At 39.0% G+C, this 499,826-nt stretch overlaps 2 protein-coding genes and 1 long non-coding RNA gene across 10 annotated transcripts; 2 read left to right on the top strand and 1 right to left on the bottom strand.

Annotated features, from left to right (window-relative positions):
- Window positions 1-141,660: 141,660 nt before the first annotated feature.
- Window positions 141,661-148,361, top strand: LOC125690539 (uncharacterized). Its single transcript, XR_007375704.1, has 3 exons — window positions 141,661-141,718; window positions 145,328-145,424; window positions 148,173-148,361. It is a non-coding gene; the product is annotated as an uncharacterized LOC125690539 (long non-coding RNA).
- A 32,862-nt stretch (window positions 148,362-181,223) lies between these two features.
- On the top strand, window positions 181,224-371,950 carry SULF1 (sulfatase 1). 8 transcript variants are annotated; one of them, XM_048938920.1, is made up of 24 exons: window positions 245,273-245,626; window positions 246,664-246,791; window positions 247,303-247,368; window positions 266,050-266,121; window positions 268,341-268,438; window positions 305,132-305,191; window positions 305,459-305,693; window positions 311,380-311,619; window positions 322,819-322,970; window positions 325,007-325,176; window positions 336,009-336,159; window positions 337,515-337,690; window positions 338,491-338,619; window positions 338,884-338,940; window positions 339,880-340,009; window positions 353,943-354,159; window positions 356,690-356,936; window positions 358,703-358,799; window positions 358,885-358,979; window positions 359,719-359,784; window positions 360,253-360,425; window positions 363,540-363,682; window positions 363,816-363,939; window positions 369,515-371,950. In XM_048938920.1, the coding sequence occupies exons 7-24, from the start codon at window positions 305,522-305,524 to the stop codon at window positions 370,330-370,332; spliced, it is 3,357 nt and encodes a 1,118-aa protein (XP_048794877.1). In that variant the 5' UTR covers window positions 245,273-245,626; window positions 246,664-246,791; window positions 247,303-247,368; window positions 266,050-266,121; window positions 268,341-268,438; window positions 305,132-305,191; window positions 305,459-305,521; the 3' UTR covers window positions 370,333-371,950. The 8 variants fall into 8 exon arrangements, with proteins under 8 accessions (XP_048794874.1, XP_048794875.1, XP_048794876.1 ...); XM_048938922.1 differs by lacking the exon at window positions 247,303-247,368 and adding an exon at window positions 364,795-364,828 and having other exon boundaries at window positions 369,515-369,654; XM_048938917.1 differs by lacking the exons at window positions 245,273-245,626; window positions 247,303-247,368 and adding an exon at window positions 181,224-181,363.
- Window positions 371,951-383,032: 11,082 nt separating this feature from the next.
- SLCO5A1 (solute carrier organic anion transporter family member 5A1) lies at window positions 383,033-447,271 on the bottom strand. The gene is made up of 9 exons (XM_048938923.1): window positions 446,244-447,271; window positions 417,530-417,662; window positions 413,060-413,286; window positions 403,924-404,088; window positions 399,423-399,621; window positions 389,981-390,140; window positions 386,222-386,463; window positions 385,266-385,330; window positions 383,033-383,991 (listed from the first exon to the last, which is right to left on the bottom strand). Exons 1-9 carry the CDS (start codon window positions 447,163-447,165, stop codon window positions 383,546-383,548), a joined length of 2,559 nt encoding a protein of 852 aa, XP_048794880.1. The 5' UTR covers window positions 447,166-447,271; the 3' UTR covers window positions 383,033-383,545.
- Window positions 447,272-499,826: the final 52,555 nt, after the last annotated feature.

The following is a 499,826-nucleotide window of genomic DNA, read 5'->3' as shown; positions in this document are numbered from 1 at the left end:
AATAGCTTTCTTTCCTTACTGCTCATATCAAGTAACTTCATCACTTGACAGACTTAATGGCACGACTTCTTGCTAGCCCACTGTCTGGCTCTAAGATTAAAAGGTCCAGCAGAGGGAGAAATGGGAAGTAAATTTTCTTTGCAGAAGTTATTAAAATAAAACAATTACTTTTGGAATACTATGCAGTGGAAAATTTCTCTCAGCAAATCCTTATCTTGAAAACTTAAGCAAAAATTTAAAACCACTTACATAATAAACAGCTGTACTGTGCTCATACAGTACTAACAAAACCTTCTGACCCTGTGGGAATATTATTGCTAAAAATATATCTTTATTTGCAGTTTAGAACTCTTTCAAATTAGAGAAGGAGATTTTTCTCCTGCTCCTTGGAGTATTGTTTCAGTTATGTCTATATTTTAGATACAAAGGCAACCAAAGCAGGAGAAATCCTTTATTGCAACAACTAAACTCTTGGAGGTATATGAAAAAAGTGAAAGCTAAGTCACACATGTGTATATGACAGTGTTGTTTCGTTGCCCTGGCTGTATGTAAACATACTTTACGTTTAATCACAAGAACTATTAATGTAAAATACTAAAAAGCCTTTATGTGATATGTTCCAGTAACATGGAATTGTCTGCAGCAAGAATACTAACCATGAAGTTCATGCTTTGACTAGCTTTCTATGCCTAGTTCTAGGCTATACACACACACGCACGCACACACACACACACCAAAAAAAAAAAAAAAAGAAAGCCTAAAAATCTGTGTTTGGAGGCTGGAAATTTTGGTACCCCTTTGCCATTGACCATGGACTCTTCTTCGTTTTAGGCCATAGCTCATTTTGCAGGAACTATGTAGATGTGAGTACCTTGTTTTGTAGATAGTTTTAGATAAAAGTGCAAAAGCTTGGAGTTAATTCAGTAAAGTTTAAGAATGGTTTGACAACATTAGGTAGCTTGGATATTGCTGAAACATTACACAAATCACACAGATCGGAAGGGACCTCTGGAGCTCATCTAGTCCAACTGCCTTGCTAAAGCAGGTTCCCTACAGTAAGTTATAAAGTAAAGCATCCAGGCAGGTTTTTAATATCTCCAGAGAAGGAGACTCCATAACTTCTCTGGGCAACTTGTTCCTGTGCTCTGTTTCTCTCAAAGACTTTGTTCCAATTTGTGCCTACTGCTCCTTGTCAAGCCACTGTGCACCACCAAAAAAAGCCTGACCCCTTCCACTTGACTCCTTCCCTTTATATATTTACAAACACTGATAAGCTGTCTCCTCAGTCTTCTGTTCTCCAGGCTGAACAGTTCCAGGTCTCTTATTCTTTCCTCATACGGGAGATGCTCCAGGTCCCTCATCATCTTTGGACCCAGCTATCAAGACGTGGCCGCACCACGGCAGAGTAGAGGAGAAGGGTCACCTCCTTTGACTTGCTGGCCATGCTCTTTTTCATGCACCCCAGGATACCATTGGCGTTCTTGGTCACAGGGCACACTACTTGCTCATGAACCTGTTGTTCACTAGGACTCCTAAGTCCTCATCCTCAGAGCTTCTCTCCAGCACGTCAGCCCCTAATCTGTACTGATGCACACAGTTATTCCTCCCCAGGTGCAGGACTCTACATTTGCCCTTGTTGAACCTCATCAGGTTTCTCTCTACCCAACTTTCCGGCCTGTCCAGATCTTGTTGAATGGCAGCATAGTCTTCTGGTGTTCCCACCGAAGACAACTAAAGCAGGTTACTGAAGAGACACCACAGGAAAGCTAACATTAAATCTGTCATCTTTGACTTGACTGCTGAGCTACTGATCTTACTAGGGTCTTCCTCTCCCAGAAATATGCACATGTTAAGTGTAATAGGAAGTCAATCTGGAAAGGGCCTCAAGGTATCATTTAGTTGCTAACCCTCTGACAGCATAACTCCAGTAAAACCATTTCCGACAGCTTTTTATCTAATCTGTTTTGAGAATGTCTGGAGATGGAGAATCCACAGTCAAGCAGCCCCTATTTCTTTCTTATGTTTATCTTTGAAAATCACATACCCAAGTGCTTGTGCTTTTTCTTAACAGTGGTTTCTCAGGATATGATCTTCCCCCTTGAATGCATTCTTCACTTCTTAACTGCCTGCATCTTGTTTCGGTTCTGCTAACATTGAATTCAGATGCCAGGCAAAGCAGCATAGTGAAATGTTGGACCTGTAGAACCTTTTAAATTTTAAAATTATTTAAATGGGCCAAAACTTCTTGCAAGTGTTACAGACACATATACTGAAGAAGGGTTGTTGCAGATCATTACATGTGACAAGCACTGACAGCAGGACTTGTGCTCTGCAGGGTGCCTATGTTGCTAATCTGAAAAGTTATGTTTTTGCACTAGAAATCACATGTGATGAACCAGCAAAGAGTCATTCAAACCTGTGTGCCTCAGTCATTGTATCTGTCTCCAAAAAGTGCATGAGGAATTCATGAGTGAATTTCAAAACTTGCCAAAATACTCCCTGGGGCCTGATAAGTACCATAATTCAAAATCTCTCCGTAAGTGCCTCCAGAAATAATTCGGTTTCTCCTGATGTATGTAATCCAACACCTACGCACTCACAATTCCAGGTTTAATAAAGCGTGGGGCCCTTTGGCTGAGATTCCAAAGCAACTTTTACTTCCTATCCCCCCAGGTGATGCTGCACTTCTGCATCCAGAACATATTATCTGTTGTTGACTGTTCATCTGGACATGGATCTTGCAGAATTTTAAATATTTTCCTATGAGTATGTGTTGAAAACATCTGATGGTCATGCCTAGGGTACTGTGATACATAGGCCTTTTGGGAGAGACTGTAGCATCAATCTTATCCATAATTCTCTGCCTGCTCTTCCGAAAGACATTAAGCTATATAAAAGACAGAGCTAAGCTTTTCAGATCATAACACAGTCAAAACTGCAGATAGAGATGTATGCTCACTGTTTCCTTTTAAAAGCAATTAATTCACAATATGATGGATTAAAGTTCAAATTAAATCTTCTGTCCTTGTTCTGTGTTCAAATTCTGGAACACTGATTTTTCAGCTTTTGGTATAAGTATTGCTCAAGTAGGAAATTCTGTAGCCTGTGGTCTTCGAAAGCATGAGACAATTCAGAGATGTGATAAATTTTCTTCTTATATTCATATGAAGTATCTATGTCAGGATGGTTTATATGGGACACGATCTCAATTGATGTAAAGAAAAAAGCAAAACAAAGTCAAACAGTCTCCCAAAAACCAGTATCTTTGTTCTCTTCCGCTGACAGGATAAGCAATGCCTTTGCTACACTTCATAATTTTCACTCTTACTGGTGATTCTGAAAATTGAAATCCATGATAAGTGTCATGAAAAGTGGGCCTTATCTGCTGTATATCTGACAGGCTTATCCCTTGTAGAAAATAGAGTAAGAAATTACCAGCACAAAGAAATAAGCTCTACAGAGAATATGAGTTTTTTACATGGATTTTTGCTTGATTTCAACATCTAATGCGGTCATATCGTATCATTCTTTTGGTTACAGTTTACCTGCCTTTCATATTTTTGTGTTCTATGGTAAGTCTAGTTAGAAATTGCAGTGCACTGTCCTACTATGATAGAGAAGCACCAAGATAAAGTTTTATCCTGTTTCCTACTGATACAGAGGATCTGTGTTAGATGGTATTCACTTCCATAACCCAGTTTTTGCTAGATCCAGTAGATTGATCTATTAAGTATAATAAATTCTTTGTTCAAAAAGCCAACTCCTCTAAAAGCCAACTATTGTGTTGTGAAAAGCATCACCTCCAAACTGCCCTATTGTCTTTTGAAAACCTCAATTGGGCTCTTTATTAGTCAAACTTGTTTAGTCAGAGTATGGTCTCCCAGGAGTTCCATTGTCCTGGCATGCTGAAAGATATTCCACACCCTTGCCGTTGTTTCCAGCAGCATCTGCACTGTACAGTGGAGTCCCAACTCCTGCAATCTGTATATTGTATGAGCTTGGAAGCCATCCATTTTTTTCTTGGACATTTATTAAATATCATATGAAAGTTTTAATCGTTCTTTCTGATCTATTTCTTTTGGGGGTAGAAGAACTTCAACATAGATTAATTACAGGGCTACAGTTTTTCCATTGGGAATATCCTTCCACTGCCCACTTATTAAATGCTGTTTGAAGTACTTAATTGAGGTGGCTTCTCTAATCCAAATTTAGCATTTCTGAGAGGGAATACTAGTTTTTCCTCCTAGTAATTATAATCAACCACTACCATGGGATTTTGAGGTGAGTTAGGGTTATAACTGAGACAGAACTGAAACTTAAGTTGGCTCAATTTACAAAAGGTGCTTAGGGGCAAGGAGCATCTTTAGGTCATCCCTCTGCCACCTCCTGCCCCCAACTCTTTTAATATATTGCTTACTGAAGTGGAACACAGCTGTTTGTTTCTTTCAGCACAAGGGATAAGACTGCATGGATTTATGTTTCATTGGTACCTTGACAAGGAGGAAATACTCCCCTTCCACCCCTCAGGATATTTCTTTCCAAGGGGAAGCTGAGATCCTTCTTTCCAGTTTTACTTTTGGGCTGAATGCAACAATGAGAGCCTTTTAAGAATGCTTAGGATACTTTCTTTGTTTGAAGATTTAAATTAGCATACAACTAATGCAGTGCAGACAAGAATTTATTTTAATATTTTCCCCATTTTTTTCATAATTAAGACTTTTGGGGATAATGTGGACCAATGGCAATGGATTTCAAATTAATTAGGCAGAACTGACATGGTGCTGTGAGTTCAGCTTGCTGCTCAGGCTTTACTGATTGCCATACTTTCTACCCTTGCTGATTATGTCACAGGTCTGTGATTGCCTGCTGTGCAGCCTGAATAATTTTTATTTTTTAAATAAAAGTCAGTGAAGTAAAACAACTTTTTTTTTTTAGTGAGAAAAAACATATTTCTATTAAAATATTTTGGAATGCAAAGGATAAGATTACGAACAAACTACTATTTACCTTTTCATTTTTTTTTTTTTTTTTGACAAAATATGATAAAACCATGAATTTCTTGAATTTTGTTTATAGTGTTGTATTTCTTCAGATTTAACAAAAACATTTCAGGAAAAGGGGGGGCTTTTAAGGAAAATTTTGTCTACTTGGTAAGATTCATCTTACATTTTTTATTGTAGGTTTTATCTCTTTCAGTCCATTTATCTCTTTATGTCTGTACCATAGCACTGGATGTATTAACCACGTGAGGAACAAACTTCGCTTTCATCATGTTGGGTTTGGTATCACCTTTGGATTTTAATATTTTGATGATAGTGTATTGCTAGTAGAGAATCTGAATTTCATTATATGAAACAGTTTCACAGATCCATCAATAAAAATTCCATTCCTTTTTCCATTTTGTGTGCCAAAAACTGGCCAGAATTCTAATTTCATTATGATGTCATTATGCACTGCAGTGTTTTGGCTTATTGTCTTTGTGATTTTTTCACTACTGGAAAAGTTTGATCACCACTCAGTCAGATGTCAGATTTAATTTTCTCTTAAGCTAATGAAGATTTAACACTCTTACAGGCTGGTGTGAGTTTTTCAAAGACTGTTCTGCATTCTTCTTCCATGACAAATAAGTAGTCTTAATTTATGTTTGTATTTCTTAGTAGGAAGTCACTTGCCTGTTGGTGAATTTCCTAGGCTTTCTTTGTTTGTTTACTTCTTTTTTTTTTTACTGGAATGAATGGCACGACATTTACTCATACATATAGCTGAGTGTCAATTGACTCTGTGACAACCTATGAGGGTCTAATAGTTTTTCACAGGTCCAGAATGCCCTCAGGTATAGGCACCTGTTGGCATTTGCCATGTTATGAAAGGCCATGACATCTGTCCTGAACTTACAAGGTTTTGTCTTTTCCTTCCTTTCAGTCCTCCAAGTTCTTCAAGTTCCTTTCCTTTGAAGCTGTTGTAATGGCTATTATGCTATACCCATTTTTTTTCCTCTCACAGGTCTGTCTTCAGTGTGTGGCTTGCCACATTGAGTATTTCTTTTTGCATGTATGAAATGCACTATTATTGCTGTAGGTCTTCTCAGCTCTGTGTTCAGAAAGGCTTGTGTGTTTCTGTGTCGGGAAGTGAAGGGAGTTTGTTCATGTGTGTGCCTGCACTGCTGTACACACATATGAATATTTCCGTACATCTGTGTATTGTTGTCTTTTGGAACAAGTGGAACTGGGTGAGTCTCTCTGCAGCCCAGGATGGGAGGTCTTTATATTGCTCCAATATAAATATGAATATCTGAACTTGCCCGTGTGCTGGGTCATGTGTTTCTGAAGGCGCCATGCTCGTACTTCTGCTAGGCTACCTTGGTACTGTGAACTGAAGCCCCTCTTGAGTAAGCAGATTACTAGAGAGTTTGGGAAACCAAGACTTAAACCCTCTCAAGCCCCCTAAAACCCATCTTCTTATTGTCCCCTTGCTGTGTTGACAGCACTTGGAATCTTCTATAGTCATCAGGAAGGTGTACTGTTAGTGACCCAAGTTGAATGTTCCTGTCTTATGTTGGAAAACAACCTTAAATCCAAAAGAGAGGAGCGTTGTTTCTGCTCTTAAAAGGATACAATTTAGTGTTGTTTGTGCTGCTGCAAGGCAACTTTCCAATTCTGGACAGGATTCTGAGATGGTATTTTAAAAACGCTCCCTGAAAACCACCTATTTGTGGGTGGCTAAATGCCAGCATGCTGAAATGCTGTAGAAACTGCTTCACTCTGTCACAGGACTTGACTTATAGACAATATTTGCTGAAATACAGCCTTGACCTGCAGAGCTTTCAAACTTGCCATTTACTTTGTGCCTTCTATATAAAGAGGCGCCAATTTTCTCTTTTTTGAGGAAAAGACTAGTTACTCACGTGGAAAGAGATCCTGTAAGTTTATAAAATAAAGAAATAATTTTTTCAATAGCAGCGGAAAGGAATATTTATTATACAAAGAGGACAAATGCTCACCAGTGTTTTATACAGGTGTATGGGAACTGCTGAATCACAGCCTGAACCTCTGATTGATCACCTGAGGTGAGCAATGAGTCAGCCCTGGGAACACAGGTGAAGGCAATTCACCTGTGCAACCAGAATGGGTGAAGCCTGGCTCCACCTCTCCTAGACCCCACTTATGAGCTGAATACGAGAGGGGAAGGGTCTCTTTTGGAGATCACTCTTTTTGGAGTCTTTTCAGTAAGCCTAGAACAGCGGTAAGCTTTCCATCCCTTGGTTCTTTAGTGTGATAACTTGTTTAGCCTAACTTTCTTGTATATTTCTTAAGTGTACCATCTGCATATTCAATGACTATACAGCAGGAGTCTAAATTTATTATATACTTTTCAATGTTTATGTTCTTAGAAGTTCTTTTAGGTATGATTTAACTTTCCTGAGGAGGAATACTGGGAGATTTAAACTTTTCTTATTGTTTGTATTGATTTGCACTTGAAATTGTTAATTTAATAAAACATTGTGTGCTGTTATAAAGTTTTCTATTCTACAGAATAATTTAAATGTGGCATATTGGCATATTTCACAGTAATAATGAGATTTAGAGCTAATGTACAAGACAATGGAAAAAGGTAGAATTAGTAGATAACTAAAATGTTTAATCTACCACTGTAAAATTTAGTAAACTTCTGTGTGTGGGTTGGGAAATTACTTTCTGAGCTGTAGCAAAAACCAAAACATGTAGTGGCCTTTCACCTTCTTGGAAAGTGACCGTGTGTTTCCAGTGGTGACAGCCAACAACATTTTTTGATTTATAGCAGAGCAACTTTCATTTAATATTGACCATATGGCAATTTTCACCACCTATGTTGTTCAAGACCTATGTCAGTAGCGCACGAAACAGTGAACCTTTTTCCCAGGCAGCTCCATTAAGACAGTGGGTGCTGCATCGTGGCATATTGATTGATAGCACAAGGCAGTGATAATTAGATCTCTCTGAATTCTTTATAAGTGGGCTCGGGCTTTTGGAACTTATTGAATTATTTTTGACAATATTGAATTATCAAATATGCCAGCTTCTTTTCAAACTGTGTATTTGAAATATGTGATGACAAAAAGGTGTTATGGAAAAAAAAATTAAATAATATAGTCCACAGCCTTATGTTAATTTATATTAACAGATAATTTTAGTTTATTCAATAAATGAACGTGGAAGGTGAGGGGACTATTATCGGGAGCCCTTGACGCTGTGCCTCACATCGTCATATAAAAAACATTCCAGACATTTTACAATAAATTTTTCCTCCTTCTAATTTTCCTTTTTACAGTTGTGGTTACTGTGTTACATGCTAGAACAAAACTGAAGGTAGAACAGTTAGTCTAGAATTTGGAGAGGAATGTGTTTTGATTTGCATAAGTACCGTTGTTAGAATTCTTGTGGGTCCGGGATTTCCCTGACATGTGGGATTGCAGGAGAGTGTTGTCTTAAGAGTGAAAGGAGGCCAGTTTGGTATCTCCCTGTACTCAAGTTATTTATACACTGGTTCCATGTTCCAGTGAAAAAGGAAATTCTTTGTTTCATCATTAGACATGTCAGACATCTTTATGTGGATACTCATGTATTTGTCCTTGTTTGCAATTTTTTTTGCCATAAGTGTGTGTAGAGTTCTGACCTTCAGTTGACTCACTCAATGTGATTTTACTGAATACGTTAAGTTTTGTGAGCTAGACATGACAGTTTCACAGAGGCTGTTTAGCATTTAGCTCTGGCCATTTCTCCAGTTTGACTATTTAATAGCCAGTATGTGCATCATTAGGCCATCAGAGCCTTCTGTTGATACTGGGTCTATGCCAGCTGTGAACCTACTCCCTCCCTTCTGCCAAAGTTAATGTTTCCTGGGCTATGTGTTGACCAAGGTCAGTATAAGCTGAAAACTAACCATTGACTCGTCAATCCTCTTCAGGCAGATCCTCAGTCTCCTGATATTTGCAGTTGAACCAGCTCCGGGTTCCCATAAACATTAGTCCTTTCTAGAATCCAAGATACAGAATTCATAATTGCATTACAGGTATATGGAGTTGGGATTGAAGGGTGGCAGGAAGAAATGTCAATCCAGTATAAACCATCAATACATATAGATAAACAGTAAAACTATATGTGGGCAAAAATGGTTCGTGCACCTTCTCTAAGACTGCTATCTTGTCAGTTTCTTTTGCAAACAATTATGAACTTGCATTGACTGTGTTAGGAGTTCTGTTAGGTGCAAAATGGAGTTAAGTGGAGAGAGAAAGAGAGAGAGAGAGAGAGAGCTTGAAACACGTTTACTGTGTCTGTGTTGAGAATGTATTTCTGTGATGATAGAGTTGGAGGAAAAGTAAGTTGTGTAAGTAAGTGTAAGACGTGAGCAGTAATTTTTCCAGTCAATGAGAAGTAAGCAACCCAAAGGAAAAAAGAATACGTATGTACATCCTCCTGTACAGTGTTTTGCAATCTACCATAGGGAACCTGCTTTGGGAAGAGCATTGGAAGGAGACCCCAGAGGTCTCCTTCAACCCTACAGTTCTATGATTGTGTATATGAATTTCTTCTACCTCAACAATGGTAATGAAGTTTGACTGTACACTGACTCAGTCTCAGTAATACTTAGTATCCTTTTTAGACATTCAGTTTAAAATTTATGTAATCTAATTTTTCTTCCTTTCTTTAGACATACTCCATTGGTTGTGTATTTATTTCTTCAAATCATAATGGTTTGTTTGCTTTAATATTACCTGTGGTCATATACATTTAGTAATTGTATAAAGATTGAGTTCTTTTGTTAAAAGAACCTGTCAGATACTTGTCAATAGCTTCAGACTCCTAAATATATAACTGTTAAATGTGAGCTGTTTGAAGTATTGCTTATGCTTTGTTTTGTATTAAAGCAGGCAATACAGTTTTTAAGGCATTCTGCCCATGTTTTGAGAAAAGAAATAATTTGTTGTTGGAAAAAGAATCTTCAATTCTACCCAACTAAATAACATATTATGCCTGTATGAATTGAGTATATGCTGAGTTCTTTGAATGTCAGCGTTTACTGGCTGCAGAGGTGGCAATACCATGACAATAACAAACAAATAAACTTCTTTGTCTAGTTCTTTGTAATCATCTGTTCTTTACAATCAGGTAGACCCACTTTTTACTGCCCTTGATGGAATCAACTGATTAGAAGAATATAGTCCTTAGATGAGAAACTTAAAACTATGGGCTGTAGACCAATACCACTAAAACTTTAGGAGCTTTGATATTGATTTTTCCAGCAGTGGGATTTCATATCTTTTGTTTCCAGATTTCATTAGTCATCTGGGACTAAATAAAAAGGGAGAGGCTTCTTTTAAATGCCAGGAAACCAGGAATCACAAAAACGCCTTGCAGAAAGAAGAAACCACTAAACCATTACTGACAATAATTACATATTTTTACTGCATATATTCCTTAAAATTTAATAATTATGTTTTGGCAATTAGGTGTAATCAAAGCATGCTGATGTCTTGCTTTAGCAGATTAAGATGTCTGGATCTTTTTTTACTCAAAAACATCTTTACACGGAATGCATGAAGTCAGAAATAATGTGTTTTGTTGAACATATACAGACTTTGAGAAATTGTTTGATCCAGAAATAAAGAAAGAGAGGAGTTACTTTACTTACTTGCCAACCAGCTCAATAACTTGGTTAATTTAGCTGTAAAACAACTCTGCATTGAAAGATTAGCTAAAAGGGTTTCTGGAAATTCTCCAGACCTTTTTTTTTTTTATAAAAAAAAAAACTAATGCCATCTATTTTTAATAAATATTGGCATGGCACAATCTTCTTTACAACTAGCAAGCAGGAAAAGCAGCTATTTCTGTTGGTGCTTCTCTGATATAAGAGTCCCTGAACCCTCAGCCATCAGTCTGCTATTAACAGTGGAGGCTGTGAATAAGAATTTTTCCAAGCTATTTAAAAGAGGGTTGGCTAGTGTTAAATGGTATGGACTTGTCCATATTTTATCTGTTTTCATGATTTTAGAATAGGAAATAACTGTTTCCAAACTTTTCCCAAAGGAAAAAAGAAACTGTAAGAAAAGGAGGTTATCAGGGAGTAGTCAGCATGGCTTCACCAGGGGCAGGTCGTGCTTGACCAATCTGGTAGCCTTCTATGATGTTGTCTCTGGCTGGGTGGTTGGGGGGAGAGCAGTGGATATAGTCTACCTTGATTTCAGCAAGGCATTTGATACTGTCCCCCATGATGTCCTTATAACAAAGCTGAGGAAGTGTGGGATAGATGAGTGGACAGTGAGATGGGTTGAAAACTGGCTGACTGGCAGAGCGCAGAGGGTTGTCGTTGGTGGTGCAGAGTCCTGTTGGAGGCCTGTAACCAGCGGTGTTCCTCAGGGGTCTGTGCTGGGTCCGGTCTCGTTCAACATCTTCATCAGTGACCTTGATGAGGGGATGGTGGCCACCCTCAGCAAGTTTGCTGATGATACGAAGTTGGGAGGATTGGCTGACACGCCTGAAGGCTGTGCTGCCATTCAGCAAGACCTGGATAGGCTGGAGAGCTGGGCAGAAAAAAACTGGATGAGGTTTAACAAAAGCAAGTGTAGAGTCTTGCATCTGGGGAGGAATAATTGCATGCACCAGTACAGGTTGGGGGATGACCTGCTGGAGAGGAGCTCTGCGGAGAGGGACCTGGGTGTCCTGGTGGATGACAGGTTGGCCATGAGCCAGCAGTGTGCCCTTGTGGCCAAAAAGGCCAATGGCTTACTGGGATGCATTAAAAAGAGCGTGGCCAGCAGGTTGAGGGAGGTGATCCTCCCCCTCTACTCTGCCCTGGTAAGACCTCATCTGGAGTACTGCGTCCAGTTCTGGGCTCCCCAGTACAAAAAAGACAGGGATCTCTTGGAAAGAGTCCAGCAGAGGGCCACGAAGATGGTGAAGGGCCTGGAGCATCTCCCCTATGAGGAAAGGCTGAGTGAACTGGGTCTGTTCAGCCTTGAGAAAAGGAGACTGAGAGGGGACCTGATCCAGGTCTATAAGTATCCAAGGTGTGGGGGGCAGAATGGCGAGGCCGGACTCTTTTCAGTGGTGAGTGGAGACAGGACAAGGGGAAACGGCTGGAAACTGCAGCATAGGAAGTTCCGCACAAACATGCGCAAGAACTTCTTTACAGTGAGGTGACGGAGCACTGGAACAGGCTGCCCAGGGAGGTGGTGGAGTCTCCTTCTCTGGAGATGTTCAAGACCTGCCTGGATGCCTACCTGTGCGACCTGCTGTAGGGAACCTGCTTTGGCAGGGGGTTGGACTCTGGAGGTCCCTTTCAACCCCTACAATTCTGTGATTCTGTAGTATATGCTTGAAAGACATGTGTAGTTTATGTAGCTGTGTAATCAACTCTTTGTTTTGCAATAAATTGAATGAAGGGAGGGAGGAGGAAGAAACATGTGGAATGAGGACTCCTGTCATGCAATAAAATGTGGATCTGACTTATTTTCAATCACAAGCTTTTTGTAGGATTCTCCTGTTCATGCAAGGATCAAATGTGACACTTCTTTACAGTCACTTTGGTTTGAGATTAAAAAGTTTTTGTGGCAGTACTCCTCTCTTTAATTGGTTTACCGTTGTTGTGTGCTTCATTCTAATTTTATTGCTGCAGCAATTTGTGTTTTGAGTAGGACTGGAAGTGAAGGAATTTTTTTTTTCAAGTTGGAGGAAATAGTAGCAATCAGAAAACAGTGTTGTTGCTTGTTTTGCTTTCTTTGTTTTGTTTTCCACACTGACTTCATTCATGGTACAATTCTGAAAATAGCTATACTGACGCAGTGTGAGGATTGACAAGTATGTATCTGAGCTCCACACCAGACTCTGATGATGGATTTAGCAGCATGGCTGCTTCCACAGCAAAGGAGCAAACCAAAGAGATTGGAAATTGTGACATGAAGAGAAGGAGGACTACTTATCCTAGGAAACTGCCAATTCTAGTTTGTCTTTGGTTACAAGTACCACTTGTACATGATCATGCTGTTAATCAGCCACAACATGATACCATAATAAGTATCTCAAAGCTGGATATTAAGCAAGAATATCCAGAGAAAATAGGTCATAATTGAATAAGATTAGTTTTTATCAGAAATACAGAAAATGTATTGTTTACTCATGGTGTATATGTTCCTTTGTATTCAAGTTTATATTAAGATTGATTTAAATTGCTGTAAATGACTGCATGTCAACACCAGGAAAAGATTATCTTCATACACAATAGCAACAGTATTTTCTTGTCAGAGGCCTCTTTGAAGAATGACTTGATCAAATTTCACTTCTTTCTCACAGTAGTTATTTAATTCTTAGCCTTTTTCTGTTCACTAGTATATCACCTAATTAATCTGCTCTGATTTTAACTAGTGTACAACACCAGAAATTCATTTCATGTTGAAGTCTGTCTCTGTTTTCTAGATCTGATAGATATTCATCACTTATTCATATTTTTATTAGAAATGTTCAGCTTTGGATAGCCGCTAATAAAAACAGAATCAAATGGAATCTGGAACGTGTTATGGCTTCAATACTAATTGAGGTTGAAGACCAGATGGATTTACTGTTGCAATTTATTCTTAACTCATCCATTGGTACTCTCCTTCACCAATGGAAAAAAGTCTCTTCTGGATTTGTGCATTTGTAGAAGGCACATTCAAATGAGTGATTGAATAAGATTATTTAAAAACATGACAAAATTGTTTCTGTGCTAAGATAATATGATGTTTAAGTTTTATCTTAACATACTACTTAAGTGGGAATGCTAAAAAGATTAAATAAATTCCATTAGAAGTAATAATTTAAATCTTTTTTGTATACGTATCAAAATCTTTGGCAGATCAAATCAGCTACTACCATGCATGCTGTTGGATCATCCTGTGCTGTCTCTCTCCATGAAGACAACCATTAGGTGAATGCCATGAGATTTAAATAATGAAGAGTTCCTATTTTTAGCTTATTTTGCCCTCCTTATTTTGTGGGTTCCCTCTCTTGGTTACCAAGGTCTCAAAGGCATAAAACAGCATAATCCTAAACTAAACCATGTTCCACTGAAGTGGAAGCCTTGCAATTGGTTTGCTGTAGATCTCTAGTTACAACAAATCTGTTTGATCAGTGACAAATCAGTCCATTCAATATTTGAAAATATTTGTAACCTAAATCAGATCTATTTTCAAATGTACTTCTCCATTTACAATCTAATTGTAATACACTGATGCTGACAACCATTTTTATTGCAAGGCTCTTGTGCATTTGATTTTATACAATAATTCTATAGACTATTATCTTCACAGTTTCATGTTGGACTTCTTAGTGCTTTAATTTTTTATTAGCTAAGAACAATATCTGAATAGTACAGTAATAGTGTAGATAAAAAGATTATTCTTTAGTTGAGCCAATAGTTTTTTTAAATTTGTGGCCCCTCTGATATTGTCTATATAGAAGTTTTGGAAAATAACTGTTATGAATCACTTTTTAAAATATTTGAGCACCGTGTTATTAAATTCCCCATGGAACCCAGTTGGATTATAGCAACAGTTTGTTTCCTACTCCTTATCAATAAAATCCAGCAGAGAACATGGTAGACTTCCAGTGACCTTTTCTTATAAAAAAGTAAAATCTATATCTATCCTGACTCTACAGCTAATTAAAAAAGGTTTATCTTAAGTTTGGTGTGGACTTTGGTTAAATAACCTTTACAGACAGCTTCATTTGTACTTACACTGTGTAACGAAACAACAAAGTTCAGTACTTCAGACTCTTCCTGTATAGAACACAGATATTTTATCAAAATTAGAGCATTAGAAAGACAAACCAGCATTGAAACTGCTATTTCTCAATTTTGACACGAACACTTGCATTTGCCAAGAAAAATTGTACTGATCACAGCAAAACTATGGCCTGTATTTCAGCTAGGCTAAAATCAAGTTCTGGCTTTTATCATTTAATCTCTAGTAAGTACTCCTAGTGAGGGCAGTGAGGCATCTGGATATAGGACCAAACCTTATTCAAGATTTTCATGTACTTCTTCCTACAGCTTCATAGGATCTTCATCTTGCAAGTCTTATGCGCTCACAGAACACTAACCAGGCATCATTTTTCTTTTATTTAAATTAAATGACTCTGTTTTGCTCATTGGGTCCTGCTTGTGTTAGCTCCCTTTGATATAATACGTTTATTATGTTAACCAGTAAGCCGTGTGATTGTACTTAACAATCAAACTTACGACAGTTTCATACATAGGACAAATAAAATGTTTCTTTTTGTACTGTAATTTTTATGACAAGCCACTTGCCCTATAGACAAGCAGCTTTCTTTTCTGTCTTGTGAGCACAGACAGAAGTCTCAGTAGTTGTCAATCGTGCTTTGAAAGCTGAATGATGTTGAAAATTTCCTTCTGGTTGTTGCACAGATAGGTCCGAGATTCAGCTATCTAAATGAAGATTGCCCAGGATCAGTGCCCTGATCCATGACATCAGTTTCAGAGGGAGGTCTTAATTTTGCAATAAAATGTGGTCACTATCGGTTAAAGAATAGAGGAATGGAAAAAAAAAAAAAAAGCAGACTTTCAATTGGATTATTGCATGCAAATATATTTCTTTATATAGCCAGATCACCTGCTTGCAACCGTATATTTGCTGCGAGATTGTTACTGTGTTCCCAATATCTGCAGAAGTTTTCCTTCTATCTTCCTCTTCCCCTCTGACAAAGAAGTACTGAAGGAATATCCGGCTGTGTTCCTCTTCAAAAATCTTTGCTAGGATGGCGTACTTTAAAATAACTCCAGTTCTTTTCTCTTTTCATTTATCCTCCTAAGTGAAAAGTAGACAGTGCTTTCTTAATCTCTAACAAATAAGCATCACTTAAAAAATAAATTTGGACCAAGTTCATTTTCCAGGAAAGTTTATGCTCTGCTACCTCATTCTGTGGTAGTACCAATGCTCGGCTTAAGTAGTTTGGACGAAAGTGAGCCTTAATTTGCTTCATTAAGGAGTGCAGGCTGATCTGTTCCAAAATAAAAAAAACTTGTTCCAGAGTTTTCTAACTAAAACTAATCTACTGTTTATTCCCTTCTTTTTTTATGCCCATATAAGACATCCATTCAGTCTCAGAGGGCTTCCACACTACGAAAAAATTTCAACTACTTTTATTTATAGCTTATTGTATGTATCATAGTATGTATGGGAATTCTAGAACAAATGACATCAAAGGATGGAATAATAGAGCTAATTACTTTTTTGTAGTTGTTTTACATATTGCAATTAAATGGGGGTATAGATGAACTCATAAAATTACCCCTTTATAACAATTAGACATCTAGAATCTCATTTATTACTTTTAGAGCAATGTCCCTTGATTTAGTAATGTGCTGAAAAGGGCTGTAATTGTAGTAGCTCTGTGAAAGAATTACAGTAGCTGGTAGTGTCAATAAGAGTATCAACTTCTAAAAGATGTGTTTAATTTGATATGGAAGATGTAAATTTAAAACAGTTTTACTAAAAAACAGCTGTGCACAGATAGAAATTTCATTCAGCTTTTGCATTTAAAAAAATTTATCCACTTGACATGCCAGAAGTACATGCCAGTCATAATGGAGTGCTGTAGAAGTTGCAAAGTTTAATGTGCTCTGGACACTGTAGTTTTATAAGTACCACTGGGATTGGGTACTTTTCTGCTTAGGTCTCCATACTGGACCCATCGTGTTGGTAAGACTGCATTCAAACACTGTGACCATAACTTATATATTGATGTCAGCTGTTCGATTTATATGGTTTTGTAAGTATGCAGTATAATTTTGCTTGGTTTATTCTGAGACTTGTCTTTCCTTCCTACCCTCTTCCCCACCCTTTCTTGATATGCTTTCTAAAAGTTTTCTTAAAATTTCTATGTAGAGTCTTGCAAATCTCACCTGACCATATGCCATTAGCAGCAGGGAGACTTCTGTGAATGATAAAGCCTGTGGTTATCTGCAGGAAAACTAAAGTACGAAGAAACCTAGGTTGGGTAGAACATCAGGGCCTTGTAAAATATCTGGCCATCCAGGCAAACATACATTCAGCTGCAAAGCCCAAACCACAGGAATTCCTTTTCTCCTTATTTCTTTCTCCTTTTTCCTCCTCGCTTCTTACCTTCTATTATTAGAATTACCCCACTTTTTCTAAGAACCTGAAAACAATAAGTCTTGCTTTCCTTAGCCCCACTCTTGCAAGTTACTCTGCAGTGTGTAGGCCAGCACAGCATCTCACTTTCAAATTGAGCAGCCAGGATGGCAGGAGGAGGCCAGAGAAGAGTTGTAAAGTCTGCTTATTTCTTGATGGTATCACAGCAGTGCATCAGCTGGGAAGTGTCCACTCAGAGAGTAAATAACCGTAAACTTGTGCTCTGACAGCAGGAATCAATCTAGACCTTGTGAACTTGAAGCATCTGACCATTAAGCGCTGAGATTTAATGATTAATGATGTTATCACACTTAGAGTTAAATGGTTTGAATAGCCTTGGTTGACCAGTGCAGAACCACCAGTTCTCTACCTGAGCGTCCCATGGATCAATATTTGCCCACCCATACTCTGCATCACTGCCCTGCAAAAGTATCATCTCTGAAGCAATCAGAGTTGTAGCAAATTTTTTGTAGCCTGTTTTTCTGAACTATGAGAGGAAAGCCTGTAGACTGTATTTGTTTGATGTTTTCTGAGTTTTTTCACAATGTAATTCAAAACAATCACCTCTTTTTAATGTAGTTCCATTCAAAACTCTGTTTTTCCATTATGTTGCAGAGCTTAAGTTTCACTTTTACTAACCAGGACTGGAATAATCTCATATCTCCCTGAATGTGACAGTTGAGATCCTGAATTTGTACATTTGTACATTTTAAACCACAATTAATATACACTATGTTGTATAATGCATGAAAGCACTTTAAAAGCTCATCTCATCATCATAAGCTTTTTTTCCCTCTCTTCACCCATGACCCCATTCCAATGGTGGATTGAAACCAGGCTTTCTGGCTGCAGCCTTTTGAGATCTGAATTTGATCAGTGATAAAGTGCTGGAATGTCTGATCTGAAGTAGAAAAGATTTATGGCAATCAGTTTTATTGCATGCAGTCACGCCATGCTTCTTTCCAAGTTACCTGCTGGCTCCATCTTCTCTCCAACCATTCCACCCTACTTACACGTTACTTTAAAACAACTTACTTGCCATTCCATCTCGAAAAGGGAGAGTGGTGTTGTGTTGGTTTTTTTTTGTTGTTTTTTTTAATGATTCATTCAAGTTTGTAAGAATTGTGATCAAAGCATATTTCACAAATTGAAATTAACTACAGTTTTAGCCTTGGCCTAAGAGCTGTAAACTTCTATTTGGGAGCCCTATTAGAAATCAGTGAAAGTTCAGAACTTAATTTATCTTCATTGCATTTTTGGGGGGTAGTAAATAATTTCATACAGACTTTCTGGCTCTGTGCGAGCTTTCGTTTTGGCACAAGTTTACTTAAAAATAAAAATGTAGAACAGACAGTAGCTGCATTTCATAAACTAGTCTATTATTTCAAGTTGATTTTTATTACTATATCTGAACCAGCGGGGAGGAAAAAGTTGGCAAGTTTGTAAGATAAATTTTCTGTGATGCTTTTAATTTATAAGGAAGATTATGATTCATTTATAACCATGAAATCATATTAGCAAATGGCAACTTAAAAGCACATTTTCACTCCTGTTGATTACCTTATAAACTGTACACAAAGTAAACAAAGTGTGGCCTCACTGAGGCAGTGGATCACCTCCCTCGACTTGCTAGCCATGCTCTTTTTAATGCACCCCAGGGTACTATTGGCTTTTATGGCCTTAAGGGCATGCTGCTGGGCTCATGGTCAACCTGTTGTCCATCAGGACACCCAGATCCTTCTCTGCAGATCTCCCCTCCATCACGTCAACCCATAACCTGTACTGGTGTGTGGTTTATCTTCCCAGGTGTAGGACTTTACATTTGTTCTTGTTGAACCTCATCATGTTCCTTTTTGCTCAACCCTCTAGTCTGTCCAGATCTCACTGAATGGCAGGATAGCCTTCTGGTGTGTCATTCACTTCTCCCTTTGTATCATGAGCAAACTTGCTGATGTTCACTCTATCCCTTCATTCAGGTCACTGATGAAGATGTTGAAAGATGAAAAACGTGGCTACCTACATGTCCCCAGCCAGACTCTACCACTGATCACAACCCTGTAAGCTCTGCCAGTCAGCCAGTTCTCAGTCTATCTTGTTATCTGTTCATCTATTCCATACTTAGTTTCATTACAAGGATGTTATGGGAGACAATTTCAAAGCATGTTAATTGTAATCTCCTCTGTTGCCTCAAAGGGAGCCCTATGAGGGCTCAGTTAGGATTTCTCCTTTCGGCTATGCTGACCTCCTTCTACCTCCAGCACACTGCAATGTTCTTGTGTTTGGAGAAAGTTTTCCTTTAATATCAACCTGCTCTGAGTGCTTCAGGACAGATTTCCTCTTGCTCAATCCATGAGTAAGTCAAAGTAAACTTTTTTGTGAAGTCCAGGTCCTTTTTCTACTACTTACCTTCCTTACTTCTCTCAGGAATTCTAACTCCTGGCTTTTCTTTGTAAATAACAATAAATATTTTTGTACTCCATAAGACAAAGGAGAAAGCAATCAGCCAGGGAAACTATAGTAGGGAATAACTACACTTTTTTTCTGTTAACTGGTTGAGATCTAGCTCTCTGTTCAACAGAAAATACAGAATGGGAATAATTGCTTTTCTTACTTTATTTTGCAATATCCAGTCCTGATCTTAAACTGACTGCATGTTTTCCTGAATATTCCAGTTAATTGGGAAGGGAACACAAAAAGCACCATCTTCATTGCTAGCTGGATTAAATATTCTATGGTAGTGTCATGGTTTTATGATTTTTGGTTATGGGTATTCCACATCATAACATCGTGTAGTGCTCTGGGAGTTAAAACAGTTAATGCTCCAGTTCTGGGTACCTGTCCCAGAAGAGAAGAAGAACTACATACCCAAGAGGTCTTTGCATTCAGAGAGGAGATAACCCCTGGCAAGGTCACCTGATGTTCCTTTTTTCCTTTTCGATCATCAGGCTCTCCTCCCTGCTGCTCGTCCCGGCCGCACGTCTCACCTCAGCGTTAGAGTAAGACCTTCGGCTTTCAGATGCTCTCTCTCGTTATATTTGATTTACTAGTTCCAATTCTATTGTATTATAGTGTGTTATCTTGCATTTTGATATCTTGTTTAGTAAATTAGTTTGTTTCTCCTCAGATCATTGCTGCTGTTTTGTTTTGGGCCCATCTCCATCTTTTTCACCTACCCCTTTCTGGGGTGTGGATGTGTGGGTCCCTTCACCCTGCTAGTCACAGAATTGGGCCAAATCAGCCCAAAAAATGTTGACTGGCAGATTCACTAGTTTTTTTTTTTTTAATAATGTTTGCTCAGTTCTTTCTGAAAAAGACATTCTATTCCATTTAGTTCTGTATACAAACAAAATTGGTTTATCTGTCTGAGAACTGCTATGCACCATGTCTTCTATTTGATTTGCACTACGTATTTTAATATATTATCTCTTGCTGCAGGAATAGTTGCTGTGTTGTCACCTATGCAATTTATTTCTGGTATTTCATTAATTCTACTCTTCATTTATTATCCTCAAAAATTTGAGTTTAGTATCTACCTGAGAATGGGGGAAGTTTGGAACCTAGTTTCCTTTCAATCGTTTTATAGTTAATTCAAGAAGGAAAGCTTCTTTTTGTGATTATTAAAGTTACATGAAAATTTCAAGGCTTTTTCAATGGAGCTTACATTTATGTCGCATGTCCCATGTATCATAATTTTGAATGCAGTTGACTTGAGCTAAAGACATAGCATGAATTATCTAACCTGTATATGCCTTCCAAGATGAAGCCATTTGAGGCCAGATTTCTAAAGGTTTTTACAACCTTAAAATCTCTTCAGGCAGAATATCCAGGAGAGTCAAGCATGAAGACAGTGAATTTTCAATAGATGTCAGAGTTCCACTTGCACTGAAACAGCTAGGCAATCCTCAGTGCTTTCATCTTTGTTGTCTCTGTGCTCTAGTTTCTCAGCATTTATATGTAGATTGTATCACATAGGTCCTTAACAATTATGGGAGAGCAAAAGAAAACAATCACTGTGGGCAGTAAGTGATCTTCTGTTGTTTCCATCTTTGTTGCATGCAGCGCTCTTCTTCCCTGTTCCCCGCGCTAAACTGAAAGTCATTTCACTTCATTACCCAGAGTCCATAAAATGAATGGATGAAATTTCAGGTTTGTAATGGGAGGCTTCTGAAGTAGGACAATATATAGACTGCAGTTTCTCTTCAGAACAACAATTTAGTTGTTAGGAAGTTAGAAGCAGACTGTTTAAATGACAAAAAATATATGGAGCGCTGAAACAAAGCTGAACTTGAGGGATGAGTCTAATCATCTGCTTTCATATTGCAAATTGTATGTTTAATTTACATTTAATACGGTTTTCCAAAGAGGAAATTCACAGGTATTGACAGTATTGAGCCACTGAAGTTGTTTTTGATTCTAAGATTCATGAGTGAACTTTCTAGACCCTTTTCTATGTGGTTTGTGCTTCAGTGTGTCTGAGACCTGATATGGCAAGTCTACAAAATTAAAGGAGAGGATATTTTAGAGAAGCTTTTTAACTAGTTAACTCCATGACACACAGATCAATCTATGCCCATGACAGAGGGGCAGTAGGCCCCTGTCCCCCTTCCTCCCCCACCCTGTCCCCACAAAATGGGAAGGAAGGAAAAAACAACAGCGGCAATGATCTATGGAGGAAAACTTATTTTACTAACTATGATATCAGAATGCAAGATAACACAATACAATACAATCTAATTGAAATTGAGACTAATAAATCAAATAAGATATGGAGAGAGAGAGAGTTCTTGAGACTGAGTCAAACTTGAAAAGCTTGGAACGGCTAGGAAAGCACCCTCCAGCACTTGCTGCCAGGCAGTAAGAGCCTGCCCCACCTGGAAGGGCCTGATCCCATGACTTCCATAATGTATAGGGATAGGTACCTGGAATTGGAGCATTAACACTTTAATTCCCAGTGCACTATGTGATGTTATGATGTGGAATACTGAAAACCAAAAAAACCCATAAAATTATGATGCTGTGTTCAGAAAATAATTAGTCAGAAACTGATTATTTGTGTGGAATAAAATTGTGCCCTTCTCTTGAGGTCTTACTATAAAAGTGTTGCTAATTTTCAGTTAATGATAGTAGTGGAATTGTTGAAGGTGGAATCATTTTTTTTTTCTCAAGTTTAATTATTTTACATAAAAGTTAATTGTGCATTAGTAGAACAAGGATGTTCTTGCTCTAAGAGCTGTTTTTTCTGCTTCTAAATTGTTTGAATGATGTCATCTATGCTGCTGCTCCTTGGTCTTTGCTTAGTAATTTTAATGCAGCTCCTTCTGGTCATAGAATCAAAGAATCATTTGAGTTGGAAGGGACCTTTAAAGGTCATCTAGTCCAACTCTCCTGCAGTGAACAAGGATGCCTACAGCTAGATCTGGCTGCTCAGAGCTTTGTCCAGACTGACCTTTAATGTTTCCAGGGACAGGACATCCACTGTAGACTCACAGAATCACAGAAACGCAGGGGTTGGAATAGACCTCAAGAGATCAAGTCAACCCCTCTGATAAAGTAGGTGCCCTTTAATAGGTTGCATAAGTAGGCATCCAACTGTCTTGAAGATCTCCATAGAGGGAGACTCCACAACCTCTCTGGGCAGCCTGATCCAGTGCTCTGACACCCTTACTGTAAAGAAGTTCTTCTGCATGTTAGTACAGAATTTCCTGTGTTAAGTTTTAGGCCATTACTCCTCGTCTATTCCAGTGCTTCACCAACCTTATTGTAAAAGACTTTTTTCTAATATCCAATCTAAATCTCCCCTCTTTTAGTTTAAAAGCACTTTCCCTTCTTCTATCAGCCCAGACCCTGCAAAAGTCTGTCCCCTTCCTCTTTATAGTCCCACTTTAGATACTGAAAGGCCATTATCAGGTCTCCATAGAGCCTTTGCTTTTCCAAGCAGAACAGCCCCAGCTCTCTCAGCCTGTCCTTGTAGGGGAGGAGTGTCATCCGTTGGGTCATATTTGTGTTCCTCATCTGGACACAGTCCAACAGGTTGTCCCTACTGTATTGAGGACTCCACATCTGGACGCAGTACTTCAGATGAGACATCACCATTGCAGAGCAGGGGGGCAGGACATTTCCCCTCGAGCTGCTGGTCACGCTTGTATAGGTGCAGCCCAGGATATAGTTGGCTTTCTGGGCTGTGATGGAATATTGCTGACTTATGTCCAGTTTGCCATCCACCATTACTCCCAAATCATTTGTGCTCTATCTATTGTGATAGTGGGGGTTGCAGCAAGACCTTGCACTTGGATTTGTTAAACCTCATGAGATTCACCTGAGCCCACTGCTGGAGCCAGTCTAGGTCACTCTGAATAGCATTCTGTCCCTTGGGCTGACACCTGCACCACACAGCTTGATATTATCCACAAACTTTCTGAGGGTGCACTCAATCCCAAATATGAAATTACCTTTTTTCCAGTCACCAGTGATTACACCTGATTGCAATGACTTTTCAAATACAATCGGTGTCTTGGCGACTACGTCAGCCAAATTCATCAGGACTCTGGGATGCATCTCACTGGAACCCATAGACTTACGGATGTTCAGGTTAATCAGGTAGCTGTGAATCTAATCTTTGCTTAGACTGGAAGAAACATTACTTCTCTAGTCCCCATCTCCCAATCCCGCAGTTTGAGGGTGTGAAAAGTATTGTGCAAAGAGTAGTTGCCAGTGAAGACTGAGGCAAAAATTTATTCACTGCCTCAGCCTTCTCCTATATTGCTTTAAATCACAGTAATTTTAGTAGTACCTGTGATTAAAAGCCATTTCTAGATGCATCTTGTTTTACCAACTGTATGTGTAAACTATAACTGGTTAGGTCACTGAAGTAAGTCTATGTCATCTCATTCAGGGTAATAATTGGTACAGAAAGTTACAGCCTTGGCTACCATAATCTCTAAACCCTATCTGTAGGATCTTCTTTCTAGTTGGTCAGTCTCCTCCCACTTTATTTTCATACTGACCCCCGCAGCAGACACAGCTGCCTTGCTGCAGCACTGAGCCTCTGCTAGGTTGTCCTGTGTCTGATGGTCCGCCTTTGCTACATCTTGCCAGCCTCAGCAGCTATCATCTGCTGTCTTTTTCAAGCACATATTCATAGGAAACTGTGGTCAGAGACTTTGTGTTCACTTCTGTGCTCTTTACTAAGCAAGGCATGAGCCAAAACATTGACAATTCTTCTAAATTCAACTGCCAGGCAAGCTATATTTATTTCATCTTGGTTCATTCCGGCTAAAAAGCTGCCTTGTCTCATTTCATTAGCTCAAGTTGGCCATTGCACACCTAACTTTTTTTACATTCGTAAGGACAGGAGATGAGAAGCTGAGTGGATGGTGTTTGCCCAGCCTGAGTCACTGAAAGATACTAGTGAGAGTCTGGGACCCTAGGAAGGCCTTTCCAGTGCAAAGTCTGGGGCTGTGTAGAGCTTAGTACAGTAAGGCCCTTATCCTCATTTGCAAGTTGTATGTGCATCTGCAATAGAGAAGTGAATACAAATAGTAATGCCTTCATATGGGATCTCATACTCTTCTGAGATTTGCATTTGCAATGTATTAACATAGGCAAGCTTTCGCAGGTACTTTTTTCCATAAGCGTTTTCCACTGTGAAAATTAATCTGCAAAGGTTAGCAAATGGATATTGAAGTACAGAAATACTGTATAGTTAAGTTAAGCAAATTATTAATTGCTTACAGAGTGACTAACTGGCAAAGTGAGAGCAAAGACTGTCACAGAGGTATTTGTGTATGTCAGATACAAAGTGTGCTTGGATCAATATTGTGTAGATGAAGAAATGCACAGCTGAGCTCACCTACCTTTGACACATAAGCCCAGATGGATTTATTCTCCCAGTATGTATGCCTCTTATTAATGTTATTAAAAAATATTCCTTCAAACAAGATGAAAATATGTCCTTAAACTAAATGTTTAACGTTTACTTTCCCCTCTTATTTTTATTTTTTTGGAAACATAGAAGAGAAATATTCCCCATTCCCCAGGTGGACTATTAGAGGAACAATATAAACTTTGTATTTTAGTGTTAAAAATGTAAACACAGATGAAATGTACTTTGGGGCTCATTTTGCCAAAGCTTTTCTTGGATGATTTCCATCAACGTACTTACTACAATTATTTTCCAAACGTTACCCATGTGATTCTCATTTGCTACATGTTTAATTCCCTGCCTTAAACTAGGGCACTCAGATATTACTGAAGATGGCAGACACCTGAAGATTTGTAGGTTCAACCTGAATAATGGCCCCAGAGTGGTAGCATAGAACTCAGTAAGGACTGGATCAAATTCCATGCGTGGATTCAGTCTTATGCCTTTTGAAGCAAAAAAGCAGATGTTATCCATGGCAAGATGCATCATGTATAAAATTAACGTTTTAAAGGTACACTTTTTAATTTATTTCTGGTATTCCACATGCAAAAGCCTAAGGGTTTCCATCAAAAGCAGCTAAAACAAGTTGTTAAAGATCAAAGAAATTGCAGTATAATTAGGGCTAAAATTGAATTGCGTTATTCTTATCCGTACTGTGTTATCCATATCTTTACGTCTCTTATTCCTCCTGCCCTAGACATCAGCCACAAATAAAGGCTGTTAAAAGTCAAAATTTGTCAGCTTAAACACTCTCTTTTCAACCACATACTGCTTCACTCCATTGATTTTAATAATGTTTGCCAGTAGTGAAATGCAGAGTCCATCCACTAAAACATCTTTGTCCTATGTGTCTGTCTCTGTTCAGTGTTCACCTCCTGTTTCTCTTCCTTGCATACTTTAGAAACATCTGGTTGGATCACAGTGGGATTGATCGGATGTGTAGCAGTTGGGGACTCTAATGCCCACAACAAGGTGACTTTCTTGCAATCTCAAAGGAGCATTAAAAAAACCCTAGAAAAGGGCCAGCAACACCCAAAACATTAAATGCAAATTAAGTTTATCTATTCTAGGTTGGGACTCAAGAGTGAGCATGATTTTTTTTCTTGGAAGATATGAATGTCATTGGATGTCTGTGGAGATCTTGTAATTCTCTGAAAAATGTTCTGCACAGCACTTTTTAGTCTAAAAATCTTCAATTCGTGTGAGCAAGTATTTTTATTTTTCTATTACTAAACATCCCCAATTACTAAGGAAGACGGTAGAAAGCAGAAAAGTTTATGGAGCACATCTGTCAAAAAGTGATCTTTTCCATCGCTATCACTTACATTCCTTCCAGTATAAGAGGCAGAGGGCAGCCTTGCATTTCTTTATTTTCTATCCTTCTTGGCTCTACTTTGTGTTTTAATTCCAGATGTTATGAGACACAAGGTGGGTTATTCAAAACTATTTATTAGCTTGTTAAATTGAAATGCCTTTGCTCTTTGGCCAAGTTTTATAGGAACCCTCAAAACATTGGAGTACCTCACAGGCAGTGCCCTACCTTTATAGATGACATCAGTGCAACAGGACTTGATTTTTCAATGTATCTTGAAACATATTTTTCTAACAAGTACACATTCTTACATGTATTTTCTTTCACTTAAATCAGCCAAGTTGTATGCAGTCATGATTTATGTCTCCCAAAGGATCCTAAGAATTTAAAATCTATAAGCCTGATCCCAAAGTCTTTACTCGGGCAGAATGCCTGAAATAAACTGGAGGATATATAAGGCTTCATATAACATTTGGCCTTGAAGAAAAAATACCATTAACAAAGGCAATTAAAGATATCAAAGTTGAACTTTGCCTTATGGGTATATGTATCTAAAAGTAGAGGAGTAATTAAGATAGACTATTACTTATTCCACATGCACAACTTCCAGCAGTTTCCTTGATGGACTCTTATCTTTCTGGGAAAAATCATCTGCTCCATCAGAATGGGCATTTGTGTGCATGTATATCTTTATTAACATTTTAATTTGGACCAGGAGAGCACTCCTGAGGAGAGTCATCCCCACTCACTGTGAGTTTGCATTGCAGAGCACTCCCCAAGGACATAGACTGACTGCCTTTTGGACTAAGCCAAGCCAGAATATGTGCTTCAGGAGCTGAACTAATGCACCCCCACTGCTTGCTGGCATTTGTTCCACAGGGCCAGAATGCAGCATGTCTGAACCAGCCCCCATCCCCCTGCCATGCAGATAATTTGGAAGTCAGATCCTCAGCACCAATCTTCTTTCTCTCCAGATCTGCTCATATTGGGTTGCATGACTTGCCAGCGTAGATACAGCCGCATATCATGTTCCCCATGATTCTACTACAAAGCAAACTGTAACTGCAGCCTCAGCAACTAGCCCACAAGTCTGTTGCACATCTGCACAGTGAAGAAGTCTGTGATATGTTTTTATTTTGTGCGTGCGGTGGTGTTTTGTTTTTGTTGCCATCATTTCTTTAAATTTCTATCAGGGAATTATGAAACTAGAAAACTATGGTTTTCTATTATAAAATCTAGTTTAATTGAGAGATGTGTTGCTTCTATCTGCCCTGCTCAGTCAGTGTCTCAAGCTTAGTATTTTTAATAGACAAGCCACATGATATATATGAACATCTCCTACCTGGAAAATTAGCCTGTCTTGGTGGAAAAGTTCGTTTCATAGATAATTAACATCATCTAGGTTTGTTACCTGATAAGTTTCGGTAACAAATGTTTCTGATGATGTTACTTTGGCAAATCAGTTATCTGTGCAATCTTTCAGCCCCACTGCTATGTCAAGGATGACTGTGGGCCAGTAACAGGAGTAGGGATGAAGCTTGGACTACAGTAGTTCATCTCTAAAACTGATACTTTTTTGCTTGATACTGCAGAGGAACTGCATGCTAATGCAAATGGAGTGGCACTTATTTATAGCCATTAAGAACCTAGTCTGTAAAATTTAAGTAAAAGATCTATGTGGTACCTACAACACATTTCAGAAAGCATTCATTCTGTATTCAAAGTGTGAATTGCCACAAAGTTGGGATTATCCAAGCTAATAGAATGAATTTTTAAGAATTTGTGCTTTTAAGAGGGCACCTTTTTTATAAAGTCTTTTCTCAGCCTCATCTCTCTATTAGTGCTTTTCCTTTGAGTGGAAAATTTATAAAACAGAATAACAAGAGAGCACTAGTAAAAGGCAACTGAGACCCCACTGCCTGTACTGTTTTGGAAGTTCCCGAGAGTGAAAAACAGTATTGTTGAGGAAGAAGGTTCCATATTGCCTTAAGGTATACTACATTCCCTAAAAATTATTGCTAAGCATCTTTTTTACTATCTATATTACTTTCAGCATAGTAAGATTACAGACACACTAGTAAGGATTTGCTGGGAGCCATAACAGTCAAATTTTTCCATAAATTATCAGCACAAAAAAAAAAAAAAAGCAGCCTTTTACTAGAAATTGATTTAACACTAACAAAATTGTGCTTATCTTAATGAGTTAATTTAGTGTTCAAGTGGATATTATATACTATTCCCCGAGGCTTTGAATAGAATCTAAAAATACTTGTAATGGATATTTAAAGTAAATTGTCTCTTTCCCATAGTATGGAAACATTAGATCTATGTCCGAATTAATGCAATGGATATTTGAACAAATGAAATGGAAATTTCAGTGGAAATATAGAGTGGGCTTTTTAATAAAAGGCTGTGTTAACTACATCTTCAGACTTGATTTATTGATTCTTTTATTAATGTATTTCAAATGAAGGGCAATAAACGTGGAAGGCCATGAAGAATTGCTGAAACTGCTTATTATGATTGTTTGCCATCTTGGACACTTTTATTGATGCCTTAATGCTCAGAAGCTTAAATCTACCTACCATGATGGAAACAAAAGACAATTGCTCCAGATTATTTTCAATGGCTATATATTCCTTAATGGTACAGTTTTAATAACATTATACATATATATATATATATATGTAATTTTTTAAAAAAGTAGAAATGGGTCTTCCAAAAACTATTTGTAATGATTTAAGATTTTAAAAGTAATTAAATATTTAATCAAGAATTAAACTAATCTTGAAGTCTTAAAATTCATTAATTCACCTTGGATTAGTACCCACTTTCTATTGGAAGTGCCTTGTGAAAATGAAATCTGCTCAGACGATAATGGCAATACCAAGGTCAGCAATAAACCAGCACTTTAATTATGAATGGAAGAAAGTCCATATTTCAAAGATATAATGTTTATTTGCATACTGAAACTGTCCCACAACTGGGTGGAAATTCAGTGCATATTTAGCAATAGTATTTTCCCTGTTATTCTAAACAAATTATGTTTACTGATTACATTTGCAATCTAATTTACATTTACAGTCTAATTACAGATGATATTCTTATCCCTCTCAGTACAGCTGTCATTAATTACTCTAAATAGGTTAAATTTATTGTAATCAAAACTGTCAGCTAAAGACTGTGCTATGGTTAGCAAATGCACACTGGTGTTAATAAGCTCCCAATATTGCAGAGACTACAGCAGCAAAATAGTTACATGCCAGGGGAAATTTTCTCAAAAAAAGAAAAAAAAAGAAAAAAAAAAAAGAGATGCACCATAAGCTATGCATAATATACAGTGGGAATGTGTTCTCCAGCCAGAGCTGAAGAATAGTGTCAGAATCTTTAATCCAATCTTCTGGAGCAAAAGTGAAATCACCTTACTTCTTAGTGTTAACTATCTTCATATAAATGCTTTGGTAATCACAGCCAAATCTCACTAACCCATACTACCTATGTCTTTTAGGACTTTCAAACTGACTTGTAGTTTGCACTGCTGTTTTATTCTCTGACTTTGTATATTATGAATGCAAAACTGTTGAGCCAATTAAACAGAGTCCTCCTCAAAGCAAAATAGGACAAAACCACAAATGCAATTTAAGTCTTAGCACTGAAGAATATAGAGAAAAAATTTACCTAATGCCATCCAAATGAAAATGGAGTAGAAACATCTAACGTCTCAATATGTAATGTTTTACCTGCATATCTCCAATCTCCCTTACAGTCATTTGGACAGTGTATTTTACCATACTGCAATATCAGTTAGACATATATTTTAAAAATTAAGAAATGTTTAGGAAATGATACAGTTTAGCCAATGGCAAATAAGTGAAATTAAAACCTGGCCTTTTGCCACTGAAAACAGAGACATACTCCTAAAGTGTTGACTCAAAGCTCGTAACATTTCTGGCAAATGAAGCATGAAACACACTGTCAGATGTATAGAGTCTATTACTACAGAAAGCTACATTATAGAAATGTTAAGATTGAAGTCAAGCACTCAAAAGTTGAAAAATGCTGCAGTTAGGGATGACTAAGTAATATTAATTTAACCTACTTGTACATGTTATAGTGTTACATGATAATTGCAATAATTATTGAGTGTGTAGAACATAGCGTACTTATGAAGGTAATATCCAACTGTTAGTCCAGCTCTGGCTGGAGTATTTCCATCCACCTAATTACTTTTCTTCCATATGGCCAGATACTTAGACCTTGTGTGGTTGCCTCAATGACATCCTTCTGAAAGCGGGGTGGGAGGCACATGTCTCTGCTAGGCCAGGCTCAGAATCAGAAGCCATGGTGCCAACATAACCTGAAAAAATAAATCCCAAGAAAAGGAGATAGCCTTGTGTCTGCAGAGCTCTAGTCATCTGATTTATTGCATAAGTTCATTACTCCAGTAACGAAATCTTATCTCTCTGTCTGCACCAGAGTTCTTCATGATAAGATGATCAAAAATTTTAATTAACCTTCTGCTAATGTCTACTGCTAAACCCAAGATTATGTGGAGGGAGAAGGTTCTCCAGGGAAAAGAGTACTAATTTGTGAAGCATTACAGTAGTATACCAACATTAGGACTGAATTCAAAGACCGGAAGTAAAAAATCATCCTGTTGGCCTTTATCACTCACTGAATATTTAGATCTCAGGATATAGAACAGCCAGCCGTGTAGCTGCCACATGTTTTAGTGCTGGTTTTCGCAGTGATGGGTTTCATTGCACTACACAAGTGTGGAATGTGTCTCTTTCCAGATTTCTGAAATGACCACTTTCATGGCTACAGGCACATCCATTTCTAATTAACAGCCCTCTTCTCCCTTCTACTTTGGCCCAGTCTCCCAGGTCCTGCTTCCGATCTGTCTCATCACATGGCTTTCTGTTCCTCATCTATCTTTGCCTTTGGATCAGATTGTTTCTTCCTTTACTGCCAAGGCACCATTGTGAATGGCATGCCTGTTGGATAAAAACTGTTTTTCTGTCTTCTGCTTTTTGTGTAACAACACAAGTCTACCACAGCCCTTGCAGCACTTCTCCCAGAGAAGCACACATATTTCCAGTATTCTCAGCCACAAGCATTCTAAAAATCAGGATGCAGACCACAACAAATCAGACTGTGTTAAAAAAAAAAAAACAAAAAACACACACACAAAAAAACCACCAAAAAAACACTCCTGTTGTTCTTTTTATTAGACTTTTTGGTTTTTTTAGGGTTTTTTTTTCAAACCTTTTTTTTTTGAGAGAGAGTTCAGCATGTCCTCACATCATGTTTTCAGGCTTTTCCCTGTAATAGTGTGTGCTGGAAACCTACTTAAAAAATATTGGCAGCTGAGATTCTCAGCTCAGCAGGACTTCAGAAGCTGGCATTTTGAGAAAAACATAATGTGGTGCAAGAGATGAGCTCGAACCAGGAGCATTGTCAGTTCTGTGCCTTGGCCAGCAAACTGGAGCTGTGTGGGGACAAGGCATGCGTATGGCCCACAGGATCCTTGGAGAATTGTCTGCCAGGCTCCAGCTGCCTTTGCTGAGCACATAGAAATGTGCTGGCCAGAGCTCTCAACATCAACTTTAATTGCAACAGATTTTTATAGGGAGAAAACTACTCGCCATTTTTGTCTACTTGTGTTATGTTACTGGATTTAAATATCTAATTTTAATTAAATTACATATCTAAAAACTTCTGTTTTTTTCTTCCTCATATTAATATACTATTTCTTGATTTTAAAAACTATCTCCAAATGTCAAGAGGCTTTCCTACTTTAAAAATCTGGATTTTACAAAGATATGCTTCAGAAAAAAGACACTTTAGGATTTCATTTTGACATATAATACTTAGAAATAAAGAAGCTTGGTACTGAGAATAGGGATTATTTTTTCTTTGTGGTGGTTTTGGGGCCAAATTCTGCCCTGTTACTTTGGAAACCTTTATTTAACAGGAACTGGCAGCTTCTAGACGTAGAGAAAAAGAGGCAAGATAGATTTCATAAGCTTCAAATTTGCACATGTTGAATGTTTTCTACTTATTTGTATGTAAATCTGATTTCAGCTGGTAAACAGAGCTCTTCCCGAATTACAGTGATCACAAGTTCACTTACAACACAGTGTTTGAAAACACTGACATCCCTGAAACAGTGTGATGGGCCAAACCCTACCTTATAACACTGGAATAAATTCAAAATAATTCAGTGAAAAAAATGAACACTCAATCTGGAATTCAGACTTACCCCAATAAATTCACCCCAGGATGAATTTAGAGACAGACTGACATCTCAGCAGAGTAACTAGCTGTAAATGCAATTCAATGAATACAACAGTGACTCAAACTATTCAGGAGGAGGACTTATAAGATGACTGTTGTGATACTCGCATCATTTATGTGTTATATTCCAAACATGATTTTCTTTTTTGCTTCACCTCTGAATCCGTCCCAGATATGGAATAATTAAACTTTTGTATCCTATAAACCTACAGTTGGAGTTCTCATAAACTGCTAAAAAATTACATCAGTCTCCTACATGCAACTCTAAAAACTATTAAATGCCTACATTATGCTGCACACAAGTGATAAAAGTATGTATGTGTGACACTATGTCTGCTTGGTAGTGGAAAAGGAGAGAGAGATGTTGAAATACCCAATTCTACTATTAAATAATGACTTGCTTATGAGACTCACTGACCTATTAAATACAAACATCTGGTTTAGGTGTTCAGGATCCAAATGAATTACCCACCAAAGACTAACCAGGCATATCAGACCTCAGCCTACTCCCAACAACCAACTCACCCAATATTTCACTTGTGGAAAAAGTTAATGTTTTTTTCAAAGGTGTGGCTAGTTACACAAAAGTTGGTTTTTCCAGTACTGACAATAAGGCTCTATGATTTGTGTTACTATATTCTTCAGTTCTGTTTAATGCAACTCTACTAAACTTACCAAACAACGGTCCTCAGTCATGTAGCAATCCCATCTTCTCTGATAATTTGTGATCAGGGCTTGCTGGAGCCTGGAAAAGAACCTCAGAACTGTCAAGAAGGGTTTGCATTATTGCTTGGATAAACACTTCTACGTGAGTCAGTGTGAAACAAGAACTTGCAGATGGTGTTGAAGGAGAGGTGACAGGAGTTGTAGTGCTGAAGATTTTTGTGATATTAATCTGAAGCCTAATTACTTGTAGTTATTCTATTTTTATGCTCCTAATAGACTTAGGTCAGTGTTTATCCACATATATGGCTTGTTGTGTCCATTCCCAATTTTTCTGGGAGGGAACTGCTCAAATGCCTGCTGAGGTCTGCTGAGGAAGAAGTATCTTTATGCATCCCTTTGCTCTGAGCTGGACTAATATCTATTCTCAACATATTGTTGCTGTAGTATAGATTCACCGAGAGACAATTATCCTTGCCTTTGCAAAAGTAGAAAACAACCCATTGGCATTGCATTTCAGAGAACAAAGAAGGAAGTGTGCCACTGCTGGGTGTTTGGCAGCTATAAAACGATGTTTGCTCAGAAGTGTGAGCTGAGCCTGCCTCCCTGGCAGAGAAAAGCTGTGCCTGTATGCAAACCAGGTGGCTTCAATTCCTGTCTAGCCATGCTCAGATCTCAATTATCCGGTAAGTCATCTGCGTAGCCTATGATCCTGGGTCCTTTAACCCAGGGGGAGAGATTGGATTTTCTAGTTAGAATAAATGAGCTGGCTTCAGAAACAGTCATAGCAAAACTCCTGTCTCCAGCAGGTAAGCTGAATGGCTTTTTCTAACTGGAGCAGCAGTCTGCCCCTGGCACTACCTGCAGAACAACATCTGCTTGAGGACTGGCAGAGAGTGGTGGGAAGAAGTGGTGCAGTGCTGTGTGTGAGGATGTGAGGATGGGAATTGAGAACAGGTATAAATACACTTTAGCAAATACATGACATCTGTCTCTTCCATGTTCTGTAAGTGAGAGATGCTTTGCTAATGGCTGTACATCATATTCTTTCTTCCTTTTCCACTCACTCTTTTTCTACTCCTAAGTTTTCATCTGCTAGACATGCTTTGAAAACACAATCTATGCATGCACTAGACTAGCTACTTGCAGACTACATCCAAAAGAACTGTATGTAAAAAAGTAAGTAATTGTTAACTCAGTATCAACTAGCCTGATCTTCTGCTTACATGTTTTATCTGATATATTTCTGATAGAATGCTGACTTGCTGGAGTGAGATGGCTTTCTAAAACTACATTGAAATAGCAAAGAAAAAAAATTTACAGGATCCACAAAAATAAATGATTATGAAAAAAGATCTCAGTGTATTTCCTTTGGGACCTTAAGTAACTTTTATGGTACTAAACTAACCAAATTTAGGCAGTACTGCAAAATTTAGCATAAACATACCATTAAATGGAGCCACGGTTATGAAAACTTTAAACTTATCACAGTCAATCATCATCTGCAGCAATGCAAAAATAATTGTATTTATGGATAGGAAAACATTTCAGATAAACACATTAATAGCTGTTTAAAAATTCTTGTTGTTGCTGTTCCTGTTTATTAGTTACTCTTCAAATAGGTTAATTTGAAAATGCTACTGGACTGCTTAGGGCTGTTCCATCAAATACTACGCAAAGTCCCCAAATACAATAGAGCTGAGGTAAATTAGTAATCCAATTTAATAACTTATTATATTTAATATAGGACAGTGCAATAAATCTAAACAATCCACATAGTCAAGCTGTCTGTCCTTCATGAATAGGTTTTCAGTAACTGACTGTTTAACCAACGAAAATGACTTGATTTAATCGTGTGTAATTTTGGAACTTTGGATGAAGCATTCCCACAATATCTGCTGATGTTATAAAGTTGGAAAAAAAAATCTTCAAAATACCCTATTTTAAAACTGAATATTTTAGGATTAGTACAAGATATGTAAACTGAATGAATGTTGAACATACTACAAATTGTGAAAATATTGGGCAACAGCTTATTCCCTTGTTTGCCTTTGAGGTGTAAAGATGTGTATCATCATGGGAAATCTGTTTGATCACAGAACACATCCTGCTACAGAATTCTGAAATATTGTGGACTATGGCCCACCGCTGAAATGAATCCAAAATTCACATTTGTTTTACAAAGCTGTTGTTCTAGAGGTGCCAGGTTCATTGCATATCATCCTCTTAGACATAGATGTATCTTCTTGTGTGCTAGAGGTTCTTCACTTTTTATATGTACAGAACTGCCCTGGTCCCAGCAACTACTTCACAGAATCACAGAATTGTAGGGGTTGGAAGGGACCTCCAGAGGTCATTGGATCCAGGACCTAGGAAGACTGGAGACTTAGAAATGAGCCAGTACTTGCTAAGCTCCATGGCTAAAGCTGTGGTTTTCTGGACAAAGTCAGTAGAAAAAGCTGTTGCTATCCCTTTTCTTCAGCCAATTGTTTTCACTCTGCACTGCCTTTTCAGCTCCCTGTCCTTCTCCCTTGTTTTCCTTACATCGAGGGAAAGGCTGTGAACTAATGCACTGAAGTTGTCAGAAGGAATTTACCTTCCCTTCTGAGAATGCTCAAGCAGCCTCACAGTACTGAGGCTGCTGAATTTCTCTCTCAATTTCAACCGGTAAGATCCTTGTCCACTTGCTAGTCTCTAGTCCTAAAGACTACTAGGTAGATGTTCTACCCCACATTCAGTACAAGCCTGAACAGGACAGTAGGAAGGGTCAAACACCCAACATCAATAAGTAAGACTTGAGGATTGTAATGTGATGATAAAAAAGACACAGCAGTCTCAAATTTTGCATCGTGTTCCTGTATCCAAGCAATTCATCAGCAATATGGGGATGCATCCAAGAATTGTAGGGTAGTTAAAATTATGTTTGAAACATATTTGTTGATAAAAATAACTTTGAAAATATTGGCTGAGAGTAAACAGTGAAATATTGTTTACGAGCTGTGGGTATCACGAAGCACCAGCTCTGAAAGGCGTGAATCTGATCACTTCAACATCCAAGCTACTTGTGAAACCCAATGATTACCTGCAAAATGTTCTTTGGGGGTACAGAAACGTTTCAGTACCCAAACAAAAATTACCTCTCACAGCCTATGTACCCAGGGAGGAACTTAAGGAATTCCAAAGGAAGTAGTGGCTTGTGCATATGGAAAAAGATATGAGGCACTGCAAAGACAGCTCAAAACAAATGATTTTGTTTTTTGGATTAAAAACTCCACCAGTTTGATAAATCATTAAGAAAAAAAAAAATTTCCTCAGAACTTTTTTTTCTGGACATACAGAAGGAAACCACATGTGTATTAAAGTACAAAGCAGAAACGCTAAAAGCAATGTAGAACAATAAACCTTTTGAACAGTGAAACTTATATGTACAAATGTCAAACTATGGAAAGGCAAAACTAGAATATCCAGTTCATCCAAATTTTGTCTTGCATATGCTATAGCGGAATAAGGGAATTGCAGCTATGGAATTTCAGGATCTGGGGATGTTTGGGACAGCGCAGCATGCCTGAGTAAACACTGGTAAGGGCATTTCTGTGCTGTGGTTTTACTTGCTAATTTGAGCAGGTTAAGTAAGGGTGCACATCTCTGCTGCACAAATGGGCCTTGGGCTTCTTTGGTCACTGAAACATCTGAAAATGCCAGAATATTTCAGTTACATGCAAATTTTGCTGACTATTGCCTTTGGCAGCTACCAGCTTTCCCTATGTGTCATAATAGCTTCTTCCAAATGTACCCCAGATAAAATGAGTAAGAATAGATTCCCACACTTAAGTGACACCCATGTTTCCTTCCCTCTCCCACGTGCCAGCCTTTGCCTTTTCTCTCAATTCTCCATTCCATGGCACATATTCCTAAATTTTCCCTTCTGTCAACAGACGTGCATTTGAAACAAGTCTCTTACTCTGTCCTCTCTGCTCTATCAAGCACATCTAGCATGCATGAGGGCTTTGGAGAAGTATTTTATATGCGTGGTCACATTTACTCCTGCTGGCTGTAACTGGAAGTTATGACATTACAACGCCACTGTTCCCTCAAATCTCATGCTTCAGAGAAACCCTTTGAGAATTGCTCGAAGGATAACTATTCTCATTGTGCTCAATGACAGTAAAGCCAAATGCCCCCGGGGAAAAGTATGACCTCCTATCTGGCTGGGAGATGGAAACAAGAGAATCCCGTCAAAAACAAAAGGTTTGAAATACCACTGGCAAAATCACAGCCTGCTGGGGTCAATGGGGAAAAATAAGGGAAGATGGGGAACACTCTGTAAGGCGACTTCAGAAGTCTCTGCTGGTGAACTTTATTATGCAGCCTGTTCAGTCATGAACATTAACAGAAAAATATGTCAAAAGCTCACTGAGTTTTCCTTTTATTGATAGTCAACCATAATTCATTGTCTCCTTTGTGTTTTTTTTTTCCTTTCCCCCCCTTTTTTTTCTCCCCTTTTTTTTTAATGAAAGTGTGGAATCCGATGAGTTCCTACCTGCAAGTGAAATCAAGTGTGGGTCCCTAAACTGCTTCGAGAGCTTTTCTTGCAAATAGTATGTGCTGTACATCTAAATCTAAAAAAATGTGTTTTATTCCAAGCAACGCATCTGTCTCAAATAAAACAAAGCCAAACAAAAGACTAAGAGTCTGAAAGACAGTGAATAGATTAATTTACAACAAGAAAAAAAATGCAAGGCATGGACATATGCTTTCATTTTTTTTTTTTTTTATGTTATAGTTCTAAAGAACCAATCAAAAAATAGAATATCAAATTTTATTTTTATTATTTTATTATTTTATTTTTTTCTTTTATGGTAGAAATGATGCCATATTTATAGACCTTCCACTAACTTTTGCTAGAATCTAGTGTTCCATCTCAAAATTAATACCTATAAATAACTGCCATTGGAAAGAATAAAACCCAGACTCTTGTACACACTCTGTATTTGTACATCTTCTTTACTTATTTATCTGTGTGTTTTGACCCGTGCTATTTTTCTCTAGATGTCTAGACAAATTTAACTTTAGCAAATTAGAACTTGAAATGACATTTATTTACGTTAAGCAAATATGTAGCTTTGAGAAAATAACTAAATACGTTATGAGTTATAGCTGTAGTGCACTGAGTCACATATTTGCTTGACAGAATTAAATGTTGGGTAAGATAAAATTGTAGAACCTAGAGTGTAATGCTTTAAAAATAATTGAAAATTCTAGAATACTTCTTTGGGATGTACTGAACCAATAGAAAAAGAAGAGTACCCTTAAAGTAATGCTATTAGATTTTACGCATTCAATTGCAATTTTAAGACAGTGAGGAGGAAATCAGGAGTACTGCTAACAAAGCATCTGCTGTGCAGATACTTGTGAAAGTCTATGAATGATTACTGTGTACAGTACAAAGCTTAAAAAGAAGATTTTTGTTGCATTTAATGTTGATCCATGTAATCCCAGTTATCCTTCCTTGTCTTAGCTGTTTACTTCTACTTACAGGGTCATTCAGCTTTTTTTCTGTATCTCACATCACTGATTTTTACCTTACAGCCAGAAAACATTCATTTCCTTGTATTTTAGTGGCAAGATTTATAAAAAAAAAAAAACCACAAAACAAAACCCTAAAACATATAGATACAAAGTATTTTGAACTCCAACAAAATTCTTAGTAATTTTGGAGGAAAATCTTTATCATTTTCTGCTTAAGATGTTGCTTCACATGATTGTGGCTTGGCTTTCAGGACTGTTCTCATTTAGTTCTGTTGATTTAAGTCCAATACTGAGATACAATTGGATATTTTCCCACTTACTTCACTGAGATACAATCAGTTCCTTGCTGAGATAATTTTTTTTGCACTGAACATGCTAACATTCTCATGTGAGAATTTCAAAATTAATTCTTGATATTATGCTAAACAAATTGATAACAAATCTGTGCTTTTACCCAACCAATGAGTTAGTACAGCACTCGACATTTCCACTTGTTATTGAAAACAAAAGTTATGCCAGTGCTGAAGGAGGTATTTTCCTATTACCTTAGCTCTCCAGAAATTTTGTTCCTAATCCTGAAAGTTTCATGCGCTCTACATCTTCATGGTGGAGACTCCTTCATTAGGAACAGCCACTTCTTTTTGTAAATGGCTTCATAAGAGTTTGGAAGATTGGAATCTTGGAATACTTTGATTATAAACAATATGATAAAGACAAGATGTAATGATGAGTTGGTTCTATTGTTCCTTCAGAAAAATGGAGTCTTTATTGTTTCTGCTAGATCCAATCTTTCCCCTCAATTAAAACCTTTTTTCTTTTTTGACTTTTTGCCATGGACAGTGTTACAAGAAAGGCAGCTGTATTAGAGGAGTCCTTGGTCGCTTATGGAAAGGATTATGTGCCATATATCCTGTGATAACAGCGGACTCAGTTTGATGCCCCTGGAGATCCCTTTCAGTCTTGTACTTATATATGCACTCTGTCGGTATTGTTGTTGCTGTTTGGATAGGGATTTGGGGTCATTTTAGGTACAAAAATTTGGTTAAAATGCCCTTGGCAAGGGCATATGTGTTATATTTAAAATGTAGGCTGACAGGAGTTCTACAGATGTATCCTGCCAAATTGACAGTGTTTCATTTCAAGTTTAGTGGTATATTTCATCACTGGCTAATAGAGAACACTTCTGTATCCATTGCTTTTACTCCTTCTAGGTTATCCTCTTTTAAAAATGTCCCCTGTAGGTGTTCTTGTTAGCTGGTATTTCCTTTCAGCGTCTCCAGTAAGTTATCCTTTCACTGTGGGTAAGTAAGAGTTTGCAAAACTTTGCACCCTTATTCTTAAATTAAATACTGACAAGGAATGGAAGTGTAAAGCATGCTAATAAGCAAGACCTCCCTGTGGGAACCTGTGATAGAAGACTGTTTCACATTGAGAGGCAGACAGGGCTGTTGACACAGGCTGTCAAAAAGGCTTCATGTCTTTGAAAGAAAATCTTAATCTTCTTTATTCATGTGTGAACAGGTCCAGGCCTTCATCCCGTAGCTCATACGCATTGACTGTTTAAACGGTGGGTTGCTAGGCTTTGGGTAGGGTTTGTTTGCTTGTGTCTACATTGTACGAATGGATGAGGACTGAAAATTAAAATCTGTCTGACACAGAGCAGTGCTTTTCTGTCTCTGTTTGAAGAGACATGGCAACCCAGGGTGAAATGAAAAGGAATTTTATTGAGCGCAAAACCCGCTCAGTGTTTAAATGTTGGACGCAGGAACTGAATGGTCAATTTGGGAGGCTTGTATGTTGTTTATAGACATTGGGATGGCTGTCAATCACAGTACAATGGTGAAATTTGTGTTGGAAAAAAAAGTGCTTTTTAGTGGCTGAACTCCTGTTTCCTGTTAAAATGCTCACATCAACAAACAAAAAAGGGTTTTGTCTGAAGTTTACAAGCAAGAAAATTTCAGAATAACAGAGATGCTGCTACTGTTGTGGCACCTTTTGATCATTGCGGCACTGACTATTTAACATTTAAAACCAAATTTTACAGAGAAAGATCCTAATGCTCTGTGGGTCTGATTCTGCTCTACTTCTGTTGCTTATAATTCAGGAATGGGTCAATTAAATGAATGGAATTGTGCTACTGAAAAGAAGTGTGACATAGGACTCTGGGACTTACGTTCCGTATGTCTGCACTATTAAATGCTTCACTTGTATATATTTTGCGTGCTAGTTATATATTTACAAATCACTAGTAAGCAGAAGACAAATTGTATGTATGAAAAGTAATCTCTTTCAGCACTTGCTAATAACAATCAGGGAAAAGGGACTAAGCAATATTCCCCTTTCCAGTTACTGTTAAAGTTAATTGGCAGCATTTTGCTACTTCAATTTACAGAAGTTTGTATTATCTCAGGCATAAAATTTCACACTGAAACTTGGCAAAAAGTCAAACTTGCCACTACAGGCTTTGGAACAATTAAAGAAAAGAGGAAGAACTGAGTGGGAGATAGAATTGAGCCTACTTTACAGAGTACAACTTAACATGCTGAAATTATCGGATTTTCTGTTTTTATAACATGAAAAAGCATGTTTTACAGAACTCTGGCTGAGAACTCAGCCCTTAAAATCTGATATAAAATGTGGTTTCTAGGACCTTGTGGGAGAAGGGCAGAGAAAGAAAACAACTTGATTTCTTCCATTGTTTTTCTTTTACCTCAGACCACTACAGATCACAGCCAGTTGGGGCTGCTCAGATATTTTTGTTTTAAGGGTGGAGGAAGAGTGGAGATTCAAGCAGACTAAGGCATGGCAGACCCACCACTTGAGCATTATCTCATCATAGATAAGAATCACAGAATCATAGAATTATTTCAGTTGGAATAGACCATCTAGTCCAACTCCCCTGCAATGAGCAGGGACACCCTACAGCTCGATTAGGTTGCTCAGAGCCTCGTCCAGCCTGGCTTTGAATGTCTCCAGGGACAGGGTGTCCATCACATCTCTGGGCAGCCTCACCACTCTTATTGTAAAAAACTTCTTCCTTGCATCCAACTTAAATTACCCATTTTTTAGTTTGAAAACATTTCCCCTTGTCCTATTACCACAGACCCTGCTAAAGAGTCTCTCCCCTTCTTTTCTGTAGCTCCCCCTTTAGATACTGAAGGGCCACTATCAAATGACCTTGCAGTCTTCTCCAGGCCAAACAGCCCCAGCTCTCTCAGCCTCTAGGAGAGGTGTTTCATCCCTTGGATCATTTTTTTTGACCCTGCTCTGGATGTGCTCCAACAGGTCTGTGTCTCTCCTGTACTGAAGACTCCCCATCTGGATGCAGTACTCCAGGTGAGGTCTCACCAGTGCAGAGTAGAAGGGCAGGATCACCTCCCTTGACCTTCTGGTCACACTTCTTTGTATGCAGCCCAGGATACAGTTGGCTTTCTGGGCTGTGAGGGCATATTGCTGGCTTGTAGCCATCTTGCCATCCATCAGTACTCCCCGGTCCATTTCAGCAGGTCTGTGCTCCATCCTTACATTCCCCAGCTTGTACTGATAGTGAGGGTTGCTGTGACCCAGGTGCAAGACTTTGCCTACAGTCATATTGTATTCCTTCAATTCTTATAAAGACCAGCATTCAGCCCTTTTATTTTCTGTAAGCACGGGGGGCTTGTAGAGTGCAGCAGGAGATGTCATGCAGTTTTCAGGTTTTGAGCTGCACAGCTGCTTCTTCATGGTCACCTTCCAATTTCTACTCACTTCCTCAATGCACATATACTTATTTACATTAGTTTCATGTCTCTCTGAGCAAGATTTCATTGGCGTGTGCAGAAACAGACAGCTTGCCATTCTATGTGGCAGAGGTGTGTACACTTAAATTCTAGATATATTATCACTGACAGTTCTATAAAACATAGCAGTTATTTCGCATATCACTTGCTTCTCCCTCCTTCACTTTAAATCTACAACCTTAAAAATCTACATTACAAATAATGCCTGAAGTGTTCGTGATGAGGAGCCTTCTTGCGTAATTTTTAAATGAAAATGCACAAGTGATGTAAGGGAAAAATAAAAGATCCTATCACTCGGCAGATCTTTGGCTATTTATCTTTTGCAAACCTTGCTCAATTCCCCTAGCAGCTTACCTCATGGAAATCATATGATAATCATATCAGTGCTTTCCGAACTGAAGTTGTACTTAAAAAAAAAAAAAAAAAAAATCCATCTTTCCTTCTTTACATTTAAATTAACACAATAAAGCAGTTTTAGTAATTTGTTTATCACTGCAACTCACTCCATTTCTGGTGCAGAATACCAAGATTCAGTACTACTACATATTGCTTTCTTGTGCCAGTATGTGAGAAGACAGTTGTGTTTGGCTTCATCAGGAAAGCAGCTTCATGGGTGCAATGTTATATGATGCTCCAAAAACCAAGTTCCATTCTTGCAGTACTCTGGGAGTACCACCACCCTCAGCAGCTTTGGGTGATTTGTATGACTGTCTACACTTAGCATGCTTGACAGATGCAGCTGCCCTATAGATAGCTTTCCATGGCCTCTCCCAGCTTTATCTTGTTCTGTCCAAGGTTTGTTCCCTTCGCCTTCAGTAAAGCCAAATGCATTTTTAGTATGCTCACCCTGTTCCCATCCTACTGATTTCTTCCTCTCTGCCGTGAGTTTTTGCAGTCTCGATTCGATGAAGACTTCCCATCTTAAGATGCCTCCTAAAGACTGCATATGTACTTCTACACAATACTTCTATGTTTTATATTCATATACTGTACATACGGTAGAAGGAAACAAGGTTGCTTCCTCTTCTTTCCTGTTGTGCTTCAGTATCTCTTCTGCAATGCGGTGTTCTAAGGGCAAGGACTGGATTGGATTTTCTGGATGTGGACAAGTACTTTGTTTCTTAACAGATTATAGCTGGCATAGAGGAGCTTCAGCAAGTTGCCTAGATAGCTGGGAGCTGTATGCTGCAGGAGGTGGTCAAACAGCAAATGGCATCTTTCAGGCAGCAAATGTTCCTCCCCCTCCCCCCTTCCTCCAGGCTTTATTCTAGAGGTCTAAGTTTATAACAAAAGAAACAAAAAGGTTTTTATATAAATGGAAAAGAAAATGGAGACCAGCTCATGTTACAACTCGGCCTTCTGACAGCCAGTAATGGAGATCTGCCCTACTTAGAGGCCTCTCTTTGCCCCGAACTGCAAGGGAGCTTTTAATATTCCCTCACTTGCTCTGAGTGCTCTCTGATTAGACCTTCAGCTCCAGCTCTGTGTTAGCCTGAACTGTACATTTGGCAAAGATTGCTGCAAAAGTTTTGTCTGTACAGTAAATGTAACAGTGGAACCATTATGCACTGCCTCAGTGCTATCAGCGTACAAATAAGAAGCAGGGTATGTGTGCACGGTGTTGTGATTGCTCAGAAAGCTCCACTGTGTTGCAAATCCTTTAAAATAATACACAGAGAAATATTTTTTTGACTTTCCATTAGTCACAAAAGCCAACATTTGTAAGAAGTGTGATTAAATTTAGTCAGGGAGATAAATGTGGTGGGGTTTTTTTTCTTTCTTTCTTTTTTTTTCTTCAGAGATTAATGGAAACTGCCCAACACTTTTGGTGTTGGTGCTGAAATGTGTTTAAATTTAAGAGGCTGCTTTGAGTTAATAAAGCAGGTGCCAGAATGCCTTGGGTAGGTAAAGGCTAAATCCAAATTTCTTACACAGATGTCTAATTTTAGGCAAGGCAGTGTCTGTAGGATTAAGAATCTTTTATTAGATTAACTTTTAGGAGAAAAAAAAAAAAAAAAAAAAAGCATGGGAGCACAAGGGATTTATTTGTTATGCACTTAAAATTTTAGGGAAATCATTCACACTTCAAGAGATGTTCTGTGCTGAAAATAAACCATGCTTTATACTTGATTTCTCCGTGTGCAGACTTTCAGCAAGGCATTTAATGAAGGTGAAACACAATTTTAAAAGGCAAATGACTTGAGAATCTATGCAGTGTAGTGAAGTTTGTTGAAAGCCCCAGAAGTTCTGCCAGGCTTTGAGGCTGACTGATTGTAGTTTCATGTTAAGCTGATTTGTAGGTGACAAAATGTTTTCTAATACTTGTCTTCCTTTAGACAAGAGCTTCCTCAAGTTTATAGTCCATAAAATAATAAATTGTTTGGAGAGTGAAAGAAAAGAAGATTATGCTGTGCCTCTAAAGCAAAATGGAAAGTATGGTCATTGGCTGGAACAATTTGAATCAGATACATTTTATGGAATAAATACCAATCTGGCTTCTTTTAGGATTATCTTAGTACAAAAAAATGACCAAAGAGAATGAGAAACTTAGGCAGAACTACGCAAAGTAATGCAAACATGGCACACAGAACGTCCCACAACTCCCTCCTATGCAAGGCTCATCCAATGTCATCATCTCTCTTCCTTTGCCTTTTGTTATTCTTTCTGCCTTTGCGGGAGAGGGAAGCATGAGGAGATTTCAGGGATATTATTTTCTTTAGTTTTTTGAAGGGACCAGATAAAAAAAAAGAACGCAGATGACCTTTGGAGTTGTGGCTGACCCTGTTTAATGAATGCTGGGCACTTGTATTGTGATGTGTCCTTTTCACTTAGATCCCATAATATCTAAATTCACAAAGTGCACAGCAGCAAACCCATGCTGGTAAAGAAACAGATGGATGTAAATCATTGATATTTGGAGCCAACCATTTTCATGATGCCAACTCTCATGCATTTAAAAATGGCTAATTTCTTTCCTAACTGCCTCTGACTCACTAAGATACCATTAGCCCTCAATTCTTTGTTTTTATCTGCCCTGCTATTTTGCTAGCGCTCTGTTCTCTGTACCCTTGCTTCTGTTTCTCAGGATGTTAGACAGTGAATTATCTATTCACTTTAGACACATCCTTCCCATTTTCAAGAATGTATGCAAAAGGGAAGTTGGATAACCACTTTGTTTCTCTTCTAATTTAAAATTTATCAAAAAAAAATTACGTGGGAGTTCGTAAGTGTGTGTGAGGGGGAGGATCTATAAGTTTCTGCTAACAGTAGGAAGATTTATGGGTAGAAAAGGGTTGTTTAGATCACCCTTGCTGTCTCATGAGAAATACTATATGCAGATTTAAGGATCCACCTAATTTTTATGCCTGCTCACTCCTCCTTAAAAGGATTGCCAGCTTTGTCAAACAGTGAGGTTCTGGTACAGTTAGTTTTTTCCCTCTCCTGGAAAGAATGCATTGCCTTTGACTGGCTTACTTTATCAGCCTGGTTGTTAGGACACTGAATCCCATCTTTACAGTCTACTCTGTAGAGACAAAGTAGTAAGTGACTGTTCATTGCCTTAGCATTACTTTGCTTTAGCAAAAATCGGGAAGACTTCATTTGGTATTGTAATAGGTCTGGTAAAGGAAAGCCAAGAGGCTCACAGGGAGACAGCAGGTTTTTGGTTCTCAGACTGAATTTGTTTTATAAGCTTTTTCTTAATATCACAATGGCCTCTTGCTGAGTATTTCTAATGCCTCACCAATGAAGTCAGGGTATATTATGCCATCTGTCTAGGAGTCAACACTGCAGGTCAAGCTAATTTAAAGTGGCACTTTTCATCTCCTTATGCCTGTATGCATTACATTTAATAGTTTAAGTGAATGATTGTATCTCTTGACCCTGTAACAAAGGACAAAGCTCATGTTTGTATTTTTTCATTATCTTTAGTTGGCAGGAATATGGACATTTGATCCTTTCATGTAAAATATTGTTAAACCAGAGACTGATACTCAGCTCCTGTTTAAGCAACGCTACATTGTTTGTTTTCATTCCGTCTTCTAACATTTTTGGAAATATAAGTAAGGAGGCAAATATGGTGAGATTCTGTCAATTTATCATTGAATGAAAAGTTTAAATGTAAAAAAAAATCAAAACTCCTATAGTCTTCTTGACCTTGACAGTGGAAAATTCATGGGGGGAACTCTTTGCCTTAAGACAAACAGTAGAGTTAAGAGTTAAAAGTAATGATTCTGGAGGAAAGTTATGCCCATAAATACCTTGGATACTATGAAAAAAAGCAATCTTAAGTCATTCTTTCTCATTTCAAATGAACTTTGTGGAGTTAAATGGAAAGAGGCGACAGCTGAATGGTTAGAATGGAAGTCTGATAAATGAAAAATGTGCATAATACTGGGAAAATTGTGAAGGTGAGTACTCAGTTTGATTTGTCTTTCATGTTTTTCCTCCTTTATTTTCTGTTATTTCTCTGACTTGCTATTTTTTCAAGGTGTCTCATTTCCATCATTTTCCTTTCTCTATTCCCTATTGAATAGGGGAGCGGAAGAAAGACCACACACAAATATATATTTGTTATGCACATTTGAAATTTAGAAGAGGAATGCTTCATATGATTAGGTTGTCAATAGGCTATTTTCCCTCAGTCACAAAAACGCTATGCATCTATGATAACATAAATCTTTCTCATCCACCTGTACTGACCCAGGCACCAAAGTTATGATTGTTTATCTGAAATGAATTTCAAAACTAATTAAGATATAGCTATGCAAATTATCTGTCTAGGCAGATATATTGATCATAAGTTTTTGTTGCATTAAAGAATCTTCTTAAAGAAAGCCTAGTCCTGTCTGACAGCCACGTTCAGCTATCCATCTATTGCCTCATTTTGATGTGAACCTTTCTTCATTAATGAAAGGTGTGGCACAATTCAATACACACACATATACACACACAGTTTCAAATGCTAAGAAGTGGAGAGACCTATTTTGACCCTCAAATCCTACACTATGATAGAAACACAAGGTGGATAGTATTCTTTGTCATCCTGGAGACTGAAACTAAGAGAAAGCACATTAGAAAATGTGACTGAGTGGAGGGCAAGAATACAGATGTAGATGTGAAGCCTGCCCAATATACAGCTTGTAGCTGAAAACATCTGAACTGCCAAAACTAATGTTTTTGCAGAAAGTATTAATTTCACACCTACTATATGCACTAGTGATGTTACACAGGTGGTAAGCACAAACTTATTAAGTCAGTCATTAAGAAGAGAAGGAATAGGAAATACAATATGCAATACACATTTTTCACATAATCCTGAGTACTTTCATATGCATTTACTCAAAGAAATTTCTGTGCTACAAGCAACAAAAAACAGTTTTGAACAAGGACTGAAAAACTGGAAAGAACTATAGATCTTGTGGAAATACTGGCAGCATTTTCAATATTAATTCATTATATTTTAATGCTGATATCTGTGTGCATATGAAATATATTGGAATTTGATAATACTGTTTCGTAGCTTATTAATCAAAATGTCGCTTTTAAGTAATTCTAACTATTATTGTGAGTTAAATATTGCATTATAGGTAAAGGTTACCTATCCAGAAGAAAGATTCATAACTGAGAAGTAGGACTAATGGCATAATAGACCACTGGTTAAAAAGGAAAATTATGAGAAGCTATAATGGTGACTTCATTGGATAATATAAATCTGGCTGTGTAATGATGTCACAGAGAGCTGTGCCTTTAAAATGACATTAATCCACTAAGGCAAGACAAAAGAGGCTTTTACATGTTAATATTAATCCTGAGCACACTGTTATCAATTGTCAAAGATGACCCTTGACAAACGTAATGGTTAAGTACAGAAATTCCCATTATCAGTAATAAAACTATTTTTAAAAATGAAGAATGAACATTTATTAGTTTAAATGTGTTGTACTTACATAGCATGAGAGAAAAATGAGGTACTTATCCATTCTTGCAATTCTAATGTGTCTAGATCATATAAAGAACCATTGAGAAAGGACATTTAAAGAGAAAACATGCTGGTGGTCATTAGTAGCCAAAATATATGAGAAGTACTTGTGAGAGAGGAAATGTTGAAAAGTTACGTAGCATCTTTTGCTTTCTGAAGATTGATTTATGTAATTCTACATTTCCCTCTAGTTCAGCTTAATTCCTGTCTGTTGTGTTCAGTAAGCCCTTTCCACCATGGTAGCACATTTCTACCCATGAAGTCCTAGAATAATTGATAACAAACACTACTGATAGTGTATATTGGGACACTCATTCATATTTCACAGAATCACAGAATCATAGAAGTTGGAAGGGGCCTTTGGAGACCATCTAGTCCAAACCCTCCTGCTAAAGCATGTTCCACACAGTAAGTTGTGCCAGAAAGCGTAGAGGCAGATTTTGAATATTTCTAGAGTCTCTACAACCCTCTGGGTAATTTGCTGTGTAACCCTCAAAATAAAGAAAATATTTCTCATGTTTACCTGTAATTTCCTATGTTCCAGTTTGCACCCACTGCCCATTGCCCTGTCTCTGAGCAGTACTGAAAATGGCTCCTTCCACTTGACATCTCTTCTTTAAATATTTATAAGCATTCATAAGATCTCCCATCAGTTTTCTATTCTTCAGGTCTCTCAACCTTTCCTGGAAAAGGAGATGCACCAGGACTCTCATTATATTTGGTGGCCCTCTGCTGGACTCTCTCCAGATGTTCCCTGTCTTTCTTGAACTGGGGAGCCCAGAACTGGACCTAGCTCTATAGATTTGGCCTCACCAAGACAGAGTAGAGGGCAGGATCACCTCCCTCAACCTGCTGGACACACTTTTTTTTAATACATTCTAGGATACTAATGGCCTTCTTCTCCACAAGGGTCAACTGTTTGCTCATGGTCAACCTGTTGTCCACCAGGACACCCAGGACTTTTTCCAGAGCTGCTTTTCAGCAGGTCAGCCCTTAACCTGTAGTGATATGTCTGGTTATTCCTCCCCAGAAGCAGGATTCTACACTTGCCCTTGTTGAACATCACCATGTTACTCTCTGCCCACCTCTGCAGCCTATCCAAATCTCACTGAATGGCAGCACAGCCTTCACTCCTCCCTTTGTATCATCAGCAAACTTGCTGAGTTGCACTCTATCCCTTCATCCTGATCATTGATTTTTATGTTAAACAACACCAGACCTAGTACCAACTTGTGGGAAACACTGGTACCTACAGGCCTCCGACTAGACTCTATGCTGCTGATCACAACCCTCTGAGCTCAGGCAATCTGCCAGTGCTTAATCCACCTTGCTCTCCGCTCATTTGTCCCACTCTTCACAAGCTTACTTGTGAGGATTTTATGGGAGACAAATTCAAAAGCCTTCCTGAAGTCAAGGCAGATAACATCCACTACTCTCCCTGTATCTTTCTACCCAGCCATTCATGACATCATAAAAGACTACCTTAGAATCATGGAATCACAAGGTTGGAAAAGACCTCCAAGATCAGTCAGTCCAATTGTCCACATATCACCAATATTTCTTACTAAACCGTGTCCCTCAGTACAACTTCTAAAAGTTTCTTGAACACCTCCAGGGTCAGTGACTCTGCCACTTCCCTGGACAGCCCATTCCAGATTCTGAAGACTCTTTCGGAGAATCTGAATCTTCCCTGGTCTTACTTGAGACCATTCCCTCTAGTCCTATTGCTGGTCAAATGGGAGAAGAGGCCAACCTCCACCTCCCTTCTGACCTATCATAGAGAGTGATAAGGTCTTCCCTGAGCCTCTTCTTCTCTAGGCTAAATCATCCCTGTTCTTTCAGCAGCTCCTCATAAGGCTTGTACTCCAGACCCCTCACTAGCTTTGTTGCCCTTCTCTTTAAATACTTCGTGGTCTCAATGTCTTTCTTTTAGTGAGGGGCCCAAAACTGGTCAAGCATGAATTCCCCTTCATGAATTGATGTTGAGTATTCCTGATAACCTCCTTTTCTTCCACTTCCTTGGAGATGGCATCCAAATTAAGTTGTTTCATCACCTTCCTAGAGACAGAGACAAGGCTGGCTGGTTTTTATTTTTTCTGAGTCCTCCTTCTTGCCCTTTTAGAAGGTTGGAGTGACACTGGCCTTCCCCCAGTCTTCAGACACCTCTTGTGTTCTCCAAGATCCTCCAAAGATGATAGAGAGTGGCTTGGCAGTCATTTCTTGCAGCTCCCTCAGCACTCATGAGTGCATCCCTTCAGTGCCCATGGATCTGTGTGCTTCAGGTTTCTCTAGACAATCATTGAGGAGATCCTCTTTAACCAATGGGAATTCTTTCTTGAGTACTGTTCTCAACTGAAGGCGCACTCTGGATTTTGCCTAGACTGGCATGATGTAATGGATCCCAAAAATAAATGAGAAATTCTGAGGTGCTTTCTGGCTCCATCTTTCTATGAATAGGTCTTCTACTTCATAGCCACAGCTGAACTTAGGGGGAAGCTTGCTTTTTCTGTTGAGGTAGTCTGTCTCAGGCAGTGTCTCCCTGTCCTAAGGTTAAGCCACATTGATCTCTACAAGATGTTTTTAGAGAACAAAACATCAACTAAATTCAAGGCTTTCACTCTTATCTCTGGGGTATTTCATTTACCTATTTTTTCACTTATGGACTGGGATTTTTGAAGTTTTACTCCATGTGTGTATCAGTGAAGAGCAAACCTGTTTATGTATCACCTAGCCTGCTTTTTTTTCCTTTCTGAAATGCCTCATTTGCAACATAGCAAACAACAGACTCGTACCTTATTGCATTGCTCTCTGAAAAAATTCTGTGATCTTACATTTGATAATGTATGCTGTGTTCATTTTTTTTCCCTGCAGATTAAAAAAAAAAAGTGGCAGAATAAAAAATTCAGGGGATGTGGAACCTGCAAATCCTTTTTGTTTGCAAAAGCTTGTGAGAATAGATTTTGCTTTCCCTGCACATCTGACTTTACATGATTTTCTCTTTTTAGGAAGAAAGGGCGTTTTGTGGTTTGGTCTGCAGATGGCTAAATGGATGATCATCCCTGTGGGATTTATAAACCAGGCTTTTGGCTTGGTTGGAAATACCTTCTTAGGAGACTGATGCCAGTGTTGTTTTTTTTCCCTCTACTGTGCATTTTGCCCTGCTGATCTATCTTTGGGAGCAAGTCCTGTGCCAGTTGCTTGAGAAAGGAGATCTATTGGTAACTGACATTAGAGAGAGTCCAAAGAAGATTAAAAGAATATCGTTCTTTCTTCTCTTCTTTTATCTTCCTCTCTTCTCTCTGAGTTTTTGTAATTTTACTTAGTAGGCAGTGTTACTGTATGTCATAAAAAAGGATATTTTAAAACAAGCATCTGGCAAAAAGTATACTGGACTTACTCATTCTTCATAAAATATGAAAGAAGTAATGTGACAAATGTGATGTCATATTTATCTAGGTATAGACATTAACCCATTATCCTTTTAAATTGCTTCTCAAAGTCATGATTAGAAATGAATAGAAATCATTCAAAACAATGCTGTTGCAATGTGAATATATTTCCTATCCAAGTGGTACAATTATTCTAAACTTCTCTCCCTATTCAGCAGAAACTGTGAAAATGCAGATTTTATTTGCTGACCATGATCAAGAGTTAAATTAGCCAAAGACAATTTACCTGAAAAAAAACTATAATAATAGGATGTTTTTAATATAGTTTTAAAAATAAGAAGGAAAAAAAATAGTGTAAAAAAAATAAAGCAATTGTTTGAGTTTGGGACAGAATAATTTGAGTGTTTTGCAGACCATAGGCTACAGTGTAATGCATCTTATCTGAATAATTACTTCTTGTTTTGCTTAACAGATGTTTTTATTTCCTTCAGTCATTTACGTGTAGTAAGTAGATGTTACTTGAAATAGCACCACTGGAAAATGGTAGAGGGGTGCTAGAGGCAGAGGCTCAGAAGACTGCTCTTCTTTCAGAAACTGGAAAGTTAATTTCTGTTTTGGGGGAATGCACAAGCCACCATGTTACACCAAGTATCCTCAGTTGCCATCCATCTATAATCAGTTGGAGTTCAGAATTGGAAACAAGTTGTATTCAGTTGCTTTATTCTCTTCCTGGCATATCCCTCTCCATGCTGGTGTTGCAGGGCTTGCTCTGCACTCTTAGCTTCTGTCTGTTGTAGTATATTAGTATTGTATAGTACAATACTATATTGTATTTGTTGTGTATATTGTATATATGTTGTGTATTGATGCTCAGGAGGATGAGCTAATGCCATGCTATACTGTATGGCTGTTATATGAGAAGCCCACTGCTGTCTTCGTTTGTTGACAGCCATTTGTGCTGTAATGCATTACAAGCATTTTACACAGGAAGACCTTCTGAGAAATCTTTCAGCTTTCCTCCCAAAATGACTTTGTCTGCTTAGCTGATTGGTTGTTTTTGTGTTTTTTTTTCCACATGCACTTTGAATTTTTTCTTACGTTTATTTTCTTAAAAAGGTACAGTTGACCTCACATGTTTACCAGCATTAGAAAAAAATACTTGGATAATAATTAAGGACATCATTTCTGTTCTATAAATTAGTTTGGTTTAATTTAAATAAGTGCTGAACTCAATTAATCTGGAAGTAAAGGCCTAATTTCTTCAAACAGATAAATATACTACAGACTTCATACAGCTAAGATGTCTGCAACATTTTATTAACTAACAGACAAGATTATTTTTTTTAAATCCTAGTTAACACTGAAAATATGATTTGATTCTAAATATGAAGGAGAACTGCAAATTCTAGCACGTACGCTTTGTTAAGCCTTTCTAATTCTATTCCAAGCATTATGGAAGTCTTATGCTTGAATAAGGCCAAGCCATCTTTTAATTCCTAAACTGGCTGCCATGAAAGGCTAGAAAGTCTTTGATCTGTGTAAAAAAGAAGATCACCAGAGAGAAGTCTCTGCTTCTGTTTGTCCAAATGTTGCAAGCAGAGTCTCTAGGCTATAGCTAACAACTCAAATTATATTTGTTTTTGTCTTAGACAGATTTCCTGATTTGCATATAAAAGGGATTTCAGTGGCAATATCAGCTCTTTCATGGGATTTGCAAAAGAGGAAAAAGGCTAGTTAAATTTTGATCATTGCCTGCAATGATGTCATGTAATTACTACCTATTTATGTAGATACTGCTTGATGTCATGTTTTAAATGTTATCTTGTGTGTGCAAACCAAGGCCTATAAAGTACAAGAGTACAAAATGAAGAGAGAGAGAAACTTTTCACAATGAGACTAAAGACTTTGAAATAGAATGGAATGGAATACTATACAACACAATGCCTGCTTTTCTGGAAGAAATAAAAACTGTGCAGCAATAACATAAGGAAAATTCAACCTCGGTAGATGTGTAAAGATGTGTAACTGAAATGGTTATACTTCTTGTAAGCAGTAAGGTCATTTACAGTCACCTGTAAAAATGGCCTACAATGTCCTTCTACATATCACTCTCCAGTAATCTTCTTCCCCCACGAAGGCCAGACGTAGTTTCATGAATAGACCTTTTCAGTCTTTGCTTTCTCTGAAATGGGAATGCGTTTTTTCTCTGCCTGATATACTGATATGCACTCCAAATACTATCACTAAATTGATGTATTTGGATAAGTAAATACTGTTATCTCTTCCTGAAAATTTTGCTCTGGTTATCTATATAATGAGAAATTGTTGCAGTGATAAGAACTGCTAGGATGTGATCTGGATAATTTTAATGACATCTGAAGAATTCAAAGTAAAAGCTGTGAAGTTTGTCATCACTGCTTAAGTTGTCAAGTCACAGAAAATGGCCCTGGAAAAGCCCTCAAAAAATCACCAAGTCCATAAACCAAGATCGGTTGTACCTATATTTTTTTCCTGAAGCATGTTTATCTAACCTTTCTAGTGATAGAAATTCTTTGACCTTCCCAGAAAATCTATTCCCAAGCACTTTCTTAATTTTTAACCTTTGATGCTGTCACGGCTTGTCCTTTCCACACAAGTAGAACAGATGATTTTCTTCCTCTTGACAAGAGTTCTTCGTGTAATCGAAGAATGCTATGATCTTTCCCCTCCTTGCCAGCAAACTATTTTTCTCTTTGTGTTTTCTAATCTCTCCATTTTCTCTGCTCTTTTCTGGAAAGGTGATGAAGCAAAAACATTTGGTACCCTCCTTCTAACCCCGTTATCCTCCTTTCAAACTTCCTGTTGATCTGGGAAGGAGAATCAAGAAAAGACTGTTTGGATACTCACATTCTCTCCTGGACTTCCTCGTGGGCTTGCTCTGTTACTGCTGACTTACTTTACTTTAACATACATCTATCCATTTTTTAGATGTTAATGGAAGTTAGAACTATTGGTTTGACCTTAAGAAATTGTTCTTCAGAAATATTTTATCACTTCTACCATGCTAAATGCTTGTATCTGCCTCAATAGGACAGGTTAGATCTGCTCTGTTGCTCTGGAAGCATTATTTACCCAGGCTTCTGTATGGTCTGCATCTGTAGTTAAGTTTATTAGTCAACTCTGGTTAAAACATCACCAAGGCTCCAATTTAAGCCTGTACCATAAACAAAAACAATATTTTTACTATGTGCCATTAAGGATACCATAAGGATACCACTAAAGGATACTCCTTTAATTTATGCTGACAGTTTTTTCTAAGATATTTTGCCTTACTCAGAGCTGCAGAATCACCTTTGTATGAAAACTTCACATTACATTACATTACTTAGCAGCAGGATTTTCTTTTCATTTTGCATCTGTGCTTTGTATATTGACTGAACTCCACCCATTTCCACAATGAAGTATAGGTCACTGCTTTTTTCTTTTTCCTAAAGCAGCTGTCCTCTTGGCAGTCATTGTGGTGAACTTTTTCCTGGTTTAGCTCAGTCCCTGTATAGGACTGAGCCAAGAACTTTGTCATATAGACCCATTAGTAATCATCTGCTTCTCAGGCTAATGGACTCAGTCTTCTGTTATGTGCTTTGACTGGAAACTCCCAAAGCCACACCAGAAGTTTGAGCTCCATGTAACATCTGTTCTGGGATGGTGCTGGTAAGTCATTATCAATTGACGCGTACAATTTTGTTGTGTTGCAAATGCAATCCGTGGACAAGAGATTAGCTGGAACAGTAAATGTAAAGCAGAATAGTTTGTATTTTGGCTCTGGGAGGTCTGGCAAAATATCAAAGAATGTGTAAAAAATGGATGCCTAAGTTAGACATTGCAATAATATACTTTTTCTCCCCTCAGTTAAATAACGCAGTACTTGCATGAGCTGGAAATTCTGATTGAACTGCTTATTGATAAAGACCAAGTCAGCTGCTGCACAGCACTCCGTGTGCTCTTGTGACCTTGTTGCCATGCACTGTGTGCGTCATGGCTGAGTTTCACTTCAGAGTATAGAATCTTGATTCATATTTGTATATAAAAAGAAAGTTTGTGGTCTTCCAAGGTAGAGCATCCAGGAGCATTTTCTTGCTTGTGGTACCTGTTGGGCTGCATCATTGCTGGGCAGGAGCATTCAACAACCTTCCATACATAACTGGGGGCGAATGATTTAAAACAGCTTTACAGGTAAAAGAACATAAAAATAAAATTTTAAAGGACTTAAATCAGATAAGACTATGGGAATTTAAAGTACTTTACCTGGAAAATCAGCTTCTCATCCTGAGACTGCTTTCAGTGCATCTGTCAATGCTAGCTGCCAGTCCTTGAGGATATCTATGTGACACCACTCAGGACCACTTCTGATTTTCCATGACCCTTTTCTGGAAGTAAAGGCAATAAGTCCTCTCTTCTTCTCCTAACTAATGCCTTTTGAGATGGAATTGTGCATGTGCGAGTCACCCAAATACCAAAGTTTGAGAAAGCGAATTCTTGAGACCAGGGACTTTGAGAAATGTTGTAAAGCCATATATATCTCTTGCTTTTTCATGTGGACAAAAAATAGTTTCATATGTAAATTCAAGTGGAAAACAGAATTTTCAAAGGCATAAAAGAGTTCAGTCTTTTGAGCATTAATATCTAAGCAAGATATGATCTTAAAATGACAAGGAGTCAACATCTGGGTATGTTTTCCCACATTAGCAACTGCTGTCCTAAACTGCTCTTGTATGTGATGTTAAACAGCTGCTCAGTTTCACCCCAGAGGTAAGAAGTTTCTGTATCTCACTTACATTTTCTTTTTCTAGAACTTCTGAGATGGAAAGTGCTCAGAGAAAGTGTAAAGTAGTAGCACTGAAACTGCATTGAACTTGGTACCTAGAAAATCATGTTTTAATTCAATAAAAAGCTGGTGACATAGTATAAAGCTTACTGTTGTCTCTACTGTATTACATTATCCAACCACCATTTCCTATTATCTACATACCACATTGTTCAAGTCAGTAATTTGAGTGTCCCCAGCATGTACTAGAGAAATACCATACAAATAGCTGCCTCAAATATTAACAGCTGGTCCATTTCAAGGTGCTGTTGCCTTTCTCCAAATTTATGATGAGAATGAAACATATCCCACCAACATTATCAACTCATCCCACACACTAAAATGTCTGATAGTTTTGAAGCTTAATGTGTGAATAAGGATTATTATCAATGTGCTTTTTTGGGGGGCGGTAAGAAAATATAATTGTATAGGAACAGGAAAAAATGTCTTTGAGAGTTGCTCATATTTAATAAAATTACACTCAGGAAGTTTAAAATGGATAAAAAAAGATGAAGGTTTTGTAAACTGTGGAGGCATCCTTCCTGTAGGGATTATTCACAGGATGCTGCAATGTTGCACATCAGTGCCTGTGGTTTTTGTCTTCATTTCTGTGTCTTAAATGAGATGAATCATGCTATTATAAGGAAAAAGCCTGACCAAAATGCACCTGCACTGAGTGGGCCTTCCACATCTGTAACTCCCCAAAACTTCTGTGACTGTGTAAACACGTTCGTAATAAAGCAGAAATGCAGTCTTGTGTGTATGTACTTGCAGAAATAAGACACAGTGATGGTCTCTTACAGAAGAACTGCTAAAGGAAGAGCTGTGGATACCGCTTCTTTCAAAAGGTCCATACTAAAAAGTTCTTTTGAAAGTGACCTTGTTTTATAGGATCAGCTAGAAACGTAACTACCTTCCTGATTTCTAAGACCAAACCGAGCTCTCAGTGTGCCTGCAAAATCAGACATTCTGGAATCAACTTTCAGTTAACTAACGTAGTTCAAACCAGTCCTCTGTACAACTGCTGGGTGGTTGTTTTTTTCTCTCCAAAACGGAGCTCATAACTTTGTTCCTCATAGGAGGATACTCTGAGATGCTGCTTTGCAATTGGTCAGAACTGAATTACCACGGAGGCTCTGGTTTGCACTAAATGTGCAAACTGTGATAAATGTTCTTCAAAATCTTTCAGTGTTTTCAATCTCTAGGTATCTCTCCCCTAAAATGTGTAGAAAAACATAAATGAAAGCAGTATGGAGAGGTATGCTGCTTATTAGTGATGCTGAGCCTGAATTTTTGCCACAGAAGAAAAGTCAAAGGCTGGTTTCAAAACTAGATTATTGTGGTAATTATTGAGCTGCTAGAACCCACTGAACACACTGGGACTGAGAAAGAGTCTTGTCTGGCTGCTTTTACCCTCTTTTTTCCAGGCTTGCACAGACAGATACATCTGCAGAATGAACCAGACAGGGCAAAAACAATCATTAATGTGATACTTAAAGAAATAAAAAAATTGCAAAAAAATACAATTTACCCGAAATGCACATTAGTGAAGTCAGGTCTACTGGGTCATTTACTGTCATACCTTGTAAGCTCTTCTGAATTGTAACTGAGTGCTCCTAGGCTTGCTCCACAGTAAGTGGCACTTTTAAAGCCACTGTAAGTTCTACAAAGCATTCTCTCCCTCTAGAGGAATATTTCTCTGCATTCACTTCACGTAACATGGCCTCTTTCCTGATTACAAACATAATTCAAGTTAAACCAGTTTGGTAGTGAGTCTTCCTTAAACAAACTTTCTTTTTATTTCCCTGGTCTTAAAGTCTGTTCACTGTCTCCTTATTTTCTTTGCTCTTTTGTATGCAGCTAAGATTTATAAGGACTGTTGTCACACGTTATACTTTTTCTTACAGCAGAATTTTCAGTCTCAAGATCTTGGAACACAGAATTTACAATGACCGTAAAATATAACACCCCAAAAAATACAGCCCACCTTTGCAAATGTTCTGAGTTTGACGCAGAAAACCAGTGGAATGAAAGGCTTTTACCATTACTCTCCATGCACAAAACCAGCTCCTGCCTACCATTAAAATTAGAGATCTCTTTTTGGAAGTCAGAGGAAATTCTCACCACTGTAAGAGTCTTCGCTTGTACTTTTATAGTGAGCCAAACTGGCTTGAGATCACAGAAACTTTCATCTTCAGGAGTATTCAAGCACAGCTCCCATACTTATGCTTAGACCCATGTCTAAGAGAGCTGCACTTCTTCAGAGAGCACAATGGAATATTCTAAACAAAATGTGAAAACCTGTTCTATGTAAACATAATTAACAATTTTCAGATGAATAAACAGTAGTTTTACAGCCCTTCCTATGAAATCTTATAATCTCATAATTAATTCCATGTTTAATATAGAAATGACATTTTGATGAAGTTGCTTGGAGGGCTATATAGGGAAATGTACCACATGCAGTTTTCCTACTCCATATGCTATAGGATTTGCATGGGAATGACATCACACTAAATAAGGGAACAGGTCATCTATCATCTGGACAATGTGTGCTAAATAATGATGAACACAGAACATTGCATATAATTTCCTTTTTCAGAACCATATCCCCAAAGCTTCTTTTTGTTCACATTTCCCCAAATTGGTCGTCTCAGCCCAAAGCATCACCTTTTCAGTCTATGAAAGGTAAGAAAGTGAAAATCAGAACATGGTTTTCTTAGGATGTCTTCCAAGATTATGTTACTTGTGTGAGGTATGTTTCCCACTGTTACTTGCACGCTGGATGAGATCTTAATTGATCTCTTGTTCTTTCTTTTCTGGGCAGAATGAAGTCTTTGAAGACAAATACTGGCTCATAAGCTAAATGCTTTCAGCTGTTGCTGCTGAACATAACAATTCCTAAGAAGATTTTTGCCAGTTGCTTAGAGATTTCCCTGTTTTTATGGAGAAGGTTGTAGTTTAACCCTTTAACTTTTACTGGAAAACTTAAAAGTTGCACCATATGTCTACAGTAGAAGTTTAGCAGCTGGATAAGGTGTGGATGCTTTAGGAGGGCAAAGTAGCTAGACATGTGAACACATGGTTAGATGTAGAATTTAGTATGGTGTCTTTTGTAGGAGGTCATATTCATTTATCTAATTGGTCTGCCCTGTACTTACAAACTACAAATGAATAAACATAGACAAATATTACTGTGTGTGTATATACATATATATATGTATATATATGTAGTAGGTATGTTGCAGGACAAGGCCAACATATAGCATGCTGATTCAACACAAGGAAATATCTGTTTTTCACAGAAAGCCATTTCAAGTCTTTTCTTTCCTTTTCTCCTTTGCACAGAAAAGTGACATGCTACATGGTGCAGCTGGCAGATTGTCTTAGCTTTATAATGCATAATCAGAGCCTCGTGAAATGGTGTAGTTGGAAATCTCCCAGTAAATAAAATACGCTGAATGAAAAGCATACGCACAGTGGAGTGAGAAGAAATACATTTGGGAGTTAGGCATGCCTGGGCTGAAATCTTGCCATAGCAGAGCTCTGCCTTTCTCTTCTTGCAGAGAAGCAAGGCATAGCATTCCCTATCTCTGTATTAACATGGGGCATTTGTTTCTTTAAGTATGGGCAATACTTCAAGTCAACAGGGAGCTTGCCGTGCGTTAGTTCACTACTCTATCATCACTGTGCCTTCCACCCTTCTGCTGCACTTCCTGAACCACACACTGACCACCAGTCTCTACTGCTCTGCTGAAGTCTCATACTTATTCTTTACACAATTTCAACTGCTTATCCATCTCTTTTATCTGTCTCCCAATCTTCTAACAAATGCTATTTTTTTTCCCCCTACACTTACTGCATTCCATTTCTCTGATCCTCTTCACAAAGACAAAAATTTGGGAAGGGGAAGGAGAAACTGGGATTACCAACACGTCTCTCACTGGATCTCCAAATTCACTGTAATTTATAAACTACTGTAAAATAAATTATAAGATGTGATACTTCCATTTTAATTTTCCATATGGAGAGTGTGCAACATGTAGTAAAAGCTGGGTCAGGTTTGGAAACAGCAGGATAAAAAGTCCTATCACAGCAAGGGAACTTGCCTGGTTCTGGGAAATACCTGGTATTCCCAGTTCTCACTATTCCTTTGCTGACAGCAGACATGTAAACCATGTGCTGACCAAATTTCAGGCTTTGTACATTCAAGTATGCTTAACAAATTACAGCCTACTAATATTATCTGTTGCAATTGAGACATACGATTGTGTGGTGGATGGATAAATTTTTATTTATTTATTTTTAACTGAAAATTGTGCTTTTCAAGAGTTCACAGGAAAGAGCTGTCTGTTGATTTCTCACTGCCCCTCCACTCCTACCTCCCAGTAAGTAAATCAAACACAAAACACTATATTTGGGTGTAAACTCATGCAGGATATAATTGAAAAAATACCAGAACTGAATGTGTTAGTTTGTAGATTTTTGTTTTCCAAAATTAATTTAATACTTCAGTGATTTGTTTTAAGATTGTGTAATTTCTGTGACTATGTACTTCTTTCCTGTAAAATTTCTTCCTCATTCAGTGCAGAGAGTATTAATTTAATAAGCAGCCATTTTGTCTTTTCTCTTCCTTCTTTTTCTCCTAGTCTTGCTGCGGCTGTTTTTTTTTTGTTGTTGTTGTTTTGTTTTGTTTTGTTGGGGCTTTTTTTGCTATAAAAAACACAGTAATGCATTCATGGAGTTTTTCTGTAAGTCGTGTCACTCAAAGGCTTTCTTTTTAAAGACTTTTTTTTACTCTAACTTAATATATATTTTTCCATTACTGGGAGCTAATGGATTAATTTTATCAAGATTTTCCAGAAAATATTACTCTAAAATTAAAATGCTAAGGTGGATTATTTTTTTGGGGGGGAAGGTAATCTATTCATTTTGAATACCCATTTCTGGTCTTAGTACTTGAACACAGGAATGAGCAGCTCCCACCAAGAGAACAGCTGTGATGAAGGTGAATAACATGTTTCGCTGAGGAAAATCTGGGACATCTGGGATAGCTGTTCAGAGGGCACAAATGTAGTTTACCGTGAGAACCATCTTTCTTTTCCAATAATTTACTACACCATGCCCCTTTTAAATTAAGAGTTTCTTTCAAGTTCTTGAGCAGAAGTCTTGCAAGCACTACTTTCTGTAGTGAAATTAGTGCTGGGCAATGGTCTTTGCCCAGTCAGTTGAACAGAAGCACTTCAGAAATAATAGTACATTACTGTCTTCAATTTCACAGTCTTTTGAATGTGATTGCAGAAGGATACTGGCTTACAGTTATGTGGGCAGTCTTGTTGTTTTTTTCTTAACTGTTGCAACCTTAACATTTTTGTAAATTATGAAACTCTTTTATGAGTTTCTCTTCTTTTTCAAGAGGTTTGCTAAATTAAGCCTTGGTTTGGAAGTCAAAGAAAATATTTTGTTTTCATTCCCCTTTGTCTTCTTACAAATTAATAACTACTTTGTTTAATAACAATGTGAAACAAACTCAGAACTGAGAATATTTCCAGTATCTCATAATTATGTTTAGTACTTCTGATCTCTTGCATAACACTTTCATGAGAGATAAAGCAAAAGTACGGAATATTGGCAAGTAACTATAACTGGAATAAAATAGGAACTTACTGTTCTGTGTTGAAATTTTTCTTGATAAAATTAGCCTTAACATATGACGTGTTTGTGGAATACCTGACTAGTAAATACTGCTAGTATATTGGAGAACATGCAGAAAATGCTGATTCCATACTTGCAGAACTTCTAGCAGTTCATAACCAGTGCTTTTCCTTAGATGTCACAAAATCTAATCCTTATTATATCCTATAAGTTCCATATTACGTTGAAATTCCAGTGGAAATTCATGAGGGACTTTCTGTCTGCGGGGTTTTGTAAAGTGGCTATGAATACCACCAAGAATGTTTTTCTTAAAAGCTGGATATCCACACATGCCCTATTGGTAAACCACTGGGTTGCTGAATTAAGATTTTTTTTTACCACTGGAATAAATATACTACCCAGTATACACATAGTTGGGAACCACATATGGGGACCATTTGCAGGCTATATCAACATCAGTTAAGTTCTTTGCTGTATTTAATGCTATATATTAGAATTGGGAAGTATGTATTTAAAATCATTAACTTGCTTGTTAATCTCTTTGAGCATCGTGGTCCCTGGAACTATTTCTATCCAGTCCATCAAGCTTTAAACTTGCTTTTAGAAAAAATCCTACCATCTTATTTGTATTATTTTTTATTTCTATTTTTTTTTTTATTTATATATGTGTGTCAACCTTTATGTCGCTAAAATAAGTCTTGAAAGTTTAAGATTTTCATAATCGGAAAGTATAAACAAGGTGTAGGTGTGTTGGTTTTGGTTGAACTCTTTTACTTGATAAACAGTAGTTATAGCGTTCTTAAGCCTTTATGACCATAATCTATAGTTACATTAGTCACACATTACACATAACTTCCAGAAAAAAAGGCCCGATTTAGCATTTTACTCCTAGTTTTTCACTTCATTATATGGATAATAAGAAATAATCATCTGAATAAAACATTTTGCTGAATAATTCAATAATCCATTTACAGTTTTTCCAGCTTATTTATGGCCATAAACATTTGATATATTTTTTGAAAAAAAAAAATTGAAAGTTGATTATTGGCACAAGCTGATACACCTGTCATAATATCTATTTACAGTATATACTTTCTGCTAGGCTAGGTCATAGCTTACAACGTGGTTAGTACTGAATTCACAACATGGTATGATTCTGTGCAACAATCTGAACTTGTGAAACCAACACGATGGTGGTTATCTTAGAGAAAGTTTTGTTAAGCTGCAGCTACACATGAGGATATTAGAAATATGTTGCTGAAATGCAACTAAAATTTATATAATTCATCATATTGAAATGAATTTTCTTCTGTGTGTGTGTATTTTTGTTCAGGATAATTAGGTAACCACAGTTTGTTTATATAAGGTGTGTGTAATCTGTTTATAGAGCACGGCAGCTGACATAATGTAGCTCTTGGCGAACTGTGACATTCCCTTCCCACAAATAACATTGGAAATGATAAAACAACATTCAATGAATAACTGCCCACCAGGTAAAAAATCATTAGAACCCACATTCTCCAATAACATTTTCAATCCACCTTGTTAAACCTTTTCACAGGAGCAAACACAGGTACAATCCCATTTGCTGTAACTGTAGAGCAATTCTTCAGCCTGTCTGGGGCCCCACAAAAGTGTCTGAAGTAAGTTCACTGTTACTGAAGAGTGTGTTTGTTGTAGACTAAAATATTATGATACAACCCAGACAAACAGAATGAATTTGATTAGGGGATTAGAAACATGAGCACAAGTCTCATGTCATTCAGATGGAAATATGACATATGAGACCATAGGGAACTTGAGCCAAAATATTTACCATAACAGAAATGCACATCATTGTGTCTGAGCTTTGCAAGGGCTCTTTGTAAGATTACCCCGTGCTACTTAGAGGAGAAAATTCAGTCACCCCAGGGTATCAAACTTCTCTTTCTGAAGCCCTCCCCAAAATGCATGTATTTTGGTACATAGTCCATGTGAATATCTTCTTTCTGGAGTAGATATATCCCTATGGAATGATAAAGCAGAGACCATATAAATACTATTGTGGGATTGACTCCACCTGGAAACTTCCATGAGAGCATGGACTATGAACACCCTGCCTTCAGCTTCTGGGAGAGAGGCTGTGCTAGCGAGAGACAGAAGCTAGAGCTGGTGCAAATGGTGTTAACTTTAACTTGCACAATAAATACTGACCTCTTCTGTAGAGGTAGAGAACACTTCAGCAGGCATGTGTTCAGTGGTGCCAAACACCAAGTGGGTAGGTAACCTGTCAGAAGAAATGATTGTTGAAGATTGAATTCACTGGCCCCTAAATAGCATAAATGCATAAAGTGGGAAGATCTGAACCTGAAGAAATTATCCAGTAAAAGAGTCTTGAAAGGATTCCTAGAATCATAGAATCATAGAATCACCAAGGTTGGAAAAGACCTAAAAGATCCAGTCCAACTGTTCCTGATTCATTCTGCAGTGGTAAAACCAGGCATGAAGAAGAAAGAAAAGTGAAAAGAAGCAACTCTATTAACAAAAGAGTGTGGAGAAATACTATCCTTTCTTGTTCTGTGTCTTTCGTCCCAGAGAAAGTAGCTTTCAGTTCTTCATGTCTTCAGCCTGGCTCTCAGACAACAAAAACAGAACAAAGAGACAAAGAAATGTTGCTAGCATTTGCTATAGATTTCTGTCAGTGAGATCCTCCTCCCACTCTGAAGGAAAGTCATTGCTATATAACATGTCCCAACATTTAAGCAGTGATGGTGTATGTATGTAACTGCAGATGTTTGATTTGGGATCTCCAGACTATGAGGTCTCTCATGTTCACCTCATTGTACAGACTGCAGGGGCCTCACCACCTGGAAATTCAATTTAGAATGCCCACCAGTGCTGCTACAACCTATCTGTGGACTCTGACATGACAGCCTTATCTTACAACTGATGATAGCGGTTTTTGTCTTACCTCAGTAGAACTGTCTTCCACTTTTCTGTAAACAAGTGAGATGTTTTCTTTTCTGACCATGCTGATCTGTGAACTGCTTCAGCATACTCAAACAGGCTGCTACAGTGCCTCCAGTAGAGAAGTAGAGAAGTCAAAAGAGAGCGGTAAAGATCACACTGTACAGTTGAGTAGACTTGATGATGAATTCAAGATTAGTAAAACTGGGTGGATGATGGTAGCTTTCACAATGCTGTATTGCTGCAGTTCAAGAACTACAGGTACAGGTAAAGTGGGAATAGGACATTTTCTCTTGCTGGAAAGATATGTTAGGACATATTATCAGCTGGTACAATGGTTGATGTGGAGTGTCTGAGGTGAGGATATACTCCAAGAAGTGAAGTTCCAGTTTCATTAAAGTAATTGTGAATTTTGATATTTCATTCAGGGAGACAGGCCATCAGTACAAATTCTTTGGGACGTAGAAATGCTGCAGCATGAAACCAGAGGCATTTTTCTGACCATTTTTCTGACAGGTCTGTGATAAATGTAGGGAATGAGGGAGAGGGACCCAGTGAAAGAAGAGATCAGCACTTTGGACTGTAAGATGTAACACTTGGATGTTACTTGTATCAGCTTGAAGCAGTGATTAAGCACCTGGTAGAAAGGCAGGGCCAACCCAGGGAAGCTCAGGTGCATACACTGTACCTGAGTGACAGGAAGTGCTGGAGCCAGGATCCATCCCAGACTTTATTTAAGGGTTGGCTGTAAAGGCAAAGGAACCTTGATGGAGATATCTGCATATCTGAGGTCCTCTGAGGGTAAGGAGACTTTTTTTTCTCTTTGTCTGTGGCTGCTGTATTTCAGCTTACCCTTGCTTACTATAGACTAGGATTTTGCCATCCTGCTATTGTGCCGTGCTTTCCATTGCATTGAATCACTTCTGTGTTATCCAGAGGGACCTGGGCGTGTTTAAGAGGTGGGCACATGAGAACTTAAGAAGGTTCAGAAAGGCCAAGTGCAAGGTGTGGCACCTGCATCAGGGCAGTCTCAGATATGGGTACGGTCTAGGAGAAGAACTCAGTGTGAGCAACCCTGAGGAGAAGGACTTGGGGGTCCTGGCAGATGAAAGGCACAAGCCTTTATACACCTTGAGAGGTGTGTATTTACAGCCCAAATTTTCAACTGTATCTTGGGCTGTACCAAAACATGGGTGGGAGGAAGGAGGGGATTGTCCTCCTGTACTCTGCCTTTATGAGATTCTTTGTGGAATACTGTTTCTAGGCCTGTGGCCCCCAGCTCTGGGAAGATGTGGGGCTGTTGGACTTAGTTTGGAGGAGGGTTGTAAAGATCATTAGCAGGCTGGAGCATTATGAAGAAAGGCTGAGGGAGCAGGGCTTATACAGCCTGGGGAACAGAGGACCCCAAAGAGACCTCGTTGCAGCCTTCCAATACTACAATGGAGCTTATAGTTATAGGGGAGACAGATTCTTTCCGTCGTCTGATAGTGATAGGTTGGGGAGAATGGTTTTAAACTAAAAGAGGGGAATTTAAGGAGAAAACTTTCACTGAGATGAGAGTTAGGCACTGATGCAGTCTGCCTGGAGAAGTTGTGGATGTTCTGTCCCTGGACGTGTTCAGGGTCAGGTTGGATTTGGCCCTGGGCAGTCTGATCTAATGCTTTACACAGAGGTTGGCAACCCTGACCTTCCTGCTGTAAATAAACTGCTATGATAATAATACATGATGTAGTATATTCTGGTTTCTCTGGGGTTATGATTCCCTCTTTAGCATCAACCTACCCAGACCTCTACACAGTAGGTGAACACTGAAGTCTTCCTCATGGTGTATCACATGTAATACTGGCACTTGTTTTTTTTTCCAGAATTCATTTTGTAGGTATTTGTAGCTGAAGTGTTTATTCTTAGTTTTTTTAGCCTTTTGGAAGGCACTGTGCATGCATTTCTTTCTGAAATCTGATATTTGGCCAGAATATTGAGAGACAGAGTAGGACATGACCTACAGATTTATTTCTGAGAACATTCCTGCACGGAAGTTCTGTTTATAGTGAGTGTGTATCCTCCATCATGCACTTAAAATGTAGATCAAACAATATTGCCAACATGTATTTTTTTCACATTGAGAGTTTCTCCAAATATGGAGTCACATTTGCTTCTCTGCCAGTGTTTTTGCTGCAGTGTCTGTTTTATATTTATGTGCAGTTCTTCTTCTTAAAGAAAGAATAGCCTGATGGCCAATGTCTGGCTTAAATGTATACTGAAGATATTGGCTACCATTATTTCAGATGGGTAAAGGATAATTAAATATGCAAAGAGTGTGTAGTGGTGAAGCACAGTATATAATGTCACTATCCTACCATTTCTAGTATGCTCACATGGCAACAAGATACTCATATAATCATAGCGAATTGAAAATGGGCATTTAAGCAATCAGTTCTCAAGGTATTTAATATGCATGTGCTGTTCAGAACTCTGCTACAATAGCTGTGTAGATAGGTATGTCCTGCGTGTTTGATTCATAATTTGTTAATGAATAGTGATTAGATGAACAGTAGAAAATGAATACATAAAATTATTTAATCATTTAAAAACCATGGAACTTTCTAAATGATAGGGTAAGGAAAACTGGATTTATTCAACTCTTTGCCATTTCAAAACATTTCAACCTAGCCTTTCATTCTCACTACTGGGTCAAGTTATGGTGTCATGTCTACTACCTGGGCATCTCTGAAAGGTGTGTTTAAGAATTTTTTTCTAGGAAAAATGCTCTGATTCTTCCTGAAGGCTCATAATGCATTGCATTTAATGAAATAATAAGTTAGTCCACTTATCTGGAGAATTCTCTTCTTTTGTTTGTTCTTTATACCATAAGAAGGCAAAAGCCCAATATCTGCCACATTACTCAATTTGGTTTATTTCATCCTCATCAAAAGACTTCATCTCTTTGTACAGCCAAAACCCATTAGTCCAGAGAAAAAGACTGAACTCTTGATAATTGAATGTAATCTTATTGAAGAGTACTTAAACTGTGACCAGGAAAAGCAAATATGTTTTGAATCAACTCAGTGCAGTGAAATATAAATGTTGAGTAGCTTATCTATTGAAGCATGTTGTCATTTTTCTGAGGTTTCTATCAAACTTTTAATCAAAACCATAGCTGAAAATTGGCCTACTTTACTGTGATCATTTTTGAATGTTCTGTTCTGTAAAGTCTAGCACACAAATTTATAACATTTGAACATTAGTACTGCTGCCAACAGTCACAAGAAAGTTGCAGGCTTCAGACACACATCATCAGTACATATCATGTATCTACATCAGAAGCAGAAAGAAGTCCTTAGGAGATGGGCTCAAATGTGTTTCAGTGGCTAGAAGCAATGATGGTGATAAAGTTGCAAGTTGATCTGGGAAATGTATTATTTTATTGAACAAGGAGGAATGAATTCATCTAGTCTGCAGCTGGTCTAGCTAAGGCATACAGGCCTGTATTAGCTTCTATGAAAACCAGTTCAGAATATCTATAGTTAGACTTCAGCTCTGAATTGCCCTGTGGAGTGGTAGTACTACTTTAATGCACTTTTCAGTGATTTGTTTTTTCTGTTGAAGTTGTCTTTGTACAACTGGTCATCGTACCTCTTTCCTGCACATATGAATAATGTGGAACACATAGCAATGTATGGGAAGATGATCTCTGTCATGATATGTCATCTGTAATACCTGTTGCATGTTCCTGAAGTTCACACCTAAAGCTCCTTCAGGAAGAAGGATCATAGTACTGCCATGGTTTTATTTTGGGCTTTCTCCTAATACAAGCTGGCGTACGTGCTCAATGTACTATGTACAGAGGCAGACTTGCCTGAGAGTAATATTTCTTTTGCCTAATAATACACCTGAGAATATCTATTCATCTAGTGATTTAGTAGAAGACAAGTTTCTATACAGACATCAAAAACACCTATCTTATATTTCTGCTGTTTTTGGTTTATATTAGAAGCATAGATATGAACACAACAGCCTAAATGAGAACCAGAACAGAGGCTTACCTAATGCCACAATGCATACTTCTGTACAGACCTTAATACTGTAAAATGCTGTGAGGTCAGTCAGAATAAAGAATGAACATATGTACAAATGTATATAATAATAGTGATGCTTAATTAGTAAATTATAGAAGCTAAACATCCCAAAGAAGCTCTGATAGCTGTAGACTGATCAGAAAATATAAAACATAAAAGAGTATAGTATTAAGAGATACTATTACCTTCATTCGTTACATGTGTTTTCCAAGGAAAATAATGTATGCTCTTGTGTTTTGATTATGAACTAAATGTGAAGAACTAACTTCATGGTAAAAAATAGTAGGTGGTATAAAATGTGTTGGCTTTTTTTTTTTACTGGTGAGCCAACATATTAGTTGTTTGCTTTTATTAATTAAAAGTTAGAAAGGACACAGCATATGTGTATGATGATCAGATGAAATAGTGAGTTAACTTTGTTAGACATACCAAATTTGGAAAAATATTATTCAATTGGTAATCTTTTTACTGAGATCTTTGCTCACTGGTTACTGGCTTTGGAGTAACTCCATCCTGTACTCAATTTTCAAAGAATTTACATCTGGTTTCATGATATTGGCCCAGTGTTTGAAAGGTAAATAGGCATTCAAGCATGCAAGATACTAAGCAGAGTTAACTGACCACGATCAGGGCTTTCTCAGACAGTCACATAGTCAATTAGGGAAAAACTGACTCATTTATAGGAAGCATCCAGCTTCATTTTTCTTTATGTAGCCAAGACCCTAAATTACCCTGATGTGCTTGGCCGAATGTGTGATGAATAGGTTGGCTAGAGGAAGGAACTGGTACTGTCTGCAATTTCCATGGACCCCTGGGAGGTCTGTGTGAGGAAATTTCAAGTAATACTTTGAAGATGCTTCACATGAAGTAGCTTGGGATTATTTTTATTTTCACATAAATTGCATGAAGTGCTTTGGACAGTTGTAAATGGTGAAAATTCCCTCAAAATAGTTTTTCTTTTTGATTCTTGCCTGGCTCCTCTCCCTGTAGCATCTGAACAAAGTCTTTTGTGCCTCTTTTTAACAGCAGTGATGTAAGTTGAGGAAACAGTGGTGTCTAAACTAGAGGCTCCTACAGACTCTAGAATCTCTCCCTTGGTGAGAACCTTCTGGGCACAAATTGACTTCTGGATTTCCAGAGGAAGGAAATTCAGTGGCTCTGGCTAGAAGGACTCTGGTGACCAACACCCATGTCCCTGCTAAGCAATAGCAAATCCATGCCGTGGCACACTCAGTCTTAGATTCTACTGTAATTGCCATCTGCACTTTCTATCTTTCAAACATCCTGGAAGGATATAAGGAACAAGCCTAATAGTAACTGGTTCTAATCTTTATGAGACCTCCTAGTTGTAAAGCTATTTGCAAAGGGCACCTTGTTTACAAATAATACACCTTGTTGTGTTTACAACATCCACTGAAAACCATTAGGTAGCAGGGATCGCAGAAGTGCTTCCAACTAAGCCAGAAATACAGCAGTCAGCTGTAACTAATAAAACCCAATTTCAACTGATTGAATAATTATTTTGTCCATCCAGTTTTCTTTAGAAAATAGTTGCATCAAATAGTTTGGAAACTGTTCCAGATGTTTGTTGTTCTTTCATGTTGGAAATGCATGACCAAGTGGAAGATAGATCATTTGATCAATAAAAATAACATACATAAATATGATCTTGATATTCTATCTTAATATATCTGACAAGTAATTTCATTCCTAATAAAAGTAAATCTGAGAGATATTTTCCTGATGTAGATAAAAATTCATTTGTGGTTCTGTCTGTAGTCAAAGAATACAATCCTTCCAGCAAACACCTCTAGGTATTTGACTGCGAGAGGCTTGATCTTGGTACAGGTTCATCCTTCCTGACATTATTTAACTTAACATCAGAGATTACTGAAAGTCTTTAAGAACACATTGTTGTGTTTTTTTTTTGTTTGTTTGTTTTGTTTTTGTTTTTATTGAATGACTCTTTTGTGAATCAGAATGCTTCCTGTACAGAATGTTGACTCTTGGTTGAAATTACAGGAAAACCAAAAGTGCTACCTTGGAAGTGCTTTCTCCATTATTCCTGTGCTTCTGTGTCCAGCTTCCTAGGTCAGATTACATCGCCTGTAAAGCACTTAAATGCCTCTCAGAGCAGTTAGATGGAGTGCACTCTGCAGACAGAGGACAAAATGTCAGAGCAAAAAGTTTACAGATAATCATGTGGCTCTGATCTGTTGCTTTGAAATACTGATTTACAGCAGGATCGTGTTACATGTTAACATTATTTATACTTTTGACAGCTTAATAAGATTCAATAGCACATTTACAAAAGTAGAGAAACATTTCAAAAAATGATTCTTGACATATCGTTAAAAACTCTATTTTTAAGGTACAGTACTTCCTCAGAACTAAAACAAAAACCCAGCACAAAGAACAGTGATTCACCATGGTCTTGTGGACAGACTTAAAACACTTTTTTCCCCTCAAAGTTTCAGAAAAATCTCTAGGACAGTAAGTAAAACAACCATTTATAACTCCTTTCAGTAGCCTTTAAGGAAGTAGATACAATGAACACCAGTTTATGCAGATAAACCATAAACAAGCGTCAATCTATGTGATAGAGCTCATCAGTCCTCATAGATTTGCTCCTTAGAAACAAAAAGTTCTGGGTAAAATCCTGGCTATGCTGAACTTAGAGGGGGTTTAATCACTGACTTTCAATAGCTTTGACTGTACCCATAAATCAAGAAATGGATGGGGTTCTTTTCTGCACTGCTGAATTGAAGCTGGCTACTGGGACTAGGTCCATGCAGCTTCTTGATCCCTACACAGGAGTTCTGTGGGAGAAAACTATTGTCTGGGGCTAAATTCGTGCCAGCGACTCTTCTGAGAATCAGCAGTACAAAACACTGCATCCATGGCCAGCAAGGCTAAAATTTCACCTTCCAGTCGATTCCAGTTGATTTGTAACTGTTGTATACATGTCCCTTGTTTCTTTGTTCCACCAATAATTTCAATAGCTTGAAGATTAAATCAAAAACATAGGCACTGGCTGATTTCAAATGAGATTTCTAGCGTAGTAGCTTATTAGCTGAAAGGTGAATTTTAAGGAACGACTCCTACTCTCAAGGAAAAAAAAAAAACCTGTGGAGCAATAAAATTTTAAGTGGCCTTAAAACTGTAAATGTTGAGCAAGTATTTTATTTAATTGCATACCATATGCCACATTTGGTGCACATTAAAATCTGCAAAGTTTTTAATATGCTTCTTACTGCTCGGTAACTGGTACTTAGTTAAATATTTAATCTAAAACTTCTTTAAATACAGAAGTAGCCTACATGAGTCTCCTATCACATAAGAAAGGAAAAGTCAAAAATCTTTTAACCAACTCTTTAAAGTAAGTCTTTTAAAGCTTTATAGAGTCAAAAAAACGTACATAATTAATAGACAACACCTTCCCCTTGGATCAGTAAAAATTAGCTTATATATTCCATCTAACATCACATAATTTTTACGAATTCAGTTGTCTGATAGGACAAGCTTAGTACGTCCTTCAACCCAACATATTTATTTGGGGGGAAAAAAAAAATTAAACTTGGAAGTGTAAATACACCTAGATGCTTAAAAATGCTTTCTGTAATTACACATATAAATGAATATTCTGTTTTTCAAAATTCTTCAATGTGAATTATCTCCTATTGACTATACATTGTGTATTTTCTCCCCTCAAACACAACTTCAGAGGGTTGGAAAAAAAGCTTTGTCTTGCATTTCAGAGTATTGTTTTTTTCTTTCAATAGTTAGAAGCCATACATTTCTGAAGATATAAAAGGCTCTACTACTTGCTAAATCACATTAAAAGTTATTACAGTTCATTCTGGTTGCCTTTCTTAAAAAGAAAATTGTTGTAAGCGGGAAAGAATTTTAGACCATACAAGAAGAATTTCTGTCTCTTTTTAATTCCTCTCTTAGATCACAAGGCCATAAGTAAATTTTGATTGTGGTGGAAGGGGAGTAAAAATATTCATTTAATGAGTCCAGTTTAAAACTAAATCAAAAACAAACTAAAACCAGAAACAAAGCCATGAATTGGCCAAAAATAAATGAATGAGAATGTGGAGAGTCCCACTGTAACTTTCCTCAATAGAGCTGGGAAACTGTCGTGGGTGAGACGCAATATTTTTCTGGCAAACCATTCACTTGAATTTTACCTCTGTAGGCTATTTTTTCTTTTTATTTTTTTTCTAGTAAAAACTGCATTGGAAATATTGAAGAAAGTAGAAATAAGACTGAGATTTTTACTGTAAAATTAATAATAAAGTAAATATTAGTACTCTAGAACCTTGTCAAAGTATGATGGAAGAGGTATCTTCAGATTTCTTTTTTTAGAACAAATTGAAATTTCAAAGCTTTTGTTTTGTTAACAGAAGTCCCTCCTAAAGTCTTCCTCAACTCTGATCACAGATGGTATGCTTTAAGTCTCTCTGATCACCAAGAGCATTAAATCAAACTATGATCTAGAGTCATCAATGGGATAAGGTACCCTGAGAAGACAAAGTTAATTCAATTTCAGTAATTTTACTGGCATTATGGTGCTCAGGTACAATGGAAATTAATCAAGACTGAGGATATCAGACATCTGCTTTTTGAAAATTAGCATTGACTTAGTGTTGGTTTTATAAACAGATCTAACTTTTGCACTAAAACATCAGCTGTTTTTAATGCTGCTTAATATGTAAAAGCAGTGTGTTAGTTTGGCGCAGATTTCTAATACAACAGTTCTAACATTGTATCAGATACCAAAACTATCTATGAAGAGAAAATAATTCTCATCACAAAGTTTGTTATTCTGTGACAGTAACATTAAAAAATGCAGTGTGTTTGTCACTAGAAAGAGGGTCACTAGAAATGCAGAATTTGTTCAATTTCTCCATTTCTTCTTGTTCAATTTCTTCCCTTCCTGTTTGCATTTTACTCTTGAACTGAACAACTCTTGAATGTCCTTGACTTTTAATCCAGGACCAAATTCCTACAGAGATTCATCTGCTGTATAGCTTGCCTGTCACAGAACTCAATTGAAAGCTGAGAATCTGAACTTATTATACTTACAGTGCAGGATAGAATACTTTGTTCTTGTCGAGGAAGAGTAGATAACAAGTGGTTTTAATTGAGACTGTATTGAAACAGACTGTGTTTTCCATTTCACTTGGTCCTTCCACAATTTTTAGAAGTTTCTCGAGAACCACCTAGGTGAAGCATTCCTCCCAGTAAGTTGGTTTACTGAAACGTTTGTGCAAACTAAACATCTGAAGAGGCATGTTACAAACATGACTCAAGTAGAAACTGAGGTTTTAAAGTGTGCTTGAAAAATTATTAGTTATAAGTTATTCTACTTTTTTTTTCCCCCCCTCAGGATGTTCCATCAACATAACATCAAAGCAAGTTGTTTCATGTAAACTGCTTTCTGGTAGGTAATATCTGACTGTTTTCACCAGCTTCTAGTAGGGAGTTAATGTTTACAAAACAAACTGAAAGAACTCATCCAGTTGGTATCACATAAATCCAGTATATACTGGAGCACTAAGATCATATAGTTTTTGTAAAAAAAAAAAAAAAAAAAAAAAAGCAACAAGAGGAAGTCTGCAGATACATCTAAAACAGCCCCTGTGAGGCTTTGAGAAAGATAAGATTTTGCAAGTCTTTTCCCTTCTGTAACTGCAAAGACATGAATTAGACCAAATCAATATTTTGATTTTTTTTTTTTTTTTTTTTTTTTTTTTTTTTTTTAGGCATATTAAGAGTAAGAGATGCAATTATTCTCAGTGGTATCCTTAGGAAAGAGACAGTTTACTTACTTTCTTCAGCTTTGCTATACTTCCTTTTGTACCCATCATTTCTTGAAAATGCATGAGTACTGCAGCTTCTGTAACATGGATTTGTGAACATGTACAACTATTATTTTACCTGTCATGAGGAGAATGAAGCTTTTATCATCATTAATAAATGACTACAACAGTTATTACCTTCAGTGTAAGAAGCTGCAAAACCAAGATAAAGCATTGAACAAGACGTATAAAGGAGATTAAAAGCACTCTTCTGGTATAGTAAAACAGAAATTCTGATCAAAGTGGTGGTCATCCATTTTAAGTTAAATGATAATCATGAAAATAAAAACACAAATGAGCTTATTTGAGGAATTATAATCAAAGTTAGTAAAAGCTCTGAGCAATGAGCCAGATGATACTATGTGAGGTTGTCCATCTCAGCAGTAAGGACTTGACTATAATAACTTATGGACTTTGGTTTCCAAGAAAGAAAAAATGTGTATGTCTTTCCTGATGTGAAAAGTATGGAAAGTAAAAGTTGAAAGAGGAAATAACTGTTCCTAGAGCTTTTCATGTCAGAGCTGATTTCTGCATTAATAATTTCTATTGCAAACAGTCCTCGCCTATGCTCTGTAAAGACAAGGGAACAATTTCACAAAAAAAGGAACCATTTTTCATTTACTTCTGGATGTCCCCTGTCTAAAAAGCAGCATTCTAATAACAGATACTTAATGTGAAAGCAATGCTATCGACAAGTAAGATTAAATGTACTGCAGAAATGTTGAATTTCATCCTAGATCCTAAGTAAAGATACTTGCCTTTGATCCCAATGCTCCCTTGAATACTGAAAATGTTAAAGTGAATGATAGCATCCTTTTATTTTTTTCCCTTGCCTTTCCTGGTAACTGCTAAACAGTGTTAACTAATCATGATGATTATTGTGTCATTTAGTTTTCCCCCAAAACCATCAGAAAGAAAATTTCTCAAATAAAAGAGCTGAGAGATACCAATGCATATGAGTGAGAAGGATGTAAATAAAATTTTTCATTAATAACTGGCTTCTGGGATGCTACGCAATAGCCTAGAACTACTGAAGTAAATCCACACTTTTTTCCTATTTCCGATGGGAAACTTCATCTGACATGACTTTTCAAATATGATGGAAAGTGTATTGGCAACTATGTCCTTTAGTTCCTTCAGGACCCTGGGATGCATGTCATCAGGCCTGATAGACTTGTACATGTTCAAGTTCATCAGCGCCAAGCCTTTGCTGCTACATGCCCTTATTTCATCCCAGATGCAGGACTTTGGATGTATTCTTGATTAGGAAAATGGTATTACACATACCAACATAAGGATGTTCTTCTCTATCACAGTTTAGCACACACTTAGAGATTGATTTGGTATTGGAGTAATGTAATCCAAATGCTATCATATTCTGTAAGTACGAATACCCGTAACTAGTTTTGGCCACAATCTATGGTGAGGAAAAATGAAAAAAACAGTCTCTGGATATAATAATAGAGCTTTCTGAAATTAATGTTGTATGTGTAGGATAGAAAGTTACATTAGAGTAACATTATTTTAGTGGGGTTTTCATTTTAGCACTCAAAAGCTATAAATATTAAATTCATATCCACATTTATAGCAAGTATTACTGTGCATGTATTTGGATATCCATACTTGTAGCTATGCTTGAATGAGATACAAAACTCCTCATTTGCCTGAGTAAGCACTCCTGAAATTCCTGCCACATATTCAGGCACTGGATCTTAGTGAAGGCTTCCAAGATATGGTCAGCAGCTTCTGGGCTTGAAATCTCTTGCAGACTCAGCATTCAGAGAAATGGGATGAAGAGGGAATTTTTGCCAGATGAGAGAAGGAAAAGCATTTTGTTATTAGAATGCACAGATGGGAAGTTGTGCAGTTCCATTTACATAAAACCACAATCTCAGTAATCCTGTGTGAGTGTTGACAGGTTCATCCAACTTACCAGTCTTTGAGAATGTGTCTTTACAAACTCAATTGCAGTTAATTTAAGGAAATATAAAAAGAGGGGCTTTTCTGCTACCTCTTCAATGTGCTGTGTGAGTGGGACCAAAAGGCTGCAGTCATTAAATCCTATAACTTATTCACAGTAACACAAAATGTAGGGACTGGGAGGGGCCTCTAGAGAACAGCTAGTCCAACCTCCCTGCAAGGCAGTCTCTCTAGACCAGATTGCACAGGTGTGCGTCCAGATGGTCTTGAGTGTCTCTAGAGGAGACTGCACATCCTCTCTGGGCAGCCTGGTGCAGTGCTCTGTTACCCTTAGCATGAAGAAATTCTTATGCACATTTATGCAGAAATTCCTATGCTTCAGTTTATGTCCTTTTCCCCTTGTTTTATAGCCACTAAAAAGAGTCTGGCCTTGTCCCTTTGTCTCCTGCAACCTAGATATTTATAGACACTGATCAGATCCCCCCTGTCTTCTTTTCTCAAAGCTGAATGGACCCAGGTCACTCAGCCTTTCCTCATAAGGGAGATGCTCCAGTCAATTTATCATCTTTGTAACCCTCTGCTGGACTCTTTCTAGGAGAAATTATTTTGTTTTTTTATTTTCTTTTGTGTATTAAAATATATCTTTTATATACTAAAATATATATATTTTTATATTTCTTTTTCTTTTTTATCTTTTATTTAAAACAATAAAGGGGATAAAGTCTTAGCAGGATTGAAATCAGTGTGTTTTCAGTGAGTATTTTCACTCCAAAGATTGAGTCAATTCTTAGATTTTAACTTAAGCAGTTCAAAACTGAATTGTTTTCTCCAAGGCAGCCATCTTGACTCTCATGTTCTTGTTGGTCCACTTTTTTTTTTTTTGGAATCCTACCCTGCTGATTTAGATTTTCCACTTCAAATGCAAATTCTATAGCTTCACATAGGCTTTGAAATGTGCTTGATTAATGTTTAACATACTTCTATAGATTTCAATCTTACAACAAACATGTGAGGCTAACATACTACTAGCTTTATATGGGGTAACGTTTTTTGGATTTGAAATGCAATTTTTCTTTCTTGTTTGAAATTGCAGTTGTTCCATAGAGAGGAAAATAAATGTCTGAATCTACTTCATGTTGCTTCTTAATCTTGTTGCTCAGATTCAGTCTGATCAGAGTGCAGAGTGTTAGAATTTTCTTTGCATTTCATCTTATTCTGAATCTGATGAGGTTACTTTACTGCTTAGTGAGAAGAATTAATATTGGGCACAAAAAACTGTTAACAGTAGCAAAAAGTTGGTCTGAAAAAACTGATGTATCATCAGCTTTGCATCCACAAATTGAACTGGTAAAAAGCCAAATACTTTCTGCATTTGAAACTATTTGCATTCTTAGTTTATTATATGAAATGTTTTGCTGCTGCGCTGAAAATTCCTTGCATTACTCTCTTTTTCTAGTGTAGATCCATAGTAGTCTTTTAATAATGGAGGTCCAATGCAAATACAATCAAGAATCAGACCTCAAACTTTTAATAATGAATTGTGCTTGAATTTCTTAATAATAGTGATGACAATAGTAATTTTGATCTCTTTTTTTAAAAGAAGAGAACCTGGGATCATGGGCTGCGTAATTCTCGTATCGACTTGATCACCAGCTTAAAATACACTTCAAAAAGAATCCTAAACCTAAAAAATCCTGGAAACTGGACAGGTTGTAGGTTTGATGCTAGTTTTGCTGCTGCTTTGATGGCTAGTTTTGCTCTCTTAGTGAAACTATGGTGAGTGTAAATGGGTCAGAAGAATAGAAATAATAAACAGGACTATTTATTCTGAATCAAATTAGACTTCTCTGGGCACCAAAGACCTCTGCTTGATTTACCCTGCAAAGCTTTAATATGGCTGTGCAATAGCCCTGGTGACCTGTATAAGGCAGAGAAAAATATGACTATTTATCACATATGTAGCTCAGATCCCTGGCATGCTAGAGTCATAGAATCATAGAATCACTAAGGTTGGAAAAGACCTAAAAGATCACCCAGTCCAACCGTTCACCTATTCCCAATAGCTCCCACTAAACCATGTCCCTCAACACAACATCCAGTCTTTCCTTGAACACTCCCAGGGTTGGTGATTCCACCACCTCCCTGGGCAGTCCATTCCAGTGCCTGACCACCCTTTCTGAAAAGTAATACTTCCTCATGTCCAGCCTGAATCTCTCCTGCTGTAGCTTGAAACCATTCCCTCTGGTCCTATCACTAATGACACGAGAGAAGAGGCCGACCACCAGCTCACTACAACCTCCCTTCAGGAAGTTATAGAGAGCAATGAGGTCTCCCCTGAGCCTCCTCTTCTCCAGGCTGAACATTCCCAGCTCCTTCAGCCTCTCCTCATATGGCCTGTGTTCCAGACCCCTCACCAGCTTTGTTGCCCTTCTTTGAACACGTTCCAGGGCCTCAATATCTTTCTTGCAGTGAGGGGCCCAAAACTTTGGCAGAATTGGTTAACTAATAAGTGAAGCAACCGGGTAAAGTTAACTTTTATTTAGTATAGGTATAAGATAAAGTGATATCAAGCCATTACTTTTCATATTTTATGTTTCTGGAGCCAAAAACTCACAAGAAAGTTAAACCGTGGGGGATAAACATTGGGAAACATGCCTGTGCATTTCAAGCACCTTCCCCACTTCTCTCTGCAGGACTGTCTTGGCTTGCTTAGCTCTCAGCCATCCCACAGCTACTCAAGTCCTGGTGCGTGGTATCCCTGAGCTGGCTGACATGGGGTGATGTGATGGGATAACAGTGCAAAGTGCCTCTGTAATTGGAGGCTGGCCCTGTGCCAAGTGCAGGTCCGTGATGTTCGCAGAGATTCAAGGCATGGGATTCTCGTATGAGAGTACAGCATTGGAGCAGCACTCCACAGATGAGATAAGTGCCCTCATTATTCACACTCTGGACAGGATAAGTGCCTTCGTTATTTACGTGTAGATCCATGGTATATTGAAGAAAATATCTATCTGTATTGTTTACTCAGTCACAGTGCAGTACTTTGTCAAGTTTAACATAACTGAATTAAATATGCAAGCCCATGACATCTTTAACCTCTTTTCAAGTTGCTTCTACAATACCTGTGATCGCAAGACTAAAAATAGAACAGCCTGCTATATCACCAAAGCAAATGAGGTGCCATTGTAGGATTGAAGTCTTTTAGTGGAGGGTGAATCAGATGTGATCAGATAAAACTACTCTTGATCATAACCAAATGTTCAGAGAAACTGCTGCACCATGCATTTGATTTTCTGTCTAGTGATGTTTGAATCTGAAGGCCAAAATTGAAGGAATACAAATGAAACTAGCATCATTTGAATTTACTATATAGCAAGAAATCAAGATACAAATACTTTGAAAGACTGTAAGAGATGAAGGACATTTATTTTCTTAAATAACACTGAGTCATGGGTGGTATACAGACATTTATTTTACTGTTATAGAAAACTGATGGTAGTTTTTATAATGGCACATGAATATTATTTTATTTTGATATATGTAAAAAAGAAAGTAGTCTGTGTTCAGATTTCAGTTCATCACTGGGGCTGTTAAATCATTTTTCATACATAACACGCATTTTGAAAGCTCTATGGGAGAAGGCATGAGTAAGTGAAAATTCCCTTTGCAGCCTGTTTGCATCATGTTTCATGCCAGTGGGCTCACTGAGTGCCACTCACTAGCACCGTTTGGTCCCTCAAAGTTACAAATCAGTGTTCACCAGATGAGAAAGAAGAAAGATGAAAAGGAGCAGGAGATAAGCAAAGAGTGTGCAGAATAGAACAAATCAAAAAGCAGTTCACAAATGATTCATGTAATGGGCTGTGAGGAGACATTAACACAGGTACAACAGCTGTCACCTTTAAAGAAGTGCTACCAAATTATTTGGAATGGAGAGAGAGTAGAATGGCTTTCTGTATGCAAAAATATGTCCCAAAGTTTCTACAAGCCTTTCTGATAGCACTTTAATGTTACCTTAAGTTATAAAGCCTGCTAAGGAACTACTTCATGAAGTACCTTCCTTCATTTTGGCTTCGTCAAATCCTGTTCAGAGATATAATCCTGACCGTGGGCAAAATCTGTGGAAGTGACTGGCTGCATTTACTGCTGTTACTTTGAAAATAGAGCAGGAAAGCTAACTGAAATGACTGATGTTTCTGCTAAAACGATAGAGTGGAAGCAGGATTAACAACCTTTCTTCTGCTATGAACAACTTCATTTGAACTGATCATGTGCAGGAATATATGTCATTTTTTCCCAGTTCTAACTTCAGTCAGTGGAAAGGTTCTCAGCTGCGTGGGAAGTGAAACACCTCCAAATAACGCAGGAAATTTACACTGACTGAATACGCACTGTCTGAGGGGAAATGAGGATGCTTGAAGTCTGGAGGATTTATTTTTCAGCTAACAAACAGTTTACACCAATTCACTTAAGATGCGGAGCAGGAAAGATGAGGTCTGAGCCTCTGATGCTCCGCACGGTCTGTGTCACCATCTTGCTGTGTGGCCCTGAGTTATTTTTAGACTTTGCATCAGCACTTATCCTGCACAACAGAATAATATCCACTGTCTTTTTTGAAAGCTGATACCTTTAGACGGAAAAGAGACTCCATAAGAATGCTTTGTTATGATATGAATGCCAATTTTTTACTAACTTAATATAACACTTGCTCTAAAGATCCCTGGATTTTTAAACCTGAGGAAGTCCCATAGATCAGACACTGATTTATTGGAAAATGTAATAGAGCCATTGGGTACATTCCCATTGCTGAAATTTTATTTGGTAAATCAACTTCTTTTGCTGTTGTTGCTATTTATGTAGTATACCATGCACAATGCTAAATCAGAACACAAGTATCACTGTTAAGTGCATTTCCTAGTACAGAAGAAAAGGAGTTACCTGCAGATCTGGAAAAATATCCACCCTGTCCCAGCCTGAATCCATGAGGGCTACACCCAGTGCTGTTCCTGCCAAGATGTCGGGGTAACCTTGCTGCTGGTCCCTCTGCTGATTAGTGTCAATTACCCCTTTCACTCAAAGTCTGCATTTCCTCACTGAATTCACAAGGGCCAGATGCTGAGAATGCAAAAACTCCTGCTATCCTTGCAATAGTAATAAACATTTAAAATAAGTGAGAACACAGGCCTGTTCCAAAACATTTAAGGAGATGATCAGATAACTGCCTGCGACACGTTTAAAGCACTGCTTCAATTGGTGACAAATGGGGAATCACTATTTGCAAAGCACAGGCTTTCTCAGACAGTGCCAGTGCTCATCTGGGGGAAGTAATAAATTCCTGTTCAGGAATATAAAGCAGAAGCGCCCAAAGGCAGCTTGACTCTATCCATATGTCACACATTTTGTCCAAATTTACTAACGTAAATTAATAAGTGACCCAACCAAAACATATCCTTTGGTGATATTTCAAATTGCTGTTGATTTACGGAAAGGTGTTATTAATACCTATCCTTAACTATGTCCTGTGTAGATAGATACAAAAATAAGATATAAAGAGGAGTACGTATTGTAAGCAGTGCTTCATTCTCTTGGAGGAAATGAAGCTAAGAAGTAAGTGGGCTGCCACTTAACTAAATATGGTGGTTATATTTCAACAATAAAACAATTATAGGTAAAACTATAAAATTTAGGTATTGAATTCACCCTATAGATTTACAGTTGGAGGCCTATAAATCTCTTCTACTGGAAAATACTTCTGGCTGATCTTCCTCAGCAAAACTAAAAGAGGGTAACAAAAGCAAAGGAAAAGAAACCTGAAGCCTAAAACTTGACGTGGTACAAGTCACTTGTTCTGTATTACTTTTAAACAGAAAAGTTATTTGCATTTACCAGCTCATATCTTGGATTTTAATTTGATCTTAAGAACAGCAGAGACCCATCTCTCTGTTGATGCTATGGGTAGTGGTGATTTTTCCATCTTGCTTTGCTACTAAGCAGAATTCCAGAATGCTCTAAAACCAATATTCTTTCTGTTGTCTGCACTCTTAACTATCCTAGCTGAGTCCTTATTTTTCTTTTCATCTTCATAGAAGCTCCCTCTTCTTTAATCTGTACGTTTCTAAGCCATTTCCATTTCATACAATTTCCGTTTCTATTTCAGTCCTTTTAGCCCTTGTCTTCAGTCATCCAGCATCCAGACAGATAGATTCAAGATTTTAAATGTCTTTTTTCACAACTTTCCCTTTCCTAATGATCTGAGTCACATCCTTCAACACTTATTTGTTCATGGCTTGGACATATGACACTTGTGCAGCGATGACTATCTTCATGTGTTTTGGAATGAAGAAATCTGGCAGATAGATTCACTTGTCAACTCAATCTCTATCCTTCTTCTACTTTCATTAAATTTATCCAGTACACCTGCTTTGAGATTATGTTGTATCATATCCGTAGCAGGCACTATTGCTGTTGTGGCAATAGTAATAGCACATAGTAAAATGATGCTGGACCTGAGTGGGACCCATGGTTGCAGTGAAAAAGTAAAGAATAGCCTTGAAATTACTGTTTTATAATCAAGAAGAATTCTAAATATTTTTCAGTTTTTTAATGTTGAGTAAATTTAGGTTCAGCTTATTAGGTGTGGCCAACTTTCCCACTTGTATGTTGATGTGTTCTCTTCCGATTCCAAACATGTTTTTTACTTTCCTACTTTTCTACCTCTACACATACACATGTGCGTCGTTAGTGGTGTAGCACCCAGGCTAATTTGATGTGTATGTAGTGAGGCAAATGGATCAGACATGGGAGAGTGCCACAAGCTATAGTTCGTGAGCACTTTTACATAGAGAAGTAAAGGGATGTGGGTTTTTTTTTTTTCATATATGTAACCTTCCATTTGTAGAGGTAAGTTATTGTGAGCAAAGATGTCTGCAAAGTGCTTCATCAGAATGAGACTAGAAATGGCTATGGGATAAGGAAGTCAGGGTGATGCTAAACTTACAGGAATAATGACAGCACATTGTGCTGTGATAACCAGGAGCTAAAGTGGGGCTATTCTGCGTTACTCAGCACCGGTAAGACTGCATGTTGTATATGGGTCCAATTTTGGGTCCCTTAATAATAGGAAAGATACCTGTCCAACCTGCAGAAAATACTGCTTTGAGACCTAAGAGGATATAATAAAAAAAATAAATCCAGGCTCTAAACAGTGATGCAGGGCAGGAAAAGAAGAGACAATAATCATAAATTGAAACAGATGAGGCTCCAGCTGGATATACAGGGGAAAAAAAAAAAGAAAGAAAGAAAAAATCACTAAGAGGATTTAAAAAAAATTGAAATCTGCTGCTTGGAAAGATCATGGCATCTCTGTCTGTGGAATTTTCCTAGCCCCAGCTACATCAACTTCATCTGAATTTGGTATTGACCCTACTTTCTGTAAAAGGTTGAACTGCCAAGAACTTTCTCCCCTTATTTTTGTCTTTTTTTCTGGGAGTACTTCTTTAAGATGAATGCCCTTTTTCCTGAGCTACTTTATCTCACATCATAATAGAATTTTGGTATAGAACTGATTTATAGCTGGACTGTTATGATAGAAACATCTCCTCCTGCATCACAGCATGTGGGTATATTTTAGAAAAACTTCATGGGATATGCAGAGATGATAGCTTGCCTATTTTACTTCCTAGTGACAAGGAACACATTTTGGGTTTGCCCCAGCTATTTAATTTTTATCAGAGAATATTTAAATGGGATGTTTTTGATCGGGTGCTGTGTACTGACTCATAGTTGAGAAAAAATATTGTGTTTGGTTGATGTGACCGAGAACACTCTGTTTAGATCCAGCTCTTTCAGCTTCTTTCTGAAATTAGAGGTGGTAGTTCATAGACCTTTTCCATTCTGTAGTTGAGATTCCTCGCAATATCAATTCCAGCCCCTTCCTAGCCCAAGCACAGTAAGCACTTCTGCAGTTATGTGGTGGAGGCTTCAGCTGTATTTCAAATTTTGGAAATCTTTTTCTTAGGGCAGAGTTAATGCTAACAGGCAACAGCTGTAGGATAGAGGCAGTACTTTGGAGAGTATATATGGAAACTATAGCTGCACTGAAGAGCTGTTTCCTACTCTAAATTTGGGGAAGATTTTGCTATTTCATACACCATGTTGTAACTTTCTAAAACTGAATGTCTTTAAAAGACCTGAACAGTAAGTCCCATTTAAAAAAAAAAAAAAAAAAAGGAAAGAGATAATGACAAAAAAGATTATCATAATCTCAGCTACCTAAAGCCACAGGTTTATTGCAAGACTCTAAGCCTTTGCATTCAAAGTTGGGTAATGCAGGACCTTTTCTGTCATTTGAATAGCAACACTTAGTTAAATTAACCAGAAGTTTGGGAAAATTATAGGTATTGTATTCTTTCTAATGTCACCCGTCCTCTACGAAATAGAAGTCTGAGAATAGCATTTGAATCCACTGCAAGCTGCTTTCACAAAGTGCTAAATCTGATCTGATCAAAATATTAAATCTTGAAAGTGTTTAGTGCTAATTTTTAGGAGTACTGGTACCAGTTTGCATTGGTATGTAGCTGGAAGGAGAAGTTGGCACCATTTGAGATTTTTCCTTTCATATAACTAGTGCAGTAAAAACAATCATTGCCTTTCTCCCCCACAACTCAGTATATGACAGTATTTATCCCTTTGTTATTTTTTTGCTTAACAAATAATGTCTCAGCCACAAAACAGCACACCTCAAAGGGGAAAATGGCCAGCAAATCAGAAAGGACTGAGTAAATGAAAAGAAACATTACTTGAGAATAAAAAGCAGAGATTTTTTGTTTGTTTCTGTGCTTTTCAAAGATGTAGGGCACCAGCTCCTTTCCCATTTTGCTTGCTAGCTGCAAGCATTTATCCATTCTTACGCACTTTAAAAATTGTCAGAAGAATTCCACTGTATATTATAAGTCTGATTATGAATATACAGAGTTGTGCAACAGTAAAGTGAAGTGATTTGATCTGTCAATAAAATAATATTGGCAAGCACTAAAGTCCTTTGGCTATAAGTCAGATGTGAAGTAAGAGTTTCAAAAAATGACATAGTCAATTTTTGTTGCCTGTTTATTGCATTGACTCCTGAGGCTGCACTTACCAGATGTTACTGATGTCTGAGATACTCAGACACTAACAGATATATGTAAAAATGTTGATATTTCTGTCTTTTACTTGTAAACTTTCAGGAGTTTGCACTACATTAAAAAAAGTTCAGGTTTATGATGATCATTAGCACCACTGAAATTTGATAAATATTCCTGAGTCTTGCTAAGTTTCACAATCCAAAAGCACACTTATGATAAAATACATGCAAACAATCACCACAAATAAAATCAGTACTTATCCACAGATGTCACAAATTTATAGCAATTTTTTCTTACCTTACACAAACAAACTGTAATTTTAGACAGTTACTGAAAACTCCAATACTTTGGGGGGATAAGATTTATTTTTTAAGATAGTAATCCCCTAAAAGCCCTCAAACTACTTTACGCTTTTTGTTAAGTCATCCTGTATGAAATGGTCCAGATTGAGGCACTATACTTTTACTGTGACCCTGCCATACCTCATTCCTGAATTCCTCTGTCTTCATCTAATTCCTACAAATTAAGATGATTCAATTCTTCTCAACTATATTCTTCAGTTTTTAGTGATTCAAAGCTTTCCAATAGAGCGTTGTCAAAGAGACCTGTCCTCCCAGTCTAGATCTGCTTGAAGAGGGTGCGATGTTAAGCACAATTAGTGAGATGACATGAAAGCAACAAATAAATTGCGTAAGTGTTGGTTGTAAAGTCTGTTGACCTGTGATGTGTTTTCAGAGTTGCCTTTCTTGATGACAGGTAGCAATGATTTGAAAGAGCTGGAGGATTGCATGCTGTTAAATTAATAGCTCACACTAATTAGATTATTTCTGCGCACTGCATGAGCAATAGGAGGTTATTAAAGATAAGCGTGGCTGACAAACAAATCTGCACCAGCACTGCTTACCTTTGTGATCAGGTCATCTTGCTAGTTGTGATCATGATCAGCTTTCTTCTGTCAACAGTTTTACCAATTGCTGTGGAACTGATTTTGTCTATTTTATTCGATATGACCTTCTGCTCAGAGAATCTAACAATTAAATAGTTATGCCCAACTCAAAAGTATTTTAAATTGAATGACTCTGAAGAGTTAGGGCATTTTATTTTGTATTATTCATAGTCTTTGCATGTCCTTAATGAAACTTCAAGAGAATGAACAACTTGACTTCAGACACCAGAAATTGTTTTAGTACTTGTTCACTATCAGGACTGTCCATAAGTAAGGTGTTTTACCTTAGCATTAATTTAGAAAGCATTTAATTCAGAGGTCTAAGTGGAACATAAATTGGCGTTGTAAGATTTTTCCCTTAATTTATTTTGCAAAATGTAGTTGAAATTTGTATGCATCTTTCTCTTGTACAGGTCTCAGTAGAAAGTGGAGAAGTACTGTTAGATGCTACTCCATATACTGATTACTATTTGAATGTTCTATTCAGCCTTGATTCCCTCGTCTTTTTGGAGTTGGTTCAGTCTTGCTTTTGATTATTTTTTTTTTCAGTTAGATAAAATCCACTCTTTGAATTCCAAGAGAAAAAATTATTTCTAGGTTATTTTTCAAGGATATAAGAATTGCTGCATACAGATGCTTAAGAGCCATGAGCAATAGAGACCCCAAAGTTTTTCTCCCCTCACTCTTAACTATTACAGTTCACTGATTTCTCTAGGGGGAGACCTTGCTTTCCTCCATTTCTAGATTTTGACTGGGATGAATTTTCATGTCTTGCCTATTCACAAAGTGGCAAATGTGAGTGCAGTATCTCATGTAACCATATTACACATTTAAATAACAATTCAAGTTATTACGAAATATTTGGGTACTCTGCAACACCCTTCAGCTCCTCTCTTCTCCTTCCATCTCAGCTCCTTCAAGCTGCATCTGCTGCCATCTCCTGCTCAGTGCAAAGCCAGGAACAGGCAGATCATCTTATGAAGCAGAAACAAGAGCAGCCTCCATCTGAAAGGCTTGGGATGCTGTAGGCTTACTACTTAATTATGACAGGATCACCTGAAAAGTGCACCTGAGTTCTATCGTGAACAATAAGGGTAGCTCCTTTAACACAATCTTCTTAGAAAGGCCATTCTGGTAGAGGAGCTGGGGAGAAAGTGAAAAGTGGCAAATATATACATTTGAGAGAGGTTAAGATATATAAATAATTGCTCTCCTGTGTTTTCACATTGGTCAGGAAACCAACATGCTTTGCCAAAAGTCCCAGGTGAAAAGAACAAGTGACAAGTTACACGCTGTCTCCTTGTAACAAACTACAAGTTAAGATGTCAGTCCTTCTCCAGTGCTAGTCCACTGTAAAATCTCCTATTGTTGTGTGTCACATGTGATTTCAAACTGTTTTTATGCTTTTGTCTGTATGTACAGATCAAGTTTAGGTGAAACTGAATGTATGAAAACTGTTTTTATATTACTACTAGAATATAAAGATTTTAACTTCTTGAGCGTATGACATCTATTATGGGGGGTGGAAAGAAAATACAGTACATTTAGCTAAAAGATAGACTGTGCTGTACTAATGTTAAAAAGATCTTTAGAATAGTTTAGTTCTTAGGGTATGCTGCTGTACTTTTTCCCTCCCCTCTCCTTCCTTTCTCTTTTCTTTTTTTTTCATCCTTCCTTTTCTTCTTTTCTTTCTCCCTCTCTCTTCTCCTTTTCTTCCCTCTTTCTTTCCCCCCACCTTTCTCCTCTTTCCTTTCCTGTAGAATATTGTCAGCTTGAAAAATGTTAATGAAAAATTGACCAATTATCAAAACTGGAAAATGTTTGCTTTTATGAATATCTTTTACATATATAATTTTCTTTTTTTTGGCAGTTCACTTTTAAAATGAGCTATTTATTCTATACTTCTACAGCACACAGTTTATTGCATTTTATACAGTTATACTGAAATTACATGAGCTGGGGCACCTAAGGGAATGTTTATGTTTCAGGAAAAAAAAAAAAAATTGGACTGGGTTGAAATGCAGCATGAATCATAAGAGAAGTTTAGAAGCACATGAAGATGAATGGATCCCCAGTGACTCAACAGAGAACATCTGGTAGGTGAGATACTGTATAAATAAATACCTGAAAGGACTCCGGTTTTAACAAATATCAGTAAAGCATGAAAATGTACTCTAAAAATCTGAGAAATGTATATTATTGTATTAATTTAGGAAGGACAGAATATATTGTGTATTTGTTCGATCGTGCTGGGAGATTCATGGAGCTGACAGAATTGCTAACTGGGATGAGGTCACTCCTGAAATTGAAGGTCAGCTCTGCAGAGAAATACTATGCAGTGCAGTTCTGTAGCACATATCTAAATTTTAGGCGCATGGCATCAACACTGAGAAATGGAACTCTTTTCTGGGAATCTCATCTCAGGAGATGGTTTGATTGTGAGGATACAAGTATTTGAAGCCAAAGAGATTTTCCCGGAGTGTTGGGCCCTTCTCATCCGGCTACATTTGGTTTCTGACCTCCATGTCTTCTACAGTTAGTTTCTGTCTGGAATCACATAGGGGCAGGTTGAAGGAGAGCATTTGCTCAACTTTCAAGATTTTTTCCAAGCCTGTCTGTTTGAAGAAAGATCAGTCAATTACTGAACTAGTAAATTTTTAACCTGATTACAGTTTGCAAGACTGATTTCTGGAAACCACTTGTGGATTGATGACTCAAGTTCAAACCCAGATTTCCCTAGAAAATATCTTCTAGGCTGGAAATTAATTTCTCTATGTGCCCTTATATACAGATTCACAGGATCCAGAAAGAGAAAACGTGTATTTTTATTTGGCACTTGACTAATAGCAAGAGAATTTAGTTCTGATATCTACTTAATGGATTTCTTAATGTTTATTTTCCAATAAACAGCTATTGAAGAAAATGCACAAACATTTCACGGAAGAGAAATAAGAACCACAGGCAGAGTCTGTTCTAGGAAATTAGATGTGACTGGAACTGTTCACTGGCACAGAGGCCAAATGGCACAGAATGGCCCATATTCATGCCACTAAATACTCTTATGCTCCAAAACAGGGTAGCCACATCCAAATTGCCATGTGAGAATTGTTTCTGGTGCACATTAACATCCAAATCATGCCCAGGACCTGCTTAGAGGAGGGCAGATTGGCTGATACCAAAATCATCCCAGAGCGCACTCTGACAGTGAAACAATGTGGACATTGCAACACAGGTGCTTGCGAATGGATTATCCTACCAGCACAGACAGAAAGGAATCCACATCTCTCACAGATGTGTTTAATGGAATAAGAAAGCTATGATCCTTTTTTTATTTTTTTTCAGCGCACAAGAAGGAAATGGTTTTCCTTCCTCATGTACCCCATGGCAGCCTCCCTTGAGTCACATCTGTAGATCTGAACACCTTTAAGCTGAGGAAGCCACTCCTTCACTAGAGAACTGTCTTCTTTCTCTTTTGATTGGCCTTGCTTTTGTCTGTTTGTTTCTTAGCCACATACACTGCTTTCATCTGGTGATCCTGTAGTCTTACCGTATATATATTCTACTCTTCAGTCCCACTATCCCACTGGGAGATGCGTGCTATCTCTTCTTTCCTTCCTGACCGACCCCTCTGTGAATGACTATGGGAGTTGGTTTTGAGAACCGATCTAGCCAAAACCTAAAGTTTCTGATTAAGTTTTCAGACAGATCAGTTCCCAGAAGTGGCTTGCTGCAAGTGTTTATGTGAAAGAAGAAGTGGGAATAAATGTTTGTAGGCAGCTTACAGTTATGCAGACATAAGCTCAAGAGGAACTGCACCTTTTGCAGTAGGTAGACAGGAGGAAGAACAACAAATCAGGATTTCATGGAAGATAGAAACACAGCTGTGCTGCCCTCCAGGATGCAAATTGGTAAAGCATACACTGAAGCAAAACCTAAGGCACTTAAGAATCCACATGTCAAACCTTCACCTGTCTGCAGCCTTTAAGTACACCAAAGATTACTGATGGATTTGAGCATGATACTAGGAGACAGACACATTACTGCTGTCTACCACCAACATTAGTTTTCTGTCATTTGTGAATTTGGGCCTGAATTCTTCAAAATAAGATAACCCAGTTCCAAAGCATTTTCCATTCCTGATTTTTTTTCTGGAGATATTTTCAAGGAAGTGAGATCTTCCCTGAAAATCTATTGGAATTTATATATTATGTCGGGTAGTAAGATGGTTAATAATTACTTGCCAGCATAAACAAAGCATTCAATACTTTAGTAAATGTGACATTTTGGGCCTTTTTATTTACTTATTTGTTTATTTTGTATTATTATCTGATGCCGTGCAGATGGGCTTAAGCTGTATATTCAGCTATCAAGAACAAGAGAAAAGAACGTGGTCTATCCTATTATTGAAAATAAAGGAGTAAAAATCCTTCATTTTTCTCAATACATATCAAAATAAGTTCTATACATGTTAATTCAAAATGCTAGTTCATAAACAGTTTTTAAGCAGTAAAGGAGGGAATACACACAAGTATTCAGCACAAAAATACTGTGGATATACTTTTCTGTATACGTTAATGCCCTAATCACATGAAACTGTTCTTGATGTGAATCCAAAAGAAGTATGTCTGGGCACATACTACCATTTTCTTTTCCATGAACAGTTGAACTTTTTTAACAAACTCATTCTGGTTGTATTAATGGCTGTTCTGTGTTTTCTTAGTGTCAAAATTCAGACAAATGCTCATATTGTCCAACAAGTTGGCAGAAACACTGAATAATGGATAAAAATGCCATGTGACCTATAATTCCAATCAAAACGAATACACCACTCAATCAGGGCCAGTCCAAAGCCTATTTTAAGTCAGTGGGAGATTTTCCATCAACTTCAATAGGCTTTGGATGACGTCCATGTGGCACACTGGCAACAAACAGCTCATTCACAAACTACAGACCACCTCTTGTTTGCCGAAATTTTGGAATGAATAATCTTGAATAATGAAAAAAAAATCCTCAAAATTGCAAGCTTCTCATGGGCAATTTATACATGAGAAGGGGAGGGAAATTCTCTGAAAACAGTTGCTGTGCGTTAGTAAGCTCACACGTATAAAAAAAGGTGCAGCAGGGATCTACTTAATAGCTGTTGTCTAAAACTCTGTGAGCATCTGTTTGGAGACAAAGAACATATTCCTGTTGGCTTAGACTATTCTGACCTCTCTGGTGCGTAAGCTGTGCTAACAGTAATACCACTTATTTTATGATGTTGGCCCATGACGTCAAAGGTGGATGTTGGTAGTATGGCTGTAGAGGTTGAATCTTCCCACCAATATTCTGTTTCATTTTGTTGCTGTGTGACAGCTGACAGCAGAGGGGCAGTCTGACAAAATGATTTCTGACATGGAAGCAAAAGTATGTCATTGAATTCCTCATGAGGAAAAAAAATCACATCCATTGACATTCATCAACTCTTGGTGAATGTTTACAGAGAACAAACAGCGGACATGAGCAAAGTGAGGTGGTGTATGGTGCATTTCAGCAGTGGTAGCAGTAATGTGAAAGAAAAGACATGTTTTGAATGGCTGTGCACAGCTGCCACACCATGAAATCATAGAATTGTTTGAGTTGGAAGACGCCATTAAATGTCATCTGTACAATGAACAGGGACACCTAAAACTAGAATAGGTTACTTAGAGCCCTACCCAGCCTGACCCTGAATGTCTCCAAGGACAGGGTATCCACTGCTTCTCTGGGCAACCTGTTTCAGAGTGTCACCACTCTTATTACAGAAAGCCTTTTCCTTATTGTTGCATTTATGGGGTAGTTTCACAATTTAAATTTTCTTTCTTAATGCTGAATCATAATTCTCATTGCTGCATCTTATGTCTTTAGCCAGTTGTTCTTCACTTTGTACCTAGAAGGAGAATCTCCTTTTCTTTTTTACAGAACTTCTCATTGGGTTTTTTAAGACTTTTGATAACAAGATCTTTCCTTAGCTTCCCCCCCCCAATCCCCCACCCCAATATGGTGCTTTTCCATCTAGAGGTCCTGGACTCACTCTAGTTTTGTATCAAGGAACTCAAAACTGGACACAATGCCCAAAAAGTTCTGAACAGAGGGAGGAAACCCTCTACTGGCAATGCTTATACTATTCTTGAATTTCATGAGGTTCTTGTCTGCCTATGTAGATCCCTCTTACCACCTCACTAAATGCAGTCAAGTGAAGTAAATATATTTGTTGCTGAGGAGGACCATTTATTGCTGGTTACAAGGGTTAAAGTCAGCAACATCAATGAAAAGATTTGGAATTCTGTGTTGTTTACTATCTTAATGCACCTTCCTGGGTCAATTTCTTCTGTCAGAATAGAGAAGGCGGCACATATTGGGAAAAAGAATAAATTCAAAATGCTCTCTGAACAAGGAAAAAAGTATATTAAGTTTCAAATCTTGTAATTAATCTGTTTTAAGAGTTAATCACGTTCTCAAATGTGACGACTACACCTCTGTTTCAGATTGATTTATGAAACTGAACAAACTGTAAATGATTATTTCTGCTGATATCTAGTTTGGAGAAAAGTTGTGAAATTCTTAAACCTAGATGTTCTGTGAACGGCCCGTAATGTAAAGCTTGGTGTGTGAAAACTCACTTTACAATAGGTTGACAACAGAAGGCAAAAAGTGACATTTTCTGATCTGATCTGATCATATCTCCATTATATCCAAAGTGGTGTGAAATATAAAAACTGACAACAAACACCACTGGCACTGCTTTTGTGGAAGCCTGAGTTCAAACATAACACTTTAAATAGGAATATTTTAAGGGCAAAGGAGAATTGTTTAATACGTTTTTGTTCTTATTGGGGTTACTTTTTCCACATTGTTTTAGTGAAACTGGCAAAATTCATCCTACCTATGCAACCACTTAGCTTCTGAGTCTAGCACTTAGCCTTTGCATACAATTTGTAAGTAGTACTCTTCTAAGTAGCAAACAATATGGATTTTTGTTTCTGTTTTGCATTTTTTTTTTAAATTTCCATGTATCAAGAATAGGATTCTAACTTCTCCATTGCATTGTGCTTGTGGTTTAGCTCTCCATTTTGCTGTCTATCATCGTATAATGGAGGATTATACAGCAATAAAATGGCATTTGATCCTAGTTCTTCAAAATGGAAGAACTTCATGCCAAATATCTCCTTAGTCCTTACCCCATCATTCAGAGAGCTTTGCTGCTCCATTGCCAACTTGTCCTTTAACATAATGAAATGTGATTGAAATGAATTATTATTCCCTTCCTCTCCTTTTTTTTTTAACCACACTGTCAAATATTACCTTCTGAAAGAGTGAATGTCATGAGATGCTGACTACCTGAGTAAAATTCAGATCTTCTAGCAATAATGAGGCTATTACGTGAAATATTAGATCACTTCCTGTTACAGTAGGCAGCAGGCTTTTCCAGAAAAGAAAACATTTATATTTCCAGCATAAAGGACTGCTCACAACATTTTCATTTAGTCTCACAGTACTGCAAATACAGTACTAGACTGACAGATGAGCCTACAAAATAGCACCTGGCCACCTACTTTAACTCATAAACCAGCAAAATGCGAGCATTAAATATGCCATCACCTTGCTCTCCTGGCTTGAGCTGTGAAAACTGTAACTAATGTGGGAGCCGAACCAGTCAGGTTAGATGATGTCATTTTGTAGAAAAAGAGACTGTAGTAGGATAGTTCTGCCAGTTCTCTTTACAGCTATTCTTGTGCAGGATTTGCATGTAAAATGTGTCCTCCATAATAGAGTAGTGTAGTGTAGTTTGGAATAGTTAGGACCATAAGGGAATGTGGTACATGTAGACGTGCCAAAGGTGTATTTCAATCTGCTTAAAGAAGAAACAAGAAGAATGTGTGTCTTATGATGCCAGCTGAATAGGGGACTGCAGTCATTTATTTATGTTACTTTTTTTTTTTTTTTTTTTTTTTTTCCAGAATAAAGGTCTGCTTTTACTGAGTCACAGGAGTTCCTTTAGTGAAACTCCTGTGCCCCAGTAAGGACCAGGAAGGAATAAATGCACTTTGTTCAGTGTAGCTTGCAGATGGTTTACCCTTTTTGTGCTTTTCCATATTGTGATGTCTGGCTTTTAAATTTCTCTGCCACAACTCATATTGCAGCCTTCTTCAGCAGTGCCTTTCAAGAGGTTTTTCTGAGTTTATTCTGAGGTAACCTAGGTATTCTTTGGAAAGGTGTAGGAAATTCTGAGAGAAATTAGTAGCCATGTTTTTGTTTTTGTTTAAAAAAACTTGTTTAATTTCCTCAAGAAACTAACTCTTAGAAAACTCTTAGAGTTTTCTCTCCTGGAAAAATTTACCAGTTCTTTTCCTAAAGTGAATGCCAGCCTGTAGGCATTGCTCTAACTTGTTCCAGTGGTGTATGGGCTTTGCTAGAACAGTGGAAAAGCCCTGATGAAGATTTGGGTGGATATACAGTAAGGAGAATCATTGGCAAAATTCATTATAGCCAACTTTGCTCTTGCACAGGTAGAGTCTGAGATAAGACACTGTTAACTGAAAGAACAGTTTTATTAGTTAATCTTTCACTATTGGCTGAGGGAATCAGACAAGACAGATTGGTGAGAACTCTCGTACATTTTTAGAATGATGTTACACGTTGAAATTTAGTAGATCGCTTTGTTCTCTCAGTCTTGTTCCCAAATATGTCCTTGTAATATAAAAGAACTTCACATGTCATCTGAGCTGTAAACAGCTTTCTACTGCAGAGCTTTAGTGCTAGTATATGAGAAGAGCAAGATCTGTCCATGGTCCTCACAGTAAGGCTTTTTCCAAGGAGGGATGGCTGGTTGTAAAACTAGCACACTCCTAAAAGCAGTCTCTGGCTTTAGCCTTGAAATCATATGTTCTTCATAAGATGGTAAGGAATATTCTGCTGGAAAATGTACCAGGCTTACCATAGAATATAGAATAAATGTGCAGAAGAATGAGTTGACCAGAATACATTAAAGTTCCTACGCACCATTAAGTATTCCAAATGGTTTTGCAATTACTCACTTAGATAAGCTTGTTGGTCATGGTGGAATCTATGTGTAACTATAAATCAGTTTTGTTTGAAATACTTTTTTTAGCCTGATATTAAGTAATATTTCATTGTTCTACTGTCTGTAACTGAAAAATGAAGATTAACCTTTGAATGAATTCCTTATTTCAGGAAAAATGCAGGCTGACTATATAAAATAATTTAAATTATACTTACTTGAAGAAGATAGTATGCTATAATAAATCAACCTATACCTCTTATCTTTTTATTTCATATAGTGAGGCATTTCTCTGTAAAGAAATGAGGTTTCTTTTTCCCATGAGAACTTCCCTTGTGAGACTCTTCTTGTTTACTGAGAGTTTCCTGTTGACTTTAGTAGCATTAAACACAGAACACTGAACAGATGTATATGTGGAATTTTTCATGTTCAGGGCAGTTGTTGGTTGTTTTTTGTTTTTCAATCTGTATCATTCAATACAGCAGAAATATTGTGACAAGTCCATCCACTTAGTTTGCTGCTCTTTATGATGAGATCATATTATTTTACATTGGAGAACATGAAAATTACATCTATTTTATTCATAATCAGAAAAATCAAATACTTCTCAAAAAGAACATCCAAATGATAAGAAACTAAGTACATGGAAAATATGTCCCCTAAATGTATTTCTCTTTGAAGTAAATTGTGTATCCATCCAAAATCAACTCACTTAAATTTTGCCTCAAAAATAAGTGAATGCTGGAGAACCAGCAGATCAGTTTAGATACTGAGCAGAAATTTCTGACAGCATTATCTTAGACTCCAGATTTTTTTTTTTTTTTTTTTTTTTTTTTTTTTTTTGTTTGTTTAGTACTAGATCAGAATGTCCTTAGGGGTGGGGTTTAAATGTTCTTCATTAATTATAATGTGGAACTATTTTTTTAACATTCAACTCAGTCACTGTCATGAATCTGCTTTTGATTTGTTCAGTTTTAAAAGAAAGATGAAAAAAATATGTTCTAAGGCAATGTACATTATTAAAGGTGTTCTCTAGCTTTGGAGTCTGACTGGGAATATATAACTGAAAAATATGAGGAGACACAATTAGGTAATATAAAATAATTATTGGTTTTAATGCTAAGATTTTTGGAAAGGATATGAAACCTTATGTTTCAAGGAATTACCAAACCTCTAGTAAGTAGCATTCAGGGGAAAAAATAATAATCTTATAGGCAAGTTATTTCATAACTATCTAATAAATGGATTTCTGCGTAGACCTATATTAATCTGCTGAGGCCCTGTTCATAAAACCCAACCACTTTCAGTGATAAGTGCCACATGTTTTCTTTAGTCAATCCTCATATTATATTCATAATATCCTCATATTATGATCATATCATAGTTTGTAATTATTCAAAAGCAGATATAAAATAATTCTGAATAGTGAAATGTTACAACAGGTTTGTGGGTGTTTTTTTTTTTCTACATGTATTCTACATGTATTCTTTTATCATTAATGACATCATTGTAGATGTCCACTGAAATAGACAAATTGATTGTGTGCTTCTATTTTTTACTTAGGATATATCAGAAATAAAAGTACATGTAAGACATACAAGGATGTGTATTCCAGGACAGGCCAGTGTTTCCATATTTATTTCTCTCTCTGGTCTATTGTTATTCTTTGTCCCTGTTTCTAATCCACTTTTCTAAAACTGAGTTGAATTTTTCTGTAAGGCAATCCATCATCTAAATTATTTTGTTCCTTGGACTCTTGTCTCTGCTTCTTAACAAAAGTCATCCTTAATTTCATTTGCAGTGTCATAAAATTGTTTCTCATTTCCTTAGTTGTTGTGTTTTTGTTTTTGTTTTTTTGTGGGCAATGCTGTTTTGGAAAATTAGATGATATAAATACCATGTTGATCTACTTTGTATTTTTCTTGACTGCTTTTGCATGAGCATTTAATAACCAAGTATATACCAACAAACTTTCGTTAGATATTCTTTCTGACTCACATGGAAATAGTTAAGAAAAGAACCACAAACAAGAAACTATGAAGAAGGTTAGAGGAAGTCCATTCTTGCAAGCATCACTCTTCTTAAGAGCTCAGTAGCACTCAACCCAAGTTACCATTTCTAATGCTGACAATCCATCTCATGACTGCTTATGTTCTTCTGAAGTGTTTTTGAAAAACTGCCCTGAAGTATGTCATTTACCAATTCTACTAATTTGCCTTTTATGGAACAGCTGCTCACTGAGTTTATTCCCACACCAATAAGCGAGAACAATGTCACAGTTTGATTCAGTCTGTGAAAAAGGAAGAAATTATATTGAGAATCTTGTTGAATTGAATCTGAACAAAAAGCTATTTATTGACATTCCTAAGTGATCTGAAGGATTAATTAGTGAGAAAATGGTGCACAGAAATAATAAATAAGAGAAAGGCTTCGTTTCAGATTATAGGCTATAATACTTTTATTTCCACTTCTAAAAGGAGCTTCTGCAAGGAATTAACCTTTGTATTGACATTTTGCAGTCTACAAATGGGTTTTAGGTTACACTTAAATGAGGTTTCCACTGCTGACTCTGGAAGTTAACTAGTGAATGAGCAATTCAGCAGAAATTTGTAAATAGGAATGCCACAAGTTCCAGGTATCATATTCTTGTTAGAAAAACCTCAGTGCTTACAATTTTCCCTGAACATTTTTTCCATAATTGACCTTTAAAATCATGACAGGGAAGCAAAGCAAATTTTGGCTGACATTTAGGGTGAAATAGCAGGATTTTCTCATATTTTATTACTAAGTTTGTCTTTCTTTTATTGAAGACTAAGAGAGAAATAATTTGTGCCTGTCTTTAATCAACAGTATTGGTATGAAAAATTACTAAGGGTGCCACTTCTCTGGAGGTGAAAACTGTTTAAACTGTTTGCATCATCTTGAAAAAACATAACCATTTACAGATTTCACAGAGTCACTCAGAGAATGATATGGTAGCTATGATTTACTTTTTTTTTTTTTTTTTTTTTTTTTTAATTCTGAAGCCTTAGAATTACTCCAACTGTGCATCCGTGTGCATGCCTATTTGAGGATGTCAGGAGAATTTGTGGCTCAGTTTTCTTACTCCAGTTGTATTTGCTCATTTTCTTTTGGAAATTCATCCATTCTAGAGAAGGTTTCCTAAATTCAGCAGTCTTGTCAAAACAAAATGTAAGAAGAAACTGGATCTAAAAATGTGTCGTGACAATTTAGGTAGACATGAACATTTAGTCCTGGTTCTCAGATCACAGGTAAAGCTACTCCTGTGCGTGGAAGCATTAATTATATGTGCTATCTTATTTATGACATCTCAGTCATAAGGCCAACTCATGATTTATTTCCTACTAATTGTGTTCTCAGACTCTGAACTGTTAGTGTGACAGTTCATAGACATAGACAGGAACCAAATTACCTAAACAGTCAGTATAGCATGAACTGAAGAATAAAAGCATGTAACAGTACTGTGGTAGTCTAAACATCTCATCAAAAGAGCAAGACTTTGGAGTACAGTTATTTCATGACTGCTTAGAGAAAAAGCAGTAAATTAGAGCCTATAAATAACAGAACAGTTACACACTTTGCAGTAATGCCCTATAACACAAATTTGAAGGCACTGTTTTACTGTTATTACCTCTAATGACCAGACTGCATGAAGAACAGAAGCTGAAAAGTACACTGTACCTATAAATTTAATGAAGCACATTTAGTCTACAAACACATAGAAAGACGCATATGGCCATTTTATATATAGTAAAACATATATAAGTTCACAAGACAGAACAGTGAGTCCAAAGATGAAGTGTGATGCATACGACTTCATTACAATTGCCCTTTGTTCTTATGTGACAGATGACAGATGAACCTGGAGTTACCTTCTATTCACACACAGGAGCTCATTTCTTTCTTTGTTGAAGTTACTAGTTGGATTTAATGCGTGGAGTAGGGACTGTGTACCTGGGAAGGTTTCCTATTTTCCTTGGATTTTAGTCATTACAGGTTCTAATTGCAGATTCTTTGTCATTTACTTCAAGCTACAGGTGATAATATAGAATCATAGAATCATAGAGTCCTTAGAGTTGGAAGGGACCTCTGAAGTCCATCTAGTCCAACTCCTCTACAATGGGCAGAGACATCCACAGCTAGATCAGTTTGCCCAGGGCCCAATCCAGCTTTGTCTGTTGTTTGTTGTTCGTTTGTTGAAAATGTTCAGGGATGGGGTATCGACCACACCACTGAGCAACATGTTCCAGTGCCTCAGCACTCTCACTACAAAGGATTTTTTCTTTACATCTAACATAATCTGCCCTCTTTGAGCTTGAAGCCATTTCCCCTTGTTCTGTCACCACAGACACTGCTAAAGAGTCAGTCCCTTTCTTTTCTGTTGCTTCCCTTTGGATACTGATAGGTCGCTATCAGATCATCTCAGAGCCTTCTCTTGTCCAGGCTGAAGAGCCTCAGCTCTCTCGGCCTGTCCTCACAACGGAGGTGTTCCATTCCATGGATCATTTTTTTGGACCTTCTCTGGACATGCTCCAACAGGTCTCTCATGTACTGAGGAGTTCACATCTGGATGCAGTACTCCAAGTGAGGCCTCACCAGCACAGATTAGGGGATCACTTTCCTCAACCTTCTGGCCACACTTCTTTGGTGCAGCCCAGGATATAGTTGGCTTTCTGGGCTGTGAGGACACATTGCTGGTTCACGTCCAGCTTCCCATCCACCAACTCCCCCTAGGTCTTTTTTGGCAGGGCTACACTCAATTATTTCATCTTCCAGCTTGTATTAGCAATGGGGGTTGCTTCAACCCAGGTTCAACACCTTGAACTTGGATTTGTTGAACTTCATTTTTTTTGAAATTTTGAACTTCAGAACTTCATTTGTTGAACTTTCTTGAACTGCGCCCACTGCTCAGCCTGTCTAGGTCCCTGTGGATGGCATCCCATCCCTCTGGTGTGTCAACCGCACTCCACAGCTTGGTGTCACCTGTAAACTTGCTGAAGGTGCGTTCGACCCCACTGTCAGTGTCATTATTGAAGATATTAAAGAGTAATCCTCAACACCGACCCCTGCGGGACACCTCTCTTCACCAATCTCCATCCAGACATTAAATCATTGACCACCATATTCTGGGCTCAATCCTGAAGCCAGTTGTTCATCCATTGAAGAGTCCACATACCGAATCAACATCTTTCTAATTTGGAAAAAAGGATGTTGTGGGGTATCTTGTTCAAGACCTTATTGAAGTTGAAATAGATGACATCAGTGGCTCTTCTCTTGTCCACTGATGCAGTGACACCATCATAAAGGGCCACTAGATTGGTCAAGCAGGATTTACTCTTGGTGAAGCTGGTTCTCCCATATCACCTCCTTCTCTTCTATGTGCCTTAACATAGCTTCCAGGAGGATTTGTTTCATGATCTTCAGTGGCACAGAGGTGAGACTGAGAGGTTGGTAGTTCCCAGGATCGTCCTTTTTACCCTTTTTAAAAATGAGTGTGATATTACCTTTTTTCCAGTCACCAGGGACTTCACCTGATTTTCACTTTTCAAATATCATAGAGTGGCTTGATGACAGCATCAGCTAATTCCATTAGGATTCAAGGATGCATCTCATTGGGACCCAATATCCTACTCTCCAAATTTTTTTTATAGTTTCCTCTATGGAATCAGAAATGATTACGGGTTTGACAGCAGGTTTAACATCACTTCCAAAGTCAAGATTTTCTGTTCCCAGATAAGTCAATATCTCCCTGGATCTACAGTTGGGAAAACAGACTATTTTACACTTTCATTTTTCTTTCTACTCCAGTGGTTGACCTGGCAGTCTATAATACATTTCATTTTCATTTCTCTATTTTTATTTTTTTATTTTTTACTGAATATATAACATGCCCTGCCCTGATTTATGTGATAAAGTGATGCTGCCTACCTATAACATCAGTGATTGAAATGTTCCTTTATCTCACCTCATGTGGATCACAGAGTGGAACTGTAAACTGGGGAGGATCCATGGCATGAGAGATACATCCACTGTCCTTTGATGCTGCACAATGCTGTCGCCCGACTTCTACTCCAAATCAGGTATTTAGAGCCAGTGGATCTTTGCCTTGGAGATGGAACAAGGGCATGTAATTATATGGTGTAAGACCAAACTATGGCCATATCATACAGCATCTGGTGTACACCTGGTGTAGGGAACCTGCTTTGGCAGGGGAGTTGGACTTGTTGATCTCTGGAGGTCCCTTCCAACCCCTACAATTCTGTGATTCTGTGACTGTGATCTTTTTTTCTAGTATCTGTGAGAGACTGCTAGGACATAGAAAAACAGCAGAGAGCCTTATGGCTACATAGATCAATATTCTGAATCAACAGCATCTTCCAGGTGTGTGGGTATGAAAGGAAGATAAAAGGGAAAGAAGAGAGAAATCTGAAGGGACTGTGTGAAATGACAGGCAGAGGGGCAGAGCCCATGGAGAAAAGCTTGCTTTCAGAGAAAAGATTATGGAAAATTAATCAGAGCAGACACAGTGCACTTTCCTCAGAGAAGTTACAGGTCCAGACTTATTAATGCCCTTGATTAGGAATAATTTTCTATGAAACTCTTCTTCCTTAGTACATTTTAGATAGAGTTTCAAAATGCAGCTATCATCCTTTGGATGCAATTAATTGTGGTCTTGTTCCCACCTTGCTTGCAATGCAGTTGTCTCACTGAAATGTGCTGCCAATCTCACTTGGTGACCATAACCAATGGAGTAGGTCTAGTGCCCAAGTTCAGCTTCTTTGGATTTCAAACAGAGTTCTCTGAAACAAAGAAATTGTTGAAGTAAAATATAATTTATGCTTTGCCCTCTGTCTTTAAGACAGTAGAAAACCAGATTGTCTAAATACAAATACTGTGGTAGTTCTGGATATATTTACCAGTGTTCTTTATTGAGGGAGTGCATTTTTATATCGTGTGCATGTGATCCTCAGAATGGCAGAACTGCTTTCTCTTTCACAAATCATGGGATCTCTAACAACTTATTGGAAACATCTTCCTGTACAAAATCCCTCCTTTCTCTGAGTATACATATTCCAAGACATGGTGCTGTTCAGTGGTTGAAATGTCTCTGCTTGTTTCATAGAGCCAGTGACAGTGCAGGATGTGGAATACTTTCTTTCATCTCTGTTACATTAATTTGCTTTCTAAGTGCCAAGATTACAATAGATAGTTGAAGAGTTAGGAGAAGTTGCCATGTTCTAAGTTAGTGAGCTCCTGAGTGACAGCAGATAAGCATGAACACAAGCAGCTTAACACTGCAGTATTCTATTGTACAAACATATAAGTATTCACTGATAAATGGTACAGAGAGAATGAAAGCCATATAGTAACATTTCAATTTAGCCAGGAGATTTCCGATAATTATTTACTTGAATATTTAATTTGATGCAGGGAAATTATTAATTGTTCTCTAAGTAATGAGATTTAACATTAATTGCTTCTTAAAATCTATCTTTGACTTTCCAAGAAACAGTGTTAATTCTTCAGTTAAGACAAAACAATACAACTTCATATATACGTATGAATGTATGTATCTATGTGTTTTCCATTATACAATGTCATGATTTAAACATTAATGATCTCTTTATTTTTAACTTGATTTTAAAACTATCAGAGTAAATAACTTGTGCAAAGAAATAGCTAACTTTGCAGAAATTAGAGATCGGGAATGTATTTAGTTGCACTTTAATTATTTCAGTAAGGAAATTCTTCCATTAACTTTAAAGGCAAATTGAAATGGTGCCTGCATAGTACTTGCCTCTGAAGTTTGTTTAACCTGAGTGAGATGTGGTGCTCCAGGACCACAACATCTCTTCTGTTTTTTTACCAGACCAGAGGTTTATTTGTTTGTTTGTTTGTTTTCCTATTTTCAACAAGCTGCAGCATCCTTGAGAAGATGCAGAGATGACAGAGGGAAGAGAAGGGGCAATTTTGCCTGCTGTAGCATCTTCACTTCTGCCCTGACTGCGTGACACAATGAGACATATTTCAGGCTTTTCCCAGGCTATGATTTAATTATTTTTTCATTTAAAAACACAAACAGTTGAGAAATAGCATTGACAAGCCCATGGGGCAACCCCAGGCTCTTGGGAAAAGTAAAAGGTTTATGTCTTGGAGCAACTAGCAAGATTTCCAAGCAAGTTTCTGCTCTCTTCCCAGGTGTTGTGAAGGCCTGGGTCTCAATAAGGACAGATCTTCAAACACTTCAGCAACAGAGAAATCTGTAAATTGAGTTGTGAGTGTAACTTCATCACAATTTCTCACCAGTGTTTAAGAGAAGGTGAGGAGTTCTGAGAGGTCAGTTTGGAAAATATCCAATAGAAGAAAACATGAAATCTTGTCAGATTAAGGCCCTATGCCCAACCTGTAAGTAAATTCTTACTGAGATATTCTAACTATATTCTTATCTATGCTAAAGAGCATGTTCAGATGCGAAGAGTAGAGCACAACTTATTGATTGTTTGTTTTGGAAGTATTCATACTATCGAAGCCCCAGAAGAACCACCTCTGCTATTATTTTCTTGCCTTTTTCAGAGGATATGCTCCTATGTATGATATACCCATAATGAATTTCCACTTGAATGTAGAGCTTTAAGGGCATTCACCACCTTAAAACTGATCCTAGATGTTTTGTTTTTTTTTTAAATTGAAACCACTCTGTGACACTGTGGGTGGTTGGGTATGTTGTAATCCTGTCATGCACTTGGGTGCCCAGACTGCAAAGAATCTCTAAATTTTTAAGCAGGCAGGAGAATTACTTCACCTGAATGGAAATCAGGCTGCCTCATTGGCTTTGGATGATGCCACCCAAGTTGGCTGAGAGGAAAAGGCCAATACAACTCTCCTCTTCACTCAAAATTGCCTCTTGACACACCATTTGATTTTGACTTGTATCATGCTGTTGTGGTATTTCTATTCCAGAACACAGAATACTGTACTGTTATTAAAAACATGCCACCAAAATTCAGCAGTTGATGGTAGAGGGGAAGCTGTAAGCAGAGCAGGCTATCAAAGTTCACTCTGAAAGTTAAAATGTGCTATGGAAAGTAGGCGTGTTTGAGTATGTGATCCTAGGGAGTCAGCTGGGCTGCCAGACAGTATGGGAAGCAAGAAATGCTGGATAAGTTGATAGAATACAGACTTTGACTGCTACTAAGTGAGTTGATCCAGATGAGTGAAAATCCATTTGGCTGATAAGATTTAACATGTGTGACAACAGTATGGAAAACTTGCAGGAAAAAAAAAAAAAGCCTGAAAAAATATCTCACAGTATCAGACTACAAATTGATTTTTTATCAAAATCAAGAAAAAGTTGCCTATATTCTCCACCAGGACTGTATCTTGTCTGGAAACTGATTTTGAGAGATTCAAACTCTTCAAGCTGAAAAAGAATCTTTTAGCATTTCTCCTTCAGTAGCAAATGAAGGCAAAAATATGCATGATAGCTATGATGGTGGATAAATGTCACTGTGGAATGTTTCTGACAGGCTGGAAGTTCACCGATTTTTGAAGGAAGCATTGTTAAATGTTGGTCATTTCTTGACTCCATTAGTTCTAAGGAGCAAGAGTAACTTTCAAAAGTGATAGGCACTGTTATTTTTATGGATTCTGGTCTTGTCCTTTTAGATCTGATAAAGTGAATCTCTGGTGGTAAGTGTCTTAAAGATTTGTTACTTGTATTTTGTTTACAGAGGAAGATGAGAGCTGTTTGAAGCAACTGGTACTTCAGTAAGAAAGGGATCCAATAAATTAACTGTCATGGCTACACATTCTCAACCAAATTGAAGGAGTTTTAACCATATACTTGAATTCCATAAGTGACAGTGAATTATACATTTGCTGCATCCTAGCAGGTTTTTGTTGTTGTTGTTTGGTGTTTTCTGTGTGTGTGTGTGTGTGTGTTTGATTGTTGTTGTTTGTTTTGTTGTTGTTGTTTTGCAATTTAAGCACTATCTTCCTTGTGTCCATTTTGCATTGTATTTTTTCTTGACTGAAGACAGCTTTCGCAACGAAATATATATCATTACTGATTCTTTTCTATCCCTTGCTTAATTATGACCTCAAAATATTTCTGAAGAACGGTACTAATTAGAAAAAGCAGTGGCTTTAATACAGGTGGGGAGTTGTTGGACACCTATGGTTTGTCCATGTCTACAAAATAGTACCACAGCACTTAAGTTTGAGTAGTTCCATAATAGATATTCATCATCAACAAAATATTGTTTCCCTAAAAACAGATAACCTCTCTCATATTTTACTGTTTATTTGCAACTGAGATGATATTCCATGTGTCATTTTAACATGCATCTGGAAGTCTCAAATTTTTTCAGACAAAGCCAAGTAAGAGAACAATGGTATGTCATTAAAAAAATGTTCTCAGTGTACTGCTGAGACAAACCTATTCACTTTTGAATGCTCCTTACAGAGGAGACAGGCAAACCTGAAGTAACAGCAAAAAACTTTTATGATAAATGTAGAGCTGCAAACCACTGGAACATAGTGCCAAATTCTGGCTTATGTTGCATCATGACAGAACACTATGAGGCAAGATAATATTGCCAAATATTAGCAGCAGTCAATTCCTATGTGAGAAATTAAAAGCTGTGCTGAGATATTGTTCACATCTGTTCAACATTCTCTATATTAATGTAACATTTTGTCTTTCAGATGCAGTAATTTCTCTCAAAAACTTAGCATTCAACAAAAGAGTTTTGTGTTGTCATTGTTTTATTATACACGGACAGATTAAACCTAGTATTTAAAAAATGATCATTTACTTTCACCATTTTGAAACTTTTAAATTTATTTATTTATTTACTTACTTACTTATTTATTTACTTATTTCTGCTAATGGCATTCAAGGCCAGGCTGGATGTGGCTTTGGGAAGGTTGGTCTAGTGGTTGGCAACCCTGCCTATGGCAAGGGGATTGAAACTAGATGATCATTGTTGTCCTTTTCAACCCAGGCCTTTCTATGATTCTGATTCTGTAGTTCTATGACATAATTTAACCATCAAGGAATTAGTGGGCACTGCGGATACTTTAAACAGTGGGCACAAATATTAGAACTAGGAATTATTTTTCATTTACATGATCACAGAGGGCAGAAGCAGTAACCTCACCTTCTTTCTGATGGATCACAACAGGGTCATACAAGTGGACGTAAAGGTTTGTCTGACCACCTTGGAGAACTAATTAGTAGAATATAATGACTGAAATATGTTGACTAAAGGAATAAGGTGGGAAGATGAATTTATGAGAAAAGTAAACCTAGAGTGTGTTAGATACTGCAGTGAAAACAGTGAGTTATATGTGGCATGGTGATAAAGGAAAAGTAAGTTTCAATTTCTAAGAGATTTGAAATGCTAAGAGATATTACATGGTGGAAGGATGAAATGGTGATTTCAGCTGCAGGTAATGTATCCCAAATTGCATTCACCAAATTTTAATTCCGTTAGCTAGTGCTACTACAGCAGTTTAAAAGACAAAGGTTTTGGCATTCTTTCTTGGCATCATTAATATTACTTTCACTGTAAGTATCAGATTAGAACACATTGACTCTTGGTGGAAGTGAGTACTCCTCTGCTTTGCTGATACCAGAATGATTTTAGTTTTGCTTTTACCAGAGCTTAATGTGGTTACTGAAATGTTTTCATAAAGTAGAATGCATGGAGCCAGAAAAACTGAGCAAGGATTTCTGAAGTATGTCAAACTTGAACTGGATGCATTGGTATTCAGAATAGTGTCATTCTAGTGGGTGTGTAATAAACATATGTTAACTGAGATAAACTTATTGACACTTCCTAAGAACAGCGTATTATGTATCATAAAGCCAATGGAATGATACAATAAAAGATTAAGTTGGATTAAAATATTGACTTTACTACTGAGATTTGCAGCATTGCCATAGACAAGTGCTCAGAATTACTGATTTGAATTTGATTTAATCATATCTTTTTTTTTTAATGTGTGCTATATTTAAAAACAATAATTTTTTAGAATTGTTTTATTTTTGATTATTTTATCTTTATTAGTAGCAGATCACATTTTGAAGCTTTTCTGTGTAACTATTGGAGACTGAAAACTTCATTTAAAAAAAAAAAAGTCAAGACTATTCTATGATCCTAAGACACTCAGAGCAAGAGCATCACGTAAACAATAGAGTATTCTGAAACTTTCTGTAGAATCTTAAAAGCTTGCAACAGTACTTGTGAGAGATATTGTTTTCCATACATATATTAAGCTTGCTTAAGGATGTTAATCCCATGTTTAGGGCTTGTAGTATAGGACCTGTGAGCATGGACATGCTTTATAGAAAAGATGAATACCCTCTGAATACATGTGAGGATAAAATTAGTCTGGGCAATGGAAATCTGTGGAATCTTGTTCATGATGTGTAGCTTGATTGGATGGTCAAAGCAGTATGTAATAGGATGTATTGTTGTGCCTGGGATTAACTCTATTTTTCTTTTATTTTACTGTCTGTTCAACTTAAATCATTGCAACTTTGCTTTTTTATGTCACTTGTTCTAGTCAAGCCCAAATAGAGGAAATTCACTCTAATTGGCATGTATACTGAAAACGCATACTGAAAGAAAAGTTAGACAGTTGATGTTAATATTACTGATTTTACGAGCCCTTCTGCACTGGCCCATGATCAATCCTATGAACTCTTCTGTAAATGACACTGGGTAATGAAATATTTAGAGATTACATTCCAGTAGTTGCTGAAAGAGTGGCTTTTACCCAACATTTATTTGTCATTTTCAGTAAATTTCCATTTTATTACAGTACCCACAATTCTACTAGGGCTCTGAGTACATTGCAACCACAATGAAACCCACAGAGGCATGCAGTGAGGTTTTGGGTTGTTTTGTGGTTATTTTTGGTGTGTATATGTGAGTGTGTTGGTTTGGTGTTGTTTATGGTTTTGGGGTCTTTTTTTCTTTTTTCTAAATGTATTTGAGAAGCAAGTTGAGTTTATTCTTTAGTAAACAAATTTCCGTACAAGAAGAAAAAAATTAGATATCTATTTAACAAAAACATAACACAGAGGATAGGGAGTGGGGTGGGAAGAACAGCTTTTAACAGTGGAGCAGAACACTGGATGTTTTTGCTACCAACTGTATTAAGCCACCAGTGCTGACCTTGATATCATGGAGACTCAGTGGCTGCGTACCTCACCGTGTCTTAGTTACTCAGGGAATTAGTGCCAGGCAGAATCTAGATAAAAGCATTAGAAATGCAAACTTGTCCAGTTTCCATAGGATTCTTTTACTCTAAGATGTTTCAAGCAGTACATGAAATTACCAGAAGTACACTGACTGTGGCAGAATGTAGATGTCTGCAATGCTAATGTCAATGGTTTATGGGAGAAATAATACACTTAAATTGTCAGGATAGCCAGCGCAACTCACAATAGTCCATTTGTGTGTACAGGGTCCTGACAGTTTATAGAATGCTGCTCACATTAGTAACAATGATAATATTAAAAAAAACAAAACACACACACACACACACACACACAAAAAAAAAAAAAAAAAAAAAAAAAAAAACCCTAAAGAAACAAACAAAAAAACCCCAACAAGTTGGATTTGGATTTTAAGGTGATTTTTAATGAAAAGAAAGAAGTCTTTGTATTTCATCATCTTTATCATCAGAATTTGGGATTTATTAAGACGTTAAATATATACTAGTTCTTTTATGTTTCTTTATTATTCTCCCTACTATTGGTATTATTCTTCAAAAAAGGGCACTCTAAGTCTGTCCAAAACTTGAAAAATTACAAGTTAGAGGCTGTTTCTTTTATATGAAATAAAGAGATGGGTATTTACCATAGGAAATTTAAAAAATGAGGCCTTCTAGTGTAGTGCATCTCAATTGCATGTGTATTTGTAAAAAGAATGGAAGAACTCTAATTGATACTCACTTGGCCTATTTGTTAAGCATAACATTCTGTCTTTAAGAGCCACACATTAAGAGCCAGACACTGGGGTTTATTTCTTCAAGAGCTGGTCTAGTAATTTCTGATTATTTGCTGAGACATTTTAAGAAATATCAGACATATTTATCCAACATTTGCTTGGCTGAATCTCAAGTAGAGAATCAAGAAAGGAAATGGAGAGCACCAGAGATTAACTATTCCAAGGAACATTATGAAGCTGATGATCTCTCAAAATTATGTTTAACTGAGGTTCTGATGAACAGCATATTATGTACTATTTAGAAAAATGAGCTAGGTTAACGCATTTTCTGCTGGATTCATTGAAATTGTGGGGAAACATACTGGATCAACTGTGCATTGCTTTGTATTTGGTAGTAAGCAGTCATAGCTCAGACAGCTCCAAAAAAGGCCTTGAACACCTCCACAGCTTCTCTGGGCAGTTTGTTCCAGTGCCTCACCATCATTAAGGTGAATTTCTTCCTAATGTTCTATATATATATCAACATTAGTCAATAGAAATGTCGTATCAGGGAGAAATTCATGTTATACTTACTCTATGATAGAAAATAAAGCTTTAATGAGTACAGTGAATAGTGGTAACAATTGCATCTACTGAAAGCCATTAGGAGGAGTTATTAACAACTATCTGGTACATCTGCATCTCCGCAAAATTATTTTAATTTCTAATAAAATCTCCAAGATTATCTTCAACATAGTCAAAGTGAAATGAAAGTGATACAAAACAATGATGTGGAAGTTACAATGAAATACACATCCACTTGCTAAAATTGCTAACTGGCCAGGCCATACTATGGTACCACCACTGTAAAAATCAGAAGAAAAAAGGGAGGATCAAGAAGTTTGAGATTATCTTCATCAAAATGCTATGTGTCATTTATGATATCAGACCTACTTATCAGAGCTGGTAGGTTAGATGATACCTTGTCATTAATGTTATATGAAATTTTAGTTTGGACGGATTCTTGGTTGTAATACGAAATTATTATTGCAAGCTAAAATTTTAAAACAGAAAAGCCACCAAATTTGAACTCCATGCTGCTATTCAGCAAAGAGAAGGCAAAGGTAGTGGTGTTTCATCACTAATTTCTCAGTATGGAAATGATTACATTTAACAAAATAATCACTATTATTGGTTTTATTCTTCTGCAAAATTCTGACTGCTGTTGAGAGATACTCAGGAACCAAAGTAGTAGCATTTCAGCAGGTCACCACTGTAACAATAAGCTGTTTAGGAGATTATAGGTATGTGCATATTGTGGACAGGAGAACAACCACAGTATCAAAGAGCATGACATAAGCAGAAAGCAAAAATATTTTAAGCAAAAACAGCTCATGACATATAGAAAGACCAGAAAAACTTGTTACAAGGGATGAAAGAGACACAGTGCACTCAATTTTGTGACATTTCTGTTGCTCTTTTAGTTATAACTTGTGAACAAAAAAACCAACCAAACAAAAAAGCAACCAAGCCAAAGTAACTACTACAAATGCTATCTGTGGAAGCTATTGTATTTTGGAGTGGATTTAAATCATATAAAACATAAAAAGTCTCTTTTTTGATGTGGGAAAACAAGAGTTTTGGTATTTTTCTAATGCAGGATCCTCATGAAGAATCAAAAAGCTCTGTGCTTGTCTGGTTTTGACTTTTGCTAACATATTCTCTTTTTCCAGCACCCTTTTAAGCCTATCTGGAGCTTGAATGCGTATCTTGGCCTGGGTCTTCTGAAGTAAAACTGTGTCTCTGTTTGCATCTGGGATTTAACCAGGAAGTGCTTGAACTACCAAGCTGTAGGCTGATAGCAAGAGATTTGCAGACCTAAAAAATTCAGATAAGCCCATACAAGCTTTGAACCTCTAAACCTTTTGAAGTTTGTCTCTCACAAACTCTAACTTCACTGCTGTCAGCAGACAACTCTGAAACATGAATGGAAACAGATCTCTGTTCTGGAAAGCTACTGTGGGTGGCTTAAGGACAAATGAATAAATACAACTATATATGGGAATACAGCACTCTTCAGAGAAGAACTCTGTCCCTGAACACTTGAGTATTTCCCCACATCTGCAACAACAAAAAAAGCTCATAAAAGGAGCAGATTTCTTACTCACCCCTGTATTTTCAGTGTGGGTGATCTGAAGCAATGATGTGTTCTTTAAACATTTGTATTTCTATTTACTCAGACAAGCTGTTTTTGTTTACCACTTTCTCCATTAAACTGGTCAGGGGTGTATATTTGAGGAAAAACCCAGTAGGCAGAAACTGTTGTAGTAGAAGGAAGAATGGGTAGCCCACAAACATTGACAGGGATTCAGTGTGCATCAGAGCAAGTGCACAGCCAATTTTTCTTAACAAATGCCTATGCTTCTCACCTTTTAAATACATAATTGTTAAGCTTTTAGATCTAACTTGCCACGTCTTAGGCCAGTTTCTTTTTATTTTAATTGAACATGGGTTCCATTTCTACAGGATGGCTCTTGTGGTAGCCTTTTTCACTCTGATTTTTAACCATGATTTTGCTATATTGTTTCTTCCAAGATCATCTGAATTGACTGAATATGTCTATTTAAAGTGCCTACTGTAGTATGTCTCCATAATCTTTGGTTGCTCCCAGTCATTTTCCATTAATAAAGTTTCAAGAGTAATTTAGTGATTACATATATCTCAGGATGGACTCAAGAATTACTTCTTCTTTTATGTATTCATTTATTTTTTATGTATTCGTTGATTTGAAGTCATCTATTGCATAGGAACTCATGACACAGACTGCAATCTTTTGGTTTTCACAGTCTTTCCTGTGAAGTAGCTGTACAGCTAGTTGCATAAACTTCTTATTGAAACTGTGATGGCTACTGAAGAAGAAGATTGAAAGATTTAAGCTCCTGGGAAAATCTGGCTGCTTTTCAAAAGGAGGGTTCAACCATGTTAAGACTGTGTACATCATTTTGATCTCTCAGTGGTTTCTGATGCCTTATTAAACTGACATTTCTGCATTAAAGGCTTATGTTGAAAACTAGTGGCATAATGCAGCAAACAATGTATAAACACTATATTGCTTGGGTTTTCTTTTTGTTTTTGTTTGATTTTTTTTTTTCTGACTGAAGATCTGAAAACATTTAGTTGTTTTTGGAGCCCAAAATGGTGATGCCAGAATATAGGATCCAGAGTTACAAGGAGTCAGGAGAAAAACAGCAGGGAAAACAAAAATTATTTTTGAGCTTTCATGTACAGAAATTACAACTTTGCTGAGAAAGGAATTTTCTAGTGTTTTCAGCTACACTTTTGAGAATGTGTTTGTATTCTGTCTGTGGAAACACAATGCCATTACTGAGTATGCAGGTAAATGTACACTAGTGGAAGAGTTGCAAGGGCGAGAAGGCACAACGTATGTTATATTGCTAAAGCGTAAGAAGTAACTACCACATTGTCCTGGGCTGTAAAAAATAGCCAGATGAAAAGATGAAAAAAGTGACTGTAGTGAAATGGAGCTGAATATCTTTCCTTTCAAGCCACAAGAATAAAAATTGGTCTACCAATGAAAGTTTATTCAAGATGAATGAGTCTTGCAAAACGATGTGAATCAGTCTGCAAAGCCACCCAGCGCTGTGATAGCCTGCATCTATGGACTACACATTAGATATTTATACAGGTTTTATGGAGACCATACTGAAAAGAAGTAAGCCAATAAGAGAACAGTGAAAGGAGAATGTCATCTGGTTCCTATTAATGACTGAGGTCATTTTTGCACTGAACTCTATAGCAGTTAAGCCAAGTAAAGAAACCCAAGACTTTCAGGTTATGATGCACTGTTACCAAAACCTGACTAGAGCAGTAAGTGAAATTTGTACTTAGATTCATGTCTGTCAAATTGTTGGCTGAACTGAAAGCTAAGCCAGAGCCTGAGAGATACTTTCTTACTTCTTTAAGAGATGTATGATAAAAGTCAATTTGCGTAACAACCAGTTTTAATCCTCCTGAGCTGGAATGGAGGTAGTTAGGGTATTGATTGAAGGGGTCAGAAAGGTGCGAATACCACTGTAGATAGCAGTAGGTGAAAAATAACAAAAAAAAGATAGAAAGTGGAAAAACTATCAAGAGTAGAAATGGAGAAAATGGTCCCATGCTAGGAATGGATAATGCATACGTTTTTGTGAAAGGAAGACAGACACACCTGTATGCTATTAGCTGTCCCTGAGAGATCAGTCTGTTTCTTGTACCTCTTAAAAATTAACTTATCATTAATAACAAATTGAGAGGTAGAGATGCAAGGTTATCATGAGACAACCTTTGCACATCTGGTTACCATAAGTCCTTAGGGAATACCACTCAGCCAAGTGTGCTGGCACTGATGCTAGAAAGACTGACAACTATACTCTGTACATTTATATCCATGATCTTGTGCTTAGATCAATTCTGTACACACTGTACATTTCTGAACTATTCATTTACTGCCAGTGTTGTCTAAAAACAATATGTGTGTCAGCAGTCTAAAATATCATTGGTTCTAATTGCTGTAAACCACCCTGGAAGCACGCTTTTGATGTGTATTATTTCACTTGGCTAATGTGTACATCTGAACTACCAGTTAGACTTTTTTAGTGGGTTGTGTTGTTTTTTTTTCTTTAGCTTTGACATTTTTTATCTAAAATGATAATCGTAGCAGGGTAAGCTTTGCTGTCATTTTAATTTTTGTGTCTTTAGCTTTTCTGAATTTAATAAGTTTAAACAGGTGATTTTGTTGGCAGACTTTGGCATTGTTAATGTGACCATTTTGATTGAGACTAGTTTTTTTTTTAACTAAGTATGCCTGACAAATATTCTTGTCCTCAGTGATCTTTTGGGAAGTCAAGAAATTGATTCATTTTCTACACTAAACATCTAAGCCATTAAACATCTCCTCACTTGGAAGTGAATGGTATATGGTATAACTCTATAACTTTTTTTTTTTTTTTTTTTTTTTTTTTTTGTGGAAGCAGACACAAAAAAGCTTACTTTATACAGAAGAATACAGACAATTGAAACCAGAAGTCTTGGTTGCTAATGTTCCCACATTCGTCATACCAGATAATGTTCTAATTACAGGACAACTAAGAAATATCAGAGTGAATTTCAATACTGTTGCAATATGAATGACAGTAGGTTAGAAAGCTAATTCATTATTTGCAGTGAATTCAGCATTTTATAATAGGTCTGCTTATGGGTACTTGATCTTATGAACACAGTAAACAAAAGAGTAGAATTAATGTAGGAGGTAAGTATGGCAGAAAGGAGAGGAATCCTGCATGCTATTATTGCATAAAGTAACTGCGTAATGCTAGACATATTTCACAGAATCATAGAATTATTTGAGTTGGAATAGACCTTTAAAGGCCTTCTAATCCAATTCCCCTGCAATGAACAGAGACACCTACATTCAGATCAGGTTGCTCAGAGCCCTGTCCAGCCTGACGTTGAATGTCTCCAGGCATGGGGCATCTACCACCTCTCTGGGCATCCTGTGCTTCACCACCCATATTGTAAAAAACTTTTTTCTAATATCCAATCTAAATCTCCCCTCTTTTAGTTTCAAGCCCTTCCCCCTAGTCCTATCTCCACAAACCCTGCTAAAGAGTCTGTCCCCTTCTTTCTTGTAGCCCCCTTTTGGATCCTGAAAGGCTGCTCTCAAGTCTCCCCAGAGCCTTCTCTTCTAGAGACTGAACAGCCCCAGCTCCTTCAGCCTATCCTCCAAGGGGAGGTGTTTCACACGTTTACCTTTTCTGTGCCTCCATGCTGTAAAGAAGTACTTGTAGGCACTCAGCATCTGTCACCAAACCCTTGTCCTAAATGTATTTATAAACACTTTCTGAAAAGCTCAAGCAGAGCTCTTCTATAGTGTAAATGGACTATCCGTTTCTTTTTTGTCATGTAAAACTCTAACCTGGCTCTAATTTGGTGCTCACAGTTCTCTTCAGGAGGCATGAAAGGTGGGCTGCCCCCAGGTATGTACCTCAGCTGACAGCAGCTGCTGCTAAACATGGGCGCCCAGCTCTTCTGCCTTCTACCCTTCCTCTTCAGCATGATGAATGCAGAACTGATGTCTGAACAATGGCTTATCTTCAAAGTGGAGATGGTTGCCCTCCCACATCATCCCCTGTATTGTTTATAGCTGATTGTTTATAGTCCTGTGGTTAAAGCGTTTCCTGGGAGATGTGGTTTTGCTTGCCTGCAAGACAGGAGCATATTGCACTTCAGCTTCCTAATTGCCACTCATCTATTGTGCAAAAAAGGGAGGAAGAGAATAAATCCCAAAGGACACATATAGAAAGGCAGCCACGTCTACAGAGTCCCTGAGAGTGTCTCCCGAGCAGCTTTCAGGGGACTGAGACTGAGGTACTGCTGAGGAGTTCCTGCCACTGAGAGCTCTTTGGGCGCTGTAATGGTGCCTCCTCTGGACTGCTCATGCACTTAAGGTCACAGTACAACATCCACAGAGTTAAGGCAGATGAGGTAACACTAGATTAGATGAGCTCAAGATGCAGTTTTGACCCTTGGTATTTATTCAGTTCCTGGTACTTCAGATGTTTGTGATTTTTGCATCTAGCCCTCCTAATTGTCATCTGAAGCAGGGAAGTATTGGGAAGGGAAGTACTGGAAAATATTGGAAATGTTGAGAAATGTTGGAAAGGAAAGTGAATGCATGTTAATACCTGAAGGTGTGTTAGTCAGTCTCCTGCTGAATTTAGGACTCTTTTGGATGTCTCAACTTCTTTGCATTGTTCTTGTGTACTCCTAAGATTCTACTGGTGTGACTCTACAAGAGATGTTCAGTAATGCAAAGAAGGAAAGGTTTGGGGCGTCATGCTGCCTTGGTGTTGCAACAAGCCATTTTTACCTCTCCTGAAAAGCAATGTATAATATCAGTTTGAGGAACCTGCCATCTTTACATTCCACCCCCTTTGGTGAAATTAGGAATTGCTGGTCTAAAGCTTTATTCGTCATCCAGTTTGTGGAACTGCAGAGAAGACAAACTTCACACAGATGCAGGCTTTCCAGACTTTCCTTATTATAATATGGGATTTCCTGTACTGTCCATTCAAACACTGTGTCCTTTATAAAAAGCACACAGGAGATAATTTTTTCCGTATTTTTCTTGTTTGGCTTCTATCTGTTCTTCTCAGGCTGCGGCCCTGAGAACATAAGTGTTTCGAGTGCAGTAGAGAGGGATCCAACATTCCTCTTTCATAATTTAATATTTTTAAATGTTGCATCACTATGCATCCACCTCAAAAGATTTTACCCCTGTAAGTTCCAAGTGAACTTCAGTAATAGACCACAAAAAAAAAAAAAAAAAAAGAGGACTTCTGTAATCAGTGAAACTTTCCATGGACATTACATCAGTTAATATTTTCGTACTCCTGCCTTATTCATTGTTGTTTTTATTTTTCTTTTTAACTCTCTTGCAATATGAACACTTTTCTGAGGGGCAGAAAGTCCCAGGTTCATTCCTGCTCCATAATGTTTTAGGATGCTCCATAATGTTTTAGCATTGAAGTAGGACCTGACTGGTTCTTTTGCTTTACTGGCATACGTATTCTTTGGTCCAAAAAGGTACATGCCATGAACTCAAGATCCATGACATTTTAGTGTTTATTATCATTTCTGGCTTCCTTAAGAAGCTATGAAAATTCAGTGTATTAAGTAAACTGGGACTGCATGAAGCAATCGGGAACATCTGCATGTCTTATGTTATTACTCCCCTAGCACTTATCTATTGTGCTATATAGCCTCGAAAATTTTCCCAAGCACATAGATGGTGGAGTCCAACAAGCTGGAACTGCTGACTACAGCTGTAGTTTCAACAACTCATTCTATCTACAGCTGCCTTCATCTGTTGCTAGCTTTAGGGAAGGATACCAAGCGTCTTTAGATTTCACATGCTGAAGGAGAATTCCAAAGAATACAAAACCGAAAGTAACTAGAAAAAATCAAATACAGAAATAAATTATTAAAAAAAAAAAAAGCAACAAGAATAAAAAAAGAAGAGGAAATATAAATTCTACGAGAAGACAGATACAAAGTTTTAAAAGAGAGGAGGAAAACTCATTGATGCCTTTTAAGTATGTGGTGGGAATGGAATTGCTTGGAATTGTATTTATTTGTGTAGAGTGATCTTGAGTTCATCCACTATAGTAGAATCCACCACTGTCAGAGATGGATTTAAACGCTTATGCTATTTGAGAAAATATGCTAACTTTGTACAGATAGAACTATAGTGATAGTGATGATTAACAGATCACATATACATATTTAAAACCAAATTGAGCTCTCATCTTTCCTCAGAACTTTAAATATTGGCTTTAATTTTTGTTAAAATACCTTGCCTCATGAAAGGAAATAACTCACAAGTTTCATCAACCAGAATGACAGCTGTTGATTTGCTTTGTTTGGTGTTACTTTGTTGATAGATGTATTAGATCAGACAGGGAGTCTAACTGTGCAATACTGCTTTATTTGTAAAACAAAGTGCAGTATTGAAAGGTGTGAGAGAGGATTTTCAGGTTAAATTTTACATCAGAATCGTTTTGCTGTCACTTCAGCTATTGCACTTCTCATCCTACTCTTTTCACCACACAGGATCAATCCAGGGAATGGTAGTTATTTTCCCACTGTTTCTTCATTCTCTTCTGATAAACTTCAAGTGAATAATGTTAAGTTAACATTAAGTACTAACTAATAAATGAAGGGTGAATTAGTTGGCTTTAAATGAAGACCTTTGAGGGTTCATCAGTCAGAAAAATACATGTCTTCCTATACTGATTTGTAGGACAAGGTGATGTGTATATTCCACTGCATCTTTACTGACAATGAGTTTTACTGCTCCATTCAGAACTCATATATCTGTGTATGTTAGGATGGGGATGGCATGGAGTAAATCTTTGTCTTTTTCTCCATTCTCAGTCACATCTCTAAACATATCAGGTCCAGGGGACTGGACCATTATTATTAATAGAGATGTTTCCCTTCTCTATTAAAAGCACCATCAAAATTAGAAAATATTAGTAATATTACTACAACTGTGAAGATCCGATGAAATATCTATTCACACAAATCCTGTTTCATGATTAACTACATTTTCTGCAAGTGGATTTTCATTGCTAGAGAGAGTTAACAACTCACTAGAGAAATTGGAATTTATAATCATCAGGATTTATTCAAGGGGTTGTGTTATTGCTTGTGATAAATGTATCTGCATTCAGAGAATGAATTTATAGTGCATGTTTCATAAGCAAAAGGCATTTGTACATAACACACATCTCTCCTGTCTCATCCCTGATGTATTAGGGTTTGGCACCTATGTTTCTCTGTGATTTTAAAAATATTATAGTGCATACCTGGATATCAGCTTCAGAACCAATTTCTCACTTTATGATTATGTTACTGTTCAGTAAAACAGATTTGGTAAAAAGATGTTTGGATTGTTCTAAAAATCCAAAACCAAAGTGAGCACAACAGCCGCAACCTTCCTGCTAAACTCAGAATCATTTCATCTTAAAGGGTGACAGCTGTATGCATTGACTTTATGAAAGGTTTCCTAGAGACAACATGAAGCGACAACATAAGTCACACATTCGGTCTCTTGTGCTCTGTTTCTAAATGCAAGGAAATAATTTGGAGTGTGATATTTTTGCTGTTCATAGCAACCTCCTCAATCTCTACTTCTTACTTTGAACTAAGCGGGCTGCCTGCTAAGGCTCATTTATTGGTCTTTTTCATTTCACAGTTAATTTCACACTGAGATCACCCCGAGTCACAAAGAGCCCTTCTGACATCTGGATAGAGCTGGAGTACGGTGGTAGTGCAGCCAGGCTTTAGAAAGGGGGAATTTCCAGCAAGACAGTTAAGCTAAATCTGCCCCCATGAATTCACTTACATCTCCCAGTCTTTACAAGTCCAAATGAGCACACATCCCTTTCCCAAAACTATACTGTCCTTAGCAGTAACTGGAAAAGATCTTGAATGGTCGTTCTGGTAACAATGGATTTTATTTTTAACCAAAATAAATCTATTTCCTTAAACAAATTCAGTTTTCAGTGGCTCCATGATACTCTCTTCCAAAGGAAGCTCTGCACTGATACAATATTATCTCCTTCTACAACATCAGATTTGCTTCTATGGCATGATCTAGCCGGATCAGCTACTTCCTAGCAGCCTTTTCTAAGCACATAACATTGTGCTCAGGAAAACCATGGAATACTGTAATCCTTTACCTTGTTCAAATAGGGAATAAAGGAACAGGCCAGGACTGAAGTGGTAAATTCACAGTTGTGGCCCATGATAGTTCAGCCTTGGGAATCCATGTATGTACATCTTATGAACTGCTGTTGAGATTTAGACATCCTTAGTAACTATTACAGTAACTCTTACACGTCTTCCTAAGCTCCTTGTGCCATCCATGTCTGTGTATTTATGATTAACAGATATTAATAGATATCTGTAAACTAAGCCTGTATCAAACAAAAGAGTACTTCATGAAACTCATTTTTATGTGAGTTCTCCTCAGGAGGGATGGATTTGTCCCAATTATTTTCTTCTCAGGGGAAAAACAAAGAACTTTAAAAACATATTGACCAAGTTAGCCACACATAAAATGGCTTTGGAGTCAGAAAGAAGAAAGGAACTTTTAATTATAAATCAAAGGGGCTCCACCAACTTCAGAGCAAACCAAAACTGGAGAAAAAGCTGAGAGAAGATCCATGTTATAGAAAAGAGCCTAGCTAAGGGACATTGAAAAAACTCTGCTCATAGATTGCTCAGAAGTGCTCAGAAAAGATTAATGGGGTAAAGATGAAAGAGTTTGGTTCCTTTTTACTGTTGTTGGTTTGGTTGCTTTTGAGTTTCTTGTGGTTGTTGTTTTTTTGTTTTTTTTTTCCTACATCTGTGAATATCTTATTTTGTTTGGTGCTGGCTTACTTTTACAAAAGCTCTATCTGCAGACTTCAACTACTTGCCTGCAGAAAACTGAATTTTAAATTAAAGTGCCAGAAGGGTAGGAGATATGGAAAGGATAAGCTTAAACTGGTGGGCAACTTCCAAACAAAATTTTAGTGTAAGAATTTTCTCTATAAAACTGAGGTCTGGAAGAAGGGTCAAGATTATCAGAATCAAATTAAGTCATCCGGTATATGATATTAGAGAAACTGAGCCTATTGAGTGGCTGGCCAAAGGATCTTAACTAATCTGTGCTCCACAGGGATCACAGTGATTTTATAAGAGTTGCTCTTTGGTTTGTGTGAGTGGTAAATGGTTTTCACCAAGCTGTAAAGATTCTAAACTGCATAGAGATAGACTTCCAGAAAAATACATATGAAAGAATATGAAGTTTGAAGGGTATTAGCACACAATAAATTATTTTACTGCTCTTTATTTTCCCTTTGCCCTCCTCCATCACTGACATTTTTAATCAATTAGTTACTCTTCTCTACCTGTTTGCTAAGAGTCTACTAGATGACATCCTGCAAAATTTGGAAAAAATTAGAAATTCAGTGCACTAAGTTCAGTTCCATTCCATTTACTTTTGCTCATGTGCATCTTTCTTTGTGTGGCTCTCATTTAGTGCTGTAACTGTTCCAAGGCAGTTTAACAAAGAAAAGTTTCATTTAGCACATACACTATGAAGGCACATTTGTATCCTTTCAGTTTTTTCCAGAAAGTTGATGCCACTTGATGGTGGTTACATATAATAATATCTGTCTCTGGTTGAATTTAACATCAAAATGTGTATAGTAGCATGAACATCTGATTAACATATGGAAATATTTTTTAAATAAGGCTTGCTTTTCAAGTGCTGAAAGTTTCACAGCCTTTTATACTGTTTTATGATGCTGTGGTAGCAATTCCATGGTTAGAATTATAATCTGCTTCCACATTTCATTTTTTAAACCCCAGATCTTTTGTATCTCAGTTTTGAGAAACAAAAGTATTGAGTATGACATTTTTCATGTGTGGTCTTCAACAAGAGACAGAATGCACTTATGGGAAGAATCAGATGTGATACCAGAAAATGTGAAATTTTGCATAATCAACCATTTTTTCTTCTGAAAAAGCTTCCAAAGTTACAGTGATGGACACAAATCACTGCTTACTCATGCAAGAAACACTGGATTGTAGGGTCATACTCTAATATAATTATTGAAGTTTTATGATTATACTCACCAAAACTTCAACACAGACTGGCCAGTAAAACAAACAAACAAACAAACAAACAAACAAAAAAGCCCACATTTAATTTTTACACTTTTAAATAAATAGGTTCTTATTTTCAGTCAAGCTTTTCTGTTTCAAGTGAGGAGAATGTGTTATAAAACTTTGTTTGCTTTCTCTCAGCTGAACTCAAAGCTGTGGCAGACCAAGCAATCTTAGGCTATTCTCCTTGAGATGTTCATTTTGCTCTAACCTTGGATGGAGGTGAAACATTTTCAGGAGCTCACTCACTGAGTTTTGATGTCTATTTACACAAATGGTAGAAAAAAGTGCATTATAGAAATGGCAGGAGAAAGTGTGAAAATTAGTGTAATATGGAAAGGAAAAATGTTTTACAATGAAACTGTGTAGAAAAGGATTCAAATATGTGTCCAGAAAGTCCTCTTTTGCAATAGCAAGATCTTACATTTCTTAGGTAACCCTTCACTTTCCTGACATTCCTTTCATTTCCACACCAGAATTTATGAAGTACTTTATGCTTCAACTACATTTTTACTGCAGCATTAACAGTACTTCATCAGCTGTCTATCTGACAGAACTGAGAAAGTAATGTAAATTCACTATTTTTACATTCTACTTGCCTTCTGGAATATCTCTGGTACTGGCTCCAAAGCAATCTTCTTTGTGGGGAAAGAATCGCAGAATGGTAGGGGTTGGAAGGGACTTCTGGAGATCAACAAGTCCAACCCCAATGCTAAAGCAGGTTCAGTACAGTAGATTGCACAGGAAAATGCCCAATGGGTCTTAAATATCTCCAGAAAAGGAGACTGCAGAACGTCTCTGGGTGTGTTGTTCCAGTGCTCTGTTAACCCCAAAGTAAATAAGTTCTTTCTTGTGTTCATATGGAACCTTTTATGTTCCAGTTTGTGCTCATTGTTCCTTGTGCTGTTGTTGAGCACTGCTGAAATGAGATGTTTGACACCTGGCCTTTATATATTTATAAGTGGTGGTAAAATCCCCCTAAGTCTTCTTCAGCATGAACAGTCCCAGATTTCTCAATCTTTTCTCATACAGGCAATGCTCCATGTCCCTTATCATCTTTTTGACACTCCACTGGACTCTCTCTGAAAGTTCCCTGTCTTTCTTGAACTAGGGAGCCCAGAACAGGACATAGTATTCTAGATGTGGCCTCAGCAGAGCAGAGTAGAGGGGAAGGATTGCCATGCTGTTTAGTGCACCCCAGGATACCACTGGCCTTCTTGGCACACTGCTTGCTCATGATCTCCCAGTCAATCTGAAGAGATTGATCAGAGGGCCACCTTGAGATATATATTCCACCTTGAGAAAGTTCTATAAAATAAGTATTTCAAATTATTACAAAAATAAAAAAAGAAAATTCAAGCAAGAAAACAGTCATTAAATACCCTGAGCAGTTCCTATACAGTGCTTATGAACTTGTTGCTTTCCTATACAGTTATGAATGTTTTGCTTACAGCTTCATTATTAGAGTTCTGTGAACAAATACCACAGTAAGATTCCTTTCCACAGAGGCATTTTTCTCTTATCCTGAAAGAAAGATTTAGCACATAAAATGTCTGTTTTCCTCAGAATATTTGGTTTATTATCATTTCATTATCACTGTTTTTAATATTGGCAAGTCGCACTCAGTTCCAATTAAAACTTGACCCCATGTCTCCCTACGTATTTTGACATGAAACTCAGCCACAGTAGATCTACTTCTCTGTTCTGTTCTACTATTCAGATATCTAGCTGACAGCACAGGCTTCCACACAAGATGCCATTATCCAAGTCAGATGCCGTTATCCAAAACAGATGCTGTCTCACCCCCTCCATTCAACTGTGACCCACGGCAATCTTACAAGATAAAAAAAGAAACATAGAATCAATGGAACCCAAACACAGATATTTATCTCCTGTTACTGATTTGCAGAGATTGTAAAGGCATTATAGAAATTATATGAGTACAATTTCATAAGGAGTATGTGAGGTAGGAATAGTTTTATCCATTGTATACTTGAAATCTCTAGCAATAGAAGTCCAGGGTTTGGCCTAGAGTTTTCAGAAGGAAATGAATTGCAAAAGAAACCCCAGAAAAGATAAATCTGTAAGAGGCACTGTTGTGACTTTGCTCCACTCTGTCTTCATGTTGGAGCCTTTTGGACAGAAAGGAATCAAGTAGGGGAACTACTTTCAGACTAATTCCCCTAGCACATATATCATTCTGTCACCAAAAACTATTGTGTAACCCATGCCATTTTCAATCTGATGGCTTCAGTAAAATTCTTAGCTTGTTTATATTTGTGCAAAGTGTGAGACTCATAATTACTGTTTCTGTGACTTTTATGAAAAACTGTTAATTTCTGTGAACACATGTGGAAGCAGCAGCTGTGTGTGAAACAAACTGAACATTATTATGCCTAGTTTATTTGAACACATTCTCTCTGGAATTTCCAATCCTGAAAGATTGGAGTAGAGTGCCTTATTAGAGGCACTCGATTCTGTGGCATGGTTTTGGTAGCTGGAAGTCTCTGTGAGCAGGACCAGGAGCTCATATGCTGTCAGAAATGGGTATATGTTGCCTGGTATGTTCCCTTGGCATCTCATAACTGACAAAGAGAAACTGCGAGAGTACACTGCTTACCAGTCTCAAAGATTGAAGCTACTACAACCTGTTTAGCCTGTGTTTGCTTCTCTTTTCAAATTTCATATGAACCACTACATTATACCCATTCTTACTGTCAGTACAAGAAAGAGTGAAGAAAAATTATATGCAGGACTTTTAATAACTAAATGGGGTTCATGGATGGGATGAATTGATGGGATCAAATGATGTAGAAAAACATGTGTTGGCTTATGCTGGCAACTTTACATTTCTGAGCAGTTTTGTTCTTTGCAGGGATGTCTGTTTACGAACATTTTTGTCTATGGTTGGTCTTGATTAGAGATAGATGGTGGAGAGACATTAATCCTTGGAAAACTGTAAGATCTTCTCTCTGGCATGGGTCCTTCCATGGACCCGAATATCCACATTTCACAGAAAATCTCAGCTGCCCTAATGGATGATGGATGTATACGTTCTCAAGGGTTGTCATAATGCTCCAGAAGCTTGCAGAAAGGCGATGGACTACAAAGTATTTGTTCACATAACAAATACATGCATCACTGACTGTGAACAGAATGTGCTACTCTTCAAGGATGCCTTCCTGAGAGCACAAGAACTCTCTGTCCCTCTGAATAAGAAAGTGGGCAGAGGAGGTAGGAAGCTGGCATGGCTTGGTAAGGACCTGCTGGGCATGCTGAGGGCAAAGAAAGGTGCATACCTTGCTCTGGAAACAAGGCCGTGTCACCTGGGAAGAATACAGGGATGCCGTCCGGACTTGCAGACATGGGATCAGGAAAGCCAAGGCGCAGGCAGAAATGAATTTCGCAAGGGATGCGAAAAACAATAGGAAGACTTTCTACAGGTACATTGGCCAGAAAAGACAGGCCAAAGCGAGTGTACCTTCTTTGGTAAATGTAAAAGGAGAACTTGCTTCAATGGACAAAGAGAAGGCTGAGGTCGTGAACGAGTTCTTTGCCTCGGTCTTCAGTGGCGGCCAGGATTCCAGTACTTCTCACGTCCCTGAGCCCTGCATCCCTATACCTCTAGGTGGGAAGTGGGTGGTGAATCCCCCAGTGCTGTGAGGACAGAGCAGGTCCAAGACCGCCTCATAAGACCGAATGTGTACAAGTCCCAGGGTTCTGAAGGAGCTGGCTGAGGTGGTTGCCGAGCCGCTCTCCATCATATATGAAAAGTCATGGCTGTCTGGTGAGGTCCCGGATGACTGGAGGAAGGGTCACATCACTGCCATTTACAAGAAAGGGAACAAGGAGGACCCCAGAAACTACAGGCTGGTGAGTCTCACCTCTGTGCCTGGGAAGATCATGGAACAGATCATCCTGGATGACATGCTTGATCACATGAGGAGTGAGCACGTGATCTGAGACAGCCAGCACAGCTTCATCAGAGGAAGGTCATGTTTAACCAATCTGGTGGCCTTCTATGATGGAGTGACAGCATCAGTGGACAAGGGAAAGGTCATTTACCTGGACTTGAGCAAGGCCTTTGACATAGTCCCCCACCACATTCTTATCTCCAAATTGGAGGGATGTGGATTTGATGGGTGGACCACTTGATGGATAAGAAACTGGTTGAAAGGTCACAGACAGAGGATTGTCATCAATGGCTCTATGTCCAGGTGGAGGCCGGTAACGAGCAGCATTCCCCCTATGTTCTAGTTGTAACTCAAATCAGAAATGATTAATATCGACTCACACTTCAGCTTCTGTGTTTTTTCTCCATACTCTGCTTTGTTCTTATTCTTTTTCTTTAGCCCAAAATTGCTATGTTACATCCTCTTAGCTGTTGTCTATGACTCTTACCTCTCAAAGACTAGAATCATCCCAATTTATTTTTTTCCGAGGATACTGCCACGTTTGAAGAACTCCAGACATTATGTAGCAAATACCACCAGAGCTGCACAGTTCCTGTGTTTCATTCTCTTTGAAACAGTCATCGGTGCATTAAGTACCAGAATAAATTGGGTAGGATTTCACACAGCCTGTGGGTAAGTGATAAGAATTGAATGCTGTGGATACATAGAGACATAAATGCTCAAAGGTGTGCTGCAAAGTGCTGGAAATCTCCCTTGTGGTTGGCAAGCACAACTTCAATTCAGTTGTATTCATATTCTAAACACTGAGAAATAAATTAGTGAAGAATGTTTACAACATTGGTTGTAACTTGTTTTTCATGTAGTTACTCATATTCAAACAGTCACTTCAAAATTGCACACATGTTAATGAGTGTAATCTGTTCATTGTCTTATGCATTCCAAACTCCCCAGTTGTCAACGGTTTATGGGCTGGTCCGGCCCAGTTCCGTGACCAGCAGGGCGGAGGGATCTGCGGATCCGCGCCTCTGGGAAAGGGGAAGCAGAGGACCCCAAAATACTTGAAAACAACAGCACTGATCTGAGGTGGAACAAATGATTTTACTAAATATAGTATTAGTAAAATACAATGAGAGAGAGAGAGAGAGAGAGAGAGAGTCTGTTTGAATTGTATAGACCTCACCACAATGCTGGGGTGAGAAGTGCAGTCCAGTTGAGTGACTGAAGTACAGATGGCGAAGTGCAGATGGCGAAGCGCAGGCGGCGAAGCGCAGATAGCGAAGCGCAGACAGCGAAGAGCAGGCGAAGAAGAAGGATCAGGTGACCTTGCTTGGAGTTATATCCCCTTGCTGACCGCAAAGTCTCCTGGGGAAATGTAGTTCTTCTCCGACGGACGAACATTCGGCAGATATCAAACCCCACCCCCAGTGCATTACATGATGTTATGGTGTGGAATACTGATGACCAAAAATCATAAAACCATGACACCAGTGAATGTATCAAATCCTCATCAAGTTTTCATAGGTGTTCTATTTACACTTAGGTAAAAAGATCACCACATAAGATCACATGCATTGCCTAACAATTTCCTGTTGACTAAAGAAATGTCTTATTTATTCAGTCCTCTTTAGAGATTAGTGCACAGATAGTGTAAGTAGTTCTGATACATTTGTGAGAGTAGGATAGAAAAAGCTTTGAAGCAAGAATGCATTTAATAAAAATTCACTACTCTGTGTGAAGAGCACAAGTAATCAGAAAGATTATCTAATTTGATTTTGAAGATAAGTGTCAATTTTGAAAGCTAGAATCAAATTATACAATACAAATTGTGACATTTAGCGATCGTTTTGATTTAGAGTCCCTACTAATTAAGAGGTGGGAAAAAGTAATATTCTTCATAAAATGGAATAATAATGTAAAAAACTTTTTGACTTTTGTAGGTTATTTTTTAAAGTTCTCAAATAAATTATTCTAAAAATAGAGGTTTAATTGGCTGAAGAACTCTAATTTGAAATATCATTGGAACACTATTGAAAAGTATTTTAATACATTCGTCTTTCACAAAAAAAGGAAATACAAAGTCAACATATTAACCTGCTATACTCAGATATATTACTTCAATAAGAAATATCTCTTGCATCTTGGATTGCTTTTTCTCACACTTAGAAGTTGCAAATTTTTTACATTAATTTTACCTTATCACTGTATCTGTGGCATCTTTTTTTTTTTTCCTGGGGGACTAAAAATGGCTATGGCTCTAAAATCCATTCAAAAATTATCCTAACATTTCCTGTTCAAGATGTGATCCCCTCCAAAGCATTTCATGGTCTCAAAGTATGAGACAGAAATGAAATTGTTAAAAGAGATGAAATTTTGGTCTTGTAGGCAACAGGGCAGAGTCAGCTAGCTAGAATGCAACTTTCAGGAGTTGCAGCAATTTCAGTACAGAGTCTCAAATCCAAATGGACCAAGAGAAATCTGTATATAGCCTAGAGTTGGAAATAAATTGGATACTTTCAAGACTTAACTGGAATGGAAACATGAAACATTCTTTCAGTCATTAAACCAAGTACAGGAAACGAAGGAGACTGTCAAATCTGTAAAATTTCTCAAGATGATATTCCCAGTTCTAGGCCTGAATGCAGCATTATACAACATCAGTCAAGCATTATTTGAAAATAAATGGTAAATATTAACAGGATTGCAGTAGATGGCCTTGGTCATTTAGATCAAATGGAATTCACTCAATTTTCCTGGTTCTTCTTATTCCTTCAGGATACAAGTTGCTGCTAGGATATAATCTTTGCTTTATTGTTTGTCATTGATTTGAAATTATAATAGAAAGAATACTGTAGACAAAAATACGAACAATATTCTAAAATAATTTCTTCATTCAGTACACTCAAGCTAAATTCAGACAGAACTGGCTCCCAGATTTCCTAAAAGTAACTTCTGGGATGAAGTCTGGGATGTCAGGTGTAGTTGGCAGCAAGAATGAAATACACGTACAATCCTCAGAATGTTCAATCTGTAAAAGCAAAATCTCCATGGAAAGATCCATTTGATTACCTTTCTTTGCATAAGAATTCCTTTCCTCTGTATTCAGTCTTAGATATGATCATCAACAACTATTCAAGGATGAAATTATAGTAAACATCTGTTTTTAGGCATGATATTTGTAAACATAACCCATTCAACCATTCCTTCTCTTGACACCATGGTTGGTGAAAAACACAATAGCCTAGTTGCTTTCTAATCTTCTCAGTGTTATCATGAAAAACATACAGTTGAAGTCCAACTCACAGTTTTTATCTGTAAAGATTTCCATGGGAATGGCTGAAAGAATCATCTGGTTTGACGGAAGGACGGAAGGACGGAAGGACGGAAGGAAGGAAGGAAGGAAGGGAGGGAGGGAGGGAGGGAGGGAGGGAGGGAGGGAGGGAGGGAGGGAGGGAGGGAGGAAGGAAGGAAGGAAGGAAGGAAGGAAGGAAGGAAGGAAGGAAGGAAGGAAGGAAGGAAGGAAGGAAGGAAGGAAGGAAGGAAGGAAGGAAGGAAGGAAGGAAGGAAGGAAGGAAGGAAGGAAGGAAGGAAGGAAGGAAGGAAGGAAGGAAGGAAGGAAGGAAGGAAGGAAGGAAAAGAGAGAAGAAAAATAAAGATGTGTTCACTTAATATATGGAGAGATAAAATTATTATGTTATCACAGTACCACTGTGGTATTAAGGATTAAAATATAATTGGATAAGGAATATACTTCTCAGGTAAAGAAAATGAACACTTTATAGGCAAGTGCCTAATAGTGTATTTTGAACTGTGGGTATAAAGTGACTGGTACTTAGGAGCAGAACTGATTCCTAGGAGATCAGTAACTGTAATTTTCAAATCATATTTGAACAGATTCCTTCTACCAGTCTGGATTACTTTAAGATTACAGTACAAAGCAGAATTTCATTTCAGTACATACAGTACAGTACAGTACAGAATTTCAATTCTACACATGCAAGGCATTTGAGCATAGCATCGGTGAGAATGGATGAACTTCACAGCTGATTCAGAACATATTTTTCCCCCTATTTTATTCAAAATTATTGATGTTTTGAGATTTTTATATTGATATTTTTGATAAATATTGTGCATCAAAATAAACAAAGTTTATATGGCTTTCTTTCATGCATTCTGAAATGTCTGTCATATTTTCAAAATCATGACTCTTATTTGTTGATTGGGAATAATTTAGCACCATAATGAAATAATTACAAAATGTTCCATAAGGACCACATATGGGAATTTACATCAAAAGGCATAATATGGAATTCATAATAACATATATATATATATATATATTACATCAAATGGACTCCTTTTCATGAAGCTTTTACTCTAACACTTACAATGAATAGATAATACTGAAAGGCTCGTTAAATTCTTGATCCTTAAGCATCAGAAAGAATATTCTAAAGAGAAAATGAAGGCATTGCACTTTCCTGCAACACAGGAGTACGAAACCGTTCTTCATTAAAATATGTGTAATGGTCATCAAACATAGGAATGCACGAGAGTAAATGACTATTCGTATTAATCTCTTTTATACTATAAAAATACATATATAACAGCTTCTGTTTCAGTTTCAACAAAATGAAGAATACTGAAGAAAAGGGTGTACATGGTGTTATCTTGTTACATCTACTCCAACAGCAACACAGTCTACATGCCTGATTGTCCTTTACTGCCAGTGGCCTACAGCTACCTTACAATTTTTGCCAGTATTGCTCACACTAGATTTCTCCCGTGTGTCACACAAGTGGAATTCTGCCTTATTCTTTTTTTCCTTCTTATTTCTTACTTTTGATATTTTGGAGGAAAGTGATGGGCATCTATCTAGTGCACTGACAATACTTTGATTATGTGGTTGAATTGCTTTCATGACTAAAAGTGAATACTTCTTGCTTTGAAATACTAAAAAATAATTTGGATGTAAAATGCAGTAACCCTACCTAGTGTTCATAAACACAGATCTCAAGAGCAAATTTGAGATGAAACATTATATCAGTGTTTAACTGACAAGAAGAGTACTGCGTAGGTTGCATAAGCTGTCCTGTACTTTCTAATTATGCAGTCCGCACACTCAGAGTAATTTCCATGAACAACTGTATTCCTTTAAAGCATTCTTTATTTATGAAATGGTGATGGATACATTCAATATTTTCTAGGATGGTTTAGTATGTAGGATCTCAAGAGCTTGAGATATCTTCATACAATTCTTTGCTCTGATATTAACTTCCAGTGCAATTTTGGATTGGTGATAACGCCTACAGCTGTAATTACCTGCGGGTTTCACAGTGGTGCACACTGGGGTCCTGCTACAGCATGCTGCATCTCCTGTCTGCACCACCCCTCCGACTACTTCCCAAGGAACTCAAGGTAGGCAGAGGATGCTGACGCAGGTCTTCCCTCATGCAAAGGTGGGATCAGCTTGGAACATGTCCAAGACTGGAAAGTTTAGGAAAAAAAAAAATTCTTACATCTGGCCAGAGTGTTTTGTTATGTGTATCACACGTGCTAGCACCCAAACTGTTAACACTTAGCCCAGGCTGTGTTTTTTCTCTGCGTAGAGCCTGAGCGGAGGCTTATTCTGCTGCTTCTGTTGGCCAAACTACAGCATTTGAAGCAAGGAACTCTGATAAACTTGGAGGTAGCAAAACATTTTCTCCTGTTTGAATTGCTTGAAAAGCCGAGGGTGATGGATTTCTCCCTTTCTCCTACTCTTAGCCAAGATATGCCTCCACGTCCAGCTTGCTACCACTTACCAGTCCTTGGTGTAATTCCAAACCTGCAACATTTCCAAGTCTGCAACAAAACACAAAAGCTAAGGAAAGAACATTCTTTAGCGGGACAAATCTGAAACAATCACAGGAGGATGTTAAACTGTTCATTGAAAAAAGCAGATGAGTGTGTAGAAATAAATACAAAAACTGCACACGATCATACAGGTAATAACTGTACTGAAGTATGAGTCTAATTAAAGATATAGGGGATACACTAATTGTGACACCAATCTGAGTTGTCAATATTTGTTTTGTACTATGCTCTACAGATCCGTACACATAGTCCAAGGGGCCAGAGCTCCAGAGAGCAAAACGTATCAAATGAGAAACAACTGATTGAAGTAACATTTGTAGTAAGACTGTTATAAAATAAGAAGGGAGAGGCGCATAATACTGACTGTTAAAATTGTTTGTAGGACTTTTGGCAGTGGTAAACATTAAAGATAGATTTAATATTGGGAGTTCAGCTAACACAAAAGATTGGGCATAAATCAAAAGGTAAATGTTGAAGGAATCTTTCACATGATTACTAGAGAAATCTGGATCATAAGCAGTGAAAATGCCGAAACAAACAACTACAATTACAGATGGGAAAAAAAAAAAAAGCCAAAACATAAAGTCAGAGCTACACTATGCTTTGAAGGAGAAGACAAACAATTTGTTATTGACATAATGGAGCATGCTACCTCCTGAGTCATTAGAGCAGTCTCCTTATCACATGACTGTTATGCGATGCAGGAAATTACAAATAGGTCTAGATGATGGACATCTGGTGTGATCTTTCTTTTATTCTCTCCTTTCTATTGCATGATTGTTTCACAACCATCTTTCTCTTTGTGCAATGTATATTTGGTGCTGCTTACAATCTAATGGTTATTTCCTGATGTGACTAAAATATTTACAGTCAATTATTGCCATAGTGATGACAGTGGTAATATTCCTGGGGGGACTAAGTTCCTGGTGACTATGTCTAATGTTCTGAATCTCCTTTCAAAATATTGCTTTACCAGAGTTTGAGAGATATTGTGCTTTGTTAAGTGAGTCAGACTAACACTGTCTTTGGTTAAGAAATACATTCCCTCCCTTTTTGTAACAGATCCCATTGACAAGGTTCTGCAGGTTTTCTATAAATCTAAGAAAATACATGGCGTGGCTGGAGGAAAGGAAAGGTTGTGTTCTTTCTCAAATCAGTCTTATGCTATGCCACATGCAGCTTTTCTGCAAAGCGCATAGCAGGCTAAATATAAATTGAAAGGAGTTTGTGCAATTGATGTTTCTCATGAAACTGCACTTACAAAAACATGCCTCTATACTGAAGAAATTTGTAAGCAAGGCAGCAGGCAAGAGTACTGCAAGAGGCTGTACTACAAAAATCGAGACAAGGAAGCACAATTTTGGGGAGAATAAAATTGCATTTCCTTTTGTGATTTTGTACTAACCAAATACTTGGAAGTGGGTGAGTGGACATGTATAGGACTGCCTATATGGTGCTAGAAAAAGTGCAAACAGATGAGGACATAAAGCTGTAGAGAGTTCACAGAATCACAGAATCATAGAAGTTTGGTTGGGTTGGAAGGAGCCTTAAAGATCCTCTCCATTTTGTGTGAAGGATCAGTTTTTCCAGGGCTCCATCCAACCTAGTCTTGAACACCTCCAGGGATAAGGCACCCACAACTTCTTTGTCTGTTCCTGTACCTTACAACCCTTTTAATAAAATATTTCCTGCTTGGAAACTGCTTTGGCCTGAACAATCCATGATTTAAGGATGAACAAACTACACTACCACTGAGCTGTGATTTTCCAGGAATTCCTTGATCAACCCATCATTAAACACCAAAGGCTTGCTTGGAGTACTGCAGACAGATGATACTTTCAGTATTAACATGAGTTGTTTTGTTTTGTTTGTTTGTTTTCCCAGGCAAAATAATATGAGAGCAAGTAGGACTTCAGTGTCTCCTTGAACTCTCATCTCAGATTCATCCATATATTATCTTTATTTTTGCACTACTCTGTTATACCTTCAAACATATTCAATGTTTCTATAAGATCTCCAGGTCACTCTAACTCCAGCCTCTGAAAAATTCACCTCTTCCTGTAATTCCCACTGCTTTTGAATGTTAACATATGATACAGGTAATTCTTCCAAGTTGTTTGTTTAGACTCAGCTGGATTTTCAGGTATTGGAGCAGGAAATTAGCAGTCAGAAAATCACTTTTAATGTTCACACAGCTTTTAGCTGTTTTTATTCAAACAGATTTGTGGAGATATAAAGTTCTGCATCCTCAAACATTCGCATCATTAAAAATGTCATTTGAATAAAATTTGAAAGCACAGAATTTGTTCAATGGAATTCCAGGCACTTTAATTTCATTATTCAACGAAATCAGGTGACTATGCTAACAGAGATGTATATCATTTGGAATATTTTCTTTGCTATTTTGCAAGTATCAAGAATTCACTACTCTTGGATTGTATCACGAGTTTTTTTTGTTTTGTTTTTTGTTTTAATTACTCATCAGTACAAGCTTGAAAACAAGCTATCCAAAATGGCAAAAATAAGTAAATTTATTAAAGATGCAGCAGTGAGTGTGTTCTTGGTTGTAAATATATCTGAGGTTCTTTTAAATATGAACACATACTTATAGCATCATATAACTAGTTTTCCACTCCATTGACAAAATACCCTTTTATGGATGGCACTTCGACAGCACATTGCTTTCATTGCTGAATTAATTGTCCCAAGTCCGTTACTCTGATTTTTCTGAGTAGAGCTACTCTCAGATTCTGAAGTCTATAAACACAGGAAGCTCCTTACAGGAAGAAATAGAATTTTAAAAAGGACCATAATTTTTTTTTCTAATAAATTTTCCATGAAATCATATTGGTTTTTTGGATGTTACAATAGTGCATATTAACAGAGATATCACACATATCACAATTTGAGTGATAGCACTTGAAATTTGAAAGGGTTGATTCTTATTACCTATCCCTATCAGGCCAATTCATTCATAAAATGAGCTAAAAAAAGAACATAAAGTGCATTCTTTACCTCAACAACTAATCTATGCAGGAAAATAAATACTGCCAGGGTCATTTTTTTCAGCCTGGGCTGTTGGCACATTCTGATCACAGTCATACTACATAATAATATTCTGGTACCCAGAACAGTGGACGACTGCCAACCAACAACACTTTCTGACTGGACTTATGCCCAAACTCTACATGGGAAATAGTTGGGTTGATAATAGCTGCTGAAGCAGACAAAAAAAATAGCAGTGACTGCCATAAGAATTTGATCATTTAGACTTGACCCTGACAATGTTTAATTTTCTAGTTTAGATGTCAACATGGCTGAAGTTTATGGATACATTGGAACCAGCAACATAAACTGAATGGAATTTAGCAAGGCTGGGATGACAGTTCCTAAGAATAGATCAACCTCTACCACTAAATGCTTATGCTGTGATTTTCTTGTAAAAATGACAAATGGTTCCGTTCAAATATAATTAAACCAATGGGGAGCTTTTTTGCTTTCCTGACTCAAGTAAGCAGGTCTTCAGAGTTTAAATATGTTACTCTTCTTCTGTGACATGTTCATCCTCCGTTGTCCTCAAGAATGTCCCCAGTCATTATTTGGAAAGTCCATTTATTCAAGGAGAGTCCTTTCATTCTGCCTTGGAGTTATACTGCTCCATTGGGAGTTTCTCTTTACAACTCATGTTCATCAGCTTCCAGCTTTGCTTCCGATTCCTGTACACATCTCATCAGCTGAAGCTTTTAAAATTCCAGCTGGGGTTTCTGTCCTTTTCGTGCTGGTTAAATGGTTTGACTACAACCACTTTTTGAATTCTGCTATAATTTTATCATCCAAAGAACACTTTCACATTGTTATAATTACATGACTGCTCAGATAACCCCAAACCAGAAAGTGGTACTGCACTGAAAGACAGTTCCAGGCCAAGTATTTGTTATGTGAGTGACATAGCTTAAGTTTACACTGGCTGGCAGAGAGGCCCAAAAGATTCAGTTGATGGAATGAAATGAGGCTAGGTATATAAAGGTAACATTATATAAGTTTTGGAAATTTCATTTTGGACTAGTGCTAGTTTGGTCATGTGAACAAAATGTCTGTTTATGGATGAAGCAAATTAAATGTATTCCCGCTCTTCCGGTTTGTGCACTCCAGAATGACTCAGTGATTACAAGAGAGGATAACAGGCAGTAATTTCAAGATGTTCTCTAGTTCAACATAAATGCACCTATAACTATATATCTGGATCAGGAAAATGTCTAAGGATATAATAAGAGGTTTTATGAAAATGTTTGGCAAATATTGTCTGGAGACAAATGTAGCCATTGCTAAAAGCAAGCCAAAGCTTGTAATATTCACCTGAATGATCCAAATGAAAAATTGCTCCTGTATTGCACATTATTACACATTACAAAGTAAAAGATAGGGTACCTAAAGCAAAACAGCAAGAACATAAGAGTCTAGAAGACAGTAGAACACAGACCTGAAGCCAGCAAGATTACACTTAAAAATTCACATCTGATGTATGTTAAATTACAGTTCTGAAAAAGTGTTTCAAATGAATACTAGTGAAAGAACTGTGTCTTAGGGGAGTCAAATACAGATTTGTATTGACTTAGTATATATATATATGGCACAACAGATTATAAGTAACACGTGAAACAAAAATAGTCATTAGCATCTGTGTCCTCCTTAATCCACTTAATTAGGAAACATCTGTGGTGTAGTCAGTGTTCTTTTCCATAACTGTTTAATGTGGGACAGGGTGATGTGATGCCAAATTATGTCTTTGAGAGATTTTAGGCCTCCAATTTATTGTGCATATATTTTGAATGTTTTTTAAGTGTATATATTCACACTAAGAAGAGATCAGTGATCACAGGAAGCCAACAAAGTGTGTTAAATGCTTTTAACTTCAAAAAGCAGAATGTTCTTTACCAATTTTTTTTAAAAAAATAATTTGTTAAGTGAAAATAAAGTTAAGGTATGGCTTACCTAGGGACAGTTTGCATAGACAAAATTGGGAATTTATTAGCATAAATGAAGGTTTAATTTTTTTCTTAAGAAGGTTTTGTACTCAAGTCTTATATCACATTAGATTTTTAAGTCTCCTAAGTCTGCTAAAACCGATGCAGAGTAAAAGGACAAGAATGTAAAAAAGTTTCAAAATTAAGTTTCATAATTTTTATCTGTTGAAGCATGAAGCATTCATTTTTAAATATTGTTTTCTACCACATATTGGCTATAGATGGCTACAAAGAAGAAAATTTGCATAGTACTACTTAATAATTTCCAGTGTAGTGTATATTCTCCTGTATATAAAAGCAGAAGAGAATAAAAACAGATGAAAAGAATCCTTGTTTATGAATGTAAAAATGTAGGGAACAAATTTATCTGTGCATGTATGAGCTTAGCTGAAAAAACTTGTCAGAAACAAATCTTTCCAAAAAAGTAGTTTTATTTATTCCCTAGAAACAATTGTTGTTCCATAGCAAAAGCTGTTGTTTTGTTTGTACTTTTACATTCCTTAAAATCTCTGTAGAAATAAACTACTAACCTATAAATTTTGTAAATCATGGTGTGTCAGCTTTACAACTTAATTGTTTGTTAGTATTTGAATTTGTGATTTTGGTTGCCAGTTAATTTCTTTGAGTTTTCTGCCTGTTTTCAGTAGTCAAAATATGTAGGTTAAGGGGGAGTGTTAGCCTTTTAGAAGTGAGAGACTGTGAGAATAATCTTTTATTGCTCTTATTCTCCTCTTTTCTCACAGGTTGGTTTCAAATGTTACTTCCCACCTTTCCACCCTCAGTTCTTCATCTGTGGGCAAAATAATCCTTAAAAAAAAAAAATAATAATAAGGAAAAAAGAGGAAGGGTAGTTTGACCTCATTTATCTGTGTTCACAAAACACTGTCACTGAACTGTTGAGAAGTCACCAGAGAAGGGTAGGATGGCAGCAAAGAGGGTGGGAAGGGGCAGAAGGAAAAGAAGAGACAGGGGAGAAGGGTAAAGAGTCAGTCAACAGAGTCTTAATTTTGAGCTAGCTGTGTGATTGGTTTTGTTTTGGGAGTATAGACTTTCTCACTGCTAAGTGATCAATTTATTTTTGTTTGTCCACCTTGGGCTGTGGAATGATAAGGGCTTCCAGAAGAGTAAATTAGAATTTGATGGCTGTGGTAACAGAGAGACTGAAAAGTCAATAAATTTGTTAAAGCAAACCTTTCCTCTCATACACTGCCATACATGCCAGCACCAAGTGTTCCTGATAGGAGTAAGAAAATGAGATAAAATTCCAATTACATCAACCTAATTCAGTGATGAAGGTGATGCTCTAAATGCCAAGAAAAAGGAGTGAGAGCAAATACCAGAACTGTTGTAAGACAAATTCCTAGTATAAAACATGGGTAATGACGTAAAAAAATCTTGGTTGACTTCATTTATTTATTTATTTTATTTTCTTCCAGTACTCAGGCAGTCAATTTTCTGGCATTTTACATTTGCAGTCCCCTCATCCCCTCAGATTTTAACAATGTCTTTAGAATTAATTCTGAGGCAGTGACAGCTTCTGGTAAATACAGAATCATAGAATCACAGAATCACAGGGTTGGAAGGGACCTCAAGGATGATGAATCTCCAACCCCCCTGCCACAGGCAGGGCCACCAACCTCCATATTCTATACCAGACCAGGCTGCCCAGGGCCCCATACAACTTGGCCTTGAACACCTCCAGGGACGGGACATCCACAGCCTCTCTGGGCAGCCTGTTCCAGCACCTCACCACTCCACTCTCTCTCTAAAGATTTTCCCCCTAAATCTCCCCTCCCTCAACTTAAAACCACTTCCCCTTGTCCTTCAGTTATCAACCCTTTCAAAGAGTTGATTCCCCTCCTGTTTGTAGGCCCAGGATACCATTTGCCTTCCAAGCTAAGCAAACATCACTAACAGCACCCGTAAAATGTTTTGAAGGTATTGAAATTATAGTCATAGAAATATAGCAAACCATATGGGTACATGACCAAAACAAAAAAGAAAAAAAAAAAAAAGGAAAACAAAAAGAAAGAGAGATGGCATGATGGCATATCTAAATAAGAATTGTCTTAAATTATCCCTTAATTAGGAACTGTTTCAAACTAAAAAAAATATGAGATCAAAGTTGGCCATATGAAGTGGCCATACAAGCATTATTGGGCAGATCTGATATTCTTATGGTAGTGTCTTAGGGCTAGTTTTCTTCCTCCAAATTCATCCAGTTTACATTTTTAAGAATTTCAAGGAAAATGAATGTAATACAGGTTTATTTTGTTTCTGCAGAAGACTCTGTCACATACTCAAAATTCCAAATCTTTCATCAGATAAAAGGCTTACTGAGGTAATATTGGTCAGTGTAAAAATATCATGATTTTTCAGGTGGAATGCACTTAAGGACCATTTCTAGGCTTTTCTTAATTAGATGGAATCATTCTGTACACAGATTAAAAAAAAAAAAGACAAAAACACACGGTCCTTTGTTGTAAGTTGTGACTAGGACATTTAAAATCTCCTAAAAAGAAAAGTAGATGGTTTATTTCTATTGATTATGTTTACTGCATATTCTTAGTATATTTTTATTAACCTGAGACTTCAGAGTTTTTCTTGGTCTGCCGGAGAGATGAAAATGATTGATCCTCTTGCTTTACATGTGAAAGAACAAATGGAAGATGCAATATGCAGTTATTTTTTTTGTTGAGACAGAGTCAGAAATTCACCATAGTTTAGCCATATTGAGAGAAGCAAGACCATTTCTTATTGAAATTAAAAATTTCCTGCAGTTCATTGGTATTAAAAAAAAAGATTTTCTTTTCCTCTGTAGGCTATTTCGACCTTATAAATTGTTTTGCTTTCTCCTACTGTTTTTTTTTCATGATATATTACAGGTTTATCTTCTGTACTATATTACAATTTATCTTAAATGATCAGATACCGGGTAGAGTTCTGAGGGCAGTGTGGCTTACAGCAGTACTTGACTCAGATGTCCTATAATCTTGTCAGACTTTTGCCAGAGATTATGAGCTATGATTTCAGTGGGCCAAGTGTTGGTGACCAGTCATGTTCCTAAAAGTATTTTATCAATTTTCATTAGAAATGATTATAATGAAAATAGAAAAGAGGCATGATAATTAAGAGAACATGGAAAAGAAAATCACAGTAACTAAATTGGAAGCCAAAAGTCAAACATATTAATGTACTCAAGTTGAGTGAACTAGATAATCTCCTTGAAGTATGTGAATTCACAAATAAAACTGCAGGTCTAGCTGCAGAGCTTTTAAATAAAACTGTTAAATCAGGGATGGCATAACTGGAAAACTGTCAGTTTTTGTGGGATATTAAACTAAAAAATGATCTGAGCAACTACATGCCATGTTTGTATCCCACTGACGTGTGCATAGCTTTAAAACACTATAAGAATTATTAAAAATGTCAAGATAAATTGAAACTAAAATACAACACAGAATTACACATTTTGCATTTTATTAAACCAGTACAATGGATTTTTAGATAACCATGTTTATACGACAAGGAGATCAAATCATTCTAATTTCTCAGAAAGAGAATCACATGAAGAATTGAATTACTTAATGTTAGTCAACTGAAGTTTATCTAAGAGTTATCAGATATAACCAACATTCTTTATCCATAAAAGCTTTATTCAAGGCTTCATAGAGTGTTTGCACTAACCTTACTTCAAACTGAATGAAACTAAACAAAGGGTGAATGATCTTAGAGAATTAGTTCATCACAAGTTGAGAAAGTACAGTATTGTGAAGCTGGGACATAATATTATAAAGTCTCTAATTATAGACTGCATCTTTTGAAATATTTTCAGTAGCTATTACTCCAATAGTAAGGCCATTGTTGGAAAGCTCTCTGAGTAAGGGATATCTCAGAAAAGTCTAACAGTCTGAAATAGCACTAGCAGCACTGTTCTACTTATCTATCTTTCAAATAATTCAAATTGAAATGCAAATAGAAAAATGCTTGTATCTGAACTGCTGAGTCACAGCCTGAACCTCTGATTGATCACCTGAAGCAAGCAATGAGTCAGCCCTGGGAGCACAGGTGAAGGCAATCCACCTGTGCTGCTGGAAGGGGTGGAGCCTGGCTCCATCTCTCCTAGACCTATTTAAGAGCTGGCTACCAGTAGGGAAGGATCTTTTCTGCTGATCTCTCCTCTGGAGTTTTGCAGTGAGCCCAGGATGTGGGTAAGCTTTTTATCTCTTCTCTTTTTGTTATTATAATCTGCTCTGCCAAACTCTCTTGTTTATTTCATAATTATGACATCTTTATATTCATTGACTATATAATGCTATAGATCAAATTAATGAAAAGTAAAGTGTATAACAGGAGACAAAAAAAATGTGGCCTGTTCTTTAGTACAGGGAAATAGCAATTGAGAAAGTATATTGTTCTTTATCAATAGAGAGAGAAGGCTGTGGTGTAAAATGGCCAGTAATTAATGTAAGATAGAAGATTAACCATCAATAGATTTCTAGCTCTATCTTCCTATGTTGTTATTGGTTGTGAAAGGCACCTCTGAGGTTTCAAGGTGGAACTTTTTAAATACGTTAAGATTACTAATGTTATTACATATGTATTATGACTGTGTGCACAGCCTTGGTACAACTACTTGCCCCTCAGAAACTACTTCCTGAGAAACTAGCTAAATGATAAACCCTTTAACTTAGAAATGTCATCTGTTTTACCTTTCTTTTTGATTTCTAGACCTATTTCCTTCTCAGAAATAGTTTGAGGGCTACAATATTTTTAATTTTTTTCGAGTTCTCCAAAGTTTGAAAGTCACAGTTCTGCTTTTTGATAAAACTCTAATTTTTTGACTAATAGTATCTCCAGCAGAATAGCCTAAATAATAGCCTAAATTATAAAACTGGCTCATATTATCACTGATGGGACTAGTTCTATAACGATGGAAGAGCCAAGAGGTTCTTAGAATAGAATCTTTTAGGTCAAAAGGAACTTTTTGAGGTCATCTAGTCCAATTCTCTGGCAGTGAACAGGGGACACTGACAGCTAGATCAGGTTGCTCAGAGCCCTTTCTAGGTTGACCCTGAGTGTCTCCAGGGATGAGGCATCCCCCATCTCTGGGAAACTTGTTCCAATTCTTCTCTGAAACCTTTTGATGGCAAGGAATGGACAACTGGCAGTAATATTTTTTATGCTATTCTGCAAGTTTTTGATATGTACATATTTTGAACATATTATGTGCCATCCTGTTTCATCTTCCCTGATGTCCAGGAAAGATAAAATTATGGTAATAAGTAGGGAAGGATGATCAGTGGTTTGGAATGGCATCCATGCAAGGTGCAGTAAATTAGGCTAGGGCCTTTTGGGCTGGCAAGAGATGACTAGGAAGAATATCATACCTATCTATCAAGTACAGGGAAGGTGAGCATGGATCAATTACTAATTTCTACTTTCAGTAAGAGGGAGAAAAACAGTGTTAAATTAAGCTAGAATATATCAGGTTCTACACAAACACAGGAGGCTGGTAGCTATCCAGTAGTGTGCAGCCAAGCCGTGTAACTCCTTGCCTCAGGACACTGCCAGGCCTGGCTCAGAAAATCTCTGAGCTGTCTGCTGCTGGAGACAATCCAAGTATTCTGGAAAAGAATCATTAAAGCTTGACCTGTTCTTACGATTTTCCAGTCTTTGATACTGCCAGTAGGAGCAGGGTAATATGGAGCTTTACTTTAACACAGTGGCTTTCTATTCTTACATTAGCTGTTAAAAGCTGGGAAGAGTAGTTTATTTTTGGGAGCCTGCAGTGGAAATATACTTGCCTGATGAACACCAAGTTTGTGTGTTGATGTGACCATAGGTCTTCTCCAAAAGTTGCAGTACTTATTACAGTAAAATTGCCATAGTTATGCAAAGAAGAAATGAACAGATACACTGACTGTACTGTGACTATGATAGCATATCTTAGTATGATCTTAATATGCCTTATATATGTCAAATTGAAAAGATTTCCCTCTACAAGCAGGAAAAAAACTGGCAAACGATTTATCTTAATGCAATTGATGTTTAACTGATATTTTAATCAGCGTAGTTATTAGCATTCAGTGTTGACCTATCTTGTAGAGTAAGAAGAGTTCTTCCTTCCTGGGTCCAGTACCATTTAAAATTTTAATTTTGAGCCTAGATAATAGAGTAAAAGTATGCGTATTAGGTAGATGGTGCCAAATTGGGAGGCCCATTTTGTTCACTGAATAATAAGATAATTCTTAAAAATTGATAACTCAAAGAGCACAACGAACTACAAAAGCCTGCTTCAGAATCCAATCTATTCATCAAGAACAGAGTATTTTCTCTCCAGCTGCCCACAGAGAACTAGATGAAGATGCCTGAAGATGCAGCACAACACCAGCAGAAGAGTCTCTTTTCAAATTCACTTTCACATATCAAGAAGTTGAAATATTGCATTGCAGTTGAACAGGTTTTGGAGAAATGATCATACAAGGTTTCTTCCTGTTTCCAGTAGCCTGCCATTCTACATAAAATTGGAAAACTTTACAAATGTGTTCACCAGAGTGCTGTCACAGCTGCTTCCTTTTCTGCAGAATCAATTCTATTTTTGTTTTTTCTCTCCCTCAAATTCTACAAAGTCAAGTTAGGAGGGATTTGCACTGCATCAACTTGGAAGACAATGAAGGAGATCTCGTTCATCCTTCTTTTTCATTGCAAATGGAATTATTCCAATCATCCACTCGCAGGCAATGCTGGTGTATATGTGTGACAGAGCAGGTTCAGCCTCTAACTGGTGATTATTCACATGAAACAGAAGACTTGGCTTGCTTTTCAGAGGGCAAGCTGTGCTTCCAAGTCTTTGTAGGACAAGAGAAATAATGAACTGTTTACTGGTATGCAGAACATACTTTATGTGGAAACTATGGGGAGATAATCAGTGTGAAATCCTATGCCACGGTTTTCAGAATAAAACCACAATTTAAATTAATTAGCAGAAAGCTCACTGTACCCTTGCTTTATCCACTCTAACCCAAACAGTTTTACTGTTTTTTCATCCCTTCTAAGGTATAGGTTTTGTGATGCACTCAGGCTGGGTTTTGGGGGCTTTTTTTTTTTTTTTTTGAGGGATGTCATTTTTGTCATTACATGAGTAGAAATAGTTTTGATCTTCTTTATCTCCTTCTCATCTTATCTTTCACTGAAGCACCATTTTATGTTGTTTGATATACAGAAAAGATATTTATGATGTGTCTTCACATATGTCCAATAAATGTTGTATCAACAGCATTTGACATTTTTCACTTTGAAGATGGCCATTATCTCCAAGAAGTGGAAACAGGGCACTTCTTAAAGTTCCTTTGAGAAATTTCAAAAGAAGATGAAGCTTTTACGTTCTTATTTTAGTGTTCAAATATCTGACACGTACTGCCATTGCTTTACTTAAATTCATAGCTGGCAATTTGTGTAGAAATTTCTCTTTTTTTTCATCATGTCATTCTCAGTTGCCAAGAAGCACACCTGTTTGCTTGCTTGATCCTTCAAGCATAGAAGTTGATTTTCCATGCATGTTAAAAAATTATCAACTTGAAGACCAAAACTAATCAGGCAACTCTTTTGGTTCCAGTGCAGCAAGTCTTCATGGCCATCTATTATACCACTGTTTTTTAATCAGGATTTTTATTTAGCATAGAAAGTGAGCGCTACTGTAAAACTCTCCTATCAATAGGAATGTTTGAAATATGTTCTCTGGCCTCCTGTTGTTCAAGCATTGCAAATTGTCAAATTATATGTGACAGACTGATTGCAATCTCTCTTTTTCATGACAGGCAAAAGTGTTTTACTTCACCCTGGGAAAAGAAAGAAAGAAAACAGGAAAACAGGAAAAAAACATTCAACTCCATTGAGAGATTATTCTAATCACAGGTAGCTGTTATTTTGCAAAATTTTAGTAAGCTTTAATAGGCAGCTAGCTGTAAGTTTCTCTCAAGATAGTGTTTATGAGCGATATCTGTCTTTTTTTTGTTGTTGTATAATTTTTATAAAAATTCTATGATAGCAGAATCTATTTGTCTTATATTAATTAATGATTTTTAGTTATTATACAACTGGAAAATTAAAATATATTTTATGGTTACTGCCTGTTCTGGTACACTACAAAGAGAAAGCCATTCAGAGAGAACTACAAGATATCTCACTTCACCTATGAAAGAACAGCTGTAGTTATCTGTGGTGGAAAATGCTTCTGGTGTGAATGGGGAATGAAGTATGGTGGTATATTCCAGTGTGAATGTATTAAACACTGGGGGTAACTGTGCCAGAGGCATATTTGAGTACCTCAATTGTATATATGTACCATAAGCATTGCTTTTTATGCATGGTTATTCATCACATAATGCCTATATTATAGCTGCTAGAAAATATTCTCCTCTTTTCCTCACAGTGTAGGATAGACAACAGCTGTTTAAAAACATCCTGAGATAGTGCTGATGTCAGATCCAAAGAACTTCTTAAAAAAAAAAAATTGAACAAAGAAACTGCATTCACAATTTTTCAGAGACAAGATCATCACTTTTTTTGTATATTAGGTGGTGGACACAATAGCTGCTGGTCTATTAAAATAAATAGCCAGCTCAATACCTTGTTACCCACTGTTACTGGCCTGTAGCGCATAAAGTGGTAGGTAGGATAGAGCAATACTGAAAATTGGCCCTCCTTTTTTTCCTTTTTTTTTAAAAAAAAAAAAAAAAAAACACTTGCTCAGGAATTCAGGAATACACTTTTAAGTAACTCATTGAATTACATAAATATACTTTTTGTTGATATATTAATTAGATAATTGTTTTAGTTATTTACTGTCCCTAATCCACAGTTGCCTGTATCTGAACTTCATCACTTGGTGCTAATCGCACATTCTCTAATGAATTTTGAAGTCAGAGTCAGCAGCACTCTTCTGCAACAAAGATTCCTAATTTTAAAAATTATTCTGTATGTTTGTCTTGTCTGAGAACATTTGGATGGACTTCTTAGATGAATTTTACTGTTAACACTTTATTTAGATTATCTAAATTTTTAACATATACATAAATTGGCGTACAAAATAATGTAAAAAAAAAAAAATAAAAGACAAAATGAGAATTAAAATCTTATGGAAACTTTAGAATATTACTTGTAATACTGAAAAAATCAATTTAGCTTGAAACTGGTGTAGTTTACACTAATGGATTTTGCAATTTTATTGCTTTTTAATAACCTCTTAATGAGTACATACAATCAGTATATGAACATACTACAAATATTGTATACTATGGTTAGTATATAATATTTTGAGAATTCAAATCTACTCACATTACTCTAGGTAGAGTTTTCTGTGTTCACTAGTTTGTCATTTGAAAGTTACTTTCAGCAATTTTTTTCTGTGGCTTTTTTTTTTTTTTAAACTTATTGTGTCACCAATCTTTTCTCTTGCAAGTCAGCAGTCTAAAATTTTACCTACATACCTAAATGATCCTCAAGGTGCCAGACATGTCACTGTAGCAGGTAGTCCACCTAGCCTTTCCTTCACCAGAGCCAAACATGCCAGCACTAAGCTGGTGCAATTGGAAGAGGAGCCCGCAAGAGCGACATCCAGCCTGCCAAGAAGTGTTACACCTATATAACAGAGAGATACTTATAAAAACCTTGCTGTCATTTCCTAGCCTTGCTATTTAGTCTGTCACCGCAAAGGGGGCTTGATGAAGCAATGTGGAGCCAGTTGTAGGCAATACAAGCAGCCCGCTGGGGAAGTGCTCTGAGATGCTGTTGCACCTCTGACACATGCATCCGCTAGTTGTCAGCGGAGGAGTGTTTCACTTGGCTGACCACAGCCTGTCCAGGCGTAACCAGAAGTCAATGCACTTTTTTGCTGCTGTCTTTTGGAATTCTTATCAAAATGCAGTGCTGAAAAAACAATACTACCCTAGCTAGAGACATAATATACTACATGGACAATGCATTTGACTAAGTTTTAAAATATAAAGCAAATAACTTGTCAATAGTTTCAGCACAACATTTACATCTGATCTATTGTGGAAAAGTAACTACTCATTCATAACACCTAAGCAGTGTTTGCTCTTACTGTCAAGAGTGCAAGATACATTTCTAATCAGTTTGCATGAATCCTCATCTACTCTTAAAGATGCTATCAGGATGGAGAGTTAACTTTACGTTAACAACACTGTCTTTTTTTTCTAAAGAAATTACAGCTGCCTATTTAGGATTATTTTAAGGCCCATAGATTTTCAATACGGTCCAGAATGTAATTTATTGTGGAGAAAACAGCAGTGTCAGAAGCCTAACTGAGACAGGGGAGGTTTAGGTTAGATATTAGGAGGAAGTTTTTCACACAGAGGCTGGGGACATGCTGCAACAGGTTGCCCAAGGAGGTTGTAGATGCCCCATTCCTGGAGGCATTCAAGGCCAGGCTGGATGTGGCTCTGGGCAGCCTGGTCTGGTGGTTGGTGACCCTGCACATAGCGGGGGGGTTGAAACTACATGATCTTTGATGTCCTATTCAACCCAGGCCATCCTATGATTCTATAAATCTACATACTTCATTTAAACTCTAAAAAGAGAAGTTTTCAGGTGATAGAGAAAAAAATCACTATCAAATTGCAAATGTTTGTTCTTTTTCAGGACATGTGGTAAGGGACGTTCTCAAGGAGATAAAAATGCCTTTTATTTCTGTTCCCTATGCAGAAGATCAAAAAAAGGAACTCGGATTCAATGAGTTATGTTGAAGGACTGCATCCTGATGGTAATAATGCATCTATTATAGAATATTTCATAGAAAAATCGTTTAGTGAATCATATACCATCACTTTAATGTCTTAATTGCAGAAACACAGAATGGCTAGGGTTGGAAGGGACCTCAAGGATCATTGAGGATCTCCAACCCCCCTGCCACATGCAACCTCCCCATTTAATACTAGAGTAGGCTGCCCAGGGCCCCATTCAATCTGGTGTTGAACACCTCTGGGGATGGGGCATCTACAACTTCTCTGGGCAGTCTGTTCCAGCACTCCACCACTCTCTCTGTAACGATTTTCCCCCTGACATCCAACCTAAATCTTCCCTCCCTCAACTTAAAACCATTTCCCCTTGTCCTTCAGTTATCAACCCATTCAAAGAGTTGATTTCCCTCCTGTTTGTAGGCTCCCTTTAGGTACTAAAAGGCTGCAATGAGGTCACCCTGCAGCCTTTTCTCTGGGCTGAACGAGCCCAGCTCCCTCAGCCTGTCCTCATAGGGGAGGTGCTCTGGTCCCCTGATCATCTTCGTGACCCTCCTCTGGTCTTGGACTTGCTCTGTCCTCATAGTGGGGGGAGACTTAGCACCTGGTCCCCACCTAGAGGTATAGGGATGCAGGGCTCAGGGACGTGAGAAGTACTGGAATCCTGGCCGCTGCTGAAGACCAAGGCAAAGAACTCATTCACGACTTCAGCCTCCTCTTTGTCCATTGAAGCATGTTCTCCTTTTACATTTACCAAAGAAGGTACACTCACTTTCACCTGTCTTTTCTGGCCAATGTACCTGTAGAAAGTCTTCCTATTGTTTTTCACGTCCCTCGCCAAGTTCATTTCTGCCTCCGCCTTGGCTTTCCTGATCCCATGTCTGCAAGTCCGGACGGCATCCCTGTATTCTTCCCAGGTGACACGGCCTTGTTTCCAGAGCAAGGTATGCACCTTTCTTTGCCCTCAGCATGCCCAGCAGGTCCTTACCAAGCCATGCCAGCTTCCTACCTCCTCTGCCCGCTTTCTTATTCAGAGGGACAGAGAGTTCTTGTGCTCTCAGGAAGGCATCCTTGAAGAGTAGCCAGCTCTCCTCAACATCTTTGTTGATGGCATCCCAGGGGGTCTTGGCTAACAGTCCGTTGAACATCTTAGAGTTTGCTCTTCCAAAGTTCAGGGTCCTGATGCCGCTCTTTGCCAGGCATACATCCCTTGAGATCACAAACTCAACCAGGGCACGGTCACTGCAACTCAGGCTGCCTCCAACCTTAACACCACTAATGATTTCCTCTGCATTGGTGAACAGCAGGTCCAGCAACGCTTCACCTCTGGTTGGTCTGTCCAACCTGGACCAGAATTTTATCATCAACACATTCCAGGAGCCTCCTAGACTTCTTGCTGTGCAAGAGTTGCTTGCAACTTGCTGTGTGGTCTTTCCAAGAGATATCCAGGTGGTTGAAGTCCCCCATCAGGACAAGAGCCCGTGAGCACGAAGCCAGCTTATTCATATTTACATGAGAAATTCAGCATTTACAAATGACAAACTTGTGTCGGCCAATGGCTGTTACAGCATGTTGGGGGGATCATTGGTGTGGGATGATTAGCAATTGAAGAGTCAGGAAGAATCAGTACAGAGAGCAGGACCTGAGTTGGAATCTTTGTCTTGGTTCCGAACAAGCACCTCTTACTGTGGCAGAGAGACAAAGATGTCAAGGTCCTTGGCAGGCTGTATGTTGCTTTTGAGCGATGGTGTTCTGCTCTTTGCAGCTGAGGCTGAAAGGCTCTGAGCAGAGGCCTATTAAGCATGCTTTTGTCAAAGTAAAGGGAACTGGAGGGTAGATCTGCTGTAGAAGGAAATAAAAACTAAGTTATATCTTTCTACTAAACCTCCAGAAAGAGGAATGATTCCTTCCATATCATATGTACAGATGTAGCAGCAAAGGACACGTTTCCAGAGACAAAGTTGTCTTCTTTTTGTACTTCCTGAGCCTTCTACTACATTCTAGGAACATGGGAAGTTATTGAGATTGGGTGTAGCACAGCACAGGGATACATTTCCTTTCTTGTGATGTTTGGAGGAGTAGTTGTACTAAGAGCACTTCTTCAACAAAGAAAAAGAATGCCTTTTCTCTCAGTGAAAAAAAAAAAAGAAAGTGTAATAGCCTACCACAATTTTCCGGTAGAGATCCTCCCCCATTCTTCAGTAGGGATGCCAATTGCTTAGTCCAATGCTCTAATGGACTTAGACTGTTTCTAGTACAAGGTCTATACAGGCCAGTAGTTTTTAATTTTTCCACAAGACACAGGACTTTAGAGTGCTCAGACATGGGCCTCATGATTCTCAGGTCTTGCAGTGGCTCAGACATTTTCGTTTGATTACCATTCAGATTTAAGAACTCTGGCTTCTGGCATATTTAAAAACAATTTGCCAAGTAAGTAATGAATCAAATATAACCTTAATGAAATTTCTTGACCACAACTACTTTGCTCTCAAAAAGGAAGAAACAAGTCAGAGGTCTCTGGAAAAACATACTATGAGGCAATGCTCTGCTTGATCTAACCTCCGCCTTTCTAGGCAAGGTTCTTCTTCCTTCGTTTCTCCTCAACAACTTTCACCAAGAAGTAACTGCAAGTAGCACCTTCAAAATATGGCTTCTGTCTAACTGTCACCTCTTTACATATATTCAAATTCAGAACCTCTAGGTCTATAAGCTGTATTGTTCAGCTCATAATTAAATGCTAACTGATGATATGCAGTTGCTGTGTAGCTTTGCCATTCTCTGTAGCTTTAAAACATCCTTCCCATGCAGAAGAGCTGAAGTATTTCACAATACCTTGCTTGGCCTTCAAGTGGACAAAAGACTGGCATGTAACAGAAGGGAGTAGAGTTCTTCCTACTTTCACTCAGAAATATCCTCATCTATCACAGAGGAAATTAGGCACGGAGTTGTGTTCAGATGTACAAGGAGTCCCTGACATTTGTTCTTGAACATGTGGGTCTTCACCAGTGTGCTCACTCCTGTGTGAAATTTAGCCAGAATTGCACCAACTCACAAGCCTGGTGAGACAACTTCCCCAGCTCAGCTTTTTATAGTACTGCGTCACTTCATTGCATCAGAAATAGCTTAAGAACGACTCCTTCCTCATTGTTTTTGCACTTTGCCTGAAGGTAGAAAAGTATTACCTCTCTTCCCCTTCCCTAGTGAATATGGGGATTTTTATCTTCTTCAGAATTATCTAGTTGCTGCTGGAGACAGCTTAATAGACTTTTTTTCTTTTTTTCTTTTTTTCCATTTCTTGTGGTCTACACTACACTCCCTAGGGAAAAAAGATAAGAAAGCTCTAATACAAAAACCCGTAGTTTCTTCAGCACAAAAACATAGGGATATGAGGGTGTTTTTTTTTTTGTTTGTTTTTTGTTTTTTTGCAATCTCTTCCCTCTAGCAGTATGTTCTGTCATTTTCTGTATTTATGAGAAGCTTTTTCTTTCAACAAGTTAAAAGCTTGCTTGGTTATTCTGCACACTCTAGTGGAAAGGTAAATATTCTCATTTTCCTTACTTACTAGCATAAAAATAGACAAAAGATCATCAGAATTTATTAAGACAAACATAGCTGCCTTCTAGCATTGGACTGTAGAATGCAATTTGGGATCATTAAGAACAAATATGTCTATACATTAAATATGATTAAGTACTTTAGAAGGTCAAACATGAAAATGATTATTAAGACTTTTTTTTTTAACTTAACAGCATTTATCGTTTAAGAGTAGGTTGATATTATACAGAGATAAATTTGTCTCATCATAAAGTTGTGTTACAGAAATAGAAATATACTAAGATCTAAAACCACTATTATCTGACAAATTTTCTTTAAACTACTTTTGTAGGTTTTAAGGAACTGAGAATGTATGCATAGAATCCTACTGATTCAGTGCAAAATGTTACACAAGTAGCTCCAGCCGAAGGAGAAAGTGTTTAACCTAAGCATATTTTTACTCTTAGTATAAGCAGAATTTTTTACGTGCTTTCTAATTTTGCACATGTATTTAGTGACTTAAATGGACCTCAATTTCATCTAAGACATACTGGGCAAGAACAATACATGAGGCACTCAAATGCCCTCAAGTTCAGATTCTCTGGGCCTTCAAAATGTGCATCTAAGCATCAAGAAATACAGAACATGCTATGAATTTCTGACCTATGAGTAAAAAGCAGTCTAGACCTAAGGAACAATAGTAAAGTCCCTCCAGTAAACTTTGGCTGTTATATGGGGTACTGTCAGGAAGCTCAGTTTGAAGGGTGTGGTTGAGTCACCATCCCTTGAGGTTTTCAAGAATCACAGAATCACCGAATTGTAGGGGTTGGAAGGGACCTCCAGAGATCATCGAGACCAACCCCCCTGCCAAAGCAGGTTCCCTACACCAGGTCACACAGGTAGGCATCCAGGCGAGACTTGAATATCTCCAGAGAAGGAGACTCCACCACCTCCCTGGGCAGCCTGTTCCAGTGCTCCGTCACCTCACCATAAAGAAGTTCTTGCATGCATTCGTGCGGAACTTCCTATGCTGCAACTTGTGTCCGTTTCCCCTTGTCCTGTCTCCATGTACCACTGAAAAGAGACTGGCCTCACCAGTATGGCCCCCACACCTCAGATACTTATAGACCTGGATTAGATTCCCTCTCAGTCTTCTTTTCTCAAGGCTGGACAGACCCAGTTCACTCAGCCTTTCCTCATAGGGGAGATGCTCCAGGCCCTTCACCATCTTCGTGGCCCTCCGCTGGACTCTTTCCAAGAGATCCCTGTCTTTTTTGTACTGGGGAGCCCAGAACTGGACGCAGTACTCCAGATGAGGCCTCACCAGGGCAGAGTAGGAGGGGGAGGATCACCTCCCTCGACCTGCTGGGCACACTCTTTTTAATGCACCCCAGAATGCCGTTGGCCTTTTTGGCCACGAGGGCACGCTGCTGGCTCATGGCCAACAAAGAAACATAGATGTTGTACTAAGGGACATGGTTTAAGGGGAAATACTGATTGTAGGTGGATGGTTGGACTGGTTGACCATGGAGGTCTATTTAAAGATTTTCTAATAAGGAATTCAGTTCAGAAGTGATTGGTGCAGAGGGTTCAGTAAAGGTAAATAAGCCTATATGAGCAAAGCATAGAAGGTCTTTCTCATTCCCATATTCCCACTCAGAATCTTTGGATAACCCAAATAGTGAAGAAAAAAAAAAATTGTATTTCAGTATTTTAGACAAGGGGAAAGAAGTTATAGATTGCCATTTCCTTAGTTATACATGAAATAAATTAGATGCAATGTCCTGTAGGGAGATTAATGATGAAAGGGCCAAAGGCCAGCTCTCTCCAGTATACATGAATATGGTTGGGATGCATGAATTAGGTCTACTATTGAGATCTCAGCATCACAGCAAGAGATTTTTTCAGGGATTATGACAAGAATACTGATCCAACATTCAGTGAGCTACAGAAGTTACTGGATGTCACCCAGACTGCTTTCACTAGTATACCTGCAAATCAGTAGTCAGTAAAGGGAGATATATACCAATTTGTGACAAATTTATTTTATTTCCTGATAATCATCTTACTCAATTACAGATAGTGAAATGTCATTTAGCGCTCTATATTGCCAGATGGCCCAGCAGGAAAAGTATTTCTACTGTGCGTAACTTACTGAGGAACACAATTATCTAGGGGGTAACTACTTAGATGTGGGCTTTTGTACAACTTCATTCAGAAGAAATTCAAAATCAGAATGCATTTAATTTATACAGAATGTCCTCATCATGTATTTTTTCCTAGAAGAATCAGTAAAAATGTAAGTGTCTTACAACATAATACAGAAGTCAAATCTCCTATGGTATGACTAAGTGAAAATGGATTCTGAGAACTTAATTTCAAGCACTGGCTGCTTAACAGATTTATTAAAAGCTCTTCACAATTCAGTAAACTTTACTCTTCGTTTACTCATTCATTTTATCCTTGACATGTTGAATGTGAATATTCAATGAAGTTACTAGATGTTTTCCCTGAGGTTTTTGTTTGTTTTGTTCTAATAAAGAAAACATATTTTTTGCTTTAATCAGGACTTATAACATTTAAAAAAATCTGATCATTAAAATTCAAGTAGCACACAGTGTCTCTGAATACTTGGAGAGAAAGTACTTAAAATTGACAGATATTTAAAAATCTGTTTTACATTAACAATCCAGTTTCCAGACCACAATCATTTAATTATTACACCAAGTGTCTTTCCTTTAAGTTTTACAATCACTCTTCATTCACAGAAATGCACAGTTGCATGTCATTTTCCAAACTAAATTGTTCTTCTATTGTTTGCTCTGAAAAAAACCTATTTAAGTACATAAGTTTGGTCTGGAAGAAAGGGGTACGTTTTGCATTCTATGCAACTAAATTATATTTTTCTATTTCTCTGTAATTCTATATTAATTTTGTTTTTTGAGCAGAGTAATATTTTTCTTAAGTGATTTTTAGTTACAATTTTTAGGGAGATTATTTCATTTTATTTTACAGAATTATATCACAAAATTACTTACTAAACAATGTATCTAATTGATTTTTTATGCTACTTAATATAAATACTTAAAAGTATTTATGAAGTGGTAAGATTTTTAGAACAGCTCATGTAGATAACATTTTTGTGGGAAGCATGGAGAAAATTTTGCTCACAAGATTCTTCACATTTAAGAGAATGTGAAGATAATATACAAAATAATATTTAAGGTGTCTTTTTCATACAACATTTTTGTGTACTGAATTAAAGGCAAGCCCATCACATAAAGCAATTTAATTACACAGGGATCAAGCATTCATTTAGCCAAAGATGTAAATGGAAATTTCCTTTCAAGCTACGTAGACAAGAAACTAATTACAACCAAGAACTGCAATTATTTGATGCATCTTACAACTTTCTTATAACTTTTCTCCAGCTCTTGCTTCTAACATACTCACCAGCACTGGTCAGCAACAAGAAGCTGCAGTTTCAGGAGGCACTGGAAAGCATCCCAAGTGAGAATCCCGTAAGATTATCTATCTTCACGTGTTTATTTTGGATTTTAGAATCATTTTGTTTAGGGCAAAATGGAACTTTTCCAATATTTATTTAGGTTGTTTCATTTAATTAACCAAGCATGTTGCCATGTTACCTGACACCATGAAATAGAGCTCTTCCTGTGGCAAATTGTTTCCCAGAATTGAGTCAATAATGTGGAGATTAAGTGTAAAGCAGACATCCTATCTGGGCCCAAATTCAGAGGGAGTGTGTCAGCTGCTGTAAACCACACTTTGTTAAATTCACCTACAGTGTTTCATACTGATGAAATCTCAACTCCCAAAAGAAGGATTAAGAATGCATGAGGAAGACTAAATTAAAGGGTGTGGGCTTCATCTTCACTATTGTTAAATCTTCTTAAATCACTCTAGCAAGAGAAAGAAGCCTCAAGGCATATGGAAGTTTTCTCTCACCATTTTCTGTTTACTCTAATCCAGTGGGCTTTCTCAGTCAGAAAGAGGATCCATCACACTGACACCCAACATTTGGCATAGCAAGAGAAAATGGCCACAGTCAATGTTTCCTTGTAAAGGATCCATGGGGGACAGACAGACTGTGAAGTCGAATAGTTCTGAAGGTGTCACAGCTTGTACTAGGGGCAGAATAGCCCCACCAAATAGATCAGGCTCAGGTACTTTTGACTTATCTGACATTCCTTTACATTTAATTATATATGCATAATTTCCACTTTCCATCCTACAGGCTGTTACAGTCTCTTGGGATTCAGCTCCCTTCACCTGGTGTTGCTCTGATCCACCTTATTATCCCTGCTCCTCACCATAGCCTAAGGCCACACAGCTCTAATCTATATAATTGTTCCACAAAGAAGCCAAATTAGCTTCCTTGAGCATACAACTGGTCTTCAGCTAACTTACAGCTCCTGTCAGATTCCTCTGACTGCTTAGAAAAAGGAAGAAGACAGCTTACGACTTTACCCTTTGTATTACATTTGCTAAAAGACAGGAAATTAAGAAGTGGGAATTGTAGTTTGTTGTGTTGTGTTGTTTTTTTTGTTTTTTTTTTCTGTACAGCAACTCTGTTTACCATCACTTGCACTACAGTGCAAATAACTCTTACCCCAACCCCTTATGTTGTAAAGAAAGAGAGAAAGTCTTGGCTTAAAGTCACATGCCAATGTCATTTCCAGTAAAAGTATCAAAAATTATCTTTTCCCATCATCAGCTAAGGATTCTTCTGATCATTTAGTCATGTATCATTTAGTCTGATCATGTAGTCAGCACGGGTTCACAAGGGGGAGGTCGTGCTTGACCAACCTGGTAGCCTTCTATGATGTTGTCTCTGGCTGGGTGGATAGGGGGAGAGCAGTGGATGTAGTCTACCTTGATTTCAGCAAGGCATTTGATACTGTCCCCCACGACGTCCTTATAACAAAGCTGAGGAAGTGTGGGATAGATGAGTGGACAGTGAGGTGGGTTGAAAACTGGCTGACTGGCAGAGCACAGAGGGTTGTTGTTGGTGGTGCAGAGTCCGGTTGGAGGCCTGTAACCAGCGGTGTTCCTCAGGGGTCTGTGCTGGGTCCGGTCTTGTTCAACATCTTCATCAGTGACTTTGATGAGGGGATAATGGCCACCCTCAGCAAGTTTGCCGATGATACGAAGTTGGGAGGATTGGCTGACATGCCTGAAGGCCGTGCTGCCATTCAGCAAGACCTGGACAGGCTGGAGAGCTGGGCAGAAAAAAACCGGATGAGGTTTAACAAAAGCAAGTGTAGAGTCTTGCATCTGGGGAGGAATAATGCCATGCACCAGTACAGGTTGGGGGATGACCTGCTGGAGGGGAGCTCTGCGGAAAGGGACCTGGGTGTCCTGGTGGACGACAGGTTGGCCATGAGCCAGCAGTGTGCCCTTGTGGCCAAGAGGGCCAATGGCTTACTGGGGTGCATTAAAAAGAGCGTGGCCAGCAGGTCAAAGGAGGTGATCCTCCCCCTCTACTCTGCCCTGGTAAGACCTCATCTGGAGTACTGCGTCCAGTTCTGGGCTCCCCAGTACAAAAAAGACAGGGATCTCTTGGAAAGAGTCCAGCGGAGGGCCACGAAGATGGTGAAGGGCCTGGAGCATCTCCCCTATGAGGAAAGGCTGAGTGAACTGGGTCTGTTCAGCCTTGAGAAAAGGAGACTGAGAGGGGACCTGATCCAGGTCTATAAATATCTAAGGTGTGGGGGGCAGAATGGCGAGGCCGGACTCTTTTCATTGGTGAGTGGAGACAGGACAAGGGGAAACGGCTGGAAACTGCAGCATAGGAAGTTCCACACAAACATGCGCAAGAACTTCTTTACAGTGAGGTGACAGAGCACTGGAACAGGCTGCCCAGGGAGGTGGTGGAGTCTCCTTCTCTGGAGATGTTCAAGACCTGCCTGGATGCCTGCCTGTGCGACCTGCTGTAGGGAACCTGCTTTGGCAGGGGGGTTGGACTCGATGATCTCTGGAGGTCCCTTCCAACCCCTACAATTCTGTGATTCTGTGATTCTGTGATTTCTGCACCATGGCTGCTGTGTGCAATGAGGTCTCTAGCTCTGATGACTGGTTTTCATGGCTTCATGCTTGCCACAAAATGCTTCTTGCTTTGCTCTGCCATGCCCAGTTCCAACCACTGCTTTATCAAACAGCACTGCACTCACCTTGTAATCTATTTAAAACTTTGTTCCTTGTTTTCACCTGCAATGACATTATATTAACATGAGCTTCTCCTTCTGTTGTGGTGAGGAAAACTATTTGTTCCATCAACCTTAAAGCTGGAAGGTAGTTGGTAGCTCTCTAGTCACATAGGGGCAGCCATGAGAGTGATCTAGCTGTGTGATTACTGCTCATTCCATGTATTGCTTTATCCCTCTAAAGTAGAAAAAATAATCTCTTTACTCTGTTTAGACGACCATGTAAAAGTGAGCAGGGATATAAAGCAGAACACACACACCCTTTATATAAAGGCATTGTAATTACTTACCATACTCCTCATAGGCCTACTCGTCAGGCAAATTATGTCCTTGACATAATATGTTCCTTGAATACCCTCACTGTTGTCCAGTTCAGGCCGGAACTGGTTAGCCTTTGGTGCCTCCTCTGCCACTTCCTGTGACAATTCACTTGGGTTACTGTTCAATATAGATCTATTTATTCCTGATTCTAATTATGTCAAACTTTGCTTTTTAGCAAAAGAGAGCCTCTCTTACACAAGGTGACAGCATTTCTAATAGACGTATCATTCTAGCTGGAAATTTAGCAGTACAGCATCTCTATTAGCGAGCTGCTAAAGAAGGTCCTAAATAATTTTTTGTTCACTGCGTTTCCAATACTACGTATGATTTGGTTATAAGTGAAAGAGTATAAAACAAAGTGGTCATACTTTATCCTAAAGAGCAGGAACATTTTATTCATTCAGGCTTGATTTGTAATAATTTTAGAACAAAAAAGCATGAACATAACAACTATGAGGAAAGTCACAGAATCACACAGAATCACAGAATCACCCGGGTTGGAAGGGACCCCAAGGATCATGTAGTTCCAACCCCCCTGCCTAGCAGGGCCACCAAACATACATATTCAGATCAGGTTGCCCAGGACCCCGTCCAACCTGGCCTTAAACACGTCCAAGGACGGGGCATCCACAACCTAATATAATATAACCTAATATGTCATACAAGACATATGCCGCTGTCCTAAAGGAACAGTGCTTTTTACCCATCTCCTTTAGCTCCGCTATCAGATTTGCACACAGATATTTTCTGCAAAAGCTGAAGAGTATAGTGTTAATGTCTGTGCAGCTCATAGACAACTGATGCTCCAAAACAGTTTGGTTAGATTACATTACTTAGTGTCTTAAAAGATTACTGTCGCATTTGCATAGCTTCATCCCTGCTCTCTTTCAGCAGTTGCATTCATGTATCATGGCCAGTAAATATTATTCTCCAAGTATTGTGTTAGGTTAAATAAAAGAAGTGATTAAAATTATGTCTTCAAGTTATTTACAGTAGTTGTATATTTTCTACTGAGAGACCTTGTATTACAATAAAATCAGACAGAATTATCAGCTATCAGCCAATTTTGTCAAGCTTGAATTCTCATGTTTTTTCTCAGAGGGCTAAAGAACAGATTTACACAGTGACACCGGGATATTCTAATTCAAGTTAATCTAAAATATTGCAGTATTTTACTTTCACAAATATTCATAATAACTTTGAAAACTAAGAAGAAAAATCGTGTTTATGTTTCAGTTCTTAGAAATGAACTATAAAATGTGTGTTCTATAGGTAAGTAGTATATATACCATATTATAACAGTAATTATATTCCTAACTAGCTTGAGAAGTTGTTTTCACAGTCTCCAAACTGATGATCAGGTAACTTTGCTCACTTGATACCTTACAGCAATATGAATCATCACTGCTGCTGGTTTTGTTGTTCACTGTGACCTGATGCCATCCCTAAAACAAAATTTATTTACCACGCCTTTGAAATTAAAGACAGCTTTGCTTCATTTTGTTTGGAAAAATCTATTAATTTTCCTTCCTGACACTTATGTCATAAATGCATTGGCAGTTTTTCAATTCCTGTGAAATTTACAAACGCAGCACAGCTATATTCTGGGGTGCATTAAAAAGAGCGTGTCCAGCAGGTCGAGGGAGGTGATCCTCCCCCTCCTACTCTGCCCTGGTGAGGCCTCATCTGGAGTACTGCGTCCAGTTCTGGGCTCCCCAGTACAAAAAAAGACAGGGATCTCTTGGAAAGAGTCCAGCGGAGGGCCGCGAAGATGGTGAAGGGCCTGGAGCATCTCCCCTATGAGGAAAGGCTGAGTGAACTGGGTCTGTTCAGCCTTGAGAAAAGAAGACTGAGAGGGGATCTAATCCAGGTTTATAAATATCTGAGGTGTGGGGGCCATACTGGTGAGGCCAGTCTCTTTTCAGTGGTACATGGAGACAGGACAAGGGGAAACGGACACAAGCTGCAGCATAGGAAGTTCCACAGAAATGTGCGCAAGAACTCCTTTACAGTGAGGTGACGGAGCACTGGAACAGGCTGCCCAGGGAGGTGGTGGAGTCTCCTTCTCTGGAGATGTTCAAGACCTGCCTGGATGCCTACCTGTGTGACCTGGTGTAGGGAACCTGCTTTGGCAGGGGGGTTGGACTCAATGATCTCTGGAGGTCCCTTCCAACCCCTACAATTCTGTGATTCTGTGATTCTATGATATTCTCTTTTCTTGAAAGCAAAATTTTTAGATTGCAATTCTACTTATATATTTCATATATTTATTAAATATTTCAACTAAATTTCAAAGCAAAAATAGTCACACAGAAATTGTATTATTTCTGAGAATAGATACAAATATATGGGATATTATAATGCTACCAAGCAGAATCTTCAGGATGATTCTACTCCATGCCCTTACTAGGGCCATCTTTCTTGATGCATCGCACCTCCTCATTCATACTTCCCATTCACATTAGGAACACATTCCTAGCAGAAGATAACCAAGAAAAGCAAACACTTTGTTTTGAATGTATCAGTTTTATAACTAGGTCAAAATATATTCCCAAAATATATTAAAATTGATGTTAACGATTCTTGTCTCAGATATTTAAAAATGTTAAGTAAGCTCAGGGAACTTTAACAAGTAACAACTTTCTGATAATTCAGCAAGTTTTTTTAAGCAGGTTTCTTAGTTTCTTCCAGCTTGCTGAGTATTGGGATATTTGAATCATTCAGCTTCTTTAACTGAATTATTTTGCACAGCACTATCCAGATTTTGCAGTATCAACAGCTCATCATGAAACAGAGCCAATGCAGCACCAGGAAATAGCTAGAGCAGGAGAAGAGATAGATTATTTTCCTTTTATGCACATACTCCTTAGAAATTAGTGACAAGGGTAAAGAATCCAGAACACTTACAAAGTTTTACTATAAAAATGTTTTGATAGAATGCATTTCATATTTGTGAAGTTCTCCATAGACTGTTGAAGGCTCACTAGTAACAGCTGCCAAAACCTAAATTTTAGACAGTTTTGCTGTGCTTGACTTAACCCTAAAAGGATTTTTCAAAGGACAGATTTAGAAGACATCTAACAGTCAGACTTGAAAGTAGAAAGATTTTTTTTTTAAAATCCACATCATTTAACTGTGCCATCTGAAAAGGTTTTTTCCCTCTGCTTAGAAATACAGTTAACATTCATGTTTAAACTCATTGATGGTTAACATGGCGAGCACTTCTCTACATTGTGAGCATGTGCATACAAGTCTACAAGATAAAATAATTTTGCATGCAAAATGCCTTCTACTAGGAACAGACTACAGTTCAGATTATTTCCCTACAGAATCTGACAATTTCATAATTTCATACAGTTATACAGTCTTGTAGAGTATGTGGTTGAAAGAGGATAAGATAGAAACATTACAAGAGACATAAAGATAACATACCCTATCTTACATGTGAAACTCTCTTTACTCTTTTTAGTTTTCAGTGCTGTAGCTTTTAACACTTGTAATATCTGATTGGTCAATCTGCAAAAAAGAAAGGTTATTTTACATAAAACTTGGGATAATCAGACCCATATCTTTCTGTATGGAAAGTCGAAAACACAAAATTTTCTCACAGCTAGAGAATCCTTCTCAGAGTTCTGGAGTGGACAATGTCATCTTTGCATTACTTCTCTCAACTACCTGGATTTTGTTCATTTTATGGGAGTATTTCATAAAAGACATGTTCCTTTTCTTTTTCTCAACATTTGCTAGAACACCATATGGCTACTAAACTTTAAAAAAAAAAACTCTTTCTTTTGTTTAAATTGAAATAAGAGGGGAGAGAGATGAGTTCTGCTCATCTGTAATAAGGAAAACATGGAGATTGAAAAGTATTTAACATTACTTACTGCCATGTTTGCTAGAGTCAAAGACCAATAGCAGATGGAGTTTTTTTTTCTGTGTTTAAAGACTTTATTGTTCAGGAGAAGGACATGAAATATTTCCATGAAGATGTCAAAGGATGGCAGGATAGTCATTAATTCCAGTGTTCAGAATGGGAAGAGAAAAAAGCAGTCTGGAATGCTTGTAATGCTGCAGTGCAAACACGAGCAGGATAGCAGAGCAGAGAATACTGTAGAAACAGGGAGTATGAGTTAACTCCTTTTTTGCCACCTTGCTTTTTTCCATTTTAAGTAGTCTAGCTGGGAGAACAAGACTGTGATATGATATGTGATCTTTGGGAGAGAGTTGTACAGTCCAAGAACCAGCTCTAAAATATCTTCAAGGTATTCTGGCATGGCTGAAAGCTCCTGTCTGGTAAAAAAGAGTTCACGAAAACAAGGCAAGTCCTTGCACTGAATAACATCATCCAAGAGATCTGTTTGATAGATACGCTAAAATACAGAACTGCATTAAGACTTACAATCTGACAGTTCTATTAAAGGAAACGAAGGAGATGTGAGCAGTTATTACTTGCATTTTTTGCCTTGTTTTAAAGGCCAGACAACATTGAGATGTGATCATTTCAGTTCTAATGAGAACACTGACATTGGCAATCAGTGTCTACTAGCTTTTATCATCAGACAGGTATTTCTTGTTGAGAACTCATGCTTTACAAATGCACTTTCATTAGCAGATTCTGAGTGCCTGCCAGTAATACTCCAGGAGATGAGAGTGTCATCTGCTACGTGGTTTTTCTCTTCTCATCATCACCCTAAAGAGGAAATTGTTCATGAAGTAAAATTGTTTTGTCTGGAAGATTTTACTTCACCATATGTACATGCTACAATGTCCTTGTATTAAGCAGAGTCAGGTCAAATAAATGATGGCTCTTAGTTCCTGTAGGAGTTCATTTCACGGTCTGGCACCAGAGTTGAAAAATCCTAGTCTCCTGTAAGGACTCTGAGCCTTTGGGTGAAAAGCTGTATAAATAGCCAAGGGTCTGCCAACGCTTAAATATACTGTTTAGTAATACCCTATGATTTTGAGCTTACCGATCTAACTAATTTTTGTCCTTCAGTTAATGATCAACTGTTTCTTTTTTTGTTCTTTCTCAAACAAAAAAGATTCAGTGAGGATATTCTACCTTAGATCAAAGCATCCAAATAACTGGATATGCAGTGATGTGGTGTGATTCAGGCTATCAGGCTGTCCTTCAGAGCTACTGGTTTGACAGCCCACAGTACATTTCTCCAAGAGTATTGTTTTACAACTTGACATTCATTTTGGTTTTCTCCACTTTTTTTCCAGGAGGGAAATATACTTCATAAGCTGAAATGGCTGAAAAGGCCAAAAGAACTGGGGAAGGAAAGAGTTTCAAGGTTCTAAAATAAAGGCGAACAATACAGGTGGGTCCAGAGGAGGGCTGTGAAGATGATTGGACATCTGGAGCACTTCTCCTGTGGAGAAAGGTTGAGGGAGTTGGGCATGTTCAGCCTTGAGCAGAGAAGACTTGAGGGAGACCTCATTGTGGTCTTCCTGGTTGGTCCTTGGGTAGTCTGAGCTAGTGGCTGACAACCCTGACCATGAAAATTGGCTTGGATCTAGATGATTTCTAAGGTCCCTTCCTACCTAAGCCATTCCATTATGTTATGATTCGGTGATTAGAAGAAAATGGTAACTGAATAAATACGGCAGTCACACTTCTTGCATCTCTTTTCATGCCAAACACTCACTTACTGCAACCTACTTCCATTGGTTTACTTATAATTGTGACAGTGCTCTATGGAAATAAAGGTAGAATATTCGTTTTTAGCACAAAGCAGTTGCTGAAATACATGAAGAAGAATTTCATATTAAGACACTTGGATGGGTATGATGAAGAACTAATGAACTGTCAAATTCAGAGCAAAAAAATAGAACGGTTTTTCTTATATTGATCCAAAATACTGCAATTGTGAAGAAATATTGGGATATAAATACATCAAAGTCACTTTTCAGCTGGTAGAAGCTGAGCTATTTCCTAACAAAGCAGGAAATTATTAGCGTTAGTGAGAAAAGGCAATTTAATCAAAAAGGATTGCAGCACACAGCAAAGCAGTAAAATATAAGCAGACCATGCAAAGTCAACTCTTCTCTCCTCATCATACCAAGTTTCATTGTGTTTAACAAGAAGTGAAATTCCAGTCTCCTAAATGTAGGCAGCACACAAGGGTCAGAAGAATTTATCTAGATGAAGTCATGCTCCTTTATCACCTCTGCTTCCTTCCTTCTTTATCTTGCAGACAGACTGAGTAAGAAACAAAACACTGTGATGTCTTCAGCAGGAATCCTGTTTAGAAGAACTTGCATGGTCAATACACAAGTGGGTCAGATCTGCTGTACTCCTCATGTGCCCTTACTTTACATATGGAAATATAAGGCAGAAACACCAGATCTACTTAGCATGAGCTGAGATCTCTGGAAGACTGTGTGACACCCCTTAATATGCACATCATATGGCATCATTCCAAACTCATAACAGGTGTCTGATTAAAAGAGTGAATCACCTGGATCTACTCTTTTCTCCCTCCAAGAAGAGGTTCAAATTTCTATGTTGAGGATAGGAATTATGCATTTCTTTTCTCTATGTATCTGAAAATATAGCTTGAAAAATCAACAATGAAATAGAAATACATCACGGTCACAAGTAAAATGAGTTTAATAGTCTTCTTTTCTTCTGAATATTTAATTGATTTATGAATTTATACTATTGAGCATTTAAATTTGGAATATGTAATTTTGAATAAATACCAATATTTTACTATTACAGTGTGTTAACAGTTTTGATGGAGATCACCTTAATGAAAGATCTAGGGAAAATGAAGTAATAAAGAATTCATTTTTTTACAACTTTTCATAGCCAAGAAATACAAGCATATTGTGAGTTTGTTTAGGAAGAAAAAGTAGTTGGACAGAGGCATTTTTGGCTGATATTCTGAATTTGTAAGAGAGCAGGAACACAAGAATAGGAGACATAACAGAAACAAGAGAGTAAAAAAAAATCCCCAAACCACAGTAAGTATTTTCACCTTGTGTTTTGAAAGATGCCTAGATAATGAACATGGAAACATGGCTCCAGGCTCCATAGCAAAATAAGACACCATCTCTTAAGCACTGTTAGTGGTTAAGTGTACTGTTGACATGCTATTAGCTCAGCGTTAGCCAGTTTGGATGCTCTCAGGCACACCTGCACACAGTTATCTGTAAGCTGCCTGTGAGCATTTCTGCAATCATTATACCTGCTGCCTAGGAGTTGTCTGTATACACTGGAGGCAAGCAGAACTGGAAATGTGCCATGCCTCTCTGGCTTCTCCATATGCTGGTATTGACATAGCCAAACAGTACGGTAGCGTAGTCCTGAAAAAACTCAAAAGCTCTACTAGAGGAAAGTATTCTAGTTGGGTGCTGACTGCCTGAGATTTGGTGTAAATGATAAGGGATTTTTAAAAGTAAAAATAGATGGATAAAATAACCTGAAATGAAAGCAAATTCACTTTAAATACAAATTAATGTGAAGGCAGAAGAGATAAAGAGGAGCATGTGTAAATACCAGTAAGAGTGATGGCTATATTGAGATATAAGTACTACTTCCTCTGATCTCTTAAGAGCAGTGAGCAATAATGATGTTTGGCTGTCGTAAGTGAACTCTGTACTTTTTAATGCTCATATTGTGCAAATGTGTCCACATACTGCTATAGGGGGAGTGTAACAACCTTCTTGCACAGGCTCTAAAGCTATTCAGCTTTAGAGATGGCACGGCCTACACCCGGGCATGCAAGATGTATCTTGCCTTTCTCCAGCTTGGCTCCTACTTGTGCGCTAGCAGAAAACAAAGGGATACCATATTCTGTATAGTGATTTTAAGGCATGTAATTAATCTACTTCTGTTTACTAGATACACAAGCGCTCCCATAAGAGTGAACTGTGTTCCTTTGAGTGGAGTAACAAATAAACAAAATAGACTGACTGTTTAATCAAGTTATTGCCCTAACGATGCCCTCTCAGGCACAAACACTGGTGGGTTTGAGAGCCAGCTTCAATGTTGTTGACTTTCGATTATGTTACAAAGGCCATTTATTTACTCAGATTTCTCCTCTGAGAAGAGCTGAATGAGCAGACTTATACCCTCTGATCACAGAGGAAGGTTTATGACATTCTTGTTACTTTGATTGCAGTTATTATTCCATAGCTTTTATTTTTTTAGTTTACTTATAAAAATATTATTCTTAAAAATGAACTCCAGCTCACTAACCAAATAGATTTTTTTTAAGTTATGCCTATTTTTATTCTGGGTTTAGGGATTTAGACTGTAAGTAAAATTCCAATGAAAAAGTAGGTATTAATTCAACAAGTTGTCTAATTTCAGCTCAGTATGGTGTACTGGGAATTCAATGAGCCAACATGAATATCTGGCCAGTCATATTCAAAAAGAGACACAGAATGCTCATTGGAGGAAAAAAAAAGATACATTGCTTTGAAAAAATAATTTTTATCATGTAATTGCTATCATAATATGTTAAACGAAATAGCTTTATTTACAAGGATTGGTTATCCCTTACATTATTTTTAAATAATGCTAATCGGAAGGTAAGCAGTCCTCAGTGATTATCTACTGATAACACTGCCTCAGCAGAAATGTGAGCCCAAAGAAATTAATACTTCACTCTATCAGAATAAACACCACAAGAACTGAATAAGTCTTCCGTCAGTACTTTTTGGCCTGTGCAGGTCTAAAGATTGAAGCTAGTGTTTTAAGGCATAAGACAAGAAACCAGAAGGCAAGCTTGTAAAAAGGTGTTGATATGACTAATGAATGAAGGGGCAGCTTAATAATACAGACACCAAGATCAGCCTTCATGGAATATACTGGTCCTTGCTCGGCACACTGCCTCTGTCCTGCAATAGGCTGTTGTTGCAATGTCTACATCTGGAGGAAAAGATACAAAATCTTTTCATGCCAAGCTTCTTATATCACTCACACTTTCATTATCTCTTCTCTTCTAATATAACCTTGGCTGCATTTGCTTTTTATCGCTACAGTAAATGGCTCATGATTCTTAACTAATGATAGTACAATGATCCTTCTCCTGTTCATGAAAAAAATAGCTACTCTTTCAGACAAGAGCAATATTAAGAACAACAATGTTATCCCCAAAGTTTCTTCTCCTTAGTCACTGCCATTTTCCTCTCATTTAGACACTGTGTTACATCTATTTTTTCTTTACTAAATGTTAGAGCAGCTGGTCTTAGTGTGACTCTTGCCACATCTAGAGTGGGCAACTGCTGAATGTATGGAGAAATCATGGCACAACATGTCAGTAAGACCTAAAGCTAGAACTTTACTAGCTCCTTGTCACATTTTCACCATTTCATAGAATGTTCTGGAAAGTAGTAGCAAGCTGCCTGTTCACCATTCTATAAGTTTTACTCCATCAGAATTAGGACCACACTTGCTTTTAGCAGGGCAAAGCAAGAAAAATGTGTATCCTTTTTAAAAAAAATATATATATATATATAATGTGATAATGTATTAACGAACACATTCAATACTGAGATAAATCATCAGAGAATCCTGAAGTATTCTTCACTGGTGCATCTGAAGGGGGATATGAATATATATCGTCCTTAAATCCAAACTGAGGATGGCTCACAGTGGAGTCCCATAATTTGACCTCATCAACAATTTTGTCACATAATCTGTTGCAAATAAAAGAATCCAAACATCTGCTTCTCACTGATTATTTAAAACGAATAAGGAAAAAAAAAAAGTCAGAGACTTCCCATAGCTTTTGAAAGTGGCATGTTTTTCTGCAACTTCCTATACAGAGTAATGCTCCGTATTGGAAGGTCTGCCTTTGGCATAAGGCTTTTAGTTATGGTCTCTTCTGCTGATCCCTAATAGCTGTCAAGCAGAGAATAAGTTGGGAATTTGTTCTGCACATTTGCTGAAAGATTATGGGTGAAATCCAGTGGTTCTTCCCACATTCCCTTTTTTACTAAAACAAGTATCATTGCATAAGCTGCTAATGAGGTCATATCATAGTTGCTCTGTTATTTTCAGACATTACAGGAACCACAGCTCATTCTGTCCTTTTTGTAATGCATTTTGTGCTGGTTTAGCTGTGAAGGCACTATGTCTGACCAAATTTCATGCTGGCATGGGAGAGTTATAATAACAAACATTGTATGAATGTAAGAAAACATGGTACATTGCTCTTTTTTGTACAGTACCTGTTATTTCATTCAAACAGACCTCATGTCTGGAAGATATGTAGTTCAGCATCACTGTTTTTCTTAGATTTTTTATATTCAACTTTATCTTAGTACTTGTACGTGGTCCTATTCTATCAGTAAGTCGTACATGAAAGAGCTGACTCTAAACATAATGTGAAAATGTTCACATGAGATGACACCAGTGCGTGTATGGCCAAGTGCTAAAAGAAGTGGGTAATTATTATTACTTATAATGGATTCCATTTCAGAGGATGAGAGGAGGTAAAAATATTTTATCCATATATTTGTTTTTATTTTCCAGAGGGGGGATTGCTAGCCAACAAAACTACTGGCAACAACTTGGCACAAAATTCAAGGGGCTATTCCAGCTACATCTGATCAATCCTTACCACGAAGAATGGATATAAAACAGACTTTGGGGGATTGCGGGTGTCTTTATCTTCTTTCATTCCTGCTAGATTACATATACTGTCTTTCACACTGGCTAGTTTTCAAGTATGGAAAGATGAGACATTTTATTGGAACGGTTTGTGTTATATAAGCAGAAAATAAATATTTAGGAAGGAAAATAAGCAAATACTGTATTTTCTTAGATTAGCTTTACTTGTGAATTTAGTGTATGCAAGAAAAGATTTGTTCACTCACATTTAAAAAACACTGCTTTGAAGACAGAAAAATTAAAGATACATATATGTGTCTGATGTTCCCAGGATAGTATGTCCAATTGCAGCCATCTATGTCCAGGGATTCACTTGATCTAGATAAAACAAAGGTCAAAACCTATCAGACCCACTAATGAGTCAAATTTGTTGTTCTCATTCTTGTTTTATGATGACAGTTCAGAAGTCGTGTTCTTCACAGTTTTTTACTTGGGATCACAAATACACGGTGCAAGTTGGTACCACCATCACGTCTGCTAGGAATTAGGCATGCTTGCAAGCATTGTTCCCATCCTTGAATAATGAAAAATTTCAGTCTCTAGGGCACTTAATTTGACACTTTTGATGTGATTCATGTTGGCTTTTAAAAGAAAAAGTAACAGTAATTGGAAGTTTTAGGCAATAAAAATAACTACAGTTCAAGCAAGAACTTTAGAGAACTTGAGAAATATGTCTCTGACCATTTAGGTTTCAGCTCTAAACCATCCAGGTACTTCGTAAATTGTTAGTTTTTATTCACCACAGTAATTTCAAATGAGTCTATTTCCTCTGTTAAAACTACAGTAAAATGTCTTGGCACAGAAATAAAAGACATCAACACACAAAAAAATGTGTGAGTAGCTATTTGTATTAATGAAAAATTTCTTATATATAAAAAGCTTATACTGCAGTTACAGTCATTTTCTGTTATACTGTCCAGTAGAGCTATTTATAATAGGGATGCTTCAGACTTTCATTGCAGTTTAAATTATTGTGCTTTTCAGTTACTCTGGAGAAATGAGATCTTTGTATCCCCCAATGTCACTCATCACTAACCTTGAATACTTAGACATTTCCTAGAGTGTTTAGCATTGTATCAAGACTAATGCCCCTCTTAAAGAGACAGGAATATTTAAAATGAGATAAGCATAACAGAAATATCTGAACTGTGGCAAATCCACCAGCAGCTGGACTATGGTTTGGTGAAGACCACATGTTCATGTTGTTGTCCCTAACTGTACCTTTTTTGTCACAATTCATTACTTTCCATCCTCCCAGTATTTCCTTTCTTATTAGTGCTTGATACTTATCATCCAAATGAAGTTCTATAACAAGCGGTACTTTTTATTCCTCTACAAAGCAGCAATTAAAAAATATTTAAATTCCTTGTATTGCCTTCACAATCCAACTTAAATATGACTGATAGTTGTATGGGAACTGTTGAGACACAGCCTGAACCACTGACTGATCACCTGAGGAAAGGACTGAGTCAGCCATGGGAGCACAGGTGAAGGTGATTCACCTCCGTGACTGGAAGACCCCATTTCAGGGCTGACTGGTGGTGAGGAAGAATCTTTTTCTGGAGATCCCTCCTCTGTGGAGTCTTTCCTGTGAACGTGGATCTTTAGAAACAGGTGAGCATTCCTTCCTTATTTGTTTCTTTTCCCATTTTCACCACGATAATCTTTCCTGCTGTAACACCAACTGTAACAATAGTACACAAGCACACCGTAATTAGCTTGTCATTTTTAACAACTTGAGGCTCTAAGAAAAGCATAAAACTCATTTGTACTTGAGCCCCTGTATGTTGAACAACTGCCTTCAATCTGCTAAGGAGGCACTCATCTGCAGCCTGAAGCACAGGCCTTCGTGGTTCTATATATATTTATTTATTCAGCTGTATGTTGGTTAGCAAATCCTGACTGGCTTTTCCTCAGCCTTGGCATCTTTCAGGAACTTTGAGATAGTATCTGTAGTTCCTAAAGGAATAAATATTTTTGGTATTTTATATCTGTCATAGTTGTTTCTAGATCTATCTGTATGTGTGGCAGGATGACATAGGCTCACTTGCCTGTGGGAAAGGGAACAAAAAGGGGGGAAAAAAACTTACAAAACAACAGCAGTGATCTGCAGAGGAAAACTAATTTACTAATTAGTATGGCAGAAGTAATAGTTGGGATTGAAGTGAATAAATAATAAATTTGAGTTTCTGGAAACCAAGGTTCTTGCTCTGATCAGCCAGCGAGGAAAGAGATGCAGTCTCATGACTTTCAGTCAATTTTATCTTTCCAACTACCCAGGAAATGGAAATGGAATAGCAAAGTTTTCTGGGAACTGTAGCACATTTTTTTTCTCTTCTGAGGTTCACAGTGTGCTATGTGATATGATGATGTAGAATACAGATAACAAAAATCATAAAACCATGACACTAGCCTTTGCATTAACTAGGTGCATTTCAAGTTGCTTTGTAGAGGTGGCTCTTGATAAGTGCAACTTTCTTTTGTGTGTGTGCTTTTTTTGTTGGGCTTGTTTTGTTTGTTTACTTATCACTTAGAAACCTTTAGTGCTTTAACCTTGGATTCATATCTTCAGATGGTATTTTAAGTTTTCCTTTCTTCCCAATGACAACTAATGAATGAAGTCGGGAAAACTTTAAAAAGTGTGGGGCGAAATGCTTATTCGTTTCTATACAGACATTAGGTAATCTAATTAGCATTTCCCCCTAAGGGAAAGAAGTCCTTTCATAACCATTCGAACACCATTCTGTGGCCATTTAGCAATTTTAGATTTAAGCAGATATGTCTTTTATGAAATAATGCGGAAGGTCTGTCAGAGGACATAAAGTGTGCTCTTATAAAAACTTACTATTTATATTTTGCAAATTAAGCATGTTTACTACAATGTTGCATGAAAGGAGAAAAGAATAAATCTTTGTGAAAACAACTTATTCTTTGAACAGTAAAATATTGAACTTTTTGTACTTTTTATATATCAACCAGAAAGTCTTTCTCATGCAGAGGGTAGATAGCTGCTGATACTCTCTCATTGCTGTCACTGATATCAATCACAATGGAGATGTAAAAACTGATGAGAAACAGGAAATGATATAGCTTCATAAATATCTGAGATTTCCTTACATGACTACAAGGAAAACTGTCTAAATCTTGCTTTCATTGATTTTACCCAGTGTTGTAGCTAGTGATCAGCTGAAAGAAACTTGGGTAAATATTACTGCTAGACAAATACGTATTTTCTGTTCCACTTGAAAATATTTTTTTCCATCTTTTATATGCTTTACTAAAAATTTTGTAGGGTTCTGGCACTAATTTTCAGACAGTGAAATCAAATCAGTGTTAATGAAATTAAAAAGTTCATAATGTTATTGTGTGAAGAGTCTCAGAATACAGATAATCAATAAAAAAGGAAGCTTGCATTTCATTTGACATTGTGAAGTTTCTTATAGATAATTTCATGGAGTGATTTCATTCATCTGTGATTAGCTTTTGCTTGTGTGATACTATGCAATATAGTTGTATGGGGACTCTGTGTGTACATGGTAGGGAATTACTGCTTTTTTTTTTTTTTTTTTTTTTTTTTTTTTGATTCCTCCATCTGTTATTTCTCACTTGAATAGAAAAACTTGGGATTAGTACTTTCTTTTTTTGACAGTGCTTCCCAAGATAGTTATAATGTCTTCTTTAGATTTTAGCAAAAGTAAAAACCAACACTGAAGGCACCATCCAAGCTTATCAGTGAGACATTTAATTTGATTAATTTGTTAACTGGTCAACTGGTAATTGGTTGACATTCTAAGCTTTCAAGAAAAGTTGGTTGCTGCAGTTGAGTGGATGAGTGAGTGAAATTTTTTGCTTTCACATTAAATACAGATCAGTGTTTAGTACAATGCTAGTACTTTAGATTGATACATGCCAGAAATAGACTCTCAGAGCTGTGGTTGGAACCCAGAAGCAGTCAGCTAAGAGCAGAGGAGTTTCTTGTGAGCAAAGAATTTGAAGAAGACAGCACATTTAAAAGACAGAAGACTTAGAGGTATGAAATGACAGCAAGCTGGAACAGCTGTCAGGAAAACAGTTCCTGTATCACAGCACACTGCATCCCTTTCCCAAATAATGGATTACTTTAAGATGACAAGGGATCCCAAATTATCTTTGGGATGATGGGTTTCCAGGGGGGAAAAAAATAAAATAAAATAAAATAGAAAAGTTGGGGGGGGGGGGGGGGGGAGGAGAAAGAAAAAGGTAGTAGAAAAGTAGAATTCTTCTCTGAATTACAAAACTTAATCCAGTTTCCTTGGATGTATAACACAAGCAAGGCTGTATAGTGGTCCCCTTGTTTCTGAGGCAGCTGATACCAAATGCTGCCTGTAATAAAGGACCTTGCGGCAAATACATAGCTACTCAATAACATAGCTTTAAGAATTTACTTCTTTCCAGTAGACATAAGACTACAATTTAACATCTGTTTTCAAGCTGAACTTTTATTTACTAATGGGTAGGCTTGGGTTGGGTTGTTTTGTTGGTTTGTTTTTTTTTTTTTTTAGTTGTTTGTTTGTTTGTTTTCCTGCTCTTTTGTATTTAAATCAGGAAGTCTTTCATCCATATTTCTCTTTTGAGTTTTCTCAAGCTTTTCATTGCGCTGGTACCTTGCAGTGAAAAGTTCCAGTGTTTGACAACTTGATTTGCAGAGATGATTTTTTTTTTTTTTAATTGGCTTGGAGTTTAATTTGCTTTCAAAGGATGACATCATCTTCAGTGGGAATGGGAGCTCTTTTGGATCTATCTGCCTCCAGTTAGCTCATTATTTTGAATCACTAACTGAATCTCTTCTATTTCCCTCCTTGCTAAATAAAGGTGTCCCAGGCTTTTTCAGTCTTTATACGGAAATTTTTCTGTACCTCTGCGTTTCTTAGGTGTTTCTATTAATACAGATTTAAGGACCCATGTATTTAATCTAGAAAAAAAAAATGTGCCTGGATTCTTGATAATAAAATCAAGCAAAAAGAATCCCAGCTTGTTCAGATATTTACTTACAAATCTGATATCTAATTCTGTTGATTGCTCAGATATTATTTCCTACATTGGCTTTTCTTTTCTGTATCTGACAGATTTCACCCTGGGTTCAAATCTCCATTTCCATGCACAGCCCACACTTGGGCAGATGTTATCAGGATAAACCCAATGTTGGGGAATTAATTTTCTTTCATTTGCTATTCCTACATACACTATCAGTGTATGATAGGAATATAAGTGTTTCGTTGCTTTCCACACTGAAGAATACCTGTAAAGTCCAGTCCATACAGTGATTGTTTTTTCTCCCCCACCTCTACAAGCACAGTGCTCAGCAGGGGAAATTGTCAGTAAATAACTGTTGAGCATGGCTGAGCATGGCATTTCCCTACAAGAGCTATGTGGTCTGTTGTCTCTGTGAGCTTTTCATATCCTAATTAGATTTCTGTTTCACTTTGGTGGTGATGGTAGCATTCCTCATGAACACATTACAGTATTTTTTAATCAAGATTACACAGATCAAAATAATCTTTTCTCACAATTGAAATTACAGTGTTTTGGGTTTTCTTTTTCTTCTGTTAGTTTGTTTTCCTGAAGGGCAAGAGGAGGTTGTCCTTTGGCAATCAAAAGAAAGATTTATTGCTATTTCCTCTTTCTTGCCATGTCACCATAATCTTTGTATTTTACCCATTGATTTCCATGCCAGTTCTTTAAGCTCTGATGCATTATCGTTTCTTTTTGCTGATATCACTAACACCACATTTTGTTTTCACTGGAATCTTTGAGAATTACTGAGTACAAAGAGGCTACATTTTCTTGGGAATTCCCTGAACTGGAACTGATTAGAAGCTAGAATACGAGATTTATGGCCGTCCATTTGTGGCCATATCTGGGTCAGAAGTGAGTTAGGTCTCACTAGATTAATCTGAGTCTAGCCTTAGTCTAAACTGGATTGAAAATAGCTGTTCTTAATTTTGTATTGTGTTATCCTCCATTTTACAGTAAATTGTTTAGGGTAAAAATGCAAAATGCTTATATGAACTGGATGGCAAGGGGGGTGGCTGTATGTGTGTAACCTGAAGAATGGGAAATTCCAGCACTCTGAACACCACCTTCTACCGAAGTACAGCTCTGGGAGGTGTACTGGCCTCCCTCAGCTGATTGGGAACTCAGTTTGTTCAGAGTATAGTCCTCCAGCATGTGCCCAGGGCCATGGCCCAGACCTCCCATAGCCAGTTCAGGCTCAAATTTGCTACCTCACAATTCCATTCAGCCACTGTCAAACTGATTTGTGGTTAATGTCTTCAGAGATATCTGAGGGATTTCTTTACCACGCATATACTCTGACAAAAAATAACAGGCTCTTGCAAATTTACCTGTGCAACCTGCTGTAGGGAACCTGCTTTGGCAGGGGGGTTGGACTCGATGATCTCTGGAGGTCCCTTCCAACCCCTACAATTCTGTGATTCTGTGAAATCTTTGCAAAGAAGTAAGGTGCCCAAGTCTGACTTCACTTCTGTGTGAATATCACCAGTGTACCAATACATCATGTAGGATTTTTTCCCACACTTCTTGCATTTGGAAATGAAAAGGATCTTTAGCGTTCCTTTTTTGCAACTCCCCTCATGACTTTTATATCATGTTGTCAGTTTGGGGTGCTTTGCAGCTATTCCATTTGTCAATTGGAACAGGTTAATGATAGGAAAATGATTCAAGACCACTGTCTAATATCCTGGAGATGGTAGCTGGCTGGAATGCACAAGAAACTGAGTCACACAAGTCAGATACAGAATCATAGAATAACCCCAGTTGGAAGGGACCCACAAGGATCATTGAATCCAACTCCTGGTTCCACTCAGGACACAATCCAAAATGGAAGTCCTAAACCACAACGGAGTTTACAGGACATCACAATTTGGAGGTTACAATTTAATACATATATGGCCCACAATGCTGCAATACACAATGTTCTTTCATAGTTCCTTGAGGACCAAGTCCAAGTTTTTTCTAAAACACTAAACAGATTTTCCTTTGACCTAGTGCCTGATAGATCCAGTCAGCAATGTTAACTGAATGCCACCTAAGTAATCTCAGCACAGCAAGTTTATAAAAATGACAGTGCCAGAAATTCTCTTCAATATGAGTGACAGAGACAATGTTCTTGCAACACAGAAGAAGTGGATATGTTTCACTGCTCAGGCAAGATTGTATTTATTTCCTAATGTCTGCCAAATCATTCAAAACAAAAGAAGGCAGCTGGCAGGACTTCAAAAGGAATTCTGTGGATGAAGTAAGTCAAGCTGCACTGCTTTACCTGGCTAAGCTCTTGGAGACCAACAAAGATGAAATACGAAGCTTCTGGGTCAGCCAGGAACCTCTTTGCGATACTACAGATAGAAAATAACCTGCTCACTGTGATGTAACAAGCTATTCAAAGATGATGAAGTTGAAACTATATTGTTCTTTAATTTTGGATGCACATTCTCTGAGAGATAAATAAAAAGTGTGCTTTAGGTCTGAGAAGGAATATCTTTAGACAGAGCAAAAGAGCATGTACTCTTTATGGACTCTTGCTTGTTATAAAATCTGGTAATTGGTCTCTTGTATGTTTATTTAGACTGCAGTTATTCCTAAGTTTTGAAATGTCTAGCTTAAAAAAAAAAAAAAAAAAAAAAGCCAAGTTTCTACATAATTAAGAGCAGAACAGGTCATGTTTTTATTTTCAATGAAAAATTTGAAATTTGATTTAATTCTGAGTTGGGGGAAAAAAAAGATAACCTGGAATATTTTGAGACAAAATTTGGATAGTGACTAATGGACTAAATATGCTCTTGGTGAACTGTGATGGTGAAAATAATGATGGTTCTGGTGGTGTTTAGTCAGAATCTATAGCAAATGAAGAGGAGAAAATACATTCGGACTGAAAAAAAAAAAAAGATTAACTCAAAAGGCTTATGTAAATCTATTAATGTGGCCTATTGTTTGTTGCAATTACTCAGAACAAGCAAGAATTTATGGAAAAAGCATGAAGAGGATACTACTGCAGCTTCAGTGATGGCTTAGGACAAGGCATGGGACAATTACTGGCTGATGGAACAAGTTCAGATCCCAGAGCATAGAATCACAGTGATTGAAAAAGACCTCCAAGATCATCCAGTCCAACCTCTGACCCTAATAAGGGCCACATCAAGTAGACTGGTAAAATCCTGAAGAAAAAACTAATATATTGAGAAAATAAATAGATAAAAACAAACAAATAGGAAAAAAGTCAAAGGAAAATGTTTTGGAGCAGCAACCAATAGACAAAGTGATAGTTACTGTTGCTTTCTACACACATGCACATGTGTCTATACAGCCATGCATGCATAATGCAAGTAAATATATATGTGCACGCACTGTCATTTCAGCAGCGATGTTTTAGGCCAAATAATGAAAATTTTCCTGTTACACACTCTGGGCTTTTAGCCATCTGTAGTTGGACTAGGCTAGACTACTACTAGATGATGTTTCTGTAGAAGAATGAAAAGGTAAGGCTATAAAACCAGTTAATGTTATTTATAAATTCTGTTGTGTCATATTGGTAATCTGCAAAATTGACACAGAAAAATATTACAGTGAAGTAACAGATCATAAATCCTATTATAAATCAGTGCTAATTTGCCTTGCACCAAGCTTATTTCAAACTTGTTTTCTTTCTAAGAAAGAGTTTTGTCTTTCATTATGTTATAGTTACCCACCACAAACCCACTTGCAAAGAAACACAGCATTCCCAACAGCCTTTTTTCCAATTAAATACTCTATAATTCTTGGTAAGAAGTTAGAAATAACTAAAACTGCCTCTCAACCAATGGACTGGGGAAGCTTTCACAGACTGCCCGTCACTTAGGAATGGAATGAGTGAACCATAGATCATAACATTCTGTCTCAAACTTGTTCCCAAAACACGTGTTCTGTCATATTCAGCAGGCTGCCCACAGCCTATAAGTAAATTCTTCAGATTTAGTAACATCTAGTAACATTTTTGACTAGTTCCTTTAGAGAGGGGGGGGGGGGGGAAAAAAAGGCACGCTGAAAAATAACTGAGCAGAGCTTTTTGTTTGATAACCTTGCTCATAGACTCTTTTAGCACCACATAAATCCTTTCGTTGTATAGGATTATTTGTCAGCATGAGTGTGAGAAGATGGCCAGGCTGGTACTGAAAAATAAAGTATTAAGAGAGGCTTTGGAAGATTTATGGTAGGAAAGGCTGCGTGTCCTTCACTAGTGGGAGAGGATAAACTGTGTCAGGATGTTTAGCATCTTTCCCACTGGCAAGTCATTTTCATTCAGTCATTCCTTAGTTCGTTCTTGTTCACAGCCCTACAGTCTCTGATGGCATAATTGAAATCCTAGAAAAGCCAACTGCCAGTGACACCATCTTGGGGGTGTTTTATACTGCCTTAAATAGAGATTGAGCACAGGGACTCGGAGGTGGTTGAAATGAAAATGGAAAACTCTGTGGCACTTAGCATATTTTTTCTTTCAGGCATATTTTTTTTTTCCAGAGTTGGCCTCCTGGGACAGGTGAGAGGATTTTAAAAGCAGCATGGCTTTCTGCCAACGCCAGAGATGTGTTTCAGAGTTATGATATTACATGATATGACACAGGGAAGTATTCGGTGGAGCTCCCAGGACCGCAGTGCAGCAGGTGCAGGCGGGGATGCGGGTGGGACAGAGAGAAGACTCTGCACATCTGAGCCAAATGGGAACTGGAGACTTAGTGTTACTCATCATCAGCCTGTCAATGCCAGTGTGGAATAAGAAAAGTCAGAGGAGCTATTTTCACCCAACAGCATGAGGAGATGTCCTCTGGAGTGTTTTTGGAATGGGTTAAAATTCATGTGAAACTATTGCAATTATCTGATCAACTTCTAGAAAAACGTTCCAACAAAAAACATGCAAATCTTCAGAAGGGCAGACTAACACAGACCCAGGGCAACTCCTTGCTGCGCACACATGGCTGAACTTTTCCTACACTATAATTAGCATGTTTATGTTTATTGGAAAAAGTTGCATAAATATATCCAAAAACTTTCAGAAGATGTTTGTTCTTTAACTTCAGGAAGAAAGCAGGGTTTGGAACTATTTTGATAAAGGCAGGAAAAATTAGAAAGTCTGAGCGTGGCTTGGGTCTTTTTAAATGGATGCCTCTGTGCATTCTAAACTCTTATGAGGAATTTCCACAATGAGGTTGGTGGTATATGTTGGGCATATTCAAATCATCTCTAAATTTTCTATGTCTGTTCTCCCTAAAATTAATAGATCCACTGAAGTATGGTAACATCAGGATAATTCAGGTGGAAAAATCAAACTCCTTATTGTGTAAGAGTAGCACTGAAAGCAAAGGCAATGTCATGCATAAGTATTGTGCTAATGATTATGTGTGAGTTAAATATATGAATAAGTGTTTTTCAGAAAGGTTTAGCTTACTGAAGGACAACAGTCCCTCCAAAGACCAATAAATCTGGAAACAGCTGTATCTCAGCTTCCCTCCCAAGGTATCAGAGGAAAGCAGTGCCTGTGAGAGCTGAGAAAAGAGAATATTTCTTTGTTTTACAGCCAGTGTTTGCGGAAGTATATCAGTCCCCAGTACGGGGAACATTTTCTGTCTTATTTTTGGACAGCGTTAATTTATTTTTCTGTTATAAATGTCCAACCTTCATGAAAAAAGATAATGCTCAGTACACACAGTAACAACCCTACCAGTAAGCCTGATACAAGCAAATATTTTCATTGAGAGTGACTATTGTAACTTTGATCTCCACTGGAGACTCTAAAAACAATCTCCTCAGGTTTCAATTTTACTGGCAGTCTAGCACATCACTGCCGTAAACACTGGGACAAAGAAAAAAGTTTTTTTTACATGTCTGCATATGAAGAAGGATAAGAAGAAGGATATTAATTATAAATAATGAGTTGAAACTGCCTGCAGTGCAGCTGCGGTTCTTCTAATGAATACTGTCTTCCAATGGCTGAAACAAAATGTCAAGAGTGGTGGAGATTTGCAATTGGAAAAGCTACATAAGCTATTTATAAAAGCAAATCAACTGTAAAAACATATTTGCTAAATACTTCTGCCTTCCATAGCGCAGATGAATTGCTTAGTAAAACATCTATCCTCACCATGGTAAAACTTCCCAGAAATAATGTACGTGTGGTTTGGTTGGTGGAGGTTGGATTTCCCTCTTAGGAAGCTGGAGAATGTATTTGTATTTTCTATAAAGATAAACCCAACAGTACCAACCACAGTGAGGGTTTTGACGAGATGTACTCAGGAGTGGTAGGCCTTGTTCTTAACCAAGGATAGAACGGTGTCAGGGGAGGGTTGGGTAGAGGTTAGGGACAGGTTCTGCACTGGAGGGCTTTGGGTGTGGACCAGGCTCTCCAGGAGTCTGTTGGGCCACACACCTGAGCTGCTGGAGTTCAAGGACCATTTGGACAGTGTTCTCAGATATAGGGTGGTGATGTTTATGTGGAGCCAGGAGCTGAACTCAGTGATTTTTATAGGTCCCTTTTAACTGAGGATATTCCATGGTTCTGTGATTCATAGAACCATAGAATGACCTGAGTTGAAAAGGACATCAAAGATCATGTAGTTTCAACCCCCCCTGCTATGTGCAGGGTCACCAACCACCAGACCAGGCTGCCCAGAGCCACATCCAGCCTGGCCTTGAATGCCTCCAGGGATGGGGCATCCACAGCCTCCTTGGGCAACCTGTTCCAGTGCATCACCACCCTCAGTGTGAAAAATTTCCTCCCAATATCTAACCTAAGCCTCCCCTGTCTCAGTTTAAAACCATTCCCCCTTGTCCTATCACTACCTATCTTCACAAACAGCCATTGCTCCTCCTGTTCGTACGCACCCTTCAAGTATTGGAAGACCACAATGAGGTCTCTCCAGAGCCTTCTATTCTAAATTTCTAAAATTTCTATTCTATTCTAAACTCTGAAGTTACCCAATTTGACGAAAGCTACCCTAGTTCTGCAAAAACTGTCAGCTTCACCATGGTGCCTCAGAAATAAGAGTACTGCCGCAGTACGGCGTCAGACCGATGGGGCACGGTGCTACTGCTGGGTGGAAGCCGAGGTAGAGCGCAGCTCCGGAGGGCAGAGCTTCTCCACCTGCCGCCCTGTGAGATGCCGCGGGGCGCCGAGGGGGTGCCCCTCCTCCGCTCTTCCTACTGGGCACCGCGGCGAGGGAGCAGAACTTTCCCAGGCCAGAACGCGGACGGCCGGATCCGCGCCTCCGTCCACATGTGCCACGGCACCTCAGCGCCCTGTCCGGGTCGCACCCTGCCAGGATCGCAGCCGCCCCGCGTCCGACCCGGCCCTGCCGACAGGTGAGTGCCCGCGCCGCCCCTCGGCCCCGCACGGCTCTGTGTGCCGTGAGTCTGAGTAGCGGTCACCCTCCCCCCTTCCTCCCCCCGCGGGGACAACCCGCGCCGTGGAAGCTGCGCTGGGCCTCGTGCAGCTTTTTCTGTTTCTTAAAGAAATTCCCACGCAAAACACGCCAGCAAACAAAGCACTAAAAAAAGCAAGGATGTTGGCTTGTAGCTATTAATGGCCCAAACGAAAACGCACTTAAAATAACATGATGGGGACAAGCGAGGGGCTGGGAAGAGAGCGGGAGCACTGACAGAGCTGTGAGGAATTGGAGGAATTCCTTTTCATTGTGGAGGAAATTAAATGTTTCTGCCTATTAATTTAATTTTATTTTTTTCAGTTGTTTATTTGTTCCTTTCCCAGCAAGTCACCAGCAGATATTTTATGAAGTTAGCAGAGTCTCAACACCGTCTGCTGGAAAATATTTTTGTTTTAGAGCGGATAAAACACTGGGAGTGCGGTAAACATTTTAATCTTAGAAAGGCAACAGATACAGTAAATCATGTGGTGTGTGCATGTTGGAGCAGGAATCTCCCAACACTGAGTTCACCTTGGAACGGTTCCCCAGAGCATCTTCAGCTTTGTAAGGTGCCTCCTATGGTTCATTGTGGCTTTAATCTCTCGTGGGTTGCATGCTGACTGATCGGTAAATCTGTCCAGATTTTAGGGACCTAGCCTATGCCAAACTCTGATGAGTAGAAGGGAAGTGCCTTGGTTTCTGAGTGGTTAGTGGAAAGCAATAGATGCATGGCTCCTTCTTTCCTTCCAGCTCTGTTCTGTATATTTGCTTTCTCTGATGGTTATACAGGGACCCTGTGCCCTAAGGCAGGAGCAGTGCAGTATCCTTGATCAGGTGAGGTCTATCCCAGCTGTTGAGACTCAACCTCCTGCAACCTGCTGTGTGGGCAGCAGTCGCAGCTGGTGCACCATGGATCTCCCATCTGACTGTAGTCAGCTTGAAGGATACTGGCCACCTGGGGGACCCAGGGCTGCCTCATTTCTACATGGTAAACGGAACTAAAAGAAGTTGGAAAAAAAAAAAATCAATTCCTGTCAGTCTATGTTACTTTTTTTCCCCTCTTCTCTGAGTTCATAAACCTCATTGTTGCAGCTATTATGGCAACATTAGCTGGCTGTTGGTGGGATGGGAAGTGGCCCGCAGTCTGTATGGGAGGGATGTGGTCTCCTTTAAGATGTGGTTCACAAAATGGAAAAGTTTGTGTAAAGGGAGTTGTCTCTGTTCTGCTTTTTTGAACAGGTGCCCACATTACAAGCACCACCACAATTGGCAGCAATAGCACAGAAGTTAACAAATTGACTGAGCCCAGCTATTCTTTCCAAATATCTTTTTCCCCTGCAGTGTAACAGTTCTGCTTGGTGAGATCAGCTCAGTAAGATGATGGGCAGCCTGCACTGCCATCTCTTCTGTGTGTAAAAGAATTGTACCTTCATTTTCTATGTTAGAAATCCTTATCTTGGCCGAAATATTTCTTTCTTTCTTTCTTTCTTCCTTTATCTTTTCGCAGTGTGGCTCATAATAATTAATACATGCTTATAGAAAGGCATCTCATCTCTGATTTTAAAATGGCCTTTCTAAGTTTGCCTGTAAACTGAGGAGACAGGGAAAGGTGGGAACAGTGCTGTGACAAAGGCAATTCACCGCAGCCAAATCTGAGGAAGGCAGAGAATGGCAGGAATAAAAATTTCAGTCTGAGCTTGTTAATGAACTAAGCTATAAGCAAATGTTATAAGAAAGCTATACGCTTAGGAAATGAAATTACTATGAAAGAATACAAGAAGAGTAATCTTACTTTCCACAGCCCTAAGAAATGGGCCTTTTTTCAGTGATATTCACCCACACTGAAACTGGAAGTTTTATCCCAGCTTGATTTTAGAGTGCTTTTTTTCTGCATTACTTCTAAGCTAGAACTCTTGTTTTCATTAGTTTGAGCATGATGTTTGTACAATTTGTTTTTAATTTGGCTGCTATCTAAATGCACATAAACATACTGCTATTCAGTAGATCCTTGAGCTATTGACAGAACAGAAGAAATCTTGCCTGACTTTTCTGGATAGCTGACCACAAATACGGAAGTATTTTCCGCTCATTCTGAGCGCGTCTTCTGCCAGTGGGACATCTTTATAGGGTAATAGCTAGTGCTCATGCCGCAAGTATCTGATGTAGTGCTTCTTTTCTCCTTGCATGCCAGAGACAGACATGTCAGAACAGTGAAGGCTGTTCATCTTCATGTTTTCCTTTCTCCAGATAAATTCTGCTTCATTTGTTCTACATCTACCTCTGTTGCTATATGTGTTGCTGAGACACGTGGCATTCAGTTATGCTTGTGGGCTGCTGATCTCCTTTACAGTTTTTTTCAGCAGTCAATGGTGGCACACTTGACACTGAAGCCAGAAGGAGTCAGGCATGGGGACTAGAAAAGTGCTGGCTCAAAACCATTGGTGTTTTCCCTCAAGAGGAATCAACTGTCAAGAATTTGCCAGGTGCTGGTTCTGCCTTCCATTGTAGGCATAGGTTTTCCTGCTGTTAAGGTGATTTCCAGATTTGTGTCAGACTTTCACGTTCAGAAATATTACTAACAATGATAAATGTTTCTCCAGTTATCCTAAAGGCCAGGAGCTAATGCCATTCTCTTGATGGAGATGTATTTCACTTCAGCTTGAATTATTGCTGCTCATTCTACCACAGTTGTGGAAGGCAAGGCTAATACAAACAAGCTTAGAGTAAAACACCTATGGCAGTACTTGGAAGGCTTTCTTTTCTGCTGCTCCTTCAAGCAACTTCTACTTCTTGTATCTCACTAACCTTACTGAATTTTAGTTTGCACTCTCCTGGGCAATTCAAATACAATTTGTATCTTAAAAAAAAAAAAAAAAAAAGGTTATTTTATCTTTTATTTTCTTACTGTAGATAACACATATGTTTCATAAATGTTAGCATGCATATAGGACTCTGTGATAAATAGATATTAGACACAAGTACAGAAGTCACACAACACCGGAAAGAACTGCCAGACTTGGCTCTCAGCAGAGGAAGGAACCAGCTGATACTGAAAACAACTGCTGAAGTCAGAATCTATATACATTTCAGGCATGAGGAGAATTCACAGTCATGTGAAAGCAGTTGATGATGTGATATTTTGGAGAAAAGGGCATGAAGGACAAATTAAGGACAGAACAATTACTGAAACAAGACTTTCAAGATTATTTTTTTAATAGAAGGATGTCAGCTAAACTTAGATCAAAAGAAATCCCAAAATATCTTTGACCAAGTCGGAAGAAATTGGATGAGCTATACTTCCAAAATAAAGGTCTTGAGTCAAATAGATGCCAAACAGAGAAATGAGAAAACATAAAATTACATGGCTGCAGCAAAGGTGCCAACAAATCTAGAGGTCATAATTTAGCTGTCTGGTTTCCAAGAATACACATTTAAGTAGCACGTGGTTTCTTGTTTCAAGACAGGCATCAAAGTAGCCATTCGCGGTAGTAGCTGGCGTGCAGTCTGAGGATGTCAATGAATGCAGCAGTCTTTCATGAGATATATATATTACCTAAATATGGGATGTTGATTAGTACACTTAGGAAAAATGCATTTATCACCTCATCCACTGCCATTGTAAAGCATTAAAGAGTCCTAAATCCTTAACACTCTGGTAAGTGTTATAATTGAGAAGAAAATGGATAGCGTATCGTGTTGTTTAAAATGTGCTGCTTCCTCTTAGCTGTTTCTATCACTGACATGCCTGGTACATTTGCTGATGTACTGGAACATCTAGAGTATTTATAAAAGCTTTAAATAACAAAACATGGTTTAACTGCTCTATAGTCTGGTTTTCCCATCCTCACATAGAAGTACCATGGAAGAGCCATGATTTCTGGTACTAGACAACCTAACTGTGTGCAAGTCCTCCTTTCTGGAGTTATGGCTAGCAAATGGCTGCAGTGAATCATTAAAATGGGATTTTTGGTTTTGATCTAGGCAATTTTATCAAAATAAATAAATATTTTTGAAATACAACCATGGTGATATTTATACAGAGTTAAGGTAGGCCTGATTTAGTCAGGCCCCTTCAGTCTGAACACAGTTTGGCCTATCTCCTTGCAGACCCCAGGTTTTTTGCATTTCTGGTCATTCCCAGCTTCCACGGCACATCAGCACCAAGATGGCAAATGTGAATATCTGTGTTCACTATATCTCTTCTTCTGCAGCAAAGACAGGCTGTGATGTTACTACTGTTGGCTTGCTGGAGGTTGTGCTCTCCCCTGTTCTAGATGAGATGTGTCTGAGAGAGTTGTTGAGCTCATATGAGCCAGAAAGACATGGGTAGGCAGCAATAACTCGCTGTTAAAACAGGCTTGAGCAAAGCTGGCTCGTTTTAAGCATCAATCCTAGCAATAGCTCAGCCAGAAAATCAAGAGTGGGAGGGTGTGCATAACCTCTAGGAAGAGAGTGGTGACAAGTAGCTGGCTGAGGAATGAATATGGAAACCACTTCTGGTGGCACAACAGCAGCCAGAGAAGGAAATATGACTATATTCACAGCTGATACTACTGGAGACTTGCTACTGGCTTTACCTGGATGGAAATTCTCTAGATCCCTCACTTGAAAACTGCCTAGAATGATAACAGTGGAGCAGAGTGTGGAATTTCTTGTGTTCATAGAGTATCTCATACTTCATGCCAGGGGGGAAAAATATAGGAGGGAAATAAGGCAAGAAACTTTCTTATCATATGGAATAAAGGAAGGGCAAATGTAGACATAATATCAAGAAATTGTCTTTTACATTAGCCTTGAAGTAATCTCCTAAGGGAGCTCAAGACATTCCCATCTCTTGGGATATTTAAAACTAGGTTGCACAAAATACTGGGAAGTGTACAATGGGGGACAATCTAGAATCAGCAGGGAGAGGATCTGAATAGTCTTATTAAGCCTTTAACATAGATTCTGTGATTTCATTTCCAAGAACTCATGTTGCTCTGCTCTCTCTCTTCCCTGCAGCTGCCATAATGGGAGATTATGAAATCACTGTAAATGTGAGCAATTTACTGTTCTAATAGAATTTGATAATATAATGGTGGTACGTTATTCTTACTCTTAGTTTTGACCAAGATTCCTCTATAGTGGATTTAAGTTGACTTTTTTCTGCTTTAGTAGAACTTTCACTCTATTAAAAATTTGAAGTACAATGACATAGTAGACCACGTTTATATTTCTAAATACAAACGCTGTCTGGGTTTCAGATGGCGATTTTGTTTTTAGTTTAACCAGTCTTTTTTTTTGTTTGTTTTTAATTTTCCCTGTGTTAAGAATTCCTGGATTGCTTGCCCACAATGTACAGCTTTTAGGTCTGAGTTTAATCACACATTAGTATTATCCTATATCTTTCTAGATCTGCAGCCTTTTGAGAGAGGAGTATAGCCAAGGGGTTCACCTCAGTAAGATCAATAGGTAAAATATGTACTTCTTGGCATAGAGTTGAGTCAGAATTTATATCTCTGTTCTGTAAATATTACGTCACTGCTGAAGTGCTGAGGTCAACAGCGTACTGTTTATAATTACTGTCCAAGAAGAATTTCTTCTTTCACAAATACTGGTGTTTTACTCTGATTTCTGATAATTTTTCCCATTTTCCTGCTGTTTTGAGTTGATAGTGTGCCCTTAGGTCCAGACAACTGCTTGAGTTATGTTCGCATTGGAACAGAGAGTACTCTGTTTAGTTTCTTTGGCAAAAAAGACAGCGTGCTGTGGTTTAGGAAAGTCCTACCAGTGGAGATAGCTCAGTGAAACAGTGCTTCATGGTGTAAGCAAAAGTGACTTGTAAGTAAAAATGAGTTGTGATTGGCATAACCCTTGAAATGCTTTCAATTTAGGCTCTGATGGAATTTGTATGAAGAATAACATTCTATACGCACCTCTGAAAAGCCAAAGTCACACTGCAAAAGAATGAGGTTTCAATAACATGTTTTATTCTGTGGTTTCTTTGTGTAATTTTGCATGATAAATATTGTGCCTCTGGATGTGTTGTTAGTCAGTTTCGGTCTTTTGACTATCTAATGAATTCTTTCAGTAACACATGACATTTTACTTAAGTGTAAAACAATCTTCAGATATTTGGGAATTCATTGCTGGAATAAGAATCCTATAGAGAAAAATGTTGAAGTCTGTAAAATGATGATTTATAAACGGCTTCTTAACAGAGAGGTTTGTACTGTTCTGTGAAGTTACTGCTGCTAACATGAGTGATAGATGAAGCAGGGAGGAATGAATGTAGTGATAGCAAAGTTAAGTAGGCTCCATTTTCTTTTTCACACCCAAGTGGTGCTTACAGAGGTGGATTCTATTTTGTACCACTGTTTTCAATGGCACTGAGCACATTTTCAGCTGCAAAACCTTGAAATGGTACAAACATAAATCTAGGAAAAGCCCTCAACATAATGTCATGGTCCAGATTGAATTTTCAGTATGTAATATTGTTAGAAAGCCAGCTCTTATGCTTGGTAATTGATTTTTTTCAGCATCTTGGGGATTAATTTTAACTGGGAAAGTTTATGGTAGCATTTTTGTAAATGAAGTAAACAACATATTGCACAGTACGAGCTAGAGTGTGACATACCTATCCATCTTAAGAAGATTCTTCTCAAACACCTTCAACTTTAACCTAACTTTTTTCATGACAAAGTATTGTTCAAAGGTTGTGAGAAACTTATTTTATGCTACTTGCAGATATTTTGTTATTATTGATCTAACATACAAATAAAGGTCAGTGAATTTAGATCAAGGATAGATTTAGCCTTTAAACTGCATCTATAAGATTACCTTTCTCCCTCCTCTCCCCCCCACCCTTGGCTCGTAAAATCCAGTATAATAGTATAACTTGATTTATTGGCATGCACAGTTGCCTTTGTTTTTAACTTTCTACATCCTATTCTCTTGATGAAGAGGGAACACATGGCTTATGGTTATTCTAGTAAATGTAAAAGCACCAGAGAATGCTGTCTGGCACTGAGGAGGCTGGCATGAGGCATCCCACATCTACCCAGATGCATTATTTTCAAAACAGTGACCACCTGCAAACTGCCTTTCTCTGAGCTGTGCCAGTTCCCAGACTCTGCCCAGTGACTGTTGTGAGAATTTGAATTGGGCCAGGCTGAAAGCACTGATTTTAGAATTTAGCAGTGTATACTTGTGTGTGCCACCATATGCCATTTTTTCTGTTTTCAAAATGAATTATGAGCTTGCACTGTGGCTGTAGGATTTGCTTTGATGCATTGGATGGGAGATGGCAGATACATCTAAAACTCTTTCTCTTGTTTTTTGTTCCCTTGGAATTCCAAAAACATTCCTTTAGATCAAATTCAAGCCAAAGCACACAGGTGTGCTTTGGCAACATGCTCATTATGTACAAATAATTACAAGAATGCATAAAGTCATAACCTCTTCCCTACTCTGTTGAGGTAAGTGACAAAACTGCAAACAAGTCAACAGGATAGTGGAGTTTTTTTAATGCAAGTAGGTTGTTATGTTTCAGCTTAGACTATTAGAAATGTAGGCACACCATTTTCTTAATTTTAATAAATGGAAGTTTTCTTTCCCCTGCTAAACTAACTGCTGTAGAGCAATCAATGCTCAGCAGCAGTTGGAGTTATCAAAAATTCTCTCTGAATACAATTAATTTAATAATATTGACACATTAGAAAATATGTCTCAGTGGTATTTGTTTTCCCTAAGAACCACTATCACCCTATCATCATGGCATTGATTTAAGGACTACATTTTTGTGGTAGCGTGGATACCCTTCCACCAGAACTGACCTTTCTGTCCATGGTCCTTTTTCACATCTTTGGCACACAGCTCTGGAAACAGCCCCCACTAATGTCACTGTCAGTGCTGTGGTAATTTAGCTAGGGTAACGGATGCTTCTCTTGTACAAGTCAGGATCAGGCCTTTAGAAAACACGTCTTTGTGTTTAAATTGTGGTGCCGTGAACTTTAATGGGTTTCCAAAGAGTTCTCTGATTCCTTTTTTAAATGAAATGTTGGGTAGCATTTAGCTATTTGATATTGCTATTGTAGATATGATCATAAAGTATTTCTTGCTTAAAATTCTACAGTAAATGCCAGATATTTCCCTGAATTTAACATAGTGAGACAAAAGCAGACACACCTTGCATTTCTTCTAGAGAAGAGCACTATTGTTGGTATTGCTTTATGAATCCTTGGAAATTGCCATAAGTTCAGGTGGCTTGAGGGTATGAAGAAGAACCTGCCCAGACACACATTCACTTCAGTTGGATGATTTTGCTTACAAAGCTGGGATCCCAAAACATCCATCTGGAAAGTACACTGAAAGATTGAGGAAGCATAAACAGTGTTCCTGTTGATTGTGAGAGAAACTGTCTAAGGAAACTTGGTAGGACTCCAACTCATGCTTTAACCCCTTTTGTTTAAAATGCTGGATGGTTAACTAGGAAGGAAAAGAATCAGCTGGGATAACCTAAGAAATTACTTAGATATTTAATCTGGGTTACCCAGTCACACTGCAAACAACAAACTCAGCTGAGGAGACAAGATGCTAATAAAATTGGGTAGAATAGCAAAATGAAGAAATTGGCTTTTAATCATTAAGAGTGTGATTTAAAATTATGAAGCACGTGGAGAGTAACTAGATAGACCATATTTGCACCTAAAAGATCTTCTAATGGTGTGTGTCAGGGAGGTGATAAAAAAAAAATAATGACCCTCCACTGCAGGGAATCTTCTTGAAGAAGTTGCCTGTGGTGCCCAAGTACAGCTGCTTTGGATATCATGTGTTTCCTGTCCATACTACATAGCCTTGCATATATGGGGATTTTGGTGCAACAGGATGGTTAATGTTTGTCTTGATAGGACTAAGGAAAGAACAGACTTAGTTGTATGGGGACTGCTGAATCACAGCCTGAATCTCTGATCACCTGAGGTGAGCAATGAGTCAGCCCTGGGAGCACAGGTGAAGGCAATTCACCTATGCTGCCGGAAGGGGTGGAGCTTGGCTCCATCTCTCCTAGACCTATTTAAGAGCTGACTACCGGAGTTTTCCAGCGAGCCCAGGACAAGGATAAGTCCACTATCTTATAGTGTAGATAAAAAAAAATATCTGCACTATTTTTTGGTGTAATAACCTGCTTAGCCAAGCTTTCTTGTATATTTCTTAATTATAACACCTGTATATCCATTGATTATACACCAGTGTAAGGGATTTGAGGGTACACGGGGCTGTGTCTGTCCTTGACTGCCCTCTGGTTTAAAACATAAAGGATATAGTGTCATGGCCGCTCTCCAAGACACGTCTGGGAGTAGGAATCAACCCACTACATCTTTGCTGTGTATTCCTATAGGTGATAATTCTTCAGCCTAGGCTGCAATTTTAATTTTTAGATCATTATGTTCTGCCACACTTGCACAACAGTTCTCTGTAGGATGGACTGACAAACTTTCAACTGACTTTCAGAACCTGACCAGGTTCTGAGCAACCTGATCCAGCTGTGGATTACCCTGTTCATTGTAGGGAGCTGGACTGGATGACCTTTAAAGGTCCCTTCCAACTCCAAGGATTCTATGATTCTCTGATATAAATCTGTAAAAAATGTAGCTTTCAGGTAGAGTTTTTTAACACTGAAGTTGTGAAAAGATGCAAAGTCTATTGCTGTGTTTTAGCTGCACTGACTGTGGAATATGCAGCTGAAGTGCTAAAAATATATTTTCCCTCCCCATAAAAAGGCATAATCTGAATAATCTAGCAGCGTGATAATGGAAAAGGTGTCACTTTCATATATTCTAATCTCAGAGTAAAAGTCAGAATCAAGCAAGCTGATTATCAGTTTTATTTTAAAAAAATTCTGTGCATACAAAATAGTTAAGGATGCAATATTAGGGTTTTTATATAGTCTGATTGCCATCCATTTACTGAAAAAACTTCCAATACAGGATATGAAAATACTTGTTTCAGTGAAATCAGTGGGAAAATTTCAGGACTGAGCTGGGGCTTAGATACTTTTTTTGCTTTGAATGTTTTTTCCTATTGCATTACTGTATTAAGTGAAAGAAGTCTCCTAATGTTTTCCAGTTGAGTGTATATTTATTTATATACGTGTGCATGTGTCTGTGCAGAAACAGACTCTGAAAGAGTTATGTTTGCTTTTTCAGAGAGCGCCATTAAAGTGTCAGTGTTTGACAGTGTATACCATGGAGTTATCTCAGTCATGTCTGATTTCAGCAACTGGAGGCAGCTGTAGCATTTAAATAGCACTACCTGAGTAATTCCTGGTAAACAAATGCCTGATTTACAATTTAGCTTAGATGCCATCCTATACTGCATAGTTATCAAATAACAATTTATTTGTGCCACTGAGTGAAAAAGCTTTACATGTAGTAGTTTCATGTACATGTGGTTTCTGGTGTCAAGACACGGATTTGCCTTCATTCCTATTGATCCTGATGAAAACATCACCCATGGCTTCAGAGGAGTAAGGTTCAGCAGAGCTGCCCACCTTGGTCACATCCACATGATTTGCTTGTTTCTACATATTGCAAAAGGAAAAAAAATGCCTTGACCTACGCATAACTTTCTTGCACTTAATTTGCCAGCTGGTGAATATCACATGTTTAATTCAGGCACTGTAAATAACAGTCTCTTTAATAGTTAACATTTTCACCAACAACTCAGTCACTGAGATTAGACAGCTGATCGCTGCTGCTGTAGAGCTAAGTCCTTAAATATTATCAAACTAATACCCTTGTATGGTCACACTGGCTACAGATTAGTGAAAGCCATAATCCTATTTAATTTAACACAGTCCTAGGGATTTTGCTCTATAAAGAATTTGGTCACATGCAAGCAGCATAATATTTTGCATAGTTCTTAAATATATGGCCTCTCTCTAGGAGAATGGCTGTCTGCCAGTTTTAATGGGACTTATTAAATCCCATTGTACTCCACACCATGATCCAGACACAGGTATCTCCTGGAAAAAGCTCTGTGGTTGGTAAGAATTTGCTGTGGCTCTGAGCTGTGCTGCAGCTGATTCTCTCAAGTCCTCTGCTTTGCCCTCCTCCAAGAGGTTATCCCTCAGCGAGGTTAAGATGATGAGGGACTACAATTAATTTTACCCACAGCTCAACGCAGCCAAGTCTCTGTCGTCTAAGAACTCAGACTTATAAAAACTGAGTGTGCTTGAGCTGTCATGGATTCTGGGCTCTGTGGTTAAGCAACTCACATCTGAGTCATAGAAAAGGCCTGATTTTTATATGCTGAGAACAGTTAAGCCCATTTGCCTTTGACACTATGTGATAACTTTGACGCAGCACCAGATTAGGCTTGTAGAATTTGGGCTATAGCATGCCCATTCTTTCTTTCTTTCTTTCCTTTTTTTTTTTTTTTTTTTTTTCTCCCCACTGTTGAAATATTGTTTGAATGGCCAAAGGAGACTTGGCTTTCTGTCAAGGTCTCTTTGCTGACACTGCTGCTTATTGTGGCCCAGCTGTAGGCCGTGAGGACAGTAGCTCTAATATGTCAGAGTTATGCTGCAGCCCTTGCAGGGCAGTGTGGGCACAACTCTGCTGGAGACCCCGGGCAGATGCACAGCAGGCGTTTTGATAGCAGTAAGCCACATGGCTGGCTGTGTATTCAGACCACAGAAGTCAAATCCTGACAGCCAAAAATGGCACGATGCTCTGTCACCTAATCAGAAACCATATTTCTGCAGCCTAAAATGGCACGATGCTCTGTCACCTAATCAGAAACCACATTTCTGATCACAGCATTATTGGTCCAGTTAATCTTCCAAGGATACCAGTTCAAATTTCTTCCTGTTGTGCAATGTTTGCAGTGTTTTATAAGATTTCAGTGCATATTGAATGACAGCAACGTTTTCATCAGGAGTATGTCTGTGTGATGAAACTGCTCCAGACAGGGAGAATCTTCCACCTTCATATTCCCGATCACTTCCAGGAACTATTTTGTGTAAAGGTGATCTAAGGCAATACATTGTCTGGGCCGTTTCCACCTGAGGGCGGCCCTGCTCTTTGCAAGAGTGATGGCAGGCAGCAGATGCTCAGGCACCCATCAAGCCAGAGGGACTTCTCTGCCTTCCCCATCGCAGTGCTGGAAGTAAGGGCCTTCCCCTCCAGGAATCAGAGAATGGTTCAAGTTGATTACATTTCCTCTTGTTGTTTTCTGTAACTTAGGCACCACCTGAATGGCTGTTGGCTTAATGCACACAATAATTATTAGTATTATTACTACTATTACAATTTAATAAAATACTGAACTTTCCAAAAGCGCCTGAGGAGCAAACTAAGGTAAGCTTCATTTTGCTAGGTGCTCTGCAACTTTGGGCAGTTGTTCAAGAGCACAGCAAATCCTGCTTCAGGGCTCCCACTACTGGATCAAAAGCACCAAAGCCACATGAGGCAAAATGCTGACACAGTAAGAAATAATTCTGCAAATTCAACTATATATTTTTTTAAATGTTGGTAATTTAGCTTTATATTAATTGGCTTTATGCCAGCTTCAGTATCATCTTTCCCCAGCCATCCAGCTTTGCACTGAAACAACTTCAGCCTGTTGTCTCAGCACTGGCACAGAGTCAGTGTAAATGCCAGATCACGTGCTCCCCAAGTGTGGTTGTCTGACTTTTCTTGGTCAGATCTTTGCTGCTTGTAGATCTGGTGTTACTCTCCATGGTAACATGGTCTCAGAAAGTCCAGTGGTTTTCTCCTGAAGCTCTTGCTAACTGCAAAAACAAGAAAGCTGTTAGAGAGAAGGTTTGATGGAAAAGTGAGTCACATTCAGAGTGACACTCCTTCCTTGGATCTGCTTTTTTTGCTGGTCTTTGCTGGTTCTTACAAAGAAAGCCTCCTCCAGTCTTGTGGAATTGGAGGAGCGTTAAGGGCAGCAGCTGCCTGAAGAATTTGCTCATCACAAAAGGATGAGCTACTCTGTCTTCTAAAACTGACACTTTAGCAGAAATGCAGAACGTGATGACATTTAGCTCTCGTTACACAGATTTACATGTATAGTTAAGAAGTGTCAAATTTATTGCACTTGGTCATGTGTAGCAGAGTTTGGCTTATTTACTGTATGTTTTCACACGTCATACATCTTCAGTCAGACTGGAGTTTGGACTGGTTTAGTTGTGTGTTGCTTTTTTTTCCACTGATAATTCTTGCATGCAGATTAGAAGAATTGTTATTGCTTTGGCTTATCTAGTGTCACACCATGAAGAAATTATTGGCAGTAACAGTTATTATTACACTCTCCAGCTCCTTCAATCTGATTATAAAAGTTTGGATTAGCGACATATGTTTTGGCTGCTGTGTCAATATCCAGCATTAGTCTTTTCTTCAGTATTTCATGTGAGAGCTAAAAGGCGGTGAGGCATGTGTATACTGAAATCTGTCATAATGAGTTAGGTTGTTCTGCATAGTTACTGTACCATTTAATATCAGCATCAATAGGAGCTATCATACAGCTCTGCGCACCCCAGTGTTGATCTTCTGTTCTATTCTGGACTTCTCTACCTTTAAGTTCTTCCATTACCTCCCACCAATGATAGGGGACCAGGTTGCTACACAGCTGCAGCTCTCCTGAAGTGCTGAAAAAGACTCAGATACAGTCTGTATCTCCTGAAAACCACGTTTTCCTTCCTATTCTTTTTCTACTCTTAACGTGCTGATGTTTGCATAACTTTTAATGAGTTTAAGTCTGCTGACAGTATTTCACACACGTGCACATACAAAAATTCCAATGGTATTTTTACTTGATGTTTTTAAGTTTGCACAATGTGTATAAGTAAAAAATGTTGAGGTGATACACACTGCACAAGGAAAACGTGGCTCCTGAATTGTCCTGGCAAGCAAATCGAGGGATTGGGTCGTGGGGAAAAGGGAGGAAGGAAGGATGGATCTGGCAAACAAATCACTGTATTGCAGTATTTCTGCTTTACCAGTAAGAAAAGAAAGGAAGAGATCTAGCTCAGAAAAACTTCAGTCATTCCAAAAATCTGAGGTAAGTAGATCCAAAGAAGAGAAATCTTTTAATAAGTATAAGGCAATTTGCTATGTATGTTAGTAATCATACAGAGTACTCTACAGAAGATAACATCTTCTGAACTTGTAAACTAATAATAAGATCTCTAGTCATATTCTTTCATTATTTTTTGTTTTGAAACTGTATCAGTACATAAAGGCTTGTCTTTATTAACAAAAGCATCTGTTTTACTAAAAATAGGAGCAAAGTATTAGTTTGAACTACTGTGAGCTGAATACTCCATAATTTTGTTTTTCCTATATATAAAATTAAGTTATGGAATTTTATCCCTTGGAATATATGTCATTTATTTTGCATTTTCTAAATACAGCTTTTACAATCCAACTTCTATCAGAAATTAAATGAAAACTGCAAAAGGTTGAAACCAAAGGAGACCTGCAGGTTAAGAATAAGCTCAGAAGAAACTACTGTGATTGGGTTATTTGTCACTGTGAGATATATATATACACATACACAGTGCTTTCCTCAGGATTTACATGGCTTTAGGGAAATTTCTACCCCCGACTCCTTTTGTTTTTTGAGGAACTTGTTTTATTCTATGGCCCTTTGCCTTCACTGAGCTCCGGTGAGAGTAATTCTGCTGGCCTCCTCCCCTGGCCTCCCTGTGCCTCCTGGAGTGTAGTCCTGGAGAAAACCTTTTATGAGATAAATCAAGCTTAGCTTCAGATGCATATCAGAATATGCTCTCAATGCACAAAGCACCCGCAGTGCTTGGCAGTGGTGGTGACTTTGCAGGACAGGTGACACCCAGCTTCCCAATGGGAGGACAGCAAAGCGTTCCCACTATGAAGTCTGCACAAACATCTGGCCCTTGAAGATTTGAAGGAAGAACTTATTTTACGTAAGAATACAAATTAGAAAACATATTTCTTTACAAGCCCTTGTAAGCAGGTGTAAGCTACCATATATATTATGTCCCCTAACTGGGCTAAATTGAAGCCAGATATATATTTCTCTTTGATGACTCCATCACAGTTTGTTTTAACTCCTCTCTCCGGTCCTTTAGCCTCACAAAAGATACATGTGTAGATAAAAGAGCAGTCCCAAACCAACACAGAGTAACAGCAGCCAAACTACTGGCTTTAAAAAGAAAAATCCAGCTTTGTAACTCTCTCTTCCTGCAAACAATTTCCTTTTCCAGTTAGAAATTTCTCCTCCTAAGACAATTTCACTGGAAGAGTGAACATGGAGGTGAACAGAGTTTAAATATACCAATGCTCTCTGAAGGCAGAGAATGTATCTTAAATGTCTAGGGCATCTCTCAGGTGCACGAAAGATGGTGTAAAGCATGTCTAATTTGCCTGCTTGTGTGACCAAGCAGTAACTAAAGCCATCTGAGCAATTCCCTAGGCTTGCAGACAGCATGTGCTGGACAAGATGCTTACTCTTTTGAAGTTTGAGCAGTATGCAATTGTTTGCTTGCAGGTTAGTATCAAGAAGATGCACTGCTATTTGGCACATGCTTACTGCCCTACTTAATGAATTTGCATTTCCCAACAAAATCAGCCTGCAAGCTTATCTGTGTCAGGCATGTACTGTCAGGTTTAAGAACAAAAAATTGCTGTGAATTATCCTTTGAAATGCTGCATTTGGTGAAAATACATCAGATATACTCATCTGTGGCCCTGCATATCCTTGCTTTTGCAATTATTCCCAAAGGCATCATCATTTCTTCATAGGGTGATAAATGGTTATAATGGCCCCTTATAAGATCAGGAAGATGGGATGAATTGGGAGAAAATGCACTTCCTCACCAATTCCCATCTCCATAGAAACTCTGTGACTCTGCTCTGTCCTTTGCCTATACAGATTAGGCAGCACAGTTTTCCAATAATAGACAGTGAAGTCTGACGCCTGCATTGTCTCACAGAGGGGTATCTTGAAGAACAGAATTTAAGTACAAAAAGAGGACTTTGCCAAGTGCTCAGCCTTGCCTCCCCCAACTTCCAAATTCTTCCTGTTGCTTTTCAGGTTCCTAAGAACATTTCTCATGAGAATCATCAGCATTTGCTGCCAGGATACCCACAACTCTGATGATGCTTTTGTTGGCTATTTTTGCTTCAAAGGATACAGTGTCATTGAAAGACTAATGCACACTACCAGGATCACAATTCCTGTCACTTCTGGGGAAGACAGGGAATCATCAAAAGAAGACTTTGGGATGCTATTTTAAAGATAAAGCTTTATATTCAAATTCATTTGAGTAGTTAATGCATGAATGGATGTGTTTTTTCTGCTAAAGAAGATTGAAATGGGATTTTTTTAATTGAGGGAATATACTCATTGATTATTAGTAGAAAAAAGAGGATAAATTAAACTGCAGCAGGTGAACATCCTGCAAAGTTCTCTTGTTAATAAGACTATGTTGATAGATCTACAGACTTTAAATTACAGAGTGATTATTTCATTGTCTCATCAGACCTGTAGGTCAAAGCTGTGAAATTTCACAGCATTACCTGAGGTGAGGTGAATAGAACTACACAAAGCATGTTGGTAAAGCAGTGCATGGAAAAGAAGATGCTATTCAAGTTGACAGAAGCCTTTGTAGGTTGGATCAAATCCACCTTCCCTCAGTTTTAAACTGAAGTGCCATTTTCTCATTTTTGGGCTTTGGCTAGGTGTATCATGTTTCAGTTTTCATCATTCTCATCCACAAAAATGACTCGTTTCTTCTAGACTTAGTCCATAACACTATATGCGTAACAACACAAGTCTGGAAGTTGTCAAAACCATGACCCCTCAAAAAAAAAAAAAAAAAGGAAAAAAAAAAAGAAAAATTAAAAATACAAAGAAACAAGGGTTATTTTAAAACCACAGTTCTGACATGAGGATTTCAAACAACAGAAGTTCCTAATATTTCTTGTTTCAGAGAAACAAGAGATCACCCATTCTGTATGAAAAGTGCCTAATTTCTCACACAAATTGATGTGGCTTCAGCTTTCAGCCTTTATCATACTTTCCTTGGCTGTTAAATGACCCTCAATTTTCTTCTTGTAAATGCACTTATGCACTGTAGTCTGATTCTGAATTTTATTTTTAATGGCCTAAACCTGTTGAACTCTTTAAGTCCTCATAATAGGATATTTTCTACAATACTTGAACAGTGACTCTGTTTTTAAGAGCACCAATTTTTTCAAATGTATCTAGCTTTTTAATGTATTCATCCCTGCTATAGAGAAAAATGAAGCCATCACTCATTTTTCCTACATTTGCACATCCACAGTTTGTATGAACACTTTTGCTGCAGCATTGTAGTGGAAACGTGTTCTATTGCTTGCCCACTTTGACCCTAAATCATTTCAGAGTGGTTGCTTTTCAAGATGCCATTTAAAGTACATTTCAAAATGCTGTTCAGCTGCATGCCCTAGGTTTCTAGGTCTGCAATAGCCAAAACTTACATCCATTTCATCTGAAAAGTTTGGCTTATCAAACAAGAGAGATCATTTTGTACATGCATTGTATTTTCATTTATATGTGCCAACAGTGGTGTCGCATGTGAATGTTATCTACAATACCTTCTATTTTCAAATTATTAATTGAAATAGTAATTGGATTTAAGCTTCATGCTAATGTAATCAGATACATCCCCTCTTGAGGAAGATTATTTATCACCAAGTGTTTGAGATGTCTGCTTTAGGAACAAGTTGCATACTTTAATTTCTTTGCGTGTATACATTTAATCCCAATACATCTGCTACTGCTTTTGCAGCCTTTTCCTGGATGCTCCTTGCTCCTCCCTGACATGTGCTCCCTGCCCTGTGCTCTGATTCATTGCTTATGTTATCCTTGTGCTCCTGGCTCTTCCACAAAGTCCATCTCAGCTGCAATTCAACACAGATTCTCTCTCTTTTTTTTCCCTTGATGATATTTTGAAATACCTTCCCTGACCTATAGTTCAAATTACAATACAGAAATAGTACTGCTGGAATGAAAGATGGAAGTTATCTGAGCACTGATCTCACACTTCACCTATAAACACTTTCCCCTGTGGAGCCCTGGTATTGGGCAATTTATGCTGTATTGATTCTGAGGAGAAAGAATTACTGTCTGACAGCTATACTGTGTCCATTATTAGCATACAAAGTAAAGTTGGGATTTAGCTAACTAGGTTTAACTATCTCTTTTTGCAGCTGCTAGAAGAAATAGTCCCTTCTGAGGTGCAATTAATATTGGGACTGTGTCGTGTTGTCACACTTAAACACCTGAAATATACCATCCTTGGAGAATCTATGCCTTTGCCTGAATACCACGTGGGCAGACTTGTAATGATTTTTCTGTTGCTGCTCTGACATCATTTCAGCATAATGAAAAATAAAGAAAGAGCTGGGATTTCTATAGCATAGTAGAAATGAATTGCTGTATCTGTAGCTGTGTGCTGGATTCTTTTTCCTACACTTTCTGCAGTAGTGAATTAAGGAGATAGATATGCAGAATTACATACGCTAGGCACAAAATAAAGGATCCTGATACACCCTTATTCTGATTCTTGGTACAGACAGTATCCCCAAAGCAGAAGGTTGATTTAGTTGTTTCCAGCAGTAGCTATTGGGTTGTCCACTGTATTTATACATCTGAAATAGTTTCTTTCTGAGCAATCGTATAGGACAATGTGACAAACGTGCTTCCTTTCTAACTTTTGAGCAGTTTAGGACAGAATGCACTGCAAGTGTAACATGAATTTTTGGTGTAGTTTGCTAGGCTACCTTCTCTCTCCTCTTAACTAGTTTTCTTCATTTAGAAATGGCTCTGGCATGAGCTGTCACAGAATCATGGAATGGGCCGGGTTGGAATATATGTCAAGGATCATGAATCTCCAGCCCCCCCCACCGCAGGCAGGGCCACCAACCTCCCCATTTAATACTAGACTAGGCTGCCTAGGGCCCCATCCTTAGCCTTGAACACCTCCAGGGATGGGGCATCCACAACTCTGGGCAGCCTGACCAGCACCTCATCACTCTCATAGTAAAGAACTTCTCTCTGATATCCAACCTAAATCTTCCCTCCCTCAACTTAAAACCATTTCCCCTGTCAGAAAGCAGTGCAACTTCTTAGTGCCCATGAGGCTGTCTGCACACATTAATAAGAACTTTGTCACTTGTTCTCATTCTTTTTTTTTCCGATGAGGGTGCTCTGGAGCCTCTAGATGCTATCATTTAGATGTACTCATTCTTTGCAGCATCTCTTTGGATGCTCAGCCATTTCAGTCCTGGGTCAGCCATGACACTCCTTGCTCTCAGGGACAAAAATGGAATTCCTCACATCTGCATAGAAATACTAAACTGGATACATAATTTTGAGCCTGTTTTAGAAAGTAGTACTTTATGAATCAGTCTTATTGTAAAATTGTGTTGGTTTTTTTTTAGCTTTTCTGTGCATTTCTCTCCATTCCCTGCTTTGCTCTATAGAATAATACTGAGACTTTTTTTTTTTTAAGAAGCACTCACAGTAATCTGGGGCCTTTTATCCCTACCATGCACTTACATAGACATAAGGTAAGGTTATACTTTAAATCAGTTTTTCTGAGAAGGTGGAGGATGGATCCTACTCACAGAGCTAGAATTTGCTCCTTCATGGGGAAGGAGGAAATATGGGAGGGCTTGGAAAGAACGCACATGGCCAAATAATCAGTGTCTTCTATTTAGGCTTGCGAGCATAAGGTCCTGGAGAGTTGGGTCAGTTTTGACAGAGTTTATCTGACCAGGAAGCAAATAACAGGACATAGTGGTCTGCAAAGGCAGCAGCCGACTTGAAAAGTGAGGGGGAACCCTCCTAACTTGCTTGTAAAACTGAAAATTTGTCAGTGGTCATAACCTGAAGTAGCTATACAGCTGTTAGCTTTATGGGTGTTTTTTGTTTGTTTGATTGATATTCGTTTAGTTCTGATTTTCTTTCATTGCCTAACAGCAAATAAATGGTCATCTTTCTTTCCTAGGACCTCTTTTCCTTTTCAAAGAGAGCAGGCCATAGTAGTGACATTTCTACTGTGTTTTTCAATCAATACAACCAGAATGTTGATGGAAAGTTTTGAATCCAGACTGAAGAAACTTGTGTAACAGCTGCTATAGGATGAGCTAAGACAGAAGGAAGAGAATCATACAATTTCAGACAGTTACAGAATCACAGAATCATAGAATTGTTTTAGTTGGAAGGGACCCTTAGGGGTCATCTAATCCAACTCCCCTGCAACAATTAGGGACACCTACAGCTTGGGCTGCTCAGAGCCCTGTCCAGCCTGACCCCTGACCTTGAATGTCTCCAAGGACGGGACATCCACCACCTCTCTAGGCATACTGTTCCAGCGTCTCGCCACCCTTATTGTAAAAGATTTCTTCCTTACATCCAGATAAATTCTCTCCTCTTTTAGTTTGAAACCCTTTCCCCTAATCCTATCACCACAGACTCTGCTAAGGAATCTATCCTCTTCTTTCTTACAAACCCTCTATAGGAAGTAGTTGTACTCTTGTCTGGGTCAGAATACAGTCATCTGCCTTGTATGATTCTAAGTTGGATTTAGGGTAGGAATTAGGAGCTTTGACTAGCAATCAAGATTACATCATTACCACCCAAAATATCCCAGGAGGAAAGGATTTTATTGTGAACTGCAGCATACTTCTTTTTTCAGCAACTTGTTCTTTTCATCCACTTTATTCATGATAGTTCAGACTGTCTTGCTTTCTAATTTAAGATGTCTTCAAATGTTTTTTAGCCTCATGAGAAACATCAAACATCAGCCATATATTGGTGTTTCCTCAGCTGATTCTTATCTCTGCCCTTTCCTCATACTGCTACTCCTGCAATCTCCAGGCCAGCTTTTTAATTTGTTCATATAGCAAGCAGTTACCGACAGAGTTTCTCTGGAGAAACATCATCTACCATAGCTCAGCTGCTTTGCTAAGGAAGCTTTTCTTAGTACACTTTGAAGATATTTAGAAAGAAGAAAGGTTTGCTTTGAAATTGTATTTTCCATAAGTTTGTCAGTTTCTGTCAATTCCTACTTTGGAGAAAGTAGTCACTAAGAGCTCATAGATATGTATGTAATTATTTTTCCCATAAAACGTTTAGCACTGAGACAGTTGCATCTGCTGAAATATTTATCTTGAAAATGGTTGCAATGTGCAACTTCAGATTTGTTCTGAACACTTTTCAAAAACAGTTCCTATTTCTCTGTGGATAATTGAAATGGAAATTCTACTATTGACTGGTCAGGCATTAATGTAATTTGTTAACAATTTTCTTAAGGAATACATTGGTGGTATTGATTTGTAGCTGAGCAGAGGAAAAGCTTCATTTCTCTGGATGTGAGCACCAAAAAGATGACTGTTAAGGTACCAAAGGTTGGCTCAGCGTAGCCTCTTCACGACAAGGTTTCTTGTGTGTTACTTCTCTCAGAAAGCCAAACTAAATGCAATATGCCCAATTTCCCTTGTGTTTTCTTTCACCATGACAACTAGCTAAATGTGACCTTGACTTGTAAAACTGTGTGTTGCCATCTACAGTAAAAGAGAGCTAAAGATGACAAATTCCTTAAGCATTTTTCTCCCAAAGGAGAAGCAGGAGCATTAAGTGATTTCCCTTTGGACAATGTGGTAGGAAAATTCTATTTAATTAAAAATAAAACAGAAAGAAAAGAGGTACATTTGTGTTTCAGGAATGAAAGTGTGATGTACAGCATATTTTACAAGGGTAGTTATTCGGATTGCTCAAACATTTTCCAAAGACTTTCCAAGGATACTGTTTTCATACAAAAAATAGGTTTTAAACATTTTTTTTTAATGTGCCTGAAGTATTTGCTCTTTACAAAATTCTCTCGACCACTGTGTTTGTTAAGGTTCTTAACTATTAACTTGAATCCATTTTCCAAATCAGGTTCAATGGAATTGCCGTTCAAGTCTCTTGTGTGCCATACAAGCCGGGTTTTCAACCAGATGCCACCTACTGTGAGCAATCATAGGAATCCCCAAGATTCAAATTGACTGGGATCTGGGGTGAAAGGAAAGAAAAAAAAACATTGGGTTTTGGTCTGAAGGTAACCCAAAAAATGCCAGCTTTTGAACATTATTATTTTTTTAAAGCTTATTATTGTGGAAGGCTTTCAACAAAATGAATATCAATTAAGGTAAATATTAAGGAAGGCGAAGGCTAGTAATGTTCCTTTTTGGTTGTGATTTTAACAGAGAGCCTTCTAGGTCCTTCTTCCACAACTGGAAAGCTGGAATCAACTTTCTAATCTGCCAGAGGTTTTTAACACAGATATCTTATTTTCTAGAGCTATGTCCTAACTATCAGACTTTACAGGTTGGTGGTTCTTTTGCTGAAATTTTACTACCTTGCTGAAATAATTGTGCTTCACATGAAGGGCATTTTGAAGTAAGTATCCCTCAGTTACCCCTGTGTAATGAGCCCATCCTGCATAATTCAAGAGAACACACACTTCTGACACAAGGTAAGAGTGACTCATGCTAGCCCTGTGTCAGAAAAATACTCTCTTATTCTGTTGCACAAATCGGGCCAATTTTTAAGCCTTTTTAAATTGTAATTTGAACACTCTGAGTTGAAACTTTGTAAGCTATTGGCAGCTCTGTTTCCAAAGAATATTTTTACATGCGAGTTGGATGTGTCCTGTTGCTGAAATAGCCTGTTTCAGGCTGTTCAGGCTATCAAGTCTGGTTAAGCTACGTCTGTAAGGATTTTCTGCCCAGTCCTGTCAACATGGAAAAAGAAGGTGTTGTATTTGAGTGCAAGAGAAACAAAGTTTGCACATTTGATTTGCAACAGAAGTACAAAGAAATGTTTACAGGAATGAAACAAAGAGATCAGTTGGATAAGAGTACTTGGAGAGGAGGAGACTCAGAGGTGACCTTATCACTCTACAACCACCTGAAGGGAGCTTGTAGAGAGATGGGGGTCGGCCTCTTCTCACAGGTAACTAGTGATAAGATGAGAAGTAATGGCCTTAAGTTGTGCCAGGGGAGGTTCAGGTTCAATATTAGGAAAAAAAATTTCTCAGAAAGAGTGGTGAGGCATTGGAATAGGCTGCCCAGGGAGGTGGTGGGGTCACTGTCCCTGAGTAATTCAGGAAACAGTAGATGTGGCACTGAAGTATGTGGTTACTGGACATGATGGTGATGGGTTGCTGATAATGGGTTGATCTTGATGTTAATCTTTTACAACCTTAATGACTATGATTCTAAGAGGAATTATTGTAGGAAAGCGATTTGGGTTTAAGGTAACTGGGCCTGGTTGGGATTCAGAATGGAGGAAATGGAAGGGAATAGACAGAGGTCTGTGTGTGCATCAGCAGACCTTTCTCTAAAGAAAAGATCACAGTCCACCTAAGTCTCACTTGTCTGCAGGCAGAGAAGACTTCTTACATTCCCTTGCACAACTGCCCATGTGCCAGCCAGTGCAAATCCCATAGCAACAGGCAGTTTCCCATATTCACAAATAACAGAAATAATTGTGATGGCACTAAGCTTTCCAGCTCAGGGGATGTCCAGCACAGGATTTGAAATCAGAACAGGAGAGCCTTGTCTTTTCAATTAAAAGAGTTTTGTGAGTAAATTCCCAAGGTGTTTTCTCTTTTAGGTAGCAGGTTGGAAGAATATAATATTGCTAAGCTAAGAAAAGAAATACAAAATATGCCAGGTAGTTTGCTTACACAGCTTCTTTCTCCCACGCACGGTATCCTGCCAACTTGCCTGTATCTCCCCATACTCCTCAGATGCAATGGGCTCACAGGAGAGTTCAGGGATAGCCACACTGTCTGATGTTGGCCACCACACTGAGGCATTCAGAATTGTTTTTAGAGGCACTTACTTCTCTATGTTGACTGTGCAGAAGTTTGGTTCCCAGATTTGTGGTAGATGCAGATGACGCTGACTCCTGTTATCCCACAGGATATCATCCTTCCTGCACAGAAAGCTAAACCTTTCTGAAAAATAAGCAAAGGCACTGTTGTCTGTCGGGCTCCTTTGTTTGCTAAGGGGAAATCTGGCAGGATAGCAAGAAAGGGAAAAGGCACCTTGTGGTTAAATTTTGGGTTTCTCTGTGATTTTTGGCCATTCTGTGAAGCCGAATTTTTTCAGATGGTTACTCATTTTTTGAATGCCTTTCTGGAGAGATGTGGGCAGTTTTGTAGAAAAAAAAAAAACAACAAACCTCACTCTTGGAACTGGAGTAAACAAAGTTACTTCTTAATGTGAAATATTTTTTAAAATATCAGGTCCTAGTTGCTTAAACTGCATGTTTCAAATACCTCTGGCCTTTTGACCTCCAGTTCCCTCTCTATGAAATGACAGTAACGCTTGCCTCTTGCAATGTGTCCCTGTCCTCAGAAACATGCTCAGAAAAATAAATTCATTTTGTTTGCAAAGTCTTTTAGATGCAATGCTGTGAGTAGAGCCATGAAAAAGTTTGTGAGGAATTTAATAACTCTGTCTTCGGAGCAGGATATGAATTGTATATAGTAAATAAGGCCTGCAGGCACAAATATTACATAGCTGCTCATTATTTGAACTCTGCCCGTCCTTTGTGTTGAATGAGAGAGGAATGGAGAAAAAAAATAGTATGCATATTCACATGGAAGCTGATTTTGCTATGGATATTAGCTTTTACTTACACCCTTTCACTTTTGATACTTCTCAGCTTCTGTAAGCTTGCCTTGCCAGCTTTCATGGACTTTTAAGATATATTTAACATGCAATTAAAAAAGCGTTCTTCAAATCAGCAGGAGGTTTGCTTTGCATGTAGCTCACAAATTGCTCCTGGCTACATCTATGTTTTCATTCAGCTCAGATTCTAGGCAGCTGAAAAGCGTCCATAAATATGTCTGTTCCTCCGAGAGGGCCTTTTCACTGCTCCTCCATCTTGATGTCAGGGAATCTCAGCTGCTGTCAGTAAGAAAACCTGTGCTGATAAGAAAACTTTACTGTATTTTTTGGCAGTGAAAATAGAGGCAATTCCTAATAGAACTGACTGCTTAAATTAACATAAAATAGATTTTGAACAACGTTTTTTTTTGTTCCTCACTATCTTTTATTTTGGTATTTTAAATTATTTTGTTCACTCTGAAGTTTAATCTAATGGTATCTGCTTGGACCTTCTTCTTGCCTATGAGTTATAGTGTCCATCTTGGATCTGCTTGTCCTAATTGGTACAGTGCACGGTGCATAGATTCATAGAATGGTTTGTGTTGGAAGTGACCTTTAAGATCATGTAGTTCCAACCCCCTGCTATAGGCAGGAACACCTCCCACTAGACAAGGTTGCTCAGGGAAAGGGACATTCACAACTTCCTTTCATATGAAATAGAGTATCTCTGGCTCTTAAAATATAGAAAAGAAGTAAAAACAATACACAGAATTATCTTTTCCAAGCCATAACTATAATGAGGTGAGATGTTATTTCATATTATTTTCTACATTCTTTCTGTTTAAACAGAAATGTTTGCTTTCTCTGTATAGCCATAAAATAGATGATACTGTGAAATGAGCTTGAGTACAATTTGCTTTCATTTCTATGGATATTTTTCATCTTTTTTTAAGTATGAGTCAAATGTATACATCTTTTTTCTTTATGAAGAGGCAGGGAGAAACTCTCAGCAGAAATTCCAGTAGTTAATATGATGAGGTGAATTCCCTGTCTGCCAGAAGAATGGCTGGAGGAGAGCTGTGCCTAGGCTAGTGAGAACCACAGAAAAGTCAGGTTTTACCTGTTCACATTTGAAAAGACAGCCTCCAGTACTCTAGTTCCTACCTGGAGTATTCAGCATGGTTTTCCTGAAACAGTGCTATCATGTAATGCATCATCAAATGTACACCTCTCAACTGAAAGTGGAGGAATCTCTGTTAAAACCTAAACCCCTACCTAATATATGCCAAGACTAGTAAAGTCAAAGAATGTCTTCCTACTGAAATCCCCTTTTCCCAGTTAGCCATTTCAGACATCTTCAGAAATAGCCATCTGTAGTGCAGATGCTGCAAGTTAAAGATCAAGTGGTAGACTTAATGCTGAATTTCACTTTTATGTTTAGACTTGTATGACCAGGTCTCGTTCTGTAGTGGATTTTTATGATTCTATTTGCCTCTTAAAAATATATGAGATAAATGCTCACAGACCCTTAAACATAGCAGTATGCACCATTGTAATTAATGCCCTGGAAAAAGGAAAAGGCATTTTATTTTATTTTATTTTATTTTATTTTATTTTATTTTATTTTATTTTATTTTATTTTATTTTATTTTATTTTATTTTCAGTGTACAAGCCCTCTGGATTTTGCAGATTGATTCAATTGCAAAGTTAGATTCCCACTGTGATTGCAGTTGTCAATTGGAGAGTCTGCCTGTCCTGCCAGCCTAGGAACAATGACTGCTAATTAAAACCCTGCTTTAAAAGGTTCCCCTTCACTTTAGTGTTTGGGGCTTTCAGGGCCAGACAGGGAAGGATGCCTTATTCTGTTGATGCATATGCAAGCACTCAGTCAGATGGGCTCTGGCTGTGGGTTGAGAAAACACTACAAAAAGCCTGGTGCTTATGGGAAAGGGCTGGATTTCAACCTGATGAGGTTAGTTAACAGACTGAACTGAAGGGGACCCAGCTGTGTTTTCTGCCAAAATTTGAGGCACGTTTTAAAACAGCGCTTGCATTTTCATCATTTTCTTCTATGGAAATGTTAAGGTCTCTGTCTTCTTCACTTTCTATCTCTGCCGTTTTCTATCAAAGTGAGCAGTTTTCTTCAAGTGCAAGGATAAGAAGAAATACCACTGCCTTTTGTTTCCTTTTTACCAATAAGATCAGTACTTTAAACAACCGGTTTTGCTGATCATCTGAGATGTTGGTGTCCAAATGCATATATGGAATAAAAATACTTTTTTACTTCAGGGTTTTGTTTCTTGAGCCACTATTTATTTATTTATTTATTTATTTGTAAATGAAAAATATCATATTAGACATTTCTGTCACTCATTTCTAAGGCTGAGTTGTAAAAGGCATGCAGACTTCTGCTGTTTCCAAGAAGGAATAATGGGAAACAAACTATACCTTGCAGCTTTATTTGTAAAAGTATATGAAATTGCTCAGTACCAGAATATCATAGTGGCAAATAAAGAATTGGCTTCATTATGTCAGGCAATTTCAGCATGCCTGGCTTTGCAGCAAGAGCAAAAAACAGAAGACACAGCATTGCAAATAAACTCATCAATAAGCCACACGGGTTTTTGTTTGATGTCATTTGTAACTGACAACTTGATCAATCTTACACTGAATAGTCCCTTAGAAATACAAGAGTAATAGGAGCAGAATCTGTCTCATGTCTTTTGCTGAATAGTAGTTCATTGGGTGGCATTCACAGACCTGTTCTAGTCCTCATCAGCTGTTTTTCTTGTATAAAACCATCTCACCCATTGAGGTAGCAGAAAATATATCATGGGACAAATCTTGTGTCATTGACAGTGAATGGTCAAAATGAACAATTCACAGATAAGCTCACAGTTTGACAGGTATTATTCTAAACTTTTTTTGTTCATCTCTGTGAAAAATGAATGCTTGTGCAGAAATCAACAGTGCCTTGCAAATAACTCATCCACCAAAACAGGCCATTAATCTATTCTATATTCCTGTCTCCAAAATTGTCTAAGGAATTAGCTTCATAGATGTTTTAATTAAAGGACTGATATTTCTTATTTTTATCTTTACAGCCATATGCTTTTAATAATTAATAATGCTTAATAGAGCTACTTGTTGAAGACTGCTTAAAAGACCAAAGATGTATAGGATCAGGGCATATGGCCTTTGTTGTTAGCCACATGCACAGAGGAATAAAGGCAGCTAAGCCCAACCTCCTCTTACTCAGTCACTCAGTAGCTGTTCACACTGTGATTCCTGCTGTGGAGAGCAGACAACTGCTTTTCTTCTTCTCCTCTTTCTTTTCTTTTGTTTTTTTCTCTCTCTCTTTTTTTTTTTTTTTCCCAAGTTTTTTTAGTTCTCCATACAAGTGGGGAGAGGAATGAGAATGATTAGGAGAAACCTGGCTCTGCCCCTTGTATTTTCCTTCCCCTTTTATCAGTTTTGCAGGCAGAAAGAGAAAGCTCCCAGAGCAAAGGAGAAAGGACTTGATGTAGTGTGTCTCCCCAAATCACCCTTCCTATGGGCACATGAACACAGAACCACAGTGATTCTGTCAAACCAGCAGCCCCAAACGCAGACGTGTGTTTGTTCACAGGAGCATAGCTGTGTTTGTGCAACTCTCTGCAAGCGTACTTAGCTCTAAAGGAGCATGACAGTCATAAAACAATCACCCCCAAAATCTGAGCCCATACCTGTACTTATGCTGTGTCTTGCCAGGAAAAAGGGATAGGAATTGCTCAAGGAGCCTCTCTTGTATAGCAAACACTTGGCGTGGTGCTAAAGGCCAGTTCTGCAGAGGTCACTGGACATGGAGACAGAGCTCAGCACCTCTACCTTGTTCAATGCACGTTTCTCAGGGAGACTGATTTGTTAGACAGTAGGAATTGAAATAATTAGATCACAAAATCCATTGCCAGGCCTCTGTTAAACAAAAGAGTGAACTGCATTTTGCCTGGTCACAGGAGGAAGGGGTGATTTCTCAGGTGCTGTGGTTATGGGCATGAATCCAGAAAAAAAGATCAGCAAAACACTGCTAGTGGGTAACTCCTGAAAGGTACTCTAACAGAGGACTTTTCACTCTTCTGTTAGAATCACTACTCTTACCTAACTCTCTCCTTTGACATGTATGCTTCATGAACAGGCTAATGTCTCCTGATCAGCACCATACAAGCTTGCTGTAAAGGAGCTGTACCTCTCAGCCTTCTGGTCTTGGTGTCTCATAGAATCATAGAATCATAGAATTACTCAGGTTGGAAGGGAACTCAAGGATCATCAAGTCCAACTGCAGCCTAACCATAGTACCCTAACTCTAACAACCCTCTGCTAAATCATATCTCCGAGCACCACATCCAAACATCCAAACGGCTCTTAAACACATCCAGGGATGGGGACTCAACCACCTCCCTGGGGAGCCTATTCCAATGTTAGCCACCCTTTCTGCAAAGAAGTGTTTCCTAACATCCAACATAAACTTACCTTGGCGCAACTTGAGGCCATTTCCCCTCATCCTGTCACCCGTCACCAGTGAGAAGAGACCTACTCTCTCACTTTAAGCACCTTTCAGGTACTGGAAGAGTAATAAGGTCTCCCCTCAGCTGCCTCTTCCCCAGACTAAACCGCCCCAGCTCCCTCAGCCTCTCCTCATAGGGCATGTTCTCCAAGCCCTTCTCTAGCCTCGTCGCCCTTCTCTGGATCTGCTCCAGTATCTCCATGTCCTTTCTGTACTGAGGTGCCCAAAACTGAACACAGTACTCAAGGTGAGGCCTCACCAATGCCGAGTACAGGGGCAGGATGACTTTCCTAGTCCTGCTCATCACACCATTCCTGATACAAGCCATCTCCTCATGTTCACATCTGCTGCTACCACTGCCATCTCAGGAAAAAGCAACACCAGCTCAGGGCTTCAATTCCCATCAGATGAATAGCTACAAATGATTTAATTTGCCTCGGCCCATCTATCTCCATTTTCCTAAAGGATCATACCATCTGTTCCTCAAATTGAAACTATCTAGCCAGGAGGTAAGATTTTCTCTGGAACGTGCTACTGATTGCTCCTGGGATGGTTTCAGAGACTCGTGGATTCCTGTGAGACTTCAATAAACTTTGTCCCACGGTAGAAATATAAAACTGGATCCTGCATTTCATCTGCGCGGTGATCTTTATGAAAATACTGTGCGAGAGAGGCAAGAGAAGGAATTTCAGTGTTTTCAGTTATTTTGTGCACAACAGTTGGCCTATCTTACCTGGTAGGTCCCAACAGCCAGCATCGTAACTTTGTGTGCTTGAAGGCTGATCTAACTGTTACCTATGCTTCTTCACTTTCTGTCTTACATGAATAAGTCTGATGTAAACCGGAGCAATTTGCTTCTGGAACAAATTTTCAATTGCAGTGAAATGGGGAGTGGGGAGCTGAAGGGGAAAACATCTTATTTTCGGGATAGTGTACACATGCAGAGATTTCATGATCTGTGAACAGGTGACTAAGCTGATGACCCAGGAAGTTGCTACCAGACAGCTGTAGCACATCAGTTTGTTTGGTGAAGGAAGATGAACCAACTGTTAGTTTTGTGTTAACTCTGATCTGAAGAAAATGCCTGAACTTTACTGGATGATTGGCAGTTTTTTTTATGAAGATGCCAGAAGCGAGTTTTGAAATACTGAATTCTTATCTTTTTATAGTGTTGTCCAAAAAATGGCAATGTGTCTCTGATAAGTAAATCTCTCTTTGCTGAAGGACAGTAGATTCAAAGTTAGTCACCGAATTCTTTTGTAATACCTCTCTTATACAGCTGCTGAATCTTGAATGAAGTACATGGGTTCCTCAATTAACATAATTAAATTCAAATGAGTTTCTTCTTATCCTCTCTTCTATCAGGGGTGGCTAATATCACCTGTGGGAGTGCAGGGAGCTCACATCCCCTCTCATACAGAACTTGTGCTGTGCAGAAGTTAATAAAAAGTCCTGCAGGATCTTTCTGTTCTTACACCTGATTCTGTGAATCCATGTGAGTGCTTAGGCTTTGGGATAGCAGGAAGGTCTAGAATTTATGGAATAAGACAGCACTGAAATGTTTCCTAGCTTGGCTGTAACAGTGAACACTTTTCTGTGTGCTGATGCATATGCCTTTTCCAGTACTCACCTGAACTAAAAGTTTGTGATTAGCGTCGGGCGTGTTTTAACCCAGATTTGGCTAATTCAAACAGGTTGCTAGAAGATCTTTTAACCCAGACTTTGTTCTCTGATGAGCCCAGCAGGAGCCAAATACTGTATGAGTTTGAGGCTGGCTTGGAAAAGTTCTCTGATTAATCAAAGGTAACCTCCTCAGCCTTATGCTGGTAAGGATAACCTACTAGACAGGCACACTTCCTTTGGAGCTTCCATCCTCTCTGCTTTCAGAAAAGGATCTGAAATTTGTTAAGGGTCTATATACCAATGGGAAAGTTTTTTGTTTGTTTTCTTTTTTTTTTTGTTTTACTCTCTGTAATTAATCTTTATCTGTTGCCATGGAAGTCTTCATAGCTCTCACTGTTTTTGTGGGGGATGGTGATGGGCTTTAGTGTGCGTTTAATTTTCTTATGGTCTTTGAAAGCCTGTGCTTGGCCATTTTAATTCTATAATTTGCTACAGCAGCCCAGAAATGAAGAGCTTTAGCACTGGAGCAAAACATAACACTGTTTTGTGGTTTGAAATGTGTTTCTCAAAGTATATGTAGATGAAGCTTCCAGCAAAGAGCGATGGTGAGTGGGTGGATGTTGATCAAATAGGTGAATAATTGTAATAAATTTACACTTACCACATCAATTATAAGCATCTCTTCGGTATGTTGTGAAGGAACGTTTTCAGAAACTGTGCCACTTAATTTAAATGTGATTTAATGCAGAGCTAAGTAGATTCTACTGGTGTTAGAAACAAAGTGAAGGTGTTATGTGCACAAAAAAAAAAAAAAAAAAAAAGTAGTGAAATTGTACAGCTTGCTCACAGTGAGGATCTCCCATATCCATACCTTATGCAGAATCCTACTGTTTCCTGCTCTGGCAAGCCTTATAAGATATAATAGGGAGTACTTTGAAAATTCAAGTGCATTTATATGTCATGATGAGACCAATGCCTATGCTGAAACTGTCTGTAGACCTTCAAAATGAGGAAATCTGTTCAGAAGTGAATTCAGCATACGTTTTTACTAAAATATCAAAAACTGCTCACTAAAAGTGGTAGCAAGTCTGAGAAAAATCAAACAAAATCACAAAAAATGCTGCCTTCTGTTCCCTGTTAGTGCTGAGGGCCTTAGCACTGCACGCACAGTATATAAACAAACCACCGTGATCAACACCTGAGAGCTTATAAACGTCTGAAAAGTATGGTGACAATTTGCAGAACTTCTGCATTGCTCCCTCATGCCCACTTACAAGCTATTGGATAATCTGGAACCTGTTAGGTGGTACCATATACCATTGTTTGCTGGTCCCCTCCAGTCTCACACGGTGCAATAATAAACACTGCAGGGATTGCCTCAGTTTATAGAGGGGAGTGGCAGAGCCTTGCAGCTCTCCTTGGCTTTTTGCAATGCAAGAGCGCCTGATAAAATGAGTTGCAACTGGACTGCCTTGGCCACCTGGTAAAGCCATGCCTCCTTTTAGCTACTGGTCTTACATCATAGCAGTTCACTGTTTTGACCCACGTTTGCAGTATCCCATGTGAATGTTTGTCTTACTGTATTTTATCGCTTGGGATATGGTTGCTGCAGGAAACTAGCTCTAGAAAACTCACACATTGCACTCAGTTCAACTATAATACTATGGATTCAAGTATATTTGGCAGCCAAATTCCCCTGAAGCTGTTTGCAGTGAGCAGATGGAAATTCCATAGAGGTCTCTCGACTTGATTCAGAACTGACCTGAATGATTGTTACCCATCAGGTGTGACTGATCATTAAAGGCCTATAAGTGTTTCCAAGCTGTTCTCTGTTTTATTGCACAGTTTGGATGCCAAAAAAAAAAAAAAAAAAAAAAAAAGTGCAAGTTGTCCATTGATGAAAAAGGAACAGTATATAAAGAACAGGATACCGTTCACCCTTCCCTTACTCTCTCCTTGCTGCTTTTCTGCTCTTTTCCCCTTCACTATTTCCCATCCATATTCCCTTCATATATCCCTCACATCAAGAATTCCTACACAGTCTGAACTTCTTCTGAGTCCTATATTTCAATTCTGGTGTCCAGTAGATGTGAGTGTCATTGATTTATGATGAGTATTGTCCCCATGGCACACCAGATTGTTTCAGCACACGTGTAATGCCAAATTAGCATACAGGCACACTACTTTGTGACTACTGTGTTACTTGTTTACACTTGGAGTGAAATGAATACCCTTATTTCTGTCAGTATCGAGCCTGGGCCATTACATAAATTTGTTTTTATGTAAAGCTGGATCGGAGGACTGGCAGCAGATACAGCACCTATCCCTTGTAAATTATCAGCTCAAATTTTAATCAAGTAATTTAACCAAACCAACTAAAACTTCTGTGCAATGCTCTTGTTAAAATGAAGCTGGTCTCTCAGTACATGTCTCAACATGGCAGTTGACTCTAATTAGCACCCTTACTGGCTACCAAAGCATCAGAGCCAAGGGTTTAAGCATACAGGGAGATTCAACTCATTGTCCTGGCCTCAGGTCAAGGCAGGTTGTTGAATAAGCAAATCCTACTCTTGCCACAGCTGTAGCTGCCTTCTATTTTATGGGATTGAAAACCTAGTATCTTCCTCAAGCATGTTATTTTCATTAAAAAATCATTTAACTCTGATCTCATTGTATAGTATAAGTATTTTCTCTCATTTTTGAAGAAGTTTTAGAGAGTTAATAGAGCTTTGGTCTGAGTCAGGATTACAGGATTTTGAACTCTCTGGGATCTTTGTCCTAGATTTCAGTATTGGCAGGTGGAACTCTCTGTAGCCAGCTGACATTTTAGTGGCTACTTTGTGAGTCAAATATTTTATGTTTTCCTTTTTGGTTTGGATGAGTTTATATGGGTTTCTGAAGTATTTGGGAAACTTGCATGAGTTTCATGGTGCCACTGCACCTTCCTTGAGCCAAAGTTACTTTTCTCGTTGAGAAATTCACTTCAAAAGAACTTGTGATGTTTTTTAAATTACTGTTTCAGATGGCTTTTATTTCCAAATGTCTGCATCACTCAGAAAATTTGAGTTTATCCCATTTTGTGGTATTTCTGATTTATTCTTCCTGTTTAGAGGGCTCTTTTTTTCCTACATGCATCCACTTCCTTCTCACACCAAAAAAAAAAAAAAAAAAAAAAAAGAAATAAAGAAAGAAAGAAAAGAAAAGAAAAAGAGTAACCTCTTGTGTTATTTCAGTTTGAGGAAAGAAAATAAGAATGTAAAAAGATTCTGGATCTCAGCCATTACAATGAAAAACATCTGTTGAAGCCTTTGCAAGCATAAATTTACCTTACCAGAGGCATGATTATTGATTAAAAATAAGATTATATTTTCATAACCTGAAAAGGGAAGGATTGAAACCTGTTGCACTTTGATGCTGCTGCAAAGTGGAGTTGGACAAATTCTGTTCTATGTATTATGGTATTCTGAGCTGATGGTGGTCTGGACTTCTGGATGATCACAGTGCTGGCTCCTTTGCTCTTTTTCTCATACTAAATTACATAAAATCATTCCCTACTGTTGTGTTTCCATGTAAGCAACCAAACAAAGCACTATGGATGTATTGTGAAGTCCCAAATCTAAGGAGTGGCTGCTATGACTCTGAACACGAAAGATAGTTTGAGGCGAATCTCCTGTAAAGCTTCTATTTGTATTTCAACAGATCTATCATATCTAAGGAATGCAATGTCTCTAGAGTTGCGAGGACATCAAATTCCTATGGCCAAGGTTAGTTTTGGCAGTCTGGGTATGAATGCATGCTATGCAGTCTTGCTGGGATACCGATCTGTTATGGGATCAGTGCTGGAGTTGGGACTTGCCCTTGCCTGAGTCATAACAGAGGATGTGAGGAGCCAGGAACGGCTGGAACAGAAAGGCTGACAGCCTCCCTCCCCTCTTACAGCAGGCTCTTGCGGCAGGAAGCCCACAGGAGGCCAAAAAGACTTGCTGGAGAGCTCTCCCTGTTGTCTTCCCCTAAAGGATTTGCACTATAGAACCAGGAAAACGCTTTTCCACAACAGTTCACATCACCCTGCTTTCTCCAGTGTGCAGCTTTGCACTAATGAACTGCCTCACTGGAATTTATTTTCAGGGACTTCTGCAGGGTAAGCAAGTAATGCAAACTGGTGAATGAGTACTCTGTTTATTTCTGTTCTAACTAAAAATGTATCTTCCACAGAAAATCCCCTGTTCATGCCTCTGTTTGTTTTAAGCCTCCAAACCCGTATCTAATCTATAGGCATAAATCACTTTCCAAGGTACAGTGAATTCAAGGGGTGTGCTATGTGGCCTACAGACAGCAGCTAATGAACCTAGCCATAGCTTTACTGAGCAATGTTTGATAGAAATTGTAAATGATGCCTGTTTTTATTGGAGTGAAGTAACATTTTAGCATAAGTAATGTAGATGATAAGCTTGCAACACTAGGAAACTGAAAAACACATGGGAACCCTGTGTATGCCAATTCAAATATGGCTTTATTAAATGCACCTGATTTGGAGCTACCTTTTAGTATTCCATTTAGCCGTTTAATGAGAACCAGTTACAACATAGGTTTCTTTTTCTCTGTTCAGTATTCAGCAAGCTACACAGCTGACATGCATATTGATTTAGACAGACTGCATCAGCAAAACACAATGAAGGCCTTTACTGTAAGCAAATGCAGGACATCCATGTGACCTTCTCAACCATCACATCATTCACAGGGGCATCTGAAGCAGAAGCTATCAGTGTTTGCTTGAGACCTGGTAATATAAAGCCTGTATCATGAATTGTAGAGCTCAAGCTGTTGACTACAAGGATCCTGGCACTGCAACTAAAGAATTGTACCTAGCGGTGTCCATTCTTGTATTAACATCTGCAGCTGCTGAAGTGGCCACTTGCTGCTGAAGGCAGGGAGTGGGCTATTATGGGCAAGTTACCCAGTGCTCTTTCAGCTGCTGTTTTGCTGAAGTGCCAGGTGCAAAAGATGTGCTCAAAAGGGCCTATAGAAGAGAGTAATGGTCACATCAGTTACAAACTGATAATTGCTCACTCGGTATTTCCTCAACATACAGCCATCTAGCTGTTTCAATAATCATTTTCCTGTTCTTTCTTTCTATTAGCGGTGGGCTAAATATTGGGAACTGTTTCCCATCTTTATAGCTCTAAACCTCTATTGAAACCCTCAAGTGTAATGTATAGCATTAGCTTCAGCGTGCATGATTAATGTAATCGCAAGCTTAGCTCTGGAAGGAATCCATCCAGCAGTGTAGCTAGGGAATGGCCTCACATACTCCCTTCTCCCCCATCCATGTGCAAAGAACTAGTTACATGCTTTTACAACGCTTTTTAATTACTCATGACTTTGGTAAGACCAGTGAGAAAAAAGGTGATGGTTTGCCATTTCCCATATTCACAGTAACTATTTAGTTCTGTTTTCAGATGACACAAGGATGATGAGGGTAATGGAGCACCATACATCCTTATTAGGTCAGCTACTGCACCTCTACCTGCTAGTTTATATAGTTAGAATAAAACAATTCAAAAGGATAAGCACGAAAGCCTGCTGGCATCTTCTCTCTTCTTTTCTCTCTCTTTTCCCATATTTTCTTTTTCTTTCTTAGAAATTCTTTTTTTTTTTTTTTTTTTTTTCCAGCTGAGATATTATGAGAAGTGGCACGTTTTGCGTGAAGTAATTAAATCATTACTTTTTTAAGAGAGGCAAATTACAATGATTGATTTTCATTATTCCCTTTTTCAATTAAGAATTCTTGGCTTACATAAGTACTTTGAGAGCAAATGCAAGTTGACTGTGCTTTACTTAGGCCCCAGAATTGTAGGTTATTCTTTTTTTTTTTTTTTTAACGTTCTCCAGAGTTAAATTCCATGGCAGTGTATACAAGTTAGTAAAAGAGGGTAAAAGAAACAAAACCTGCAATTGCCCTTTCTCTGAAGAGGCCAATTATAGAAGCTGAGATCAATATGGCATTAAAAATCAGTTAGAGCTCAGTGCCAGATGATGACAGATTATCATATGAATTAGAACTTTGCTAGAAGGAACAATTATCACAGCACCTGTTAGAAGCTTTCTGTTGTTATTTCAGTGCAAAAAATCTCCTCTTATCAATGAACAAAACCCTCAATAATATCAACTGAAAAGAAAAAATGCTGGCAGATTCCCCACTGTGGTAAAGAAGTCTGGGGGCTGTGCAACAGATAAAATGCCTACTGAAATGTGGTCTGTTGCAGGTGGGGACCTATGAGATGGAAGTGATCAAATTATTTTTAGCAGGCTTACCTAGTCTGTGAGGCTCCTTATAGTGATCTGCAAAGCTGGCAATATTCAGCCCAGAGCTGTTTTCTTCAAAGCTGCAAGAAGATTTGACTGGTAATAGTGACAATATTACACTGGAAGGTTTTGTGATAAGGATTACATCCAGTCATTGAATTAACATAATATAGAAATCCCCAACACCACCTGGAATGAGAAATGATACCTTCTCATACACATTAGCAGAAAGAAAAGACAAGGGTCTCTGGGGTTGCTCTTTGTGCTGTTGGAAGTTGGGATGGTGAAGCTCAGGAGCACACAGAGCTTGTGCTATGCCTCCCTTGCTGCCGATGTGTGCTGATTGCTTTATTTCTAACCTTAGAAAACTCAAGACTGGCAAATCTGGGGCAGGATAATCTGTCTAATCCTGTGTTTCAATGTCATTCAGCCACAAACAAAATTTGCTGTGCGCATCATTTGTCATTTTTGATGAGAATTATTAAATTTGCTCTGTCCTTATCAGAATGAAGGGATGAGCCTACCCCAGACTAAATAGAAGTGGATCCCTCAAATAGCTGCTGTCTCTCCAGGCAGGCACTTCCCTGCTGGCTGCCAGCTGATGGGTGTTACTTGCCCCTGCTATTTCAGGATGCTGAGCCTGCTTTCTGATGGCAGCTCGCTATCCTGGGAGAAACCAGCAACCCCCTCCTGCTCTATATGTTGTACAGAAATCCTGCTCTTCACTTCCCTGAGGAAGTGAGTGAGGAAGAGAGTGCATACCAAAAAAACAAGTATAGATTTTCCAATGGTAATTGCACTGAAGTACGGGGCAGGGAGCACAATCCTTACCTTGGAGTTGGCGTGCACGGCGAGCAGCGCTGTCCGAGCCAGCTGCCCTAGGAGCTGGGCTGCATGGCAATGCCACAGCCAGCCATGCTTTGTGTGAGTGCCCTAATTGGAAGTGCCAGGTCTCATCCATCCAGCAAAGCGTGCAGCAAGCAGAGCTGCCTGCCTGGGCTTGGGACTGTCCTACTACGCTCCTGGCTGAGAAAGGAACTGTAATCACACCCCTACGGTATAGGCGACTGCTTGCGGTAAGTGCTGCATATGGCAATATTTGGGAGCAGAGAAAGGCTGGGGAGGGGGTTTTTGCCCCTTGTCCCCATTACAGTGAGTGCACACGGTGTTCTGTGTTCTCTCCCATTCCTGAACTTTTAACCTCATCCTACCTCTAGCCATGCTCAAAATGACAGCCACTGAAAAGGGGGGCAGGGGGAATGCATTCCATTCCTTTCTCTGTCTAAATATGCAAATATACAAATATATTTAAGCTGGCTGTGTTTCTTGGTACTGCTTTCTCTTCCGCTGAGTGGCTCCGTCCTCCCAGCAAATGTGCTGGTCCATGTGAGAAAGAGGAAGATTGTTTTGAGGTGAGGTGCTTTACTGCAGGACAGATGTCAAAAGAAAAGAAGGAAGCATTTAGATTACTTTAATGCACAATAGTTTTATTGATGCTCTCAACTTTGAGCTAATGTATGTGATATTATGAGCTAAGATATCCAATTGTATGTACTCCTATTTCCATACTTTTATGAAGTATAGCCTCTTAATGAAGAAGGCTGTTTAGTTTCCAGTTCACTTCTTTCAGGTTTGTGGGTATTAAAAATGAAAAGCCAAAAATAGTTCTTAAGTTTGCCAGCAAGATCCACATGAGTGCATATCTGTCAGTGCTGCCCACTTAGCTGGTGGTTCCTCTGAGGAGCTCGACAGAAGGTCAGAGCCATCCTGACAGCTCCACCATGGGAGTATGCCACAGTGACAGGCAAAGCCCAAAATGTCAACAGGATCTCCAAATACCCCAGCATTAAGGCTGAAGAAAGACAATATGTTTGTCTAATGCAGAAAAGGCAATCTTGCATGAAGTGGGTCTTCGGGACAGAGTCATAGAACATCTGCAGATTCTGGGGTGTCCACGTATATGTGCATCCTAGCATGGGCTACCTGAAAATTGCTGAACTCACTTTGCAGTTGGCTATCAAACTTTTACCTGTCTTGTTAATAAAACTGCGGCAGTCTGGTTGCATTCCTCTAAAATACACTCTAACAAAAGATTTCTACATTAAATTTTCTCCGTTTGGGATTTTATCGTAGTACCTATCTACACATAGTAAACACTCCACACTGTAAATGGATTAAAATATTTTTTCACATGCTCACTTTGTGAAAGAAATTTGCAAGGAAGATAAGAATAATCATTCTGCAAGAGTAGGGCTGTCGACAGGATATAGCAAAGCTGTTCTAGGATCAGGTTTGGAATTTATGAATATATGCGTTGAAATCTGCTATCTATACTTTTGCCTCCTGCATATGTGCAGTTAAATATATAATTAGGAATTTAGAAGGAACTCGTTTAGATTTTCCTGCTTGGTTTCTCACTTTAGTGATATTCAACAATGGCAGTGGTCATTTTGAATTTCCAGAGTTAAAACTGGAAAGTAATGGTGAGCTCATCACCTGCTGTATGCACAACATTGGCAGCTAACAGAAAAGCAGCTTGGCATGTTGAGGAAACTGAGAAAGGAAGGTTGACATAATTGCTCCCAGGTGTGCGTTTAGAAATCTGTGATGTTTTGTTAGATACTATTATTGTTCCATGGAGCCACTGTGAACTGTCTAATGATTCCAGAGGGAACACTGTGAAATGCTGCTGCTTCCTGGACACTCAGAAGGTAGCTTTAGTTAGCAGCTACCTGTTGAAACTGAGATTCTGTGCTGGTAAATTGGAGCGTGAGGTATGTAAAATGCAGAACTACATGATGAAGAGAGACCCAAAGGCATGGAGCTAGGTGAAAACTTCTCACCACTACCCAGCGAGGAGGTCCTGCTTCTATGCCACTGATCTTCCTCTGCCACGTTCTCCTACCACTGCATTTTGGCAGCCTCTGCCATGGGCCAGTTCACCTTCCCAAGCCAACAGGAAAGGCAGTGAAGCCATGGGCAATTATGATTGAATATTAGAAAAAATTTATTCTATGAAAGAGTGGTGAGGCACTAGAATAGTCTGTCCAGGGAGGTTGTGGAGTCATCGTCCCTGGAGGTGTTCAAGAAACATGTAAATGTGCCAGTAGGAGGACATGGATTTGTGGGCATGATGGAGATGGGCTGACTGTTGGACAAGGTGATCTCAGAGGTGTTTCCAACCTTAATGATTCTATTATTTTATTTCTTTTCTGCATTTGGTGAGTAAAACAGCTCAGGTAATGGGCCCTGCCACAGGGCAAGTGGGAGAGGAAGGAAAGAGACTAGAAAGGGAAAGAAGAAGGGAAACTGTTGAGTGAGTCATGGCCTGAACCACTGATTAAGGTGACACCTGAGGCAAGCTCTGAGTCAGCCATGGGAGCACAGGTGAAGAAAAGAAGGGTGGAGCCTGGCTGCACCACTCTTAGACCCCATTTAAGGGCTGACTGCCAGTGGGGAAGTTCTCCTTTCTGGAGATCCCTCCTCTGTGGAGTCTTTCTTTCAAACCTAGGTATTCAGATGCAGGTGAGCAGTCCTTCTCTGTTTCTTTCCTTTTCACCACAATAATCTTTCCAGCTGTGACACCAACTGTAAAAGAACAGACAGTGGAATGTATGGGGGATAAGGAGAGCAATCAGGAGGTGGTATCAGATCAGTGTGTGGAACCCCAGCCTGAATGTGTGCTGGAGGCAGAGAAAGGCATCTGCACAGTACTCTGCTCAGTGTAACTGACTGCAAAAAGAGCCTTTCAGAAAGCTGATGCTGTGTTGGGAACACTTATCCTTTAATAATAACATCCTTTTTATCTAGAGGAAAAAAAAAAACAACTGAGTAATTTGAATCTGTGACAAAGAAAAGTGAAATTTTGCTTCATTCTGCAGACAGGATGTGGGTGTTTACTTGAATGAGGGATATTTTCCTAAAGAATTGTATCATATCCTTATTCTTGCTATGCTGTGGGCTAAGACAGCCGTTTGTAACTCTTTTTGAAACCACCATATTCTTCTTTTCACGTTCTGACTTAAAGATGGTCCCTGGAAGAGACTACAGGGGAAAACATCTGAACTGCATGGCATATGTGCACACAGAGAGCTATAAAAGTTCCAACTTACGATCCACAAGTGTGATGCAGATGTTTCAAATCATATTTACATCCTGTGAAAGTGTAGCACATAAGCAGGGACCAGAGTGTGGTGTCCTGGATAGAGAGATTACAGTGACATCCCTTTGGCCTAGTCATCAAATCTTAAAAATACGTTGTGATATTTCAGTGTCTATTAAAAGCGCTTTGCTTCTGTTCTTATACCCTCAGTTACACAAGCAGTGATCGTGTGGTGTTTCTTTGCAGGCCCTGATTTTTGGGTATGAAGATTTACATGCAAAGACAAAATACTGTGGGATCTTAAAGATTTGATAGGATTCAAATAGGCTGATGATCCTTTTTCTTCATACATGTGATGGGTGAAAAATATGGCTACCTGCTATCATAACCCCCATGGAAATCTTTCTGGTTCCTTTTTCCTACAAAGCTATTCAGAGAGCAGTAGGCCAATGCTAAACCACTTTTAGGTCATTTCATTACTGTCCACTGACACAAGCAGAGCTACATAACGTGTTAGAACTGGAGTTAATCTCAGGTCTTGATAATGGTAAAATACTGCTGACAGCAGCTGAATAGGCAAAGTCCTGGTGCTTCACTGCTGCAGCAAGCACCATCCCCCTCTCACCAGTGACTTTGAGCTTATTTGGTATTCTGCAGTCAGACCTCCAGCTGCAATGCAGATGTAGCCTTAGATGGGCCTGTTTAAAGTCCTGCTCCCACTGTCCTAGTAACTTTTTATTTCGTAGTTTGCACTGCTGTGGACCCTAGGCAAGAAATCATCCTCAATGTATTTGTGGATGCCTCCTGATCAGTACACTGTTGGGAAGCCTGGGCAGCACTCTGCAGTCTCTGGAACATCTCAGCTCTAAAGATGAGCAAGAAGCAGGTGCAGGAGGAGTCTTCTGCTGCTCTCCACACAGGGAAGCAGAAAGGGTGCACTGCATCTTTTTCCGTTCACCTGAATTTGCCTACCTAGTTTAGCTGACAGAAATAACCCGTGCACAGAAGGAAAGAGGAAAATGAGCAGTTGTTAGTGGGACCATGGTAGGTATCTGACTCCATGGGGGAAAGAACAAAGGTAATGGTTAAACACCATATTGTGTCTATAATCTAAGTTACATCATCAATACCTGAAAAAGCACAGCTGACACTCAGCTTCTTGGGACTGGAACCAAGAGATGCTACTACAACAACCAGTTGTAGTGAAGTTAGGGCCTTTCAGAGAGAAGTCCCATTAATTGGCAGACAGCCTCAGTCAGCTGCCGCCTCAGCGAGGCCTGGCACCTCTATTTGCCCCCCTTCTCCTTCCACTCTACCTGTAAAGCAGAAGCCATTTTATAGAGGTATCCAGAGCCATGTGCATTACGGCATGGTACGTGCCCTAATTAAGAAATCTATCTGTTGCAATTTGCATACCTGCCAAGGTAGAAAAATTAAATTGCAAGAAAAGGTTAAACTGCAGATAACTCTGTCATAGATGTCTATGGCTCTAGATTTCATTTGGAAATGTGCAGGCCTCGTGTGCTTTTTTCAAGCACAAACTAACAGAGGAGGAAAAGAGCATTTGCAAAAAATATGACTGCCTGATTGATTTGGAACATAGGATTCATATGCTCCTTTGTGAGTTTCAAGTTAGTTGGAATGTCCAATTGCTTCTTTTCATGAGGAATGTTTTCTGACAAGAATGTTGCTGACCCATCAATCTGCAGCTGTGAATGTTCTGACTGAATATATAGAATAGAATATGTAGATTTGTAGAATAGCTCATGACTTTTCTGCCTGCAGTGATCTTTAAATGAGCAGCAAGATCTCTGGAAAAAATAAAATAATTCCTCCAAAACAAGCACTTAATTTCACTTTGAAGCTAAATCAAAAATAAACAACAACCAAAAAAACCCTAGCAAATTAATATACTAGCTAATTTTTATGATCATTCTGCCTAGGACAAATGACCAGTTTGTCTAAGCATACTTTAACTGTATGACAAACAAAAACTATGAGAGTTGGAATACTTAAAATTTAAAGGTCCAGTATTTCCCAGACATTTTCCTTTTTTTTTTCCCCTGAGTGTAGGCCTTTACTAATTAAGAAAGTCCAGCTTTATAGGTACAGCAATACCAAAAAAGTACCAATAAAAAATTTAAAGCTCTCTAAAACATTTTAATACCTTATTTCATGTGGCATGTACAGAATTATGATGGTTTGTGAGGTATAAAGTTTTTTTTATTAGCAGTCCATTGGGAAGACTGTATAACTCAATCATTGTAACTCATTTAATGCACATCACCACAGTATTTGACTAGTGTACTTATCACAAATTGAAGTCGGTAAAGTCAGTAAAATATTTGACTCAGCAGCCTACTGAACACATACAAAGAGAGAATTAACTACAAACTAATTTATGGAATTAGTGGTCAGTTATAAGACATGGCATAAACACACCAACCATTTTTCAGTTTATGCTGTGTTATTCCCAAAAGCTTCTAGGTCCCACAGTAGTTTCCCAAAGTAATGTGTGGTACAAAATTTATAAAATCAAGTGACTTGTGCTTTAGCATATTTTCTTATGAAACAAATGGTAAAACAGATAGGGGAACTATAACATTCATTTTCTCTCTCTCCTTTCACCTCCTTTCTCTCCTGCCCCATACATTTAGAGAGTTTCACTTCAAATAAGACAAGCAGGACTAGTGGATTCCCATTACGAATGTCTGCTTCTCTCTGTGTTTGTCACCTGATGTCAAACCCAGATTGGTGAGGGCTCAGCTGGCCTGTCCTCAAGATGCACAGTGACACTGCACATAGCACAGTCAGCTCTCAGGTGACCATTGCTCTTGATTTCCCTCTTATACAGGTGGCTACATACAGAGGGAAAAATGGTATAAATAGCCAAGTATCCCAGATGCCATCTATGTGTGTCCAAAAGAGAAAAAAGGATGAGTAGCCACTGTTATTCTCTATGTCATCATAGATATGCCTGAATCTCTGAGAGCGTCAGGAAATTAACAGTGTTTTGAGAATCTCCGTTGAATTAGAAGAGTGTTGGTTAAAAACCTCTTCTCATTCATGGAACAAGCACAGATGGCCATAGTTTGGTGCTTTGTTATCTTAATGTACTATAGAGTATTGATCTTCTATAACAAATTTTTAATCTTAATGTGTATGGCAGTAAAATGTAAATAAAACTGAGGAAAAAAAATACAAAAGAAATCATGATTAACAGCAGCTGATTAAAGCCCCAGATACAGAAATGTTTATGAAACAAGGATTTTAATTTAGATCTTCCATCTAAGTAGTAAAGGTTGATTGCTTCTTCCGTTAAGATGACAAGAATTATTTCCAAGTATTTCTATTAATACTATCCTGTATTTATAGAAGCCACACTTCTCAAACCTACACATGGACAAGAAATGTTTTTTTTTCTCTCCAGTGAATATTTATTTGCTAGATTGACATTGGAGCAGACAAAACATTTATTTTCGTGGAAATGTGAGAAGGAACTGTTTTCACGGAAATGTGAGACAAGCCTGTTGGTTACATCATTTACCTACAATCTAGATTAAAAATTGCTTTGTTTTCCGGTTTGAAACAGAGCTCTGAGCAACAGACCAGAGATGTGATAACCACTGGGGCTTTAAAATCAGTTTTGCTTTGCTTGGATGCTTAATTATTTATACAAAATACAATATTCCCAGTAAGAGAGTAAGAACTTGGCAATAAAGTACAGGAATGTAGTCCTTGACATCCTTTTGCCTGTCTATCTACAATTGGCTAAAGTATATATATTTTAAAATTACAGGGTTGCAAAAAAATCCAGTTTGCTGATTGTGCTCCATGCTCATGTGTTTCTGGTATGTCAGCTAGGTTGATGACATACCTTCCAAGAGATGTACAGGTCTCCCGTGATATTATTTAATATTTATTGGATTCAAAACAGTTTGTGCAAGTATTTAAAATTTTGTTTGCTATAGAACAGGGGAAGAAGGAAGAAAGAAACAACCTCATTAATATAGATAGTTGCAGTTTTTGAAAGAGCCAGGAGTAAACACGTAAAACAGGTGTAGATGAATGAGATTTATAGGAGGTCATGGGGATAAAAGAGCGATTTTAAAAATGAAAGAGCTGTAAGCATTCCCTCACTGACTAACAAACAAATAACCATCATAATATGTTAATATTATGTCTTCTCCATCTGTTAGTAGCTAGTTACATAGGCCATGATATCCTACTGTATTTCTCTGAGAAAGTTGGAAACACTTATCTACTACAGGTTTCCAACATGTCAGTTTTTCAAGTCACCTTCTTTCAAAAAATGCACAAAAAAGTCCATGTAGATTCAACTAAAACAACTAAAACCACACACAACCTCTGGTCAGCGGCTCTAGCCCGAATGATAATCTGTGCAACTTGAGCTCAGGATTCTCTTTTATATTCCCAGCTATAGTCTTGAACATGTGTGTAATCTATACCTTATTAAATTACACATTAATGTGAGCATTTCTAAGTGCTCTGAATACTTGATCATTGAACCTAATTGTTCTTTTTCCTTCTTTTAACTTCCTCCATAAAAAAAAAGCAAAAAACATCAAAGAACCTAATGTATTTCAAAGAGTCATTCCTTTATCAGCAGTTAATAGTGCAGTTCTGTTATGCATACACAAGTGAAATCCTCATTGAAGTCAATGTCTCAGTTCAGAGAGATCCTTTTCACTAGATCACTTTAAATATGTATGGAATTGCTGTCTCAGAAAGTATGTGGTTCAAGTTAAATTGCTACAGCAATTAAGCACTGTGAGCTACAGCCCAGGGACTGGGTGGATCCATCAAAACTATAATGTCTGGGATGCTTAAGAAAGAAAGCCAGGGTAGATCTGGGAGGGAGGGAGGACACTTGGGGCCATTGTAATGACTTAAAATTGGTGCAAACAAAGATCTGGATTTAGACTTCCAGAAAACTTCACATTTGTATGGGATCTGCTGAATCACTGCCTGAACCTCTGATTGATCACCGAGGCAAACAATGAGTCAGCCATGGGAGCACAGGAGAAGGCAATTCACCTGTGCTGCTGGAAGGGGTGGAGCCTGGCTCCAGCTTTCCTAGACCCATTTAAGAGCTGACTACCAGTGGGGAACGATCTCTTCTGGAGATCCCTCCTTTGGATTTTTACAGCGAGCTCAGGACAAGGGTAAGTACTCTTACTTATTCTCTTTCTGTTATAATAGCCTTCTTAGCCAAACTATCTTGTTTATTTCATAATTATAACATCTATATATTCATTGGTTATACAACGTTGTATAGAAGCATTTACATACAGTACGTATTCTGTATTGGGCAAGCTGTATGGAAAGGATCACTGCAGGTTACTGCAACTCCAACAAGACAAGTGTCTCCATTTGTTTAGCAAAGAGCAAAAATGAAACTCAGTCTCCAGCCAGCTGTTGGTTCTGATGACTGGTGGGTTGTCAGCCCTCTATCTAAGGGCACCAAGGTACCTGCAAGTGGGAGGTGTGCATCATGTACTTTGAGCTGAACCTACTGTAGCTCCTGCCTGTAGTCTTCTACCTGAAGCTGCCACCTCTCTACTCTTGTCCTGGAAACCCTTGATTGGTGGAAATAGCTTTGTCTCTCCTTCAGGTCGATACCTCCTAGATAGGTTCCCTTCCAGGGATCCTTCCAGGGAACCTAATCATTGCTTAGCCAGTAACTCTGGGTTTCAAGTCCATTTCACTCAGGAGATTATATTTAACAGCATAATATGAAAGCTGTGCTTACTATATATGGGGGGCGGATATTCACTGTTATGGTAAGCAATGGCTCTTTGCCATTTTGTACCTCTGAGAGCAATTTTTAAAGAGAGTCAATTCAATTAACAGTTTACTAGTTTTTTAAAATTTATTAGTTAAATGGAATTGGTGGTTTTATATATATATATATATAATATATATAATATATATATACTATAATATTTGTTAATCTTGTAATTGTCATTACTTGTTTGTTTTTTTTTTTATTCTGAAGGTAAATTTGCACATGAATATTTGTACTTGGTAGAATGTGAAACCAGTGTAAATATCCACACATAATTTTGCATACATCATGTATAATACATATGTTTATTTTTAAAAACTTGTGCTTACTGTGTGACTCTTCCCAAGTGACTGTTCTTGGAAACACTGCTTTCAGAAGGTCCACATCTCAGTGGATGTACTTTTTTTAGTACTCGCGTTATAGGAAGATAGCATAGCACTCGCAATCAAACGGAGTCACCAGGGTCTAAACTGTAAATTTCCTTTGGGGTTGGCAATATCTTGTGCATAAAAATCTGAGCAACTATATATCAGCTATGAACTGGTACAACAGATATTTCCAAAGTCATATCATTACTTTGTGATAAACTTGTCTTTTTGACAACTTTTGTTTGCTTGAACTGATCGTGTTGATGCTCATGTTAACTGTGGAATGAGAATTGTGCTTCACAGTACAGAACTACTCCACTTTTTCCCTCTGTAAATACATAAACTCCTATACCAGTTCATGCATGATTTCCCTAGTTTCAGCACATGTATTTTCAGGCATGTAGATGTCTTGTCTCTATTTAGACACTGACATGAATATCCCTGGAGGAGCAAGAAGAAGCTTAAATGCTGAAAGGAGCCTTGGGGCTGAAAGTTCTTGTCTCATTCCTTTATTTGCTGATGTTTTGTGCATGTGTGGTATAAGAGAGATTTAATGAAGACTGCAAGTTAGAAAGCATATATGAATCTAGGTCCTCACTTACAGTGAAATATTTACATACTTTGAGTAAGAGCATAGTGTTAAAACAGAGGTTAGAGATGATCGTTATTTATTGGTGATAGAAGGCATCTCCTACGTAAGAAAACTTATTTATCTAATATCTTGCTTGAAAGCTCAAAGAACTGCATTGTCTCTGTAGATCCCAGCTCACTTTTGTTCCTGTTTTAGTATTTCTGTTCTGTCCTCTAATTTCACTTCTCACGTTGTTACAGGCCTGTTACAGGAAAACTCATATTCCCATGACTCTACTAAAAATGAAAATAATAGAAATAAAAATGTTGCAAGGCCTTTCTAGATTCATACAATTTGAAGTGAGCTACTAATCCTGTGGATCACATTCTTGCCCGCTTCCTCTGAGCTGCAAATTACACAGAGTAAAGCAGAACCCAAGACTGCCTACATCAAGTCTTCTGAATAGGATCACTCGTTCTTCATGACATGAGAAGATGATTCAGCGTTTTGTTTGTAGTGACTTCCAATGGCAAACTACATCAGCTCAGAAAATCCATATGTTCCACCTTGCCAGTTTGTGGCATCAGCCTCCCATACTGCTCTTGATTATTCTAGGAAACTAAGGGACTCTTTTATCCTGATGACAAATTGTCCCATCCCCTCTTAGTCTCCTTTTTAATGAACTAAGCATTCCTTCATTTCCTTCAATTTCTCCCTGAAAGCCAATTTCTCTAACCCTTGTATGGTTTTTCTCTAACCTTTATGTTTTTCCTCTGTCAGTAGCCTTAAGGTCACCTTCCATATATTTACCTAAATTTTACTATGATTGATAATAATTCTGAGTGTTTTAAACTCAGTGGTTTTGAGTGTTTCGTGCTCCAGGTGCTCAACTTGAGAGGCTGGAAGAGCCTGGTGCTTATGGAAATACGTGCTTCTCCTTCAGAAAGGTCAAAAACTTATTTACATACAGCACCACGGTAATGCTGTTACCTCTGTTACTGACAACAGCAATCAAAAAGTTGCATAAACAATGAAAGACTGAGCAAGATGCCAAAATTTTGCCTGTGTATATGAAGCAAGTAATAGTTCTTATTAAAAGATCCCATGGCACTTTTCATATTCACTGAAACAAGAATTTATTTTTTTTAAGCCTGCATTTGAATGACCTGAACACAGTAATCGTGGATGCGTGTAATTTTTTCCCCTCCTCCTGCTTGATCCCAGATTTAAATCATAATGCTGAAATCATGACGTCACTCTCAATCATTTCCACATGGCTTCACTTGTAGGATCAAAAAGAAGGTGAAGCGTTCTTGTGTCAGCAGAAAGCTGATTTTGGGGATGGGAAGATAACACACTGAAATTTCCAATAGTAACAAAAAGACTTCAAAGAAACCTGCAGGTAAAGTACTCTTCTTTTTCAGTAGATATTTGCTCTGCCTTAAATTTTCCAAGTCGGTAGGTAGAGGTTACATTTTAAAGGGAATGTGCAAGAGATTATGCTGGCAAAAAGATCTCAAGTCATCAGATGCACTGGTTCCTTGAGAAAACATTTCCTGCATTAAAATTCACAGGTGAATTCTAGAAAATAAACCTTGGAAACAAAACAAGGTAAGATAATAGCAGATAGTGTTGCCCAGCCTCATACTTCCATTTTCTCTGGTACATTAGTTTTCTAAAGGTAGCATTTTGGCTCTGGACGAATGAAAGGGCAAAGGTTACAGAATGTGAGGCCATGGCTGCTGGAAAAGAGAATAACTGTGACAATGGTGGGGAAGCGCAGGCCACCAGCACTAAGCACGGAGAGATGTGGGAAATTGGCAAGGAGGAAGAGGATGTCATTTTCTGAGAAACTAGGAAATGAGCTCTGTCTTCAAGCATTTCTATTTATGGTATAACAATTGTAAATATCGCAGGAGATATTTGATACTAAGATGAGGAAATATGTGGCAAGGCTTTTAGTTTTAAGTCTTTGTCTTTGCATGGGCTGCTTTTGTTCAAGAAGCAACAATGGAAAAGAGGGGACATGGAGGGGGGGGAAAAAAAAAGAGGCTTCTGCTGCAGCATTTCCCAAACTGTTTTTCCCGTGCCCCTCTCCCAAGTGAACTCTACCTTTCATGACCCTTCTCTCCCCCTCTCCTCCCAAACCCACCCATACAACATTCAGAATTACAGCCTCTCATCTTTCCTTGCAGCCCTGACAGCACCTCTTGTGCCTCCCCCCCATTTCCCCCACCCGCTTCTTTCCCAGAGGCTAAGTCCTAGTTTGGAAACTGCTGTTTCCACTGGATTTCAGTTCCTGGCAACTATCTGTAAAATACTTTGACCAAAAGAGCACCGTTCCCCAGAGGCTGCAATTCTAATTCTGCTGCATGGCACTGGTGTGAATTCAGAGCAAAGCTCCCAGCCATGTGCCCACACAGCCCTGCTGGGCTTATCCCTGAATGCGTAAAATGAGAAAGGCTCTGCCATTTGTTTTAGACTGTAACACCTCTCTCTTATGGCTCTGAGATCAGCTTCACTGCTTGGTTCACAAAATGTCTCTGTGTTCATGACTATTCTGCCACAGCTCCAAAAAAATGTTCTCAGTCTTCTGCCAATAGCCTTCATCAATTTTGATAGTTTTCCTTCAGATTTCATTAATGATATGCTTTAAGAAGTAATCAAGCATTATTTATGGAGAAAACACATACCTCTCACTACGCTTGCTAGAAATGTGCAGGCATAAATTTTGGGACTCTTGTCTTTCCCAAAGAATCTTTCCCAAAGCTAGGTCCTGTCCCCACTTCTCATTTATGCTGCATTTCAGGCTCACCAGAGCCACTCTCTTGTCTGACAAGCTAACTTCTCTTGGAAGCTCTTTGCTCATCTCATGGAAGGTGAAGACAGCAGCAGTGTTTGGCATTCTTGAAAAATATGCTGTTTATTTATCCATCCAAATGTAGACTTTAAAGTCTCATTCCAGTTATTTGACTTCCAAACATCTTGGCCCCATAATACCAGGTAATTAAAACAAATAGGCAACATCATGTGACATTCTGCTCTTCTGTTCAAAGATTTCTGAGTTACTCAATTATCTCCTCTCTAAGCCAGTGTATCCTTCTCCTAGAGTCTGTTATTTCAAGGCTCAAGCAGATGCATCTCCAGGAAGGGGGGGGGGGGGGGAAGAAAAGAAAAGAAAACAAAACAAAAACACAAAAAAAACCCAGCAAGGTGGTTTGGGGAAGGTATGAAAGTGGGGAAAAAAAAGTGGAGATTCATGATCTCAGTGTTAATGAGGCCTTCACTCCTACTGGCGCAGGAACTGACCCTTCTGTGGACTCCACAGTGATGGCAACCTGAAAGAGCCACCAGAGATAAGTCTATCACAAACAAACGACTCTGCAGCTCCAACCCCATGCACACAAGAGCTTGCCTGCCAGCCTTCCCAGCAGCCCAATGTGCTGAGAGAGGCAGCTTGCTCCCTGCACAGCCTGGCTGCCTGCTCTGCCTAGCAGAGGATGCAGAGCAGCCCCACAGGGACTGTGGTGTGGATGTCCATCACCAGTCCTGTCAGACCAGCACTTGAACTTCTGTGAGATATAGGTGATTTCTAAATTTGTTTCCGAGGCTGCTTGCAATAATAAAATAAAATTAAAAAAAAGATACTGACAGAACCACAGGGAAATACGATCTGATGTAAAACCACAGTGGTTTTTGACTTTTTTGGAAGGCTTTGTAATGTGTTTGAATTGGCCACCTTGCTATCTTTGGCAGCAACTGCTAATCCCTCTGTGTCCTTAGCTGGTGTCCTTGATACTCCAAATTAGCTAATATTTTTAGAAGATTTTAACTTTTATTCTTGATTATGCAATGGATATATCACCGGATATTTTTCATGTCAGCATGATTAAAATGCTTAATCCCCTCAGAGAAATTTGCTATGATTTAAACCACTGTTAGAATTCATGTTTGAGATTTAAGAGAGCAAAGAGCCAAGTAGATTTAAGAGGAAGCAATTCCTCCAAAAGGTCTTTGCTCTTCAAAAATGCTGGTACAAACTCTTTGCAGAACAAAACTCAGTGCAGTGCTATGTGAATACAAGGGATGGCTTTCGCATTCTTTGAGCTGTGGCAACCAAGGAGTGGGGTTCCAGGCAAACAGAGAGTTTCTGAGAAGCTGAAAGGTTCTGGGAGATAATGTATCTCTTTCTCCCATCCCAGCATGAGGCAATCACTACAAGTAGTGCTTGCTCATTTTCCTGGGTTTCACCTCAAATGCAGGAAAATAGGAGCCTGGCACCATTGAGCAAAGCAGTGATACACGCTACGCTGCTGTTGGGGTCTGTATGTGTTAAGGAGGAGTCAAAGGAGTCACGCTGTGGATAACACCTGAGGCATGCATAAGGATGCGAAGCAGTGACAGCTGCTTTGGAAACATCATGGAAAAAATCATAGAACAGCTTGGGTTGGAAGGGATTCTAAGGATCATTCACTTACAATCCGTTCCTGTTGGCAGGGTTGCCACTAAAATAATAGGAATCAAGCTCCTACAAAACAGTCTTCAAAAAAAAAAATCTTTTAGGGATAGCCCTTTCCTGTAAAATCATTCTTTTGTAGAAATAAGGACCTTCAGAAAATGTAGTCTTTGTGTAAAAAAGATGAAATAATCTTATCTATTAGACACTTTACATTCATAAAAGCTTTTTCTCTGTCTTCATCACTTCAACTTTCTCCACATTCTTCAGTATATTCCTGACTTTATACAAACCAATATGTTATGGAGCTTAGTTATATTTATGTCTTCATCCAATAACTGTAGAGCTGTATAAATCAAATGTATTTTTTGTGAGATTTAAACTTAGGCCCTCATTTCTCAAAAGTATCACTGATCTTATTTCTTTTCAACCTGTACTAAGTCATACAATAGGCATAAGCAAACTTTCCAGGGAATCCGTGAGGTTTAAACAAAGGTCTTTGTGACTGTAAATATTCAAAATATAAAAAGGTGCTCTGTTCTTGTTTTTTTGTTTTTGTTTTTTTTTGTTTTTTTTTTTTTTGTTTTGTTTTTTTTTTGGTTATTATTTTTTATTCAATCCTCCTGAGAGAAAGATTGAAATGTCAGAGTCACAATGGGCTCCCATATAAATGGAAGCCAGACTACTCTTTGGAGTTTTACAGAGAGTTATTTTCAAACTTGAATGGCCTGTGAACAACGCCTGTGTTCTTAGAGTGAATTGCTAAGTTATAGGTACAGGTGCTAAGCACTGATGCATCGAAGCGCAAGTTCAGAAAATGAGATCAGCTACCCGAGGCACTGCAAAATTAGGAGCTGGGTATTGCAACTGAATGTGTCTCTTGGTTAGAAATCTCCCTCTGTTAAAACCACTCATTAGCTATTCTGTTGAATGCCATGAAGGAGATCAAGCCAGGGTGGAAGGACAGAATGATTTCAGACTGAGTTTTCAATTAAAATCCGCGGTCTGCTCTGTTTCTGATAATCTCTAAACTCTTTTGAAGAAATGATCATTATAACTGTGTTTAATCTGTTTTCAAAACAGACTGTGAAATAGCCATTGTGTATGCACCTTCTGTTTTTATAACTTCTGCGCTTTGATATTGTAATTGATGCAAGTGGGCGCAATTAAATCTTTATTTGGAAACTTGCACCAAAGCAAGTCATTCAGAAAAAAGCCACCAATGTGCTTTGACTCTAGATTCTCACACATATTTGCACTTACAATCACAGCTTTTGTTCTGTTAAACTAACAAGGGCTGTTTAGCATAAGAAAGAGTTAACACAAGCTGCCTTCCCTTGTGCTAATTTCGGGAATAAAACTCGAATGGGAAAAAATCTGCTGGAAACTATGCTGTCTCCATTAAAAATCACCAATTTTTTATTTTAATAAGCGACTAAGTACAAGTGGAAAAGTTTATTGCTAAAATGAACAATGACACATCAACAATTACTGTAACTCAGCGATGAAACCTCAGGATTTTCTTAAACTAAAGTGAGATCACAGGAGAACAGATCAGTTCTTCAGCTTAAATTGTTTCCAAAAAAAGTGTTTGGTTTTTTTTTTTTCCACTTCTGGGGTTTTTACTTTAAAGCGTGAAACAAGCAGGGATCAAGACTGACTGTTAGCTTTAATGTGTGGTTTGCTGGCATATCTGTGTTATTATGAGCTGTGACAGCTATTAATCAGTCATCATACTACAAAGTATGTTTCTGGTACTACTCTCTTAGAATCTAGCTGTGGATTTGTTTGTGTGAAATGGTATTTTGTAGAAAGATGTGTTTGGTCCATCTCAGTGAAGTGGTCTGGTTTTTTTTAGTCCAAACGAACAGCACAAAGCTTAGTTGAAGCATTCACCTGCTTTTGAAATGGCAAGTCAGACATGCTTCATTTTCTCAGACACTCTCAACTAAAAGGGAAAACCTCAAAGGCAGTAAAAGATAGACCCCTATGTGTGTGTACAAACATTCTGATATAATTATTTTATCTTCTCAAAAAGATCATATAGTCCATTGTTACTACATATAGAGCAAACTCAAAGTATCGAGTAATGAGTGTACCCAGGTTTAAAAGCATGTAGAGAAGGTTTAAAAACCTTTGTGGTTTTCTAGAAGATATCATGTTGTCCTTCATGTGCTGCAAAGAAGTTTTCAGAGGGCACTCGCTGGCAGAGTGCATCTCCAGCATAAGCTAATGCTGTCTGTGTTGTTCCTGGGTTAGGCTATTCCTGACAAGAAAGATCAGCCCCTCATGCCTCTCAAATAAATATGGCAAAGAGACTAACCTCAGTCTATCGCTACAGGAAAAGAGTTCCACTGAAAGCTTCTTTATTGTTGATGAGACTGACACCTGGGCTAGTGTCCAGTAACAGTGCCTGTTTTGTTGATTGCCTCTTGAGGTAATTCAGCATCTCAGTGACAGGTCTCATCTTTAGTAGGAGAACTGCTCATCAATGGAGTACTTTTTCTCTTTAGTGCCATCCTTCAGCAGATGGTTGCTGTTAAGCTTCCCCAGCCCAACTTGTCTAACCTGCGTGTAAGTTCCAAAACTTAAGATCAACTTAAGCCCACATAAAAGGAAGCTGTCTCTGAAAGAACTGTTTTCCTCCTTCTCTCCCTTGGCTGTACCTTACTGAGGCATTTCTTGTGTCAGCACCTGCTTTCCATAGCTTTCCAACTATTTCCATAGCTGATAAGACCTCATTTTCTTTAAATGGTTAATAGAAGAAAAAAATAAGATCTGTTAATATTTACGCAAAGCAGTCAGCAGGAACCTGATGGAGCAGAGCAAAGGAAAAAAAATGGATTGCCACATTGCTGAATGTGAACCTGCAGTCTGAGGCTGCATCTGCAGTTAAGGTGAATCCACAAGCTGCTTCTGTGGAGCCAGGTATTGGACTACATGTCAGACCACTGCCTTTACCTCAAATCTTTTGTGAATTCTGATTTTTCATTGTAAAAGTGACACTCTGACAATATTCAGCCTGAAGAAACTATTAGAAAAGCATTGGATTTAATAAAATGTGGAATGAAAACAAATTTCGAAACTGGTTGCAAAATGGCATTTCTGTCCTCTTTTTAGAACTGTGTACAGCCTTGGAAGGAGAACGAGCAAGCCATAAAAATTATTCCAAATTCCCCAGAATTGAGCAAAAGAAAGAATGGCTCTGCCTTTTATACTGGTCTGACTGACCAGGTTCCATCTTACCACTGATCAGTACCAGAATAAAGGCAGAGGAAAAATATTTTTCCCTCCCTTCAACCAAATGTGGAATTTAAATAAAAACAAAATAAAACAGTCAGACAAATATTACAACTTCCTGCTCCAGTCCTTTAAAAATTCTCCCTCACTTACACAAGCTTGGAAAGGATTCAGTGCCCTAAGTTACCACTGAGAGTAAATAATAATTATATTTGCCATAAGAAGAGGTTTTGGTAAGTGTCAGCTTAAGGACAGCAGATGGGATTATCTGTTGGGAATTTCCCCTTGCTACTGCAGTAGGTTTTGCTTTAACAGAGAGCTGAAGAGAAAATAAGTGGTTGAAAGACTACTCAGGATCATGGTGGCATCAGGAACAACAGACTCTTTTCCAACCAGACTTCCATTTTGTGCAATTCCGTCCCGCCCCTTTCAGCTCTCCTGTGTCCCTTTCCCTTTAGTTGTAACAGTCTGGGAAATGCCAAGTGACTGCGTAAGCAGAGTCAGAAAGAATGGCTGCTATGCTAAAGGGCAGTGGGGTAGAGCCATAGGTACAGAGAGAGAATGGGATGCCATAAGGATGGGAAACAAGATTTTCCTGCCCTGCAAGAGTTGAAGAGTAAGTGTAGAAAGGGAAGGCTATCAGAAGGGCCCTCAGAAATGCTACAGCCAGCAGACACTGCCAGATAATGCCTTGTTTTCAAGCTCTGTTTTTTAATCAAAACCTTCCCCAAATGCATCAGGCTCTGCTAGGATGCCCTTCCTGCAGCTATTCCCATAGAACCTTGCCTTGAAAAAAATGTTTAACTCCTTATAAACCCTTCTCCATCAAGAGTTGCCCAGCTTACCTCTTGAGTGTCCTCTGTGTCTTGCTTTCCTGAAATTGACTAATTTTCTTTGGCTCTCTAAAGCTTTTCCCCCTCCTCTCCCCTCCACATCCCACATCTTTCTGCCCCTTCTATAACACTAAATTTTGCCCACCCATTTTTCAACCCTGGGACAATACAGTTGTAGACAGTGAACACAGTTATAGACAGCTCAACAAGGTGCTGCTCAGTACGCTCCTCAGATGGCATCACTCGTACCTGCCTAAAAGTAGCCTTACTTGGAAAGAAATGATTTCTCTCTTCTCTTTATCATTGAAGCCCCACATCAACATCGATACCTGCACCTGTTGTTGGGACTTTTTACAGATCTAGAGCAATTGCTCTGACCTGCAATGTAATCATGATGTCTTCCAGCAACTCCACACCCCCATGTTAACAGTTCCCTCTTGGCCTTTCTCAGTATCACATTTCAGTTTCACTCTGTCTTCGCTTTTTCAGTTTTCTCTACAATGAAACTTTTTAACTGACAGAAGACGTGAACCAGAGGCTTTAGAGTTAGTATATTCTAGGGTTTTATCACACAGAAAGGAAATGACAAGTGGCTTAGTTTGGTGGGATAAACACATTTACTTTTTTTTTTCCTCCTTAAGTGACTGGCTGTATTTGAATTGTTACTTAAAGTTCATGGTTCTATACGTACTGCATTATATTTTTCATATTTTCAATCCATAATATCCTTTTAATTAAGTCTTAACAATAAGAATTGGGATATAAAACAATATAAATACTCTTAAGAATGCATATGATTTGTCTTACGTACTTAGTTCTATATGCTGGTATTATCTATATTTTCACATATATCCTTTTTTAGTGCTGAATGTTAGCATTTAAGCTTTTCCTACACATAGGACAAGGTATACCAGTAGTACCCCTGACAACGCCAGAAAAACTCAGCTCCAGTAAATGTACTATCCCACATAACAAATGCTATTTCAAGGGCTATATTATGATTTTTTGTACATGCTTACCTAGAGTGCTCAAACTACTTCAAGATTTAAGGACAAGAAAACCTTCAGTAAGTCTACTAGCTATCACAGCTGTATTAGTTTGCCACTTGTAGCTGCTTAGATGCCAATTTCCTTGAGGTTAATTGTATTAGCAGGTGTAACGCTGACAATAATTATATCTAAGAAACCTAAGCGTACCTGTCTGTTTTCTCTTCAGTGAGGATAGAAAGACTGAGTGGGCCTTGCTGCTTTGAAAAAATGGCTCAACAGAGGTATAAGTTGTCTTGTACTGTGTCTTGTCTTTTTGCTCTTAAATGTTATCAACATTATGTTTGAGATGAGAACAGAAAGGGATTAAATGAAGCATTTTCCCAAAGTGTGATGGAATTTGCTTGATGCGTTGTTGTTATAAAAACAAAAGGGCTACAGGGTCTGTTGCTTCCTTGAGTTACTAGGAAAAAATGACTATATGTTAAATTATATGTATTCCCACGCTCTGTTCAGAGCGCCATCATGAACATAGTTGTTTTTTTAGGCAAATGGTGCTTTAATTATGTGCAATATTAGAAGCCTATTCATAGGGGGAAACAGTAACATTGATTCTTCATTACAAAAGTTTTACTGAGTATGGTGAGTTTAACCTTGGAGTCATCCAAGTTCTTCATTCTTCGTGATTGTAGTTTTATCAAGTTGGAAGTCTTGGGAAAATAAGGGCAAAGAGTAAGAGGGAAGGACTGAAGATGACCACTGGTCATCAGTTTGTTAATGAGGAACAGGAAAACCTCTGAGAGATTTTGGCTTCTAAATTGGTGGCTTTTTTTCAATTTTTATTAAGTAAGTATTGGATAATTTACCTCACATTTTTTCAGTAATGAAATTGAACTCTGTCCAAAAACATGAAGTCAGCACAAGTTCTGAGAGCACATTGCTTGCTGGGTTCTCACACTTTAAAGCCTTGTGGACTCCATGTATACTCTCCCCTTAGTGCTTTCACTACTACTGAACATGGGATCACCTACCTTGTGCTGACTGGCTTATGTCTGTTGATCTTCCTGCTTTATTTGCCTCTATTTTCCGAGCGTCTGGTGTGCTGAGCCCTTCCCAGGCTCACTGATCACTTGTTTACTGTGCTAGAGTTGTAACTCTTGGCCAATTGGCAGCTGAGAAGAGAAGAACAACAGTTTCTCAGTGCATTAAATTGTCAAATTAGGCTCTTGCTTGGAAAAATATTGCTGGTTTTGTTTTCTTTTCCCTAAGTATGACATTACAAATATGTGGGGTTTTCATTTGTTTTTGGGTTATACTTTTTTTTTTTTGATTGCTTATTTTTCCTTCTTCTTGTTTTTATTTTGGGATGTGTAAAAAAAAAAAATCTAAGACAAGTTTAACTGGTTCTCTTGATAGGTCAAGAAGGATGTCATTTTTTCATTATTGTTTATTACTAAATTACTTCTATGTAAGTACTAATAATGGAGTTACCTTAGAATTAACACTAACTGAGGAAGATGAGTATATTGGGAGGGTTTGTGAAGGAAGTAGCACAAATTTTGGACTGACGATCATTGCAGCCATCAATATTCTTCTGTGGGCAATCAACAGTGGAGACAACAATAAGAGAAATTGTAAAGCCCTGCAATAAGCTATTTTCCATCTCTCCTGCATGCTCTTTCTCTCTTTCAAATATAGTCCCCCCCCTAGGGGTAATTAGCACTGTGGACCTGAGGTAAATTGTGTTTGGGTCTAACTTCCATATTGTCCCATTCTGTTGCAGGAAAGTTGGAGGAGAGTTTTCTTCAAAATCTTTAGCAGGATACTCTTCTTTCCCATAACAGCTATCCATGGGCAAGTAATTGTGAGTTGAAACTACACCTTAATGGTATTTCTCATGCAGCCTTTTTGAACTTAGCATATATATGGACTCATGGAGGGAATACATGTGTATACCCACATTTCAAATAATTTAAACCCAGAAAATATAGAAATTGATCTCAAATGCATGAACTAGCAGCCACCCTTCTATTTTGGTTGGTGCAGAGTGAGTCTCCTGGATTGCTTCATTAGGCTCTGTAAGCAAAGGAATGCCAGACACTTGAATCTTCCTTGGTCTTTGGCAGTGGCTTTCAGCATGGGGAATTCATAGAGGTGCTTGGGGAATGCATTTAAAAGGCCATGTGTCTGTGGAATTTAGGTGGCTCCAGGTTAGGAAATAGCTGAATGGCCTTTTGTACAGAATAAACTTTTGGATTTAGCACCCAAATTTTGCACAAACCCACTATGGCTTTAGAATGCATGCACATGGAGAGAAGTAAAATTAACTGCTAACTCTGGTAGCAGCTGTTGTATAGTCAATAATTCTGATCAGACCATTTTTACTTCTGTTCCTGAATATGGATTTATGAGTCAACCTTTAAAAATTTTGGCAGAAGTTCTTCAAAGGAATTCATCTCTCTTATACTACCCTGTGATGAGACCCAAAACTTCCAATGGCTAAATTCTTATAAGAAAGCATGAACATCTGTACCACGCTAAATCGTGGGCATACTAGGTTTGGCACTTTCCACCAGTGGAAAGCAGTAGATGCTTGGGAGAACAGGACAAGCACAGAATGATACTTGGCCAGAATCCTCTCCAAGCAATTCAGGGATTCTGTGTACCAAAAGTTCTGTGTTCATACTTAATTGCTGTGAGTAGATTTTTCTTTTTTCATGAACTTGCTCAATCACTTGAATACTGGAACACTTTCCTCCACTGCATCCTGCAGCAAGAAGTTCCAAGATTTAACTGTGCTCTTTGTGAGGATACATGTCTTTTTGTTTCTTGAATCTGTCGTTTGACTGGATCTTTTGAGAGGTAATTCCCTATTAGCATGTTTTTTGTCAGTCTGTGTTTTTATTGTATCTCACCAATATATTATCCAATTATCTCACTGATACATTATCAGTGTGAGCCTCTGTGTATCTAGAATTTGCCTGTGGGCTTGTCTATGCATTTATAGACCTTTCCTGTTCCTATATAAACACTTCAAAAATTGAGTCCCGGGTGGGCTTATGCTGATTCAAGGAAATCAAAAAGCAGATTTTATTCATATTGGCAGCAGAGGTAGTCTGTGGGTACTGCAAGGACCATAAAAGATTCCCTTTAATTTTACTTTTAAGACCTGAAATTGTCAGTTAAGAGTTACCTTAGGTTCTGAGCAGAAGCGCAGGTGTGAATGTGTGCATATGTCTGCACAGACGCAAAACCAAGCTGCCAAAGCCATCTGTGCTGGAGGCAAGGTGGTGGGGTTAAGCCATACAGTATGAGAGAGAAGCACAGTGCCCTGGCTTTAAGGAAACTTTCTGGAGCCAGCAAGTAAGGGGCATGTTAACTGTAGCAACGAAACAGAAGTGACAATTGCTCAGTGTCACAATTGCCTAGAATTGGTCTTGCACCTTGGGATGTTCCAGAGCTACTTATGAGAGCACATTATTCAGTTAGTTACAAGTCTTACCTGTGAGGAGTCAGCCTGACCCCAGGAGGAGTTCACAGAATCACAGAATCACAGAATCACCCGGGTTGGAAGGGACCCCAAGGATCATGTAGTTCCAACCCCCCTGCCTAGCAGGGCCACCAACATATTCAGATCAGGTTGCCCAGGACCCCGTCCAACCTGGCCTTAAACACGTCCAAGGATGGGGCATCCACAACCTCCCTGGGCAGCCCGTTCCAGGGCCTAACCACTCTCCTAGTAAAGAACTTCCCCCTAACATCTAACCTAAATCTTCCCTCCTTCAACTTAAAACCATTTCCCCTAGTCCTGCTGTTGTCAGCCCTTTTGAAGAGTTTACTCCCCTCCTGGGTGTAGGTTCCCTTCAGGTATTGTTCACAGGTCCAAGAGTCATCTTGAGAACGTGTTTCTACAGTGCGCTCTTTTAACAGTACCCCAGGTACAGCCCTTCCAGTGCAGCTTTCTTTTCAGCTTCTAGATTCTAAACTCTTTGCAGATGGCCATCTGGAGAGAAAAGTAGCAGAAAAGTCTGCTTTAAGCTGTCACAGCAAACTAAATCTGGCTGCAGTCATAGGGTAGCAGTTAAATGATCCCGCAACATCAGCGGTAGCTTTTATGTGAGAACATGATCATACCCAGTGTTTGAGGACTATTGCTAACTTTGGTTTGGGAGATGAAAGTTTGTATTTAGACTTGATGAAGAGCCTTTGAAGATAAGTGTGTGCACGCATGTGTCTCTGTGTACAAAACACACAATTAGGGCTCCTTTTAACCACGTCAATTTTACACTACTGTGACTTGACAGGCATTAGTAGAGGCGTGCCTGATTTACTCAGGCATAAAAAAAAAAAAAGAAAAAACAACAGGGCTTGTTTGTGAGTGTTGAGTATCTCACTGACGTGTATTTCTACACAGATGTGGTACACAAAATTGTGTAGGTATACACACACTGCAATTGCACTGCACATAACTGTCTTTCATGTTGTTTAGAAGCAGAGTTCAACCCTATTCAGTTTGCTTCCCATCTCACCAACATCAGACAGAAGCCTGGAGGTGAGCAGCACATTGGGCAGTGATTCAGTACACGGGATGATGCAGCACAATTTGTTTTGGCTTTTTGATATTCCGCATCTAACTGTTATGCATTTTTAATGCCGAGCTACCGATACAATAGTGGTAAGAAGTACAGTGAAAGAGAATGCAAACTAGTTTAATAATGTCTCCAGAGCTTTCCAAATGTGTGAGGCTATCCAGCCTGTTTACAGAATGCAATCTGCTAGAATGAAAGAAAATCAAACCAAACCCTTGTCCTGAAGATATTATTGGCAACGTTAAGAATCCTATAGTACCCCAGGGACAGTAGTTGCATCCCTACCTCTCACTGCCTACTACTGTTAAAAATATTGTTTGGTTGCTTATTTATGTGGAACTAGATTTGAGTGCATATTCAACATCTGCGAAAGCAGTTTCAGTTTAATAGGCTGAATCCGGCACTACATAATCACTTTTGGGAAGAATCTGAGCAAATGGAATCATGTCTATAGTTTCATCTTTTCCTTCTTTCTTCTGCAGCTCAGCTCTGATAACTGCTCACTGGGCATAAACCATGGCTCTTTAATCTCACTTTTTATTAAGCGATCACCAGCAGTTCAGAAATAGCCTTGTGTAACATATTAAGGTCCAAGTAAGCCAAATCAATGTTTCGGGGCTCTCATATGGCTTTCATATAGCTGAATGGAGTTCATCTTTTCACGATTGCAAACCTTCGAGTTGGATGTTAACACTTTTGAAGTAACTTCCAGTGCCAAAACGATGTTCCTCCCTTTCAGTTCAAAGAAAACACAACATCTGTCATAATGTGAAATGTAGATTTAATGCAAGTGTCAAGTCAGGCACTTGGTAATGAGGTAAAAACCCTTGAGATTTTAAGTCTCTCTTCCGTGCTATCCTGTTACAGGGAGGGGAAAGGAAAGAACTGTTTCTTTGGCACTTAGCAGCTTTTCTGCGTCGCTTATCTATCCTTCCTGGACATCTTCTGCGAATTAGTGTATTTTTCCTGGCGCTGTCCTCCTGAGGAGAGGAAGGTGCGATAATACTTGTTTTGTAACCGAGGGAAACTGAGGTACGGCCCAGACTGCCGAGGAGCCCCCATACCCAGTTTTTTGGGAGGAGAATTTGGTGGGGGGCGATCGCAGGAGGCTTCGCGGGACCGACAGCGGGGAGGGCTCCGAGAGCAGCGGAACGGAGCGGGGCGCGACGCGGCGGCCGGAGCTGTCACAGCAGCAGCCCCGAGTGTGCCGCTGGGCACGCCTGGAAGCGCCTTTATTTGCACTGGGGGAAGAGTGGGTTTGCGGTAAGGATCTGCAGGTCTCCTTGTAGGAGAACAAATATTTGCCCTTTGGATCCCCCCCCTCCTTCTCTTCGCCCCCCGGTTTTCCTTCAGCCTTTCCCCCAGGAAGGTTGGAGGGATCGCGGCGCGGTACGGAGCGGGGATTTGGAGATGCAGATGTTACATTGCAGCGCTAACGCCGCCCGCGGCAGCAGTTGATCGGGATCTCGGACCGCGTCTTTTATCTCTTTTAGCTCGGAGGAGATTGCCCTCAATAGACCCGCCGTAAAAAGAAAAAGAGGGGGAGAAAAAAAAAAAAAAAAAAAAAAAAGAGAGAGAGATTGCAGTGCTGCCCTTGTGCATCCCACTGCGAGGAGGTCCCGGCGGTCCCTTGGGAAAACCGGGTGTCGAGAGCAGGAACACGAGCGGCCACCGGGCTAATCCGCTCCTCCACCTTCCCGCTAGTACCTCCCCCTTCTGCTCCTTTCTTCAATAGCAGCCCTTTCTCCAAATCTCAGGTTACTTCGCTAAAGAGTTCTCAGCCCTATAGTTTCAGCCCTTGTCTCTGCCTCCAGCTCCTTAAGAGCCACCCAGCCCCAGCGATCGGATTGGGCAGCCCGCCTTGACACACCACTGTGCTGAGTGCTTGAGGACGTGTTTCAACAGATGGTTGGGGTTAGTGTGTGTCATCACACTCGAGTGGGGATTAGGGCAGAGAGGCAGCCCGGCTGGAGCTGTGTGGTCTTCCCCAAGTGGGAGCTGCGAGCAAAAGAAGAACCACCTAGCTTTGGGGGAGAAGAGAGAGGAATCCTCTCCAGCAGCTCAGAGGGGAAAATAAAAACCCCACACTTTATTCAGGTAAAGTAAAACGCACCTCCTGCTTTTTTTTTTTTTTTCCCCTTTCTTTCTTGCTTTTTTTTTTTCTTTTTTTTTTTTTTTTTCTTTTTTTCCCCTCTCTCTTTTCCTTTCTCCTTCCCTCGGAGGAATGCTAGCACGGCACACTTGTCAAAGCCAGTTGTGCTGCCTTCTCAGTGCTGCTGTTGTGCGGCTGACAGATAGTAGCTCGCACAGCCCCGATGCTCGGTGCCCGCAGAGCTCGCGCCCGGGTCCCTCTGCGGAAGGTGCGCGTTGTGAAAGCTCTCCTGGAGCTCTGCCCCTCCCGCACACACGTGCGGACCCCCGGTGCTGCGTGGTCGGGCGGTGGGGGAAGTGGAGGGGGGAAGGGGGGGGCTGGATCGCAACCGAGGGTTTGTTCGGCTTGGAGATGTTCGAGCAGGGCAGCAGCCCGTCTGAGGCTCAGCTGTGAGGCAGAGTGTTTGGAAAGTGCATTTGAGATGTCTGTAAAGTTTGAGGAGTCCTTTATAGAGAGCTGGCGGGGGTTTCTACTGGTCGGTTTGGTTTACACATGGGCTTAAAGTCGGAAGAAAATCGGGAAAGTAAGGAGAAGGCAGCTCACAGGGTAATGCTGCAGCAGAGCAGATGGATGTAATTCATTTGCAGATCTGTCTGTGGAAGTTTTACAAGTCATTGCAAACTAAGTAGCATCCCTAGAATGGATCATTAAAGTCTCACTGTATGGATTCTGAACAAGCGACCTGAAACGTTAATTAAATGTAAGGGGGAAAAAATGACGTTTGAGAAGGGATAGGGGGAGAAATGCAATAGGAATTTAGTTAGGGAAGCACTCTGCTATCATTTTTATTGAAATTAACTGCTAAATTCATTGATGTCTGTGTGGGGGAAGCCCAGCAACTGAGGTGAGAACTCAGAAATGCTATGGACTATGTCAACTTTTAGAGTTAGGATGGTCTCGTTGCATTACTCTGAATTACTAGAGAATGAGCTTTTTGCCTTTTGAGATAAATAATGTACTGTGTCTATGTCTTCCTGTGCAGAGCAACAACCTGATTTGTTTCTTCGTGCTGTAACAGATCTTCACACTGACTCGCACATACCTGTGTGCCTATGAGTTACTGGCCTCCTACTTGTGAAGGAAATCTCACACTCTCCTCACCACTTACAGGTGAGATTTTCTATAAATAATGCTGTATATAATGTGTGCTGAAATGAGATCTGTGTACTAGGCTGAGCAAGGGGATTTATAGCTGGTGCTTTGGGATTTTGGCATTCAGTTGTGTAGCGATGCCCATAAAACCGTGTTTCAAGTTGCACATGGAGTTTTGTCTCAGACCAACTTTTTCTCTTTGGCCCCCTTACAGACTGGTCTTAGCCTGTATATTGAGATACACTCTTTGGTAAGTGAGTAGCCACAAAAGGCACCACAGCAGTTCCAAACAGTAAGTTAAATCCTTAATGAGGCAGCATGACTAGATCAAAACTTATGTGGAAAAAACTTCAGTTTTGACTTTTTTCTCAGTCTTTATCACTGGAAAAAGTGATGGAAACTTTACAAGCTTAAAAAAAAAAAAAAAAAAACCCACAAAAAAAACAACCAACCAAGCCCCCTCTCTGTGACTCTGTATTAAAGCCTTTCATGCCATGTGCATTGAATTTCTCCTTTTCCCTCTTCCCAGCCTGTCTGTGAGAAGCCCATAAGCCAGCTTCAGCACGCAGTGCTTCAGCCATCCAAGCAGAATAAGGTGAGCACTGCAGTGCTGTGAGATGTTCAGCCTGTGCTGTCACAGCCCTCTCTGTGGGCACCATCAGGCCATAGGTCACATCATCTATAAGAAAACATATTTTTTCCAGAAACTGAGTCTCTAACTGCACGTGCCCATCATGTAATTGCTTCAATAAGAAAAAAAAAACAACAATGAAGTTTCTCTAGCACTGCCAGAAAATCCTACCGAGAACTAGGAACAGCAAATCATGTTTTTCCTTCCTTTATAATGATGGGGCTGTTTAAAAGACAATGCCCACAGGGCAGTCCAGCTTCTTGTCAAAATGTAATCTACTGTTCCAGATGGTAAACATTCAAAGACATATTTATGGTGACTTCTACATACCTGCCTTTGACATTGGCTTTTTTTTTTCTTCCCTGAGAGCACTTGTGCTGGGTACACACATGAAGTTCCCATTAGCATCCCAGCAGCTGTAAAAGTGTTCAGAACTCTCAGAGATGTTCCTCACAGTGAGATAAAAGTAATCTGAGGGAGAGATCTGAGACCAGTGTGACTTTAGGACATCCGTGATACGCTCAAGGTTAGAAATTCCAGGGGAACAAAAAAATCCATAAGCCACTGTATGAAAGCTGTAAGATGTTCTTGTTGCGGCTAATTCATCTCTGTTTGATAGGGAATGCTGAACATACCAGGCATGTCTGTACTATCAACTGCGTTTGTGATGTGAGGGAATCTGCAATGCACAAAATGTGGTGGGTTTGTTTTTCCCCCACGTATCCCCTCCACTCCTAGATACTGGAATCACAGCATCATAGAATGGCTGAGGCTGGGGGGGACCTTAAAGCTCATGGAGCTCCAGTCCCCTGCTGTGGGTACTGGTGACCAGATTGGTATTGATCGTCTTCATAGTTGTTTTTTTTTTCCCCACTGCTCCAAACAGTGAGACAGAGCTTAAGAGAACGTTTTCCAGTCCGAGTGTGTTCTGCTCTGAATTGTCTTAATTATGTGTCAGTTTATTGCTTGTCAGGAGCTTCCTCTTCTTATCACGTTATAATCAAGGTGGGTGAGCTTGTTCCGTCATATTGCACAAGTTTCTCCTGCTTGGCATGGCTTTTTGGCTTTTCACTGAATTTGTCTCGGTTTCAGAGAAAAAAAAATAATTATGATTGGTGTAATATAACCCTAAAAAAAAAAAGGTAAGTTTCCAAATGGCATGTAAGCACATCTTCAGAAAGTAGGCTAGATGAGAGGTTGTTAGGGAAAAATGCTTGTAGGGAGCCTGAAGTGTCCCAGAGATGGCAAGGATCAGCGTGAAAATGATGGTAATTGGAACTGATAAAAACAGTTTATTAAAAATGTTGTGATGTGAGGGACAGCATTTTCAAATGTGGAAGACATTAGAAAAGCCCGCCCCACTTGGTGGATGTTAAATAGAGATGGAAAAAATTATTTTGGAAGATTTCCAAATTCTGTTCTGCCGAGGTCACTTTGTTGCAGCCTATTTGGTGTTTTGCAGTTGATTATCTAGCTTTGTTTAACTTACATGCCTCATTTGGTGTTAGGTGTTGGTTCGTGCAGTTTGAGTGCTGCGTAACAGCAGGCTCGCTCTCATCTGGGAAGGCCAGACATTGGTCTGGGTGTGATGAGAGCACTGGCCTCCATGATTTCCTCCACTTTAGAAAGGGCTTTGGAGATTTGTGTTTGAGTGGGTAGGCAGACTGATGTGATAACAATTGAGAAAGCGCCTTTCTGAGTGCCCTGAGAGCTGCAGCCTTCAACAGAGAAGGGGGTCCCGTGACAGCTCTGTAGTGACACAGACAGAATCCAATTAGTGGCCACTCCTGCTGGTGATACGAGACCACTCCTAAAAAATTTTCCACCATTGCCACCCTCATTGTAATCCCATCCACGATCCCGATAATGGGATCACGAGTGTGTTTTAAGAAGTCCTGTTTAAATTTTAACTACTATCTGAGGAGGTTTTGAGGATGTGAGATTAAAGGCATTGAATGGTGCAGCTCACACAGAGCTACGTGATGTGCATGTCACCCCGCAGCCTCTTCTCCCGTGTTATATTTTCTCAGTACCTCAAACACAGAGCTACAGAGTTAGGTATCGGGGGTGGATGTACATGGTGAGTATTCCATTGAGTCACACTGTCTGCAATGTGGTTACCTGTGGATCTTCACAGCTACAAGCATGAAACGCAGCAGGAGATGGGAGATGACACCCATCTTTTGTTGTGCTCCTGCAGTGGCAGCAAGTCACCTTGTTTCTTCCTTAAACAAGTCCTAAACCATCATTCTCTGCTTTCACAGCTGGACAGCAACCTATTATTTGCTTCCCCACCACCTTTTTTTTTTTTTTTTTTTTCATCTTTCACTTTTTTTGCTGCAACACATTCTTATTTAGGCTTTCCCTACCTTCTCTGTTTCCATATGATCAGTCACTCTCTGCCTGGTCTTGCCAAGCGGTGCACAGTAGATTCTGTTGGATGCTTGTAGGATACCCTAAAATGGAACAACTCCTAATGCCTCCACCAGTATTACCTCAGAGTGCAGCACAGTAACATCTGAATTGCCAAACCAAACAGCTTTTATCTTGTAGCAGAATCATTTTAACATGTTTTAGGTATGTCAGTATAATCCTTTGAGAGCCTCTCTAAGATCTTTCCCTGGTAAGATGAATTCCGTTTTAATTTTTGGTGTCATATGACCTTTATTTTCTGAAAAAAGTAGTATTCAATTCACCTTTTGGTTTGTGCAGACCACACAGCTGTTCTGATATCAGTTATTTCCCAGAACTTCAATTTCCCCTTTCAGAAACTGTTTAAAACCTTTGGTGAAGTCTTTCTTGCTGTGATTGCTCTATCAGTGTTGGAGCTCTGAGCCTTCCTGGCTTTAGCCATCACTGGCAGTTTGATTCTAGTGAAACATTTCAGTAATATAAATGAGCTCTTTAGCCAGGAGTTCTTCACTATGTTCTTAAAATTTTGCTTTGAATTATTTTATAGCAAAAAATTGACTCCATGTTATCTTGTAATTGTTATTTTTCCCTACAGAGATGGTAGTACAGGTGAAACTTGAAACTGTTCTTTTTTTCCCACTACATTTATCACAGATGGTGTGGTAATACCATTGCTTATTCTGGAAGATTGCTAGATGTGGTTCTATGCTGTTTAGTAGAGCAGTGCTAGATTTTCCACAGAATAATTCACGGAGATTCTAAATGAAAGCAAAACACTGAAAATCAATCATTTTATGTTTGGTTTAAAAAAAATAATCTCTCCTGATGTTGTCTGAGAATAATTATGGCATTCCATGTTGCCATCTCTCTGATGTAACTCTACTGCATCCTACCAAGGAGAGATGCTGTTCCACAGCAGCTGTATTTTTGTGGTGCTCCCCAGGAGGTGAAGTCTGTTGGAAAACCCACAGAGAAAATGGGGAAACCTTTGGCACAAGAGTTCTGGAGAATAAATGTAACAGGGAGCTGAAAAGAGGGATTGTTTTTCTGAAAAGCATCCATAAAAACAGAGCAGTGGTCTGTTCCAGTATTGTAATTGCAATGCGCCAAGATGTTCATTATTTTAGCGTGTGCACTGTTTTGTCTGTTTTCACTTACAAAGAGAAAAATGTGTTACCAAGCCCATAAATGTCTGCAGAACTGCCGAGTCCCCTGACTTTTATCAGTAGCCTCGTGATATTTAGCCTCCTTTGTAAAGCATCAAGTGTTAGGGTTAAGATCTTACTTGAGAAGTTCACATCTCTCCGTTCTGATTTTTAAATTTAACCCCTGTATTTGCTGAGGAAGCTGACGTGCACACAGCTCCAGAAAAGCGGAGAAAACTAACGGGAATCCCAAATCTTGCTATGTGAACAAAGTGGGTTTGTGTTCATTATGCATGGTGATTATAAAAATTACCTGAGGTTTGTTGTAATCAAATTCCCCTTGGTATTTCTGATCATTTGTCTGATAATTCCCATTTGGTACAGAGGTTTTATCACAGCAGAGGGCAAGGCTCCTTGTCTACGCTTGTTGCCCTGGAGAAAGTCATCCTCAATTCTCCCATCCTCTGCCTGCAGGTGTGCGTTCCCTTCTCCTCCCTTGTGCCAGGTCTGGCGCCTGACTCACCACCCCATGAGCTCACTGAATCATTGGGAAGCTGGGTTTGCTGCTGGTTTGGTGAGCTGATTCAGCTCAGCAAGCAGGCAGACAGCTCAGCATCCAAGCAGAAGCTGGTGGCTTGGGGTGAAGGGCAGAAACATGGCCACCACTTGAGGGGTATGAGACCATACGCGGTGACTCTCACTCTGTGTACTGGGACACTGCATCCGACTGTGGCAGAATGCCTAGTAACAGACACATGCCAGCATGGTGATGTGCAGAAGGTTTGATGTGCATGTTTCTAATGAGAGCATTTTGGAGAAAATTGTTGCAGAGTTACTCAGAAGATAGAAAGACCTGCTTGGGTTTTTTTTGACATTTTAAATAGAAGACTAATCTTTGAGAGAAATTAATACAAAGTATGGGGACAAAAGGGTAAATAAATGCAAACACTTGCCTAGGTACTGCTTTAATGAGATGCTGAAGGTGGAATCCAGTGTGCATGGCTAGGGCATTTGAGGTGCTTCTGAATGTTAAATACTTATAAAGCAGCCACCTAAAGGCAGGCTCTCTCTCTAATCAGTGAGTAGAGTCCCTCTGTAGGCCTTCAGGCATTTCAGTTAGGTTGACAGGATTTCCTTTTAGAAACCTTCAAAGACACTTGCTTCTTTCATTGTATGTGGAGGGAATGGAGCTTGCCCACTTATTTTTACCAGGATTGCTTAGGAGCTTAAGCTGGAGGGACTTGATATCACCTTGAGTTACTTGGTTGATCCACAGATGAGTGATGATATGGATAAATGTTGTCTGTGTTTGAACAGCCATGGTGTAATTCCTAAAGTGTCACTTCAGGGTGTCTCATACACTTTCCGCAGAAGAAAGCATGAAGCAGATCTCTCATTTGAACAGCAGGAACTGTGAATCACTTGAAGAAACTATGACACTCAATTTAGATAAATGGTATTGAGTATTCCTTAGCAGAGTCTGTTGTCACAGGACAAGGGGAAGTGATTTCAAACTAAAAGAGAGGAGATTCAGACTGGATATGAGGAAGATCTTTATAATAAGAGTGAGGCCCTGAAGCAGGTTGCCTGGAGATGTGGTGCATGCCCCATCCCTGGAGACCTTCAAGGTCTGGACAGGGCATTGAGCAATGTGCTGTAACTCTAAATGTCCCTGTTCATTGCAGGAAAGTTGGACTGGATGGCCTTTAAAAGTTCCTTCCAACTCAAATGATTCTATGATTCTACTAGCCCTAGAAATGGAACTCAGAACTTATCCAGGGTGTCATCAGCTTCTGTACTGGGCTATGTTGACAACAAAAATGCACAGCTTTAAAAATGTTTTAAAAATTTCCCACTATTGTTAAAGGAATGACCAAAGACTGTGGGGTGGATGAAGTTGAGGAGGATCAGAGGGCCTGCAAGCACTAAAGGTATCATGAGGAATAGCAGATGGTCTTACAGGTCTTATATCTTTGCCTAATGTGGGACAAAAAATAGAAGAAAGACAATGAAAATCTTAAAAGGCCCTGTATCCATATTACTGGATGAGTTATGCTTACTCTTTTGAGGGTTACCACCCACTGACTTGGCTGCTTTAAGGCATGCTAGTCAAAAATTAAAGAACAGTAGTACAATAATAAACAGAATATGCTGTAAATAATCAACACAGGATACCTTTTAACTTGTGCTTTTTCCAAGGACTGCAGAAATACTAATGATAGCAGATTTTAGAGTAGTATTTGGGTTTTGGTAACTTGCTAGCGATAAGGAAGTGTGCATTAAGTCAAGCTACTCAGTCATTTTTAGCAAAAATTCCCCTGGTGTCATTCCTCACTATTTTAGTGAATAAAAGCTGTAACATCTGAATTTGTGAATGTATCCCTAATAAAACACATGAATTTACCTTGGATTGTTGTAATCTATTTTACATCTAGAGCCAATTTATGAACTGAGACTGCAACATTATCTGTTTGGCCACAGTTGTGTAGGATTTAGGGAGACCGTTACCATAGTTAGACCAATAAAAATGTTCTGAAGCTAACCCAAGTTTATCTTCCAGGCATTCCAGTAGTTTCTTTTATCTCTGTATCTGTAGAAGGTCAGCATTTCTTATCTCACTGTTAACTTCAATCTATTGCTGGCATATAGGCTCACAGAGCAAGACTTCCCATACTCTGCTGCTCTGCAAACTCTATTCCTAAGAGCAAAAGGTTGCTGAGTTAGTTTCTTGATCTTCTTGGTATGGAGAATTCCTCTAAAACATGAGCTCTCTGAAGTGGGGAATGGTAAAATGAAGAGAGGATGAAGAATATATAGTCAGGGAGTGCAGTGCTCCTTAGAAGAATAACAAATACAGAAGGATGTGCCATCACAGAGGTGCTGGAACAGAAACATCCCCTTTTAGTTCTCCTGCATCTTATGCAGTTCAAAACCTATTTTCCCCATCACTAGCTTGCTCTGCAAATTTTTCTTTTCCTCAAATTCAAGGCTTCTTGCACCTCAGCAATTTGTGAATGTAGTATAACCGTATTTCAACAAACAGGTCCCTGTTACAGGATACTGTGGGTACTTTCCATATAAAAAGTTGTCTGTCAAATCCTGTGAATCCTTTTTAGTGTTGCCGGGGTGGACTGGAAAAGCTAGATAAAAGAAGGGCCTGGTTAAATAGAACTGAAGTCCGTGCTGTCTTGGGTGTTGTACAACCAAATCATGAGACTGTTCATTTTGACAATTTGTTAGGGGCACATATTTAAGTCTGGAGAATTCACCACCATTCTGGCAGCTGTGCAGCATGGGCATCATGAGAAGACCGTGTGTGCTTTGTGTAGTTCTCCTTTTGTGTGACATAAAAGAATCTTTGATTAGTATCAGAAACCTATGGAGTTGTTGGAGGTAATCACATGCTGAGGAGCCTGAACACATCCCTGTGTGCTGACTGATTCTGTGATCATACTCAGGAGTGAACCACACTGCTGACTTGGTGCTGCTTCTCCCTTGTGCCCTGGTATAGCTGTTTTCTACATTCTCTGCACCAGCAACTCCAGGATGAGTAATGCTTCCTCTGAGAACTGTCTACTTCTCTCCTCTCCTGCTGATTGCTAGTGGAAGTGCATGTACGAGGTTCAGGGGTTCTGGTGCAAAGTACAGTGCAGAGCAGCCCTTTAATTTGCCACAGGAATATTTGGCCTTCAGTCAGAGACAGTTCAGATACAGAGCAACATGTTCTACATTTATTGCACTGATACTGCTCTACACCACAGCCTTAACTGAACACCAGTGCTACCACAACAGCAGAAAAGAAACACAAACATGTGGAGCACCAGTGTGTTGAATCTAGTAGCTGTGAGCTATTCACTGGGGTTTTTTAGTATTCAGCCACCTACAGCTGCCAGAACTGCCACTTCCCTAGCCTGCAACAGAAGAATGTGCTGGGCTTTTCAGTTTGGAATTGATCTCAGTAATGCGTCTGGGTATTTATGGGTCTGGGTGTTTTTGAAGTCATACCTTGCTGTCAAACAACTCATCTTCAAAAAAGCTCTTGCAGTTAGTTTGGATGAGAGCATAACACTAGGCAGTGCACATCACCAAGGATGCCTCACCTCAGTCTTCCAGACACCTTGCTGAGTCACGTCTGGCATGAAATGAGGAGCCCTTGTCTCTGCCCTTATCTTCAAAGCTCTGCGTGGGCCCCTCATTGTTTGAAGAAGATTTTGCCCTGCTTTATCATGAATCTTTGGCATCTACACTTTATAGGAGCTATGTTACTCTACAGGAGAGGATAAAATTGCAAGTGGGCAAAAATTGCCATTCTGAGCCTACAGATGCAAGCATCTCCAATGAGTCTGTATGGATAGGCAACTTCTAAAATAGACAAAGTTGGAATTTGAATCATGGCTGGTAGATCCTCCAGGGAATATTAATCCCATTTGTCAAGTAGAGGATGGAAGGAAAACCCATACTCTCCCCTTGGTAGTTTGTCAGTGCTTCTTGCACACTGGATCTATTGACTCAAGGTATACCTATCTCTTCTTTCAGAAGATATCCTGAGTACAAGTGTTGCATAATCAAGCACTTCAAGGCCTTTACCATGTGCTAGATCTGACCGTGCAATACCTACATTTTAGCTGCTGTAATGGATGTGGGTAGCTTGATAGTTTTAAAGAGGAACTAGTCTATTTTGTCAGTAATTTGGAGCTACAGCTAACTACCTTGATTTCAGTTCTACTTTTTTGTAGTGCTGGAAGAAAATTCTTTCTTCCTTAGAAACCTCATGTAAAATAAACATCTTCTACTATGGCTAAAGCCATATACACTCTGGGAACTGTTCAGCTTACAGTACGTGGGATGGAAGATTGCCTTGGGCACACACGTTATGTGATTTGCAAAGGCTGGAGGTATTACTTCTGCTGTTTCTCATGCATCCTTCATATTTATATTCATTTTGTATACAGTACATACACTGTTTTCCATTTATTCTCTTATTTTTGTTTCTCCTACTTAAAGTCCTTATGCTCAGTGCTGTCAGGGAACTGTTTTAAATGAAAATGTGGAATAGTTTTAATGAATTAAAGCTGAAAGAATGTGAGCTTAATATTTTACATTTTAGACCTTTTCCTTGGTGAAGGTTAAGTGCGAAAAATTTTGTCTGCAGCCTTTCTAGCTTAAGCAGAAAGACTTTCCATAGTTCAGGTTTAAATTCTCTGCTATGGACATTCAGTTTTCCTGAATCAAAATTGTTAAACTGAAATGAATAGCTCATGGCAATGATGATGAAGTATCAAGCCTTCATCTCTCATGTCTCTAGCTCTATTTTGCTAGTGATGATTTTGCCAGTTCTGTTGCTAGCACTGAACAAATCTCAGCAACAAAGCTCAGTTTGGTTAATGGGTTCCTTGCAAGCATTTTCCTTATTGGTATTAAGAACAGATGTAAAGAATTCTTACATTTGCACTGTATGAACATAGATTTCATTGCTTCTGTAAAAACCTAGAAATGTTGCTACATTTTCCATCTGTATCAGGGCACCTTTTGTGCCTGCTGTAACATACATGGGGTGAGACAGATTGTTTTCAACTACTGAGGATGCTATTTGCCTGTCCCGCTTGCTTCAAAATCCTTTGGCAGTGTGCCTGTAAAAGAGCTTCAGAGGATCAATGTCCTCAGGGTGCTGCTGCCTTTAATGGAAAGCTTGTTGTGTTCTTCAGTTGTCTGACTCTTGAGAGGGAAAGAGTGAGGTCTAAATCTCTCTCTTGCCCTCAGTGCTAGTAGTACCTATTGCAAATTATTTTAGTTTGAGATGTCTTCATTTGTTACGCCACAGCAAATTTTGCTTGACACCACAACATGCAGAGACAGTGGTAAGAGCTGACTTGTAGTGCAGGGAGTGAAAGCCATTCTTTAACCTCAAATTTTATTTTGGTTTAATTCTCAATTTAATAATGCCACTTTTTCCCTCCTAGAATGCAATCACAATATTAGCCCTATGTTCTCCCATCAATAATCCGAATAGAGGTGTTCAAGTTTATTCCTTAGCTCTCTGTCAAGAAAAGGAAAGCCATAATTCCTGTGAAGAAAAGATACTCTCGGCTATTGCTCCAACAACTGTAATTTACTTTCTATCATGTTTCTGCTGGCCCATTGCTCCCTCCTGCCTAGTTCCAAATGATAGCCCTCTCAATGAGATCCACTGCATCCCCCCATTTGGTGTCATCCTCGAATACCATAACAGTTTTTATACCTCCTTTTCCTTTAAAGATGATTGCTTGTTTTGCTTAAACACTTGGTGCATTCAGGCTGTCTTCTTCATTATTGTGCTTTGGATTAAGTTTTATTTTTGATTTTTGTTTTAAGGTTAGGTTCTCAGTGGCTCTGAGTAGACTGGATATTTACAAAAAGCCATTTGTGAAAGTAACTCTACCTTCCAGTTAGTAATTTGTCCCTTTATATGTAGTTGTTCCTAACTCACATTTCAATAGTTCTTTCAGTCATAGGGAGCTGCAGGACAAATATTTTTCCAAAATATATTCGTAAGGGATGGTCCTCTTCCTGTTATTGGCCACCCTAGGTCTGTTGCAGGAGACACCTATAAGAAGATCTCTTTCAAAAAAATCTACTTCCAAATCAATGGGGTTCTTCTGTGTATCCCAACTAACCGTGCTGAAAACTACTCTTTAATAGGTGTAAGCTAAAATCACGAAGGATTTTTGAGCTTAGGCTTTATTTTCAGATTTGGATTGTTACTGTCCTTCATGGAAGTTTGAGAAAATTTTAACTGAACCTTGTGATTCCTGAAATAAATCAGTTTCAAATGGCTACAGACCATGGACTGGAGCCCTGAAAATAAACCTTTAGGATTTTGTCTCTCTTCTCATCAGTAGTATTGTTCCCTCTGAATTCTTTACTGCTCTTTGGCAGCACTGGCAATGCTGTCTTTTCTCATCATCTTGAAGTGACTCCCACAACTTCATCGTCGATTTTCAGTAGTGGTGGCTGCTATGTGCCTCTGTAGCTCTAGAACTGCTGATTAAATAAAATCCAATTTTAGTTCAATGCACTTATCATATTGATACATGTATTGTCCTTATACAGCTATTTTTAAATTGTTTGTTGCAAGATAAAGTGCTAAGTAGCTGTAATTTATGAACTTGAAACGTACAAAACCCATGGCAACCCTAGTTCAGTGATTATTCCAGGTAATTTCATTACCCAATCAGTCTGGGATTTCTACTGTAGTTTGCTCATATGTACCCTCTTAGAAAACTCCTTTCTGCCCGAGCTGAAGAACTCTGTGAGTGACACTGAACATTAACTTTGTTCAGTGCCAAGCATTCATCTAGTGATATATCACTTCTATCAACCTATGGAAGTATTTTGGGAAATATGATTTTAATTTCTCCTGTCATAGTTTTGGAACAAAGTATTTGAATTGCTTTTTTAGTGAGAAAGTTATTTGACTTGTGAGATCAACTGCTGACTCGTGCAATATGCATGTGAGGTGACCACCTGCACCCTTCAGTTAGTTCTTGAATATTTAGAGTGGAATACATGTTTCCTGATGCTCAGTCCAGATCTGAGTGATGTTTGCCAAAGTTTCACAGCGCGAGGGACTAAGGGAAAAGGAACTTTCATGGGTTTTTGAAGGTCTGGGGCAGAAGGGAAAACTTGATTCTGACACTTGTATAAGGTTGAGTGTTGTAAATATTCAAAGTCACCTGAACTTCAAAACACTTCTTAAAACCTGGTAACACTCTTGTTATTTTTGGCTATTTCACTGAATTGAGTTGCCAGATTCAATTTTGATTCACTTTTGTTCACTCGTTCATCATCTTGTACTCACCTTTGCAGCTGTGTTGTTAAGGCACTGCCCTAGAACAGAAATGACATCCCTAAAATGGAGGATGTCTTGTTTCTGTAGCCATGCTTTTTCAACCAAAGAACTTTGGCCAGATAATAATTGGACATCTCCTAGGACTTCCTCAAGAGAATGAGTTGTCTATTCCTCAGCAGGATGATTTAGGCACCCAAGGTTCGAGAAGGCAGGTTTCCTTCTTGCTAGCTACCTTAGGCCTTTTGCTGATTAGGCTAGATGGCTCTGAAACTCAGTCTTAGATTCCTCATTTGCAACTTGGAGGCTTGACACAGATCCTCATTTTGCACTGATCCATCACCTCTGATGCCTACAGGAAGTTTCAAAAACACCCCTCCCAGCTGTTGCCCCATTAATCTCCTGGAGATTAGAGGTCCCATTGCAAATAAATCTGAATGTGCTCCATGGGAACTCCTCAATCAAACCAATCCATAGTTCTGCATGTTGATGTAAATCAGAGTAGCCATATTTAAAGGGTTGTCAATATGTTAGGCTATAAACAAAAAAAAAACACTGGGGAGCTCTGCCATTGGAACAGACCTCCCACTCTGCTTTCTCTGCTAGAGGGCCTGTAACTTTGGCCAGAGATTGGACTATGAAACAGCTGGAAGAGCTAACTTCTTAAATTAATGGAGTATGAATTGCCAAAAGTCATGTACCAGAGCCTTGAGCTCTACTGGTATCATGATATCATGCTGTTCTCCATAATGTAATATTAAGGGAAGAGTGCCGATTGCCATTTTCCAGCCTTTATGTTTCAGCAAAAGTTAACAATGTACAATACAAAATGTGAATGAAAGAAACTAGACCCAAGGATTTTTTTTAGGATCTAAAGTATCTTTTTTAACCATGAACTTTCATATTCCTTCAGATTGCTAAAAAACTAGATGTATATTGAAAAACCTCTCCTCGGAAAAGAAGACTTAACGTAGTTGAAGCTTGACTCTAATGTAATTTAGACTTTGTGAGTAGGACATGGAAAAATATTGTGTTAGTAAGAGCTAGTTCCACCATCATGTTTTTAATAAGGGAATTGAATGTTTGTTCTCTCTGAGTCTGGAAGGGGGTGTGGAGGGGTTGTGACAACAGAAGCAAATCCCTGTGTACCCAGTGTTGGAGTACTAAACTTAGTTTTCACTCTTTTGAACATATTTTCTTTCAATTTATGATAAGGACAATCTAACACATTACACAGAATGAGAGAAACTGCAAGCTGTAGGATTCAGCTGATCCATAAGTAAGTACATTTCCTGCTGCTGTTATTTAATCCAGCTATGCAATTATAGTAATATAATATTTCATTTTTTTTTTTACTGAGAAACAGTATTTTTTAGTATTCTGAATTGAGGATGTAAAAAATGTGTGGACTGACAAGTCACCTCTTTGACTGCAAAAACAATTCCAACTGATTACTAAAATACTGTTGCTTAAAGATAATGGTGTAATAGATACAAATTCATCCCATAATTCTTTTAACCTCAGTAAATGTGTTGCAAATGTTCAGTGTCTTTTGTGGTAACATAAAGCAGAAGTCTTAATTAGTCTAAACAAAACAATTACATAGGAGAGTTTTTAAGTGTGTTTTCAATTTCAGAAAAATTTCTCATAAATTTGCCTTATTTCTTTTTCACATCTTGAATCAGATGCAAGCAAATGTGTTTGTATGTGTGTGTTATCCCCAAAGCACTGGGAGGGTTGTTATGTGAAAATTATCCTTTTAGTTTACACTCATGCTGCTCTTTGGTCACGTTTCAATCCGTTAGAAGGAAAAAAGAAGATAGGGGGAAATAAAAGCACAACAGCTCTGCTCCAGGCTTTCGTGGTACTGCAGCCCTTAACAGAAGGCAGAGCTTAGCTGTGTGTATGCAATGAGTTCCATGTTTCTTATTTTAGAAAAACAAACAAACAAACAAAAAAAACCACTACCAAGATAACACAAAAGATTAGTTACCTATTAATTTTCTTTCTTTCTTTTTCAAAATCAGGAAAGCAGTTGCCAGCAAATGCATTCCTTGCCGCCTTCTTTGCCTTCGCTTCTTTCGCTTCCCTAAATTGCTCGTTAAATATTTCAGTTAAGGTCATCTTGCTTTTTGATTCACTGAATGTAGTGACGTTGTTATTTATGTTCAGAAGATGATAAGAAGTAGTCAGGTTTCTAGTCACAGTAACTTTTGTTATGTTAAGTGCTGAAATATAGGAAAAGCCTGCTTTATGAAACCTCTGAGTTATTTTTCTGTCTGGAGCAACCTTGTGTATAGTTTGTGTTTCTTGCTAACAATAGGTTTTATTGGACTGCTGAAAAAACAAATATGCTGAAACAGTGAGGCAAAAGGAGATGCTCTTGTTTTATCATCCAAGAAAGCACATACATCATTTGGGGCTCATTAACCCACATCAAGTCATCTAAAGAAATTTCCTGTTTGACCTCCCACTTCATGTATTTTCAGTACCAGTTAACAATTTAGGTCTATGTTGGGCCTGCCAGAATCTCCCAAATACCTAAACTGAGATAGATACACTGTTGAACATGTAGGTATACCTTACAACGTGGGGAGTTGTAACAGTTTGGATAAAAATTGTTTTGGAGGAATAAGTGCCTGTCAGATTCAATCTATTTCAAGCAGATTCTGCCAGCTTCTGCTCATTCTAAGATCCATAATATTTTCTTCCATTTTCCTTACTGATTAATTCTATTGGAATAGTTATCATGGGAAAATAATCATACACTCACAGAATGGTTTGAGTTGGAAGGGAGCTCAAAGACCATCCAGTCCCAACCTCCTGCCATGGGCAGAGCTGCCACCAGCTCAGGCTGCCCAGGGCCCCATCCAGCCTGGCCTTGAGCACCAAGGATGGGGCATCACAGCTTCTCTGGGCAGCTCTGCCAGTGCCTCACCACCCTCTGAATAAAAGAATTCCTTCCTTATGTCTAATTTAAATCTTCTGCCTTTTAGCCTAGAGCCATTATCCCTTGCCCTCACTGCGCTCCCAAATAAAGAGTCCCTCCTCAGCTTTCCTGTAGGCCGCTGTGCTTCTACTGACACAGTTACCCAGGCAAACTTTCTGGGTAAATCCAAGTAGGAATAGTTGAAAATTGAATAAAAGTGACTTACTGTATCAGAGCTGAATTAATACTTTACTAGATTGTTTGATTGATTGATTTTATTGTATCTTTATTACCTAATCTTTAGGCTTTTTTTCTAGTTTACTAGTGTCCTTTATTCTTTTCAAGTGTGAGAGTTTTATTCATTTTTAAGCTAGTTTACTAAGCACTTGAAGCCAAATTGGAACCTTTAGATGGTGGATTTCTACAATGTAGCAAAATAGCCTCATGCCTCAGGCTGACGTAGTTTCCCAAATGGTGGATCAAATACTACTGAATTTTTTAGTCATATCCACTGAAACCACGAAAAAATAAATTTTCGTGTGTTATCTTGGGAAAGGAGAAATGTATGCAGGTTATTTTCATTTAATTTAAGGGTTTTGCTCATGACTTATAAAAATGGTATTTCACACCATTCAAAACAATGACACCAAGTGGTTTTCTTCTGCATTGTTCCCCACCAAAGGATGTGTGTTCAGGGATATATTTTATCATTCTGGTGCTGAATTGCCCCTTGCACATTCACCTTATCGATGTTAGGGATTTTTTAATGACTCCTTAGCAGTAAGTGATAAAGTCCTTTGGAAATTAGTCTGCTGAGATAATCCCACTGAATTATGACCATTACAAACCCATGAGCTCAGATTTAACCATATGCATTCTGCAAATAGAAATAAATGTTGTACTGATCTGCAAATCTGATCTTTTGGGGTTTTTTAACAATAGATTTTTCCACTGTTTATGGCAGTACTGCTGCATTGGTGAAGTCACTTGAAGTTCATAAGTTGTGGGCATTTTGTATCTTTTCATTCTGAATCTATGATGAGCAAGGCTGGACAGTGTGACAGCAGTGCCAAACAGTGGGAGAGGTTCTGGAGCTTTCTTACATATTAATAGTGGTGCTGTAGTTCCATTAGCTTATTCAAAAATACTTCTTAGTCCATACGGTGCCCATTCCTACAGAAAGTCCAGCAAAAATAGTCAGAATTGGATTCTCTTGTCCATCTATCGGCATTTGCAAAGTTAACCACCATAACGTTTTCCATGTTGTTCTACTTTTGGTTAGTTAAAACTGCAGTCAAACACCTTGTACTTGTAACATTTGTATAGAATACTTAAATACCAAAAATGCAAAAGCACTTTATACAAACAGAAATCACTGCTCTATTCACTGGAATAAAGCTGTTTCAAGGTGAAATGGGAATCCGCTGCATAAGGACATTTTCTATAGAATGTTGGTCTGAAGAAGTAAGGAACTCATAAATGGCTGGATCTGTTGACATATGTGGGTCTAGTATTTTCATTTTGTCAGAAAGATCTCACTTCTGGCATCATGCTGAGTATGTAAGTTCAGGAATGACTCAGAGATGTGAATCACATACAACACTCCCCAGAGTCCCCTGGGTCTTCCTTGAAGGTTTTGTGACTGTGCTTCTTTTGTGAGCTTAAATAAGATCATTTAAGCCCCAGGCCATGTTACTCAGTTGTCATATATTGCCATTTCGGGGATTATTTGGAAAACTCTTTACCACCAATATGTTCAAGGTATGCAAAAATTTCTGCATGTAGTAAACCCTTTTATGTTCTATGTGTTATCTGTGTTATACAGGAAGGATTTCTCTCAATGTCACACATACACCTACACCCCTCAAAATTCGTAAACGATATATAGTCAGCAGTATCTGTTCAAAGGAAGAACTATAAATACTGTTCTTGCATTACAGCATGCTGTAAGCCTTTCTTATTGTGCGATGCTGTTAAGTCTCCACTTTTACCCCAGATTGGAAATGTGCTGTGGCAGGGTTCCTTGGTAAGGCTGTGTGCAGTCTGAATAGTAACCAGCATGCAGAAACTTGAATAAGAAGATTCATGAAAAATGAAAATATTCCTGAAATTTCTTTAAACACAGCAGCATTTAATGAAAATAATAGATCTGTTTTCAGTAGAATAAAATTATGGCACAGTATGCTCTCTGACATTAAATCATAACAAACTCCTTTGTGCACCTTCTGGAAAGTATCATATTTTCATATGTTCTTAAATGTGAAAAACAGAGATCTGGAAACTTTGACGATAGTACAAAACTACCATCTCCATGTGTCTTTTTCTGCTCTTTAGCAGGCTGGTTCAGTGTCCACTAAAGTAAATGGAAATATTTCTGTTTATTGCTGTGCTATTGGATTCATCCTTCTATATGTTGCCCAATGACTTATTTCATTGTCGCTCTCCTTCACTAGTCATTATTTTTACCCTTCTGTATGTTTAGATAAAGAAGTTCCTAACGCTAATGATTCATTCTGTTTAGTGCTACTAAGTGATTCTTGGTTTTGCTTTATTATCACATGAAGCTAGTGTTGGCAGGGGTGAACAAGAAAGACAAGGCAGAAAATTAATGGCTCTCTTGCAATGAAAAGAGATACTTTGAACAGAATCAGAATCAGAGCTTTTTATTGTACACATGCAGTCAACTTACTGTTCATGAAAAGGGATGTTTTTTAAGCATCTTCTCTCTGTTTAATTTACTGTTCTAAGCATTGTTTTATTCATTAGCTTATTTTCATCTTGATAATTTGTTTTGTTTTCTCTGCTGTTACATTTTTGACCATTATATTCTTGCTGTTATATTCTTGACCAAGGCACTTTCCTTCCACAACTTCTTTACACAATTACCCATAATGACAACAAAAATTCAAAAAAATATTCTTGTTTTGTAGCAAGTTAAGGGCCAAAATCTGTCTTTTGGTACTTACATGCAGTCATCTTTTTAGTGAGATTTGCAGTTACATTACTGAAGCTAGAAATATGGCCTGTGCATCCCAGTTCTCCCCTTTGTGTAACTACTATAAGTCACTGTTTTGAAACATAATTATATTTTATATGTTTCAAAATTGAGGGAAAAATGTTATTAATTATCTTCTAGTGTTTACATACGTAGCCCTTCTTGAGATCTTCTGAAGACTGATGGCTAATCTTTCATTGCATCATATGCTTTGCACTTGGTCTCTAGTACATTAAGTGGAAAAACCTTTTGAGTTGTGCCTTCTTGTCCTTTCATTATACCAGAGGTTTTGCCAAGGGATGGAAAAAAAATACTCTAATGTGCATTCAACCGCTCCTGTGGAAGGGTCCCACTCCACTCACTCATCCCAATTGCTAGCTCTCCAAATGTCATCAGGGCTTTGCTGACTCCTCTGAGGCACAGTCAAAGGAGAGCTTATGTGGCCGTTGGGACAGATGAGTTGTGCGAGTGGGATTGTAAGAGTGTTTTGTTTTAATTCCTGGCATCTTGGCTCATGTAATATGCATGCCCAAGAAGAGAGTACTGAGGATACCACAGAGAAGGGCAGATTTTCATTAGTTGCTCATAACTCTGTGTCATGGTACTGGGGAGCAAAAGGTTCAATAGTAGCTAGTGAGAATCACAAAAAAACCTTTCAGTCAGCTTATCCTAGCTATTACATCATCACTAAAAAATTGGACCTGATCATCAGAAAGTACCTTATTACTTATTACTGGAGAGACCAATCTCTGCAAGAAGCAGAGCCAAAAAAAACATATTAGGTGATATGACAATAACATTATTTTTCACCTCTGCAATTATTTCATACCAGTGTATTTTTGCTGTATGTTTAAGAATATTCAATCTAGATTCTGGGTTTAAGTTTTCAAGGTGAGATCCCAGAAGGCCTATTGGTTTTCACAGCCACTACTGACTTGAAAACCTAACAGAACATTGGTTTGCTTTTTGATTTATTAGGAAGCAGGCTTAACTGAACTTGCTGGCTGGAATCTGTATAAGTCCTGCTGGATTTCTGCTTTGCACCTGCAGAAGCAGATTTAGAGCTACTGCCCTCTGTGGATACTATGCATTAGCAGTATAAGAGAACTGTTGATAAATTAAGAAAATTGCATTGGAAATGTACTTTGCTGTAACCCTGCCCTGCTGGAGTTGGAGGCAGCGTTCCTTGTGAGACTTATGGGACAGCTCTAAATTCAATACTTTGGGCAATATCTTTCTTAGTGTGCTGGGATATATCCCTAGAAATAATGTACAGATAAATGCATGTTATTTATTGCTTAGAAATTGTCATAACTTTTTATTGTTTTATTTATTATAGCCAGAAAAAAAAGACTGATCTGGGGAAGAGTGGAAAAACAACGACAATATATCTTTCTTGCATAAGACAAAGGTAAGATTTAGAGGACTGTAATATTGCAAGTACTTATTTATAGCATAATAATAACTATGAGGTAATTTTTTAAGTTCCCAAATGCTGGCAGCTTTTTATTTAAACTTTTCCAGACCTTCACAGTCTTGGCTGCCTAAGAGCTGGTGCTTTAAAATTCTGAGTCCTTTCCAATTCACTGATACAATGAGTCCACTGCAAGGTACTATGTATGCCATTGGACTGACATGTTGTGCACTAGAGCAGCAAAGGTTGCATTTCATTTTGCAGCAGCATGTTAGAAATGCAGGCATTTCAGGTTCTTCAATTTATGTTATCTCTGTTTTGGGTTTGTTGAAGAAAGGGTTCTTTATTATTTGTTTGTTTATTTCACACTGTCCCTCAGAACCTATAGCTGTAAGTGCCCCAATTTTCCCTGGGGCTTCTTTTTTTTCCTTTTTCTATGGTCTCAGGTACCCAGTTGTGAATGTAATAATATATTTCATTCCTCCTCTCATATATTCCTCCTTTCATATATTCATTGTTCCAAGAGCTGGTGTCTGTGCAAGTTCCTAATCAGGTTATTTTTGATCTTCTATAAGTTCGCAAATGAAGAATCTAACTGTGTTCATTATCCTCGAAACAGATAGACTTGCTAGCCACCAAAATGGCTAGCCACTAAAATGGCATAAAATGGCTCTAGGAAACAGTAAAGTGTGCTTTTCCAAAACCAGCATCAGAATGCAGAGCTGTTCAAGAGCACGCAAACTTTAGGCAGCCAGGCTCTTGCTAGCCTTCCCAGAGGGTGCTGTGTCAGATGGAAAGAGGTCCAGAAAAAGGGAGCAGACAGACTGACAGGGAAGCAGGCTTCACAACAGAGGAAACAATGAAAGATAGAGAGATCATTTCAGCCATTGAGCTGGCGCAGGCGGGAAAACCCTGTCTGGTGGTTTTAGTGTCTTCATGTCCGAGGTGAGGGTTTGGTGATGTGCACACTGACTGCCAGGGTAATGGCTCCCAGATCTGCTCCTTTTCTGTGACTGCTCAGGTAGTAGTATGACAGGGAAGGCAGTCAGATGACAGAACTGACTCACCTGAAGGCCAGCCTTTATGCCATTTAGTGATATGATTTTGGCAAGCAGGGCTAATACTTGGTCCTTCACCAGACTTGCTTTAACCACAGTCCTCAGAAGCTTGCAATTAGTCATGGCTAAGGGAATGTGAAACTATAGCTCATGTGAGCAAAATATTTCCCTAACATAAACAAAACAAAGATCTTTTTCCATTGTTGGAACTTTCTCCTGAGCAGAGTCACTATGACGTTCTGCGTTTTGATAGCGGCTCAAGTCAGATGAGGAAGGAGATACGAACCATATGCTTCTTGTCAAATGAAGATGAATAAAGAATTTAAGTTGACATAGATGCAGGTAGTTACACTTCAGTTGCCTAAAGACAAGACAGAACAGTTTGTGCTAATTTATAGGTGATTTTAATAGTAACTCAATTTAGAAAAGAACAAAGAGTTGAATGAATAAATTAAAAAGCCTAAAAAAACTATCTCCAAAGCTGAAAATTCTGTTAAAATACTACAAATATTCTCAGGAAATATCCTGATGACTTAGAGTATTCAGTGGAGATGAACACCCAGCCATTTGAACTATCTGTTGCATCTGGGGCTGGAACTGTAAAAATTCTTCTAGTCAATCAATTAACTTAGCAAGATACAATTCGTTGAAATTTGATAGTGATAGAGCTTTGCCATGGGGAATACAAAAGAAAAGCTGTTACATTTTATGTTTACAGCAGGTCTGTATATAATGCAGTATTGATAAGTATTTAATGGGAAACAATACACAAGATAGTCAGTATTCTTGTACATTAAAGTATGCTCTTTAATGTTTCTGTTATTTTGAATGTGATATTGCTGACTTGTAATGTGCCCATGCCCTGGAGGTATTTTAGAGACATGCGGACATGGCACTAAGGAACATGGTTTAGTGATGGGATTTGGCATGTCAGGATGATGGTCTTAATGATCTTAAAGGTTTTTTCTAGCCAAGATAGTTATCAGGCTAGATATGGGTAAACTTAGTTATGCATGGTGATTCAGCAACATAAATAAGAATAAACGAGTTCAGTTCTGCGAAAAAATTCTAAATCTAGTAAGAAGAGAGCTTGTGTTACAACTAAAACTTGTGATTCCTAGCAGCTGGAAGTATTAATTTGTTTTCCCATTTTTTCAGGTATTGCCTACAATAAATTCACTGAGCAAGAAATGCAGACTTCTGTCCAGTGCTATGAAAATTAACCAAGGCACATTAACTTCAGGAAATCTTCAAAGGTATGAAAATAAAATGCTTACTCAGTAATTATTTAAACCAAACAAGCCATCAGCATGTGCTACATGGCCTAAGTATTATGTCAGGTCAATAATTAAGCTGTAGTAAATCTTCTCGAGATTCTATTCTGCCAAACTTTAAAGACTCAAGGCTAACCCAAGGACCCTTAACATTTTCATGAGGAAGAAAATGATTGTACAGATAGCTTCTCAATCAAAGTTTGCTATTATTAACTTTCTGCTTTTAAAACATCCAGAAATTGTGTGTTTTAAGTTTGTTGAGTAATACCTGTAAGCAAAATATGCGCCTTTCTTGACTTTACTAAGAGGAATATTTTATAGACTTGAGTTCTATCATGAAAAAAATACTCTTTTTCTGCAGGGAAAGATACACATTAAGCAAAAAGTAGTGTCTTGGAATTTTCCCTTGTTTATGTAAACCTGATGATTATGAAAACTCAAAGCTAATCTCACTACATGCAGCTGGTCATGGTAAAGAAAAGTAGTAAGCAAGCTGTCCTATGTGACTCTGACAAAGTAGTTCTAAAAGATGTGCACAGTGATGTGCTTTCAAGGCCTGGCTGACTTTTAGGTGGAATTAGGCAGCCACTGCAGGTTCTATGGTGGCTTTGTGATATGAGAATTAAGGCACAAGCCTGAAAGTATCAAATCATATATCTCAACAAAGAAGAACACAAAGCCACATGACAGAGCACAGAGCAGTAATATAAAATACTCTGAGATTCATTTTTTCACCTGCCTATATTATATTCTGTCACCTCATTTGTGTGGACCATTTGTGTTTAAACAATTTGCGAATGTATATGATTTAATAGCAGATATATATGGGGTGGAGGTAAATTTAGATTTAAACTTAAGACGTTGCTAGTAATGAAAGACATCTGGTATTCATGAAGTTTATTTCTTGTGCAAGTCTTCGTATGGAATTCTTGTTTGTAAACAGTCATTGTTTGACATGTAAGCTCACGGTGTATTTGAATTACATAATACTTAAGTTACCAGATCTTCAGATAATTTTCGTAACAATAAGAATGAATATAAGATTATTCCATCAATAGTTTACTTACTAATCTGATTATTCTTTTAAAAGGAGTCATCTTTCAAAATTATATTGTAATACTTTTTGCACTAGGAGTCTTGTGGTTTTATTATTTATTTTGCAAATTTAAATAGTAGTCTTTTATATAGTCGGTAGAATTTATTTAGTTATCTAGCTAGCTCTCTTGCATAATGTACACTGAAGGAGTCCCCTGTTTGAAGTAGAAAGCACCTTTCAAATCAAAAAGAATATTATTTTCAAGTTTTTCAGTAAAGTATTTGCCAAATCCTTATCAGAGCAATAGCTTCCAGAGTAAAGGTGTATTCCTGGAGGCATGGTCTGTCTTCTTTATTTTCCCTCCAGGTCTATGGCTTCATATTGGTCTCATATAATATGTGTATTGTTTTCTTGCATACAGAAAATTCTAGCTGTCTTGTACCATCTATCTATCCATTATCTCCAGTTCCAACTCAATGTTATCTGTCAGATTTATCTAGAAATACATTTTTTGTAGGTTGCTTGTAAAGAGGTTAACCGGAGGAGAGCCAAGAAAATGCATGCTTTGGCTTTCTGTGGAAGTGGAAATTATGTGTAATGATTTAGATCATATCATAGAACCATAGAATGTCTTGGGTTGTAAGGGTCCTTAAAGATTCCCTAATTTCAACCCCCTGCCATGGGCAGGGCTGCCACCCACCAGCTCAGGCTGCTCAGGGCCCCATCCAACCTGGCCATGAGTGCCTCCAGGGATGGGGCACTACAGCTTCTCTGGGCAGCTGTGCCAGGGCCTCACTGCCCTCTAAGTAAGGAATTTCTTCCTAACATCTAATCTAAATTTCATCTCTTTTGGTTTAAAGCATTTCCCCCGTATTCCGTCACTATTAGACTGTGTAAATAGTCAGTCTCCCTCCTGCTTATGAGTTCCCTTTAAGGGAAGACCACAATGGGGTCTCCTCAGGTTGTTCTCCAAACTGAACAAGCCCAACTCACTCAGCCATTCTTCATAAGAGAGGTACTCCAGCCCTCTGATCATCTCCATGGCCCTCCAATGAACTGGCACAAACAGATCCAAGTTCTTCCTGAGTTGGAAGCATCAGGTCTGGACTCAGTACTCCAGATGGGGCCTCAGACAGGCAGAGCAGAGGGGAACAATCACCTCCCTCACCCTGCTGACTACCCCTCCTTTGATGCAGCCCAGGTTACTGTTGGCCTTCGGGACTTTAAGAGCATAGTGCTGGCTCACGTTCAGCAAAAGAATGACCTTTTCTTGGAGAAAATGAATTGGATTATTATTTGCAATGCCTTCTAGTTCTATTGAATGAAATAAAGAGTGATCTTTTTGGTGTTGTTTCCAGTCTACCAAATGCAGGAAGCACAAAGTCTTTTTATTGGATGGTTTCCCAGCAATTTTTTGTAGATCCAATGGTTAATATTTTTCAGAAGAAGCTTGGGTAGTGTTTATCTAACCTGAAAATTTAGACTTTCACTCTTCATTGACTACATCATGCACTTTTGTAGAGTGATTTCTCAAGAAAATCTTATAAACATACCTTTCTTTTCTACAGATTTACGGTCATGGAATCTCATACAATGAAACTGTAACTATGAAGTATGCATAAATGTAATTTGTATTTGTTGCATCAGGAATGCCTTCAGAATATTTATAATGAAATAAAGTGTTATCATTTGTACCATGTACAAAATAGCTGGAAAGTTCCAAGAAAAATAAAAAGGTGGCTTTTTGACCTGAAGCTTAAAAATCATGTCTCTTATGTATATAATCTATTAATGACACTCTTAGTGCAAAGACTTTCCTGGCACATTATCTGCTGACATTCCAAAAGCCAACTTCAGCTAATTAAGTTGAACAGAACTTAACCCTTGAGGTTAGGTCTTTTAGAAATGTAGTTTCATTAGTGCATATATGTTTATCCCAGCCTCAACTCCAAACAGGTTTTTGGATCCCAGTTTATCAAGTGTAAGAGCTTGAAAAACTGATTTCATTTAATATTAAACGAGTTTGATCTTGAAGTAAAAACCAAAGATGCTCGTGTTATGGTATTTCTTTACAAATTAGAGGGTTGAGGAGAGGTAGACTGTGTGATCTGAGTTCTTCAGAGTTCTTCACTGACCATCGGTGTCTCCAAGCAGAATATCTTGCAGTAGCTCACTGAACAGTCAGATGAGTCTCACAGAAAAACTCAGAAGATCCCCACAGGCAGTAGGTTGATAGGAAGCATGGACATACAGCAAGTGCAAGTAATGAGTTTTCTAAATCACCCTTCATTTTACTGCGTGTAAACTGAACCATTGTCAGTGATCTATCAGCAGGAGGAATTGCTGAGCATCTTCCTGAAAGGTTTACAGCAGAACTACATATTTTAAATTTTAATTTTTTTTTTTTTTTAGGTCCTTCTGTGTTCTGATACTTCAGTTTTATTTGCTGTCTACACAGGATACAGCCACATCATGCTGAATCTGTAATCAGGCAGCCTTACTCTAGCCAGGATCTTGTCATGGTTTTCACCCCCTTGTTTAAAGGTGTTTTTTTTTTATTTGATTGTTTGTTTGTTTTTAATTATACTCTTAAAAGACTACAAGAAATACCTATCAGAAATTAGGAAATCCCATGGAAAGACTCTTCCAACACCTCAGAGGTACATCTCTGTGTCATATGCCTCTGTTCATAGGCATACACATTCAGCCTTGTACCCACACAAAGTTTTTCTACTAGGAAGCATGTGCTTAAGTATTATTCACTGCATCCCCAAATGAATTCTGCCATCAGTGGTCTCTGTTCTAGTTCATTAGTATATTCCACTTCAGAAACAAAATTGATTCATTTTCCTTTTTCCTCTCATGCTGTCAAGTTTCTGTTTGAAAAAGAGGATTATGTAGAAAGGGATTATTAGCTGAAAGGTAAGGGGTTTTCCCCCTAAATGCATTAGAGTAAATGTCTTTTAATAGATGTAGTAGATAAAATGAGATAGACCAAGGAGACACACCTTTGCCCCTTTGTTTCCTCTTTTTTTGTGACTTTCTTGCCCACAGCACACTTCTGACCTGGCTTAGTGAGCGTCCATCGCGTTTGCTTACCTTTCCTTCTCACACATGAGCCATATATATGTTGGTTTTTTTTTTTTAAATATACCCAATCGATTAACATCCAGAGGGAGTTTTCTGCAGTATATCAGTACAGTAGAAAGTCGTGTACTTGGATTCTTTGCTTTAGAAGGTGGGAGGGTGAAGATTCTGGGATTCACTTGTATATCCTTAGCCTAACATGTCACTTATATGAAGCAACAGGCATTTGTTTGCCCCTGTGGCTGCTCATCCCTATTAAATTAGTTCACACCAGTAGAGCTCCAAAGACAAAGCATGAAGTTTTTCTCCTTCATTTCCTCCTGCTACTTAGTGAAAGGGATTCTCAGCTGCTGATTAAGTTGCTTCACTGCATTTCTTACCAGCATGTTTCTCTGCACTGCACTCCTTAATGAGGAGTATGCAATCAGCAGTTAGGTGACTGGTATACTGAGAGTATGCTCAGTAGAAGAGAGACAGGCAAATATATATATATATTTATTCAAAAAACTTCTTTCTAACTCCTGTGCCAAACTGAAGGCAGGAGCTTTCATGTAAGTGTACTATTAAGAGTTCAAGGTCAAGCTTTCAAAATGCCAGTCTTTGGAAGTATTTATGGACATTTAGGTGGTGTTCCCACATTTAGACGGTGTTTTTCTCCTGTAAGAGCCAGCTCACTTCCTTCCTAACCATTATCACTTGTATTATGCTTCAGTGGAAAACTGGTGCTATTCAAGGGCATCAAAATACGACACATGTAGTCTGATAAAAATATTTTTAGTATTGCACACAAGGAATGTTTTTAAAGTAGAGTTTATAAAAGAATTGTATGTGACATTATTTCCTCTACCTCTTCCAAATATTTCCATTCAGATGGATGTTTAAGAAGACTGCAGATTTTTTTTTCAGCCACATGTTTCTTCTGCCAGTAACTTGATCCAGAAGTATCTTACTGTTTTTCTTGCAAAATGCGAAATGTCTTTATTAGGAAGTAGACCAATAGCATCATTAAGATTGTAATGATATAGTCAGAGAATGGGGAAAAAAAAGAATACCACAAGGAAAACTCTTTCCTGGCATTATGTAGTAAGACCAAAAAGACAAAAGAAAAACAGCTAAACCAAAACTGTGCAAACAAACAGAGCTGCTTAATGTGACATCAGTAGTGAGATACAGTAATACTAAAACTATACATGTTTTCTAAGTTACATATACAGCTAAGATTAACATTTCTTTACTTTTTTTAGTGATCTAGGAAAAAAAAATGGCATATCTGTGACAGCTTAAATCTACTTGCAGTGAGAAAAGCACTTGGACATGTGTTTATACATTGTATACGTGCTATTGACATAGCAGTGAAGTAGCTCACTGAATCAGGGCCAAGAAACACTAATGGGAAAACTTTCCAGCATTTGTTGTTGCCCTCCAGATTTACAGATCTACTACAATGTTTCTTTGCTTACTCTTGCCGTAACTTGTAATTGTTTTCCCTACTGCATCCTCAGGTGTTCCCAAAATGAATTAAAAATGGCCTATTTTTTGTGTCTCGTAGGTTTTTCTCCTGACAAGTGATCACATTATGTATAGAATTATAGAATCATTCAGATTGGAAAAGACCTCTAAGGTCATTCATTCCAACTGTCCACCTACCACCAATATTGCCCGCTGACCGTGTCCCACAGTGTCACATATGCATGTTTCTTGAACGCCTCCAGGGATGATTACTCCACCACCTCCCTGGGTAGCCTGTGCCAGTGCACTACCTCTCTTTCTCAGAAGAGTAAAGTACAGGCTCACACTGGAAGTATGGACAGTATTATGTCTGGGGGAAAAAAATCAGCTATCTTTCACACTTTATTTCTCAAGTGGAAGAAAAACTGATGGGTTTCCATAATGTTTTGCAGCTTTTAATATATTGAAGTGTGTACAAATGAGAGATGAGATGTACGTGAGCGATTCTGTAAGAGTCATCACCCATTCTTGGCCCCTTTTGATGTTATGCTGCAGTGAGAAAGCTGGTGCACTAGTTAGTTTATTGACCTAGTATTTGGAGGAATTTAGTCGCAATTCCTTCTTCCAGACAACGCTTCCTGTATGACAGAGCTGAAGTCAGTGCTGCAGGGAAAAGATCACTCCACCATGTCGCAGGAGAGCTATGGAAATACACATTTAAGATTAAGGAGCACTTGGATAATGCAGTGATGCCCAGAAATGCCATAGAGAAATCCCAGGCTTCATGCCTCAGAAGCTGTCAAACTATGGGCATGTTTATCTTTAGGAACTGGTCCTGGAAGTTGCAGGTCATGCTGCTTCCCACTGAAGGTGTTCTCAGACCCTTACATGATCAGGTCCAGAGCTTCTATGGGATACTGAAATCCCATTAGATGTAAATTAAGATGACTAAGGCAGTAAAATATGACCACTGATTAACAAAGCAAGTCTTTATAGCCATAAATTCTATAATTTATAAATAGCCAGAGACATGACTGAGTAACAATGTTCAACCATGCAACTAATTAAAAGCAAATAAAGATATAATGGCACAGTAGTTGCATCTGAAACAAAAACATTCCTCACTAGAATTTTCAGATTCTTTCACACATTAACTTTTCCTTCAGGCAGCAGGCCTTCCCCTTAACTTTTCATACTGTAAGTAGGGCCAAGTAAAGAATCGTCTACATTGTGTATTCTTGAGTATTTAAAACTGTGCATAACCACTGATATTATCTAGAATACCAGAAACAATGGGGAAGTACAGTTTTTCTGTGGAAACATGGACTTTGAATTTAGGTTGTGATTTAGATAAATCTGTGGGCCATGTGGCCATGATGCAAGAGGAGTGGAAGTTAGTGTCTGTGGAGCCCTGTGCTAAGATCACATTTAATATTTTAGCAGGACTGCATTCTATTGTGGTATTCAGAACACAGATGGCATTTACACCTCAAGGTACCCAGCTGTATCATGATAAATTTTTAACTTTATGAATGTATTTGCGATAGGGAAATGTCTATTTTTATAATTTTCCTGTGATTTCCCTTCTTGTCACTACCCAGTGCTGTTGTACCAGTCTGATTCTTTGACTGAGGATGCACTGAAATTTGCTGTTGTTGCTCTGCTGAGAGCAGTCTGAATATTGTATCACACAACCAACACAGACTGGGGGAAAATAAAGAAATATGGTGCAGAGCTGAAGATGACGCATAATCAAAATACAATAGCAACACATATCTAACAATTAACTCAGTATTAATTAGAATAAGCAGCAGACTGGTGATTACTGGGTGTTTTTTGGGAAAGAAGGTGATGACAGGGAGCTGAGTGGATCTGTTTCAGTGCAGGAACAGAAACACAGAATGACTGAGGTTGGAAGGAATCTCTGGAGGCCATCTGGTCCAATCCTTCTGCTCAAGCAGGGACACTCGGAGCTTCTTGCTCGGGAACATTTCAAAGATAGAACTGTTCTCACTGAGGTTTGAAACTTTCAAAAAAAAATTCTGGTGATTTTTTATTAAAGTTCTGCTCTTGCACAGGACCAATATCATACTGTTCCCATATTTGCCATGGTTTATGATTGTCACAGTGAACATATTAGATATGTAGCTCTGATACTGTCTGATAAGCAAGTTCACAAACACAACTTGCATCTTATAGATCACTAGTAATAAAGACCATATTAGAGATTTTTCTTTAGATATCACCATTATAACTTCTGAATAAAGCATTTACCTGTGAAGGACTTGCTCCAGTGTATCTGAGAGGAATTTAATTAACAATTAAATTAATGCACATGGTTTAAAATCTTGTTAATACTGTTAATATTATTTTCCTGAAAGAGATAACGAGGAAAAAAAAAAAAAGACTTTCTCTCAGTTTCTACTCTTTCTTTTCCTTTTTTCCTTTTTTCCTTTTTTCCTTTTTTCCTTTTTTCCTTTTTTCCCCTTTTCCCCTTTTCCCCTTTTCCCCTTTTCCCCTTTTCCCTTCCTTCCTTCCTTCCTTCCTTCCTTCCTTCCTCCCTTCCTTCCTTCCTTCCTTCCTTCCTTCCTTCCTTCCTTCCTTCCTTCCTTCCTTCCTTCCTTCCTTCCTTCCTTCCTTCCTTCCTTCCTTCCTTCCTTCCTTCCTTCCTTCCTTCCTTCCTTCCTTCCTTCCTTCCTTCCTTCCTTCCTTCCTTCCTTCCCTCCTTCCCTCCTTCCCTCCTTCCCTCCTTCCCTCCTTCCCTCCTTCCCTCCTTCCCTCCTTCCCTCCTTCCCTCCCTCCTTCCCTCCTTCCCTCCTTCCTTCCCTCCTTCCTTCCCTCCCTCTCTCCCTCCCTCCTTTCTTTCCTTCTTTCTTTACTATTGGAGTCAGTTTGTACTTCGTTACTCACTAAGCAAAGATTTGCTGAATGGGGAGGTGTCACATTGACTTTTCATTTGCAGGACAACACTTTATGTGCATTCTTGATGAATGAATAGCAACAAAATCTTTCATCTACAACTTGAAAAGTGCATGGCTTCTATCTAAATAACAGTTTTAAATGTATCTTCATGTAGTGAAGATACATTCACCACATAGACGAGATAAGAGGGATTCTTTCACTTCTCATTGAAATGCAGCCGTTTTTGGGATATGGAATATTACTGGTTTTAGCAAAATGAACAAATTTTAGTGAAGAGTGGAATTATATGCACTGCTAAAACACCAGAGAAAAAGTAAGCAGAGTAGAATGCAGCTACTTAATTAAAATATCTTGTATATGTCTTAAGATATGTTTATTTTAAGTAATGGATATTTTTTAAGCTATACGAACTGAAATGCTATTTCTATAAAGGGAGATATTTGACCTGCTTAAAGCTATAAAAGAAGATTTGTGATTCTCCTAAGTCCACATGCCCTAGATTAATGTTAGTGTCAAAGCGATTCTCCGTTAAGCTCATTTAATGTACCTTTGGGCTGTAAGATGTTAGTTTGCCAGCAGCAAAGGTCACACATTTTCAGGTATTGACAGTGCAAGTAATGACAAGTTGTTTCTGTGTTTGAGTAGATCAGGGTCTTTTTAGCATTCATTCAGTGGATTTGGCAAACTGTAGACTCTGCCCAAGAGGGCTCTGTGCCTTTGAGCATACAGCGGAGGGAATTATTAAACCTCCAGCTCTGAAATCTATAGCTTCATTTAGTTCAGACCTCCCAAAGGAATTTTTATGCCTTGAGCTAAATAGCAAACAATTTTGAAGCTGACTTTACCTATCTAGTAGATTTCTTCTTGATCAAAAAGAAAAATTGAAAGAATCATTTATGTATTTTAAGGGGACAGACCATTGCACACATTTTTTGTTTAAATATATATACTTATAGTGAGTCAAACTAGCCTTACAACTGCAGTTACAAAAAAAACCCAAAAAACAATAGTCTCTGTGAAACTTAGCAAACATGGGTGCTCAGAAAGGAATCCTGGTCAAATAACTGAAACTCTGGAGCAGGACTGAAGTGCCATTTTCCTGCCTCCTTCACAGGTTGTTGAGTGACATAACCAAGTCATGTAACAATACCAAGATTTATACAATGCTGTAAGTCATCATTAACAGGCAATCAGAAAAATGCATTAAGCTGCTCAGATGGGAGTTTGACATTTCCCAAAGATTCACAGACTAAACATGGCTTCTCCTGTATATCTTAGTGGTAACAAATGCTGAAGGGGGGAGTTTTGTTCTCTTAGGCAAAAGCCAACAAAGACGATTACTGTTATGATACTCTGGGAATAGAATTTAATAAGTATTATCCGACATCTACAATCTGTGTGGGAGACTGCTTCTCCTAGACTGGATATGAGAAATGGGAACTGGAAACAGCTTATAGTGGGTGACAAAGGCATGCATACTACAGGTGTGTGTCACACACAGATGCAGTAACCCAGGTCAAGGTTACAGTTAGGCTTCTCTGAGAAACACAAATTTTGAGTCTGAAGTCGTGTATTCTCTCTCAGTGTTTCCTGCCAGAATGTTTATATATTTATTCCCAAATTGCCACATGATAAAAAGCAGAAAGGTCTCAAAAACGCCAGCACTCTGTCCCCCCACACAGTGATCTAACCTGCAGAACCAAGCCCCTCCCCTACTCTTCCTCTCCAGCATGTGGGTCTTGTTCATGGCAGCTTTCCCAAGAAATGGAACCTTTTGCCACCATTGCCCAGTGACAGAGGAACTCTCCTATGGCTGGAGTTGAAGTTCCAAATGTCATCAGGGTGAGGAAGGCTTAAGTTTCACATCTCCAGTTTCCTGATGGATCCCCAACTTCCTCTGAATTTTCCATAGACAAGGTGTGCCTCAAAAATTGGGCTCCTCTCGAGACTTAATGCCTGTTTTGCATCTCCCAAACAGCTTTAACTTAAAGGCAGGATCTTAGGCAATTAGTGCAACTAAGACAGGGTGACAACTGAGCAGAGCCAGAAGCCAAGCATTAGGTCTCCAAGGAACTTCAAGTATCTTAAACTGTGCAGCACGGTAGATATGGATAATATTAATTGCTGTTCTGAAGTTAAGCTCCTACAGTTCTCTGAAAGGGCACTGATGGGATTTGCTGTGTGCTTGCTGAAAAGCACATTGGTTCATGCTTTAGTGAAACTGAGTATTGTTAGAGTTTGTTCATTTGTTCACACATCACATTTTCCAGAGGTGTCCATGCAGGGGTTTAATTGACCCTGATTAAACTGATCAGCACAGACTTGTGCATGGTCATGCTTTTCTCACATCTTTCTCACATCTGTGCCATTTGTTTCACTCCCTCCCTTTTCCCTTTCCTCTCATATTTTATCAAAGTTTCCCTAACTTTAAGCACTTTCCCAAGCATTTTTTCTTTTATTTCTCTTCCCATTGCCTTTTCATCTTCAGAGAAAACTGTGGAAGATGTGAAGAAGGCAGATGGGGAATGAAATGAAATATGATCTGAAAATCCAATATAGTTTGCCTCCAGGTTTCTTCATAGCAAAATTTAGGATCTGGATAGCTTCCCTAGCCTGCTTGTACAGCTGAACAGAGGAAGGAGAACAGAACATTGTTGAGTGTGATAGTCTATTAAGCTTCAGGAGAAAGCAAAAAAGCATTACAGGCAAAAAAAAAAAAAGACATTATAAGCCAAAATTGTGCCAGTCTTTCCTTCACAGTAGCAATAAATACTCAGGCACAGCTTTGCTAAAGCATGAGGAAAAGCAATAAGCAGCTATCTTTAGTGTTGCAAGTGGTGTCTTATTTCAATGTCATTCTTCCAAAGGCAGCAGTATTATGTTGGATTATGTTGTTAAAATTAAGGATTGCACTTGATGCTTCTGAGCATAAATATAACTTTTTTCTTCCCAACTGTATATTTTAAGGCATTCATAAGCATTTTCTACCCTTATGAGGAAATATGTGCACCGAATTTTTAATAAATTAATAGGAAAGAAAATATTGTATGTATATGTGTGTGTCTGTAGATAAAGATGAAGATATTGATTTAATCTCTAACCTTGTTTTGCTGTGATTGCTGACTCTTCAGACATAAGTTGGGAAATCATGACAATTTAAGAAACCCTCCACAGTGTGACTCATTCATCCTCGTTCTTTATTCTTTCTTGTAGCTGTATGATAATTATACCTTTAAGTTCAACTCAAAGGAGCAAGCACCACAGTGAGATTTTAGCCCGTGTATGTACAGTTAGTTGGACTTCTTAAAACTCTTCTGAATTTCGTCTTTTCGATGCATTTTCAGTTAAAGATGTTAGAAAAGCTCAGAAGCACCAGTGACCTCATCAGCAAGGAGGGTGTTGGTCTCATTTCTTAGGTGATAAGTGATAGGACATAAGGAAATGGTGTAAAGTTGCACCAGGGGAGGATTAGATTGGAGAGAAAGACTTTCTTCACAGAGAGGATAATCTGCAGAGAGGAATGAGCTGCACAGGGGAGTCTCCATCCCTGGGGGTATTTTGAAGACATGGACATGGTACTACGGGCTTAGTGGTAGGACTCAGTAGATCAGGTGGATGGTTGGATTGAGGATCTTGAAGGTATTTTCCAACTTAGATGATTCTGTGATTTCCTGTAGATGCCAGTATGTGAATATCTGGTCCCCCAGTATAGGCAATAGCGTTCAAGATGATACTGCCAAGATGGACCTTGGAGAAGCTGCATGTGGACTGTTAAATACATTCCCAGGTTCCTCTGACTGCATAAACTGTGATGGAAACTTAGACATCTGCCTCATGTGGTGGCACTGACATTCTGAAAATTAAATCTAAGTGTCTAGGTGGAGATAAATTCCACACAGTATAATTATCCAAGCACATGTAGATGTATGTTTGTGGCACAGACTGATTGGATTAGCACTGCTGTAATTGTAATGTGAATGAAAGTTGAACCTATTCTGTTATGCAATGCTCAGGTTTAATTGAAATCCGTTGTATGGATAGCTTACTTTTATTTGCATTTACATATTGCAAAAGGGATATATAAGACTGCTCTCATGAGCTAAGTAACTTTAAACTATCTTTCTTACGATTAGAATATTCAGGATGCTCAGTAACAATTCAGTATCAGTAACTTCCATTAAGCGTTACATGTCAGTTATACTTACTTGTTTCCAATAAAACTATTAAAACCAGAAGTTAGAGAGCCAGTCCTGTGAGTCCAAACAATTCCAATAGTGATTAGTACCACAAAAATAGTAGCACTCATCACTTTCAGAAGTTGTTTAGCATTAAGCAGAGTGGAGTCCTCAGGGATGCATTCATGCCATTAGAGAGGATCAGGATGAGATCTAAGAATAACTGACAAATTATCAAAATAGACCTAAAGTGATTTGTAGATTTTTGTGCTTTCTCCTGTGTGCAGGTGAATCTGACTCTCTTAATAGGATCCTGTCTTGTTTATTCTTTGCAAAACAAGTTGCTGACAGCACAGAAATAGAGTTTTAATTTCTTTTGGATTTAGAACTCAAATTCTTCCATCACAGCACTGCCTCACTAGGCATGTTGGTTGTGCAACCATATAGAAGCAGGATAAAGTCAGCACTTGATTATCCATGTGTTACAGATTATTCATGCCAGAGATGTTAGCTGATGCTCACAGCCACATGAATGTGGCTACACTGCTTCTAGGAGCATCTCAACTCCATAATCAGTACAGCTGCTTTTGCATTACACAGGGCTGTAGTTAATAAGTCCATATGAATCGTATCTAGTTCCATGGTAATTTAGTTCCCTGGAAAACGCAGACGATCTCAATGGTGTCAGCCTGCATCCAGCTGGAATTTGTTAATTTGAACTCATGTTGGCTCTGCCAAGCCAAAGTGGAGCTGGCAGTGGTGGCAACTCTATGGCTGGGAAGTGACAAACAGAGTGAAGCTTTTGCTTCTGCACTGTGATCACTTTTTCTGGAGGGGAGTTTGTGGTTTATTAGAGGAGGCACAGTGCCACAAGTTTTCAGATAGCCTGCTCAGTTTTCTTGTTTTGACTGCTGAGTCTTTCTGAGGTGCTAGGAGGAGTGGCACAGACCTGTATTCAGTCAGAGCAGTCAACATGTTCCAAAATCCACTCTGGATAGGCATAGATTGAGGCTGTGTGCTTACTTAAGTTTATCAGGATTTATATATGTATTTCCAATAAGAGATTTACTTTAAGGGTATCCATCTCTTCCCATCAGGATTTTCCAAGATCCCTAGATAGATGCTGTCCTTATTGACATGGGCAGCTCTTTGTACACCTATAGCATGAAATAGTCTTCCAGCACTGATTCCTTCATTTTCTCTAAACCTTTAACATTAATATACATGTACTTTCTTGAAAGCTTAGCTTCGGATTTATTAAAATGTCAGAGTTCATAATGGCTGTGAAAACTGCAGCTGTTGAAGCATTCTGTTTCCATACCTGATAGAGATATTTCCGAACGATGTTATATTTATGTGCCCATGATTCTGCCTTCACAAAAGGCAGACAATTCTGGACAACAAATTTTTGGGATATTCCACCAATTTCTTTATGACTGCATATTCATTTTTTATTACAATTTTCTTTTAAAAAATCTTACTTGACAAAATGGATATCCCAAAAATGTGATATTAGCTTATGTATAAATTAAATCCAAAAGCCTCTAGCATGTTGTCAGACAAGGGAAAACTAACATCAACAATGTGTGTAGGGACTGCTGAATCACAGCCTGAACCTCTGATTGATCACCTGAGGTGAGCAATGAGTCAGCTATGGAAGCACAGGTGAAGGCAATTCATCTGTGCTGCCAGAAGGGGTGGAACCTGGCTCCACCTCTCCTAGACCCATTTAAAAGCTGACTACCAGGAGGGAGGAATCTCTTCTAGGGATCTACTCCACTGGAATTTCTTATGTGAGCCTAGGATGGGGTGAGTGTCCTTCTTTCCTGCTCTATGCTCTAGTATAGTAACTGTATAAGCCAAGCTCTTGGATGTACTATACCATCTTCATTGATTGTATATTCATTGGTTGTACATTTTGAGACATAATTAAAGAAAGCATAGCGAATAAAATATCTTACTTGTGCTGAAGCAACAGTCTCCAGTGGACAACAAATATTTTTCATTTCTGTAGCAACTCATCAATAAGAACTCTCTAAAAATATGAATTAAGCTTCACAATTTGAAAGGTAGATTAGGGAGGAAGCCATTTGTGCATGTGTTTGACAGTATACAGCCCTGTTGACCCAGATGGTAACAATCTCATATAGAAAGCATAAACTGTAACTGTAGACGAGATTCTGACTGAATACTTAGTGTCAACAGTGACAAAATTAAGATACTGATTAAAGTGAGAAGGAAACTACTGTTTGTGTTGTCTGTTGAATGCATTGGGAACTCCCATAAATACAGGTAGTTCCAATCATGCCTTGTTATTTGCCTGGGCAAGTCCCTTAATCTTTTCTTATCAAAACAAGGACAAAAGACATGCCATGTGGAACGGATTCTGAAAGCTCTGTGGAGCCAAAAAAATCTGTTGCGTGTGACCCCAGGGAAAATTGGGACACTTGGTAAGACTTTAGTTTGCTTGTATTTCTTTGAGCATTTCTGCTTGAAGTGTTGAATTATTTGAACTATGTCAATAATTGCCCAGGTTTGTTTACACAATCTAATTCATTTTAAAAATTACTTATGAGAGTAGTAAACTTGATGACAGTTAAGTTAAACTAATTAATCATCAGTTAATCATGACCTTGTATCTAGACAAGCACCAGTCTTAACATATGCTGTGCCTGAAGGTGATAAGTAAGAATATTGTACCTCAAATGAAGCATTGAGAATATTTCTTTTTTATATTCTGATTGTGCAAGCCTATAGGCATACTATAAATTCATTGAAATTAATACTTTTTAAAATAAATTCTTTACAACCTCTGCCCTTCCTGCAGTGTAACCCAACTTCTCAGGTGCTGAATGTTTGACTGAATTTCCGCAGTCCATGCTGCAAAAAAAAAAAAATCACTGTGCCACAAACATACCACCATCTCTCTTTAATAAGTTTTCATCTCTCCCTAAAGTTTCAGAGACATCTGTCTCTGAAACATCCTGTAGGTAAACTCATCTATTGTTTTCCAGCTAACATTCAGTTTCAAACTAATGGGCCGGGCTTCAGGGTGTCCCCGCCTTGAATTATAGTTCAGGGAAAGAGATGATCTGTTGGATACGACTTTGTAGATGAAAACCAGTGCTTATGACTGAATCCAAACCAGAGCAACTTTTGTTTGAGCATCACTGCTATCTAGTAACGTTTTCATAGTGCGGTGTTCTGTAGCATCTTGGAAATCCATTACGTGTTTCTAACAGCACGTAACCATGCACGCTATACTGCTGAACCTGACTGTTGATGGGATGAAGACTTTAGTCCTGATAGTAGGTTTTTAACCAAGAAGAATGGTGTTGCTATGTTTATAACAGAAACCTTAAAAATGCCTTAATATCCACTGTTATTTCCACCTGGAAGTATTAAACTTCAGGGTAGTTCAGCGTACCTGGTTTTTGCATGGCAGATCTGTGACATTGTCCTTTGTCTGCCTATGAAGCTTCCCTACCTAAGGAGATCCTTTCAGGTTTCCTAAGTGGAATGGACCAGTCTGAAACTCCTTCAGCTACTTCTGTCGTTGGTTTCTGCTCTGCTTGTGATATCTAACAGAATTATGCCAAAATTAACAGGACTGAAAACAGCAGTAATTAGGAATTAAGCAGCTAATACTGGGGCTGCTCTGAAAGTAATGCCACTTATGTTACTGTGTTGGTCTATGATGTCAGAGGTGGATCCTTCCTGGCAATATTACATTATATTTTGTTGCCATGTGACGGACAGCAGTAGAAAAGTATCCTGACAAAGTGATGTCTGATATGGAAGTGCGTATGGGCGTGGAATTTAATTCCTTCATGTAGGAAAAAATGGCACCTGTTGACACTGACTGGTGCTTGCTGTACGTTTATGGAGACCAAACAGTGGATGTGAGCACAGTGAGGTGATGGGTGGTAACAGTGACAGCAGTGACAGTGGGTCACCTACTCTGGTGCAGATTGTTGCAAGTGTGTGTGTCAATGGTTTATGGGCTGGTTTGACCCAGTTCTGTGACAAGGAGGGTGGAAGGATTCGCAAATCCGTGCCTCTGGGAAGGGGGAACAGGACCCCAAAATAATTAAAAGCAGCAGCAACGATATGAGGAGAAACAAACTAATTTACTAAATATAGTATTGGAATGCAAGGTAACACACTATAATACAATACAATTAGAATTAAAGATGATAAATCAAATATAATGAAAGTGTCTGAAAAGTGGAAAGGCCTCACCGTAATGCTATTGTGAGATGTACAGTCAGGTTGTGCAGGGATGAGAGAGAGATGAAAAAAAGGAAAAGTGAAGATCAAGTGATCCGCAAAGCATATATCCCCTCTCTGAACGCAAAGTCCTCTTGGGTATGTAGTTTTTTTCTCTTCCAGACAGGTACCTGGAACTGGAGCATTAACTCTTTAACTCCCAGTGCACTACATGATGTTATGATGTGGAATACCAATAACCAAAAATCATAAAACTATAAGTGTGGTATGCAGGCTCTTGTTCATCGCTGGTAAAAATGCATAACTAATGGGGGTGACTATAGAATCACAGAGGTTGAAAAAATCCTCTTAACATCATCCAGTCCAACTGTCCACCTACCATCGATATTTCCCACTAAAACATGTCCCTCTGTACAACATCTAAACATTTCTTGAACGCTGCCAGGGACAGTGACTCCACCACCTCCCTGGGCAGCACACTGAAAAATAGCACTTTGTAGCTGAGACTTTGCTCTATCAAATAGTGTTATTGTGTTCTTAGGATTGGTTGTAGTTTCCACAGAAAGAAGTAGGAGGCTTTACTTTCAGAGCTACCTGTGTAATATGAGCAGGGAAATATACTAATCATAAAACAAAAATAATAAAATTTCACAGCTTGGATGACAACTTATTTTCTATACTATACTGATTGGTTCCTGTATTTTACATGCTTAGTTCCAAGTTGAATAAATTTCACTTTTTCAGGGGATGATTCAGTTCATTCGTTCCATAGCCTTAGGCAAAATTCCTCAGTACTCTGTATTCTGTTCTGGGAATATTCATGTTCTGAACCCAAGTGCAAATGTTCACTCATAGTATCTATTTGATCAAACCAGCTGTTTAACATTTTAGGCCACTTTTTAACAAAGTCTGCTTTTCAAAAATTGTTCTTAGTTAATTCTTGAGTTTGCTTTGCTGGCCAACCACATTGAATCTTGAACAATGAGGAATAGGTGCTGAAAAATGAAAGTACAATAAAGAACATTACTGAATTTACATGAAGTTAACGTAAGGAGCCCTGCGTTACCAGGGTGTGCAAGTAACTTAAGGACATTGAGTTATGTAGCAGTGATACCAGTGTTCTCAATCTTGCCTGCACACAGCAGGAGAACAGCAGATCTTTCTATTACTGGGAGAAGAAACAATTCTTCTGTCTACCTCTTCTCTTGTTCTGCCCTGTCAAAATGAGTACAAGAGAGGGATCTTCACCAAAATGGTCACCCAGTGCAGTGCATGGTAAGAGTCTGTTGTTCAGGAAGGTCTTATCTGTTCACCCCTTGGTAAGGAGAGCTGGGGAGGACGACTAAAATTTCAGCTTTGTATGGTTCTCTGGCTTTCCAGATGTGACACCACCATAATAAACCTGAGAACAGCTTATTGTATTAAAGAGAAACATAGAACTAGAAATTTGTAAAATTCAAAATGAAAACCATGCTTCAGAAACTTATGCCTGACTTGGCTCGGTACATAGGCCTGTTCCCTACTCCTACTCTCTTTTTAAAGGAGGCACTAGGGAATATGGATTAAATGATTAAATAAAATCAACTGATGGCATTAAAACATTAAGTTGGATAAAAATATTGGGGTTTGTTTTTATGATACTGTGAAGGCTTCATATATATAGCAGGAAAAACTCTGATTAAATAAGACTTGGCCACGAGAGTTGTGCAAAGGATCAGAGCCAGAAATAGCAGTCAGGAAGAAATGATACTTCAGACAAAATGGAGCAGTATTCCCTGACATTTCTGCCAAATTTGTTAATTTATTTTAATGATTTTTTTTTAAGCACTGAATGATACTTTGTTTTAGTGGAGGTAACATGCCCACACTAGCAGGCTGCACGACACTGAAGCCATGTTTTGATTAGCATCAAGATTCCTACATACCTAAATCAATTCATTGTGCAAAGGTACAAGAGCCAAAATAAGTAGTACACTCAGAATTAATGATGTTTGGTCATCTATTCTCCAGTGAGGCTAGAAACACAGATGAATGTGATGCCCTTCCCATTTTATGTCATCAGAACACTTCCTAATTCAACTCTGAAGAAAACACAATTTTAGTATTGCCAGCTCTCTCTGCTTTATCAGACATCTCTATTTTGGCATCATATAATTCTAGGAAAACTTATCTCTCGTTTGGAAGAAAAAGAAACTTTCTTTAGGACTACTGATTGCCAAAAAAACTTTCAAGATATACAACCATAAAAGTTATGACTCCAAAAGATAAGTAACGTGAACAGAGCATTTATTATTATTTAAGAATATTATTATTTTGAAACCTATTTCTTGATTTATCTTGGGGACTCGACTCATACCTTTTTCATTTAATGTTCCTGCTTTTGGTAGGAGCAGAGCTCTTCATTTTACAGTGGTTCTCAGTATTTCTAATGTTCAGTAAGTTTAACATTTCTCATTTTCATCTGCACTGCTCACCTTCTTTCTTGAATTCTTCTGATACTATTGAAGTGAGAACTTTGCCAGTAACTTCAGAATTGAGCTTTCAGGAAATTTAAGGAAAGATTTAATCCTTCAGGCTTTTTTTAGTCTGGATATATTGTGCAGCACAGTTAAATCATTGTTATTCTTTTATTTCCCCTGTATAAAAAATAACAGCAGTATAAAAATCTTTTTGATGTCTAGGATAGTGTATGGCATCACAGGAAAACTAGGAGGTCTTCTAAGCTGATTAAATAAAACCAACAAGAATCACAGGAGGGAAGGGAGGAGGGAAAACAGCTTGCTGGCCTGATCTGTTTGCAAAAGCTGTAGCAATTCTCCACCAGTTAAGGATTGAAGTTTCCCTGGTGGACTGATGACCTTTGATGTGATAATTGCTGGTTTTCCTGCAAGTTCGAAAGAGAGTTTGTATAGTATGGTTAGAGGAAAAAGGGATACATGTTAACAAAGCATTGGATTTTTATTCAAGAACCAAGCAGTTAAATGCTCCTTTTCATCCCATGGAACAAGGTAGTAACTAAGATCCCACTAATTTTTTGCCATATATACCTTAATACCTGAGCAGTTGTGGGTAACAGCTTTTTCTGTTGATAAAAAGAGTATTCATTTTGTTAGATTTTTCTTCTTTTGAAACGATCATAAAATTTTATTTAAAATGGTATTTTAAACATTATTAGCTATTTACCTCCCATGTAAAGCATATACATGTGTAAGACTACTAATTTTGCATTACTGTATCCTTAGAAGTTTTATTCTATGTGTTAGGCTGGATAAGGTAACACGGGCAAAAAGCTACGAAAATTTTATCCTTTTGTTGTCACCTAAAGAAAGTTTCTACTCTCTACATGAATCCAGGTAATTAAGGAACCTCTTGCACACAGTTCGCCACCTACTTGATGGCAGAAAATAACAGGTGAATGTGCCGTAGTAGCATGCAGTTGCCTTGCTTGCTCCCAAGCTGGGTGAAGGGAGAACTGTTCATTGAGCTTTCTACAACTGTCCAGGACTGTGAACAATGCAGTGCAAAAGAGGGACAACGTAGCCTATTGCTTACCAAAAGGACTCTTTTTTTTTCTTTTTAACAGAGACACGAGTAGTTTATTTACCTGGTAGCGAAGTTACTTTCTTCTGAAGTTAGTTGTTGGTTTAGTTAGCAGGTCAGATGATACTCAGAGTTTGTCAAAAGGCTTACCATCTCCAGTCAAGATGTTAATTTGCATGCCTGTCATGGCTTGAAAAAGAGTAAGCACTAGCCTTTTTTATAGTATGTCAGACTTATTGTGCTGTTATCTTGAAGTATTTTAAAGCCAAATAAAATTGAGATTTTTCAAACTGATTAGCTGGTGTGACTGCAAAAAGATTTTTGTATTCAGAGTCTTTGTTGTAGCAGCCATCATATCTGACCTGCTCCCTAGGTCAATAAAGATGAAGGGCTCTTGGTCTGTTGCAAAAGGAATTCATTGTGAATGAAGATTGTGCCTGCTTTCATATGCATACACTTACTGCAAACCTAGCAACATACATGTTCTCTTCAATTGATTAATATAGCATCAAATGAGACATACTGTTTCTCTGGAAAGCATCCTTGTAAAGCTGCCTGAAATGAGAGGTTAAATATCAAAGGGCCAACACAAAGAAACAGGATGATCAAACAACTAGTCTGTTTTGTGATTTACATGGAACATTTTGCTGATGATTAAGTAAAGAAAAACCTGCTGAGAGGAGGAGTAAGCAATTATACATTGAGAATATTCCTACTTATTGCCTTATTAGAAGTATTCATAAACTGAGAGACCCTCCACAGGGTGATCACTTACTAATTCTGTATAGCCAACAGCTTTGATGTGTTTGCAGTATGTGATTTTCTTGGAGGAAAGGAAGAGGCAGGAAATATTAACTAAATGCATAATCACTGTGCATCAGAGAAAAATTGCAAAGTTTGGGACACTTTGGTAAATAAAGGAGGCTGTGAACTTTTTAATAGCTGTATCCCATCTTCAACTGTCAACGCTCTTTCTGAGAAAGCCAGACAGTAAGATTAATATAATTGTTTTAAGCATTGGTCGTTTCAAGAAACAGAACAATTTCCAGTAGTGGTAGAGAGATTCTTCATTGCCACCACAAAATAGCAGTGGTGATTGTTGGCTGTGAAGGAGAGAAAACCTTGCTTACTAGATCATGAAAGTTTCCTTTCATTGAAATTTCCATAGACTTGAGAAAATGATGTGACGATCTTTTCTCACTAGATTAGTAATTCCAGGATCCTTCCTTCTGTATTATGCTTTTCTTCCTGCTGAGTAAACTTGCCTCTATGTTGACAGCCACTGTAAGCTCCCTTTCTCCTTCTAAGGAACTGGAAGGGTACTTGAGTAATGATGGAGGGTGGAGAATGTCTTATCTGTGTCTAGTATGTGCCAGTAGTGGACTGAAATATCAAGATTACTGCTTAATCTTTTAAATGATAGCATTTACGTCTCTGGCAAAAACAACAACGGCAATAACAACAAAAACATAAAACAGATTAGTAGATCTTTGCCAGTTCCCTTACTTAGCTCCTAACACGTATCTGTATACATTATTGAAGAAATACAGTCTTATACTCCTACAGTACAGAGAGATTTCAGTGAAACTATAATTTTACTTTGAACGTTGACCCTGTATGGCACTGTAGGTATATCATTTGCCTTAATAAATTTTGAATAGGGTGTGATCGATCTGCAAGTAAAGAGTTTAAGTATATGGCAGCCACAGCTCTGATACAAAGTTGATGAATGAAAACATACAGAAATAATCTTTAAAGAGGCTTACCTGGATGATCGTTAAGGTTCCAGGCTCGTTGTCCAGCCTAGCTTGACATGTCATCATTCATAATAAACTGCAGAATGGTGTTAGTTTTGGAAAGTCCTTCTGGCATAACAACCGCTGTTGTAATACAATAGGGTTTTTAGTGGGGCCTTGTACTTATGACTGTTGTCATTTAATATTGTGGAGATCTATGATCTGCGCTGTGTCTTTCATTAAATGTAGAGCTGGCTAGAGGATGACAGTTCAGCTTTCATGGATTCTTTTTTTTTCTTTTTTCCACAGTGCAATGTAAACAAGCCCTTGTAGTATTTTTTGTTTTCCTTCCACATCATAAAATTGTCCTGAAATTCATTTTTGGATTAAAAAGCTAAGGTTTTACATCTAAACCTCATGCCTAGGCAGGAGCGGAAAGAATAGTTGAGATGATCTTTCTTTGTTTCATTTTCAGTCTTACTTGCACTAGTGATACTCAATTAGTTAATTGTTCTCACTTAGATGAAAGATGTTCTATAGAACATGCAGAAATACTGAAAGTATTATATCCAACAAACAGTTTGCAAATAACACATTCAAAATCTGTCTCAAAGTCTTATTCAACAGGATATTTTCCAAACAGATGGCAGAAGGAGCAGCTTTTCAGCAATAAGCCTTAGGCAGGTATTAGATACTAACTTGTGACATTTATCACACTGTCTAGGAGATGCATATGATTCACACTAGTCAGTCAGTTGCCTTGGTTTTAAGCAATTTCACGCTAAAAAGAAAACGCATTAGCAAAAGCTCTTTGCTATTTGGTTATGGTTATTTGCTTCCTGAGATTGCCTTCCTGCTGCGTCCTCACCTGTAAGCTAAAACCTGTATCATTCGATTGTTACAACCGATATATTTTTGTACAGACCACTGAACTGAATATTAAATCACAGAGGATAGCATAATTTATAGTAAAGATTCCCTTTTTTACCATACTTCTTATAGGTGATGACTTGTGACGTGCTCCAGTCTACTGTATTGTAATTTCTTTCTTTTCATTTACTGCCTTCCCTATATAAAACCAATTCTGTTGATTTATCGGGAACATTTTCCTGGTGAAACGTGTTTGTCCACTGCAACTCTTAATGTAGTGTTTCTGCATTTATAAATGATGGGTTTCATTCTCATTCAGACAGATACTTTTTCACGTAGGTACTGAGCATCATTTCATTTACAACTGATGGTGTTGCTGTTGTCACAGCCATAAAGATCCCCCAGTTCTGCCTATCCCTACGGCTCTTCCACCCTACCAACAGCCCAGGACCCCATTTTAGCCGCCAAGGCTGTCAGTTCCTGCCCTGGTGAGGCTGCAAGCAGGGCCAGTCCTCAACTCGCCACTCCCCACTCCCTGCACTTCCATGGGCCTTGCTGAGCCATGCTCAACCACAGGCCCCAGCCATGGCCCACAGGGAGCCATTGGCCTGTGCTGTGTCCTGAAAAATGTGGTTATAGGTATTACACGAAACACGGGAGGATTTCATTTGCAGATACATAAAAATTACATTAGAGACCATCGGAAACACATTGCCAGTGCTAACATTTTGCTTTATCTGTTTCCCAGCTCTATCCCATGGAAAGATGAATATGTAACTCAATATAATAGTTAAAGACCTAGTTGCAGCAGAGAAAATCACGGAGAGAAATGTGGAGGGATCTTACAAATAGTCACAGTGTTAAGATAAATGCCTCTGACCAGAGGTCAACAGAGTTTTAAATGTGGGAGATAATGGAAACATAATCAGGTGCCATATGATATGTTGGTATAATGCGTTTTTCATTTCACATCCTTTCTCTCTCAGTATGTCCTGTAATGTTTGGTGTATTTTTGTCTAACTTTTACCATGTCTATAATGTAAAGGTACTTTACCAGCCAGGGAAGAGATAAGATTCTATGAGCCTTCGGTAAAGTGGAAAAATAAGAAGGTGGGGTAACATGAGCAGTCAGCAGAGAGGTAGACTATGCTACGTACTGTATGGGTGCTGTCATCCCCATCTTGCAGGTCTTGGGAGTGAATTTATGGCATATTGTCTGCTTGAAAGCACTGGAGTTTTAAAGGAAATGCTGAGGAGAGTTGGGAATTTTATTAAAGCATGTTACAAGATTGCATAAAGTACAGAACAGAGATAGAAAGCTGGTGTTGCATTTTCAGGTTATTGTCCCTTCTGTAGCTTTGAATTTTGATGCATTGCTGTCTGTTTAACACCACCACAGTAAGTGTTGTGGGGTTTTTTCAAATTGTGTTCATGCTTTTCCCTAAGAGTAAGTTCCAATTTCCAGATACTGTATCAGGACGTACAAATAATAGAGCATTTTTAATGTGGAAGTTCTCTGTATGTTAATTTTTAGAGTAGAATTCTTCTACCACAAAAGAAAATGGGTGGAAAACACGGAGAATTATGTCACATCTTCCCTGTACAGTTTTCTGAATATTCTGCCCAGGAGATATTGTTTGTTCTTCACTGTAAGCCATGGAAAATACCCCTAATTTTGGAGGGAAGTTCAGTGGAGTGTCTGTTAGTCTATGAAACTTGCATCTCAAAGTAGATTTGTTATTAAGAGCTTATGATCAGAGATGCCTACATAAGTAACCCTTACTAAGTGGAAGAGTCTGTGGAAACAAATACAAATTAATAACTTTATTGCTATTATAAATTAAAATACTCTGAGATACGTTGATCACTGTGATGTGAATAGATCGTAACGATGTCTTCAAGAATAATCTGGTTTTTTTCATAAATTTTAGAGTATTAAGAAACAAAAAGCATTTGTAGAGCTTACTACATACGGGGCTGGTTATGATTAGTCTTTTTCCAGAAGACTTCTCCTGTAAAACTGCTTTATTGTGGTTACAACATTCTTAATTTTAAAGATAAAGACTTCCTGCAAAAGCAGTGCTTTTGTAAATAGAGACTTTGGAAAATTGTCATTTTACACCATCTGCAACAGTGTACTTACAATTTTACAGTCTTCTAAGAAACTACTAACCAACTTGAGTGATATTTTCAAGAACAATTGGAACTTGTTGACAGTGCTAAAAATTTGAAAATCCGTATTTTAAAGCAGTAAGAGTTTCATCTAGTGTAACAGATGATTTAGGCTACCTAGAGTTAGACTTTAAAATCAGCCATATGGGATAGAAGGCATCCCACTGGAAAAACAAGCATTTATCTCCCGATAAATTACTCATTTTTGCTTGTTTATTTTAAAGGACAACATACACAGGAATGTATTCATGGCAGATGAATTAGCTCCTATATTATGAGTGTGCAGTGTGGTTAGTGTGAACCATTTACACCACCCAGCACATCAGAAACCAGTCAGATCATTTGTTTCATTCCAGCTGTGCTCTTTACATTTACATGGGGCCTCGAGCAGAGGGGATTTCAACTCACTCTTTTCTGATATACAAAGTTGCACTTCTTTTTCAAATGTTACCTTCATTAATCACTCAGCTTTATTAACTGAGCAAAACAAAAATGTCTAAAATCAGCTTTCATTGTTCTGTTGAAGTAATGACTATTTAAGTAATAATGTAAAACTTCTCCCCAGTTCATACAAAGCCTGAAATTTTGGCTAATTCCCATAACTGAGGAGCAAAATTTAACCCTTAACACTTCAGACTTTTCAATGCAAAAGAAAATGTTGGAGATTTCTTAAAAGCAGTATACAGTGATGAAGTGCAATGGGAAGTCAGTAGGAAGGCTCTTAGACTTGTTTGTAATGAGAGACACGAGTGCGATTCGGTGAATGATGAATTCTGGGACTTGCCTGTGTCTTTCAGAAAACAGCCTACTAGTCTGTTGCTACCTTCTGTATTTTGATAAGCCTGTAACTATAGCAAAAGCAGCATTTTCTATGGCACTCTTCATTCCTGATCCTGAAAAGTTGAGAAATAATTAGAAATAGAAAAGTCATCATTTCAGTCTATCATATTATTTGAAAATCTTCAGATTCATTTAGATTCTAGGTGGTGTCTGTTATGATGTATCCAGTTCTGGGCCCTCAGTGTAGGAAAGAAATCAGTGGTCATCTGTGTTCACCAGAGGGCCCTCAAGAGGGCTGGAGATTGGAGTACTTGACCTGTATGAAGATGCTATGGAGTAGAATTGTTCATCAGAGAGCAGAAATAGCACCAGGGGGTTCACAGCAGCCCCTGAATACCCAAATTGAGAAGACAGAGACCAGTCCTTGACAGTTACGCATTCCAAGAGGGCAAGAGGCAATGGGCATAAGTTAAACAAAAGTTCAGATTGGATATAAGGGGAAAAAACATCACCCTCAGGACAGCCTAGCAGCAGAACAGGGCTCCAGAGCATTTGGGCAGTGTCCGTCCTTGGGGGTTTTCGTGACTTGAGTTGGTAAAGCTGGGAGCAGCCTCATCTGACCTCACAGCTGAGCCCACTAAGGACAAAGAAGTGGATTATCTATATGCTGGTCTGAGCGTTCCTGAATCAGGTTATTGATGTAAGAGAGAAATGCAGTTTATGAGATACTTCTTATATAAGAACATCTCATTTACATTTAGAAAAAAAAAAAAAGTCCACTGAAGCAAGCATTGATAGTTCCCAACAATTACTGTAAACTGGGATGCTTCACAAATTCCTTCCTAAACAAAATGAAGGAAAGTACTGTCGTTCTGTCCATGCATTTCTATTTCCTCTTCATCACTGGGAGTAATTCTGATATATCCTGGTCCTTTCCATTCTTGATCCATTACATAGTATTCAGAAGCTTTCTACCTAACTATTATGAATTTCCATTCCAGTCTTCCCTTGATCTACATAATGCACAATCAGGTGCTGGAATGTAAGGTTGTCTGCCCACTTCGTCGCTGCTGGAGAAAATAATTCTGTCTGTGCTGTGTCAGGCATCTTAGTAGAATCTTGGCTCATGAGCAGGCTTGCAATTTACTGTCTATAAAGAAAGATGTATATCTTCTATAAAGATTGTATAAAATCATGTCTCTTTACTGCTAAAAAAAAAAAAAGAGCAGCACTGGAAATAAAAATGTGTGCTTGAATGTATTATCATCAGCTTCCATGCTTTAAAACTGCTCTCATCTACAGAATCTAGGACTGTGAATCTGAAAGTATCTGTATGCACACTTGAAAGATGAAGAAAGTCTTTCTGCAGGCATTTTCGCTTAGAAAACGAAAGCACATTTATATGTGCTACCTTTTCAAAATATTTTCTGAGATAAAGTTATTCACAGAATAATTTCAGCAAGTCATTTTTGAGTCTCTAAGATCTCAGGCTGAAGATTATTTTCAAACAACTCTTTGAGAACAGATATCCAGAATGCAGGCTGAGTGAATTGGTATTCCACCAGCAGATAAGCTGTATATAGCATATTCTGTCCCTGAACAGGAAAGCGTGGCTCTTTTTTCAAGCTTTTTTTTTTTTTTTAATAGAAATACTAATTTTCAGATGGAGCTTAGTATCTAGATGCATCTGTTTGGTCTTTTCTCAAGTACCAGTACTGGTTAGCAAATAAGAAAATATTTAGCAAAGACCTTAAAGAATCCCCATGCCAGGGGTTTACTGAAGAATCCACAAGAGAGTGGTTTAAGAAGGTGAGCAGTTCCATTCAACCCAGTAGATATATTTATTTAGCACAACAGAACATGTGTATCGGAATCTAGGAACTTGGGTGCTGCTTTGGAAATCTCGACTATGAAATCTACCCTTTGTATTCCTCCCTCATCATTGCTGTCATTCCTGTGATGATTTTTTTCACCTGGTAGAACATAGCTACTGAAATGCTCCTAAATGGGGGTGAAGCTACTACATGATGACCTTCTGGTCTTCCTAGCAGTGGGTCAGCCACAAGTCCCTCTGTGGGAGTGCCTGAAAAGCACACCCGGGTGTGTGCTCGAGTGGGGACATTGGAACAGTGAGGTGACAGCAGGCAAAAGGGATTGCAAGGCCTGTTGGGATAAGCTGGCAAAAGACCCCCATGTTCTTGGGCTGGTGCTATACTTTGCACACCACAAGGAGCACAGCTTGGAGAACACCGGGGGCTCCTGATCACAACAGGGAATAAGTCTGATGCAGGAGTGGAGCGCTTCTCAGCCTTAAGTCAGTGCAACTTCCTCACTGACTAGTCTTCACAGAAGAGGATATGAAGCATCTGTTTTTGTAGCATTGTTTTGTTTGGTTTGACTGTTTACCGCTATTGATGCACTAGTTTCTCTATTGCATAGGTTTGTTAAGGAGGAACTTGTTTAAAAACACATCTATTGGTCTACCAAGGTATTTTTACATGTAAATCAGTGAAGGTATGACTTCATTTGACTGGACTGGAAAATCCACTTGACAGAGAAGCAACCTAATGAGGAAGGTCTTCCTTAAAAGAGAGTACTCAGGACTTGACCCATAGAGTCAATCTTTATATTCAAACTGAATTTAATTTGAATACTGTGGGACTAATCCAAAAAACTAGCATATATGAGAATTTGTCATCAGAGCTGGAAGTGAAAGAGAAACCCAGCAGATACCATATGTAATCTGTAGTGTATATATGTGCATATAGCACTCTTGTAGTGACTGTAAGTACACAAAGTACTGATGCCACGAACAAGTTTGCTTTCTGTACTGTATAATAGAGTAAGTTTTTCAAAAGCACCTACAGGAACAGCCAAATTTTCCTGAGTGTCCAGTGGATGGCAGCTACCTAAATCCCTATGGTGTCTGTGAAAGGCTCAGCCATCTGTGTTATCAGTAAAAGTACATCTGAGATTCTCTCCTAAACAGATAGCAGCAGCTGTACTCTTAAATACACAGCTTATGTAGCTTAGCACTGCCATTTCTTCATGCTTCAGTCCTTACTGTACACAACTACCTTAACTTGTCCATACAGTAGTGAAACTGTGTATGTTATGACAAGGAAATTGCCATGTTGTGTCTTCTCATGTGTAAGTGGATCCATAGATACTCTGTCTAAAGATGACATATTCAGGTTAATCATGTCCATTAGGAAAACAAACTGTTCATCAAATAAAAAAGCAAAAAATCCCTATTTCAAAGAGTGTTGCGGATTTTTGAGGAGACATAAGTATACCTAAGGAGCAACTTTTTTGAATTTCAGGAGTAGTCTATCTAAATGAGACAGGAAGAGCTGTTCTCTTGCACGCTTTCTAAGTCCTGTGGACTTAAAAGGGAACTTAAAGAAACGTGCAAACTGTGTTGCTGTTGTTCACCTCTGTGATATGATCTCCCAGTGCAAGGCTACTTACTGGATCACTGAATCGTCAGTATGTTATTGTACAGCATGTTTTCATAATGGCCCACACTGTTGAGCTGAGTGGGGATATAGCAAAGAGATGTGGTTTTTAAAAGGAATTTTAAAATTACCTTAAATTCCTTCACACAAAGGTTACTCTTTATAGTTGAAATATACTCGGAGTCTTTTAGCAATTATACTACCTGGTAGCTGGAAAGCCACTTTCTTTAAAGGTTAAGAAAACCTGATATCAGAAGCCTGTTTGGAGTATAGTGCACATCTAATTATCTTTCTTGGTCTTAATTATTTAGCAAGTGCTAATAAACTGCACGTATCATGACACTCATGTTTAATAAGCATATAAATTTAATTGATTTTTTTCTTCCATCTCTTTGAAGACTCTCAGGCACGGAATTCAATCACAAGGCAATGGCATTATAACTTCCAGTATAACATCAGGTTTTAATAAGCCTCCTGTTTGCTGCACACATGTGCTTAGGACTGCCTGGAAACCAAATCAGTAGAGAAAAGGGATTACTTTAGATTACTTTGAAATGTGCATTGTTTGAAATGGCCTCTGGTGACCAGCTTTCATGAATGGCTGATTTTACTTGTGGGGCACGTCATCTGGCTCAATTATACCAGCCTCTTTTGCATGACAAGTGCACTTCTTGGTTGTGTTGAAATATGAAATTCTAAAACAAAGTAAATCAGATGGTGAGAAATAGATTTGAGAAACTGTATATTATTAGAAGCTTGTAAATTAACAGGAGACATTCTGTTTTTGCCAAGAAGTATGTGAGAATTTTCTTTTAAAACCCGTTCACAGATTTGAGGTTAATATAAAAATATTTTTATTTGCTTTAGTGTTTTTTAACCATATTAACAGCATTAAAATAAAATACTTATTTTCCTTTTCTCAAAGACAGCTAATTTCTTCTACCGTTATGCATTTTTAAAATGTTATTGGAGTTTGCTGTTTGACATATGAAGTGTTGGAAACTTTTACCTACTAAGAATATCCCTCAACCTGTAAAAGTAGGTTAGGAAGCGTGCATTAGACTTTCAAGTCACTGCAGGCTTTTTACTTTCCTGTCTGTGTTTGTGAAATTAAAATGCAAAAACTTAACAATAATATAAGGTTATGATTCTCCCTGCCTGCAATTACTTTAAATTATAGTTACTTTAAATTAATCTAGCCCGAGGCACCAAAGATGCATCATTACAATACACAGATTACATTTAGAAGTTGAGCAGATAACTGATTGATTAATAAAGTGTGTTGGAAATCCAGTAGATAATGATTATATCTAGAGAGGAGCTGCATTTTTTGTGTTCACTGTAAATCCTATACTTTACAACTAAGATTAGAGGATTAACCTTTAATAAGAGATGGTAGATACTGGTTTTTTTCCTGACTTCTGCTGTACATAAATGTGTTTCCCATGGCTGCAGGCTCGATATTCCCACAGGAAACTGGCCTGCAGATTTACACTTTTGTGCCTGGTAGCCTGAGATTGCAGTGTTTTCCTTTTAAATAGAAGATAGAAGTGTAAGATGTGAGAAAAGCATTAACGTTACTAAACTGAAAACAGTCATCTGTCAACAGCTTTTTCCACTTAAGGACTTCACTGTGTTGGTGTAATTGAGAGTTGTTAGCCTTATTGTTGTTGTGGAGCGTTACAACCCTCTAGTCATCCAGGCCATATCATTTTAAAAGAGATTTCTGAACTGCTAAATTGCTTTGGTGTCACTTCCCTGAAAATGTATTATGCAATTTCAATCTATCTGTACAATCATCATGAAATTACTGATCTCGTGATTTTGTTGGATTTTGATGTAAACTAAGTGCCCACCTGTTATGATTCAGACTATGTGAGAGTTTGAGAAGTCCATCTGCCCTTAGACATAAACATCAAAGATCCTGAGAGGCTGTACATATATGTGGCTGAGAAAACCCTCTTCACTTCTTTTCACCTTGAAATTCCCACATAGGCAAAACGTTCTTGAGTGCAGCAGGATTTCTAGATGGACAAATTTTAATTTCAGGCAAAGAACTGAAAGTGACAGGAATAAACCATTGATCCTGACCTTTGTGTGGACATTGGTAGGTGAAGTCACCTCCATTTAACACGATGCATATGAAGATGTCTGACCCTATGGGCAGTCTCACCAGTTTTTCAAATGCACCAGACCAGGTGCCCACCAATGTGACTAAACACCAAGGTCACACTGGAAATTATTAAACACTATCAATATCATATATCACAGAATGGCTTATGTTGGAAGGAGCATTAAATAAAGATCATTAAGCTCCATCCTCCCTGCCATGGGCAGGGCTGCTGACCACTGCATCAGGCTGCCCAGGGCCCCGTCCAACCTGGCTTTCACCTCCAAAGATGGGTCATCAACAGCTTCTCTGGGCAGCTATGCCAGCACCTCACCACCTTCTGAGTAAACGTTTTTCTCTGAACATCTAACCTAAATTTCACCTCCTTTAGTTTTAAGACATCCCCCCTTGTCCTGTCACAATCAGACTATATAAGAATTTGATCCCCCTCCGGCTTTTAAGTTCCCCTCAAGTACTGGAAGGTCACGGTGAAGTATCACTGAGCCTTCTCTTCTCCAAGCTAAGGAAGCTCAACTCCCTCAGCCTTTCTTCACAGGAGATGTGCTACAGCCCTCCAATTATCTTTGTGGTCCTCCATCTGGCAGCAGCAGCAGGGTGTCACCAAGCTTATAGCACATTACATGCAACCTTACTTTCTCTGCTTTTTCTGGATATTCAGGATTCTTTTTGTTGTGATTTGCTCTTTTACTTTTCTTGTTGAAATTCTGGTTTTAAGGAAACAGAACTTTAGGGACATATTCCTGTCAAAAATCTCCATTAAAGATAAAACTGTCAAGTCAACTGATCATACGTAAAATACATCTGATGATAGTACTCTTCTGCTTGGGATCAGGAAAGCATGATCATATACTTGTCATGATTGATGCTTAGTATTTTGTTTGAAGTTTTTTATCCATTTATTTACACACAAAAAAAAAATTATTCAAAATAGTCTTTTGCATAAAAGGCGTAAGACAATATCATGTGCAATGTTAAGATATCCTGCTTTTTCTTCCGTGTTTTTGATAACATTCATCCAAGTTTCTAACGCTTGTCTGCAAATCTCAAAAATCTCCTAAGTGTCAAAACATTTACATGTGGAATACGTCTTAGTTATATACAACAAAGACAATTTGTAGAATCAGGAAACTTAAGTACAGCGTAATAATCAGTAGGATACTGGATGGTAATGAAGAACAAAGCACTTAACTATGAAATTTCCATCACAGTAGGAGTTCCTTCGTTTGGGATCACTGTTATACCTCACACTGATAATTTTCTAGGCATATATATTTCTAACATCAGGGGAACTAAAATCTGAATTCTAGTTCTCAACTCCACAATCCACTGTCTTAGTCTTATTATTAATATGTCTTTCTTTGTCCAGAGTAGATCCATTTTTGTTTGTAAGGCTTTAACTGTGACTTTGGATCACGTACCATCCTCTTCACAGTTGTAAGAAAACACCAGAAATGTGATGTAGGAAAGATAAAGTTGTCAACACTTTGTTACCACTTGGTTGTGCATTACTTGTCTGGAGCACTATGTATCTCATGTTCTTGGGGACAGCTATACGTCCAGAAGCCATACTCATTATCCCCACATTTGGCTTCAGATTGATAAACAAGAAAGAAATCTGTTCATGTAAGGCAGATTCTCAATACAAGGATATGTGAAGGCCACATTTGAAATGTATGAAACATAATGAAGTCCACACACCTTTGAAATTTATAATGGAGAAATACACTTAAGGATATTCAGTATACTTTGTTTAATAAACAAAATGCATGACTTTGGACAGATTTTTGTTGGCCAAACACTAAGTGGTATTTTGGGTGAGCACAGTAAAAAATGCACATGTCAAAACAGTGTGGATTTTCAAAGTGAAAATGATCTTTTTTCAAAACAGACTATCATTTGTTATGTTCCAAATTAAATACAAAAAAAAAAAAGCCCTTAAACATTTCTTGACTAAAATGAATATAAAATCTACAGACAGTTTCAAAAGTTATTATTCTATTTTTCACTTTTCCTCCTGGTCAATGAAGAGATCTTGAAATAAAGTCCTCCTAGTTTTTATTCCACTGACAAAAAGTGGCCCTTCTTTGCCAGTGTAATTCAAGTTTCACGGGTAATTAATTCTCCATGCCAACAAGTCCTTGAACTGCTCGTTATAATACTAGCAACAAAGAACAAACTAAAGAACCACGTTTTCAGATTTTATCCCATTAAAGGTGAGTGCAAATTATGAATTTGTGCTTCTGGGGGGGGGAAGAGTGACTGTAAAATAAAAATTACATCCAGATGAGGAAAAATAGTCTCTCTGGATTTCCTGCTGCTCGGGTTTCATTTATTTGCTGACAATGTTTCAGTTGTCAAAGGTAGAGTCTTTTGGAAAAATGTAACATATCTATAAAATAGCATATATATAGAAGTTGCAATTAGTGTTTGTAAATTCTGCTTGAGGAAAACATTTCCTATTGCAGTCTTGATTTCTGAACACTACACAATACTTGTTACGTTTACATCTGCATGCGAATTTGAAAAGGTCCTTATAATTTCTTGTATTTTTGTCTATTTCCAAAGATTAATTACAGTGTCTGTAGGGACACTTGTAGACTACCAGACAGTATCCAGCACAAACATTGCAGCCTTGTCTTCCCTGTCATGGCTGTATTTTGACAGTTTTCTTTACTTCATTTCCTTCTGGAACTGGGAATCAGACTGTAAGAGGGCAGGTTCTCAAAGAATGTTTCCGAATAAAGATTTGTCTTATGTAAAAATGAAATGATGAGCTACAAAAGGTAGTATTACTGTGCTTGTATGCAGGAACAATTTAATGAAACTTGATTAACTGATTTAATACATACAGATCAGTCTTTATCGTTTCCTTTATCCATCAAGGGGAAAAATATTAGATAGTTGGAAAAGAAACTCTTCATGCTCATTTTTCCATAAAAGAATTGTTTAAGGTAGCCCTGGCTTGCTCAAAGAATCTAAAGCTAAATGATTTTTTATAAAAACCAGCACATCCCAAAGAGGGTAAAATGAATAATGCTTGACAATGTTAATTTGCATTAGTGTGAATTTTATTAGCACTAAGGTGTAATTGTCAGGAACTTGCAGTTTCATACTGTGGGGGATTATTCAAACACGTTGGTGCCAATGTTTGCTCAGTGCAGTCAGGATGACTGCACTTTCTGGGTCAACATTGTCTGAAAAAGTTTGCTGTACAGTGCAACTGATGTAAGAAACTAAACATTGAGTCTCACTTCACGTATCCTTTCACTCTTTGTGAGGTGAGTCAAAGTTTTGCTATTTAAAGATCAGACGTAGAGAAATCATATTTCTCCTTTGCACCAAGAGCATGTAGTGTCTGGTGTCTGTCAGAAGAATGCTTAATTCTTCAGTAATCTCGTTCTTCAGTGCTTTTGTTGGCTTCTGTGCTCAGCTTAGAACAAAATACAGGAAAGCTGAAGTATTTTTAATAGTCAGTCTGGACTAATGACAGACTTCCAGTCTGCTTACCTGAGTGTTGTGTAATCATCCAAATGGCATGTAATTTTCAATGCCCAGCCCCGATATTGGCTTTGCAGTGCTACAGTGCTCGTCAGAAGCTGCAATGTTTGATGGAGCAGAGACAATGAAAGACAGAATCTCTCTGCAACAGACACTTGGATTTTCCTTTTAAAGACATTCACACTCTTCTGGTGTAATTACAGCCTGCCAGAGTGAGAAGCATGAAACTGTTTAGCTTGTGAAGCTTAAAATAAAAGGTGTATGTGAAAACAAGAACACAATCCTTTTCCTAGCAGTCCGGTACCAAATCCCTTTCCTTCCCTCTCCTATGGCTTCTTCCCTGAAATTTAGAGCACCTTCCTATTAACGTATTTTTAGGTGAGTGATTGGACTTTTTCTTTTCTTTTTTTCTGTGTTGCTTTTGTTACACTCTTTGCACTTAGTTGTGGGTTTATTGTTAATGTTTTTTGTCTAAATACACAACTCAGCTTGAGAGCACAGATCTTCTGAATGATGCTCCAGTCTAATTATATCATGTCCACCCCAGTTCCCATGCAGCCTTCCCCATAAACAGACTTCTTGGACTTGGGGGGGGGGGAGGCTCACTGACTGATGTCACCATGCTTCATTTATAGCCCCAAAATTATTTATGTGGCAGGTCAGTACTCTGGAGGGAGCAGGCTTGACTCCACTGTTTCTTTCCCCCCCCCCCCCCCCTTCCCTTTTGCCCCCAGAAATTCCCTCCTTTTCATTGTGTAACGGGACGGTTTTGCAGTGCTTCACTCAGTAATGCAAAAGATGTTCAAGTATGAGTGGCTGCCCATTCCTCCCCAGGCCAATCAGTCATTTCTCAGCCGCAGGTTTAAATCTGCTGCAGCGAAGGCAAGCCTGTGTGCTTGCATTGGGTCTTACAAAAGCAAGGCTGTGTCACTGACAGACATGGAGAAGGGGTTCCAATAAAGCACCCAGCTGAGTCTGGAAATGAAGTATCAAGGACAAGGCTGTGCCAGGGGTACTGTGCATTGTGGATGAGGCATGCGGGTCCACTGCTGACTGATTGAGGGACAGTTACGCTTCTTCACAATGCTGGGTAAGATCATCTGGGCTGTCACTTGATATGAGCTTTCTTGTCAGAGGGAAGATGACTTTTCATGTCGTGATCCAGTGCAGATTGCAAATGACAGCCTTGCTGTCCTCTCTGCTTTGTAAGGGTTTAGCCGCTCATGCAGGTGAGTTAAGCTAAAATAGCTTTACTGCTTGCCAAGTGCCATAAGCTGGAATTAACTCTTATTTGCAGAATCTCAGGCTGCCTATAAATGTTGCAAAAGCACCTGTGTTTGATGACAGGATGTGTATCTCCTTGATCTCTAGCAGCCAAAGTGCCATCTAATCGCTGCATGGGTATGTGTGGTATTAAATTAAGCTGGTGAGCTGAGGGGAATGCAATTTTTTTTTTTTTTTTTTTTTTTTTTTAATTCTTCTATTTCAGGACAGAGGAAGAAGCTGTACTGAACAGTTCTGGAGACTTTGAAGCACAAGCACAGCGCTGAGGTCTTTGACTGACAGACCTTCTGCTTTCTCCTTCTTGCAGGGCTCCTCCTACAGATGTTCTGAACACGTCTGCATCCCAGCAATTTTGTACTGTGCCCAGGTACTGATTGTACGGAACATGCTGCATAAAAAGAAGCATGGGGTATAGGAGAAGGAGCACTGTGAGGAATATACCAGGAGAAAGTGTAGTTGCAGAAGGACCAAGTTTATTCTTAGAAAATGATAGATTAAAGCTCCTATTCAACAATATGGCTTATAGTCATGTCAGACAGTCTGTGTCAGGTTTGACTTCCCTGAGTATCATCTTCTCACTGTGTGACTGGAAGTTTAATTATTGCTTGAACAGAATTTCTTTTCCTCCTTGCAGGTCTTGAAAACTAGAGTTCAGGCACTTCTGGATTGTTTTTTTCATTGAAATACTGGAAATACTATGAAGACCTCTTGGTTTGCACTCCTCTTGGCAGTGCTCAGTACTGAACTGCTGACAAGTCATTCTTCCACTCTCAAGTCCCTGAGGTTCAGAGGCCGTGTGCAGCAGGAGCGAAAAAATATCAGACCAAATATCATCCTTGTGCTCACGGATGACCAAGACGTGGAGCTAGGTGAGAAAAAATTCCTATTTGCTACTTCATTTCCTCACGTGTCTTTCAATAATTTCTGCCAGGCAAGTACTTTAAACTCAGAGAAGGCAGTGGTTCTGAAACAATATCAGAATGTGGGACGGATTTGGAAAATGATTTAACAAATATTATTTAATAGTATTTATAAGGTTTAATTCCAGACTTTAGGAAATATATGCTTGTCAAAATCAGCTGTAAAAGGACACATAAGATTAATTTTTATGTGAATTATTTGAAATTGATGTGTTTTAAAACTGTGGTCCATATGTAACAGTAAGATAGTTTTGCTTTCGCCAGTTTACTAAATTTGTGAGTACAACCTGGGTATTTCAGCCAGGAGTGATTTTTCACATATTTATTCTTAGGGTGGAAAATGTTAAAACACTTGAATGATGTTCCAGGAGACCTTTGAATGTTTTCCATTAAGTAAGTTAGAAAGACATTATAATGGTTATGCATATAACTGATTTTTTTCATTTACTGCCTGAAGTGAAAAATTAAGGAGAGAAAGAGGATCATTTTAGGTTACTCCCAAGCAAATATTTTAGTTCTGGGGATGGAAGGTAGGATCAAAAAGGTGAAAGAATGGCAAATCAATTTGAAATGAAATCTTGCATTCTTAGGGTTTTTTAACGAAAGGCACGCTCTTAATAAAAGTAAGGTGAATTTGTAAACAAAATGCCATATAGGTTGATAAAGCAAAATGCTTCTCTCATAAAACTTGCAACAAAATAATTCATTTCTTCTAAGATCACATACATTCAGCCAGAAACCTGTAGACAAAAGGTGGACTAGATCTAAAAGCAGCCCCAGAAACTCATGACTTATTGGCATTTTTGTATTTGTCATTATACTGTAATAATTTATGCAGTCATTTCGGATTGTGAGAATACAATTAAGAAATTGTATTTTGTGACTGAGGGTTAATCCTTTGGCGCAGTAGCTATCCCCCACAGCTCCACAAGCAGGCCCTGAGATCTGAGTACATCTTATCTATTTCATTTCTTGCTCTTTCAAATGTCTGCTCTGTTTAGCTGTGCTGCATAATGAATGGCTGTTCCTGGCTCTATTTTTGGCCTAAAATACAGCTATTACAATAGGAATGCATTTCTTCTGGATAGAGTCGTTCTGAAAATTTCTCTAAAAGGGTCATGTCACGTCCTCCTTTTTGTGGTCAGAAAGAGCCTGCGTTCTCCAGGGCACTGGGGAAGGTAGGTCAGCAGACACATATCTCTGAACAGCGTTACCGATGAGCTGTCTTCAGTCTTGCGAGAGGGTGTGCAAGTGGTGAAAGAGCAGGAAGGATGTGGCAAGCCACTTTGTTCATTTTGTGGAGCTCCTCTCTTTGAAAGCCGCATTGGATGCTCACAGAGGCTCTGGCTCTTATTAACAAGCAGTTGAGCAATAGCCTGGACATACATGCATTCCCACTGCATTGAATGAAAGACGCAGGTTTCCCCTTTTCATAGATCATTTCACAGGAAACAGGATTCAGCCCCAAGACTTACTGTACTGCATTATTTGCACTTCTACTAATAAATCATTCTGCTTATTTGAAAAACAAAGCCATACTGTTTTCCATGTGTGAATTATCCCCTTGCCCTTTTGTGATTCCTGAGAAAAAATCCCAAGTTTCCCAGAGGTCAATGGGAAGTAACACTTTATGCCACAAGCAGAATAAAGCTTAGGGCACGATTATCCAAAACTCACAAGACTGAAAGTCTCTTGATATGGATTATTTGCTCTTATATTCCCAGCATGAACATTTCTAAAAGCTGTTCTAAATGAATGCTTGAACATAAAAGCATATAAGGTGCGCTACAGACTTCAATCAGGAAAGATTTGTCTCCAGAGCATGTGTAGGCATTGAACCAAAATATTCAGCTGCCTGAGTGCAAATGATATAGAGGGGAATTATCCAAAGTAAAATTTGCAGGAACCTGAGAACTTGCATTTAGTTAGTGCTCAAAGCAGGCTGTCATATTGATCTGTACTGTCACCCTGAGTTCTGCATTCTGAATACAAAGAAGTTTAGCAGAGCTGCTGTCTCATACAACTTATTGCATAAAACCCCCAAATTTCTTCACAACTCCAGTCAGTTCTTGTACATATTGGGAGGAATGTGATACAGATGAAGGGTATTACTGATCAGCTTGAAGATGGTGGCTTAACCAATATGAAGCAGCCTGTCCAGAGCTCTTGAGAAAAATCAGCAAGAACTTTGGTCCTAGGGCTGGGAGCTGATTGGTCAAACTGGACCTATGTGTACTTCATAGCCCCCACCAAGATTCTGAAGTAGAGGCAGAACTGCCTGACACTGAGGCAAACTCATATTTGGCTCAAGACTGGCACATCGTTGCAGTTTGGCTCAAGACAAAACGCTGGGTTCCACAGGAGCCAGGAGTCACTGCACCCCTGGAGACAGCATATTGCTGCTCCTCAAGGCAGTGGCCCCAGCTTCCATTGAGATCATTTCTATATTCCTTTCAGAAATGAGGATAGGTATTTCCAACTTTATGCTCAGTCTTCAATCACTTCCTCAGTCCTCAAGCTTCTACATCACTTTTTTCTCCTATGTACTTCTACATATCAATCCCTCAAGCCATGACTCCGCAATAATTCACAAAATCCTCACTGTGAATAGTTTTTTGTGTAACATCAAAAAGGAGTCAAAACTAATGAATACTTTGGTAGTTCCAGTATTCCTAACTCAGAGCCCGTTGAGCTTTGGAGAAATATGAAAAAGCTTTAGAAAGTGGGGGGAAAATTCCAAAGAACTAAAACAAGGTAACTACCTCTGCCCACTTGTTTACAGCCTATTGCACCATCCAACAAAATCCAGATAAATGGATTTATACCTATGTATACATACATATAAAGGGATGGATTCCTATCTGTATATACATACATATAAATGCATCCTGTGCCTTCAGCTGTTGGAGAAGGGATCACAGCTGGCCACATCATATGAGGCATAATTTGCCTGATTTCCTTTCCAGCTTCATTAGAAATTTCAAAGCACTAAAAAATGTAGTCTGAAAAAATGAAGATACGTTCTGAGATTTTCAAAAGCCCATCACCTTCCAGTTGCCGTGCTTTCAAACAAATTAAGACAAGATGGTTTTAGCTGTCCCATTGTATAGATGCCCACCTGTGATACATATGGGTGAAAATCCATACCAGCTTTACTACTCTTTAGGAAACCTTGGTTACCACACATTTCTCAACGTATGAAGACAATAGTTGGAAACGTGACACTGAATTTTGTGTTTGACAAAACTTGCTCACTTCTGTGTCCAAAATGGCTGCTCCCAGTTATCTGGTTCCTTTCAGGTGCTTCCCAGTTGGTCATGTAGAGCGTGAGCATCCTGCTGTCAGACAGCGCCTGAATGTGTGTGCCCTGAAGACTGTGGGCCAGATGGTAGAGAGCACAAGCTGTGAGGAGAGCTACAGACAGCAAAGGATTATAACTTCTATGAACAAGTTTTATCTCCTGCTTATGTTTAGTTTTCCAAATGAGGAAGTCTCACCTGCTTTGAAGTGTCTGTTTCAGAATTTCCAGAGGGGCTAAATCTATTATTGGTGTCAGTAAGTGCATACCTGGAGGAAAAAGTTACTCATAAACAGCAGGTTTGCAAGAGAAGAGGGCTGACCAAGCAGAGGAATGAGGAATTGCTCTAACAACTATTCATCTCCAATGCAGAGAGGCATGAAAGTGCACAGTGGCCCTGCTGCTGCTACTGTGCATTAGAGTAGCACAGCAGTGCACTCCCATCCAAACACCTACAAGCACTTTGCAGCTGAGCTCTGTCATAAACTGACATTTCAAAAATGTCCAAGCTATAAAAAAAAAAAAAAAGAGGGGCGAGGGGCAAAAAGGGAAAGTCAACCTTGTGTACAAAACAAAGATGTATAGAGTGAGAAACATCTCTCATTTGATTATAATTTAATAACTTAGTGAAACACTCTCGCTCGTACAAATGGAAGACCTTTCATGCTCAGGGAGCTCTCAGTCACTCTCTTAGTTCTCTGTATCTCTAAACACGTGGTTTTTATCTGTACTGAGTTCAGGAAAGCACAAATGCAAATGCTCTGTATTTAGAAAAGAAAGACTTTGAAAGAGGAAGAATCCAAAATGAATCGTTTGCTATCTCTGCTCAGGGTGCTGAATGTGTCCTTAAAGACACAGGTATTGTTACTGCACTGGAAGATACTCATCATTGAATCTATTAAGGTTGGAAAAGACCACTAAGATCATCTAGTCACCACCACCATGCCCACTAACCACATCCCTCGAGATCCATAAACCATTTCAAGAACTGCCTCTTCCTCTTTTCTTTAATGAAAACAATTGTGATGCAAAAATTTCACACTCAGCACTGACTCTTTAGCCCAAAAGCTAAACTGAGCGTGCTGAACATTAGCTAACAGCTAATATTCATAAGATTTTACTGCTTACATCTAAAGATGAACTTCTTGGCAGTTCTGTGTTTTTAGAGATATTTCTTTCGTGGTTTTAAAACTCTGTTGTTTTTTAAGTGACCCAAGCACAACCATCAAGAAAAACTCTTATTCTATCCATGGAATCAATGCTTTTAATTTTAATTTTACATTTAAGCTGACCTCTGTCAATTATGAAAAATGAAAAGTAAAACCAAAGGAAAAAAAAAAACGAAGTAGAATTCCAGAACTATCTTTTTACAGCCAAATTTGTGTAAGTATTAAAATTCACAGATGTTTCCTGGCTGCATACTGACAAACCCATAGTTCACACTCACCCTTCAATCTCTGCTCTTTTGGATAACCAAAAGAGCAAAGCTTGACAGCTGTCAGCAGGTACTGACAGACTCTATCAGGAACTGTTCAGCCTTTTTGCAGTCAGAAGCATGCAAGCCCTGCCAGTCTCACCTTGTTTTTTCTTAAGATGTTTCAAATAATACCAAAAAATTTTTAAATTGGGTCAGTGCAAAAGTGTGTTGAAAATGCAAGAGTTTCTTGAGAAAAGTTCTGAATTTTGCTAATACATTTTGCAAGCACATTCATCTCCAAAATCTGATTTAGAGCACAGTATTTTAGCTTCGGAGCCAGCCATGCTGATCCTGAATCCAGAGAAACTTCTGCTTAGGGAGATCACTACCAAATTCTCTCTTTTTCTTCCCAACCATCTAGTCCTTCCTTCCCTTCCTCCTTCCCTCTTTCTGCCCTCTCTCTCTTTCTCTCTCTCTCTGATTATCTGATAAAAGGGAAGGAATTGTAATAGATTCATTAGCAGCCTCAGAATTTTACATATTTTACTGGCACATTGATGCAGCCTGTATAAAATACTGTTCTCCTACAGCAGTGTTTGGAGAACTGTTGACCTATAAATTTGATATAGTTCCAAAGTTCTAATGCTATATTTCTAGATTAATCTGCACTTCTGCTTTGTTTTGAAGCCTGAGGGGGAAAAAAGCCAAACTCAATCTTTCTGGAATCCTAAAAAATATTTTTCATTGATATAAAAAAAGATTTTATATTTTCTTCTAAAATTACCTAAGTTATGGAGTAATAGAGACTGATGTCTGAAAGAAAGGTCATCGCTGATACTCTGCTTTTAATGACAAAGTAGCATCCAGTACGTTCCAACTGCTTTTAGCAGCAGAGTGATAATCAGTTCCACTTATTGCAGGGTCCTTACAAGTCATGAACAAAACCAGACGGATTATGGAGAATGGAGGGGCATCCTTCATCAATGCCTTCGTAACCACCCCAATGTGCTGCCCATCGCGTTCCTCCATGCTGACTGGAAAGTATGTGCACAACCACAACATATACACCAACAATGAAAACTGCTCTTCTCCCTCCTGGCAGGCCACTCATGAGCCACGCACTTTCGCCGTGTATTTGAATAACACTGGGTATCGAACAGGTAAGAGGCAAACACTAACTCTGTGTTCAAGTAATGGTGTTGGATGTTGAATATGGGGTCTTGAATCACCGTCTAAAAGCAAGTGACTACTGTTCAGAATTGTGTTTATAGAGGAGGGTTTAGTGTTGTGGGGAGGGAGGGTAGCATGACTTACTGGTACAGATTGGCAGCTAACAGCCATATGAAGAACTTTTTTTGAAATGGAGGAGCATATTTTCATGCTCAGATGTCCCAGGTGGGAAATATGCTGTTATGCATGTTACACCTAGTGAGAAAGAGGTGCATTTTCGTGGCATTGTGGGTCCGAACTGGCAGTTCAAGCCATGATTATGGTCAGTATTATGGCCTGCTTGTAGACAGCTGCTAACAGTTCTGGGGGAAGGTGTCAGGGCCAAACGAGGGACTGGTGCCAAAGACCTCACAGGAGCAAAGTGCCTGTCATGGGAGTGAAACAAGGTGAATGCTATAATTTAAACTTTGCCACAGGGCAATACTTCATTTGCATTTTCTGAGAATGAATAGAAACATGCCTTTAAGAAGGATTGTTCTGCTGTGCACCAATAAGATTTGATAGTTTTCTTGTAAATTCCTGGTGGTTTTCCGTACTCAGAAGATCCCTGTCCTGTCTACAAAGAACTCTTCTTATTCCCTTCGTCTGTGCTTCAGCTTGATGTAAAACCTGATTCATTTATGCATCACCTATCACCTAAGATTCAATCTGCAGACACATTAGGCTCCAGCCTGACTTCCCCTTCCCAAGGTACGGGAAGGTTGCAAGGTCATCAGGGTGCAATTTGTCCAGAAGCATCGTTTGACTACAAAGACTCTCCTTTACAGGACCACATAGACACAGATCTCATTGCCAACTGTGTTCTTTACAATGTAGTTGGTAAGGAAGAAGTTTTCTCTATCAGTGGTTTAGGCACAAGAACAGATTGCTTTCAAAACATATAGCAGGCTAATGTCTCCACACTGTCTGCTTGTGCTAATTCTCTTAATGCTGCTGTATCCAGCACCTCACATTTATCTGCCTGTTTGCCATCATTTCTTCACTGCAAAGACAACTCACTCTTTCTTTCTCTCTCCGTAGTTCTGGAGAGCTGCATCCTGTTTAAAAAGCTAAAACAAACAAATATTTATCTTCTCTGAGCCCAACACATGCACTGAATAACATTCCAGTCTCTACAGAGCTGATTTCTGTGGACTTGCTGTCAGAATACAGCACAGCTAAACCCGAGTAAGGGTCAGCACCAAGGCTTTTGAAGAGAAAAAGAGAGGGGAGAGCAAATTGATAGTCAGTGCTAGAAAAAGTGCTGAAATGACCCTAAAACCTTTCTGCTTAGTGTCCCTTTCATGTGGAATCTACCTTTCTTGCTCTTTAAAAAGTTCAGTATCTTACTGACTTGTCATCTAACCTTTGCAGAATTGAATGCCTCCTGCATAAACTGGACAGCTACGGCTGACTTTGCTGTCAGTAGCCCTCTGCCCTTCTGGGGCTACATGCTCTGCTTGGGTAAATATGCGCTGCTGTGAATTATGAAGGCATGTGAAGATGTCTACTAAATGCAAGATTGATTTTATTAAATGGAAAAGATCAAAGTGATTTAAAAAAAAAGAAAGAAAGAAAGAAAGAAAGAAAGAAAGAAAGAAAGAAAGAAAGAAAGAAAGAAAGAAAAAAAAGCCTTTCCAAAAACAGACTGAGGGAACACAATTACACAAATAGTAGAACAAGCAGGACAATTGAGTTTTAACAAAGGGCAGGACAGAGAAAAAGAACATGGAAGCAAATGAAAATACATTTATGAAACTCTGTTTCTGACTATAGTATGTTGTTTGACCCTGTAGTAATGCAGCCCTAAAGAACTTATTAATTAACTCCTTGTAAGATGAGCCCACTTTCCAATTACCTCTCAACTATTTTTTGAAGTGGCAGCTTAATTAACAGCTGAACTTATGATACATTTTTCAAGGACGGTGTTACCTCATTAAAGAGTCATCAAAAGTCCACTAACCAACTAATAATTTACATTTCACAGCTAGAAGGTTTAATAAACTGTAATGATTCAAGAATACCTGGAAGTCAAAAATAATTGGGAGTAGGAAAGAGGTAGCTAGGGAGAAAGATTGACTACACGACACATGGGCTCATTGTGACTCTGTGCTGAAGCTGCAGGTAAACCAGTAAATCAGTATCCACCTCAGAGGGCCAAATGCCACTTGCTGTTTGGTGGCCAACCTTAAAAGGAACAAGTTTGGAGAACCCCAGTGCGATACAGCAGTTGAGACAACATGCTATACCTTGAATTTGGTTCTCTGTTTGAAATGATGAGGATTTAGCTCTCACGTTTTGCACAGGGTCAAATAATTATATAAGCCAGTGGAAATAAGGGGGTGGCAGATTGTTTATATAATGTTCTTACTTCTGTTCACACCAGATAGTTTCCAACATCTATAAAGCATTCGCTGTCTAAACCTGCCTCAGCCTTAACTAAACCCTCTATGCTGCAATTGATCACCCAAGGGCAGGCTGCTTATGAGGAGAGTCCTGCTAAAGCCACGAGGACTCCAAGCAGGCACAGCAGTCCATTTAAAGAGAGGTCTGAAATGTGCTGTAATAAACTGCAGTCATAATTAGAACCCACTGGGAAAACCTGACAAAAAACAGATATTTTTTCTTTCCTTTTTCTCTTCTACTGTTCTACTTCTGTTCTACTCTGAAGTGACCTAATGGAGATGTTACATTTCCTGGGAACATCCTTTGTTTAAAACATCAGTGCTAAATCACGGGCAGGAACTGTGCTGTGTGGGAACAGGACAGACAATATTCAGTAACATCACTGCCAAAACAAAATTACTGTTGCTTCTAATTATCTTTAAAAAAATCCAAAAACAATTAATGATGTTGCAATTTTTATCATTTTCTTTAGTCACAAGCTCCATGCTAAAGCAGAAGTGAGTCAGCTGCGCAGCTTCTTAACTTTGAAAGTCCACAAAATTGGTGAAATTAAACTAGAACTTGTGGAATGCTGACTAACATAGAAAATAGAAGGGAAAGACACAGAGAATAGGTAGAAAGAGAAAACAAAGCAACTCTGGAGAACTTCAGAGATGAAACACTTGTTATTATTAGATACGCTTCAGCTGTTCATATATAGGAGGAAAGAGGGTCACTGTAATTACTTTCAAATCTCATAGAAATTGTCAGAAAAACTTGACACGTTTTCTGTCATCTTGTAGTTTTAAGGTCAGGAAACATCCCATCAGCTATTTAGATTCAGAAATTTTATTTTCAAGATTATTAGATGCAGGAGTTAGAAGTTTTGTTTAGGCCTTTCCAGTGGTGGCCATTATCTAGGAGACATAAATGTTTATTTTATTTTATTATTTTATTGCTATGAAGCGTGTCAATCCTTTGTATGCTGTAGGATTTTATCAGCTGATTTTATCAGCTGAAGTTTCATCCCTCGAATATCTGAAGAGAAATATACCTTTAAATTTTCCTTCCTGATTTAACATAAATATGCATTCAGAACCCTCTGCTAAGCGTTACTTTAAAAGCTGATTACCTTCTAACCCTCTCTCCTCTTAACCCTTCGTAGCCAGTGTAGTCATGCTGGGCAGATAAGGAGTCTGCTCTGGTTTCACAATCACTCACTGCCTCAACAGGCCAAACTCAGGATCAGGCTCTTCTCTTACACAATTCCACTTGAAAGACCAAAGATCACCAAATAAGGCAATTATTTGCTTACTAATTTGTTTAATTGTCTTTATGAGGACATATTTCCCAATATTTTATTTTTGCTCAAAAGGGTCAACTGATCAGCGTAAGATTTAGGGGTCATGTATGCAACTGTCCCAATGGCATTCTCAGCCTTTTATAAGACAGAAATGACAAAATATCAAAGTTAAGCAACATGAATGCTAGTTTCTAAATGCTCATGTTTGTAAAACTCAAAACTCAAGAAGTGGCTGGACAAGATACTGCTGACATTGGTCACAGAATGCTGTGTCGTGATGAACAGAAATGGTCCTTTACTTGACATCTAGATAATATTTTCAACAGTTCGTATCAACGTCTGTTTTATGTCAGCTGACATCTGTCAATTATTACACCTTTCTTAGTGTAATGGTCAAATAACTAATTAATTGCTGAGGTGATGAGATTGAAGGCCAAGCAGTTTGAAGAAGGAGTATTTAAACTGTAAATCATTCCACTTTGACACACCAGACAAGTAAGTCTTTGAAAAAGGTGCAGAAACGATGCCTTCTGAAGATGATGCATTTCTTCTGGAGGCAAAGCGTGTGTGGAAACAGGAAATTGTTTGTAGCCTTACAGTACAATTGATTGCCAGCATACACTATTTTTAATTTGCATCATTTCAGTGGCCTAATTTATATCCTGCCTCATACACCACTGCAAAACAGAGAGGATGTCAGGATGTGGTACACAGGTGGGAATGAGTATACAGGGAGTTAATTTTTATTTATTTCTAAAGTAAAAATAAAGAAAGGGAGAGAGAATCCCATGCTTTAGGTTGTTCCTTAATTGGTATAAAAGAGGCTGGGGAGCATCAAGCATCATTTAAATTGTTAATAATTGAAATAATTTAAAATATGCTTATACATCTCAGAATAAAATTACGCTTTCAGTCAAGTTGAGAAATGTTCAAGTAAAAGTGAAATATGCCAAAGATATTCAAATAGTCCACAGAAAGTGAAATATGGATGAGAGAAAAGGCTGAAGAGGATAATGAGCAAGTTTGAAGTGAAACATTTTTTGATTCAGGATTTCATCAAAAGCTACGGCATATTTGCCTACTCACACTTAAAACAGAACTCTGTGCTACTAGATCTTGTGCAGAAAACCATACAATAAAAGTTTTTCAGCAAGGCTAGACATTCAAGTTCTTCCTTTCAGAAGATCTGGGTAGAACATTGTGCGTGCACCTAATCCATCTCTCCTATTCATTTGGCCACATGGCAGAAATGTATTATAACATATCATTTTTGAAAGGTTAATTTTTCTCTATTGATAAAGAAGATAGACCTCTAGCAGGAGGTGAGATGCTAACATCCAGATTGGTAAGGATGGAGTTCTCAGATCCTCTCAGCAAAACTCTGCTGTGTTTTTGCTGAGTAAGCAGAGTGAGGTTTCTGTTCGGTGAGACGGTTTCAGTGCTACTGAAGACTCCAGTGATACTCAGGAGACCTTTTCCAGGCACTGTTGTGCACTCCCAGTGTCCAAACATTTAATCTCTCTTCCCGCGATGCACATGCTCAGGCCTGCAGGCCCTTCGGTGCCTCCTGAGCCCCTCTCTGAGCCTTGTCCCCCAGCCTATCTGTCAACAAGTTGTTCCACCCTCTTTCTCCGCCTGGCGTCTACTCAATCCTGACAGACACATCTTGTTCCCACCACTTGTCATTAGCAATCTCCTTTCCCAGTCCACTCAGCAAATCAGTTTCTCCCACCCCCTTTCCTTCTCAGTCACCTTCTTTTCCCTTTCTCCACTCATTTTCTAGTTTCTTGCTTGACATCCCCTGTCCGGGGCCCCTGAGCCTCCCCTGCCTTTTCCCCTCTCTCAGTTCCTTTGCTAGCACCCCTGGGGCCCTTCCCCAAACTGCATATCCTTATCTGCTCACCTCCTGCCCTTTGCATTTCAATCAACTTTCTCCCGCCTGCTGACACCAGTCACAGGTGGACAGGGAATGCCCCAAGGTTCCTGTGCAAACTGCAGTGTTCTTTTCAAAACTGAGCAAAAATATGGACAGGGTTAACTAAGACGATAAAAGATTCCTCCTTGACAAAAAGTCCATCATGTCTTTGACAGAATTCATGCTCTCATTGCAGAGTGTGGAAGTACTATCAAATGAAATCCCGCATAATTTTTTTCAGATGTTAGATGTAATTCCATTGCTGTGGTTCTCAAAGGTGGCTACTGTTCAGGCTAAGAAGTTTCAAAAAATTCAGCCTGAGGCAGACATCCAGTGTGGAAAATTTCTGTCCAAGTATGAGAGACTTATAAGCAACTGGAAACAGGTTCTTATAATGAGAAGTGTCAGACAACATCAGTATTGGAAAGTGCTACCAGGTTGGCCATAATACAAGCTTTGTTAAAGACGTCACCCAGGCTAACGATTGGTATATCAAGTTATAGCCTAATGCCTTTTGCAACTGCTGAGTTATAAAACCTTTAATGCTCTTTCTGGTTACAAGGGTAAACCTGACAGCAACTGGGAAAGACCCACAAAGCCGGAGAACGAGTAGAAAAGCTGAGGTTTTCTGCTGTGGTTAATTTACAAGACAGGGAACTGAGAGATCTGAATAATATTCTTGGCAATGCCACAGGCTGCCTGCATGACTTAAGCTTAGCTGGAGGTTAACCTCTTGGTGCCTCAGTTTCCTCACATAATTGTTGAGACTGTTCTTTTTTTGTTCCCTGAGGAGGACTGGAATACTGAGCTGACTTTCTTCAGTTTAATGATGTGATATCCGAATGCTTTACAATCATTCAGCAGATGGGAAAAATCAAACTTCCCAGTCTTGAAGCTATCATTTGCATAATGGGAAAAAAGCAAGGAGAAATTTACTGGAATAATCCGGAAGCTGAAGTTTTGTTGGGCTCTGTCCCCAAAAGCACATAGTCACTGTGTGTCAGCACTGAAATGTCATGTAAACAGTGCTTTGTAACTCTTGTAAATGGTTTCCTGACTTTGTTAAAGGAAGTGGGCTGTCTGCTTAAAGCTCTTGTCTGGGTCATGGTGACTAAACCGTACGGCAGTATGCCTTTCTAAAAGCTTGGTTTTGTTTTAAATCAGAAACATTCCCATAAACTTAAACAAATAACAGGAGTATAGGAGCACAATATATGTCCTTTGATCCATGGAAGTGCAGAGATGTGCCTCCTGCAGTCACAGCCCAGTTCACCTGTATGCTAATTCACTAATGCTGACAGGAGGTAGGGGCCTACTTCTGTTGTATAATGCTGTAAACATTAGTCATAAATGCTTGTATTAAGTGCTGGGAGATTAACTGCTGGGAATTGTGAGAATTTGCATCACATTAAGCTGTAAGAATCCTGGCTTCAAATTCTAGAGATCCCCTGGGTCAAATTCTTGTTGCCAATTGCAGCCCCCTGACGATCTCAGTCCAGTTCAGGACTCATTAGCTAATTACTAAAAGGAAAACAAAAAACTGTATTAAGGAATCTATTCAAATTAGCTACCAGACATATATTTTGCAGCCACTCCTGAGACATATAGATGCCCGTACAACTGTTCCCCATGCCATGCATCATTTGCATAAACTTAATTGAACATGTTCACACAGAATGCAATTATTTTGATATACAAAGTTACTCTACATGTGATTAAAAAATAACTATGTGTCCTGGGAACAGTTAGCAAAACTGCCAGAATACAGACAAAATCAGTCTAATTAAAATGCAAAAATTGGCATTTATCTTTCCTGTTATCCCTGTGGGGGCCATTACACACAATAATGAAAAGATGTCCCTGGAAATAGCATTGCTTTTTAATGAGGTTTTTACCTATTGAGTCATAATCTCTGTTTTATTAATTGGAAGCAAGAAGCTTCCTAAACTCTAGAACTGCTGAGAATAAGTAACTTCTAAAGCAGAATATTTGCAGTCTGTACTCAGACTTGGGCAGTTCAGCAAGTGCCAGGCTATAGCTCTGTTAAAGATGTGGGTTCGCTTTATAAGCCAAGCATGTGAGGATCCAGAAAGAACATTTGCTTATCGCAGTGTAAGCTCCTGAGAAGTCCCATGACACATTCCATATCCCTCTAATTGTTTGCAACCCTCTGGCTAACAAAAAAAACCTGGAAGACACCCATAGCGATTACTTCTGATTACTCTTTGTCTTCGTGGATGCTACTGTGCTTTCCCTTTTACTCGGGCACTTGTCTTCATTCAAAGTGTGAAGACCCAGGCACTAACCACTGTCACTAAGCTCCAGCTCTGACTTGCTTGCCCTATCCAGTTCTCAGTGGTACTTAGAAAACGCCAGGGTGAAATGACTGAACTCTTGTGTTTTAGTAAAAACCTGGCCTTTCCCATCATAAGTGTAATTACTCATATCCTCCTGAGCTTTTGACCAGCAAACCTCCCTTGGTTAAAGCAATTTGGCAAATGTGATCCATTATCACAGCTACTGCTGCTTCTACAAGTATTCGGGGCTTTACTGTGTGTTTGACGTGGGAACTGCTTTATTCCACAACAGAGCGAAACATCTATTTCTGCAAACTGTCACTCAAGGAGCTGCTTAAAACTTGACATTTCTCAGATTATTTTGATGATTAAATGCTAAATCATTGCCAACAGAGAGGTGAATGGTTCAGTCTGTCAGTCTGAAGTCTCTTAACATGCCGAAAATATGGGGTTCAGGAGGCCAAGGGGGAGCTAACAAAACATTGTTAAAGTTTCAAAATTAAGTAATCTAAAGTAAGGAAATTCCAAGATGAATTGCCCCCTAGCAGCTCCAAGCCTCCCTTCCCTTTCTAAATTCAATTTATCTTTTCCCATCCCTAAACTCCGGGACTTTTCATCTCTGCATTTTATGCTGGTGGCTTTCTCTCAAGTAATGCCTGAATATCAGAAGAGAGCAGGAAAGAAAGAAGCTGATTGTTTTAGGGTCGAAATTTAAACTCTGAGGACTTTCTCAAGTCCATAAAGGAACAACCCATGGTGACATTAAGCTGAAAGCTATGTCTTTCTTGATCACATCTGTATGCTATAGCTTTTTTAGAGCCTGGCCATTCTGGGACACTTTTTCATTGCCATCTCTGTTATTTACAAAGGCGCTACCTCAAAACCTAGAGACACTAGAGCTTCTCAAAAAAATGCTTGCCAAAGAGTTTTAAATGGATGAACTCATTTATCTTTCACTAGCCTTTTTCTTGGAAATTTCTGGACTGTTTGGCTAAAATGTTCCATGTAGCAAAATCCAGCCTGACTCAGATAGCACGGAAACTATCATCACTACTGACTGAAGTTTAGCAAACCTGTAAATAACAGTGTTCAGGTCTCAGTATTAGTCAGTGTTAGTTATAGGTGGGGCTATCAAACCATTCTACATGATAAATTGCCACAACTTTCATTTTGCAGCTTGAGAGGCTCTGATCTTTGTGGGAGGCAGGTTGGCAGAGATCTTTACGGATGAATGCAGCACATAGAGCCTCCTCAAGATCATGGAGGTGGTGGATCTGGGATGGCATTCAGGAAGATTGGCCTCAAATCTCCCCTGAACCACAGACTGTCCTTGATCTTGTTTGGCTCAGTATGCTCACTCTATTATTCTTTACTGTTGTCTGTCTTTAACTTCTCTTCCCCTTCTACTCTTTCTGTGGCTTCTTTTCCCACAATATTTCAGCCTTTGCCCTTACATATTCCCTGAACATCCAACTCCCTGAGAGTTTGACACAGTTTGGCTGCCTTAAAGGAAAGGAATGGTTTCCATTCCGGGAGGCAATGGACCGGGCATATATTCCCTCCCCACAGTTACCCTCTTCACCTCAAGCTTCTTGACTTCTGATTGGCCCCAGAGGAAAAAAGGATAGAGGCTAGGTTGCTTTCTTACAAGGCTGTGGGAGGATGAACTGAAAGTCTGGGCTAGTGTCTGCAGGACTTGTTTATATGTCACATTCCACGTGGTATAGGAAAGAAACCTTATATATGACTATAACCTCTGGTTAGTGACATTTGGCAGTTAAAAGATTCGATTGCCCCATAGTTATATTTCCTCAAGAAACTTTTAATTATGAATATCTTCATTTTTCCACCAGTTTTCCCAGGAAGGAGTTCACCATGCCCACATCAATCAGATCTGAATTATTGAAGCCCTTCCGCAAATGTGCTTTTCTTGGTTAGATTGAATGCGTCTAGGTTGAACGCGAGGTTTTCCAAAGTGACTTCATTTCCTAAGTAGGAAACATGTAAGGGTGTCTGACGTGTGTCTCGGATCCCAGCCAAGGAAGTGACGCTGGGCAGGAGCTGTCTGTGGGCAGCCTGGCAGCAGGGCCAGGCAGGCTGGGATGGCCGGGGCTGCAGCAGGATGGGGTCTGACACACAGCTCTGTCCCTGCAAAGGGATTGATTTCTGTCATTCATTTCTCTTTGGGTAAGACCTTCCAAGGGCTTGGACACCTTAAAAAAATTAAAATTGCAAGCAGCAAGGTTAGTCAGTCACCCCACTGTTTCCAGCATTGCTGTAGCTGAGATGGAGCCAACAAAGTCCCCATAAACAAATTTGCAGGTAGAGTCAGATGATTTGTCGCTACAGTGCCCTCTTGGGCAAGGACAATACATACGCAACTGAAAAGCAGCAATAGAGCTTCTTTTGCCATGGTCCCAGGGTTAATCCATGCTTCCAAGGCCAGTTGGCCAGTTCTTGATGCCTACGTATTGTTGGCGTAAGCAATAGTTGGAAGTTTACTGCATTGTGAGACTGTTTTTCTCTTTACTTCTGTCGTGGTAGAGTCTTCTTCAGGAAGAGTTTGTGAGAGCACTTGCTGGGTGTGATGACAGATGACAGTTTCCAAAAGCTTTCATCTGAGAGGTTTATGCCTTGTCACCTTTATCTAATGGAAATACACCTAAGTTTTGCAGACCAGGCAGAGATAGCTGACCTCTCCAAGACACTGCCTGTTATTTCTGCCTTAGAGAAGTTTGGGCAGCAAAGCAGGGCAGGGATTCCCTCTTGCTCTACCCAGGCACGGCCCAGCAGGATGGAGATCCAGGCTTCCCAGAGCTTTCATCAAACCAGAACATGCAGCCAGGTTGCCAAACCCAGACTTTCAAAAGTTGAAACATCACAGGATTTGCTTAAAACTGAAAGATATGTTTCTCAGATGTTTCCTGTGGGGACTGAATTTTTATTCCGATTTCAAGTGGAAACCATATACATTCTAAAAGAGAAAAGAAAAAAACATCAGTGCTAGATTCCAAGAATGGCAGATAAATGGTGGAATTATAAAAATTCTGGAAATAATTTATTTTAATTTCAAAGCCCTCAGATATAAAAGCAACATTTTTTTGATAGAGTGACTCTGACTTATTCTAACACATTTTGTCTTCATTCATGCACACTTTGGACTCAGACTAAAAGACTTGGATTGCAAAGCCTCATGTGTTTGTGTGTGTTCTTTTCTTTTTTTTTTTTTTTTTTTTTTTTACCTTCACAGCTTTTTTTGGGAAATACCTCAATGAATACAATGGCAGCTACATCCCTCCTGGGTGGAGAGAGTGGGTTGGATTAGTGAAGAACTCTCGCTTCTATAATTACACGATTTCTCGCAATGGTAACAAAGAGAAGCATGGATTTGATTATGCAAAGGTATTTTCCAGACCTATAAATGTCACGTCATTAATCCGTATAAAAATTGTCTTTCAGATAATTAATTAACCTGATAATTAATTAATTAAACGTCTGCAACCAAGAAATTGAGATGTCATTTTTCTCTCCAGGGCATTTTTATTAATTTCTGTGTGAGGATTTTAACTACAGGATGGGAGAAAATTTCCAAGGGCGTTTCAGTGCAGTTGATTCCTTCCTCCCTCTCTCTCTGCTAGAAACCGCTGATTCTCTGGTAGAAGCAAATAGTAAAGAAAGAACTTTTTTGAAAATAACTTCGTGCTTTGCATGACTGAACTTTAAAGTTAACTGTGCATTGTCAGCTATTACCCACATCAGAAACCTTAGTTAATGCTGTTTCCCATTAGACAGTGTAAAAAAGATACGTTGTGTGTCTGTGTTGTCCGACTCTGGATACGACTAGGAGAATAGATAAGTGCAAGAGCACAGCCATTGGAAAACTTGGGAGCTTGTTTGTGCTCTTGACAAAGTTTGGAAAGTATGCCAAGGTGACCTGCCTGCTGCCATGAAGTGTCTCGAAAAGGCTGAGGACTGCAGGGCGCAGACTTTCCAGCCTGCAGAAAGCAATTGGAATTTCCTCAGACTGTAGGCTCACGGAAGATGATACAGATGTTGCAGCTGTGGTTTCTGACCCATGTAATGAGATTTTATTGGAAGCTTGCGATGCCTGTTTCTGATTTCCCCACCCGTAGAAATTACATGATACTGATTACATATTTATATAGAGTTAAAAGAAAAAAAAAAAAGGAAGAGTATTGGTTAGTTAGGCATTCCTTACACACCCTGTGTATGTAGCTAGAATAAACAGGGAAATAGGAGGGGAGAGGATGCTTTGGGAGAGAAGTCATACAGACATTTCATTCCAGCAGGCCACAAAACCAAAAATTATCAGAACCCCAGAGCCCTGCTATCATTACCTATTTTGCAAACCAAAACCAAAACCGGTCGCTGGCTGCCACTTCCATGCCCTTGCAGGGACTGTAACAGCCAGGGCCAGCGCCTTTGCTCCAAGTGTGCCCCAGGAGAGGATCAGGGGGCAGGGAGCAGGCGAGCAGGGAGGTCACAGCTGGCTGCCTTGTCCGAGCACCGACATGCGACACAGACCTTGTCCCTCGGGCTCTGCTTTTGCAGCTGTTTGGGGCCGTGAATCCACAACATATGATTAGTCATGCCTGGAAGTGCTTGAAATTACAAACATTGTCTCAGCGCTTTCTCAATGAAGCTCACACTAGACCTCCAGGCCAACAATGAATGCTTCAAGGTGGCAGGTGGTTTAATTTAAGTTTTCATCTTTTTTTCTTACTTCCATTTCCTCCCTTCCCCTCGTATGCTTCCATTTGCCACCTTGGCTGTGGGTTAAGCCAGTTTATTAGCAAGTCACAACCTTAATCTCAGCAGCTGTGCTGCTTAAGTTATACAATTAAAAGAGCAGAGCCTGCAGGAATTCAACTGCTCCCTGCATTTGTGTTTGCACTTTCTCTGATAAAGGTTTTTGTAATATGTTGCTTATTGTAGCTTGTCCCAGTTTGTACATACACAAAAGTGTACTCTAAACAAGGAGCACGCAAGAAATTTAGGTGTGAATAGAAAACCAATGAAAGGGTGAATTGCAGTTGGGAATCTTGCAGTTGGGAGCTACTACTTTGTGAAACTGTTTTGTTTATCAAAGTCAAGAAACATACTTTTGTCTGTATAGTCTGTCATTTTAAAAGTGGCTTAGCATTATATTACAAAATCTGTTTGTCATATTGAATGCATTCTATTGTATCTGATTTGCTAAATACAGTCTCATTTTACGTGGTATTGCCTACTTAAGAAAGTAATTACTGCTCAGTCTCCCCTATGCTCTTAGAGTCACACATCTCTGCGACGGGATGTTTTTGCTTCCTGATCTGCCCTTTAATGAGGACTTGAAAATAACATAATAACATGACAGTATGGGATCTAATTGATCATTCACTTTGTAACTTTTGCTTTACATTAATCATGTGTTACAGGACTACTTCACAGACCTAATCACTAATGAGAGCATTAATTACTTCAGAATGTCCAAGAGGATATATCCTCATAGGCCCATAATGATGGTCATCAGCCACGCTGCGCCTCATGGCCCTGAGGATTCGGCCCCGCAGTTCTCAGAGCTGTACCCCAACGCTTCGCAGCATATGTAAGTGACAGTCACAGGCTGCCTGCCTGGGTATGGAGACATTGCATGAACAGAGAATGAAAGTATAGGAAACCTGCAGTAAGCAGCAGATGTTTGCTTGTTGCTTTGGCCATGTCTGCGCCTTCTGGGAAGGAGACTGACAGCTCTGACCATTATTAAAACAGAGAGAAGCTCTTTTCCTCCTGGGAAGTTGTGAGAGATTAAAAGGTCAGTACTTGGCTTTGTAAGGGCAGCTTCTTACAATACCCTGAAAATATGTAGACACAGGTCAGGATCTGTTGGAAAGATATTACTTCCTTAGCATTCCTCTAAGATATGCGCTTCCTGGGCTCAAACTTGCTGAATGCACTGAGAGTAAAAACACGCTTTTGTAGTTTTCAAGTGCACCAGATTTGTTTATAGACTAGCTACTGGCAGGTTCCCAAAACAGCCTATCAGACTGGATTTTTAAATAACATGTTTAATCTTTCCTGGTGATTATACTATAATAATAATAATAGTAAAAAGCCTTCTTTGCTTTGTTTCCAGAACTAAGGTCAACTCCAGGTAAAAAGCTGAGGCTAATGTTCAATTCCACAACTTGCTTTATATTGTCAGTATTCCGGGTCCTTTTTCTCACAGTGAGGTGTTGGAGAACCTTTTCTGTCTACTGTGAGCATGTGGACTGCCCTTATTATTCATGATTAAACACAGTGTTTGTGCTCTTTCAACACAGAAACCAAAGAAAATAAATATTTTAGCCAGACGATGCATTGATCTAACCTCTGAAAATGAAGAGGAATCAGCTTTATCTCATGGTAGCAAAGCCCGTTAGTTCATACACTGTATTTTGAATGCTGAAGTGGCTCACATGCAAGGATGTTGTTTGTTGTTACATTAACTGGTTTAAAATTGCAAGGAGTAGGAGCTACTGCATAAGCTGCGTTCATAAACTGGTCACTGTTGAGGTCAAAAAGACAATTTGGGGGATTTTTTGGCCTCTTAGCTGTCTGCTGCTGTCTAGAGATGCCACTTTCCCTGATCTTACTTTCTTAGCTCTACTTTCCTGATCCTTTGTTCTCAGTATTACCACATTCCTGAGAGTAGATTCTGCAGGTAGTGCAAAGCAGCCAGTCATGTTTTGGAGTTACTTTGATAATCGGTGTAATTCATACCTGTGTATAGAAGTGATAAGATTGATATTTTCGTTTGTAAATATTTGCTTGAAAGGGCAGCTGGTTCTTTAGTAATCAATCCATAAAATTATTATCAATCTGTAATGTTCTAAAGATAAAGCAGGACTTAAAAACATGAAAACTGTCATACTGGGTTGTATGAAAGATCTTTTTCAGTATCCCGTATTAAGTGCTCCAGCCAAAGGCAGCAGGGAATGCTTAGGAAAAAAAAGAAAAATGAGATTCTTTCTTCCTATTTTTGCAGCTTCTGAAAACCATCCATGAGGTGAAGCATCCAGATCACTGCTTCCCATCCTCTTTGTACCAGTCTGATCTCTGTTTGATATATGGTGGCAGCTCCACCATCGTCTGGTGGCCAGTTTTGCGGTTCTACCCCATGCTGCAGGGACAAAGCAGTGCCTTTTCAGCTCTTTCAAACCTGGGGCTTGTTCATGCCTCTATGTGTTCCCTACATCCTATGAGGCATAATGAATATTCACTATCTCAAATTTAAAAGAGCCCTCCCATGTCTTCTTTCAGTCACCTCTTTTCATAGCAAGAGAGTTATAATCTATTTGTTCTTGTTCTGTTCAACAGATTGTTGGCCATTTCATGGCACAGATTGCTGCCCTCAGGCAAGCCATCCTCTTTGCTGGGAGACAATCCATCATAAAGAAGAGTTGGATTCAAACTGTTTCCACTTAGCAGTGGGGACCAGGGCTGGAAGAAAAGCACATCATTGTATCTCACCCTACATCTCCTGAGGTCATGCAGCTCATTTTAGACTCTGTGGTAGCTGTCTTCTGATAAAAGAGTGCTTGTATAAACTTGCATCAGTTTATCATGCTCTTGGAACTCTCTGTTGCTCAGTGTTTTCAGCCTGCTTTTTTATAGCTTCTCCCAGCCTCCAAAAGTTTAGCGACCACTTCCACTTTATTAGAAGTCACACATCACCTCAAAAGATGAACTAAAGGTCCTAACTGTGTTTTCTCAGACTTAGTCTCATCCGAGTACCTGTTTAAATTGCTTTTTATTTGCGTGGACTCCTGGAGGCTAGATATGTTGTTCTGCTGGGCTATTTGTGAAACAACCCAAAATATGAGAATCAGCTGTGCTTCTTGTTATCTTCTGTTGTTTCTGGTTTCTTGGCAGCCTTCTTGCAAAGAATTTCTTTTCTAGCAACCTCAAGAGAGACTTGCTGGGTTGCTTTTTGTTTCTTATTGCACTGACTGGCAGCGTGTTAGAATTCAGTCTGCAGCCCAAAAAAGGAGACAAATCAGAGGTAAAAGGTTAATTTGGGTGGCTAAAGATACCAAATAATTGGTTTTTTTTTCTGCCAAAAACATTAGCAGTATGCTCTAAAAGATATAAGGAGTTCACACAGACGTACTCAGTGCTCCCTATGAAAACAACAGGAGAACAATAAAATCCTTCCTGCCAAGGTTTGTGTAAGTTGAACGTTTAACCCTTAGGTTTTCTTCCTTGGTGGTCAAGTACCATTTGCATCTCTTTTTTTTTTTTTTTTTTTTTTTTTTTTTTCCTGACCTTGGGTGACAGCCATCTGACCTTGGATTTTGTTTTTAAAAATGTAGTTGCTATATCATGTTACTGTAACGCCTACCTCCAACAAAGAAGGGAAACCAGGTCAAAAGCTGCTTGCTGGCTTTACAAACTGAGATGGAAGGTTATACCTACAAACCAAGAATTAAGATAGCCTGACAACCACATGTGAGAGGAAGTTTTTCTTAAAAGAACAGTAACTGAAGTAGGCCCTTATATTATTTGACATTTCTTTGTTCGTGAAGGGCCTATCATTTGATTGAACTATTGCCTTTATAAATTAAAACCAAACCAAACAAACAAAAGAAAAAAGTTTGGTTAGAAAATGTTTTCCATTTGCACATATGCAGAGGGGAGTGGCTATGGCAGGAAATATTCCAGTTCAGGGAGAGTTCTGCCCTTAATGCTGGCGTCTGTTGGTCTCTTTTGCCCATACAACAGCACTGGGAAAAGAAAATCAAGTATGTGCAGCAAAGAATAATGCTATGAACAAAAATAATACGTATGAAAAAAAAATCAAAGCCAAAAGGAAAGGCTTACATACCATCATTACCTTATAGTCCTATCTCCTGCATTATAAGAGCTGCTCACTAGAGTGGCATACAAAGCCTTACAAGAACAAAAAAAGTAATGATGTGTGCACTGTTTAAACATTAATTTTAAGTGTTCCCTGTTAATTCTCATTGGCTCCACTTTAAGATGAAACATACACTTTATTATACTGAAAGCAACAGGAACTCTCTATTGCTTTTAAGCATCTCTCATCACCCCAAATATCCTGGCTGTACTCATCTCCTATTTCTGACAGTTAAAAATGTTTCTAAAAGTTTGGCTGCTGGCTGCTGTCTACCATAATGAGTACATTTTCTGAAAAGAATCCATACTAACACATATACTCTAACTATGCACAGAAATGATTGAGGTGGAAACAACTGGTACTGGAGAAGGTGTGTAAGATGAAAGCAGTGTATAGATTTTTTCTGTGGTAATGAACATCATCTGTTGTGTAGCGAAGTTGCTAGACCTTGGAAATACTGTTATTAGATATGATGCTATGGCACAGGAGTTGGCTCTCCAGGTGTCTCTGGCTGCTATTACAGGGCATTCTTGTTTCATCACACAAGTGAGCGGGAAAGCTCTGGCTCAAAGGATGCTCTAATGAAAGCCTGAATTTCTCTGTTATGCTCAGGGCCTGTGGCACTTTAACTTCCCTTTATCTTCCAGGGTGCACCAGTCTTAGGGGAACTGTGAAGCCAACCTAAGCCATTTATAAGCTGTGAAGTAAACAAACATTAGAAGCAGAAGTCTGCAGGAGACAGATTTACTGAAGAATGTAAAAAATAGAAATCTGAAGCACTGCTTGCGAGCTGGCAGAAGGACTGACAATCATAATTTTATGATTACCTGGAAGTAATCCTATTGGCAGGCTAAAGGCCTTAGGAAAAGCAGCTTGAGATGCTATCTTGGATGAGACTAGAAAGCTTCCCAAGACAATGTGAGAAAAGGCAAATGGAAAAGCTTTCATTGTTCAAATATATGTAATATGAAAGGTGCTGAACACACAGGCCTAGTCATAACAGTACATTTGCAGCAGTGAAGTATGAACAGCAATGCTGTTAAACTTCTTGATCCCCAAAACAATCTTAATTGTGAATTTGGAGTATAAAATGGGCACACATTCAGGTTGCCCTCCTGCTGCCAGGGATGAATCTCAAACATCTGCTAGCTATGACATTTTTTTCTTGTGATATGGACACCCACCAGAGTGGCTTCATACATTTGCAGAAGTAATAAATTTTGACTTGTCAGTGTCTATTGTCAGTGATAGCCTTCAGCCTGCTTGGACTGCTGACTTAGAGATAAGTAATCAGAATCATCTCAAACGTCACTGGAAGTGTGACTTTAAACATGACTAGAATCATAGAATCATAGAACGGCCTGGGTTGAAAAGGACCACAATGATCATCTAGTTTCAACCCCCTGCTATGTGCAGGGTCACCAACCACCAGACCAGGCTGCCCAGAGCCACATCCAGCCTGGCCTTGAATGCCTGCAGGGATGGGGCATCCACAACCTCCTTGGGCAATTCGCTTCAGTGCATCACCACCCTCTGTGTGAAAAACTTTCTCCTAATATCTAACCTAAACCTCCCCTGTCTCAGTTTAAAACCATTCCCCCTTGTCCTATCAGAAGAAACATTGTGATTTAGAGATGCAGAAAGATTCTAAATGCACAATTAACAGTATCTCTAAGTGATGCTTCCTAAAATAAAAAGGTGTTATGTTGAATGAGTAACATCTTTTTCTACTCTATTCTGAAATTCAGCAGTATGTTACACTTCAGGAATGAAACTTTCTCAGTTCCCATCCCCATATATAGAAATATTCTTAGTTTTAAAAGATTCCCCTTTTAAAATGCACTCAGAATGGGGAAATTCAACTCCATGTTAATATCAACTATGCCACTGTTTGTAGTTTGTGGTCTAATTTTGACAGAACCTAGACTTCCTGCTTTCCAAGAACAATGTCTAAACCTGTTCTTCAGGTTTAGGCTTCTTCAGGAAGTCTTCATTCACTGCAAATAAAATATTTGCTTCCTTTGATTGCTTACTGTTTTTTTCTGAAGGAGCAGGACCGTTTATGCAATGTTTGTAAGTCACATTTTAAAGAGTAATGTAGGTGCTAATTTTGTACAGAAGCTACTCATTTTTTGCCATCAGTTTTACCATAGGTATTATTTTAAAATGGTGTTTACTTCTATTTTTATTAAATGCAAAATGGTCCCGAGGCATATAAGTACTGTACTATTTTCTCTAACTGGAGGGCTCCCAATCCAAACAGAAAATTAGCCAGGCACTTTTGGGATACAGACCCCTGAGAACTGTGCGGAAGTATTCACAAGCAGCATTTTTGGGCAGTATTTTTGTGGACATAATTTTCTTTTGTTGAATAAAAACAAGAGGGAATTAGGAGGTTGTAAATAGAAGTAAACACCGATTTTTAGTATGAGTGATTTTGAACAAATGTTTCCAGATATTTTTGTTTCTTCCCATATTAATCCACCTGTAGTAGAAGTATATATATAAACAGGACTTAAAAAAAAAAAATCTTAATTTGTAGTTCCACTCAATTCTGGGAGGTACTAAAACGTGCTGTACTGAACTGTGTTTCTTTTCCACGTAGACACCACAACTGTATAAACAGCATTAGCCAAGCTGAATCTTCCATTCTTGTCTAAACATGTAAAACAGCTTTTTGGTACTAACAATTTTCAGAAGGCCTTTCTTGCATTTGTTTTGTTGAAAATCACACAAAAGGCCATTCATTTGCTAGCAGAAGTTAGCGTGATTCATTTCTGAATGGTTTGCTGTGCTAGGATCCCATTTTAATATGTCCTCATATGCAAGCATCCACTACTTTATTTCTTGCATAACCTGAAGTTATTGAGGTACCCTTGAAATGACTAAGACACTTTTTCTATTTTGAATTTCAAATTTAAATATACAAGCTTAGTAAATGGGTTGTCAGTAAGAGTAATTCAGAGGTGTGAAAGAAAATTCTGATTGTTCATGAAACTGAATGTTTTTCAGACTTCTGGGATTCAGACCATAAAAGTGAATGTCAGTGTAATTATTTTTCTCTCAACATAACTTCAGATATCTACTTGAACTGATGCTTATAGATAAATAAATGGTAGATTTCATAATGCATCTTTCTTCAAATAAAGAAGTGCACTAGTGCTTATAAATATTCATTCCTTCCATCACCTGCAGAACATGGTGTTATCACCTTTTGCATCCTACTGCAGTCTAACAGGTAGTAGATAGAGGCTGAATGCAGTTACCACGATGTTAATAAAACAATGTACATCCATGCAGAAATATGAAGTGCTTACAGAACTCAAATGACAGAAGTCATCCCTTTTCTGAAGAGATGGTAAACTAATGCTGGAGAAGGCTAATACTAGTTTACGATTTTGCTTTTTTGCAGATGTATACATCAAATGGGATGATTTCTCTGTTTATTTATTCACATAAGTAAATGATCATGAGGTCTCAGGGTGAATTATTTTTCTCATTCTGAGAAAGTCCTTATGAAAAGGAACCTGACTGGTTTCAATATTTGTTTCTGTTAAGCTTTGGGGATTTTTTTGTTGGTTACATTAGCAGTTTAAATTTGAAATCTTACGAATCTGACATCTTCCACTGTTCTGCACACTGCCAGAACAGATCTGTCATGGAGAGCCAAAAAGTCTGTGTGTAGTACGTTGTGTGGTATGGGTGAACATAAGTGAGCTGTCTAGATTAGCCCAGGCTACTATAGCCCATGTGAGGGGCAAATACTGTACCTTTTTAATTCAGTAATCTGCTTATTCAGTCTTTACCCTTTCTATGAATTTAATGTTCATGTAGTGTATTGTAGGTCATTTTGAACTGACTTACATGAAGGGGTGCACTTTTTCAAGTTATATATTTTTGTGACATGTAAAATAAACTCTCATGCATTTCTTGAGCACACAATCAAAAGTTAAAGAAGTGCTTTTCTATTTGCTGATCTGCTGGCAAGAATGACCTTGAAATCAGACACTGCACCAAAGCAGTGTAGCACCAAAGGCTGACAGGCAGATGAGTGGCAGCTCCTTGGCAGACTTGGAGGCCATGGAGAAGCTGAAAATAATGAAGGTACCTAGCACAGTCTTCTGGCCATGGATCAACAAATGGGCTCAAGATAAGATAGCCTCCATGACCAACAAAAGGCTGTAGAAGACATGGCAGATGCTTTCAACCAGATTTTCCCAGTAATGAAGAGTCTCAAATAAATGTAGATGAATGTGCTACTTTACAGCAGTACTTATCAGTACAGAGCAAAGCCTTTCCCAAAAATGGAAGAGTAGAAAGTTTCCCATGATCACTTTCAAAGGCTTCTAACAGCCAAACTTTTAGCTGATATCACCAGCTGCTTCAGGAAAAAAATGTTATGATAAACAGTTATCACTGACACAGAAGGGGTCTGTCTGTTTGGAAATGTTCTCAGACAAGCAGTGTTCTCACCAGAATTCATTTCTGTTTGTTTTAGGGGGGAAAAAAAAAAAAGGTAGACAAATCAGAGGGTGTCAGATCCGACACCTGTCAAGAAGTGCCTTTCAGATGGACTTTTGTATGGTACAAAATCCAAGGATGTATAAGGAATGCAGACTGGTTATGGGGCTTCTGAGTTCCTTTCTGCATCTTCCTTATTACAATTTCCCCTCCATTTAGGACCTCTGTCTCACCTCTCCCCATTGGTTCCCAGCGTTAAATAATCTGCAGAATGCCCTGTTGCAAGAATTGTTTGGGAGGAAAATTGAGTTCGTTTTCTGCCTACTGCATTTCTCACCCAGAAAATTCAGAATGCATTTGGAAAGTGTCTGTGAAAGGTTTTAACTGCCCTGCTAAACCCCTGAGTGCTGCTTTTAAAGACTATCCATTAAGTGGAGTAGGCTTCTGACAGTGGGCTGGGAACATGAGACTTGAGCCTGCTTCAGCAGCTGGCTCTCCTTCCTGGCACAGCAGAAGGCTGAGCGCGGCTCACAGCCACCTCATCCTTCCTCAGCAGGAGCACTCAGGACAGGAGTCTGCTGAGGAAAAAAGAGAGAAAGAAAAGAAAAAAAGCTTCATTTTGCTGGAAAATGCTGATTAATCAGGACTGAGCACTTTAATGGGAAAATATCTCATTTGACAAACTTCCAAAGAAACAGAGAAAACTGCACTGGAAACGCTCTTACTTTCTGTCTTCTTAATACCTGATAGGTGAACAGAGCTCCTAAGACTTGTTTCTTCAAGGTTTAAGGCTCCCTCTGCTACTGTTAGGGGCTAGCTGACAACCTAGAGGGCTGTACCCTTGGGCTCAAGTTCATTAATTTTGCAGTAGTATAAACATTCCTTTTAAAAATGAGATTTCAATGAGAAATGCCAAGATTTTGACTTTCAACCTTGAGTTATAAGAATTTCCAGAAGAAAAGGAGTTCCAGTTTACAACTGTGTTTGTTCGGTTCTCCATACTTCCTAGTCTCAAGGAAGTTTTCACAAATCCTATGATACCATTGCCTCATTCCTGTTCTCACTTGATGCTGGTGGCTAAGTAGGTCAGTCAAAATCAGCTGGTCATGCTAGAGACGTATGTATTACTCAGATGCTGCCTAAATTCTCAAAGTGGTCTCCATTTAAAGCATGGAGTCCATTTTTTACTGTGCTTGATTATCAGTGCATTATGCTGTGCAGTCAATTTTTATGCTCAGAATACCTGGTTGTATGTTAAATATACTATAGCAAAAACAGTAAGATTATAGAATCATAGAATTGTTAAGGATGGAAAAGACCTCTAAGATCAAGTCCAGTCATCAACCTATCACTACCATGCCCACTAAACCACTGCTGTCCAACTCCCTATGTTTATGGTTTAGTTGCTCTTTTTTTTTTTATATTTTAATATTATATATATATATATATATATATAAGTTTTACTTACATATATCGAAAGATAATTGCTTCCACCATTCCATGTCTGTGTACAACACAAAAAAAAAGTGAAAGCTAAATGAAGGCGTGGTGGAAGGCTTTGGTTGTCAATATACAATCTTCTGATATTGGTCAATGCTACCTCAGCAAGCTGCACATAAATATTTCTCTAGGAAAAAAAATGGCTTTATGTAATGCACATTGTAAAATTATCACAATGTAAAGACTTATTAACAACGCTTCTACTATAAAGTGAAATTAGAACCATAGGAATCGATTTAAGCTAATAATAAAACAGCATTTTTTCATTTGCAATTTACATTTATTTTTCAAAGGTAATGCTACAATTTATGCATTAAATACTGCAGCATATTATTAGAAATGCAGAAAAATTAAAACTGAGAAACTTCATCAAAAAAAGCAAAGTCTAGATTCTGCAAATGGTAGAGGAGGAAAACAGTCATACATAGGTCAAAAAATTACAGGATACAGATTTTGTTTAGTTTCAGTTCACCTTTTAGTTGTCTTGTATACTAAAAATGAAAAGAGGATTGATGGAAAACTTCTGTACCATTTACATTTGTATAGCAATTTTTTTTCACATGGTTTTGATGTACCTTTTCTTCAGAGGTGGTATTTATAGGAAGATATTCCTGACTCTTATTTGCTCTTTTTTAACAATCCAAACGTTTGTGGTTAGAACACCCCTCTTAAACCTTCCGTTTAATGTTGGTGCAAACTCTTAAAGCAGTATTATTTGATTGAGTAGAACTCTGTGCCATACTCCTCCTCAGCACTAGTATTGGCAGCAGTATTAGTTCAGTCTTGTTAGTTGATGTTACTCTGGCAATGCACTCTGTTTTGTACATCATTTTGGCGTGGGTGGAATTTGCACACCTGCCATATCAAGGGGCATCACTGAGATGTGTCTCAGGTGAAAACCAAGAGCGAGTGATGGAGGCTCAACATGGATCTGAAGTCAAAAGAACCAGCTGCAACTCTGCCTTGTCTCAGAGCTGACCTTGCACAAAGGCAGCCAGCTCTGTGAGGTTGTGCTTAGGGTCCTTTCCATGCCTGTATATGCCTTTGGTGATGGGAGGGGAAAAAATTAATGGTTTCACAGCATCTTAAGAACTGATAACTCTGGTGTTGCTGTTCTTATCACTGGCTACTGAAATTCTTTATCTCACAGGAAACTGTAATTCTTGTGAGTTTCTTTTAACTTATATGAAGGTAGTTTTCTCATGGGAAGCATCAAGACAATTTACGTTTGTACTAAGCAGAAGTCATCTTGGATTTCTGACTCTTCATTTTTCTGCTCATCTTTATGGGATGCATCATTCAGACAAATATTACAGGTTCTTTTGACAAATATGTCTTTCTGTATCCCAGATAATAACGTGAATCTGCTAGCATTCTTACAGCCTGAAAAAAATCTCAGAAGACAAGTAAAGCATTGGAAGCCACTGAAGTGATGTTTAACATTTTCCATCAGGAATACTAGCTACCACATATAATATGTGATTTAACCATTTGTTGACTGTTGCTGTATTAAACAAGTTCCTACTTTCCTGATGGCTATGATACTGCACAAGTGCTCAGATCCTTTCTCTTTCTCCCAGCACCCCCAGCTATAACTACGCACCAAACATGGATAAGCACTGGATCATGCAGTACACGGGGCCCATGCTGCCTATCCACATGGAGTTCACAAACGTCTTGCAGCGCAAGAGACTTCAGACCCTGATGTCAGTTGATGACTCTATGGAAAGAGTGAGTTCAAAAAACTGCTGTGAATACTTCAAAATCATAGAATGGCTTAGGTTAGAAAGAACCTAAAGACCAGCTAGCTTCAACACCTCTGCCATGAGCAGGAACATCTTCTACTAAGCCATACTGCCCAAAACTCCATCCAGCCTGGCCTTGAACACTTCTAGGGACGCAGCATCCACAGCTTCCCTGAGCAACCTGTTCCATTGCCTCACTACCTTCATAGTAAAGAATGTCTTCCTATCTAATCTAAATCTACACTCTTTCAATTTAGAACTATTATCTCCTATCCTATCACTACATGCCCTGTAAAAAGAAATTCCTCTCCGGCTTTCTTCTTAGGCCCTATTTCGTCATTCTTACTAGTCAGTAACAAAATTAAGTAAATTCTTTCCTTACCTTCACCAATCACAGCCAGGGGAAAGTTCCTGAGATGCAAAGAATTGCACTACATATTCCCAGACCATATTAATTTTGGTTATATTCTTCTCAGTGTAGTGCCAAACTCCTTCCTTGCATCTTCTAATTGTTGAGTGAGTAAGCTGTTGCTATTTTTTATTTTGTTTTATTTTGTTTTATAATGGAAAAGTCAGTGGGCTAATATAAAGACTTGTATAAACAAAAGATGCATCACCTTTGTATTCTCATGGATAGATGCAGGTCAGCACATGATAACTTCACACAGTCCCTTCACAGTTAGTCCTTCATCTGAAATTTGGGAATTGGCAAATCACAGCAACTCAGGTGACAGTCTGCTTGTGTTTGCAAAAGTTACACAATGCAGTGTACTGCTAATTATAGGTAATGTGATACATGAACTGTTAGGTGTAGTTTGCATGACTTTTTGTTCAAAATTCAAGCACCATGACCAAAGTTCTTCCCCTAGAGAGATTTCTTCAAACTTTAATAAAAATTTACAGCCTTTTCCTCAGCCCACAACTGTAAGGAATGGGAAAGCTGTAGACTAACACAGTAAATCAAATCTGAATAACATTTACCCTAAAGCTGTAGCTGAGCTTTTTTCCCAAGCTGTGTTTCAGTATACATTCACTTCGGACACACTAATGCAACTACATTAGTAGTGCCATATTTTGGTATTATAATTGTCTGGGTTTCCTCTCTTTTCTCAGAGTAAACTCCCCTCTGTGAAATGTGAGGCTGAACTTCTAAGGTGAATGTTTTCATCAGCACAGTAGAGACAAGATGTAAAAATGCCCATTCCCATAATGTCAGTTTCAGTAATTTCATTGATGCCATGCTTGATTCTTTGATTCTAAAATAGTAAAATAATTGTTTTACATGATTATGCAGAAATCACGTTTTGCCATGTTTAAAGTTTTCCCTGTGCTCTATTTCAGTTATACCAAATGCTTGCAGAAATGGGAGAGCTGGAGAATACTTACATTATTTACACTGCTGACCATGGTTACCATATCGGGCAGTTTGGACTGGTCAAGGGGAAGTCAATGCCATATGACTTCGATATTCGAGTTCCTTTCTTTATTCGTGGGCCAAGTGTAGAGCCAGGATCAGTGTATGTTCTCTTATGTCTTTCGTAAATCTGTTACCTAATATAAATTTTTTCTAAGTACTTGTAATATTATCACTCTGTCTAGCTTCATTTCATAATGGATGCCCTGTGACTGCAGAACAATAACTCCTAAAAAGAGTAATGTCTTTCACTTTGCATATTATTAATAAGTTATAATGTAGAGGGGAAAACTGTATAACCTATAATTGCTGTAAGGCTGGGTTTCACAAATCACAGGGGAAGGGCCCTCAAGGTATCATCAAGTCCAACCTCCCTGCTAAAGCAGGTACCCAGGTATTGTAGGTACCCTACAATAGGTCACAAAGGTAGGCGTCTAGATAGGTCTTGAATATCTCCATAGAAGGAGACTCCACAGCCTCTTTGGGCAACCTATTCCAGTGCTTCATCACCCCTAATGTAAAGAAGGAAGGGTTTGACCGGAAGGTTACCATAAAGGTTTGGGGTTTGCCTTTAAAAAGTAGACGCTTATCTTTACTCTTCACCTTCTGCAGCAGAATGGCTGGCTGTATGCCCTCCTTGTCAAGCAGAAAAGTATCACATGACAATTGCCCCTCTTCCTTTTATTGCACTTAGCTTTTTCTTTCTAATGATGTTCTGCAGTATTGACCCCTTACTCTCACAGTTGTAGCCTTTAAAGAGGGGTTTCTAAACATAGCTCTTGTGTAAAGCTTTACGTCTTCAAATCCCTGGTAAACATTCATTACCTTTCTCATTCTAATTCTGATATGCAAAGACTTCCATATTGAACATATGACACTATGACCTTTCCTCTTGATTCACAGAGTGCCTCAGATAGTTCTGAATATTGATCTTGCACCAACAATTCTGGATATTGCAGGACTTGACACACCTCCAGATATGGATGGCAAATCTGTCCTAAAGCTTCTAGACTTGGAGAGACCAGGAAATAGGTGAGTCTCAGACTTGAGTTTTTTTTGCCAGTTCAGGAGAAAACACCTAAGTAAATCAACAACAGAGTGGGAGAAGAGATTCAATGAAAATAAACTGTGTCAAGCTTGCAACCACATTTTTCTCATTTGAAAGCCCTCTTAAATAGTACATCTATAAAACTGCAGGTATACATAAGCAGAGGGGTGTGCTTTAAAAAATTAATGGTTAACACTAGCAGTGCTGTATATAGGTGTCAGCAGTAAATATTATTATTTTGCTTTCAGGTTTCGAACAAACAAGAAGACCAAAATCTGGCGTGACACATTCCTGGTGGAAAGAGGGTAATTATTAGGGGTGAGAGAGTTTTGGGAGAGCCTGCCTGGTGGGAACACTCTTTTGTTTTCGTTTTTTGCCCTGTCTTCTTTCCCTTTATGGTCAGAGAAGTTGTAAATTTTGCAAGCAAACTTACAGACCTGACTTGTTTCTTCATTTCCTACCACTGGCTCTGCATACTGCTGTGCTGTGAGGTCCCTGCCCCCTAAGAACTTTGAAAGCATGTTTTTCTGGCAGCTCTCCTAGCCTATACCTCCTCCTTCTTTAACATTGTACTTGTGACTACTTATGTCATCATCTGACTCATTTCTTTCCAATTCTCTGTTTCATATCCAGCTGTGCAATATCCTTTTATCAACTGATTTTGTATTTTCCACCACAGATTAGAAGCATTCTTCATTTTTATTCTAACTAAGAAGAGAATTACATGTAAATGATATTTATGACTATAATACTCTTTTCTCTAATACCTCCTTACTCTCTCACCTTGACAATTCCTGTTGTGAAAATTTTCTCTGTTTAAAAAAGTTCTTAGCAATTTCCTTGTGATATTTTATAGTTTTTCAGATTATGAAAATCTTGTGTGGGTACTACAGAACAGTGTGGAAGCCCCATAGTCTCTTCATCAGGGCTTTTCAGCTACATTTTACTGCTTCACAGTATTGTCCTTTGTGAAAGAACACACATTTATGTGTGAATGGTGCTGAACTGTATCAGATAAACATATTTCAGTAGTCTTTATTTCTCCTTAGGTAACTTCCAGAAAATCAAGTGAGCCTTTTTTTCACTACATGACTTTTTGTCATTAAAGGTCTCCAGCAGAAATGTGGGGATTTTCTTCCTTTGGAGACATTTAGCATCCAATTAGCTTTGTTTTTCCAGTTAAATTCATCATCTCCAGAGTTTGGAAAAATGTATATTAAATATTCAATTATTTTTTTTTAAAGCAAATTTCTTCGCAAGAAAGAGGAAGCTAATAAAAACACTCAGCAATCTAATCAACTGCCAAAATATGAGAGGGTAAAGGAATTATGCCAACAAGCAAGATACCAGACAGCCTGTGAACAGCCAGGACAGGTAAGCTACAGCAGTTGTAGTCCTCTGTGTGCCACAAGGAAATACATATCAAAACAAATTCAGGAATATGTCTTTTGGATCCTTAGCAATCATTGTGCTTTATTATTTATCTAAGCTCCTTTAATGGAAGGGTCCCCTTCCTTGGAAATATTTACTGTATAAGATTACTGTAAAGAATCAGACAGTGATTCATATTCAAATGTCACTTCTTCTTCCTGTAGCCTTAATATTTTCAGCATGATGCTTGATGCTGATAGACAGATATAAATGCCTACTCACAAAATAAGTGGTGTTGTTGCCTGAGTAGTCCACCAATACCAGCAGCTCTGTGGTGCTTATATGGGAAGTGAACTAAATGGGAGGGCGAGGGGGCATTTTTGTTTGAAGTAGGTTTTAATTAATATTTTTATCAATAATCTTTCTGAGGAGATTGAGTACACCCTCAGTAAGTTTGCAGATGACACAAGTTGGGAAGGAGCGCTGATCCACATGAGGATAGAAAGGCCCTACAGAGGGATCTGGATAGGTTGGATCTATGCCCCGAGTCCGATTGTATAATGTTTAACAAGGCTAAATGCCTGGTCTTGTACTTGGGTCACAACAACCTAATGCAATGATATAGGCACAGAGAAGAGTGTCTGGAAAGCTGCCCAGCAGAAAAGAACCTGAGTGTGTTAGTTGATGGCCATCTGAATGTGATCCAGCAGTGTGCCCAGGTGGCCAAGAAATCCAGTGACATCCTGGCTTGTGTCAGAAACTGTGGCCAGCAGAAGTAGGTAAGTGGTTGTGCCCCTGTACTTGGCACTGGTGAGGCTGCACCTTGAGTGCTGTATTCAGTTTTGGGCCCCTCACTTCCAGAAAGATATTAAGGTGCTGGAACATGTTCACAGAAGAGCAACAAAGCTGGTGAAGGGACTAGAAGACAAGAAATATGAGGAGCAGCAGAGGGAACTGAGGTTGTTTAATCCAGAAGAGGCTGAGAGGGAGACCTCATTGCTCTCTGCAGCTACCTGAAAGAAGATTGTAGCAAGGTAGGAGTCAGTGCTTTTCCTCAGGTGACAATTGATAGGATGTGAAATGGCTTCATGGTTGCACCTTGGTGGGTTTAGACTGTATAATTAGGAATAATTTCTTCATGGAAAGAATGAAGAAAGCCTTGGAACAGTGATTGAGACAGGCTGCCCAGGGAGATGATGGAATTCCCAATCCTGGTGGTATTTAAGAGATCATAGAATCATTAAGGTTGGAAAAGACCACTAAGATCATCTGGTCCAACTGTCAGCCCATCACCACTATGCCCACTAACCCATGGCCCTCAGTGTGACATCTCTGTATTTCTTGAACACCTCCACAGACTGTGACTTCACCACTTCCCTGGGCAGCCTGTTCTAATGCTTCAGCACTCTTTCTGAGAAGAAATTTTTCCTAGTATCCAACCTGAATGTGTAGACATGGTGCTAAGGGACATGTTTTAGTGGTGAAATTGGTGGTGCTATGTTGATGGCAGGTTGTGATCAGCTTAAGGGTCTTTTCCAACCTAAATAATTCTATGAAATTAAGAAAAAGTGAGTCACACCCCAAATTTTGTTCAGCTGACTCTCAATTAATACTGTATCCATGGCAGTGTATGAAGCTGAATTTTCTGGGGAAGAATTAGATGGGATGCCTTCCCACTGACTCCATCTCTGAGTAGTGCAGGCAAGGTCCATGGGCACCATCACACCCTTCTGCCTTCCCCCTCGTCCCCATCTCTGTACACCTCTCCTGAGGAGTGCAAGGCGATCTCTCCCAGGCAGGCACTCACGCTTTCCCCTCAGATGTTTTCTCAGGCCATTGCAGCCAGCTGTAGGCCTGGCACTGAAATACCGACCTACTGTTTTGAAGGGAGTATAAAGCCTTACTGTGCAGTGCTTGCATCTGCAGCCACCCACGGAGCTTCACCCAGGGCAGGTAGAGCCCTGTAAAAGAAACCCAAAGGCACTCTGGAGAGCTTGTGCACTTACAGACATGTTCCTTCCTCACCTTGCTCTTGTCACTCATTAGAGCGTAGTGTTACGGTAAATCTCCGTTAATCCCAGGTTGGATGGGAGTATGTTTTGGCTGGCACATCCGTGGTCCATTTCTCTGCCACAGTTCCCACCTCACACATGCTCCTAAAACTCAGCCACTTTTAAGGGAGTGTGCACAATATCGCAGTCTCACCCAAGGGCAAAGTTTTCAGGAGTTCAAACACTGCCATTGTAAACAGAGATTAAATCTGAAAAACTGAATATTTTTATAAAAGCCAGAGTAGATCAGTGGAGTCATTTAGACTGTTAGACGCTAAAATGTTTAGTTTTAAAATACTAAAATATTTTTTTAATTATTTCTTATATTTACTACGTCTTATGCCAAAATCCAGGTTTGTAATAACTTTTCCACATGTGAATAGATGAGGTTAAGTGTCCTGATGAGGTATCACAATTGAAGCAGATGGGAGCATTGCCGCTAACCCAGCTCCCAGTCCCCAGTGGCAGACTTGGCTTTATGTCCTGTGCTGGGACTCACCTCTGATCCAAAAGCAGAGGAAGGGGAAGGCACTGAGCTTAGAAAGAGCTGACAAGAGCAGTGGTGCTTGATACCACCTTTCCCACCTATGGGACTTCTAGATGCAGAAGATACCTTCTCAGAGCCCAGCAGCCAGGCATTACAGCTGAGTGAAAGACATGGTGAAAGTGATCTTCTTATGAGAAACTTTCAGTCCTTGCCTTTAGTGCATATGAATTATGTTCCTAAGCAAAGACAGTAGAGCTGTCCCTGATCCGTCTAACATCCTGAAGGCATCCTGCAAGGATACCGATGTTCAACGCACCTGCAAACAGAGCGTCCTGAGATGCATTAGCACATCCTCTTGATGTCCTCTGGGCTCATTCAATCCATGGTGCACAACCCGTGGATCTCACGCCGCATTCACTCGCATTCCAACCTTGTGAAGCATAGGCAGCTTCTCCTGCAGGGACTGGCTACGCATGATACTCAAGGGCAAAACAGTGAAGAATAAACTGGATGTGAATCTAAGGAGCAGCAGTGTAATAACATAACCTTCAGTGAGGCATTGCAGTGTGAAATGAGTGTCTGCAAAATTTTTCCACTTAGAAAAATTCTTGAAGAAAATTAAAAGTTAATGGACCAAATGATTTCACGTTAGCCCAGATGGTTTCCATTGTTTAATACTGAGAGATCATCATTTAATAGGTTTCTCCAATAGATTTCATCTACTTGTTTTGCACATCTTGGAAAAGAAAAGGAGGTAATATTTGTTTGTCAAACTTAATTTCAATTGTTTGTCTTTTGAGGTTAGTATCTTTAATTTCAATTGCTTGGGTGCATATGCAGAAAAATACCTTAATGTTAACGTATGATAGTTGCTCATACTCCCTACGTTTACACTACTCAGTTGCACTTAAAATCATTTAAATTAAAATCACCTTCAAAATATGTGATTGCTGACAAATTTTTAAAGAATGCAATTATTAATCACTGGGAAGTTGCTGTAAATGTCTGGAACTGTAATGAACTAAAAGAACAGTGCAAATTAATGCACTGTCTAGTATATTGAGAGCATGTTCTTCATGTTACCTTTATTCAATATCCAGTTCATTTGAAATAGAGAATGCAATTGGGAGTTGAAAAATAAAAAATGTTTTTCTTGTTTTAAAATGAGGTGTGATCCTGAGACCTGCTAACGATCGCATCTTCAGGAAAACAATTGTTTTAATTTGTTTTCTATTAAATAAGTAACCTGGAATAGTTAAGACACTTTTTAAATGGAAAATTTCAAAATTTCAATATTTTTTTTTCAATTTCCAATGTTTACTCAAATGTGGCTAAGCAAAAAGGAAAAAAAGAAAATACTGAACATCTTTGTAATTTCTGTAATTGTTTCATAATTATGTCTAAAAAAGAGAGGAAATTTAGGCTACAGAGTACAGTTAGCTGCCCATCAGCAAGGTTTTTGCTTACCAAATAGAAACTGTTTTAATTTCTTCAAGAGAATACGGTTACAAAATGCACATGCAAAATACAGTTAAACTGTTTTTATTGTGATTTTTTTTCAGAGATTCATAGATTGGCTCATTTTCATTGTAGTCCATCCTCACCTTGCTATTTTTCGTAATCCTCTTTATGGGAGAATGGTTCCCAAAAGTTGTCACATTCTCAAGAGCATAGCAGAAATGTGATGTACATGACTGCGCAGATATGCTCACTTTTGAGTTACATTCAGCTGGTCATTAACTTGAGCCAACAGTGATTCCTTGCAGAAGGGAGAACCATGCATACAGAGTTGCATTAGCAGGAATAGAGCTAATGGGTCATGGGAAATGATCACTTGCCTCTATGCTGTGTGCATTTGGGTTGGGACCTCTGTTAATCTGGATTTCATCCAGTAGAGGACCCTGGAGGTGGTCAGGAGGGGCAGTGGTTTGTTTCTCCAGAGGCAAGGGGGATCTAATTGCTGCCTTCAACTAACTAATAGCTAGTTAGAGAGAAGACAGACCCAGGCACTTCTTGGAAGTGCACAGCAAAAGGGCTATAAGCAATGGTCAAGTTGCAGCAAGGGAAATTCTGAGTAGGTGTATGGGAAAAAATGTTACTATGAGTGATTAAGCACTGGAGTAGGTTGCCCAAAAGGCTGTGGAAGGTCCATCCAGTGATATTTTCAAAACCTAATGAAGTTGTTCCTGCTTTGAGGAGGAGGTTGGAATAAATGACCTCCAGATGTTCCTTCCAGTGATTGCATGTGCTTCAGATCTTTTTTCTTGCTTAATTCCTACGCATGAGGATTTTTGTTATCCTTGTTCTCCTCAGTTTCATAACCTGGGAAGTGCTGCAAAATTTTGTCTGTCTTGTCAATGAGATATGGGTCACCTGCCATGTTCAGAAACAAATTGGCTTTTAGCTTCTGCCCCGACCCAGTTGTTGAGCTGTGCTCAGTGACATCGCAGCTGGTCCTGTTCCACGCAGGCCGGAGTCACTCCCACTGCACAGGGAGCGGCAGGAGGATGGGCTCTGCTCAGCTCTGGAGCTTGGGTTGGGGTAAGAGTTTCTTTTGCAGTCTCTGCTTTACATCCCAGAGAACTCTTCAAGAAATTACGATAGGAACCATGGTTTCTGTCTTAGTTTGTAAGCCAGATTTGTCACCAGGTTATGTGATGTGACTTGCTGAGGTCACCTGATGGAGCTCAGTTGTTTTAGTAGTGACTATTGATGATTTTTGTTGCTTAAATGGTATGCAAGATCATTTTTTTATATTAATACATATTTCCTCTCTCAGCTTTACTTTAATAAGGTACACGTTACAGAAATACTTGTTCATCTGCATCATTGTTACCCACATTATTGTTTTAAAATGGGAATCAATTAATGCAAATGTTTAACTACAATTTTATTAGTTTTCCAGGAGACCAGAAATAATAGCATGTAACAAAGGTTTCTCTAGATTAAAGTGGCCTTATCGTGACACAAATCTCCTCTCAAATTTCCACTGAAACAAGCTGAGATGAGAATATATGTTAGTTTAGGAGGGTTAGAGGCAAGCTGCTCTTAAATCCTCTGGCAGGTTATTTTTGTTGAACTCACTCCATCTTCTTAGATCCAAAATCTTATGGATACTTAGCAGATATCAAATAAGAGCATGTTAATGGTGTTTTCATTTATGCTTTTTCTTTCTCTCTTCCCTTACATAAACATGTAATTAGAACGTTGAGTTAATTCATCAGTATTTATTCTTTTTCTCCAGCAGTCTGAGTCATAGGAATTTTCCTCAGGTATGATTTTGACTTTTGGGACCTAACACTGTTTCCTGGATAGCAGTTGCCTTTTTAGATCTTGTGCTGATAGGTCTGCAGTCTCCAGTGTACTACTCAATCCATTATTTATAATCAGTATCGAGTCCATAGCCAAGCATACGTTTTTTTCCTCTTGTAAAAATTACACAAACCACAACTTTCTTGTAAAATTTTCCCAAGAGGGAGAAAAAAAGAAAAAAAAAAAAAACACCCTCCCAAAATGAAGACTGTGAAGCTTTGTGTTCAAAATTTCGGCTTAGATTGCATGACTCAGCAACCAAACTAAGACTCAGGTCTGTTTGTTTTATGAGCATACATCTCCTACCATCTGCTCTCCAGTACCTTCCAGTTTGTAAACAGCAAAGGTCTGAAACTTGTAAAGATCTGTAGTCTACTGCCAGCTCAGATGAGCACTGACAGTGGGCAGAATGGAAAAATGTGATGTGCTACACATGTTTGTATGAAGTGCATGCCCATGAACCCAAACTCAGCTGTAGATGTTATTCCACAGTCACTGACCTTCCTTGTGCTCTTCTTTTCATTCGCCTCAGTATTAGAAATGCGGAATATTGGATGTCTTCCCTGGGAAATGTATCCCTGTGCTGCCCTAAACAAATAATGTTCTGCCTGGAGAATACGCCTGAAGACTGTACAATGAAATTTTAGTTAGATTAAGTCTCAATGTATTTTACAGCCATTTAAGGCTTTACAGGTAGTCACTGGAGACATGCTGCTGAATCTAAGCATCAGCTCTGTGGTAAACGTGCAAGATTCTTCTGGCTGTGATCCAAACAACATGTTATATAGTCTATACAGACCTTATTCTTCACATATCCTTCACTATTTAAAAATCTAACACAAGTACTGAATTTTATTATTCATATTTGTATTTATCATGTTGTCATATCAATGTTTGGTATGAACATGTCTGTAATACTGAAGGAATACATGCCATCAATCAGCTTACAGATAATATTGTAAAGGAAATTAGAATGTGGCTTATTAGGTGTAGTCTGGTTTGGCTCAAGTATCTATGTTCTCATAAAATAAATATCACAGACCATACATTTGTAAAGGTCAGCTTTATGACCAGCTGCAAAGTATGAATAAAAACACATAAGCCGGTAAGAGCTGGACAGAAGTGTCAGATGGCTGGCCAGGAACTGACAGCCAGACCCCAAGCACCCACTAAAACCCAACTAAAATTATGATATGGCACATAAACATCACTCATTGATCCTCCTGCTTTCAGAACAACCTCCTGGCGATTACAGGAATAGAAAGGCACTGGTCATGATTGTACAGGAGTGCATTAACATATTGCTATTTCATAAGCTGCCTCCTGCCTCATCTTGTTTTTCCATTTTCTATCATATTGCAGCTATTCAAACAGAACTTCTTACAGCATTGCTAAAGCAAGATATTAGGAGCCAAGGCAGCGTAGATTAATAAAAGAAAGAAAATAGCTTTTTATTCATAGGAGCAATGTTTGTTTGGGTTTAAGGCAGCAACAGCTAATCCCATCAACTTGTTTTACCAGAACATCAGTTCAAGACCATCTCTTCTTTTCCCTTTGCACACTGGTACCAACTTATTTTGACATCATTCAGAAGACTGTCTACACTCAAGCTTAACTGGAAGCATATGTGTTTGGGACCAGTTATGTGTTTAAAACTAAGCATATACTTCAGCCTTTTCACAAACAGCTCTACAACTATTGCTCAGTTTAGACCCTGCAGAATCATCTCTCATAGTTGACAGAAATAAGTCTGCTCTTTTGTTGCTCAAGAATTCTTAGGAATTTCATAAATTATGATGTCTCTTGTTAAAATCTCATCCTGCTTACGACGTAGAACCAAAACTGAAGATAAGTTCCTTTATCTCCAAAGAGAATCCTTCAAAGAATGGTATTTTGTATTTCAGCCTAAATATTTAAGCTTCCTAGTAAACAGAGGTCTGTTCTTTCCAGATTTGACAGTTTTTCAAATCTAAGTGATTTGGAATCTGAAGCACCAGTTCTATCCAGATAAAATCCAGAGATATCACAGTCTGGAAAGATTTTCCTTTCATCTCTTTCACAGCATAAACAGTATTTAATGTTTTTGCTGCCATCTTATCGGTGTTCCCTAACAGAAGGACTTCTTGGTAGAATGGCACACTAACAAACAATTTTATGTACCAAAAGCATCTATACAAAAAAAGCCCCACGTGATTCAGGAATTCTTTTTAACACTTGATGTGGTACTCCTTTGTTTTCATACTGAAGTACCCAGTGAAAGACAGCATAAATTAAGTCCTCTGCAAATTAAATATGTATGACCCAGGAAGAACCCATTGCTGTTGACATTCCTATTTATAGTTGAATGGCTAGATATATCTTTGAGTGTCATCGACACGCTTGCACCTGGCAGTAGACATTTATTGAATAACAACAGAAGTCTGTTGATGTTGAATTGCTGCCACAGACAAGATAATGGATTTTGCAGAGAATGCTGTGGAGGTGATGTGTTTGATATCTTGACCTAAATGCCCACACTTCTAGATCTGACACTGCGTTCCATGCATTTTTTTATAAAATTGAAAACTGCTAGAGCCATGATGTTTAAAATCAATCATATCTGGACATCACGAATACAACACTGTATAATCTGGAAACCTGCTAAAATATTATCTCATTCTTCTGTTTCTGAAAAACTGAGATCGATGGAAATTGGCAAATTTCACATCATTATTTCTGTTATACAATGATTAATTTATTCATTCTTCTTGTCTCCTCCAGTACTATCTCTGTGTGTTTAACTGAACGTCTTTCTAAGTTGATCCTACACTCTCCCCCTTGTATACATCAATTCTTACAGGACAAATTGCTTTTCTGTTGAACATTGCACTTTTCCAGAAGACTTTCTCAGAGAGTAAGCCCATATATAAAAAATCATGTTTGAACGTGTTCTGGATCTGAGAGTTCCACAAAAAGCAGTCCAATGATGAGGGAGTGGCGAAGATAGCAGGATCTGCCCGAATGGATGGCGTCAGACCACTTCTAAAATGAGATTTCTATTCCACAAAAAAAGCAGCAGTTCCAAATACCCCAAACAAATCTGGCACACTATCCTGGTGAAACAGCTGCACTTGCTTGCAATATTCAAACACTGTCTGAATGTGACAACTCAGTCATATTTCCAGGATCACTTAGGAGCCTAGGTCAGAACCAAGGTTTATGGCTACGCTGCGAGTATGCACAGAGGACATAGCCTTACGCCATAAACATTTCTCAGTGCTCAGGTCCAGTTCAGCAGAAGTAAACTGCTTCTTGTCTGTACTATTTACCACAGCCAGCAAACTACAAGGCACTTCTCAGCATGTTGCACGAGAAGGACTTTTTGTATGTCACAGAGAAAACAATAACAGGATTCAGTTCTTGTTGCAGCAGCACACCCAAACCCACACTGCTTTGCTGATATTGTCACATCAGGTCCCTGACACTCAGGCAGGTCTGCTTATTGCTAACAGAGAAAAGTGGTACACACATACAGGCATAACAGCCATGTGTTTTCATCTAAATCCTTTTCCAACATAATTGTGTATTTTTAATCAGGGAAAAAAAAAAGAAAAATCTGATCTTGGTGGCATGTTTAAGTTCATGAAGTCTTCCTTTTCCTTCCCTATGATGAGTAATAATTCTCAGGTCAGTCATTTGTTACTGAAATGAAAAAGCATCTGTACATTGTCTCTGTGTTGTTTCCGATCACGTTTTTCAGGGTTTCATAGCTTTGAGATTGTCTGACAAGGTATTTTACACTGAAGAGTATGCTGCAAATATGGAGTAATTACATTTTATCAAGATCCTTAGCTTGCCTACTGTTAAGACACCTTTTGTGAATTGTCTAATTAATTTCCCCTCTCTATGAAGCAACTCTCTCAAAATTGTGACAGTCTATTAGCTAAACAATGTTGAATTCCTGCTTAAGTGGATATTCGTAGTGCAGCACAGCACAATGACTCATGCTGAATTTATAATTTTATGCCTGAAGTATGTTCTGTAATGAAGTAAATTTACTTAACTTTAAGGCTGTGGCACCAACTGATATCAGGAAGTTGCAACCGAAGGTAGCTATTGAATCATTTGCTGTTGACTTTCTCGCGTAGCTCTACGTTGCAAATGGAACTGTGCCAGCTGCAGTGCAAAGCAAAATGACCCAGTACAAATAATACACTTCTAATCAGTCCGTTTACTCCTCTTTGTCTTTGAAATGACCTTATAAGGGCAAATTTCTAGCCCCAGATGAAAATGTGTCATGCTAATGACATCAACCAAGGCAAAGCTCCTACTGCCGTCGTACTGCAGCCTTTCCGTCCTATTGTGAGCCTTTCCATCGAGCAGCAGACATCCATCCTTATGCATTCAAACTTCAGGTTGGGCGGAGATAAAAGGACCTTGAGCTCCCAAAGTGATGCTCTGTCCTTTTGTACCTTTATATCCTCCAAAATGCTGCTGCAACTTGCTTTTCCACCTTTACTTCCCTTCTGAAGATAAATTGAGGCAGAAGGAAAGCTGAAGGTGGACAGATGAGGCAGGAGCAAAATCATTGCTGGGGGGCAGGTGATGAAATGAGAAGAAAGAAGGAAAAGATGAGTCAGTGACAGGAAAAAGGGCTGACACAGGTTAAGTTTCATAACGTGACTGAAAGGATATAACAACTTGTTGCAGTCAAATGGCAGGCTCTTCCTTTTTCTCTCCCAGTTGGGTGTGGGTTTTTTGCTTTGTTTTTCACTTCTGAGTTAGTCCTCTTGTCTCTTACTGATAGAACCTAAGTCAGCATGCAGCTACAAGCAGCGACCATCCCTTATTCCTGTGGCAGCAGTGAATTTCCAGATCAGCTTGGGTGTTTTGTGGAACATCAAAACAAGAAGGAAAATAAATTTGGGGAAAATAAGAAAGCATATATAAATTAAAAGTTAATGGAGACATAATTATCTTCTATATGTGGCAATGCTTTAGTTTAGTCTTGTTTTCTTTTGTTTTGTTTTTACAAAGGAAAAATAGAGATTCAGAAACCAAACCTTGTATTCCTGGATTTCAAAGAATAGTTTGGTATTCACAATAGGAAGGAAGGTAGGCTGGAAAGGGGCAGTACATCTTTCAGAATCTTCTTTTATGTGCATTAATGCATTTTATAGATCTAAAGATGAGCAGAAGGATCATTATGTCTTACTGCATAATGCAAGATCAGTTCATGATTACACTGGCATGGGCTAGGTTTCAGGAAAGTTAGTCTAAAAATTCCATCTCAGAACTCTGAAGTATCTTTATAATGACACATTTAAAAGTTTTAAAAAAAAACAAAAAACTGAATCACATTTAATCCCTGTTTTAAACAGAGAACTGTTATTGGCTCATATTAGACACAGAGTGTCTTGTTTCAGTGTTAGTCATAATACTCCTAAAAATGATCTAAATGGCTATTGAAGCCACTTTTGGAACTTCTTGCTATAATTAATGTTAGACAAAGAAAATACTTATTTTACTTTCAAACGGTGCTTTTGAGACTCATTAAGAACTAGTGCTGTATGTTTATAAATGTAACATACTCAAAAAACACAGGAACTGTAACACTGCACTCACTTCTTATCCTGTAGCGAGTTTGTCTTTTTGATATAGGAGATTGCACTTGCTGTTGCAGAATAAAGTCTTGAAAAGTGTTACAGCTCTCAGGCACCTTTGTTTGTAGAAAGTGCCCTTGTCACTTGTTGCTGTAGGTTTATTCTGAAAGTCTGGGCCTGAGTATAATTCCTCAGACGGCAGTCAGATGGGTGCAGGCCCATTTAAACGTGGTTTGGTGTTCTGTGATCAAAGGCACACTGAATCACAAGCAAGCCTTCTCAGTTTGGGATCTATCTTTTATCTCAGACTGCACTCAGCCAAAGTGTGCTGTCACAGGGCTGTAGGTCAGAGCCAATATTTCAGTGTTTTATTGAGAAATACTTCTACCATTAAAAGTACCATGGAAAGCCCCAAACAGTTATATGAGTGGAGGTACTCTAAGTATATGCCTGTTAATTAATTTTACCTCTCCTCCTTCCTATTCTTTGAAGTGACTGTGTGTAAGTCAGAAGTTGTTTTCTATTGTGTGCAACCACATCAACTCACTCCTCAGGTTATCAGGTCAGTAAATCTACCTGAGGCTGTTTTCTTTCTTCATTCTTCAATCAGCTTGACAGCACCACCAAAAGAGTCCAGAGCAGTCATTAGCTAATGGAAGAGACTTACTGAAATGGGTCTGCTCTGATATTAGTGTTCATTTCAAAAACTGAGTTGGGAAGTGCATTAAGACCAGCATCTAGCTGTCTTGCTGTTATTAATGAGGAAAGAAAAACCTAAGGCTGTCCATTCATGGGAACCAAAAAAGTACACTGTATAGCATGGGTTGTAAATCCTTTTGGCTTGCATGGGCCACACTGAGTGAAGAGGAATTGTCTTGGGCCACATGTATGTAGGTTGCTCTGAAAGCAATGCCTCCTATTTATTTCCATGGAAACTACAACAGATATGATGAGCACAGTAAAATTGATTGAGCAAATTTTGAGCTATAAAACACTATTTTTCAACATAATCACCACCACTACCTATGTAGTTTCACCAGCAGAGAACAAGAGCCTGTAAAAATCTGAACAAGTGGAGGTAGCTGTTGCAACCCTATCCAGCCAAACTTAATGACTTTGTATGCAGTCTCATTATTGTGGCTTTGTAAGTGAACAAATCTCATTGGCTAGTAGTATTATAAGTAACTATAGCTATTTCTAGTTCTCCTACTGTTATTTGGGCTACAACTTGCTTGGAATCACAGACTTCCTAGCATGTGCAGTGTTTTATGCATGCCAGCTATTTACCTGCTGCCACATATGGCAAGCTATGGACATGGGCAAAAGAGTGCCAATCTGTCACCACCCATCCATTAAAAAAAAGAAAAAAAAAGAAAAAAAAGAAAAGAAAAAGTGCAGCCTTTTTTATGACAGTTCAGTGTGGAGAGGAAATTAAAGTCTCTGTTACTTTCTTATTTGAAATGTGGAGACAGTGGGATCCACTGGAAAAATCCACCTGGGTTCTTCCATCTGGATTCAGTCATGTTGATAATCAAGTCAGTCAGATATTGTGCAGACAAGCTGGAAAAATCTCTGTTTCCTCTCATTCTCCCTTACTTGCTCTTATATTCAGCACATGTACAATGTTGTACAGGTACTCCTTCCAGACTGCACTGTTTTCTCACCAGCCTGATACAGATCTCAAGACTTATGGATCCAAAGGAGTTTATCCGAGCTGATTTATTTATTTGCTGTCCCTGAGGTTTTTCCCTTTGCTCTTTTCTGGGAGTGCTTGTTGCACTGATTCCACCTGCTGGGGGGAGTGAGGGGCCTGGGGAAGTTATGCTTTCAGGCTTCTCATATGAATAGTCAGCAGTATTTTCAGGTCTGAGTGGCATGGTTTGTAGGGATGTGTTAGGGTGTAGTTCCTAACTCTGGCCTCTGGTATGGAAATAAATTGCATGCTCTTAGTGTCATAGTATTTTTGTTTAAATCACATCCATGATTTGTCCTTCTCTTTTCCAAGGAACCCCACAATTGAACCAGTTCTTCTTCATCTGTGGAGATTTTTAATTTTCCGTTGAATCATGTTAGAAATTCCGAGTTGCAGAACAAAGAAGCAAAGTTTGTTTTTTCAAAGAGCAAAAGAGTCTTGGTGAAAACAGCTCTGACAGCTGTATTCCGTGGCTCAGTAAATTAAGACTTTTTACTTGCTTGTTTCATGGATGTGTTTAGTCTAGATACTCTTGATTTATACATCATTTTTGGCTGAGTTGTGTTTTCTTTATGCAGATTCACAGCAATTTCATTCAAGCTTATGTTTGCCTAGCTTGAGAGAGATGTCAAGAAGGATGTGAGCAAATTTAGTCCCTTAAAATGTTTCCCACCTCAGTTTGTTCTTTAAGAGACCACTTAGTTTTGAAAGAAATTTGCTTGTCATCTTTTGCAATCCATCTGAGAGCAGCAGGGGTTTGGAAGGCTGCTGGGAAATCATCCTCACATGTCTCTCTCTCTCTCCCTTGCAGAAGTGGCAGTGCACAGAAGATGCTTCTGGCAAGCTTCGAATTCACAAGTGCAAGGTATCCAGTGACATGCTGGCTATCAGGAAAAGGACCCGCAGCATCCACTCCCGGGGATACAGCGGTAAAGATAAGGACTGCAACTGTGGAGACACTGATTTCCGAAACAGCAGGACCCAAAGAAAAAATCAAAGACAGTTTCTGAGAAACCCCAGTGCGCAAAGTAAGTGTTCTGACCTCCTGTATGCTGGGCTAAAGAACAGGGGTAAAGGCTCACAGTGTTGGTTTTATCCTCAGCATACAATGAATACAATGTAATTGGCAGCTGAGTTCTACATAAATGCCTCTGTAATAACAAAACCGATAAGAACCGAAGTTAGCCCTGCACAGCAGTAAAGAATACAGCTCAGGTTGGCCGTGGTGGTGATGCATTGGTGCCACCTATCGCGCTGGTCAGACACGAACCTGGTGTCATCTGCAGTTGAACCAGTGCCTTTATTTGCTAAGACAGTCAAAGCAAGTGTTTCCTTGCATCGTTAACACCGAATTCAAATGCTGTCTGATGGTATCCCTAAGACCTCTTCTATGCAAGACACTGAGAGGCCATGACTGCTGGCAGAATGAATTTTTGCACAGCTGCAGCTTCCAGGCTGTACCGGGAGCGCTGCAAGGAGACAGGTTAGATTGCAGTGTCCTCTAGTGGAGTGTGGTCTGAAGGGAATGCACAAAAAGGCTTTAAGACAGCAGTGCTTGGACTTGTCTCTGCTAAGGATTTATACTGCAAAAACCTGTTTAAGAAGACACTATTTTAAATGGAACAAGTCTTTTAATCTATCTGCCCGATGATGAAAGTGAAGTTTTGTAACCATCACAATGAAAGTGAACCTGGATTTCGGGGGCTTTGCTCAAGAACAGGTTATATGTTCCTGTCCTCTGTTCAGAATACTAGAGTGGAGAATGAAATAAGTAGAGATTAGCCTCTAAAACAGGAAGATTGTTGAGTCATAAGAAATGCAAAAGTTAGAAGATGCTGCACAGATGTCTATGAAATAAGAAAATGGCAGTATAATTCAAAATATTTCCTGATTTAAAATCAATACTACTCTGCAAATGAACAAGAATCCATGGTATTCTCTGTACATTTAACCACAATGTTGTCTGTCTTGAGTTCTCATTGTTCAGATTAAATGCTGCCTTGATATAATTTATTCCATTTGTCCAGTATGATTTAAGAAAATTCATAGTGTGCACAGGCAGACCTCCGAAAAGTCCCCACGTCACCAACTACCAGAGTGATCTTCAAACGGATCAATACTCCCCCAAGTGATAATTTCAAGGGGAGATTCCTACCATTACCTTGGAAAGAGAAGGGTTGCCACGGTACCAGCAAGGGTTGGATGGGGATTGCAATTAGGGGCAGCGCCTTGGGGAGAGAATGTGGGGAGATGGGAAAGGGGCAAACAACTGTTGAGAGCATGTGAAGGGGACATCAGAAAAAAAGCAATTTGTTATGCTTTTCTCCTTTACAACATTTTCAATCCTCTTTAATTCCCCTCATTCTCCTCCTCCAAATTCCCTTACTGTTCATCTGAGGCAAACAGAGTATCATGGTGATGAGACATTGTTAAGGGAATGACTGGTTCAGGCCTTTAGATGACACTTGAATAAGATGCTTTTGTGCTCCAAAATTTTTTAGTCACTTGATTAATAAGCAGTATCATCAGACACTGTTACAAAGCCAGAATTTCTCCCATCCGATCCTGTGAATCTTTCTTCACTGTTTCGTTAACAATTTATATAAAGCAGAAAGGTACTTTGGAACTATGGTTTTTCACTGACTGGGAAGCCTTTTTTTTTTTTTACCTGACAGCAGGCAACCTCTGAAACAGTTTAGGAGGATAGGATTGTTTGAGTAAAAAGTTGAATGAGGTTCACTATCTGCGCTTTCAAAAGATTCTTGCCTTTTCTGGCTCAGTATGAATCTCTCAAAGGCCCTAGAAAAAAAAGCTGCAATAGAATCTAACCTAAATGCCAAAGGCAGTACTCTCCCAGAGCTCTTGCTTTATTCTGCTATGCAGAATGCATTTAGGTAACAAAAAGTGTGCTCAGCATGGATGTAACAAATGGAAAACAGAGCTCACTTTAACTCTACGACACAGCAAGGTTTTGGAGGACTAAAACTTGTATTCATAGATATGAATGATCTGTGTGTGTGTCAGAGTTTTTATATATATGTATGTATATTTATATGTATATACATACACAAGTGTATGCACTAATATATGACAGATTCTTGCCTTTTTAAAGGATCCTTTTGAAAAAGTAATTATAATTAGGAAGCATAAGTCAAATTTATGATATATACCAATTTACAGGTGGTAACATTGTTTCACAACACAGAATGGCTTAATTTTCTAACGGAGTTCTAACCCTGTAGTTTCTGGGTTTTTTGAGTGTTGCATTCTAGATACCTGATTTCTGAGACACTTATTTTGTTTGGAAGTATAGTTGCTAACTGTGGCATAAGACCAGGCTAGCATGAAATGCAGAACACAGAGCATTCAGGATTTCATGCTGCTCATGAGAGGGTGGGCCCTGAACTAACCAAAGATAATGAAATACTGCAAAGCCACAGAAGAAAAATAAGCTGTTAATATTGAACAGCCTTCTTGCTCTTTGGAATATGCTAGGTGTTTAGAGCAGGAGTCGTGTACATGTGTATATGCACCTGTGGATGTTTCTTTCTTCTGCAGAATACAAACCACGTTTTGTTCACACTCGCCAAACCCGATCCTTGTCTGTGGAATTTGAAGGTGAAATATATGACATAAACCTGGAAGAGGAAGAACTGCAGGTGTTAAAGACCAAAAGTATCACCAAACGTCACAATGCTGAAAATGACAAAAAAGCAGAGGAAACTGATGGTGCTCCTGGTGACACGATGGTTGCTGATGGCACTGATGCTATAGGTCAACCCAGTTCTGTCAGAGTGACGCACAAGTACAATTGCTTTTCCTACTTATTTCCTTTAGATTCTTTTTCTGATTTCAGTCTTTCAGTTTTTTGCTGTTTTATAGTTCCTGTATTAAGGAACTTACAATTGTTGTTGCAGACAATTTTAGATATGTTTGAGTTGTGCTTGTTTTAGGTGGAATCATGCCATTGTAATACGAGCATTGAAGGGAGAAGTGTCAGGCTTTGTTTTTATCAGGCAATTCTAGAGGGAGAACTCGTCCTCCATATCAAAATACGTATCTTATAATGGATTAATCACCCCATGAAGCGGACACTCCTGCTGTTCATTATAAAGGCTGGGCAACCAGCTTAGCACAGAGACCTACATTTAAGATGACTGAAATCCTACTCCAAGTGAGGACGTATTAGATCAGCTACACCATCTCTCTTCTGGCTTAGTTGTTTGCAGAAAGCTAGCATTAACTAAGCTTCTTTAGAATCATATATGCTTGAAGAGACCCATCATTTTTCCATCCTGGAAATTTAAATTCATTTTTAATTTTTAATCTTAACAAAATTTAAATGAAAAGGCAACAATTTCAAAATCTTTTTCTCTTAAAAGTGGTAATACAATTTATCTGAAGTCAGGCAAACACAGGCAAAAAGTCTTTTAATTTAACTCCCCTATCATGTTTGAAATATAAGTAGCAATTATCTTTTTTTTTTTTCCAGAAACATGAAGAATAACATAAATGTTAATTTTGAACACATAAAAATTATCCTTTCTTTACATTATCATTTCCATGACATTAATAAAGCCTTAAGTGTCTTTTTGGAAAAAGAACTATTTCCCTATAGAGGATTTAAACTTCTAATAAATATTACTTTCAGAGTGCCAGTTCTATGAGTGAAAAAAAACCCAAACCAAACAAAAAAAAAACAAACAAAAAAAACCCAAACCAAACAAAACAACAACAAAAAAAGCAACCATAGTGGGAGAAGTTGAGAAGAGATAAGCATTTAAATCCTTCTGCTTTTCTCAAAAATTTAAAGAAGGGTTATGATGGAGCAGGGCCCAGGGAAGATTGTGTCTCTAAGATAGGAATATTTCCGTATTTATGGATGTTCTGTTTGTCAGCTTAGAGAATTTGGAATTCCAGCCTGTTGTCTGTTGGATTCTCATTCCACATCCTTGGTCTTCCAGTTATTTTGTTTCTTGATAGCACCATTTTTTCAAACATTGGTATGCATTTTTGTGTCATTGCACCACTTTATTATGTGAACATTCTTTTTTTTTTTAACCACATCTTTGAAATCTACCACATCTTTTTGCTCTAATTTTGTTCCTTATTATCCTTCTACTTATTAATTATAGCTATCTTCTTTAGTCACTGATTATATTTGTATTCTGTTTGTGACTATTTTTCATACTCAGATGATGGGTCTCGTTCATGGGACAAAAGGGATATATTTCCCAGAGCTGATGGCAAAATGAGTACATTTTGTTAACAAGACTTTTCATTCTGAATAGATTTTAATTCCATTGTGGTCTAATTTCTGATTGGATTAAGAATCTCACAGCTTTTTTGCTTAGCATGCACAGAGCATGTGTAGAGCATGTGTCGTGGATGAGTGGATTGATGGATTTTGAAGAGAAAACAGATTTAAGCAGTCAATTATACTGTTGTCAGCATGAGAAGACATTCTAGAGGTTATTTATAAAGAAATTATTAGAAATGATGGAAAAAAGAGAATAATAGAGTAGGCAGTTGGGGAACCAATGACCACCTGTTTTCAATTTGCATCTACAGGTGTTTTATTCTTCCAAATGACACTATTCACTGTGAAAGGGAGCTATACCAATCTGCCAGAGCCTGGAAGGACCACAAGGCTTACATTGATAAGGAGGTAAGGGATACTTTAAAATGTGAGTGTATTTTTTGCACTGCTACCTATTCAAAGAATAAATCTGACTGAGCAATGATCTCTGCAGATTGAAGCTCTTCAGGACAAAATCAAGAATTTGAGGGAAGTTAGAGGGCACCTAAAAAGAAGAAAACCAGATGAATGTGATTGTACTAAACAGAGGTAAGAGAGATAACATTCAGTGTTGGCGGTTACACTGATTGATAAGGTTTATATATTTTTCAAGTTTTCCTGTTTTGATTTGAGATTTTTTTTTTTTGGTTGGTTGGTTTTTGGTTCTTTTTTGTGGGTCATTTTTTCTTTTTTGGGTTTTTTTTTTTTTTCTTCTTTTTTTCTGAGATGGGAAACAAAGAATATAAGAGCTACTGATATTTATAACTACTGTAGATACTCATAACTAGAGTTAGCCTATTGAGATTTCATCTCCAAAGTAGGGAAGGAAGGAAGCTGATTCATAATAGGAGTGTAAATATTTGTGCTCTCTATCTCTCTTGGATGGAACTTATTTCTCTATTGACCTGGAAAAAATTCAAAGTTATCCTATTTCTGGAGACACATATAAGTGTCAGAGTGCATATCTTAATTCAGGAAAATGGAAGCTGAAAATGGAGGACTACCAGATCCAAATTTTAGTTAGCTCACTTTCAAGAGTAGAAACTACTCTTAGAAGATGCATGTACAAATTTTAAGGTTAAATATGTTTGTATTCTGCTAACGTATTAAACATAGCTGCAGTTTTACTATAGCTCATTCACACATATATAACTTCTTTAAATGAAATGGAAATCATGAGTCATTCTGTGTAGTTAGGAGAAAATGTCAAAGATGCTTTGTTACTCTTTCGATTTTGTTTTGAAAATGGATTGTTTCCTGATTGTAATTTTTAAAATTTTCCTTACAGTTATTACAACAAAGAAAAAGGTGTAAAGGCTCAAGAGAAAATCAAGAGCCATCTTCATCCCTTCAAGTAAGTTTTTATCATCTCATTCTCTCAGATAGCATTCTAGTGATAGAGAAACATTAAGAATGGCTTGGGTTCTTGGGGGGAAGGGAAGGGAAGACATGAAGGAAACAAAAGGTCACATAAGGCAAGTTCAAGCAAGAAACCTTCAGTACTTCTGGTCATATATGTGAAAATTTATGAATAATATTGGGAAAAAATCAGAAATGGAAGAAATTAATCATTTCAGAAATTGATTGACTAGGTAATCATTAAAGAGACCTAGTTAAACCTAACGTGCATCATTTCTTATAGATGCTGAAGAAGACACTTTGTCATAATTGCTGGGGTGAAAGCTGAGCTGAAAAGTTCAGCTTCCTAAAGGGCATATTCTCATCATCTAGTCTTCAAAAAAGTCAAATAGAGGTAAAAACTGCTGTTGTTAACCAAACAGAAGCTGTTCTATCAGCCATGTCCAATTTTCTTTCTGAACAGAGAAGCAGCACAGGAGGTAGACAGCAAACTGCAGCTATTCAAAGAGAATCGCAGAAGGAAGAAGGAAAGGAAGGGGAAAAAGCGCCAGAAGAAAGGGGATGAGTGTAGCCTTCCTGGACTGACGTGTTTTACCCACGACAACAACCACTGGCAAACTGCACCTTTCTGGAACTGTAAGTCTTACTTCTGTGCTCAGATGTGAACTAGGTTCTCCTCTGTTGTACAAGGGTTCTCACCTCATGCAGTCCATATGTGGAAGAACAGCACTTAGCAGTGCTGCCACTGAACTTTCTTCTGAAGTATCCAGGAAGAGTGTCGCTTGAGTATGTTTGTAATTTCTGTGTTACATATTTATATGAAATTGTTACAAGAGGCTCTATGCAAAACAGCAGAAGCAAAAAGGGGAATTGGCTTGTTAAAATCTCTCTTGAAGAGATTTATAGCTTGTGACAGTCCAGATGATCAAATAATTCATAGGAATTCCAAGTGAGTTGTGGCCTTGTGAAGTGGGAAAAAGCACAAGGAGGGTAAAACTTTCCCCTATTTGTATCAATGTAAATTTTGTGTAAGCCCATATAATGAAACTATATGTTCTAACCCACAGATGGATCAGCAGAATTAAGTAGCTGTGACAGCAGGAGATAGAATTGGTGTGTAAGCATTAGATGGTTCCTGCAGAATTAATTCTGTGGATGGTCTAGTTTCACCAGGTTAGAGCTCAAAGGCCATGTACATGACATTGCTGAGAAGTTTACTCGAGCATTGAGACTTTCACTACTATTCTAAAGTCTCTGCAAACCAAATTTCCTATGAAAAGGAAAACTTTGCTTTCAAAAACTTAAAGATCGAATGTTGATTATGCTACAACATACTAAGGCCGCTCCAAAAGTAATGCCTCTTATTTATTGCCTACAAAGGGCAAAAAAAACCAGCACTATTGATAGAGCAAATTCTCAGCTACAAAACACTATTTTTCAATATAATCACCATCATTAGCTATGCATCTTTGCCAGCAAGGAACAAGAGTCTCTATGCCAAGCTCGTAAAAATTTGAACCAGCAGTACTCACCGTGAAGTCGCTGTCGCTGAAATGCACCACCTACTGCCTCACTGTGCTCACATCCACTTTTTGGTCTCCATAAATGTTCAGCAAGTGTCAGTGTGTATCAGTGGGTACCATTTTTTCTGCCTGGAGGAATTCAGTTTCACACCTATGCTTCACACACGCTTCAGTGTCAGACACCATTGTGTCAGGCTGCCCCTCTGCTGCCGTCTGTCACACAGCAACAAAATGTAATGGAATACTGATGGGAGAGTAGTGATGACAGCCACCACTGCTGTAACACCAACATCCACTTCTTACATGGGCCAACATAATAATATAAGAGGCATTACTTTTTGTGCAGACTTCATAACTCCAAGCAGAAAATTTGGCATATTCATTTCAAGATGCTCTCTCTTACTTAGTAATTTGCTTTGATAGCACTAGAACTTCTGCTAATATGTTTTGTACATTTTAAAATGTTCCTGTAGCAGTTATATGCATGACTTTTGTTTTAACAACTATTAGACTGAGGTACTGCTTTTTAACTGTGAAGTAACAAACAGTTATGAAAAGCATTCTTATCTTTCTGTACAAATGGCAATGCTCCAGTAATAGTCATGAGGTAAAAGAATGTCCCTTTGACACAGTTCATAACAAAAAATAAATCAAAGTATTGATTCTGATTACATGGATAAAAAGGGCTAATACTGTTACTAAATTTGTGAAGTGTATTTAAAACATGGACACTATTACAGAAAGTCACAGAACTAATTTAATGAAAATCAAACGCATTATTAATATTTTATTAAAAAGGTATTCTTCTAAAGCAAAACTTTGCTATCAGTTTGTTTTAAGACCTTTCTGAGGTATCTCTTTTTGCTGGCAGAAAGAGATTATAAACAATCATAAAAATATTAGGTTTTTGGAAAAAGGTTTGACCATTTTGTTAAACATACCCTACTAAAACTAATCTTCTAATAGTCACATTTGAAACTACCTGTTGACTCCGGCTAGTTTTTTGGTTAAACTTCAGTTAATTGAAAAGAAAACAAAATAAGTTCACCTGCTACCATATTTTAAATCTTCATATTGCACAAAATATGCAATATGAAGACTGAATGATTGGATTTTTCCAATATAACCCTAAAATGCATGTCTATGTTTGGTCAGCGGAAGAGCTGTCCAGACTCCATTTGAGTGTACTGACAAGATCTTAACTTTATCTAATGACATCTACCTCATATGTGACACCTGGGTTTAGGAATGGAATGCTGTTCTGGGCTTCCCCAGATTGCAAAATGATAACATGTAATCCGGTTACGTTACCTGGAGCTGTTTTTGAGCAGAGGTTTAAATGAGTGATTCAGTTTCTCTCTTAATTATGTACCAAATAAATTAAATGAGGGAGTGTAGTTCAAAATACATAATTGTTAAGTCGCTACATTTGAAAGACTCAAGCCAGTAGGAGAGAACTACTACTTAATATAAGACTTATCCATTGGTCTTCCTTTCCATCTTGCTTCAGCCATTATACCTGCATTCAAGTGGCAGACAAGTTCCCTGTTTTTAAAACATTTCTTCATAGAACAATCACAGAACTGTAGAATAGCCCAAGTTGGAAGGAACTCACAAGGACCATCAGCCTGCTGCAACTCCATGCCATTCCCTCAAGTCATAAATCCTAAATTACCAAATCTCCCACCTGCCTTCTTCCCATACAGTGCCTCACCCTTTCTTGACTGCTGTGTCATTTCTATGCATGTCATTTATTATTTGACCTTCCTTTGTAATTGTCTGTTGTACTTGCATCTCTGAGGCTCTACTAATGGTACCATTTTAGCTACTGATGGCAATAATAGTACGCCTATAAACAGCACACAGTTCCAATGAGTCTCACTTCATATGGATCTTAAGGATCAGGGTTTATGTTGTCATTTTTAAGGTCTGAATTCTGCTTAATCCCAAAATTTATATGTAAATCGGAACAGAATATGCCCAGTAACTGTGTTACTTACTATCTTCTGCTCTATTTGTCTATATATTTGAGAAATTTGTATGATAAATTTGCATGTTAGCAGCATTTGACCTGTTTTAAATGAGAATCTAATGTTATTCAAATATGAGATATTCTTTTAAATAATCTAGAGTATAAGTACATGAAGACCTATAGAAATTTCACTAGTATAAGTGAATAAGCATATGATTTTTCACCTAAACTAATGACTTCTATCATTACTTACAGTGGGATCTTTCTGTGCTTGCACAAGCTCAAATAACAACACTTACTGGTGTTTGCGAACAGTGAATGACACCCACAATTTTCTCTTCTGTGAGTTTGCAACTGGCTTCTTGGAATATTTTGATATGAACACTGATCCCTATCAGGTAAACCCCTTTCCCTATTTCAAAATATTGCAGATTAAATTCCTCTAGTTGCCTTTTGCTGTATTATTATTATTATTATTATTATTTATTCCTGTTAGTAAGTAATTTTTCTCTCCATCTGTCTTTTTCTCAGCTGACGAATACCGTACACACAGTGGAAAGAGGCATTTTAAATCAATTACACGTACAGTTAATGGAATTGCGAAGTTGTCAAGGTTATAAGCAGTGCAATCCGAGGCCTAAGGGACTTGAAGCAGGTACACGAAAAATAGAAAAGAGTATTTATTTCCATTTGATTAGGTTATTGTCATCACCTTAATTGTATCTTTAAGGTGTGATTTTTCTGAAGTGTTGCTCTTAATAAGGTGGAAAATTTCCCTGTAAGTTTGCACAAGTTATTCTGAACAGATAATGACAACAAGCAGCAGTTGACAGAAATTCTGTGGCAAGTCTATCATGTTATTTGCACTAAGCAGTTAAAGCATATGCAGATCTTCTTTTCAGAGCCATAGATCCTTTCTCTGTTGCAGAGGATGCTTGGTTAGGTTTTACCTAACAGTAGCAGATGAGGTATTAAATCCTGTTTTATTTCTGATTGCTGTCTACCTGTATGAACAATCTCAGGCGCTACACCACAACCGAGACTAAACATCTGTTTATCCCTTTGTTTAATTTTTTATGAGGAAAGCAGTATTTCTTTGCAAGTGTCTCTGAATACAAGAATAGGTGGTGTTCATACTTCATAAGTCTGGAATTCATTGCACTTAAATTTGTTTGAAACTGTGATATTTTTTTTTTTTTAATTTTATTTTTTTTACAGGAGTATTCCCTTCTACGTATTTTATGTTGTGCATCTTTGTGTCTCTTTCTTCAGCTGTGAATGTTTCTCTTTTTTAATCATTTGGGGGTTTTATTATTTTTGAAAAACTGTGGTTTTTCATTCCTTTTATATAAAACTTCCAGGAAATCTTTGTTGGACTGCAGCTCTGTCTTTATTTAACACAGAACATTTCTTTTTAGGAATTAGATGCTGTGCATGGAAAACTACATTGTGAATGGTTTTACAAGTTCTAAACACTAACAAAAGTTACTCTTGTATTTTCCTATATCAGGGAATAAAGATGGAGGAAGCTATGATCCACACAGGTATCCACACTTTTTTATTCTCCTCAGCAGCTTCTTTCCAAATAATTGCATGATTCCAGTCCATTTCAACTAATGTCTGTATCCTGCCATCTTGCACACAAAGTATCTTCTGATGCATGCATTTTCTAACTACACTGAACGTGGCCATTGTTTTTTAGACCTACCATTCTGCATTTAACGTAGCTCATTGTCACAGCGAGACTTCATACGGCTCATATTCCATGCTTGTATTTCTTAGATGTTTATGCAGGAAAAATGACACAAAAAGAATGACCTCTTTTGGGTTGTTTTCCTGTTGCTGCATTTTTTTTTTTTTTTCTTTCAGTTTTTATTTAGGAAGTCTTTACAGCTGCTTTTTAAGTGGAAAAACAACTGTGCTTAAAAAGCTTCCTGAAATATATGTGTGCAAGGAGCCTAATCAAACCTACAGAAGTAAAGTAAAACCTTCTCACTGGCTTTAGAAAATATTGACAGATGTTGCTTTAAGCAAAAGAGTGCTCATTTTGATCAGCACATGCGTAGCATTCAGGAAGGGCAGTGGGTGAGATGTCTTGTTCCTAATGCCCGAAACTGAGGTTTGCAGGACAAGTATACTTACAGTACCTACATATCTCTCATGCTGAGTCCAGCTAGCTCCTCCTCCTGGTGGAGTAACCGGTCATAAAGCAAAAGCCTTATGAGACTCAGGTCTTAACACTGTTCAGCAAGCAGCGATTTTGTTAAGCGGAAAACATTTAGAGGGCTGTCATATTTAGACTTGATATCTCCTCCCTATATATCAGTCTTATATATTTTCATCTCCGTCTGCTTTGGTGGAGTTGGTCCTAATATACATAGCATGCCTGAGGTGTAAACTGGCCCAACGAGTATAGAAGTCTGGGGAAAGCTTTTCTTCAGTGTTCTGAGAAGAGCCTTGTCACTGCTCCCAGCAGCCAGGAAACAATTAAGATAATGGACTTCAACATTTTGTAGACCTCCAAATTAATCAGCTTTTTTTTTTTTCCCCATGCAGTCAATTTTGTATTTTCTGACTTGTGTAGTTTGGGGATGTAGAAAATGATAAGCTTTTGTTTGGTCACATCCCAGTGGTTCACATTACAGCCTGATGGGAACCGGGTTACAGCAACGATAGAGAGTAATCCCTGTAATTATGATTTGAAGTTTTTCATTAGAAGATGTTCTTGTAAATATTCCCAATTTTAACTACAGATATAACAGAAATGGAATTGTATAACAGAAATTTTAATTGTAGGATTGCATGAAATAGAGCACCCAGAGTTAATCTTTTTATGCAGTGTGTTAATGAAAATGCTTTAACTACTAAGACCAATAAAGGTTGTGCTACTGGGATAAATAGTATAGTATGATACCAGTAATATTGCTCTGTGAGTATTCCTCTGTTCCAGACAGCTAGCTTCTCAGTGCACAAGGATGTCTGGGTTCAAGCCCTATACTGGTGGGATTCTTTTGTTCTTTTAAAAAAAAAAAAAAAAATTATCAGCCTCTGTTCTCCACTTAGATCTGTTTCCAGTTTAAAATGTCCTGAGTTAGTACAGCACTACAAGTTTTCAAGGACAATACTGGAACAACAGACCTGTATGGAAACAGTCAGTAGAGTGCCATTTCCTTAATACAAAGGTAGAAAGTTTCTGCAGGGAAAAATGTGTGTCGCCTGTGTCCTTGAACAAATAGAACGTGACTCTGCATATGTAATTAATTACAGGATGTAGGAATCACAATCTCCTCTTTTCTCCTTGTCCATTTTCAAAGTCACCATGGAGGTGATTGTACCTACTTGCCTTTAGTTTAGAAGGAGATGCAGCCACATCTTGAATTGATTTGGGGATAACACAGCCACAGATAGCATCATGGGACTCTGAGGCATAATAATTAGTCAGTGAAGTTTAGATAATACTTGATTTAAAAAAAAAAAGAAAATCTGAAGATGTTTTATTATGAACAGTTAGCAACCCTTTTTATTTCATTAGCGTCTGTGATATAGATGAGTGATTCCCAAATATTGATAGAAGAAACCACTGACATGTTGTTACTCAAATGCAACTCACCTCCGCTTTTCTGTTTCAGACCTTTTTGTAATGAGATTTCTTACAGGAGAAAACCTTTTCTCTCCTCTTCGTTCCTTCCTATATACTTTGATTTCAGTGGGAAACATCTTGCTTACTGCTAAGTTGTGGAATTAAGCTGTGAGATGACTTGCACAGTCGACCAGTCAGCTCTAGGACCTTAAGATTTAGCTTTCCTACTTGCTTAACATGTATGAATGCAAGTTACCTCTTTTCCATGTGTTTAAACAAGTTATTTTTATCTTATGGACATGAAGTTGACGGAACAAGTTCCAGTGCCTTCTCAGCTGTGAAACTCCTCAGTCATCAGTGGTAAAATTGAGACAGCAGAAAAAATGCAATGTTTAGGGGGGAAAAGATTAGAATCAGTATGATGGTCTCAGTCTTTGAGCTGCTTTGTAGAAATGCAGCAAGCTCTTTGCTGATCTAACTTCTCTGCAGCACAGCACCAGCACCCTGCTACGAGGCTCATGAGGAACAGCAACTCCTTCTCACCAGCCCCAAAATGTCCCCACTGTTCACACTGCCACCCTTGAACTGGCAGCAGAGATTCTTCTGGGCCAAAAGCCAACATCCTGGCCTCTGATTTGCCCCACACTGCCCTGGTTCATACACAATCTTGTTATTGATCAAATGGCACTGCTCCAGTTTCAGTTTCTACCGTAATATATCAAACCACTTTAATCACTAACTGTTCTTGTGGAAGTTTGTATTCCTACATGGACTCATATTTGGCAAATTAGATAGACAGATAGATAGAAAGGGATATATGAAATTATCAGTACAACTAATAAAGATTTGTAACATTTGTAGTGTAGTTAATTAAATTCTTCAAAAGTACATTCTTTCCTGTGTTCATTCCTAGAGTCTTTTATTCTTCTGAACACTAGAACAGTAAGACTTATTTCTTGAAACCTCTGTAGAATTTAATTTTTTGTTGTTGTTGTTTCAGGCAACAAATTATTCATAATCTAACTTATGTATATGGTGCTCATGGCCATGCAAAGCGAGGCCCTCTTCCTTAGCTACTCTACTAGATCCAAAAAAGCTTGTGTTGTTTCCTGTGGTAGGGAATTTGCCAACTGTTTGCCAAGACAGCCTAAGATACAAAACAGGAACACAGTGGTGTTGGAATGACTACTTTTTTGTACTGGCTTTTAAAAAGTAAAATATTTACATTTTACATTGTATAATATTTGTAAAGGCTAAGGTGTTCCCAAGTAAGGAAAGTGGTCTGACTTTGATAGGAGCAGAATCAGGCCCCTCATCATGATTTTTTTTTTTCTGACCATGACACTATTTTTGTGATTTTTTTTTTTTTGTATGGCGGACTGAATATTGGAGAATTTTTTTCACTGTGAAATCACAAGCTAGTAAAGAAGCAAAGACTGTAAAATATAATAGACGCTGAATCTCCTGCTTTACTTGAATTAGGAAAGGCAAGTTAAAATACGAATAAACTAATAGAATTGTCGAAAATTTTCTATAGATTTGAGGCATCTGATATATAGATAAGTATGCGTACTCAGTTCACACTGCTGGACTATAGTCTCCTGCACTTCTAGCTTAGTTATTCTAGCCTACTTGCGTGTATAATTTTCAGAAAATGAACAAGTTGTCCCAGTGAATTAATTGCTAAATATTGCCTATGAGATCTTTTGTGAGGACGGGTCTGCCACTTTCCCTGAATGCCTTCTACATTACCTAATTATTTTTTCCTTGTAGGCTATTTTTTAGGGAAAATACTTGGATGTGCTGTGAATTATATGAAATAATCGTATTCAGTATAACTTGTCAGTATAAAATGGACTTCACAGTACATTTGATGACCTGAGTCACTGTAGTTGTTCCATTGCTCGTTATTCAGATATATTGTCTGATAAACCTTAGATATTTTAATAAAAAATAAAAAGTTTGGAGATATTCTATATAAATTTTAACAATATCCTATTGAGTGCTGAAGTCCTATAACTTGATTCACACCAAACTTTTACAGTTTTCATTTCTTCTCTGTGCTCCATGTAAACTAAAGAGAATGCTGGCAAGGTATAGAAACTATCTTAGAGTATAATTTGTTAAATAATACTTGGCTAGTTGCTTTGCTGAACTTATATCTCAAGCTATACATCAAATTCCTATGGTCTTTGTTGAAGTTCTTGTCAGTATTGGCTTTCAGAATTAGTCCCATCTATTATACTCAACCATTGTTTGTTCATTGCATCGTTTGGTGGAATGTTTAGGACAGGCAGATGGATTAGTCAGGCACTAAAGCAAGTCTTATGCCTTGAAATACCATAGGGAAGATCTATCGTTAAATGCCATCACAAAGCCCCATTAGGGCAGATTCTGCCCTGTTTTACTCAGTCCAAGGATGCAGCAGAAAACAGGGGTTTCACTGCTGTGTGTTCTGCAGGAGCTGTGACTCACCTGAGGCCACAATCATTAGCAAGATGATTGCAGATGTGGAGCATCTTCCAGTTAGAGATACATATGCTATGCGTAGTGGTGCTTTCAAGGAAATGGGAGGAGGAACACATGCAGCAGCTTTGCTTGCACCTTTAAGCTGATGTTCACCATTAGGCTGTATTCTTTCTTTTAACAGAGGACAGTTATGGGATGGATGGGAAGGCTAACCTGCCCAATTTCACTGGTGACATCAACTGGCAAGGACTGGAAGACTTGTACAGAGTGAATGAAAGTGTATATGAACACAGATACAACTATAGACTTAGTCTGGCTGACTGGACTAATTACTTGAAGGATGTAGATAGAATGTTTGCACTGCTGAACAGTTACTACCAGCAAAATAAAACAGACAAGGCTAACACTGCTCAAAGCAACAGGGATGGAGACGAATCATCTACATCAACCTCAGCGGAAATGTCTTCTGCAGAAGAGGCGAGCGGCCTGACTGGAGAAGAATTGGAGCTTATTGTGCCAACAGACTTTGCAGCCCTAGCTTTGAGCACCATGAATTTAAGTCAGGAGAGAAAACTTGAATTAAACAATGATATTCCTGAAAAAAGTAGTTTGAATGACGCACACTGGAGAAATAATCAACCTGAAAAATGGATGGAGGATAAAGAATCAGACCGTTTTGATATGGATTTCAGTGGAAATGGTTTGATAGAGTTGGAGTCCCGGCATGGCTTCATGCTACAACCCGTCAGCATTCCTCAAAAAGACACTCATCAGGACACTGATGCTATGAGAGACATATTTGGAGATCAAATGTATCTTCCCGTGAGGTCCGATCAACCTGTTGTTCATCAGGCTCTAAATGTATCCATTAGGGATTCATCCATCAGTACCCAGAAAACAGGAACATTTTTGAAGAAAACAGAACAAAGTCTTAGAGGGGAAACTTCACAAGTCCTAAACATAGAAGGCAGTGCCTCATCTTCACTCTCCTTGGGTTAGATCAAGTTGCAAATCATTAAATACATTCTCCTTTTTATTATTAGCAGACTAATAAAGGTCATCATGACAACTGACATTCCATGTTCACTGTAGATAAAATTTGCAGCTAAATTAAGACCAGTTCAGTATTTGTCTGTGTGTATTTTGTTCACACACACCCATACATACTTTCACAGTGATTCTCCAAACTGGAAAGCAAGATTTCCAGCTTTTTAATGGAAAGAAACAGTGTTAATTTCTAATGCAGTAGCACATTCTCTGTAAGCTAAAATAATTTCTTTGACAAGGATGTTCAAGTGGCTTTCTCCATTTCCAAATGATCCTACCATGAATGAATGTTTCAGTCCACCCAATCTGTCTGCATAATGTATTTTTGATAAATTATTTTAACCACTGGAAATTCCTAATGCCACACTTTTAACTAAAATGATGTTGCACTTTTAAAATCTGTATGCCATACCATTTATGAATCTAATAGCTTACCTGTTCTTAGTTTGTTCGTTGATTAATGTAATTGTGAAACCAATAAATAGATTGACAGGAAAGAGATAATCAGCATGGATTGTGGAAACAGACTGTTTGAATATCATCTTAGCAAAAATATTGCATGGTTTTGTTACTTTGATTTAATTAAATTTACTCTCAGAAAGGTATGGCTAATACTTGTTAAGTATAGCAGGATTTGTTTAAATTGGATTGTTTCCCTATATATGATATTGTCAGTATTAAAAATACATGAGGTTTTTTTTGACTTTTCTTTTTATCTGATACTGGTAGAAGGGTTTACATCAATTCATATATACTTTTGTCACAAGATCTGATTTTTATTAGACTGAACATTATCTTGAAAGCATTCTTTTCATTTTGAGACTTTCTTTTTTCTTGTTGTTTTGAACAGTCATTAAAGGGAATGATAAAATCATGTTAGATTTACATTATTCTAGATGCAAAAGGCACATGGGGTAAAAAATAGTAGCTTAGATATTTTTTGTTGTTGTATTGTTCTAAGTTTTTTCTTGAACTTTACCAAACTTTAAAGTTTATAAAGTATAACACAAAAATAACTTTGAAAATCTGTATTACTAGAAACTTAGTATCTGGTTTTGTTTTTGTTTTTTTTTTTAATAAATTCAAAATAATTAGCACAATGCCACCAAAAGAGAATTACCTCAATCAGATGTAATTCCACAGCATCCGATTCTTGAGAGTGTTTTCCTATCTGTTACGTCTTGTTTAGTGTAGTGAGTGTTTTGGGGCTATTGCAAGCACTGCAGGTTAAACTTACGTTCATCACATTGTACTTTCAGTTGAAACTTTTTAAAAACAAGATTGTTTTAGTAGGATTTTAATAATTTTAAAGAGCAGTCTTTTTGATGGACTCTGTACATATGTTAAAATTAACTAGCTCTTTATCTGATGTATGTGTCATGGGCTGATTGATAGAACAAACGTATTTATGGTCATGAATGAAGCTATTTGTACATAGGTTTCAAGTTACTAGGATACCAGCTGTGTTTTTAAATCTTGTATAATATTTCTGTGATACTTTTATAGAACAATTCTGGCTTCGGGAAAGTCTAGAAGCAATATTTCTTGAAATAAAAAGTGTTTTACTTTACCTGCTTCAGAGAAGTCCAGATGATCCAGCTTTCCTAGCAATTCAGATTTATTTTAAAAATATGTTCAGATTTTTGGCTTTAAGAATCCATCCACACTGAAAGCAATGGGTAATGAAATAACACGCTACATTCTGTTAGTTTTAAATTATTCCTGGAGATTGTGAATAATATATATTTTTTTGTTTAAGACCCGCTGTGATTTATTTTTTTAAATCCCAATTCATCCGATCCTTTCTTCCCTGAAGTCATGGCACAAGGCTGCAGAACTGTGGTTCATGGGAGTAAAGCAGTGTCACATCATGCCACCCCCTGATCCCTACCTGCAGCAGCAAGGTGCAACAGGCTGGGCACAACACGGGCTGGACCACTGATAATGGACCACAGATCTGTTGTGAGGAGGAGCGTCTCCTCACACAGGGGACTACGAAGAATAATGTAGGCTTCAAGGTACAGGTTGTCTTTCACATGCCCTGTGTGTCCTTGGTGACATGTGAATACAGTTAGCTGCTTAAGTTAAAATCTGTCTCTGAAGCTGCACTTCTTGACCTCTTCTTTCATTTACACAGTGCTTGGACATCTCTGCTCCTGCAGACTTGAAGTTACAGGGGTTGCATGTGGAAATCATGAGGGGAACAGCAGAGAGCCTCAGTGCTTAAAAATCTATCGTGGCAGTGCTGGATAGACAATTCTAGAGATACCTGCCTCTTGAAGGCACACTGGAAGCTCCAAGGGCACATTTCAAAAGAAGCTGAGCCAGCAAGTCAGAGACAACTTGAAGTACAAAGGCGAGCTTAAGTACAGTCCTATACATCCATCTTACTCGTGTCTTTGTGTAGGGAGTTATCCAATAACAAATATGTGCCCTCCATTCTCAGAGTGTTTCCTTGACAGAGCTTAGCAAGGTGCTTTCTCCTCTTACAGCTTTGGCAAAGAGATAGAAGGGAACAGTGCAAAAGCATGGTCATTTACCCCTCTTGTCCTTCCTGTGTATGTGACAGCTTGAAGTACTCGCTCATGAAATGGAAGATGTGAGTTTGCACCTTCCTCAGTGTGAAAGTGATCGACCTTCCTTCTTCCAAAACAGTGCCTCACCTTCCAAACTATCAGATAGTTTATGTGGGAGTTTCTTTGCAGTTCTCTTACAGTAATGTGCTGAAAAAAAAATAAGGAGGCTCCCTGGAGCTTAGAGGTACAGAGAGAACTGTACTCTGGTCCTTGCATTCTGGAAACAAGTATCAACTATAAAACCAGCCCAAAGAAAGAGTGTCAAAAGCTAACACATCCCTACGCGGATGTCCTAAGCAACTTGTTAGACAGCCTGTTACTGTCCCAGTGAAGTCTACATTTCCTCCTGTACTGTACTTCTTATTCCATAGCTGAGACAGTCAAGCACTGAGCAACACGTGGTGTGACTGTCAGGAACCCCTTGCAGGTGCTGGAGAGTGACGGGCTAGGCAAGAAAACAAATGCCCTCATCTGATCTTGTGGGTGAGTGGTCCTCGCATGGGGAGGCCTGAGAGAGGGACCTGCTTGGTTGGCTTTGTCTGATCTGCAAAATAATGGAGGTGTGTCTTTTCTGAAAGGCATGATGTCATTTTCTACTTTCTAGAAAGGGCCTGGAGCTGATTAGGAATATCTTCAAGGCTTGCACATCTGTTCTAATTGTCAGAGTTAGGTGAAGTGTTTCCCCTGGGATCTTATAGAAGATAGCTAGTAGTGCCCTCACACCCCTGAACTGCACGAGCCACTTCCTGACACCTCCCACCACCTAAAGTCCTCAAGAAATATGAATTTCTCTATGTTTATATGAGAACGGAGTGTTTTTCAGAGCACAGGCCTCATCATCTTCAGAACCTCTTAGCAGCAGAGAGTTTGTGTGGTGGAACAACTTGGGCAGGGAGGCCATGAGCCATTCACAGAGAGGATTGGCTCAGGATGGATCTCATGGCCCAAGTGCCCATGGGCTGTTGGTGCCCATTGAGAGTGATCCCATAATAAAATTCCCTCCTTTTGTTTCAGCAAAAGCGATCCAGATGGGGTGCTCTGCCAGCAGTCTGCAGTGAGAGCCATAGTGCGGTAGGAAGGATACAAGTTGCGGAGTCTCCATAAAACCACGTCCGGTCCGGGGAGATGCACTCACAGCCTGAGCCACCTGGAGCTGCCGGGGGTTCAGGCAGCAGGTGTCAGTGCAGAGCCGCACAGCAGTGCCTCTCCCGTGCAGTTTGCTCATTTGTTCGGTTTTAAACCAGCACCAGCAGCCTCTGTGTGCCAGAAAACTATTGGCGACTTTATCTACTTTATCCTTCATTTAACAGCTCTGGTGTTGGACAGTGGGGACTTGCATTCTGCCAGGTGCTTTTTAATCTGGTTGTATGTTTTGGAAAATGAAAACTAAGAATTCTTAGTGCAAGTACAGCAGTCAGACAGGGCTGAGGCCCCCTGGTTTGTCCCCCTGTCCATGAGTCACTCCTCAACTGTAGTGCACTGTCCAAACCTCCTGATGGCTCCGACATGCAAGGTGCTGGGCACTCCACAGAGTTTCCACCTGTGGATATATCTGTGCTTTTACATAAGAGGAGTGAGCCCAGACTGTAAGATAGCTCCAAGACTGACTAGCCACACTGCTATACCAACCGGGTGAGCCATATCCATGTTGTACAGCACTTAGCTCAGGGGCTCCTCTTGGCTCTTCTGTGTTTTCATAGACCCAAAATGTAATTTCCATTTGTTTTCATTTTTAAATGTCCACCATACTACAAGGATGTGCTGCACCCACTGCAGCTTTTGCTGTGTGTCAGTGGGGTGCGTGCTGCAGACCTGTAATGCTGTGTGAAGACATGGTCCTTGATGCGCACAGCCTGCAGTGCTGAGTGGCTGCAGGAATGAGGAAACTCACCCTGTCTCAGCCAATTCTGCCTTTTGGGAGATCCCTGTGGCATATCCCTACATCACAAAGCATATGGAAATGGCTTGGTGCGGACTAAATCGGAGCCATGGAGTGAAATAAGCATTGCACAGCACAGACATCAGGAGCCCTGCCCTTGGGTTCATGCCCTGGCGTATTGAGCTGTGTGTGGATGCACACAGACTTGTATCCTATGTATTTTTCCAACTCTGCCAATATCAACTTTGAACAGATTCGTTTTTCTTAGCATGTAGCCAATATAAATCAAATTTACCACTAGAGAAGATGATGAAATTTTACAGTTTATTTCTACACAATCAATACCTCTCTGTGATTCAGTGCTCACCGAATTCACTGGAAAGATTTTGGTTTTGTCTAAATGAGCATTAAAAAATGGAATACATCATCACCTGATCCAGACTGACCGCACACTGATCCAGGAACTTTTGGAGTTTTTTTCTTCTTTTTTTTTTCTCATCAGAAATAAAACACACTTGATATGCTACTTTTTATTTTCCAATATCAAGTATTCAAGAGTTTGTTTTGTAAACACATGTTTACAACAGATGCCGACAATAGATTCCATGAAACAATGTGTTACACAGCTTCAAAATTATCCTAAGCTCTGCTGAGAAATAAATATCAATTAAAAATCCCTAAAGTACGCAAAAAAAAAAAAAAGCATAAACCAATTAGTCTCTTTTTACCACAGCACAGCACCCACACACTCATACAGTCAGACATACTCTACAAATCTCCTTAACACTCTACACGTTTGCTTAATAATGAGTTTTTTTAAAAACGGACCAGTTGCAGGCAGTGTGCCCACTCCATGCTCCTGCTGTGCTACCCAGATTATTTTCTTGCTGCTTAAATCATTTGGTAGAGGTAAGCACAGCAGCCGAGGGCAAAACTCCCATTTGCTCAAGTGGGGAACAGAGCAAGTCTGTTAGAAGGAAAGCCTTCACTGTCACATGGATCACAGTGACTCACATTCGTTTTTGTTGTTCTTTGTACAGAAACAGTTTTGAAGTATTTTGTCCAACTTTTTGCACCCACATCTCCCCTCATGTTCTCAAATGTACCTTTGTTAAAGAGGTAAAATTTCTGAGGCGTACCACATCATGTCATGTAGGATACACATGCCTCCTTTCAGTGAGCAGTCTAGGTACAATAACATAAAAGAATTATCGTTCAATTCAACTGGAAAGGCAAAATGTTGTTTTAAAGACTCAAACACCAAAAATCTCAGTTGTGCATTCTAGCTTTCTTGAAAGTTGGCGAGATTTGGCTTTTTCCACTTATTGGAGCTAGAACTTGTTCTGATTCTACCCCCCTCTTTCTGATATTTCATGAAAGAACATTAATATCTCAGATCTGAATCCTCAATTTAATTCAAACTCTTACTAATGTTGCTTGGTAAGAGGTGCCATCACTTCCTGCCATTCCTACAGAATTTATTTTCAGTCTCTGCTTAAGCAAAGCCACCAAAGAAAGTAACATTCTACAAAAAGATAAATAAATCCTATAGGAGATTTGCATGGTCTATATAATTTGTACTTTAGCTGCTAGTGCTGAGCCAAATCCTATACTCCCTCCTGAAAGGACAGAAGAGCTAGACAGGAATTTTCTCACTAGGAACTATGAACACCAATTTTGCTGGAGGAACTCCAGACTTTAAGAACAAAAACTCATGCTGTTGTATCATTGGCATGTGTCATTGAAGTCATAGTGAATACATCATAATAGCTATTTACTAGCTATTAGCACCATAATGTTGTTTAGCCTTTTGTCCAAAGATTATCAAGGTTACTCTTCCTTGAGCTGAACAATACCTTGAATGCTTTTTGTAGCCCTTCATAAATTTCCACAGCTTTTCAGCTATTCTATACCATGAATAAAATTCTGTTACAGGATAACATTGTGACAGCTAACTTGAAATAGAAAACTTAATGAAATGGAGAAGAGTAAAATGGAACGTGAGCAAATAAGCATTTATTCTATTTTATAATTAAAAAAAAAAAAAAAAAGCAAAGATTGGAGCTATGAAGGCTGCTTCAAAAGTAATGCCTCTTATTTTACTATATTGATGTCAGAGGTTGATATTGGTGGTATGAAACAGCAGAAGTCAAACCTTGCCACCAGTATTTCTTTACATGTTGTTGCTGTGTGACAAATGGCAGCAGAGGGGCAGTCTGACACAGCAGTGTCTGACATGGAAGTGTGTATGGAACAATAGTATGAAATCTTATTCATGTGGAAAAAATGGCACCCATTGACATTGATCAATGCTTACTGAACATTTATGGAGACCAAACACAGGATGAGAGCACAGTGAAGTGGCGGGCGGTACATTGCAGCCTTGCTGACCACCACAGTGGTTGTCTCTGCTGGTGCAGATTATTACGAGCATGGCATGAAGGTTCTGGCTCATCACTGATGAAATCGCATAACTAATAGTGCTGACTGCTGAAAATAGTGTTTTACATTTTGTATCTGTTATAATTTCCATGGAAACAAATAGGAGGCATGACTTTTAGAGTGGCCTACTTACTTTGAACTTGCAGAGCTAGACCTGTGCTGAATGGCTGGATTAAGTTACAGGAGCTTATCTGAAGGACAGGACACTCGTGAACTTATGCTAAAAACTACAGGTATTAACTACATGTGGGTATGGATATTGGATATGGATCTTGCTAGCTGTCACCCTTACTTTATATTACACACTGTGTGGAAAGGATAGGGAAAATTTCCTTCCTGAGGACCAGGTACACTTTCAAAGCTTTGGCCACATAATAGCATATATTAGTGTAATAACATGTATTCATAACAAAATAAGGAAGAAGAATCAAGTGAATTCTGGTCATAACCCATCCCCACACTGAAGGCTTCCCATTTCAACTCAGTGAAAATGTCTACATAATAACCTTTTTTCAATTATTAGACATAAAAAAAGTTGTGTAAGAAAAAGATAAATAAAAACCCTAATTCTATACCAAATAATTAATCTACCATCATGACACCAACTGTCCATCTTCTAAATGCTCTAAAGGATAAAAATATCTCAAAAATCAAGTCCAGCATGAGAAGAGCCTGAAATGTATTAGCATGGGTTTAATTTACAACCAGCAAGCACTGTTCAAAGCTCTGCCAATTCAGACTGCTGTAATTCTGTTTCTAGGTGTTTTAAACCCCTGGAAAGCAGTCACAGCTGGATGGCTTCAGCTGTGGTACACAGATAGTGCAGCATGACATTTCTTACGCTGTTATGAAAGAGAGATTACTGAGGGGGAAAAAAAACAAAGATAAACTTGTTAAGGGAATATTTTGTCTTTGATCCATGAAAACAGTAATACTAACCAGTGACCAGAGTATAAAAGCTAAACAAGCACTTTATGTCACCTGTACTCACTACTGTGTCAGCATGTTAATGTCCAACATAAGGGACAGGCCCAGTTCTTCAGCCTCATTATCAGAATGTTGAGGCTGAGAATCTGGCTCCAAAATAGCAATAAGACACTTTGGACCTATTTATCAGTTTTATGTCATGAAGTGCAGTGGTATTATTCACACAGAAAGAACAGTAAGGCAGCAAAAATTCAGCCAATTCGGGAAGAACCTGCAAGAATAGTACAGAAGGTGCTGACCCTTCTCCCCAGTCATGCTCACTGGAGTTCCATACAGTAATGAGGTTCTAATGTGTCATTCAAACCTCTGTGTTCAAATCCTGTGAAAGGGCACTGTCCAAACCTACAGCATTACAAGTGATTTCATCGGCTTTAAGGTCAGAAATATGCCCTTATTTATTCTGTATCCACACAAAATATCTAAATTTTCAGCTGATAATCTGTAAAATGTGTGAATGGTGTGCTTTAGGAACTAAATATAGAATATATATTTGAGCAAGTTCACAAAATATTTTCAATATGGAAGCAACCATTATCTGAGATGATCAGACACCCACCATCTCTGGCTGGATGAGGTGATACTGGGTGCCATCAGCCAGGGTGATGAGATAACTCTTGTTCTGGAGCTAGACAACTACTGCCTGCTGTATACCTGCTTGGAATGCCCTCTGCTTCTCTAGGCAGTATAGTAATGTTCCTCACTATGCAATCACACCTTAACCCAGAACTAAGAATTCCAGCAAAGAATTCTAGTAAAAATTTTACAGTTTGTAATGCTAAGCGTTGCTACATGGAACTGTCATTTATTTAAAAAAAAAAAAAGCATTCCTCCATTGCCAGATATAGAAGTAGCCACATGTGAATGCCATGGGGAAGTACCTGACTGCCATTCTGTGCTCTTCTGGTGATTATCATTGAATCCATGGGTAAAAAACATCTCAGCATGGAAATTACTCCTTGGGTAAAGGAACTTCTTTCTGAATGCACATGGGATTCAGTCCAGTGCCTATATACACACATTATTTTTAAGTGCATCACTTAAGTATATAAATTTAGACATGTATTTAAGTGTTCTGCTGGATCAGAGCCATAATGAATGGTTATGTTATGAATTTATGACCTATTTTTTTTAAAAAGCAAACATATTTTTGAAAACACTACACTCAAGTGTTTCTGATTAATTTAAGGGCTTTCAAACTTATATTTCTAACTCCTGCAAGGAGATTTGTACCCTAATTCACTTAGCTGCATGTTCTGACAAACAACAAATTATTACATGCATTTTTTAAGATACAGTGACTAGACAAAGAATCAAAAGCTTTCAATTAAATTGCATCAGAATATTTAACTTATTTTTTGTAGTTGATTATACTGTACTGAAAATATATAAAATGTCACCAGTTCCAAATTATACCATATTACGTTCAGTATGCTTATGGGAAGAGGACTAAAAGAATGCAGGGCTTTGCCTAGTATTGGAAATACGGAGCATCACTCTCCAGTTATTCCAGCCATGACTACATCCACTGGAATCTATATGAACCACTCAATATGAATAAAGTGCTTCATAAGCCATGCTTATATGCCTGAGGCTATCGATACTCCTTTCCTAAAGTCTTCCCCTTTTTGAGGAAACAGAGAAATGAGAAGCCTTAGATAAGAAACAACGATCTGTTCAGTCATGTCTATGCACTGGAACTACTTCTCTCATGTCCCTCATAACTTGTGCAAGAGGACACTGGACTCTCCTTATGATATCATGGCTCTCTGGAGACTTGCAGTTAACCTCTAGGTGTCATTGCTCCCTACTCTCCCTGGCTGGCTAGCTGTAGGTAGAATACTTTGATATTCTACCAATAGCACTGTGTGGATGAGCAGGAGGGCAGGACTCCTGCTTTACGTGTTTTTGTGTTTGCCGCTAACCAAACTACCGTGTTTGCAGGGAGAGTGGAGGATGGCAGAACTTACAACAGCTAAACCTGAGATGACTTTGGAATTTCACGTTTTATGGTCAGATGGTTTCATGACAGGAAAACAGCATGATCACCCTCGCTGGATAATAGGTAAAGCTTTTCCTCTGTGAAACAGTTTAGCACCACACACTGATGGTGACTAGGATCACTGCATACACCTTCTCTGGCAACTCGGCTTCCTTCTGCAATAGTAGCCTCAGAAAATAGTGTTTGCTCAGCAGATTTCAGTCCATATTTCTGTCACTGTTGACAAGGCTGGAATTGACTTCTCTGGTGAGTTACTGTTTTTACCCTGGGTGCCTTTATTGGCTTAGTTTAGACTGTTACAGCTTAATCATAACAAAGTCTTCTTCAGGAATAAATCAAAAGTTCGCCAGAGGCTGTGTCTTCTTTCCCTCAGAGGATGTTGATTTAATTAAATGATTTGGTAGAAATATATTGACAAAATTATCTAGATTAAAAACACACTATTGGATATTTAGGTTGCTTTTGTGAAGTATATAATTTTGAAATGAAAATTAAAAAGCTACAAGAAGATAAACAAACACAGCTTTTTCAGTATTTCTGAAATGAATATCTTCCCTTCTATGTTCCAGTTTCTCAGACATTAAAAATAAAATGCTTTTAGAAGCTGAGGTGTCAGGATTTCCTAAAAAACAGAAATCCTCAATTCTGACAAGCTCTGAATTCCCTTGCGCTCAGCTCAGAAGCTGCAGCAGTTGCAGATGTGTCACTTAAATCACTCTCATTCTTTGTGATCAGTGTTAGCTGCTGACAATCCTACAAGCCTAAGCTGCTCTCATTCCATATTTGTATGGAAAAGACGTGCACACAAGGCATGAAATAGAGTAGATCAGGACAGATGATTCATCTCCAGCCTCTTTATCATATCATTTATGATTCCCTAAATGCTCTGTTTCTGAGGTATTTGAAGATTGTCTCTTTTCACCTCATCCCATGCGGATTAAAATGGGTGAGTGATTAAAGTGGATGGGTGCAATTACACTTCATCCTACTACTTTGCCTCAAATTTTGTCATTACATGAATTTCTTGATGCAAGAAGCACTCAAGACTGTAGGAGGAGGAGACACTTCTATCACCTATTCTGATCTCCTATGTAAAAAAATAAATTGTACCCAGTACCTCTGAGACAAGGAAATGTATTCCTTGGGATGAGAAGTACAGAAGCTAAAATCCCAGGTGGCACAAACTGACTGCAGATATATCGCTCCCAGCAGCTGCACAAGACAAAAAAATTCTGAGGCTTGAATCCAAAAAGATACTAGTATGTACAGAAAAGCAGAAGGTGATTATAATGATATTCCTCTATGCTGTATTTTGCAGCCACAGAGAATGGAATTAATAACAAGTCACATAAATGGACTGAGACATTCTGAAATAAGCAGTCAACATTTCTAGCAGGGGAACCAAGCCAGTGGGTAAAGCCACATGCTGGTCAAGGAGAGACAAGAGATGATGGAAGGCAATCAGCAAAGGAGAAGCAAATCCTGATGCCAAAGAGAGTATTCCCTTTTATTTCAAGGGGAAGAGGACTTAGTTCCATATATGTTTAATCATCTTACAAACTGTAAATTAAAAATTAAACTAGAAAGAAAATCCTTCTTACATTCCCAATGTTCTGCTTTCTCTTGTTTGATTCCATGCAGGCTAAACACATAGCAAAATCCAAGTCTACCCATCATTGAGTTCTTCTAATGCTTCTAATTTCCTAAACTAGTAAGGCTTTCCCTGCAGGGCAAAATACAGCTTTGATTTCCTGGTGTCCACTGAAATTGTTCCCTGCCCTTTGAGACATCATTAGTACATTGTAAGAAGGGCACTACAAAGTCTCCAGAGCAATATATGAAATGCTAAGAGCGGGGCAGAAAACACACCGTAGTAGTTTGGAATAAGTAAAGGCCACATCTCATGGGTCCCTGCTCACAGACAATTTATATTCTTAGCTCTTCCCTGAATGGGTGGAGGAGAGCCAACTCACCCTTTGTCCTCACAGAAAGCTTTAAACGAAGCTGAGGAAGGCTGGTCACGTGCAGGACAATCCATACACCTACAGCTTCCAGGGTGGTTCCAGCAGCCTGCTCCAAGGCAGGCAACAGGAGAGGCAGAACCAGGGCAGGAGCACCAGGGAGAAGCACCGCAGAGGTGCCAGCAGTTGGGAAGAAGGCCTCACGCTGGGCATGGGGGCAGCCCACGTGCTCACAGTCCACTTGAAGGCTTCTCTGCTAGGTCTTGTGGAGAGATGTGCCACCCTCGCTCCAAACAGCCAGTAAGAAACAAAACGAGACCATTAGCTCTACCCAGAGGTTCCCTCACCAAAGCTGAACTCGTCTGGCATGCACTCCTGAAGCACAGCCAAGAATTTCCTGTAAGCCATAGCTGGTTATTTTCTTTTTCAGGAAAAAAAATGGATCTGGTAATAATAAGGGCCACCCAGGTGACCTGTATCATAACAGATAAACATCTGACATGGTATGTGTACATGGTTCCTACACCTTAATGTTATCACAGATTAGTACTTAAGTGCTTTTTTTTACTCTAAGCATTATACTCTCCTAGCCTGTGTACTTTGTGAAGAACGACTGCTTCCTATCAAATGAAAATTAATGCACATTTTGACAGAACAAAGATATTATGTCTCCACATTTGCAAAACATTACCTGATGCATAAATTTTGTATGGCTTAACGTGTTATTAACAGTACTTTAAATGTTATGTTCTTTTTTATTTTAACATGTATATCTGAAAATAGCCCCTTTCAAATTGACTTGCAGTAATGTCTTTAAAAGCAAACTTTATACATAATTTGCTGCACATACAATTATCTGAGTAAGTTGCATAGTTTAAACAAGTTTAGTTGTGCTTTGTAGCAGAACTCACAGTAATTACTCATCTCTTAAAAATATTACTTGCAGATGTGAAAGATGATACATTTAAGCATTTTTGTGACATCTAGACATTAACAATATGAGTTTTTGTCACTCTTCCACTGACTTCTGTTGTTCTCCATCCTTACACTGATATTAGATAGGGCATGGACATTTAATGGACACAGCTGAAATAATTACAAACACGATTTTTAAAACTCCATTGTCAGGAAGGGAGAATTAAGAACTTGGGTTGGTTTGAGGTATCCAGCCCTCAGGAACATACTATGGTTGTATGCATTAAGCTTTGTTGGTTTTACCATGTGTTACATTTAGATTAAAAATAGAAGGCACAGGTGTTTTACAAGGCGCCATAATTAAGTCAACCAACAAAATTAAACATTACATTACCAAGCCAGGGGTCTATATCTCAGCAGTGACTTCTTCCAATGCATTTTCATTTGAGGAATTTATTGCTTCTGAAAAGGGGCCAGGGTATGTCTGTGCTATGCAGTTCATTCCTTGTGCCATACCAATGTCTCCTCGAGAACTGAAGGTAGGGCAGGATCTAGTCCGTGCATAGTTTTGTTGGAGTCCAGCTTGGCCAACCATCTCACTCACAGTGTTCACCGGCGAAGCCCTCCATCTTTGTCTCTGTAGTTGCTCTTCTTTACACTTAATGGAGTACCAGGCCAGAAAAATAAAAAAGAATCCTACAAACTTGAGAGCAGCAGCCAACCCAAAGTAGACAAAACGAAATGAGGTGACATCGTATTCCCAACAAGATCCTTGTACGCCACAATCCTGTTGCCAAAGCATGCATGTGGTATCAATAACAGCCCCAAAATAAATTGGAGTGGGAATGTAAGCTGAAATAAAAATAGCAACAGCATTAATACGTGTTAGCAGATAGAGGAAGACTTCCAAATAAACTATGTATGCATGTAAGCCAAACAGGTGTAGGTCAAGAAGTTCCGAGATTTCTACTGCTCTATTCTTCCCACCATCAGTACTTATCCCACTTAGGAACACCATATAAGTGACAGTGTTGAAGTAAAGACAGCGCAGCAACACCTTACAACAGCTACTGCTCCACTCTGTAGAGCCCAGCCAGCTCTTCATGAACTATTTGTCCCCCCAAAGAAACTCCAGTGCTCTCAGGAAATAAAATCAGCAGGAAAAAAAAATGAGATGTTATCTCCACAGCGTTACTCGTTGAACATCCATTACTCATAAGCTGGGAAAGAGCAGATTGCTGCTTTAGATTAAGGAGAAAAAGCCACAGAAAATTGCAAAACATTTCTCTTACCGAAGAAGGATGGAAGTAATAAGACCACTAGAGTTTCAATCTCTCTTTTGAAGGTATCTTCCTCAGAAACCGAATTTAACATCTAAAATTGCCAGACCCTTAAATGCTCTGTTTTCCCTGGAAATATGACATCTTTAAGATGAGTCAGAAAGGGCCTTCCTCAAAGAAAACTATTGCCTTACTGACCAGATGCAGCCACAAGTACTCTTCCTCTTGTTCTCACATAGAATAATCACCGCTTGTTCTATTCACTACTATATTGTTTGCTCTATTCATTATATACTATTTGGTAGTAGCTGAACACCAGAACCAGTTGGGATTTTAGGAGTTCAAGAGGATGAGCACTGGCACTTCATCTTCTTTTCCAAGTAATTCCAGTTCCTGTCCTCGAATACGCAATATTATTTATGGGAGAGGAGAAGGACTGAAGACAGACACAATCCGGCTATGGACATGTTTAGAAGACCAAAGTTGCTCTTACTATGTCATCTAACTGGATCAAGAAATTACCAATTGTTGTCAAAAGAAAATATTAGTTTGTCAAAAACCAAATCATGTCAGGTAGGGTTTTTAAATAAAACTTGAAACTGTTAAAATACTTCTTTCTGGGACAAAAATATCATTCCAGAACGTCAATAATAAAAATAATTGTTTTAAATACATTCTCAGTGACAACATTTTCAGAAGCTATTAATTCTAAGTTCCTAATACAATCAGTCAGGTCATTAGTGGCATATTTATGGAATTTTAGTACTTTAACGTTACATTTAAGGCATCACAAACCTTTTGGAAACTCTGCGGTTTCTGTGAAAGCTTAGTAGCTACATGACTTACCAAGAGTTCGTAATAGAACAAACTGCATTCCTAGTGCAAAGGGCCGTTCCCCATCTTCCACAGACCTAACAGACAAAAAGAAACTCCTTTACAAACTAGTCATCATAGTTGCTGTAGACTGTTCTGACTTTACATCCTGGCTTTTTTTTCTGAGCTATAATAAATTTTTGTCAACATCCAAACAGTCTGGCTAAACATTCTTCCATTTCAACATAAGCAATATGAGATTCCTTCCAATAGTTAAAAAAAAAAAAAAAAAAAAGTCAAGCTTTCAAAGCACTGTATGCAGAATAGTGATATTTCACAATGCCACAACAATTTCAGTAAATCACAAGTTATTTTTTAAATCTTAACCAAAATATCTGAAATTCAGATAGGCAACTTGTAGTGACACTGGAATAGAAGATAAAGAACAAACAGAAAAACTGCAGTCAGATAGTCAAGCTTTTCAAGCCAAGAACTCAGCCAGAAACTGAAAAACCAGAGAAATAACTTGGGCCACAAATCTTGGACCAACGTGCTGTGCACAGTACATGGCATTGCTGTTCCGTGGACTAGGGGGAGGGAGGCATTCTCTTCTTCGATGAGCATTACAAATTCTGCTGAATATTTCCCTTATGTATCTCACTAAAGTGAAGCTCTCTGCAGTATTAATGTTCACTGGTTGCAGTTTACCTTTCCATAACTGCAGTACAGTGACAATGTGTTCTTATTGTTCTTACTGTGCAGGTGGAAAAGTCAGAGAAGGAACACAAGTCCGAGGTATCCAAATGACAGTGGAATATCAAGGTGGTATGTTTTTATTTGTTCTCTCTATATATGGTCTAGAAATTGTTGGACATTTCTTGTTTCCCAAAGTGCATTATCATGCAAATATTCTAAATTCTTCTGACACAGACACTGGTGACAGCAAGCACAACAAAAATATGTACATGAGCCTATATCTTTGTTCCTACCTGAGTGTCACTATGATTGCTGATGGCTGGGCGCACGCTGTAATAAGGGTCACTATGAAGAGAAATATCAGGAATGGGATAAGTGTGTTGCAGGTTCGATCGCACTTCCCAGAAACAGCATAGCCGTTCTCATTCAGGTAGGTTTTGACGATGACTAGCCGGAGCTGGCTGCGCTGGCCCACTGTCGGCGGGGTGATAACCTGGCGGCTTTGGACACAGGCGCACTCTGTGTAATTTCTTACCTGGGGAGAGGGGAAATGGGAAACAGAGAACATTTCCACATGAAAACTCACGTGAGAAAGACATGGTATGTCCTACGTAACCTTCACAGCAAGCATCAAATACTTCCCAATCAGGGTTCTACAGTCTCCAGCATCATGATCCCAGATACAGTCAAAATTACCACTCTGAGAGGTTTCAAAGCTGGCCCAAATATCCCATAATAGATCTGCTTTCCCATTGCTCATAACTTCCACTAGTTCATAGAATCATAGAATGGCCTGGGTTGAAAAGGACACAACAATCATCTAGTTTCAACCCCCCTGCTATGCACAGGGTCACCAACCACCAGCCCAGGCTGCTCAGAGCCACATCCAGCCTGGCCTTGAATGCCTCCAGGAATGGAGCATCCACAACCTCCTTGGGCAACCTGTTCCAGAGTGTCATCAGCCTCTGTATGAAAAACTTCTTCCTAATATCTAACCTAAACCTCCCCTGTCTCAGTTTAAAACCACTCCCCCTTGTCCTATCACTATCCACCTTTGTAAACAGCCGTTAGGCAAGCAACAGTTAGGCAAGCATTTATAAAAATAAGAGTTTTTGAGAACTTTGCAGAAACAATTCAATCACTTCTAACAAGGATGATGTAGGAAAAGATTAATTCTGGTATATTATCAAAACTATGAGGAAACAACCTTTAAGCAGTACTGACAATACCATATTCTGGAATTTGGCAGGCTGTTCACTGTCATCTGCAGGAGGTATCTTCTGCTATCTCTATGGTATAACCTATCTAGACTTGGATAAAGAGCAGAAAGCTGTGTTTCACACGTGGAACCCAGAAACTTTCAGCTGAGTGTGGAGTGTGGATATGGATGGGATGTGAACAAGAGGAAAAACAGAGAATAAGGTGAACAGAGAGAATTAAACGGTGATATTGGAAGACACGAGGGATTCTTGAATGGACAAGAGTTGAAAATAGCATGAAAAGATTGTGCAGTAAACTGGCATTTCTGAGGCAAAGGATAGTGTGATCAGAGCCATATGAGGGAAAGCTAGGTCAGAAATAGGCTCTCATTACATCTTTTCTACTACAGTTTTTTAATGGCAAAAGTTTGTGTGGTGACTGAGAATATTCCTGTGTTAGGGAAGCAGATCAGTGCACGCATAACACTTTGATTTTTATGTTCATATTCATAAATGTAGGAGCACATATGCAGAGAATCTACGTTACAAGACCATCTTAATATTGCAAATTTAAGCACTCAGACATCAGGAAATAACCGAATTAGGGTTGCCTGTCAACTTCAATTTATACTCCTATTCACAGCTGTGTTATGGCAGCACCTTATTTTTATTTTTTTCCATGGGATTTAGCTGAACATCCTAATGAGAATTTATCCAGTATTTTACTACACATTTTTAAAATATGATCCCAAGCATTCTTCTCTTCATGCTAATAGAACTCTACTACAGATCAGCTCATATTTCATATGGATTTTTTTTTAATCAAACTCATCATTATAGCTTAACATTTTCAAAAAGGTGTAATTTATCTTCAAAACAGCTGAGATGAGGCACTGATGGTGTTATCACTATTTTGTAGCTAAGTAATTGAAACAAATAAAAAGTTTCAGAAATGTGAGTGGCAAATTTAAGGGAACAAAGATCCCTTTCTTCTAGAATATTTTTCCTTATATATAACTTACTATTTCCTAAACACAACTTTTTTCTGCCTTCAGATAAAGATTTAGGCACTCAGTGCTTCTGCAGAAGACACTTCTGACTACTGCTCATGCTGATCATCCAGAATATGAAGAATAAAAAATTAATCACCAACTGGGATAAATTTTTGAGTGACTTGCCCAGTATTGCTTAGGAATGGAAGCAATAACAGAATCCAGTTTCTTAGGTTCTTCGTTTCAAGGTAGCTCTCCACTGTCTAAAATCACAAGTATTTGTTTCCTTCCTACAGTCTTCATCTTAATCTCCTTGTTGCTTCCAAATAGGCCTCCTACAGAAAACAGTCTTCTTTAGTACACAATCTTCGCTCATCATCAGAGAAACCAAGTTTGTGCACTGAGACTTGTGCACTGAGACAGAGATCTTATGCAAGAGAAATTCTGGAGTTTACATAAACCAGTTCTGAATTCCACATGGGCATCCTTTTGCCTAATTCCAATTTTCAAGTGGCTAATTTTGAAAGCATTATATTCTATAAGCTTAAATCCCGATGTTATACCATAGCAACATTTTGTGTGCTATAGAGCGACCTAAGCTTGTAGACATTTCTAAAAGCATTCTACGTCAAACATTATTTTCTCAAGAAATGTATTTTCCTACTCAATTCTTTTTTCCACTGTCAACCTTCAGGTGATAAAGGATCTTCTCTTAAACCATAGTAGAAAACAGTGTGTTTCAAAATCTGTGTTAAAGAGTACAAATTACCAACGTACTTCCCTATTAAATGAGTTATTAGCATCAGTTTGATATCAGGTAAATTGTAGCCTAGATTACACAACTGGGCCAAATTAACTTTCTACTACAGACTAGGAAGACATTCAAAATGAAAATAAAAACAAAATAAAAATAAAAACAAGCAAAAAAACCCACTGTTCTAAGTTTGTTCTAAGTGGAATCTACACAGGAACCTGCATTTATGAAACATTATCATCCAGTCAAACTTGAGATAGGGAAATGCTCGTGTTCATAGGCTGGCTCAGAACTGCAAATCAGCAGACTGATACGTTATAAATAAGCTTTTTGGAATGTACAATCAAGCCCTCAGAAGACCAATGTTTACATTACTTCCTGTCTTTCTTAATGATTTTTTTGAGTTCTTAATGAGTTCTGTAACAGAAAAATTCAAGGGTTTGCCTTTCGTATTAAATGAGCATATAAATACCACTCTTTTGTTTGGAGGGTCAAATTGTACCTTTCAGTCCAGTATACTGCAAGATTCCCATGGTATAACTTTATCAGCAGGATGCCTCTCCCCAGCCCAGAATAACTGAAAGACTGGGCTGTAACGGATAATGCATATCCAAGAGAGAAAGTGGATTATTAACATCCTTTAGTTTCTGGTTACATGAGTTCAAAGGTAATTATATACCATGAAGGGGTCTGGAGAGGGACAGGTTGATGGCAAAGCTGCTTTACAAGAGCAGAATAAATGGGCAGTCTTTATTTACCAACACAAACAAAAGACCTATCAATGCACTAGTGCAGGTGGTACGACCACTAACGTGAAACAAGCAGCCCAGCACAAACAACAGTGGCTTTCAACAGGCCATCATAAAACTTACAAAGGAGTTTAGAACATTTTCCAGTTACCAGAAGAGTTAAGTTCTTCCTTCCATTCAAAGAGGAAACGACAACAACAACAAAATACACAACTACTATTAAGAATAACATTGACGAACTCGTGAAAAGACTGCATACTTCAAGGATAGATGTTGGCTCTAGAAACAGAGCAGTCTTCAATCTGCTCCAGTCCTGATGGGCCACTCATGTTTGTAGGTAGGTGGGTGAAGGACTTACCCCTGTACTATGGTTTCCACCATTGATGCAGCCAGCCAGGCAAGGATTAAAATACGTTATTCCATCTGATCCACAGACAGGCTCATACTCATGAATTTTACATCCACAGTTCACATTACAGCTCCCAGTGAGATTCCTGTGGGCCATGGCAAGAGTGGGACTGAAAAAAGGAAAAGGAACATGCTAGTAGAGCAAGCACAGGTATCCTGCTGTTCAGAGGAGAAAACATCCTACTCATTAGCACTGGAACTTACACTTGATGATTACAGAAAGACTGCATTAACCCTAGGTCATATGCTTGATTTGAAAAATGATTTGCTCAGATGAAAGCCTTAAATATCTCTGCCAACAACTGAAAGAACACTATAGAAGTAATTCCAAAGTTTAAACCTTGTACATCATTTGTGTGAGTGTTATATTTTGTTCTCCTTATTTTTCCTTTTAAGAGTTGAGACATTTTATACTAGGTGAGCTGCAGCAATTTGCTGTTGATTAGTAGAGAAGAGCCCAGTGATGAGATGTGAGCATTATGTGAACTAATTAGCCATCTCTTCCCACATACCAACTGCTCCAGAAAGGTAATGCTTGTATTACTGATATGCACAGTTGAAAAATACAACAATCTCCCTGATCTTCTACATATGGAAGATCCCCATACTATTACTAAATATCTCGAAAACAGCCACTATGCCATCTCCCTGGACTTTTCCCCGAGATACAACCAAAGCCCAACTTTCTGAGTTCTCTCACAAAGAGTGTAGCTGTAAGCTCAGAACCAGTGAGTTCCAGTGTGCAGCTCACACCCAGAATGGAGAGTCTGTCAAAAAAAATCTATCCCACTGTGGCACTGCTTTACCAGCGCTACCGCAGCAGCTCAATCCAGAAGTGGCACAGGCAGTAATAGCAGGATCCATATGCATAAGATCACAGATTCATCGTCATCAGATTCATCATCAGATGTTAAAAAGTACAGTGGTCAAATGCTACTTTTTGCTACTTGTAGAAAGAAATCAGCTCTGCTTACAACTGATGGCACTAACAGAGGTTTTGATTTTTTGATTCCAGTTCACAAAGTGGGATGGTGATCAATTCTTCCACCTGCTGCCTGGTCCACCACATCATTCCAGCCCTGCCTAGAACAACTCCCAATTCACTCTCAAACTGCCAGCTCTCGGAACAACTACTAGGAGAGTGACCCAGCTGCTTCCTGCCCTGAAGTAATGACCATGGTGGCAGGGGAATTTTAATGCTTCTGGGTATGGTGAGGGCTTGGAGTGCAAAGCAAAGGACAAGGAAGTCTTTTACAGTGAGGATGGTGAGGCACTGAGACAGCTTGCCCAGAGATGTGGTAGATGCTCTTTCTTGGAGACATTCAAAGTTAGGCTGGGCAGGGCTCTGAGCAACCTGATCTAGCCGTAGATGTCCCTGTACACTGGGGGGGGGGGGAGTTGGACTAGATGGCCTTTAAAGGTTCCTTCCAATTCTAAGGATTCTGTGATTCTATGAGGAAAAACATTAGCAGACATATCAACCTCACTGAAAGAGAATAATAAAACACCTACATAAATTCATATACAGATCCTGGTAATATACTAACAAAGTTTAAAAAAATAAAGTTAAAGAAAGGTAAAGTGGATACTCATTGTTTCTTCATAAATTAAAAACAGACTGCAACAATTAGAATCAGTGTAAATATATGAGTTCCAGTGTGCTGGATGCAAGGTGTCCAGTTTGCCTTACTGGGTTTTTCCCAGACATTAGAATATATTAATGAAAATCTACAACTTCAGGAGAACAATACCTTCATCAGTGGTAAAGGGGGCTGCAGGTACCATCCTACCCTCTCCTGTGTTCTGAGCGCAATCCAACCCAGAAGACCTGAACTTCTGTCAGAAATGGCAGTTTGGCCCTTTTAAACACAAAGTAGATACTGAGCTCCATTAGGGCACAGGTATTAGCACATGTGCTGTAAGCAAAACTCTTGCCCTGGGAATTATGTTGGTATGCATAGCATCCACACCAGGCACTGCAGTGCAATATTGGATTAACTGTGCTGCCCTGTTTGCCCTGCTGTTGGTATTGCCCAGTGATGCCACAGAGAGGCCACTGCTGTTTCAAGCCAGCTCAAGTGTCTTCTCTAAACAGAACAGTAGGTATCCGGAGGATGTTTGCACCTCCTCAGCCATGCAGGAGTTGAACAAGAATCTGAACTGGTTTGGGGGCTGCTGTTTGCTTACCTTAGCTCTGTAATACTCAGCTACAACAGCTGTAATGGCAAACAGCTACCATCAGACTTACTGTTTCCCAGCAACACTGTGGACAATAAGGGATGTTCTTCTGCTCCCATCTTCCATACCCAAATAGATCAGAGGCTTGGCTCAGGAACACTCCACACATAATGCTTGTTATCCATGTTATTTGTCACCTCACCTCCCATCATCAGTGATGCTAAGTGGTACGACAGCTGCTTTGTAACTTCCACCTGATTCGTTTCTAATGTATTTAAACACTATTTGCTCTTGCTGAATATGCTTGTCTTTCCAGCTGTGCACTTTTGCAGCTGATCTAATGTTGCTAAGTACCTTTTAAATATTTATTGACTGTCTACTGATTACACAAATCAGGTCCACAAATTTAGCTCTTGGAGCTACTTTGCACTTTGTGGTCTAGTTGGATGTTAACCAAAGCCTTTCTGAGTGTTTTCTTCCTCGTGCCATAAACAAACAAGGTACAGTTTTAGAAACATTGCAGCTTGAGCAGGAAATTAAATATCCAGGACTGATACTGTCTCTGTTGCCTTCCCAGCTATCAGCTGAAACCTGTCTCATTATATCATGCTGGATTTCAGAAAGCAATATGAAGCAAAATGTCATACACCACCAGACAGATTTTTCCAGTAATTTCCCAACAGAACTTTTTGTCTGGTGGAAAACATCCAAATCGCCAAAATATTTCTCATGAACATACTGACTTCGGCAATGATGTGACAGTATTTTATCACAGAAACAGGAGAGGCAGCATTTTTGGATTTTGACAAGCTCCTTGGCAGCCTGCTGAGCTGGATGTCCCAGATGCCTAAATATTTGGGGTAAGCAGAGCTTCCCAACCTGTGTGCAGGAAACCCTCGTGATGATGCCCTGGCTTCCAGCTTGTGGACAGGACCAAGGGCATCTGAGGCTGCCAGGAAAGGCACAGCTCAGATTCCCCTCTCCAGCCTTTCTCACTCCATAAAATGCATTCTTCTGACCTCTTATCCCTTCTCATTAAAGCTGTCTCAGCAGTAGATGATTTTTGGGCTGCTTCCCAGTGGCTCCGCTTACATAGTCCACTCACTTGAGCTGCATTGCTAAATATTAGTATGACACACAGGTTAGGAAATCAGCTTAAAAATAAAGGTGAATGAAATCAGACATGCAAGAAATTAGAAGCATGAACCCGGAAACTGAACTGAGAGTGCTGTGAAAATTTAATCTTAGGGACTTCTTTATTTTGCCGGAAAGAAGATTTAACTTTACAGATACGCAAAGCAAATACATTCAACTTACTAACAAGTTACTGCAAGCTGTGTCTCCCCAGCTTTCATCATCTCTTGTACAAATAAATTACAGTATGGTTTATTTTGGGCATTTGCTTGCCTTTTTTTTTGCTGCTTAAAACAAATGCCTTGTGTAAAAAGATTTTTTTTATTCTCTCTAGAATGTGTAATAGAAAAAAAATCAGCCATTAGCTGTTTCAAAAAGCTCATTAGTAGACATTTTTAAGAGACTTTTCATCTTTATTACCTTCAGTCTTCATCCACTGTTCATTCCTCTTTTAATGATCGGAAACTAATGAAGGACTACAGATGCTGAAGACTTGAAATCTCTACTGACAAATATGCATGTAACCCCATTTCCATCATGTATCATCTGCTATATAGCAGCACACATTATGACAGATCTCTGTGAATACCTTTCCCACTAGTAGAAGCACATATTTTCACATCACTAAGCTGAACCAGCATCTTCTGACACTAGGAGGCTGCCTACTTTCACCAAAGGAAAACAGAGCAGTGAGCTCTGAATTGCTGCAGAGCACATCACAGATTTACCCGCACTGGTCAGAGAAAGCAGGTTCTTAAGTAAATTGAACCAGAGCTATTAAGTCCTGATCGTGAGCTGTGCCATGAAAAAAAGCAGCTTACTTTCAGTGCATCCACTGCAATAGATACATGGAATATATGAGGAACACCTGCCCCACTTGTGTCAGTGGCACAGATGTTGTCAACGCACAGTGTTGCTTCATCTGAGCTGCCAGAGACATCCGTCACAGAAAGGCAACTGTGCATACACACACAGAGACCAGCCCCAAAAGACACATTTCCAGAACTATTCTTTCAATTACAGGCAGTGACTCTGCTCTTTTCATTTAACTTCAGGTTTGCTAAACATGCAAGGATAAAACTCAATTTTTGCATTTGTTCCCTTCTCAGGGAGACTGTTCTGTGTCTCCATGACTCACTATTGGTAAAGATAATGAAGAGAAGACCTTTATTAGATGAGGCTGATGAAAAAAAAAAAGAAAAAAGCAACTCTCGTTCCTAACATTGTCTAAATTCTGTTCTCCTCTACAACCATTGCTCTGTGGAAGGCTTGTGGCTCTAGAATAAAGCAAGAAAAGGGAAATAATAAGGCAGGACATACTGTCTGGAATCTTTAGAGCTGTGACCTGTTATTTCAGATATTCAGACTTGTCCTGAGACCCCATTTATGCTGGCAGTTTATGCACAGATGCTGGAAAAAGGTGGACCCTCATCCATGAAACTACAATCTAAATGAAATGAAGATAAACAAAACCAATGCCTGACTATCTTTTGGTAACATCTAAAAACAGAGAGTTGCTTTGGGCATGCTTTCATTAATATTATTTGGACTGCTGCAGTAACCAACATTATCGTACACTAAGGAAATACAAATAAAAGAAGAAAATCTCTCACAATTTCTCTAACCTTAAAATTTATATTATTTATAAATTTTAATTTATAAATAATTTAATATATATTAATATATATTAATTTAATATATATATAATATATAATATTAATTTAATATATATAATTTAATATAAATTTATAAATTTATATTAAAAATATATGACCAAAAGAGTTAACTTGGTGGCAATGTTTTTGGTTTGGTATTGAAGCTTTAAGGCCTAGGATGTTCTGAAAGGCAGAGATCTGCAGCTTCTACTTGGCAAGCAGCTGAAATTGCAGCAATGAAGCAAATTTTGTGTAGCTGTCAAACAAGGGACCCTCTCACTGCGTTAGTTGGATTCCTTCTTTGTTGTCATTGTTCTGATCCAATTAGTCACTGATTCTAAATTAAGAGATCTGATAAGTCTGAAAGAGATACAAGGGTAACAGAAACACAAACTAAGAGTACAAGAGGAAGAATTTCTCTTTTTCTTACATTAAGTGCCTCAGTAACTCAATTACATGCTTTAATTAAACTTTAATTATACTAAAATGACAGAAAGCAATCAGAAGGAACTGTTTTGATTCAATACATGCCAGAAATATGAGAGATGGAACTGAAATAATCCAGGAATCTGTTATTATGAGCTCCCTGGGAGCTTGTTTTAGTTACTTAATATCTCAAAACATGGAAAGAACAAGTCTACAAACCTCCAAAGCAGCTGTTCTCTGCTATTTCCTCTTTAGCCAGCAATTGTGAGATCACACCTGGAGTGCTGGGTCTAGGTCTGGGCTCTACAGCACAGGAGAGATTTGGATGTACTGGAGAGATTCCAGTGAAAGGTCTTGAAGGTGATGAAAGGACTGGAGCACCTCTCCAGTGAGGAGAGGCTGAGGGAACTGGGGCTGTTCACACCAGAGAAGAAAAGACTCAATGGGGATCACAACAGCATATAAATATATCCAAATTGAGGGTGCAAAGAGGATGAAGTCTGCGTCCTTTCAATGGTGACCAATGCCAGGACAAGAGTTCATAGGCACAAACTGGAACACAGGAGGTTCCAACTGAACCTCAGCAAGCACTTCTGTGCTGTGCAAATAGAGACCATTCACAGATTTAGGACTTCCCATTCAGATGTTTATTATGATGCAAGAGAATGGTTGCCAGACAGCAGAGCTTGGCACAAGGCTCATTATATCAAATATCAAACACACCCTCAGAGACAAGGCTGAGGAACCGAACAACAGATTCTGAAATGCTGAGATGTACAAAGCAGAGGTGTCCTTGACCTTCCTCATAGCAGAACTGCTGATGACACACCAACAACAGAAAAACTGCTTGTCTCCAGCATAAAAAAGCAGAGAATTTTTGCAAATGTATTCTAATCTGTGTGCACCTCCAGGGTCCCTGAGCTGGTACAGTGAGAAAAATACTGAGTTATGAAACATTCTGAATTACGACATATCACTGCCTACATCTCTGACTACTGATTTGCACATATTTCTATGTTAACTAAAACCCAACTTATTTATCTCTTCTATACTGGCTTGTCTCAGTTCATCAAAGGAAAAAAACTACCTTTTTAAATGTAAGACAAGAAGAAAGTAGAACTAAACACACTAGTCCAAAGAAGACTCCATGATATGTCTGTGCTGTATGGTATGTCTATACTGCCCAATGCAGCTGAGATCCTCAGGCTGCTGCCAGAGCAGGTAGCCCAGACATCAGACCCGGCACAGTCATGGTAAGGCAGAGCATCATGGACGATGATTTATCCTGAACCAAACCAACTGTAGTGTTTCCCATTTCTCATCTAGGCATGATGAACTGGCTTTGATGTCTGTACACTGAACAGCACTGGAGCTAGAGAACAAAGTATCTGTTTTATTAAACCTCAGAATGAAAGCATGATTTTTTGTTACATAAAAATTACCTTCTTCGATGTTTGAGTAGAAGACTTCCTTACTAAGTAAATTATATGATTGACCACAATGAACAAAAGAATATTTGTCACATCACATTTAGGTGATTTTACAGGTGAATTTATAATTAGTACTGCTTATTTATTACCATCTTTAACCCCTTTTTATCTCTGCACTAGAAAACTTACACAGAGCTGAGGCTTCAGACACGTGAATCCTGCTTTATCACATGCTAGCAGTTCTCCGTTTCTGATGACATTAGCCTAAGCACAGATTTTTATACTGATTTTAAAGACCTGACACACATCAGTACTTTACAAAAATCTGTAATTACTAAGTCTCATCTTTTGTACCAGTAAGAAGAATTAGATGAAGGTGGTCAAGAACTAATGTGATTATACTTGCAGAACAGCTATGAAGAGACTTCAGTTTCAATTCATGTATTTATTACCACAGAAATGAATTAGATGCACTTACAATTCTAATCTGAATGTTCCAATAACAACAGTTTTACCTGATTTTGATTTAGAAATAGATTTAAACTAAATAACCTTTTCACTGGCAGAAAACAGCAGCCTTTTCATCAACCAGACAGGGACATTCTCATGTTCCACAGTTCAGTTAGTAGTTCCAAAAAATTTCAGAGAATCACAGAATGGTTTGGGTTGAAAGGGACCTTAAAGACCATACAGTTAACAACCCCTTCCTGCAGTAGGGCTGCCACCCACCAGCTCAAGCTGCCTAGAGCCCCATCCAACCTGGCTCTGAATGCCTCCAGGGATAGGGCACCCACGGCTTCTCCAGACAAACTGTTCCAGTGCCTCACCACCCTCTGAGTAAAAAATTCCTCCTAGTATCTAATCTAAATCTCCTCTCTTTTAGTTCAAAACAATTCCCCCTTGTTTTGTCACTATCTTCCTGTGCAAAGTTGGTCTCTCTCCTGTCTATAAGCTCCCTGTAAGTACTAGAAGGCCACAATGAAGTCTCCCCAGATCATTCTCCTCTCCAGACTGCACAAGCCCAGCTCCCTCTGCCTTCCTTCTCAGGAGTGGTGCTTTAGCCCTCTGATCTTTGCTTCTTCTGGACCTGTTCCATTAGCTTTGTTGTGCTGGCACCCCAGACCCGCACACAGTACTCCAGATTGGGCATCAGGAGTGAAGAGTAGATGGGGAACAATAAAATTTACATTTCATTTCTTAATAATTTTCCTTTCTTCATCTATTCCCCCAGGCTGACAATAAACATCACCAGACGATGGACAATCAAGGCGTTCTAACCACCTTCTATTCCCATTTTCTCTGTTTTCCCTATTCTCAGACCAGGATTCATCATCTATGCTACTCCACTCCAGAGCTAGCCCTTTGGCATCAAGCTTTCACTCTAGGTTATTAAGAAAACTAATGAGCACACAAGCTTTCCATCAGCTCATGGCTTTCTCTTGCTCCTTGCCTTACAATTATCATTTGACAGCAACTCAGTAACACACAGCATCAGGCAATGCAAAATATTCTTTGTGTAAACTGTCCTATTCTCTCCTTCCCTTGCTTCCCATTCATCTTCTGTGTTTTTCATTTGGTTTCCTCACTGCCCCAGTTTAGTTCTTTTTCATCCATCTGATCATCTATTTTCCTGCCCTACATTTCTCCCAGTCTCTTCCAATCCTCAAAATTATACACGCAAAGCTGAGAGAGCTTTGAAAGCAAGACATTCAAATGACTTTGATACCCAACAAATAGTCTTATTTAACAGGCAAACACTGTCTCAGATGTAGAAGCAAAGTGAAAAACACTGCTTCAGATAGGTTTGCACTCTTCAAATTCTTAGTTTGCTCCTGTTTGCTATATGAATAAATGAATATATGAAGAAAGGAATTTTAACAAGAAGTTAATGTGCTTAATAAGAAAGTAAAAAACATTCATGATCAGGATTCCTTGAAACTACTTTCTAGGGAGATAATATTCTCACAAATTTTACTACACTTTCTTGCTTCCAAATATCCTTTTTTATTTTTCTTGATGTCACAGCCTAAATCCCTCACTCCCACTATCTTCCCACATCCGTATCTTATTTTTCCTGACAGCCTTTTTTAAAGGTTATATTCAGGTCAGCATCCCTGGCAAGAAATGGATGGTGTTTGTACAACTTGTAAGGGGTTCAGAAGCAATGCACACCACTAACATCAATGGTATATGCCCAAGAAGACTCAAGACCTAAGGTATTAAACAAACCTATTCAGAAATAAACATTACAATCTCTTTAGTATTTTCACAATTTTCATAAACAGAAAGCATTCCGAAACACTAAATTCTGAGCAATGTATACACCATATTAGTGTTTTCCTTTGAAAATTGCTGAAGTCCATTCTAACATATTTTCCCATCCATCAGAGAGGTGAGTTACTGCATAGGCTTCATTACAAACCAGATGTAAAAAAGAAGGACCACACAGTATGTGCTCATAATATCATATCCCAATTTGGTTGTGCGGATTCTTCAGAACATTAGCCATCAGCATTTACATTTTGTTACCAGGTTTATTGGAAAACTCCAGTGATTCAAAGGTACTTACCCAGTCGTATAAGGTATGTTTATTCCCCCTAGATTAATGCTTTCACATCCAACAATGAAGAGAGTTGAAAAACACAGCAAAGACACACCACTGCAGATCATGGCCAGCTTTGCAGACTCTCTTGCACCAAGTTTCAGTTTTTTGATAATGTAGCCACCTAGGACAATACCAACACCAGCACTTGGAACAATTATTACACCTGCCAGGAAGAAATTTGAGTGACATTAAAATAGGACCTACAGAAATAGCATAAATAATAACATAGTAGTTGTTTAGTTCCCTAACTAGATGATTACAAATGTTGCACTAAGATCTCCATTGTCTGATTCTCTGCTAGCTAGCAAACTGAGTCACTTTTCTGGAGCGTTGTCCAAGAATTAATAAAAGCTTCCTTATGATATTACCAGCAGCCAAAGCACTATAAGAGAACTATTGTATTAACAAGCAGAAACATTGCTTTGTATTTATTTCAGCATGCAGATAGGAGATACACATTGCTCCTAATCGCTAAAAATGTGAAGAAATCCAAATTTGGACATTCATCCTCCTCTTCCTACTCTCATGATTAAGTCCAGTGAAGCATAGATGCTAACCTAGGGCAGAACCCCTGAAGCCTGTCCACCTGGCAGCACATGCACGCAGCTGGCTGAGAGTTCTGCGTTGTGGTAGCTTGGCTCGAGTGAAACAGCGCCTTCCTACATCAGAAGCCCCATTCATTTCAGTGCAACCACTCAATGTGTCAACTGATCAAACGTGAATGAAGAAATTGAGATCCTAGAATCAAACACTGTAAGTTTAAGCTACAAAATACATGTCTATTAAGTTTCTGTCATTGCTGCTGCTGCTTTATGGTGGCTGTCTGGCAGTTATGTCACAGGGCTGTCCTTCCCAGGGCCAGAGGTGTAGTCAAGTGAGAGAATTTCTTTCAAGCTTCTCCTTGGCTTTGCTTCCCAATAACACAAGAGAAATAAGGCCTTTGTTAATAAAGGCATTCTATATAAATACAGAATTTGAACAACTTTTGGCAGCATTGTCTAAGGAGAAAGAGCTACGTTAATTATACAAATTCTTAAAGAATTTGTCTTGTTTCTAAAGAAGCCTACAACTATTACTTCAAAATATTTTTAATAATACTGCAAAGCATTCTCATTCTCTGCTAATTTGTCTAAAGGTAAAGGAAATATTACATTTATCAAAATTTTGAGAACTGTGAAAGTAAAAATAAGAGGTAAAAATAGTTGCCACCTGAATTATAATGCCATTGGTGATGAAGTATAAAGCGTCATTTCATGAGGAAGATTCTTAATAACAACCCTTCACAGAATCAAAAAGTCTTTCTCAAAAGAACAGAACTCAAATTTCTAAGTCCTTTGAGGAGAATTAAATTATTTTCACAGAGTTCAAAGCTGTAACCTCTCCCAAGTTTCAATGACTGAATATGAACAAGGGAAAGAAATGCCAATCCTTTTGCTGCCTCTGAAAATCTTCTCTTTAGATGAAAGTGGGAACTCAGACATGTAAGCCTGCCATGCTACAAGAAGTCCATGTGCCCACCAAACATAAACTGAAATTGCTTGTGATGTCTTCTAAAACATCTGTGTCAGATGAATCAAATTCCATTGACCAAACTTTGGCTATACCAGTTACATGAACTAAGGCCAGGTATAGGCTTACTGAATGTAATCTTTTTTATTTTTCCTTCCACCTTACATAGCTTTGAGTTTTTAACATCTTTTGGACCAGAATTTATATTTTCTGTCTTATTCTCTTGAATGTACTGGAAAAGCCTTTTATTAGAACCAACATCATGTGCATCTAGCACCTTGTCGAAACTAAACATGTATGTATTTTGTGAGGAATTAAGTTAGTGGGTCTTCCATTATGAGTCATTCTGTGCTTCTGTTTGCAGCCATCTTTTGCCACACCATGAAGAACAGAACATAAATAAGAGGAGATGAGCATGAACAAACTGCCCACCAAGGCTGCCTCTCATTCAGGAAGGCAAAAAAGTAAAGCCAAACCTACAGAAAGGACATAGAAAGAAATATTCCTCCATGCAAACTGGCACAGGGGATGGAAAAACCTTTCTGTGGGAGAAACTTGAAGGGCAGGAGCAGATTTAGCAGCAGACAGAAGCACTCATTCCTCTCTGTGTGTCAGGAAGCCTGAGAAGTTCTTTTGCCCCAAGCTCAAATTCTTCATCCCTGCGTTCCTCTCCTCCTCTGCAGGGGATGTGAAATCAGAAGTGATATACTGTCAAAGGCACACTGCTACTATAGTGCACTTCCAGAAGAGCTTGCAGGGCAAAGCCAAGCATGTACATCTAATCAGGACAGGCATTCTTCATTTTCAAAGCCATTTAGAAGAATAAAGCTTAAGATCTGATATAAGCCGTTGCACTGCACTTTCCTTCATTTCATAATGACAGTTTGGCTTCCAGGAATTGTGCATGTGCCAAAAAATCTCCTGGGTACAGTGCTCCAAGGCAGTATCAGCTTTCAGTCAGCAATTTTCAGGCTTTGTCCTTTTTGCTGTTGTCAGGATGCTGCAGCACTTGAGGCTTTCCACAGTGGCAAAAGATGATCTTAACAGTTACTAATAGTCTGGTAACAGAAAACTGCAGTATCTGCTAACAGAGCTGTACTTCCAAAGGGAATAGCATAGAGATTTTCAAAGCGATTCTGTTTGAGATGCACCCTACATCTTTCCTAAAACTATTGGTAGATCCAACGTATTTGTATTCATTTTAGCAGAAGTTACCAGAACAGGGCTTTGCAATACAGCAGATCTTCCAATTACAAGTTATTTGAATTGTAACTCTTTCACAAGTAAATCTTCTATCAAAGCACATAACATTTTTTGTATTTGTGTATTTATCTAATATCTATCTGCAACTTCAAGTCAAAATTAAACCCAACTACAAACAAGTCAAGATTTTAGCACAAGCTGCAGAAGTTCAAGTTGTAAAATTTGGCACATAGAATTTTTGCTGCTGATCAGTGCTGCGTTTGTTTAAAAACAGAAATAAATTGAAACTTAGTTAAGAAACTGCTGCTTATGCAGTGGCATGCAAAATAACTAATACAAAACTCTTACTGTTCACATATAAGGAGATTCAGCATGATAATATATATATATATATATATATATATATATATGAAGTACAGATGCAGATATATGAATAATTTGCAAGTCCTCCTTCTGCTAACCAGAAAATTTTGTAAACTAGTTATGTATTAAACTAACTAATATAATTTAATGCAGAATCTCCAAGTTTCCTTTTCCAGGTTTTCCTAGAAAACAGCAAACTCCTATGGGCCTGCAGATAGCCTAAACTTCAAGTAGAACCTTGGTTCCATCAATCAAATTTTCTCCTTATGTACAGAACACAGGGATTTCATGCCCTCACTCCAGCAAGCTTGCAAACAGAAGTCAACTCATGGTACTTCTCTAATGCTTCTCCTCCACACTCTAGAGAGACTCTGGATTTTTTCCACAAACTGTATGTGACAAATGATTCCCATGTGTCTTAGTGACTTGTCCCCCTTTCTCTTGCTGCCTTTTTTCTTCTCCTTGCACCTCACCTTCACTCCCACAACTCACTCTCCACCCCACTGCACCTTGTCAGGCATATTAGCTGAAAGAATGGAGGAGCAGAGAATTAGCAATGAACAGCTATTCTATGAGTAAGGAGAAGGCAAAAAGATGCTTAGAAAAGGAAAAGAAGAGATGGAGACGAGTGCCTCTGATGTAGCTAGGAGAGAAGGGTGATGATCTGCATGCCATAGATATGACTCTGAACAAGAATTTGGCCCCTTGCTCTAGGGAAGCTGCAGCTGAAGGCCATCCCTCTTTGCTATAGAACTGACACTCCGAAGCTGAAGGAGGCATTGGATTTAGCCGCACACTGCAGCAGTAGAGGAAGTGGCACAGCTGCCAGAGCAGGGCCCCAGCAGTATCAGGGCCCGGGGAGCCATCCCGATTAGGCCATGTTGCTGGGTGCTCGGTGGTGGCAGAGACATGGGGAGAAGGGCACAGGCACCTGGGGGAGAGATGAGGAAGGGAAGGGAGGATAAACAGATGGTCCCCAGGGAGAAAAAAAGGCTAGCACATTTTCAAGATCAAAAAGGAAGTAAAATTCACATCAAATAACAACACGTAAGAGACTTTTAAGCCACACACATCACAGTAACGCTCCTGGGTTTTCTAGTTTGCTTTTCTTGCTTTTTTTTTTCCCCTACAGGCTATTAACGTATTATAAAAGGTCAGTGTCTGCACACACAAACACTGAAGAGCCTTCAAACAATTTAAATTGGTTCACATTACTAAAAAAAAATATAGCAAACATCAACAAACAGCCTGAATACCCAAACCAGCACACAAAGATGGATCAAATCACCTTTCCTAAAAGCCATGTTTTCAGTTAATTCCTATACTGATTTATTTCATCAGCCAAAGAACGACAACCCTTGCAATGTTACACTCATTGGCAATGCCTTACCAGTGTAGATGCTGGCATTGGATGCTGGGATGCCAAACTGTGACTCGATGAACTTGGGAATGAAGGTAATAAAAGCTGTAACAATGGCACTCTCAGCTGTGTATGACAAACTCACAAAAAGGAATGTCATGTTGCTTAAGATCCTGACAGCTGCCCGTGGAAGCTCTATAAAATGACAAAAATGACAAATGAATGTTATAAATAATGAGTGAAAAACAAAAGCAAATTGGAACAAAACAAATTGATTTCCTTTGAGATGGACTGTAAATAATGGCTTGCTAGCATCTGGCTCCATTTGCTGAGCGGAAGGGAGAGTGCATATTTTGCATTGCACTCTTTGCTGTTTGTTCTTACACTATCTCACTGCATTGCCTGGGGCTGCAGTCCCATTTTTCACAAACAGAACAGAGGTCTGTTTTAACAACGCTGTCTGAAGAAACAGGACCTATGCAGTAACAGTAAAGAGCAGAGAAAAACAGTAATAAAAAGAAAAAAATCAGGAATTGTTCTGATGTCTTCTTTTGAAGTTCTCTAGGAGATAACACACAACCTGCTACTGAAACAATACTGAATTTTGCACTCCGCATGAGGAAAAACAATCCCATACACCTCTGCAGCTCTCTGCTTAAAGGACCACCATTGGAAAAGTGGGATAATATTACTATAATTTGAAAAGGAAAACAAAAGATTTTAGACTACAAATTTTTATACGATTAAAAAATATTTGCAGTGCATGCAGACAAAGCATACTGAGAAAATGATGTCAATATAAATGAATCTCAATGTACATTACATATGTACAACTCTACAACTCACACAACTCTAATGTTCCCAGAAGAGATAAAATAATCAATTAAAAATGAGCACATATCGTTAGCTTAAATGTAAAAACCATTCACAGCTGTTGTAATTACCCTCAAATCAAATATCAAAACCCCATGAAATTCAGAACTGTCATTATAAGAAGCACTTAAATACTTTTAATCCAGTCCTATAGCGATATCAAGTTACCATCACAAAATGATGATAACTCTATTTAAGAGTTAATTTTTTCAGATTACATGGCATAATTTTTAAATAATGGTTGGGTTTTCTTCTCCTGGGGCTAATACCAAGATCACATGTTGTGTCCAACCATGACAAGTATATTCAGCCCAATAAGATCTGAGTTTTTTCATTAACTTTTCACGAGAACTGAACACTGCCTGAACCAGAGCCCACTGAAGTCAATGACATGACCATTCATTAGAAATAAACAGCTGAATAAGTGCAGAACAGCAAAACTGCTGTGTGAGAATGTTACTGATGTTAAAAGTCATCAAGTCAAATCTGTGTCACTTACTCCATGGACTTCAGCAGGTTATGCATATAAAAGCAAACAGAGTTTAGGCTCCCATCATGTCAGAACTTGTTAGACTGCAAATTAGCACGGCGGTTGTCTGACTGCATCCAGTCTTAGCTTATGCCAGTTGTCAAAAATTATACTGATTTCATTGTGCAAACAGTTTATCATTTTAATGTAGTCAAATGCTCTCTTGCTGCCTCTATGAAGAAAAATACTAAATTTGGTGGAAATAAGTAATGAATAAGTCTTATTAAGAAGCACTCATATATTTGAGTCTTAACATTTTTGATCACTTACTGCTTTTTTTTTTTTAATTATTATAGCACCGTTTACAATAGTATAAAAGAGAAAAGAAAAGGGAAAACACAAGTATGTGGCAATACAATATCACTGTGAATGTATGGGAGCTTGTGATACAGCTGTACATCAGCTGAAACTGCATGAGAGTAGCAAGAACAAAATGAAACTTTATCAGTATTTATTATCAGATATAACACATTCAAAATACAAATGATCAAAATGAATCTCATTATTCAAGAGGAAATGAAAGAGAAAAAACATCAAAGGTGTAAAAAAGCATTAGTCATCAAATCTCACCAGATTTTGCTTTTATTTTGGGGTTGGATTGCATTGGATTAGCCAGTGAGGGCACAGATGCAAAAAGAAACCAATGAAACAAGAGCCAAGATGCTTTTGCAAAGCCTCTCATGGGGCAAGATGATGCAGTTTAAGAAAATGGCTGACACAGGACAGCTGCTGCAACATTTCCCTAGGGACGTGGCATGGGACTTATTGCCATTCCCAAGAAACGGCAGCAAGTAGTTATAACTGTGTTGTTGCCACTGTATGAAAGGAATCACAAAAGAGAGTGCCAGGATTGATTTTGCTGAAAACTGAGCTACTGAGTGTTTTGAAACATGGGCAGCAGCACTCAGCTCTCACTGTGAGATGACAGAAATGGTGGCAGTGAGACCACAAGCTAAGTGAGGCAGTTCATTACAGCAGAGCCAGAGCTAACAAATGCAGGATACCAGCCATAAACAAACACATCTTCATCTACGAGGTCTTTTCTCTCATATGAAGAGGAATGAAGAACAAAAAGAGTAAAAACTTTGCTTAGGAAAACCAAATAAACATCTTCTAAGACTCCACGTTGGCCCCTACCAGCTTCTTTGTGTATCAACACTGGCTGAGCAAGAATAAAATTTTCCATTTTCAGATGCAGAAAATAGATGAGACATCTCTGTTCACAGAATCACAGAATCACCAAGGTTGGAAAAGACCTACAAGATCATCCAGTCCAACCATCTACCCATCACCAATAGTTCTCACTAAACCATGTTCCTCAACACAAAATGCAAACGTTCCTTGAACACCTCCAGGGTCGGTGACTCCAGCACCTCCCTGGGCAGCCCATTCCAGTGCCTGACCATTCTTTCAGAAAAGTAGTATTTCCTAATGTCCAGCCTAAATCTCCCCTGGTGCAGCTTGAAACCATTCCCTCTAGTGCTATCACCAGTTATGCAAGAGAAGAGGCCGACCCCAGCTCACTACAACTCCAATCAGGTAGTTACAGAGAGCAGATGTTTCTTCAGCTCTATCTTCTCTGCCAAAGTTGTAGCAAATAAAATTTTAAAAAAGATACACTACTGAAAACTTTTTATAAAAGTGAAGGTGCCTGTTCACTAACAGCGAATGGCATTAGTTTCAGCCATGCTGGCATCTACTGCAATGTCTGGACTTTGTGGCTATTAGGATGGTGTATGATATATATGTAAAAACATAAAATTGTTATAAACAACCCAAAAATATTCAGGAAGAAAATAGCCTTTCATGTTTCAACCTCATAATAACGACCTAGCTTAGCAGTTGGTGGAAGAGTGACTTTGAGTAAGTCTGATAAAAGGCTTTGTATAGCAGAGAGCTGTTCACTTGTGCTGGATAAATGCAGAAGAAAGACAATAGCAACTTTCAGAAGATTGGACACTACAGAGAGAAATGTCATTTAATTATGATGATGAACTTAGTGGTCTTTGCAGAAACGGAAAGTCTTTAGCCCAGAACTTAAAGTCCAAGATTTTTTCTAAATCCATAATTTTAAAGGATCATAATACTTGCTAAAGTTTAGCTCTTTCTGAAAAAATTGAACTTTGCAAGAATGTATGATTTAGAATTTTCAGTCTAAAGATACTAAAGAAATAATTAGGTAAACAACTGCAGAGCTAATGAACATTTTGCTCTGGCATTCTGATGTAGAGCTGTGCTTTCTGTTAACTCCTACTTGTATTTTTCAGGGTACTAAGCACCTAGCCTAAAGGTCATTTCTAATTTGAAAACTAATTAGTACATTTGAGATGGATTTGTACTGCTAAATAGATAAAAATTAGAGTGCCTTGGAACAAGCACAAGTTCTCTTAAACTCACGTGAAAGATTCTCCAGGGAACAATTCTGATTATTTTAATTTCTGGCAGGAATTAAAACAGAATATGCAGCACTAACACAGACCACCTGCAGCAACTCAGGCTTGGAGCTCTTTGCGATTCCTGAACGTATAAGGAAAAGTTATTACACATGAAGAATCTGGCAAATAAAAATACTTTCACGGAATTCAGTTTTCTCTGTTTTCCTCCTACGATTACAGTAAAATCCTATGCAACAGAACTCCTGAAGCTTGTGATAAAAAGGCACAATAATCTCACATCTTCCAACCACATTAATTCCAATAAGAAGCAAGAAAGATAAAATCTTTAAAGGCTCTTTGTACTATATAATCAATCATGCATTTAAACCATTTCAATGTCACATTATTTTTGCGTGACTAGCTGTAGGCCTACTCTTTCATCTCAAGGTCATTATTAAACCTGTCAAGTTCTGATTTTTAGGAGGCCTTCGAAAACCATCTCTCATTTTTCCAAGTGTGTAGTAAAAACAAACCTCATTCTGTCATTTGAACAAATAAGTCTCTGCCAATTACATTCCTGAAACTGAAACAAACATTTAGTATGCCTGCAAATACGTTTACTCTACTGTGCAATAATTCAAATCTTAACATTTTTCTTTTTTTCTTTTTTCTTTTTTCTTTTTTTTTTAATAACATAGTATGTAACTAAACATAAATTGGAACCTGCCTTGCTGGACTCATTTGAGAGTCTAGTAGCACTTTTCTTCCCCTCCTGCTCTCTGAAAATATGTTATCTCTAGCCAGTATCCATTTTCTTTCACTGGTATGGTGGACCACTACTTGATTGATGGATAAGCCTATGAAAAATCTGCAAGCAATAGAATTATTTGTAAATGTTGCTCTAAACAAAACTCTGAAAGAATGGAAATGGATTCTAATTAAAGAAAAGCATTAATTCCAACTTCAGCTCCTTTGTAATTTATTTTATTTTATTTTAGCCTGGTTCCTTTACCAGCCAAAGGTAGTAGAGTGAATACAACCGGGGGAATAAAACATCCAGCTCTATAGCACCGTCCTCTTGGTGCTACAAATATCCATGGTTTTGTTTAACAGAATGGAAATTAACACTTTCAATCACATGCGACTCTTTGCTTGCTTTCCAGCAGCTTCTCAAACTCCGGCTAATGCTGCTCATCACTGCAGGGCTGTGACATTTTCTATTTTTGAGTTCTCCAGGATGACACAAGCCAGCAGCAGGGGGAGTGACGTGCTTAAGGTGAGTGGCATGGCAGGTAACCCAGCCCTTGGTCTCCTGAACTCTGACATTTACAGGGCTCACTTGGGCACACAGCCCAGCATCCCCTCCTCTTGTGCTGATTCCCTCTGACTGCACTTGGTGCACTGGGGAAACTTCAGCTGGTTTCCTCAGGGGAGCACTTGAGTACTTTACATCCCCAGGAATTTCTTTTACCTTTGGTGATATCCTGACAAGCATTATTATCCTGTCTCAAGCCCTGGTAGGGACTGACTGCGAATGGCATACGACAGCTAGGAGACACAAAAGACAGACAGGGAAATTGCACGTGGGCTGGGCTTGCAGATAACATGGGTTTACTTATTGGGAGGAAAAATTAAAAAAATTTAAAAAGTAGAAAATGTATGGAAGTAACACCTCTTAGTTTGGAACAGAATATTTCAGATGAGTAATATACGCATTTGCTTTATTTAAACTGCTCCTTTACCCAATTGCATAGTAAGCTTCATTATAGTGGTAAGTAAAAGGGACTGCAGAGAGTTTCCATGGTACAAAACCCTAAGGGTATCCACATAATAAGTGAAAACAGTGCTTCTGTTTACTTAAGTTCATGATTAATCTGCATGTATGGGATTGAATTATGGCTTCTTTATCATATCTCTTCTCTGTCTCATATTATTCATATACCTCAATTTCTCCCAGTAAGCAAAACCCCCTCTTACAACCTATTTAATGCTTTTGATACTTGCCTCAGAAGCACTCTCCTTCATATTGCTTACTTGTAACATAAATAGAAAAGATTGAATTCCTGCTGCTTGTGTCTTGAAATATGGGAAAATCAAAGGTGGATTTTTATCTGATCCCAGGTCTATGGACCAAAATAAAGCCAAGGTCACTGAAGTCGTAGGACACTTGCAACAGGAACCAATCCTGTCCTACATCTTCAGTCTATCCTGGCGTCCGCTTCAGGAAAAATAACCCTAGCCCTCTCCTATCACAACTTATTAATTCCTTTTCATTCACATAACAAATTAATTTACATGAAAATTAGGACAAATTACAGCAGGACAAAGCTTCCCAGTTAAGACAATGTCCGATCAGAATATCAAATTACAGTTTCTTCCATGAGAGATTTCCTAGCAAAGATGCACAGATTTTACAGGTTAATGGCACTGACCTCTGTCATGACAGACTAGGACATCACTGATATTTATTAGTACAGAATGGAAGATGTGACCTACTAAATCACCAGTCTTTCGGCTACTGCCTAAGTGGAGTTTTTGCCTAACATCCTATAAAAAGAGAAAGCCCTGAAATTCAGTGGGAAGTATAAATTGAACACTGCATCTCAGAAGGAGCAATGCTAAATGACTTCGACACGTGATTATTTCTCCTTCCCATTATAAATGAAATTACATCAACTGAGAAGCTTGAGGCATGATGTCATTCCATAAAGCCCACTTAAACTTGAAAAATAATTAAATGACAGCGCGCTCCTGCCACAGACTCTTTTTGCTAAGGTAAATGACACCTAATGGAAAAGCTATTATCAGCTTATAGGAAAATACTTTCCTCTGTGTTATCTTGACTCACTTGGCTCCTTCTGACGTGTGGAATATAATGCTGTTTTTCAATGTTCCACACTCTGAAGTTCCTTCTTCAGAGAAAATGGAATGTTTTGTACATAAAGGAGCTCTAATTTGGTAACATAATTAATATTGTAACCAAGGACACTGTTAGTAGAAGGTATGGTACGCAGTTAGGCTGATACACACTTTAGGAACATACAACATGACCTGGAAGTTGAAATTACGTTCAGAGATAGAGAACCCACATCAGCAAACTCATCCAGATGCAGGGTTTGACTGACAGCCTGTATCTTTTCCATGCACATCTATGGGCTAAAGCAGACCCTCTGCTGTGTGACCTGAAATTGTTAAGGAAGAAGCCCATCAGGGACTGATATATTTCCCACTTCCCTCGGTTAGTGAGAAAATCTTGAACATCAAAAGCCAGAATTGCTTTTGATATACAAAAGCCTCTAAGATTGAATTGGGAAAAAAAGAAAGAAAAAAAAAATGAAAAAAATAAAAACACAACTAGCTTCATGGATTTAGGAGAAAACATTACACACAAGGACTAGTATATAATGTGGGAATACCATTTTTAAAGAAGGAAGTACATAACATGCTTTTCTCACATTTCTATCACTTTCAGAGCCATTCTATGCAGATTATTGGACCAGGAACCAGTATCTTACACTAAGAGACAAACAGAGAACGTAGTTCTGAAATTCTGATACTGGAGATTTACTTTACTCACTCTGTGCCTTAAAAAGATTTTGTTTTGTAAGTTAATACAACAATATAAGTAAATTATAGTCTCAACGCTTGTTTCTTTTTTACTTCTATAGGAGCTAATAGTAACTTCAATTACCCTGGGAGTATATATATAAATGCAACATAAAGGAAACCAATATGCGTGTGGGCAAACAATAGAATTACAGTAGTTTGAGTGTTGCTAGGATTTGTTCATTCAATATAAGGAGTGATCTTTAACCCACCATTGAAATATCTATCAGTCATAGAAACACAAAATGGTTTGGGTTAGAAGGGACCTTAAAGATCATCTAGTTCCAACTCCACTGCTGTGGGCAGAGTTGCCAGCCACTAGATGGGCTCCATCCAACCCGGCCTTGAACACCTTCAGGGATGGAGCATTCACAACTTGTCTGGGTAGTCTATTCCAGTGCCTTACCACTCCCTAAGAATTTTCTCATAACACCTAACCTAAATCTTTCCTCTTCTGGTTTAAAACTATTCCCCCTTGTCCTATCACTGTTTATAAGTTTTCCTCAAGTGCTGGAAGGCCACAGTGAGGTCCCCTCAGCACCTTCTCCAGAAGGAACAAGCCCACCTCCCTCAACTTTTCTTCATAGGAAAGATGCTCCAGTCCTCTGATCTGTACCTCCTATGGACCTGTTCCATTAGCTCAGGATCCCAGGCTTAGATGCAATACAAGTCCAGATGGAGCCTCACAAGGGCAGAATAGAGGGGGACAATCACTTCCCTCACCCTGCTGGCTGCCTCTATTTTGAAGCAGCCCAGGATACTGTTGGCCTTACGGGCCACAAGTGCATATTGCTGGCTCACATCAAGCTTTTTGTCTACCAGAACCCCCCAGTCCTTCTCCACATATCTCACTGTCCCACCCCAGTGCAACAATGATACATATGCATAAAAATGAATACAAATGATTTCGTATGTCAAATGATACATTAATTTTGTGATTTCTCTTAGTTCCATTTGCATTAGAATGCCATAAAGATGGCACAGGCAGCATTCATATAATGGAAGCGAAGGTGGGCAAAACAACATTGTTAATACAGTGGCATTAAGGTTCATTTATTCTTGTCCTATACTATTCAAGATGACACTCTAAATTTCTAATTTATTTGCTTGTACCGATTCATTTTTAATACAGTGCATTTCTTCCTATGGCATTTTATCAATCATTATTACTGGCTGTCAAATTTCACATTAAGGTTTTACACTTTGAATAAAGTAAAAATCACGTTACTTGTCAACCCTTTCAACTCGTGTCATTTCAGAATTAGCACAGATTTAATTCATCCTAGCCATCAAAAAATAAATAGCCTGCAACACACAACAGCCGGGAGATGCATGAGAAGTAAAATAATCTGTTCCAGTTAACTTGCTTAAATACATGAAGGTAATTTAACTCACTTACTAGAGTTCTTTTTACTTGTTTTGCTTCTTTTTCAGAAGAGCCTTTCTTGTATGAAGAATAGCTTACGCAAGTATGACAGTAGCATACAGCAAGGTATACAAAAGTGCCTGGTAATGGAGGCCATACAGTTATATGACAAACAGGAAAATCATATAACTACAGCAAACAGAGCACCTATTTGTCACTAGTGCACGTAAACACTTCAATAGTGTAAGTATTTCTTCCCTCACAACTGCACTTCATAACTTTAAAAGACCATCAGTAGCAAAACATAGTATTAAATACAACAGGTAAAAATTCTGCCTCCAAATACACTTCATACAACCCTAGAAGATGAACCTGTACACAAAATGTAAAGCATTTAAAACTTAAAAACAACCTCACCTTTAACATTCTTTCCAAATCCCATAGAAGCAGGAACTGCACTGTCTGCTTGTATTTTGCTATTTGTTTTCTCTTTCATGACTTCATCATCACTTGAAACATCATCAGAGTTCATTTTCTTTTTCTTTTTCTTTTTTTTATGTCGAGGAGGAAGCTTTTTTGGAAAGGTAAACATTGGAAATATCACAAGGAGCATTGCAATGGCACAAAGAAGAAATCCACTCCACCTAATGCCAGAAGATAGGAACAGAAATGAAAGGCAATACATTACATGAAATAAATATACCAAAGTGATTATTACAGACTGTACTAGCTAGAAGGACATCTTTGCAAAATACACAACACTGAAATTAGAGTAAATTAATGGAGTGGAGAGGATCCTTCACTGTGTTAAAACACTTAATTAGAAGACTTTTCTGTTGGCTTTTCTACTGATAAAGGTATTTATCTAGCAACCACCAAGTGGTTTATGAAATAGGGTCAGCTTCGAATTCCTGTATATTTCTACTTCTGATAATTATTCAGTACTAAATCCAGAGAAGGAGATGTTCACTTTTACTTTGCCTTTCTTAGATAATCTGCAGTAAAGCAATACAGCATTCCTCTGGAGAACACAAAAATTTATCTTTGGCATTAACCATGATATAATGTCCAAATTGACATATCAAAGCTAGATCTGTTCTGCTTTCCAGTGCCTACTTTTCACTGCACTCTCTGTTCAGCTCTCTCTCTTTCCAATGAAAAGCTCCTCAGAAGTCACCCTTGAGTTCTTCCAATGTACTGAAAGTGCGATTTTCATTAGACACTATTCTACTCTGCACTAGTACCTAGAACATTCATTGAATTCAGCCACCTTACTCCAATATCCAAACTCAACAACAAAAGTCTGAAGCTCTCTGATTTCATATCACAGTGCATAGGTGAAACCTTACGTTTTTGCACATCTTTTACACTTAAAAAAGGAAGCTACTCCAAAAGCTAATAATTAAATATTTGTGCAAATTTTAAACATTTAGAAGTCCAAGATAGACAGGATTACTTGCACAATAAACGGAAATGTTTGGCAACACTTTCGTAATGCAAAGATATTACAAACTGTACCATTAAATAAAGGTCAATTCATATGCATATATAATGGTTATGCAAAGTTAAACACCAAACAAACTTTCACATGTAACACCATTTTTGTTAGAAAGATTATGCAAGGAGCTATTCTGAGGCAAATCTAAGTTACTGAAAGTTTTCACTTGTTTTGATATTACATAAACAGAAAATCCTCTATTGACTCATTTTAGCTAACAGAATACATAGGCTAGAAACCACACTTTCAGGAGGATCAATCAGCACTATCAGGTGGGTAATAAATTGGTAGACTGTATAAAAATGCAGTAACACCCCTTTCAGGATCTCAAAGGCAGAAGCTGCACTGATCAAAGAAACAATCTGTGGCAATAATAGGCAGAAATGTGAAGCCACTCAGAGGGAAACAGCAAAGGAGACAAGGCCTTGTGATGTATCGTGAGATAAAATTGAAATCCAAAGGGATCTGTATGGAAGCATACCAAGTGCTGGAGATGTCACAAATGCAGCACTGTATGTAATTATGTGCACTGTCTACATTTCACATCTTCCTGGAGAAGTATCAAAGAACTGGAAAACAGACAAAAGAATATATAAAAAAATAATAGACACCTACGATAGAAAATGAGAGGTCAGGATAGGATTTACAGATTAATTAAAAAGCCCTTGATTTCCTGTGTTCTAAAGTCAAAGAAAATATGCAGTGGAATACCTCAAAGGCATCTGCAGAAATCCAAAGACCTCAGATAAAAGCAATTAAAACTCGGGGAGGACCAGACAGTGCTGAAGGAATTCCTTTAAACTTCTTGCGTGTAATGATGATGAAAGACAATATGAGAAGTTCCAAGTATTAAACAGATTCAGAACTAGGCAAACAGAAAAGTGTCAGCAAAAGAAAAGTTGATTCAAAGCACTTGACAGACCGCCAAGGGCTACTCCACAACTAACGAGATCCCTATATAGCACATTAGCAATTTTTAAAGACAACAACATGACAAATGATTTCTAACAGATGTCCACAGTTACCACACTTGAATAAAAAGCAGTTTTCAATATTTGATACGATGACAAAGACAGCTGGCCTATAATTTAGTCCAGAGCACCTACAAAAACCCAGGTGTGTAAACCCAAACTGTGCAAAACAAGGAAGAAACGGATCAGAAATAACCCCAAAAGCAGCAGTTACTTAATCAGGTCTGACATGAGATAAAGTTGCCCATCCGGAATACATGCAAAATACTTTTTAGAAAGGAACAGCTTAAGTAAAAAAAAAAATAGACCTCAGAGCAATTCTTATTGCCATACATCACAGCTGCTTTACTTACTATCTTGTCTGTAATGATAACCTGCTTTAATAGTGGAATTTTTCCACTGGTCCCTGTGATAAGTAAAGTGAGAAACCTTGCAGCTGTAATAAAGAAAAGATGAAAATCAAAGACATTAATTCACTTCAAAGAAGACATGGCTGAGAAATCTCAAATATGACTGGCCATTAACTTATCTCAACTGCACCCTACTTTTGAAAAGCACTTCAGCTCTCTGAAGTCAGCACTAGACTACTCTTACATTTCAAATTTTTAGATTGCATACATAAAAATAAACTTGGCTACGCAGCACTTCCCTGCAAGGAGAAAATGTCACAGTCCCAGAAAATAAATTTCAATGGAATGAAAATCAACACTTCCAGAGCGCTCTGCAACCAGGCAATCACTGAGTAGCAAGGGACAAAGGACCAGCAGGCACACCATTAGAGTCACAGTTTTAATAGAAAAAGCTTTCAAAAAAAAAAAAAAAAAAAAGCAAAAAAAAAAAAGCAGCACAGATGCTCTGAAATCACTGAACTATCACTAGAAGCCACGACAGATCATGAAACTTAATTATGAGAGATGTGACAGCAGGCAACAATTTTAAGAAAGTTAAGAGAAAAAATATAGAGAGCCAAAACCAAAAGAATAATACTGGAACACTCTTCAATCCACAGATTTAACAAGCATGAGGGAAAAAGGAAACTTTGAGTGACTTTTCTGAGCTGGACAGAACACGACAACTATGGCAGCTGATTTTCTGCCTTTCCTTCAGTCCTATTTGTATCACTTCTACAGGCACTCCTCTGCTAAACTGAAATTACCAAGATACCTGTCCAAGTGATATTAAGCCCTGGAGATACATGAAATCCATTTAGTGGTTTAACATAACATCTTCCAAATGTGCAAACAGGACTCTGTCTCACTTGCAAGATCCGGCACAGTAGATGTTCTCAAAGCCTAAGCACAGGCCAGGTTGTATGAGATGACCCCTCACCACTCCTGCTCAGTGGCTACAACCACTCTTGTAGGATATCTGGGACCCATCTCTGGTAGTCACTCTTCTGAGACAGGGGAGCTGAACTTGTAATCCATGAGGAAGGACAGGCATTTTTCTGGCTAATCTCTCTTATAAATGTAGCCAAACCCAGCTGTAAACCAACAACAGTGGCAGTCCATCTGAAGCAGAAGAGATTGGTGTAAATGGCTTGAAAGTAGCTACCTGATATACTTAAACACATGTGAAGCATAGGAATTTTAATAAAAATGTATAATTTTTTGCTCTGGTTTAAAATCTTTTATTCAAAATTAGCCAGAGTGCTTCTTTAACACTACAGTACATTCACATCACAGATCTTTCCTATGAGATATAAATGAGAGCACAGAGCCACTAACCCCAGGGTCAGGTTAACCAAGGTTTCTCTGTCTCTTACTGAAAATTCATCCAAACAATCCCGTGCATCGATGCTCTTGTGCTAAGTATGGCAAATAAAGCAGTGATAAATCTTCAAAGGTCTAGGAACACTCCAAAGAATGAATTTTCCACATCAAACTGTGAAGATTGATCACTGTAGGTTAAACAGAAGCAGATATGGTCTGAGTGAAATGTCATCGTGACAAGTACTTATCCAGTGCACCAGATACGAAACTGTACTCCATACCATACCAGGGTCAAGAATCAGAAAAACACTATCAAAGACGTGCTGGAAAGCCAGAGGGGATGTATCCAGCCTCTACTGAGAAGGACTCAATCCTAGGCAGCAGTGATCTCAAAGGTCTCCCAAACATAGCAGTATCCTGTCCGGCTATTTCTGTGCTGAGTGCTGTCAGTCAGTACCCACCATGTCAGTCAGAGCAAGCTCCTGACACAGCCAAAACAGGAGATTTTTTTCCATTAAATGTTGCACAGATGTTTTTGTGGCAAGCATTTCCTCTCTGTCAAGACCTACTATGCAATAACCAATACAAATCTCTTCTTCCTTGACCTCCTTCCGTAGACCTAAATAAGCCCTCAAGGGATACAGTTGCCCACCCTACCTCAATTCCCTGTTGGCAAGAGTAGCCCTGAAAAATGCTTGACCCTTACCAGTTTCCAATGAATCGGGGATCATTCTGGTCAATATAAACAGTTGTCCTAGGATCAACATAGAAACCAATGAGAAGTCCTCCCAGTAAGTAGCCAGCTGCAGGACCGAGTGCTCCCATGACATACATGATGGCTGAGGAAATAAAAGATCCAAGTTGTAAATCAGTAAAAAGAACACTTTGTTACTCATTTGCATGTAAATTAGGGATCCAGAAGTAAAAGATGTCTCATCAAGCAGAAAATTTTGTACCCAGAATTTCCTTGAAAGAAACAACAACAAAAACAAACAGAAAAATCTTCAAAGGCTTTGCATAAAGCAAAGTATTAATAAGAAAATTACTGTTTTCTGCACATTTTCAGTCAAATTACAGATGGAAAAGTACACTATTTTTGTATTTTAGATGGGAAGCATCTATGATTTTGACAATACCTTTTAACATTTGTAACATTTTCTTTGAATAAAAACAGAATTTGAAACATAAAATACAATCAACAGTAAGCAAACAAAAAAGCAATGGGTAAAACTTATACAAGGCAGCAAAGCACAAAGTACAAAATTCCAATACAGTTACTATCAGACTAATACTGGATTTAAAAGAACCAAAGTTTAGACATCAAATATTCCAATTTTTGGAGAGTGACAGAATGACATTTTTATTCATGCAGCCACCAACTTGGCCCTGTTGTAAACAGTGACAGCAACAGACCACATATGCCATATTTCCACAGGACTCCTTCCTTGTTCAGAAGATTTGAAATTCTAACGTTATTATTAAAGAAACTTCCTAATTTAAAAACCTGGTTAAATGAAAAAGAAATTCTCACATGCAACAATGCAGATGCTTATTTTACAACACCTTCACTATCTCAGTGCTGGATGAACGCAAAATCTTTATCACTTGAAATAACAGAGTGGGCTCCTATCTGCTATGCCTTCTACAAGATACTCTTTGCAGAGAGCCTCCAGTCCTCATCCTTCAAAAACCCACAACAGGGCATTTCTGAGAAAGCATCACAGCTTCTGTTTGCCTGCATGCCTGTGCAGTCAGGAACAAGGATGAGACTGAGGCAGGAACAGACTACAAATGTGCTTCATCTTGGTGTTGGGCTGAACCCCAACTGGGCCTGGGAACCAGGAAACCCTTCTGCATCTCTCAGTGCAGACAGAACCGTGAGACAACAGAACATCTGTTATTTGCTGACAAGAACCAAGCACTGAAATTTAGAACCCCTTTTCCATTTTTTTAATGGAGGATAATTTGAAGTCCATCAATTGCCTTGCCCTTAAAGTCCATCAATTTTGCTTCCTTCCTTTCCTGCTTCTGCAAAACCCAAGTCAACTTCTGAACTAAGCCAAGGTCAGTTATCACAACCCTAACCATGACCTTAGGTATTTTTCAAAGATCTTTCTCCTATTCTCCATCTGTCATCACAGAGTGGTCCTGTGTGGAGTCAGGAGTTGGACTTGATGCTCCCTATGGATCCCTTTGGAAAATTCTGTGATTCTATGATCTATTTCTCTCCTTAATGCATGCTGCAGCACCCATCCCTTTTAGAATGTTTCTATCCCATGCATGAAAGCATGAAAGACCCAATAGATTATAAGGAACAATCTTTGCCTGTCTGGTACCACAGAAACCCCAAGCTCCAGCAGCACAGCAACACAAGTGCTGCAGACTCACTACACGGCACATCAGAAGAGACCTGGTAATCTAATCATCTAAAAAGATCATCCTGGCTCTGAAATCTCCACCTCCGCATGGTTTCAGTGGAGCAGTCAGCCTCCATGGTAGACCCCATCCTGTTTGGTCCCACCTTCGATCGGACAAGCACAGTCCTGGGGCTGCAGCCACTGAGGGAGCTTAATAGAGCTGTAGAAAGCCACTTTTCTGTGACAGCACTTACAGCAAACTATATCTCAAAGACAAAATAAATGAAATCATGAAATCTACCTGATTAGACCAAAATACCTCATACATTTTCATCTTGTGTTTTAAAAGAAGAGAAAGATGAGAATAATCTCAAGAGTAAAAAGGGGCTGTTTATCAAGGACCTATACTGCAGAAAAAAAGTTGCAAAAGCTACCACAAAAGGTAAACTGCCTCCATAAAAAGTATTTTTCAAACTATAAATTTATTTATTACTTTTAAGTTGCTCCTTCTAAATCACATTTTCAATTTTTACGAAGCTGTAATTTGAAATAATTAGATTTCTCTAAGGTCCCTTTTACCTAATGGTTTCCAGAACTGTGTTCACTACTTAAATTTATTCCAGCCATGTTCCCTTCTGCCTTGATTGCAAACAATTCTTTGCATGTGTAAAATGCTCCACCACACATTATAACACCACTACTTACCACTAGTAAGTGGTTAAACTGCACAGTAACTGTCACTTGTATAATTCACATCATAAGGAGAGGAAAAAAAAAAAACACCTATCATAATAAATTGTGTTCAATGAATACTTTCTTAGAAAATAGATTCAAAGAAGTGCAGTAAACTCAGGTCTCTAAGAAGTTTACAGAGAGAAAACACAAAGGGAGCAAAAGAGTGACCTAATCCATTCATTTCAGCATTCAGAAAAAATACTTACACTGCATCTATTCAACTTCAAGTCCACCACTGAAACAGGGAAAATGCAGCAGCTGCTTGGGCTCAGCAGCACCACTCAGCACTTGTGCTATGTTACACCTGGTAACTTCAGAGGCTGTTCTTATAAGCAGAAATTCTGTGCACTAAAGATAAAAATAAATGAACACTGTGTTCCATTAGAGGAGGTGATGCTGCTGACTATTTCATAAGTTTTTTTTCTAATTGCTGTTTGCTGCTCAGGTTTTGGGTTGTTTGGGTTTTTTTGTTTGTTTGTTTGTTTGTTTTTAAATACAGCTTACAGATAACATGCAAAATTCTGAATATTTCAGAAAAAAGGGATATCCCACATCTGGTTCCGGGCATAAAGGAAACCGTAACCTCACGAGTTCCATTAGTGTGCAACTAGTTTAGCACACTGCAACAACTTCTTCATTATTCAGTAATGGTCACAATCAAAGACCAGATACCAGGTGTAGTAAATTGATCCCAATTTCTAAATAGAACTAAAGATGGAGCGTGGCAAGAAAAGTACTTTGATATTTCAAAATGAGGTACTTGACAAAATCTGCATGAAACTGCTAAACCTTGCTGTGAAAATGAAGCTATCTCCAAGGTACGGCCTTAAGTTGAGCCAGGGGAGGTTCAGGTTGTATATTAGGAAAAATTTCTTCTCAGAAAGAGTGGGGAGACATTGGAACAGGCTGCCCAGGGAGGCTGTGGAGTAACCATTCAAGGAGGTGTACAAGAAATAGGTAGACATGGCACTGAGGAATGTGGTATGGTGGCATGGTGGGCATGGGTTGATGGTTTGACTATATGATCTTAGTTGTCTTTACCAACCTTAATGGCTCTATGTTTCCAGGAGTCAGCCTAGCAGACTGCTCTGGGGCCCTGAAATTCTGGTCACAGACTGCATGAAAATGCACCCTAAAGCCTGAGAATATTGATTCCCAAACAGGCCACGAATATTACCAGATGATACAGAAAGGAAACTAAACTGGAAATAGATTCAGCCAGGGCATCATCAAAACTGAACTCTGCTCACAAACACAAAAAGTTCTGCAGACAACTGTTCCATATTTTTTTCCATTTTCATCTTGAGGTTTTGGATGGAAAGGATCTAAAACACTGCAGTGATGTAGGAACACCTTCTCAGCACCCTGCCCCAACTCTTTAATTTTAACAGAAGTAAAAAGAAAATTTTAACAAGGGAGCACGTGGTGCTGAGCCAGTCTGCACGACATTAATTGCATGTAAGGAAACCTTGGATGTGCCTGAGTTACAACCTTCACAGGTTCTTATATTTGCAAACTATCTTCAAATCTTCTAAGTCAGAAAAGAACTATACTATAAAGTAGCAGTAATATTTCCACATGATAAAACAGAAATCATGTGTATGTTACATGCTATAGTTCTGTTCCAAAGAGCAAGTAATCTTAAGAAAATAAAATGGGAATATTATTGCTAATACAGACATTTGGGCTACAAGGGCCATCTAGTTCTCTAGTGGTTGATTTTCACTAAAGTGAAGAATTGTACCTTTCAGAGTTACTGTATTAGCCATCTCCACACTCAATGTTGGCAAGTCTCTAAGCATGCTTCTCAGGGAAGGTGGGTGACAATGCACCGGCAGGTCACCCATCCTTAGCTGAAATATGGCCACTTGAGAAATACACGTGACGTTCAATGCAATCACCTACACCTGGACCTTGAAGAAGGTGTTTTTTTTCCCCAGAAGTTTGTCAAAGCTTGCTGCTGCAGTCATGTAGGATCTTTTGTCCTCAAACCAAAGCACTGGTTGGTCTGCTGAAATAACACTGTATTTAGAAAGATCATTTCAAAGGCAAAGATCTTGCATGTTTTTTTAAGTCTCTTTTTTCTCTCAAAGACTCAACGTCCTGGGGAGGAGATCACATCAGCAATCATACCTCATTCTATGGGTAAAGCTCCTCTTCAGTCTGATCAGGGAAAGATTTTCCCAGCCCTCTTAAACCTGGTACTTCAGAACATAGTTCTAACTCCTAGTTCAAATTCACTTAATTAAATGCTTATTTGCTCCTATGATACCCAGCCACGGATACTTCAATTCCTTTGACTTTTTTTTCTTTTTGTTTTTGTGCAACACCGTACCACTCAGTCTAGGTGTACAGTTTCCACTTACAGCTGGCTATGGCTAGCTTAGCCAAACATCCATCACAGCTAAGACTCTGGATGAGAGAAGAAGGGAGTCAAAGCAACAGTTTTGAATTACACACAGAATTTACCTACAAAATAAAAGATAATTAAGAAATATCATTTTTATCCATTGAAAAGTTTATCCTAGGACTTGTTCCAATTAATATTTCCATTCTGACAAAACAAAAATATTTACTGCTTCTGATCATAGGACTTTCTTCTTCCAGAGAAGAAGAATCTACAGAGACCCTATTGTAGCAAAGTCACTGTGATTACAGTAAGATGGACTCAATCCTCTATGGGCCTAAAAATCCCTGTTCTTACAATACATGCATAAAGCAACATAGTTACTAAAGGTACTTTTTCAATCTACTCACACAATAAAAACATATGTAAGCAAAGGTCATAAAAGTACTTGGAAAGTCCCCTCCTTCTCCTCCTAAAATGGCATCAAATGACAACCAGCCTCTATGCATTCTGAATATGAGGATACGTATCCCTGCGGCACCATAAAATGCATTCCCCTTAAACTTTGCCTTTCCATGTTAGTAATTGTTAGCACCAATAAAAGCAGCAAGCACCATGTTCTGCCTAAATGAACAGAAAGTCCACATTAGTGGTCTACACCAGGCCATCTGGCTCCTGGGTTCTAGACAAGTTACTTTGGTTTAAGAAGTAAAAACAAAGTAATATATTGCTTAGTCCCCTGCACTGTGTGCACTGTGCACACACATCACCACACAAAGTTTAGCACTGGATGGAGAGGAACATTTCTGAAAGACCCCACTGTTCCAGCCTTGGCAGCACATCACCACAGTACAACCTTCCACTTCATACATGTGTAAGGCAAGCAGAATTTGATCTTTATTCTACTTTCAATTAAAGTTTAGAATTCACAAAATCCTGCAAAATATACAGTGCTCATTCTGGAGGGATGTTTTTGGCTTGCTTTTATTTTTTTTCATATGTGTATTTTTTTTTTCCTGTCAGGACAGTAATGCAATTTTGCAGGATACTTTTTTAGTGAGATACAGATATAATCTTTTTTTTTATCTGTAGATTTCAAATTTTTACTCCGATAGATTAACTGCCACCATAAAATGAAGCAGTAGATTGGAAAACAGAGATACAAAGGATAAAATGAATCACCTACAGTTATGTAGCAGAGTGGAAAGGCCAGGAGTACAATTTACTTCCCCAAAGCAATAACTGTGTTCTGCGTGCTGAACAGCATTCATCCTGAAAGAACAGCAAGGGAAGAATAAAAATGACTCAAAAAGAAAACACTCACAAATTCCACTCTTAAGTAAAGGCCCATGTTTATAGGTTACCTGTTTACAGGCAGAGGAATGAGCTTTAGTAGAAATGACAAGATAACTTTATATGACTGAATTATCTGTATGTTGGGAGATTTAGAGGGCTAAATATTTACATGTATGTAGTTCCATATCTTGGAACTACAAGGGGATATCTGTTCCAGTCTGGGATTTTGGTAATGGCCTTAAGTTGTGCCAGGCAAGGTTCAGATGGGATATTAGGAAAAATTCCTCAGAACAAGTGGTGAGGCACTGGAACAGGCTGCCCAGGGAAGTGAAGTCACTCCCCTGAGGCGTTCAAGAAGTGTGTAGATGTGGCACTGAGGGTTAGTGGGCACATTGGGGAAGGGCTGACAGTTAGACTAGATTATCTTAGTGGTCTTTTCCAACCTTCAGGATTCTATGATTGTATAAGCAAAAGAAGCAGTGTCATGGTACAATAGCATCCTCTCCATTCCTACTGCCAGCGTGTTTCCTACAAGAGCTGTGCTGTCACTGAAGAAATAAACAGCAGGATATTCCTTCACAGTAGGGAGCAGGTCCTAATTCAGCCCCAGCACAATGCTGGCAGACAGAGGCCAGGATGGAGAACACATCCAAACCTCAGCCCAGCACTACTCCATCTCTTTTGTCCCAGTAGCAGCAATGAAGTAGCAAGGAACAAGTGGAAAGCTTCCAAAGAAACACCACTCACAGTCAAAATGCACATTTATTTCCACTGTGGGTGAGTGCAGAAGAGACAAGTTACCCAAAAAACGTAATTTTTAACCACTCTTTTGAGCCTGAAGAAAGAAAATAGAGTACATACAAGCAGAACCCAAGAATGCTTCACAAAAGCCTTGAAGTCAGGAAATCACACAGTTCACTTCCTTCTTTTCTTCATGAAAACACAGCCAATCCTACCTATACATGCTTTAGGATTTTTTCTTTCATGTGGTTGTCTGCTCAGGAAAAAAACAATGCTCAAAGCATTGTTGTGTATCAGCTAACAAAGTAAAGTTCAAATCTTTAAATCATTTCCTTTCAAAACGTATTAGCGTTACCACAACTTTAAGTCTATCAGATCCAGGGTTCCACAAAACAATAAACAGAGCAAGAAAGCTGTTCCACTAGCTTGACTTGATCTTTGTATAGAAAATGTTTGCTAACATTTTTGCAAGCAGATGCAACAGATCGGAGAAGCCCCTTTTTAGAGCAGCATTGCCAGGGCACTATTTTACCTACCACAGAAAATTAAAAGAATGGACCAGCTTACAACTTCATTAAAAAAATCTGAAAGTTAAATGAAATACTAATACGCCCAATGACTTGCCAATGTCAGAAGAAAAGCTTTAAACTTCTACTTGTCTCTCATGTATTTGTTACTAACATATCACTTGTATCAACACAGCATCATTATGAAGCATATAAAGCTTTTACTTCTATACTGTTTATGCTTTGTATTCTAAGAGTACAGTCATTTTCACGGGGTCCAAATCCAATGTCACAAAAAAAACAGCGAGATAAGCCCAATCTAAACACACAAATACCAGCTGCCTCTCCCTGTGTGTACCTCTCACACATGCCACCCCTGCAGCACTGCTCCATGTCACACACTGTGCTACAGAGCACATCACTCACTAAATTACACTACTGGTTATGTGCATCCAATGCAAAATTTTAAAAAACTGAAAATACCAAAAAATAAAGGCTTGTATCTGTGCCATGCTATTTCAGCAGTAAAGAAGCCTGGTTTGAGAAAAGATTGCCCCAACAAAAACTACTCCAGTGCTTAAAATGTGTTCTTTAATTCCTTATTTCTAATGACTTTGAAATCCTATTAAGTACAACTTCAAGAGCCAGACGCAGACTCCCGTTCTTTGAGATAACTCTGTTTCATTTAGAAACACAAATACTACACCTTTGCTTTTTTTCTGCAAAATCTGACTTTTCTGTCTTTATATTCACCTATCAGCAAACATTTGCTGGTACATTACCAAGCACAACTTGTGTTATTAAGTAAACATTGAAAAGATAAATCTGCTGCAAGAGCTTAGTGGAAACAGCTGAAATTTCATGTGCAGTTTCAAAATCAATGTGGTTAACCAAATTTAGACATCATGCACAAGAAAAATCTTGGATCGTATAATTAACCATAGCAAGCATTATCAGATTTTAAACAAATTTTAAGGGAAGAATTTTTCAGTTGACAGCACTACAAAAGCACACACTGCTATCTCTGATTCTAAGCATATGGAAAGCCCCACAGATGTACACAGTTTGCGTGACCAAAGATGAGCTTGTCTCTACTTGCATGATCAGAACCAAGATTGAAAACAAAGATGCTCTGACATTCTTTCCACAGATTAAGAGGTATTAGGCGCTTTATGTTCCCTAAAGAAATGTTTTTAAAAAACAGAAGTGTCAACAACTACTTGAATGCATAAATAAGGAAAAAATCAAAACCATCTTCCTTAAACTTCTGAGGTATCTTTCCATATGTAGGAAATACTGATGTGGAAATGCACTTTTATTGAAATTTAGCTCTCAGACAAATACACAGACTACTTGTGCTGGATGCAACCAGAATTTCAAAAGATGAACCAAAATGTAAAACTTTGCTCTTAGCTGTTTTTCTCATGGAAATCAGTTACCAGAAACCTCCACATCTCACCTTCAAATTTTTCAAGTCTCTGTCAGTATGCTGAGTCATAAACATAAGATAATGACTCCCAAGATGACCACCACCTTTGAGCTCCCAGACTCCAACGTTACAAAACAACACATTACTTGAGATGTTTTCTTCTTTGAATATTTTTAACCAGTGAAACTAGGCAAAGATATCAACCACTTTGCATATACCTACTGAGTGCCCTGAAGTCCTTTCCAAATTCTGGACCTCTCAGCATCCCAAAATTACCTTCAAAGAAATGTCATAAAAGTAACATACATTTCCATACAGAAAATGATCTACCATATATTTAGTTATTAGCCTAAATTCTAACCAACCTACTGCTGTAAATCATTTTAAAACTCTGATCTCCAAAATCCAAGTAATAACTTCTTAAATAATTTGCCTTATTTCTCATTCATTCAAATACTGAAAGCTAGTAAAAGCATTATTCACTCAAGCAGGATTCTGTAAATTAGTGGGCTACTCTCATGAGGCAGGCGGGAGCTTCTGCCATATTACTCAGCTACATTCCTAATAACAGGAATGACGCTGAAGCTGTCAGCTGCCTTTAAGAGATACTGGAGCTGCTCCTTCACTAATAGTTATAGTTTCCGTTAAGCCACATCAAGTGGGAATATCTCATCTCTGCCTTTTAATTGCTTGGCTTTGTTTTTTTAATTGTTTGGCAGCTGAGTATGCATGCACATACACTTAATTTTCATTGAGGACTATTCCCAAGAGTAACTTTAAGTACACGCTTATGGACTCTGCTGATCCCACTCTCTTCAAAGTTTCCTTCTTTAACACTTCTAACTGAAGTGGAGAGAGGCTGGTTTGTTCATTTGCATCTCACCTCCTCTTCTTTGGATTATCATAACTGTAAAAGAACAAACTGTGAGGGCTGAAATTTGACCTCTGCAAGCAGACTTTTACCATGTACATCACCAATAAGTAAATGTAAGAGATTGAAGTATTTCCAAATTACGTGATCTTCAAATTGCAGCAAGAAGACTTGGGTGCACAGCCACCACATCACTAGAACCTCAGAGGAGTATTTCAGAATACCTGCACTTGTCACAGTTTTACTTCACATTCAGGCAGAGTGAGCAGACACAAATATATCATTCAGGTCTTCCTGTTTTGGACAGGTAGGGTACACACATTCCCAGTGGGAACAGAGGAGAAAAGGCTGGTTAGATTTTTTCAGGCATGGGACCAGATTTGAGAAGATGACATCATGCATCCAGGAAGAACAAGGAATACTTGCCAATTTCTTAGCAAAATCTATGCACCTTAAGTACTTAATGTCAAGAGATAATGGTTTTACTGGTTTTTGTGTACAAATCAGATAAGGACACGCAAGTTTGAGATTTGCATAGGACACACATTCTGTAAACTGCGCAAAAACCAGATCCCTTGTGCCTAGGAAATTAACTGAAAAAGAAAGAAAGTGAGAAGGACTAAATAGTACCTGAAAAGAATATTTGACTATCTGTTGATAGTCACAGAATTTCTATATACATTTATTTTGTCTTGGTCCTACCAGCAAGACAGTGGAACAAAGAAGGAAATTATTTCAATCATTTTCTCTCACAATTAATTTCCTTTCAAAAATTGGTTTACGCCTAGGAGGCACAGGTTAATTACTGAAAATCCTCGTGATTGCTTTTCCCTCTGCTACTTCTACCTAATAGATAGCAAAGAAGGGCAAGTCAAATAACATTTCTTCTTGTTTTCCTTGCAAATTGTACTTACATTTTCATCTTTCAACTGAAACAACAGGAATTACAGTTCATTACTCATATCTGACTGAAAATCTGCCTGTAAGCAAAAGCATATTATTCCAGTAATTTGCAGATGACCTTGTTAGCTTTATTAATGTTCATTGTGTTGCTAAAGAAGTTATTTTTCTGCATTCACAAAAGGACTAAATCTGCAATAGCCTGAATAAAATAGTATTAAATAACAATTGGGAAAGTGCAATGCACAGCCCTATACTCATATTTAAACCATGCTGGGAATATTATAACAGGATGAAGACTCTGAAAAAAAAAAAAAGATTGTCATCCGTATGTGTGTTATAAATACTGGAAGCTATTTATTTTGGCTAAAGGACAACATCACCGTTTCATGAAAATCTACCAAGTATCAAAAATTACCCTTTATTCTCCTAAGCAGCATTGTTTAATTATTATCACAAAACCTCAATTACACTGAAGTATTTGTTTCTGGAACAAAACCTGAGTTTTGGTTTCTGGATACGTGCCCCTCTCCATCCCCATGACTCCACAGAGGGATCTCAAGACAGAAGTGAGACTTCTTTCACATCTCTATTCTGCTCGGACAGCTGAGTTTTTCACAGCAGCACTAAGAAGAGCAAGAAGCAAAACCAATTTCTTCCCCATTCAAGCAGTCTCCACATCAACAGCACATGGATGACGAAGATCTCAGGTTGTCTTCTCTACCACTACCCACAACAAAAAGCTGTTGGCTTTCACACAACAGTAGAATCTTCTTATGGCTCTAACCACAATTTCTAATAGAATTCAGGTAAGAGAATTAAAACCACCTACAAAGAGGTGGTGCTTAGCCAGATCTTCAACCACCACAATAGCCAAAGGCAGATATTCAGAGCCTAGAATACAGAGCCAACTAACAGGTCTTGCAGGTCTAATATGATCTAAATAACAGGTTTTGCAGGAACCCAGTCTGTACCAAGCCTGAGTGTGGACCACATGGCCTTATCACAGCAAAACAGAAGAAAATTCCATATACCCATACATCAACATCAACTACTGGAACTGCTGTGAGTTTCTCAGGCCCTGACACTGTTTCAGTGAAAAGAGTTGCTCCAGATCATGATCTAATACCCTTAATGAAGAATCACTTTAACAGTATTTGTGACACAAACACGTGCTGTTACGTCCCACTCAATGGGTGATATTGAAGATTTACTTTAAAAACCTGCACAAGAGCCTTAACCTTAGTCTCGGCCAGAGTGAAAAAGTCATTCCTCTCCTTGCTGAAAAGCCTCAGGAAATAATCCTTAGTTGACAAACGGGTTATCTTCATCCTTGTGCAGACATCCCAGCCTATGGAGAGATGCCTACAAAAACTGCCCCACAGTGAGTTAATGGGTGCCCCACATAGAAATGAACTGTTCCCAAAGTGCCCTCACATGCTTGAGACAGTCCCATAACACTGGACACTGAAACAAGAAGTTGTTGCCTTTGACAAGGCTATGGTCAACTTGGATAGATCAAAGAACGTAAATAGCCAGAGATCTGAAAGAAATGAAGGGAAAAAGAGATGGGAATCTCTACAGAATCATAGAGGGAAAGGAGGAATATGATCTTGCAAGAAACTGAAAGGAAGAAAATTAATTTGTATTTTTTACTCTAGACAGAAGGCCACCAGAAACATAATTTGTTTCTAACTGATTCTATAAATAAATGAGACTGCTCACAGCTCAGTTGGAATCCTGAAAGAAATGAATATTCATCTCATGGGGAAAAGTAGATATCGATATGTAAAGTCAACAATCAAATTTAAAAAAATAAAAATATTTGGGTTTTTTATTACTAGGTAACATGTTCTACATATTTTGGGGTGGTTTGAATTTGTGTGTCAATTTTATTTTTTTTTTAATGCTAGCTTATATTCCCACATAAGGATCAAAAGTTAATACAGCATAAGTTAAACATTTCACCCTTTTCAAACATAAATCATTTTATCTAGATGAAAAAAAATGACTGAATCAATATATTCCAAAAATCAGATTTAAATGAGTAATAATTTGCCAGAAAAAAAAAAAAAAGACATCAGAATACTTTAATTGGTTCAACCAAATGTCATCGTTTAAACACTGAGTGCAGCACTGAAAAAGTAATTGCTGTTACAGAGGTTCTCCTTAATGATACTATTATAATTACAACTGCCTTCCTTTTTAAGATATAAACTATAACTGTGATTTAGGACTCCATTTGGAGCTCATTCTCTGTCACAGTAAGATATGTTAATACGTTAATAAAAGACAGAAGTGTTACTAACTTGCAGAGTTAGCATTTCCAAGAAAAAATGACATATAGCACATGAATCCTTCCAAGATGTTTCAAAAGCCCATAGATGGAAAAATGAAAAATTCATAATCAGCAGTAATTATTTTCACTGTTTAGATACCTACTCAGCTGACACGTTTTGAGGAAAATTGGCCAATATGCTTTTATTTTAGCTGTAATTTTTTAATAAAATCTGATTATTCTGTTTATTTCTTCTTTTTGTGAGTAGAATAAAGCATGGCAGTTTTGTTTCTCAGTTACTTAGATTAGTAGATTATTAAGCACGTTATTTTTCATTAGTAAAAGATGCTCTCACACTTAGCAAACAGACGTGAAAATCATAGTGGCTAGAGGCTACGGACAAATGACTTTCAGCCAACTTTAGGCACTTTTCTGTAGCAGTAACTTTTTTAAGAGGATAATTAACTGTTAGAGCAATATTCCTATGGAGGAGGCAGGCTGTCTGTAACTGTGAGAGGTTCATTTTAAGTTAAATGGTTTTATGGGTACAGAGCTTTGCATAGGGTTAGCACTGTAATGAAATCTAATTCAACAGATGTCAGAGCAACTGAACGTGATAGACCTTTCTGGCCCAATAAAGCATGAAATTACCTCACATACTCTCCTTTCAGCTCTATCACAGTGGACTTTACAGACACAGAGCCAATAAACTTCTTTACCATTCTCACCAAACCACCCCCAGAAATCTCCAAAGCCCTTCTCCAGGTAAGAGAAGGAGCAGAGCTGGCCCCATGCTCATTACATAGTACCCCTGCCCATCAGTTCAGCTTTTAGAAGAAGCCTCACAATGGGTGGGCTCGAGACCAGCTGTAGCTCTCCAGGCTGCATGAGTTATTCACATCAGGAAGATCCTACTGGAAGATGATTACCCTCACACGTGCAATCTGCAAACTATCACAACCTTTAATCAGCTTAGCACAGACAAGTTAGGCTTAAGTTTGCACGGAAGATTAAATGTGAACCCTAAATCCCATGAAATTCATTGCAAGTTGGGTCCCTGACTTACTCAGGCTCCTTGGAACATCTTAATAAGCTCAGTTATTAAATTACTCTAAGAGAGAGACTGACAGGGAGGTCATCAAAGAACGACACAGGAGAGTTACCTACAATAACCAAGACAATGTTACTGGTGGTCTCCACAGCTGGCACATCACAACCAAGCATAGTGACAATCCACTCGGCATCCTTCCACTCTATGGCAGAATTTTACAAGTGACCGAAGAGAGATGATTTTGCAAACTGGTGGATCCTAACTAAACTTTCAGATTCAGACTGAAAATCTGCCCACAAAACAAATGAAAGCACACAGTTTACAGGTAGGGGGAAAAGAGTAAAAATAATGACCAAAAAAATCAGCATCTAGTACTCCTTCAAAGAGCAAATACAAAAGATGTAATACATTTCTATGTTTATGTAATATCTAACCGTAACTGTAATCCCCTGTCCAATTTTAATAAACTATAATGTAATCAGATCTTTTTATAACAGTATAAATTCAGTATCAACTCAACGCAGCACTCCCAATATTTATTAAGATGTATTTATTTTGCTTCTATAGGTATAATGTAAAGTAAAGGTATACTGTATAATGTAAAATGTATAATGTAAAAGTAAAATAATCAAATAACAAAACATCACCAATTACCAGTGTGGTTTAGTGGCCATGGTGGGAGGACTGATGATATTATTGGTTTTTTCCAACCTTCATGATACTATGTTCTATTTAACACATTCCTTTCTATCAGCTAATTTGCATATTTATAATAACTTTTTAAAATTACACCAAAGATCACAAGTCTACTTTTGCCATCACTGCTGCCAGTGCACTGAAAGAGCACTAACAGATCAGGCCTAACAACACAAGTCAAAAAAACTTCTGAGACACGTAGACCTTCAGCCTACTGCTGCCTCTGACACAGGTAAAGCTCCTCAGCTATTTCATATAGCACATCTCAGCAACACTCACACCAAGGCAGAGTCACAAACGGCACAGTAAGTTCAAGGAATACACCTGAATTTTGAGATGCCTCCTGTAGGGGTTTCCTCTTCTCCACCACAAAGTGGCCCCTTCCCATCACTGGAGTAACTCGTGACACCAGACACACTGATGTGGCAGCACTGACGTATGGCACACCGAAGGAACACACAACCTAGGGTTCAATTCTAACCTCCTAATCTGCAGAATTTGTTGTCAAACACATCACAGCTGCTATTTTCATGCTCCCTGAGCAGCACAACTACAGCTAGCACTATTTTGCTCACTTTGCAAGCGCTCTGCTGAGATTTTGCTGAGCCTGAGACAGACGTACAGAACCAAAACTCTTTTTGGATCAAATGTAGTTAAATCACCATCTGCTAACTCATGTAACAAACCACTCAGGCAACTGTTTCTTTCAAAACAGAAAACTGAGAGTAACACAGTACCATGGTTTTAAAACACTAAAACTGCTGGGAAAAGCTCAGCAACTGAAAGATCAAAACACTGCAGTGAAAAACTAGCAGAGAGATGACAGCCGAATCAGACATTTGTTTTCAGCAAATACAGCTGAATAGCCAAACAAAAATATTACTTCTTAGTTTCACACACATTCAACTGTGCAGAAAATTCCAACAGCTTGCATTTCCTTCTCCACAGGAGAAACAATTCAGAGATACCACATCAGGCTCCTATCTTTGGAATATTGAGCACAAGGCTGATGGGCCCATAATTCAGAATTCAACCATTGATGTTCATTGGCCAGACCTGTAAGCCATTACCACGGTATTAACAACATTAGATGGAGAGTCCCTGAGGACAAAGGAAATGAAGTGCTATGCACTTAAAAATCCATTCATAATAGGAAAATCCAAATGTTTTTGTTCAGCTTTTTTTCTTGCGACGTTATCATTAAACATTGTGATTCTAATCCAGAACTTTGATTTATTCCCCGGTGAAAGTATAGATGAACTGTTTTGACATGTTAATCTTTGACCGTTCAGTAAAGTGCAGTAGGAGCACTTTAATCACAATACATGCAGAACCAGAATATATTCAGCAACAGACAATTAGCACAATACAGCAATTTTATGTAAAAGCTTGCTCCCAAAACTGAACAAGAAAGCTGTTTGTACAGATAAGTGCTTATCAGTAGAAGAGGTGACACAGAGTTACCTAAACATGGGCAATCTCTCAGAAAAGCCCTGAGAAGGCTGTGGATAACTCCATACAGTTATACAAATTCTCTGTGATTCTGAGTACAACACAGAATGGATTGTGTCAGTGCTACTGCACAGATAGCAACTCAACACGGATCGTCTTTTATTAGCACACACTTCTGAAACCCATCAGGGAAATAATTACAAAATGCCAAAATAGGGAAGCCTGAAGTCACAGGCCATTCCCACTGAGAGCAAATGGAAAATTTCTTTCTCTCTAGCCTAATCTAAATGTCTAAATGTCATGAACAAGGTACTAGATGAAAACAGGAGGAAAGCAGTGGTCCTCAGGGACAGACAGGGACATGACTATTTTACATCAAGAGCGAAAGAAATCTGAAATGAGTAACAAGAATTGAGCAGTAAAAACGCATTTCAAAATGACAGCTCAACATTTTTCCATCTAAAGTTCTTCTGCCATCAAATTCAGATAAAGAAAATTGTCATGAATTCCCAAATTGTTTTCACAACGGAAAAAGACACCTGTTTTATTTTCTCCTAGCTGACTTGGTGAGTTGAGAAATTTTTAATAGACCATGTGCATTTTCATTATTTTAGATTTATTAAATTTTGTACAAAAATTCCAAGACGATACGCTATCTGTTTAAGAATGAAAAAGCTTTACAGGTCTGCTCCTGCTCTCACTCAGCATCAGGTGTGCCTCATTATCTTCAGAGGGAAGATGCACGTGTCTACAGTTAGCAGTGATTTATTAACTCTTCTCAAAAGCTTCTCTAAATCTAACGTTCATTGGATGCCAATCTTCAGAACCACGGGGCCAAGACAGCAGGAACTCACCATGGCTCTGGCCGTCAGAAGCACGAAAGCATTAATATTAACTAAATGCCTCCAGCCCTTCCTTTCTGCTCTGAATCCCCTTGGTGCACAGCTAATTGCTTCTTCCCCCAGTATACACTTCTCCTGGGCCCTGCTGCAGAGCAGCCAGCCCCATGTGCTCTAAATCAGATGAGCAGCTCAGAGACAGGAATCCAGAGTGTTCAGGGCTTTTCAGGGTGCCTCCAAAGGCAGCTGAAGTGTTTTGTGCAACCTAAGTGATCTAGTTTTTCTCCAGCTGAATTTCTTACATTAGGAAATAAGCTGAATTACAAAAATGAAAATCTCTGTGGCCTTTTTAAAGCAAGCACATCAATTAGAAACATGAATAGAGAGGTCTTTATTGCAACTGACATTACTACTGTGAAACATTAATATTTTCAGCTGGAGAGAGGACTTTAGTTAATATAAAGATTAAGAAGTAACAAGGAATCTGGGAGATACAAATGACAAATGTGTTTGCCAAAAAACGAGCCCTGAACTGATGACACTGACTTGTGCTCTATTATTACTTGCTTCACAATCCCACGTAAGAGGATTACTGTCTATTTTGGCACTGTGTATGACAAGAATATACAGCACATAACCAAGGGGTTGTGCTAAGAGACTGCCTCGTAACATCACTCCCACACACACAGTCTCTAAGGCACAGCTCCCACAGCACAAAGCAACCAGCTGTCCACTCCCCAAGATCCAAAGAAATGGGGGAAGGGGAAGCAAAGAAGTCAACAAGCCTTTGGGGTTTAATTCAGTGGGAACGCAATATAGCCAAAATTAAGGGCAGAACTGTATTATTTTGCAGTTCTCTGCATACAAAAATAACCACTCTGCCCCTCGTGGTCCACCTTCTATTCAGTACCAAAGCAGCAGAAAGCAATCTGAAAAGCAGCCAGGGACTCTGACAGTCACAAGAGCCGTGTTGCTACCATCTCTTCTAATGCCACGCTACTAATTCTTCTAATATCCCTGGACAGGCTACGCAGCAGGCATTAATCCAGCTCTAGAAGAGTTGCTTAGCCCCAAAGTCATACTTCAGAGAAATCTTTATAATCAGACCACAAAGAAGCCCATCTGAGCATCTTATTAAAGTAGACATAGGAAATTCACTACATTCCTAATTACTACACCTTTTTTTTTTTTTTTTTTTTTCCTGTCAGGCACAATTCAAACAAAGGGCAGCTGGCTCACAGTGGAGGATGTCTATCTGCTAATGTAAACCTCATGGCTATCAAACTTCTCTACCATGACCATCCATCAGTCCTCCCACTGGCTGTGCCAGTTATGTCTTCTCCTCCTATGAGGAACTTGTCAGCTCTGACCCCACAGATAGCAAAACATTTCAGTGTGCTGACCTGGGCAAACAGTGAAATGTTATTTCTCACATACTGAGAGAACGTCAACCCGAAACATTTCTTCCTGACTTTTTCCTCCAGAGATGTATACAAATAGCGTATAACTGAGAGACAAAATATGGGGTTTTCTTGAAAGCATTGCACTGCTTCAGTACACAGAATGCTCCTCTTCTGCAGGTTTTAAGTTCAGAAAACGGAGGTGCAGGGAAGGATGAAAAGAGGAATAAAGATAAAGGGAAGTTAAATACAGATCACAAACAGTTCATTTTCACCCTATCCAAATAGTCCATTTTCCAGTGAAAATAGTGCTATTTAACTAAAGGAGTAATAGCTGCTCTAACTAAATCAGGGCAGAAACTCTTTCAAATACATTACTTCATATATTCTTCTGTTTTTTTCTTGTACACTGAATCTCCTACCTTACCGCAGGCTGAAAAGGCACAAATGTACAGAACCCCTCTCGCACAACAAGTGTAAAGGCTTTTTTCAACTCCTTTCATATTAGGTGGGTGGGCAAATACCAGACAATTACTTTCACCTCATTTCTCACAAAAGGCTGAACTCAAGTGCATGGGTGCAGTTCCTTTATCCAGTCTTTTTTTGGTCTTGTTTTTTTCCCCCCACTCAAGGTGGAATGACTCCCTGCTTGCTGTGTCCTACTTGCTTCTGAATGCCCAAACCTGAAACTCTTACCCATAAACTCAATAAAAACAAAGAACATCCAAATCTAAGCAAAAATCATACAATCATTGAGGTTTGAAAAGACCACCAAGATCATCTAGCCTAACCATCACTACCATGTCTACTAAACCACATACCTCAGTGCCACAGATCAATTGCTAATACGTATCAGGTATAGAAAGAAGCCAATGCTAATGAAGAAAAGTCTTTATTTGAAATTCTGCATGGGCTCAGTAGGTGTAGAACAGAACTAATATTCCTCTCAAGGAGAGAGGGTTTCGGTTTCAGATGGGTAACAAAGCAACACCCATTGGTGTGTGGACAACCCCAAAAGCTCACATTCTGTGCTCAGTAATGCATTAAGATAAGAAACTTAATTTTCTGAAATTCCTATTTTTAGGCCAATAACAATCTCATAGATAAATATCTCAGCCTGTGTGCATCAGCACTATCATACTGCAGACTCAAAACCTCATGTGTTATCTCTATTCCCCCATGACTACACAATTTCTCTAGGGATACCCTCACTATTTTTACCACTAAGCAGCTGCATTAAATCAAGTTGATGCAAATTGCCCATCAGTTTTACAAAATTTAGAATCTGCAGAATTATGTTGCCATCTTCTACAGTAGGTGATTTTTTTTTTACCTCTTAAAATGGGAATTGGTGGTCTTCTTGCAGCTGACTTCAGCATCACTACTAAACTTCTTTTTCCCTCGCTGGAATAAAGTAAGGAGCAGAAACATAAAGATAGATTAAAATCAGAAAATGGCAAACTTTCCTGATTATTCTTTTGATATTGAGGTACCAGGGGAGGATAAGCCACGTTCTGGGACTCACTGGCAGCATCACCTCCAGCTCTTCCCACCGTAGCATGGTGAGTCATAGAACCATAGAATCACAAGGTTGGAAAGAACCTGTAAGATCATCCAGTCCAGCCGTCTCCTCATCTCCATTGCTACCACTAGCACTAAACCATATCATGCAGCACATCAACCAGACACCTCTTGAACACTGCCAGGGACAGCGACTCCACCACCTCCCTGGGCAGCCATTCCAGTGCCTGACCACTCTCTGACAGAAAAAGTTCTTCCTTATGTTCAACCCAAACCTCCTCTGATACAACTTCTGGCCATTACCCCTTGTTCTGCTCATTGCCTGGGAGAAGAGGCCAAATCCCTCCTCACCACAACCTCCCTTCAGGAAGTTGTAGAGTGCAGTGAGGTCTCCCCTGAGCCTCTTCTTCTCCACACTGAACAATCCCAGCTCCCTCAGCCGCTCCTCATAAGACTTGTGCTCCAGACCCCTCACCAGTTTTGTTGCCCTTCTCTGGACACGCCCCAGGACCTCAACATCTTTCCTGTAGTGAGGAGCCCAAAACTGAACACAGTACTCGAGGTGCGGCCTCACCAGTGCTGAGTAGAGGGGGATGATCACCTCCCTGCTCCTGCTGGCCACACTAGTTCTAATGCAGGCCAGGATGCCGTTGGCCCTCTTGGCCACCTGGGCACACTGTCGGCTCATGTTCAGCCGAGCATCAACCAACACCCTCAGGTCCTTCTCTTCTTCACACTCATCCAGCCGCTCATCCCCAAGCCTATAACACTGCATGGGGTTGTTGTGCCCAAAGTGCAGGACCTGGCACTTGGCCTTGTTGAACCTCACCCCATTCACCTCAGCCCAGTGATCCAACCTGTCTAAATCCCTCTGAAGGGCCGCCCTACCCTCAGGCAGATCAACACCACCTCCCAGCTTGGTCTCGTCTGCAAACTTACTGAGGGTGCACTCAATCCCCTCATCTAGGTCATCAATAAAGATACTAAACAAGATGGGCTCCAGTACTGACCCCTGGGGGACACCACTTGAAACGGGTCGCCAGCTGGACTTCATTCACCACGACCCGCTGGGCACGGCCCTGTAGCCAGTTCCTTACCCAAAGAAGTGTATATCTGTTCAGACCACGGGCAGCCAGTTTCCCCAGAAGAAGCCTGTGAGGGACCATGTCAAAGGCTTTGTTGAAGTCTAGGCAGACTACATCAACAGCCCTTCCCTCATCTATCAGACTGGTCACCCAGCATAGGAGGAGATGAGGTTGGTCAAACACGACCTGCCTTTCACGAACCCGTGTTGGCTGGGCCTGATCCCCTGGACACCACGCACATGCCGTGCAGTCTCATCCAAGATGATTTGCTCCATAACTTTCCCTGGTACTGAGGTCAGGTTAACAGGTCTATAGTTCCCCGGATCCTCCTTACAGCCCCTCTTGAAGATAGGAGTCACATCAGCAAGCCTCCAATCCTCTGGGACCTCACTAGTCAACCAGGAGCGCTGATAGATGGCCGAGAGGGGCTCAGCAATCACCTCTGCCAGCTCCCTCAGCACCCGAGGGTGCAGCCCATCCGGTCCCATGGACTTGTGACAGTCCAGATGGAGGAGAAGCTCTCTGACTGTCTCCACCTGAATCGCTGGGGGCATTTTCTGAGCAGAGTGCTGTGCCACAAACATGAAACCCTCCCTTCTCCTTAACATTTCCTGGTTTCTCCGCAGTCTAAAGAGCATCCTCACGAATTTCTCTTGTATTTGACCTGTGAGGCTCTGAGCTCATTCCTTTGGGACTTCTGATGGAAGAGGCACTGTTTTGAGCTGTCCGATATATAGCAAAACCTACCCAGACAACAGCTCAGCTGAACAGAGCAATTTCTCTTTAAGGACAAGGAAAGCTTGCTATACAGCAACCTCAGATAATATCTTACAGAGTATTTCCTCCAGAGATACACTTTGGACACAAACAAGGCTTGCTTAGCACATTCTGTGCGAGTAATCACAGGTCAAGCAATCTCCATAGAGTGCTCACAACTCTTTCACTATCTACTGTGCTTTATCTACACACACGCACATTTCTTTAAAGGACTGCTGAGGAGGTCCAGCATTCAAACTTCAACCTGGGACTGAAAAACAGAAAAAGGAGAAGTGGGAAGCTAGGTATTATTCAGAGCCCTTGGCTTCAGGAGCACTCTGGCACCTCCAAGTGCCTGCATGAAACCCAAGGGAAAACACCAAGTAGATCTGGGAAAAACAGCGATAAACTATAGCAGCAAACACCAAGACCTGGCCCAATATCCACCAGAGGATATGCTCAGCTATTATATGGATTATATGAAATATTCTGACTCCAGAGAATACAGTTTAACAAATCCAAAAAGGATAGGATGCAACAAGGAGAATCCCTATGGGATATACCTTTATCTATTAGAATAAATTCACTGAAAACAGACACATAGATATAGAAAGTAGTCACCAGCCTAACAAAGAGCTGACTAAATTCAAACAAGTGGAGAGCTGGGAGCTGGTTCCAGAGCAGCACTGGATGTTAAGAAAATGCTGAGACTCCCAAAGCTGTCACTCCAGACTTGCAAGTACTGATGGGTGCAGACCCCAAGAGCAGAACTATCTGTAGCTGAGGTCCTGTGCATGCTGCAAGGTGAAGCAAGCCTTAAAATCAATAAATACAGGCAGAGGGAAAATGGAAGAGATCAAAAAATGTCTCAGCAAAGCAAGGTGTACAGGAAAATGGAGAGGAGAAGCATAGTGGAACAGCATAGGAGCGTTTATCTTCCTTCAGTAATTTTCATATCAGCTTGTTCAAATCACAGTATAAGTACCCATGGTTGTGCTTTTTTTTCCCTAATGGCATCTCCTCCAGATTCCCCAGCAGACAAGTCACAATGGAATTCCCACTGGAGCGCAATGTTTTCCACCATGTTATGCGTCTTGGTGCCAATCAGGAGGTGAGAGCTGGTGCTTGGGATCAGACTGCCAAGTGCAGGAGCAGCACACAGCAGCACCAGAGTTTTGTGCTCACACCTCTCAGCTTGTGGAGAGGCTGAAGGGAGGAAGAAAAACCCATATCCACAAGCTCTCTCACTAGCACTGTGCAGCGTGCATGGATTTCTGGCCCTGTGACAGCACAACAGATGCACAGACTCAGCAACAAAGCAAGACATAGCACATACCTCTCTGTGCTGCAGCACGTTGACATATTCTTTCCCATCATGGGAAATGTCCTTTTTATTCCTGGGCTCTCAGGAGGGGCCGGGGCATGGGTCTGGCTGGCTGACAATCTCCATGCTGCATCGAGGCTGCAGAGCCCAGTCCTGGCCCCTCTGTGGATGTGGATGGGTTTGCAGAGGCACCCTTGGGCTGGGAGCTGAAACTGACAAACTCCAGGGGAGATTCACTGGGAGAAAGGCCACCAGCCTGCCCTGCCCTCAGCACACACAGCATCAATTGCTTGTGGCTTGTTCCCTCAGCAGCCACAGGCTGAGCTCATCCCAACCACTGCAGATTCATAGACTCAAAGAATGAGATGGGTTGGAAGGGACCTTAAAGATGACGCAGTCCCAACCCCCTGCTGTGGGCAGGAATGCCACCTGCCAGATCAGGCTGTCCAGGGCCCCATCCAACCTGGCCTTGAGCACCCCCAGTCAGTAAAGGCAGCAGTGCCAGAGCAACTGACTGGAGCAGGAGCTGGTTCCGCATGGTTACTTCTTGAGTACTTTCAAAAGGAATGTAAAAATAATTTAAAAGCGAAGATCAAAACTGAGTTCATGCCTTCTATGTTTAATAAAAGTTTTAAAAATGTTATCAGGATGAAAGATTAAGAACAGGTTTAAAAGCAAAGTATGAAACCAAAGAAAGATTCTCACATGACAGAGTCACTTTCCTGCTCCTTTAAAATCTGTGGATGAAATCCATTAAACTGCTTTAAAAATTTCCTGATCAAAACTTGGAGATGCTGGCAGCTTAAGCCTGGTTTACAACCCCACCTGCACTCCTTATGCAGTCAAATCAGAAAGCTATTTAGCTCTGTGTGATGGGACAGAGCAACTCTGTCTGCCCACCCATATGAGATTCTCCTCTCCTTTGACTGCATAAGAACTCATACAGCTTACACACCCACAAACAAAGGTTGGCAAGGTACAGGGGCTACTGCATAAGAGTTAAGGGAAACACATTTAGTATCCCTGGCAACTTGGAACGAACCCACCTGCAGCAGCAGCAGCAATTACAGGGACTCTTTACAAAACAATCAGTGTATGGGGCTGAAGTTTCCAGCCACAAGGTAACTAGACACTGGATCCCAACCATTCAGTCCCTGGGAGAAGGTACAGACAAGCCAGTGCTCAAAGGCTGCTTTCATGTCTAAGTTTCCAGGCTTCTCTGGGGAGCTCTGCAAGCCCAGACACTTGTCTGCCAGAATCAGGTCGGCGGCAGAGCTCTCCTGGGAGGAGAGGAGCCCTGCTCTAAGCAAGCAGCATTCCTGAGCACCAGCAAGAAGAAGGGGCACTCCCAGGCCCAGAAGGTCTAAGCAAATGCAGTCAATGAGGCTGGTACTTCCAGGAGCTTCATGTTCCTGGGCCCCACCTCAGCTGCAGAATAAGGCAATAAAACTGCATAGCTGAACTTCAAGTAATTATTACAAACCGTGTCTGCTGCCTGATCAGCATTTTAACATAAAGGAGGTTACAGAAATGCCAGAGAAGCACAATACTCAATGTTCCGAGTAATAAATCATCTGCGTGGGAACAGAGCTCAATCCGATCCATGCGTACGCGCAGCCCCCTCAGCTGCACCCTGAGAGGCTGTAATGGTCTGAGAGCACGGTGCCCAGCTGCAGCCTGCCCTGCTCCCAGAAAGCAAACAGCTGCTCATGGGCAGCTCTGAGCATCAGCCCACGGATGAACTAAGGTGTAGTTTTCACTCAGATAAACCGATCCCACAGCTGAGAACAACCTGAGCTCACTGCTCTTTTAAACAGGAAATCCAGTGAGCAATAAAAAACGCTGGTGAGCATTTTTGCCAATTTCAGCTTTGATACTCTTCTGCTAATGTTAGAAATAGCAATCCACAAATGGTCCTCCTGAAAACAAAGACGGAGTCCAAGTATTTTAGAAACACGTCTAAATATTTATTCTTCTTCCAGGGCAGGAAAGGACTTTACTTCCCTAGTTCTCATGCCATTATCTGCACCAACCTCAGTTACATACATCTATACGTTTTTTCTGCTGTTTTCTCATAAAAGCTTTATCCTTGCATTTCATAATTATTGTTTCTTCTCTAAACTACTGAAAGCCTACCTTCTGCTAAATCTGCATAGGCCATTTGCTAATAACCCATCATCACCAGCTAACAGCATTCTTGAATAAGACAATAAAGCATCCTTAGCATAACAACTAATCCATCTACAAGTCCTTTCTGGAGGTTACTAGTGAAAGCCAGATATTTCTGAATGCTGAAATATTCTCATCAGTGCAATACTTCTGTAAATTCCCATACTGTCCTCTTATGTATGAATTTTCTAAGTAAATTCTTTTGTTATTACAATAGGCACTTGCAAAAGAAGTAAAACATTTTAAAATTATTCAGGCACCATAATGCCACTACAAAACCTTCCAAGTACCACAGCTAATTCCAGGAACAGCTCCTATAGTTCATAATGCAAGTGCAGAATGACCTCACAGTCAAGACAAACTATCAGATCCCTAAAAAAAAAAAAAAAAAAAACACTCCACTGTGTTTAAGTTTCAGAATTGGACAGCAAGGTATAAAAAGCCTTTAGAAGTCCAATCTGACTCTGAATGTGAACTGGAAGAGTTTTCACCCTGATGTACCTTCAAGAACAAGCTGCATGCCTGGGGTACTCTACCCTACAGCCAAGCACCAGAGGACAAGATTTGAGGCGCAGACAATGACAACTTTGTGGTCTGATTTTTGGGCTGTCCTGTGTGGAGCCAGGAGGAGTTGGACTCGATGACCCTCATGAGCCCCTTCCAATTTGGGATATTCTGTGATTCTACAACTTAGTGGTTCAGCGGTTTCTACAGAAGATGTGTACCTTCCATTTCGGATTATCTATGTTTAAGGGAGTCAGTCCTTGCATTTCCCAGGCACCTGCTATAATCCCGGCTTGCTTCCAAGCCTGATGCCACGCATTTTCTCCAGGTCAGCCCTGTAGCATCAAAGCCCCACCAGGCCAAGGGGCTGAGCACCCCGAGCTTCACAAGGGAGAAAAATCCCACAGGAGTGAGCTCACACATTGCCGTGCAAGCGCCCGGACACTCGTCCCCTTGGCACCTTTGTCCTACTAAAAGCAACACACCACCTTGCGAACTGGCACCTGGCCACCCCGACAGATGGACTGGAGTGCAGGCAGCCAAGAGTCTATGTATAAGCACCAAATATGTTTTTGAGAGGAGGACTTCCAGCCAGGAATGTTAAAACAGCTGTCCGCATTGAGCTTGCATGCCTACACTTAAGAGGATATGCTATTGCCACTCGAGCCCTGAGCTGGATTAACTTGAAAAATAAATAAAATAGCCTCCACATCCACATAAGGTGAGCTTTTGCAGCATCAGGATTAGTGATGCTGAGGGGACTTCACCATCCATCAGTCAACAGGCAAACTGGAAGGGCGGAAGTGCTCCGAAGTTGTGCAGATCCATGGAACTTTTCTCTTGTGCATGCTTCCTAACAAATGTTTTTCAGTTGAACACGTATTTAAATCTGTTTTAATTAAAAAGCACAGCACGCAGTACCAGCCTGATTTCCAACAAACACACTGGTGACTTTACACTCTGCATTGGAGGATACCTCTAGTTTGAAATTAGCCATCTTCACTGAGAAGCATCCTTGTGTGAAAGGAATGCTTTCACCAGGCTTTCTCTTCTTTTCAAAACCTCTAAACATTCCAGCCCAAGATTTTTGGTTAGCTTTTGGCTACATACATCCACAGCATTCAAAGCTAGGTTAGATGGAGCCCTGGCAATCAGCACACTTGCCTCTATGGTCCCACAGTGTGCCTGGCCAGGCTGCCCACTGCCTATGAAGGTGTCTCTTCAAGAACTGAAACATTCCAAACCTCAGAGAAGCACCAAGCACAGGTTGCTCACGCCAACATGACCAACTATTTTTTTTTCTTTCCACAGAACTCAGATTTTACTCCTGCACTTAAACACTATATAGCTTAAAAACTGACAGGAAGCAACTAGTGAGTCTTTTAAATGTGCTTTGTGTTCATGTTAACTCTCATTTCCCAGCAGATAGATCAGATGGCTGGCACAAAACCCACATTCACACTTCAGCTGAGTATCTCACCTTCACTTTTCTCATTCACTACACACAAGCATCCCATCTATGTGGACATTCCCAGTATAGATCAAAGCAGCACTCATCACCTGGCTCCTGGCTCACCCACAGCCTTCCAGCAGTTGCTGGTGTCTTTTACCTTTGCTAAGGCTTTAAGGCTGATCTCTGCAGCAATTAAAAGCTGCCTGAGTCATTTTGCCATGACTTCCTGTGGCAGCAGAAATTCACAGCAGCACAGCTTCTCCTGCACTGAGGATTTCCAATAACCTTACCTCCCCCCCACTAGGGCTCTCTCCCTCTGACTCCACTCCTCTCCTTTGCCCTTCTTGTCTCACCTGCAGCCAATTCCCTCTCTTTTTCCCTTGTTTTTAAGAGTGGTATGAAATTACCTGTTGCCAAAATCTTCAGCCCACTCTCTACTGCTCCAAACTACAGTTATGGACCTCAGCAACGAGACACTTTGTTCTTCCAGGCTAAGCTAGATTTCCATCCCAGCACACTTTTCTCAGAGGCTGGGGAGCACAGGAAAATGCTGTGTAAAATATTTCACCAGGCTGATCAGCAGTGCTGCGAGAACAGCAGAGAAAACACAGCTAATACCTACACTTCCTTGTGAAGCCCAAAAACATTAAGGGCTTTCTCAAGACACTACACATAGAACTGACTTTAAAATGGTTCAGGGAGCAGTCGTGTTGCTGATGAATAGGTCACAGGGAATAAAAAACACAGATATGGATAATTAACTTTCGCTTAACAAAGTAATTACACACACACCATGTGCGTTCCTGTCATAAATGTCTATTTTACAGGGAATGATTACCTCCAAGGTTATTGCAAAGATGCAGCAAATTAACTGGCAATGGGAATGCTGAGCAACCACTTAAGCAGCTCTTCCAGCACCATCAGTGCCTCCCTTAATCTGAGAATGATTTGAAGGGCCGAGATTCATTTCTCACAGAATCACATAAGATACCAGCAGAGCACAGGGAACAACTAATCCTCCTTCATACTACGCACACTATCAACAGTGTACAGTGTTCCCTATCATCTCCAATCCCCAAATAAGTTCAGTACATAGTTAACCAAGAAAATCCTTTCTCACATGATAGGAACACCTCCTGTACCTGCCAAACTCCAATGCAGAGGGTTGTAACTTTGGGGTGTTCCTCGAGCTCCCGTAACTGAGCTCTAACCCTGAAGGTGTCACTTACTGTTATATCCAAGTTCTTTCCAACTGAGTTCCCACATGACTTATTGATGCCTGCCAAAATTCATTGCTAAATAACTTCTGGGAAAGCAAAACAAACAAAATATGTAAAAATCTGTCAAAGTATTGATAAAACATCAGCATTATAAATACTCCAGATGAATGGCACTGGCCAAAATTTAGAAATGCATTTTTTCTGCATTAGCAAAAAGAACACTGTTGAAGGGGCTGAGCTAACTGTAGCACTAATTGCAGAAGTCACCTGCTTACGATGGGGAAGGTGACCTTCTCTGATGTCCTGCTCCACACTGTTACACACTGCCTGAGCTTCACCTGTCACTGCTGGTCACCATCCCACAAGAAAAGGGACGGAGGGGGAGGGCATTTTATCACAGGAAAGCACAGCAAATTTACTTGGAAAGTTTCCTTTGGAAGGCAACCTGATGCTGTTCAGAAGGCACAGAGCTCAGCCAGAGATGCCTTACCTAGGTAAAGCGAGGAGTTCTCTTTCTTGACATTGTCATCCAGGTAGGTTGGTCCCAAGGTATAGATGGGTGTGGAGCCCATGCCGATGAGAATTTGGGCACAAATGAATAAAGCTACATAGAGGGAGTGATCGTTCCCACCGGAATCCTTGATGCAGGCCGGCGAGTCCCACTGCTCCTTGGCGGTGCCGTTGCCGGTCACGCACAAGCCCTCGTTGCTGACGGAGGAGTTCAGCTCCTGGATCTGGTACGGCGGGGAGATGAAGTGAGGTAGGGAGAAGAGAGCGGCCCCCAGGGCGATGAAGAAGCCCCCGACGGCCAGCCAGAGCGGCCTGCGCCCGCGGCCCCCGAAGTAGCTGATGAACACCACCACCACCAGGCTCCCGATGTCGAAGCAGCTGACCAGCAGCCCCGACTCCGAGCTCTTCAGGCTGTATCTCCGCTCGATGGTGGTGATGACGCTGCTCAGGTAGCCGGAGACCATGAGGGACTGGATGAAGGTCAGGAAGCACATGCACACCAGGAAGAAGCGCGAGTCCGCCAACACTGCCCGGAGGCACGCTCTGCCCGGCGGCCCCGCCAGCAGCAGCGGCGGCGGAGGCGGCGGGGGGGCTCCGGGGGACACCCCTCTCCCGGCCGCCGCCGGCTCCGTCCTCCGGGGGAAGCTCCCGATGGCGGCGGCGGCGGCGACAGGCGGGGTGCCGGCAGTCCCGGCGGCGCCCGACCCGTCCTCGGGAGCCGCCGGGGCGCCGGCGCTCGGCGAGGCATCGCCGCCGCCCCCGGCCGCCAGGGGGGAGCCGAGCGCGGCCCCGCGGCCCAGGGGCGCCGCCCCGCCGATTGCCGGCAGGCTGCGGCACCGCGCCGCCGCCGCCCGCTCCGCCCCGGGGCAACGCTGCTGCGCCGCGCCGTCCGCCGAGGCCATGCTGCGCGCCGCGCCTCACAGCCGCCCGCTCGGCTCCATCGCCGCCGCGCGTCGAACGCGCTGAAAGAGCCGGCGGTAGTGCAGCATCGCGGGGAGGGGAGGAGGGAGGGAGGGGACAGGGGTGGCCCTAGCCGCGGCCGCACGTGTCAGCCCGAGCCACTTCTGGCTCCATCCTCCCTCTGTCGCGCTCAAGGGGCCACCCGCCCTCCGGGACGGCCCCGCTGCCGGCGGCTCCCGATTCCCTCCGCCGCGCGGCCGCGCTCGGCATCCGCCCGCCGCTCCGCCGCCCGCATCCTCCTCGCTCGCTCTGGCTCTCGAGATCTCTCTCTCTCTCTTCGCACCGCCGCTGACGGAGCTCTGGGGACCGCCGAGCTGCGGGACGGAAAGCAACGCGGCGATCAGCAGCGCACCTCCCGGCGCTTTGCACCCTCCCCCCCCTCCGCGCACCGGGAGCGCCCACCGCCTCCACGGGTTTACATAAGGCACAGGCGTGTCCGCGGAGCGCGACCCTACGCCAAAGGTCGCCGTGCCACGCTTTTTATTTTCGAGCCTAAAAATAACCGCGCAGAAATAAACACCCGGCGGGGGGTGGGGAGCGGCACGGGCGGGGGTAAGGGGAACAAAGCCGGGCGGGAGCCGTGCCCCCCCGGAGCCCGCCCGGTGCTGCCTACCCGAGCGTGGGGCGCGGGAGCTCCTTTGTCCGCTTTGTCTCCGACTCGGGGCGGGCGGGGAGGAACGCGGCCCCTCGCCGCCGGCGCCTCAAGCCCGGTGCCCCCCGGCCGCCTCCGCCTCCGGGCAGCGCAGGCGCGAGCGCAGCCCGGCTCGGAGTCGCGACGCCGGCTGGTGCCCGGCTACCTCCGCCCCGCTGCCGCTTCGCGTCCCGTTCCGAGAGCGAGACGGGCCCGCCGCCAAAAAGGCACCTCTGGCAGCGCCGGGCGGCACCGAGGGCGCTCCGCTGTGCTTTGTAAGGGAGGTGAAATCTGCGGAGGGCGATACACTAACTACTGCGTGTGTTGCGAAGTGAGAAGAAAGAACAAAGGGATTCCGTAGGGGAAATAAAGAAGCACCCGACGGCCCGCGCTGTGCAGGGTCCTGTCTGCAGCGTGAGCCCGAAAGTGGGATACACGCACATCTGGGGAACGCAGTTCAGGGTGCGCTCGTCAGGGAGTTTCCCCTTCGTGCCCTCCTGCCGGTATGTGCCGTGTCCTCAGTCACGCTTTCGTTTCCTCTCCAGTTCCTCTGGTTTAAAAGCTCCTGCACGCTGTGGCGTGCGTTGTGCTCTGACAGAGGACGCACTGACTGAGACATTCCTCTTTGTGACCTAAGCGTTACCATAAAATAATCCTAAAGAATGCGCGAAAATCATATCCTATGCATTTCTGAAGAGATAACACCTGGTGCTTTTCGGATGTGCTGCAGGATCTCAGTTTGGTTTGTTTCTCCTCTGAACAAAAGCAGCGTTTAAGTGATTAGATTGATTTACTTATGCATAATCCCGGTCAATAGGACCATAAGATTCCATTGTCTATTTTAGATTGGTTCTCAGTAGCTGTTTCTGCCCACATAGCACTTAGCCACCTCAAACGCAGCACAGCCCAAGCCATGCTTTTCCCTTCCAGGCTCTCACCCCGCTTCTACTGTTTATAGGGTACCCCATGTCCAGTGGTTGTTGGGCCTTTTATGCTGGTTTTCTCAAGGATCATTGCATCTCAGTGCTTCATTCTACACAAGGTCCCTGACCCATCACTGACACATGCGTATACAGAGTCTGCTCCAAGAGTAATGCCTCCTATTTTATTATGTTGCCCGCAATACCAGTGGTGGATGTTGGTGGTATGGCAGTAGAGATTGAACCTTCCTGCCACTATGCCATTACATTTTGTTGCTGTGTGACAGATGGCTGCAGAGAGGCAGTCCAACAGAATGGCATCTGACATGGAAGTGCTTGTGAAGCAAAGGTGAGTCACTGAATTATTCCATGTGGAAAAAAATCACACCCACTGATTTAATTGAGATTCATTTCTGGAGATCAAACAGTGGATGTAAGCACAGTGAGGCGGTGGGTGCTGCATTTCAGTAGTGACCACAGTGACAGTGGGCCACTTCCACTGGTGCACTGTTTTATGAGCTCAGCATGCAGGCTCTTATTCATCACTGGGAAAAATGTACAGCTAGTGGTGGTGACTATGAGAAATAGTTTTGTAGCTGAGAATTTGCTCTATCGAATAGTGTTATTTTGCTCTTTGTATCTATTGTTGTTATCATGGAAATAAATAGGAGAACTTACTTTTGGAGTGACCTACATAGTTTCCATTTGTGAGGTTAATGATGTGGGCTGACCAAAGGCCACATGCTATGGCTGTGATGGATTTGGGAATCACATGCTTCTGCTGGCACAGGGAGCTGTTGATGCCTGGTGAAGTGTTGGACCCTGGTCTGTCCCAGGCCATGAGGAGAGTAAAGAGCCCTGCTGAAGGTTCTGGGGGCCAATGGGTCTGCTTCTCCTTCAGAATTTCCTGTACGCAGCCACTATACCACAGATGCAAATAAATCAGCTTTTCTTCCTTCCCTGTTTCGCTAACACTGCTGCCATTTTTGGGCAACATCTGCTCTTCATTCCCAGCCCAATATTAATAAAGCAATAAGCAAAACAGGATGTGCATTAGGAGACTAATGGGTTGTGGGTCCTCCTGGAACGCAAGCACTGTGAGTGTAAAGTGAGAGGACAAGTGAGAGCTCCTCAGGGAACCTCAGCAAGACTATGTCCTAACAAGCCCCTGAGGGCAGCTCTGAGAGCAGCTCCATTTTTGTTTGAGACTTCAGGCAGCAGATCTAAACTAAAGAGCTTATTTAGTATGAGAAATGAGCTTAGCCACACTCAGATTGCACGGGAAAGTGTCCAGATGGGTTTTGAATAGCTCCAGCAAAAACTCTCTCTGCAGCTTGTTCCAGTGCTCTGTCATCCTCAAGGTAACAAGTTATTCCTCACGTTTGTATGGAGCTTCCTGTGTTCCAGTCTGTGCCCACTGAGCCTTCTTCTGTTGCTACACAGTATTGAAAAGAGCCTGGCCCCATCCATTTGACTCCTGCAGGTTTTATATTTATAGCACTGATAAGACTCCTCCTCAAACTTGACTTCTCCAGGCTGAGCAGTCCCAGTTCTCTCATCCTTCCCTCATATGGGAGATGCTCCAAGACACTAATATCTCTGTGGCTCTCTGCTGGACTCTCTCTGGACTTTCACTATCTTGGGCTTTCTTAATCATTGTGAAAATGGGACCAAAAGCATCAAATCTTTGTGTCTGTGTTCTATATGTGTACACAAAGAAGAAAAACAAATTTGAATGTAAAAAGTCTCAAGTGTTCTTTAAACATAAGGAGCTTAAATAATAAAATGAAACAATTATAATTCAAAAAAAAAAAAAAAAAAAAAAAAAAGAAAGCAAGAAGGGAAAGTGCAGAAGAAAGAAACTATGCACATTTTATTTTTCTACATGCTGTGAACCTCTGGAGAGCATCCTGATGAATGATAAGTGACAAACAAGGAGTGAAGGGCTGTAATTCCCAGTGCTGCAATGTCAGACTCTACCAGGAGGTGTGCAGTGGGCAGAAGCGAGGGGGGGATGCAGGGAGTTACAGAGTAAGGGAAGAGCCTCAGTGGTCTGAGACTAGGAAGGGGAGAGGGCCTTCCCTCTGACCTTTGTTATTAAACACTAGGATACTCTGATTAAAAAATATACGCTGCTGTGGTACCCTAGCACAAATAAGATGTGCAGTGATATATGCCTTGAATGTAAAGGCACATTTAGTGCTTACTGTTATTTCCTAGAAATCCTAGTTTTAAGCCTTTCTGTCCTACTGCAACAGTAGTATCAGGCATGGGATAGACAATATAAATGGGAGAGGCAAAGGGAGGTATATGCAGCCTTTCTACTCCATTTCACTCCTGGTGTTCACATTTTCTCTCTGAAAGCTCCTTTACTACATCCTGCTTTTAAAGTGGTGCAAACATTCATTTGAAATTGTGGCAAGTGCTCTTTGAACCCAGGATCAAAGCCACGAGCAAAGACTGAAGCAGGTTTCCTCCTCACTCTCATTCACCAGGATCTTGCTTTTCGGTGTCTGCTGCTTTATTTCAATGTCATCTTTCCACAGCCTCTTGGCAATAATTCTGTGTTCACGTATAACCTGATGTATTTATATTCAGTTAATGTATGTGTTATGACCTTAGCTATCCTTAAACATTATTTTCCTTTCCACACTTACATGCCTTTATGCTTGCTGGTTTTAGATGGTAAGTGACAAAGACAAAATTAAAGTTTGAATCTGCTTGAATTCTTTGCCCATATCCAAATTCATAATTCCATATTAAAATAGAACATTTGCTCATTGTTTTTGTCCCCTGCATGATCATTAGCTTCTCTCAGGGGAATTGCACTGGCAAAATCACAGAATATCAGCATGACAATAGAAGAAACATGGAAGAATGCCACTAAGTAAAAATATCCTCTCCCCAAGTCAGTGTGCAGGAACATAAACAAGTCTGGGAGCTCCTGGATCACCTCCCCTTCCCCTTGAAAGGATCCACAGCAGGATCCTTCTCAGTCTGGTGTGACCATAGCACTCCCTGAGCACCAGCATCACCAACCGCAGAACTCATCCTGTGAGAAACTTGGGGGCCTTAAACCTAAATCTATAATGCACCATTAAACAGAGAGAAAGAAAGAAATCGATTCCATTGCCAATATCTAAATTAATCCACAGTGTGTCCACAGGCACATCAGGTTCATTTTTATGGACCATACAGGTCTCTGAATTTGCTGCCTGGAATCAGTGCTTGTGCCTTGATACAAAAGGAAAGAACATTTGTGCAAAGCAGTGCCTTTAAAAATCATAGAGTAGTTTGATTTCTGAGTAGCAATAAAGGAATTGAAAGCAGCTGGGTATAGTAAAAGGTAGCAAAAATAAGGGTAATGCAGGATTTGCTAGGAGAAGGAGTGATGAGAATACACTCACATGAAACACATTTCTCTCTAAACTGGGATTTCACATCAGTGATTTGGTAAATCTAAGAACATTAAAAGTGTCCTTCAATTGTGAGTACAGAAGTTAGAAGTTAGCTTCCTTCTCTTTTAGCAGATCTGAAAAGAGAGAATACTACTGAAACAAGGAAAACCATAATCTGAGATAATCACAGAATCATAGAATGGCCTGGGTTGAAAAGGACCACAGTGATCATCTAACTTCAACCCCTTGCCATGGGCAGGGTCACCAACCATCAGCCCAGACTGCCCAGAGCCACATCCAGCCTGGCCTTGAATGCCTCCAGGGATGGAGCATCCACAGCCTCCTTGGACAACCTGTTCCAGTGTGTCACCACCTCTGTGTGAAACATTTCCTCCTAAGAAAATCCATAAGGATTCTACTCCCAACATCTGGAATTGCAAAGCCCATTTAAAGCCCTGGGACTACTGTACAGCTCCCACACTTAAACCAAATTTTCTACCCAGAATATGAAAACCAGAAAAGAATGCAGTGGGCTATTGGCAAATACAGAGTCTGCAGTGAGACAGTGTAGAAAGCTGAGATAGAAAAAGAAGCCAGGACAGCATCTGGTGAATATGTACCAATGTTCAAAACAGATTTAGGCCAGATATAAGAGCAGGTTTTTGTTGTTTTTATAGAAAGGATGTTTTGCCCAGCAGGGCATATTTTACAGCCTAAGGGTCTCTATACAAATAAAACTCACAGGCCTCTTAGAAGAATGCATGCAAAATTATCCCAAAGTTATGTATTTATTATTATAAGGCTGAAAAAAGAGACAAAGGAAATGCTCTAAGAGGAACCATATGCTGAAACATTATTCACCTTCTAATCCTTGAAAACATGTTTTTCATGTGGGCACTCTGGAAGCTTATTTCAGAAAGCAGTAGCCTCTTGCAGCTGGTGACCCAAGAAGGCATTCAGGCAAGGCAGTCATGGGGTCTTAACATGAAATCCAATAGGAAATTCAAACTACTGCAGCCTCCCAGACTCTCTTGAAGACCACTCTACTACAGGAGATGAAACCACACACAGGGTGGGGCACTCATCTGTGCAGGAGGATGTAAAGTCAATAGCTCTCTAAAGGGGTAAAATACAGACTATGCACTGGCACTGTGAATTGCACAGCTCTTCTGCCTTAAAAAAACCTTGATTGCATGAGATGCTGCTTTCTATTAGCACTTACTTAAAGGGAATGCACCAGAGCCCCAAGGTCCCTGAGATAAGGAGATACTATGTAGATAGAGATATCTGTTCTCCCCTAGGGTGAGAGAAGGGCCAGAATCACCTTGTCCTCACACCAAGCCAGAAGGAAAAAAGCAAAAGACAAGTCATTTGTGGCCAATTATGCTGCAATGCACTGGCAAAGGTAAGAGCAACACAGTTCAGGTTCATTTTCAGTTTCACGCAGCTTCATTTGTATTGAACACTAACTTTAATCTGGCAGTAAGGGTTGGGTAGGAACTGGGGAAACTGTAGCACTGGAGCTGAAGTGAGAGACAGCAGAGCAGAGGTGCTGAGCTGATGGGTCCTGCCTTAGCAGGGCTGGTGTCAAGAAAGCCAGATGGAGAGATGTCAGACTGAGAGGACACCTTCCCAGAGGAAAAAATACAGACCCATTTTTTTCTTCTGCCCTCATCTCCTACTTCAGGCTTTCCTGCTGCCTCCAGTGTGATCCAGCGATCTTGCTGTCAAGAAGAGGAATGTAACTGTGCCAGTGCTTCCTCGAGTGATAACATTCTGTATCAGATAAGCAGGAGAATCCCTGTGCAGCTCTTCTGCCGAAGGTCACAGATAATTGTCAGAAACATATTGTCATGACATTCTGGAGGTCTGTTCTCACGTTAGCATTATTCAACAGGTTAAATCTTGTAAGGAAGATGGGATATACTCAGTAGAAATATTGACTAGACCAGACATTGTCAGAAGGGGAATTGCAAGAGGGGCTGAGGGACCACAAGTCAGTCTTTTGCAAACACAGTTTCCATACTGTTGTGGAAGGAAGTTCCAGCTGCTCCCATCCTTCACTCACACCAGCTGACAATTGGATCCTGGCTGGATTATTGAGTAAATTTGATCTGTTATATCTGCAATAATGTCATTAATAATGTTGTTCTGACCAGTAATGCCATCTGCAAAAAGCTGAGGGTCTCAATGTGAAGGCTATTGACTCAAGGATGGCCCAAGACACAATTCACCTCAACCAAAATCCCTCCTTTACCCAGATGGTAATCTTCTCTTCTCTTAAAAAATAAAATAAAATAAAATAAAATAAAATAAAATAAAATAAAATAAAATAAAATAAAATAAAATAAAATAAAATAAAATAAAATAAAATAAAAATTTATTTGTATTAATTGTTGACTTAGTCCTAGATGTCAGTAGGGATCATTAAGACTAAGGTGCTGTGTAATCATAGAATCATAGAATTATTAAGGCTGGAAAAGACCACTAAGATCATCTAGTCCAACCACAAACACATCATCACCATGCACACTCACCGTGTCCCTCAGTGCCACATCTTGAACATGTTGCTTGAAAACCTCCAGGGACAATGAGTTCACCACCTTCCTGGGCAGCCTGTTGCAATGTCTCAGCACTCCTTCTGAGAATAATTTTTTCCTAATATCCAACTGGTGGAACTTGAGGACCTCTTGTCCTATCACTGTTACCTGGTAGATGAGAGATCAGCCCCCACCTCACATCGCCCTCCTTTCAGGTAATTGTGGAGAGCAATTACATCTTCCCTGAGCCTCCTCTTCTCCAGACTAAACAATCCCGGTTGACTCAACCGTTCCCCATGAGGCCTGTGCTCTAGATCTCTCACAGCTTCATTGCCCTTCTTTGGACATTCTCTGATCTCTCTTGTAGTGAGAGGCCCAAAACTGAACAGAGCACTTTGAGATGCAGCCTAGCCAGTGCTGAGTACAGAGGGAAAATTACCTGCTCCTGCTTACTATGCTATTTCTGATACAAGCCAAGATTCCAGTAAACCTCTTGGCCATCTGGGCACAATGCTGACTCATGTTAGCTCTCTGTCAACTAATAGCCCTAGATCCTTTCCCTCCATGCAGCTTTCCAGCTATTCTGCTCCAAGCCTATAGTGATGTATGTTCTTTCTTGTAACCAAAATACAGGACTAGACACTTGGTCTTATTAAAGCTCATACAATTGGCCTCAGCCCATTGAGAAGCCTATCCAGATCTCTCCTTGGAGCCTTCCTCAAGCAGATCAACACTTTCTCCCAACTTGGTGTCATCTGCAAACTTACTGAGGGTGCACTTGCATTCATTCCCCTCATCCAGATCATCAACAAAGATATTAAACAGGATGGTCCCCAGAACTGACCCATGGGAACACCACCCATGACTGGTTATTAGATGGATTTAACTCCATTCACTCCCTCTCTTTGGGCCTGGCCATCTAGCCAGCTGCCACAGCTGTGGGCTGTCAGGTTCTCCAGCAGAATACTGTTGGAGACAGAGTCAAAGGCTTCATTTAAAGTCTAGGCAGACTACATCCACAGCCTTTCCCTCAGGTGGGTCACCTGGTTACAGAAGGAGATCAGGTTAGTCAGGAAGGACCTGCCTTTCACAAACACATGCTGACTGGCCCTGAGCCCCTGACTGCAGCCCTGCAGTCATGAGAGTGGTTCTACCATGTCTCAGTGATGGTGACTATGTCACAGTTTTCCTGCTGCACAATGCTAAAGGGCACGCTGCAGTGTGACCTCATGGCTCTTATAGTAAGGTATGGCATTGCTGGGACTGCTGCTCTCCTTGTGACCTTGAATTTCTGATTGCCTTTGTTACTACTCAGAAACTACTCTGGTCAACAGGGACAGAGGATGTGTTTGTACAAGAAATGTTGCTATGCATCAACTTTTAACATACATTATTGACCTACAATGAATACAATTAAATGAGTTTGCTAAATAAATAAATAAATAAATAAATAAATAAATAAATAAATGTTGTATTAAAGCAAGCTCTAATCGTTTTTAAATGAAAATCCTGCCTAGAACAGTGCTCATAATGCAGATTTTTACTCAAACTTCTTTAGTCTGTCCCTATTGTCCCTGAAGCTATTGTTTTGCTGCTCATGCCATGACACTGCTGGATGTGAAATGTCAAAAAATGGGCTTCCTATCTGTCATCTAAAGGAAGAGCTGCTCCCAGCACAAGGGCAAGGCAAAGCAAGCAGATCTTCAAGGGCAGTGGCAGCAAACTTCTTTAAGTATTAAAATTTCTACTGGAAGTACAAGGGTTTCTCAACAAAGCAAAAGAGAAGTGTGGTAAAAACTATTATTACCGATGTGCACACAAGCATGCTCTTAGGCACATACGTTTACATAGAGACAACAGTCAAACTTCATATAAATAAAGGGAAAGAGCTGAAAAGAAGGCTGAAAGAAAAAGTGTGAATTCAATAGAGCTGTATAAAACCACTGGAGAAGGCAAACAAAGCTGCAGGAGGCATTTCAGCCTTGGCCTTATATAGTGTCCAGAAAGTCACTACTAAGTTACTGCTCAGCACTAAGCAGAAATGCCACTGACACATGCAGGGTTATGTTCTGAATTTGTATGTAGGAGCAGAAGTGACTTTAGAAAGGGTTTTGTGTTAGCTACACCCAGAAGATGAAATGCTGTCCAAAAGAAAAAAGTAAAATCTAGCCCAAGAGAAGCAAAAAGTAACATTTCTATTATCAGTCACTTATTCTCCAGTTTGTTGTCTCCTTCAACCCATTTTTTCTTCTGAGGAGCAAAGAATCTACGTGCACCTGAAACCTCCTTGGGAGTGTCTTCGGCTCTGTTTGAATACCTGGAGACATAGGGTCTGATCAGTCAAACCCCTACCCATGTGGGAAGGAGGAAGCAGGGGCTGAGGTCTTGTCTTGGCACTCCCAGGCCCTGTTGGCTTGTTTGTCTTTACTGGAGGCAAGCCTCTCTGTGAGTCAGTTCAAAAGCATGAGCATGGCTGGCCCCCCAGAGCTTCTGCATTCTGATACAAGGTAAAGAATGAATTTACTTATCTTCTGTCAGAAATGAAAGCACCTTTAAAAAAAGACAGCAAATCTGATAGAAAACAATTGTCCTTCTGCACAAGGACAGCAGAAAGCCATTCACAAGTGACTACTTGAAGGGAGAAGTTCTCATACTCTGAATCTTCACACAGAATTCAAGCTTCAGTCTTCAAGTGCAAATTACTCCCTCTGAGTGTCTCTCTCTCAGGTTCCAGTGCTGTCATTTACAATTTATCAGGTCATCCCATGTATTTCTGATTTCCCTACCTTGCAATCATTAAAAAGGAAGACTAGAAGATTCCTCAGGTTTCAAATATTCTTCCTTGTAAGATCAGGAACAGTTTTGGAAGGGAGGACTTGATATTATACCCATTGTTCACATCTCAATGACAACGTGCAGCATCAGCTTTTAAATGTAAAGGTCATTTGTGATGTTTCTATTTTGAGTAAAAACGCTCCTGCTGTTTCCATGGTTTCACCTGAAATTTGTACCAAGCCTCGAGCCTCGTTGTTCAGAACCTTGAAACTTCACCATTCCAATAAGAAACAGATAGACATCCTCTTCTGTGGGTAGTTAATTTGAATTTAAGTATGAAGCAGCCTATAGTTTCCCTGGATGGGTTTATGGATCTCCGCATTGCATTTGTAAACAAAAGCAGATGTTTGGATTATCCCACATACCCTTCTTTCTGGCATTATAGCTTTAATTATTTCTCCAGCATAGATTGTTGATACAGTGGAAAGATCAGGTTTATTGTTCACTGAACATAAAGAAGTATCATCTTATTAAAGTAAACTATCGAGGAAACATAGTAGCTTGCAGCCATAATGAAAATGCAAAAGAAACAATGTTCCTGAGAGACAGATCTTAAAGGTGGTAACATCATTTCAGATTGCGCTATCCATGCTCAGATTCAACATGGGAAAACTCACAGCTGTTAGAACTTCTCCAATTTTCCAGGACAAAATAGTCATTTTTCCCATTAGAGCTGTTCTAACTTAATAATGCTTAATAACTACTAACCAAAACCAGAATGCTGGAACGAGACTGAAGAATGACTCAGATAAATAAGGCAAGGAATAGCTTAATGAATCCTAAAACCTCAAAATGCAGAATAAAACTGTGTGGATACTAAAAGACAGAAGATTTCCATATTAAGGCCTTCACCACTTCATCGAGTTGCCAGTTTCAGTACCAATATCCTTTGCAATATTATTGCCATAAACACCGTGTTTTGTCTCCAGAAACAAGGTTACAGTGGTAACTCCACTGACTGGATAAGACTGGGGCAGACACTACAGAGCAAGAAAGACTTGTTGTTCTTTAATTATTGATTACATTATATATAAATATATATAATTATATTATATATATAATTATTACTTAAGGCTGTGGAAAAAATGTTTATTTCCCCCCTTATCAGGCCAAGAGATTTTAAAATGCATGGAACCCAACTCACCTAGCTGTAACTATCTAAAATGTGTACATCTGTGTGATGGGTTGCTTGACTAAGCTCCATATTCAATAAATGCAGAGGGAAGTAAATGGCTGTCTTCCAGGCCTCTTTTTTTCTTTACTTTATAGACACTCAGTGAATAATAGGTTACTACAGTGTGAAAATACCTAGAACTTCAGCACACTGAAGGAGCTCACAAGAGTTCTGCTCATTGCTGGTGGGATTTCATATATAATTAAAATGGATGAGAATATATACTTTGGTAATTTGTTTCATACTATCTACATGTTACATCTGTATCTCATCCTCCAGTATTAGTACTGGTCAATTTGTCTCTTGTATAAGAGATTTTAGAGTATTTAGGTTATTAGTTGTGAGAGGTAGAAACTTGTATATTTTCCAGCTCTGATTTAGTCAGACATCTTAAGGGAAGTCACTGAAAAAGTGCAATGATTAGTGCTGGCCTTGCTCACATTCTCCATCACTGCAATCCTTCTCTATCCCTTTCCTCACTCTGCCTTCCCACAAGGTTGGTACCATTGCCCTGCAGGTGATGCCAGAAGTTATCTAGCAGGTGTGCAGATGGAGGTCTGTCTCCCACAGCATGTGGTCTTTGCACTGTGAGTGGACCATGGGCCAACAAACTGTTCTTGCTTGCTTTGGCACAGTGACACGGCTCTGTGCTCCCCTCATCTTGTTCAGCCAAACCAGTTGGCTTGAATCTGGCCTTCAAAGCAAATCTACATTGTGCAAAGAAGGCTATGCTGAGAAATACCAGGGTTAGTTCTGAGCTCTAGAAACGAGAGTAGTCATCTTGTATGGTACTTGCATGGGTTGTGAAAAAACAAGATTTTAGCACAGCTGTTCATACAATCAAAGAGGCATCATGGTGTAAAACAGTATTGCATCTAGCATAGCTAACAGAGCATTAGTAAGCTTGGTCATTTTTGCTAAAATACAGACAAACTTCATAAACATGCAAGCATTCAGTTTTACATCCTTTCTTGTACCTCTGGACACTGAAGAAATACATGAGTTAGAAAACATTCCCTGTACTTAGTCACTTCAAATTCCCTATATTTGATAGCCTTAATATCTGACAGGTCAATGACTGTAAAACACTACTTATAGCATTCTAAATTAACAGAAATGAATGAAAGCTGCACATTCAAATAAAAGCAGGAAAGCTAGAACCAATCTACAGGAAGAGATTTCCAAAATACTTTTTGGTAGATATGCAAAAAATAACAAGCTGTCTTAATCCAGCTCCCCTTCAGGATGTGGCATTAAGCAGCAATAAGAGAAGTTAAGGACATCTCCTTCATGCCTTAGTTCTCAGGGGAAACAAAACTACAATGTAGTGCTGTAGTTTTCTTGAATAGAGTCTGTAGACCTGAGGTCTTAAATCTGATTAATTCCTTGAGAATCTATGTAATTAGTTTAGAACTTGGTGGGGGAAAGGGTAAAAAAATAAAGAATAAAAAATAAAAATAGTAAAAAAAAAAATAAAAAATAAAGAGAAAGAAAAAAAGGAAAAAGGAAGAAAGACAAGTACACATACAGTCATTTAATTTCATGTAAATCAGAAATGATTTCTGTTCCTTAGCAAAACAACTTAATGAAAATGTAGGCTTTCCCAAATATTTCCCTGTGGCTATATCTGCTGCTTTTTAAAATTAAAAGTTCAGCTTAATTTCTTCTCCTGTCCCTAGCCATAATCATTTTCTGCATTCATCTGAACCGTGTGTGTGTGATGCTCATTATCTTCAAATGCACTTTCAATTAATTAATTGTTTGTCCAGAAGTTTTGCTGGTATTTCTGCTGGAATAGATAATGATGATTTGTGAAAATGATGTGTTTCTTTATTATTTTCACCCAGACCCTCCTGCTCCTGTCTGGTAAGAGACACAGTTCCGTAAAATAAATGTGTTGTGTATGTCTGCAAGAGATTCACAGCCCTGTCCCTTTCCTTCACCATGCACAACCACTGTGGATTAGTCCCAAGAGCAGTGTTCCATCCTCACCAAGTGTGAAGAGAGAAGAGCTGAAAGTTAGCATTTTCCAGTGTGTCTATATTGCACAGAATGACTTAGGTTGGGAGGGGCCTCAAAGAATATCTAGTTCCAACCCTTATTTGCAATAAGAAGCCCGTGTTTCACACTTGACTATTTAACAGAGTGATGTAGGCAGCTGTACTCTCACTTTTTAGACTTTGTCTCCTGTACAATGGGTGGCAGCACCAAAGGATGCTGGTCTTCCTTTTTGAACAATTTGACTTTTACACCTATACTAAAATCACATGCAACCTGAAGAGAATTTTCATCACCTCGCTCCTCTGACCTACACAACAGCTCCTCCCTCCTCTGCTAACCTCCTGCTTAGGGGTCAAGTTTTGATACCTTCCCTTTAGTCCTTCTCAATCCCTTCTCAAAGCCACCATCCTTCCCTTTATCATTTGCCCAACCCAGTTCTCTCTCTTTGCAGAACAGAGATCCAACCACAGCTCACCTTCCCCAGCCCCACGTCCTAGCCCCACACTCTCTTGCCCTTCTCCCTTGCTGGGACCACAGTGATTGGAGCAGGTCTTTACCCCAAAGCATATCTCATGCCTTGTAGCAAAGTGACCCCATGGCTCTCCAAGCCATTCTGTGCCCATCCAGTAGAGAACCAGAGGCAGGAAGCTTCATCCCCTTCTGAAATCTATTAAATAAAGGGAGTTAATTATTTAAGTATTCTCTTGCCATGTAATCTTCCTTCATTTGGTTATTATTTGATCATCCTCTTCTCCCATCCCCCATCCCCCCTTCATTTTTTCCATTTAATTCACCTGTTTCAGCCAAACATCACATTCTTTCTCTGATCTTATCACTATCCAAAATCACAAACTCTGTAAGCCCAAGATCTACCATCAGTTACATTACACTGCTACACTGAATCAGTCAAACACTAATAACAAAACCCAGAAATGCATTTTCAATTGAAGTACAGATGCACCTGATGAAACAGAGACAACACTAGTAGTTCCCAGTAAGATTCAAATACCTACAGGGAGTTTGTCACCTGTGTTGTGCTGTTGTCTTTGCTTAAATCCTGGTCCTGGTCTCCATGCCTTCGTTATTTTCAGGACAAATCCTCTATCAGTGTTAGGAAGCTGGGCTCTCTCTATAAACTTAACGACAGTCTGACCCAGAATGAACCTACAAGAACATTAGCAAGTATCCAAAGCAGTAGGAGTTACTTGGAATTTGTAGCTGTTACTATTAGTGGCTGATCTATTTGAGGAAAGATGGACCAAGTGTGATGAATAGGTTAAAAATAAGTTCAACAATTTGCCCTGGGCCACTCTGCTTTCTGGTCCTGTTATTTAACAGGCACACCTCAGAAGAAATATCTGATTTAATTAGAAGTAGCAATCTGGGATTCCTTCACTTACATAATAAAAAATCTTGGAAAAGAATTAAAAATAAGCCTTCTTACCAAGAATACTCTCTCTCTTCCAGATATTAATTATGCATGTTTGTAATCATTACAGAACATAACTGCCCAGCTAACCTGTTCACAGGTTTGCATATGCTGAATTACAATTATTGCAGACAAAGGAAGCCTGAACCTATGTGATGCTGATCATACTGCAGAAATATCATATGTCTAATTTGTCTTCCATTCTTCACTGCTATAATTAAAATTTATCTAATTTCAAAAAATTATTCTGGCCATAGCTTTATACCATTTTGTACTGCCAGATAATCTGCTACATAGACAGAAAGTTGGAATAGCTTCTATTTTAACGCTCTGCACTTAGATGAGTTTGAGCTTTAAAAAAAAAAAAAGCTCTCACATCTGCCACTTAAAAATAAATAAATAAATGGCCACAGTTCACTTCATTTCAGTGGATTTATCTTAAATCCTGGCAGGTCAACTCAACACGTTTTTGCAGAACACACAGGACACTTGGGATTAAAGTGACTCCTTGTAACTGTGTCATTAGCATGGCAGTAGTGTGCAGGAACTGATTTCATTCTCTTTGTCTCGCTTCCACACCTCTACACTCAGAGCTGACCTGATTTATATTGCTAGACTTACATGGGCTGTCTATGTTGAAATCCAGGAGAGTGGAAAGAGCTGAGATTTCCTGAAAATAAACTCAGCTGGCAAAGAGATTAACCCATTTATAAATGCATTTTTGCCTGTTGCTGAGTGTGTAGATTTTTATCCATTTAAGGAACGCAGGACTAAATCCAGATCCTAACAATGCCTGGGGAGGAGAAGAAAGAAACAGATCAAATTGTCATCCAAATGGCTCAGTTGCCAGCACAGCAATTTAAAAGATTTGAGGGTCTTTTGTGAGTGAGGGAGAAGAATGAATTAGGAGGCAAACCTTCAAACAGTCATTTGCAGTGGTTGCAAATGATGTAAGAAAATATTATTTTCCTTTCTAAATATCATTCCTTTGAGGTAACTTTGGAAACCCCCTTGTGCCCTTAAAAGCATTCCCGAAGTAGGCACAATCAGTCATCAATGGCAGAGGTTTACATAATCTCACATTTACAGTGAGGATAACAATTTCTGGAGAAGCATAAACGTGAGGCACGATAGCCCTCAGGCCTCTGTCAGTGGATTCCCAGCAAAGAGCTCTGCTGTCACAGAGGTTAACCCATTGGTAAGCTCATATGCTCACCATAAAATGGCCTGGGTTGAAAAAGACCTCAAAGATCATCTGGTTTCAACCCCCCTGCCACTGGCAGGGTCGCCAACCACTAGACCAGGTGTTATGTTGCAGTGAGGCCATGTTCCTTTGTAAGCAAGATGAACAGCAAGATGAATATGAGGCTAAACTCTCAAGCCAGACCACAAAGAACACAGAATCACACAGAATCACTGAATGGCCCAGGTTGGAAGGGACTTCAAGGATCATGAATCTCCACCACCTCCTGCATCAGAACTATATTCAAATATAAGGTTAGGAAATACTGGTAGTGGCTGGAACTCTTTTACAAAAAATCAACCAAATAACCAAGCCTGAGACCATGGGAGGGGGAATTACCTTGCACTTGTGAGCCAGAAAAATGCGACAACTCTGTTGCTGTCTAATCCATCTCTGAATAAAAAGTGTCAAGTTTTTGTACCTGCTACTATCTCATGTCTGATGCTTGGCATTGAACATGTGCAGAATTCCTTCTTAAGAAAAATGTCAATAAAAAAGAAGGGGGAAAAAAAAAACAAATCAGGTTTAAATTAGATACAGTGAAGAGGCAAGAAGAAATGGAGGAGGAAAGCAGATAACAATCATATGAAGAAGCTTAGTCATGGGTCCACAGCAAGGGTTTTTTCAAATACTTCATTTGTACATAAATATAAATATACAAAAGTAATGTAGTATCTGGAGGGTAATAAAGGAGACACGCAAGATAGTATAATGGTCACTTTGGAAATCTATTCTATCCTTAAGTGGATTTAAGGTTGAAAGCACCAGTCAATAATTCACAGGTAAAATACATTAAGGGACAACTCTATTTATCTAATATAAACTAGGATACTGAGAGACAAGGAACTGATACAAGAAATCCAGCCATGCAATCATAACAATTTGGTGGTTATCATGTTATCACAGAGCAGAGTTAAAGCTGACTCTTCTTTGTTTACATATATGATACTTTTTATGTTAAAAATGGCTACTTTTTGCTGACTCTGGTGCCTCTCCACCAAGAGGCAAACACCCCCTGCAGAAAGGCTGCACAGTGACAGTCGGAACACAAATGAGGTTATTCCCCCATCCATGCAAACATAAACAACATACTTCAGTGAATTAGAGCAAGAAAGATTAAATTAAAAGGCAACCCCTGGCCCCTGACAGCTGTGTCTCCCTTCCGCACACAGCTCAGCACAATACATCTTGTGTGCTTCAAAGCAGCCCAGAAGAAACTGATCTGTGCATGAAATCACAGGAAATCTGCAAGGGATCTCAGGAACCTTGCCTGACATATGGCTGTGCCCGAACTCAATGCAGCAGCTTTTCAGTAGGTTGCTTTTAGGAGGTTGCTATCAGAGACATCAGCAAAAGGGATTCATTATTTAAAGGAAATAAATGTCCACATTTGCCATTCTTGTTAATGCTTTGTCTTTCCTCGTTATGACTAGACCTGTAAAGCAACAATGTTCATTTAGGCAAAAATGCCCTTTAAATATAAAGAAGTGAAGAGGTCCTCTAGGGAAACTACTGAAACTAGAGATGACATAATCTAATGGAATAAAACCTGTACTGTGAGCATTAGTCATCCATTTGCACGTGCCCAGAATGTTCAAAATGACACAGGATGCCTCTGGCAAACTCTGCATGGGAAGAGTTGTGATTCCACTTTTCACTCATTTTCTTAGTAGTAGTGCTGATGTCTCCAGCAAGTCAGATGGCCTTAATATACTCAAACAAATCCAAACAGATGAAAAAGAGGTAGAAATAACTGATAGCTTTCTGGTTCTTCCACTGTTACCACAAGTTAGGCATCCCCAAATCAAGGCTGATTAATTTTTTAAATTAGCACTTTCTTCCTAAAAATGTACAGTTAGATCAGACCAAATGAAGAAAATCTCAGCCTGAAGTATCACTTTCTTTAGTATCACTGGAATAGATTACACCTCAGCAGTGCCCCAAGAACCATGTGCTATGCATCCAGCATAAAGTTGATGGCAAAATTAAAACAGTGGGGGCAAAAAACAAAACTCATCCACTGTGGTTTGTCTGCGGCCATATAGTTATCAGGATTTAAAAACTGCATATTCTGGGTGTTTCCCTCCCTATTCTCTTCACCCAGGATGTTTCAAAGGTGACAGTGAAAAAACGTTGTCATAATAATGAATATTTTCAGTGCTAACTACCTCACAAGCACTTGTTCTTCACTGAAGAATCACAGAATCATTTAGGTTGGAAAAGAACCTTAAGATCGTCATATTAACCATCAACCTAGCACTACCACTACGCTATGTCCCCAAGCTCCACATCCACATGTCTCTTACAAACCTCAAGGGATGGGAACTTCTCTGCCTTGCTAGGCAGACTGTTCCAATGCCCATTTATCTATTCCCTGAAGAAATTCTTCCTAATCACCAATCTAACCCCCCACGGTACAACTTGAGACCGCTCCCTTGCATCCTATCAATTGTCACATGAGAGAATGACCAACACCCTCCTCACTGCAAATTCCTTTCAGATTAGGTCTCACCTCAGCCTCCTTTGCTCCAGACTAAACAGCCTTGGTTCCCTCAGTGGCTCCTCGCATGAGCTCATATAGGAGCCTGATGCCTACGAAGGAAAGCTTCCCTCTGCATAGAGGGTCCCTGCTTTCATCAGTCCCCACCACACACTAGCAGCTCAGTAAAAATCATTTTTACAGTGTCCCTCTCTTTGCCTCAGACTAGATGGTAGGAAGTTCAGGATAGGACAGCTTGGCTGTAAACTGGCTGCTCTTCTCATTTTTATTAGATTACTTTAAGAATGGACTTACTGCTAGATGTTTTTTTTTTAAGGAACAGACTAAATTAAATCAATCAAAGCAAATGGTTAGGCACTGGTTTGCAAAGCTGAATGTTGAGTTGGAAAGAGGTCAACTAAGCAAATGGATTATAAATCTCTAGCTGGTGCGTCAGTTTCATCTCTGTCCCTTGGAAATTCACAGCCATAGCAAACAGACTGGGTTCCTCCATTTTCATCCTTCATTTTGTACTTCTCTTATCTCAGGAAGCCAGTGAGTATAAACAAAGCAAGAAAATAAAATTTGAACTCTCTCTTGTCTGTTGAGGGGAGTACTGCAGTCTAACTTAATGTCTGCCATCTTCCTTCCCTGCTCTTCTGCTCAGGGATTTTGTTGAATGTGTTAACTGGAATTCAAATGGAGTGTTGTTTTCCTCTTAATCAGACAATCTGTGTAATGCTTAGCCTCTAATAAAATGCAGGAGAAAGATTCTTGACACTTAAACTATTTCATTAATCAGAGATTTTACTGCGATAGAGAACATCAGAAATAAGTTTCACCCACTGTGCTTCCCCATTATAAAGGCACTCCACTTCGGGTCTCAGTATAACGATTAGCCGTGCAAATAATATTCACTCTGAAACCTCTTAAACAAAAACGAAAAATGGTAGGTTGGGAAACAGATAAGAAACTATACATATGATATAACATATGAAAAATTTCCTCAAAAATAATATTAAATGTGGCTTCTCAAGTACTTAGATTATACAGATGGAATTTTTTTGTCCTAATGAAGAAATTTATATGAGGAATTATGCTGGAGAGAAGGTGGTGTGGTAACCTCTCCTGTCACTACTACATAGCATGGTGTATGCACATTTTCTGGGCAGATTACTGCATCTGAGCATTTCTACTGTTGCTGCAGTGGCTGCAGCGTTTCACACTCATCTTCACTGCACTGTTGACAACACTTACAACTAAGGCTGATCAACTCTATTAAAAACCCCATATGCAAGTTCTTAGAAATCTTAAAATGTGTGCATAAGCATATCTGCATAGGATTTCCTTTCCATTCAAAACAAAAATTAAAGGAATTCAAAAATCAGTGTCACTGGCAATAAAACATTCTGACACAGGAAATCATTTAAATATCAACCGAGAATATAAAACTAAGATGAGATATTAAAGAACGGATTTGGACTGCTGGGTTCAAACACAGATTCAATTTGATTCAAGGAACGGTACTGATGTTTTGGAAAACAACTGGCAACAGTTTCCTACCAGTTTAACCTCCCAAAGGAGGCAACTTGGTGAATATTGAAGTCAGGAATTCCAGAGAGTGTCAGGCTTTGACACTGAGCACTTCTCATGGCTACAGCCACAGTGCAGGATAGTCTAAGATGGCTTCTTCCCTACACATACAGTAGTACAAGAATTGGGCAAGGAGAGCAGAAATAGGGCTGAGTCTGTGCCGCGCTTTGAGTTCCCATGATCAAGGCTGGGTAGCCAGCCTGTGCTCAAAGCACAGTCTGGTGGTTTAAAATAGCTTTTGTAGGTACTGCAGGTAATGATCAAAGTTATACTTCAAATATATTCCTTAGTGCTTGACTGTCAGGTGGTACAAACACAACTGAGTTTATGAAATCTGTACCGATTAAGCTATAAACCTGGCCCTTTGACCAGTAGCCCAAATATTGAGTAAAGACAGAAACTGTATTAATGCTGGGAGGTAACATGCAGGAATGCAGAGCAAAATCTGGCTGAGTTCAGCTGCAGCCAGTTGTCTCCACTCTGCAGCCCTTCTAACCTCTGCACATTGCAGCTCTGACCCTGTAGTCTTGGCTCTCAATGCACTGTTAAGTCATACACCCTTCCCCATAAGAACCAATGAAAAATAGTTCTGTGGTACACTGTAATGTTACATTAAGGGTATTAATCACACACTCTTGAATAGCAGTGCATTTTTTGCCACTTCCACAGAGATGCTGCTCAAAGAGCAATTGGACTGGTGCTACGAGCTGCTCTCGTTTCCAGGAAGAACATTTGAGATGAACTGTTCCTGCAGTGGGCAGAGAATGTTTAGTAGCTGCAGATCCTCTCTGTGCCTGGCTGCAGGTACCCTACAAGAGCTTGCAAGACTGATTAGATGAGTGGTGGAATACTCTGGAAGAACACCTTCCACAAGGCATTCATTTTGGCTGTGATAATCAAGGAAGACACAAATAAGCCAGTGACTGCATTACCCTGAACCTGCTCTAAAGACATTGAGCAGCCAAGCAGAAGGAGAATTCACAGCTGAAAATACCACAAACAGACTCACCAGGCAAGTTTCAAATTGGGAATTTTTTCTGTACCAATGAAAGTCATTCCTCAGCCTTCTGAGCCGAGTTAGTCCTGATATGTATTCCAGATTATGCAGCAGCCTTTTGTGGTGCTCTGGCACATTTCATCAACCACATAACATGGAGTTGCCTGACCGTAATGGACAAAGAAAGCTGAAATGTGACGTGTCAACAGATGTGCTGCACCTCTGAAGAGTTCATAGGTCTACACTGCGTGACATGATATCACATTGGGATGCTCAGATAAAATCTGAGATCAAATGTTATCCATACCCACAGCAAGGATTCTATCTGTGCTTACCTATCCTAATCCTCAGAGGAAAAATAACAACCAAATTCCCACTGAGGTAACATGTGAGCAAATAGACTCTGGAAATATTTTTTTCAAATTTGGGAAGGCCACAGATTATAGTGGTAAGAGTGAATGCCTCCGTATGTGTAATGCATAGAGTCCTTAATGATCGCATGTAGGAACATGACGTTGAAGGATCTGGGCCTGCAGGCCAGATCCAGCCCCACAGGAGCCAAGAGAAAGTTCCTCCTCACCTCAGTGAACTCTCAATTAAGCCCTCAGGCACTGAGAGGCAGCTGCTCAGAGAATTATGCTGGGTAATGGCTAGAGACAAGGCGCTGCGGTTGTAGGGGTTACTGAATATTTTATGACACTGTTATTAAAAAAATGTGTATGAGACATCTATCAGTTTGGGTATCCATAAACCTGGCTGCTCCTGGGGAGCTGAGGGAGGATATAAGCAAAGATTGTACTACAGAACTGCAGGCAGGAGTCTGCGTCCAATAAACCAATAACTCAGTGCAGCAGGGGGCTTTGCTGGGTACTCTTGTTGCTGTCAGGTAGGCACCGGGCTGCCTCTTTCTTTGCTGCAATAAACAGCCATAACAGGTTATTCAGGGGTGAGCTACCCTGCCAATGTCCGTAGGCTCCTGGGGAAAACACGGGGCAGGGCCAGGGCAGGCACCATCTCCTCCTGGGCTTGTACATACACAGCACTGGAGACTTCTGGCTGCAAGCCACGATGTGAAACAGAAGGAAAAAGCTTTTGGAAAAGAGGAACTCAACACAGCAAGGGTGGGCTGTAACAGGTAGCTCAGGGTACTGCTGTGATTTTAGCAGTCAGTTTGACCAAATCCAATCAAATTATTTCCAGTGTCGCCTTGGAGGTATTGCCACTAGAGAGCTGCTGGATAACAAACCGCTTCAAGATTATTGTCACCAATAGCACGGTTTCACAGCACCTCTTCAAAACACTGGGCAAACAAGCCAAATCATTGTTAATTATTTAGTGATTGTTAAAGTCTTCTGTAATATGCTATGCCTTTCTGTTCAGAAATGCCAACTAGTTCATTATTTCTTAGGCTCTGTATGAGAATAACACTGACTATTTGATTGCCTCCAGTCCTAAACAGCCTAATGCAAGAAAAAGAGCAAAGATTTAGGAACTGAAATCTGTGTTTATCCAAAAGATTTACACAGTCTTTAATTACAAAAGCTGTTGATATTTTTACTGTTCTAGTCTTCATACCCCCCAGTATCAATTTTTATCATTAAAGATTTCACATGTAGACAGATACAGTCAAAGACATTATTTATATAGAAGCAAAAAATACACAAATACTTGTTCTTATCATAGGCAGTAGAGTGCCTCTGATCTCTTTCTGAAGCTGACTCACTGACAATATAAACCTTTGGAATAAATGTCACAAGAATGACTATGAACTCCACCTTGAGACGGCCAGTAGAAAAACTCCATGTTCCAAAGAAAGGTAGTTTAGGCTGTAATACAATGGTCTGATATAGTTCACTAAACCAAGAGTGGCAATTGCAGTGTTAAAAAGTCTTTATTATTTGGTAACAGCTGCCTGTCCTGATTTCTAGTTCTGCTCAGGGACAGTCAGAGCAAGAACTGATGCTCTGGAAATTGTGGCTAGAAGGAATGAATCAAACTGAGGAGCAGTACACCAACAGAAATAGACATTGTTTTCTTGAAATAATATTTAAAAAAAAAAAAAAAAAAAAGCAATCTGTCACAGCATCTTCATTATAAATCAAATGGTAGTAATGTATCATCACAACACTGCAGTCATCCTTGTAACTACATTGTGCTATGTATCTGAAAGGCAAAAGGCAGAGAAAACAAATGGGGTCAGATTCTGCTCTCAAGTGTCCTTCTTTGGAAGCAGCCTTGGTGCATTATGCTTACTGACATCCAGTCCTGTGATGACCAAGTGCTTTTAACTATAAAACACAAGCCCTGCAGCGCCAGTTCAGCTGGATTTTGTGCCCACCTCTCATGTCAAATGGCAAAACAATGCGAGTAGAACAAAATATTAGTCCTGGTCAGCTCTCTGCTAGCTGATATACAGGAAGAAGTTAAAACGAAGTGTGCTCCCTGCATGCATCCCAAACAAGACAGTCTCACATGGCCACCAGTCTTCACATCTTTTTCAGATGGTATGAAGCACTTCACATCCTACCCAGCGTGGTTGGGGCCACCAGGACTGGCTCCTGACCTTCTAACAGAGACCCTGAAGAAGGTGTGAGCCAAGAGCACCCTGCACCACCCAGCCTGTCCCACCTCAACAAGGGCAGATTAATCCAGAAGGCTCCTGGATCCAGATGCAGGAGTGGTGCAGACACAAGGACTTGTTTAGCACTAGGCAGCCCAGGAACAGAAGTAGAACAGTCATGGTCGTGTGATGCTGCATCTGAGCAGCACTACCTGTGGATACAGATACATCTCATGTCCATTTTGAACTGTATTTTCAAGGTCAGACACTACAATTCTTGTGAGCAAGTCCAGAGTGCCAGGGCTTATGCTCCAGAAAGCAGTGCCCTACTGACCTCCCTCAATGCAGCTGCTACCTGTGCACAGGTTTGCTGGCTGCTCTGGCTGGCAGAGATGAGACTGATTCCTCCATCAGGAAGCCATCTGCCTCACAGGAGTACTAAGTCATGCTAGTGAGGACTGGAGAGACCCCTCCAAGCTGTTATGTGAAGTTCTGCACAAGCTAAGAAAATCCGTCCCTTGCAAGGTCAGCAAGGACCTTGTCCTAAATCACCACTGCAACCCTTGGAGCTACATGGACCTGGAGCACCCAAGGGGTTTTATCCTGTGTTTGCAGCAATACGAGAAACTCTGATTTTTTATGTGATTCAGTGAGTGCACCTTAGCCTGATCACAGGCAGGCTGCAGTGAGGCAGGCCCTGGTCTGCCTCATTACTGACAGGCAAAAAGGAGATGTGTTCATTTGTCAGGTGGAAAAAGAGATAATGAGCCTCTCTTATGGTCTCTAAGGAGGTAAGCAGGTAGCATCCTCTTAATTATAGCCTCTGGACTGGATCATTACCTGGGAAGAACAGAGCACGAACAAACATGTACACATACTTGCCTGTCCTTCTTTATGTGTTTCTGCCTGAGAAAGGAAAGATGGGGAAACATGGAGACATCGTACATTTCAATCTCAGCAGCCTGTGTTTCATTCTGTATCAGATGCACAAAAGCCTCGTGGAAAGAGTTTCCAGTAAAATGTCTCAGCTGTCACTTGACATCTGACTGCTGCAAGGCCTCTCACCATGTCACACAGCGGGGCTGACAGCCCCGACCACCCTGCACAGCACACGCACTCGCCTCGAGTCTTACCCTGACCCAGCAAAGGAGAGGAGAATGGGGAAATCAGAAATGAGCGCATCTGAGAAGTCTGGGTATTTTCAACTGACTGCATTAAGGAAAGTAAAATGTTCTCCAAGAATCTTTTTAAAGCTTGTTTTCATAAACAAAGCCTTTGTGATTTTTCAAGGGGCAGTGGTAGTATGGTAGATACAACACTGGTTAATAACGGCAATGACAAAACAGTCTCAGTAAATACCGTAAATCATTTAAATCAACACATTAAAATCAGCATTATGGTGACACTTCCTACTTCTGGAAATATTAATGAAGGAACTTAAAGTGCAGTTAACTGTCTGAGCTGGTTTTGTGAAATTCCTTTTTCACTCAATGGAAAGAAATGGGCACCTAGGTAAGGCAGTTCAGCTTACTTTAGGCAACCAATTTAAGAAAGGGTTGTATACCTTGTGGGGACTCTTCCTTCTGACTGTAGGGCCTAGATGCTCAGCCTGACTTTTAGTGAAAGAGAAGAATTAGGTGAGGCAAGACCCTTCCCTTGATAATCTTGCAAAACTGAGGGAACCACAGGCCCAAACAGACAGCAGTTGTGCCCAGCTGTACATGTCATATTTCAGTACCTTCGGTCTTGCTCTGATTCTTCCTGTCTGCAGCAGGATAAATTCAGAAATGAAGTCACCACGGTACCTACAGGGTTTTTTTTCCTGTAGTTCCTCTTTTCTTGGCTAGTCTCTGGCCTTTTGTTCTGAGTCCACCACTGAAATATACTGTATTTCACAATGAGAACTGAGCAGCTGAATGTCTTACTGGTTCCCTTCCTTTGTTTTCAAAAATGGAAATAATCTGACACTTTGAGTTCAAGTTTGTATTTCTCAGACAGAAAAAGAGGGAAAGGATCTGAGAAGTCTTCTTCCATTTCAAGCTTCTATCCTTTTGTCTTAATTTCTTTTTCAGAATAAATACTGTAATCATAGAATCACAGAAACATACAATGATTGAGTTGGAAAAGACCACTGAGATCATCTAGTCCAAATGTCAACTCATCCCCACCGTGCCCACTAACCATGTCCCTCAGTGCCACATCTACATGTTTCTTGAACACCTCCAGGGATGATGACTCCACCACCTCCCTGGGCAGCCTGTTCCAGTGCATCACCTCATTTTCTGGGAAGAAATTTTTCCTAATATTTCTGTCTTCCTGCACATGACATCCAGTCATCCCAAACAAGAACAAACACTCATCTATACAATTATTTTACAGCTGTTCTAGGTCAAATGTCAACTTGCACAGCAGAAATATAGAAATGAATTTCTCCTAGGACATGTTCAGGTTTACAGCAGAGCAGAATTACATTCATGAGCAAAGACAGCAAGTCAGGAAGAAGATCCTAAAGATATCCCAAGAAGTCATATCTCTTTACTGCACACTGTTTGCACATAGAGTTGTGGAAGCACAGAATTCTCAGTCTGTATGTAAAATACATAAAATACATTCTATGCAATCCAAGTTCTAAGTGTATATATCTGTATCACAACTGTTATCCACTGTTTGTGGATGTAGTGCCCACATCAGTCCTTTCATTACACATACATTACATATGAACGGGCAAATTACTCAAAGCCATGGAAATATTTTCTCCTAATAAAACTTTCCTCTTTTTGTACTTAGACTGCAGGTAGCATTCATTACTGTGATCTGCATACAAGACTTCATTACTTTTCCATCCGTGGATTACATTCCTGTGCTATTAGTTCATTTTTTCCAACTCTTACCTGACCAGGTTTCAGAAATATGAACACTTCTGCTCATTTGAGTGTGCAGTGGACGAGGAGGGCAGGACAGGAAGAAGAAAATGACCTCAATTTTCTGCTCTATTTCAGAAAGTGTTGGTGTCCTTTCTTTCCTTTTTTCCGACTGACTGGTAGGAAATAATGATAACGATCTTTAAATAGATTGGAAAGTGATTGTGTCACAATAAACTACCAATCCCAGCTGCAGTTGTACCTGCAACCAAATACTCGAATCATCTGTACTACACTAAGAAGACATGTTGACACAACCAGCAGCTGCTCTCAGCTGGGACCATTTGTTTGCAGTCTCTGCTTGCTCCTGAAAGTTGTGCAAACCCTGGCATTTTCACTAATACAAATATCATTCAAGAATATGTACCAGATGCAATTCTATTTGCTATCTTATTTTGCCATTTATTCAATCAAGAGAGTTGAGAATCTGGTCCAGAAATCTTTGCTTTTCTGAAATACGTTGGTGAGAACATCATCTTACAGACTATGATGCAGCGTTAACAAAGCTCTCAGCCAAACATCTGGGCAGCAGATTGCTGCTGTTACCTGAAATAGATAGGTTTGCCACATGAAAGTCACCTGTAAGTATCAATCTCAAAAGATTGAATTTACAGAGAGGGTGTCATAAAGACAACAATAACAGATAGAAAAAATTCCTGGAGAAATTGCTTGCAAGTTTACCTCTCTGAATTTAAAACAAACAACAAACAAGCAAACAGACAAATAAATAAATAAATAAATAAATAAAGTCAAAGAAGAAATCTCTTGGTCAGGAGACACGCTAGAAATATCTCATGAAGTAAGATTTTGCAGTAGTTATTCAGAACTGTAATAGCTACATATTGATCTGATGCTTGAAGAATATGAACGCTTTCTATTTCAGCTGTATCTGGTATTCATTCTAGTCAGCCAACGAATTTAAGTTTCAGCTTAAGGCATGTACCAAAGTTGTCCTTGAAGCGACACCACATGGATCATGGATCACAGTTGGATCTGGGGAGAGACAGAATCAAACTCTTAATCTTCAGCAAAAAATGGATATATGTAGATGTTCAGTGACTCTGCTTCACCTGTGTGGAAAGGAGACCATCTGTGATTAATGAATGCCGCAGTCAGGAGCATTTACTCTGAGACTCTCGAGAGTTTTCAAGAGTTTAATGGAAAAAGTTCTGCAAATAATGAAGCATTTTACATTATAATTGACAGACCAGCTAAATCTTTCTATTTATTTTTTATTTATTTATGTTCTTTAAGGTAAGTACTCTACAAAAGTGTTATTTATTAAGTTCCTGTCTTGGAGACCATAGATGCCTAACAACAATCTGAAATAAGCAGCGCTGCCATACACACAGCCATCTTCAAAATAGTATGATTATTGCTGGTGTGGTAAACAAGCTGGACCATGGTTTCTGGATAAACTGAAACTTCCAAAGGATCATGTAGGGTACTACATATCCTAGTTCTCATGGCTCTAATCAGAGAAAGTCCACAGAATCACAGAATAGTTGAGGTCAGAAGGGACTGCTGGGTGCACCTGGTCCAACCCCTGCTCAAGTGCACACACCCAGACCAGGGTGCCCATATCTCTCTAATGCTTGGAAGGCTTGAAATCATCCCAGAACTCCAGTTGTGGCCTCAACAGTGCTGAGTAGAGAGGAAGGATTACTCTCTTGAGCTAATACACTGCATAATGCATCCCCACATACAATTAGCTTTCTTAGCAGCAAGGGCACGCTGCTGACCCGTTTACAACTTGATGTCTATAAAGACTGCCAGCTCCTTTTCTGCAAAGTGATTTTCCAACTGGTAAACCCACAGAATGCGCTGGCATGTGGAGATATTCCTCCCCATGTGCAGGACAAAGGTGGGGAACATCACCTTTGTCAACAGCAGACCTCTCTTTAACTTATACACACAAGCATGTGATAGTACACTGTGTTCATATGAACCCTAAAAGCCTCAGTGAAAAGGCTCACTGCAAAGATCTTTCCAGGCAGAGGCCTTTGATATTCACTTCTGAAGGACTTCATTGGTTGCAAAGGCCTATGAACATCAGTGGGAATTCCTCATGCTGTCAGCTAGAAGGACAGGTTTAATATGAATAAGTATAAGCAAAAAATGATGACCGTGTTGTGTTTGTGTATCTTCAGTTCTCTGTTTGAGGGCAACAGATAGGATGAGTTCTGACTCTGGAAATTAAGATATGGGAGGAGAGATGGCCAAGACTTTCCCAGCTCAGTAACAGGAGTAGACGCATGGGCTCAAAAGTAGATTTAAATCACCAAGTAATTTACCAGTTCCACATTTGGATGATATATTCAACTCTAATGATGAGAACATTGCATTTTCTGCTAGAGAATAAATAAAGCTCTACTATAATTAACAAAATGAGTTTCTTTGAATGAGTAGATCAGAGTCCCAGAGGCTTTGAAAGCAGTTTGGAAGAACGTCCTGCCCAGTATGACAGAGCCCAGCTCCTGAATAGACACAATGCATGTTTGGCTCCAGCTCTGAACAAATGCAATGTATGTCTGGCTCCAGCTCCTGACTGCACATTAAATGTGTGCAATGTTCTGGAGCTAGGGGGTGAAAGAGTAGGATGAAGAAAATTACAAGATAAGAAACAACAACAAAATCTCAGAATCTCCTCTTTTTCTCCTTTTCTAATTTCAGAGTCAAACCTCTCTATCTACTTCCATACTGACACAGACAACCTAATATGCATGGCTCACAACAGCTTCCTTAGAACAAAGCTCTTTTCAGGAGGTGTCTCAGAAGGCACACAGCTCTGTGCTCAGGGCAGTGCCCCAGGCTCCCTCTGCCAGGTGAGTTTGCAGAGAGGCAGGAGAGTTACACGGTGCTGCTACACCACAGAAGAGTGACCAGAGGCCTCCTGCTGGCTCTAGAAGTCCTTCTGTAGGTCTGCTGCCATTTTTGAGCCAATTGCAATTTTTCTCTCAAAATTATTGCTAACAATGTTTTTCCTGATGCTCATTTCCCTCTTCTAAGCAGCATATTGGATTGTTCACTTTGCTTCTGAAAAATCAAATGCAATATGTCATTGACAGACTGCTTCAAGAAATTGTTTCAGATGAATTTTCTGTTTCAAAAGCACTTTCATGCAATTAAAGCTCACTAATAAGGCTACTCCAACTTGTTGTGTCTTCTCAGACATCAGCTTTTTTCATTTATTTTTATTGTTATTTTTTATTTTTAAATCAGGGAAGCATATGAGATCTTAATACTTCATCCAAAGAGTCTGGCAGTGTATGAAACAAGCCAATACTGCTCAGTAGCACTGAACAGTCACGGATGAAGAAATCTGAGTGTATGCAACAATACTCTTTGACTGAACACTCATTCCAACTCTTGAAGGAAAAATGACCACCTACCTGATAAAAATTGTTCTTTTCGTAACTAAATATTTAAATTAGAACATACACTACAAAAGTGAGACACAAACCAAAAATTCATCTTCACTAGTCCAGACTGGCATATTTAATAATATATAACAACAGAAATTTTCCCTGCAATATTTTCTCAAAACCTCTTTAAAAAAAAAATGGGCCTTTGCCCAGTATAAGCTGCTATAGCCTCTGCTGCTTATTGGTTGGCATATGAAATACAATAATAGCCTAGAAAAGGGAAAAAAGTACATCCAATGTTCTGCAGCGCAGTGTTAAAGGACAGAGAAGTACATGACCAGGGACAAAGTGACCTCAATTATGAAAGCACACCTTAGGATCTTTCAATATTGAGGATGATGCTGTCTTCTTTTTTTATCTTTCAGTTTTAATTCAGGTCCCAGGTTTCAATTTTCTTTATCAAACCCAGCTCTTGAAAAGAAGCGGTCTGATCTTCTCAAGTACAAAGTCTTTTCCCATGAAAATTAGAGGGATTTTTACTTTTTTTTTATAATAGAAGAGTACCTCAGAAAACTCACTTATAAAACAGAAGGCAGGGAAGAAGAAAAAAAAAAAACGTTTTATAATTGCTGTTCTTTTGATTTTTGGGGGAGCTTAGACTTCGGTTCGGGTAAGCAGGAGTTGTCTGCGCTCCTTTGACTCAGTGAAATAAAGCATTTCCATGCATGACCGGGAGAGGGCAACATCACGTCACCTAAAAGACAGAAAGGTCATGCTAACCCTTGACACAACCGAAATTCGTCCTGTGAAACACAGGGACTGAATTATCGTTTGATACCAATATAACATGTGCCTCAAAGACCTCTCTGTATTTGGTTTAAGCACTTCCAGAAGTGCCGCTGTTCGCTTGTCCTTGTGAACTTAAAGTTCTGTGGACGAAGGAGAAGTTTATTGTTCTGTGCCTCTTCTTCTGCCTCTGAGTCTTAAGGCAAATATCTCAATCTGAGGAATAGGCTCTGAACCATAAAACTACCTAGGAGTTGAGGAGCTGGGAGAGGCTCTCTCAAAGAGTTTTCTCAAATCTTACAGGCAGTAACAGCGCATCACTTTATGAGAATTTTAACAGCTCATAAAATCTCAATTCATGGAACCAGGAAAGCGAGTAATTTATATTCCTGTTTTCAGTGTTTTTCCAGTCAGATAAGCTCCAGAGGCAATGGAACTAGGGGGGGTGAGGGGCACAGCCCAGTGGTATGAATGGGTACAGACACCCCATGCTCAAGCATTTATCTGGAAGCGCTTCATATTCAGTGAACTTCTGCCAAATCTGGGGCAGGTTTCCTGGCAGACTGAGCCAGTTTTCATCTAACATTCAACCAGATAATCCTTATCAAGCAGATCACCCCAGGGCAGCGCAGACAGACAACATCCTCCAAACAATCTGTTGGTTTCAGACTCCTTTTCTAATATCAAAAAGTCAGATCTTGCACAATTTGACATTTCCCACTGAAATGTTACTTGCTGACTAATTATAAGCAAAGCACTGTGGTTACAGTCTTCTAAATCATGTTTCATTTGATCTTTAGTTGTCCTGACAAGCAAGAGACCAAGCAACACACTCTTACAAAAACACTGTACACCACAGCAGCCATGGCTTGAAGTAATTATCATGTTGTGTGCCTCAAAGAGCTCAGAAGAATTTTACAAACATTAAATAATAAAGTATGATGACTCTAGTGGCTAACATAGGCAAGGGAAAAGATGGACCAGATGAGAGACTACAGAAATTCATCTCTAGACAGCACTGCATACAGCAACTGGACAGTGAGCAAACACAGAGACAAAAAAAAAAAAAAAAAAAAAAAACCCACTGTCACACCTTACACATGAAGGAGAACTTGAATAAAAATATATTTACTTTGGTCTGGTATACTGTGAATATCTCCCTTTTTTTTATTACTCCTTTAAAACCAAGAACCTACTCACCTGCATCCCATCAAAATGACCAAAAGAATTATCATGGGATAGTGATTAACATGTACAGGAACTGCCTTTTGCATCCTGGCCACCATAGCACCTCAGCAGACACGCAAGGTCAGAGCTGGTTCAGTCTTTCTAGCCCACAGTTACAGCACAGGCAGTAAGGCTGCTGCTCAAAACTTAGAAGAGCATCAGTACCAGCAAATGGTCACAGCTCCATTGGAAAACAGGCTTAATGTTATTTACACCACTTCACTGCCCCGAGAGACCCATTCCATTTTGCTTTTGACTGATGCAGCTCACATAGTTTTGTTGATTCCTTCCATTTTGCTTTTGTTACCCTGGCATCCAGCACCTCAAATCTACTTCACTGGTTTTCATCTCGTAGTACAATAAACTCCTATTCATTTTACTAGAGTGCCTGCAGCTAATCTTGCCTAAACTCCACTGCCTTTCTTACTATTTTGAGATTGCTTTGAGCCTCTCTATGTATAATGAGATAGAAAACCACATTAACACGGTCACCTGTGACTCATTGTTACACTTCTTGTTTTCAGGACTTTGAAAGACAAAGTTAACCTGTTGTATGCTGCACAAATGGCTCCTTACCACCACCAATTACTACTGGTTGGAAATACCTATATATAACTTAGAACTAGGAAATCATTGGTTTCCCATATGGTTTTCAGTCAGCCAAAGCAAGCACAAAAACCCAGTACGATCACTGTGCAGGGTCTTGGCAGCAGCTCATTGCCATGAAATGTCTAGCAATAGGGAGCTACTATGATTCACTTTGCTGTAGGTCCTGATTGCTCACTGCTTAAAGCTGAGCAGCATGCCCTTGAGGGATGTGGTAAAGATTAAACATCAATTTCTTTGCACCTGATACAAGGGAGCTACAGTCAAAAATCTCCTCATAGATGTGCAACTGAAAGCAAATCACTTTCCTATTAGTAGATGGAATGCTATACTAAAAGCTATTCAGGACAAAATACTTGTGCAAGGAAAAGAAAAATCATTAAAACTCAACTAGTTTGCTACAGAACTGGGATAATATTGCAACTTAAGCAATTATAGGATGAAACCCTCAAAGCATATCTGCTAAAATCAATGAAAGCCAATTCCTGGCTTTTTCTTTAAAAAAAAAAAAAGAAAAAAATCCTGTGTATATATCAACAGAAATACAAAATTACTGTTTTATCACAGCATTATATCCATGACATCTCGTAAGTCACTTCAGAGATTGGACAAAACAAAAATAAAAAGAGAAAGAGCTCCTGGTGTAGTGGTTTGTGGGGCCCAGGACAGTGCTAACGTCAATCACACAAAACCATTGACCAACTTCTGCGGTCAGATCACTTGACCTTCTTGTTCTTCAGTCATCCTAGCTGAAAAGTGAATTAAATGCAGCACTCCTGCAAAATGACAGCGTGCATTCATGCATTAATGTGCTTTACCACATATAGGATATTGTACTTCTCCTTTCCCTTTCAGCCTGTAGTTTCTGGTTTCCTAAAGTGTTACGCAGAATCCTGTGCAACTGATGTTTTACACTTCCTAAACCTTTTATATCCCTGAACTTTGAGAAATAAGATAGCATTAGATTTCCTCTCTCGGATTTCTAAAGGCATTTCAGGCTTGTCTTTTATCTAAATCATTTTATGGCCCATTAATTGAATAGATAGTGTTTCGCAGCAAAGACTGAAGGGTCATTTAGCATTTTCATCATGACTATAACGTGACCACAGTATATTTTCAGTCAAAGGGCTGATTTTTTTTTTTTTTTATTTATTATTTTCACATATCTTTAACAACCAGCAAGTGAACCAGCCTTCTGTAACCACTGTTTTTGATATACGTAGATCTTTCAGATGAAATTTAAGAAAAAAATTAGGGAGTTCTGTTGTTGTTGTTAAAATCCCATGGCTTTTAGTGCCACTTTGGAAACTGTGGGGAGGAATAATCTGCTGTTTTTAATACAAAAGGGGAAGACATGGCCTCCTTCAAGCAGTAGAAAATGTGATGTCCCTACCTTATACTCCGTGATGCAGGGTAAAGTTGGGATTCAGGCAGTAGAAGAAATGGCAAAAGCACTGCCCACCCCAAACCACTGTGACACAATGGCTGCTGCCACCTCACAGCTCGCTGTGCTGCCTTTTCCTCCTTGTGCACTTATCTCATGCATTTGCATTGAAAGGTCTCTGGGACAAGGGATGCCCAAATATTGTTTTCACCTTTAAGCTATCTCTGGTTCCTGAACTGATTTATAATAAGGTGCTAATCTACTCATTATAAGAAGTCACAGGGTATCTTAACAGATAGCACTAGATTATGCCCACTCTGCTGAGTGTGAGACCAAGATAACTCTACTTCTGACATTCATGAGGATACCATTAGGTACCTTTAAAAAACTAAAATAAAAAAGCTCTGTCTCACTGTTTCTTTCACACATTTCTTTACAGAATGAAATTTCTTGCAATGAATGTAGAAGAGCACTCAAATACCTGCAAGGATATATTATTTCTGCTGTGAAATGAAATTCTTCCAGTTTTTCTTCAAGCATATTAGCAATGTGTCCATATGCATATTCTCAAATTCAGATAGATGGTTTATTGGTAATGAGAAACAGGCTTGTAACCAAACATTGAAGGTTTTAGTTGGAAAATAATTGTGAAAAATCTGAATCAACCTACTGAGACCGGAGGGAACTTGCTGCTTTCTGGTGAATACTGAGTTGGTTCAGGTGGAAGCAGGAACAGCCTAATTAAATTAGAGCCAAGCAGAAGATAAAATTAATGAGACAGTCTGTGGGATAAATGATTTCAAGAAGCAAACACAGCCCACTAATGATGGACAAAAAATAAAAAAGTTTTCCCAAACACACCTTCCTTTCTGAGGACAAATCTATGCTGCAAGCAGAACTGTGGTTGCAGCACACCTTTACCTTGAAGCTAGCTAGTTCAGATGTCAATACCCACAAAACCCAGTAGGAGACACCAAAGACTCAAGACAGCACTGAGTACACCACTCATTCATTACATCAATGGCCTAATCTAACACAACGCTGAGTACATCTATCATTTATTAGGTCTAAGATAACTGTTATCTGTACCTAAGAGGTCTGACTTACAGCGATGACATCCTAGAAGCTCTTTAGATTCCTCCATTGGTCCCAAAGGCAGAAGATGGCAGCAAAGAAGGAATGAACAAGAATAATTGCACTATTTATATGGAATTGTGAATACAGTTATACCATCATTTTCTCTGGTGGCAAAAAAAAGGCTTGAGAATTCCTGCCTGTTTTTTCAATGCCCTGGTTCTCACATAATTTGCTTCCCATTCTGCAGATGACAGCACACAGAACTGTGCACGTACAAAACCATGCAAGCAAGGTCACAAACCAAACCCCCATGAGAGGAGGAATTCCTGCGGGAACACAAGCAGGGAACTTCCTGACCTGGTTCTGCCAGCAGAAAAAGCAGAGTACCTATACCATACCTTTAATTTCTTCTACCAGAGCATTTGCATTCATATTAATGGATTTCAAATAGATCTGCTTCTCTGATACGTGTGGGAACAGGACGGGTAATCTCAATCACAGAATTACACCTCTGTTGTATATGAACTTAACGTCTTTGGTTTTACTTGTTCTTATCTTAACTAAGCTAAAAAGCTCGGGCTTGTCTGTCTTATTTTACCCACCTGTGAATGGCAATAACATTTACCAGATAACAGTGTATTAAGAGAAACCAGTCAAGACCATGTGAAGTACACTGGTATCCATACATACCAAATTTCAATTTTGCATGTCTGTTTATCAATAAAAATAATAATAATGTGGAATAAACAAGATCTCTGCACACACACATTTTTATGTTTTAAATATATCCTCATTATTTACAATTTGTATTTCTATATGACTGCTTAACCATAACTTCTGACACTCGGAAGATAAATTAGTGCAAGCTAGATTTGCATAAACCTGTGTCACCAAAAATTCACCTCCTTGATACTGATATAATTGTGATAACGGATTAATTTAATGCATACACATAAGCCTGTTGTGTAAAGCTGGGCCACGCACAAGCTTTACGATGAAATAATTTGGGTTGTGTCCCTTTTTAGATTTCCATATTTACTTAACAAAAGGTTTCGCTGGGGCTTTTCAGTCCATATTTACATAGATCCATCAAAGCCGGCATAGTTAGACGCAGGATGTAGTTGAAACTAGACAATAGCACAGCAGGGTTAAGGTATTGGGCTGCGGCTGAAGTGTTTTGTTAGGAAGATCTGATAAGTGCTTAGACTTTTTGCTAAAATAAAGACCCCAACAACAGTAGGAATTCAGCGGGGTAATCACACTTAATGCAGACTTTTCAGAGCAATTAGAGTTGATTGGCAGTGTCGTAAAGCCCTTAAACAGAAACAACATACAAAAAGAACTGATCTCAATTGGATTTCAGCTTCATTGCCAGTTTCAGTCTAACGCATTATGTCATCTGGTTCAACGCATATAACGTATTTTCTATCGGTCCTGTGGCTGTAAAGCACGGCCACTGAGACGTCATCTTTCACAGAAACATTACAACCCTTCCGTGGTACTTAGTTGTATCAGGAGCCAGTGTAAATAAAGTGTTTGTACTCGCCAAAGGATAGATCTCTTTTGCGATGTCCATGAGGAATTTATCAATGAATGGATCAGGAATGCAGAGAGAAAAGCAGAGAGACAGTGACAGATGGATCCAATAGCAGAATGGACTGCAAACAGAAAGTTTGTCAAGGCTCATTTTTGAACAGCTGTGGGTTTGTGCCTACAAATATCGTAAGATGTTTCAGCTTCAGTGGATGCAATACTCTGATTTAAACCTATGCCAAAGTCACAGCAAGAACGCTGATTTTTTCTTCCCCCAAAGATGTAGCTCATAGCTCTAAGTGGAACCAGAAAATGCACTGATTTGGTAAGGCAGTAAGTAATGCACTTAGTAGTTCGGGCAAGATACATTCCTGTGATAGCATCTTTGGGACAAATTTGCTAAAGCGACAGATACTACCAAATTTTGAGTAGATGTCCCAGACAGAGGAGCTACTTGAAATGACAAAGTCGTGCTTATCTAGTCCTTAGAGACAGGGTTTGGTCAGACAAAACTATCTAGTTGGAGCAGTTTGAATGATGGCAATCCACATCAAAATTACCATATCCTTGGTTGAATTGCAGGGCCAGACTATTTGAATGTTCCTAAACTGTTGAAGTGCAGAATTTAAGTATTTTAAATCATCTTTAAGAACTTCTAAAGCCAGGATCACTTTTGAATAATTCTTGCAAAACCTTACATATTTATCTTATATATTATATATCTTACACAATCTTATATCTTATTTATATTTTTCTTTTTATACAATCCTTACATATCGATACAAAAATATTTTGCACTAGCTTGACATTCCCTTCACTGCAATGATATATCACAGAATTACCAAGGTTGGAAAAGACCTACAAGATCATCCAGTACAACCATCCACCCATCACCACTAGTCCTCACTAAACCACGGCCCTCAACACAATGTCCAAACATTCCTTGAACACTTCCAGGGTCGGTGACTCCAGCATCTCCTTAGGCAGCCCATTCCACTGTCTGACCACTCTTTCAGAGAAGAAGTATTTCCTAATGTCCAGCCTAAATCTCCCCTGGCGCAGCTTGAAGCCATCCCCCCTAGTTCTACCAGTTACACGAGAGAAGAGGCCAACCTCCAGCTCACTACAACCTCCCTTCAGGTCTCAATGTCTCCCAGGGCCTCAATGTCTTTCTTGCAGTGAAGGGCCCAATATGGTATATTAATATAGCATAACCATTGCAACAATATATCTGACTGTGGGTACAGGAGTTCTTGTGAAGAGATGCAGGGGAACACAGCCACAAGCTGGCTGCTGTGGCAGTCACCCCAGCCTGCGCTTTTAGGGCTTCAAGGGTAGGGGACTGCTCAAGCCCACAGTTGGATGCACAGCTTCAGCATCAGAGTTTACCATATTGTATACCGCACACTCTTTCATAAGTTCAAACTAATAACAAAATAATTATCTGCCAGTTTGAATGTACAAGTGGAGTCAATATATGGGAAGAGCCTTCTAGATAAAACCTAGTAGAGGTCTTCATTTGCATGAAGCTTAGTCAATGGACTCCATTATGAAAGACAGCCAAGAAAGCTGTTGTTTCAGCTTTCCTAATCAAAGCCCAAAGTTATATCAGCAGCCACGATGATCCCATCTACATAAGTGTGGGAATCACCTCACTAGTTCAGCACCAGGCAGATATGGGTGCTAACCCACTCATCCAGGCTCTCACCACGACAGTGGAGACAGAATAGGCACCTTCACAGAGATATTCCTCTCACCCCAACTCAGGTACATAAACCAGGTGGCACAAGAAGGGATAGACTGACTATCTATGAGAAGCACTTGCGCTATTAACCCAGGCCAGAGGCTCAGGTTTAGTTTAGCTTCCAGTGATTAAACTTTACATAAATATTTGCAAGTGTTGTCTAGCATGATCCAGAGTTTAGTAGAATTGTCCTTTTCTTCAGTGAAAGGATCAGCAGTTTAGGGGAGATCTGATCCAGGCAGACACTCATGCTTTCATTTTAGCCATGTTGAGAAGCCTTTCATCTGCTTTGAAATCCAGTAGGATCAGAGTTTTCTTTTGCTATTTTATGCCAACTGTCCTGTACCAATGGATAATTTCTGAGCTCTGTTTTGTTCCTTACTGATCACAAGCCACGCCTCAAATCTCTGCATGTATTTCAGCAAGAATAACACAGGTAAATGACATTTTGTAGTTTCTATGTCTTGCTACTTTGGGAGACTAAAAAAATAATGAAATTAAAATAATCTTATACTCCCCAAAGGCAAACTCTCAAGGGTGAAGAGACTTCATGCTTGCTTGGCTGATAAAATAATTTTGAGGCTTTTTCAACACAAGCAGCTTTCCTCGAGGTTCTGTTTTCATTTCTATAACATGAGTTAGAGGCTTGTGGCTACTTAGAGTGTTAGTTAATTAAAAAACACGTTAAATTAACATCCTTTGCCTTGCCATGGGGAGCACACAGCCGGAGGATAATGAGCATTATTAACTCTCATAATGTCAGTGTTGATTGCATCCAAATATTGGATCCATTATTTGTCAGTCCCCAGAGAACCACCTACAGAAGGAAACGGGTCAAGGATTAATTGATCAGCGTAAGGTTTTCTCCTTCCAGTCATGGCTGTGCTGTTGTGCCATTTATAGGTGCAGGATCGGAGAGTCAAGCTTTGGGACAGCATTATTTCTGCACAGCTCCTACCGGAGCACTTCTTTTTTGCCTGGATACTCACATAGCCAGCGATACTCCTGCAGCTTTTGGGCAGATGCCAAGTACTGTTACAGCAAACACTGATCTCCTGAGGAACCCATGAAGGAGTTATCCAAGTGAAGGGTGGTTTTACTGATTGTTTTGTTTTTTAAAACTCAATGCTAATTTGTGGAGATGGAGACATTAACTGAGAATGTGCTGCCCTCCAGGAAATTCTCACCAGGAAAGGACACTTCAGCACAGGAATTTTGAGAGACATCTCCACCCCAGACTAAGGAATAGATCAGTGATTAGGACACTTGCCTGGGATGGGGGAGACCTCTTTTTCCTCTGCACTCAGCTCAGCAAGTAGCTTTGGGCAACTGCAGGAAGAAGAGGAATTTTCCCTAGGCACTTCTGAGGGCTGGATGACAAAAACTGTGTGAAATATATCAAATACTTAGATGTTAGCCCAACATCTCCTAAGCAGATTTTCCTCAGGTTCCCTCTTGACTACACTGTCAGTGACATCCATCTGCTTCCATGTGTGAGGATGAGATTGTTTTTAATCCAGCTGTTTTTACCTGCATCCCTCAGCTGCAAAGCAGTGGCAAATCCCCATGACACCCCATTGGCTGATCTCAGGGATAATTTCTACCCTGCAAAGAGCAGAGAACCTGCCAATCTCTAAAAACTCCACAAATTTAGATGAAGCAGGTAAAATCTATTGCTTCCACAGCGCACTGGCTGAATTCCAGTGCCTGCATCAGACCCAGCCAACTGTATTGTTCACCTGTTGAGTCATGTACTACACCAGGTGGAATCTGTAGACAGCTGGGGTCATGCAGCTCCAAGAAAAGACTGTCCCACCTTTCTGAAATTAAACAGAAACACAGTGTTTCTAACCCCTTGAGCTGTCCATGAATTGGGTTAAATTCTAGATTCTGCTTGTGTTCAAAAGAAGTTTGAGAAATAGAACTGGTTGAGAGAAAAAAACAAAGTTCAGATGGTATTTTTCACCAACCAATCCACATAGCAGTCAGTATTTCCTAGTTCTTTGGCAAAGCACTCATAAAAGTGGTACTGCAGCAGCTTGACCCCTTCAGATACATCAAGAATTGAAGCGTTCTGATAAAAAAATGCATCATGATCCCAAAAATACACAGTGAAATGTATGAATTTTTTTAAATTGCACAAAATCCTTCAGAATAAGCTAAATACAATATGCATTTTGACCTCCAGAAATTGCAGTGCTTTGTAATGTGTTCCAAAACATTTTAAGGCTCACCTCCTACGAAACTGTGATGACTAAGCTAAGCACAGGATTTCCAGAAAAACATCTCTTACTTCTATGCCTTATCATACCACTAAGAACTGAACAACTTGGTAATAAAATTCTTGAAATATCTTCAGTATAAATCGTTCTGAAGCCCATTACCAAAGGACATTTTCCCTTTTCCCTGAACAAGCTAGCTCAGCCTTGGCAATGTGAATGGAATGTACCCCACGCTAGCTTCAAAATGCAACTCATGTTTTCATACAGTTGACGTTGAAAATGCTCTATAGAAACAGCAAGTTGTGATCTGGCAATAGCTGGCACAAGCATTCATGGCTCCACCCTGCTGGGAGGTCAGTGACATACTAGTGTCATCTGTCTTCCCTGATTCATCCAGTCTAATTTATGTACAGTGTCATACTGCTCTCCCACCCCATCGAAAGCAACTTCTCATGGGTACATCCTCTGAAGCAGAATAGAAAACTGACCTGAATAAAAAGAAATTTTAAACAAATGAAAAAGCACCTCAAAAATATAGCTAAGAGCACTCATAAACCAGTATCATTGGATGCATCAGTCTCAGCAACAGGAAAACAGCAGAGGACAAAGACAGTGGGGTTTAATGCAGTCTGTAACAAACTTTGAGCTTGCTTACTCTCAAGGGGCTCAGCAAAGCTTCCACTTAATGCAGCAAGCCAACCTCTCCTTAAAACCAGCAGTGTTGTTGGGTATTAATACTGAAAGCCATCTGCAGCCTGGCGAGCTACATGTATTTTAGACAAGGCAAAGCCTCCAGGGTGGCCTTGTTTTGTTAAAATGGATAGAGAAGCAGGTGAAAGGCTATGAAGATAAATAATAAATGAGTGACAGCTCAAGACCACAATTAGACCAAGGTTAATAAGCATCAATTCCATTTCTCTTTAGAAGTAGCAGCCACAAAATAAATTCTTGCTGCAAACTGAATTGATAAAGCCACTTGGCATTATGGTTGATTACAAAATAGGAAAGGAGTTATACATTAGAAAAGCATAAGTAAAAGTAAAGCAACTTGCTTAATCTTTCATAAAGTCAGTTAGGGCAGTGAGATCTGGTTAGCTTTTCCACTGCACTCCAGTGCTCCCAATGAAAACCTGCAAGACAAACCTGCAAATATATTTCTCCCTTGCTTTTTCATCCCTTGCTCAGACTCAGCAACAACTTCACAGTGATATACCTAGAGTAAAAACACCCGTGTATTTGTCTGTCCTTCTATCATGCAATCCTAACCTTCAAGGGGGGTCTTCAATGCATGGCTAGATTTGTTCTGTGTGCTAATGGCACAACCAAAAGGGAAATCCCTCTTTATGACAACTTTAAACTTCATGACTAATGGGAATTACATTAAATTCTGCTCAGCTGTGTGTCACTTATTCATTTTATTGTACCTTCTAGGTCTTCTCAAGATAGCTGAAGCAATCAGAAGGAAACTACAATTTTTTGCTGTGAAACATTAGTTAAATTCTGCCTGTCTTCTATTGTCACTGTTTGATCACGCCATACTAAGTGGCAAAACATCACTCTGATACGTGCGGTTCCTACTGAGTACATTAACCTATCTATCTCTTAATCCCATCTTTTACAAAATCAAATCTTGCGACAAAACACAGCATTTAATCCTGTTCAAAATTCTTCAGCTCTAAACATCTTAACGTTGTTTTACTTTTGTTAAAGGTCACTAAGAGGCAAGGTATTGACAAAGTATTGATTTATTACATGAGACCAACATAACACAGGAAATAATAATAACAATAATAATAACTATCCTGAAGGTCACTCAAGCAATCACTGTTGAAGCACTCCTTGTTTCAGTTGTGGGAACAATGTAAGAGATGGTGGGGGAGCTAATACACCTCTGAATGAGTCCTGCCAAAGAGTTGGCACAAGGCTGTCATCCTCCTGGCATCTCCAAAGGAAGACCGGGTGGTATCAGCTCTGGTAACCAACATCAGCTGAGTGACTGAATGGATGGCAGCCTCACCTTACAAACAAGAGGAACACTTGCCCAACATGAATGACTGGGAGAAGTTTTCACTCTGTTAGAAGCCCGGTGGCTCTAAAATACAAATTAATCCTGAGGTAATAATCTATTTTCTTACATATTTAAATGAAAAAATCTCTCAGAGTAATACATTGCAAACACACTTTAAAACTTCCTATGATATTTCACATATCAGTTAGATGATTATTTCCTCTATAGAAAACAAGCAGATGCTACCGCTAGATTAAGCATGAACAGATAGAAACTTCAACCTCATGCTGTGTGCACTGGGTATTTCTGTGAAGCAACAGCATATTGAAACAGTAGTAACTGGATACAGTTCTGAAAGTTTACCTATCACATTACTTTGGCAACGAACAATTGACAAGGTCTCTTCAGCATGCCTGACATTAAAAAGTTCTGCTTCTGACTTTTGTTAGCCTCATTCCCATTTTCCTAGCTCACAGCACTGTGCCCTGCCTGACAGAGAGAAAGACTCCAGTAGTTGTTGGGGATTACCACATAATCTCAGCTTTAATTATCTACTGTCAGCTCTTATGTTCATGTATCACCTACCTATAGACACTCACTGTACACTCTAAACAATGGTGGTTATGTTCATGATTGATACATTTGATTTGTATCTTCTTCTGTCAATTCAGAAGACAGAACCCTATTGATTGTCTTTATTATAAACCTGACAAATATAAATACTGATGGCATTCACAATTCTTAGTATTTCCTCACACAGTTTTTATGTTCTCTGCCAGGATGATTTGTCCCTGCCTGAGAAGTAATTTGGACTCAGAGCCTGTTCATTATAGGGTTACTCAACAGTGGATAAAATTACTGAGTGGTTTAAGGGATTTTTTTAGTTCTGGATTACCACCATCTAGAATACAACCTGTGGTGGTTCTGGCCAGCAGCTCCTCAGTGATCCACATCATTTGAGCTGCTTGTAGATGTCAGGTCCTTGGGGACCAGATGGCCAAGTGGGAAGGGTGAGCACTGATGGCTGTAAGAGTTCAGCTGGGTGAGTACTGAGCACAAAATCCCAAAGAGATCATTTCACAAGCCTGCAAAAGCCTTTCCACACCCCAGACATTAGCTTACTTGCCATTAATTTTCCAGTGTCACTTGGAACTTGTCCTGCTAATTAGCTTCTCATTTACAGCTGATAAAAGGGCTCTTTTGTTGCTGGGGAGACATAGGTACAAGCACAGTTGGGCCCATCCTGTTATGAAACCTGGTAAAGCTGAACCAGTCACATGAGCTTGCCTCCTCTGTAGCACCTCCTGAAACAGATTAGCTTGCTTGTTATGCAGAAGGGTTAAGAAACAATAAATGGTATCTCTCCAAAACCATTAAGGTTTTTGTGAAACGGTGATTTCCTTCAGTCAGGCAATTGTGTAAATATTCAACCTTCTATAATAAGCACCTAATAGGCCACAATAGTGATCCACATTAATCAGTTTCGCCATAACAAATGTGTCATTAGGTTTGTAAGCCACCTTGCTTCATTCCCCATGCAGCCCCATCTGTGTAACCATCTCACTCAGTAAAAGACTGTGTTGCAGGCCTCAGTGTTCCAAAGAAACAGACACCATGAGCAAACGGACTGCTTAGCTATTAGACTAGTCTGACTAAATTTCTTTTCTGACATGATTTATAAATTCATCCAAATTAATTTGCTGGTAGGAAGTGGAGTCATTTGGTCTGATTTATACCAGGAAAGCGTACAAAAGAAAATGGAGGTTCTCTATCTTGTTCCTGTGCTCTCCTAGATTCCTGTTACTATATAACAGGCATCCTTTTCCTTTAATTACTTTCTTCATGGCTTGAGAGCTTTGATGACTTGATTAAGCTTTGCAGTGCAGTTCCAGTCCCTACCCATCTGATTAATTAGTCCAAACCTTATTAACTTCCTAATTCCAATCAATAATGTACTGATGCTGAACTGTGCAAGGGCAAACTAAGGATAGTAATTTTATCTGAAGACACAGAGCCACAGACTAACTAAACTTCTTCACAGCTGCAAAATTAAAAATACAAGTCATGAATATAACTACACTGTGATGCACTTGGGCACAACACTTATTGTGTCTTAATCATTTCTGCAATAAAACTCATACTGACATAGGCATACTGGTGGCCTTTCTGTGCTGAGCTGTTTTTTTTCCTGAATGTTTAGCTGTTGCTGATAGAGAATGGTGCCAAGCAAGTGGCTGTAGTTTTCTGCACCTCTTGCAGGTGCCCTCTCCTCCATCTGCCTGTTCAAGGGTTGGGAGACCATATTTTACCTTATTTTAATGATGCCTGCAGACAGACTTCCTCACTGAAGGGATATTTTAGTCAGCATAACCAAAAAAGCACCTAGCAGAGTCAATGCAAACTTAACCACAGTTAAGTTTGGTTAAAGAGAAAAGGGTGCCAATTTTGTGACCTTAAACTTCTCTGCCTTAACTCTGTCGCTGCACTCTGCTGGGAACTTAAATGCTACCCAAGTCTTGGCAGAAAGAAATCACTCATTTCTTTTCCTGGCATCAGCTGTATGTGCCAGAAGAGAATTCAAGCATATCCAGAACAGCTGTGAAACATATCAGTAAACTCTTTTTTCACAGCTTTTTTTCCTCAAGCTCCCACTTTCCTACTCAATGACCAACTATTGCCACTACTTTGTGTATTTTAGTTACTATGATAAAATATGATAAAGGACCTGGAGCATCTCCCATATGAGGAAAGGATGAGTAACCTGGGTCTGTTCAGCCTGAAGAAGACTGAGAGAGGACCTGAAAAATGTTTATAAATATCTAAAGGGAGGTGGAAGGCAAATGGATGAGGTCACGCTCTTCTCAGTGGTGCACAGCGATACGATAAGGAGTAACAGTCTAAAATTCAAACACAGGAAGTTCTGTATTAACATGCAGAAGAACTTCTTAATGGCAAGGGTGATGGAGCACTGGAACAGGCTGCCCAGAGAGTCTCCTTCTATGGAGATATTCAAGACCCAGCTGCCTATGAGACCTACTGCAGGGTAACTGCTTTAGCAGGGGGTTGGAATTGGTGATTTGTTGAGGTCCCTTCCAAACACTGTGATTATATGATTTTGTGATATGAGAGACCAAACATTCACGACCAGTAGTTGTGTTCTGTTTTGTTTTTCCACAGCAACGCTGATTGTGTGAATGACATTCAAAGTTCTCCAGAAGTCTGAATTAGCTTGTAACAAACTAAATAAATTATATTATAATTATAATAATGTGGTACAATAACGTGCTGTGGTTTACAGTTAGTTCATTCTACATATTAGGGGATCTTGCTTTCTTTACAACATACAGTGCAACATACTCCTCACTAAAGACCACTCCTGGTTTGCATCTTTGGAATTTAGGATAAGGGTGGGTAAGTAAGGCTGATGTTTGCTTTTAACTATCTACCACTTATTCTCCAAATAGATACAGCCAGTTTCCAGACTGAAAGCATCTGAATGACAGACCCGAGAAGTACTGTATTGTGCTGAGATTATCTGCAAGCAAACGAGGAGCTGCACAGGTAGAGCAGCCAGTAGAATACAAGGGACTGTACTTAAATGCCATTGTAATTCTTATTTTCACTGGGCTGTAATTTTCAGACACAGGTGAAGTTGTGTTTTTTTTTTTTTCTTTTTTTTTTTTTTCTTCTCATCAATGTCCGCCATTCTAAACAATCTATAGTACCAAGTACCTCCATTATGCTTTCCGCAGGCTAGTAACAACAAACCACAATTCTCTGTACAATACATTGTCTTGGAGGTTACAAGCACCAAGGACTCTTAATAGTACTGTGGCGAGAATCAATTGTTCATCTCTATAGCGCAGGAGTGTCTCCTGAGCCTTCTGCCTTTGTGTTCAGTCTCACAGATGGTGAGTGACATTTCTTTCTTAGGGAACCTTCCATTAGAGAGGCTACTTCGCCACAAATCCGGTGGTGGAGCATTTGGAAAACAAAGCACGGGCAGAAGTGGGCTTTTATCGCATTTGGTCGTGTGATTGATAAGGAATCTGTCACTTCTTCCTGTACTCAGTGAGAGACTTTAAGAAAACATTTCAATTCCTGAGCTGTTACTATTAAAGTTATCCTGGCTCATTTCTCTGAAGTTCTATATGTAAAATCCTGTAAATTTCCTAGCACAGAGCATTCAAAATTTCTTGATGACTCTACATTTTACTGAAATTTACCTTAAGAAATAATATTCAAGCTATCTCCTGAAGTTTTCTGAAGTTACGAAATCATGATTTTCATGCATCTACATTTTTAGTTCCTGCGTTTAAATTTACAGTTACCAGAGTTAGGCCTGACCAGAGTTACTGAAAAGGTTTTCACTAAAGAAAGCTGCAGATGAACATAGTAGTTACACTGAAAGCAGTCTAGGTCTTCAGCAAGTCCTCTTACTTATGTAAAATCCTTAACTTAAGCATGAACGCTTGTGAGTTTGGATTCCAACATCATGACAGAGGTGTGAAGTAAACCAGGATTTCATTTTTACTGATGATAAACTGTACTGAAATAGTAGAACATAATTCCTCCCCCCTTCCCCCCTCCTCCCCCTTCACCTCTGCATTAACAATCCAATATTATCCCCAAACTCTTCATTTCCTAGATTTTCATGGGGTATTGGAAGAAACCAGGATGTTTTAATTGAGGACAGCAATGGCTGTATGAGATACACAACAGCCCATTCACCAGTACATTGAGTAACGCTGCCATTAAATGACTGGTGAGGAGCATAAAATCACAGTATTTGTGGCCAAGCACCACAGAGTTAAGAGGAAGCACCCACATAACAGGACAAACAACTCTCTTTGCCTTAGCTTCTCGTTTTAACACTGGAAAGGAGTAACACTGGAAAGAAATGATAATTCAGATAAACCTTAACAGAGCACTATGAACACCAACAAGGTAGATAATGTAAGTGGCAGCTCCAAGAGTGAGGTGAGCAATATAACATGGTTTCACTGGCATGTGGTTTTGCATAGCTAGAGAAAGCGAGAGAAAAATACTACTGCTGCAGCTTTACAGAAGTGGATTTCTGTGTTAGCCTATACAGTGAACACTTTCTCCCTCTATGATCCACTTTTGTGCACATTACCCGCACACAGATTTCAAATAAATCAAGACTGAAGGGCCAATGCCCTGAGTCTAAATAGATTTTCTGAGGGCAAAGGCTCATGAGAAATGGGGTTAAAGTAGCAAAACCAAATTAGGAAGATTAGGAAATCCCTATAACCTCCCTCCTCCTCCTAGCTTCAATAGAACATGTCATCCTGACCTCTTCACCAGGCTTGCCAAGGATGAGGCACTGGCATGGCTTCCGTTGGACCAAACCTGTAAAGAGGGCAGAGAGGGATGGTATGAAGGCAAGAAATTGTGCCTTGAAGGACCCCAGCCTTGGAATGCAAGCAGAAGTATGGAGGCCACCAGGGCAGTGGAGAAGTTCTAACTCAACATGGGAAGGAGCTGCTCCCACCACATCTGTGGTTAAGATCAGGATATCCGGCTTAATGAGATTCCTTTCCTCCTTATCACCAAGCCGTCTTCAGAAGTATGTAACCGCAAGGTCCTGGCTCTAATAGCTTACAGAAAAGCACGCAGCTCTTCAGACACTTTCTGACTTTCTGCTTTTCTACCATACTCCAGGACAGCAAAGAACTTAAGGCAGCCAAGGCCCAACACCTGTGATGTCTCTAACCCCATGTCTCTCTTCTATTTTCTCAGACATGGTCTTTGACTTGTGCGTAAGAACTTCTTTACAGTGAGGATGATGGAGCACTGGAACAGGCTGCCCAGGGAGGTCATGGAGTCTCCTTCCCTAGAGATGTTCAGGACCTGCCTGGATGCCTACCTGTGTGACCTGCTGTAGGGAACCTGCTTTGGCAGGGGCGTTGGAATCGATGATCTCTAGAGGTCCCTTCCAACCCCTACAATTCTGTGATTGAGTCTCTTAGACCTCTCTTCCTCCTCATATTGTCTTCCATTCTCTCTCTGCACCCTCCATTACTCCCTTGAACATTACCTTTCTCTGATAAAGTGCCTAAAAATCCCAATCTGATTTTCACAGATGTTAATGTGATCATACCTTCTACCTGTGTTTTTTTTTTTTTTCTCCTCTCCTTTCTCATTATCGGTTCTTCTCCTTTTCCCACTACTCCTCAACCCACTCAGAAACATTCAGACCAGATAACCATCACAAGACATAAGCAGCATTATGGGTGGCAGACAGCGCTGAAAAGACAATCAGCTGCTGAAGTTTCACAAATGCTGCAGACCATTGTGTAGCAGAGCAACGCTGTCTACAGTCAGGACTGGGACGACACAGGTTTAATCAGGAATAGAAAGATTACCATTCCTTCCCTTGACTCAGTGAGACACTGTTTCACCACCTTCTTCACTTCTGTGCAGGTATCAGCTCTTTCTTTCTCTAACATTGCCACGAGCACACTGGCCACCACTTTCTGATACTGGGCCACACTGCTTGTTGTGGTAGCCTTACCCTAAAGGACTATATGGTGATGCTCTCCTAATCATTATCTTGAGAGACACTGGTGAATAGCATTGTCTGAGCAAATATGTATGCATTCTGGTACAATGCAAACCAGACTTGCCAGCAAGAAGTGATCGCAGAAAGGTTGTTTTGAATTATGTGAAAGATTCATGTCTAGCGTAATGGGGAAGGGAACTGCTCAAGAGAAGGTTTCAGGAACAGCACAGAGCTCCCTAGATTAGAGGAGTTACAATGGTAGGAACAGCAACATAGGGCCTGACTCTGACAACCCAGATCCTCCTCTACACACCTCTGGATTTGTGACAATCAAAATATTTTCTATTAGCGCTACTACCTCTGTATTGTGCTCATCTTCTCAATGCTTTTATCACAAACCACGTATCCCATTTTGATCTATGTTATCCTGTTATCCTGCTGGGATTCCTTCCTCACGTTCTTAGGCACTGCAACAACCAGGCTAGTTAAAACTTGTCTGGACCTCTAATACCCAAGTTTCTCATCGAATCATGCGTTCTCAGTTATGCATTCTTGTATCAGGTTGTTAGTTACCTGCTGAAGCATTAATAGCTTAAAGGAGAAAACCTGTTCATCAAGTACCGTAGCTCCATTGTGTGTTAAAGTCTCCTGTTCAGCTGTGTCTTGGGAGAAACAAAAATCATAAACAAAAAAAATCAATGACAGAAACAACAACAACAAAAAAACTGCTTATATATAAAAAACAAAAAATATATATTCTATTTTTTCCTTTTTTTTTTTTTTTTTTTCCCAAGTATTTGGAATTGTTGTTCTAAGATAATCAAAAGGGATGATATTAAAAAAAAAAAGTAAGACAGCAAAGTCCATTTAGCGCAGTATCACCCTAAAAATACTAAATATTTAACGTTAGGATCCATCTCACTTAAATATATTTTTTACAAATGGATTGCAGTTTCCAGAAGACAGTGAAATTCCTCTGTTGATGATATCCCAGGGGCCTGAGCTACAGCTTTCCTTCCAGGGCATTAATGGAAGATTCCTAACCAGGCTGAGTTTACTAAGCCAATAACAACTCAAGGTCACCCTTCTTAGGATGAGATATGTTCAATAGGATCACTGAAAAGGGCACATATGTTGCACACAGATGTACTTATAGATGTCAATTATATACATTCTTACCTTTTGAAAACTGGAGTGTAATGGGAGTATATTTATGTTAAAAGACATTTTAAAAAATATCAGTAATCAATTTCTAGTAAGAAGCCTTGATATGAGCAAGAACAAATGCTCTATCCGGCACTTTTGATCCTTCTTTATTTTTTAGGCTTACAGACAATGGAGTAAAGTACAGTAGAGGCTTTGAAACTGTTACTGATGAGGAGCAACCAAGGACATCTATGGTCTTGAAAACACATGATCAAGGCAAAAATAAATAAATCACACACACAAAAAAAACAACACAAAACCATAGGAATCTGCAGTTAGCTCTTTCTGGTGTCTCCAATGGAAATGCTTCAAAAAGTTACCTTTTTTTTTTTCTTTTTTTTTTTTCTTTTTTTTTTTTTTTTTTCTTTTTTTTCTTGTTGGGATCTCCCATATCAGTGAGACACCAGATGATACACTGGAACCCAGAAGCAGTCAGCCTATTCCTTTGGTAAAATATCCCGTGACTGGAGGCAGCACAAAAACCCTTGTGTCGTGCCTAGAGTACCGTTACATACAGAGAAAATTCATCAGACACGGAGATACTGATCTCTCAATTCTGTTCTGACTCTCAGATCTACCAAGGCAAACTTGACACACATTGGAAAGTCTTCTCATGGAGGATTGTAGAATTTATCCCTCAATGCTGTGTTTCTTTGAAAGAAACCTGCACTATCCTGAACACAGAGAGACAGTTTTCTTCATTTACAATAAAATTCAGAAATTGAAATGATCAGTAAAAACTATGAGGTTTAGCAGGCATAACAGTTTGGTTAAAACATAAGATACTATGATTTCTAAGGCTAGTAAAACAGCAGCTGTTTTTTTTTTTTCTTCCAAAAAACAACCAAAATATAAGCATACAGACCCTCACTCCTCTAGTTTTGTAACAACAGACTCATTATAATGGTGTTGCAATAGTGTAAAAAGGCAACACTATCACATTTTAATTAGACTTGGTTTTCCACTTACTAGAAAAACAATACTGAAATTTAATGCGTTGACATTATCTTTAGTGCAGTGAACGCTCTTATTTCAAAATATTTATTAAAAACTCAAAGCATTTGTTTAAGCAAGTAAATCCAATTTCTGTTTAACCTTGTTGGCTTCTTGCAGCATATTCAACATGATACAGAGTACCCTCTAATCTGATTTTTTCTTCCAAGAGAACCTCTACCCCCAAAAAGCTTCTCTACACCTGGGAGAAGGATTCCAGTTATGTGTGTGTTCAATAGCCAGTACAAGGCTGAAAACCAGAACAAGTATTAAATTAAGTATCTTCATTCAGCTTAAGTTTCAGGTTTGTGTTGAATTCATCTCTTATCCAGAGTCCTCAACTTATCTCACATGGCTCATGTTCTACTTGTTTTAACATATGGAATGTATGAAGCTGTAGGTGTAAAGCAACAGCACATAATGGTTATATCTGCCTTTCCGCTGGGCCCTTGAATATCAGCAGCCTATGTAGGGAACTGCTACTAATATACATACATACATATACATATATATATATATATAAAGACATGGTTAATAAAGGAGCAAATTCTGAGCAGTGTCATTGCTGTAGCAGAAAGTAGAGTTTTAATCAAACAATACAGACATCTATCATCTAAAAAAGAAAAGTGTATGTCTTAGCACATATATGGGAAAGGATCGAAATTATAATCTTGAATGTTATAAATAAGTATAAAGTTGCATCAATTTGTTCACTATCTAAAATAACAAAAGAATTTCAGCTCCAGTTAGATAATCTGCACAAAAGGAAATTCAGCAATAGAGAAGAAAGAAATTCCAAGTATATTCAAGTGGCTATAACAAATAGTTTCATTACAGAGGAAGGAATGGAACTGAGAGAAATCTGCCTCAGACATTCTAAACAACTTCTTAAGTTCCAGCTACAGTGAGGATAGATGCCCTGACAACTAGCAACTGAAGGAATTATCAGCTTAATAGAATATTAGACGAATTCCTGAGTTTAGCTATAGAGGCATGGATATAGTGATCTAGCAAAAGGCATCAATGGATGTGTAAATACAAGTTCTGCCCTTGGAAAGCCAAAAGGAGCTCAACAAATGGGGTTAGGAAGAAGCCATGCAGTAAGACCTGGCAGAGACCAGTGAGATATTCAAGAGGGAAACTGTAGAGCAAAATAAGAAACAGTAAATCCTGGTTACAAATGTGTTGATTTGCTACTTATGACT

Source organism: Lagopus muta, chromosome 3, assembly GCF_023343835.1.
Source record: "Lagopus muta isolate bLagMut1 chromosome 3, bLagMut1 primary, whole genome shotgun sequence".
Classification (NCBI taxonomy): Eukaryota; Metazoa; Chordata; class Aves; order Galliformes; family Phasianidae; genus Lagopus; species Lagopus muta.
The sequence above is the reverse complement of the archived record's forward strand: the minus strand, read 5'-3'. Positions and strand labels throughout refer to the sequence as shown.

Coding starts and splice junctions, on each gene's coding strand:
- SULF1 (XM_048938917.1), top strand. CDS start 305,522: ATGAAGACCTCTTGGTTTGCACTCCTCTTGGCAGTGCTCAGTACTGAA. Junction 354,160..356,689: donor GAGAAACCCCAGTGCGCAAA/GTAAGTGTTCTG, acceptor TTTCTTCTGCAG/AATACAAACCACGTTTTGTT. Junction 363,940..369,514: donor GCCTAAGGGACTTGAAGCAG/GTACACGAAAAA, acceptor TTCTTTTAACAG/AGGACAGTTATGGGATGGAT.
- SLCO5A1 (XM_048938923.1), bottom strand. CDS start 447,165: ATGGCCTCGGCGGACGGCGCGGCGCAGCAGCGTTGCCCCGGGGCGGAG. Junction 404,089..413,059: donor ATTTGGAAAGAATGTTAAAG/GTGAGGTTGTTT, acceptor GTCATTTTATAG/AGCTTCCACGGGCAGCTGTC. Junction 399,622..403,923: donor CAATGCCAGCATCTACACTG/GTAAGGCATTGC, acceptor TCTTCCTGGCAG/GTGTAATAATTGTTCCAAGT.